This window comes from Balaenoptera borealis, assembly GCF_965194805.1.
Source record: "Balaenoptera borealis genome assembly, chromosome: 8".
NCBI classification, from domain to species: Eukaryota; Metazoa; Chordata; class Mammalia; order Artiodactyla; family Balaenopteridae; genus Balaenoptera; species Balaenoptera borealis.
Genome location: NC_138865.1, coordinates 68,557,415 through 69,018,983, shown reverse-complemented (window position 1 = coordinate 69,018,983; position 461,569 = coordinate 68,557,415). Strand labels below are relative to the sequence as shown.

The following is a 461,569-nucleotide window of genomic DNA, read 5'->3' as shown; positions in this document are numbered from 1 at the left end:
AGTATTTGCCAGGAGCTGGTTCTGCCACAAACATTTTGAACTATTTCCACATCATTTCAAAGTTGTAATAATAGCTTGTTTATCTTTTCAGGGGATACACTGACACAAAATTTCCAGAAGGGGCAATTGAAGAATAGGATTATTTTAAAGAACTCCACCTCCATGTTTGTACACCAACCAATCGGTACCTCCCTTTCACTCATACTTAACTGTTACATGAGCATCCCAGGTACAGTACAAAGAGCACTTTAACCTCTTCCATGTTTCGCCTTCCTCATCTGCAAAGTGAGGATGGTAACTCCAGTATCAAAGACTTGATGTGAAAATTAAAAGAATCCTGCATATAAAAGCAAAGCACTGCCCAGGGAGTACACCCCTGAGTTCCTCATTCTCTCAGGGCACCTCATTCCTTTCCCTCAGAGGGCTCATCACAGATTATAACGCCACATGGGGCGGGGGAAATGATGATTTAATCTCTCTCTCTCTCTCTTTCCCACACAGACTATCGTAAACCCCATGAGTATGTGTTTTGCTCACTGTTGAATCCACAACACTTAACCCAGTTCCTGGTTCTTAGGGGGCAATCAGAAAAGACAATATTTGGCCTGTGGTAAAAACTCATTAAGTGTCAGTTTAAACATGGATACACACAAAATAGTAGGTGCAATCAAAATGAGAAATTTAGAGAAGGAAGGCATTCTTAATAATTAAGAATCTAACTATGACACTAGAATTGGCTGCAAAGCCAGCACAGCTCTCACAGGGGACCTCTGAGGTTTCTAGCTGCAACAGCAAATCCAAGACTGACAACTGTGGTGTTTAAGCGTTGGGTCATTACCTCCTAGAAAAAATAAAAAGGCTGAGCTACTGATCTCTTGGGTCCTCCTTTTTTGTTTAAGGATCTACTTTGTTTCTGATTCCTTCAAATGTATTGCCTGTTCTTTCTGAGTTCTCCTTCTTAATGGAAAATTTAAGTCAGGGATAAGCGAAGAATCTTAGAATTTACAAACACAATGCACATTTGCAGCTCAATAGTTCCTATAGGTTTGCCAAATTTGTCAAATTTATAATGATGGTCTGGGGAAAAAACTGCTCAATTAGATTGCCAAGAACACTGACACACACAGGGCACATAAATTTTTACCTTTCAAGGACCAAAATTAATTTTTGGTATGAGGACATTATTAGTATGACAGCTTTACTGTACAAGTTAAAAATAGGAATTGCATAATAGGACAAAGACACTATATCACTGAGCTCTTAGTGGAGGCGCACTGTTAAGGGTGTTTTCTTGGAAGAAGGAGAAATAAACAGCTCAGTTCCTGAGGCAGAAGTTGCCCAAGGAGACAACATATACAGACTAATTGCAGACAATAAAGATAAATCTTAAAACAATTTTTATATATACATAAATGCAAAGTAGGCCATTTTAGACAGATTTCCTAAGCTTTGCAGTCAGAACTAAACCTGCAGTGCTTGTGCCTTAGTTTGAAAAGCTTTCAAAATGAATTCAAATCTTCTATAGTTTTGCATTGTCTACTCTGTTTCTGCCACTCATTTCTACACTTTGGAAATCATGTCATTCTTAAGAAAAGGATTCCCAGTACATGCTGAAGAGATAGTATTTTCAGATACTCCTGTATTTGGTTTTCAGTTTATTATGGTGCAAAGAGACAGGGGCTTCTAGTCAGAAGTGTGCTTCCATCTCACCCACACAAGCTGGTATCCCCTCCTTAACCTCTCTGTGCCACAAGTATCTCCTCTTATGAGAGGTGGATAATAACAAAACTAACCTCACAGAGTAATGGCCAGAATTATCCTCTTAATTCTCATTTATTTGGGCTAATTTAAAATTTATATCCATTTCCAAAACAAGAATAGTTCTATAGTGGAAAGTATGGCAATAGGAATAATACATGCAAAAGTGCTTAGTAATACTAAGAACCACACAAAGAATTTTATTAATATTACTTTAAATAACTTCCCCAATAAGGAAAGAACACAGCTGCCAGCCATGGGTAGAAACAGCCTCAAATGGTCACTTATGAGCCAAGCCTCCCACAGATTTACTGAGCTCACACCTCCTTGGGTCTTTCAGAGTGGGCAGTGCTCGGCACTTTGCGTCGACCTTCAGTGGTACCTGCCAATTATCTTCCCCAGAGACCCGCTAAGAGGGCTGTACTCTAGAACACCTGCAATCTCTGCTCTTTAAAAATAGAAAACCACTTTAACTTGTGTAGGCTTAACACAAGTCGGGGCAGAGAACTACCTCAACCCTGGTATACTCAAAAGATTTTTCTTCTCCTTTGTATCTGAAAATATTCTGTTTGGTTTTTTTTTTTTTTTCAAATAATGAATTGTTTTTCTGAAAATTAGAAATGAATTGATCAAATAGGACATTTATTGGTAAACTATAAACAAAACTTAATTACCACTACTTTCCTAGTTTCCTTAGGCATATTACTACAATTGAGAGAAATCATCAGCCCTGAGGATAATTTTCACAATCATTTAGTCCACATGGTATAAACCACCAATTCACACACACACACACACACACAAAATACAAATTCTTTGTATATATATAAGATCAGATGTTCAAGTTCAGGGTGGAAAATATGAAATAAAAATTTTTAAACCTTTTTTTCACTTTCTAGAATCACAATGTATCTTTAAAATTCTATTGATTAAGAGACAGAGAAATAAGCATCCTGTTCAGTGATGAGGGCTATGTAAATTGGTAAATCTCTTTGGAGGATAGTATATCTAAAATCAAAATACCTATCTCTTAGAACTCAGCAATTCCACTTCTAAAAATGGACTGTAGATGGACTGGAGTCAAAGCTTATGAGGAGGCCAGATTTTTATGGTGAAAATCTAAATGAAAATTATAAACGTACTCCGAAATCCCTTCAACCTGCCTCAAAGTACAGCCTCCTCTATAGAGTTACAATGTAATCTACATGTGAGAAATATATGAATGTGTAGACATACATGTGCAAAATATAATTTTTATAGTATTTCTAGCAACAAAGGATGATGAGACCCTCACCCAATACCCCAAATTAAAAGATAAAGCTGAAATTATTGATGATTATAGTAAAGGGGAGTTATGCTCAGGCACCTTGTCTCTGTATAGAGCAGACTGCTTAGCTTTCATGGTTTGGTTTGGTTTTTTAAGCGTGGAGTTCAGGGGTTGCAACTTTTCAGAGGGGTGAGTAGGTTGACATCATTTGTAGAAGCCTGGTTTACTTGGGTGAGACTGTTGGTTGTAACCTGAGGTGTGTTTATTGGCGTGGGTCTCTGGTTGACTGGCTTTCAGAAGCCGTGTGGACATTGACTGGTTGCTTTGTAAAAGTGCGTTCAGGTTGTTGATCCGTTGGTTTATAAGGAGGTTCTGGTGGCTCCTTGTTATCATGGCTACAGAAGAATCCACCTTTTCCGAAATGTGCGGAAATATATTTGGTCTTATCGTTTTTACCCAAATGTCCTTTGATGCAACTGCACTTTATAATCACAAAAATAGACAAGGATATTCGCTGCCTAAAGAGATTGCAAACAACTTACATAAATTAGGTGATTAAATGAATTTGGCACATCTGTACAATGGAAAACAATATAACTGTTTTTATAAGGAAGGAAACTAGATGTACTGATATGAAACAATTTCCATGATGTGGTGGTGAGTGAAAAAAGCAAGGTGTAGAACAAGTTCTTATCTATATGTAGAACTCTCTGGAAGGATTAAAAAAAAGAAACTGATAAAAGTATTTATCTCAAGAGAGAGAAACTGGGAGGCTTTGGGTGGGAAGAGTAGAGGAAAACCTTTCATTAGAAAGTCAGCATTCAAAACCCAGTAATCTTGGACTCGAAATTCCATTCTCTTTCCACGCTGCCCCGCCAAACTCCTCTTTTATGTGATTTTTCAGGTTGATGCTCCAGTTGGCTTTGGGTAAGAGCACCCCCGACATACTCCATAAAATGGTCTTTAAAAACTTATCACACCATCAGCCAAAATCCCCCTCTTCTTATTCAACCCCATTTGCTTTACTGACTGTGTTCTCGAGGTTTGGCACACTTGGGGTCAGCACCCTTCTTAGGGATCATCCTGAGGCAGAACTGCCCTGCCCAGAGAGCTCCCGCTTGCGCTCCTTCCCAGCCCTGCCCCTGGTCCACACCCGCGGGGATGCCCCACTCGCCCTGTGGAATGCTTCCGCTGTTTGCCTTCTCCGTAGACGAGAGCCTGTTTCCTCCGCCTTCCCTGTTTAGTCAGCGCAGAGCTGACACATCTGCGCGGTGTCTTTCAACCGCCCCCGGAATCAGCGCCTCCAGGGCCCCTGAAGTACTTTCCCCAGTCGTCTCTCAAATCTTTCCTGCCTCTCGCAAGCAGCTGAGAGGCCCACAACTAAACACAGCCAGCCGGGTGTGGTCTCCAGAGGACTCCACGGCAATTACTACTACAGTGAGAAGAGAACTCATTAATGCAAAATAACGTGGAGCAGGAGCAAAGTCCTCTCAGAATGACTGAAATTTCTAGGGCTGCTCAAGTCAGCACTGGGTGAGGGGCGGCTGGGGAGCGAGGAGGGGACGCGAACCGTGGGCGGAGCAGTAGGAGGATGGTGCGAGGCTCACCGTCCGATGGTGAAGGTGCTTCAGAGCCAAATATTCACACAGCTGCAGGGCTTTCCTCTTGGGTGGGGCTGCATCAATTAAGTAGGCGGATTCCTGTATTTTTATCTAACTTTCAACCAGTCCACAGGCTTTTCTTTGGAGCACACGCATGGAGAGAGTGCCTAAGGTGTCCCGGTGTCTCTTCTCATACAGACCTGAATCCTATTGGATTAGAGCTCCACCCTGATGGCGTCATTAAATCTTAATTACTTCCTTTAGAGGCCCATTTCCAAATACAGCCACATTGGGGGTTTGGGCTTCAACTTATAATTTTGGGAAGGACACAAGCATCCGGTCCAGAGTAGGTGTATGTCGCCCCCTCCTATCATACTCGGGTCAAAACAGCAGTCTGCGTACAGCTCTAAAGCAGATGAGATGAATCTATTTTCCACAGACCTCCAGGCACCTGGGACTCTGCTGGGCCCTGACGGTGGGTTTTAGGGCATTAGGGCACCGTGGTTAAGAGCTCAGGTTCTGAACTAACGACAGACAGACAGCACCTCTTGTTTGCTGTCTTGGGAATGTGACCTCGGCTCTCCGGGCCAGAGTTCCACGGCGACACATGCACATGGCAGCACACCGGGTACTATGTATGCTGTGTCAAGACCTGGGGTGGCCTGAGCCCCTTGTTCCCTTGCCTCTGGCCACAAACAGCCTCCGCACTGAAACCGAGCAGGACCCTGCGAGGCCCTCCCCAGTACAAAAGCCTTTCCCTGTGCCCCGTTTCCTGTTTGTAGGAAACAGGCTTCGGCCTCCCAGACCTTCTCTGAGTTCCAAAGAGGAGATTCAAACAGGCATAAGGAAAGTGAGGGGATGCAGAAACAAAGAAAAAGCAGTCAAGAAAGAAGAGTGTAGTAATAAGGAAGGGCTCCCCCTCGCGGAATATACATAACAATCTGATACATTTCTTTGAGTTCTTCTACAGGAACTAAGGTTCCCACCCAGGTTGAGGATGGTAACTTCAGGCTGAGCACAAGCACACAGACCCCAGACTGGTTGGAACCAGGCTGATGACTGAGACTCCTGAAACACCACCCTGTTACCTCACCACCAACCAATGAAAAGAAAGTCACACACCCTGTAGCCCTCCCGCCAAGTGTTGCCTTTAAAAGCACTTCCCTGAAAGTGTTTGGTCTATTGAGCACCAGCCACCTGTTCTCCTTGCTTGGCCCTGAAATAAACCTTTCTGTGCTCCAAACTCCAATGTTTCCGTTTGTTTGGCCTCACTGGGCACTGGGCACATGAACTTGGGTTCAACAACACTGTGACAATGTACAATAATGATCTACACATGTCCTGACATGAAAACAGAACTGGTGATGGGGTTCAGGACACACTACCGAAAATATGGCACGTTGGGATATTAATATCTTAAGCCGAAGGAATTAAAAAAACAAAACAAAACAGCAGAAGCAGGAAGATCACTCTGACCTCCCCCTGATCACCCTTCTTCCCTGAAATAGGTCATAAAATGCCTATGTGAAAAGTACACCATACCAGGAGGAGGAAAGACATTCATATCACCAAAGACAGGGGATTCGGGACCAAGAAATCTGTACAAACAAACCTTGTTAAACTAACCCTTATTGTCCTAGTTACTTCTTCACCATTTACTACCCCGAGCCCAAATCCCTTTGACTTGTCAATTCTTCACAAATTTATTGTTGCTTTGTTTCAAAGAAATTTTTCAAATTTCCTCAGTGAACACATGTTACTTTGTATAAATTATTTTAAAGTGTTTTAAAGCATTAAATTTATCCACTGAAAGAAATTCAAAAAGATTTTCTTCAGCTAGATCCCAGGTGGAAGGTCTGAAATATGAGAAATGGCAGACATGTGGGTGAATCTAAAAGAAACACTGGCTGTACAAAACAACAATCATAATGTCAAACGTGTGTGTATAGAAACAAGCCAGAACCAAAATACTGGGCAAAGATTGCATTAACCTTGAGAGGGGGTTATCAGAGCTACTGCAGCATATTATTCAGTGGCATTATTCACAAAGTACAGAGGAACTGCAAGAGTGAAAAGAGAAACACTAAGAATTTTCTTTAAGGACTCCTTTTGAGCCATTAAAATTGAGAGAGAGAAAAAGCTTCTGCACACATTTGAGGGAGACATCTCCATAAAATATAGGCAGGATTTATATTTCAAGATAAAGATAGGACATGGAACCAACCTAAATGTCCACTGACAGATGAATGGATAAAGAAGATGTGGCACATATATACAATGGAATATTACTCAGCCATAATAAGAAACGAAAATGATTTATTTGCAGTGAGGTGGATGGACCTAGAGTCTGTCATACAGAGTGAAGTAAGTCAGAAAGAGAAAAACAAATATTGGATGCTAATGCATATATATGGAATCTAAAAAAAAAAAAAATGGTACTGATGAACCTAGTTGCAGGGCAGGAATAAAGAGGTAGGCATAGAGAATGGACTTGAGGACATGGGGTGGGAGGGCGAAGCTGGGGCAAAGTTGAGAGTAGCATCGACATATATACACTAGTGAATGTAAAACAGTTGGCTAGTGGGAAGCAGCCGCATAGCACAGGGAGATCAGCTCAGTGCTTTGCGATGACCTAGAGGGGTGGGATAGGGAGGATGGGAGGGAGGCTCATGAGGGAGGGGATATGGGGACACATGTATGCATATGGCTGATTCACTCTGGTGTACAACAGAAACTAACACAGTTTTGTGAAGCAATTATACTCTGATAAAGATCTATTAAAAAAAAAAGAAAATATGATGGGAAAAATATCCTTTACACATTTTCAATTTATTTATGTATATAATATATACAAATATATGCATGTACATGTATGTATATTTGAAAATAAACTTAACAAGAAATTTTTAAAAAAGACAAAGATGGACATATTGTACCTTTGAGAATGGATTTGTCTCTTAGTAACTTAAGGTCAGGAAAGCAAATGATGGTAATAACTTAAAAATAAGCACACGTTTGGCAGTTAGGCCATTTCATCTTAACAAATCCAGCTAAACAGTTTCTATAGCTCACAAGGTATTCATTCATAATTCACCAAACGAAAGCAATTTGTTGTATGTAACAAAGGCAAATAAAAGTTCTGTGAAATTGTTCCAAAGTTTCCCTATAATTTAATGTGATCTCCTTTTTATGGGGGACTCATATTTCTAATTTCATATGTTTTCTGTTTCCACGCTAGATATGAATCTATACATCTTGGTTCCATCCTTCATCATTTACTGGTAGCTAAATTATGGTGAATTAAGCTAACAAAAATTTTTAATCTTGTTTAATTTACCCATATGCTAAATATTCAGGACACAGGAGGAAAAAAGAGTATGTTCTCAGATAAGACAAACTTGTGGATTCCGTGGATTTAAAGAACATTCTTGGAAGTCTCTTTATATTTAATGCTTATTGAGTGGATGAGTGAATGGATGGATATGCAAATGAATGGATGGTTATGCAAACAATTAAGCAAACTACTTGATCACATCCCTCCCTTTGGTTTTGCTTCCTCTACCCTGTCAGCTGGTTATAAGCACCTGCAGAGGTTATTTTGTGAAGGACTATTTTCCAAGTTGGCCTTAGTAATTGGGGGAGCGCCAGCCTTGGTTCTGCCTCAGTTCTGCCCAACACTCAGCCCCGCAGGCTCTCCCCTAATTGAGAGTGAGCACTGTTGGCTGCAGACACCTAGAATCTCAGCAGGGGAGCTGCCCAAGTCACAGACCTTGGTTCCCATTCCATTCGGCGCCTGTGCAGTTGGCCTGTGGCCTTGCATCCCAGCCTCAGCAGTGACAGCTCCTGATAGGGTTCCCACCTGGCTTCCTAAATCAGTGTTGCTCACTCAGCCGTGGGCTAGTCACCCCCATGTGATAGGAGTGACGCCTATGAAAAGGTGCAGGGCCAAACACTTAGAGGAGAAAGTGGGGGCAATGCTGTATTTTAATAAAGAGGGGAAAAAAGGTTCTGATAACGTGGGGATATATTTTGAAAGAAGTTCTAGCCAAAGACACCACTCTCACTCCAAAGGCTTATCTGTGAAGAAACACTGCATACAATGAATCAGAAGTCACAGAAGCATAGACCCTTCAGAAAGAGGGGGTCGTAAAAGTCCAACAGTCCAAAGTCCTCCCTAGAGGTGAGGAAGACAGGAAAACCAGGTCTTTCCGGTGTCACACAACCTGTCAATGGCAGACTGAGGACAGTTACTTTACACGTGTCTGCCGCCTCACAAAGCACATCGGCATACGCTGTCTTACTTATTACACCACACTAACCCTGTAAATTAGGTATTTGTTATGATGCTTATTTTACAACTAAGGAAACTACCTGTCACGCTCAAACAATCCAGGAATCAGCAGCTTGATGGTTCTTTACCCTTGACCTAGGTATTTGATAATAAATATTTGTAGAACTGTGCTGAACCAAGTTTTTCACTGAAGTTGACTATGTTTTACAGACTGAGAATGATTTGGAGATCATTGAGAAATACAAACCACAACTTTGTGAAAAACAAAGAAAGTAAATATAGAGATAAATTTAAACTTTGAGCTATATAATAATAATTATGAATTGTGTTTTTCTTACAAATAGAATTAAAATACACAGCTCTAATGAATCAATTATAACATGTAATTGAGAAGGTAATAAATGGAGTTAAACTGTTCTAAGGCCCATGTATTATCCAGGAGGAAGGTAAAGGTATTGATACTTTTAGATCTTGTTCATATATATAGTTAATAATAATATATATTATATATAATATTATTTAATTTCTTTCGAGTAAATCAATAAAAGAATAGAAAAAGAGTACACGGCTTCTTACCCAGCAGAAGGGGAAATGGAATGATAGAAAGTATTCGGTCCAATAGAAGGGACAAACGGAGAAAGAAAACACAGGACAGGCAGGACAAATAAAGGCTCAAAATAAGATGGTAGATGAAACCTAATCATGTCAGCAATTGTATCAACATAAATAGACTAAATGCTCCAACTAGCATCCATGATTTGTCTGAAAACAATTTAACTTTAATCCATTTACAAGAAATACATCTAAAACATTAAAATATATAAAAGTTGCAAGTAAAATTATGAAAAAGCATAAGTCAAAAGAATACTGGTATTCTATATTAGTATCAGACAAGATAGACTTCCAGGCAAAAAGCAGTACAAGGAAGATATGTAGTCACTTCCTAATGGTAAAAGGCTCAATCCTTCAGGAAGATAAAATAATTTTAAGTTGCTGTACTACTAACACCATTGCCAAAAGATAAACAATCAAGCAAACACAGAATTACAAGGAGAAGTAGACAAATCCACAATCAGACTAAGAGATTAAAACTCACCTCTCTGAGTAAATTATAGAACAGGAAGACAAACACACCAGTATGAACACTGAAAATATGAACAACATAATTACAATCTAGAGCACATGGATGTATATACAATCTGCACATAGTACTGAATAATACACATTCTTTTATGGCACACACAATATTTAAGGAAACCAACTGTATACTAGGTCATAAAGTAAACCTACACATCTCAAAAGACTGAAATTATACAGAATTTCTTCTCTGACAGCAATGTAATTTAGTGACAAATCATCACAAGATAACTAGAAAATCTTCATATGTTTGGAAAGTAAGACACAGACTTCCAAGTTATCCATGGGTTAAACAGGAAATGATAAGGTAAATCAGACAATGTTCAGAGTGATTACAAACACATGACAAAATGTCCTGGACCATCTTTATGTCATTAGACAGAAGGACCTAGAAAAAATGGAAAATTTTCTTAAAAAAATGTAACTTACCAAAACTGACCTAGGAAGGAATTTAAAACTTGAGTTGTAACATAACCATTAAAGAAACTGAACCAGTCATTTAAAATATTCCCAAAAAGGAAATTCTAGGTCCAAGTGGCTTGGACTGACGAAGTTCACCAAACATTCAAGGAACAATTAAGAAAACAAGATAGAGTGAATGGTAGAGAAGCATTAATCAAAGAAAGCATGTCTGAAAAATACCTAGATGAGAAAGAAGACAGTAAATAAGTCCTCATTACTGAACCTAAAAGGACTCCAAAAGAGTTAATTACTAGCTTTATCAGCAGTCAAAAAGGAAAGACTGGAATCCCAGAAAAAAGTCATTTTCCTCTGGCATAATTATAGCAAGGACTGACCAAGCCCTTCCCCCTGAACTGCCCAGAGGATGGTGGTTAGGGGCTGCAGACCCTCCCACAAGCATCCCCTTGGGCTTCCCACACAGCTCACTGGCTATGTGTTATCTCTTTTAATCTTCACACTACCTCTGTGTTGTGAATCCTATTCTTATCTTAATTTTACAGATGATGAAGCTGAACTTTAGAAAAGTTATTTTCATGGCCACATAGTTAGTAAATGGCATGGCTGGGGATGGAAGACAGGCCAACTGACTAGAAAACTCATACCCTTAGCTTCTCCTCTACATCTATGTTATTAGTGGTCCTAATGAACCTCCCAGCAGGATCCATCAGGAATGTGTGCTTCCCCACAACAACTCTCCTCTTCCTTGGCACAGATAATCCAGTGCTGACTATTTCAAAGAAGTGTATGGTGCCCAAGGATTGACCTTTGGAGAGCTATGTATAGAATGTGGACATTCTGAGATTTGTGCCATTATGTGACAACAGGCGGTCAGCAGTTACCCATAACAGTTGTTTAAAATAGCACCTGACAAATATTTAGTATCTTCATAAAATGGGGTTTGACAATAGAGACTATCCCAAAGTAGAGTTGTTGGGATAATTGAGTTAATATTTGTCCTTTATGTTAACCACCAAGAAGCAAGCAGTCAGAAGGCATCTCTGCAAAACACCGTTCACCCTTCCAGCATGGCCAACCAGTGCTGTGTCTGCTCAGCCCCAATTGCATTACATTCTGAAAAACATCCATGGACAGTTATGAAGAACACCTAAATTTCATAATTTTGGCTCCTCTCGAGAAGAAATATCCCAAATCTGAAGAAGTGTTGGAGGTGGAACAAATCAATTCAGCTAACAAGCATGCGCCTTACCCCAGTGCTCTGGGCTTCAGCATCTTGAGTTAAGGAGTTGTCATCTCCCTTCTGGACTAAATTTCCCCTCTAGACACATTACTCTCACTCCCCTTATAGTTGTACCAGGTTCATACTCTAATTTCTCAGATTTTGTTACGTGAATCAGTCCAGTGTGTAACACCGAGTCTAAGGAATCATGAGTCATGTGTTACACACATTTCCCATTTTTATCTTTGCTTGGTGGAATGTGTTGTAGCGTTTTAAAATAGATCTTGGTCTCCTTGAACCTTTATATTCAAATTCATTCTTAGGGTGAAAGAAAAAATTATGAAGTCAAATGTAAAGAACAGACTTCTTGTAAACCCATGACTAAGCAGCTGCCCTCAGTGAGCAGAGAGAGAAGTCCCCATCAGGCCACTACCCCACCAGCACCTTCTACTGGTCCTTCAGTCCTGAGCAAGAAGACTGGAGGACCTGTGCCCCCAGCATGTATTTGTACTGGTGATGCAGACAAAATAAGTTAGTGCATTCAGAATTCCTAATAAATCTGACATCTAAATGTAAAGAAAGTGGAAACTTTGAAATGTGCTGAATTTTAGAGAGGGGGTGTGCCATTTATAGGAGCCCAAGAATTTTAGCATAGTGGGTGTAAATTTCACAACCCATAAACTCACTCTGTTACAAAAGTATTTTTTAAATCTCTATTTCTGGCTCCCCTTCTGCTGGTTAGCAGAACACTTATTAGCTGTTATCTTTGTAAAGTAGAATTGGATTGGGAGGAGGAACTTTTTTTTTTACTTTGTATACTTCTGTGCAATTTCACTTTATTATTTTATGAAAAAGGGTCCATTCCTCCTAACTCCTAATGATAATCCTTTTTGGACAAGATTCAGATGAACTCTGTTACCCAAGGAAAAGCAAGTGGTTGATGGTGATGCTTCAGAATTCTCCCAGCAGAACATGGCAGCAGATATGTTCTCCCCCAGAAGCCACCTTGTAAAACTCGATGTTTGTACTGATGCACCTACAGGTTACTGTTAAGAAATTGGACCTCTCTTAAAAACTTAAATATAAGATATGACACCATAAAACTCCTAGAAAAGATCATAGGCAAAACATTCTCTGACATAAATCATACCAATGTCTCCTTAGGTCAGTCTCCCAAGGCAATAGAAATAAAAACAAAAATAAACAAATTGGACCTAATCAAACTTACAAGCTTTGGCACAGCAAAGGAAACCATAAACAAAATGAAAAGACAACCTACAGAATGGGAGAAAATATTTGCAAAAGATGCAACTGGCAAGTGCTTAATCTCCCAAATATATAAACAGCTCATAAACTCAACAACAAAAAAACAAACAACCCAATCAAAAAAATGGGCAGCAGACCTAAATAGACATTTCTCCAAAGAAGACATACAGATGGCCAATAGGCACATGAAAAGATGCTCAACATCACTATTTGCTAGAGAAATGGAAATCAAAACTACAATGAGGTACCATCTCACACTGGAAAATGGCCATCATTAAAAAGTCTACAAATAACAAATGCTGGAGAGGGTGTGGAGAAAAGAGAACCCTGTTACACTATTGGTTGGAATGTAAATTGGTGCAGCCACTATGGAGAACAGTATGGAGGTTCCTCAAAAAGCTAAAAATAGAGTTGCCATATGATCCAGCAATCCCACTCCTGGGCATATACCCAGACAAAACTATAATTCAAAAAGGTACACGCACCCCTATGTTTATAGCAGCATTATTTACAATAACCAAGACATGGAAACAACCTAAATGTCCATCAAAAGATGAATGGATAAAGATGTGGGGGGGGGGGTGTGCGTGTGTACACACATTATATACACACACACACACGCACACACACACAATGGAATATTATTCAGCCAACAAAAAGAATGAAATAATGCCATTTGCAACAACATGGATGAACCTAGAAATGATTATACAAAGCTAAGTAGATCAGAAAGAGAAAGACAAATACCATATGATATCACTTATATGTGGAATCTAAAATACGATACAAATCAACATATCTATGAAACAAAAACAGACTCACAGAAATAGAGAACAGACTTATGGTTGCCAAGGGGGTGCAGGGGTAGGGGAGGAAAGGAATGGGAGTTTGGGATTAGCAGATGCAAGCTATTATATACAGGATGGATAAACAACAAGGTCCTACTGTATAGCACAGGGAACTATATTCAGTATCCTGTGACAAACCATAATGGAAAAGAATATGAAAAAGAATATATATAATAAATAATATATATATAAATAACTGAGTCACTTTGCTGTACAGAAGAAATTAACACATCGTCAATAAACTATACTTCAATAAAATTTAAAAAAGAAAAGAAATTGGGCCTCTAATAAGATACAGAAACATTCTAGTGCCGGAAAATTGAGTTCAATAAAAGCTGGAGGTAGCGTGGTAGGACTAAAGAGGAGCGCAGACAGTGAGTGTGGACATCCGTATCGGCTCAATAGTTGACAGCCAGCAAGGACAGGGACAGCTAGAGGAGTGGGGTAGACAAGCCCCGGATTTCCTGTCTCTGGCTCTCTTCATTCCTATGACATTGCTTAGCAAAAGCATTTCTATGCAAGAGCATGACTCTTGCTGTTTCACTAGTCCTAAGTTGTGTGGCATTTTGGATTTTGCAAATCATTCGGGATGGCCATATGGCATCCTAGGTTTAATTGACTGAAATTGGGCATATGGTAGTGATAGCACACCTATCAAGCAAGTAAACCATACTATTTCTGCAATACAAACAGTGTGATTTCCTGCCCATATCTGCTGTTTCTTAGGGTTTCCCCTAGACACATTCTGTGGTCTTGGTCTACCGCCGAGTGTCACAGCGAGGCCTCTATCTTCTAAAGATCACAGGGCTACTCCTCTGATGCACAGAACCTGCTGACGTTAATCATCTGAATATCCATTTGGGCAAAGTGGAAAAACACTGGGAACTCTAGACCACTGAGAAACGCATTTCTGCAGGATCTGGACAGCTTGTAAATTTGGGAGACTTTCCAAAATTTCCTGTTACAGAGTGTATCTTTACTCTTATCAGCCACTCAGATTCTTTTAAAAAGAATATTCTTAGCATTTATTTGTTAACTCAAATCAATAAATTTATCCTTTTGTAATAAGATATAAGAAATCAGGTAGCCAGTATTCAATTGTGATTACTGAAGCATGAACATTTCATAGCTGCTACTGGTTTAAGACATCATTAAATAATGTGTTAAAGGTAAAGCTGAAACACAGTATTTGGGACATCTTTCAATATAAATGCATAAGTTAAATGTTTCCTGGGCTCAAGGAAACTGTTGGGTGGATTTGGGATTTTAAGCCATTAGGTGAGACTGAACTCAGACTAGTTTTGATGTTTTTAAAAAAACAGCTCGATAAATTATCTTACAGCATTCATACAGATAACAACTACACATAGATCAAGAAATAGAATGTTGTTAGCACCAGAAAACCTTGAGCTCTTTCCTAATTGCAAATGTTTTTGTAACCAAACAGGATCCTATGGGCCCTTCCTGGGACAGATCCTTCCCCCATATCCTCTGCTTTGTATCCTCTCTGAAATACCTAGATAATAGCACCTGATGCACTTTTCCTGAGTTGTTTTACAGATGCGAAAACTACCACCAAATGGAAGAAATTAACTACTTGATGACCATGAGCATGTAGCCCCCAGACTTACTGGCACCTAAGGATTGATAATGCTAACCTCTGTGACACTGCCCTGTTACCTCACCATTAGCCAATCACAGAACTGTGCATGAGCTGATCACATAACCTAAGACTCCCCTCCCTCACCTTGCCTTTAAAAATGCTTTCCTGAATTCCATCGGGGAGTTGGGGTGTTTTGAGCACTAGCTGTCCTGGACTCCTTGTTTGGTGCCCTGGGATAAATGCTGCACTTTCCTTCACCACAACCCAGTGTCTAATAAGTTTGGTTCATTTTCTCCTCTCCAAAGGTAAGCAATAAACTTTGGTATGCGTCTTCCTGGTTTTGAACTTTATAAATGGAATAATGTAACATGTATTCCTTCATGTTTGGCTTCTTTTTGCATGTAATGTTTGTGAGATTTAGCAAGTTAATTGTACTTTGTTTTATTCACTAACGTATGGTATTCCTTATATAAATAGCTTGTAATTTCTTTATTTTACATTTGAAGGAAATGGGTTGTTTTCAGTTTGGTAAGATTATGAGTCACTTCTTAGCTCAGAAAGAGTTTTTTAAAATTTCTTCTTTAATAATTTAAAGAACAGTTCCTCTACTTTATACACGTAATGACATGTTCTAAGAATATGTAGGTATGTTTAACAGGCTACAATTAAAATGACAGTGATGTAATGATATGTTAACATAAGTGCTTAGTGTTGTATTTGCAATTCATATTCCAAGTTTAGGATGATCACTTGGGGTATAAAATATTTATTTGCCCAAAGTGCATCCACAATTAATATGGCAACTGCTGACGGAAGGGTTCCAAATAAACATCATTTTGCTGAGTAATCAATTTGCCAAATTATTTAGGAATTTTTGAAGCGTTGATATCTCTGCCTGTAAAATGGCAAACAGTCCTAGATCAAACATAAGATGATTTTACAACAATTTTTTTCAACTAACTGGCTTCTAGTGATTTGATTCAGAGCTTTTGAAGGAATTACAAATTGGTTTAGGCTTTTACAGAGTTCAGCAACATGTTCCAAAAAAGTTTTGCCATGTATTGGCTTCCAGAAATGTGTATAGAGAATGTGTGTGTATGGGAAACATAGAATGAATGCACAGAAAAATGCTCAAGAGGAGTCATTAAGAATTATTTGTAATGGTAGAAACCATCAACCTTAAATCGTATAATCATTAGGTATAATCATGAGAATATCTTAATTCATACAAGTATTTGTTGATTAAATAATATGCTAAGTACCATGCGACACCCTGGGAATTATGTAGTGATCAAGACTGAGAGGTCCCTGAGGTTTCAATTGGAGATGGCGACTTGTAAGATCCTGAACTCACTTCCTCCCATAGACACCCGGAATCTACAGCTACAGATGGAACAAATTTCCTCTGAAAAAACCCTAAAGGCTGGCTGAGCAACTCCTACACGTTGGGTAAACGAGAAACAAAAACACATCAAAGCAGGTAGGAGAGACTGGGATACCACCTCACCACAAACTTCACCCCCCCCTCCCCCTCCCCCACCCCCACAATCAGGAGGGAGCTCAAAACCCAGAATTTCTCCCTGAGGAGCCAAGCCTTCCTACCCCACATTGGGCACCTCCACTTTTAAGACCTTCACCTCACAGACGAGCCCCCCAAACATCTAAAACATTTGAAAACCAACAGGGCTCCAGTCCTGGAGACCTAAAAGGCTCTAGCAAAACTGAGAAGGGCTCTTAACGGGCTGGAACGCCCAGACTCACCGCCCCCAGGCTCCACGCAGACTTGACGTGAAGGACGAAACTTGTTTGCTTCTATTAAAAGCAGCGTGTAGTTTAGCCCGCTCACCTGGGAGCCACCGGCATCCTTCCGGCGAGACAGGTTGGCGCCATCCCCTCGCCCCAGCCTGGCTCCAGCCACCGGCGCCATCTTTTGTTGTTGTTGTTGTTGTAAACTCTAGGTCTTTCTATTTTCTTCCTGGCAGGTGCCCTCTTCCTCTCCCTTTGCTGCACTCCAGAGCCAGTATCGTCTAGGAAGGAAGCTTTCACAGTTGTCTGGTGCCTCCGGTTCGGCGGCCAGCGTCCAGGGAACTCTGCTCAGTCACGCGGCTCTGCAGGCCAGGGGGTCTTGCGTTCCTGGTCCCCACAGGACTGGGACAATGGAGAGACAGTCGTGGCGGGCTACCACCCCCAGGACACTGCACAGACAGCTCACTGACACATACCCCCAGTCTTTTTGAGAAAGAGCCCGTTTCCTGGTCCAGGAGCTCTGGCCTGGGGGGCACCCTTCCAGCCTCAGAGAATGGAGGCTAGCGGTCCCGGGCTTCGCGCTCCCCCTGTGCCTCCCTCCAGCTCACCAGCATCGCCCAGAAAGGAGCTTATACTCTCGTCTGGTGCCCTGGTTTTTGAGGTTGCCACCAGGGAGCACCTCTTCATGGCCTGGCTTTAGTGGCCCACAGGACTGTAACGAACAGAGTTCTTACACACTCACCCCCCGCAGGACACGGGACGAGGCAACAGACCCAGGAGCTCAGTCTCTCCGTGAAAGTGGCCCATCAGCTCATCATCCATCGTAACTGCAGCCTGAGGGGCAGGCATCTAGTTAAAGACCAAGAGGTCCCTGAAATCATGAAGTTTGGAATTATACAGGGAAATGGACATTAAGGAAATATTCATCCAAATTTTTATTTAGTGTTAAAAGTGGTTAGAGCTGTACACATACACTTTCAACACCTGGGGTTCTGAGAGTTCTTTATAGCTTTTGGTTACAAGTCCTTTATCAGGTATATGTTTTGTAAATGTTTTCTCCCAGCTGGTGGTGTCAGAAACTTATTTTAGCCTGCTGGCAAACTAACAAGTGATCCTACCAGGGTGTTAAAGACACTGGCAGGACACACGAAGCTCCTGGGTTAGAGAAAAAGGACTTTGGAACTGCATATTCACATCTGTTTCATGTGCTCCCCCAAACGCTCCAAGACCCTTGAGGGACATGGAAAGGCCCAGGTAGGTAGTGCACACAGGGTGGATTTGTGTCACAGCTGAGAAACCCCAAGTTTAAAACCCCGATCATTTAAAGAGGGCTGATGGCAAAGCTACCCAACCTTTGCCCTGGTCGGGAAACAAGCATGCCCTTTGCCCCAGTGGGAGACTTTATCTCTATCTTGAAGGGTTTTTGTTACATATAGCTTTGAAAAAATAGTCCAGAGCAAAAGTGGTTAATGCATTTGCTCAAACACATGCAAAAAAAAGAAGAAAGACCCAAGGAAAATCACCTCCCAATACATGACATGTCTTTTCATTCTCCTAGCAGTGTCTATTGAGGAGCAGAAAATTTTTGATAAAGTCCAAATTAGCTTTTGTTTTTTAATAGATCATGCTTGGAGTCACATCTAAGAAAACTCTGCCGGATCCAAGATCTCAAAGGTTTTTCCTATTTTTTTTCTAAACGTTTTATAGTTTTAGGTTTTATATATGGGTTTATGATGTTTAATTTTTATATATGGTGTAAGGTAAGGATCAAAGTTCATTTTTTTTAACATATATTTAATCACTCTAGCACTATTTTTTGAAAGACCATACACTTTCTGCTGAATTGCCTTTGCTCATTTGTCAAAAATCAGTGGTCTGTAAATGTGTGGGTCCATTTCTGCACTCTTTATTCTGTTCCATTGATCCATTTGATAGATTCCATTGATCTATCTTGATGCCAATACCACACTGTCTTGATTACTATAGTTTATAAGAGCCTTGAATTCAGGTACTGGTAGTTCTCCAACTTAGTTCTTCGTTTTCAAAGTTTTTTAGCTATCCTAGATCCACTGTATTTCCATATGAATTGTAAAGTCAGTTTGCCATTTTCTATTAAAAGTTTGATGGGCTTCTGATGAAGACTGTGTTGACTCTATAGACCAAATTGGGGAGAAAAAATATCTTAACAGTACTGAGTCTTTTGCCTTATGAACCCAGTAGATCTCTCCATTTAGTTAAGTCTTTGATTTCCTTAGAAATGTTTTACAGTTTTTCAGTGTACAGGTCTTACACACCTTTCATCAGATTTATCACTATGTATTTCATAATTAGTTTTTCCATGGGATACTTCCCAATCTCAGAGCTAGCAATAAGCTGATGCAAAACCAGAAAGCTACTCTGTCTAAGGTCCCTCGGCCTAAATCTTCTGCTTGCCACCCAGCCCCTGTAAGGGTAAGCAGACCCTGCCTCCTGGTCCAGTTGTTGCTTCCGAGAGAAGCAGACCAGAAGCAGACCAGAGTGCTCTCCTGCTCCCTTCCCCCGGTTTCAGAGTACATTATCCTCAGCAAAATGGCAGCCACGCTACTTATTATGGTGTTCCACACACAAAAACTCTGTGTGTCAGCCAAATGACAAATTTCAACATGCATTACTTCTAGACCACGCTGAAGAAAAAATCTGGTGGACTGACTTGAATCAGCTAATGAAAACCAGTGACATTTCTCGGGTTGAGTTCAAGTCTTGAAATTATCCAGATTCTAAAAGAAAAGGAAATCATATTAAGAACCCATGGGGGAAAGAATATTGTTAACCAAGAAGTAAAGGTGCTAATTACAGGATATATTTGAAAGACCTCAGATTTCCAAGGGAAACCAAGTACAAAAATAAGGTTAGAAACTGTGAACTCCATTTCTTTGTACAAAGTCCTAAATATCTCCCATGTGTGATGGCTGCAACATAAAAATGCCTAAATTGGTCAGATTCATTTTCTTTCTAGCATAGTATGGTATCTTATACTGGCTGTAATTTTGTCTCTTCCTTTCATTTATTTATTAAATAACATTATTTGGTACACTTCTATGTTACTGGATTAAATGTCCATATAAGTTAGAATGATTTTGGTGTTTTTGTGGGCTAACATGTCAATGTTTGTTTTAGAAGTAACTTTGTATTATGATATGAAAGCACCATGCTGGAGATTCCCAAAATAATATTTCCTGCCTTTCATTTCTATCCTTTAAAGAAACCCAAATGAACTGGCTATTCCCTATTCTAGGAGGAGACCTTATGTACATTATGATTAAAAAAAAAAAAAGGCCTGGAAGGTAAAAAATGTTTCAAACTTGATTGTGGTGGTGTTTACGTGAATGTGTGTGTTTGTCAAAACTCACAGAAGTGTACACTAAAACGGATGAATTTTCCTGTATGTAAATATATAATTCAAAGAAGAAAAAAAATTGGGGCAGGATATCTTCTTACGTATATTAAAATGAATTTTAATAAGCTATTTCAATCTAAGCAAGGAACTTGGGTGCCAAATATCAAAGTGAAGTGACACAAAACAAACACATTATGAACATCCAAAAATCTGGAATTTACAATGGGAATGTTGACAGCTTTTGAAATTAAACAGCACTCAATCACTAATTTTCTTGGAGGGTAAGATTTGTACCCTGCTGGGCTTATAATTTTGTTTTCTCTTTTTGTGCTGTTCATGTGTAAATATTGCCAATTTCATCTGACACAAAAAAGGAAAACAACTTAATTTTGTTTCTAAGCTAGTGAATGACACAGAGACTACCCTCTAGATGAGACAGTGTAATAAAAGCATCATGGCAATGATTTGTGGAGGGGGAGGTGGGGGGGTGGGGGTGGGAATCAAGCCATTTCGAATGTATTTGTAACAAGGAAACAAATTTATTGATTTTAAAAGACAAGACACCATTTTGTTTTGAAAAACACAAGAAAGCTAGCCTGAGTTCAAGTCTGAAATATTCAGAAAAATCCTACTAATATCTTTAGTATGTTCCAGTCATTTGTTTAAACAACACACTAAAAGTTAATATATATTTTTATAATTATAAAAGTTCCCCAGTTATTGTACAGTACACAATACAAATCGCCCACAAACTATTATTTAGCTCCTGCCAATTTTGAGAGGACATGATATACTAAAAGATTTAGCATTTCTCACAAAAATCACATCAGGAAATACGTATTTACAAAACCAAATACATTATACAAAAAACCATCACATGTTATTCGGTAAAGATGTTTTTAAATAATTAAAAAGTTTATTCAACTGTAGTCCAAAAACTGGAAAAGAACATTACATTATCTCACACATACAATCTCTACAAAAGTTGCTTACCTCATTTACATAATATATTCAGTCGATTGTAAAATAAATGTTCAAATATCTCCTAGTGTTACTATGTTTCTGTGCTTGTGGGACTGAATAATGTAATCTGCCACTTACTAAGTGAAATTTAAATGATGGCACTTAAAAAAAAATACAGTATTTTAAAAAAACACAATGAAAGAAGTTTTACCTAGAAGGTACGAAAGCCCTGAGTGATAGTAGAATTACTGATTGGTAAGCACTACAATTAACCTAATTAAAAGTTTAACACCCCAGGCACAAATTTCCAAGTTTTCTCAAGGCACTCACTTATAGTTTCTGTAACCAATGCACTGGTCATCACCATAGGTCCCAATTGATGATGGAGATGAGTAGAGAAAAAAATTTGCTTTGGTACAAAAGATGCTTTTTAAACGAATAAAATTCAATACCTCCTTTATTGGGTCATTTAAAATCATGTTTAGCAGGTTAAAACAAGGCAATTATTTGTTCAAAAGTATTAATTCATTGAAGGAAAAATTTACTTGGTTATCAACTGTCAATGGGAGTTTTTACTTTTTCTTTCCTCCCCAGAATCATAATTCCTCTAATAAAGATTTGTTGTCCTCATTATCGAGCTACATAAACAATTCTTACCAAAGATTTCATTACTCAGGGCTTCCAATCCCAACATCATAATTTATTTAAAAAAACAAAGGAAAGAGGTGGTGGCGGGGTGGGGGGAGGGAAGGATCAAATACCAGAACCAAATGAGAGACAAAATACATTTTTGAAAATAGGACATATTACCAATTACTTCAAACCAAAGGAAAAAAAAATCCTAGGCAGTCACTTTGTAAGTGGCTTTTACTATTTAAGTAAAATTGGTAAACTAAACTCAGGTCTACTGGCACATAAAATCACTAGCAGCAATGATCAAGGCATGCAAACTGAGAAGCATTTACAGTAAATCATCATGAAGAATTCAAAAGAAGAGAGTTAAATTAAAACCCTTTGAGTATTGCATGTTAACACATGAGTAATTTGCATGGTTTGACTTCCTAAACTGCCTAAAAAAGCAATGTTTACGGCAAACTTGCACTATGCTATGGATGTCCTTTCACCAGACATCGGAATAGGTTACACTCTTTATGAGCGCCCGGCTAGGGCAGCGCAAGCACATCTGCAGATGACACTGCTCTCACGTTCCCTCTCGCAGGGGACAAAGGGGGCCCAGTGCACGCAGAGAGGCCCTTGAGCAAAGTCGGCAATTGTGTAAGCAGACTGGCATTTACAGATATCAGAAGCAGTAGTCATAGCATCTCCTGACAGATGAGCTTAAAATCAAGTGCTTTGCTCTCCATTCTATCTATATATAATTTTTTGACAAAGTATTAAAGTTTTGGAGCATAGATAAAATTATGCCCTATATGAAATTCCCAAACGATATTTTATGAGAGATCTAACTCCAAATAGCTTACCTGCCCCATAGTTCAGTTTTCCTTTATCCACTTGAACTTGTTTCTTCCTAAGGCTTCACTTACAATTGTACTTTCTAAAGCTAAATAAACGAGATCTTTTGCTCTGTTTGGGGGGAAAAAAAAAAAAAGAGAGAAAGAAATGTAACCCTTTCTTTATCATACCTTTTAAAGGCAATCTAGGTACTTTCAATGTGCAGAGATCAGTTATGACATGGGTCTACAGGCCCATGTATTTGTCCTCCTTTTCTAGAGTCATGATGTGATGCTAGAAAAGTTCATTTTTTTTTCTGTAAACAGTACACTTACTTAGATGGCAGTGAATATTTGGGAATAAATATATCAAGCCCTCTTGAAGAAAATTAAGAGTTGTATATAAAATGCAAGTGTTCAGCGTGGAAACACTTTCTCTTCCTACCCCCCCTTTAAAAAACAGCATAATTAGACATTTGGATATAGAGTATATTTTACCGGTCTAAGTCTAAATAAATGATCTGAAAGGCTTTTGTCCCCCATTGTATATCTTACAATGCTCAAAGGGTTAATACAAGGCATTACATCAAAGGGGTTTTCTAATACTAGAACTAAGCACTGAATTAAAATGCTTCTATTCCAGTTTTAAAAAAATCACCAAAGTTGCAGAAATACTAGGATTCCATTAATTGATTTGTTCTAACCATACACATGGAGGTTGATCTGATCTAGTGACAAGCCTAATTTTCAATAGCACTGCATGTCAACCCCTCTCCCCCATGTTCTGGTGTGATTCATACAAATCACAAGTTCTAACTTCAATTTTTTGATGATTGTTATTTTCTCACCAGGAATTTGGGGGAGGGGAGGTTATAACAAAGGTCAATTTGTTGTATATAACCACTGCCTCAAATTGCACACAAAGGTGACTTGCCAGTTTTTTACTTTCTACTTGTGTCCACACAGGGAGGACCAACATCACAGTGACCCACATTTTTTTCTTTTACACTAATATTTCAAGCACAGCATTATTTTAGATGTTTCAAATATATCATCTGAAGAATTTTTCAAATTTGAAAATGCATCACGTTTAGCACTTCTAGAGAGTGCGTTCATGTAAAAAGGTTCATGATTCCGGTAATGAAACCGTACTCAGTCCTGAATGACTTTAACAGCATTCTACAAGAACGTGTTCCTTTTCACTCGTCTACTACAAATCAAAGGCAGTCAATGTTGCACACTACTAATTTTAGGTATGCAGTGTTAAAAATCATTTTCTAAAATTTACTTTTGTTTTTCAAGTACACCATCTAAAGAGAGGTGCATGAACCGTGCTATACAGTACAAGAAAAAGCACAAAAAGGAAAGCAGATTTCTGTAAAGGCAGTAAGACTTATACAGTCAGTCCAAGCGTAGTTTGGATGAGAATCCTGAAAAAGTGACCAGCCACTTGATATCCAAAGAAAAAATTTAAAATTGGGCCCTGTGTTCCAAGGAGATGGTTCATCCATTTCACCCCATTGTTCACTGGCTTTGTGAATGCAAATCTTTTGGGTATGATTCTCAAAGTGTATGTGAAGATCAAACTATACTCATGATACTCAATCCTATTACACAGAAATATCTTTCTTGAAACTTAAAAATAGCCAACATGCCTTCCTCACATTTTTCCTCACTGAAAGCATAGCACTAGGTCTACATAGATATTTTTCATGACTAGTGTTTAATTACAGTGTCAAGAAATATTAAGAAGTCCTTAAAATGTGTACTTGCCACTTGTCAATAAATCTACTCTGAGAATGTTAGTGTCATAATATTATTTAGAAAAATCGGTTTCAGTGAACAGAAAAAATGAAAATAAAATGTTCAATAAATGTTTGCTCCAATTTGCTCAATTGTATAAATTATGATGTTTTTATTTTCTAATATACTTCAAAATTCAAATTCGAAATTGCTTAAGATGTGTATGTGTGTGTGAGATCTTGTATATATATGTGTGTGCGTGTGTCTTACTGTGGATTACAGATAACTGGAAATAGCAGAGATCATACATGTTATTTTGTCTATTGATCAGAACTACCTACCCTAGTCCCAAAGAATTAATGTTCCTAACTGTGTTCAGAAAAGACATTAGGATATTTTTAGTGAGACAAGTTGAAATGTAATAATATTTAATTCCTCTAATCTGTCCTAATTTAGAACAAACCGTGAACAATTGGAAGAAATGTTGAATCCTGTAGGGTGCCCAATCCCTAACTTTCATCAATCTAAGTTTGCCATTATCAGATTCCTCTAACGAGACAAATATATCCAACATTAAATTAAACAATGATAATAAATACATTTAAAATCATTCAATAAACAAGATGAAACCAGTAAATACATTTGGTCCAATACAGATACAATAAAGTTCTGGGGGTTGTGAATGGGGAAGTGAAAAAATTCAGAAAGGAGCATCAAAATGAAGAATTTTTTTTCCTTTTTAGATTTTAATTTTACTTGTAAACCTTTCCTAATGCACGATGAAGTAGATACACGGTCTTTGCAGCTTTAAGGTTGTTTGTTTGCGTTTGTGTGTGTGTGATAGTGCAAATTCATTGCCTTTAGGGGAGGAAAAAGGGGAATGATCATTTAAATGACATTTAAATGAAGGTGATGCTAGGATGCTAGTGAAGACTTTCAAACACGTGAGTGAGTTGTATGATACAAAATTTGAATCGATTTTAAAAATTATATCTGAATGATTTAAAGTTTACTTAAGAAGCTTTGTTGATCTTAGTTATTTGAGTAGTCTAAGGCAATCAAGTAACAACAGTTGAAATATACTGCATGTTACCCGATAAGCCATTTGGTATTTTCAACTGTACAGAGTGGCTCACCCTCTCCTTTCCACCCCCCACCCTCCCCACCCTAATAAAACTGGAAAGATAAACGTCTTGAGTGTAATACAGGCCTCATTAATAATCTGTAAATCATTTTGTGCTTTCCCTTTTTTTGGCTCTATGTATTTGTGTATTATTTATTTTTGCTAATTAGCTTTTTTAGAACTATTTAAGTAAATGGATGTGCCTGTTTTTGTTGTTGTTGGTTAATAATTTGAGAGCTTAAAAGAACCTTGCTTTTCACGTAAATTAAAGTAGGGATGGGTGTATCCTCTCTGGGATCTCACCTTCTGACTTGGTAGCTGACTCCTGCCCACGGACACTCGCGCGTGCATGTGGGCACACAGACACTGAGACACACAGAGAAACATTTAGACTGAAAAGATGCACTTCAATAAGTACCTGCTTATTGTGTTAATTTTCTTAAGTTATAACTAGATAAGAATGGTCTAAAATATATATGATTTTCTGTAACAAAGTTGGTAATTAAAACTAGCCTGCTATTTCACAATAGCAATCTGATCCTTAATCCTTACGCAATGTGATTTGTAATCAAGTAATATTCAGCTCTAGGAACAAAAATAAAGTCACGGTCACTCAAAGAGGGGAAGTGATTTTTGTCTTTTCGTTTTGCTTTGTTTGCCCTAAATTTCCTTTGAAGAACATGTTACCTGTCCTTACTTCGGGAATCTGAAAATGACAGGCACACCTTGTCAAATGGATTGAAGAGGAATTCACATGAACAAAATAAGCCTTACTAAACCTTAGCTTCAGTTCTGTTTTAAGGCACCATGTAATAGCCGAGGTACGATGATCCCTGATGTACATTCTTCAACGGCACTGGTCCATCCAGCCACCTATCCAAATCCTACAGAATTGGGGATAAGCAACAGTGCGGTGTGCCAGTTACACTGCCTTCAGGTTCTGTTTAAAATTTAAATCCACATACTTTAGAAACCAGGAAATATTTTTGAAGGAAATAACGATATGCAGGTTGCTACATTCCTTGCATTCCATAAATTTTCTTTTATAATAGCAGCATATTGAACTACTATTAGGAAAAAGACCTGGAATAAAAGAAAGTCATTCAAATGGAATGGTTTCCTGTATGTCCAGCTCAGCATAAGTAGCATGTACACTTAAAAAAAAAAAAAGTCAAGTCATTTTTTTCAGCTTCAGTATCTAACTATAACAGCCCCACTCAACAGCAGAATGCATCTGTGCAGTGGTCCCAAATACAGAATCAGTAGTCTTTAAACAGAGGAATTGGTATGCAAATAACAGTTAAAATTCAATGTTTAACGGAAGCTTGCATTAACATGGTTTAATAATTATGTACACAAATTATGTACATATTAGCATAATCTCTTGCAATTCTGTCATTTACTCTGAACTGATAAATGCACAGCTCAACTTTTCTTCAGAGAAAAATAGATGACCTTCCCAACCCTCTAGCAGTATAATAAAAATGCTCTGTATTCTCTCTCCATACTCCAAAATGTTATGAAAATAGTGTCTTGTGGTTCTGTCCAATGAAAAGCACCTTTCAAAAGCAAATTTGATGCATCTGCTGCCAAATGGGCATGCCTCCAGTGTAAATCAAAGAAAATCATTTCTTTTGATATTTCACAGAAGTGCATCTAATTAAAAACTTACACATGAAATCATACACCAAGACTAACAATCAACAATAAAATATTTTAAGCTACAAAAAATGTAAATTATTTTTTAATTATAAGAAAACAAAAACATTGACATTAAGTGTTGTAAAAATCCTTCTTGACACCCAAAACTAAGGGAAAAAAAAACTCATTATTAAGAAGCAAATAATTTGTTTACATTAAAAAAAAAAAAAAAAGACCTGGCAAAATACATACACCCATTCCATTTCACAACTCCAAAAAGGTAATGTTCAGCACAGAGAATTTGACAACAGTTGACCTTCAGGCTTATTAAAATTTCAACTTAAGCCCAATATCAACAGGGTTAATGTTAGCTGGAAAAATACGCTTTAATATTCTTTAGACTGCAGTGTAGGTATTTCCTGTAGCGCTGCACTGTCTGATAGTCTGAGTACTCGTGACGATGTGCTCGCTGTGAATTGGGTTCAGGAGGCTTGGCTGCACGCCACCCTCGAGAACAGGCTGCATACAGCCCACCGGAAATGCCTGGTTCAGCTCGGTTTTCTCTCTTTTGGCTTGAGGTTCTGAAGAGTCATCTAATTCCTCATCCATTTCACTCTCCACTTCACTGCCTTCATCTGCACAAACAAATAATACCAAGACTATTACCAGAAGACAAACTGGGAAAGAGCAATCAACACGTGCTTTAGGAACACTTTGATATAGTACCTTGAGAAAGCAACTCCTTAGCCTTTCTTGGGGGACAAAGCTTGTGGGTTTTCCTTTCAACAGATTTTACCTGTGTCAGTGCTCTATTCTTTTAAACACAGCAAAGGTAATCTATTCTTGGGTTTGTGATTGATATCTTTAATAGGTCTTTTAAGAAGACCTTTGGAGTTCCCTAAAGTTTTTACATTAAATAGTGGCATAATTTGTGTCATTATAAAGTAGTCACTTGGGTACACTACGCTGGCTTTGGGGAATGTATTGCGCTGAAAAATGCTAACTAAAAAAAAACAAAAGGAAGAAAGAAAGAAAAAAATTTGTTTTTCCTCTGAAAATCTACATCTGATATAAATTTTATCTGTGCTGATGTTAATGTACGTGAGACCTATGTTGAGTCACAGAATAACTATAGCATGCATAAGCAGGGGCTGCTTACACACTTTCTGTGCACATGAATGTTGTAGATCACAATATTAATTAGGCCCTTAACTTTTATTACAAAATGAAGACTGAGGCAGTAGTATCAGATTAAAAATGCACAGTGAATTTCCATTCCTAGCAACACTGATATTCTCTGTTAACAGCTAGTATTCATTTATGGAAATGAGGTGTATAAATAGTCACTGTTACCTCCAAATTTTAATACATTTTATATTAACTAAAACATCATTATAATGGAATACTATTTAATTTTTTCCAGCATGCACTGTTAAAATTCAAAAGCACAGCATAGAGAGAAAATGCTCTCACACAGCTTTACTACTGTGTAAGATTCTCCTCAGAGGAGTGGAGAGAATACCTCTTCATAAGCGCTAATTTTTAAACAGCTAGGGATATATTTCTGTCTCAAAAATCTTTTCACTGGGAATTCCCTGGCGGTCCAGTGGTTAGGACTCTGTGCTTTCACTGCTGGGCCTGGTTTCAATCCCTGGTCGGGGAACTAAGATCCCACAAGCCACATGGCACAGGCAAAAAAAAAAAAAAAAGTCTTTTTCCTTCATCCTCAACATGTTTTATTGTTTACCAAAAAAGCCTCCACACATAATTACACCAAAACCTCATCTATAAATAAAATATATCTATACTTACTCTTATATTTGACTTATTATGGTGACTTGTATTAACAGAATCAGATCTCCATTATATTCTATGGCATGTCACGTGCAAAGAGTGTGTAACAAGTTACTGCAAAGTCAGCTGGACTCTGTCTAAGAGGTGCTGAGTCTAGTATTACCATTTGGGGCACACCTGCAGCAGTTCTGCTAATACAGTTCTCGGCGTAAATGGGCTCCCTGACGTTGCTTCTCTTATTATCAATTGGTGCAAAGATGGTTCCAGAGAAAAGTGGTGAGGAATAATAGGGCCTCCACATAAGGTGCAGGTTGTACAGTTGTGCAGTTGCCGGGAGCAACGTCTTCTTGGAATGTTGTGTGATTAAAAAGATTGAGATTAGATGTACTGACTAGAAATGGTGTCTGAGATGCACTGAACGATAAACAGAGTTCTCTGGGACGAGGCAAGCTGTCTTGGCCACCTGCTTTATCCGGTTACCGTTCACCTCTGGTAAAGGACTTGAGGATAGCATTACGGTTTGTCTGAACAAGCACATTCGAAGGGCTGGCGAGCTGTCGGAAAGGGCTACATTTGATAGACATTTGCTTCATTAAGAGGATATAATCAAAATATGCTTGTATGACACTTTTGCATTTCTTTTTTGTATTTGTTTTCACATGAACAAACAAAAGGTCTGGAAGGATCCTCACACTAAATTCTTAACGGTGGTAGTCTCTTTGGCTTTTGACTGTGAAGTTTTTACTTTCTATAACTTCTAATTCTCTGCATTATTTGAAATCTTTATACATAACTAATGTTACTTTTATTATCCAGAAAAAAATCAAATTCTCATTTTGTGGAAAAAGCCCCCCAAAATTTCTTAAAGATCTCACATTCAAACCTTCGGTTCTGAATATGCTAGTTTGGTTAATTCTCAAGAAGCATTCAGTCTAGAGGTGAATGGGACCAGCAGAGCCACCCGAGGAAGGTGAGGGCAAGTCACACTGCTTCTTGGCTCCCTCTCCACCAACTTTTCTGTGACTGAGAAATAGTGTCAAAGTAATAAAAGAGGCAGCAGTAAAAGAAAAAAAATCATTTCAAGCAGGCAGGCAAGTGGAGAGAGAGTGGGATGTCCTTTCATCTCCCCTGCTGTGGACGGAAAAGGCAATGGGGCGACGGACAGAACAAACTCCAGTGCTCCAGGCCACGCTGCTTCAGGTCCACTTGTGAGTGACAGGGTTCCTTTGGATAGGCTACAAAGCAATCACAAAAGCAAGCCCTTTCTCTAGTTCCCACAGACATTTTATGCTCCTATAAAGCCTCAAAAGACATTTCCTGGGAACCTACTTGAAGTTATGGGAATTTGGTACACAAAAACTAAAACTAGTTGCTACTGGAGTTTACCAAAGACTTTGGTTCAACGTTTGACAAAGAAGACTGGCTGCCGTTCAGTGTTTGGCCCAGGAGCAACATTCCTACTACACCTCCAGACACCCTGGGATGAAATCCCCAAATTCGAATTACGAGGCTTTGGTGTCAGTGCATCCTCAGGGTTGCCTTATGTTGGGCCTGCGTTTCAACAGCCACTTTTCCTGCTCTGAATTTACAAACTGGCCTCATCATTGATTTACCTCTCTGATGTTTCTTTGGTTAATCCTATAGAGTATATATTTGCAGCTATGATGTTTTGGGGCTATCGTTCTCTACTTTTCCTGTTTTGCTATTATGCATGTTGCTAAAACAGGAATTAACGTGTACACAGTTGATAAATAGTGATAGGAGTTTAAAGTGGGAGTGATGTTGATTCACACAGGACTTTCCCCGGCATGTGAATGTCTTCCATCACCAAGGAGGCACGGAAGCTGAACACTGAGTACCCTAGTACAGGACGCTGCAGAGGACAGTGTGGCACCTCGTGTGCGGATTCCCCACGTGCTTCCTCATGCCTCAGTTTCCCCACTGGCTCTGGCTCTCTCCTGGAAGGGATAATGGTGTAGTTCTCCCCAATCTATGTACACTTTGTCCCTGACTCCAAAACTCAATTCCTTAAAACCTCAAGAAATCTTCACTTTTTTTGTTTTTGTTTTTTGAAGAAAGGTGTATATTTTCTGCAGTGCTTATTTATTAGAAATTTTACATTAAAAAAAAACAACAACTGAGCTGGTATTTTTTTCAAAATTGTTTTTGTTTGTGTGCACTCTATTCCAACCTCATTTTTCTTCGAGCCCTGTTCCTTTTACTCTGTGGTTTTATAGGTCGTGAGTTTCTTCAGAATTATATATTGTGTTGTCATATTAGAGTGGCAATGCTGATATGAAAATTTAAGAAGTATATACGTTATCCTTTTCATCTACCCCAATACTGATCTTGGTTTTATAGTAAACTTCATTGTTATCTCTGAGTTCTTTTTCCACTGAAAAGTGTGAATTGGTGACTTGAGTAGGCTGAGGAATCTTTTTCTTGCCGGGTGGGCCTTAAATAAAAATATTTGACCCAATTTTATCACTTTTTTCCAGGACTCTGGCGAAAGCCAGAAATAATTTCTGGTTACTTGTACTTAACTGCAGGCAAAAAAAATCAAGAAGAGTTTAAACTGTATTTAAATTCAATTCTTGCACTTAATATATGTAACATAAAGAAAGCATAGAAATGGAAAAATAAAAAAGATTCCAAAAGACTTAACTGTCATATTCATCAAGGATTGTATGCCATTTCCACAAAATAAAAGTGCTATACGCATATACTACATTTTCCTCTATGAGAATTTCTTACTCAAAAAAAGTCCTTAAAAATGTACATTATTTTCAATTCTTACCTTTATCCAGATTTCCAGGAGACACAGCATTTAAATCACCAAACTGCAAAACAGTAGTCATTTGTGCAACAGTTACTACCAAGCAGAATAAAATAATATTCTCAGAGACTGCAGTAAAAATACCACACTATGACTTTTTAAAACTGTAAACTAGTGACCATTTTGATCTCTAACTACACAGGTCACCTAATTTTCCAATCAAACCTGTCGAAATTGAACAGTTTAAATTGTGTCACAATTTAGCTGTCTTAGCCTCTTTGCAAAAGGATAACAATTTTCTGTCTTCCATGCTCCATTTTACTTTTTATTATTTGAACTCAGCAGTGAAGCAATAGGGGCCTGGCTGACCTGGATGAAGATGGATGTGGTAGAATAAATTTGGAAAAGCTCTGATGAAGCAGGATGCATGAGCTCCACCCCCTTTAACTGTCCATGGGTCCAGCCGGAGTCTACACTACAGAAACATGGTCCAGCCACCTGGTTGAACTCTGTTTTTTTGAGTTTTTATTTGTAGAAATGAAAAACATAATAGGAGCCCCAACACTGAGAGTATTTTTTTTTTTTTTTTTAATTTATTTATGGCTGTGTTGGGTCTTCGTTTCTGTGTGAGGGCTTTCTCCAGTTGCGGCAAGTGGGGGCCATTCTTCATCGCGGTGCGCGGGCCTCTCACTATCGCGGCCTCTCTTGTTGCGGAGCACAGGCTCCAGACGCGCAGGCTCAGCAATTGTGGCTCACGGGCCCAGTCGCTCCGCGGCATGTGGGATCCTCCCAGACCAGGGCTCGAACCCGTGTCCCCTGCATTGGCAGGCAGATTCTCAACCACTGCGCCACCAGGGAAGCCCCTGAGAGTATTTATGTTTACAAAATCTTTGAGACTTCTCTTCTTGTAATTGATCTTTTTATTTACTAAGATAACAGGGTCCCAAATTAAAAAAGAAAGGCATCTGATTGTTATTCATGCAACAAAAAAGGTATTAAAAGAATATGGAACAATTAATAATCTTCAGCTTAGACTTTATTTGCTACCTTAGTTCAAAAGCTTGATGATATTTTTACAGTGAAAAAATATATTTTGAGAGTCTCAGGGTGAACATAAATAAAAAATTGAAGAGCAGAGGTAACAAAGCTAATCAGAAAAAGGTGAAGTAAAACCTCATAGCACCTGCTTTTTAAATGGTAAACATTACTTTTTTTTTAAAGCTGAAGATTCAGAATAAGTCATTATTAGAAATTCGGGTTTCTCAAAAAGCTTAGAAAGGTTGAGACAGAAATTCTACTTACATTTGGAAGTTTGCTTATAAAGAGTTCCATGATAGGAGTATTTTTTTCATCTACAACATATGTCTATAAAGTAATAAAACTGATCTTATTTTGCAAACATACACACACATAATTTCTTTTTTTTACCTAAATATGAATTGTTCTTCATAGTAGCTACCCTGGGAGCTTATACATTTATTCCAAGGTTCAAGATTCTGGAATTCCTCTTTGACAATCAATTTCAAGAGTTAGTTTATGTATCATTCAAGAAAGCCCATCTTGTTTTACATCAAACTGTGACTCCAAACACTCCACATTTTATTCATTGTACTTGGTCCTGAGATGATTTCTGATTACTTACCAAATTAAAATGCATCTCTGCCACAATTCAGGATATTCAAAATAATGTGTCATTTTACTCTTTATTATTTCTGAGCAGTTCAGAGGCAGTTTAAAAAGAGGCATTCCACATCACTTTAAGCCATGGCAGTATTACTGAACCAATGTGTAGCCTCCCGAGGTGACTGCCTTGAAGGGGACAAGGGCCACCTGGTTGCACAACTCTTAGCATATTTGTTTGAAAGACTGCCCCATTGCGTTATAGTTACGTCCCATGGGCAGCAAATATAAAATCATAAATACTGAACTGTTGTTTTGAAGTTGTGCCTGTTCACATGGCTCAGAACCTTATGTTAGTCTAAATAAAAACCACAGTTTAAATTGCACAGGATTTCTTGAATTAAAGAATATAATAAAAGCACCAAAAAACACAACAGGATTCTTTACCTATTTTTGGTATTATTTAAATATTTTAGAACTATAAACAGAGAATGCCCAAAGCTGAAGGATCGTTTATATGTTATTTCTAGTAGACACACAGAGTAAGATTTCTATTTCTTTTAAATGAGTACTTAACACCACTTCAAGACCCAATACTGGAAATGAGTTGGCAGTGATGAGCCTAAACGTACTTCCATATCTATAAAAAGTGAATACACCATTTGTTTTTGATAAATCTTGAAAAGTTGTTTGAGACTAAATTATTACTGCCATAGGTGATCAATAATATCATGCAAAGTGGCTAAAACCAAACTTTGAACACATATGGAAATTTTTCTTCGAAAGAAACACTGCTTTTAGTTGCTACTTAACTGAAAATACAACAATGTAATAGAAAGATTTTCCTTTGAAAATTTCTGCTTAATCTGAATGAATACATCTGATTACTCAGGATGATGAAAATAAAAACCAAAAACAATCGAAATCTCTGTAATCATTATTAGCATTAGTAAATAAACATTTGCATACTCAATGCTGAGGGCTTGTGACCATGCACTGTGAGGGACACTGTGGAAAAAAAGAAAAAAAAAAAAAAATCTCCAAGATACTGCCAATGCCTGTAGTTGTCTCTGGAATTAATGACAAAGTTCCATATGTACAACATACAGTAGATTTAAAATAAAAATCTTGTGAATAAGAGGTTTTGATATCCCTGTATAGTGGAAGGTGAAGTCTTTTACATGCTTTTTATGTGTGAGGAAAGAATATACATTTGAGGACTTCCCTGGTGGCGCAGTGGTTAAGAATCCGCCTGCCAATGCAGGGGACACGGGTTCGAGCCCTGGTCCGGAAAGATCCCACATGCCGCGGAGCAACTAAGCCCGTGCGCCACAACTACTGAGCCTGCGCTCTAGAGTCCGCGAGCCACAACTTCTGAGCCCGTGAGCCACAACTACTGAAGCCCACGTGCCTAGAGCCTGTGCTATGCAACAAGAGAGGCCACCGCAATGAGAAGCCCGCGCACCGCAACAAGAAGCCCGCGCACCGCAACGAAGAGTCGCTGCTGCTCACTGCAACTAGAGAAATCCCGTGGGCAGCAACGAAGACCCAACGCAGCCAAGGAAAAAAAAAGAAGAATATACATGTGATTAAGGGAAAAAACCACCTTAATCCTATAGATAGAGTAGGTAAGATTAGGACAATCAGTTCATTCATTCAGTATTCAAAAAATATTTACTGAGAGCTTAGTATGTGCTAGGCACTCTGCCGGCCAGTTCCAGTCAGATTAATTTGGAAATATTCCCTGTTTCTGAAGGTGAGTATCAGAAGTTGTTAAAAAGGACAGGTAGTTTAGCCAAAAACCAAGGCAGCCTAGGAAACCTTCAAGAAGGTTTTAAAACCACAGGGTTATTAGAAAGGGAAGTCAATTGCAGCGGTTTGGAGGGAGCAGCAAGTCAAAGTAGCAGGAAGGGAGGCAGGAAGGGAGGCAGGAAGGGAAGGGAGGCAGGGAAGACTGAGAGTGGGCATAAGGAAGGCAGCATCACAGACAGGAGAGAGACGACAGGGACGTAAATGAGGCCAGCACAAACCGGCAACAGAAGAGGAGGAGCAGAGACATGATTTGGATAAGAAAATGGAGGTTGGCAAGAAAGTCCAGAGATTACTGAAAAGTTATAGCTTCAGAAACTGAAAAACTGTTACTGCTTTCTAATTTCCCCTGCTGCACAGGGGACTGGAGGGGACTACTATTCACTGAGGTGATGTCTTACAGCTTATAAAGCACTTCCATGGTTCAGCATATAGTTGGCTTCCTCTCAAATATGATGACCTCAAGTATCACTTTCTCAATATCACTTCTTCAGAGAGGCTTTTCCTCACAGCCCTAATTAAGCATCTCCTTCCCTGTCACTGTTCATCAGCGCCTCACAAAAAACTTATGAACCTGGCAAGGTAAGGAGCTTAGATTTAATCTTGCAGCTATTGAAAACATGTTAACATGTTAATATTGTCTAACATTGTAAGGAAATATGGTGGTGTTAGATTTGAGACCAGATATTCTGACCATCAGTTTAGGAAGGGAGGGAGTAAGGGAGTGGGAGGGAGGGAGAGAGAGAGAAAGAGAAAGAGAGAGAGAGAGAGAGAAGGAGAGAGAGAGAAAGTATGTATGTTTCCTACATGGAAGAAAGAATATAAATTAAGGGATTTAAAGTGTGCTCTGGGGTAGAAAGCATATGGCCTTTGATGTATGTAGGAGTTAAAATTCTGTCAGCCAGATAGATAAATAGGGAACGTTCTAAAGTAGAAACAGAATGGAACATAGAGAAAGCATATCTGTTGTTTGTAGGAAGAAAGACCTCCTAGCCTAGAAACCATTTCTCCAGGCCCTGACAACCGGTCATAATAATGAGCATGCTCCTGGACAGCAGCAGACTAAAAAATGTGTGGTCAAGGCAGGCAGCGGGAGTCTGTTAGACCATAAATTCATGATGAGTAGTAATGGCCAGGAAGTATACATGGGAGACTGGTCAGCACAGCCTATGTGACTACTGGCAGCATCCTTGAGAGCAACCCTGAGTATGACCCTGACTTGTGGCCAAGCAGCTGAGAAGTAGTTCATCATAGGACTGTGAGGCCTAAGCACAGGCACCATGAGAGAAACCAGGCTCAGCATGGCAGGATGCAGCCCACAGGTGTACTGCAGAGACCATTGCAGGTTAGATCCAGCAGCAGTGAACTTTCCACAATAAGGGAGGCAAGCCTTGTATTGTAATAGCTGGAAAGTGAAACAATGCAGAGGAAGTCAGGGGGCTCAGACAGCAAACTGGTGAGGATCCACGGGGGCCCACGAAACAGAGACTGGGGATAGAAGGAAGGAGTTCAAGGACTGGGATGAAGACCTCACCCGTGGGGATGCTCTCCCTGCTGGAAGAGTTTACCCCATCCTGGGGAGGAGGGATTAGTGAGTAATCATAACCACATCATCGGGGCAGCCAGGTAAACATCCTCCACAGAAGCCACATCTTACCACAAAATCTCTCTGCTGGTATGCCCAGATTTATAGATTTACAGGCAGACAGATACAATCTCTCTCTCTCTCTCATACACACACACACACACACAATGTATAACTGATTTACATGCTGGCACCAAAATATGAAAGTGTATGGTCTAGAACAGGGGTTAGTAAGGGGTCAGGTAGTAAATATTTTAGGCATTATGGTCCTGTTGCAATTACTCAGCTCTGTTACTATAGTGCAAAAATAGCCATAGATGATAGTTATATGAGTGGGCATGAATGTGTTCTAATAAAACTTTATAAAAAATAGATGATGAGCTGGCCTTTGGCTAAAAGAACTTGTAAACCCTAGAAGATTTGGTCCAGTTCACAGACAGTGAAGGGAATGGAAGATTTTGTCTTTAAGGAAGGTGTGAAGACTTCGGCCACAGGGAGGATATAGAAACAGAGGCTTTAAGAACTAGCTTCATCAAATAATGAAGGCCACAAGGAAAGAAACATGGGTCAAATTTTAAAGACGGAAATCAGTTGGAAGACTAATCTTCCTCTCTTTTCTATGGAGGCTTGTATGTACAGACAGAGATAGATAAAGGTTGGTGTTTGTGTCAATTAGTGGGTGAAGAGGGATGAAGTCTAGGATACGAGGAAAGATTGCATGGAAAAGAGACTGGGAAAAAGATTACATGTATTAGTAATTTAGATGGGGCAAGCCTCCCTAGTGGGAAGTTTTTTTTCCAATTTGGATGAAGATGTGAAGAGATAGTCCAATAGCATAAGTTCTCCATTGGTAAAAGCAAATAAGGAACAGTTCTAGATGAGGATGGTTTTCGGTGTGGAGTCATCCATGGAGACATGTCAGTGAGATGTATGTAGAGGAGGGGAGGAAGTAAGAAAAAAATAATATACTGGAGGAAGAGTTCATAATCCACAAGTAATAACTGACTTCATTCAGAGCAATTTAGCTTTTATACTGTAATAGTTTCCTATTGCTGCTGAAACAAATTACCGCAAATGTGGTGGCTATAAATAATACAAACTTATTATTTTTTAATTCTGGAAGTCAGAATTCCAAAATGGGTCTCGCTGAGCTAAAATTAAGGTGTTGGCGGGGTTGTATTCCTTTCTGAAGATTTTAAGGGAGAATTTCTTCTTTCCTTTTCCAGCTTTTACAGGCTGCCCACAGTCCTGGGTGTGACCCCCTTCTATCTTCAGAGCTAGCAATGTCCGGTCAAGTCTTTCTTCCACTCCATCACTCTGACACTGACTCTTCTGCTTCTCTCTTCCACTTTTAAAGACCCTTGTGATCACAGTGGGCCAATCCAGATAATCAAGGTTAATCTCCTTATTTTAAGGTCAATTAATTAGTAACCTTAAGTCCATCTGTAAACTAACATATCCACAGGTTCCCAGGGTTAGGATGTAGACATCTTTGGGGGTCATTATACCGCCTACTACACACATCTAAGCTACCTCAAAAAAACTGTCGCATTTGCCTGAATAAAATCATTTGACAGTAAATTTTTTTCTACTATTGGAGGAAATACATCCTCCAGATCAAGCCGTTTGTAACACAGTAATTTTCCCCTCAATTTTGTCTGTTTTGTGCTCTTCATTAGGGGTGAGGTGGGATAGTATTGTATATAGGCACAAATTCATTTTTTATAATATATTTCTCATTAAGGGCATTTGTTCTTTCTTTTCATTTACAGACTTCGAATTTTATGTATAAAACTTCCTATCTCTGAAAGTTTTTCATAGCATGCATTTCAAGGTTTAGACTTATTGGAAGCACACATACATCCAAAAAGTTTACCAAGATCACAGAGCTGAAAGTTGTTAGTGATGACACATAAGGAAATCATTCCTGACAAAGAAGTGGAAGTCAAAACTGAGGGAATCAAAAGCTACTGAGTAGTGGGGCCAGAACAGCCCTAAGCTCCACATCCAAACAGAGGCCTAAGGAGAAACCCTGATGAGAAAGTTAAACACTAAGGACCAGTTACATACATATTGGTCCTTTGGACAGTTTCATGAGAGCAACCTGTGCCACCAAACTGCACAACAAGCAGCTCCAACAACCTCGGAAAGCCCTCTTGTGTTAACACTACTCCATGGTTCCATGAGGATCCATGCTGTATAGACGCTGCAGCCAGATGCCAAGGTGCTAGCGGGGGATTAGCTGACATTAGATGTCTCTTTGGGACTTTTACCTTTTAACTTGCATAAATTTTACATATATATATGATTTTATATATAATACTTTCTTCCCGCTTCACAAGTACGTATAAGACCTTTCAATCAATCCTACTGATAAGATTTTATCCAAGTCTAGCTATGTCTAGTTAGACCCAATTATGTTTATGCTTCCTCCCTAATGTTGCCATTTTCTTTTCTAATTGACTCCTTTCCCCATTCTATTATGTTGGCGGTGTTTTATAAAGCATTGAATTAGTTTGCCTCTGATTACCACTTTGGCTACATCCCAAATAATGTGGTTGGATGCTTTGTTATTCCATGAATCATTTGACTCACCGTTCAAAAACTGTCTACAGGCTATTTTCCCCTTGTAATATAGTATTATTAAAGCCTTCACGTGCCTTTATGTTATCTGTTTTATTAATTTCAACTTCTAAGCTTATCCTTGTATTGTCAAGAAATGATGGTCTAATTCAACACATTACTTGGATTGTCAGTGTAAAATCAATATTAAAAAATCTAATTCAGAGTAGAAGGCAATCAAATATAGTCCCTCTTAACTAATACACATAACTTCAGATATTTATATACTTATGGAAAGGAAAGGGAAAGGAAATGGAACTAACAAAAATCTGGTACCTTGTATGTGCCTGTCTGCTTGCCTGCCTATCCACCCCATCTATCTACCTATACCTAATAACCTATACCTATCTTCCTTCCTACTTTAGTCCTCACAACATCCCTGTGAAGGAATGGTTCTTATGTTTATTTTGTTGATGAGAAAACTCAAGTTTTCTTGAGATATACATATATATAACTTGCCCAGGTTGCAAAGGTATTAAATGGGAAATATGAAATTTAAATTTGGGTGTCGAACAACTTGGGATGTGGGGCCAGCCTGACCTGGGTTTGAATCCCAACTCTGCCACTATCAGTCCTGTGACCACAGACATAATACTCTTTGATCCTCAGGTTTCCACATATATGAAAGAGACAGGGTTTAATGTCTTCAAGACTCAATTTTCAAATACTAAAGTCCTAGAATTCCATTTAACCCTAAAACCATAAGATGGTGATTTCAAAATGAAATGTCTCTAGCTGAGTGGGGCTACAAGGAGTACTGCTTCAGAATGGAAGTGTTCCTTAGGCTTTGACCTAAGGTTGTTGACACTATAAACTCAGTCTAGGGCTGAAGTTGAAGTCACTTGATGTACTGACCAAGCCATTTACGACTCAAGCAAATACCATGAGAAGGGCTGTCTTAAACAAGGATGGTGTTGTGTGTGTGTATGTTTTGTACCTTTAGCGTAATGAGGATGATCACACAACCAGAAATAGCTGACGAGCTCAGATGAATGTCAACATGTAAACCTTGACCTAACCAACTGCTTCTCGCTCTGTTCTTCTAAGAAGTCAATAAAGGAGTAAGAGCCTTTAAAGCAGTTCCTATAAAAGCAGGAAGATTGTTCCCATGCAGATTTGGAAGTTCTTGACCCAATTCCAATCTTTCAACATTCTGTACTTAGCTTGAACTTTACAAACCTTAGATAGCTGCACAATCTCCTATGATTTCAGTTCTATTAACCGAAGTTAGTAGAATCGATCACAAAAGGATTAGGTAGTGGCAACTATTTTGAATGTTTTTGATGGGGGAGAGAAATGTCTTGAAATTTCAATCATAAGGGATTTCAGAACATTATTAATTTCTTTAATGTCTTCCAAATGAGAACCAAATTAATCAAAGCATTGCATTTAGCACTGGTACAGGATTTCACAACTGAGGAAAAATAATTGCTGACTTTAAAGTGATTTCCGATTTTATAAAATTCGCAAGGCAAGTTAATGTTCCAGTTGGTAAAATCTTGTGTTCCTTGGCTTGTTTGTTTGTTTGTTTTTCTGGAAGAGGACTTTTCTATGTATTTCCAAATAGTTTTACTGAAGCCTGCTAAGATGGCTAAGATTTCTGCCAGTTTGCTTCACACCAAGGCAAATTCTGCCCTATATTTGCTGTTGGTTCTACCCCTTCAGGCTAGCCAGCTATCCTGGCAACTTGTGCTGTTGGCTACTCTGTACCCGGGTAGCATATTTTCATCATGATTCTGACTGTTCAGGCTTTTTTGTTGCCCTCTGCACCCTGGGAACACAGTAATTTATCTACCTTTATATTGTTTCAAAATTTCTAAGAAGTGATATAAATGACTATGTATAAAATAGATAAGCAACAAGGATATATTTAGAGCCCAGGGAAATATAGCCATTATTTTGTGATAATTTTAAATGGAGTATCATCTGTTAAAGTACTGAATCGCTATGCTGTACACCTGAAACTAATATAACATTGTAAATCAATTATACTTCAAGAAAAAAAACCTCTAAGAAGCACTCATGAGTGAGCACACAGGTAGTGAAGAAGTAGGAATACAGACCTTAGTTGCTTTTGAGGAGAAAAGTAATTTCAAAACCAGTAACATTTAATGCTACCATTAGGCCAAACCAAGAGGGGCCTCTGTCCTGAGCCCCACACCACGGAGAGCCCTGCTCTGGCTTTCCTGTGGCCATGGCCCTCCCCACAGACAAGGAGTCCACTGGGCCACGTGGATGTGCCCTCCTGGAGCCTGTGTTTCACTCCTACCCCCAGACCATACTTCTGTTACCTGAGATCCCAGAATTCCCTGCCTAAAGCCCCAAGTCCCCTTTCAGGCCTGTGCAGGTCTCTCCCTAAGTCCACCCTTCAGAAGAAAGAAGGGAGAGCCAGTGCGGAGGTGCAGCTATTTGCAAAGGGCAGACAAAACCTGAACACTGGACCGAGGAATAGGGAATGGGCCAAGGGTGGGCCATGGGTCAACTATGTCTGTGTCACCATTTTCTGGCATAGAACTAGGAGGAGCCTAAGAATTTTAAATTTAAACCCAGCCTTCCAAGTTATTACCAAGATATATTTACCAACCTAGGTGGATAGAACAGATTTTATTTCTAGTTTGATTCATAACTGTTAAAATATTTAGACGTAGGGTACCATAGGTCCTGCAAATGCTAGGGTTGGGCCTGGCAGCATATCCTTTATGTAAATAAAACTATGGGCTGAAAAGAAAGAACCTTGGTGCTCTTAACTAAAGACAAGCTCCCACTGAGGCCACCTTCACTGTCTATCAGGAAAGCATGATATTAATTTATTATGTCAGAGGAGTACCTATTTTGATTATACCACTTCCCTTTTTTGGGAAATTATTAACTGGAGAGACAAGGGTGGTGGAAGTGTGGAAACATGTTCTCTTTGTACCAAGCAGACCTTTACCACTAGCATGAATCAGATTTGAAGTGCTTGTAGGATCATCACAACTGGCCCATATACTTGCTGAAAATCTCTCGTACTTATGAAAGTATACTTTAGTATAGTGATGGTGAAAAGCAGAAAACAATTCCTGTGAATTGAGGAAATTACCCATCCCAAACAAGGACTATTTCTTTACCAGGAGAACCAGCAACCATCAACTTTACCTGTGTCTGAGCAAAAATACCAGAAAGACAATGGAAGGCCAGAGCCACTTGGGCTGGGCACAGGATGATAGAGCATGGCAAGGAGGCCAGCAGGGGGAGCTGTCATGCTTAATCTAGGCCAGGGAACCTTTCACACCTAGCTGACTCTGAGGCTGGGCTACCAGGCTAACCTGTTGCTAAGCAAAGAGCCCAGTGGTGGACTTTGCTGAAGAGGACAGTGTGCCGAGTTTCCCTTCCTAATGTCTACAGTGATCATTTTAGTTCTTGAAAAATGTCAAGAAATCTTGGATTTCTATTTTCTTCTCTTTTCCCACTTCCAAACACTTTAGGAAAACTAATCTCTCATTGTAAGCACTTATGAAAACCCAACTTCATACGGAGGTTCTCTGAAATGCTGAAGGAGTATTCTGGGGAGAGGGAGCTCTTCTTGGTCTAGGAGCATTATTTTCCTGCTGATATAGAAATCCAGTATGTCCATCATGAAATGAAATGAGAAGTTCTGTTAGTTGGTTGTCTGTCTTTCCATCATTCTTTTGTACTTCCTTCCTTGAATGAGTATTTTTGGGGCACCTATTGTGGGATTGTGTTTAGACCAGAGCTGTAAGCAAAACTCCATTCCCTGAAGAGGATGTGAGGAGAAGTTAGAGCCCAGAGCAAGCAGGGAAGGAAACCAAGTGGAGGAAGCTAATGAGCAGGGATCCCAGAGGGATAGGGTTGCAGCCCTGGGCTGCTGAGTCAATAGGTGCTTTGCTCACATGCAAGGAGAGTAAGGAACAGAATGACAAACCAGGAAAGAGGAGAAAAAAAAAATAGGAGAGCATCTACAGAGATAATTCTTAGGAACTTGGAGGATGAAGGTGTAGGAGAAAGGCTTTCCAGGGGGTCACTTTTATCATTTATTTTCAAGTTGTCAGAATTGTGCTAATGTAGAGGAGCAGATTTACAGCTAAAAGCAAACTGCAAATTCTAAAAACATAACTTTGATTTAGGTCTGGTCTGTGGGTGGGTACAGAGGCGCTGAAGGGTGTAATTTGTTGTTGTTGTTGTCTTCTGGCAGATTTAGCTTTCCAACTGCAATTTGCTTAGACTAATATTCCATTTAGTTTGCATATTCTGAACGTCTACTAACAAAAAGTGGAAAGGGGAAGGATGGTAGGACTATCAAGATGCATCCTGCAATGCAGAGGAAAGAAGCCTTGGAACAAAATAATGAAAGCTTTCATACCAGGCATCTGGTTTGTGCATGATTGCGAGTGTGCAGGCATTTGGGGGAGTTATAAAGTACAGACAGAAAGAAATTAGCCCCTATTCCAAAACTGTCTATAAACAATTTATATGGTGAAAAATTAAAATGTGGATTGAACCCATTTGGCTATTTGGAGTGAGACAGCCCCACTTCCTACAGTTAGCGCTACCACTAGTTCTGATATTGGGCAACTTTCAACCTCTGTTTTCCTTATGGGTGAAATGGGGACACTAACATATCCCTTGTAAGGTTTTGGTGACTATTAAATAAAAATGTAAGACATTTAGCACAGTAGTTGTCACAAGACCAGTCTTCAATTAGAAAAATATTAATAAACAGTAAGTTTTATTATAAATAATAACTAATATAACTTTTGACAAATATTCATTACACTTTTTAAGTTACTACTGTTCCAAGATTTTTTTTCCTGCAAATGATTTCAACTGTGATATGATTCATCCCTTTTAAATATTCTATAACAAGTCTATTATTCAACAGGTACATTTTCAGTGTATTCCCTAGTTGCACTAGAATAATGCTCACTGAAATCTATTTTTCATTAATTCGATTTTATCTTAAGCATCCATGCATATTTACAATGGTTGTACTTCCATCAAATGGAAGTTTTTCACTCAACTTTTATCCTAAAAGCTTGCCTGTGAATTATTATTGTTCTTCTCCAGTTTTTAAATTTTAAAGAGTTTTTTCCCCTTTCACTTTGAGTATATCAATTTTAGTGAAGCCAAGACATTTTTCTTTTAATGGTAATCCTTAAGAGTTCCTCAATTTTTTTCCCTAAAAATATCACTAAAATATTATATTTTTAATATTGATATTCATAGCTGAGCAATTAAAGCAGCTTTTGGTTCCTATTTTTATTTCAAAAAGTTGATTACATACATATAATATTAAGTATAATTAAATTATGATAGACAATTTAAATATATTTAATACATTAAATATAAAAATGTTTGTCACAGAAAATCATTTTATGAAGCAATAAAAATTTGTAGATTCAGTGAATATATTAAGACTACGTATATTTTAAAGAAATAAAGCATGTATGCCATTAACTTCTAAATATCCTTCAAATAGTCATAAAATCCAAATAAAAGGATATTGTTCTGCTCAATTTTCCTTGTCAGAGCTGTACAGAAAACCTTATGATTTTTAAAAAAATTTAACAGGTGTGCAAACAGATGCAACTTGTTTATTTTACTTTATTCCTACTCTTAAAATTTCACCACTGCCAGAAACTCTATGGGCATATTTATAATATTTAAATAAAAATTCAAAAAATTGCATAAATCTTAGCAGTAAATAGTTTCCTTTTTATCATCTAGGCAAAAAATAAAAATAATAATGAAACTTTGGAAATGCAAATGCTTTAAATAACCTACTGCTCAGTATTAATGTAGTAGCAGGCTGACGTTTAGAAGAAAACTCATGGTGGTGATGTTGTTTCATTTGGGGGTTCCATTACATGGTAGACTTCATTTCAACAACTGAAATGTCAGGGCTACAGGGAATGTAAAAATAAAACTTGTATGTGTGCATACTGTGTTTATATGTAAAACATGATGTACTGGTCTCTCTTGCCTGCTCGAATAATGTAAATAACGTTAATTTTAAAACTCATTTATTGAATTCACATTAGTGAAAAGATATATTAATTATCCTTAAATTACTTTGAAAGGGAAACCTTTCCCTTTGCTTCTGGATCTATTTAGCTGCCTGACACCTCTCCCAAATACAGCACCTATAAAGGTAAAACAAATGTCCAATAAAGTTTGTGACTATTTTTCAGCTTTCCCTTTACTGATTTCTGAACTATTCTTATTCCAATCTCACCCCATCCTGCAGCAGGTAATAAGCATGGTAGATTAACAGCAAGGGCTTTGGTGCCAGGCTGCTTGGTTTCAGAACCTGATTTTACAACCCAGTAGCTGTGTGACTCTGTGTGACTGTGACTTGATGGCTCTGTGTCTCATTTCATCATCTGTAAAATAGATTAAAAATAATATTCACCCACAAGTGAATATTATTCTTTAAGTATTCCTATATCCCTTTAATTTTGCTTTACAGCACTTATCAGAATTTATAGCTATGTAGTTATATGAACATTTAACAAATATGTATCTCCTACTAAAATGTAAGTTCCTTGAATGCAGCACCAAAATCCATTTTGTTCATCACTATATCCTAAACGTTATAATGTTTGGTCTAGAGTAGATGCATAAGAAGTATTTGTTAAATAAATGAATAAATTAATTTTAGAGATAAGTCTGAGAACCAACAAAAGTGAACATGATTTGCCCAAGATTATACTACCATAAATGACAGAACTATAAGTAGAGTTTAGTTCTTCTAACTTAAAGTTCTCCATTATTTCCAGGCGTTAAATCTTCGATAACACAAATCATACGAAGAATCACGCAATTAATATTATGTAGGTTCTAGCATGAAAAGTAAAAGTAAAAATCAGAGAGTGAAGGAGTATCTAACGTAGTCTGGGGGAAATTGGGCCTCCTCGAGGAACTGATATTTTAAGACATGAAGGAGTTAGAATGGGCAAGGAGAGTCAGGCAGAGGGTTCCAGGTAAAGAACAGTTTACACAGTGGTCCAATGATGAGAAAAGCTTGGTGAATAAGAATAGAGAAAAGACTACTGTGATTGCAGCAGAAGGACCTGGAAGAGGGAGGGTGAGGTTGATCAGAGAGACAGGGCCAGATCTTATACCAAGGAAAGACTTTTCTTCCTTAAGTAGAAGAAGAAAAAGCCACTAAAGGGTTTTAAGTGTGGATAACACAATCAGGTTTGCATTTTCATAAGATGATACTGACTGCACTATGGGGAGTTTGGGAAAGGGCAGACTTAGTAACTGGCTGGATATGCAGGTCAAGACAGAAAGATACATAAAGATGATGCCCACATACCCAACAGGATCGACAGGGAGGGTACCATTTACTGAGAAAGGACCATTAGTAGATAAATCAAGAGCTTGATTTCGTTAAGGGTATAATAAATTCTCAATAGATAGTGACAATTATTATTGTTTCTGTGGTTGTTGTTACTGTTGATTGAAAACCACTTGCTGCAATTGAGGGTAATGGTGATTTTTATGGATTTCAATGGATTTTGGCCTGTGGTGTTGCTCCCATTATATACACAGGCACTTCTGGACTTGAGGTTTGGAAAGGGAAGTCATTTAAGGAGCTAAGAATGCAGCTGAGGCTTGACACACGAAAGCCTTTTTTACCTCCAATCTCATTTCTAGGGTAGGCTTAGGATAACACGTGAGAGATGCAGGAGAAAACAGCCTTCCTTTCTCTTGAATTTCCTCTCCTTTTCCCAAGAATCAAGAAATTTTAGACATGATAATATGACCATGGCCAACAGGTCTATAATGGCCAATTGGTCTATGAAGCATCAATGTTTTATGGGGAGATCAAGTCTGTAAAATTAGCTTTACTTGGCCTGGGCTGAATAATGGATGAGCAAAGACAGCTCAAAGGATTTTCCTATAAATTGGGTAAGGAGATAGTAAGCAAAGAGATCAAGAGGTATGCTTAGATCTTTGATCTTAGAGAAGGTATTTATACCTTATTTTCTGATCTAGACTTTATTTATATTATATCTTTGAATCATGTGGCAATCTGTCTTATTCATTTACATTGTTTACATATAGTAAAAAAGAATGTCAATTAAATCATTAGAATGATTAATTGGCAGTATAGACTACATAAGGCCATTTTAATACTGGTGAGTCAGTACTGCTTGTATTAGCATATGAGGAGGTCGCTAAATCTTCACACTGTGTCACTGGCTCATGGCCACAGGGTTTGTTCCCTAGAGTTGCAAGGGAAGCAGAGATCACGCATCAGGATTAGCCACATGGTGTTAATGAGAATCGCTGTTTATCATTATCCTGGTTATCCTGTTAAAGAGGTCCTGGAGCATATGAGGTAGTTGCCAAATGTGTTAAATATACCAAAAGGCATGTCTATTTCAGAAGTTTTGAGCCCTGAGTTAAAAAATTTTATCGTATTTAATCTATTTGCCAACTGGGTGTTTTGCAACCAGGCATCTATAAAAGAACTAAGGAAAGAGGCACTGAGGGGAAGTCAAATCTAAGAAAACTCCAGATTGTTTTTGGTCAATGATGAGGCCCTGCCTGTAATTTAAAAGCTAAAATGAATCTTGCTTAATCTCACACACATATAATTGGCATCATTTAGGCACAATCACCATTAAGAAACATACAAACACATATAGATCAGCATACAGCAAGGGATTTTAAAGAGGGAAAGAAGAATATTTTAACCAACTTTCTGAATAAAAGTCACATGTATTTTATTTATATTATAATACTTATAAAGGTCCTTGAGGTATTTTAATATATTTTTAAATTTATACCTTTACCATCATATTTATTAAACTAGGAAAAGCATCTAATATTTATTTTTACTTTTTTAAATTTAAATAAGCACATACACATAGCTTAAAAGTGAACATGTCTTCTTGACTGCTTTGGGCAGTAATATGTAACATTGCCTAACCTGGCATAATCCAGCAAAATCTGGATTCAATCAAAACCCAGTTCAATACAACAAAGTGAGCCAGGGCTGAATCATTTGTGCATGTGCATCTCTCCCTCATTATATTAACCAGCCCTTGTGTATATTAACTTTAGCATTTTAGTTTTACGACATGTTGAAAATACATTTTGACACTATCCAGAAATTAAGAAGAAGAGAACTTTTTTCCTACACCTTTAGTGATTAGGAGCATGGGTACGAAAATCAGACTGAATATTCAAAACAGGTCTCCACTGTCTGCTAGCTATGCAACCCTTTAATCTCTCTGTGTCTTAGCTTTCTTCCTGAACCTCAGATTCTCATCTGTAAACAGGATAACATAGCACCTATCTCAAAGAGTTGTTGTATGTGTTAAATGCTTTATCATACATAAGGGACTTAGGACTGTGTTTGGCACATAGTAAGTGCCCCCAAAATGTTAGCTACCATTTTCATCATCATTGTTATTATCCTTCATTTTGTTCTTGGGCACTTGGAAAAAGAGTCTACAAAACACATATTTAACTTTTTCCTCTGAGTTCCTAGCCCTTAGCCTTATCAGAAGCATCAATCTTTCTTATTTTCCAGTCAATAAGGATTTTTTTAAATTGAAGTATAGCTAATTTACAATATTGTGTTAGTTTCAGGTATACAACAAAGTGATCTGGTTATACATATATTTATATATGTATATATCTATAAACTTTTTTTCAATTCTTTTCCATACAGTTTATTACAAGATATTGGATCAAGTTCCCTGTGCTATACAGTAAAACCTTGTTGCTTATCTATTTTATATATGGTAGTGTGCATCTGTTAATCCCATACCCCCCAATTTATCCCTCCCCTGCTTTCCCTTTGGTAGCCATAAGTTTGTTTTCTATGTCTGTGAGTCTGTTTCTGTTTTGTAAATAAATTCATTTGTACTATTTTTTTTAGATTCCACATATAAGTGATATCATATAATATCTGTCTTTCTCTGTCTGACTTAACTTCACTTGGTATGATAATTTCTAGGTGCATCCCTGTTGCTGCAAATGGCATTATTTCATTCTCTTTTATGGCTGAGTAATATTAAGGATTTTTTAAAGTTCAGTGATTCTCAAGATTTTCTTTTACATAGACACCTTTATAGCATATTGAAATATTCCATGTACTTTCACATGATATAATCGACAGTTTTAGAACCTTTGACTAAGAAAATATATATGAACAGAGGGATTTAAGGACCCCCTGAAATAACCACACAGGCCCTCTGGGGCCCAAGACTCATTGGTTAGGAACCGTTGCTTTGATGATTAATACATTTAGATTAAAATAAAATTCAGATCTTTTTAGAAAGCCCTGTGGGGTCATAGCTCTTTTAGCCTCTCTTACCTCACCCATGACCGCTATGGGTGTCTCTCCTGTTGCCTGAGCAACACGATGTTCTACTAAGTAGAACATATACTCGTCGTAGAGCAGACGGATCAGGTGGAAGGAGCCAAAGCTAGCAGCACTGCGGAGGGTTAAGTCCCGAATAACCATTGAGCTGTTCCAAGAGAAAAGACACATATGCAGCCATTGTTAGTGAGCAGGATTAGAGTTCAATCTAATTTTCCTCTTAAAAGAAGTTAGAGGTCTAAAAGATTGGTACAGCACACAACCTGCCATGGAATAATTTCACTACTGAAAGCAGCTGGCTCAACTCTTTCAAACAGAGTGGTAAAGAGGTCATCTTCACTGAAACTGGACTAGATCCTTATTAGAGCTAGACAAGTATTAACTGGGAAAAACCATTTTACTGTCATAGGCAAGTCTTTTGATTCTATTAAATTCACAAAGGGGTCAGAATTGAATAAAAAAGATTTTTGGAAGGCTGACAACTCATCACCATAAGAAAAAGCAACTCAAAGTGAAGGTCTTGTTGATGATGCGTAAACACTATGTCACTATCTCTCAGTGATAACGACCTCTGGGGTATGCTGTGAGAAAAATATGTATTTGACCAAGTTTACAAAATATACTAAGCAGGGACTTCCCTTGTGGGGCAGTGGTAAGGAACCCGCCTGCCAATGCAGGGGACATGGGTTCGGTCCCTGGTCCAGGAAGATCCCACATGCCTCGGAACAACCAAGCCCGTGCGCCACAACTACTGAGCCTGCGCTCTAGAGCCCGTGAGCCACAACTACTGAAGCCTGCGCGCCTGGAGCCTGTGCTCCGCAATGAGAAGCCATCGCCATGAGAAGTCTGCGCACCGCAACGAAGAGTAGCCCCCGCTCGCCGCAAGTAGAGAAAGCCCGCAGCAACGAAGACCCAACGCAGCCAAAAATAAATAAATTTATTAAAAAAAAAAAAAAATATATATATATATATATATACTAAGCAATGTTCCCAGATGTGGCAACGTAGAATGTAGGAGGTTATGTACAGGGATCCGTGCAAGTTCTGTTGGAAGGCAAATTTATTAAGTGATTCTAGTTCCTTACTGATTTCCATTAAATTAAATTAAGGTGATTTTTCCATTAGAAATAGCATAATAAAATCAATTAAGAAATGCATAACTTTGAAAAATATGAATGTTTAATTTATAAAATACCAAAATCTGAACCATATTATTAATAAAATACTAACAATACACTCTATTATACTCAAAATGGAAGTGAGTCAAAATAAAATTTTGGCCTCATTGAAGACATGTCAATTATTAAGCTTGTCCATGCACTTCAAATCTCTTTAATATTTCTAACTTAGAGTCAGGGTAGGATGTGTGTGTGTGTGTGTGTGTGTGTGTGTGTGTGTGTGTGTGTTTCTCCTCACTTTCACTTAGCGTCCTTTTCTAGAGATTTCTGTCTTACGCAAACTAAAACAGGCATTATATTCTCTGATAGGAGGAGATAGAATCTCACAAATGTATGGGCTGATATTCCTAGGCCTTATTTTGCAATGAAGAATTGTAAAACGCCAGACAGATGGAAAAACAGAAGACTGTACATTTCTGTTTCATTTTCAACCTTATTTATATAGAGGCTAGTAATGTATCAAATTCTACACATTCAACTTGGCAAGTGACAGATCATCCTTGTACATCTAAAACTCTAAAGCCCTGGATTCTGATCCTGGTTCTTCATTAATTCACTATCAATCTCAAAAAAAATCATTTCCATGAGAGTGTTTTTCCTTTTGGGTGAAAGTGAAAGCAGTACTTTTGGTCTTACCTAATTTGCGTGATTATTTCAAGGATAAAATGCGTTAAAGGTTGCGAAATAAACTTATGAATGAATAGAACAAGACTCAAATATAAGTGATTATGCTCCTAATACACAGAACAGGAGGAGCTGAGCTTCTGACTCTCATTTGGCTACGGCAGCAAGAACAGGTGTTACTATATGATGATGGCAGATGTCTCTCATTCTGTGGATCTATTTACTAAAAAGAAAAAAAGCATGGGTTTGGAGTTAGATCCATGTTAACCACTATGTGATCTTGATTGTGAGTATGTCATTCAATATTTAAAGGTTCAAGATTAGCCTGAGAGTCAAATGAGATAATGTATGTGAGATCTTAAGCAAAACTACCTATTACTACACTATTCCATATGTTGGCGTTAATAATATACTCATTATCATAAAAAGCAGTACTGGTGAATGATTCCTTAGAGTCAAATACTTTAATGAATACCTTAAGTTTGGAACTCTATAAGAGAATCACTAAAAATAAATTAACACTTTCATTTATATGTCAAAGATATAATGACAAAATTCTGTTATAATTTGATGCATGCTTTTCCCATAATTCAGTAACACATCACCTATTCATAAAAATAATTATTATAAATTTAATAGCTATTGAAATTAAACTTTATTTTCCTATGGAACAAATTTTAACAGGCAGAGAATCCTCTACTTTAAAAGCAAAAGCAAAAACAACATAAAAATAACAATAAAAAGTTGCCTAACATTTTTACATACATCCAAATTTGATCATGTGAAGTAAATAATTTTGAAAAATTAAGTAATATGGGGTGGAATATTCACTCCTAAGTACACATCTCTTGCTGAAGAAAGACAGCAGCTATTTAAAATACAGCCTGGAGAAGACTAATGGCTAACAAGTATATAAAAATATGACTAATCTTATTCAAAATTAAAAGAAATGTAAACTAAAGGTAAGATACCATATATCATCTATTATACTATAAGACATTAAAAGATCAGTGTTGGAGAAGGTATGGGGAAAGAACTCTCATTTGCTGTTTCTACAAGCATAAATTCACAAAACATTTATGAAGGGAAATTTGGCAACACATGTTGAAATTACAAATGCACAAATGCCTTCACCTAGCAGTGTTTTCTTGTTGTTGTTTTTACAAAATACCTTTTATTTGCAGGCTTTGGAGAGCAACCAACCCAAGACCATGATCCTTGATGGAAAGCTCAGAAAATAAGCCCTCATACAAGCAGGCTATCTCTCTCTCTGACGGTGTTTTTTTTTTTTTTTTCTGTTTTTTAACATCTTTATTGGAGTGTAATTGCTTTACAATGTTGTATTAGTTTCTGCTGTATAACAAAATGAATCAGCTGTATGTATACATATATCCCCATATCCCCTCCCTCTTGCGTCTCCCTCCCACCCTCCCTATCCCACCCCTCTAGGTGGTCACAAAGCACCGAGCTGATCTCCCTGTGCTTCCCAGTAGCTATCTATTTTACAGTTGGTTGTGTATACATGTCAATGCTACTCTCTCACTTTGTCCCAGTTTACCCTTCCCCCCCGCCCATGTCCTCAAGTCCATTCTCTACGTCTGCGTCTTTATTCCTGTCCTGCCCCTAGGTCCATGAGAACCATTTTTTTTTTTAATATTCCATATATGTGTGTTAGCATACGTTATTTGTTTTTCTCTTTCTGACTTAGTTCACTGTGTATGACAGACTCTAAGTCCATCCACCTCACTACAAATAATTCAATTTCGTTCCTTTTTATGGCTGAGCATCGTTGCTTTACAAAGCTGTGTTAGCCTCCACTGCACAACAAAATGAATGGGCCATACACGTACAGATATCCCCTCCCTTTTAGACTTCCCTCCCATTTAGGTTACCACAGTGCACTAGGTGAGTTCCCTGTGCTATACAGTATCTTCCCATCAGTTATCCATTTTATACATAGCATCAATAATGTGTATGTGTCAATCCCAGTCTCCCAATTCCTCCCACCCCACCCCTTTCCCCCTTGGTATCCATACATTTGTTCTCTATGTCTGTTTCTCTATTTCTGCTTTGCAATTAAGATCATATATATCATTTTTCTGGATTCCAGATATATGCGTTATTATACAATATTTGCTTTTCTCTTTCTCACTTACTTCACTCTGTATGAACAATCTCTAGGACACTCTCTAGGTCCATTCACATCTCAACAAATGATCCAATTTCATTCCTTTTTATGGCTGAGTAATATTCCATTGTATATATATGTACCACATCTTCTTTATCCATTCCTCTGTCGATGGACACTTAGGTTGCTTCCATGTCCTGGCTATTGTAAATAGTGCTACTATGAACATTGGGGTGCATGTGTTTTTCTGAATTATGGTTTTCTCAGGGTATATGCCCAGTAGTGGGATTGCTGGGTCATACGGTAGTTCTATTTTCAGTTTTTTTAAGGAACCTCCATACTGTTCTCCATAGTGGCTGTATCAATTTACATTCCCACCAACAGTGTATGAGGCTTCCCTTTTCTCCACACCCTCTCCAGCATTTATTGTTTGCAGATTTTTTGATGATGGCCATTCTGACCAGTGTGATCACCTATCAGTTCTAATTCTAGAAATTTACACAAATGAGCAAAGATAGTTTTAATTGCAGCAATATTTATACTAGTGAGAAAATAGGGGGCAACACTAAATATCCATTTGTAGGATACTAAGTAAAAAAAATGGTTCATTCATATATGTAAATTTATACAATAGTTCAAAGAAATGAGGGAGAGTACACATATAGGCAGTAACTTGGAAAGATGTCAATGATATAATGTTAAGTGCAAGAACTAAAAAGTATAACATGAGCCCATTTAACATAGAAACCATCTATATAATTCTTAAAAAAATTCTATCCCTAAATAAATGGGAATGTTTAATACTTTATTAGCATCGAGATAGCACACTTCATTAAGATAGTATTAGTCACCTTAAAAAGTGCAAATTTATTTCAATTTATCTGAAGATAAATGTGCAACTTTATACAAAGATAATCGTTACAGTATTTTTTATAATTGTATCACAAGACCAAAAACAACCTAAATGCTCAAGAATAAGAGACAAATGGGATGTTTAAATAATGTATGAGACATACACAAAATGGAATATTGTGAGGACATTAAAAATTATGTTTCTTAAGATATGCTTAAGGTATAATGTTAAATGAAAAATGTTAAGGGAAAAATACAGATAATAAACTCTGATAAACAATTGGATCTCAACTTTATATAACACTGAAAGAAAACATTTTACCAGTAGTTATTTCTGGGTAGTAAAATTATGGATGATTTAAGTTTATTCTTTTTATAGTATTTGTATTTCCCAGATTTTCTAAAGTGAGTATATACTAATTTCATAATCCAAAAAATGTTTATTTTAAAAAGAAGATATTCATTGTAACATAGAAGAATCCTGGGCCGGTTGAATGTCAATAAATCTTTGCAGGGATAAATATCACAGATATAGAATGAATTATATATATATTTCAAAATTCAACTTTTAGGGCTTTATATTTCCCTTAAAATAATGTAAATGACTAAGAAGAATATTCATACTGAGTAGCTTTCTGGTATTATTAAACAAAATGCAAAGTCAATTTTTTTATTCCAAGAGAATTCACATTCATTCATTCAATAGATATTTATTGTGTTCCTACTCTGTGCCAGGGTCTTGTTCTAGAGCAAGTCAGACAAAAATTTGGTTTCAACAGAGCTCACATTCTAGTAGGACAGACAGTTGATAAAAACAGAGTAGATATAAAATATAAAGTTAGGTAGTGATAAACCCTATGAAAAACAATAAATCAGGTTAAGAGATTGGAGAGTGATGGGTGCCGGCACTTGAAGTTAGGGTGTCAGGAAAACTCTTTTTGAGGAGGTGATATCTTGAGCAGAACCAAGACTGAAGTGAAGGAGTGAGCCATGTGAACATGTGAGCTTTCCTGGCAGAAAGGAGAGCAAATACAGAGACTGAGGCAGAACTATGTTTGTTTTATTCCAAGGACAGCCCAGAGGCTAGTGTGGCTGGAGGACGTGAGCAAAGAGAATACACAGTGGGACCTGGAGGTCACTAGCAGCTGGACCATGTAGGATCTTATAGGCCATGCTAAGGCTTTTGGATTCTACTTGACAGCTGGGCAATCACCTTATTTCAGCATAAAGTACACACGTAATACTAAATTCTGTTGGAAAATGAAAAAAAAAAGGGTGCTGACCTTCAGTTAAAATATCTAGTTATTTTTAAAAATACTGATAAGCATGCTATGAAATTATTGTCATATGTTTAGAAAAGAATCAGTTGAATTATATTATTAATGCTATGTCTGCTTCATGCTCTCTGTGCTGGGCTTCTGCCCTACAAGCCAAGTATCAAATGACACAATTAACAGTTTAATTGGAAACCTATTGTCTGATTCAGACTTCTGTAAGATATGTTGCAAAATTGACTCCACTGAATTTCATGTTGCTAAGTTACCATGAATTCAACTCCTTTTAAAATCAGAGTTATAAATGTTAATTATTTTATAATGGATGAGAAATACCTTTGTGTATTTGTCTTTATAACTCATGGTGTGGAAATTGAAACATATCCCCAAACACATGATACTCAATCCACCTCTTTATGTATTTGGGGATACATCACACCCTTCCAAAGAAGAAAGATGAGAACATCACACCTGTGACCACCCCCTCCCCGCTACCGTGAACTCTCTTCTCAAACAGTGCTTATAGCTGATTCTGAAAGAGTATTACTTTTTGGAAGATTTATATATTGTTCAATTGTAGGCAAACTAGGTTCTCTGTGCCCCCTTTCAAGTCACTGTATCAAAGCTATAAATTTCATTCTTTAAAAATGGGATACTTGGTTGACCCTCAGGGTGACCCTAAGGAATTCTGTGTTCCGTTATCCACAAAACACACAAGCTGAGAAATGGCCCACTTAACTTCTACATTTCTGCCCAAGAAAGGTGGTGATATTTTTTCCACCTCCCAGGGAGCCAGCAGTAGCCATTCAAAGCCAGGTTAGGCAAGGAGAGACCCCCGTTTGGAGCAGAGGGTGTTTGCAGCAACATGTCAACTGCTGCTATCATGATTCTCTGCCAGTCCATTTCTTTATTTGTATGCATATAAATATATACACAGAATTTTAGAAATTATGAGATTAATCAACTTCAGAAAATGAAGGATTAATATATGTGACTGCCAAATTCTTATTACAAAGCCAAAAACATTTAAAAAAAAATACTCTGTAATTCTGCTTCTGTGTGTGAATGCAGTTTTCATTACTCAATATGTTTTTATGCCTCGGTAAAAAACAGGTCAGATTTTAGAGGCTCTTAAGTTTCTAAGCTATTGACTTCGCCTACCAGCAGGAGGTATGCATCTGTCTGAATATGCCTTTCCTTCTGTGGCACTGAAGTATACGCCTTCAACACTGCTTGAAATGAAAATAATAACCATAATAGTGTCTAACAATAACAAGCCAACTATCCCCAACTCAGGGAGGACAGAGGGCAGGCAAGTGATGATCTACTGGGTTTGTGTATCTGCAGAGAACAAGAAATACAAGTAAGTAATTTTCTGTCAAGAAACCTGTAACAAATCTCTGTGGAGACAAAGGCTCCAGGAGTGTATTTCTAAAATGATATCAACTAAACATAGAAAAAAAAGTCCTCAGGAAGGAGTAAGGGTAAGTCTGATGTAATGACATAAGAAAGCAGTAAGAAGAAAAAAAAAAATCCTTGCTTTTTTCTGATATAGAGGATGCACTCTGCTTTTGGTCATATAGGTTTTGGAACAACAGCTAGTATAACTTCTGTTTCATCATTCATGAAGCACATATACCATCTATATGATTTTCTGAGGAAAAAAAAATGGACGAAATCAACTTGCAAGCAAATGGGAAAATATCTGAAATCTTCTTAAGAAATGTTCCCAAATTAAAGTTTTGAACCCTACTATTACTACTACTATTTCTACATCTACTTTGAGAATTATGTGATAATGTTTTCCAAATCTTCCCCATATATCAAAGGAAAACTCATATCATCAACACATTGCTCACTGACACCCAGCTCTAAACCTAGGACTGGCTTTAATGAAGCATATCAGTGGGTCACAGAGTTAGACAGCACCTTAATAAGGTGCTTTTCAAATCATGTGGACTAAAAGCACTAAATATATGAGAGACAGAACTGTGGAATTAGTCCATCCCCAAAACAAAAACAAAGCAACAACACAAAACTGGTAGACTTTCTTTCACTGCATTTAACCCTGGGCTAGACACTAGAAAACGATTTTCAGGATGTAAGGATAATTTAACTCCTAATTAAACATATACAGCGAATCTACACCTCTACTTCAGTTTAAGAAATAAGAATTGGACCAAATCAGTTGAGAAAGAAAGAAGTCACAATAAAAACCAAGCAACTACCATCATAATTAAAAGATCTCTGGTTCCATCTTTATCAAGGTGGTCAAAACAAGATGGAAATCCTGTAATTTGGGCTTACTGGGTTCAGAATTTCTGCTAGTCTCTAAACTCAGCTACTTCTTTGTATACCTTCTCTCCTCACAACTGCTTTGGACTCACCACTGAGGTCCAGATGATGACCATAGGGTACCCATAGCCACAGTCAGTGGTATGTCCTGTAGTCACTACTTTGATATGCGCATGGTTGCACAGGAACTAAATTAGGGACTGCCTAAACCTCAAAGTAGACATGGCTTTCCGGCCCAAGCCAGTGAGGCCCCCATTATCTAAAGAAGCAAAGAAATGAACTCCCATCACAAGAATAAATTCTGGGGTCAAAAATATAACTTACCTAACTTAGCTTAAGAAATGGAACTCTGTCAATTCCAACCTATGTCATATATATAGTATATATGCCAACTTACACAGGTTCTGTTTTTAACCCCTGGAGTAGACCTATGGTCAGTGGTTCACCCCGACATTTGATATCATATATCAAGTAATCTTTCTCTCCTGGGGTTCCTTCTATGTCTAGAAAAACATACATTTATATATATCTATATATATCCTTTTAGTCAAAAAGTGATTCATTTTGTATTACTAGATTATTCGATATTAAACTGGCTATGCATTAGAATCACCAGGAGTAAGCTTTTTGAAAAAAAAATTTCTGATTACCCCTACTCCCATCACTACTTTCTAACCACCACGATTTTGATTCAGTAGTTTTTGGGAGATACCTAGGAGTTTTGTTTTGTTTTTCTTTCCACTAATTCTGAGGTGCAGCTAGGTTTGAAAACAATTGTAATTGATCAAATTAAGAACTTAACTAGGTGGTTCTGCGTGTGCATCTGAACTGCCTGGACGATACTTTAAAAAGCACAGATTGCTGGGCCTCCCCTCCGCAGTGTCTGATTCAGGTAGATTTTGGGGAGGGGTCTGAAAATATGCATTTCTTTATTTTATTTTATTTTATATGTTTTTGTTTTTTTTTTTAATTTTTTATTTATTATTTTTATTTTTGGCTGTGTTGGGTCTTCGTTTCTGTGCGAGGGCTTTCTCCAATTGCGGCAAGTGGGGGCCACTCTTCATCGTGGTGCGCAGGCCTCTCACTATCGCGGCCTCTCTTGTTGCGGAGCACAGGCTCCAGACGCTCAGGCTCAGTAGTTGTGGCTCACGGGCCCGGCTGCTCCGCGGCATGTGGGATCTTCCCAGACCAGGGCTCGAACCCGTGTCCCCTGCATTGGCAGGCAGACTCTCAACCACTGCGCCACCAGGGAAGCCCCAAATATGCATTTCTAATGTGTTTCCAAGCAATAGTGATGCTACTGGTCTAGGGGACCACAGTTTGAGAATCCCTGAACTAGAGAAGAAGAAGAGTGGTGGTAAGGCCTCAAGAAAGAAGACTGAATAATACACGTTTGCCAGAAGGAGGACTGTAGTCCTTTTCTGACGGTTGCTAAACATATTATCTAGACTGGAATCTCAGATGTTCCCATCTGAGAACTTCTAGGGCTTTGAATAAGAGCCTTTCTTTTCCTAGCAGAAATTTTATTTCCATAAGCTTCCTGGTACAATTCCATGACGTTGTAATCATGAGTTGGGTTGAAGATAATCACAACAGGGAGTTTCTGCAAACTAAAGTCTTCCCTTCTTTCCTTTTTTCTGAGAAGCATATACATACGTAATTGCAGAATAGGAAAAGTTGAGACGATACCTGTAGAAAGACCATTTTAGCAGAAACTGCCTGGCAGCTTTAGGAAAACTGGGTCTTCCTTCGTAGGGTTTCAGTGCTTGCATCATCACATTGTCAAGCCATGCAGCCCACTGCTCCAGGGTGCTCTGCTGCTGAAGAGTCATCTTGAAGTCTGTTTCTAGTCTCTGAACCATGTTGTCATCACACTGACATACCCAGGAAGCCTGCTCCTGGGACAGTACACAGAAAGCAAAGAAAAAGTTCAACTCAGCATCTTTTCATTGAGTGTCAGCACACAGACCATATGCATAAATGGCAAATTATATTGAAAGCGTAAAACAATTAAATGAATTAAGAAAATGAAGGACTACTTGTCGGTTATTAAGGAAACTAACATCGCCTTTGTGCATGAAAAAGTGATGTGACAAAAAAGTATGACTTGGTTTTTCTACATTAACTAGTCTGTATGAAAGACTAAAATACATGATTACTTAAGAAAAATAGGAGCCTGAACCTACAGTATGCGGCGTCTTTCTTTAGTTTTTACTCCCTCTCTTTTTTCTCCCAATCAGATAAAACTTGAAAGCCAATTCATTTGAAAAGATTTAGGGTAAGTCAGATGGATAAATAGATTCAATTGGCCAAAAGTGGTCCCTCAGGATTAAAACAAAAACAAACACTGAATGATACAAGGTAGAAGTATATGCTATATGAGTTTTATGGATAAGAAACTGAAGTCTCAAGGGCTATAGAGGCAAGGCTATGAATGCCAATTAATTCACAGAACCGAAAACAACAACAACAACAAAAACACTTTTGAGAAAATGTAGGAAGGCTACCTGCCAAGAAATTTGATCACTATAGTTTTCCTTCTGGTTCTGACAGGAAAGTTTCATGTTTGGTAATAGCAATGAAAACAGGAACTTTTAAAGTTAATTTTCAATGGTTGCCATAAGTTTTACAATGTTTCTAGTGCTATGTTGTATTTTAACATTAAAAAAATACTATACTCCTAAGGTCAGAATACAATTATTTGGTAATATAATATTTGAGTAAGGACGTGGATGGTAACATAGGGCCTGAATTAGCTAAACTGACTTCAAGCAATTCATTCAATCTGCGTGGGCCTCATTTTCCCCAAGCATAACATTAGAGAAATGAAACGTGACAAGAATTTTTAAACTGGGTTCACTGCGTCCAGATAATATTTTCACAATAGATTTCTGTGGAGGGGTGTCTGTGAAGGTCCTAATTCTATATCTAAAACATTGTGAATATGTATGTAGTTTTCTGAAAAGTGTCTATAGCTTTCAATCTGTCTGTTCTCAGAGGACAAATTTATTCAAATCAACCATTTCAACTAAATAAACCCCTAATCTCCACCCTCTGGTTCCAGCACCTCTCCTGACCCTACAGACTTTACCTTATTTAAGAGACATTTCAACTGGGAGGTACTTCGAATATAAAATGCCCAAACTCAATTCATTTTATTTCTTCAGGGAAACCTAAGGTTTCTTCTACAGTCCCAGCTGATGATACCATCTACTATCCTTCTTTCTCTTATCTAATTAGTAATAGTCTTTCCGATTTTACCTCCTAAATATCACTTTTAAGTATTTTAAGTACACTACAATGATTATTAAAAATTGAAAATACAAATAAACAAAAAGGAACAAAATATTAAGAATATCTAAAATGCCAACATTAAGAGATAACTACAACACACTAACTTTCAAACTGTTCACATGCAGTATAGACGTATGCATGTATGCTTGTGTACATATGTTATTTTAAAAGAGGCTCATATTATACATTTTACTTGATATTTTGCTTAGTTTCACTTCACTATATATGATAAATGACTTTCCATATAGGCAAATGAGGAGCTATATTTATTGTTCAGTGATTGAATTTGCTTCAATGCATAAATATTCCATTATTTACAAAACCAATTCCATATAGTTACACATTTATGGTCATTCCAATTTTTTACTATTAGGAAAAATGCTGGAATTAGCAATCTAGTAACTACATCTTTGCTTACTTTTGTACTTATTTCTACATAATAGATTTTTCAAAATACACTGTTAAATGACTCCCAGAACTTTCATATCAATTTAGGAGTCCAGAAGAGCACCCAGGGAAGAATTTATGTCTCAAGAAAGGATAGGGGAGGTTGTTTTCGTTTTTTCATTAATGGCTAAGCATTTTTTTATTGTGGTAAAAAACATATAACATAAAACTTATCATCTTAACCTTTTTTTTTTTTTAAGTTTAATTTTTATTTATTTATTTATCTATGGCTGTGTTGGGTCTTGTGCGAGGGCTTTCTCTAGTTGCGGCAAGTGGGGGCCACTCTTCATCGCGGTGCGCGGGCCTCTCACTATCGCGGCCTCTGTTGTTGCGGAGCACAGGCTCCAGACGCGCAGGCTCAGTAATTGTGGCTCACGGGCCCAGTTGCTCCGCGGCATGTGGGATCTTCCCAGACCGGGGCTCGAACCCGTGTCCCCTGCATTAGCAGGCAGATTCTCAACCACTGCGCCACCAGGGAAGCCCCATCTTAACCATTTTTAAGTGTATAGTATAGGAGTGTTTACTATATGCTCATTATTGTGCAATAGATCTCTTTCTCATCCTGCAAAACTGAAACTCTATACCCATTGTGGAAGATATTTCTGTGCATTGGTAAGAGGCAGGAGGAACTTACTGGTATCCTTGGAAGAATTTAATTTCATTTCTTAACATAAATTCAAACTCACTGCTTCCTAGGAAGTTAGTTCTTGCCAAGAGATAATGATAATCTAAAACTAAACTTAGAGAAGTAAAGCCACAGGACATTATTCTGACTTTTCAAACTACTTTATATTATATTTCATTTTACTACTCTTCAGATTGAAAATATACTAACAATAGAGTACACTGTAAATACTCCTGTGAAGTATATTCCTGTGAAGGAATCTGGATATTTCAATTCTATAGAGGAAAAAGGTAAGGATGAAAATTAAAGATATTATTAAGTTAGAAATAAATTATCTCCAAGATGATAAGGAGTCAGTAGCTTCAAAATTAGAATGTCTTTTAAATACAGAAACACAAGTATATGCAAAAGTTAGGTTATCAGGTCAACCAACCCAAGTATATTTAGCCCATACTGTATTTGGAAAACTATCCATTTACACAAAACAATTAGAAAGCAATACTATTGTAACGCTATCAGTTAATTAAAACAGAAAACCAATTATACGGCAATAGGAAAATTATCCTGAATGCATGAGGAAAAGATTTAATTAGAGAAGAATGAAGTGATGAAAGAGATTTATGGATATCCTGAAAGAAACATAAGCTCTTAGAGCATTAAAAATATTGACACTTACATGTGATTTCATTGTTTTAAATTAAAGTTCCCTATTACAAGAGCATCACCCTATATGTGTCAGTCTTAACTGAGGTTAATCTCGTAGGGGCAGGGACTTCCAAATGAACAGGAGAGGGTGATGAAGGTGGAATGGGAGGCAGAAGACAGAAAACCAGGCAAAATGTGGAACAGAAAAGGAAAGAAGGGAGTTAAAGATAAAATATGCTAACCTGAGAAAGAGATTACATGTGAAAATGAACAGAGTTGTGAGAGGTAAAATGTAGGGGGAAATGGAGGGCACACCACTGTGCTCATGGTCCTCTAATGAAAGGAAGGAGGTCTTGGAGGACAGATACTTAAGCACACAGGTTTCAGCACTCATAACTGTCACGTGGACCCAGAAAAACTTGGTAGCTGAGAATAAAGGAAGGGAAAAGGTAACCTCAAAGTCGGTGAGTGGGGGATGAGTAGTAGTATAGGTGTATAACTGACCATTTATATGCAATAATGTTGCCAAAGCTGGCGTCTATAACCAGGAAGAACTCATTTCTATACATACTTCATAGGGTTCAGACACACAACTATACGAATGAAAATAATGTTAACAGAAAATTTTAAATCTTTCTCAGATATTATTAGGAATCATTCTTAAATATATTTTCTGTTATTAAACTTAAACTACTTTTTGAAACTAGAAGTTGCCTTACCATTTCAACTTTTCTTAAACTACTTTTAAACATATCTTTTCTGAATGAAGATTTGAAAAAAACATAACAGTATACATTTTAAGGCAATAATGTATGAACTCTTAATATTCCCATTAAAATCAGTTAATGTAAATTCTACTGAAATATGTAAAGTTAATGGATTTGTAAACGTGAGACAGTTTGTTCTTGTGGAGGTTACGTATTTGCATGTGTGTGCGTATGTGTGCTTGTATATATAAAAATATTTATGTAGATCTAAGAAAAACTATACACATTAGAAGTTTAAACCCAATTCATGAAAGTCAGAATGAACTTAACTAATTAACGACACCCTAAAATAAATCACACCCAAATGTTACTTTTTGATATATTTTAAACGATAAAACTAGTCCAGAATTGTAGATTAAACTTTGTAGGAAATGGAGTAATAATTAGTTTATCTGTAAGCAACAATATTGTTTTTTAAAACAGTTTTACTGAGATATAATTCACAGAGCGAACAATTCATTCATTTAAAGTATATAATTCAATGGCTTCTTTCAGTATATTCACAGAGTAGTGCCTCTATCATCACAATCAATTTTAGAATGTATTCATTTCTCCAAGAAGAAACCCCATACTACTCCTTATCTGTCACCTCCCAATCCCCCCAGTCTACAGGACCTTGGCAACTACTAATTTACTTTTTGTCTCTATAGATGTACTTATTCTGCACATTTCATATAAATGGAATCATGCAATGTACGGTCCTTTGTATCTGGTTTCTTTCACTTAGTATAATGTTCATCTCTGTTGTAGAATGTATCAGAACTTCATCTCTTTTTATTGCCCGATAATATTCCATTGTGTGGAATATCACATTTTGTTCACATAGTCATCAGTTAATGGACATTTGGGTTGTTTCCACTTTTATGTGGCTAATATGAATAATGCTGCTGGAACACGCATGAACAAGTTTTTAGGTCGACATGTTTTAATTTTTCTTGGTATGTACCTAGCAGTGAAACTGCCATATCATATGGTAACTCTATGTTTAACATTTTGAGGAACTGTCATACTGTTTCCAAAGTGGCTGCAGCATTTTGCATTCCCATCACTAGTGTATAAGGGTTCCAATTTCTGCACATCCTCACCAACACTTGTTATTATTTGTCTTTTTGATAATACCCATTTTATTTTATTTTTTGATAATACCCGTTTTAGTGTGTGTGAAGTCGTATCTCGGGTTTTTTTTTAGATTTAATTAATTAATTAATTAGTTAATTTACTGGCTGCCTTGGGTCTTTGTTGCTGTGCATGGGCTTTCTCTAGTTGCAGTGAGTGGGGGCTACTCTTCGTTGCGGTGCACGGGCTTCTCATTGCGATGGCTTCTCTTGTTGAGGCGCAGAGGCTCTAGGTGCACAGACTTCAGTAGTTGTGGCACACAGGCTTCAGTAGTTGTGGCTCGTGGGCTCTACAGCACAGGCTCAGTAGTTGTGGCGCACGGGCTTAGCTGCTGTGCGGCATGTGGGATCTTCCCGGACCAGGGCTTGAACCTGTGCCCCCTGTATTGGCAGGCGGATTCTTAACCACTGCGCCACCAGGGAAGCCCCTCAGTGTGGTTTTAATCTGTATTTCCTTGGTGGCTAATGAATGAGTTTTCCGGTACTTTATTGGACATCTGTATATCTTCTTTGGAGAAATGTCTATTTAGATCTATGCCCATTTTTTAAACGAGGTTGTCTTTTCATTGTTGGGTTATAATAGTTCTTTTTATATAGTCTAGATATAAATTTTTATCAGATATATGATTTGCAAACATTTTTTCAATACTATAAGCTGTCGTTTCATTTTCTTGATGGTCTCTTTTGAAGCACAGAAGTTTAAAATTTTGATTATGTTCAATATTTATGTCTCTTTTATTGCTTTTGCTTTGAGTGAGCCATGGACTGTTTTTTTTCATTGGTAGCAATTAGCTTCATTATTTTAGTATGTGAAATAAAATATTTGTTGGGATTCCATAATAATATTCCTAAAGTAGCTATTTTTTATGTGTACTTTGACGTACAAGTGAGTAGTTTTATCATTAGGTTAAAAAATTATTCTTTCATTTGGATGATCAAAAGAGTCAGATACGTTGCACCTAATTCTTTTAAAATAACAAATATTTACCAGGTACCTATAGTAAACTCTGAAATAGAGTTGTTCTTGCTTCTTTCAAGGTGGGGCACTTTTAAAAACAAATTTCTCGTGTGCGTGTCATGGTGCTATGGGCTTTACGTATTACTAAATATGTAAACAATAATCTAAGATATGTGTTATAAAATGGAGAAAGTAAAGCCCAGAAGAGTTAAGTAACTTGCCCAAGACCCCACAGCTAGTAGATGAAAGAGTTTCATCTCCTGCCTACCAAACTTCAATGACTGTGGTCATCATTACTCTATTAATCATTCAGCAAACCCTGGTGACATATGTTGCTGTCTAGCACTATAAATATTAGCAGACTTTAACTGCAAAACAGAGGAGGAGTAAAGCCATAGCTGAGTAAAACTCTCCTCTTTCAGGATATTGTGAACCTAGATGTGCCTGTGAATTGATGTAACTTTGAAAAGAAATATGATGATCCTAATTAAGAAGAAAAAAATTGGATACCTTTCATTAAAAGACACGTTTTGAAAGAAAACAGAGTACCTGGACATTGGCAAAGTCGACACGGTTGAGGTCATTGAGCATCTGGTTGATCTGAGAAGTGTTCTGAAGCACTGCACGAGCTGCCTGGGCCAGGTGATTGAGCGACGTGTATCTTCGCAGAGTCTGGGCAAAGGCACTTACAGCTGCAACCTGTAAAGAAATCCAATTAAATTGGGATTTCTTTTTTCCCCTCCAGTAAAAGAAACCACCGCAATCTTCAAATCTTTATTCCCTTGCCAAATTTTAAATGCTTCCCTCTGATACTTATTTCAAATTCATTTGGTGAGAGAGCTTACTTGTAAATTATAGCATTTAAACCTCTAAACCAAGTATTACTTTCCTTTTGAGTAGGCTGAGGTCAAGGCTAAAACAAACTCCCACATTCTTCGACATCTGAGTGCACCATTAATTAAACCAGTCTTGCAAGTAGCTACTAATCCATAGCAAGAAATGATTTAGTCGAGACAAGTAGGAAAAATGTTGATTTTCATTTCTTATTCTCTGTACGACAGTCAACTACAAATTAAGCAAATAAAAATTTTTTCCTTTTACTTGGAAAACCACACTATCCAGTCCCACTTTTTAAACTGGATTAAAAAACATGCTTTTCAGAGCACTGTCATTAAGATGCACTCTTTTTACCTTTATTTTATAGAGGTGAAATAGGAGTGGGTAATTCTGAGGTGAAATAAGAGCACTCAAAGACTTTATTAGCAAATACATAGCTAATAAACTTATCGGATACAAGCAACAAGAAGAACTCTTCAGAATTTGAATTTCTGTAAAAGGGCTATCCAGAAAAATCTCCATTTGTCCTTCAAAATGTACTTTCCAGCCTTCTCCATTCTGTTCTGTGACCAGGAAGACTAAACTGAATAGATTACATTAACTGCCTCTCTTGCCCTTTGGCTTCCAGTTGGGTTTGGCCAGTGAAAGTCACTGGTAGGAGACTGAAGGATGGAAGAAAGTAGTCAAAGTATTCATTCCCTCACAACTTCTGCTCTCTCCTTCCTAAGGCCACAGTTCTGGAGGAAGGAGAAGATCTGATGCCATAATCACTTCTTTCCCCTTCAGACCTAGGGATGGGCAGGCTTCCCACTATTGCTAGTCCTGGGGTGCTTTACCATTCCTCCTTGGTTTTCTTAACTCTTTTCACACGTTTAGAAACAGACCCTTCTTAAACTCTATTCAATTATTCTCCCCTTTGGATATACCATTTTTTTCCTGCTGAAACCCTGAACAAACTGGGTTATATTGAAAGATAGCAAAGATAACGACAAAGAAAAAGTCTAGGTAAATATCTAAATCTCATGATCTCATGAAAATTTGTTACTTGCATAGCAGATCTAATGAGGACTTTAACATATTTACAGGAATGACATTAAATCACTATGGGTATATAACAAGCAATTGATTGAACAGTCAGTTGGCTGAGCGGTAGAAGGTGTTCCACAGGCCAAAGGATGCTCTGTCTTGATAGTGAGATGTTTCAGGACCATGTGGAACTTGGGGGACGTTTACATACCCGCAAAGAGAGTATTTCACATTTTCTCATCTCTGTGGTTTATACTAATCAAGGACATATCACGTTCCAGGCACTGTGTTAAATGCCTAACATACATTAGCTTGCTCAATTCTCATAAACATTCTATTAGACACATGTTGTGACTTAGGGAGGTTAACTATCTTGCTCAAGGTTACACAGAAACTACAGTACAGTGGTGGGATATGAATCCAGGCATTTTGATAATAACTTTCAGTCACAACCTCATTATGCTGTTTCCACTGTCACGCTAGATCATCTTTGTTGATTAAATGCTCAGCTGAAAAAAGGCTGCATGTCCGTGAGAGAGGAATAGCAGAAGGCACCTTCCACCAAGGTAAACCACCCAAATCAACTCTGGAGATCAATGAGATGGCCCATATTGCAGATGGATTTCTACCACATCCACTTTGATGACACTGGGGCAGGAGGTGCTTTTAGCTGTTTGAAAGTATTGTTATAACTATGACTGACTTTGCAAGTTGGAAAGCATTCCTCTGACCATCATAATCAAATAGCACCTCCTTTATTTGCCTACCTGAACGTGGCACTCTAGAATAGCACTACCATGGAGAGCTTTCTGCAATGATGGAAATGCTCTACATATGTGTTACCCAGTATGGTAGCCACTAGCCACATGGGTTAAGGTGCACTTGAAATGTACCTAGTGTGACTGAGGAAGTAAATTTTAATGCAATTTAATTAAATTTACAATTTAAATAGCCACATGTGGTTAGCCCTACTGTATTGACAGCACAGCTCTAAAGCAACAATCTACGGTGGGCATATCCACGAAATGTGTCCTTCTATATGTTTTAGAGATAGAATGTGTTATTGCAAACCTTAAGCTGAAGCAGACTTGTGCTATCACAGACTTGTCAGCTACAAGAGCTTCAATCACACTCTCAAACTGAAACCCAAGGCATATTGCTGGCGTCTGACAGTAGATACAGACCCTGACAAAAGGCCACAAATGTGATTTTTGTTATCAAAGTTTAGACAGAATCAGTCCCATCTGTCATGTATGTTCACAGATTAACCTAAAGTAACATGGTTAGTAGGGGACAAAGTGGAGAGTAGAATTCATATCTCTAGCTAAATAATCCACATTCCTGAAATACACTCATCAACTATGAGATAACTGTTCTCTTTAAGAAATGATTACTTGGGCTTCCCTGGTGGCACAGTGGTGAAGAATCCGCCTGCCAGTGCAGGGGACACGGGTTCGAGCCCTGGTGCGGGAAGATCCCACATGCCGCGGAGCAACTAAGGCCATGCACCACAACTACTGAGCCTGTGCTCTAGAGCCCGCCAACCACAACTACTGAGCCTGCATGCCACAACTACTGAAGCCCGTGAGCCTAGAGCCCGTGCTCCGCAACAAGAGAAGCCACGGCAATGAGAAGCCCGCGCACTGCAACGAAGACCCAACGCAGCCAAAAATAAATTTAAAAAAAAATTTATTAAAAAAAAAATTACTTGATTCACAAAAGCATTCTCCAGTGTTAAAAAAACAAAACATCCTGAAAAGCAAATGGTTATTAATTTACATTTCGGAACACAATGAGTATATTAGGGGACCTAAAAATCTAAAACTCAAATGGAAACCATTTGAACATTCTAGGCTGTTCTTTTCAATATTTGAAATTAAGCAATCTTAAATATACATTTTAGAAAAGGGATGATAAATACACCACACCTAAAATGTTTCCTTAGTCTCTCTGAAAGGAGTATTATCAAACAACATATCTTGTGCAAGTTCTTTACCACGTGGTTATAAAATACAAATACAAAAATCAATTTAAAAAGATTTAATTTATTATAATATTAATATTCTACATAACATCATTTGATAGGACAGATTTAAAATTCATAGTTCAGAATGATTTCCTAAACACAAAAGAAAAAGCAAGGACATAAAAGTGTACCTTGGTTTGTATCATTCTCTGTGGAATATTGTTCATGGCATTGGAAAGCCAACCTTCAAGGCTTTTTGCAAAATTTCGAATGGCTTGGGTCAAGGCACCTAAATGTTAAAGAATACAAGCAGAACGAAAAAGATACCAAAGAACATTAATCTTTATGCTAGAATAAGGGAAAACATGCAAGCACAACATGTGAAATAGCACAGACCTTATATTATCCTCATTGACAAGACTTTATTTAACATTATTCCTAACTTTGAAAGAATCCAAATATTATATCATGGGCTTGTCTTTTAAAGCTATTTTGTTCCCAGATACTTATGATACTTTGTTGGGAAATGAAAACATTCAAACATTTTTGCTTATAGCAACATATACCAGTTGTGAATATACTTATGGAATTTTTTATCTTAGACAAAACACTCTTTTCAAAAACAGCTTTGTGCTCAAAGGCTAAGTATTTTCTTTAGAAATTCTTTATCTTGACTTTTTTCAAGCTCTTAACCTATTTTCATTTCTTTAGTTAAAAAGAAAATAATGCAAAGCTTTCTCTTTTTCTCTATGCACCTCTTTACATTAGAACATGTCAATTAGAGTAGTTATCTCACTCGTGTTGAAAAGTAAGGTAAAATTAAAATTGCCTGCCTTGATAATTCTGGATAACTATTCTCCATTTTACTGGCAGGTAGCGATAAAAGAACACTGTGATAATAAAATTGCTGTCACAGAGACCAATATTCTTAAGATATTCCTAAAACAGTCCATTCCATATTCTTTACATCTCTGTTAAAACCTGAATAGGGATAGGTCCCATGAGATTAGTTTTTATGGTGGTCATAAAATGATTAGAAGCATTTTCTGTTAACAGGGGTGATTATGACTATTTTATAAGAACAGATTTGCTTACTGAGATGGCTGTATAATAGGAAACAGAATTCTTCTCTTGTTCAGCAAGTAATTCAGTCAGTAGCATTTTATTTCACCTGTGCCCAAGGCTCCACAGTGTAGGGAGCAGTTTTAGACATTTAATAAGTTAGTGTTTGAAGCACCCACAACAGAAAATAAATCCCTGTGGGTTCCCTATAATGTGGGTAAGTCTTACAATTGGTAGTCCACAATAAGAGACAGAGAAGTTACATTTTTGTCCAAGGCTCCCAAGAATGTTAATGATGGGATTGAATTCCTTGGTTTTTCTTTCTGTGCTCAAATGAGTCTGACATGCTTCTTTATTACTTTTGTAAAAGCAGGGTTAGAAATAATTAACTTACTCAAATTAATTGCAAAAGATATAAATTTTACTATTCCAATAATAAAAACAACCAATTTTTAAAAATTATTTCTTTAAGTGGTCAAATGACAGAAGAGAGACTGAGATGGCTACATTTTGATTAGGAAAAACACTCAAGAAGTGCAGACTTTTAACCATGAGAATCATCTATTGGAAACACTGAGTTGGAAATTTCTTGAGAACTAATTTTTTGAAATTTCCAAAGCTTCTCACTTCAGCCAAAAAGAAAAAAGAAAGAAAAATATTTTTCTGTTGTATTATGTACTGGAACCATGGAGGGCAGGCATGAATGGAAATGAAAAAGAGTGGAAAAAAAAATTAAAGACCCTCTTTGAAACTCAGTAAAATTTTGTACAAGATTCAATTTGGCTATCTGTATTATGTAGTTTTCTATAATTAATATATAATAATTACTTAATCTGAAAAAAACAAGAACTGGGAAAAGTTACTTTAAAAAAATTTAATATGGGTCTTGTTTTATTTAGACACATTTAATGCTAGGGAGATTGTAAAATAAAAAAATATGTTTTGTATCTCAAATGATTGTAAGTTTTTCCTTTTTTGTACTAAATGACATTTTGGGTCACCTTTCATTATAATCATAAATTGTACATTTGAGTGTTACCAGTTGAGTTCTTACACAATTTTTTACACTTCACTTTTTTTTCCCCATTTTCAGATAAATGTATTTTAGAGTATAGTAGCTTCAAGCTGACTTTAAATTAGTGTGATATGCAGACTTTTTTGGCTAAAAAAAGGAATCCCATCTGGACAGTAAATGGTAGAGTGAAGTACTAGTAGCCAGGAAAATTAAATTTTCAAAAATAAAATTAAGTTCGTTCTCTCTATAGGGATTCATGTCAGATCAAATTGTGCAGATTGACAACTTTTTCTCATGAATGGATGGTTAGAAATTTAAAACTACTTTAAAGCTAACTTGTCTCAACCTGCCTATGATTAATATTAAAATGCATACAATCAGAAGATAGTGATCTACACTGTATTTTAAGCTTTATTTTTGTTAAGTCTTGTTATAGAACAGGAATTAAAATTCCAAATTTACTTGGTAGGGTGGCACCTTAATGCATCTTGTAATTTCAGAGAAACTGTAAAACTATACTCATGAGATAATTCCTGAATTTGAGTTGTCTGAATGCAGAGACAAACTACTTGACAAAATAAAATGGTTTTCAAATCAAAATTTGCCAAAAACAAAGGTCATGTGTATTGTGTGCTTAAAAATTCTGGGGTTTAAAGCCAACTACACTTGATACATGATTTAACTTAGGGAACTGCTGAGTTTACAAGTTAAAGTCTTGTGATGTTATAACATAGAAGCAAGAGATTTTAGAATTGTTTAATGAATACTGATGTTGTTGACTGGCCTCAAAAAAGAAAGCATTCACTGACACCTTTCCTTATATCTCATGAGAGAAATTTATGTTGGTGGCAAGATGTCATAGGCTAATGAGCTACCCTATGCAACTTCTCTTAAACATCTCTAGAGATTATCACTCAGAGCACAGGAAGCAAGACAAAAACAGGAAAATCAGATTCTGGAACATAAATCAGTAGAGAATTTACACGTTGAAATTTTCCATGACAACATCACTTTTAATCAATCTTTAGTCAGGAAACTTGGTGCAGATAGGGTAGAAAATATTAGTAATTTATAAAAATGTGAGACCATGGCAGCTGGATTTTTTAAAAACTAATTTCTATACAAATTTATGTATGTTTATGTGTGTGTTCATTGATATTATATGTAAATGTATGTCTAAGCATATATTTTAAGGTGGTAGGGAACATATGAAATAACTCATATCTTCCACTGTTATCATATTTTAAAAAAGAAAGTATAAACATACAAATGTTAGTATCTTCACCATTTCTTGCTAAATCCCTATTTAAATATTTTCTGGAACAATTTAACACAAATTAACTGTGAAGAGTGTACTTCGAGTACAAGGCTGCTAATTTTACAAGCTAAAAGATTGCTTTTACCTTATTAATGTCACTGTAGAGTAGCAATTCTGTTCCATATCTTTAAAAGTCAAGGTTACTAGTAGGTGCTCATAAAGATGTACACCTAAAATCATTTCAACTGCCTCTAACACAAGTATCCATGATGGCTTTTATATTGACACTTGCAAAAAATAGCTTTGTTTGCAACAGGGTAGTTTAAAAAACACTATCACTTAAAAAAGTAATCTAATTTATCTATGTAATTCCTATTTGCTTCATGGCAGGAATACAGTGCTAGTGCAGTTACATTGATTTTTCTCTCAAAATGCCAGTTAAGCATTACTGTTAATGGAAACTGCATTTGTAGTTCTTAACATGATGTCGGTGACAAAGTAAATGCTTTCATAAAGAAATTCAACTTCAGTAGAAACCAAGATAAATTCATTTCAAATCAAAAGCAAACATGAAAGAGGCTGGTCTAGCAATTACAGATTTCAAAAATTCTGGGCTTTATGAAGGAAACCTTTTCCTTGGGTAGAATGATTTTCACATGGTTGACTGGCCTGGGAGTGTTCTTGCAATTAGTCATTGGGGCTGTCACATCTATAGGTTGTCTTTTTTGTCAAAAAGAAAATGAAAGATTGAAAAACAGAATTTTTCCCTTTTTACTACAGTTTTGCTCTAGGCTGCTTTCATGCAATACTCTGTGTTGCATGTTTTCTATTTGGCAAATTTAATGAGATTAGAATCACTCTAGTTTGCAACGTCACTACCCAAAACTTCCTGGGTGGAATGTATGAGAACAAAAGCATCCGTACTTGTCTGCATTTAACTTACTAGGAATAGGTCTAAGGACGTCGGGGATGAGAATCTCCACCAAAGCCTGGTACATCCCATGGTCACAGTTACACATCCATTTCAGGATAGACTCATGTTTGCACAGAGTTATCAGCTTTGCTTTCGGAAGTCGACTTTCTATTTCACTCAGATTGCTGGTGTGAATAAATGTAGCAAATGAATAGATGGCAAATGAGGATAAAAAAGAAAATGGACTTTAAAAATAGTTTTAGTTTATCAAATATTACTGAGGTTAGAACTATACCACCATTGCCCTGGTGCCACACGGCTGGATATATATAACACTCCCCCAGAGCTGCCTATGCACGTTAATACTTTCTGACGGTATGAAAGGCAGATATGATACTAATTCCATGAGGATGAAATAGTTCTACTGCAGTCCCCCAAATCAATATAAATGGGAGCTATAATACACACGCTGAAACCTCAAAAGAGTAGTTTGTGGTTTATTTCAATCTATTCAATTAATGTTATCAGGTAAGGTTCACAACTGGTATACATATCTCTAATTTGTTAGCTGTGACATCTACTCAGCCATGAAAATGAATTGGAAAAGCATATTGATTCTGACCTTGATTCAGTAATGGTAGTGCCGTCAGTTGGAGTAGAGGGAGAATAGCGCCAGAATGTTTGCCACAATTTTTCTATCAGGCTAAATTGAAGATTCACAACAACGTCCAATATTGCCTAAAAAACAAAATGGTTATTGATATTACCTTACAAAATTTCTTATGGGGATGTGTGAGGAGTACATACTGTAACAAGACTTAAATGTAAAGATACTTTTGGGTTCATAAATTAATATGGTGAAACTGGACTAAATTTTGCCAGTGGAAATGGGAAAACAAAAGAGACTAGCTAGGAAAAAAAGGGGGGAAATAACTCTTAAATGATTAAGCAGGGTAACTTGTATTCCTCCCAGAATGACCTCACATCCCACCGTTACTTTTTCCCCTCTTTTCTCTCCATTTTCACGCTTGCTTCCCTAACTTTTCTTTCATTCCTTAACCCACTACTTCCCTGGTTCCCTTACTATTCTCAGATCCACAGGGACATAGAACATACATTCAATTCACATCAGTCTTTACTGGACTAGCTGTGTCCACTAGCCATAAAAAAAAAAAAAGCAGAAGAGAAGGGTATGGAGGTGCTTGTGTATGGCAGACGGAGTTAGGGCTAAATCAGCTCTGGTTAGGGCTGCTGACCATGGGTTCTGGAGTGTTCCTAGCCAAGCAGAGGCTGGGGGCAGAAACTACAGAGTCAGGCTGACCTCCAGAGGGTAGTGCCTGTCTTGGCAGAAGAAAAGCACAGCACACACCTCTCTGTGGTCACAGAATGGCTTACATTCAATCTTCTCTCTGCATACACCCTTTAGAGAGAAGCTATAAGACTAGCCCCTTTTCTAACCTTGGGGGTGGGGGCCCTCACCTCCTCCTTCTTAATTTTATGTTTTAGATCTCCAGCTGCATCAAGGACATTTTTTTTTTTGATGATGCTAAAATTTGCCACTTTCATTAACTTTTGATGATCATATTTAATTTCGCCCTGCCATTGCAATTAGTCTGCAAATTCGCCTTCAGATAAAAAGCAGTTATGGGCTTCCCTGCTGGCGCAGTGGTTGAGAATCTGCCTGTCAATGCAGGGGACACAGGTTCGAGCCCTGGTCTGGGAAGATCCCACATGCCGCAGAGCAACTAGGCCCGTGAGCCACAACTACTGAGCCTGCGCGTCTGGAGCCTGTGCTCCGCAACAAGAGAGGCCGCGATAGTGAGAGGCCCGCGCACCGCGATGAAGAGTGGCCACCACTCGCCGCAACTAGAGAAAGCCCTTGCACAGAAACGAAGACCCAACACAGCCATAAATAAATAAATAAATAAATAAATATTAGGAAAAAAAAAAATCCACACTGCTAAATTAAAAAAAAAAAAAAAGCAGTCATAAAACCAAAACTTGTTTGTACAAAGATCACGTGATTCTGTGATTATTTTCAGTACAAAAGACAAGTCCTCAGTATAACGTGTTTGATGTCATCAGCATTGAGAACAAAAACACGTAAAACAGCCCCTTCAAAATCTGCAAAATTCATAGAAGCCAAGAGACAACAAGGGGCAATCGAGAGAATTAGTCTGAACATTTAAGGCAGAAAGAGGAAACTGCAACTTTGTAATTCTGGAGTCTGTGCTACCCGTGTAGATCTGGCCCTGTGCATGATACAGAGAATAATTGATGTTCTATACAAAAACACTCTGAGACCAATTCAAGTATTAAGCAAAATCTGTTTGGGGGCATGTTCTGGGAGCTAGTAGGAAATGTTGCAAGTAGTTGGCAAATGAAAATGGAGGGAAGGGGACTAATTAATTAACATGCTCCCCACCCTTTAATATCAGCAACAATAAAAACACAAAAGCAAGCCCTGGAAGGAAAGGCATCCAGATGTCCTTGCTCCCAGGCAAAACCCAAAACCTTCTCAGGAGGCAAATTATTATAGCTGCTTTCCCAAATGTAGTTTAGGCACATTCCGAGAGATGTCTATTAATGAAGCAATTAGTAATATCTGATACAATACCTTACATATTTCTAGCTATGAGATTGCTGTAAGAACACTACGCATATATTAAAAGAAAAAAATGACTGTCAGAGCATCTTGTGTAGAAAATTATATTTGTTCCTTACATAACTAGTGATACTTCCAAAATATCTTTGATAAGCCAACTGTGCGAATTCCAAATAACAGCCAAAATGGGTATATTAACCTTTCTTAAAAACATAGATTATAGGAAATATGAAATAAAATAAGGCAAGTAACAAATTCAGTGCACCTTAAATTAAGTATCTCTTCAAATGAAATAATCTCAAATAATTCTTCTGAAAAGGACATTCATATCAGCCACATTTAGTCAGTTTTACAAATGAATAAAACATTTTATCATTTGTCCACCCACTTTTAAATATGTTCAAACTGAAATGTATGCCAAATATAGTTTAAAATAATCCGTATTCCACTGGCTTAGGGCAAACAACCATTTACAGGACTGGATCCGAGACTCAGGCACCTGTCCTTGAAAAGTTTGGAAGTGTGACAGGAAAAAATGATTAGAATTCTTCCTTTTCATATATGTCTTTATGCCCCATGAGAGATGGCATGAACACTGGTAACTCTGAAATAAATGAGGATCATTCTATGAACTGCCATTTCCCATGCAGATTAATTACTATATATGTTCATATCTCTTCATATAGAGTATTCCTGACAATTAATGAAAATTTTGTAATCCAAAGAATATTTTCACCTTATTGGGGGAATTTTTCATTTAGATTAATTTTTTTTAAACATCTTTATTGAAGTATAATTGCTTTACAATGGTGTGTTAGTTTCTGCTTTATAACAAAGTGAATCAGTTATACATATACATATGTTCCCATATCTCTTCCCTCTTGCATCTCCCTCCCTCCCACCCTCCTAGATTAATTTTAATGTATATTCTTTAGTAATGTAAATAATCATGCTCCAAGTTATATTTTGAATAAATATGAGAAACTTAAAACAATCCAAATTATATTTGTGTAGGCGGGGTTGCTTGAAGCAAGGTTCACCTGAACACAGAGAAATGAGAAACTGATTAGAGAATCTTTATGTAAATCTTCATTGAATATACATGATATTCATGCAGAAAGAAAGAAAGAAATTTTTTTCTAGATAGGTAAGGATCATCCAGAAATTCTCTAATATTGGGAAAAGCAGTCAAAGAGAAAAAGATAGTAAGTGTTTTTCATCATAACAAGAAATGCTGGGAACAACAAACTGGCAGGACATGTTGAAAAACACTTCTGGCACAAAGTTTGTTAATAAAGAGAGAACTTGCCCTTGGTTGTTAATAATCTAGCACCCTTGACAAGTACTCAGATTCACTCAAGCAGTTCTTATTTCTGGAGTCGGAACAAAAATCTGTGAATGTTATGAGCTGAGACTTCTCACTGCATACTGCATCATCAGCAGTCAGGAGGACTGCCCAAGGATTATCTTTTACTTCTAAGTAGATCATAAATAGCCCTGGAATAAAGCTACTTAAGTTCTAAACAGTTCCTCTTTCAAAAGGAGGGGTACTTTAGAAGACTCTTATTGCAATCTGTTATCTTCCTTCTACCAGGTGAGCTGCAGGTGCACGCGGGCTTGGAGAGAGTTCACCTCCTGGAGACAATGTAGCCAATTTTGATATAGGATACTCAGAAAGGGAGTAGGAGTAGGGATGGAAAACACTAAGAGAAAACTCAATTAACCATGAAAACAAAACAAAACTAGAGCCTCAATGACCCCTGGAAGGAACACCTAAAGTGCTTTATAAAACATTTCTAGAAAATAGTTTTGATAGAAATACACACTTATGGTGTAAAATTCAAAAGGTAAAAAGAGTATATTGAAAAATTAAGTCTCTTTCCCCTGACTCCTAGTCACTAAGTTTTCTTCCCAAAGGCAACCAGCATTAATATTTTGTTCTTTCTTCTGGAGAGATGTATATAACAGGTTCTTTTTCACTCAAATGATAGTATATTATACTCGCTGTTTTACATCTTGCTTTTTCCCTTAAAAATAAATCCTGGAGCTTGTTCCAAAATGTACATTTAGAGTTGCCTGTTCTTTTTAATGGCTGCATAGCATTCTACTCTATAGATCATACCACATTTTATTTATTCAGTTCCCTGTTAGATATTGAAGTTATAAGCAATCTTTTTCATTAAAAACCATAATGCAACAAGTTCCCTGTACACTTATCTCTTCCCCTACATGTAAGCATTTTTCTAGAATGAGTACCTAGAAGCGGAATTGCTTCATCAAAGGATTCGTATTAGAATAGGCTAAGAAGATGGAAAGTAAAATTTGTTCTCCCTGAGACATGAAGAAAAGATAACTTATTAGTGCTCAAAGAAATATGAAGTAACTTCATCTGTCCTCTAGGAATATGTTTGATTATTTTGCTTTAGCAAGTTGCCTGGCAAAACCTAGCACGTGCCCGACTATGTTTGAAAAGACTTACCTCACAGTGCTCTCGATAAAGACTCTGCAGTGACTTGATATCCTCAAAGGTAGTACCATCTGGCAGAGAAGAGATTTCAACTTCTCCAAACTCTGGAAGTGCTCGAGATGCATCTGTTACCATGACAACACAACAGAAAAACAGTTATTGTGGATGGTGCCAATTACAGATTAATGAGGGCAAATTTAAGAAGACTAAAAAAGAAAAAAATTTAAAGGTCAGTGGTCCAAAAAGCAAGGACTTTTCATATTAGTATTTTATAAACAAAACTTAGCAGCAGCAGCACAAAAGAATAGAGAGGATACTTTTAAAATTCTGGAGAAACTGAATTTTCACTATGATTATATTGGAAATAACATATCTCAGTGTCTCTCAATATAGGACCCCTATGATAAGAAAAATACCTTGAGCTGGCCAGTATCAATTTTAGTTATTTTTATCATTATATTACTTAGGTATATAAAAATAAATCTAGCTTTAAACTTATTATGCTTATACCTCTCATATAGTCATAAACTAAAAGACCTACAAAATAAGTACAAAGAAACCTAAAAAAATAACATTAAACTTAACAACATTAATTTGATATGATAGATGATGCTGTTGTCCTGTAACTAAATTACCTCTTGCAACATGAATATGGTATTGACTGCTTCAGCGCAGGATCTTTTGAGTTTGATAGCCCTATACCAACACATACTTCATGATGGCTGGTTCTCCCATTATGCTTCTATATTCAAATGAGCTGTGAAACTTTCCTATACACGGAGCACTGGGACATCATTTAGCCTTCCCTTGGCATGAAGGAGCAATTTACATAGTAAGTCTCTCTCTGTTCTTTTCTCATTGGCTCTGGACAATTAATGTAATACACTTTGGTGCCAACCTTATGATAAATTCAAATACAAATGCGGAAACTAAAATTGCAGAACAGCATTCGTTCTAGTCTTCCAGGTAATCCAGAATATGCTTTTACTTTTTTTAAAGATTATAATTGAAATAAGGACACAAAATAAAAAATATAAAGATTCTTGCTGAGAGCTCAAGGGTCTACAAGAATATACTTGAGGACTCTAGCTTGGGAATGCTGCCATAATGCTTTCAACTTCAGCAGCCCTTCTGACCCCAGAGTACATTTCAGTTGTCTTTGTCAGAAAGTGCACATAGACACATATACACACACACAGACACATACACACACGCACTCTCTGAGAGCTTCTACTTATCTTGATCTGTTGTACCGAAACTATGCATGTTCATCTCTAGAAGAGCTGTCAATTAAAGTGCCATTTTTGCACCTTTAGCTATGACAGGAATATGCAAAATGTTCAAGTTCCACTTCCTTAACTCTTTAAATAACAAGAAACATGTATACCATCTATAAAATTACAAAAGTAGGAAATACTGTGATCAATTTAAAAGAATAAATTACTTTTTAAAAGTTTATAATAATTTTTTCTAATCTGAGACTATATGCATATGCCACTTTATACGCAGGAAATGAGAATTCTTTTTGGCACTTCAAGTTACTACTGAAACTACCACACAATTTTGATCATAAATGCCCAATTAATACAAATTCTGGAAAACAATTTCATAGAAATGAGCTTTTAATTCATATGCATTTAAAAGTTCTACATAGCTTGAGATTTTTAAAAATAAGCTCTTTTTCTACGAAAAAGTAGAAATGAACTAGAACTATCATATAATGTGCATAGTTTCAGCACACAAAAAAAACTATGTAATTAACATCTGTAATAGACATTGTACTTGGAGAAAACACTGCCGTTGTTCTCTTGTTTTCAAAATCCTGATAGCAACTAATATGCATTACACCTTAACATACCTAAAAACTGTTGATGATGTTGACTTTGGGCAATTACAGTTTGCTCAACAGATGTGCCTGTCTGTTGACCACTTCCTGTGAAACCATCTGCAACCCCATCCACTTTCTGCATAGGCTTGTACCTAAAAATATTAGATGGGAAGAAACAAATAAACCAAATTATTCCTTGCTTTTTTGTACTACACAAAACTCCCAAGGCATTCAATTTTGTTCTGTCTTCTTTAATGTCTTATGATAGTTGTAAGATTTTCTTCCTTGACAGTCTCATAAAGTTAGGATGAAGAAATTTTTGAAATTGTAAAAAGGAAAAAGAAGGGGAGGGGCTCAGGAAGGGGACCCATTTTCAAAAATTCAGAAATTTAGCTAAGAATGAAAGTGTTAGGAGGTATTTCTTTGGACAGCAGTAGCAAAGATGTCCATGATTATAGTTTTAATACACAGTTTGAACATAACTTTTAATGGCCAATGGATCAAGGGAGAAACATGTTAAATACATTGGGATGTTAATCTGAATTAGGATCTAGGACATTGGGCCTGAGAAATGTTAATGAATGGCTTTCATTTAATTAATATCTCCAAAATATGATTCAGCCTACAAATTCTACCATACTGTTTTTCACATCACCTAAAGCCTCCCATGCATAGCAACACATTCATCTCCTCTGACTCCTGTCCACATCTGCAAATACAAAGACCATAAGCATCAGCTTGCAGCAAAATGCACGCAAAAATCCATCTACAAACCTAGGTTATCAAATTTAAAAAATAAAAAGAATCAAAGTCAGCTACAATTATGTATTTATATTTAGGTCCTCGTTATACAAGCTCATGAACTTTCCGTACTGCTAAAATAGAGAAAAGATGCTTCAGCAGCATGGGCAAGAAGGAAAGACTGCTTGGGAGAGAAATACCACATACAAAAAATGCATAGGTAAGTCTCCTAGGATAAGCAAATACAAAGTAAGAAATAAGCAGCAACTATAATTTCTTCTTTCTCTAAGATTTCATATATTTTTCTTCATTTTAGAAATTTAAAAAAACAGATAAATGCAAGAAAAAGTTAAAATCTACAATGAGCTTATTACCTAGAGATATCATCATGCACTTTATGTTGATTGTCCTTCCATTTTTTCCCATTTCTAATTATATTTATAAACAGAACCACCTAATATTCTCACCACCCAGATACTTGACTCGTACACTGATACCATAAGTTAACTGTATCATTAATATGAAGTTACTGTGAGTAACAATGTCCCCACTACATGAACAAGATACACTCAAAGATGCCTGCACTCTGACCACAGACAGGAAATGAACGGACCTGGTGAAACACTGCACAAACTAACGTTGAGGTTGCCTTAGGAAATGATTCCATCTTGAATGTTATTAATTATGACTTAGATAAATGAAATTTCCACGAAAAACTGCAAAGTCACTCATAATGACATTTACATGTATTTCTTATGTGATAGCATCTCACAAAGGACTATATGAAAAGCAAAAATAAAGTCAGAAGATGAACAGGGTGAAAAAAGGGTACAGCACACTCATTCTTGTTATCATTTTAGTGATGACCCTGTACCACCAAAATGTTGGTTGTTATTTTCTAATGATATAAAAGAACTCAAACCTATTCTTTTCATTAATGGGAAAAAAATCTGGAAGTACTCTTCAATTGGGGCCACACCAAGAGATAACACAAGGGTTAGTATTGTGATGTGCTAGAAGTGCCATTTATAAAAAATTGAATGTTTTTCTGATTTTTTTTTCCTCCTTAAAGAATCATCTTAGAGAGGCAAAAAAAAAAAAAAAAACCTTTGTGAGGCAAGAACTTGGGGTACTTGTGTGGGGCAGCAGTTGCCAACCATTCTGTTCTAGAAGACTTGAGTGATTTTATCTTTAGGGAATGTATTTAGGGACGCTTTTGTCCTCATTGATCCATTCCAGGTTTCATTTGATTTTAGCCTCCCTTTTTCAGCTGTGAAGTTTTATATCGCTAATAAAATAGGCTAAAATTGTTTAAACATGTTTCTTCATTTACGTTAATGGAGTTTGGGGTTCATGGAGTTAATAAACAAATGTGGTTAAAGGGATTTGAATTATTTACTCTGGAGAAGAGAAAAATGGAAGTATTTCCTATAGTCTTCAATTATACTAACTTTCAGTATAGGATGAGATGGTAATTATTAGACTTTGCCCAGCTATGCTTTATCCTGCACAGCGTCTAATATACTACAGATGTTTAATAGGCACAAGTATCAAGGACCGTAAAAGGATATGACATATATTCGTCTTAGACTGACATATAGACATCTTACAGATGCTATGTCACTATCTACTTGCACATAGTGCTTAGCAAGCCTGTAGTCTGCAAGCAAAATTATCTGCTTCCTTAGAAAGATGTAGACAGCAGCAGTTCCAAACGAGAAAGAGATTTTTTTTAATAAGCACTCAAAGTCACAATACATTAAAATTAATGTATGATTATGCTTAATAATAATGATATTGAGTGGGAAGGACTGATTAGAGGTACATTCTATTACACAGGAGATGGAAAATACATCAAGATTAGCTTGTAGACAAAAAGGAAATAAGCTGATTAATTCTGGAGAAACTGTACAGGTCAGTACTTAAGAACAAATCTTACTTAGGAGAGGTGAAGAAAAAAGAAAAAAAGAAAATACAGTCAGAATTGTAAAATGAGAGGTCTAATTCTAAGCGCAGAGTAAGGGTCACAAAGTGAAAGGTAGATTGAATGGATTGGGCGAAGATGCACTATGTGTATCCATTCTTGCTTGCCTGGGTTAGCAAGAATAGGACCTCTATAAGCCAGAACCTTCCATTCTATCTCTTTAGAGAAAGGTGTGAAGACAAGTTTGGGAGGGCTTTGTGACATAAAGAATGACATCAGAAAGGGCAGGGATAGGGCTCATATAAAGAACAGTATTAGTGTGGGCCTATAAGTATGAGAGAGCTTCCAGGTAGTGTTGACTTTTGCTTTTCCTGCTTTAAGTAGTGGCATATCCACAGTGTATTGCCTGGCACTGTATTGATACTTAGAAGGAATCACCAGAAATTAGAAATACTGAACTGAGGAAAGCTAGATGTTCCTTTTCTTGATGTCCTGTCTAAGGAAAACATCCTATCCCTCCCATCACCTCAGAGGGCTGGGGCTTCCCAGAGAAGGAGGGAGTTTAACAGGAAGTTGAACAGGCACATTATAAATAAGCTAAGCAAATAATTGTGGTAACTGACTCTTTTGGAAGAAACAGTTCTAGATGATATTATATTAGGTTTTGCAACCTAATTGTATATCAGTATCTGGGTAGCTTTCAAAAAAAAATTCAAATGCTAGGCTCACCCTAGATCTACTGAACAAAATCTTTGAGAATGGGGATTAGGAATTTTTTATTTTAACTAGCTTCTCAGGTACTACTTAAGTAGCCTGCACAGAACTAGACCACAGGAGCTTCTCAGACCAATAATAAATTCCTTCAGCCCAATGTTGTAGAAATACAATTATAACATTAGAGAAAAGTCATTTTTCATAAAATAAGTCATCATTTCTCAATTTTTCAATAAACTACATTTGGAATGTAAATAACTATCTCTGAATGGATGGTGGATGAATGAATGAATGTATGAATGAATGCTCAAGTTAACATTTCATTTTATCACACCATCAATTGATCTTAACATATAGCAAATCTATTTAACAAATATTTATTGAGTATTTACTATGGGTAAAGTATTGTAGGGGGATGACTTTGAAAAGGCTGTGTATAAATAGAATTTTTCCAGGATGTTTTTTAATATTCCATTGACTTACATGATAATCCAACATTATCTTAACTCTGATTGAATTTCAAGTGACTTTTTAACATTGAAACACAGCTTTCAGATTTCCTATCTCTCTCTCTCTTTTTTAACAGAAAATAATCACTATTTAAATACTAAATTGTAAAAAAAAGATATGTTTTCTACTGAAAAAAATTCTTTGTCGAATCTTTTAAAAAACTGAACTCTTCAGTATTTAAGAATTCTCTGCTTTTACGCCCATTTATTTTACAAATTCATTGTTTTAGAATAGGTTTTCTTATAGTAGATTCTTAGTGCTCTTGAGCTGTGTGCGCTCTGAGAAAGACCTGTACTACATCAAATGAAGAAACAGCTCTTGGTTTCAAAATTAGTAAGAGGCAAATGATAATTTTAACAGCTTGCAACTCCCTGGGCAATCAAAGCTAAAGTTGTTAATGATTAAGAAATCAAAGAAACTCTAATACTTTAATAGCTGAGCGTATGCCTGAAACCTGTCACTAACACAGGAACTTGGAAAATTATTAGGAATCTTCCCCCATGGGGTTAGTTATAGCTGTTATTTAGAACTTGGACAGCTGTAACTCTACTGTAAAATAATATCTAATTCTGTCAATAATCTCACACATAAAGACACTGAAGGAGTCCAATGGAAGGCAAAGAATGGTATATAGTTACCATCACATTCAACTAACAGTACCAGGTGGAAGGATTTTCAACAGACTAAATGAAACATTTGGAAAACGACCTTTGAATCAGGTGAAAAATGCACATGAAGGATGCAAAATCTGAGCTGTATAGGCATTTAGAATCATTATTATGTTTATAAGTCTAGAAGGTACACAATCATTTGATTTGCATGACAATCAGGACAAAAGGCTAAAATTTTCTGCTGGAATCTTGAGATTCTCTTTGGAAAAATTGTCCCAGAAAATTTGTAGATGACTTGAGGTCTGAAATGAACTAAATGATATAAACATGAACAGAGCAGAAGAAAATAATGTTGAGTGCCATCTTTTCAGAATAGTAATGAACTCCTTGATGCCACACTGAATACTTCTATATCTAAACAACTTCTAACATCAACCCTGCTGGTTAATGATAGTTATTACATCTCTTCAATCCTTGTTGGTGGCTCTCATAGTATTTGTCTTGTCATTAGCTCTACATCTATAATTGGGAAAGGATAGGAGGAAAAATTCAACTCAAATGGGGGTATTTGTATTAATTGCATCAGTTTTAGTAGGAAATGTGGGAGAGGTAGGGAAGGGAAGAGGTTGAAGCTGTTGCCTGAAATAAAAGTCTATGGATCATTCATTCATTTCACAAATGACAATGTGCTCACTGCTCTCCTAGGTGCTGAAAATGCAATGTTGAAAGAGGTAAATAAGGTTCCCTTATCTCATGAATTTCATTGAGTTCTCCTAGTGTAGGTAATTTAGGGTTAACTGTATAGACCTGATATATTCTTGCTACAAATATGTATGACACCTTTAGGATACTTCTTTTATCTACAGCTGGTCCTTCCTGTTAAACTGATCCTACAGGAATGCTCCCACTCTTCCTTTATTTGGAGAATGACAACCTGACTCCACCTGATGTCAAGACAGCAACAAAAACGAAAAAGGGCATCTGAAGCTCTATCTAGGAAAAAATAAATTAGTGAGCTTCTTGCATACAGTAAAATTAAATGAGCTTCAGTTTCCTTAACAGTAGATAATGATATAGTTACCAAATGAGATCTTGCACATAAAGTGCTTATTGATGAACAATTTACAAGTTCAATAAATGTTCATCAGAAGGATAAGTGGTGACTGTTAGTATTAACAAACTTTACATGAATGACTATACTTAATAATTACTGAATGTGATTATTTATGATTCTCCCATCTTCAATGGAAAATATATTTACAGCAAGGACTTGCTGCAGTGGCAGTGAACATCAAATACCTCAGTGCCAAGATTCCTTGTTTGTCTCCTAAAAGCCAAATGCAGATACCTGATCATCCTCCCACTAAAGACTCCTGCCCTCCTGCCACCCTCAGCTGCCTCAGAGCAATTTACCAGCCCTAGATGCTTATCTCTGTAATGACCCCAGGGAATTTATGGCCAGGAGAGGAATTGTTAACTATTAACATCAATCCCAGTTGGAAACCACAGGCCTGGAGGTATAAAGAAATGGAAGCCAAACTTGCCCAATTGCCAGGCTCCATTCTTCTCCAAAACAGCCTTATCCTTAAAGAAATACTTTCTAAAGAAATATTTTCTCTAGTGCATATAGTATAATAATGATAATAATTATTATTTTATCCTATCACTTGGATATTTCCAGTTATAAAGCCCTTTATATACTTTTTTCCACTTGAACTTCAAAATAATCTTTGAGGTAGTCTATTATTATTTCCATTTTGCAGATGAAGAAACTGAGGTTCAGTGAAGTTCAGTCACACACACTGAAGTGCCAAAGCAGCCTGTATTCAAATCCCTATTTCCCACCTTTAAATATAAGGTTCATTCCACTAATCTATGAAACTATATTAAGAAAGGTCTTCAAATGACAAAGGTTCTTGTCCTCCCTCCTTAGGAACACGCATGCTTTCACATCTGTCTACAGCCAACTAGCCTTGCTGTCACATCTTTCCAATTGGCCTCTATTTTCCTCTCCTCAGTGCCACAAAGATTTCCTCTTTCACAGAATCCAATTCCTATGAAAACACCATTCACAGAGGCAGAAAGTGGCACATTTCCTCACTTATTTAGGACATACTCAAGTGTGATTTTCCCCTTAAATTTTATTACATGTGCACGTTTCTCTTTGGGTTATATTACCTCTTCAAGGACGGAATTCTTATAAGAACAAAGACAAGAGGACTGGGTTCTTGTCCTGGTTTCTATATGATCGTGGATACATTATCTATCCTTTATGGACTTCAGTTTTCTCATCAAGAGGATGAGGTGCGCTAGGTGACCTCTCCCTTCCAGCTCTAACTTTCTATGATTCTGTGAATTCTCTTTTAGATGTGATGGACATATTCTATATGCAACCATTGATTGTTATGTATTTGTTGAAGGAATGATATATGCAGTTTAATACTTTGAGAATGGCTACTGGGATCAAACACAGCCAAGCACATTGTCAAACACACTTGGCTCTATTCCACCACTTTTGCTACTAGGATTTGGAAGAATAGCTGACATACATGGGCCAACACTCTCTGAGTGCTTCTTTTAAATATTAGAAATAAACTGCAGCAAACATTTTTACTTAGTTTGTAAAGCTGAAAATTACTCATCTCCTTTTTGCTCTATAATAACCTAATTTATTTATTGTCTAAATTAGGGTAAGCAAATTAGTCCATGAGTGAATTTCCTTGAAAACTGAAGACTACCTCATTTAAGTGCAGAAGTTATTTTCACATGAAATATTTTCAACAGAAGGTATTAAAAGAAACCAACTATTACACATTCTCCTGTTTCCTTAACCAGGGTAGTTAACCTCTTCTTGATTACCTACAATGTCATCAACATGCCAAATAGTTATTACACTGTGTTAGACTAGATTTTAGCCACTATAGGGATACTTAAAGGGCCTACTGGAATGCCTAGGTCTATGTGTCCCTCCAATGAATGTGTACAGACTGCTGAGTTGAGTAACCCAAAAGTGAATCGAAGACCCTTGTCTACTTATATTTCCTCTTGTCAGCTGTTATATCTCATGATTGCCTATGAATCAAGTGGGCTCTAATCTGCTCCTTTATTTTAGGTAAATGACTTGAGGATGGCTTCATCTTTTCAATTAAGCTAAACTAAGGGCTCTGTGACATCTGTTTTACAGTCAGAAGCTGTTTCCATTTATTTCCAGACTCATGGTTATGTTCCCATATGGTGGTGTTGCTGGGAATCTGATTTGTAGATAAGGGGAAATTTCCTCTACTACCCTATCAAAGCTTCAAATGAGATATCATATGGAAAGGAGCTCTAAAAATTATAAAGCTATGCAAAACAATAACCATCATTAATGCTACAACTACAATGATTCCAAACTTATCAGAAAAAATGTACAAATTTTTATTTGATAAAATAATCACTGCATATAATTGAATTTTCTTACTATAAGAACAGGTGAAGCATGTACGTTTATACTATGGAAGATGTGCACATATAGATGCATACAAAAAACCTTGAGGCATTTAAACAATTTGAATATTCCAAAATATTAAATACTAGTATAAAATATTTTAAACCTTTCAAATGTCACTTGTACTTTAACAGGAGAATGGCAGTCTCTTCTTATGTGAAATTTAATATATTCAGTAGAATCATTTGAGTTTTGGAATCACCTTATTTTATAAGCCATAAAACAAACAGTACAATAAGTCCCTTTTTCATTGTTTTCAACAAATACTCTTAACCCTTGCATCCAGAATCAAGAAGAGACACTTTTCCTCTCCTGTCCAAGTGTTTCCTCTAAATGCGGTAACTGGCTTCACTTAAGACCTATCAATGTTGCCAGCGATATAATCCTTCAGAGAGACAACAGAAACCTCCCTCTGTCCTAATCCCAGTGAGGGGTTGGTGAAGTTGATAACACTAACAATGCAAGCAGTTATCCAAGACACCATTCCAAGAGCAACTGTCCATAATCCAAAACTTGTACCATTAAAAAACAACAACAACAAATTAAAGGAAGTTTCAGTACGTCTTTGGTTCTCTAACATTCTTATTTCATAAGAAAGCAAACACTATAAGAAACTAAAGTTGGTACAATTTATGAATATTACTGAGAATTTTATATCACTTCTTAAATACAACCATATTATGTCTAATTCTAAAAGCAATAATTACTATACTTATATTGCAGGGTTTTCATGGCTCATTAATCTTTATAGCTCTGAAATTTGTTTCATAAGGAGACCTTTGTAATTCCTTGGTCTTGCTTACCTAACCCAGGCTTTGTATAAAGAATGTCCCTTGAAGGCTTCCATTTCCATGAAAACTTGCTAGGATTCTTTGCAGTGAAATCACTGGACGAAGTAAGTTTCAGCTGTCTTGGGTGCAGTTTACCAAGGTATTGTTCATATTTAAGTTTGAGTATATATTATTTTTGAATTAATCTTTTTTTCTTTATTGCACCAACATCTCCAATGTGTAGCGCTGCTATGCATGAGCGCAGAGACCACACCAGAAAGTAAAAGCTATGGTATTGCCACTAACAGGTGGAAACAATAATGGTAACTCACAACAACAACAGTTTATTCCACTTCACACAAACTCTGTCTCCAACTATACAAGGGACTGTTTTATGGCTTTTTTTTCCCAGAGCCCTTCTTAGTATATTTCACTGACTATACCTCAAAAAACAGGAATCAGCAATTTAAAAAATAAGTTTGAGAAAACATAATAAATTATATAATAGCCAATCTTGAACTGACCCTTCAGTCTTGAATACTTGCACTAGAAATTATGACTGTGTTAAATCCACTTAACAAGTGTCTTTACTGCCAGTCTCTTCCCACTAAATATGTCTTGCCCCAAATCAAAAAGTAATCTCTCTAGAAAAAATTTGAAAGTGTCATTGTTTTGCTTGGAAGCAAGTCTTTGAAGACTTGCACAGTATCTAAGCACAAAGAACAAACTCATTAGCCTCATATACAACCAAATTCCTTCATCTATGATCCAAACTACTTTTAAAATCTCATCTCCCGTTAAAGTACCCAATCTTCTTCTCAATTCTTCTCCTGCAATATCAACCTCACCAGATCAGAGTGCATTCACCAAAGACGTCATGGACTTTACCTCTCGGTGGTGATTTTGTTTACATTATTCCCTCTGCCTGAATGTTCCTCTCTTTTTCTGATCCCTCTAATTCCCTACTCAAATAGCACTTTCTCTGTGAAACTTCCCAATCCTCCCTCTCCCAGACTTTGCTGAAATAGTTCAGCAAAGTACTCCAATAGTTCCTTGATCAAAGCTTTGTTTTAGCATTTCTTAGGTTGCATTACTTAAAAAAAAAATTCCCATGTGCCTTCTCATCTAATTTCTTAACTCCTCAAAGGTAAGGACTGTGTCTTATCTCTGCACACAGGGCCTAGCACATGGTAGAGACTCAATTGGTGCTTGCTGACTAAATAGATAAAGGACTACGGCGTGATATACTTTTTTCTCCAGCAGCTACTTGGAACTAAGGCTTCTCATTAAGGTAGTATGATGTGGAGGAGATCTCACCACGGTGACTCACCATCCCAGATCAATGGCTTAGGGAGACTGATCAATGGATTAGGCCAACTGCACCAGGTGCAGTCCTCCTTTCTCCTACCTAATTTTGCATGTTCAATTGAAAAGAAAAACTGTAGCTACTGTCATGGTTGAGCTATACTGGTAAAGAGGGAAAGATTTTTCACTTTACTCCAAACTGTGATATAAGTCACATGAGACAGAAGGCCCTTGGCTATGTAGCAGCATTATGGGCTTGTACAAATCATTTAACCTCTCTGGGATTTATCTGAAAAAACAGGGGTCTTCATGCTTTGACTGCCACAAGGCTGAGGGGCCAGACTAGACTGATGTATTTTTCAATTCTAAGATCTATGATTCTATTCATCCATCCATTCATCCATCCATCCATTCATGAATGCTTAAGATCTCTTACAGCTCTAATATCTACAATTATACATCTAGGAAAGTTGGAGTCAAAGAAAATGTAAGACGTCCCAAACATTCTGCAAGAATTTATACTGTCAAAAAGAATGACCTGAAGGATATGCAGATTAACAAGTAAGAAGCTCATGAATACTGACAAATTTCTCCAGATGCTCCTTACGGTTTGTGTTTAGTTTCCTTATCTGAATAGTTTGGGATGTCACATTTACTTAAAGGCGACAAACACGCTGTCTGATAAGTAATTTTAAAAGATTTGGAAAATAGAATGAAATTCTAAATCATATTTGAGAACTGTCTGTAGTGAAAGCATGTCAACAATAGCGACATTCTTGCACACTTAGGTATTTGTTCTACTTGTTCAGAAAAAAGGAGATGGAACATCTAAAGAAATACATAGCTTTGACATGTCAATGATAATTCCAGAGTCTACCTTTGTTTCTGTTGCATGGGTTGTTGTCTCATAGCCATATACTGCATGTCTTCTTGCAGACGATTAAGAGGGGAATCTGGCTTGACACGAATCCCATAGTAATGGTACTTGGAGTTTCCTCTTCATAAAAGAACAATAAACAGAGACACAAAAAGTCAGTCAAGTCAATATTAATCATATAGGATGTCCATTTAATTTCATATTTGGAAAAATTAGATACAGGCAAAATATTAATGTTATATATTTATGATTTACCTGTTCTGGACATCTGTATATTTTTATGGTGGCTACATTTGAAGAATCAAAATAAGATTCTGAATCAATCAATTCAAGGTCCTAAGAAAAATCTTTCCTCATAAACTTTTGCTTAAATATTAGTCACAATCCATTTGCTCGATTTAAGTTACATTTTATTTTCAACTTTATATTTTAACTATAATTTAGAAGATTAGGTTAACAGGATATTCATTAACAGGATAAAGGGTTGCACACTAACTAGGAATTTATTATCAAGGGGTTATGCAGAACAAAGAGAAAAAAATCTTAATTCTACTGTCTTGGAGAAGTCCTGTATTTTTCTAGTTCTATTACTGCAGGGATGATTAAGATAACTTCACTGATACAAGATGTTGTGAAGTCTATTATTTAATATTTTGAAACCTAAAAAGAGGCAGGCATTTAATCTATTGATTTCAAAACATATTTTATTAGTCTCTGTTTTTGTGGATTCATATCAGTTTTTCAAACTGAATAAGATGTGTCACAACAGACATGGGGAAATTTCTCTGTGAAAATGGCAAATTTCCATCTAGATAAAAAATGTCACAACTTCCTCATGTTCATGAGAAAGACCATATTTGTTATTAGAAATGACAAAGTTTTACTCTGAATGAAATTTGCAAATTCTTGCAAAAATAACATTTTAAACATGTAAATTTTTGCAAAGAGAAAATAGTAGTTTTTCTCAAGTCTATATATAGCAAGACATCAGTGTTCTTTCCAACTTTTTCTTTCATTTACAAAAAGAAATGCAAGTGGAGTGTGGATTCAATATTTTATATAAAAATAAAACAGAATTTTACTTCCAAGATTGAAGAACACATTAGATGAATCCCATATATTTGAAAAGACATTAAAATCTTATTATATAAATAATATTGTTAGTTTAAAAACATAGGGCATTTGAATACCTACATAGTTTCAGCAAAATAAACCAGTATGAAAACTTAATGCCTTCCACTTGCAGACATTAGATCTTGCCTCCAAGATCCACTGTAGAATACAGCAAAAAACAAAAACAAAAAATACCAGAAACTCAATCAGCCCTGTTCTCCCATACAAACTGGAGAACAGGAGGGAGTAGCCAATGACAAAGATACAAAGTAAAATCACATCTCTCTTGTGAGACCCCAAAATACATGAAGTATCTAGTTTCTCTTCAGTTTCCTATAAATTGGAATCTTGGATGGGCTGTTGGAGAGGCGGTTCTTTCTATTGCACTGAAGATGGTTGGGGGAAATCAGTATGTTCCATGGTCTTCTTTGTTTAAACTTAATTTGGAGATGGGATGTAACAAAAACTACCTTTTGATTTACCTTTGTTTAGAAACATGGTGATATTACTTATCTTTTATTTAGCTCCAGAAACTTGAGCAAAAGTCTGGTTCTGGTTTTAATTATCACCAGATAATTTTATTGATGGGTAAATAACAGTTCACATATGGTTTGCTTAAAAAAACAAAATCTGAGTTGCTTTGCCTCATGATTTATACTGATTTTCTTTCTGTTCCCTGGGTTAGGAGTAGAATGAATGCTAAAACAGTTTCCATGGTAGAAAGAACCTCTGGCACTTCACCCCTACCATTGTCAGTTTTTCTACATTAGAGTTCTGCTAGCTTCATAACACAGCATTTGTTAAAACTTTCTCCCTAGGATTTCTTTTCTCCTTATTCTTCTAGGCTTTGTTTTCCATCTCTAATTACAAAGACTACATACAATTTTAAAAGGAACAGGAGACACAATTGTTACATAGTGAGAGGGGAAAGTAAAGAACATCAGAAAGAAAAAGCTGCAATGTTGCAATATGTACTTATAGAGCATAGAGTATGGATTCTACTCATTCACAAACCCAAACAACCCCAATTTTGTCCCTTTCTATTTTAAAGATGTGTTTCAAGGTTTGAATGGAGCCTCATAATAGGATCCATTGAAATCCCTTTCAGTAACAAAAGAGGCACAACAATACAGCTATTACAATGCTGAATAAAGCCCAGAGATTCAAAATATTGGCACAGTATGCGTAACTACTGAGCCATCAGCTAGGATATAGTAGGTTAGGTCCCCAAATAACGATTTTCCTGGTCCTGGGAAAAAAATACTAGCGAAACAAGAAGGTTTTTTCAAGGAACTGGAAGCTAGTTCCTTTACTCCAAATAAACAATCATATTCTTCAGTTTAAAATATACTCTCCTTTGAAGTACAGATAGAAGAAAATACATTTATGAGAGAACCGAACCTCCAGCAATCTGAAAGCTGTACAATCACTTAAAATGCAACAGAAAGGAATAATTCACACTTTGACTACATATAGACCTTGTAAATATCATAAAACGGCCACACTCCTTTTTTTTTGTATAAATTTATAGTGAAGTCAATTACTGAGGCTCTGTTTATTTTATTAAGAATATTAAAAATGCTTTACTAGAATACTATGAGGCTGTGACTTATAACTCATTAAAGGTATATCATCTGTCATATACAGTATAGGATCTTTATTTTTATACTTCTAAATATGGATTTTATAAGATTTAGGAAATCAAAAACATCTATATCATTCTGCTCAGCTATTCAAAATATTTGTTATGATAACTTGTAAAAATTATAGAAAGGCAAAAATGAAGCTCTACAGTTCTAAGTATTATTTTCAGCATGTTTTGATTAGTAAAAACACTCATATCTATTTACAAAGGAAGGGAACAAAGAAAGTAAGAGTCTTCTTCACATTACTGGTTTCTCTGCAATGGAACTATACTATATTTTTACTTCCATAGATGCATGGCTTCACAATCAAGAGTTTAAAAAAGGCTAATAAGAAGTTAAATAGGACCACATCATTAACTGAGAGCTTCAAACACCTCAAATCTTCAAGTTCACTAAATTATTTTTAATTGGTCTCCAGAAATGAAATGAAAAACTCAGCTTTAATTTTTACTCTATTCAAATAGAGGAGTTATTTATAAAGACATTTCAATGTAATTTTGCAAGTCAAGAGATACATAGTTTTCCACTGTGTCACTTTACTCATCATCTTTAGTACAGTTATTCTTCAAAAGAGAAGATAGTGATATATACTAATTTTTAAAGTATCATATATAAATATTCCATTAATAGCTTGGTCTGCTCATTTCTATGTGATTTGGGAATCAGTTTTTCTCAAAGTTTTGTTTGCTCTGTTGATGTTTAGTAGGACAATGCATCATACTGGAACGGCAGTTTTCAGTGAATAATGACCTTTCCTTTTCCTGGGGGATTTTATAAACTGAGCTAATTCTTTAGTTTTTCTTTATATGTTATCTGTAATCAAGTACTTTTGCCCAAACAATATACTGAACTATATTGTTTAAAGCTATAGTTTAAAAAAGAGAGATTAGTTTATGATATTATTTTTAGTACTAACCTGGTTCCCAATCTCCTGGTTCGCAGCCCCATAAAAATTGACCTTATAAGTTTTCCAAAAGAAGCAGCATTGACTGGGTCCAGTTTGTGTTCCTGACAGTGTCGTAGGTAGTGGTTGTAAAGAGTGCTTCTGGGAAGGCTCACTCCTTCTGCTGTCTCGTAATTGTCCAACAGCCACTGGAGCTAGTATACACAAGACAGGGTAAACACAGAGAAACCAAATCATTCACCAAAATGTCTCTAAGACACTGCAACTGTAATACACAGAAACACTTAGAAGATCTTCCTCAAGCCATGTAATAGGTAAACTGTTGTAATTCAGAGGACTGTGTAATCTGACTTTGAAAACTCTCAGAAGTGTAAAGAGCTGACCGTCATTTATTGACCTCAGACCATGTCCATTCCTTCAAACATTCAAGCACATATAAAGACATACTAATTTTCCTTAGGTATTCTGGAGACAAATACCTCTTCAAGGAACTCAAATAATCCCATTAACTGGTTATAAATATAAGTTATAATTGCTACAGAAAAAAAAGATGTTACCAAGCCTGGCAGCGTGGCACATAATATGTCTTTAGTGTTGGTTTGTTACAACACATGAACAGCAGGCTGCCTTGTATAATTATTTACACTAAGGTTCTATTCATTTTTATAGAATTCTAATTTATTTATCCAATTTACTTACACAAGATAATACAGTAACGGTATTATCCACTGGGACAAATTCTATAAGCAGTAAGGAAAAATTTCAGTCTTTTCTTCCCCAGAAAGAAAGAAACTCCCTAGAGACTGGTTTAAAAAAATAAGTGCAATGAAAAGGAATAATTTACTACAATCATTTGAGTTTTTCTACCTCAAAGCTATGTTTTTTCATAATTTTGGAAGACATACTACAATGGTAGTTGGTAAAGCAATGTTTTCTCAGTCTATAGTTCACATTTTAAAGTTTTATGTTGACCCGTCTATATTTTTAAAAAATAATCTGTAAAGTACATAATGTGCAAGGAATTTTTAGAAAAATCTAATTTATGTATATAGTACTGAGTTTCAACATTAGAAAAACCAAATTATCAATCTGTTCATTATTTATTTATAAAAGGAGAACTGAAATAGGTTTAAATGACTTTCTTAAGGCCATACATACGCTGTCTCAGTGCTTGATCTGGTTTCCAACACACTTTCCTGATTATTTGTATACCAGTTATTATTTCTACAAAAGCAGCATATATGTCACATTACTTGTCTCAACCAAATTTCCATGCCATATATAGAAGGTGTGATAAAAAGCTGATATTCTACATGCAGTTCAAGTTAAGTATAAGTTATGGAAGGAAAAGAATTCCTTTATTGACCATCAACTATCAACCAGGCAAAGTGCTAGGCTCCTATGGATGTAAAAATGAATGTGACCTCACTCCTGTCCTCCAGGAATTTACAATCACATACTAAAAATGATAATAAGAACACTCAAACTAAAGCATTTCTCCATTTTGCTTACATATTTTAAGATTTGTGATCAAGCTTAGAACCTACACTTTCAGACTCTTAATAAGAAAATCCATTAAAAATATTGTCAGAATTATTTTCTTTAACCATGACAGCTGAATTTTCCAGAACAATTTTAATTTCAAATATTCCTACATGATATTTATGTAATTAAACATGTCATTAAACCCATACTTGATGTTGGCTTAGAAAATATGGCCACCAAGCCTATAAGACAGAGCAGAGTAGCTTTAAAAATAAAAATAAAATTAAGGTTCTGGTCAGGAAGCCTTTAGGTTCTCTATGAACCACATGTGCATATGAATACATTTAAATATACCTATTGCCTCTGAACATATACAACCCTCCCCTATGAAATTTTTAAAAGATTACAGAAAATAAACATTCATTTTTATAATGGCCAAAAAATTTACAGGTCAAAAAAAATTCTTTTCATATGAATCATCTGTAACCTTACTGTCAGTAAACAAGTTTTCCAGAGGCATTCACACATGATTTCTGAGTACTCTACATGCAACACAGAATAAGTTCACATATACATATTCATTTAGTGTAAAGAGAGGAGGCAAACTGATTGGAAAATCCGGTTATAAAGGCTCAGACTAGTATTCTGCCTACAACAGTGGGTCAGTATGTCTCTTTAGTGTTCCTTTTGAAATTTTAAGACTCTGTTGATTATGAAACAACTGACAGAGACGACACACAAAATGTGGCAAAGCAAACCTGCCTCACATATTTCATCCACGTGCCTCAGTAAGATGACTGGGATCTGAAAGCATTGTTTCCTCACTTGAATGGTGTTAGGGCAGCTCTAGTGAACCGTACTGCACACAAGTGATGGCTCTTGTTTTGTGTACATATACTAGATAGAGCCTTCCATTGGTATTCTAAATATATAAAGAATATAGAAATAAAGAATATTGAAATACAGAATATAGAAAGGAATATTCTATGAGGAATTTAATCCCTTGAGATCAAGGACTATTTTTTTAAAACACCATAAAACGGGCAAGCATATAAAAACTATAAGTATTTTTTGAAAAACAGTCATATTTTGCAACTGAACTAATGAAGTGCCCACATCCACAAGCATCGAACAATGCCAGTAAGTTACAAATGTCACAGATATGTCTGTATGTCTATGTATCCTCAAATAATAATGCATATTGTCAAAGCCAAAATGCTATGATTTCTTAACAAAAAAAAAAAATCAAAAAAAATCAAATATTTCTTCCATTGCTAATGAACAGAACATATATCTATATAGGAAATGTTAATTTAAAGGGCTCTTTTTTCAGAAATGAAAAAATAATCAATTTCATAATGTGAACTTTATAACCAAAAGTATACAAATAATAAAAATAAATCTGATGTAAAATACTTTTAATAAGATATAAGTCAAATGAAAATAATTTGTTTAATTAATCAGATACAACTTAAAAATTTCTGTAAACTGCCTTAACTGTTTACCTTGCAATATTTAATTACTTAAAAGTAAAAACAAATATCTAAAAATGAGAGTTCATTAATATCTCATGATCCAGAAAATTGTCTTATAGATTAAAAATTTTATAAAAGAATTTGAAAAAGCAAATCCAAGATAAAATATTTGAAGGGTACTATTGTAAATTGCCTTTTGTAAAAGTGAAAACTTGTGCAAATATTAAAGTTCAATATAAAATATTTTAGTCCAAAAGTATGTTTACATATATAAAAATATTAATCAGACCATTCTTAATCAAAGAAAACTTTGCACAGAAATAGTGAGATAATTACAGCAAAGGTTGACTTAAAATACTCATAAGCCTGAATAATATTACTCAAGCCCCCAGTGAATAACCTGGAGAAAATGAAGCTTTTATTGAATTGGCCACATGGTCCTCTGAAGTGGCTAAGCAAGTCACAGAATCTGGACTGGCTCTTTCGCAAACTGATTGTTCTTCTTACATAATTTTACATTCTTAAAGATTTTTCTTCATTTCTAATCCAGTTTTTAAAAATCTGAGTTTATTTGTAATATGTATTTGTGTGTCTATGTGTGTACACACACTCATATGTGTATACATATTTACATACATATGTATATTATATATTTATTTATATATATATATATATATATATATATATATAAATAAAATCATTAGTTGGTTTGAAAAATTCCACAAGAGTGGGTATGCAGGTATTCCAGTGACTATCACTTTTACAGTAGCAAAGCTACACTTTGTTCCCTGTCCTTTGCTTGCAGGAGGAGGAACTCTTATTCCTTCCCAGAAGCCTGGAGATCACTTGGGAAGGGCAGGAGGTCAAGTGGAGGTAAAAGCCCTGAAGGATGGAGGTGGCTCTGCTGCAGCCATGACTGCTCCAACTAGGAAGCCTGCCAACAACTGCACACCCACAAGTAGTGCTCCCAGAAATTTACTGTGTAAGTGGAAATCTCAGATAAGATTTTGAGATTTAGCTGGGGATTAATCTGCATTCTACATGTCAGTATTTAACCTTCGAGTTTTGACACGGTGATAAAATTCTGTCAGATCTTTGAGTCTAAAACATAGTATAAGAAAGGATTAATTTTTATCATAACAGAAACTTGGCAGTTAAGTGTAACCTGAAGGTATACACTCCATGTGCTGCCCCAGGGAAGTTCATGCCTATTATAAGATATATTGTTTCCTTGGATTTCCTCTTTTATAAAATGTATTTGGACACTAATTCAATACCCTTAACATTTAGTAATTTAGAAATAACTATTGCTATTTCTTTTACTCTTTTATAAGATGTCTTATAAAATATTTGTTTATATTTATGATTTTAAAAGCCCATGAAATACCATAGGAACTTTTAACCTTTACCTTTAAAACCTGATTATTCTACTAATGAACTAACGTAAATTCATGTAAGGGTAGAAACCAAGATAATTGCATCTTTCAACCTTTGCATTTAATCTATATTTATCAGGGTAGATTAAGGAAGATGAACAGTTCCTATTTTTCCCAAAGGGAAATACTGATTGACAAATTTAAAAAAAAATACATTATTGCATTCCCCAATTAACATCTAAATGTAACATTTGGCATTTTTCCCCAGATGGATTATTATCCATTAGGATTCATTTTAAGTTCAGTTCACTGATGATATGCATTTTGACAGGTCTTATTTCCATCATAACTTATATTTACAGCACAGCCAAGTCAAGAGAAAGTAAGCATAAAACAAGGTTTTGCTTTGAGCTGAATATATTTTAGCTAAAACCAGCAAAAATCGTGAAACGATTATTTGCTAGATAGTGAAAGGTATATAAAATAAATGCCTAAAGTTTTTCATATACTTTAAATGGAATTTTAAAAATGCACAAGCTGAAAAACATTAAGTGAAATTTGGGAACAATTAATTTAAGAATGTTTCTGTATTTAAATTTATAATCTAAAATATCCCAAATTTGATACAATATAGTCATTAAATGCCAATTTATATTATTTACAACTGAGAAGAAGTATAAAATAAACTTAAGTCTGCAATGAAGAAAATTAAGATATTCTAATTTGATTTAGGCAGACTACACATCATTTACCCATAACATCTTCACATGCCAAAATATTTAGAAATAAAAATATTTAAATAAAAAAAAACTAAAGGTTGTACACGAGGAAATGATAGCTCGGCCATACATTCTTTCACTCAAATGGTGTGCAGGGAGACCACTGTCTTATCAACAATACTCACACATACACCTAATTGAAGCATACTTGGTAACAAAGAATGCACGTGTGAGTCTCCAAATAAATGCACACATGATTGGCAAAGGTACTTAGAATACTGAAGGCAAAATAAGGTGTGTTCCCTTCTATTGCTTGTCTCTTACAGTTATTCACTTAGCAAATATTTAGTGAGCACCTACTATGTACCCGGCACTGTTCTAGGCACCAGGGGTGCATCAGTGGATAAAACATATAAAATCCTTACTGTCTTGGAATTTTCACTTGTCAATAAATATTTGCTGTCTGCCTATATAATGCTACTACTGGAATAAGTGCCATTATGTTAATAATGTTAATAGAAGGGAACATGGCACTCAGTGTAACTGCACTCAGTCACAGATGAGGCACTATGTTGGGTATGAAATAGGCAAGTTATACGTGCATTTTGACCTGGACGATAAGAGCATGATGATGATAAAAACCTAGCAGCAGTACAAAATACTCTTAAGAATATGTTGAAAAAGGGATATAAAATTTAATACCTCACTAAATCTTCTAATGTGTAGAAAGAGAGGTGAAAAACAAAGCAATCAAGTTGGATTATACCGACAGGGGATTATTTATTTGGTTTGATCCTAATAAGAATTTTCCAAATTATTGTGAATAATCGAATATATAAAGAGAAAATAGAAAATCCATCTATTCCATATTGCAAAATAGAATGACAACAGACTTTCAGCTCAAAAATCATGACTAAGATTCCTCTTTGGAAACTAGTAAGTATGGGACACAAATTATTGATAATTTCTCCTAAGTTTTGCCTAATGAAATTGATCCTTTGTAGAAACTGATGTCAGGGAACTATTATCATAAGGTTGAATTTATGTCCACTTCAAAGAATCCCACAAACCTCAAATGATTCTATATTATGTGCTATATAGGAAGGGATAAAGATAACTTACAGCTTATTAACATTTAAGTTGTAAGCCATATTTAAATTAAAAAAAAACCTCGCCACTAAAATTTTTCTACACAACTGAAAATCATCAATTAGGTTAACAGAATTTAAAATACCCTTAGCAGGTGACTATCAACTGGAATGCATGTAGTAGCTTATGCCAGTTGTTTGGATAAATCTAACAAAAATTAGGAGCATCGCTAATTTTCCAAGGACAGAAAGACAGCATGATCTTCTAATGGGTTCAGGTGGAAACAAAACCTGACTGGTCAGCAGAAAACACTGATCCCTTCTCCACTGTTTATAACCATCTGTAGAATCATTTGTATTTCCAGAGACTTGACTATAAATGTGTTGTTTTTAAATAAACTTAACTGTACCTCAGAGGTGTAATAAAAGTGAATCAGGATATTTAGAGAAAGATTATCACTACATTAGCAACATTTATGCCCACTCTCTATATACTGAAATGCCTCTGGCAGTTATAAACAGTATGGAAGAGTTGCCACGCTATGTAATAAAAAGTACAAAGCCATAGAGTAACAAACATGTATCTGTTGTTTATGCAGCTTAATTCACACATTCATTAACATTAAATATTACTTCATGAATTTTACAAGAGAATAACAATGAAAAAAAAACATATTTGAAAAGTTTCAAAAAATCAACAAATAAAAATATACAAAAATGTTCGTATGTCCACATAATTGTTCATAAATATGCTAATTAAGATGGGTAATTCAAGTTAAAATTAAACATATCACATATTTTACTAAAGTATATATCTCAAATGACAATGAGATGTGAATTGAGTATCAAAGCACAACTTCATAGAAGTCTGAAAGTTCAAAAAAGGTAACTGGAAATTTCAGGATTCTTTTTCTTATATCCCTGCACATTTTCAACTAAAAATGAACAACATTTTCACTTGCCATTTTCAAAACAAAACACCAGATGGTCCTCACCCCCTCCCCAAAACATACATCCTAAAAGTATATAGTAAATCAGCCTCTACACACAACCACAGACTCATGCTAGCACAGCAGGAATATACCTATGAAACATATAAAAGAGTGATATACTGCATACAAACTTTCAGAAAGGGGAAAAATCATATTCCTTAAACTTTCAAAAGAAGGGCCAAGGTATATATTGTTTTATAATTTAGAATCTATAATTTTCACCAAAATTGTAGTCATTCTCCAAGTAGGTTAACTTGTTTTTATTTGTCATGATATACTTCCCTTTGAAAAAGAAACAAACCACTTCATCTAAAAATAAATGTGTAAGAACATAAGGAAGTATTTTGTGTTATGTTAGAATATAAAATTTAAATGTTTGAAAATTCAAATATTTAAAAAGCACAGTGAAACATTTTCTATGAGCTAAATGTTTAAGGTTTATTGAAAAAAATGATATTTTATTTCACTTGGGTGATCCAATTTTGGACTTTTCAGTTACAAAATATAGGGAAGAATTAAAAATAATAATTTTATCTCCAAATTTAAGAATACATTGTCAGCTGGGAGGGAAAACTCTAATTCTTACTATATTATACATTAATTAGCAATTAATTGACATTAATTTAGCAGAAGAACTGTCTAGACAGATTTAAATCATAGGTCTATTTACTTTTTCCCATATATTCAGAAATCATGATAACAAAATAATTTTTAACCAACATTTTCATTGAGTCTCCAAAATTTGAACATTGGATGAAAATCTTTATAGTTTCACAAATCGTCATCATTCTTCTTACACTCACCGGTGTTGTAGTGATGCTGCATCTGATAACAGTTAAAAGCTTTAAGAAATAGTAACAATAATCCTGTTTTATCTGAATTATTAGCAGTTTATGGCTTATCTAGAATCTCACTTGTTCTTTCGGCCCAGATTCATTTTTCTTTAGGTCTTAGGACCTGAGCTCATCTAGGTAGCTGTTTCCTGCTCATTTCCTATAGTCTTACTGGTAAATAAATAATTTCAAACAGTTTATCATTGGGTTTGGCATTAACAATCTTTTTTCCACTTAAAGAATATTACTGGTCATACAAATAGACACGACCATTTCTCTGTCTCAGACTCGAAGATGCAGATTACAAACATTTGTTTCACAGTAAATAAATATCACACTAGAAAAATTAAAATCATCAGTTACTTTTTACCAATATTTGGTAGCTTGTTATTAACTTGGAAATATATCTGTACCAAAACAGTACAAAAACCTAGTGAAGTAGTATACTGGGGGCTCTATTTTTAGATATTCCACTGTGCAAAATTGCCATTAAGTGATACAGAGATCATAAGGGGCTGAGAAAGGAAGGTTAAGAAGCAAAATAAATAAGTAAATAAATAAAACAAGCATTTAGAAGCAAGCAACACATGCAGAACAAGCAAGAGATTAGTTTACATGAAGAAGAGGCAACTTACATGGCTGTTGAGAAGAGAGCTTCTGTGAGTAGACAGACCGTCAGACTTTTGCAGCGTCTCAATCGCCATTTCAATCTGATAATAGATGTCATTAAAAAAAGGGCTCAAGACAAGATAGTAATAAAAGGCTCACCAGAGAATTTTTGATAGATTCTTTAAAGTTCAATTTCTTCTTCAATGGTGGCTAATGAATAGCTCTCACTAAATGTGTATTTCCTCCTTCCTCCCCCCAATCCCAGAGAATAGCATAAAAATAGGCACACTAATAATAAGCTCAATCACAAAAGTAAACCTTTTTGAATATTCCATAATTATAATAAGAAGGGAGACCTGAGAAGCAGGAACCCCAGAGGATTGTGCTAGTTAAAATATTCTTGACTTTCGTAGTTCAACACATGAGAGAGTAACCGCTCTCTTTCTAAATAGTCTCCCACCCAAAGAGTATTTAATATTTGTTCCATTCTGTCACAAAAGAAAACTACTGCAGATTTGTGTTTTATTAATATGCATTAGTATTTTAATGCAAATGTGCAAAGACACCTTCATCAATGTTCAAAAGCTTCTAAATCTATCCATTCTTCTCTAAACCCTGTATTAAAATTTGGAAGTGGAGGGTCATTAGTATGAACACATTTAGATGTAATCATGGTCTCTACATCATAGTTTAGGATGTGGTGGTGAGTCAGAGCTATTAGAAATGATAGCAGAAATGGAATGTAGAAGAGAAGATAATTCAGAGCCAACAAAGAAAAGGGACAATCACAGAAACAGTTTTATTCTGTGTAATCTCAGCACACCATGAGCAATCATAACACCTTAATTAAGTAGCAGGTGCCAATAATAAGTGAAATGCACTCTTGATAACCTCATATTTAAAGATCACTATCTCTCAGCTCCTAGAACTATAGCACTTACTGTAAGATCAGGTTCCAAACACCCTGTATTTGATTACTGGATTCTATTAACAATATTAACTACAGTTAAATTAAAAATCACACTATATAGGAAAGAAATCATTATTTTTATTTTTGCTATCTGATCAAATCAACATCCCTACAAGCAGTTATAAAAAATATTTCATGCTTTCAAACGTAGATAACATACTTTACATTGGCTATGAAAATTAATGATGCCTTGAAATTTAAACATACTGCCTTCCCCTACCAAAAAAAAAAAAAAAAAAAAAGATGGATGGCAAAATCCATAGCAAAGCAAAGTCTTTTTTTTTCCATCAAGTTTACAACTGCTTTATGGTGGAATACTTTATACACAGAATGTTCAGTCTCAATTATGTCAACATTAAATTTAATTTTCTTAGGAATTAGTAGCTTTAATTTTATGTTATTTCCCCAAGTTACTTGTTCTTCTTCCCTAGAGTTAATAAAATGTAATACAGAAAAGAATGTTAGGTAGAAATTATAGATAAAATACTCTTAAAGTATATAATAATTCATAAGATGATATAATACAATTTTTATATTATTAAATTTTTTTTTAATCACAAAATTAAGTAAACTGGCTTCTGAAACACTCTTTGCCAGATGGAATGTTAATGTAGTTCATCATTATACTTGAAAATAAACTGAAGAAAATGATATTGTACAAACCAAAAAAAAAATTACGGAAAGAGTAATGTAAATGTAATGAGTAAACAAACATTTTACCAAAATGTTAAACTAAAACCATAAAGGACCTCAGTATTACATCTCTTAAAAGGGCATCAATAAGTGCTCTTGTTTTCAGAGAGAAAACATATATCAGGACTTCCCTGGCGGTCTAGTGGTTAAGACTTCGCCTTCCAATGCAGAGGATGTGGGTTCGATCCCTGGTCCGGGAGCTAAGATCCCACATGCCTCACGGCCAAAAAACCAAAACATAAAAAACAACAGAAGCAATATTGTAACAAATTCAATAACGACTTTAAAAATGGCCCACATGAAAAAAAACTAAACAACCAAAAAAAAAAAAACCAACCAAGACAACATATATAAAAAGACAGCTGAAAAGCCTCATCCTCATGTGACTGTAAATCACTTCTAGGAAGAATTTGCTCAAAATATGAATTTGCTAAAATGCCTACATTTTCTTTAAAGTTTGAGTGTGGAAAATCTGATGTTAGATTTCGGTCTACTTAAAAATAAAATGATCTGTATCTTGTGATTTTATAGGTTTAAGTGAAAGGTAAAAATTATCAAAAATATAATAGCTGAGCAATAATGAGGGAGAAATCCACATCTGGCTTTGTTTGTTAACAGCAATTTTAATTTCTTTATGACTAAAGGATTTGTGGTTGTTTTGACAATTAAAAAATAAGTATGGTAAATAAACATTTTCCATTTCTTCCCTAAACTAATTAAGCTTTAGACTATGAGTATACCTTAGCTTTTTTTTGAAAAATCAATTCTCTGAACTAAGGTACAGTGCCCAGTTGTATCTCTCAGTGAATAATCATCCTAGGCTAGGACTGAATCGCCAATAGTGCACATTTCTTCTCCACGATTATCTAATGCTAGGATACATGGTGATTGGCAGTTTAGACTGGTTCATGATGATCCTGAACTATTGCCTCGTAATCGGATAAGAAGCTATGGCAACTCCTCTGAGATCAAATGGTGGGATGTTCCATTTGAGATGAGATGTTCAGCATGGAAAGACAGGCTTACAGAGCATTAAGTGCCATTACTGGAGTGGGTGAGACAACTCCCTATGTGAAAGAGCAGGTAAGAAACTGATAACCATTCTAGCCACAATGAGCACATGAATTCTTAGAAAAATCAGTCTTTTCTGGAAGATTAAAAAAAGATTGTTAGCAATATACTAGGAATGAATTAAAACCCTCCAGGTTCGCCAACTAAAACAGGATTCCCATGAGAATGGGAATCTACTCTGAGGGTGGTTATCAGTCAAAGACAGAAACCCTTGGTCCAGTGCTACTGCAGAAACACTTTCAGAAACTGGAGAAGAGGATTCTGCACTGTGTTTAGACACGTCACTGAAATATTAGAGGACTGGCAGGCTTCTGGGGCAGAAAAGTGATAGAGATCAATGAAAAGTCTTCCAGCCATAGGAATTATAAGTGTGAGACCACCAGCCTCAGATGCTACCCCAACAGAATGCCTGACAAAGTCTGAAGAGTCAGAGCTCAGGTAATGTGGAGAGCTTCCTACATGCATAGGCCAGGTTTCTTTCTGACCGCACATTAGCAGAAAGATGAAAGACCTCTTTGCAGTGTATCCCATGACAAGGCGCTACAGAGCATAATTCGAAAAATCAGACCTGGTTTGAGCACTTGCTGAGAGTAGTTCACAGTGAAGACTATTCAGGAAAACAGACTTTCATCAGAGAGTGCAGGGACACCCATGAGTTTTGCTGTGAATGAAGCTTAATTTGGGCGAAGAAAGAGAGGAAGGTAATACTAGTTGCTATGAGAAAACGATGTCTGAGCTTGTGTCCCCAGTTAGGAACTGCAGAATTAAAGTAAATACAGGTGTGACTCAGCTCCCCCAACCAAACACTGAATCCTCAAAAGACAGAATCCCAGGGAATGGTGTAAGTGGTTTCCCTCATTTGGGCAAAAGTGGTTTCCCTCCATACTAAGAATGGAGTGCTAGTTAAAGACTATGACAACCATTTTTTCTTCTGAAATACAGAGTGCCATGGTCACAAATGTGATAAAAATATGACCACATGGCAACAGGAAGACCTTAGTTCTTGTGCGGTAGATTCAAGGAAAAAAATACCTGGGCTCTGTAAGGCAGAAGAAACCCCTATTTGTTTGGAATATAGAAAGTATGCATGTCTGTTGCAGACTGCACCAGTGAAGAAATTCTTCCATGATTTCTCAGGAATTAGGAACAGAAATCAGTAGGAACAGGGAGAAGCTGTACTTCACATCCAGGAGGAAAAATAATAAAGCTCAGTGGAGCTCCTACAAAGATACAGCCAACCCTCTAAGAAGGACCTGAAGGGGACAGGGCACCTATTACCTGATGGGGGATAGATATACAGTATGATAAACATGTGGCCTAAAACACAGGCTGCAAACTCTTTTCCAGTCACTCAAATGCTAATCCTGCCTTGTTGGAATCCAGGGACAGGTGGAGAGTCTCTAAGCACCCAAGGTCACTTGAGGCTTGTAAGATATCCACCCAAGAATCAGTGTCCTGAAAAGGACAACAGAGAAAAGTCACACCTAAGCCCTTAGGAAAAGAGGTTGGGAGAGCAGAGAAGAGGGGTCAAATGATGTCTGGATGTACAGTAAATATTCTGTTTATATTCTCCTTTCCCAAGCTCAAAGAAGAGATCAATATTGTACTTTTACTAAGGCAGCAAATACTTTTTTTCATAATTTATTTATTTATTTAAACATCTTCATTGGAGTATAATTGCTTTGCAATGTTGTGTTAGTTTCTGCTGCATATCAAGGTGAATCAGCTGTACGTACACATATACCCCCATATCCCCTCCCTCTTGTGCCTCCCTCCCACCCTCCCTATCCCACCCCTCTAGGTGGTCGCAAAGCACTGAGCTGATCTCACTGTGCTATGCAGCTGCTTCCCACTAGCTATCTATTTTACATCTGGTAGTGTATATATGTCAGTGCTACTCTCTCACTTTGTCCCAGCTTACCCTTCCCCCTCCCCTCCGTGTCCTCAAGTCCATTCTCACATCTGCGTCTTTATTCCTGTCCTGCCCCTAGGTTCATCAGAACCATTTTTTTTTTTAAGATTCCATATATATGTGTTAGCATACGGTATTTGTTTTTCTCCTGACTTACTTCACTTTGTATGACAGACTCTAGGTCCATCCACCTCATTACAAATAACTCAATTTCGTTTCTTTTTATGGCTGACTAATATTCCATTGTATATATTCGCCACATCTTCTTTATCCATTCATCTGTCGATGGACACTTAGGTTGCTTCCATGTTCTAGCTATTGTAAATAGTGCTGCAATGAACATTGTGGTACATGTCTCTTTTTGAATTATGGTTTTCTCAGGGTATATGCCCAGTAGGGGGATTGCTGGGTCGTATGGTAGTTCTATTTTTAGTTTTCTGAGGAACCTCCATACTGTTCTCCATAGTGGCTGTATCAATTTACATTCCCACCAACAGTGCAAGAGGGTTCCCTTTTCTGCACACCCTCTTCAGCATTTATTGTTTCTAGATTTTTTGATGATGGCCATTCTGACTGGTGTGAGGTGATACCTCATTGTGGTTTTGATTTGCATTTCTCTAATGATTAGTGATGTTGAGCATTCTTTCATGTGTTTGTTGGCAATCTGTACGTCTTCTTTGGAGAAATGTCTATTTAGGTCTTCCACCCACTTTTGGATTGGGTTGTTTGTTGACATTGAGCTGCATGAGCTGCTTGTATATTTTGGACATTAACCCTTTGTCAGTTGCTTCGTTTGCAAATATTTTCTCCCATTCTGAGGGTTGTCTTTTCATCTTGTTTATTGTTCCTTAAGGCAGCAAATACTTTTAAAGAGAACAATGTAAAAAAAAAAAAAAAAGCATTTCCCCATTATTTACAATTCCCCATCGTTATTTATTATTGGTATTTATAGCTCCCCATTGCCTTTTAAGGAAGGAGAATCCTTATCACAGGATGGCCCCCTGTTTTGCAGAGTTAGTATCAGGTTTAAGTGCTCTGCTGAAGGGCTGAGAGATTTGAGGAGACGGGGATCTGGGCACATTGGCAGTGAATGCTCATTGGTAGAATGAATGGACAGACTTGGGGGGGACAGGTGGTGCAGAGAGGCTTTGAGGGCCTGTGCTCTGGAGACTGTGATGCTAAACCTCAGCTCTTTCCTCTACAACATCTGCAGTAAAATTGATGCCACTCACAGATACTTCAGGTACAAGTAATCAAGACTGGCTGGAGCACAGGGTTCATTTAGGGGCAGTTGATGATGTCAAAAAGGTAAACCTCAGTTTCAAATGCAGGGAAATGTGGAGAGGTTCGGAGCCTTTTTAAAATTGTTGACATTGGGCTTCCCTGGTGGCGCAGTGGTTGAGAATCTGCCTGCCAATGCAGGGGACACGGGTTCGAGCCCTGGTCTGGGAAGATCCCACATGCCGCGGAGCGACTAGGCCCGTGAGCCACAATTGCTGAGCCTGCGCGTCTGGAGCCTGTGCTCCGCAACAAAAGAGGCCGCGATAGTGAGAGGCCCGCGCACCGCGATGAAGAGTGGACCCCACTTGCCACAACTAGAGAAAGCCCTCGCACAGAAATGAAGACCCAACACAGCCATAAATAAATAAATAAATAAATGAATTTTAAAAAAAAACAAAAAAACCCTGATCTCTGATAAAAAAAAAAAATTGTTGACATTAATTTTATTATCACCATTATTTACTTCTAACAGAAAGAGTTATTTATTTTTAAGTAACTTTGGAACCAATTGTTTTAGAGCTAACCTTATTTCAAACGTCAGGATACATCACTGTTGGGGAATGCCAATCACCCTCAGTAAAAAGGAATAGGAAGACTGATCTCAAAGTGAGAGGTGCTGAGTCTTTTGCATGAGTTGCATGGGGCAAAAAAGAGGATTCCCTGTACATGTGATTTATATACACATTATGCACATCTATTCAATGGCCCAAATAGAATATGATATATGTGGACAATTAGGACTTTGTCTTAATGTAAACATCAGCCAGTCATTCAGTTATGTGCCAATAAGACAGAAGGAAAAAGAACAATTATATCATCTTATTCATTGTCTTTATAGGTCAAGGCATATTCTCTTGACTCTGAAATGGCTTTTTAATCTTTTTTAAAGACTGAAGGTCAAGATTGATATATTCAACTACCACTATAATTAAAATTGGTCTCATGGTAGAAATTATTTCCTTTCTAGAACTGTTTAAGAAAGTGATTTAAAAATAGAAGTAATACTATAATGCTTTATGATTTATAAAGCCTTTTTACATTAATTCTCATTTGATCTTCACAACTTTGTGAAATAGCAAAGGCAAGCAATATTATCTCCTTTTCACAGATCAGAAAACTGAGGCTCTCTGGGATTGAGGGACTTTCTTGAGATTACATAGGTATTAACTATGAGACTGGAATCCAAGGTTTATCACTCTGAGTTCAACAGTATTTCCATTTTATACAAATATAACAAGAATATAAATCAAGAGGAAATATCACTGTTTTTAATGAAACTATCTTCTGAGGAGTGGCTTGTAAAATTAAAATTTGCTAAATGATTTACAGTTAACAAGATTTACTTTCCAATAGGAAAGGGTTTACATATGAGTAATAAGCATTACTTGAAAATGATTTCAAAGTGATCAAGTTACAAAGGAACAAAAACTTTTGAATGCATAGTTAAATTTTACTCATCATAAAAACAGTTATATAATGATTGAATTTTCTTGTTAATACAGGTTGTTCTGTTAACCTCACCAGTTAACACTTTCTTAGAGAAACAGCATTTTTGTTTCCTTGTGAAAGAATAGTAAATTCTTTAGAGAAACCCAATGAAGAGAATACACTTAAGACTGGAAATTTCCTTTGGGGTAATTTTTCTCCTGAACTGTAAGACTTGACATTTTGTTTGCATTTGAGATCAAGTAAGACAGAAACAATTTCTACTTCGTGGCTTGTTCAGAAAAAGTATCTGTGGGGCTTCCCTGGTGGCGCAGTGGTTGGGAATCTGCCTGCCAATGCAGGGGACACGGGTTCGAGCCCTGGTCTGGGAAGATCCCACATGCCGCGGAGCAACTGGGCCCGTGAGCCACAATTATTGAGCCTGCGCGTCTGGAGCCTGTGCTCCGCAACAACAGAGGCCGCGATAGTGAGAGGCCCGCGCACCGTGATGAAGAGTGGCTCCCGCTTGCCACAACTGGAGAAAGCCCTCGCGCAGAAACGAAGACCCAACACAGCCATAAATAAATAAATAAATAAAATTAAAAAAAAAAAAGGAAAAGTATCTGTGATTGCTGACATGAGCATGTGACCACCGCCCTTATACCTGTTAGAAATGACCACCTTCTGGTGTGTATAAGTGTGTGTTGGGTGGCGGGGGACTTCTACAGCAAGCACTTCAACCAGGAACACAAAGGAGACAAACCCTTTCACTTTACATGTAGTCTATATAATCACAACCCAGGTTTTTATCCAAGAGTGGTCCTAGACACTTGTTAGAATTATCTGGGCACTTGTTAGCAATGCAAAACAACAACAACAACTAAAAACCAAAAACAAGAATGGACACTGCATTCTGGTGGCTCATATCTGTATTGCTAATGGTTTGATCTCTTCTTCAATTTGTCCAAAGCAGCGCTTTTCAGAAAGTAAGGTGTAACCCATTAGTAGGTTATGAAATCAATTATCCTGACCAGCATTTTTTAAAAATTAAAGAAATCAAATAGAGTAGAAAATACTCAAATGTCCTGGCACACAGTACAGATAAGTATTGTTTCCTGGAACTCTGGTTTCAGTCCTCTGTCTATGAATGGATATATGTATATAATAGTCATGTGTGTATATATAGATGTATACTCATGAATGTATGCATGTATGTATGTGTATGAGTACTGGGCCACAAAGTAAAGGTATTTCTCATTGTAGACTGTGGCCCCCAAACTTTGAATGCCCTGCACGAAGCAGTTAAATCAGTTCCCTTCTAGTAATTGGATCCCTTCTAAGGATCTACAGGTGTCTCTTGGGCCCACGTGTCCCTGCAATGCAGATAGAAACAGCTCACTGAGGCTAAAGCTGTGAATATGACACCGCTCTGTAAGTTGTATATTCAAGTGATACAGAAATCAACATATGAATATATTACTCCACAGCAATATTAAAAAGAAGCTTAACTCAGAGATTCAGGACAGGTTGTTCTTTTAACTCTTAAAAAAATTAAAAATGCCCAGAAAACACACCTAGGCAGCTTTGCTTTTCATCTCCTCTTGAATAAAAGCTAAGAGAAAATCTTAATCTTATACACTAAGCATTTAAAGCAAAGAAACCTTACTTAGGTCTTGTAAATGCTTAACTACATGAAATATTTTTTACTCACTGATAATTTTATGACATCTAGAGAAAAAAATTTTAATCATTATGCTTTCAGCCTGAAGTTTTGTCAATTTTATACCACCTAAAGCTAATTTGAAATATTGATAAATAACATATAGAGAAGATACTTGCATGAACTGAATGTGTTTGGAGAACATTTGGTTTAACTAGGTGAACTGAAACCAAGACTGTTGTATTGGGCTTCCACTGATTATTCTGTAAAGCCGACATCCCTCCACCCTCACCAGGACTTTGTGAAACTGGCATTACTGATGTGTGACAATAAAACTAATTTTGAGATACCAACTGTATAAGCACTCAGGGCTACAATTACCCTTCAGGAATCTGCTGGGTTAGCATTAAGTGATAGGATTTAAGGCCAAGTTGATATTTTCAAATTTAAGATTTCAAATCTGCCTTTTGCAGATTATTCTGAGTACTAAGAACATTTTCACTTTGTATTTAGTTCACATAATCACTAAAACAGAGGTTTTCTCAAAGTGTAATTCTGGATCAGCATTACCAGAGTCATCAGGTGCTTATAAGAAATGCACATCTTGGGTCCTTCTCCACACTGAATCAAAAGCCTTGGGGGTGGGGTCCAGCCATGCATTTTAATCAATGCTCCGCACATAATGTACACTCAAGTTTGAGAACACTGCACTGAAACATAATCAAATTTATCTTCTTTGCCAGGGTCAGACTGCAATTAATACTTCAGGGAGAATAAGTAGGGAGGTAACAGGCATTCCTAAAATGGCCCTTGCTAACTCTGTTTAAAGGGTGGTTTTAAAGTTTAAGTATTATTTGGATTTTTGCCCCTTTTCATTCTCTTGCTATCCAATCCTACCCAGCATTTAGACAATTTTGCAATTTATATTAGTAACATAATCAGAAGATAAGCACAATTTTCGTGAATCTAAAATTAATCAATTTACAACATATTAACATTTGTGATTTAAAAAATAATGTGATGAGAAAGAAAATGAAACTAACCACTTAAAAGAAGTTTGGGGGCTATTTGTGGATTTCTATTTTTGCCTTGGAGGATTAGGTACCTTTCAGTGATGAAATTAGCTCCATTACTCATATTGTAAACCTTTATATTCACAGAAGCACAGTGGCTGGTCAATAGTGATTGCTCAATAAATGTTTGAGAGAGTGAGTGATTAAGAATAATCCAGACTCTAAGTACATGAGTATACCAAACATTCACCTTCACTCCAAAATATTGAATAAGAATGGCCCTAGAAATCTTTACTAAATTAAATGCACGTTTTCATTCTCTAAACTTTCAACAGTCTAATAAAGAAGGACTTTTTCTGAAACCTAGAATCAAGGTTTAACTTGAATCATGATACCTCATAGACAATCTTTATACTGGGCACATAAAAAAAGGATTGTTTCAGTTACGTGCATTTGGGTAGCATGACCAAATAGATACACTTTATAATCATTAAGAGCTTGCCTAAGATTTTCAAAAATAATAAATCACTTTTTTTGAATAGAAAATATATTCACATGCCTCCCACCTTTTTTTCCTTCATTTCTTCTTCTAGAGATATCTTTGTACTTACACAAGCATATAGAAATGTATATTTCTATTTAAATGCACACGTGCGCCGTGCGCATGCACGTGCGCATGCGCGCATACACACACACACACACACACACACACACACACACACACACACACACACACACATATTACTCCTTGCTTTTTCATTTAACAATATATTTGGAGATCTTTCCACATCTACCTCTCTCTCTATCTACACATATGTAAACACATACACACACTGCCTTACTCTTTTTAATGGTCATATAAAATTCCACTGAATGGACAAATGCACTAAAGTGTATTTAACTATTTCTCTGCTGATAGACAATTAGGCTTCTTCCAATCTTTTTCTAATACAAATAACTCTACAGTGAATATAGTTGTTTATGCAGCATTTCACATATGTAAGAGTATCATCAGTGGATTAAATTCCTAGAAGTACTCTCTGAGTCAGTGGTTATGTGTATTTTCAATCTTAATAAAACTTTCATTATTGCTCTCCAATCCTGTACCAATTTAGATTACTATGAACAATGAGACTGCCTGTCTCTTTACACCTTTGCCAAGGTTTACTAACTTTTTAACTTTGCCTGTGTGAGAGATGAAAAATGGTATCTCTTTGTAGTTTATTTTTCATTTCCTTTTCAGTGAACTGCTTCTTCAAATGCCTTCCTCATTTTGGTCTCTTTTTTTTTCTGAAGGATTTCTATGAGTGGTCTATATATTAAACGAATTCATGCTTTGAATATAACATTTCGAAACTTTATGCGAGGTTGTTGTTTCACTGTTGCCTTTTGTTGCTGTGGTTTCTGTCATATGGAATGTTTTTACTTTTATGTAGTTGATCACATCAATGTATTTTTTTGTAGGATCTGAATTTTACATCATGTTTCCCCACTACAACAGAATAATAATTAAAAAATTTTTCCATCCAAGTGAAATTAATTTTTATATAAGGAGTAATGTATGGAACCAATCTAATTTTCTTTTAAAAATAGTTATCCAGTTGTCCCAAGCATCATTTATCAATAATTCATCATTTCTCTATTGACAGGCAATGCCACATTTGTCATGTTATATTCTTATATGCATTTGGCTTATTTATGGTCTTTAGTCTATTACTGGCCTATACTGGTCTATTCATGTGCCTAGACAATTCTGTTTTAATTATTAATTTTATATATGTTTGAATAACTGGTAGGGTTGTTTGTGTCCCACACCACGCATCATTATTTTTCTTTTTATACAACTTTCTTCACTATTTTCCATGTTTATTTATGTAAACAGCCTTTCTTATAAAAGAAAAAAATCTATTGGTATCTTGATTAGGATCATATCAAAATTTTTAAGTTAATTTAGGGAGATTCAAAATGTTTGACACTGAAACTTCTCTTTCAATTATTCACGCTTCTTTTTGTGTCCCTTAGGAACTTTAAAAAGCTTTATTCAGCAGCTGGATCTTGCACATATATTGTTAGCTTACTGCCTGGTATATTTTGAGTTTATTATAAATGAGATCTTTGCTTATATTATTTTCTAGCTACTGTCATTTGTATTTAGAAAAGGTACTGATTTCTTTGTATATTAGTTTTGTACTAAGTCACTTTGCTAAATTCTCTTATTATTTGTTACAGTTTTTCATTTGATTCTCTATGATTTTTATCAGGTACACAATCATATCATCTGCGAATTCTGACCTCTTTACCTCCTTCCTAATTTTATATTTCCTTCTCTTGTCTAACTGCATGTTTCCTATAATTTTGAAAGCACAATTAAAAATCACATCCTCCTTTCTCACAAGGCAGATGGGAAAAGTTACTAAAACTTATAGGGGGTAAATTTAAAATAAATGAGTTAAATTATTTTAACGGTCTACAGATAGATTACAAAATCCCTAGCCCATGAAACTTTGGGGCTATAAACAGTTATAATTTTTTAAAATCTAGATTTTAAGAGAAACCAAATAATTCCATAGCCAATAAATACAACTGTAGTTATGCATACTGAGAAAGTGGTAACCAAATCACATGCTTTTGGAGGATGAACTCATAAACATGGGAACATGGAGAAACTCCCTTTCATTTGAGAATTGATAATTGGTCATAGGCATCATTTTGAATGGTCCCTCATTAAAATAAAAATAAAAGACATGGGCCAGTGGAACAGGCAGTATTAAAATTTTATGGGTCTAATACTGACTCATATGTAACTCACAGATGACAGTATATTTTAATTTGCCACCAATACATTTCATATTTTATCTGGGTCACCTAGTCTCCATAAATGAAACATTAGTGATTTTTTTCCTTCAAAATCTACAGTAGTTTCAAACTAGTAAATTAACTTGCAATTTGATTTATAAATATAAGGATCAAGTTAAAGTTATACAACAGGTCACCTGGAACATAGTTTACTTCCATATTTATAAGTAGAATTTACAAACATCATTAAACCTTCCTAATCTAGATTTTGGATGAAATAGAATCTAGCCATTTCTGGCATGTTGCAACACACCTGTGGTTCTGAAATGCTGTTTCAGTATGAAATAGCTAAAAATTAAAATAACTCATTGTATTTTGCTTTAGAAGGGAATCCATCAGCTATACTCAGGAGGAGCCGAAGGCCCCTGTCATTCTGTTTGTCTTAACCTTCTAGTTTATCAAGATTTCTAGGAGTAGAATGTCTTACAGCCTTAACCATAAAATTACTGCCTCTAGATCTTATCAGCTTCAAGGCTGGAGCAGTGTGAAACTGACTGACAGCTGAATGGAATATAGATGAAGCAATGGAGACTACGAGTCATTCAAAGTCCCATTTTACTAAGTGCTTTGAAAATGAGGTCCCAGAACCTTCAGTCAATTTAGGATTTAGTGCAGAAAGCAGAAGATTCGTGGTACTCTCTCTGAGGAGTTTTATCTGAGAGCTCAGGTTGGCCTAGGGAAAATGGGACACAGGAAAACAGAAAATACTAAGATCATAATGGACATACATACTTCTGCCAAAATAAGTGGAGAAGTAGTTTTGCTTGACTTTCATTTTTAAATCATTCAGGCTAACTGTAAAACTAAGAAAATTATTTAAAATAGAAATTTATTATTTCTGTAATATGTAACATATAAAATAACTGTGATTTATGTGTAACATCACATTTCTAACAAAAAGTTTCTTCCAAGCATATCTTTATATATGACAATTACAGAGAAATTTTCGTCTCATGTGACTATGTTGCTTTTCTATCTCTATATAGCCATAACAAGTAATCCAACATTATTTTAACATTTTTTACCCTTTGGTAAGAAGAATGGGCAGTTCAGCTCCTTCTAATATAGCCATTTCTCCATAAATATAAAGAAGCCCTTCAAGTACTGATATTAAAAAATTTCTGACACACACCGTTAGGTGGAAAAAAAAGCAAGATTCAGTATTTTTGTTACTATTCGTAAAAAAAAAAAAATGTTAAAGGGAGGGAAAGAGAGACATTCTGCTTGTACATTCAGAGAATATCTCCAGAGTGATACTCAAAGAACTTGATAACTTTGATTGCCTCTATGGAGAAGAACTGAGGAACAGGAGTGAGAGGGACACTGCATCATGCACTTTCTTTTATCTTTTGAATTGTGCAACTTAAGAATGTATAACTAATTCACATAAATAAATTCATAAAAACTTTACATGCAAACCCAAGGATAAAGAAATAAAAGCATCTACAATTCTTGAATGAATTCTTAACTTTCTATAAATTATATAAGATAGGCCAAACTTTTACTTATATAGCAGTAGATGGACATTCAAATTTTCCTCCAAACAATTGAAAGAAACTACAGTATTTTTCATTAATCAGAAAAGGTAGAGATATGAACAATATTAGCTTCAACACATTTTCCTTGTGCCCTTTGGTGGGATCTAATTTTAGCAAGAGCCATTTAACATATATAATTACTAAATGTATATACAGAAAAGTAGAAAATTAGCTTTCATATCACAGTCTCAAAAATGATTAATGTAATCTAATTTAGTTAGTTTTCTTATCAAGAAGAAAAAACAACTCCATAAATAACCATCTCATTAAAAGAATTCAAATGTTATTTTATGGAGGAATGAATAAATTAAGCTTCTTACAGCAAATTGCTTATTATTATATAGTCTGGTATAAGATAAACTATGTTGTGATAAATACAAAAATATCACTAACTATAATCACAAACTTTTGATTCTCAAATGCAAAATGTGTTCCGGTTCCAAAATTCTAAAATTCTAAAAAAAATATGGTTATATAAAAAATAACGATGAAAAATAAATTAGAGTTTAAAATGAATAAAGACACATAAGGAAACACTATGGAGATGTATTTAGAAGGAAGATCAACACATAATGAGTTCAGATATGACTGTAGTCAACTCTTCTACCTTAATGTCCATGTTCTCCTGAAATGTCAATAATAAATAGATCCCTACCATTAATTTAATGAAATGTAAAATGTTTACTCAACTAGTAACTTAGCTGAAGTCATACCCAGTGATGTTCCAATAAAAAATGTTACATAATCTTTTAAAAAATTCTTATTTAATACTATCAGCAGGAAATGCCTTTTAAATGTGTATAAGTTTATACTTATATTTAAATAAGTAAAAATATATACATACATACATATTTAATAATTTATACACATGGACTCCATTGACCAAATAAAAGAGCACAGTAAAAGGAGAAAAAGTATTTTGACCAAATCTGAATATTGGTAGTTTGTACCATAATATATTCATCAAATAAAATTTAATATGTTACCATAATAATCTTTTGAAAAATTCTGAAATTTCTATGTACCTTGAAAACTGAAACATTTTACAATGCATAGCAAAAATGAAATACTAAACCATGTTTATGTAAAATATTTTTTCACTTAAGGTTATAAAACTAAAGTAAATCATATGCTCAAATAAAAATTCTCCATTAATGTAAAGATCCTTCTATTATAAGAAAGATGGTTTTATATTCACTATTAGACTAGGTAACAAAATATTTCAAGTGCTGATCATTTATTTTTCTTAGTAGTGGCTTCAATTTCAAATCATCTCTTTTTACTGATTTATCCTGAGAAGTTGGTTTGCACATTGGAGTAAACCTCTTTGTGGCAGAAAGTGATTCCTAATAAATTTAAGTGAAAGTATTTCTATATAGACAGAGGTCAAATGTAAGAGACAGCTAAGGCAATTATTCTGGGAACCAGAGCAGGAAACCTTGGTAACCAGGAACCACATAAAGGTATTAGGTTTGTGCTGTTCCCAAGCCCTCAAATTTAACTAGTTTCACATCAACTGAATTAACTGACTATACATTCCACTTATTCCAGGCTCTTAAGGAACAGCCCAACTGACTACTACTGTCAGGAATTCTGGCAATAGTAGAGGCTGCTCCTACCCAGTTAGCTGCGTCAGGCATGCTATGGGTGATAGGTTGAATACTAAAGAACAGTCAGAAAAACTGAATTTATATGGCACAGTCTGGCTCAATGTTTGGAAAGAAATGGCTTGCATCTCGACCAACAGGTTCTTAAAGACTGTGCTCATAGACATTCTTTGTATGGTTCTACAGTGAATGAAAAAGGTACATGAAAATAAGCAAATCTCCTTTAATGACACGGCACCTACCAAAAAATCTAGAGTTTTAGGAGTCTAAACAACTATAATACATAGCACAAATTTTCTAGCATTTGGCAAGAGGAGGATGGGAGGAAATCTTAAATAGGTGTCATAGCACTTAAACTTTGTTAACTTTACGATAGGAACAGATGTGAAATTGTGTACAGAATCACCACCTCACTGCGAATGAAGCAGATGAAGATCTTCAGCACGACTGAGAGGGGATCTAAATCAAACATAAACTGTGGTAATAAATGTAAGGTAATAATTACTAGCAGATGTATATTTAGATAATATGTATCTATCATATGTCACTATCATGTGCTTTGATGAGGACACCTTATGATTTTTCCATGCAAAAGTTCTCTCTTTATTTAACTTTTAAACTCCTTTTGCTAAAAAGGAAATTTTCTTGTAAAAATGAAAACAAAAAACCATCCTTAACGGAACCTTAAATATTAATGCCTTTTTAAAAGTGTAAATTAATATGTGCAACTGACATTAGGAACTGATTTTTTAAAAATAGTTTTCCCACTATTCTCAGCTGTTATAAGTCAGTTATTTTGTGTTAATTTACCAATTAATATAATAAAAATTGCACCAAATTTGTGTAATGGATAACTTAAGGAGTCATGCCATTTTTCACACTCCATACAGAAAAACAAACAAAAAAATCAAGCTATAAAATTCATCCTGCTAATGTTTGTACCTATATATACATGACCTGGAATAATCAATTTAGTTAACTCAGTGATAGCACTAGTAAATTTAGTAAACCCATATCTAGCTCATGAGGACGTTTAACAGATAGCTAAAATTCAATGTGAAGGCAAGTAGCAGTGCCTGGGGAAAGTGAAGCAGGAGAGGGGTGGGGATGGAGCGCTGGTAAGCCAGCATGAGAGAGGGTAGATGAAACGAAAGTGGGAAAGGACCCTTCCTCCCCATTTTTTCCAGTTTTCCTAAGGCCTTGGTAAGTGGCAAGTACTTCCCTTTCCACTGAAAATCACTTTCCGGATGGCCTGTATCAGGAGCATTATACAGTACTGGTACCTAATCTACCTCTTTTCCTTTTATGGTAAAGATACAGTTATTTTACATCTAGAACATTTTACAATTCCTTGGTAAATATTATGATTTTAAAGCTGAGAGGAAATTAGGAAATCATTTAGTCTAACTAACACCTTATTTTATTGACAGGGGAACTGAGGTCCAGAGAAGCTTTGATTTAGTTTCTAATCTACATAAATATACTGGTGGACTAAAAGGTTTAGAAATGCTGTATTTAGTGTTATCAAAAGCAAGAGAGAAATGGGCATTAGAAATGCTTCAAAAATACAAAGAAAAAATGACAAAAAGAGAACTCTCCACTTAGAACGGTTAGTTATCTGTTCTGATGTTACCAGAAAATAGTGAATTAAAAATAAAGGGCTTGAAAAAATGGATTAGGGAAAAGATACTAAATGATGAAAGTATGAACACATGTAGTCATTACAAACAGAAAAAAGTATATACAACATACTTACCAAGTACATATTATATCATGAAGAAAATCCACAAAATGAAAAATGTAAAGCCTCTCATATAATTATTTTCTACCCAATTTGTTTCTATTTCATTATAAGAACAAACTATATGGTAGGATTATGGAAAAGGGGTACATGCACTTAATTCAAATCCCCAGGCCCCTTTTATATGAAACATCTAGAAAATCAATTCCATTTCTACTTTAGCTAGGTGGTTCTAAATTATTATTCTCCCTATGCTTAGTTGAGGTAAAAATGGAAAGGCCAGGTTACAGAGTTTGAGGATATCAAATTCTGCATAGGTTCTTATTACTATTTCTATTATAGCATTTTAGCACATTAAGATATCTTGGGTCAAAATAAATATATTTATTAAATATTAAAAACTTGAAAACTCAAATATGTAGTTGTGTTCCTAAGATATTATTTGCTCATACCTATGGTAAGAGCCAATATAAATGTTTTTCATTGGAATCACCTAGATCAGTGCTTCCCAAAGTGTCCCTCTGGTAGAATGCAAAATGACTTTACATATGGCATATGGGTAAACATTTTTAATTTTACTATTTAAGTACAGATTTTAACATACATTAGAAAAAATTACACACTAAAACTGCTCAACACATTGTTGCCCCAGCCCAGTGTTTTGGATTTTTTCTCTCTAAAGAGAAAAATGTACAATAGAGGCTATCAAGAACCTAAATTAAACAAATAAAAACTCAAATACTTACTGTCGCTGGGGAAGCCCGAGTGGTATGTGTCACTGAGTGACCAGAATTCTCCATTGAATTGCCAATCAGATAGGTTCCTCCAGAGCTGCTGATGAGTTGTCCTCCCGTGACGCCCATCTGAATCCCACCAGTGCCCACCATACTGTGGGATGAGACCACGGTAGTCACCTGTGCAGAACTCCCTTGAGTATCAAAGTAATTCCCTCCAGTGTTTTGGCTGTACATCTGCGTTTCTGTGTAAGGATAAGTTGTTGTTCGGCTTTAGAAGAAGAAGAAAAAAAGAAAGAAATTTATTTATATCATCTTATTTATTTTTTTCTAGTGTGAATATATGTTTAAAACATATCAGCTTAGCCTTTGGAACATGGTGAGTTTTTGTATTTTATATGAAACTTCATTCCCAGAAATAGTTTCCAAACTAAAGGTACATTTCTTTATAAGTACCTTAACACTCTTCTCTACTTTAGAGCTTTTGCTTCTATTGGTGTCTACCTGCAGCATATAAATAAGCTCAGGTCTCTTCCCTCCAAGAAATCCTGCTGCGTGACTTCTTAAATTTCTTACAAAACTTCCTGCAAATCCCAGTTTTAGGAAAGCTGGGATCCAGAATGACTGGGGGCTGCAAGTCAGCTCCCCACGCTACTTCACACTCCTGGGTGACTTGCAGTAAACCTCCATGACTAAGGTAGCTAGCATGGATCTTTTTCTCGCCACCATAAGGATCTTGAGCAAAGATTTCACTTACCATGGGCCCTAAATCCCTAACTCTTTCATTTTCTTTACACTCAAGTTTCTCCTTGATGTGATCACTATGCCACCTCATGTCCTCACTTTCCGCTTCCCAACAACTGCAGTCAAGCTTCTGCCCTTAGCCTCTCACTGAAAGTGCTTTTAATAAGGTCACTTGTGACCACATCTAAATACCAAGCTAAAAGGCTGCTGTCAGTCCTCATCTTTCTTGACCTATCTGCAGTATAATATTGTTGACCACGCCATGTTGCCCTTTCCCTCCTTGTTCTGTCCTGATTAAGCAGCTTGTTCGACTGATGTATTTTTAATATTCAATTGACTATAACTTATATTTTAACATAACTTTTATTTTTACTTGCAATTAGTATAAGCTCACAAGAAGTTGCAAAAATAGTAAAGAGGTATAAAATACTTTATTTAAAAACTTAAACATCAAATTAAAATTCCCAGTGTTTTGGTCATTATCTTCAACACCACATTCCAGAGCTAGGCAGTACTGACAATTCAGTGTAGATATTTGCAGACATTTTCTATGTGCAAGGTCTTTCTCTTTTAACCTCTCTTGTTCATTAGTTTCTATGACATTTTTTTTTCACCTTTTACTTTTTTTAACCACTATGTTTCGAGAGCTTTTGGAGGCTCCATTTTTCTGGCACATTAAATACTGGTAATTTCTGAGGTCTCCATTTTCAGCTCTTATTTTTTTCTCACGTTTATTCAGACCATATACCTTTATCATATACTACATGACCATATACATGCTCGTAAGTTGATATCTCCACTTTCTAGTTATACTTCAAGAGTTTTAAATCTAGGTTTCTAAAAGCCACCTGGTTATCTCTGTTAGGGAACCCCATGATATATGGGAAGTCTCAAATGTAAAATTGAACATATGCCTAAAAGGGAATTCTTTCTCTCTCTCGCTCTTTTTCCTATATTCCCCCTCTCAGCAGAGGGCAACACCACAACCCTCAGCTTTGGAAATTATTGCTGACTTTCCGTGCTCAGATTGACATCAGTCACTAAATCCTACTAATTTTACCTTCTAAATAATTCTCCAATTCTCCTTTCCATTCTTGTACTCACTTGCCTTAACTCATAATGTTCTCCATTATAACTGCCTTCTAATTAGTTTTCCTTCCTCTATTCAGTCTCTCTTCCAATCTATCTTCACTTTGCTGCCAGGGGAATTTTTCTAAAATGCAAATATGAAAATAAAGCTTTTCTTAAAAACCTTTCCATGATTCTCTCTTGCCTTCGGAAGTAATTCACAACCCTTGACCTGCCTTATAAGAACCATCAGAGCCGATGCCTGCATGATCTCTGGACTTGATATCAGTCATGTCCTCAAGTGCTTTCTTCGTTTACACCACACTGACCTTTTTGCTGGTCCCTGTAACGTGCCATCTTCTCTTGCCTCCCTGCTATATCTCATGTTTTCCTGTCTAGAAGGCCTTTACATTTTTCTTCAGCTCTCTTCTTTTGTCTAAATCACCCTTAAACTCTCAGTTCACGCATCACCTTATCTCAGAATTACTTTTCCGCACCCTTTGCCCTCTGTGGCCACTCCTCACAGGCCTGTTATGTTCTGTTCTCTGTACTTTCCTAACACCTTGTGCATACCTGAAACACAGCTCTCTATACACTGTTAATTTCCTCATGTATTCATACTCCCATGAAATTATGTTTTATTCCCATATGTACCCTCAACACTTAACACAGTTGCAGCTACACAGTGGGCACACTAACCAACAAATAGAATATGATTCTGTTTGAAAGTACATTTGACATAATGGTGACTTCCGTAAATTTCTAAAACATAAATCCTTCTTTTGTTTTGTTAAACCAAACAAATTGGTTACCACAATTGAGAAATTGTGCTAAACTAGTCCAAGATTTTTCTGTATTATTTCAAACAGGTCATTTTAACCCATTACAAATTATTTTGTAATGTAATTTCTAATGTAAATTTTAGTAAAATAATTAGAGTGCTCCAAAAGTATTCCACACTGGGTAAAGTTACTGCTTTCCAGAAAGAGCCACCACAGATCAACGTACAAATTTTAGTTTGGGGTGGTGACAGAAACAACTCCATAGAGAACGTTTTTTTAATAGATAGAAAAATGCCATTTTAAATATACAGTTCTTCTCATTATTGTTGTATTTCCCAGCTGGATACCTCATTTATGTATTTCTTTCATTATATATTTATTTAATAAAATAAAACAGCCATGTTGATTTCAAATTTAGGTGAAAAGAAAAGTGAGGTCATTTAAATTTATGTCTGCTAAATATGATAGTGACCCTATTTGGCTGTGCTTAAAATAACACAATCTGATGTTAGTATTTAAGTACAACCAAGTAAGGTGTACACATAGATATAGGGCAATAAATAAGTACTTTGACAGATGCAGGAAATGGTGCCAGCTTTCCATTCCATAGTCCAAACAAAAGGCTTAAGCACGCTCCCCAGTAGTAAGTTGATTTTATAAATAAATCATGTAATAATGGCTATCAATAGCTAATATTTACTGACCATTTACTACGCAACAGGCACCATTTTATGTACTTTTCAGGTATTAACTCATTTAATCTTCATTACAACTTTATGAGATGGGTACTGTTATAATTTCTATTTCCACAGACAAGGTGAATACTTGAAGTTTGGATAGGTTAAATAGCTTTATCCAAAGCACACAGCTGGTAAAAAATGGATTTGGAATCTGCACTTAGCCCATGCTCTCAACCATTCTGTCACATAAAAAGAACTTAACTTTTTATGTATGTCAATGATACGTCTGAATGACTATTGAGGAACAGTCCCAAAAGCCGGTATAGGGAACATATGGACTTTCTGTTGCTATTTGGGAGTTCCTTATACCTAAGTTAACTGTTTACTAACACCCCACTACTCTCCTCTCTTACTCAGAATGGAATCTGCAGAAGATGTACTTGGAATGGTAAAGAAACAGAGATGGAAAAGGTGAGACTATTTTGGAGGATACTTACCACTGCACACTTAGATTTCAGAAGTTCTATGATCATGCAAGTTGCAACTCTATTATAAGAGAAACATTCCAGGGGGTTTAAATCACTCCATCTTTGGGGTATGACTCCTTTATGTAATTAGTCCTCAGTGAACAATAGTAATGTAAACAAATGCATCACAGATATATAAAATCTGTATCTATAGCCCTCAAGTCAGCATAAAAATATGGCAGCAAAGAGCTTTGATTTCCATACTTCCCCCTAGTTGGAGATGATTCATTAGCTAAAAAATGAGCAAAGAACAGGATAAGAGTGAAAGTCGCTAAAGAGTACACCTAATCCATAAATTATGCTCATTACTCAATCATAACCCATGGGACTGAGGAGAAGGCTTGCATAAACACACACTGGGGTAAAGACTGGTAATTTCCAGGGGAAAAAAGACACAATTATATTAGGAAATGAAGTGTCACAAATTGTTGCTGAATTTGTCTCTGACACTTATACACTTGCAGTGGGGAAGAGAGGAGACTTTTAAACACTGGATTGGGTAATAGAGGCAGACCATAATATCCTTAATCATTGTTCTTCAAGGGTAAGAAGATAAGCATTAACACATTTGTTGGAGGCCTGTCTGGAGCCAGAGCCAGAGTCAGGCACAGATAATTCCTAAACGTCTTTTCAGTTCTAAATGTTCTAAGCTCCTGAGTAAATACTGGAGAAATTTTGTTTAAAAAAAAAGGCACCACCAACAAAAATAAACACTTCTTTCTTTCTAGGTACTAGAAATAATAACTCTTTAATTCTGATACCTAGGATCAACTTGTCTTTCATACTGCTAAAATGAATACATATGAGATATTGCTTGCACATTATTTCCCCAGAAATTTCCAAGACATACGTTTGAGAAAAGTACTGAATTTCTGGCATATCAGATTGAAAGCAGCTAACTATTTCCGCACTGTACACTACTGAAACAGCTAAATTCCCAAGCAATTCTGTGCACACTTGAAAGATGCTTTTGTGTTCCTTTTGTTTGTTCTTTAAATTTTTATTTATTTATTTATTTATTTATTTACGGCTGTGTTGGGTCTTCGTTTCTGTGAGAGGGCTTTCTCTAGTTGTGGCAAGCGGGGGCCACTCTTCATCGCGGTGCGCGGGCCTCTCACTATCGCGGCCTCTCTTGTTGCGGAGCACAGGCTCCAGACGCGCAGGCTCAGTAATTGTGGCTCACGGGCCTAGTTGCTCCGCGGCATGTGGGATCTTCCCAGACCAGGGCTCGAACCCGTGTCCCCTGCATTGGCAGGCAGATTCTCAACCACTGCGCCACCAGGGAAGCCCTGATTGTTCTTTACTGATTGCCTCAGACCGTTATGAAAATAATGTGTCACATTATTCTATAGCAGAAGAGAAATCTTTCCATTGTTCTGCATATGTATCCAGTAATGAATGTAAACACATAGATATGTGCATACTTGCTGACAGACGCTTCTTCATAGCTGACTCTATTATCAGGTTCTATGTAAATGTCAGGACTCTGATCCATTGAATTCAGTAAATTAGTGCTGTTTGCATCCCATCATGCCTTAGCATATACCTTGACTAAGCATGACCCTGAATATTCCCTGCTTGCTTATTCACTAGGATGATTATGTATGTCAATTTATTTTAGTTATAACCAATTTTTCTGTTTTCTTTATCTTCAGGTGTCTTATCCACAAGTCCAGATATATAATATCTCTAAATTATGTGTTTTGTATTTTACCTAGGTCTTGAATATCCTCTCACCAATAAGCTAGTCAACTACAAAATCAAGCAATGGTATGAAAATGGCCAATTAAGAAAATAAAATACCTTGCAAATTTCACACCATAAAATTTATTATGAAGATAGAATATAGTAATGTTGATCATTATATCTTACATTGGTACAATGTTTTATTGCTTTCAGGCTACTCTGTACACATTCTTTTAACAAATATTTACTGAGCATCTATTCTGGCACCTGGGAAAAAAGGACCATGACCTCTACTATCATAAGGGCTGCATAACATAAGGGGCAGGTGGTCAAAAATAAGAAAGGAAATAAGATCATTAGACATTTTCTTAAATTTATGAAAGAGAAAAATAGAATATTAAAGTATAATAAATGGGAGGGTGCATATTAGATCAACTAGTCAAGGAATGTTACCTCTGAAGAAGAGATATTTAGGTTGAAACTAAAGGATAAAAAGAAGTCAGTCCTATGGAAAACAGGAAGAAAAATATATCAGGAAGATATAGTGTGGCATGTGCAAAAGCCATGACACAGGAAAGATCCTGGTATTTAGGAAGGAATTAGAAGTTTGGAATGGTTGGTTAAAATGAATGAGAAGGACATTAGAAACAAATGAGGTTTAAAAAGTAGATAAAAACTAAACATGTAAGTAGTGTAAACAAATTTTTTAAACTGTGGGTCATGATCCACAATTTAATGGGTCACACTAGCATTAAAAAAAGAAAGAGACTATAGTAGACTAGACAACATCAGAACATATCACACCTAGTAAGGATAAGAATTATCTTGAGAAACTTTGTTTCTGTCATATGCATATACGGTGTGTGTGTGTGTGCATGTGTATATTTATCTGAGTATAAAAATGTACATCTAATTTTCTCAATGTGGATGGTTGTTTAAAAATCTTAAAGATATCATTATGGACTATGGCAAGAAGTTTGGATGTTATTTTAAGCTGGGAGAGGAGTTTAAGGAAGCTAAGGTACGGGGAGGTAAGGCAATGTTCCAGCCAGAGAAACAACTTAAAGAAAGGCCTGAGGTCAGAGACGTAACAGGAAACCATGAGAAAAGGGAGTAGCAAACAGGGCACACTGCTACAGATAAGCCATGTAAGATGATTCTGAAACATGTTCATTAGATATAATGAGAGGACATAATCTTATTGTAAGGTGTTTCCATGTAGTGCTAGCAAATATATGTCTGATTGGACTTGACTGAGGATATAAGTAACTAAAGGCAGCCAGAATGAATCAGTTTTAAATATTTTCAAAAAGTTTGGGAGCTAGGAGAATTTGGGAACTGGGAGAACTGTTGTTAGAGATAGCGGCAGCAATGGCCAACAGCGTTTGAGATGATTGTGGTCGTGTGGTGTCCTTACTGGACAACTCCTGGGGTGTGTTTTTGCCTTTGGTCTGGCTGCTGTCTAACAATGCTTGTACCTGTCTTTTTTCAGCTTGATTCTTCAGACTTCCTAGAAATTCTGAGTCACAAATATCTTTCAATAAATTCTTTGTTTTGCTTAAATAAGCCAGACTTGGTTTCTGCTGCTTGAAACCAAGAACTCTTAAACAGTTTTTCATTGTAAAGTTTTTATGGGAGTCACCAAAGCCCTGCATAGAAGTAGCTAAATTATTTGGAATCTTCAACAAATTGCAGTCTTGTGGTATGTAATATCTGGTTGGCTAACATGCACTACTTTTTTGAGTTTTTTTTTTTGTTTTTGTTTTATTTATTTATTTTTTGGCTGTGTTGGGTCTTCATTTCTGTACAAGGGCTTTCTCCAGTTGCGGCAAGCGGGGGCCACTCTTCATTGCGGTGCGGGGGCCACTCTTCATTGCGTTGCGCGGGCCTCTCTCTATTGCAGCCTCTCTTGTTGCGGAGCACAGGCTCCAGACACGCAGGCTCAGTAGTTGTGGCTCACGGGCCTAGTTGCTCCGCGGCATGTGGGATCTTCCCAGACCAGGGCTCGAACCCGTGTCCCCTGCATTAGCAGGCAGATTCTCAACCACTGCGCCACCAGGGAAGCCCCTTTTTTGAGTTTTGACATAGATCATTTCTTGAATGCTCTAAGTCAGACTGAAGGCAGAAGGTACATCAGAGAGGTGACAGGTCCATTTTGTGCAAGACACCAAAGGGGAAAACAGTAATTCAGAAAGGAATTCAAGTGACGTAATATAAGAGACTATTACCTAAGAATAAAAAACAATAAACTACATATAAAGTAATAAAATACTAGAATCACTAATGAAACACTTGATTTAAATTCAGAAGACATACTTATTTCAACTGCTAAAACAATAGGTAAAAAATAAAAGCATTTATCGAGCTGTTGCCACAACAGCTACAGAGGAAATACAAGAATGAATTATTAAAATGCAATAATAATCCTTGCAATAACTAATTGAGCTTTTTCATTCATATGTAGTATTTTTAATATTATATATGCTGATAATGTGCAGAGTACTGAAATCATAACTTTAAATTATCATTACATAAAGATATCTGGACATTTACACTTTACTGTGCATTTCAATTCTTCATTTGTATATCGTAAAGTAGTGGTTCTCACACTTTAGTGCACATCAGAACACCTGAAGGGTTTGTTAAAACACAGATTGCTAGGCTCCATTCCCCGAATTCCTGATTCAGTAGAACAGGGCTAGCGAACCAAAACTGGCACTTCTAACAAGGTTGGCATTTCTCAGATGAGGTACATGCTGCTGATCTGAGGAACACACTTAGAGAACCACTGTACTAGAGGATAATAAAAATGTGAAGACCAACTTTCACAGGAGTAAGGAAAAAAAGTGCTATTTCACAACTATTAGTGCTTTTAGTTTATTTGAGTTTTTTAAAAAGTCAAAGTCCACAGTTATAAAAGAAGTTTTATATTCTGTGGCAGTTATCCATGAAAGCCATTACCAAAATTTCTGTTCACTGCTATAATGGTTTTTGAAGCATACCAAAAAGGTGCACATAATAAGTACATATACAGGTCATCTGCCCTGACAACAGAAGTCAGGGAAGTAGATATAGACTTAAATCAACTTTGGCAGGAATGACATCATAAAAGATTCTGATCCAGAGTTACTGGTCTAAATTTACAAATAAGAAAAACTGGGCTGGATCATATGGTAGTTCTATTTTTAATTTTTTGAAGCACTTCCATACTGTTTTTCATAATGCCTGTACTAACTTACATTCCCACCAATCGTGCACAAGAGGTTCTTTTTCTCCACATTCTCTCCAACACTTACTTCTTATTCAGCCATTTGCAACAACATGGATGAACCTTGAGGGCATTATGCTAAGTGAAGTAAGTCAGATAGAGAAAGACAAGTATTGTATGATATCACTTATATGTGGAATATTAAAAATCAAACTCATTGGTGTAGCAAGTCAGAAAGAGAAAAACAAATATCGTTTATTAACGCATATATGTGGAATCTAGAAAAGTGGTACAGATGAACCTATTTGCAGGGCAGGAACAGAGACGCAGATGTAGAGAATGAACGTGTGGACACGGGGGCGGGGGGTCATGGGGGGTGGGATGAATTGAGAAATTGGGATTGACATAAGTACACTACCATGTGTAAAACAGATAGCTAGTGGGAACCTGCTGTATAGTGCAGGGAGCTCAGCTCGGTGCTCTGTGGTGACCTACAGGGGTAGAATGGGGGTGGGGGGGGTGGGAGGGAGGTCCAAGAGGGACGGGATATATGTACAGATACAGCTGATTCACTTCGTTGTACAGCAGAAACTAACACAACATTGTAAAGCAACTATACCCCAATTAAAAAAAAATCAAATTCATTGAAACAGAGAGCAGAATGGTACAGGGGCTGGGAGGTGGGAGAAATGGGGAGATATTGGTCAAAGGGTACAAACTTTCGGTTATAAGACGAATAAGTTCTGGGGATCTAATGTACAGCTTAGTGACTATAGTTAATAATACTGTATTGTATACTTGAAAAAAAAAGAAAAGAAGAACTGAGCAACCATATATATGCACATAAGCTCAAAAAAATTGTACTAGAAAAAAAAAAACTGAAAAAAAAGGTGTGTTATACTATGTTAGCAGCATCTCAATTCAGTTCCATTCATTTTTCCGTGTATATTTAAAACTACCAAGTAATCTGCTCTTGTGCCTCACCTGTCATCAAATGCTATTCTTTATTCAATTAATTCAACAAATACAGATTGAGCACCTATCATATACGACCGTTGTAGGTATGAGAGAGAGAATGGGGAGCAAACAAACAAGGTACTGGGCCCACATGACAGTTACATTCTAGTGGGGAAAAGACAGATATTAGATAAGTTAAAAGTAGATAGTGGAGAATGACAGATAGTCATAAGTGTTGTGGAAGAAATGTCTCTGTTAGAAACAATAAGGAAACTTAGGGCACAGAAAAACTGTTTGGCCAATAATAAGACTGAGGAGGATTCAATAACACAGGAAGAAAACAGAAGAATATAAAGTCAAAGAAGACAAAGAATCAAGGATAGAGTAGCTGACTAGTTGATTGCTGGAGATTTAGAAAAGTTAATCTAGAAGAAAGTCTATTAGATTTAACAAATGGAGGTCATCAATGACTTTGATAAGAGCAACTTCATTGTAATGTGGAGAAAAAAGCCAGCTTGGAAGAGAATGAAGAATATGAGGTCAATCCTAAGAGGATTCACTATAAAGAGGAACAGAGAAACCAGGTACTTGTTAGAGATGGATATGTTGTCAAGTGGGACTTTCAAAAATGGATAAACGCAGCTAAAGCATGTGTGTATGTTGTTGAGGCCAACCCAGGTGCTAACTCCAGGCAAACATGTGGTATGCCCCATACCCAAAGTTAGGCACACTGCTGGACTCAGGCAGTTTGGGACCTCGGAGGATTCCCTGGAGGCAAGTCTATTCGTCTGACTCCTTCTGAGGGCCAGACTAAGATTTGTTGGATTTGTCCCCTCCAAAACCTTCTGGCCATTACAAAGCTCAACCTTTGTGAACCAGCCTTCAACTCTGTATAGCTGGGGGATCTACAAGACTGTAGTCTCTTGTGAAGCACAATACAGTGTTTCCCAACCTTTTCCAAGGCATACTCCCAAACAAAGAGTTCTCACTCTAGCTTCCAAATATTTGTTCACGCAGAGATTTTTATAAGTTTAACTTCTTTTGCAGTTAGTTTTATAAGAGTAACTATACTAAAAGTGAATATGTTTTTTCAGACAATACAAATAACCCCATTTCCTGCTCTCTCTCATTACACCCTCCCCATCCTGAACCTGAACTGGTTAGTAATTAATGCTTTGAACTATTAATCCTCATTTCACAAATTAGGAAATCTAGGTGCAAATGTGTTATTTGCCTGATGTTATACTGTAGTCAGTAAGAGAAATGATACTTGAACTTGGGCCTCTGAAGTTCATTTAAGAAAACAATACAAGTTGGTTCTAAACCTAAAAAAGCACATGTGGATTTCCTTCATTTTCACCTTTTTTTTTTTTTTTTTATAAATTTATTTATTTATTTTTGGCTGTGTTGGGTCTTCGTTTCTGTGCGAGGGCTTTCTACAGTTGCGGTGAGCGGGGGCCACTCCTCATCGCGGTGCGCAGGCCTCTCACTATCGGGGCCTCTCCTGCTGCGGAGCACAGGCTCCAGACGCGCAGGCTCAGTAGTTATGGCTCATGGGCCCAATTGCTCTGCGGCATGTGGGATCCTCCCAGACCAGGGCTCGAACCCGTGTCCCCTGCATTGGTAGGCAGATTCTCAACCACTGTGCCACCAGGGAAGCCCATTTTCACCTTTTTTTTTAAAAAAAAAAAAAAAAAAAAAAAAGGAGGGAGGAGAGGAAGAGAAAATTTACAGGTCTAAACTTTTCCAAGTGTTATAATGCAGAATTATTCTGGACATTATGCTACTGAATATGAAAATATCACAGAGCAAATTGCCCTTAATGTGCATCAATTAATTCTACGAATGAGAAATATTAAAAAGGAATACAGCCAGGGCAGTCAAATAATAGCGTTTTCTTCTGGAAGCTGTTTAACTAAAACATTTGATGTTGAAAAATTAGTAAATATGGACTTTTCTATATATTTTATGAATATCCAAAGAACATCCTATATTCACAAAATAAATTTAACTATAAAAGTATAAGATGGGATTAAAAAAAAATACGATGATTCATACAAACAACAACAGACTCTTAGTCTTAAAGAGTCATCAGTCATAAAAAACCCCACGAGTTTATTATCTACAATAACATATACAATAATACAATAGCATAATGTATAAAATTTACTAAAAATTTTTTTTATGATTGGCCAACCCTTCCCCCCAAACCTCCAAATAACTCATGATCAAAAGACCTCTACCTACAGATCACTGGAAAGGAATATGTGTTGAAGGTCAGAAAATATGAACTCTAAATACTACCTAACTAGAGGTACAAATTATTGCACCTCTCTGGGCCTCAGTTTACCCACCTGCAAAGTGGAAAGATTAGAATAAATGATCTCCACGACCTTCACAACTCTGATATTCTGAGAAGCCATATTTGAAAGCCTTCCATTACTCTAGGAGGCAGATTGAAAAACATCTTGCTGTGATTTATGTCAGAGTGTTCTGCCTATGTTTTCCTCTAAGAGTTTTACAGTATCCGGGTTTACATTTAGGTCTTTAATTCATTTTGAGTTTATTTTTGTGCACGGTGTTAGGGAGTGATCTAATTTCATTCTTTTACATGTAGCTGTCTAGTTTTCCCAGCACCACTTGTTGAAGAGACTCTCTTTTCTCCATTGTATATTCTTGCCTCCTTTGTTATAGATTAGGTGACCATGGGTGTGTGGGTTTATCTCTGGACTTTCTATCCAAAATAAACATATGGGACCTAATTAAACTTAAAAGCTTTTTGCACAGCAAAGGAAACCATAAACAAAACGAAAGACAACCCTCAGAATGGAAGAAAATATTTGCAAACGAAGCAACCAACAAGGGACTAATCTCCAAAATATACAAACAGCTCATGAAACTCAATATCAAAAAAACAAACAACCCAATCAAAAAATGGGCATAAGATCTAAATAGACATTTCTCCAAAGAAGACATACAGATGGCTAAAAAGCACATGAAAAGATGTTCAACATCATTAATTATTAGGGAAATACAAATCAAAACTACAATGAGGTATCACCTCACACAGGTCAGAATGGCCATCATCAAAAAATCTACAAACAATAAATGCTGGAGAGGGTATGGAGAAAAGAGAACTCTCCTACACTGTTGGTGGCAATGTAAACTGGTACAGCCACTGTGGTGAATGGTATTGAGGTTCCTTAAGAAACTAAAAAACCTTAAGTTTTTAGTTTTAGTTTCCTTAAGAAACTAAAACTAGAGCTACCATATGATCCAGCAATCCCACTCCTTGGCATATATCCAGAGAAAACCATAATTTGAAAAGATGTTCATTGCAGCACTATTTACAATAGCCAGGACATGGAAGCAATCTAAATGTCCATCGACAGAAGAATGGATAAAGAAGATATGGTACACATATGCAATGGAACGTTAGCCATAAAAAAGAACGAAATAATGCCATTTGCAGCAATGTAGATAGACCTAGAGATTGTCATATTGAGTGAAGTCAGTCTAAGTCAGACAGAGAAAGACAAATATCATATGATATTGCTTATACGTGGAATCTAAAAAAAGGGTACAAATAAAATTATCTACAAAACAGAAATAGAGTTACAGATGTAGAAAACAAACTTATGGTTACCAGGGGGTAAGGAGGGGAGGGATAAATTGGAAGACTGGGATTGACATATACACACTACTATATATAAAATAGGTAACTAATAAGGACCTACTATATATAGCACAGGGAACTCTACTCAGTACTCTGTAATGGCCTATATGGGAAAAGAATCTAAAAAAGAGTGGATATATGTATATTTATAACTGATTCACTTTGCTGTACACCTGAAAATAACACAACATTGTAAATCAACTATACTCCAATAAAAATTAAAAAAAATAAATATAATAAAATAAAATTGAATAACAACAAAAAATAAACCTAAAAAAAAAAATAAATCCTTCCATTTTTGGAGATGGATGAAACAGGCTCTTCTCTAAATGTAGAGGACCTCAGTGCTCTTTTTTACACAAAATGGTAGTTCTCTCTCCAAGAGCTTTCTAAGTAATCAGCCATATACTTACTGAAATCTAAGTGGCAAGTGGATTCATTAACCAGATCCTACACCAATTTGAATGTATATATCAGTAGAAGCATAAAGAAAGTAGCCTCTTCATCTCAATTACAGAAATACCATACAACTATTTCTTCTAAGCAGAGAACATTTAAATGATAATAATAAAGCATAATTTTACCTGCAAAATCTTAAAACTTACTATTTCACTGAAAGACAAAATAGAAACTTGAAGAGTATCCCTATTAAGGTTTTTTATTAATTATTTTAAAAGCATATGGAAAGGATAATTGGATGGCTTCAGAAAACGCACTACCTATATGATTTTCAAATAAAGGTGAGTCCAATGGATTTTGAATAAATCTAGTCAATGTCAATATATTAATAATGTATCACCTCCTAAAGTATACCATGTGATGTTATTAAATATTATTCAGATAAGAGTTCTGTGGTCAGTTTTTAAAACACGACATTTCTTTCCTAGAGGATTTCTCAGAGCCTTTAAAAAACTAACAGAAATTTAAAGTCCACAAAAGAAGTTCATGCAGTGTTTTCCTGCTTGTGAAACCACAGAATTTTTTAATGGGACATTTTATGAAACACAGTTTGGTAAATTCTTTATTGGGTTTGATGAGAAATCTGTAATTTAAACAGGAAGATTATGAGAATACTTTCTACCAGTCAAGTCTTACTGCAATAGATACCCATTACAATGAACACCTTGACATTTTAAAACACTAATCATCTCTAAACAGCGGATAAGCTTCAAAGACCACTTGATATAAGAAAATCCTTTAAAATTAAAAAAGTTTTTTCAAAAAAGATTTCTTAATTTGGACAAGATACAGTATGATGTCTTTATTTCCACTTTGACTAATATGATGGAGGAATAAGTGGGGAAGTATGAGTCAAAAAAGGAGTGGGGGAAAGAAAAAAAATCATTATTTAAAAAAATTGATTTCTCGGCTACAAGAAATTTCAATTGAATTGGACTCTCTCTACGTGGTATGCACTGTTTACCAGCTGTTTTAATTACAATCTACTAAATTATTAGATATCATAAATTGTAAGAATCCATAACAATGGACAAGACTATGATCCAGCCCAGTAAAAAATATTCTTGGGAAAACTATTGCAAGGAAATACACAAATGTGGGCTCCTACAGAAGCAATGATAAGGAGGAACAAGAGTTAGGTTACCTTCTCCCTTGAGTAAAAAGCTATTCTACTCCAAAACACCACTATAAAGCAGTCTCAGTTGTTCACTTGAAATATACATCCTCACTCACTGACTCATACTGTTAAATCCTGTTATGCTACCAGTAACGTCCATAGTCATAGAGAGAACCAGTAAATACTTTAGTATTGTCAAATTATAATGATTACACATTTTCATAAGTGATGACACATATCTGTGAGGGCTATCATCACCTCTTGAGTGAGATCCCTTGCATTATGGCTACTTGGCATGGGGCTGCTGGTGACAGGAGCAACAGTGAACCAGTACTTACTAACCATGCACAGGCTGCAGGGCCATGTACTGGGTGCTTGAAAGTTCATGATAAAGATCGGCATCCCTATCTTCTGTGAGTTTCATTAGCAAAAAGCATTTATTATCACAAAGAAGTGGGAATCTCACTATGATCCAAGTCAGGGACCAAACACTAGTTGGCTATTAATTTAATATGGTGGAACAGAAGAATATGAAATACTCTCTCCTAACACACATGGAAGTGTATCAAATAAAAAGAGGGAGTATAAAGACTTCAAAATGAACTTTAGAGACAAAAATTGTACATAGTTAAATGTCAGCGCTACAAAATTACAGAAAGATTGGAATAGCTTAAGCTGAAAAATTTTTTTGGTTATATTTGAAAAAAGATGTTCATAGTCCTCTAACTACTAAAATTTTGAGTGTAATTCATGGCAACACAATGTTTCTTTAGTAAATATGAAAATGGTGCTACAGAATCTTTAGTCAAATGTTGTACTGAAATTGAAATTGTAATGAAAGGTTTTTAAAGATGCATCTTCTCTATCTTGACCAACGTGCACATTTGTGACATAATTAGCTGGAGTTGAGGATGCAGTCTGGGCCCACACAGACTGGATCAAAACTAATTGGACTTTGTGGCAAATGAACTCATGACCTAGACCTCATTAGTCATGATCTAACCAACTTAGTTTGCGGGCCATAGAAAATTCATGTTGGCGTGAGATGTTTACTTTGAATTATTTCTGCACTTAAATGGGGCCTATAATTTTAAAGAGCCAACTTTAGAGGTGCTGATTTTCTAAGGTTTTGTGAATGAGTGAACTCACCAATCTCACATTTACCTATTATATGGAAGACCCTAATGTCAGCGGCGGGGTAGTTTTAAAAGGCACAAGGCAATATGCAGAATTCAGAACGATAAATAGGAGAGGAAAATGTAAAAATAAAAAACTAGAGCACATAATTGTACGGTGATAACTAATGTTTATTGAGTGTTTACAATTTCTCAGAAGCTACACAAAATACTTTTGATAAGCTATCTCCATATTTCATAAATGAAGAAAGTGAAGCAGGCTGTGTATCTTTCACAAAGTCACACACTAGTAATCACTCTCCTTTACCTTGGGTCAATGATAAATGACCGTGATAGATATTACGGAGTTAACTGTCTCAACATGCATGCCAACTACCCTTTTCCCTTGCTGCCATCTACCATATAGACATGAAAGCTACAAACCTGCATTCCTAGATTCCTCTGCAGCTAGCTACTACTTTTTTTTTTTTAATTAATTATTTTTGGCTGCGTTGGGTCTTTGTTGCTGCGCGCAGGCTTTCTCTATCTGTGGTGAGCGGGGGCTACTCTTCGTTGAGGTGCGTGGGCTTCTTATTGCTGTGGCTTTTCTTGTTGTGGAGCATGGGCTCTAGGTGCTCGGGCTTCAGTAGTTGCAGCATGTGGACTCAGTAGTTGTGGAGCACAGGCTTAGTTGCTCTGTGGCGTGTGGGATCTTCCCGGACCAGGGCTCAAACCTGTGTCCCCTGCATTGGCAGGCGGATTCTTAACCACTGCACCACCACAGAAGTCCCCTAACTACTACTTTGTTACACAGTTATGGCCAATGAGATATAAGCAAAATGGAGCTGGGAGTTTCTGGGAAAGCCTGTGTGTGTGTGTGTGTGTGTGTGTGTGTGTGTGTGTGTGTACACATATATATATATGTACGTATATACCATATGTAACATATCCTCTTCTTCCACCTTCCCTCTTCTTGCTGTCTGGAATACAGATGTGATGGCTGTAACCAAAGCAAATTTACTACCGTACCAGCAAATCTTGGCCCTGACATCCTTGAGCTGCTAAACTAATGTCAGCCACAGACTAAGAGGAAGTACAATTGTGGATGTTTCTAGGCTCATTTCCTGTCATCTTTGGTTAGCTTAGCACTAAGCCAGCTCAGCTGGTCTAAGTTAATCCTAATGGAAGAACAGGCTGATGGAACTGAGCTTCAGAGGCACCCACTCCTCCCTAGATAAGAAAGCCATTTTTTTTTCTACTACATAACCAGTTAATGTCTACTGCCCTGATCTCTAGAAATATGTAGCACTCTGTGAGGCCAGAGATCTTCTACTGGAGCAATTTCCATGGTGCAATCCAGTCTAACTAGAGGGAAGTGATTTATGCCAGCTTGTAAGATTTTCTCCACTAAGGTTTATTTTATATTTGCACCACATGGTGCCAGTTATTTGCACAATATGCTACCTCTGGATTTCTTATTACCTGACAAAAATAAAAGTCCTAATTTGTTTAAACCTCTTTTTGTCAGATTTTCTTGGCTTCTTAGCTGACAGAATGCTGTAATAAATGTAAGACAAAATGTTATGGAATGGCAGAATGATAACTTAGCTCTCCAGTGGGGTCTGGTAAGGCTTTACCTAGGATGTCTTTGAACTAGGAGAACACACTAGGTAGGAAATGGTACCTGCTTGAACAAAGGTAGAGTATATAATGACTTTACTCTGAGGTAGTTGTGACAGATCTACCACAGGCAAGAATGAAACGACAATACAATTCAGTGACCTCTAGCAGTGTCTAGAAACCCATTTATTTTCCCTGATAGCATAAAGGACCAAGTGGCAGGCATCCTTATTTTTTTTCGGGACAAATGCCAACAGGAGTTTGGATTTACGGTACAGATTCCGAAAGCAGGCTCCAGGATGCCCTGGCCTTACACAACAAAGAGGTAAAAAATATTCAGTATGTCTAAAATATGTAAAGTATTATAGATTCACTAGAGTAACAGAAATGTATTGACCCTTTATTATGTGTCAATCACCTAAATAAATGTAAATAAAATAACAAAATGACAACAGTTCCCATTCAGGGAGAGTTCTTCTTAGTATGATAAATATAAATAAGCATTCATAGCACCATGTGGAAGTGGAAGTCTGGGTATAGTGCTGTCTTTACCGTACAGGGGACAAATAAGTTAACTGCAGAGGAGAGCCAGGGTCCACGTCTCAAGGGAGGGGGTGATGTGTTAGTCTGTAAAGATTTCACTATACCGGGGGTAGCAGTTTTGGAAGGAAAGAGAAAAGGCACAGAATGATATTCCAGCAGAGAAAACAAACCACATGTCCAAAAATACAGAGGTGTGAAAGGAGAGTACTTGGGGAAACATGCACAAAGTTGGTTGTTCCTAGAAGAGGTGGAAGATGAAACTAGAGAGGTAGGAAGGGGGAGAATGCCAAGGTGGAGAGTTCCACTTTATTTTATAGGTAATGGAGGTTTAAAGGCAGTGGTGATTTAGGCAGATTCAGTGACCAAAAGCAATGAGAAAAGAGAGACAGTCAAGATCAATGAAGAGTTTTCAGTTTTGTATCATCTACTATATACCAGGCCCTGTGCTAGTTGCTTTACACACATAGCCTTAAATCCTCACAACAATCCAGAAAGAGTAAGGCAATTGCCCTCCCACTTCCCAGGAAAGAGTAATAAAAGCTCAGAATAGTTAAGTACTTTGACCATGATTATACAACTAATAGATAGTTAAACCAGGATTTTAAGTTGTTTAGTTATAATAATAGGTAACAATAAATGCATTTTCTACATACCATACACTCTTCTGGTGTTAGATTTATTGCAGTGGAACAAAAACAACAACAACAAAAACCGGACAAAAATCCCTGCCCTCGTGGTTGGTGTCATGGTAATCTATGAAATCACCCAAGGAATAGGTGCAGTAATAATAAAGAAAGCAGAGGTTATCAACCTAGGGCACACAGAAGAGTCAATGAGAGAATTTGAATTCATTTTAGAACTTAGAGATCCAACAGATTGCAAACAAAAACCTGTGGTAAATGAAAACAAACCTGGTGACTTATAATAGTTATTAGTCCCTTTATTTATAATAACATCCTGAATCTTAACCCAAAGTGTCTGAAAAACTCAAATGAAATAAATGTACAAATTGACATTACTGTTGATGCAAAGGAGATGGGTTGGGAGTTTTAGGGGGAGGAAAAGTTCAGACAGGAAAATAAGATTTATTGAGTATCAGGCACTTTTACGTAAAGTAAGTACCTCATTTAATAAACGCAAAAAACCCTCCTAATATAGTAGTTTTATATTAGTTTACAGAAAACACGTACACAAAAATTCACCTTATTTGTAAAAACAAAAAGCATAGGTTTAAGAAGGTATTATTATAATATAGAAATCACCCACAAGGGATATATTTTTCTCAACCTAGTGAAAACGATTAAAGGGCATAGCAATGTTAATAACTTAAAATATTCTACTAGGGTTAAGTGAGAGGAAAATGACCATATATTCTTAGTGAACATACATCGGCTTAAGCTCAAACATCAGTTTAAGTTAATAACCCTACTCTAGTAAAAAATTACTGTGAAAACAAGGAAACAATTTGGGACGAGTAGAAGGTGTCAGAAAGTACCTTACTTTTCTCTAACCGAGGGAGCGGGAGAATGAATACAACTTCCATACATAAACTTACATTGCTCCATTGGTATAGACAGTGTCGCTTCCTTCCACGTACTGCACCTGAGCTGGGTAGACATGCTGTACCTGCTGCACAGTCTGTACCTGCTGCACCTGGAAAGCAAATATTAGGACTTTGGTGAGGGGTAGATACAGTAGAATGAATATACAGCATTAGATTTCCTCAAAGATTTCTCTAGGGTGTTGATAAACATGAGAATGTTTTATGATGAAAACTGTTAGGTTCATGCTAATTTCAAGATAAGTGCATGTTGGGTCCAAATCAACTGTAGCATTTATGCAAATAAATTCTGTAACATTCTTGCAGTTATATATGTATATACACACTTCAAGTGTTTAGGGTGAAATTCTGAAAGCTCGGCACTTATTTTGATGATTTATGAAATTCTCTTCACCTGGCTGGTGAATGCTACATTTATTTTTTAATTAAGAAATTCACAATGGAAAAGTTCAAACACTTATACATATAAAAAATACTATAATAAACCCCATGTAATCATCATCCAAGATAAATAACTGTCACCAGACCTTCCCCTTTAGTCCCTCACAGGATTATTTAAAAGTAAGTACAGAACTTGCATCATTTCACTGGTAATATTTCACTTTTTTCCTAAGAGAAAAGAGCTACTTTTAACATGAACACAATACTAACATCAGAAATAAAACATTAACAATTCCTTAATATCATATAAACCCCAGTGATTGTTCAAATTTCTCTAATTATTCCAATGTCTTCTTAGAGTTGGCTTGTTCAAATCAGATCCAAACAAGGTCTACATGTTACATCTGGCTGATATTTCCTATCTTTCTCTTTTAATCTCTAACAGTTTCCCATCCTTTTTATATCTTGACTATTAGTTATTGAAAAAACTGGGTCATTTATCTAGTAGAATTTCTAGAATGCTAAATTTGGCTTATAGCATCCCTGAGATGTCATTTAATAAATTCCTCTATCTTCGTATTTCCTATAAATGGGTAGTTAGATCAAGGACCTTGAATAGATTCAATTTTTAAAAAGCTGTGTACTTCTTATTGCATCATATAGGTTGCCATAGAACAGCTGGTTGTCTCTCATTCTGCAATATTATTTGATCAGGGGGTTCAGGTGTTGTCAGCTGGATACATTGATTATAATGTTTCCTAGCTATGTTTTACCTGAGGATATCACTAGTCATTGATGATCATTTTCTAGAGGGATTATTTCAATTAATAAAAGGCTGCAATCTTATGGTAATCTGATTCTGTTATTCCCTCTTCATTTATTAGTAGAATTCTATAAAGGAATTCCTCTTATTAGTATTTGCTTACTCTGAAATAAGGTTTGTACAGGAAGAATAGGATAAATGCATGATTCATTATTTACCAGTACTCAGAATAATGATTTTTTTCCCCTAGCTCCCTCCGCAAGGTGACCAATGTGGCTTTTAGTTTGATTTTGCTTGTATCCTTATGATTTTTAACTTTTGAACATACTGTATTTGATTTGTTTTAACACAGCAGTCTTTTTTTCCCCTAAAATTGTCCCATCTTTGACAAATGATAGACCCTTCAAACTGTATCCTGTGTCCTTTGACATGACTACAGTAATCTTTCTCTAACTCCCATGCTTTCTGTTATGATAAGATGGACCAGACCTACCTCTTGTATTTCCTGTCCTAGATCTGAAATCAACTATTTCTTAAAAATTTCCCTGGGTCTTATTATTTAGGAGTAATATAAATATGTAAAAACTGTTTGGGAAAGCAATTTACCAACAGGCAAACTATTTGACATCTTTGTGATTTCTTCTACAGAAGTATTCACCATCTGAAGAGTTGCTGTATAATATTATTTTTAAAAATACAGTTTATAAGAGCAAGAAGTTAGAAGGAAAAGCCTTAATGACTGTGAAAAGAAGAGTAATTAAATAAATATAGGAAACCATTCTGTAGAATATATGGTTGATGTTAAAAGAATAAAGTAAGATTGATACATACTTTAATAGCAAGATCTCTAAAACATATTCTAAGTGAAAAAGTATGTTGCTGAAAAATACCTACAGTGTAATTTGATTTATGTATATATCTGCATACATGGGCACATGTGCATACAAATGTACTTACATATATAAAGGAAAATAGAAGGATGCACACCAAACTTCTAAAAATGGTTACTTTGATGAGCGACATTAAATGAGATGGAAGAGGGCTTCCCTGGTGGTGCAGCGGTTAAGAATCCGCCTGCCAGGTCTGGGCAAGATGGCGGAAGAGTAAGACGCGGAGATCACCTTCCTTCCCACAGATACATTAGAAATACATCTACACGTGGAACTGCTCCTACAGAACACCCACTGAACGCTGGCAGAAGATGTCAGACCTCCCAAAAGGCAAGAAACTCCCCACGTACTTGGGTAGAGCAAAAGAAAAAAGAAAAAACAGAGACAAAAGAATAGGGATGGGACCTGCACCAGTGGGAAGGAGCTGTGAAGGAGGAAAGGTTTCCACACACTAGGAAGCCCCTTCGCGGGTGGAGACTGCGGGTGGCAGAGGGGGGAAGCTTCAGAGCCACGGAGGAGAGCGCAGCCACAGGGGTGTGGAGGGCAAAGTGGAGAGATTCCCGCACAGAGGTTCGGTGCCGGCCAGCACTCACCAGCCCGAGAGGCTTGTGTGCTCACCCGCCGGGGTGGGCGGAGGCTGGGAGCTGAGGCTCGGGCTTTGGTCGGATCGCAGGGAGAGGACTGGGGTTGGCAGCGTGAATACAGCCTGAAGGGGTTAGCGCACCACAGCTAGCCAGGAGGGAGTCCGGGAAAAAGCCTGCAGCTGCCGAAGAGGCAAGAGACTTTTTCTTGCCTCTTTGTTTCGCGGTGTGCAAGGAGAGGGGATTCAGAGCGCGGCCTAAACGAGCTCCAGAGACGGGTGCGAGCCGCGGCTATCAGCGGGGACCCCAGAGATGGGCGCGAGCCGCGGCGATCAGCGCGGGCCCCAGAGACGGGCATGGGACGCTAAGGCTGCTGCTGCCGCCACCAAGAAGCCTGTGTGCAAGCACAGTTCACTCTCCACACCGCCCCGTCCTGGAGCCTGTGCAGCCCACCACTGCCAGGCTCCCATGATCCAGGGACAACTTCCCCGGGAGAACGCATGGCGCGCCTCAGGCTGCTGCAACGTCACGCTGGCCTCTGCCGCCTCAGGCTCGCCCCGCATCTGTACCCCTCCCTCCCCCCGGCCTGAGTGAGCCAGAGCCCCCGATGCAGCTGCTCCTTTAACCCCGTCCTGTGTGAGCGAAGAACAGATGCCCTCAGGCGACCTGCACACAGAGGCGGGTCCAAATCCAAAGCTGAACCCCGGGAGCTGTGCGAACAAAAAAGAGAAAGGGAAATCTCTCCCAGCAGCCTCAGAAGCAGCGGATTAAAGCTCCACAAACAACTTGATGTACCTGCATCTGTTGAATACCTCAACAGACAATGAATCATCCCAAATTCAGGAGGTGGACTTTGGGAGCAGGATATATTAATTTTTCTCCTTTTCCTTTTTTTGTGAGTGTATATGTGTATGCTTCTGGGTGAGATTTTGTCTGTATAGCTTTGCTTTCACCATTTGTCCTAGGGTTCGGTCCATCCGTTTTTTTTTTTTTTTTACTTGAAAAATTTTTTTTCTTAATAATTTTTTCCTTATTTTTTATTTTAAAAAATTTAAAAAAACTTTTCTTAATAATTTTTTTAATTTTTTATTTCAAAAAATTAAAAAAATTTTTCTTAATAATTTTTTCTTATTTTTATTATAAAAAATTAATAAATTTATTTTTAAAAAATTAAAAAAAATTTTTAATAAATTTTTTCGTAATAATTTTTTTCTTATTTTTTATTATAATAGCTTTATTTTATTTTATTTTATCCTCTTTCTTTCTTTCTTTCTATTTTTTCTCCCTTTTATTCTGAGCCGTGTGGATGAAAGGCTCTTGGTGCTCCAGCCAGGCATCAGGGCTGTGCCTCTGAGGTGGGAGAGCCAACTTCAGGACACTGGTCCACAAGAGACCTCCCAGCTCCACGTAATACCAAACAGTGAAAATCTCTCAGAGATCTCCACCTCAACATCAAGACCCAGCTTCACTCAACGACCAGCAAGCTACAGTGCTGGACACCCTATGCCAAACAACTAGCAAGACAGGAACACAGCCCCATCCATTAGCAGAGAGGCTGCCTAAAATCATAATAAGGCCACAGACACCCCAAAACACACCACCAGACGTGGACGTGCCCACCAGAAAGACAAGATCCAGCCTCATCTACCAGAACACAGGCACTAGTCCCCTCTACCAGGAAGCCTACACAACCCACTGAACCAACCTTAGCCACTGGGGACAGATACCAAAAACAACAGGAACTATGAACCTGCAGCCTGTGAAAAGGAGACCCCAAACACAGTAAGATAAGCAAAATGAGAAGACAGAAAAACACACAGCAGATGAAGGAGCAGGGTCAAAACACAACAGACCTAACAAATGAAGAGGAAATAGGCAGTCTACCTGAAAAAGAATTCAGAATAATGATAGTAAGGATGATCCAAAATCTTGGAAATAGAATAGACAAAATGCAAGAAACATTTAACAAGGACGTAGAAGAACTAAAGAGGAACCAAGCAATGATGAAAAACACAATAAATGAAATTAAAAATACTCTAGATGGGATCAATACCAGAATAACTGAAGCAGAAGAAAGGATAAGTGACCTGGAAGATAAAATGGTGGAAATAACTACTGCAGAGCAGGATAAAGAAAAAAGAATGAAAAGAAGTGAGGACAGTCTCAGAGACCTCTGGGACAACATTAAACGCACCAACATTCGAATTATAGGGGTCCCAGAAGAAGAAGAGAAAAAGAAAGGGACTGAGAAAATATTTGAAGAGATTATAGTTGAAAACTTCCCTAATATGAGAAAGGAAATAGTTAATCAAGTCCTGGAAGCACAGAGAGTGCCATAAAGGATAAACCCAAGGAGAAACACGCCAAGACACATATTAATCAAACTTTCAAAAATTAAATATAAAGAAAACATATTAAAAGCAGCAAGGGAAAAACAACAAATAACACACAAGGGAATCCCCATAAGGTTAACAGCTGATCTTTCAGCAGAAACTCTGCAAGCCAGAAGGGAGTGGCAGGATATACTTAAAGTGATGAAGGAGAAAAACCTACAACCAAGATTACTCTACCCAGCAAGGATCTCATTCAGATTTGATGGAGAAATTAAAACCTTTACAGACAAGCAAAAGCTGAGAGAGTTCAGCACCACCAAACCAGCTTTACAACAAATGCTAAAGGAACTTCTCTAGGCAGGAAACACAAGAGAAGGAAAAGACCTACAATAACAAACCCAAAACATTTAAGAAAATGGGAATAGGAACATACATATTGATAATTACTTTAAATGTAAATGGATTAAATGCTCCCACCAAAAGACACAGACTGGCTGAATGGATACAAAAACAAGACCCATATATATGCTGTCTACAAGAGACCCACTTCAGACCTAGGGACACACACAGACTGAAAGTGAGGGGATGGAAAACGATATTACATGCAAATGGAAATCAAAAGAAAGCTGGAGTAGCAATTCTCATATCAGACAAAATAGAGTTTAAAATAAAGACTATTACAAGAGACAAAGAAGGACACTATATAATGATCAAGGGATCAAACCAAGAAGACAGTATAACAATTATAAATATTTACGCACCCAACATAGGAGCACCTCAATACATAAGGCAAATACTAACAGCCATAAAAGGGGAAAACGACAGTAACACAATCATAGTAGGGGACTTTAACACCCCACTTTCACCAATGGACAGATCATCCAAAATGAAAATAAATAAGGAAACACAAGCTTTAAATGATACATTAAACAAGATGGACTTAATTGATATTTATAGGACATTCCACCCAAAAACAACAGAATACACATTTTCCTCAAGTGCTCATGGAACATTCTCCAGGATAGATCATATCTTGGGTCACAAATCAAGTCTTGGTAAATTTAAGAAAATTGAAATCATATCAAGTATCTTTTCCAACCACAATGCTATGAGAATAGATATCAATTACAGGAAAAGATCTGTAAAAAATACAAACACATGGAGGCTACACAATACACTACTTAATAACGAAGTGATCACTGAAGAAATCAAAGGGGAAATCAAAAAATACCTAGAAACAAATGACAATGGAGACACGACGACCCAAAACCTATGGGATGCAGCAAAAGCAGTTCTAAGAGGGAAGTTTAGAGCAATACAAGCCTACATCAAGAAACAGGAAACATCTCGAATAAACAACCTAACCTTGCACCTAAAGCAATTAGAGAAAGAAGAACAAAAAACCCCAAAGCTAGCAGAAGGAAAGAAATCATAAAGATTAGATCAGAAATAAATGAAAAAGAAATGAAGGAGACAATAGCAAAGATCAATAAAACTAAAAGCTGGTTCTTTGAGTACATAAACAAAATTGATAAACCATTAGCCAGACTCATCAAGAGAAAAAGGGAGAAGACCCAAATCAACAGAATTAGAAATGAAAAAGGAGAAGGAACAACTGACACTGCAGAAATACAAACGATCATGACAGATTACTACAAGCAACTCTGCCAATAAAATGGACAACCTGGAAGAAATGGACAAATTCTTAGAAATGCACAACCTGCCGAGACAGAACCAGGAAGAAATAGAAAATATGAACAGACCAATCACAAGCACTGAAATTGAAACTGTGATTAAAAACCTTCCAACAAACAAAAGCCCAGGACCAGATGGCTTCACAGGCGAATTCTATCAAACATTTAGAGAAGAGCTAACACCTATCCTTCTCAAACTCTTCCAAAATATTGCAGAGGGAGGAACACTCCCCAACTCATTCTACGAGGCCACCATCACCCTGATACCAAAACCAGACAAAGATGTCACAAAGAAAGAAAACTACAGGCCAATATCACTGATGAACATAGATGCAAAAATCCTCAACAAAATACTAGCAAACAGAATCCAAACAGCACATTAAAAGGATCATACACCATGATCAAGTGGGGTTTATTCCAGGAATGCAAGGATTCTTCAATATATGCAAATCAATCAACGTGATACATCATATTAACAAACTGAAGGAGAAAAACCATATGATCATCTCAATAGATGCAGAGAAAGCTTTTGACAAAATTCAACACCCATTTATGATAAAAGCCCTGCAGAAAGTAGGCATAGAGGGAACTTTCCTCAACATAATAAAGGCCATCTATGACAAACCCACAGCCAACATCGTTCTCAATGGTGAAAAACTGAAACCATTTCCACTAAGATCAGGAACAAGACAAGGTTGCCCACTCTCACCACTATTATTCAACATAGTTTTGGAAGTGTTAGCCACAGCAATCAGAGAAGACAAAGAAATAAAAAGAATCCAAATCGGAAAAGAAGAAGTAAAGCTGTCACTGTTTGCAGATGACATGATACTATACATAGAGAATCCTAAAGATGCTACCAGAAAACTACTAGAGCTAATCAATGAATTTGGTAAAGTAGCAGGATACAAAATTAATGCACAGAAATCCCTTGCATTCCTATACACTAATGATGAAGAATCTGAAAGTGAAATTAAGAAAACACTCCCATTTACCATTGCAACAAAAAGAATAAAACATCTAGGAATAAACCTACCTAAGGAGACAAAAGACCTGTATGCAGAAAATTATAAGACACTGATGAAAGAAATTAAAGATGATACAAATAGATGGAGAGATATACCATGTTCTTGGATTGGAAGAATCAACATTGTGAAAATGACTATACTACCCAAAGCAATCTACAGATTCAATGCAATCCCTATCAAACTACCACTGGCATTTTTCACAGAACTAGAACAAAAAATTTCACAATTTGAATGGAAACACAAAAGACCCCGAATAGCCAAAGCAATCTTGAGAAAGAAAAATGGAGTTGGAGGAATCAGGCTCCCTGACTTCAGACTATATTACAAAGCTACACTAATCAAGACAGTATGGTACTGGCACAAAAACAGAAACACAGATCAATAGAACAGGATAGAAAGCCCAGAGATAAACCCACACACATATGGTCACCTTATCTTTGATAAAGGAGGCAAGCATATACAGTGGAGAAAAGACAGCCTCTTCAATAAGTGGTGCTGGGAAAACTGGACAGCTACATGTAAAAGTATGAAATTACAACACTCCCTAACACCATACACAAAAATAAACTCAAAATGGATTAAAGACCTAAATGTAAGGCCAGACACTATAAAACTCTTAGAGGAAAACATAGGCAGAACACTCTATGACATAAATCACAGCAAGATCCTTTTTGACCCACCTCCTAGAGAAATGGAAATAAAAACACAAATAAACAAATGGGACCTAATGAAACTTAAAAGCTTTTGCACAGCAAAGGAAATCATAAACAAGACCAGAAGACAACCATCAGAATGGGAGAAAATATTTGCAAATGAAGCTACTGACAAAGGACTAATCTCGAAGACTGACAAGCAACTCATGCAGCTCAATAACAAAAAAACAAACAACCCAATCCAAAAATGGGCAGAAGACCTAAATAGACATTTCTCCAAAGAAGATATACAGATTGCCAACAGACACCTGAAAGAATGCTCAACATCATTAATCATTAGAGAAATGCAAATCAAAACTACAATGAGATATCATCTCACACCGGTCAGAATGGCCATCATCAAAAAATCTACAAACAATAAATGCTGGAGAGGGTGTGGAGAAAAGGGAACACTCTTGCACTGTTGGTGGGAATGTAATTTGATACAGCCACTATGGAGAACAGTATGGAGGTTCCTTAAAAAACTAAAAATAGAACTGCCATATGACCCAGCAATCCCACTACTGGGCATATACCCTGAGAAAACCATAATTCAAAAAGAGTCATGTACCAAAATGTTCATTGCAGCTCTATTTACAATAGCCAGGACATGGAAGCAACCTAAGTGTCCATCATCGGATGAATGGATAAAAAAGATGTGGCACATATATACAATGGAATATTACTCAGCCATAAAAAGAAATGAAATGGAGGTATTTTTAGTGAGGTGGATGGAGTTAGAGTCTGTCAAACAGAGTGAAATAAGTCAGAAAGAGAAAAACAAATACAGTATGCTAACACATATATATGGAATCTAAGGAAAAAAAAAAAAGGTCATGAAGAACCTAGTGGCAAGACGGGAATAAAGACACAGACCTACTAGAGAATGGACTTGAGGATATGGGGAGGGGGAGGGGTAAGATGTGACGGTGAGAGAGTGGCATGGACATATATACACTACCAAATGTAAAATAGATAGCTAGTGGGAAGCAGCTGCATAGCACAGGGAGATCAGCTCAGTGCTTTGTGAACACCTAGAGGGGTGGGAGGGACGGAGACGCAAGAGGGAAGAGATATGGGAACATATGTATATGTATAACTGATTCACTTTGTTATAAAGCAGAAACTAACACACCATTGTAAAGCAATTATACTCCAATAAAGATGTTAAAAAAAGAAAAAAATAGATAGCTAGTGGGAAGCAGCTGCAGAGCACAGGGAGATCAGCTCTGTGCTTTGTGACCACCTAGAGGGGTGGGATAGGGAGCGTGGGAGGGAGAGGCAAGAGGGAGGGGATATGGGGATATATGTATAACTGATTCTTTGTGTTATACAGCAGCAACTAACAACAATGTAAAGCAATTATACTCTAATAAAGATGTTAAAAAAAAACCTGCAAAAAAAAAGAATCCTGGTCTGGGAAGGTCCCACATGCCGCGGAGCAACTAAGCCCGTGTGCCACAACTACTGAGCCTGCGCTCTAGAGCCCGCCAGCCACAACTACTGAGCCTGCGTGCGTAGAGCCCGTGTTCCGCAACAAGAGAAGCCACTGCAATGAGAAGCCCACGCACCACAACAAAGAGTAGTCCCCGCTCTCTGCGGCTAGAGAAATCCCTCCCACAGCAATGAAGACCCAACACAGCCAAAAATAAAAACAAATAAATAAATAAATTTATTTTGAAAAAATGAGATGGAAGAGATGATGTGACTAACATCCTTTATCAATTCATATATTGTATCTATTATATCAAATATATATCTCGATATATGGAAGGACTTCCACTTCTGGCCATGATGGAGTAAATACTACTGGAAATGCCCTCCCCCCCACTAAACAAGTAGATAAGTAGACAAAATATGTAAAACAATGTTTTCAGTCATTCCACAAAATGTATTGTAAGATTGTGTTCTTTAAAAGAAGGAAAACAAATAATGTGAACACTATAATGATCTTAGCTTTTGACCTGGATGTAATCAGAGTGCAGAGCAAGAATGGAGAAACGAAGCAGAGCATCATGATCTCACTGAAGTGAGGAGACAGATACTGAATTTGGGAAAGCAGAGTCACCTGAAGTTTGGGGGCAGTATCAGAAAGGAAGTTAAACAGAGAAATAGATCCAGAAATGTTCACAGAGATCCCCGAGTCTGATGTTGAATACAAGCTGCACGTGTGTAGGGGGCAGAGATGCTCAAATTCTGACCATCCACAGTGACATGACCTTATTGAACACCTAGGGCATTCTGTAGAAGCACCAGAAGGGCAGAGCGAGCCTTAGCAGAAGGGCTAAATTAGGTCTAGAATAAAGACTACTTTAGGTCCGTCCTAACAAATCTGAAAGAAAAGCCTTGATAATATCCACAAGTAACTGCCTATACAGAACTACATTTAACACTTTTAAAGGAAGACATCAAAATCCAGACATATAAAACCATAAGAAACATAATGTCCAGCATTCCAAAAAAATTATTAGACACATGAAGAAGCAGAAAAATGTGATATATAACCAGGAAGAAAATCAATCAATAGAAACAAATCTAGAAATGGAAGACATGAAGTGGCAGACAGAGACATTAAAACAGTTGTTCTAAATAGACTTAAGATTTAAAGGAAAACACAAACATGATGAGAAAAAAAGAAGCTATAACGAACCAAGTCAAATTTGTAGAGCTGAAAAATACAGTATCTGATATGAAAAATTTGCTGAATGGAATTGAGAGCAGATTACATAATGCAGAAGAAAAGTCAAGTTGAAAACCTAGCAGTAAAAACTATCTGAAGAACAGAGAAAAAAAAGGAAATAATGAAGAGTAGAGAACCAATGAACTATGGAACAATATCAAGTAGTCTAAAACAGTATAACTATAGTCCCAGAAGAAGAGGAAGAACAGAAAATATATTTGAAGAAAGAGTGGTAGAAACATCCAAATTTTATTAAAACTATAAACACTGTAAGAAGCTTAACATATGCCAATGTATAGAAAAAGAAAACCACATCAAAGTGCATCATAATTAGAGTGCTAAAAACCCATATTAAGGAGAAAAATTTTTAAGCAAGACAGAAAACAGACGCATTATGTACAAGGCAACAGGTATTAGCATGATTGAAAACTTCCCAGTCAAAAATAATGCAAGCCTAAGACAATCAAACAACATATTTAAAGCAGTGAGAGGAAAATTTCAATCAAGAATCCTCCAACCAGTGAAATATCTTCAAAAATGAAGAGGAAATCCTTTCTCAGACAAAAACTGAGAGAATTCATCCTGCTCTAGCAGACGTCCAGTGAAGGTAGCCACAAAGGAAGCTCTTTGGACCAAAGAAAAATAATACCAGATGGAAAACTGGGCCTATACAAAGAAATGAGGAGCACTAGAAATGGTAACTTCGTAGGTAAAGGGTTTTTTGTTTGTTTTCTCATCTTTTAATTTCTATAAAAGATAATTGCCTATGTAAAGCAAAAATAACAATATGTGTATAACAGGGTTTATTTACCACATATGTAGAAATGAAATGTATGTATGACAAAAATAGCACAAAAGAGGGGAGAGGGAAATGAAAACACACTTTTGTAATATTCTTATATGTTAAGTAGTGTAGTATTACTTGAACATAGGCTGTGATCAATTAAAGATATAAACACCATATTAAAAAATAGGATAGTCAATAGAGGAGATAAAATGCAATACTAGAAAACACTCAGTATATCCAATAGAAGGCAGAAATAGAGGAAATAAAAGAAGAACAAATGGACCAAACAGAAAATAACAAGAAGCTAGAATTAAATGCAACCATATCTATAATTATACTCAATTTAAATCTTGACTGTCATAATGGGTAAAAATGTAAACTCTAACTATATACTCTCTACCAGAACACATTTTAAATATACAAAGACAGGTTAAAAATAAAAGGATATAAAAAGACAGGCTTTTGCAAACACCAGTCACAAGAAAGACTGGTTATATTAATATCAGTCAAAGTAGACTTCAAGACAACCGATATTACCAAAGATAAAGAGGGAAATTTCATCAAGAAAATTATCAAGAATAAATAATATATCTTATATGTCTTTGCATCTAAGAAGAGTTTCAAAATAACATGAAGCAAAAACTGAAAGAATCAAATGTCCTTAATTGGTTTCCTTCATGGGGGCCAATATGGTGTGGTGGCATATTCAGTCGATCTGGAATTAGGGGAACTGATTTTAAGTCTTTATGCTGACACTTGCTGTTTATATATTGGGATAGTCAATTCACTTCTTTAAGTAATAATTTCTTTGTGTGTAAAATAAAAATTGTATCTACTCTATGATAAAGAATTTTTGTGAGAAGCCAAAACTATTAAACATAAATACAAAGCATGGCATAGGCATATATGATAATTATAATACATCTTGAATAATGAGAGACATTCTTAAATACTTCAAAATATGAATCTTGTTTTCTACATCTGTGTAATTTTCATCTTTATATCCCACTTGGCTTCAGCCATAAATATGCACAATAAATGTTCATCAAGGGTTTCTTCAAATCATGAGATTCTGTAATTAAAGTAGAAATGAAACTCAGAAAGTGTCAAGAATCTTGGAAAAGAATTCTGGATAGATGCTGGCTAACTCATCTAGGACATCAATATATAAATACGTCTCTTGATTACACTGAGACTTTACAGTACAGCGTAAAAATAGGGCATAATTCTTTGCATTATCTACCAAGTTAAGGAACTGATGAAGTAAATAGAAGACCTATTTACTTAAATAGAAACTAGAAAAACACTAAAAATACTGAATTATAGCATATTTTGGAGGTAACACAATTTTCATTATTATCCAGTAAGTATCGTTGTCGACTAATCATTAGAAACTGGGCCAAAGAGGCCTTTGAAAGAATTTAGTGATGAGAGATGGAATTGCCTGTAGTTTGAGAAAGTATTCTTTCAAGGGTATAATGATAGTGAAGGAAGTAAAAGAGGGGTAAAAAAGAAAAAGAAAGGAGAAAGGAAAAATAACTACCTTATGTATACATGTCTCATTTCACCAATGAAAAGTTAAGGTCCTTCAAAGTCTTTTATTTAGTTTTTAGTTGAGGGTTATTTGATTTTCTTTTCTTTGTGGGGGGGAGGGGACAGTGGGGCTCTATTATTAGTAAACGTGCATTGGAGAGCCACAGAAATGCTCCTTTCTACCTCAAATTAAAATTATTCAGATCCAGGAAGAGAGCTATGCATACAGAATAACTTTGAGACTTACAAATCCAGTCACAGGATGGAAGTGCACACGTAGAGCATTTTTTATATTGTGATATATTCTCAAAGACCCAACACAGTGTAAACACACTATATTTATCACTCAATATTAAATAATGCCCTGCACCTAGCAAAGGAAATGCCCAGTGAATATTTGTGAAGTTTATAGTATCTTCTAAATGTGGATGTGTATTCATTAAAAAGCAAAAACAAAAACAAAAACGAAGGAATGCTTATTATTCCAAAGTGAACTGATGTGATTACTTTTAATGCCCTTTAATGTATCATTAAAGACGAAAGGTAAAAATTTAAAAGGAAGTTGCATGCTATTTTCTCTTTTCTAAATAATTAACTGTGGTTCAAATTTGTTCAAATATTATTCTATACTGTCCTTATGTTAAATATTAATTTCTATTCAAATATTTACTAAATAGTTATCTATGAAAAGTTTATTTTTTATTTTATTTGCCATACTGCAGTGCAGGAACTGCTGAGGTTAGCAATGCTGAAAGATATGGGGAAACTAGCATCCTGTAGGCATGTCATTACTATTCCCAATAACTGTATTTTCCATCCATCTTTGTGAAATCTATAAACTGTCACATTTTACTGCTTACCCTATCCAAGTCCTCAGGGGAAAGGAAGGAGATGATTAAATAAACTCTATAGGAAATTAATTTTCTCTTAATTTCATTGTTTTTCCCAGGATAAATTCTCAAAAGTGTTTCCTAAGAGAATGAACAAATATTTTTCACCACTTGAATTTTAATAAACAACAAAGTGGTGAAAATATGAACTGAAAAGAGGTGGACAAAGGTGGAATTAACAGAAATAATCAACAATTTCTACAATTAACTGTTCATTTAATAAAAATGACCTTGGGCTAATTTCTAAAAGACTACCTAGTACATATCAGAATGTTGGCGGTAATGAAGTCAAACCATAACAACATTCTATACAAGAAATTTATCCATTCTCTGTCATCTGAAGGAAAAAAAATATCCCCCAGTATAAATATATGCAACAATGTATTTACATTCATGCACTAGATGAATTAAGCAACTTAACACTGTCTTACTAATACATATTTAAATGGAAGCACTTCTTATTACTATTCAAATGTAGTATTACAAATGCATTTGCTTCTTTTTGTGAATTTTTATAATTCTTATTATTTATAAAAAGAAGTGAATACAAAAGCAAACTACGTACCACAGGAAAATGTGCTAGTTTAACAGAATCAGTTAGTAGATTTTCAGGACAAATTTATACAATATGTTGTTTTGGATGTGCTTCAAGAAAAATAAAATGAATCACACTTCAAAACAGAAATGCTTTTCAATAGTAAATGAAATCATTTATAATTGTTAAGCTTATTAGTCAGCTAAGAACAATACTAATCTCTTTGTAAAAATGTCTTTATTATGTCAAGATCTTCACTGCCTTTCTTGTATAAAAGCATTCCTTACACACGTGGTTGGCACAAAACATTTCAAACCTTAGTACTGAGAACTGTCAAAAACTGCATTAAGATGACTTTAATAGACCCACAAGAGATATGAAAGAGCTCTTAGCAGGTTAAAAACATGGGATATTAGAACAGCTATGTTAGAGGCTGCTATGGGACTGACCAAAAGTGAAGCAGAAGGAAAAGGATCTACACTGGAGCAGCTATTAATAAAAGGGCAGGGGGGAAGTAAGACATCCAGAGTAGCAGCAGAGAGTTAAATAGAAAAGCCACCTTGTGAGAAAAGAGAAGGAACGGAACTAATTCAATATTCCTGGACCAGTAAAACTGTAGGGAATTGAAGGGATTGAGGAAAGATAAGTCAAAAAGTTCAATGAGTACAGTGTGAGTACTCGTTGCTAGAAGAAAAGATGCAACAAAAGAAAAGAGCATAAGGGGAAAACTAATTTCCTTTACAGGCACGGTTATGGGAACAGAAATCAAAAACCTAAAGCCATTTTTTTAGTCTTGGTTAAAAGTAAAGTAAATTATACATTACAATACTGTTTAATAAATCTTGCCAACAAAGAATCCTACAAATATTTTGAATGCTGAAAGTTATTTGCAGGTACCGGATGTTTATACATTATGATCACAAGATCACAGTGAACAAAGAGCATGGTTAAGTGACAGGACAGGTTAGAAAAAAATGTTATTTAAAGTCTCTCCTTGTGTTTGCTGAGAAAGAACAAGACGTTTCCCTAGATCTTTAATGTTAATTTACAAAGTTCTTCCTGGGATATGCAGTGATAACTACAAAATTCCTGTTTAATCTTCTAAGACTGGTAGTCCTCCACTTCAAAGAATGTGATGAATGTGAACTGTTGGAAAACAGGGTATTGTTCATTGAAATGACAGAGTTCATTTTATGTAAAAAAGGAATTCGTTCATTTACATTGTAAATTCACTCACTGTCCCTGTGTTATTTAACTCTCTCACTTATAAACTATGTAGCTCTCCCATTTTTTGTTTTCAGAAACACTCAGATTTTTGGATATACTTTTCTCATAGTAGACTTTATGTAAATAAATGATGCTTCTAGCACATTCAAATCCAACAAATATCACAAAGTCTGCTTCTTCAACAGGGCTAGAGGTAAACATGAAAAGGTATAGGAATTATTTACTAAAACTACGTGATTGCTATAGACAACTAGAAGTTATTATAAAAGTGTAAACATTACTGCTACACTTGGACTTCAAGTAGAGTCACATGAAGGCTAATAATGTAGTGATTAAGGTCCTGGCTCATTCTCTTGCACTTCTGACCATATGAAAATGAGGGAATCAATTGGGAGTGAATTAGTTCAATAAATCATCCCTACCTGCCTACCATCTACCTCCCAAAAAATACCTGATTAACATCAAAGAGCAGGAGCTACCTGGAAAAGGTGAAGCAAGTTTCCAAAGGCAAGAGGGGAAGTGTTTTTGGTAGCAGGGATGTGACTCAGAATAGATTTAGTTTATAAGGATTTCTCAATGACAAATTTGATAGGTATTACATAAAATATATATAAAGCCATTTTTGTGAGTCAAAAAGAACAAAGTTACAACTACTTCCTACAAGTGAGGAACATTTTTTGTCATGATTACAACACTGTCTTAAACATTATTCCCCTTGGGGTCCAGCAGGACAGACCAATACTAAGATTCTACTAAACTAAGTAATAATTTCTGGGGGAAGAAATTTACTAAACAACACCCTGGTGACCAGAAAGAGCAAATGAGCTCGGTATACCAATCTTGCTGCAGTATTAGGACAAGTCTTTAGAATAGGAGGCTTCTCTAGTCTCTCTAGTAATAAACTATAGAAACTTAGAATATCAATAAATGTAAGCAGCACATCAGAAGATCTAGCTATGCATAAAATACATTTTGCAACTCTAGACTGACCATCAGAGTATGCACTTTATTTTTTTTTTTTTTTTTTTTTTTTAGAGTATGCACTTTAAATGTCTTCCCTGGTGAGAAGGCATAGATGCAGATTCATACGTGCTCCCAGTGTCTATGGTAATGAAGCATATTTGCAAGAGAGATGCTGACTCCCTTGGGGTGGAGTACATGGAACTAAGAGAATGAATTATTAAACTTGTGTGTTGGTAGTCAAAGCACTGTAACTTAAAATAACAGAATTCCTTAGTTATATACGATTGTTAAACTAGTACGAAAACTATTATTAATAGTGATATACAATATTATTTCATTTGTTCCTCACAAAAATTCTGAGATGAATTAAAGATGGTAGGCATTTTTGCCCCCATTTTATAAACAGTGACATAAGTACAAAGACATAGTGACAACCCAAAGACATGGTAAGTGACAGGTAGCCATGATTCTAGGTATTCTGAATCCAATCCTAGAATTCTTTCTACAATACCAGTGTTTCCCCAAATGTGGGATTAATGACATTGGTGATACATAGGCAAGACAGTAAATAACTATGAACCATATCCTAAGAATTTGTTCCATTTTCAATTATTTTTAAAGCATTCTGATATGTCAAGGAGAAGGTCTCAGTCTTTACCACCTCTGAGGCTAACAATCTCACTTTTTAAAGGAAAGTAGGCCCCAGTGTTGGGTGTTGTCAAGCAAAAGCAGTTAGCCAAATCATGTAATATTATTTCATTTTTACTGTATTCAATTTTATGTTTATCTTCCAATTATGTCAAGGGATACTAGTTTTTCATTTCTGGTAGAAATATAAGGTTCTCCTTATTAAATGAATTCATTTAAGTAATTTTACAGAAAACTATTAAGTAAAAAATAACTATATAGTGGACTTCGGAAAAAGCAAAATCATTAAGCAGTCTGCAAAGGACTGAAAATTAAAAATACTATACTACACATCATATGCTACAAATCATACTCTTTAATAATGAGAGTCTCACCAAAAGACTTTCCACTTTAGAAAACTTATTTCATACATAAATTAAAACAATTAGCTTCTTCATTGTATCAACTTATTAGTTACCTAAACTCCTAAACAAAATGAGTAGTAGCCGTAATACTACCATAGCAAGGGTCAAGTTAATTTTGAAGCAAACTTGGCATATCACCTACTTTTTAGCTATATTTTATTTTACTTATCCTAATATTTTCATAATAAAATTTATACATAAATACAGTTGCATAAGATTCAAACAAAAAGAAATAATCAGAGTAAAATGTGATTGCCTCCTGCTTTATGCTCACACTCACTTCCGGCTATTCCTGTTCCTGGACATAATGACTAACCAACCTGATTAACCAACCGTAGGACAGCATGCAGTCCTCCAATGTCCTACCAATAAATTCACCTTCATGTGCATTTTTGTCTCTGTACTAGCCAGGAGCAGAAGAGTTAGCACTAACTGCAACAACAGACAGCCCCCAAATCTCAGTGCTTTAACTCCTAAGTTACTCATCTAATGGAGGGTACACAGGAGGTCCTGATCCACATGGTCACTTTAGAGACTCTGATTAACAAGGCTCTACCACTTTGTAGCTGTGTCATCCTGATGTAGCCTTAGAGGAGCTAAAGATTGTAGAGGTGGCATCATAGCTCCTAAATGCCTTGACTCACAAATAATACACTCACAAACTACTATCCAGAATATGCCACAGGGCCCAACCTAAATATAAGGGAAAATACACAGCTGAACATTTTATGTATCTGATAAAATACCTTTTTGTTCAATAGTACATATATGAACCAGGTGACAGATAATGTGTTTTCCTGCTACTTACTTTTCTTCACTTAACAATACATCTTGGAGCTCTTTTCAAGTGTGTATGTATGTGTGTCTGTGTGTACATGCATGTACAACTATTTTTATTGGTTTCATAGTATGCTATAGTATAGATAAAACTTACTTAACCATTCCACTATTTATGAATATTCAGGCTAGTTTTTTTCTATTATAAAAAAAGTGCTATAAAGAAGGAATACATCTAGTTTTTAATCAAACATTCTATAGAGTTGATCCTCTCCATATGTTTACTGGCCATTGGTTTCTCATGTTGTGTGAATAGCCTATTCATATCCTATGTCCATTTATCTATTGCATTGCTTGTCTTCCCTTAATGATTTACAGGATATTGTTAAACATGACGAAATTTTTACTCCGATGTATTTAATATATATTTTTCCTTTAACTCTGTTTATGGTGTTTATTAACTATTACTTGGCCAAATATATCAACGCCTTTCCTATAAGCCTTGTGATGTTTTATATTCTACGTAAGATGATCTTCCCCTTTTTAAGATTATGAAAGAATATTCTCCCGATTTTGTTTCTATTGGTTTTGCAGTTTTAAAACTGATTAGTTCTATAATCTATTTTGGGTATTAAGATAAAGGTATACCTTTATTTTTTTCTAAACAGATAATCAATTTTTCTCAATACCATTTACTGCATTATCTTTTTTTTAATTTGAAAGGGTATATTTATCATGAACTAAGTTCTCATTTATACATGGATCTGTTTATTTACTCCTGGTCTGTTACCATTCAGTTTTTATTACTATAGCTTTGTAGTATTTTTTATAAGATTGGTAGAACAAGTCCTTCACAGCTCTTCTTTTCTATATTCTCTTCCATGAAATTTAGAATTAGCTTTTCAACTTTTAAGAAAACCCTGTTTGATGTTTTGATTGGATTATATTGAAATTATGCATTTGTTTGGGAGAGAAATGAATTCTGTATAACACTGAGTCTGCCCATCCAGACTGCCCAAACACAGTAATCTCACCATATATCCTTTGCAGCAAAAATCTCATTTTAAAATTTAGGCCTCCTTAATGGCCTTTCATATGTGAGTTATATGCTTCCCCCTAGCTCACTGGTTATGAGTGACCTATTATGAAGACTGATGCTATTTTTTGAAGTGATATCGTAGGCAGAATTCTAAAAATCTCTCCGATTCCAAACCTGCATCCCTGTAACCTACGAAAGTGATGAGAAATCTCATCCGTGATTGTGTTACATGGCACGATTGAGCTTAAAATTGGGACTGACCCATCCTCATAAGCCTTTCAAATTGGAGTACTTCTCTGGCTGGTGGCAGAAGAGGAGGTCAGAGAGTTAAAGCAGAGAACGCTTCAACATGCACGTTTGCAGAAAGAGAGGCCACGTGAGAAGTGATGTGGGCAGCCTCTAGGAGCAGAGAGCACACCCCAGCTGACAGCCAGCAAGAACACAGAGACCTCAGTCCTCTGTAACTGAAAGGAAGGAAATGAATTCTCCCCAACAACCTGAAAGAGCTTGAAAGTGAATTCTTCCCCAGGACCACTACATAAAAGCCCAGTGTGACAGACACCTTAATTTCAGTCTTCTCAGACCTAGAACAGAGAACCCAGTTGAGTCCACTCAGACTTCTGATTTATAGAAATTATGAGATAATAAATGGGTATTGTTTTATGCCACTAAATTTGTTGTAATTTGTTACACAGCAATAGGAAACTAATCCAGATAGACTCCAAAGCAATTGTTATTACCACTTTCCCCCTCCATGGGTTTTCAGGATTCCCAGGGAAAAGAAAATACACTCAGAACCACATCCCCCTTCCTCAACTGTATTCGCATTAATAGTCCCTAATTAAGACATATACGCCAACCAAAATCTTTAATTTCCTGCTAAATTTTAAGACTTTGGGGAAATAAAAGGCTAATTCTTCTTGTAAAAGTTTGAATATTTAAGGTACACAGTAAATCAAAAACAAAAATATCAAAGGACAAAAAAGAACCTCAAAAGTCATTGGGTAAATTGCCTAATGAAAATTAGGAGAACACTATTATCAAACCCTAGAATCCAAAATCTATTTCACAAGAGGCCAGGATATATACAATAACGAAGTTTCTTTCAGTAATTATCTATAGTGACTACAATGTTTAAAGGCGAATACAATATTTTAGTAAAATAGTAATTAATCAACACTGCCAATCCACTAGTATAAATTATTGCACTATTTACCTTTGCCTTTAAGTGAAAATGCAATTTATTACATAGTATGTTAAATTTCTAAAACTTCATACTCTTAAGAAATACTGAATTATTCATGCTCTGATATCAGCTTAGAGAATTTTTTTTAATAGATATTTATTGGAGTATAATTGCTTCACAATACTGTGTTAGTTTCTGTTGTACACCAAAGTGAATCAGCCATATGCATACATACCTCCATATCCCCTCCCTCTTGAGTCTCCCTCCCACCCTCCCTATCTGACCCCTGTAGGTCATCACAGAGCACTGAGCTGATCTCCCTGTGCTATGCTTAGAGAATTTTGAACTGGTATATGGCTGAATTATATAATTTTTCAGAAGATATGTTGAAAGAAAATTATAATGGTACTCAATGACAAGACTGACAATAAGATAAGCTTCACTTATTCTGTCTGCATGCTTCTATACTATTTCAATCCTTTTTAACAAAATGTGTTGCATATAGTTCTTGGGTAAAATTTTTAAAACAATGGAATAAATAAAAAAAGAAAAAAGTTTAGTGAATATGAAAGATCACAATTTTATTTTTGAGAATTGAGAGAAATATATTAAGTTTTAGAATCTGAAAACAAATTAGAGGGAAGTAAAAATGGAGTAGAAAGAATTTAAAGAAAATACTATAACATGGAATAATGGTTAGCTACTTGTTAGAACTATTAAAACAATGTTATGAGAGTTAATTAAAAAGAAAATTCATCCATTGTCTAAAATAAATTTTAAAGTTGTTTCTTAGTCAAAAATGATTTTTAAAATTATTGACTTCTCCAATACTGCTCTCCTCAAAATGCCAATTTCTATGAAATACAAATAAGAGAATTGTAGTGATAGACTAAGGAACCATTATCCTTCTTGAAGTTTTAACAAATGGTCTTATCAGGACAATGGACAGGGATCTTATTTCCTTAATTGATTTTCTTTGATGTCTCCATGGTTTTTCACTCAGTAAACAAAAGGTATTATTGATCTAACCACCAAGTTGTCCCTGCATGTTGGTCGCACATATTGCAGTCAATTTAACAGTTGTTGGGAAAGCACATCTAAACTCTACTTATCATTTGCCTGATGATTTGCATGGAACCTCACAAGGGAGAATGATTCCTTTGAGCTAATGCTTTGCCCATTCCTAAGCACTGTAGTTGATAATTTAAATTTCATATTTTGCCACCATTTACATCTTAGTACAAGTAACTTCCCCACAAAAACAAGGCTAGTTCTGATGTAGAGGAGAGAGAGAGAATTGTGTTTTGTATGCAAGCCCCATGAAGGCAGGAACAATATCTGTTTCTTCTTTATCCTCTATCACAATGCCTGGAACATAGTAAACCCTCAATGAGGATTTGATGAAGGAAAGGAGGCTAGCACAAACTGAAATTCAACAAATAGCTCTGAGTTGCCAAAGAACAACAAGAAAAAAAAAAACCACACAGGCAAATGGTACATTAGGGGAGAAAAACAGCAAAAAGAAGAAGGTGATAGCAAAGGGAGTAAGAAAGTTCAGTTCTCATACTATTCCTAAATAAATGCATTTTATTTTTCTTTACTTCATGACTTTCTCATTTAATAGCTCCACCCATATGCTATTTTAAAGAATAAAATTCATTGGAATGGTAGGAAAAAACATTCTACCATGAAAGCCTGCTTCCAAAGAAGTAAAAAGATGGGGCCTTGTAAGCACTGTCAACATATTACATTAGATAACTATTTAGGTGAAGAATACTTTTACATTAGCAAAAGTAAAATTGTTTTGAAGCCAAAGATAAATGACTAAAGATATGGGTCAAAAAAATGGTTGATGACTAATTTGGGGCTGAATCAATGACCAATTAGGTTTACAGACAAATTTTATTTTTTTTAATGTAAAAAAAAATTTTTTTATTTTTATACATGGCCAGTTAGGGCACTTGAAATAGTCAAAAACATTTTAAATGATCTCCAGAAAGTTATCAAATGAGTACATGTAAACTATATATAGGGCTCAGTTCCATATTAATCCAAATTATAACATATTTATAAAGTCAAAAAGTACGAGTATTAAAAATTACTCTACATATTTTTCCATTACTGGTAATTGGTCTGTTCATATTTTCTCTTTCTTCCTGGTTCAGTCTTGGAAGGTTGTATGTTTCTAGAAATCTGTCCATTTCTTCTAGGTTGCCCAATTTATAGGCATATAATTTTTAGTGGCAGTCTCTTATGATCCTTCGTATTTATGTGGTATCAGTTGTAACTTGTCCTTTTTCACTTCCGATTTTATTGACTTGGGCGCTCTCTTTTTTTCTCTTTTTTTTTTAACATTTTTATTGGAGTATAATTGCTTTACAATGGTGTGTTAGTTTCTGCTTTATAACAAAGTGAATCAGCTATACATATTCATATATCCCCATACCTCCTCCCTCTTGCGTCTCCCTCCCACCCTCTCTATGCCACCCCTCCGGGGGATCACAAAGCACCGAGCTGATCTCCCTGTGCTATGTGGCAGCTTCCCACTAGCTATCTATTTTACATTTGGTAGTGTATATATGTCCATGCCACTCCCTCACTTCAGCCCAGCTCACCCTGCCTCCTCCCCGCGTCCTCAAGTCCATTCTCTACCTCTGTGTCTTTATTCCTGTCCTGCCCCTAGGTTCTTCAGAACCTTCTTTTTTTTTTTTTTAAAGATTCCATATATATGTGTTAGCATATGGTATTTGTTTTTCCCTTTCTGACTTACTTCACTCTGTATGACAGACTCTAGATCCATCCACCTCACTAAAAATAACTCAATTTCGTTTCTTTTTATGGCTGAGGAATATTCCATTGTATATATGTGTCAGATCTTCTTTATTCATTCAGCTGTCAATGGACACTTAGGTTTCTTCCACGTCCTGGCTATTGTAAATAGTGCTGCAATGAACATTGTGGTACATGACTCTTTTTGAATTATGGTTTTCTCAGGGTATATACCCAGCAGTGGGATTGCTGGGTCGTATGGTAGTTCTATTTTTAGTTTTTTGAGGAACCTCCATACTGTTCTCCATAGTGGCTGTATCAATTTACATCCCCACCAACAGTGCAAGAGGGATCCCTTTTCTCCACACGCTCTCCAGCATTTATTGTTTCTAGATTGTTTGATGATGGCCATTCTGATTGGTGTGAGATGATACCTCACTGTAGTTTTGATTTGCATTTCTCTAATGATGAGTGATGTTGAGCATCCTTTCATGTGTTTGTTGGCAATCTGTATATCTTCTTTGGAGAAATGTCTGTTTAGGTCTTCTGCCCATTTTTGGATTGGGTTGTTTGTTTTTTTGATATTGAGCGGCATGAGCTGCTTGTATATTTTGGAGATGAATCCTCTGTCAGTTGCTTCATTTGCAAATATTTTCTCCCATTCTGAGGGTTGTCTTTTCGTCTTGTTTGTGGTTTCCTTTGCTGTGCAAAAGTTTTTAAGTTTCATTAGGTCCCATTTGTTTATTTTTGTTTTTATTTCCATTTCTCTAGGAGGTGGGTCAAAAAGGATCTTGCTGTGATTTATGTCATAGAGTGTTCTGCCTGTGTTTTCCTCTAAGAGTTTTATAGTGTCTGGCCTTACATTTAGGTCTTTAATCCATTTTGAGTTTATTTTTGTGTATGGTATTAGGGAGTGTTCTAATTTCATTCTTTAACATGTAGCTGTCCACTTTTCCCAGTACCACTTATTGAAGAGGCTGTCTTTTCTCCATTGTACACTCATGCCTCCTTTATCAAAGATAAGGTGAACATATGTGCATGGGTTTATCTCTGGGCTTTCTATCCTGTTCCATTGATCTATATTTCTGTTTTTGTGCCAGTACAATACTACCTTGATTACTGTAGCCTTGTAGTATAGTCTGAAGTCAGGGAGCCTGATTCCTCCAGTTCTGTTTTTCTTTCTCAAGAGTGCTTTGGCTATTCATGGTCTTTTATGTTTCCACACAAGTTGCGAAACTTTTTGTTCTAGTTCTGTGAAAAATGCCTTTGGTAGTTTGATAGGGATTGCATTGAATCTGTAGATTGCTTTGGGTAGTAGAGTCATTTTTACAATGTTGATTCTTCCAATCCAAGAACATGGTATATCTCTCCGTCTGTTTGTATCATCTTTAATTTCTTTCATCAGTGTCTTATGGTTTTCTGCATACAGGTCTTTTGTCTCCTTAGGTAGGTTTATTCCTAGGTATTTTATTCTTTTTGTTGCAATGGTAAATGGGAGTGTTTCCTTAATTTCTCTTTCAGATTTTTCATCATTAGTATATAGGTATGCAAGAGATTTCTGTGCATTAATTTTGTATCCTGCTACTTTACCAAATTCATGGTTTAGCTCTAGTAGTTTTCTGGTAGCATCTTTAGGATTCTCTATGTATAGTATCATGTCATTTGCAAACAGTGACAGCTTTACTTCTTCTTTTCCAATTTGGATTCCTTTTATTTCTTTTTCTTTTCTGATTGCTGTGGCTAAAACTTCCAAAACTATGTTAAATAATTCTTTTTTTCTTAATAAGTCTAGCTAAAGGTTAATCACTTTTGTGTATCTTTTTAAAGAACCAGGTCTTAGTTTCATTGATCTTTTCTATTGATTTTTAGTCTCTGTTTCATTTAATTCTGCTTTGATCATGGTTTCTTTCCTTTCTACTAACTTTGGGTTTTGTTTGTTCTTATTTTTCTAGCTTCTTTAGGTGTAAGGTTAGGTTATTTACTTGAGATTTTTCTTGTTTCTTGAGGTAAGCTTGTATCGCTATAAACGATAGTACTGCTCTTAGTACTGTTTTGGTGCATCCCATAGGTTTTGGATCATTGTGTTTTCATTTTCATTGTTTCCAGGTATTTTTTAATTTCCTCTTTGATTTCTTCAGTGATCCATTGGTTGTTCAGTACATACTGTTTAGCCTCCACCTGTTTGTGTTTTTTTGCAGTTTTTCTCTTGTAGTTGATTTCTAGTCCCACAGCATTGTGGTCAGAAAAGATGCTTGATATGATTTCAATTTTCTTATATTTACTGAGGCTTGTTTTGGGGACTAGCATGTGATCTATCTTGGAGCTTTATAGAATCATAACATCAATATTCAGTCCTTACCTAATCAATAGTTCAAAACAGTATTCAATAAATTGTTAACTCTTTAACTTCAAATTCTTCTGTGAGGTACATGGCTTTTTAAAAATGAAACAAAACTTAATAATATATAATCTATAAATGAGAAGTGCCTAAGACACAATTGGATTGATCTGAGGGGAGAGGAGGGCAGAGATGGACTGGGAAGAGGCACAGAAAACTTTCTGGCATGACAAAAATATCCCATATCCTGAACAAAGTATGGGTATAGGGATAAAATCACTTCTCACAGCACACTGAATAGTGTCACCTAAGATCCGTGTATTTCACTGTACATAAATTGCAGCTCACCAAAAACTAAATGGCAAAAAAATAAATGTATGTAAAATATTTCTTGACTATAATGAAAACACAATTACAGAATGTAATTAATTCCAAACTGAGAACAGATGCCTCTGTGTGTGTGTGTGTGTGTGTGTGTGTGTGTGTGTGTGTGTGTGTGTAATTTAGGGGGAGGAGTAGGTGTTTCCCCCATAAAAATGAAGCAGTAGTTTATTAAGTTTTCATAATGATATGTGGCCACAACAGCATCATAAACATCTGTGGGAATGATGACCAAGAACATAATTAAACAAAGATTCTTCAAATTATTGTGTATTAACATAAAATAAATCCTTTTTTAAATGAAGCAAAATAACTACTGAATTATTTCACTCTGCTTAAGGGAAAAACTGATCAGAAGTAAAGTCATTCAATTTATTTGCTATTGTATATATATCACTGAAGTGGGACATTGTTAGTTGCTATCATCAAGGGTTAGTTCTCTAAACATCAGAGTTGCCTATTTACAATCTACAGTGGCTTTCATTTTTCAGATGTTTCTATTTAAAATGCCAGCAGTACAGTACTTTTCTTCTTCTGCCAATGGAGTTAAGAAGATAAAGCAAATGAATTTAGATACTTACAAAATAATGTAATCAATTCAATTTCTTTCGCAGCACAGTTAATTCCTATTGTTTAATTTTAACTTTATATTAGCACAAAGTACTTAGGATTAAATCAGTGTTTCCACTTACATGGCTCCAAAATACATTATAATAACTATCAAATAATTGATATAGATATGCTATGGCTTTGGGGATAATTTCAGTAATCTGTATAACTAAAATTTAAATTACCATTCAAATGATGATGAATTATTAATAAACTATGAAGTTTTACATGTGGCCAGAAATGTAAATTATATAAGACTTCGATAAACGTATTATCTTGAAAAAGCAGTTATGGAAAATAGGCTCATCAACTTAAGTAAGATGAAGAGAAGCTGGAGAAAGTCCAGGAACAAGTAATATAAATTACTAAATGACTGGGAAATGACTTAACAAAGAAAGCCTAAAATAATGTGGGTTAGTAGGGAACAGACTACTGGGGTGGAATTAATAACAGTCTTTATTCAACTAGATAAAGTAATACTATACAAACAGACCTTCAGTACTCTGCCCATTGAGAAAAGGATCTAAGAAGGTAAACGTAAGTAGCAACTAGAAGGGCTATGTTTAATACCAAGAAAAGTTTCTTTTTCAGTTTCAAGACTTTAGAGCCTAATTATAAAGATGGCTATAAAATCCATGGCCATACACACTCACCCTTACCACTTCAACATACACTGGTGTAGCTTTACACTACAGCATCTGAGAGATTTATCAGACCCTTAGCACCCTCTTTGCCCACCTGCATTTCAGCCAGAAATGTCAGGAAATTAACCCCCACCTGTGAGTGGCCAATGACTGACAGGAGTCTATATAAATACCCTAGGCTTCCTTTGCCCTCAGGTGAAATAACTCTGAGATGTGGCATAACACTGGCTCCCAGACTGCCCCAATGTGATCCATCTCCGATTAGCCACAGTTGTAACTTGTATAATAATATGATCTCTGTTAGATAAAATCCCTTCCCTGTCTCACTTTCCCAATAACCTATTGGCATTTCCTGGGATCATCCCCCGAATAAACTACTTGCACTGAAATCTTCATATCCAAGTTTGCTTTTTAACTACCTACACTAAGACAACATACGTGCCACTTCATTGTACCACCTGTCTTTTCATATACTTAACAGTTTCTTCAAATTCCCCAACTATAAAATTTCTTGAAAAACTTTTATAACACAAGAACTAGAAAACTAATACCTTCCAACTTTCATTATTACAATACACTAAAAATAAATGATATCAAAACAGTTATTTAATACTAGCCAGCTATTGCTGCCTATTATCTCTGAGTCTGAATCCTGCTTTTTTTTTTAAAGTGTGTACATGGGAGTGGGGGAAGATTAGCAAATATTTGTGAGGTATTACAGATATGCTGCACCAAACTGACCATGTTTATTACTTCAAGTGACAGAGAATGGAAGGAGGAGTAATTTCCTCACTCTGTGATTCAATGTTTTCTTAAATCTCTTTCCCATAACCACCTGAAGTCCATCTTGGACCATTTAAAATCACTTCACATCCCAATGGAATATACATTCCACACTTTAGAAAATATTACACTACAGAATAGATAAACCTGAGAAAGCTAATTCACAGTCTTACTCCGAAAAAAATTAATAAAGATCTCTTAAGATTTCTTTGACCTCTATATAGTTTCAGAAACTATTAAACAGAGAGTTAGGAATTCTAGTCTTAATGTTTTGTGTGGCTGTGGCCAAGTCACTTCATTTTTCTGGACCTCAGTTTCCTCAACCTTAAAATAAAAATGTCAAATAGGTCCACGTTTTCTCTTTTCTGTTCTCCTCGCCACTTCAGTAACAAAAGGAGTGAGCAAAGGTGAAGCCGTAGGTTTCTTAATCCCATTCCTTCAAAGCAGTTCTGGGAAGATCAGGAGGAGACAGGAGAGAGAAAGAGAGGGAGGAGTAGGTGAAGAGGAAAGAAGGAGAGGGAGGGGGAGGAGAAAGGCTAGGAGGAGAGAAAGAAACAGAAAGGAAACGGACTTTTAAAACTACAGGTACCACCTTCCACTTATTAGAATGGCTACTATTGAAAAGAAAAAGATGACAAGTGTTGATGAGGATGTGGAGAAATTGGAACCTTTGTGTACTGTTGGTAGGAATGTAAAATGGTGCAGCCGGTGTGGAAAAGAGTATGGCAGTTCCTCAAAAAAGTTAAAAATAGAATATACTATATGACCCAGCAATTTCATTCCTGGGTATATACCCAAAAGGAATTGAAAGCAGGGTCTCAGAGAAACACTTGTATCCTCACGTTCACAGCAGCACTATTCACAACAGGCAAAAGCTGGAAGCAACTCAAGTGTCTCAACAGATGAATGGATCCACAAAATGTGTATACATACAATGGAATATTAACCTTAAAAAGGAAGGAATTCTGACACATGCTACATCATAGATGAACCTTGAGGACATTATGCTAAGTGAAATAAGCCAACCACCACAAAAAGGCAAATAGTATATGATTCTACTTACATGAGGTGCCTAGAGTAGTAAATTCACAGAGACAGAAAGTAGAACAGAGGTTACCAGGGGAAATGAGGAGTTGTTGTTTAATGGGTATAGAGTTTCAGTTTTGCAAGATGAAAAGAGTTCTTGAGGCTGGTTGCACAACAATGTGAATCTACTTAACATGATTGAACTGTACCCTTAAGATGGTTATGATGGTAAATTTTATGTTACATTTATTTTATCATGAATTAAATTTTTTAAAAATACAGGTTACCATGGGACTATATGACATTTAAGATCTCTTTCAGCTCCACAGCCTTTGAATTAGCATTAACAACAATTATGTAATTTATCATGGTCATGATACAAGGTTCATGAACAAAATTAAAACAAAAAACTTATTTATCCCATATATATTATCCACAATATTTGCAGTATGTGTATTATAACCATTAATCTCTATGATCCAAGCAATGAGCTTCAGTGACTAATACTTACTCATGCTCTCTACAGAGAGTCACTAAAATATTACCTAAATGTTAAGAAATCTTATGGCCAAATAGAAAGTTCTGCAAATTTAAGATTACTATTAATCTTTCTTCAAAACTGTCACCTCCATTTTGAATGCCATTAAATCCCAGTCAGATTGAAAGGCAGTTTCTTCTGTGCTCGCAGAGTAACATTAGTACACTCTCATGGTCAATCCTGTGTCAGGATGAACTGCACATGACTGCCGTTCTACCTTGATTCTGAGTCCCAGTGAGTAAGACCTCACCACGCAGTAGCTCACTGATCTTGTCTAGCTGTGTCCATAGCACACTGCAGCCGCACCGTACTTATTAGAATTAGCACACCATTTACTCATAGGTTCTCATGTTTCTTAATGTTTCTTAATACAAGCTGACAAGATGATATCTAAAATTAAATAAGTGCTCGCTTTGGCAGCACATATACTAAAAATTGGAATGATATGGAGAAGATTAGCATGGCCCCTGCACAAGGATGACACGCAAATTCGTGAAGCGTCCCATATTTTTGAGAAACGGAAACAAAAACAAAAATAAACAAATGGGACCTAATGAAACTTAAAAGCTTTTGCACAGCAAAGGAAACCATAAACAAGACAAAAAGACAATCCTCAGAATAGGAGAAAATATTTGCAAACGAAGCAACTGACAAAGGATTAATCTCCAAAATATACAAGCAGCTCGTGCAGCTCAATATCAAAAAACAAACAAACAACCCAATCCAAAAATAGGCAGAAGATCTAAATAGACATTTCTCCAAAGAAGATATACAGATTGCCAACAAACACATGAAAGGATGCTCCACATCACTCATCATTAAAGAAATGCAAATCAAAACTACAATGAGGTATCACCTCACACCAATCAAAATGGCCATCATCAAAAAATCTAGAAACAATAAATGCTGGAGAGGGTGTGGAGAAAAGGGAACCCTCTTGCACTGTTGGTGGGAATGTAAATTGATACAGCCACTATGGAGAACAGTATGGAGGTTCCTTAAAAAACTAAAAATAGAACTACCATACGACCCAGCAATCCCACTGCTGGGCATAAACCCTGAGAAAACCATAATTCAAAAAGAGACATTTACCACAATGTTCATTGCAGAACTATTTACAATAGCCAGGACGTGGAAGCAACCTAAGTGTCCATCATCGGATGAATGTATAAAGAAGATGTGGCACATATATACAATGGAAGATTACTCAGCCATAAAAAGAAACAGAATTAAGTTATTTGTAGTGAGGTGGAAGGACCTAGTGTCTGTCATACAGAGTGAAGTAAGTCAGAAAGAGAAAAACAGATACCTTATGCTAACACATATATATGGAATCTTAAAAAAAAAAGTGGTTCTGAAGAACCTAGGGGCAGGACAGGAATAAAGACGCAGATGTAGAGAATGGACTTGAGGACACGGGGAGGAGGAAGGGTAAGCTGGGACAGAGTGAGAGAGTGGCATTGACATATATACACTGCCAAATGTAAAACAGATAGCTAGTGGGAAGCAGCCGCATAGCACGGGGAGATCAGCCCCCTGATCTCCCACCTAGAGGGGTGGCATAGGGAGGGTGGGAGGGAGATGCAAGATGGAGGGGGTATGGGGATATATGTATACGTACAGCTGATTCACTTTGTTACACAGCAGAAACTAACACAACATTGTAAAGCAATTATACTCCAATAAAGATGTTAAAAAAATTAATAAATAAAATTAAATTAAATAAAAGATCTCCTGTCTTTTTATTGTATTATTTATTTCTTACTGAAAACATAAACCTGACCTAAATTAATTTATCATTTAAAAATTTTCTCTTTTCTTATTCTCCTTGGTTTTAACATAAAATTTAAAAATATTACTTGAACTCATATAAGTGTATTTTAAGAATCTATTTAAATAGACACAAATTACTGATTTAAGTAAAAGTATAAACGGAAGAAAATTAAACTATCAGTGTTACTAAATTATTAAGATATATACTGTTGGCCAATAAGCACAAAAGATGCTTAACATCATTAGTTATCAGAGAAATGCAAACTAAAACTACAATGAAATACCACTACATAAATCACTAGCATGGTTAAAATGAAAGCCACTTATAATTCCAAGTTCGGTAAGGATGCCAAGCAAATAGAACTCTCATACAGTGCTGGTAGGAATATAAAATGATATAACCACTTTGGAAAGTAGTATGGCAGCTGCTACAAGGTTAAACGAGCACATATCATATGACCCAGCAAGTCCACCCCTAGGTATTTATGTAAGAAAAATAAAAACATATGTTCACACAAAGACTTAACATATGAATGTTCAAAACTGAAAACAAGCCAAATGTTCAACAATAGGTGAGTGGATAAATAAACTCTGATATATCGTTAAAATGGAATGTTATTCACAAATGAAAAGGAATGAACCACTGAGAGACATAAAATCATGGATGAACCTCCAAATCACTATGTTGAGTAAAAGAAGCCCAACACAAAAGACTATATGTTGCATGATTTTATTTATTTGAAACTCTAGAAAAGACACAACAAACTAAATGATAGCAAATCAGTATTTCCCTGGAGCTGGAAATGGGGGAGGGGAGGAACTGAGAGCAAAGAGGCATGAAGAAATTATTTGGGGTGATGAAAATGTTCAATATTTTGATTGCGATGGTGTTTATACAAGTATACACATTTGCCAAAACTCATTAAACGGTACACTTTTTTTTTTTTTTAAAGATTTTTTTGATGTGGACCACTTTTAAAGTCTTTATTAAATTTGTTACAATGTTGCTTCCACTTTATGTTTTGGTTTTTTGGCCATGAGGCATGTGGGATCTGCTCCCTGACCAGGGATCGAATCTGCACCCTCTGCATCGGAAGGTGAAGTCTTAACCACTGGACCACCAGGGAAGTCCCAAGCGGTACACTTAAATGGATTTTATTGTATGTAAATAGCACCTTCTTCATAGAAAGTGATAGCATGGTAATTAAGCAGCATATTAGTTCAATAGTTTGCAAACTTTTTAAATCATTTTCCTCTCTTACTTAAAAAAATTACTTACAAATTACATACATGTTAAGAAGTATACACTCTACAAAACATATAGAAAAGTAGGAATTATAAAGAGCTAAAGATCAAATAATGAAATGTCCTGTTAATTGATGCAACTTCATTATTTAATCTAATGTCATAAAATGTACTTAGGTGAGAGGTTCATCACTGAAGATAATGGACATAAATCTGTATGTCAAAAATATTCTCAGTATGTAGAACTTGTGAAGCTAACTTCTTATCATTTAGACAGTGACTGTCTAAACAGACATTTTCTATGTGACTGTCAAAGAATTAGAGGAGTGCTCATTCTGTCATCTTGATTCTCCTTGCAATATTAGTGCTATCTTCAATCCGTAGGCTATATGTTAGAAAAATTTTAAGCTGCTTTTCCATATCATGAAGTTAGTTTAATTAAATCTAGACTACATAATCTATTAATCCACCTTACTGGAAGCAGAAAATGCAAAAAATAAGTGAGGGGGCAGTGAGAGGGGGACAAGGTGGTGGAGTAGGAAGATCCTGGGCTTGCCTCCTCCCATGGATACTATATATAGAAACTTAACTAGAAAACCCAAAAGACTCCATCAATACACTATTGGAACTAATAGATGTATTCAGTAAAGTTGCAGGATATAAAATTAATATACAGAAATCTGTTGCATTTCTATATATCAACAATAATCTATCAGAAAAAGAAAGAAAACAATCCCACTTACAGTTGCATCAAAAAGAATAAAATTTCTAAAAATAAACTTAACCAAGATGGTGAAAGACCTATACTCTGGAATCTATAAGACACTGATGAGAGAAACTAAAGAAGACACAAAGAAATGGAAGGATATACCATCTAACCAAATGGAAGAATTAACACTGTTATAATGTCCATACCACCCAAAGCAATATATAGATTCAATGCAATCCCTATCAAAATACCAATGCCATTTTTCATAGGAATGGAACAAATATTCTTAAATTTTGTATGGAACCACAAAAGAACACGAATAGCCAAAGTAATCTTGAGAAAGAAAACAAAGCTGGAGGTATCATTCTCCCTGATTCAAATCTATACTATAAATCTATAGTAATCAAAATAGTATGGTACTGGCACAAAAACAGACACATAGATCAATGGAACAGAGCCCAGAAATAAATCCATGCTTATATGGTCACCTAATCCTTGACAAGAGCAACCAAGAATACACAATAAGGAAGGAATAGTCTGTTCAATAAATGGTGTTGCGAAAAACTGGACAGCACCATGCAGAAGAATCAAACTGGACTATTTTCCCACACCATATACAATAATAAGCTCAAAATGGATTAAAGATTTAAATGTAAGACCTGAAATCATAAAACTCCTAGAAGAAAATACAGGCAGTAAACTCTTTGACATCAGTCTTTGTAACATTTTTTTGGATCTGCCTCTTCAGGCAAGAGCAACAAAAGCAAAATTAAACAAATGGGACTATATCAAACAAAAAAGGTTTTGCACAATGAAGGAAACCATCAACAAAATGAAAAGGCAACCTACTAAATGAGAGAAGATATTTTCAAGTGATATATCCCATAAAAAGTTAATATCTAAAATATATAAAGAAGTCATACAGCTCAATATCAAAAAAAAAATCCAATTAAAAAAATCAGCAGAGGATCTGAATAGACATTTTTCTAAAGAAAGCATACAGATGGCCAATAACATGAAAGGATGCTCAACATCACTAATTATCAGGGAAATTCAAATCAAAACCACAATGAGATATCACCTCACGCCTGTTAGAATGGCTATCATCAAAAAGACAACAAATAACAAATGTTGGTGAGGCTGTAGAGAAAAGGAATGGTGATGCACTGTTGGTGGGAATGTAAACTGGTGCAGCCACAATGGGAAATAGTATGGAGGTTCCTCTACTTCTGGGCATTTATATGAAGAAAACAAAAACTCCTATGCTAACTGCAGCATTATTTACAGTAGCCAAGATATGGAAGCAACCTAAGTGTCCATTGATAAATGAGTGGATAAAGATGTGGTGTGTGTATCTATCTATCTATCTATCTATCTATCTATCTATCTATCTATCTATTTATAAAATGGTATATTAGCCATAAAACGAATGAAATCTTGACATTTGCAACAACATGGATCTATCTATAGGGTATTATGCTAAGTGGAACTTTGTGTTTCCACTACATGGGGCATGGGTTCAATCCCTGGTCCCTGATCAGGGAACTAAGATCTCGCATGTGCATTGCACGGCCTGAATACATGAATGAATGAATAAAATCAATATAAAACACAAAGCAAACAAGCAAACAAAACAAAACAGAAACAGACTCATAGATACAGAGAAAAAATGGTGGTTGCAAAAGGGGGGGTGGGTAGATGGATGAAATAGGTGAAGGAGATTAAGAGGGGCAAACTTCCAGTTACAAAATAAATAAGGCATTGGGGATGTAACATACAGCTTAGCGAGTATAGTGTATGATATGATAATAACTTTGTATGGTGACAGATGGCTACTAGACTTATTATGGTGATCATTTTGTAATGTACTTAAATTTCAAGTCACTATGTTGTACACCTGAAAATAGCATAATATTGCACATCAACTATACTTCAAGAAAAATTAAATAAAAATAAATAAATAAAACATTTTTCAAAAGTGAGGGGGCTACCATTAACCCCTCTTCCTTCAGTATGCCTCATTTATACATGTGATATATAAGTAATTATATCTTTGCTATATTTCCCATTTTTAATAAAAACTATAAATAGATATTCTAACATATCTTTTTCTTACTCTAATAAATCTTGCACAAATATAGGCTGTAGAAGTTCTGCTTTGGAGACATCTGAGAGTGATAATTTGTACTATTCAAAAATTATAGGGTTTAAAAATATGGAGTATGTGCATGTGCACGTTCAACACTAAACCTGTTATTAACTATTTTCAATCACTATTAATTTAGAAGGCACTTCAGTATTACCTAGTTCACTCATTAATTCAACATTATTGAGCACCTATTATGTACACTTATTAGGTTGTACTATAATGTAAACAAAAGAAGACATGGTGTCTGGATCATCAACTTACAATATAGTTTTGGGGAAAGACACTGATCACATAAATCAGTTAAAACCACAGCAATGAAATGGTCTGTGAGGGAAAGGTACACAGGTCTAGGAGAGGGCATAACAGAAAGACTTAATCTCACAGTGGTTTGGGGAATCAATCGTGCTTCCCCGGGATGATGACTACTGACCTTCAGGGTTCAATAAAATATTATTAAAACATGCAAACAATAAACCAAGGCGCAAACAATGATACCCGTGGGGCCAACTATTATACGAAGTTTCTCTTGCATCCAATCTATCTGTGGTATCATTTAGCCTTGATCAAGTTCATATTAAGGCTGGCTCTATTCCTCCTCATTAGCCCCCAAAATTGTAGCAGTTCAACCTCCTGGCACCAAAGCTATTTTAAACACATATGAAAACACACTGAAGTTGAATGGCAGTCTCAGTTCTAATGCATTAATTAAGATAATCTAGAATATGTTCATAGTTTCATTATAAAGATCATCTAAATAAACACATACACACATAGAGTGGATTCCTAAGAAAACATCCATATATCACACTTTGAGAAACACTGCTCTTTGCAATCCTTTTCCTACCTCCAGTTCCTAGCAGTGTCTGGTATATGTATCAGTAATTTGTCCTTGTATCTGCAAAATGCTTTGTAGTTCACAAAGCCCATTACAAAGATTTTCTCATTTGATCCTAACAACAATTCTGGGTGAATTATCTATTTCAAAGATAAGGAAACTAAGGCTGGGTGGTACTTCTTCAAAGTAGTTTTTCTTCAGGAGGTTTCCCACAATTGCCCACTTCCATCAACTGATTCACCTCTAAATTATGTGTTTTTTGCTCCTATAGCATAGCTCTCTATATTATACTTCAGGCATCACCATTCTCTGTGTCATTTTCTGTTCACCTGTCTGTCTCTTTGACCTAACCTTAAAGTTCTTTATATGCCAGTAGCACATAACAGATGTTCAATCAATGCTCAGTGACCGCCTGTAATACAGTTATGGAGACTAAAGGACAGGGAGGTTAAAATGAGCTCCATACCACGTAGCTTATTTTGGCAGACCTAGAACTCTGACTCACTCACACCTCCTGAGATCAAATTCAAGTCACTGTTCCTTTAGTCCATATCCCCAATATTTTGGGCAATATTACTGCTTCATAGGAAGCAGAAGAACAAAAACTGCATTCTTTCAATACTAAAGTATTACGAACCAAAACATAGATATGAATATAATTTAAGCCCAAACATCAAAAACATTTTCCACCTGTGAAATAAATTGTCTACTGAGATCAGTTAACACAGTCAGGAATCTATTTTTATACTGACAAAAGAGTATGGGGTTTGCTTACTACACTAGCTTCTCTAGGTCATATATTTTTTTCCTAGACAAAGTTCCCTGATGCTCTTTTGCTTTGTTATTTTTAGTATCTAATTGAAATAAACTAAAGAAACAATTTCTCTGAATCAATTTATGAAATCCCTGGAAAAAATTAAGAGTAATCATGAGTTTTAACTGTATAACTATCTACCAGATCAATGAACCACAGGCAACAAACACCTTAGTGAACCTCAATGTCAAAGCAAAGCCTTGAAAGTCAGCACAATAACAAAAAAGAAAAGTTATTGGTAAAAAAGGCTTTGCATAGAATAATTATGTTACCAAGGGTCATAAACAGGACTATAATCAATGGTCTGCTCAGTCTCATAAGAATCTCAGAAAAAAGTTATTACAGGGAACTAAAGTTTACGTTTATTCAAAATAAAATTAACTTGCTTACTATCACTCTTCCAAAACTTCAGAAATAATTTTGCTCAGTTATTCCATTTATAGTTCCATTTACAAAAAAACCACAAAACCTCAAGTTAGTCTGTATTATAGTTTACTTCTGCTAGTGATGAGTTACAAAGTTACTCTGAGATTTACAAATGGGACAGTGCCTCTCTAATCCCTATTATACTAATAAGCATTTTTATTTAAGAATCACCTTTCTTCTTACATTTCAAGTGCTCTCTTTTCTAATGTATAATTTTTCTTATTTGGTTTCTTTAGTCCTACTATTTTTAAAAAGCTGAGATTGCTAATAATAAGGAAGCACAGATTTAATAGAATCCAAAGTTATCAATACTTAATAACCCAGAAACACCAACTAGTAAACGTAGGCAGAGAAAAACAAAATCATGGCTTTGGTTAGCTGTATAGATTTGTGAGAAACAGCTTGACGAACTTGTAAACCAAAAATAAAAAGCTCTGCATATTATAATTTTCAGTTTTGAGGCCACCTTTTAAGTAACTTTTTTTTTTTTTTTTTTAATTTATGGCTGTGTTGGGTCTTCGTTTCTATGTGAGGGCTTTCTCCAGTTGTGGCAAGCGGGGGCCACTCTTCATGGCGGTGCGCGGGCCTCTCACTATCGCGGCCTCTCTTGTTGCGGGGCACAGGCTCCAGACGCGCAGGCTCAGTAGTTGTGGCTCACGGGCCCAGTTGCTCCGCGGCATGTGGGATCTTCCCAGACCAGGGCTCGAACCCGTGTCCCCTGCATTAGCAGGCAGATTCTCAACCACTGCGCCACCAGGGAAGCCCATTGAGGGCACCTTTTAATCACCCATTAAAATTATACCTTACAGATATAAAAGATAATCTTTTAAACAATCTTTAAATATTACAAGAAGATGAAAAATTATACCTTTTTATTTAATTAAAAAACTATATTCCACCTCTTCCCCTATTCAATAATTAATATATCAATTGTAATATAAATTTGGGTGAGTTTAACTTTTTTAAAGGCTGCTAATCAATTGATTTGATGAATCTGGTTTTCCTCACAGGCTGGAATGGGAATGGCTGTCTGGGCCTTCATACTATCCGTATCTATACTGCTACTAAATAAAACAAAAATCAAAGCTGCAAACTGGCTAATTATCGTTTTTTGAGTTTAGTACCTAATTCCTACTTCCTGATACTTTTGTCTTCTTTCTTGAGAATAATTTTGTTTGCATTTTCTAGCAACCAGATTTTTAAAGCAACGCTCAATTGTACCACTAATTCATTATACACATCTGTTTTTAAAAGAGTCTTAAAAGTATCACCAATTTTGTTTCTTATTGATCGTTTTATGTGTTATTCAGGCTTGCTTATTTACTTATTTACTTTCTTGGTGGTAATCATCAAGACTGGGGAGTTGATGGGGAATATAGAGAGAACTGGGCAAAAAGCTCAGAACTGATTTTCCTCTTTTAAAACACTGATCCATTGAGATGAGACAAGAGTAGTTTAAATTTAGGATACTTTTTAGAAGAACTCTTTTTGCTTAGCATATGTATAAGGAAAACTTTCAGGTTTTATTTATTTAAAGATAAAATAGTAAGTGCCCATGTCTATTGAACACAATATTATGATTAGTAGCTTAAATTATCACTTACCAAACTTACCTCCGATTGGTAAAGTTATTCATTTCAAAATTTTTTTATATAACTCCAGACTGCTAGAAAAGTTGCAGGAGTCATACAAAATATTGCCAAGTTATCCTTTCTCCAGATTATCTAAATAACATTTTACTACATTGATTTTATCATGTTTCCCCTCTTTTTTTTTTTTAAGGTACTGTATTTACTGATGTTCATACTTAGGGTCTGAGTTTAGGGAGGGCTTTAGGAAGTTCACGGTTTATAATTTTTTTTAAAAATAAATAAATTTATTTATTTATTTTTGGCTGCATTGGCTCTTTGTTGCTGCATGTGGGCTCTCTAGTTGCGGCGAGCAGGGGCTACTCTTGGTTGCGGTGCGTGGGCTTCTCATTGCAGTGGCTTCTCTTATTGTGGAGCATGGGCTCTAGGCGCGCAGGCTGCAGTAGTTGCAGCACATGGGCTCAGTAGTTGTGGCTCCCGGGCTCTAGAGCACAGGCTCAGTAGTTGTGGCGCACGGGCTTAGTTGCTCGGCGGCGTGTGGGGTCTTCCTGGACCAGGGATCGAACCTGTGTCCCCTGAATTAGCAGGCGGATTCTTAACCACTGCGCCACCAGGGAATTCCCAAGGCTTACAATTTTTTTATTTGCTAGTTATCTTGCTCAAGCAGCCCTTTATACCCCGGATGTAGCTGCTTCACTAGCTTTGCTTGTGGGACCTTCAAAAACGTTCTGTGATTGATTCATAGAATTAAAATTAATCCTTCTTGACAGAAAGTGTATCGCGTTCTTCACCATGAGACTGCCCATGTTTAGTACTGCTATGTCAGTGGGCTTATACCATTTATCTTGTTGTAACTCATCTGACTGCTTTACTTCTGTAAGGTGGGGCTTAGGAGCTCAGGTTCTGAAGTCAGATATCTTGGGTTTGACTCTCAGCTAAAAATATCATGGCTGAAGGAAGGTGTATTAGTTAAACATCAGGTTTAGGATTCAGCACTGAGCTACTAGGCAGCCAGGACAAAGAGAGTGGCTGCGATTTCCTCTCAGTAGGAAGTCTATCAGTTTGTAAGGGCTGTAAGAAAAATGAAACATCAGCATCTCAGCAGAAATGGCTTTGACTGATATCAACACGAGTTTTTAAAGAAAATAAAGAGCCACTCAATGTGTGTCTATTTCTAAAATCAGCCCTGGATAAAAGAAAGGGGAGAACGATCATTTTTCATGGATAGAAAAGGTATGTTAAGTGCTCCATGGAATTAACCTTATGGTATGCTGGTTTAATACAGGCATCGAGCTTGAAGAACTTTAATGGACAATTCACCTGGCTATAAAAGAGTCCAGGAGAGGAGATGATGCTCAACTTGTGTACCATATATCCCTAGAGGTTCCACAAAGGCATCTCAGGAGCTGCTGTTAGGGGCAGGAGATGTGGACAAGACCCAAGTCCTTTCCCCTCCTCACACAAGGATTCAGTCTGAAGAGCTCAAGCTATTGTACTATTTAGTATATTCCTTCAATACAAACTGAGTACCTACTTGCTCAGCATTTACAGTTCCCATGAAAGAAGACTTTCAAAAATAATTATTTGTTAAATGACAATACAAATATATCCCACTCTCGAAAGAAATATAACATCAATCCCACACACATACATTTTGTAATTACTATCTCAGAGTATACTTCTCAAATGTAAGCACAGGCTGTCAAGGCCAAATAACTGTAATCCAAAGCAAGTTATTTAAATTCTTTGAGCCTCAGTTTCCTCACCTGTAATAATACCACCTACCTTGCGGAGTTGTTATAAGCTTTAGAAATAATGAGCCAAGCATCAAGCACAGGGAACAGCACAAAATAGGTGCTCAATAGATGGCATACTATCATTATGATACATTGTTGCAACTGGGTTTCTGACAAAGCAGAATGGTGGATGACTTCAAAATGAGAGTTATTATTGAAAACCTAAATAGCTTATATTACTCAACCAGTAGATACCTAGCGCTCCACCTCACCTCTCACCACTCAGCTCTCCCACCCTCTCCTCCACCCATTTCAACCCTGATTCAGTTCCACAAACCCACCACGTTCACGCCAGCTCTTCACAAACACACTTCCCTCAGAAAACACTTCTTTTTATTCCCTCACTGATCATCTCTATTCTTTAAATCTTAGCTTAAACATCACTTCCTCTAGAAAGACTTCCTTGACCAGCTAAGACTACAAATAACAATTTTTATTTGGACCTTAACGTTTCTTTTCTTTCAGATACTGATGTCAAAGAGGCTCAGCTATATATTAAGATCTATTATACTGACAATGTATTTTTAGCCCACGTAAAGAATTCCTCTGATTTACTTTGGCAAAGAGGGCATGTGCTCTGTTTAAATTGTGTTTCAATTTGTTCAAATTATATGTAAACAGAAGTGCCAGTTATTGTAAAGTTTTCTACTTTCTACTCATATGAAAAATTTTATAGGACAAATTGAACTTTCCAAACAAACAAAAACTTATGTTGAAATTGATAGTTTGATAAGCAAATTCGATATTCATAGGAAACATTATATATCTCTAAGAACAAAATTATGGAATCAACTAAAATAAGTCTATAACTAAGTGATTTGTTGAAAAAGAAAATTTTCTGCAGTTCAACTTTGGGAGGTCCTTTGGAATAGTTGCATTAAATGAATGGTGTAAGCCTCTTCTAACTAGAGAGCCAAATTCTAGTCAAGCTAGCTAGAATATTAATATATTGTTCTCACCTTAATCTTTTAAAGTCTTATATCATACCACAGCAACAAACTTGGTTCAAAATTATTATATTTTATGAACTGAATAAAATACTGGAGGTGTTCCTGAATTCTATTGAAAAACCTGGCATTTCTCTAATCACTATGGTGACTGCACCGGGTGACAGGCCATCCAGGGTGAAGGACACCATTACTGATCCTGCCTCAGACCAAGCTGGTGTCCATTCTGACCTAGAGCCTGAGATTCCATAATTCACAATCCAGAGCAATACAAGGAAGGACCAGAGGTTCTTGCTTAGTAAAGAAAATGGAAGCAGCTGGTTTTAAGAGTAAAATAGCTGCAGAGGATAAGTTACTTGACAGTGAGGGCAAAGAGAGAGGGCCAAAGACCAACTCTTATAGAAAAGGAGGTCAAATCCCCCCACTCCAATTTTCCATTACAGGAGTCAGATAACATTACCAGTACTACTGATAATGATAACAAAAATGAAAATAATAATAGTAAAATAGAAAATTTATTAAAGTTTTATTATATATCAGGTACTATTCTAAATTATTTAATAAATGTTATTTAATACTTTAAGTATAAGCTAGACATTATTATTCTTATTTTATACATTAGGATACTGAGTCTCAGAAACTTAATTTTATTTGTCCAAAGTCATATAACTAGAAAGAGCTAGAGCCAGGATTTAAATCCATCCCTTCTAAGTATGAATCTCACTCTCTTAAGCTCTACAAAACCTGATTTACTTGATGAAATAGCCCTCAAAGAAATAAAAGGGGAAAACCAAAATCCATGCAAAAAAAGAAATATGTGATAGTCAACAGTATCAAATGTCAAAGGAAAATCCAGAAACACCCTAGAGAAAATTACTGGATTTGGCTCTGTCCAAAGTGCACAGTATCCATAGTTGTATGGGTGGCATCCAAATTACATAGGATTAAGAGGTGGTTAGATAACTGCAGATGTCTCTTTCAAGAAAATCAGCAGTGAGGGAATATATAAAGAAATATGTTAACTGAAGTGGGAAAATACTAGGGAGGGGTTACACGTAAAGACACCATAAATAGGTCATCAGACTCAACCTCCCACAAGAGGTTCTTATGCAGCATTGTTCCGCAGCCCTCAATTCCTAGCCCCTCACCTCCTTATACAACTCCTTGATTTCACTTGAGCTCTTCCATGCTTCTCTCTACAAGAAATGCCCTTTTCCAGTTTGCTTTTCTTGTGAACTCCAACTTTTCCTTCAGCACACAGCTCAAAGGTCACATTCTTGGTGAAGACATCACTGACTCTCATTCCCAAGAACAATTTCCATCTTTACGCCTAAGGAACTTTGTATCTAATTCTATAACAAGTCTATCTCCATCAAAAGTTGGTTTTCTACAGTCGGGTACCAAACTGAATTACCTTTGAAACCCCAGTATTTAACACAGTGCCTGGCATATTCCTCTTAAAATATAGTATCCAGAACTGATCATAATTTTTTAACTCTAGTTGAGAAAATATTTTAAAAATCACTTAAAAGAGAATCAAAGACTATTACTACCCAACTATTTAAACAGTAGTTCTTATTTTTAAAAATATACAGATGGTCAACTAAAGAGCCTTCATATTAGATTGGCACAGTAAAATTTATTTCAATTGTAAATCAGCATGTTCCTTCAAAACACCTTACTTTTTTATATTGGATACTAAAAATTAGCAGTTCTGATTCCAAAAATAAATATGTTCTTCAAGAACTAAAATTATTGTCTTTTAAAAAAATTATTTTCACAAAAGACATTCAACTGGAATTCATTTAAAAATATAACCCCATCTTTTAGGATGTCTGCCACAGTCTTAATTATGAAAACACCGTTCCCTTAGGGAACTAAGCCAATGAGAATCTAGTCCTGAATAAGAGCAAACCAGAGAAAAATGTCTCTGTTTCTGTTGATTATATCAGATAATGGTCTGAAATGAAAAGAATTCTATTCATGTCCATCGAAGCTAGGATGCACAAGAAGCAAACCTCTGGACCCTGAGCAGAGGAAAGATAAAGACAAGAACGATGGCGTGCACTACCTCAGGCTTAGCTCTCCAGCCTAGCACAGGGTCCCATTTAAAATACTACTGATCAAGTTTTGATCCAATAGAACATTCTGTTATGGATTTAACATTCTGTAGGCAATCATTTCTTCCCCTTAATCACTATTTATTGCTCCCACCAGAAGAACTTTCTCATGGGTATATTGCTAATTATCACTGCTTCCTTCTGGTTGTGATGATTTACTACACACAGGAATATGGCAAACAGAAGTGAGGACAAAAATAACCCACTGTTTAAGCTATGGCCTAATGTGGGGAAGTCAGGAGCATTCATATCTAATTTCAATTCCTAAAATCCATCTCCTAAAGGTTGAGGCATCATTTTAAAGATATCCATAATAAATAGATCTATTGGAGAAGATTCATTTAAAACTTACCCTTCTTGAAGATTGCCCTTTGCCTAAAACCTAATTGACAGTTCCGGTTGGATCTGTTTCCCACACAAAATGTCATTTATCTTTTTGACCACAGGGATAATACACTTACTCTCCAGGATGTACCATAACTTATGTAGAAATGCTAAATATGTAATATATTGATACTAACCAAAAAGAAACAATATAGCCACATAGCTATTACATTCATTCTGATAACTCAAATTATGAACAGAGTCAGTGCCTAAATCGGTGATTTATTTATACATGTATTTTTTAAAATATCTCTTTGTAAGAATATATATATCCTTATCTGAATATAATCTTGAAATGAGCTTTTATCACATAAAAAGAAGTTTCAGTGTCACAGTTACATACCAAAGACCCACAAGAAACAAACTGTCCCTGGGCAGAAAAAGGTCAAGACCCACGTTCTCTGATAAAAAAAGAATTTGAACAAAGTTGACAGCATCTTTGAAAAAAAAAAATGTATGTCTTTGAACTCAAATAGAAGCCCCTCAACCCCAGAGCTCAATTGTACCTGGGATGTTATGTTTAGAAGGAGCAATATAGAGACAAAACACTTGCCCACTGTGAGAGAAAAGATGTATGTCCCTTTCTAAGGAAAAGGGAAGACAGACAGAGACAGTAAAGACAGGAAGAAATATAGTTGGGAGACCAGTTAAAACTTGGGAAGCTTGAATGGGAGAAAATATTCTTGGACCCCTGATTCAAGATTTAGGATGGTTTAGGAATTATCCTCGATGTCAGCAGCATTTGTGAAATACCTGGATCCCAAGATTAGAACAGGAATAAAAGTTCTGACTTTTGACTAGGTTCTACCTTGAAAAGAATCTAAACTGGCTGGCTATGGAGGAGAATGGAATAGTAGGAATACATTTTCCTTTTCCCCTATCCTGGATTTTTAAATTCAGTTCTAGGGCAAGCAGGGTTAGAAGACCTCTCAGATTTAGGCATAAAATGACCAACTTGAAGAATTATCTACAAAAACTCTAACAAATCACTCAAGGAAGGGGGAGGGGAAGGGAGAACAGCACATTTTTTTGTAGTCATGTTCGATAGAGACCCATCAGTTCAAAAAGCCTTTTTACAAATATGATAAGAATAAATAATATTAATTTTTTAGTTTCTAATCAATATACTGAACCTGAATATTTTTATAGATTTTACTGAATTGGGCAACTATGTCTGTATTTGTAAGCTGAGACTCTATGGTGTTTTGTGAAATAATGAAAAATTGCAAAAGATAGGAAATTTGATAAAGAATTATATAATAAGATCTTGCGATCTTTGCTCGGAATTCTCCATTCCTGAATCAGATTGTTCAAGGAAAGGTGACAAATTGATTCTTGAGATCATACAGAATAAATGAAAAACCACAGAAATAATTTTAGAAACAACATTTTTTTTTGGTACTTATTACATAGTGAAATAGTGAAATTAGAACGCTTAGGGCTTTGAAGAAATAAAAATATATATTACGATCTTAAAATTTTCTGGTTTCTCAACATGCCAATACATACAATATTACATGTCTCAAAATTTAAAAATTTAGCTATAGGCGTTCTTTTTACATCAAAATGGTCAGAGCAAGGACACAATGAAAAGTTGAATCAATAGAAGTAACTATCTTTGATGTCAATGCCATGATTTCAATATCTATTATGGGTCAGTGACAAGAGCTGCAAGATTTTAAAGGCATCCTACCAAAGTCTGAAAACTCAAGATGACATCAGCATATTAACAATACAAAGATTATAGGTATGTTAGAGCAATAAGAAGTTACTATAGCACCTATCTTATCAGTTACAGACAATCTATATCCACAGGGACACTGTTAGAAATCTTCAAATATGTCACCATTCTAGAGGAGAGGAAAGGAGAGGGGAAGGGAGGGGAGGGGAGGAGAGGGAGAAGAGGAGAAGAAAAGGGAGGGGAGGAAGGAAGGAGGGAAGAAAGGAAGGGAGAAATGGAGGAAGGAAGCTAGGAAGGAAGAAAATGACAGAAGGGAAAAAATCCTTCCAAGTAAGATAAGCCTGGAAGGACAACATAACAGGCATTTCCAGGCATATATCACACTAATCCACTCTGTGAAATAAAACACTTAATTGACAAAAAGAAAATGAAAGTTCTCAACTTCTTTGCTTGGTGAAAGGGGACCAAGTCGTCGACTGCCTTGAACGTCCTAGAGGAAAGAGCTAACTTGCGGGACTGAAAAATATGCCTGTTGGGAACGAGCCATGTGGCATACCACAAAGTTTTCCAAAGTGTGTTATGTGTGTACATGAGATTATTTTTTACAAGGACATGAACACAGTGTGTATACACACCGTGTGTATGTGTAATTTTCTGTCTATGGCTGGTGATACTGATTTTCCACTTCTAATAGGAACTTAGTTTTTTTGGTTTTATATATATTTAATATAAAAAGTGATTCTATTTAAGAAGCAATCAGATCTCCTCTACCAACTCTGTGCAATGAGGTGACTGGCCTTTCCTAACTATGGTGAAAATTTGAAGGTTTATTCTTTGGTTTAATCTCTGCACTGAGGAACATCAAGTGTGAGTGATACCATATTGAAAAGGAGACGGATTCAGTGAATTAGTGCAAGAAATACTCAACTATCTTCCCACACACAGCTTCCCAGGCAACTAAGCATTCACCCACCAGGCAGGAAGCTGGAGAAGTCTTCTTTAAAAATATGACCAGCCCAAGAGGAAAAACAAAAATACTGAACATCAGAAGGTCCCCAGTTAAAAAGCCCAGTCAGATGATCCTATATTGAAGTCAACAAAACTCACTTATGCATTCAAATCAGCCTTTTATCGCCACATTTTTAAATATGAATAAACACCCAAAGATTATCAGACATCTGAGAAAAGCTTCTAATATGAAAGACAGACCAAAAAAAAAAAAAAGAAAAATAGCTTGAAAGAAAGAGACTATATAAAGAGAAGAAAATTCCAACAACTTAAAAAATTATTATCTTGAGAGAGAGAAAAAAGATATTATAATCAGGAAATAAAACATGATGTTACAAAAAGGAACATAAAAGGAATTTTTTAAAAGCTCTTGGAAATTAAAACTATGATAGCAGAAATTAAAAGTAATAGATGGGCTGGAAGATGAAACTGAAAGTAGAACCAAAAAGTCCAAAAAGTGAAAAAGGAGAAAAAAGAAGGGAGATTATCATAAATGAAAAAATTGAATAAAATTTCCCAGTACTGGAGAACATGAATGTCCAGATTGAAAAGGCCCATCAAGGGTCTAGCACAATGTATGAAAATAGGTCTGCATCAACATGAAATTTCAAGAAACTGGGATTTAAAACATGAGAGGAAAAAATAATCACATAGATCACATACAAAGGATCAGAAATCAGAATAGTGTTTGACTTTTCCATAGCAATTCTGCAAACTGGAAGACAATGGAGCAATTCCTTCAAAATTCTGAAGAAAATGATATCCAGCCCCAAACTCTGTACCCATCCAACTACCAAACAACTGTGAAGGTAGTAGAATAAATTCCCTCTCAGACGCACAAGAGCTCAAAATCTACCAATTCTTAGGAAGTTACTGCAAGTTGTGCTTGAGCAGATCAAGAAAGAGTTTAAGACACTGATCTGAGAAACAGGAAAGCCAACATAGGAGAGAAGAGGGAAATCCCAGAATGATGGCAAAGGGAAAAAAAATGCATATAGTTCAACCTAGTATATCAAAGCATATGGGATGGAAAAAGTCTGTGTTTGTGTGTGCATGCGTGCACACGTATGCACATATTAAGAGCTAGAAAGAGGAGTGTGGTAAGAAAATGCTTAAAACTAAAAAAATCAAGAAAATACTACTATATATAAAATATATGACTAATAAGAACCTGCTGTATAGCACAGGGAACTCTACTCAATACTCTGTAATGGCCTATATGGGAAAAGAATCTAAAAAAAAAAAAAAAAAGAGTGGATACATGCATAACTGATTCACTGTGCTGTACACCTGAAACTAACACAACATTGTAAATCAACTGTACTCCAATAAAAATTTTTTAAAAAAAGAAAATAAACACCGTTTGTGAAGACATAGAGGTAAATATCAAAATAATAGGTAAACAGAGGCAAAATTAGTTGCCTCTGAGGAGTAGAGAGAGGATGAGGACTACTTTTTTTTTTTTAAATAACAAACTTGCTGAGCTATTTGACTCTTTACACTACTATATACACTATATAAGACCTGTAGTAGACATCTAATGACATATAAATTCAATAAAAAGAAAATGTTTTTTAAAAAGAAAAGAAGGAAGGAAGGCAAAAAGGAAGAAAGGGAAAGGAAAGGAAGGAGGGAGTAAGAAAAGACACAGAGTCCATGAGAGAGGGCCAGATACACTTAACACAGACATTTTAAGGTCTCAAGGGGGCACTTTCTGGAGACAGGAACAGGATCTCTACTGCACTACTGTTAGAGACAGGCACTCTCAAGGCCATTCTTCTTCCACAAATGAGACAAAAAACAAACCAGAGTGAGCGTAACTGTTCAATATGTGCTTAATATTGTTCGATTGTTGAGTTATCTTTTTAAAATTATATATAACACTGTCCCAGTAGTTCTCTACTTGCTCTTTGGATGATATGCCATAAACTACCCTTTTCTGAATAATGTTCAGTCTTGAAATTGGTGATGAAATTGGTGATCAGTAATACCAGTGTGTTGTAGAGAACAGAAAGAAGAGTGTGCCTTAAGATTTAATTATAAAAGAAATAATTATTTCAGATGTCTTTATTTACCCTGAGAGTCAAAGACCCTTCTCCATGATTCTAGCACTCTCCCTGCCCATCCCACTTCTATCTCCTAAGAATATAACCTTGAGTCCCTCTGTCTATAATTTAGGAAAAGTTATTCCCTCTCCCTAATGACTTATTTATAAGTGTAAAAGCAACATTTGCTAAACTGTAAAAGCAACATTTTCTCTGATACTGAGAAATTACAGGTAAATCTCAAGTCTCAAGATAATGCTTTATGACGTGATCCTTCCCGCATATTTTCTCACCACTCTCTAGAAGAAATGACAGGCCAATGTGTTCACAATCCAAAGGAGGACTATTAACTGGTACAAAATAGCACTATTTTGTCAGTATCTTTCCAAAACAAGCTAAGCGTCCCAAGTATGAATAAGCCCTGTAGTAAACATGTGATGATGAATTCATTCTCAGTTTTTTAAATGGGATGAGTCAGATTTTCAGACCTTTAAGATAATTTAATTTTCATTAAACACTATTTATCAGTCACCATAACGCCCAAGCACTTTCCAAAATATCACAAAGGCAAAGTCCCTGCCTGTAAGGTACACACATCCTCTCCTTTATTAAGTACTACTGTGAGCCAATTATATAAAAATATGATTGCTGACATTTCAATATGAAAGAAATAGGAAGATGTGATAAAGAATAAGGAGGGGAGAAGAGGAGAAGAAAACCCAGTTAGGGTGGCCAAGTTAGAAACAAATGCTCTCTTTAGGACTTAAGAGGCTCTTTTGGAATAAGGATTATAGTTTGAGTATTTATCTTTTTATCCCTACAGCCTAGCACAGAAAGAACGTGGCACATCCAGGAAATGCTCAACAAACATTTGCTGACTTAATCTAAGAATCGAACGAGGCCTATTTTGGCATCCATTGTGCCAGAAAGTATTATCCAAATCATTTTTTAGACACAGCTATGTTGGAGAGGCAGCACAAGGAAAGGCACAGCATCTTCTCTGGGAACAGCAGCTCCTTACCTGTTGTTGTACTGGTACTTGCTGTACCACCTGTGTAGGCACTGCTGCTTGACTAGCCACAGATGTCTGTAAAGTCACTGTCGAACCTGTGTCCGACCCGGTCTCTGATGTCTGCATGATGGTCTCTGAAATTTATTAAAATAGAAAGAAAGTTTAAAATGCTCTCCTTATATGACTAGCTGCATTACATTTGTTCTTAATATCCTATACTGAGACTAACTTTCTACTCCCAGAATACCTCTTACTCTACCCAACATACTCATGATATTCCATGCACGTTTATAGTCATGTTGACCACTTTTAAAATAAATATAGAAAATTACTAATCTACATTTTAAAAATCTCCATTAGTACCTCTTATTTTGAGGCTATAAAGGTTGAACTTCATTGAAATCTACCTTCCTTAGGCCTCATCTGTTATAAATTGTTTCAAGCACAATATAAACTAGTCATATTATAAATTATGTCAAGACACAATTCTCAGAACACAAATCCTAACTGGATGCAAATACGTCGTAAACTGTACTTTCTAGACACTTTTATAAACTACAGGACGTCACTGGAAGTGTACAATTTAGAATAAATTGTTTCTAAGGTCCTTTCCAACTTTCAAACTTACTATTCACTGATTTTTAAAAATTAATGTATATCCCAAAACCAACTGATATACCCTAAATTTAGCCAAAGGATCAAGCTCACTAATTTTCTTGGCTGTGAGATGATATGGTACTAAAATTAAAGTTTAATTATACTCTTACACAAAGACAGCCAAACAGCAATAATGTTTAATATTTTGAAAGGTAAGAAGGATCACTATTATATAAGTGAGATTTGTAAACAAAGACATGAAATTTTACCTTCTCTCATTCACAGTTCAACATGGCACATTTTTCAGTTCTCATGTGCCTGTCCTACTAACACAGGATTAAATTTTACAGTGTGCACTCTAACAAGTATGGTTTCTTAGACCTTGATATTCCCTTTTGTTACTTATGCAGTCAATATAATAAATGTTAATTTCTTTGCTATTGAGCAGGGATCCTGGGGGGAAAAACAATATTTAATTGGTAGCCTAAGAAAAATACTGTATCATGGTTTAAATCTGTGAACAGTATGGTGAACATTAATTTTCCCTAAGAAAATTCTGAACGAGTATTCAGGTCTTTCAAGTAGAAAATTAACCCCTCTCAACATCTTTTGTCACAGCATGACCTCTTCCAATTTTTTCCCCAAACCTTTTCTATCATCTCATTCAATTTTAGAAACAGACCTCTGAAGATATCTAATCTATACTTATTTCATAAATGAGAAAACTAAAGCCCAGAGAGGTTAAGAGACTCGCTCAAGGTGACAGGACTAGAGAAAGGACTAGGCCTTTTCACTTTGACTCTATGCTTTCTTTACTTTCTAGACCTTGACATTGGTATCACTTTACGTGATTGACTATTCTTATTCCTTTGTTAGTCAAACCCCTAAAGCAACCCAATAAAACTTAGAGCATACGAAAGATACAGCAGTAAGCTAACATCGATAAGAGTATTTAACACATGCTATGTCCTCTTCTAAATGCTTTACGTGTTAATTCATAAATAAATCACTCCATGTAACAACCCAATGTGGTTTGTATGATTATAATCTACATTTACAGATGAGGGGCTTAAAAAACAGAAGGAGGGGTTTCCCTGGTGGCGCAGTGGTTGAGAATCTGCCTGCCAATGCAGGGGACACGGGTTCGAGCCCTGGTCTGGGAGGATCCCACATGCCGCGGAGCAACTAGGCCCGTGAGCCACAACTGCTGAGCCTGCGCGTCTGGAGCCTGTGCTCCGCAACAAGAGAGGCCGCGATAGTGAGAGGCCCGCGCACCGCGATGAAGAGTGGCCCCCACTTGCCGCAACTAGAGAAAACCCTCGCACAGAAACAAAGACCCAACACACCCAAAAATAAATAAATAAATAAATAAATTTAAAAAAAAAAAACAAAAACAGAAGGAAAGTGATGGAGACTGTGGCTACCACCCCATTTATTTGGGCCAGCTAATGTTTAGCTCAAGGAAATTGTGAATTTATGGGAAGGCTAAACTGTAGTTGCCAGTTTTTCCAATTTTCCAAAAGAAGATTTTTATGTGAAATCTCTCAAGATGGTGGCTAATAAAAAACGTAGCACTGATCTCCAAAGACACACACACACACACACACACACACACACACACACAGCCCTTTGTACTAGTATTAAGACCACGGATATGCCTGAAAATGTTTGAAAATGACAGTATTCACTACATAAAACTCTTGCCTAATTAAGATTACTGGAGGACTAATAGTTCTCGAAATTGGGAGAGGGGATACACGCATTAGGAACCCTATCTGTGCCTTTTCTTCTTTATTCCATTGTAGAGGGAAAAAAAATACCCTCCCCCAAAAGAAAGCAAATGCCAGTGTCCTTCGATTCGTTACATGTTATACTTATAGACAATTGATGCCATTTATGCTACAGCAGAGGGCTATTAGTGAGAGTGAGGTGATGCCTTTCTGCAGGGAATGAGGACCGAACCAGATTTTAGATATCATCTTCAGTGAATTTTTCTTAGCTTCTCTTCCCAACTCCGAGACAGGCCTTTGTCAGTTTAGTACACAAATGAGGAACACAGAGTTGCCAATTATGGGTTCTTGTTTAAGCTGTTCAGTCAAGGGGCAGATGAGATTCTTACAGTTAAGTCACTCAAACTAAAACACCCTCCTGTTTATCCCAGTGTTGGCTGGGAACTTTATCGAGGCTCTCTCGTGTGTCCAGGGGTCTGTACTGCGGACCAGCCTACACACCTTTTTGGTATATGACCCATAATATGACCTCCACTGTTTTAGACCAAATACACATAAGAATATACATAATGAATGTCTAAAAAATTAAATGTACTTTTTTTTTTTTTAAGATTTATTGATCGATTGATTGATTGATTACTATGTTGGGTCTTCGTTTCTGTGCTAGGGCTTTCTCTAGTTGTGGCAAGCGGGGGCCACTCTTCATCGCAGTGCGCGGGCCTCTCACTATCGCAGCCTCTCTTGTTGCGGAGCACAGGCTCCAGACGCGCAGGCTCAGTAGTTGTGGCTCACGGGCCTAGTTGCTCCGCGGCATGTGGGATCTTCCCAGACCAGGGCTCGAACCCGTGTCCCCTGCATTGGCAGGCAGATTCTCAACCACTGCGCCACCAGGGAAGCCCAAAAAAATTAAATGTACTTTTAAAGCAATTCCTCAATAAATCACCTGAGAGGGCTTATCTGAAGATAAAAGGCATAGATTTGGAAACTGGCTTCCTATGGACCATATTAGACTCCACCGATAGGCTTTGGCACAGAGTAACTAGAAATTAAAATTCTTAATTGTCAACCTTTAAAAATCAGAAAATTTTGTGTTAAAAACCAAATTTCTAGATTCTCTTGAAAAACCTGAAAATCTAGAAAAGGTGAGCCCATATTATGTGTTTTATATGCAAATTATTTATATGGCAATACATATTCACTGGCTTGGCCTTTATAGGCATTTGAGGCATAAGAGAAATACCTAAGCTTTGACTACTTTACTAATAGAAATGTGTAACTAGATGATTGGAACTAAGATCTTCCTCATTTTACAGACTGAGTCAACTGAGGCCCAGAGATGTTAAGTCACTTAACCAAGGTCAAACTGTGGGAAGTAGGAAAGTGGGAAAAGAGGGTTTGGACATAACACTACAGCGCATGCACTAAACTACCAGACGAAGTTGGAAGTCTTGAATTTCATCAGAGACACTGAATAGACAGAAGTGAAGGGAGTAAAGAAAAGCAAACTGGTGAACTTTTAGAATGAGAAAGAAGGAAAAAGATCCCAACTATTTAATAGGAGCAACCTTTACAGAATAGAGTGGGGAAAAGCAGATGGATAGAAAATGATGGCTTATATAACTTAGAGAGTCACAGAGAACTTTCCATCCAACCTCTGGCTCTATGTACATACCACATCAAAACCAGCACAGAAAGCCTAATCCAGAACAACCAATAACTGTCCCAGAACAACTTCTGTTTACTTCCAAGTTACTGCTCATCATCCAGTCTCCTTGGCCCCTGGATTACAGGGTCATGCCAATTGGCATAAGAACATAGCCTCTCAGTTTGGTCTCCATCTTTTCTTAATAGACACAACTTCATTCTCCTCTGATTTCATTGTCTTCCTCAAGTTTGAAGAAGAGGCTCTCTTTGCCGAGGCCTCAGGCCTTGAGAGGATCTCAATCATATCCCTGCCAGAGACTGGCTGAAAAGTCATAACAAAAAAAAAAAGTCATAACCATAATTAGGTCTCTCATTTAACAAGTCTTTTCCAGGTGCCACACAATATGCTAAGTGCTTGAAATACATCTTTTCATTTAATCCTCAAAAAAACCCCATAATGGAAATGTTGTTATTTCCACTTAACGAATGAGGAAACTGAAGCACAAACGGATTAAATAACTTGCTAAAAGCCACACAGATGGTAAGAGTAAGAGCCTAAATTCAAATCCAGGTTTGCCTGACTCTAAAGCCCATGATGTTACCACTATGTATATTACTTTGCAAAATCATGATGAAAGGCTTCCAAATGGAAAGCTAGAGATTGTTGGTCTGAACAGCAAATCTTTGGGATTCTCAATCTATCCTATTTGATCTACACTTCGAATAACAAGTGAGACATCTCTTCTCTCTCTGACATTGAAATTAGCAAGTATTCTCTCTCTTTCTACTGAGGCCATAATAAAACCCAACTAGTAAGTATTTTTTCCAGAGGCATTTTAACTGATTAATTCCAAAGACCTGATTTAATAGCAGATCAATTTGAATGTTAAAGCATGTTGAGGAGTGTAACTTTCCTGCCAAATTTTCCTAAACAGATCATTTAAACCCACTGACACATTTAGAGTATTCTGGTAGCTTTCCAAAATTTCTTCAAAGCAGGGATCATCACATGAGGGCAGTGTCTTAGCATGCTTCATTTGTAGGTTTTGTTTTAGATCCAGTATAAAGGTTTGTGTGTACATGTGAGGTGTTCCCATTCATCTAGCAGTGGTTTCTGGTGCTTTGTTTATGTTTGGGAGTAATTTGGTTAGTTTAGTTCCTTCACAGCCTCCTTTCAAGTGATATTTGTTTATCAGCCACAAATGCAGTCACATTAATCCATTTTGATAAGCTAAATAAACCCCTGCAGTTTGTCCATGATGCAGCCTATATGTAAATGAGTTGTATATTCTTGAAGGAGAGACATGCACGATTTCAGTCTAGTCATCCTTGCCTAATGTGGCTGTCAGGTGTGTCAAGAGCAACAGATGCTTGTTTGACAAAGGACCTTTTTATTCTGGCTAATTAAGCAGTTGGACACACCCGCCTGTTAACGGTTCTGCTTTGTATAGCCAGCTCTGGCTGAATCATGCGAATCTACAGCTAAATAGGCCACATTTTGAAAGAAGGCTAATTAACCCCTAGAAGAAGGAAAAGACTATTGCAAAAACCCAGCTGCTGAATGCAAAAAGATTACCGTTTCTTCAACCTGATGGGCAAAACCTAGGCAAAGCAAATGTGTTTGGAACAAACATGCATTATTGCAAGTTTCAAGGCATTCAAATGTTCTTTGTGAAACTTCCTGAAGATTATTTAATACACTCAAATTCACAGCTGGATTCCTTTCATCACACACAATGTACATGCCAGATTAAATGCTTAAATAGTCTGACCTAATCAATTACTTATCAAACAGAACTATATAACTGGGCTCGCTTAAAAATAGGTAGTATCATCTAATTTTTATTGGGGTTTTTCTTCCTGAAATAATTTGCTTTCCAAAAAAAAGCAAAGTCTGCAAAGTTTGGTTCCACTCCACTGACTGACTATATTGTTTTTTTACACTGAGGAATGTAACAGGTTTTAATCCAGTATAGAAAATAAAAACCTGTAATTTAATTTTCAAGTACAACAGAGAACTTCCTTCCTTTTTCCTTAGTACAGAAAAACAAAAGATGGTAATTCCAATTCCCATTTGAACCAAATCAACCAGTATTATTATGATAGTCACTTATTTGTATAGTGAAAATAAATCACACCTAAAATGTGACATTAAAGAATAAATTATTTACTTAGAAACCTGGCTCAATGTAAGAGCAGAGGAATGTTATCTACAGAAAAAAAATTGTCATAATCTAAAATTACTACTTTTAAAATGCACAACAAGGAGTTTAACATCAGTGTGCTTTCACAGAGAAAGATCCCAAATCATAATAGAAGTTTTATAGCAAAGATTTTATTACTAATACTCTGATTAAGCATCAGCATTCTTGAATAAATGTTAGAAAATAAATACTAGCATATATAATACTCACAGCAATTGAAACCTCTATTAAAATTAGACAACTAAAATAAGTCATGGTTTTTGGAAAGAAGTAGCTGATATGTACTTTCCTGAACATAAAATCAGTATGAAATGTATACATTTCTGACTATTCTGGAGTAGATGATGAAAATATAAAGATTATTCTAATTCTTTAGAAAAAAATTAAGAATATTAAGCATCTTCAAAGTCAACAATATAATGTAAAATAATGGGGCATATTAGAATTTATATATATATGGTTAAAAATAATGTGATAAGTTTTTTTTTTTTTTTTGAAATTGACAAAAATATATTGAGCTGATTAATTTACCTACAAATGTAAAACTCTATGACTTTGCTTTTTTTCCACTTCACCGAGTACAAATGAAAGAAACTGGTTAAGCTATAAACTATAGTCAGCCTTTTTTACTTAAAATATACCTCTGTGAAAAGTGTATTCATTGTAAAACACAGGGCTTTATCAAATCAATATATCAGGTAACTGAAGAGATGTAAAAGGAAAATTCATGATTTTCTATATTATAAAAGCTCTGCTTCTTTATTTAGGTCTGATGTTGTAATCCTCCTGACTATGTACAATTAATCTTTTATACTAAATTGATCCGTAGAAAAATGATGGAATGATAATAGTGTAGACTGTTCGGCAGTCATCTTCCTGTGATAACTGATGACAGAGATTAATGTTGGCGATGATTAATCAGCACACTAGTAACATATACAGGTTGCCTGGGTAACTTTTTTCACTTTTCAAACAAAGGTTTTTTCTTAACTAATTCTTCCTTTGACTCAGAATAGATAATGAAAAACTGTTTCTTTGGAGAAGACAAATCAAATTACTTTAACAGTTTTTATCTTAATGAATTAATTAAAAAATAAAACAATCTATTAACATATTACTGAAGCCACACTGCTGAAATGATGTAAGAATTTTGTTATGTGTTAATTGTTTCTAGTTATCAAGAGAAGCTGTTATCAGGCAGAGAAGTAATTCTGGGGAAAAGAGAACCAGGTGCTTGTCCAGTCTATTGCTGATGCCATCCTGGCATTTTCTCTCACTCACATTCATGAATTAATAGACAAATTGGTCTCACCTAGATGACATAAGCTAAAAACTGGGAGTGCTCACATAAAAGCTAAAAGAAAAGAAAAAGAAAACCAACAAACAAAAATTTCTGAGTATCCTACATTTTGCTTACTGGAAGAAGAGTCTGAGAACAAAATGATGTAACATACAGAAAGATTCTTACCAAAATCTATGAGGCAAACCTATAAGTGTTTCTTACTATTGGTCAATCCAATCCTGACAGTGACTAGAACCTATGAGATGGAGTATTTAATGATAATAGCACTTAGAACTGAAAAATGATGAACAAAGAGCATTTTATCATAAATCAATCATTTCATTATAGTAATAAGAATAGCTACCATATACTGAGCATTTACTATGTGATAGATGCTTTACATCTTTGCATACATTTAACCCTAATTTCAACCACGAAGTAGATATTCCCATTTTATAGCAGAGAAAAGTAAGGTTTAGAGATTAAGTAACTTGCCCAGGATCATAGAACTATTAAGAAATAAAGCCAGGATTCAAGCCCAGGTCTGTCTCACTCCAATAATGGCACCCTGACACTGGATCCTAGTCGGCTACACAAACAGCAACAGCAGTGAGGCTATTTTAGTGAAATCAACTTTAAAAGAAATAGAGTAGTCTATAGAGACTTTGGGCACTAAGAAAGAATTCTAAATTTGAACAAATAGACACAAATATCACGTGAACGGCAAATACTAGGTACTGTACCTAGTATGTGATCATTATGATGACATCAAAGCTATAATGCTTATGATATAGAAAAGCATATCATGGGTTAAAAGATATCTGCACTAACCTTGTATTCACAGAATATTTTATGGAAGGAAGAGGAAATAATATGAGATTCATTTACTTTCAAGAATTTAAATTTGTCTTAAAAAAAATCAGTCAAATGAGGGACCATTTAGGTTACTATCTATACATAATATTATACATAAACACAAAGATGTTCACTCAAGTATTACTTATGACAGCCAATAATAAGCAACTGAAATGTCTGTAATTGGGCTATATCCCTGTAATTATCCCTAATAAATTCTATACCACTATAGCGGAATACTATACAGATCTATAAAAGTCAGCATGGAAAGATGTTCATAATATTGTAAGCATAAAAAGCAGGTTGCCAAATAATATGCAGCCTACAGTGTAATTTTATTCACAGATATAAAATTGCATGATTTGGTAAAATTCTTAAGGGTATACAGTAACATCAGTGTAACTCCTAAGGACTCCTGAAACATGGGCCTTCCCAAACCAATGATCATAACTTTGCGTGGCCTCAAGCTAACCTTGGGCTTGCTGGTCAAAAGCAACATGAGCTCCAGAGACCCATCTCACCCTGGAGCCATCCCAAAAAGTCAGTCTTAGATTCTGTAAAACAGCCCTTTTAATCCCCAAAATATCTGTATAGTATTTGATCTGTTCAGTAGCTGGGTAAGAGCTCTGTCTCCCTTCCCACTGAGTGGCTCAAAACTCTCAAAGGGCTCTAAAACACAACATTTTCAATGTTTCTATTTTAAAAATTTATCTGGAGATTATATCTACAGATCCATTCATTGCTAGTTCCATGATCTGTGTCATTTTCTGCTGATAGAAGGAAATCTACAGTAATACACATTCCCAAATGTCAAATATGATCCTTTCCTTACAACACTCGCCAGAATCTATTGTCCAATCTAGAATAAAGACATGAATTTCAATTCTGCTCCCTTGTATTCAAACTCATAAGAGCAGTGGCGCCTCTTCCATGGATCTCAAACTGGAAGAGGATATAGGTGGTGAATCTAAGTGTTTAGTCCCACCAAGGAAACAGGTACCCCCTTTTTAAATGAGCCCTAGTGACATCTGTTTATTCTTTCTACATACCCTAAACTTTACACACAAGTTTTATCTTTTTTCCTCTACACTTACTAGTGGGGTCTTAGCCACACACGTAGAAGTATCCATACTATTTTTTGCAAAGAGAGGGCAAAGATTGGCTTAAAAGGCAGCATTACTTAAAGAGCCACAAAAGAAAACAAGCAGGTAATGTTGTTTCCAAACAGGATTTTCTTTGGATTTTACAGGGAGTGAAGTAAAACAGGAATTCTTAATTTTCTTCACACCAAAAAAGGCTCCAATAACAACTTTCTTCTTGGATTCTCTTCCCCACGCAAAAAATTTTTCTGTTTTTTTCTATCTCTTATTTCTTTTTCTTTTTATAAGAGTAAAGAATAGAGCCTTTTGCAGTTCCTAACTATTCCAATGACAGGCTCAAAGAGATCAACACATCTAAAAGGGGAAAATAATACTGTATAATAACATTGCTAATAATGGAAATAATATACCCCACTTTAAATGTACAGTATCTTAAAGAACTGAATTCTCATTACTTCCATTTTTTTGGCAAATGTAGTGAACATGGGTGTGGGTGGACTTGAAAAAAAAATCTATATATTCACACATACATAAATTCTGGAAATAATTGCTCTAAAACATAATGCTATTAATCAAGTGAAATTTTTACACTGACTTTCATTATAAAATGTATATGTACACACTTGGAAAAAAAGTTTGGCTAAAAGATGAAAATTAAAACAGATTGAAGATTCTAGCTAACTCTGCATTCTCAAACTTAACAGAAAATTTATTTCTCTCTAAAAATCAGTTAAAACTTGAAATAAGTCAATTACACTGAACTAAAAACACTTCCTTCGGAGCTTCTTTTATGGAATTGGTGATGCACTCTGAACATGGCTGTCCTTCCAACTCACTCTAAAGCGTTTTCTTGGCTCCAAAAACAATAGTTCCTTTTAAAGTGGGTTATCTTAGGCTATCTCATAAATCTATGGTTAATACCCCTTAGCTAGGGTTATTAATATGCTTAAAATCACCTATAAGTTCTTTATTATTAAAAGCTATTGTCATTATGTAATGTTTTATGTAAGTGTGCAATTTCACATAATAAGTTTTATTTCCACACTCCCTCCCCCTCCTAACCTTTGATGGTCTTCCAAGGGGGCTAAAAGAGAGGGGAGAACTCTCCTTTATCCCTTAAAATACATTAAAAGTAACTGTCCTATCATTTCTTTTATCACCAAACTTTCTCCTCTCAATTCCCAAATCTAATCAATCACTGAGGCCAATGCTTCTGCTTCCTAATCTCTCTAAAAATCTATTCACATATCTTCATCTCTCTGGCTCCACAGAGTTGAGGCCACTCCCTACAACAGGTTCCCAGTGTCCTCAGGATAAACTGCAAAGCCCTCAACAGGGCTTTTAAGGCTCTTTAGAATATAGCTCCTGCCTACCATTTTCCAAAGAGTACTATATACAATCCAGCCATATGGAACTACTCTCAGTTCCCCAAACCTAGAAGGGGAAGTTCCCCAATCCCACTTTAATGGATGAGAAACAAGAAGTTCCCGCTGACTCAAACAATTTTTCCTTCCCACCTTTTCTCCGCTTCATCTTTCAGATCTCAGGATAAATTCCACTTCCCCCAGATAGTCTCCCAAACCACCACCACTCTTCCCTCTCGCTGCCCCGCCTGCTTCTAAATAAGTCTGGGTCTGGTGTTTGTCTGAGTGTTCCTACAGCATCTTATTTTTACTCAGCCAGCAGCAATTATCATATTGTAGTGTAACTGTCTCTCCAACTAGATTATAAACACCCTGAGCACATGGACTACGCTTATCTTTTTCACCTACAAATATGCAACAGTGCCTAACACACAGAGGATCTTCAATTTGTTGAATGAACAGATGAATCTACAAAGAGGATGAGTTTAAGACCCTGCTGAAACATTACTATTAAAGTATGCTATATCAGATGCATTTAACACTTAAAAATTGTGTAAAAATAGAGTTTCCTACTAGAGCCAGTTCCAATCAATTTATTCATTAAGAATGTTTTCTCTTAATTTTCTAATGTGACTTCACTTTCAATTCCCATTATGGCAAAATTTTATAACAACCCTCATATTCTAATATTTGTAAGCCTTAACAGATTTTGTGTATAATTTTTTTTATAAAGAAACAAGATAAGGATTAAATAAACTCAAATGAGCAAATTAAGTCTTCAGCTATTGCTCTGAACCTCCTGACACATCATTTACTATTTTAATAAGTACACCTGATTCACTGAATTGTGGATTCAGATCCAATGCTCTAATCATGTCATCTTAGAAAAAGTAGCCTGGTATGCTTCCTTTGTTTTTATGAGACAGAAGCTCTCAGAGATCTTTAATTTTCATAGCTGAAATGCTAAGAATAAGTAATTAGCCTAATAGTAATTGTTCTAACTTCATCATTAATTAACAACTTGAAATTTATTTGAGCTTGGCAACATTCAACTGACATTCTTCTATGTTCTCTTAACAGTCATTGAAACTTTTCACAAAAAAGGGTATTTCAAGAATCCTCTAGTTAAAATTAGTTAACACATTTATGTAAGGATTTTACATGCTTTATTTAATCTAACCAGAAATCCTGTGAGGTAGGTACTATTATTATCCCACTTTTATGGATGATAAAACTTAGGCCCAAAGCTTAAATAACTCTATGAGCCCCAAGGTCACATAGCTAAAAATGGGCAGAGTGAGGACTTGAATATACCACACCATCTATTAGGTTCCGGTAGCAAAAACTGTTTTTTTTTTCTTTCTTTTTTTAACCTAGCAATATGCTGTATTAGGCTTATAATAATGATAATTTAAATGTTCTACAGACCAACTACTATGTAGTCCTGTCTAAATAGCAGTCTTTTCCATATTTTTAATGTTCTACAATATAGAAATTGGACATGCTGTAATTTTTTAACCCAGTTACTAATGTTCCATATGTTATCCTCCAAAAAATATTAATTTCATTTCCAGCAATGCTGAGTAGCTGACAAGATGGCTGTCTATTCTATTTTGTAGATCTCAGCAAACACTAATAAAAATGCTGAGTCGTGCGTTCTATATCACTTCTGCTGAGGCATTAACACAAATAGGCTTGTTGGAATTTGAATCAGGGCTCAGAAAATGTTCAAAAAAAGTACAGTATCTTTTATTCTAAAATCTTAAGAGTTGAGCTCTCAGGTGCCCACCATCAATTCCACTTCTAAATTAGTAAGAATGACTGGCTGCAGCTTCTTAGATGCCAAAAGAAGGGACTGTCTCAACTAGTTAATTCACAAAAAAATTGATTTTTGGTGAAACCGAAAGGTCTTTGGCACAAGTGCCAGGAGTTGTTGTTCCCTGATCTTTACATTCACAAATGACCTTCAGCAAGTCCAAGAAAAATATATTTAACGCTACTACCTAATGGCACTGCAATCAAGGGTAGTAACTGGAAAGCAAACAGAGTTTTAAGGAAGGTTACAGGCCAAAGGCAGTGTTCAGAAATACTAAGCGCCATACCAATGTTCTAGAATAGTCCTCTAGTCCAGCTAACATCTCTATTCCTGCTTGAGCAGGACCACCTTTCCTTGGCATACACCAAGTGATTCATCATATACGTTGATCTATTTGTTTTGTTACTTCAGTCAAATATTCACATGGGACTTATTTTGCTATGGTCATCATAAGAGCAGAGAAAACTAAAAATTTCTCAGTTCTCACCCAGACATTTTATTGTACTTCTTCAATGTCTCAGAAAGCCTGTGTTGTGGTGGCCATGGCACACGCGTGCGCGTGCTCACACACACACACACACACACACAATATGGATATTTAGCATCAAAAGTTATGCTAAACACATAGTAAGTACATTACACACATGCATATACACACAGAGGCAGAAGACCTTCCAAATAGTTCCAACTTTGGCTATAGGGCATGGCTGAGGAAAAAACACTCTATTTCTAAAGGCAGTAGTACTCTTCCATTACAGTTTCCCTGTCCCCCATCCCTGGTAGAGATGGTGATGGGGGTATGATTACACTAAGTTTACTTTTCCAAAAATCAACTTGCTAAGAATCATTTTGCCTAATGGCTGATTTGACAAATTGACCAATTCATTCAAAATTTGTTTCTTTTAACCATTTATCTTGTGGACATAATTTGTATTGAATAAAAGTTTTAAAGGGCCTTTGAAGATTTCTTTGACACTTACATTGATGAGTTCAAAGTTTAAATTTATCTGAAATTTTGCTACAAGCCAGCACACTATAGCCTACCCATAACTATATTCTGGAATTTCACCATTTTCTGGGCCAATGACTTTTGAGAATGAGCATTTATTTTTAATTAAAGGGCTGTGCATGTCTTGAATGTCATGGAGTTTATAAATGAGAACAGGGAAGGTTTATTTCTTTTAACACATTTTTCACCCATTAAATGCATTCTACACTTCTCTTAATTCACACATTTGTTAACCACTACAACTAAATAAATATATAGCTTCACGTTTAAGCAACTGTAAAGAATTCCGTATATAAAATATCAATGACAAATTTGGCACTCAGCTGGGCTGTACTGATAAATATTTCTGTTGCAAAATGTCTGTGGTGAAATTGCTGTGGAAAAATTAAAACCAAATTAAAACTAATTAATACTTCCCACCAAAAATTTCAAAAGATTTTGTGACTAATGCAGTGTGATTTGTGATAAATGTTATATGTAGTTAATAGAAACATATTTTAGGCAGTTGATTAATTTGGAAAACTAGTTCTTAGGCAACTAATAAATCAGAGTACTTGGTAAATTTAACAAAATTGCCACTCAGTGAATTTATGTTTCAGCAAACTGCTTTTAGGAGAAATATCTATTCAGTAAATGATCACTCAGTAAAAAAAATTGGGGAAGGGGGTGTAATAGGTTTTCAGATAAATGCCCTACTTCTCAAAGCACAGCATTTAAACTTAAAAAGTATCCAGGAGATCTAGTTCAGGTCCCCATTTCACAGCGAATCTGAGACCAATAAATCAAATGGATCCATTAGTATCAGAGTTGGCATTAGAACTCAGAATTCCCAATTCCCAGTTAATAGCTCTTTGTAACAGACTATGGTGTATAAGAGAAGAAAGAAGGAAGGCACTCAAAAAGAAGTAGGAAGGCCTGCCAAAAGCTCAAACTGCTTATCACACAATGAAAGAAATACTCGTAACATGGAGAATGAAACCCAAAAATAAGAGGGTCTCAGACATTTTCAAGTTTCTTTCTCTCACATAAATGATTAAGGTACTCTTTCAGGATATTTAACAAGATTTCAAGTAAGGCAAACTTCGTGTGTGTATGGAGATACCAACTAAAATGGCTGGTGACCTAGGCTCAACTATTTTATTATTACATGGAGTATCTGAGTGTTTTAGGCTCTGAATTTTATTATTACAATATCTCTGTATGTAACCTACAATACACAAACTGACTAACTGCGTTTACACTGAAATAAGGAAACCAAAAAAAGGCTAATTTCTAGTTTTCCAGGAAGAAGGGGGAGAAACAAAATTCAACACCATGGTAATTGCCATCAAAATAAACAAGGAACAAATTCTGAATTTTCACTTGCAGCAAATAAGTGTAATTTTGGGGTGTGAGATGGAAACCTTTTAAATGTAATGGCTTGTATAACAGCTTCTACAAGGTGCACTTTCCACTGTCAAACAGCAAGAAATGCTCATAAGGGTAATCAGTTTTAGATGGCAGGTTTACAAGCTTTCCACAACTTGTACTATTTATTCATGTTAAAATGTTTTGCAATTACGTCTTTACATATTATGTTCATGTTTTCTTTTAAAAAAATTTAAAAATTGTTTTGTACAAATGTAACTCCAAAACCAACCATATTACTTGACTTCTTTACTCACATACTGAGTAAAGTACATTTTGATACATACTGTTGGGTTTTTATGACCTCATAAATTGTCCACAACTAACTTACACAGTAGTACTTCTGCAATATCGAAGGACATTAAAGCTGGGTGAAAGCAAACACCTCCCAATATAACCTGCTCAAAAACTGCATTTTTTATGTCACCTTTCTTATGAAGGTAATATAAATGATTTTCTTGTTGTACCCAAATAGTAAGCTAATATGTACATATTATATTCAAAACCATATACAAATATGGGCTGATTACTTCTCATGGTTCTGTGGAGTCATTTTTCAAACAAACCAGATTTACAAGGATGGTTTTTTTCTCAGTGCAACTGAAAGGTTATTTACAATGAAAACTCCATTCTCTTTCCTTACAAGGTTTACTCAACAGTGAATGATATATTTTTTTTCATTAAGACAACAGTAGAATTTTTTTAATGTAGGCTAATGAAACAATCATTCTTCCTCACCCTTTCTTTTCCTTTCCCTCTCTCTCCCCATGTCCCTTTCTCCTTGTCTTTTCTCCCTTACCTCTTTCCCTTTTACCCATCCTGATCTACTTTCCCAAGTATAAGGACCTAGTTAGGCCCATAGTTAAATAGTAGCCACACAATAACACCTCCCAATTGCTCTAAAGCTGAGTCAGCAATGTAGCTTAATTATGTCAATCATTTTTTTTTGAAATTGTCCTTGTACATCATAACAACTAATTTTGACATTTTCCAGAGGCTTGATCTTACAGTCACATCATTTCAATCATTATAGACATCAAAAATAACAGTTAAACTATTTTTCAGTACTTACAGATAAGCCACATGTCCAAAGTATTTGGTATCTCAAAACAAAGCTTACAGTGAAATTAGATCACCAGTGCTGAATACTCCTGGCTTGTACTTTCCAGACTACAGTAGAACCACTTTATAATAAGACCACTAACAGTCAACACTAGTCACATTGTACCACTTTAAGTGGTTATGTTTAGAGCAATGTAGGCTCAGAGACGCTAAGGTCAGACAGGCCCTTCAAGGTAAGACCTTGAGTCATAGTCTAGGCCATGGTCTATCTGTTTGAATCTCCACAATGAAGCTCTACCATACCACTTGAGCAGGGATATTATGAATTTAGCTCTTTAGAATTATAGAATTTAGCTCTTAAGGTGACTTCAAGGTAACTCCACTTTATTTTTGTTTTTAAGTATATAAATAGTAATTAGCAGTAGAAGCAAAGGCTTCCAACAACTGAATAAGGAAATATTTATTAATTCATTTTGCTTTTTTTCTTCCTGAGAAGACTCTAAACAAAAATACCATTTTCTTAGGGTAAATATATTGAGTAAAAAGTCATAAAAGAAAGGTGCAAAGGGTGAAGCTGACATTTCTGAAGTTCAACAGCTGTTGCTCCAAACCCATGTAAGTTAGTGAAACCCAAGTCCCTGAGGTGGCTTCCAGAGATGCAACACGACTGCAACAAAAGCTATCACCTGGTTCCAAAACACAGGAGGCTGCCCATTTTTTACCCATGCCAACCCCATTACAAAGTTATTCTTACAAAGACAGGGAAATGTATGACTATCTTTGAACTTCCATGAAAAAATTACAAATTTCTTACTTTTTAACTTATCGTTGCTGGCAATTCTAGTGTTAAATTCACTTTTCTTCCAAATTGAATATTAATAAAGCTACCACCAATGCTAAAAATCTATTTATTGTTTAATATGAGTTGAATAAAAATCAACAAAGATAACAGAGCAATGAAAAAATAAGATTCCAATGTGTTGTATATTGATGAATCTAAAAATGGCACATCATAAGTTGGTTCTTAAAGCACAGGCTTTATATACATGAAAATTTACCTCAGTTTAACAAGAAAAAACAAAAAATCCAAAAAGCTCTTTCCTTGGGAAATATATATAATACATAAGTTTCTACAAACTTTGTCACTTTATAGCAACATCTAATTTTTTTTCAGTTACAACCTGTTCTCGTAAAGAGAACTTGCCCAACATCTACCTATTCTTAGAACATTATTAAAATATTTGTTAAAGCATAACATAACACACAGCAAGTAGAACTTTTTAAGTACACTCAATTTACCCCAAAATTATTTTGTTAAATATTATGAATAACACTCAACAATAATTAACAATTCATAATTTAAGTGATTTATGTTCCTTCCCAAGACTACATAACCAAGTTATTTTTATACATGAGTTAAATTAATATTTTAGGGATATTTTATTATAGTTTGTAATTTGTTTGATTTGCTCAGAAGTGAACTCTTTTCCTTTTATTTTATTTTTAAATGGCTCACCTTCAGCATTTAGATTATGCTTTTTTTATGTATAGGTTTAACTTGAGGGGGAAAAAAACCCACCTCAATAGAAAAAAATTATCTACTGATAATTTATTATCTACTGCAGAGACAGGACACTAATTTTTGAAGAATTCATCCCTGCTTCCTTTTCTTCTTGCTTTGAGGACAAGAAACCAGTGCTTCCTGAATGTGGAATTTAACCTACTAGCTCACTGCTTTTTAACACCTTTAGAGTCAAGATAGTTGGAACAAATATAAGCTAAGTTCTGTAATACAGCAGTTCTCCTGGCAACTGTGAGTAAGGCTGCAAGCGAAAAACCTTTTAAGCTTTGTTGCATGGTATCTCAGTGTGGGAGGATGAATACTAAGTAATAAATCAGGAAACAGAAAACAATTATACCCTCCAAGTAGATAACATGAAGAAAGTTAAGGCTGGTGTTTGGTACCCAAAAGATTCTACCAATAAATCAGAATTGCTCTCTTCCAACCTCAGCTTCTCAGTTATATTCAATTTTTTTTAAAAAAGCCACCATTTATTATTGAGCGCCTACCACTAAATTTAATACTTTAATTCTCATTACAACCTTGTAAAAATGTATGTTGTTCTCTACTTTATAAAAATGGACACTGAGGTCCAGAAATACTTTTTCAAAGTTTTACCACCAGTAAAAGACACCAGGACCCACATGGAACTCCATCTGACTATAAAATCTATGTTCTTGCCATACTCCAGTCTGCTTGAAATTTTTTGCTTGTTTTTTATATTTCCAAATTAATAGAAACAAAATTTAGGTTTCACATTTGAAATTTTCACTGTTATGAGAATGGCACTCTTAAGAATAAAATCATGGTCCTGCAAAGTCAGTGAAAAATTTAAAAACATCATGGCCTTCTTTAGTGTTCATTACACACGCCAGTTTGAAAGTTCCCCAGAAATATTTGGGGTTTTACCAAAAAAGCACATATTAGATATCATTTTAATAGGTACAATAATAAACTAATAAATCATGCTCACAACTACGTGCACCATAAATTCAAAATTCACTTGTAGAATGTAGGTCACTGCCTTTAGATACCGGAAAAATGGCAAGATTAGGGAAGCCTTAACTTTCCTGGCTGCCTCCTCTTTTATTCTCTAACAAAGACTATTCCCTGAAGATACGTTCTTGTCCTTCTGTGTTCCACTATGCACACACTGTCCTTTGAATAATATTGCAGCCTTAATGTTCACTTGTATATTATGATGACTTTCAAATCGACTGTCCTTCTTCTTCTTCTCATCGACCTAAATTCTAATAGGAACTGCCTCTTTGCAAATGCCGTACAATGAGATGCAAGATGATATTCTCTCTTATACCACACCTCTCTCGGTCCATTGCTAGAATTTAGAGGCTAATGTCTCTGATTGCCCTAGCCTCTAGCCTTCCTGAAGCCTTATTCACAACTTAGATCTCCCCTGAACTCTGAACCTACCTATTCGGTTTAATTATCATACCCATTCATGGTAACCTCATCTACATTAACTTTATCTTCCCTGACACACATAACAAATGTTTCCAGGTCTAAAGGACAGAATAAAGTTTGAAGAGATAATTGACTGTGAAAGTAAACTAAAAGCACTTACTTTGGAGTCAGGCAATAACTTCCATGATCCTTATATGGCAAGTATATTTGAAGTCCTACAGTGTGCCAAGCAATTTATTAACCAGGTACTTTATAAATGCTATTCCATTTAATTTTGACAATCAAGATAGAAAACAAATATTATATAAGCACATAGGACAACACCATCATGAGGTGATTATTATCTATATTTTAGGGCATAAAACTTAAGAGTGGTTAAATAACTCATCCAGGGTCATATATCTAGCAAGCAATAGTGATAGAATTTGAATCTAGGTCTAGCTGACTTCAAGACCACTATTCCTTACATTATGCTATGTTGGGCCTATTTTTGCCATTTACTGCAGTCAGTTTAAACTGAGCCTCAGTTTGTTCATCCACAAAAAGGAAGGGTGTTATTAATGTTCTTATGGGAGGAGCAACAAGCCAGTAGGAGGGCATCTGAAGTGAGGCACTTTTCAAAGTTCTCACATATACACGAAACATGATTCCAGTATGGTCCTCCAACCCATTGCCCCAGCTGCTGCTGAGAACCACTGGCTTTTCTTATACTGTACAGGAGGTGGTATAATATTACATGATGGTACAGTATGACAAGTTAAAGAAGCATACTGTAAACCATACAGTAACCACTGAAAGTATAAAACAAAGAGGTATGGCAATAGCCAATAAAGAAGATAAGATGGAATCATAAAATTACTCAAGTAATCCAAAACAAAGCAAGAAAAGAAGAAAAAGAAACCAAAGATTAGCTGGGACAAATAGAAAACCAATAGCAACATAGTAGATTCAAACCTAACCTATCAATAATCACATAAAATGTACTTTAAACACACCAATGGAAAGGTAGAGATTGTCAAATCATTTAATAAACAAAGACCAAGCTAAATGTTCTTTATAAGAAATCCATTTTAAATATAATGTCACAGATAGGTTAAAAGTAAGGACTGAAAAAGATATACAATGCTATATCAACACCTGACAAAGTAGATTTCAAAGCAGGAAATATTACCAGGAATAAACAGGGATATTTCATAATGATAAAGGAATCAATTCATCAAGAGAACTTATTGATACAATGCTAAATGTTTATGCACCTATTATCAGAACATCAAAACACATAAAGCAAAACCTGACTGAACTGAAAAACAAAAAATAGTAAAATGCACTATCATAGATGGAAATTTTAAAACCCATCTTTCAATTCTTGATATAACAAGTAGACAGAAAATCAGTAAGGATATAGAAAACTTGAACAACACCATCAAGCAACTTGACCTAACTGACATTTATAGAATACTCCACCCAATAGCAGAATACACATCCTTCTCAAGTATATACAGAACAATTAACAAGACAGACTATATTCTGATCACAAAACAAGTCTCTGTACATTTCAAAGGATTCAAATCTTAGAAAGTAAGTTGCCTGATCACAACAGAATTAGAATCAATAACAAAAATATTAGGAAAAATACCAAATACTTTGAAACTAAGTAATATATTTCTAAATAACCCATGGGTCCAAGAAGAAATAAAAAGGCAAATTAGAAGTATTTTGAACAGAATGAAAATGAAAATACAACATTTATGAGATGACTTAACGCCCTCAATAAATATGAGTGAAGGAAAAAAGAGTTAAATCAATCAGTTGTCAGATTTTCAAGTAAGCAAAACCAGGAATTAAGAATAAAAGAACAAGGATCATGAATTCATAAAATACTGAAACTGGAAGGATTTTAGAAATCTTTCTAAAATGTGTAAACTCACAAAATTTATAGAGGAAATGGTTCCAGGAAGAGCATACAATTTGCTTAATAGGGTTTATAATAGTAAATACTTTAAAATGGGCAGTCTCTGCTAGTAGCTACATTACACAAATGTCTGAATACTTTAAATGCCTATTTTCATCTAATAAAAGCAGATAAAGGTTTCATAAAACAGATGTGCACATTTCTGTGCCTATGTCTGATTAATGTATTTTGTGCTTTATATGTAAATTTTCTATATTTGCACACACAGTATAATAATTAAGGGTACTGAATTCTCAGTCCACATTGCCTGAATTCATACTCTGGCTTTACCACAACTAGTAACCATGATATCAAGCCAGTTATTTAACCACCCATGCCTCAGTTTTTTCAACTGTAAAACAGGAATAAACCGTAAAATGAGAATAAGTTCCTACCTCCCAAAGTGATAATAAGGATTCAATAAGTTAACACCTTTTGTGGGCTTCAAATAGTGCCTGATGCATAGTAAGAGCTCAATAAATGACAACTATTATTATATAGCACTGACTTATAATTACTTGAGGCTTATTAGTCAAGACAATGACTTTATTTTTAATTAGGTGACATCAATTGAAATAGGATATCAGCACAGAAAAATGGGTTGCTTCTAATTCATAAGTGTTAAAAAAAAAAGCTCAGAAGTTAATTGAAAGCCAATGTCAAAACAAAGCTGGGGCAATTTCTTTTCAAGGCAAGAGACAATGATCCAATGAAAAATTATTACATGGAGTGTTTTTGGACCAACCAACAAATGTAATACTATCAACATATGAGATGATACTAAAGTTACACATAAGGGCTATCCTGTTGCCTTCATCTATTCCTTCTAATGTGCTCCATTCAACTAGCATTTATGGATTTAAATATTATAATTTTAAAATGACAAAACATTCATTTCTAAATTTGTTTTAAAATGGATAAAAGGCAGCATTCAGCAGTGTATTATTTGAACAAATTCCATTTGGTGAAAACAAAATAAATGTGGAACACATTTCACATTTTTTATTTTATGCAACTTCAATGCTTTCAACGCTGCATATATTACTAAAAGCACAAAAATAGATGCTGTACTATCAAATTGTAAAGAATACCAAATTGATATAATTATACTTTATAATTTCTTCCAAATATCAAAAGGACAAGTTTTTTTAAAAATTAATTTCATGTGTCTCTTATGTGTTCTACAGAATCAGGTAAAACAGGTGTATTTTTATTAAGTAGCTCCAAATTTTCATGTTTTCATAACAACTACTATTTATAATGGGTGCTTCGGGCTTCCCTGGTGGCGCAGTGGTTGAGAGTCTGCCTGCCAATGCAGGGGACATGGGTTCGAGCCCTGGTCTGGGAAGATGCCACATGCCGCGGAGCAACTGGGCCCGTGAGCCACAACTACTGAGCCTGCGCGTCTGGAGCCTGTGCTCCGCAACAAGAGAGGCCGCGATAGTGAGAGGCCCGCGCACCGTGATGAAGAGTGGCCCCGCTTGCCACAACTAGAGAAAGCCCTCGCACAGAAACGAAGACCCAACACAGCCATAAATAAATAAAATAAATAAATTAATTAATTAATATAATGGGTGCTTCGTCTTTCTGACGATGACACCATAGCCTCCTCAGCTGGGCTGAATGAGCATGTGCCTGAATCAATATGGTAATAAGATATCAAAAAAAGTCTGACTTATTCTATTCTACCGTTTTGAGAAGTAGGTGAGAAGACTTTGTATACCTTTAATAACAGAACTAAAATTTCACCCATAACCTTAGCATTTGTAAACCACCTTTCTCCTCTCCTCATACCACACAGGCACTTTTTCTTCACACTCAAAATTATGAGGAAGCTCGTCACGACGGCACCGGAAAGCAGTGCGTGAGACTAGCTGGAGGATGCAGAGAGCGTGTGGATGCCTACAGTGCTGCTGGTCCTCTGAGCTGCCTCTCAGCCTCCATCCATCCTTCAGCCACCCAGAGGTAGATTAAAACTCTCAGCATGTGGGCTGCCTTCCTCAAGCTTTTTGTAACTATTATCAACCAGTAGCTTTCATCGCTGGGAGGAGGATCGAGGCCAGGAAAACGCTCATGCACGAGTATTAATGGAACATTCTGTGGTTCGCTAAGTGTAATGCCTACCAAGAAAATAACAGAAACCTGAAGACAGAAGCCCAGAGCAAAGAAAGAAGTCTAAGATGGCTTTGAAGGCTGTTCGAGGTCATCAATTATTATCATCATCAAATACTTACCTAAGCTTTACCACTTACAAAGTATTTTTAATATACATTATTTTATTTGATCCTCACAATAGTCATATGAAGATATAGTATAGATATTTTTATTAATAACTATATTTTGCAGGTGAAGAAATTGAAGAAGTTCAATTGAGACTTCCCTAAGGTCACTTTAACTAGTAAGTGAGCAGGAACTTAACTTCTATTTTTTTCTAAAAACTAACTTCAGATTTCAGTCTTCCAGCTTATACACTGCTGTATCCCACATAGATAAAGGAAGAGGGGCAAATTGAAGGAAGCAGGTTCCATACTGGACAAAGTGAGCAATTATTCTTATAAACCACTATTTTTCCCTACCTACCTTTAATCATCAGTCCCATTCCTTCCTTTGTTCCTTACCTCCCTTCATTCCTGGTTCTTTCATTCAGATGACCCAATGGACAGAAACCATTTTGTCCATTTAAATCCCTTAGATCCTGATCTGCACAACCAAAGATATCCCTAGGTCAAACCTGAAACCACTAACTATGGATTCTCTTCTATTAAGTTCTCTGGCTATAACAGAAACTGACCTAAGGAATGATGAAATTTGTGGAAATCTCAGACGTAAATATTTCTACAATATGCCATAAAAAGCAGGCAGGCAATAAATAATGAATATAGTATCTCCTGGACCAATATGGTATCTCCTGTTCCCTGCAGGCTGGCCTCACTCAGTGACTGACCTAGAAAAAAACCACCGAGAATAATAAACTAGGTCACAATAAGCAGCAAAATAATATACTAATGAACCTCTAAAGAACTACCTAGATCATCATATTAAGTGTTTACAATCTTTCTGAACTCAAAGCTTACAAGGTCTTGAGGAGCATGTCAAAACGAAGTAAGTGGAAGATGCTAGCAAAAACAATGGAAAAGAAACCTCTAGTGATTAAATGGAGTTGCTAAAGAGCTGAATATCTGCCTTTCATCTCAAACTTAAAATAAAATGAATATTTAAATCTACAGACATCCAATTCCACAGAGATAACCACTGTTAACATTTTTCTAGTCTATTTTATGAAAGCATATGACAGGAGGAGTGTGCGTTTTTAAACAATTACTATCCAGTACTTATTATTGTACAGAATAGCAGGTGATTAAAACTCTTAGCATTCCAAGTCCTTCACCTATATGAAATCATCTGAGCATCCCACTAACCCAATGACATAGGAAAAAAGCATATCATCCCTATTTCACGGGGGAGGAAATCAAGGCATGGGACTTGTTTATGGTAGTTGTAGGGATGCGATATGACATAAATGAAATACAGAAAGTAACCCTGGTAGAATGATGCTGTCTCCTTTACACATTTCCTTCTACACAGTTTCTCTTTCTCTGCCTCTCTGCTCTTCTCTCCCCAACACAATGTACATGAAAGCCTATCACAATGTTAACTCCAACAGGTAACTTCAGTCCATTAACAGGGTCTACAGTCCTGTCGATGGGAACTATTCACTCCAAAAGCCAAAAATACTATGTTTTGTTATAAGTGAATTTTCAGGAAAGAAAAAAAAAAAAAAATGGGAGGGGATGAGGCATTTGGAAAAAGAGACCTGATTTTGTTCTTTAGAATAGAAAAGGTGCCTAAGAAAGGGCAGAAGTGTCTATAGAAAGGACCAGTAAAACGGGAAGCTGGAAAACAAAAGTCAATTCATGGGATTCACTCCAGGTGAAAGATCTTTAGCTAAACCATCCTGACATATGTACCTCTCATGTGAGAGGAAAGCTGGTCTTGTTTCAGCCTTATAAACTTTTCCCTACCAAACTGATCCTGTAGCAAATTTGGGTTTTCTGTGTTGTTAATGGTGATGGCGGTGCATGTGTGTGTATCTGTATTTTTAAAAAGGAATGACCTAAAGTCAAAGGCAAAAACACTATGATTCTTCTGCCCTGGCATGGAGTGGATCTGTCCCAGCTTATAGGATTTAGAGTTTACAGTATAAATGAATTTTGAATTGTTAGACAGCAAAGGAGAAGCCCACTGACCACTGTTTTATCAGAAGCACCTCTTCTCTACCCTTTGATGCTACGGGGAATAAAAGATCTTCTAATTGATTTACAGATCAAATTCAACAATTTGAATCGCTCATTATTCTAGTTAAGAAGGTTCCATAAAAAGTCAGATTTATTTACAGTTCTGCCCAATTTAGCTACTTGCTTAGGAGGCAAATAATACATATTATGGAGTGAAAACATGGTATTCAAGAAACAAGGAGACATTGACTGAGCACCTGCTATGTGTAAAGATCTGCTACATGTAAGACACATTGAGAAGCAGGGGGTTTTATAAACATGAATAACTTCAAAAGGAGAAATGTATTTCAGAAATACGATTTCAGTATAATGCCTGACTGGACTGTCACAATGGAGCTATATTTAAAAAAACAAACATACAGAAAAAGAAGCTCTACAAAAATAGTACTTCTTGTCAGAAAGCTGAAGATCTGAAAGAAAACTGGCAATCTTGAGAGGAGAAAAGATGAAAACAAGTTACTTCCTAATTTTAGGGCTACACTGCAGACTAGTCAGACTAAATGGAGACTCTGGATGACTGCAGACTGCTTCCCTAACATCAATTTAAAACTATCCAAACATATGCTAAGAATTCTACTCACCTTTAAAACAATGAGTGGATGTGTATGAACTGGAGCTATTATTACACTGACATTGGGAATGTAAAATGGTACGTACAGTCACTTCACAAAGTACTTTGGAAGTTTCTTCTAAAGTTAAACATACACTAACCATATGACCCAGCAATTCCACTCACAGGTATTTATCCAAGAAAAATGAAAACATTTGTCTGAACAAAGACTTGTACACAAATGTTCATAGCGACTTTGTTCATTATAGTCAAAAACTGAAAACAATCAAATGCCCATCAATAGGTGAATGGACCTGTCGTGGTATTGTCATTAAATGGAATATTAATCAGCAATAAAAGAAAAGAACTATTCATACGACAATATGGATGAATTGTAACTTTATGCTGAGCAAAATAAGCCAGACACAAACGAGTGCACGTTGTACGATTCCATTTCTTATGTGGAATTCTAGAAAGCAGATCAGTGATTGCCTGGGGCTGGGAGTCCGATGTGGGCACAGGAAGTTTTGAGGGGTACAGAAATGTTGTATATCAATTGTGGTGGTGGTGGTTACATGGATATAAAATTTTTAAAACTCAATTGAGCACTTTTAAAGAGTATATTTTAATGTATATATTGTGCATTTTATAATACATGTACTTCAACTAAGGCGATTTAAAAACAACATTTTGGAAGTAACATATTTAGAACAAGGAAATAAATATCCCCACTATATGAACTGTACTGTTCAGATCATATCAAGGGTATGGTGTCTACTTTTGTGAACATCTTAAAGCAAACTAAAAATAAAAGAAATTTAAGAGGAAGGTAAGTTGAATGGTGAGTGTGTTGGCAATGTTATCATATATGAGAAATGATTGAATGTTCTGTCTGGTGACAAGATGAAATAGGGACCTATAGTTGCCCTCATATGTATAAAGCAGTACTCTCTAAGGGGAAGAAACAGACACCTACTGGGTGAAAGTTATAAACACAGGGATTTTGCCCTCAATATACAGAAGACAATAATTACTTTAATTGGAGCTCAAATTAAAAATCAAACCACATTTGTTGAATATTCACTATATTCCAGATACAATGGAATGTGAACCTTCTAAGAAAGTAGTTATTGAATTCTCATTGCTAAACTCTTCCTGTCAGGCTTACTGGAGAGGGAATTAGTGTGACAGATTAGATGCCCTCTAAGAGTCTTGTTTTTAGAATATATTTTACCCCTTTTATAAAACTTGAACTGAATTTTATGATTTCAAATTACTGAACTTTACACTTGCTACTAGTACCATGCCTTTCATATTTTGGTATTTAATAATTTTTTAAAATTGTGCTTTGCTTTTTAAAATATATTGCTGTTCATCATTAACATACTCAATGCAGAGTTCCTGGTTGGTATAAGCCACCTAATGGTAAAATTCCACAGTATGGGAAAATAAAATACACTTTAGAATGACTCACTTTCTGATGAAATTTCAAGAATTACCTAATGATCCAAACACTGTTGACACAGAGAAAGATAACAAGCTGTCCTATAAATGGAAAATAATTGACCAGGAAAATTGTGTTTTTCCTGCTTTTCAGGGGGAAAAAAAGCTCCCTAATGTTAGAAATAAGAGAAAGGTTAGTTTAAAATACTTCTTAAATGTGAGGCAGATGTAAAGTATGATGGCATATGTGGTGAACATTAATCACCTCCCTTCACATTTACTCTCCTCTTTTCTTTTCCCAGAAGACAGAACTTTAATTTGGGGATCCAAGGGTTCCAAAGAAGTTAACTCAACCCTTTACTTCAGGGATGGAACACACAGTCCAGCACGATTCAACAATTACAACTTTCAAGTATTATGGCCACCGTGATTAGTTCTGAGGTGAAATATGACCTACACAGGCTGAATCAGAATAAATATAAGGACTTTTGTTGGAAATACTGAGACAAATACTCTCTTTTCGAGGGGAGGTAAATATGGGAGCAATAAGCCTTAGGAGCCAAATCAGAACCAAGACAGCAATATCACAATGAAGCCAAAACCAGGAAGCCAGAATAAAGAAAGGAAGTCATGGAGCCACCGGATCATTCCCAAAGTAGTCCTATCTTTGGATTTTTGAGTTACATTAGCTAATGTATTTCATTTGTGGCCAATATTCATTGAGTCATTTTTTAAAAAAAAATATCGTTTTTATTACTTGCAACAAAAACTGAGAAGGTAGGAACTTCATCCAAAGGAAAAGACTAGAATACACAAGGTATCTATAAGACTTTAAAACTGGTTTTGTAATTTACAGCCAAATTCATTACTAAAGTAATTCTGGTGTTAAATACAAACATAATCTAAGTCCCCATTTGTTGAGCATCTTTTATTTGTCCTATGTGGATATTTCGTATAAGCACATATTTTAAAACTTGTAAATGTTTTTAGATTCATTTTAACTTCCTCCTCCACATGAGCCTCAGATTTAAAGAGTCTGGGCTACATTTCTTGAATTGGTGGGGTGAAAACAAGATGGTGCCATCTCTATTCTCAATCTGCCACAATCAACTAGAAGTTGGGTCAAAGAGCCATCAACTTCTGGAATTCAGCTCCAAATGGATGAGGGAAATGTGGACAACATGAAGGTAGCCTCTGCTCCACAAAGTTTCTCACTATTCCTCTCGAACCCTGTTCCAGGTCCCAAATAAATCAAAGCCCTGAGGATACAGATATAGAACTTTTAATAACAAGAGTACAAAGCTACCAGATGGTAAAATTGCTAAAAAGAAAGCTGCTGTTAAAAGCAAAGGACCCAGTATTAATGTGACTCATTGTTTAAAATATTTGTTAAGAATTATACAGAAAAAAATAATAATTAAATACTGGTAAGAAAAGACTTAAATGGTCTCACTTACCACTTTGGAATTTTGAGAACCATTGCAGATTCCAATCTATGTTCCTCTGATAAAAAATATCTAAATAAACAAGAAACAGGAAGCTGTCTTTGGTGACATTCAGGTAAAAAATCAATTTCATTTTGTCCACATATCACTTGATTCAGAAAAAAAATATTCATAGGTGTCTATAGACAGTTTTTGGCAGACAATATCTTCCCCAAGATGTGGGAGGAGAAAGGATAAATATCAAGTTCAGTCACATAGTTGACTGTCTTATTAATTGAAAAAAAAATGTATTCAGGCTTCCTAATACAGAAATTATGAGAGATTTTCATGATCTACAATTCTGTGAATAATTTCTCATCCACAATCAGTTAATCTCTAAAAGAGAGAGAGAGACAGTGGGGCAGAGAGAGAAATTGAGAGAGAGAAAGAGAGGAGAGAGGACTGAATTCAACCTGAGGTTTTCTCACAGAAAGAATATCAGTCCGAACTTAATTTAAGGTTAAAACTTTAGCTAGAGATCAGACTTCAGGATTGTTTTAAAAAGCAATATGTCTTAAATAAGAAACTTCTGTATTTTTAAAAATGGTTTCCTATTGCTTGGCAAAAACAAAGAAAAGAAAGAAAAGGAAACATGGTAGAATAAAAGGGCCTAAAGCCATTTGATCACAAGCAGATTATATTCTATTTCTATATTATCATATATTTCCTCTAATGAGCATGCATTATTTTTATAATATGAAAAGCAAAATCCTGTATTTTAAAATGGATCTGGGCATGTAGAAAGACCTTATGATTCCATATTTTTAAATGTATAAAACAGCCTTACCTTCCTGCACCATATCCTTCCCCATGTGGGATAAAGTTAACTGCTCCTTCCAAAATGATGGTGGAATACTTAAAGCCACTGGACAGTCTCCTTATCACCACCATATTGACCACTGGATATTTCAGCAGTTTAATTATAATGTGCCTAGCTTCCTGGATGTGTAAATTGATGTTTTCTTAATTACAGAAAATTTTCAACCATTATTTCTGAAATAATTTTTATGCCCCATTCTCATGCTCTTCTTTTGTGACTCCAGCTACACATATGCTAAATCATTAGGTGTTGTCCTTAAGTCCTTGAGTCTCTGTTCATCTTTCTTCAATCTTTTCTTTCTAGGTTCTTCATATTGAATAAATTTTATTGATATGCTTCAAGTTCACTGATTTTTCTACTACCTCCAATATGCTGTTAAGCTCAACCGATAAAATTTTAAATATAGTTATTGTTCTTTCCAGTTCTAGAATTTCCATTTAGCTCCTTTTTATAGTGTTCATTTCTTTGCCAAGATATCCTATCTATTCACTCATTAAGATCATAGTAACTGTTTTTTGTTTTTTTTAAGTCCTGATATGGGTGTGCATACTTAAGTCTTTGTCAACTAAATCCAACATCTAGGCCATCTCAAGGTCTGTTTTATTTATTTTTTTCTTCACTAGGGAATAAAATTTTCCTGGGTTATTTATTTGTTTGTTTTTTTGCATGTCTAATAATTTTCATTGTATATTGAACACTGTGGTAATAAAACGTAAAAGTGACAATATATTTGGTCATGTGAAAGTAAACTTATAGACTGTGAAGAACGATGAGACATGTAGATAAAAGCAAACATAAAAGGTGAGGAGAATATTACTAGTAGCTAGGTTCCTAATGGCTTTACCGATGAGGAGGTCCAGTTCCTTGTGAGGCCAGGCTATTCTCTGGGATTTCAAGAGTTATGCCAATATCCAATATGTGTCAAAATTGCACAAGGAGAAAATGTTGAGGAATAAACCAAATAAATAAAAATAATAAATAACTAAAATAAAGTTTTCAATAACCAGACCCCAGTAATCAAAGGTATGAGTAACATTATTAAACAGATTTTATTTTTAGTAAAAAGATAAATGCTCTCAAAAGATAACAGATTAATATTAAGAAGATTAACATATCCTAAAACAAGTAAATATTTCAATAATTCCTCCAGGGAAAAATATGCTATCTCTGGACCCTTAGTTCCAAAATTATTCAAAATACTTCATTCCAGGTGGCAGGTCCTATCTACATTTTTTTAAAGTAAAAAATGAACAATTATTGATTGAGAACAATTATTGTTATCTCAAGCTGAATGAGATAACAAATATTTCTTTAATCCAAAAGAAACAGAACAGAGAGAAATTCTAAGTCATATTTGAAGTAGAAATAAACCTGAGGAAAAAAAAAAAAAGAAATAAACTTGAGAAGAGAGAAAGGATAGGAAATTATTACACCCAACGGGAATTCTATTACTCAGACATATAAGAAAGGAGATGTAAAAAGCAATGGGTCCAAGCCAATAAACTACCTAGGAACCTCCAACAAGCCAATCACCTCAAAATATGAGTCAATTCTGGTCACCCCTTCAGCCAACTATTCCTACTTAATTAAAAAAAAAAAAAGTTCCTAATTGAGTAATCTACATTTAGAAGTTAAAATGAAAATGACAAAATCCTAGCAGTTTTCTTTTATAGCACAATTCAAAGTATCCATTATTTTCCAAGCAGCAAATGAAAATGTCAAAAACATCCATGCTGTAGATATTTAGTTGTTTTCTGCCAAATTAATGAAAGGAAAATATTGCACTTTGAATTGGTTAATTACCACAAGTCCTTCTGCAAAGGGCTCCTGCTTGCAGAATTAAGCCAGCTGTAGTTGGCACACTGCCCTAATATTCATGGAGACTAGACTATAGGCTCCACTGTACTCGAGAGACATTTAGTTTTTGGCATCCATTCATTGGCCTACAAATCATCAGTTCTAACCACTATAGACACTCAACTGTCTGAAGTAAACAGGGCAGAAAGCACCTGCATTTAATAGGGATGTACCACATTCTGCTTCTTTGAAATTTTAAGAGCTAGACTTAAAACACAAAATGAACAAATATACCCTGATTTATATATCTTCTAGAAACTAGAGCTACTTCAACAAAAATCCTCTAGTGACAAAGCTACTTCAAGGAAAACCTTTAGGGATAAGGCAACTTCAGGAAAGGAGGAATTTGGAGAAATTCTTTTTTCTCAGTTCCAGGCCAGAGTGAATGGCCTATTTCAAACACAGGCCTCTTGGGAACCTACATATAGAGCTCATACTTTGTCACTTCCTAGGATCCAAGACAGACAGGTGCTGATCTGCCTACTTCCAAACCTGATAAAATAACCATATCACTACTCAAACCTAAGCACATCTCTCCTTTCTCTCTTCATCATGCCATCCTCTTCTCTACTGAAATTACAAGACATGAAATGTGCTCTCTATGTTGGACGACATATTGGATGTGCTTCTTTGAAATTAAATAGGAATATGTTTCTCATTTTTTTTTGAAAAGTACATTCCATCAGTCCTTTTATTTGGGAAAGAAGGAGTAGACTGATATAGAAAATAACTAATAATTTCTCTCTCTTCTTTTTCTCCTCTTTCTAAATAAAATGGAAGAAAAGATCCTGAATCAAGACAGATGAACACTGATAAACCTAGGAATACAAGCTGGCTTCTCTAAGACCCACTTCATCTGGTCCTCAAGAGTAAGCACCCTCAGGCTCCAAGTATGTCACCTCCTTATAAAAAGTCTTGCATCTAGGAATGGGAAGAACACAGAAGCCAAGAGTTGATCCTAAAAAAGGTCATTCAACACCAACTAAAACATTGATGTACGTTAACATCTAAGTATTACGGCAAATGTAAAATTAGTAAGCAATTTTTTTTTAGGATTAAGAAAAAAACCATTAAATTCCTACTCAAAAACATTTAGAAAACATTAAACATTCAGGCTTTGAGACCTTGACATAATAAATCTACATTTATCTTTTAAAAAATTGAAGCTAACACACAATGACAACCAGGATGCTTAAAGGGTCTAGAAACCATCAGAGAAACAGTATACAAATAAACAAAAGAAGGTAGAAAAAGAGAAACAGGGAACAAAGAACAGATGGAACAAACAGAGAACAAACAGTAAGATGACACACTTACAATGAACCATATCAACAACCATAGTAAATGTAAATGATCTAAACACTCCAGTTAAAAGACACATATTATCACACTCCTAAAAAAGCAAGACCCAACAATATGTTGTCTTTGAAAAATGTACCTTAAATATAGACACAAACAGGGTAAAAGCAAAAGGATACAAAAAGACACACCATACTAACACTAGTCAAAAGAAACCTAGAGTGACTATACCAATATCAGAAAAAGTTGACTTCAGAAAATAACTATTACCAGGAATACAGAGGATAATTTCATAATAATAAAAAGGTCAATTCATCAAGAGACCATAATAATCCTAAATGCTTATGTACCTAATAAAGAGCTTTAAAATACATGAAACAAAAACTAATAGAAACCAAAATATAGACTATTCTGGCCATAAAACAAGTCTCAAATTTAAAAGAATTCAAGTCATACAAAGTATATTCTCTGCTCACAAATGAACTAAATTAGAAAACAATAACAGAAAGATCTCTGGAAAGCTCCCAAATATTTTAGAATTAAATAAGACATTTCTAAATAACCAAAGAGTCAAAGAAGAAACAAAAAGTGGAGTTAGAAAGTATTTTCAACTGAATAAAAATGAAAACACACCTCACTAGACTTTATGGGATGCTGCTAAAGCAGTTTTTAGAGGGAGATCTGTAGTACACAACATCTATATTAGAAAAAAGGAAAGGTCTCAACTCAATGACTTCAGCTTCTACCCTAAGACCAGGAAAAAGTAGGGCATATAAAACCCAAAGTAGGCAGAAGACAGTAAATAATAAAGGTCATAGCAAAATTCAATGAGGTAGAAAACAGTAAAACAGGAAAAGTAAATGAAATAGAAAGCTTATTCTTTAAAATGGTCAATAAATTGATAGATGTCTAGATAGAGATGTCTGATCAGAAATTAAAGATATCAGGAATGAGAGAAGTGACATCACTAATCTACAGATCATATGAGAATATTATAACAACTTTATACCAATAACCTTGACAACTTAGAAAAAATAATCAATTCCTTGAAAGACACAAATTACCAAAGCTCACTCAAGACGAAACGGATAATGTGAGTAAACCTCTATCTACTACAGAAATTGAAGTTATAGTTAAAAACCTTCCCACAAGAAAAATTCCAGGCCCAGATGGCTTCACTGAAGAATAATCCTAACAATTTTCCCAAAAATTACAGAGGAAAGAATACTTTCCAATCTATACTCTGAGACCAGCATTACTCTGATACCAAAACCAGACATAGATATTTTTTAAAGGAAACTAGCGACCAATATTCCCCATAAACATAAATAAAAATTCTAAAAAGCTGAATCTAACAATATCCATAAAAGATAATATATCAAGACCAAGTGGAGTCAATCATTGGTTACAAAGGTAGTTCAGGGTTTCAGGGATGGTGAATTAAATGTAATTCACCATGTCAAGAAACTAAAAAAAGAAAACCTTAGGATCATTTAAATAGGTACCAAAAAGGATCTTGCTGTGATTTACGTCATAGAGTGTTCTGCCTATGTTTTCATCTGAGAGTTTTATAGTGTCTGGCCTTACATTTAGGTCTTCAATCCATTTTGAGCTTATTTTTGTGTATGGTGTTAGGAAGTGTTCTGATTTCATTCTTTTACATGTAGCTGTCCAGTTTTCCCAGCACCACTTATTGAAGAGGCTGTCTTTTCTCCATTGTATATTCTTGCCTCCTTTATCAAAGATAAGGTGACCATATGTGCGTGGGTTTATCTCTGGGCTTTCAATCCTGTTCCATGGATCTATATTTCTGTTTTTGTGCCAGTACCATACTGCCTTGATTACTGTAGCTTTGTAGTATAGTCTGAAGTCAGGGAGCCTGATTCCTCCAGCTCCGTGTTTCTTTCTCAAGATTGCTTTGGCTATTTGGGGTCTTTTGTGTTTCCATACATATTGTAAAATTTTTTGTTCTAGTTCTGTGAAAAATGCCTTTGGTAGTTTGATAGGGATTGCATTGAATCTGTAGATTGCTTTGGGTAGTATAGTCATTTTCACAATGTTGATTCTTCCAATCCAAGAACGTGGTATATCTCTCCATCTGTTTGTATCGTCTTTGATTTCTTTCATCAGTGTCTTATAGTTTTCTGCATACAGGTCTTTTCCCTCCTTAGGTACATTTATTCCTAGGTATTTTATTCTTTTTGTTGCAATGGTAAATGCGAGTGTTTCCTTGATTTCTCTTTCTGATTTTTTGTTGTTAGTGTATAGGAATGCAAGAGATTTCTGTGCATTAATTTTGTATCCTGCTACATTACCAAATTCATTGATTAGCTCTAGTAGTTTTCTGGTGGCATCTTTAGGATTATCTATGTGTAGTATCATGTCATCTGCAAACAGTGACAGTTTTACTTCCTCTTTTCCAATTTGGATTCTTTTTATTTCTTTTTCTTCTCTGATTGCCATGGCTAAAACTTCCAAAACTATGCTGAATAACAGTGGTGACAGTGGACACCCTTGTCTTGTTCCTGATCTTAGAGGAAATGCTTTCAGTTTTTCACCATTGAGAATTGACATTGGCTGTGGGTTTGTCAATATGGCTTTTACTATGTTGAGGTAGGTTCCCTCTATGCCCACTTTCTGGAGAGTTTTTATCATAAATGGGTACTGAATTTTGTCAAAAGCTTTTTCTGCACCTATTGAGATTATCCTAGAGCAATGGAAATAAAAACAAAAATAAACAAATGGGACCTAATGAAACTTAAAATCTTTTGCACAGCAAAGGAAACCATAAACAACATGAAAAGACAACCCTCAGAATGGGAGAAAATATTTGCAAACGAAGCAACTGACAAAGGATTAATCTCCAAAATACACAAGCAGCTCATGCAGTGCAATATCAGAAAAATAAACCGAATCCAAAAATGGGCAGAAGACCTAAATAGACATTCCTCCAAAGTAGACATACAAATTGCCAACAAACATATGAAAAGATACTCAACGTCACTAATCATTAGAGAAATGCAAATCAAAACTGCAATGAGGTATCACCTCACACCAGTCAGAATGGCCATCATCAAAAAATCTACAAACAATAAATGCTGGAGAGGGTGTGGAGAAAAGGGAACACTCATGCAATGTTGGTGGGAATGTACATTGATACAGTCACTATGGAGAACAGAATGGAGGTTCTTTAAAAAACTAAAAATAGAACTACCATATGACCCAGCAATCCCACTTATGGGTATATACCCTGAGAAAACCATAATTCAAAAAGATACATGTACCACAATGTTCACTGCAGCATTATTTACAATAGCCAGGACATGGAAGCAACCTAAATGTCCATCAACAGATGAATGGATAGAGAAGATGTGGCACATATATACAATGGAATATTACTCAGCCATAAAAGGAAACGAAATTGAGTTATTTGTAGAGAGGTGGATGGACCTAGGGTCTGTTATACAGAGTGAAGTAACTTAGAAAGAGAAAAACACATACGGGATGCTAACGCATATATATGGAATCTGAAAGAAATGGTAGTGATGAACCTAGTGGCAGGGCAGGAATAAAGACGCAGATGTAGAGAATGGACTTGAGGACACGGAGGGTAAGGGGAAGCTGGGACAAACTGAGAGAGTAGCACTGACATATATACACTACCAAATGTAAAATGGACGGCTAGTGAGAAGCTGCTGCATAGCACAGGGAGATCAGCTCAATGCTTTGTGACGACCTAGAGGGGTGGAATAGCGAGGCTCAAGAGGCAGGGGATATGGGGATATATGTATACATATAGCTGATTCACTTTGCTGTACAGCAGAAACTAACACAACATTTAAAGCAATTATACTCCAATAAAGATATTTTAAAAATAAATAAATAAAAAATAGAAAAAAAAAATAGGTACCAAAAACGTATTTGACAAAATCCAAATCCATTTCTGATAAAACCCTCTGCAGAGGAGACAACAAAAGAACATTTATTTAGCCTGATAAAGTGCATCTATGACAAACCTATAGTTAACATTGTACTTAATGGTGAAAGACTGACTGCTTCTCCTCTATGATCAGGAACAAGATAGAAATGGTTGCTCCTATCACTTCTGTTCTATGTTGTGCTGGAGGTTCTAGCCAGTGCTACTGGGCAAGAAAAAGAAATGAAAGGTATTGAGAAAGGAAGATGTAAAACTTTCTTTATTCACAAACAACATGATCTTCTACATAGAAACTCAGACAGAATCTATAAAATAGCTACAAGAACTATTAAGTTTTAAACAGTTTCAAGACACCAGGGCTCCTTTGAGAAATTGCTGGTTCTAAGGCTTGGGCATGGAAAATATAAGATGAGCCTTAGGCATCTTGTAGTGTCAAAAAACAAGATAGTGCTGAGAAAAGGAAAAAAAAGACACACAAAAAAGATGGAAGTAAGTCCAAGGGACACAAGACCCAACCTAAAAGAGCTCCCAAAGGCCAGAGCTGGAATAAGTTAAGTGAAAATATTTAAAAAATCAATCATATGTCTATTTACTAATAACCAAACATTGGAAGTTACAATTAAAAAGCAATACCATTTACAATAGCATCAATACATATGAAACCTTAGGAATAAATCTGACAAAAGATGTGTAAGACCTGTACACTGACAACTACAAAAGACTTTTGAAAGAAGTTAAAGACATAAATAAATGGAGAGGTATTATTTAGTCACAGGTTATATGACTCAATATTGTTAAGTTCTTCCCAAATTGTTCTAAAGATTCTATGCAATTCAAATCCAAATCCCAATGGGCTTTTTTTTTGGTAGAAATTGACAAAGCGATTCTAAAATTCATATAAAAAAGCGAATGACATAGAATAGCCAAACAACTTTGAAAAAGAAGAAAAGAGGGCTAACAAAATTACCTGATTTCAAACTTTACTATGAATCTACAATAATCAAGACAATAAGTTATTGGAGTAAAAATAGACAAACACACCAACAAATGGAATACAGTTCCAAAATTGACCCATACCTAAATGGACAACCAGTTTTCAACAAAGATGCAAAGGCTTTTCAGTGGAGAAAGGAGAGCCTTTTAAACAAATATTGCTGGAACAGTTGGATATTCACATTTTAAAAAAGTGAACCCTCATCCATCTCACACCATATACAAAAACTAACTCAAAATGGATTGCAGGGTACAGGTTAACAACTCTGAAACTGCTTTACATGTATACTGGGGTTGAACAAATAAGTACTAAATGGATGGTGAGAACCATGTTTCTCACTGCTGGAGAGAGACATTATGGATAAACATTACGTGGTAATGGAAAAGAGCAACATCAGTATGAATTCACATTTAGCTTAATACAGATAAAAATGGATAGATGCAGAAGTAATTATAGATGTGTATATCCATCGGTTAGCATGCATACATATACTTCCTGGCTCTGCTTGCTGAGAGAACCTAGACATAGTGACACCCCAGTAGCAGAAACCAGCATATCCAGTGCCCGCATCTTGGTTCCTAAATAACATACCCCCAGAAAAGTATCTAGGGCTCCTTTGAGAAATGGCTGATTCTAAGGCTGGAGCACTGAAAATATACGATGACCTTAGGCATCTTGTAGTGTCAGGAAACAAAGTGCTGAGAAGAGAAAAAAAAAGGAAAAGAGTAAGTCCAAGGGACACAGGAGTCAACCTACAGGAGCTGGAATGGCCAGAACTGGAATAAGTTGAGTGGCAAAATAAAAAGATAGTACTTGATTATAATTTAAAGTATAAAACTAATATACATGAATCTATACTGGTATAATAAATTATCGAAGAAATAAATAAGTGGAGGAGAAGAGACAAATAATAAATACCATTTATAGTACTGATCTTACAAAAGGATTCCAAATAATTTATGTAGATACTCATCTCCAGAAAGTAAAGCATAATTCCTCCCCCAACCTCCCTGGAGCATGGGCTATACTTAGTGACTTGCTTCCATGCTTTAGCATGGAAAGGGTAAGAAAAAACAAAAAGATTAACTTTAGAGTGGAGAAACCTGGCAAATATCACTTTGGCTGGGTAATCATGGTTAAGCAGCACCGGTGATAAAGCATGTTGATAGCATGTGTCCACCCACGCCCACTTCTCCCAAATATCATCCCAATCTAATCAAGAGAAACATCAGACAACCCCAAATTGAGGGACATTCTACAAAATATCTGACCTGTACTGCTCATGACGGTCATGGTCATTAAAAACAAGGAAAGACTAAGAAACTGTCAAGGATCAGAGAAGACTAAGGGGGCATGAGCCCTAAACACAATATGAAATTCTGGACTGAATTCTGAAACAGAAAACAGTTAAAAAAATCTGGTGAAATCTAAATAAAGTCTGAAGTGTAGTTAACAGTAATGTACCTATATTGACTGCTTAGTTTTGACAAATTTACCATGGTTATATAAGATGTTAATAATAAGAGAAGGTGGATGAGTGGTATACAGGAACTCTATGTACTACCTTTGCAACTTTTCTGCAAGTCTAAACTATTCCAAAGTAAAACTTTTATTATAAAAATGGATTATAGACATAAATGTAAAAAGTAAAACCATAAAACTTCTATAACAAAATATGTAATAAAATATTTTAGAATTTGAGTTAGGCTAAGATTTTTTAGATAAGATGCCAACAGTATAATCCATAAAAGGTAAAATTGATAAATTAGACTTTACCAAAATTAAATCTTCTGCTATCTGAAAGACACTGTTTGGGAATGAAAAGACAAGCTGACTAGGAGAAAATACCTGCAAATCATACATCCAGTACAAGACTTGTATCAATAATGTATAAAGAACTCTTAAAATTCAATAATAACCTGATTTAAAATGGACAAAAGATCTGAACAGACACCAGAGAAGATATAAAGATAATAAATGAGCACATGTTCAAAATCATTAACCTTAGGATGATGCAAATTAATACCACAAGGAAAAACCACTACACACACATTAGAATGAGCTTGATTTACCAAGCATTGGTAAGGATGCAGAGGAACTAGAACTCTCATACTATGCTGGTGGGGCTGTAAAAAGGTACCATCAGTTTGAAAAGTTTGGAAGTTTCTTAAATATTTAAACATATTACCTGTCATATAACCCAACTATTCTACTCCCAGGTATTTACCCTCCTCCCCCAAAAAGAAAGCCTATGTCCATACAAAGTCTTATAACATCAATGGTCATAATTACTTTAATCATAATACTCAATAACTGGACATAACCCAATTGTCCATCAACAGGTGAATGGATAAACTAACTATGGTATAGCCTTATGATGGGACGATACTCATCAATAAAAGGAAATAAAATATTGTTACCTGCAACAATATGGATAAATCTCAAAATAAGTATGCTGACTGAAAGAAGCCAGACCAAAAAAGAGAATGCATACTGTATGATTTCATTTATATAAACTTCAGGAAATGTAAACTAATTTATATTGACAGAAACAGAGGAGTGATTGCAGGGGTTGGGAGGGTGAGACTGGGCTTGATGGGACAGGGAGTGGTGGAACAAAGAGAATATAAAGAGACGCAAGGAAACTATTGGGGTGACTGCATAGCCATTATTTTGATTGCAGTTATGGTTTCACAGATATGTGCATATATCAAAGTTGTATACTTTACATATGTGCAGTTTATTTTATGTCAAATATACTTCAACAAACCTGTTTTTTAAAAAAAATCAACAACCACAAAACCTGGAAAACCTGAAAATACACTAAGCCTGGAAATGAGAAGCTTGAAAAAAGGGATGATGGCTTTTGACAAACAGCTGATGGCACAGCAAGTGAAAGACTGATTAAACTTGGTCTATGTGGCTTCAAGAGAGAACTAGTACCCACGCAGTAGAAATGAAAAGGAAGCTGCGTCAGATACACGAGAAGAATATTCTACAATTCCAATTCGAGCTGTCCAAACATGGATTTCTCTGTAGGGTAAAGCACTCTCGCAAAGGAGTTTAAGCAGAAACTCAATCACCTGTTAAGTGAGGTCCTAGAAGAAATTCCCACTTGAGATAGGAGACAGTATTTCTTCATCTTTAAAGGTACTAGTTATAAAAACAGAATAGTTTCCACTTGGGGAGAAATTTATTTAATCATATTCATCAGACCATAAAGCCATCGACACCAAATATTTTGAATGGTTTAAAGTATTTGGGAATATATGAGCAAGGTTAATGAACACACTTGTCAATCTTCAACTGGGTCATCCACACAGGGAAAGCAATAAAGAAGGCTTCAAAAATAAACATAGTTTGTAAAATATGTATTTATCTTGTTCATCTGTTTTTGCACATACTAAATTTTTATAAATTTCTTGAGGGAAAGGAGCACTTACAATGTTTACCATGTAATTCTAAGTACATATAGGTCAATAACCAATAATAATTGCTGCCATTTATTGAATATATATTATAAGCCTAGAAATTTGAGCAAAGCATTTTGAACACATGAACTTTACAATACTGCAAGATAGCTATTATCCCCATTTTACAAATGAAAAATCATAGGCTGAGGGAAGTTAAGGGGACCTTCACATTGAGGATCTGAAGTCAAGTCTGGCTCCAAAACCCAATGATATAAGATTGCCTCCTAGTTCACTGAAGAAATAGGGACCATCTGATGGTCACTGTGTAATCTCTTTCCTCCCTACCCAAATATTTCCTATAATCCTGCCCAATTTATTTTTCAAAAATACAAATTTTCTCATGTTATTCATCCAGCTTCATTTCCCTCAGTGCCTTGTAACTCCTCTCCTTAGAAGTCTAAACTCATCAACATGGTGAATGAGAGACCTTCCTGTCTACTTTTCCAACACCACTTCCATTTATTTCTCCTGTATATTCCAGATATACTAAAATACTGGCAAGTCTTATGAAATGCAGTACATTTATACTTTCTGCTTTCACTTCTCTGCATGCCCTTCCTCTTATTTTCCGCCTGGTGAAGAAACTTTTATCCTTCCAAACTCACTTTAAATATTGTCTCCTCTACTGAAATCTTCACTGACATTCCAGCAACAATTAGATGTACCTTCTTTTACATGTACATCACTCTATTCATACTAATAATTATTTGAGATTTTGTTTCTTGCAAAAAAAAATCTCAAAAACAGTTATTCATCTCTAAATCACCAGTACCCAAGCCCAATTCCTGACATAACGGGAAAGGTTCAATAAATGTTTATTGACTAAATGAATGGATGATGGACAGGTGGATGAATAAGCAATTAAATGGCTACAGTAACCAGTAACAAGAATTAAACTCAACTTGAATTAAACAAGAATAAGGAAAACATAAGGGTCTTCCCTTTTTATTGATATACAAAAGAAATTGTACTGCCTATGACAGAGATATACTAGTTGCTACAATTATAACAGACACACTACACCTTGTTAATTCTATATGATTTCATCCTAAATTATGCCTTAATTGAAGCAACTATTATTATCTAGCCTATTGGATCGTGCAGCCCTATTAAAACAATTTATTCAATCAAAACTAAGGGTATATATAATTTGATGCAAAAATTAATTCTCAAGACTATATGAAATGGTTGGAAACCAGGGCATCTGTGAACTACTCTGATTACTTGTCAAGAAGAAAGCCAGAGGAATAAGCTTTTTGTGACCTCCTCCCACAAACAAAACTATTCACAGATTTTACCATTTCAAGATACAACCTTGTTTAGAGCTCTCCTCCTGCAGATAATATGACATCAAAAAAAAAACTCCCACCATTTAAAATTTCAGGTTCCTTGCTTCCATTCTTCATGATTTAAAATTAAAATATTTTTATGCCTGGCCAATGTATCTTTGATTAAGTTCCTAAAATCAGTCTTAATATATAACTGGGATAATTTATGGTACATTTTGGGGGTCTTCTTTTATCATCTTATTCACTTGTACAGAGCTGACATGGAAATAGCTTAGGTTCCTGTTGGACACTGGTGTTTTATGTTATAATCAGGCTAGACCTAATTCTTTTTAAAAATGCAAAATAAGATGGAACTAAAAAAAAAGTCAAGAAGCTTTGAGAACCACTCTCAGCTAATGGAAAAATTATTTTAATTACAAGAGACATGTTCGAAAGCAATCTTCCACGTGAAAACAAAGCATTAGTTATCGGCTGAGGAAAATGCCTTTCCTAAAGAAATATTCACATGTGCAGAAATCCTTAGTCTATGAAATAAACGCCTTATACAGGTAGGTAAAAAAAAATTCACACCTTGGTAATTTTCTTCTAAAATGCTGCCTCATTATAGCAATAACATTTTGATTCATGCTAGAAAGGGTTCCTTTCTGAAAAATTAAAATGCATTTTAAAAAACACATAGGAGGAAAACTGTGGTGCTCTATAAAGTACTCAAACAGTATATAGCAGTCAACTTTGCTTTAAAAGGACAAAAGAAGCCATTTTAAACCACATTAACTGTAATCATCTTTTTTTTCTGAAACATGATAGTAAAATGGGGATAATAACTGAATGATTTCAGATCCCAGCATTGAAAAATTTGGACTATAAAATGAAAAGACAAAAAACAAAAACAAAAAACTTTGGGCTAAGCTGTGCATTAAATAAAAGGAGACTATTTTCCAAAAGCTGGTGTAAATTTTCTCAGATTAGGCGGCAAACACAAGACATGCAATTTGTTTTGATTTTTCCCTTTACTATCTTCAACTTTGCTCCTGAGTTTCCTTTTATAAATAAACATAAGGAGGTTAACATAAGGAGGTAACTGATTGTTTAACTTATCACATGTGATCTTTCAAGGGAAATGTTTCAGTTCATTCAAGTTCTGGCTCCTTTCAATATTTCTTGTCTCCTACATGAGAATATGATATTCCATAAAAGGAAAGGACACCATGTGTGAATTAAGTAAGAAGGGTTCATGAGAGAACTGGAATCTAATTACACAAACACACTTCCCTACAGGTGGATATAAGTTCAGAAATCTCTGAAATCTCATCTTTAAAGGCTAGCAGTGCTTTTTTAATTATGCTAAAAGTCCCTTGTCTGCTTGATCTCTCATGAACAATTTTAATCAGGCAAGCCTAATACACTCCGTCTCACAGACAACTTACCAGAGCTCTCAACTATGAGCTAATGGGAAGACAAGGAACCACAGGGATTTTTATTAAAAAGAAAAAATGGCCAGCCTAGAGATTTGGCCAGCAACAAAGCAAGATGAAATCATGCTTTTTCCTCACTTAGCCTACTTAAGAACTACAGACATGTAATTAATTTGCTCTTGAGATTTACTCTGTAAACATAAACACACCATTTAAAACATATTACATCCTTACAACTCACAGTGGTTTTTCATTTTTCTCCTTTCCCATTCACAAATGGACTATTATACTAACAACCAGTTTGCCAGACTCTAAGAATAACCCCTAAAATGTATCTTCCGCCCAAAAGGAGAGCCACAAATCACTCTCTTTAGTCTATAAGACTCCTGACAAGATCAAAATGAATGTGAAATGATAATTAAAAGGACCCAAAATAACCCCACCTCCACCTTTCAGTTGATCCCCAAGTGCACTTGTTCCTTTAGCTATCTCCAGTCCTCAGTCCATTCTGAGGCCCTTTCAGTACAGCAGCCTACCCCAACCTTCATTTTTCAACTGCTCTAAACTACCTAAACCTAACAGCCACCATTTTAAACTCCTCTCTCTTAATCAATACAACCCATAAACTCCAAAAATGTATTGATGGTTGCCCTGATCCTGAGTGTCGGCGTGTATGCTACACTGAATTGATTTTCTCTATCTTGATCTCCCAAACTGCTTTGAAATTAAAAATTCAAAATTGTAAACCCTGATCAGAGTTTACCTGATTAGTTGCTGTGTGGTTTGTAGCATATTCTCAACCCCCTCTGTGCCTCATTTCTTTCATCTGTATTACTGTAATTAACAATACACTCCCTTAAAGAGTTGATGTAAGAATAAAATGACATAATAAGTAAAAGAGTTGATGTAAGGATTAAATGACATAATACACCTGGCACACTGTGCACACTTAATACATTTAAGTTTCCCTCCAGCAAGTCCCAGATCAGTGTTTCCGGGCTCTTCAAGCATAATCTTTAGCACTTCTGTCAGAACCACCAAGAAGATACTCAGTTTCTCACATTCCCCCTGGCAATCTTTGCCAGCCTCAGGACTCACCAGTAACCCTTACTCAGACCCTTTCTTTTTTATTTCCCCATCTCTACACTCAGCTCCATCCCTTTTGAGGTTTGCCGGCTATTTTCATTCTAAGGCTCCCTGGGCATCTCTGCCTCACTCAGTTTTTCTGTGCACTGAGTCACGTTTGCTTATTCATTAGAGAGTACTTCATTTACCTTTGCTACAGTTTTGACCTGCCTGGTTCTTTTCCTCATTAGTGCTATGCTTCTTACTAATTGCAATTGCACACCATCAGTTTAATTCGACGCTTTTCTATTTTCATTGACTCAAAAGACTACTCCTCACAGTTAAACTAAGAGACAGCAAATTAAAATATAATAGATTAGGATAAATAGTGATGACTATAGCCCAGGAAAAAACATTTGGTTAATTCTAGGAAAATATTTTTTTTTTTTTTTACAATCAACATACACTATATGCATTTCACCTATCAGATCCTGTGATTCTTCTGACCTGGTTGTTTGATGAGCTGTAATAATTCAACTTGCTTACTAAAATGGTAGATGCTGAAGAGCAAAAGAGAATACTTGCCTAGTAAGGCAGGTCAAACAATAAAATTCAGAAATAAGCTTTTAAGAAATGTTCATCAGTACTACTAAGATTGCAAATATACACGCACACAAATCCCTTTAAACCATCCCCACCCAAAGAGTTGTCTGATCTATCTACAAATATCTCAGATTAAGAAAAACCTCAGTGCTAGAGTTAGAAAGACCAGATCTCTAATAGGGAATATTCCTCTGTAATAACTTAAATCAGTTAGGACACACTGTCTAGATACTATAACTATGCTCAATGGTCATTTTTTTCTCCTTTTTTTTTTTTCTTTTCCTTAATATTCTCTCCCTGATGGATACACAAATTTAAAATGCTTAGTGACACATTATTCTTTAGATAAATATGAATTATATGTCTTTCATAGACTCTATGCTTGGTAATTTTCCTAATGGAGTATAAAGTCTTCCAAAATCCCAGTGTGAATCCCAACCTGTTTCAAATTACCATGTTTTGAAGTTTTGCCTCAGGTTCCGGTCAAGGACAAAAAAATATATCAAATAAAGTGCCATCAAGGACAGGTTTTTTTTTTTTTAAGTAACAGAAAAGAGTAATAATTATATTTCTTAGAATTTTACCTTAAAAACTCTTAGGATCATTCTATTCAATTCACTCAGGCAAATTTTATATTCTAACAATATTAACAAACAAATTACTGCAATGACCTAATTTAGTACTTCATGGAACAATGGCTAAAATTTTCTTTTCTACTCGATATTTGGTTTTAAAAGAGCTGCTATCTGTCATCCAGATCATGGTTTCTAATATCATTTTGAAGTAAAAGGAACCAGGGCTCCCTGGAAAAATGACTGATTCTAGGAGTGAAGCAAGAAACGTAAAGGTAAGTCTGATGCATCCTGAGATGCCAGAAAGGAAGGGCTCAAAAAAGAAAAAAACAAAAACAAAAACACACACACACCATGATGAGGGTATGTAAAAGAAACACAGGAGTTAACATAGAACAATTAAAAAGTTCCCAATGGCCAAAACTGGAACAATTTGAGCAATAAAATAACAGTATTGGATTTTAACCCAAAGTATAAAATAATTATCTATGAGTCCATACTTAACATAAATAAATGATTGGCTAAATAAATAAACAGATTGGGGGAGGAGAAACAAATCTCTTGTGCAGAAGTATTCTAAATAATTTATGAAGCTACTCTACCCTCAAAGAGGTGCAACATAACTCCTGACTTAAGTGTGGGCTCCACGTAGTAACCTCCTTTCAAAGAGTATAGTATGGAAAGAGGGGATCAAGAGTAACTTTAGAATGGTGAAATCTGTTAATAAGAGAGGAAACTGTATGTAAGATATAAGGAAACTCTCTGTGCTACCTTCACAAGCTTTCTGTAAATCTGAATCTACTGTAAAATTAAAAATGTATCTTAAAAGTTAAAAAAAGAAAGATCTTCTACAGCCTTTGTCTGTCTGAAGTTTGCTATCTAGCTTACCTGTAGAAATTCTAGTCAATTTTAGACCACTTCAATTGTACAATTCTTCACAACACTCTCAAATCCAGAGGTCACTTGCACTGCAGTAGAATGGAAAGATGAGAGTCATGGTCCTGCATTGGATTTTGGCTCTATATGCAACTATCCACTTGACAGAAATAACCAATTTCCTCATCTTTAAAACGGGGCAAGCCTTCTTGGTGAGCTTTCTGTTACCCCGATGGGGAGGGGGTTAATGCGATGGCCTGTCTGCATTCTCAACGCTGAGTCTCATCTGCATCCATCTTTGGTTTGGCCCACTCGTATGTTAACCAGGCCCGAGACCTGGGTGCTTCCAGTTTGTTTCTTTAGACTGGATGCTCAAATGTCATTCTTTAAAAAAAAAAATCAATCCATGTTAATTCTATCTCTGGAAGAATAACCAGAAATTAGATATAGCAGTTGCCTCTATGTGGACGCTGGAGCGGGAGGGAGACATGATTTAACTGTATATACTCTTGGGCTACCTGAATTATTTTTTACTATGCATAAGCACTAGATATTTTAAAAACTTATTACAAAAGCAACAACAAGAAATCCATTACTACTCAGGGATTACTGTAAGTTTCTTATTTCTACCTTTGTATCTGCTGTTATCTCCTTTTAATACAGTACCGTAGCAAAAATCAAGAAGCATGGCTCCAGAGGAGATTAGTCTAAAATGATTTCCATCAACTTATTTTGTACCAAATCAGCTGTTTCAACTGGCATAGCAGTCTTGGAATCAAAAGTGACTTGAGATAGAACCTAGACCTGCCTATGTACTAGTTATTTAACCTCACTAAACCCCAGTGTCCTCATCTGTAAAACTGGAATAACAATACCCACACTTCACAGGGTTGTTGGAAAGATTAAACAAAAATACATGTAAAGTCCTTAGCAGAGTGCCTCGTCCATCTATTACAGCCCTTATCAGTATAAATGGAAGTCTGTGGGAAGATTTGATTTCTCACTCAGACGTGTCTTCTACTCAGCTATGGATCCAGAAGCAACTTCCAAGTTTTAACACCCCTAAAATGCAATTGGCTTTCAGCAATTACTATTCCCAGTTCCCTAAAGAAAAAGCATTAAATAACGAGAATGAACAGTATTTCCTTCTCTGCACAGAAATGTCTCCAATCATAAGAAACATGCAGGAGTCATGCACTATAGGTAACATGCTTAGAATTGAATAATTCTTTTGAATCATAAAAAAAACAAAATAATAAAGGACAATAACATAAAACTTGATTAAATGTGCAGAATGCTACAGTTGGAAGTCATCTTTGGGATTCTGCCAAAGGATTGCATAAGTTTTAAATTTTAGGTTATATTTACATTCTGGCTTTTTGCTTTAGTTTACTTGCAAAGGGGCATGTCGTATTTTACCTAGAAACAGATTTTTTGAGACTAGTGGTAACATATTTAAATAACTTTAATAAAAATACAGGTTAGAGCAATGCATGTAAACATCTTATGTGCTCAATGAATATTTGTTGAGTGAATTTTGAGTGTATAAATATGCGAATAAATAATGTTACCAATGCATCTTCCTTCCCATGAGTAATTAGAAATACCATTCCTTTCCTATCTGTCTCAAAAAAGTAGCTAAACAACATATTTTACACTGATTTCTATTTTACCATGGGTTTTAAATTTTAAAGCATTTCAAAAACTATAGGTCTATTTCCACTCACAGGACCTTTTATGTATTTGTGTGGATTCACACATCTACACACATGTACATGGGCAACACTCTAGAGTAGATGTATCTGTATGTACTTGAATGTAACTTAAGATATGAAAGTACTACCTTACCAAAAGATATATTTGAGGAATTTTTTATACTTCCTACTTTTTTTTAGAGTTTTGCTACAAGATTCCTTAAAAGTCCTTCTTGTTTTTGAGATCACACATAAGAAAAACAGCTCATGTATCTCAAATGTGAAACCACCTCTAGCAACTTGACTGTTAACACATTATTGACCGGAGGATTTTTGCAGAAACTAACGCCTGTGGCAATAATACATCTCCGGTCAATAATGTGTTAACTAGAAAGTCACTATAAATTTTTAGACTGTGCCTATCAGTGAATTCTCCAAAACAAAGGGAAGAGGAATGGAAATCTGAAACCATAATGATAAAAATCTTAAAGAACCATCTATCCCAAATGGTTAGGCTAGGAACTACTTAAGAAATTCCATTCCATTACACTACCACCCAGTCCAATAATGGCCATTGTTGACTGATTTTTTTTCCCTCAAATCTTCCACTTTATGTAACACTTCACAGTGTGTAAGTCATTCACATATATGTCAAATCATAGAATCCTTACAAAACCTGCAAGCAAATGTTGTGCAGTTCATTCAATCAGGGATAGATAGTGTGATTTGCACAAGGCCACCAAGCTAGTAAGTGGCAAAAGTAGGATTCATACCCAAGACCTCTGGCCCTAAATACAGTGCTCTCTCCACTATCTTCCAGCTGATATCCACAGCTGAATTCCACTTTCACTGACTGGCCCCATTTCTTGAAGCACGACGCCCCTGTCCACCTCCCTGCAATCCTTCCTCAGGTGGTTTACCACAGCCTCTCTGGTCTCACGCCAGTCTGTAGGCATAGACATCTTCCCAAAGTTAAATCAGATAGTCTTTGAGGTAAGACCAGCAAATGCTTTTCAGTGTTTCCAGATACAGAATAAACTTCTTGGTAAGGTCTTCAAGGTCTGAGGGGCTTGACTGCTTCTTCATTTTCAGGTTTGGAATGTATTCTCCGTCAATCGGACAGGCTTTCCGTCCTTCGTAATCACCATGCTCACTCATTTTGGGTCCCTCTCTCCTCCCCTTTTCACCTAGTTAATGTATACTCTGTTACTTCAAGCATCACTTCCTCAAGCAAGGCTTCCCTTACTAACCAAATTAAATGCCCATACTGTACACTCCCGGGGTGCCATGTACCTCTACCTCACTGCAGTTATCATAGCTCCAATTACATTTACTCATATAATTATTTGCTTAATGTCTGACTTTTCCACCAGACTGTCAGTGCCACAAAGGGTAAAGATGAAGTCATTTTTTCTGTTTTTAGTCACTATTATATCCCCAATGCCCCAGCACAATTTCCAGCCCTATAGTAGGTACTTTCTTTTAAAAGCTGAACAAATATTTCTTTTAGTCTTTAAATATTTGAAAACAGCTATTATTCTGATGATCCCTCATTCTATACATATACGCACAAAAGTTAAGGTTTACTAAGGAAACCACTCTGATTCTTTAAAATATTCCTTTTATGACAAAGTTCCCAGACACTTCTTAAAACCTAGAAGCTATAAAGGAACACAATGGCATTTTCTCACCATTCCAGAGACTCTGCACCTTTTCTGTTCCAAACACTGTGCTTCTATTAAAACAATCTACACCTGAGACAGTGACAGTTATATCACAAATTCCCAGGTCTTCTTCATATGAATTGCTCTTAAAGCACGTCTATTTGATTCTTACTAGTGTGGTAATTTGACAAACCTATATGCAGAATTTTACATTAATCACTATTATAGACCATTTTCATTTTAGCCAATCATTTCAGATGGCCAAGCTTTTTTTCAATCCTGATTCCCTCATCCAAACTATTAGCTTTCGCTACGGTTTTATGAGATATGCAAATGCGATGGGCCTGTTTCATCCAAGTCAGTGATAAAAATGATTAATAGAACAGAGTGAAAGAAAGAGCCAGGTCATGTCACTAGAAATACCTCTCTCCAAGCTGACATCAATCCATTCATCAAATTTTTTCAAACATCTATGAATCTACCTGTCCTCATTAAACAGCACCTAATTTGACCATCTATTTCATAAACATATCATGAGACACTTTGTCCAAAGCCTTGCCAAAATCAACTTACTCCACCTACATAGGAAAAAGAATTACAATAGTTTAATATGACATATTCCAAGTGAACCCCTGTGGTCTCCAGAGGACTGCTTCTTTTCTAGTTAAGTCTTCACAAACCATTTGTCTAATCATCAATTAAAGAACAGTCCCAAAGACAGACATGAAACCCACTAATCTCACAGTTTCAGAATCCTATTTTTACCCCTCTTTTTTGAAAATAAAAGCAGTATCTGCAGGATCTGAAGTCTTTTGGCACCTCTGGTACTGACCATAAATTGCTCAAAGAACACCAAACCATTCATTTATGCAAGTCATTTAATCTCAGAACATGAACTAGTTGAGAGCATTGAGTGCTTTCTTATCACTGTCTCACCTTCCTTAAACTTTAAATCCCTTGCTACCATCATTAGTCTCCTTTACTGAACCTGAATATCATTTTCTTTTGATAGAGAAGTTGAAACCAACCCAGGAGTACCACAGCTCTGCCTTAACTGCAACATCTAGTATTATTACACACCATCTGACCCAAGCAATAGTTTATCCTTTTTCTTGTTTTCCTTCACGATCTGAACAGAATATGTTGTGGTCCTTAGCATCTTTACAGGCCTCAAAACATCTTAGGATTCAGCCTCCTGTATGCTCCTCTTTTATATTACTTTTCTATTTGGGTTCCAACCCTTTCTTATGTACGAGGATCACTTGTACTTATATTGCCAGTATTTCACCGCAGACATTTCATGCATTCAATTAATGTTTTACTGCTTGCCAAATATAGGCAAGTCACCAAACTAGAGCAAAGGATACAAAGAGACCTAAGAGCTTATCCCTGTCTTTAAGGAATCCAGAGGAAAAAAACAGACTTTGGGGAAGAAAAATAGACTTCCATATACCAAGATAAAAGTAAATGCTGTGTGAGCAGAGTACAGAGCAACTAGCTCAAGTATGAAATCGCTGTTAAAGTCTTCATCAAGGAAATGATATCTGAGTTGAGTCTTGAGGCGAGGAAGTAGTCTGTTAAAGACTAGAAGTATGTGCAAAGGTAGGGTAATATAAAAAATACCTTGTTTTCATACAAGAGTGATTAACTTCAAGTAGCTGGGATTTAAGTTGCATGGAGTGCAAGAGATAGTCTGAAAATATAAAGTCAGTTATAAAAAGGCCTTGTGATATAGGTGTCCAACACACAGGATAAATAAAAAGAAGCAAATTCTCTCTACAGAATACTATGGCAGCAATTAAAAGAAATCAAGATGTATACCCAGTAAAACGTACAGATCTTTAAAATAGTGCTGAGGGCAAACTAAGTAATGTCTAGAGCATAATACCAGCAATGCAAAATTAAAATACATGCACATTGAGTATTGTATGCACACAAAATAAAGCTACATGTTTATACAAATAAAAAGATTCAGAAAAAAAATATGACAGTAGTTACCTATGGAGAGGGAATGTAATGAAGGTGGGAAATGGAAACAAAAGAATTTTTTAAAAGTGTGCATGCATCTGTTTGACATCCAAAGACATGAAAAAACTTAACAAGTGACAGAAGTTTTAAAGTCTGGGAATGGCAAAATCTAATGGGGTTTTTAGGAAGAAAGTTTGGCCCAGTGTGAAGTATACAGCCCTGTAGCTATAGTTTATTCTGGAGTCAAAAAGCATGGGTTCATCACCCTTTTTCTGCACATACTGAGTAGATCTTTATCATTCTGTTAGAAAAGGCTAGGTATCAGACTAAACTGCCAACAAGTAAAGAGGAATGTAGAACTCTTGGTAAAAGATGAAACTGAAGACTAGGTTTGACAGGGAGTCCATAGCTGCAAATAAAAGCAGTATCTTAAAGCCCAAATTTTTTGACTATCTTCTGGAAATTTTATTGAAAACATTCCTGCACTGTGTAGATAATGAACTACATAAATACTAAGGGTTTCACCAAGCTGAGGGTCTGTTCCATTTTCTTATAAGTGTGCCAAAGGGAGAGCAATGAGAAATTAAAACAAAGCCTTGCTGAGTATGTCTTGGCAGCTCAGAGTAGGGATCTCTGTAATAAACTCATACAGGCCCTACCACTTGAGAGATGAATCTTGCATTACCAAGAACTGCTTCATCTGTACAAACAGACTTTCTATAAAACTATAACTGAACCCTACAGGCAATGAGCCAACATTTCAAAATTTCATCAAGCTCTAGAGCCAGGTGACAACTGTTTGCTGTGACATGATTTATGCAACACATTTCATCTAGTTATCTTAGAATCAAAGGAATTTTACGAAAGGGTTCTCATTCAGATAAATAGGAATGATTTCTACTCTAATCACATCTGTGAAAAGTGGAAAACACACCTGGGAAGTTCCAGGACAAGATCCTACTGATTAAATTTTGAGAATAAAGAACTTAAAAACAAAATTGGCAGCCTTATTGGGCGTTCCTCTATTGTGAAGACATTGTTTTTCATTTGAATGCAGAAAGCTAACTAAAAAGCAACCAGAATCAAAATATATTTTCAAAGTTATAAATGATATATAGAAATAATATATAACATGGTTAACAATACTCTATATATAACCTTACATTTCCACAAACATGTTCATGACGGTCAAATGTTTGTTTTTCCATTTGGTCTGTGCTCCAGTAATTTGACAGGGATTCCTTCCCCTCTGAACCTTCTCAACAAGTATCATTTCAGCCCCTACTTAATTATCCAGCATCTCATCCTACTATCTTCTCACCCATTCTATTCAGAATAAGGTATCCTTCAATAAAAGGTGGAATTTAAAGGAGGGCATCTTCAATACTGACTCTAATACAATTTTATTTTTAAATATGATTACCTAAGGAAGGTAAATATATTATCTATGGGTAATGAGATATGGGTAATGAGATATGGGCACTAGCTCCTTTCCTCTTTATAAAATGTGTTCCTTTTATAAACAAGAAGAACGATTTCAAATAACTAGGTAGTGACATGATGAGGGAAAACTATGATAACAAGTTCTCAATTTCAAAAGATGGTTATATATATCAAAGGACCTTGGTCTAGGATCTTCCTCTTGCCTTCTCTCAGTTTCCTGGCTTACAACCCAACTTTAGATACGAATGCACAGTCATTAGCTTTGTCAAAGGGTCTGTGAAAAACTGAACAGTGGAAGGCAAGGACTGAAAAAATCTAAAAGTTACATATCAGGTACTTAGAAAAGACACTAAATCTGTCTGGACCCTAAAATTAAATTCTATTATACTAAAATGCCAATTTTTTTTATATTGAGACACATTAAGTGAGCACCTCAACAATTTATGCTAAATAAACTCTTGCACCTCAATCCACCCATGCATGAAATGAAATAACCTAATATTAACAATGTCACATAATAATTTTAACATTATGGTTAGGAAAAAGTCCTTGTTCGATGAAACGATTATTGTCCTGATACTTGCCAAGCTTTCCTCTATCTTACACACTCATAAGTAAGATAAATCAACATTTAAAAAACAACAATATAACATTTAATGTTCAGTTTTACTTTTTGTAACATTAAACTTGAAACTTATAAACTTGTTTATTCATATCACTTAGTCATCTCATTATTTGTACACCTAAACTGAGGTGGGATTTCACAGAATCTCAGAGCTAGTACATTACCTCTCATCCTCCCAGGCTTGAGAGGAATATTAGGGGCTAAAAAAGCCCTTCAAACAATATCACTAATTACATTAAGACATGACAGCAGTTAGTTATAAGCTACACATGTCCACTATCAAAAAAGCTCCAAAACACTGCTATTTTCTTGCCATTCCAAGTACACATACCTCTGTTTCTACAGTGAGAAAGAATGATACTTAGATGACCACTTAACCAATCAATTTCCTAATAGCAACATATTTTACTGTATGTACAACAGAGAACTACACACGCCTACCAATGCTTCTTTATATTCTCACTTTGACATATTTAATGTTCCCACAGAAAAATATTTTTCTTGTAAAATCACAGGTTATTATAATCTACAAAATACAACTTTTCCCAGTGAGTTATAACATCCTTGAGATTCACTATTTCTTTCTTATTTTCTTTCTTTCACTAATACTCACTTAAAATATACGGTATAGTAGTAATACCACAGCTGCCTTTAACAGAGTAATTTGTAACGTGGCTTTTTATGTCATTCTATACAGTAAATAAGTGTAAATGCAACTCACGGGGTGAATACTTCATAAAATATAATCATGCGAAATATCAACAATATGCTTAATAATTTAGTTATAGCTATTGATTCTTATATCTTATGTCATTATGTAGGTGGTATTTACTGCAAAGTAAGCATTTAGCAAATTTACACAGGAGAAAAATTTCAAGTTCATGACGGTTGTAAGAGGAAAAATGGAAAAGGATCTATTTAAGCACCTTAGGAAATTCTGTTTCATATAATTTAAACTTTTCAGGTAGTTTTGAAATCTCATCATTCTAATAAATGTTATATGACATTTATAAAGGCAAGAATATGCTAGATGATTTACAGAGCATAGGGTTTCTCCTCAGGGGATTTACAGTCTAAGCTAGATAGCAAATATAAGTAGCAAATGTTTTTAAACCTTGTAGCAATGTTAAATTTTTAATACTCTTGAAAGTACATAAGAGAGCAACAAACTGTTTTCATCACATGAAAACATAAATTGTTTTGTGTTTCTTTATTAAACAATATAGTTCATCATTTTTATTCATTTAATCCAATTTCCCAATCCTCCAAAACAATTTTAAAAGATACTGTGTTAGTCAGTAAAACTGCATTTGTCATCTTCATTCTAAAGTTCATAGAATGTGCTTTAGATGAAGGCAGAATGATTTTAACACCAACATGTAAAAAGCCATCCATCCAATAAGGTCAAGTCAAATCGATGACTAAGCAATTGGAATACATTTACCAGTCTTCTCATCTAAAAAGATAAAATAGAACTACTGCCCTTTCAAGGAATAGGTTCTTGCTAGGAAGAAGTACAGTTAGAACAATATAATGCTAGATCAAAGTTTTTTCACAAATTCACTGCAATGTAACAATTATCACTGACAAGTCTTAAGAAGTTGAAGTATATATAAAGTGTGACTTAATGAGAATGTACAAAAGACTTTACAAAATGTTTTCAATGAAACAACAACAAAAAATGCAAGTATTAACATCTCTATGAAATATACTATCATATATTTTTGGTTATTGAAATTAAATTCACATCCAAATTTATTACGTTTTTATTTTGCATATCAAATTTTACAAATACCTGCATTAACATACCCACAGAAGCTATTTTATTTTGTGTTTTATTTTGGTTTTAGGTACAAATAACCATTTGGAGAATATCTGAAAGGAAGAACATGCCCTATAGCATATATTAAAATATTTCTCATTTCAGGGACAATAAACAGGTTGTTAGAGTAACATAAGTGACCTTTCGTATCACCCAATTCATAAATCAGTTGGTGTTTTTTACTATTTCCAAAAATAAAAGGGGGGAACGTTCACCAACTTATTTTATGAGGCCAGCATTACTCCAGTTTTTTAAAAAAATGACCAAAATGTTACAAGAAAATTTAACCACTACCAATATTCAAGAAAACAGACAAAAGAATGTAACAAAATCCTAACAAATCAAACCAGTAACATATAAAAAGTGTAATAAATCATGATAAAATGGAACTTATCCCAGAATTCAAAAGTTGCTTCATATTACAGTATCAATCAGTGTAATTTACCAGATTAACAGGCTAAAAGAGAAAAAGCATAAAATCACCTCAATTTAACCTTCACTCATATGTAAAAACTCTCTGCAAACTGGGAATAGAAGGGAACTTCCTCAAGGTGATAAAGGGCATCTAAAAAGAACCTATAGCTAACAGCATATTTAATGGTCAAAGACAAAACCTTCTCTTTCTAAGATCAGGAAGAGGACGAGGATATTTTCCCTTGCCATTTCCATTCAACATTGTAGGTTCTAATCAATGCAATAAGCCAAAAGATTAACAACTTATTGACCAGAGACATCTCAATACGTCTTTTGTTACCTGAACGTTATTGACCGGAGACATTTCAATATTCACTTACATAACAAATCTCTGGCCACAGGCATTAGTTTCTGCAAAAATCCCCCAGTCAATAATGTGTTAATAAAAGGCAGACAAATTGGAAAGGTAGGAGTAAAACTGTATTTGCCAACAACATGATTGTTTATGCAGAAAATCCTAAAGATTTTTTTTAAAGGCGATTAGGAATAATAAGTACATTTAGTAACATTATAAGGCTATATGGTCAATACATAAAAAGTCAAATATATTTCAATACCAGCCATATTATACTTCAGTACTAGCAATGCTAGTATAAAAGTATCAAACATATGATACACCTAGAGAGAAACTTAAGAAAAAAAGATATGCAAGAATTATACATTGAAAACTAAAAAACACTGGTAAGAGAAATTAAAGAAGACCTAAATAAACAGAGATATGTCATGTCCATGGATCATAATACCCAATATGGTTAAGATATTAATTTTCCTGAAACCAATCTATAGAGTTAATACAATTCCAATCAAAATCCCAGGAATTTTTTGGTGGAATTTGACAAGCTAATTCTAAAATATATATGCAAATTCAAAGGACCTAAAATATCCAGAACAATTTTGAAACACAAGACAAAATGAGAGGAATCATATACTACCTAATTTTAAGACTATGAAGCTACAGTAAACAAGAACATAAGGTACTGACATAAAGATAATAATAAAAAAATTGGAATTCAAATACACCCACACAAATATCATCAATTGATTTTCAATAAAGATGCCAAGGTAATTCAATGAAAAAATTAGTCTTTTCAACAAATGGTGCTGAAAAAATTGGATACTCATATGGAAAGATATGAAACTTACTTTACACCATATGTAAAAATTAACTCAAAATGTATCAACAACCTAAAGAGAAGATTATAAACTCCTAGAAGAAAACAGACAAATTAAATGACATTAGGTTAGACAAAAATTTTAATACTCCACAAAAAGCTCAAAGAAAACAAATGATAAATTAACTTCATCGAAATAAGACCTTTGTTCTTTGAAAAGACACCCTTAAGAAAATGAATATGCAAGCACATCAGTGTGAGGGGGAAAATTTGCAAAACATATTTTTGATAAAGGGTTTGTATCCAAAATATGTAAATATCTAAAAATAACTCAATAAGGAGACAAAAAACATGATTTTTTAGAAGTAGGTAAACGGTCTGGACACTTTACAAAAGAGGATATGCAAATGACCAATAAGCATATGCAAAGATGCTCAACATCATTAGTCATTCTAGTGCAATACAAATTAAAACTACAATAAATTACTACTACATACTCACTGGAACTAGAGCTAAAATTAAAAACACCGTCAATATTATGTGTTATCAAGGATGCAGGGCAACTGGAACTCATGCATTACCAGTGGAGGTGCAAAATGGTAGGTTTAGAAAATAGTTTGGTGGTTACTTACAACGTTAAAGTATTTCCTTATCGTATGACTCAGCAAGCTTTCTCCTACTCATTTACCCAAGTGAAATAAAAACATATGCTAATACAAATACCTGTACCAAACGTACATAATAGCTTTATTCATGATAGCCAAAAACTAGAAACACTCCAAATACCCATCAACTAGTAAACAGAATAAAAAATTGTGGCATAGCCATACAATGAACTACGTCTCAGCAATAAAAAGGAACAAACTACATGATACAAGTACAATCTAAAAAAAAAAAAAAAACAGGTACAAAAACTACATGCTGTATGATTCCATTCTAGAAAAGACAAGACAATAATGACATTGAGCAGAGGTATGGTTGCCAGGAGCCTGAGGACGAGGTAAAAGATTGACTATAAAAGGTCATGAACAAGCTTTTTGGGGTGATGTAAAAGTTCTACATATTGATGTGATAGTGGTACATCTCCATACACATTTGTCAAAACTCATCAAATTGTACACTAAAAAACTGAGTTTGTCAAAACTCATCAAATTGTATTGAGGTAAATTATGCCTCAATAAAACCAATTAAGATAAAAGCAATCAAATATATACTGAAGACATACAGTAACTTACCTATCCAAGAAATAAACGCAATTTGTTTGATTTGAATAAGTAAAAATGCAAATGCTAAAAAAAACCCCAAAAGGTTATCAGTGGAAAAGTCAGTCACTGTATCATCCCTATGATTTCTATGCCTTTTTTCACTTCATTTATATTTGCAAAGAAACTATATAAGTACATGAGGACCTGCTTACTAACTAAGACATCTATATATTTTTTAAAATAAATTTATTTATTTATTTTTGGCTGTGTTGGGTCTTCGTTGCTGTACGTGGCTTTCTCTAGTTGTGGTGGCTTCTCTTGTTGCAGAGCATGGGCTCTAGGTGCGCGGGCTTCAGTAGTTGCGGCACGCAGGCTCAGTACTTATGGCTCACGGGCTCTAGAGCATGGGCTCAGTAGTTGTGGGGCACAGGCTTAGTTGCTCCACGGCATGTGGGATCTTCCCGGACCAGGGATCAAACCCGTATCCCCTGCATTGGCAGGTGGATTCTCAACCACTGCACCACCAGGGAAGCCCCAAGACATCTATATTTTAAAGGACACTTTATTAAAATAGAAGACTCTAACTAATATAATAACATGTAGGTCATTATGTGCCCCATAGGGGAACCTTCCCAAAGCCCTTACAATCTGAAGTCTTTACTCTATAAATCAGAGTATCAGTGGTCTGCCAGCATCTTAGTATCTCACTTCTAACAATCTGCCAATCCTGCCAGTCCTAAACTTTATCTCCTGGCAAATACAATATAAACCAATACTTATTGATATATCAATTTGAATATATTACAAGTCACGTTAAAATATCCTGAAAGAGTAACTACAAAATCAAAGCTAACATTCCTGTATTGCAGGAGCTTATAGTACACTGGGAAGAGAAGGCATACATACAGGACACTTTTAGTAATAATACAAGATAATATATATGCCAAAATAGAGTGATGAGTGATAAAGACAGGAAGACTGCTAGGGCAGAAAAGAAAGCAAACATGGACTAGAATGAGGTATGAGGGACTTGATCATTCCTGAAAAATGGGTTTGAAAAAGATGAGTGAACATGAGGCTGACACAGATGTGACTATGTGAACAACATTTTCGATGGAGAAAGTAGAGACTACCTACCTGAATTGGAAGATTAGAGAGAAGTAGAAGATAAGGTTGGAAAGATAGGATTCATTTACCCAAGTAACATTTATTGAGTACCTGTTATATGTCAGGCACAGTACAGACATGGAGCTGTTTGGAAAGAAATTCCAGTCTTAGGAATTTGGTTTTTTTACTCTGTAGCAATGAAAGTAATAGAGTTGTACAGAGCTCATGGCAATTTCACATACATTATCTCAACCAATCTTCACAACAAATGATTTTATAGAATGGGGAAACAGAGGCTTAGGAAGGTATATTTTTATGCTTAAGGTACTACAGCAAGAGACGAGGAGGAAAAAAAAAAACAAAAAACCGAGATCTTCCTACTCCTAGCCCAGTGCTTTCTTGCTCTGTTCTCTATACTATTGAGCTCTTTTTCTAAGGAAAACACTAAATCATTTTTTTTAAAGCATGATGTGATAAAAGCAGTATTTTAGTCAAATACATATGCCCATGATGTATCAGTTGAATTAGAAGGCAAAGAAGATGGAAGCAAGGAGATCAACTAGTACTCTACTATAATAATCCAGGAATAAGTGGGAGCAATAGGAATGAAAGTCAGTATCTATGAGACTATATAAAAAGGTTCAACAAGGTGTCTTATTTGAAAATGCCAAGAGGGGGCTTCCCTGGTGGCGCAGTGGTTGAGAATCTGCCTGCTAATGCAGGGGACACGGATTCGAGCCCTGGTCTGGGAAGATCCCACATGCCACGGAGCAACTAGGCCCGTGAGCCACAACTACTGAGCCTGCGCGTCTGGAGCCTGTGCTCCGCAACAAGAGAGGCCACAATAGTGAGAGGACCGCGCACCGCAATGAAGAGTGGCCCCCACTTGCCACAACTAGAGAAAGCCCTAGCACAGAAACGAAGACCCAACATAGCAATCAATCAATCAATAAATCTTTAAAAAAAAAAAAAAAAAGAAAGAAAGAAAATGCCAAGAGACTCAAAAATAACTAGGAGCGGGCTTCCTTGGTGGCACAGTGGTTGAGAATCCGCCTGCCAATGCAGGGGACACGGGTTTGAGCCCTGGTCCGGGAAGATACCAAATGCCGCGGAGCAACTAAGCCCGTGCACCACTACTACTGAGCCTGTGCTCTAGAGCCCGCGAGCCACAACTACTGAGCCCGTGTGCTGCAACTACTGAAGCCCACATGCCTAGAGCCCGTGCTCCGCAACAAGAGAAGCCACCACAATGAGAAGCCGGTGCACCGCAATGAAGAGTAGCCCCTGCTCGCCACAATTAGAGGATGCCTGTGCGCAATAACGAAGACCCAACACAACCAAAAATAAATAAATAAAATAAATTTATAAAAATTTAAAAAAAGAGCATATAAAGAATGTCTTTCAAAAAAAATAAATAATTAGGAGACCAGTAGAGCCACTCATAAAACTGAAATATCAATAAACAGATCTGTTTTGTTGAGGAAATCACCTACTGTGGTCAAATTATTCCCCAAACACAAAGATATTAGGTCAGACAAAATTTAAGTCTTTACTGCTAAAACCAGAATAACCCAGGGTTTACTGCAATTGGATACTTTGTTTACAGATATTTGTAACTGTCTATACTTAACAGTCTAGACCCTCCACCAATCCCCAGAGGTACCTACAATCATAAAGCCCAGTAAGAGTTTACACCCACTTTCTGTAAACCTCTAAAATAGTTGGTACACCTAAAACTAAAGAACAAATGAACATGTGTTTAATTAAATCTATCACTGAGTCAAGGCTTTCTTTCAGGGGATCAGACTTATTTGCCAGTAACAAGTAAATCCCTAATCAAAGGCGTGCAACTGAGAAAGTATTTTAAAATCTATCTTACTTCTTAGATGGAAGTTATTTCTCAGGGCAGGGTTATATTCATAACTTCTCCCAAAATTCTAAAGATTTCCATTCTTTATATTAGTTTACAGACAACAATATTGGACTAGTAGCTCTTAAAATAACTATAACTCGAGATCCAACAGATAAACTAGTTTTTAAAAGGGATTAACAAAAAAGTGAGAGCTGAGCTCAAATAAAACCATATGCAACCCGAAGTGGAAAGAACAGAGGTCAATGCTACACTTTGCAATGGCCAGTAGAGGCTGCCAATGTACAAAGACATGTAGGGCTCCCCTCCACCCCACAGGCATACAAGGTGTTGCCACCAAAACAAAAAGCATTTCCATGGTATTGTATGAAGCCCAGTATTCTAGGCTCCTCACAGACCATTATTCAACAGCAATCACCAACTGTCTTTTCAACCACAGCTTCTGGGCTTCTGTCAAACAAACAAAGGAACTGCAGGATATTTTGAGTACTTTTGAAAGATGATCACACTTAGCCACTCTCTGGTCAAAAGAAATCACAAAGCGTTACACAATTACCTTTCCAAAAATGATCCCTCAAGTTTTAGAAACATGTGAAAATGGATATTTTCACTGAAGAACAGCTTGATTTACAGTCTTAAAATCCTCATTTGAATAGATGTATTATTTGACTTCTTCAAATAAGGTGAATCAGTTAGAGTTGAAGGAAATTTTCAGTTACTGAATACAGTCACAATTTGATCTATAATTTGGAAGTATCAATCTTAAATTACAAATACTAATATGCTTAAAAAAAACTTCCTCACATTCGGCAGTCAGGTGAGATTCTGTCCGTCTGTGCCCCTCACCCAGAGCCAAGAACAGAGACACTCAAATATACCAAGTGGCAATCACTTCTTAAAATTCACTTCGTGAATCTGCTCTACAGTTTTAAGAATTGTGTATCTGGCCCTTTCTGAGCTCCAAAACACTGCTAATTCTTGTAGAGAGGAACTTTGCTGTCAATCACTGCTCCCTTTTGCCACGCAAATATGTGCTGCAGCTTTCACTTGTCACTCCTATTGTATGTAATGTAGGCAGCTTAGCACTAAATCAATTTAAGGAACTGCAGAAGTTAAATACATACATTATTATGATGATGACAGAAAAGGCAATGAATGTCTCGCAGCTCCATTTGCTTTCTTTGTTAAGAAAGAAAAGCTAATTATCTGCAGCTGTCAACCACGAAGACCTAGACCTATTTAAGTCAACATTAGCCTTGGACAACTGAAAACATTTCTCATATTTTTGCCCGATTGTTTTCTTTTTGCAAGAAGAAATCTCATTACAAAATATTAAACATTCTGAAGGACAATGTAAAAACAAGCTGAAAAATGTAACACTAAACATTTGTATCCCTTTTCTTAACCAATTCATTTTAATATTTCAAAAAACTGACTGCCAATTTTTTGTAATATCCATTCTCTAATTAGTGTAGCCAAAATTTAGAAAGATATAAAGCCTCTCTACATAAACTCATATTAAAAAAATTCAACTGAAACCCCACAGATTAGTGGTTGCAATGAAATTACATTAAGATGATCAAAGGAGAAATTTTAGCCATTTATTTAATTAACAAAAGGAAAGAAAGAAAAACACGTTCCAAAGTTAAAATGCTGATAAATGACAGAAAATTCACACTGAATCACCAGCTTCTATGTTGTATAATGTTGTCTTTATCTACCAATGTTCCATTTTTCAATCTAGTCCATTAGAATCTAGAATTGAACAGCTAATTGGTTTTGAATTTTCTTTTTCCAAATTTAAGGATCAACTTGTATATTTCCTGGATATCAAATAAGAATGAAAAGAATACTCTTAATAAGTGAAAAAAACCCCAAGCTTATTATCATCAATATATAAACTATGCAATCTCTTAACAGTATGTTCTTAAAAGTTTTCAAAGGTCATTATTCTTAATTATAAACATAAACATTCTCTACATTTGCTCTTACTGAGTTTTCAGTGATAAAACATTATTTTCTTGTTATTTCTTTTGAAGAGGTCTTCTCACAGGAATACACTTAATAGTATTTTAAAATTCCGTATTAAAACACTGCCCATTTAGCTGTCTAATGAATTTTTTAAACACATGTACCCCTAATATAAGCAAAACCAACACAGATAAATTGAAACTCAATCACGTAAGAAAAAAATTTGACAAATGGCCTAACAGAATTATAGTTTTAAAAATAATAGCTTCATGTTTAAGTTCCTAAACCAGCCTTAAGGAGAAGTCTTTTCTAACTTCACCTAACCCACAGTTCCAAGATTCTGATTTGCTACAATTCCCCCCTTCCATCTGAAGGAATCACTATTGTATTTGTAGGAGACAAGGAAGAAAAAGGTCAAGAACCGTTAACAGCATAAAAAGCAAACTCATCTCAGATCCAAGAATCACATGTGGAAATGGCTAAGGTATAGACACAGACATGGCCTGTGTGATAGGTAAAGAAATAATATAGTTAAGGAGCTACGCTACACCAAACATTAAGTAAATTTTCCACTGTTCCCAAACTAGTAATTGACAGGATCAAGATTCCATCGTAACTTTGGACAACAAAGCCCAGGTTCTTTTCATAACACAATACTACCTCCAAGCAGAATTCTTCTCTGGCTTTACATTTTTAGAAATCTGTATCTATCAAGATTGAGTGATGGTTGCCATCCTTTACAATTGATGATACTGGTGACAGTGTTATCCAAACACATATACACAGCAGAAATGACAAAAATATGATTAGGAGGCAATCCTTTGTCTTAAAATGAGGAGGATAAGATAGGTGACCTTCGAGGGTCCTTCTAGCACTAACATTCTAATATTCTTTGGATTATTTATATTGCTAAGATATTTGGGAACAGATAAGAAGCCTGTGGCTGTTTCTTTTCTAACTTTCTGAAATCTGTTCAAGATAATAATTCCTGGTTGATCACTATTTTATAAAAACTTAAAAATAGCATCTACAACTAATGTAACACTCACAACTCTGTGAGATGGATTATTATTGTACACTGGTGAGAGAAATAAGGTTCAAGATTGTGGTGACTTGGCACAAATCACCAAACTACTAATAGAGCAATTCCAAATGCAGGCCTGCCCTACTCACAACTGAGGACACTTCCCATTATGTACTAGATGCCACCGTAACTTTATACATCGCCATAGCTTTGTTACATGCCCCCTCACGTGGTCCTCAGAACAACCCTGTAATGAAACAAGGCAGGTAATATTCTTCTGGCCTCATTTTACAAATGAGAAAACTGAGACTCACAGAGAATTTAAACCACTTGCTTTAGGATCCTTCAGAGTAACGGAAAAGTCTCAAACACAGGCCTCCTGACTCCACGTCCAGTGACTGTCACTGTAATTTTTACTGTCAATTACAAGTTGGCTTTAATATATCTTTGAAACATTTCTATGCCTACCCTGTGTAACCTGGTCTCTCTAAATCTGAAATCTACTAAATGTAATTGAGCTCATAAAAGGATCATGTTTATGCTTCCATATGACATAACTTATGTTTCCAATACAGAATTTATTTTCCAAAGATATCTGTCTATGACTGTCAAAAAGATTTCCACCCAGATTTTGACTGATCAAGAACAAGGTTTCTAATACTAGAAAAAAATCCTACTTGAATCCCAATGGAAAAAAAGATGCCTAATTTGGGAGTCTGTTAAATTATGAATCAGCCTTCTCCTTGCTTACATCCACTTAACAGGCCAGACAGTAGTACTGCCTTTCTGTCATTAATTCCTCAGACTCTTTCTAACCAAATGCACTGCCATTTAGGAAGGCCAGAATGATCTCATTTAGTAAAGCAGCTTCTTGCCCTTTCATTAGGCCCTAATCTAAATTACAGTATAAAGACATAAGGCTCTGTATTCGTGACTGGCTCATGAAAAAGGGCACTAGCTGGCCATGTGGCCTGATGAAGTCCTGGGACACAGAAGGGTCTTTTTTGGACTTTATCATTCCAAGAGCAGGGAATTTATTTTGAGCCAGAAAAATAAAATATAATCTTGGGCCACCTAGTTCTGTAACACTCTATATTTGTTTAGAAAGGTCACTGTTGTCAAGTTATTGAATGTTATCTCTGGAATTGACAGGAAGAGAGAAGTTTTTGAAAGCAGGTCAGGAATATTAAAGCACCGGATATTAAGGTGTAAAGTAGTACTTAAAAGCTTGGGCTTTGCCACAGTTCAAATCCTAGCTCATGGCCTTGGGCAAGGCACCAGTTTTCTTAATCCATTTTACCCATTTATAAAACTTAGATAATAACATTCTAGAGGAATATTTGTAACAATAAAATGATGTAACAGTTCTACATCATTAGTCTACAGTTACCATTCAAAACTTATTCGATAATTATTATCTGTTAATTTTTGTTCTCCTTTTACTTTAGTTTGGCATGAAACTAAAGTTTCATTGCTTTTATTAAACCCTTCTCCAGACAACAAAGTGGAATTTAAATAGAGACTCACAATTTATGCTACGCACATAAAATATGTGGATTTAGAGCCTATCTTTAACAAAACTTCAGTCTATCTTAAGCAACAGTCACTTCTCTTTTTAACCAGATTTATAGCAGCAATTGTTTTGTTAGTGGAATGACTGGGTCACTGTGTCACTCAAGAATGAATACTAAACAAATATCAAATCTGCATCTCAACTTCAGTGGGACTAGTACTGCTGTTTTACTGGACCACTGTCACAGTACCCTGATATTGTTATATGATAGTTATTTGCTTTGTATTAGGTAGCTTTCTAATCATGTTTCATAGCAGTACTATGACCCAACTATTGCAGCAACAATACGATCCAGAGGTGATACAGACAGGCTATTTACCCCCTTTCTCTTTGTGAAATCAGCAATGTGGCTAAAAATATAAAAATAATTAAAACATACAGTTAGAAAAGCCACTCAATCAAAACGCCATCCAGAATGTTGCCAAACGGCACTGTTTTCAGTTCAGCAGGCCAGATTCCAGACTGACTTACATAACCCCTTTTGTATCTCAGTGGTGGGCAAATATTTCACCTGCACTTCGGCAGGAATGGCCATCGTGATGTATTGAATTGAACTATCCCCACACATGACTGCTTTCTCCCAAATCAAAGTAGGCACTAAAAACTGGAGCAAAAGTTACAGTCTCAGGCTAGGAAACAACATTTCTATCTGTTTTCTACTTCAAGTATTAGCTGCTATGCAGTTTCCTGCTCAGTGTCAATGAAAATAGGTACACATCTTCCATTTGAGCTGCTGGGTGGGTTCTCTGCTTTCTCCACATCAACCTAAGAGATTTATGAGGTATCAAAAACACATTTCAAACTCCAGGTTCTAAGCAAGAAGACTACTTACAGATCAACAGACAGAAGTCTAACACAGAAGTACTGAATTAAGGGCTATAAAGGTAAGGATCAGAGAAATTTGTAAGCTTACACAGAAAAATAAATATGAGAAGCTCTCTTGACCAACCTCATTTACCCAACTTGCTAATTGAACCCACACTCTCCACTTCCTCTGCAACCATACGGACAGATGCCCGTGGTGTGCTGAAAACTCACGGCATGTGGACTACTCTCTGGTGTGCCCCTCACTTCTGCTCCCTAATGCTGAGTATATCTTCTCCTCAAATCAGTAGTATTTGCTGATTAGGGGAGTTTCATTGTTACTGTAATTAACAAATTTAATTACATATTAGATAAACAATGAAAGCAAAAACAAAAGCTAATGTATCTTTAAAAACTAAGTCAAAAGCTTTGAAAGACTTGATAAAGGCAAGTCACTACAGAACAGTGCTGTTGACATAGGCAAGGGTAAGAGAAATATAAAAACTGGTGGAAATCATAAAATATAGAATAGTGGCTGTCAAACTTTAGCATGGAGGCCTTGTGAAAACAGATTGCAGAGCCCCACCTTCTTAGCTTGATTCAGTAGGTTTGGGGTGAAACCAAAGAATTTGCATGCTAAGAAACTCCTATGTGATACTGATGCTGCTGGTCTGGGAACCACACTTTGAGAACCACTGCTTTTCAATTCTCTATAGTTTTAATCTAGAGAAACAAAATGTAAACTGGAAATGATTTGTTATAAATATAGATTTAAGAAAGACTTGTTGCTCCAGTCAGCAAACTCATACTATAAGGAAAGGCCTTGGCCCTAAACAAAAGACAGTCTGTTTATATGCTTTGAATTAAAATGTTAGTGGGATGTATGCATCATCTTTTATGATCTGTTATTAACTGACTTTTTTCAATTAATGGACAAACTATGAGAACCAAACTCATCAGAAGAGATCTCCTGTCAGATACGGGTTATAAAAGTATTACCAGTCTAAAAATCCCTTCACCTTCACTATTTGTAAGAGGAAAATTCTAACGTGATAGAATTGGTTAAAAAACTTCCTAAAAACACAAGCTTACTGTATCAATGAAGCATTTAAAATAAAAGTTTACGTATCACTATCTGCAATTTACGTATGAGATTTCTGAGTCGGAGAGGATAAGAAACATATCTTAAGGTAGTCAACCAAGCGGCAGAGTCAAGACTTGAATACAGATCTGCCCCCAAATTCAAAGTGGCTTTTTTTCCCCCAAACTTATAACACTGAAGGATAATATTTGGAAGAGTCAAAGACAAGTTAGAAACAACGCTGAGCTCCCAATCAATCCACATGTCCACAAAATAGAAAATGCCCACATTTATTCAGCTGTGAGGACTAGATGGATTATGAGCATTATATCTTCTGCTTTGAATATGATCATAAGCATCATCCATAAGCTGTACTTACTATTAAATGGCTAGCTCATCAAATATAGGGCACTGGAGGAGAGCTGGTCTACCGTCACTGAAGCAAAGTTTTTGGCAACACAACCCCACTTAGGCAAGAAATCTGTGGAGAATGGATGACAGAAAGATTCACATGCAGATGCAACAGGGTAAGTGAAATGGAGAAAACCATGTTCAGAGAGTGTCAGAGAAGCACATTAGGTAGACACTGAAGAAACGCATCCGAAGATACGGCATTTATGGACTGCTTGGAAACAAGAGCAGGCAAGCCACCCAGTGACAGCAATCACCACTATGGATGATGCCATTAAAGCACGCTTACCATTTTAGAAACTACAGGTAGTGACAAAAGCATTTTATCGTTGCCTTATAAGGTGGTGATGTCTAACGTAGTATCATATGAATTCCAAAAGTAAAGAGGATCATATCTGGTAAAGTATGAAGGAATTCAAATGTCCAGTTTTACACATTCAATCTAATATGTTTAAAACACTAGCCCCAATTAGTATTCTAGTATTTGAGATCAGGGAGCAGTGTGAAGATTTGTAATAATTATAGGGAATCTCCTAAAGTAGCTATTCTGTTTCTTTAGAAAGTGATTTAGGAGTAAATAAAGACCTAACATAACCTAGAAGTGGTTAGGGTGGCCACTATAAAACAAAACAAAAAACATAAAATAACAAGTGTCGGTGAGGATGCAGGGAAATTGGAACCTTTGTCCACTGCTGGTGGAAATGTAAAATGATACAGTTGTTACGAAGAGTAGTATGGAGGTTGCTCAAAAAATTAAAAATAGAATTACCAAATGATCCAGCAATCCCACTTCTGGGTATATATCCAAAAGAATTGAAAACAGGATCTTGAAGAGATATTTGTACACCCATGTTCAATATAGCATTATTCAAAATAGCCAAGAAGTGGAAGCAACCTAAATGCCCATCAATAAATAAATGGATAGGATGGATTGGGAGTTTGGGATTAGCAGATGCAAACTATTATATATAGAATGAATAAACAATAAGGTCCTACTGTATAGTACAGAGAACTATACTCAGTATCTTGTAATAAACCATAATAGAAAGGAATATGAAAAAGAATATATATGTATAACTGAATCGCTTTGCTGTACAGCAGAAATTAACACATTATAAATCAACTATACTTCAATAAAAAAGAACTGAAAAAAACTATACTTCAATAAAATAAATTTTAAATAAATAAATAAATGGATAAATGGTATACCTGGGAGGTATTGAGGGTTTGGTTCCAGACCACCTTAATAAATTGAATATTGCAACAAAGTGAGTCACATGAATTTTTGGTTTTCCAATGCATATAAAAGTTACATTTACAGTATACTACAGTCTATTAACTGTGCAATAGTATTATGTCTAAAAAAATGCATAAACCTCAATTAAAAACTTCATTGCTAAAAAATGGTAACCATCATCTGAGTCTTCAGCAAGTCATAACCTTTTGCAATAGGAAAATAAGTCACCGTAACAAATATAATAATAATGAAAAAGCTTGAAATATTGGGAGAATTACCAAAATGTGATGCAAAGACAGGAAGTGAGCAAATACTGTTGGAAAAATGGCACCGACAGACTTGTTTAATGCAGGGTTGCCACAAACCTTCAAATTTGTTAAAAAAAAAAAGCAATATCTGAGAAGCACAATAAAGCAAAGCACAATAAAATGAGGTATGCCTGTACAATGGAACATTAGTCAGCCTTAAAAAACAAGGCAGTCCTGTCATATTCTACAACATGGATAAACCTTGACGACATTATGCTAAGCGAAATAAGACAGTCACAAAAACACAAACACTGCTTGATTCTACGTTTACGAGATATCTAAAATAGTAAAAGTCCTAGAAAGTGGAATGGTGGTTACCAGAGGCTGAGGGGAGGGGAGAAAGGAGAATTATTCTTCACAGGTATAAAGTTTCAGTTTTGCAAGCTGAAAAAGTTCTAGAGTTCTGTTGCACAACAATGGGCATATAGTTAACGTGTTGCACTGTACAGTTAAAAATGGTTAATCTGGTTAGAGAAAAAAACATAGGAATAAAAATGTCTTGAAAACTTTGGTAAGCTTATAGAAAAAGTACTAAAAAGGTTCACTGTAACTTGCTTAAAAAACAAAATAATCTTACTAGATTCAATTTTAATCATCATAATCTCTTAATAACACTAATTTCTATAAAATTCTAGGACTCTATGATTTAAATTTGTTACTTATAATGGAAAGGAGGTACACCATATCAGAACTACTTGGAGGACTTTTAAAATATTACTTATTCTCACCCAGAGAGACGCTCCCCGTTGAGTGAGCCATCATTACTGATGCAACTGTGCTACATTCTTCAACTGTGCTGGGACTGAAAACAGATTGAGAATTGCATTTTTAAATGATAGTTTAAATCAGTAATAAGAAAATTCAATTTAATCACTTTTCCTATAATAAGGAGATTACATGTATTGTTTGATATAATTAAACTTTCTTCACACTATAAAGCTAAACATGGGTTTTATTTTCTGAAGGCATATGTAAGACATTGTAAGTGTGGCTGCTTGAACAATGAACAATCCTTGTTATGAGATCACATATGCATTTGGGCTGGGCACCCATGGAGAACAGAATCAACAATATATGGAAAATGCAGGCAGAAATACCTCTCAAGACTTCTGAAATATTCTGTCCAGAACATTTTTCTTTTTGACAACCCTCTCCTATGTGCATTTATCTCCAGATGCCTTTTTCCCATGATCTCCTCTCTCCTCCAAAGCATTTTTCTCATCGTTTCTTTTCCATATTTAGAGGAAGGGGAAGAACTAAATTTTCCATACCCAAACTTTCAGAAACAAAATAAAGAGAATCTCTCATTTCCATACATTACTGTTTCATTTCCAGGGAAACAAAGCTACATTTTAAGAACCCAGGGTTAATGGAATCTTTTCACGTTGACCTCACTTTGGTGCATTTTTCTTATACCATATTTATTGATAAGTATCCAATCGTATCAAAAAATTAAGCCCCAAAGAGGATCCATTGACCAATTTTCTCTACCGGTAACATTCCTTAAAGATTATATAAACATATTATTTTACATGGAAATTACACATTGTAACTTCTACTCTTTAAGGGTATATTTGAGCTCTGTAATATCTTTTTTTTTCTCATTTCCTGCCTTCTTTTGTGTTAAGTAGATATTTTCTAGTGTATCTTTTTCATTCCCTTGTTGTTTCTTTCACTATAATTTTTTGACTTGTTTTCTTAGTGGCTGCTCTGGAAATTACAATTAGCATTTTAATTTAAAACATTCTAGTCTGGATTTATACTAACCTAATTTCAATAATAATTTAAAACTTTCCTCCAATATGCCTCTGTTCCCTTGCCTTCCTTTTTATTATTATTGTCAAACTACATCTCTATGTGTTATAAACCCATCAACAGTTTTATTATTATTGCTTTATGCAGTTGTCTTTTAAAACATGAGAAGTTACAAAGAAAAATGCATCTATATGTATTTTTATATTATGTCTTTCATAATACCTATGTAGTTAACTTTACCACTGCTCTTTATTTCATGTGGATTTAAGTTTACTGCCTAGTGTCTTCTTGTTTCAACTTGAAGGACTCCCTTTAATACTTCTTATAGGGCACATTTGCTAGTGACAGACTCTCAGTTTTTGTTTATTTGTAAGTGTCAATTTCTCCTTCATCTTTGAAGGAGATTTTAGCTAGATACAGAATTCCTGGTTGACAGCTTTTTTCCTTCAACTTTGAAAATGTCTTCCAGCGTCCGTGGTTTCTGAGAAGAAGTCAGCTATTGATCTTATTTTTCTCTGCATGTTTTCAAGATTTCTTTGTCTTTCACTTTCGTAAATTTAACTATGATGTCTAAATTCGACTATGATTTGACTATGATGGGTTTATTCTACTTGGAGTACACTAAGTTTCTTTAATGTGTCAATTAGTATTTTTTCAGCAAGTTTGGGAAGTTTTCTGTCATTTCTTTTAACATTCTTTCTGCTTTTTTTTTTTTTTTTTTTTTTGCTCTTCTTCTGGGACTCCCATTATCCCATTATGTGTGTGTTGGTACACTTGAGGTGTCCCATAGGTCTCTTGAAGCTCTGTTCATTTTCATTATCTTTCTACTCCTCACACTGGATAATCTCTATTGAGTTACATTCAAGTTGACTAATATTTTCTTCTACCAACTCATATCAGTTATCGAGCCCCTCTGGTAAATTTTTCACTTAGTTATCATACTTTTAAACTCCAAAATTTCTATATGGTTCTTTTAAAATAATTTCTATGCTTATTGATATTCTCTTTGGTAAGATATCAATTTCACACTTTCCTTTAATTCTTTAGACATGGTTTCATTTAGTTCTTTAAACATATTTACAACAGCTGACTTAAAGTCTTTGTCTATTAAGTCCAAATCTAGGCCCACAGGGACACTTTCCTGTTAGCTAGTTTTTCACTTTTTTCCCATGTACGTAGCATACTTTTCTATTTCTCATAATTTTTGTGTTGAAAACTAGACATTTTGGATAGTTTTAGATATCTATTTGGATATCTGAAACTATCTATTTAACTAGATAGTTATCAAGCTATCTAGATTATGTATTTTAACAATTCTGGTAGCAGAATCTTCTACACTGACCCATTAAGATTTTTTCTCGCTAGTTCTCTTCTTTTTCTTGGTGCTGCTTATTTGTTTAGCACTTTCATGAACTAATTCTGTAGTCTCTGTATTATGTGGCCACTGAGTATTCTTCTAAGTTTTTGTTTTTAAGCCTGGCTTCCTGGATCAGTATAATTTAGTGGTCAACCAGTGACTGGTCAGAAGATTTCCTTAAATGCCTTGCCTGTATATCTTCCACCCTTTGCCAAAGCCAAAGGAACCTTCATGAGAAGCCACACCTTCAAACTTCTGGTAGCTTGTAAGACAGCCCTAGCTTTCACTTCCTTCTTGCACAGAGCCTCAAGGTCAGCCAGAGGTGGATCCTCTCCTTTCCCAGGTCTTTCCTGGGCATATGCACAGCCTTGCACATCTGCAATCTTTTAGATATCTACAAATATGCTGGAGCTTTTCAAAGTTCCCTATGGTTGGCTAATCCTCCAGGATTTCCTTCTACATTCCTGGCCAGGCTCTTGTTTGCCCCACCTGAAATCACAGCCTTAAACAGTGGAGATGTTGCCAACAGTTGCTATTGTTTCAGTAAAGCCCAGGGGGTAGGCATTTTCTTCCCCCAGCTGAGCTGAGCTCTAAGTCAAATCAATAGCCAATCACTCTCTGAGAACTGAGTTTTCCCAGGGAGATACAAATTCAGACAAAATATTAACTGTGATCTAGGGATGGTGCTTTTCATGGATCTCCAAAAGTGGTCAGATCTCTCCACTGTCTGCAATGCTGCCAGTTTCTGCTATACCACAAGCTGGGGAAGGAGGGAGAATGGGAGTGGGCACAAGTTAGATGCCACTGTCATCTCAAGGTTCAGTAGTCTTCTCTTGGATAGACAATTTTCAGTTCATTCTCTGGCTTTGATCAATTGCCAGAATTCTGAAATGGTTGATTTTAGTTGTTTTGCATTTTTGTTGTGTTAGAGGGAGAGGGAGTACACTGAGGCCCTCACTCCAGCGATTTGGAAGCCAATCAAGCTTTGTAATATTTTAAATCTATCTTCATGTATTTTTTTTAAAACAAAAAAGCATTTTTAACAACAACAAAATTGTTTTTAAAAAATTATTCTTATAAGCGTTTAGTTCACTGGTTCTCATCTCTGGCAGAAACTTACAAAACATTTTGCAATTTTTTTATTTTTATAATTTTATAATTTTAATTATATGGGAAAATAAAATATGCAGTATTTATAGTTAAATAGGAAGAAATTGGTCTACAAGAGGGAAAAGATAAACTGCATGCACAAGTAATGTTTCACTGCAGCATATCTTTCCTGTTAAGTAATATGTAAATAAATGATCAGAAACTGAGGTGAGTCCATGTCTTAGTTTTACTCTCAGCCCCAAAAGGCCTCCCAAGTCTTTGTGGACAACAGGAACAAGTTCAAGAGAGGAAGAAAGACTACGCCATCTTTTCTTAGCTGGCTAACCTAGGCCAAATCCAATTCAACTCTGACAGGGATAAAGAGAGTCACAAAAGACTGGGAGCAGGAAATTCAACATAGAAGAAGAATCAGAGACCTGAAAATAGGAAGCAGCCCAATCTCCTGAGATTTCTCTGAAGAGACTCAGCACAGAGAGACTGGGTTTACCTCAGGTTTACCCAAGTATCAGCCAAACCTGTGTACTTAAAGGTTCAGTAAGATGAGCTTCTGGAAAGGAAAAATTATTCATTACTATTCTCTCTCTTCAACACTGCCTGACATTAGCAAACCAGAAAAAGACCAAAACTGTCAAAATAGGCCAAGAAAGGGAAACACCGTTTAGCAAGACTTTTATTTTCAAGTACACTGTCATGCTTCTCTGGCTTTTCTATTACTGTGTAACAAACCACTACAAAACTTATTGCTCAAAAAAACAAAAACAAAAACTATGTTTTTTGCTCATAATTCTGCAACCTGGGCTGGCTCAGCTAGTTCTTCTGCTCGTCTTGCTGGTGGTCACTCACACAATTGCTTTCAGCTGGCAGGTAGGAACTGGGCTCAGCTAGAATACTAGGATTAGGGTGACAGGTCTTCTGTCTCCATGTTCCCTCAGAGCCTCTCTCTCTCTCTCCCTTTCTCCCCCTCTCTCTCCCTCTCTTCCTCTCTCCCTCTCCCTGTCTCCATGTGGCCTCATTTCCACATGGTCTCTCTAGGAAGGTAGCCAGATTTCTGACATAATGGTTCAGGTCTCCCAGAAACATAAAAGCAAAAGCTACCTGGCTTTCTTAAGGCTTATGCCCAGACTTCAGACAGCTCTAATTCTGTTGCATTCTGTTTGTTAAAATAAGCTACAGGCCCAGTCCACATTGAAAGGAAAGAGACTTCACAAGCGTGTGAATACCCAGAGATGTGGTTCATTGTAACCACCATCAACATAATAGACTACTAAAACATTAAAGCCAATATTCAGATGACTGGAACGGGAGCAAACACAAGAAACTATAAAATGGCTAAAGTTAAATGAAGACTCGTCAATTATAGTCAGATTCTATTCTCTGTTCTTTCCCATACTGAAGGTCAATCTAGGTTCAGTGAGAATCTTAACTATAGGTGGAAGGAAATGAACCTGATTAACCACTTATAAGCCATATGACCTTGGACAAGTCTGTCATTCTCTACAAGCCTCAGCTCCTCAATTGCAAAATGGAAAATTATACAGGCCCTGCTTTTCTTACTGGAAGACTGTACAGAGCAAATAAAACAAGAAATGAGAAAGAGCTCTGAAAACGAAACTGCTATACAAATATAAGGAAGTAATATTTATCTGACAGGATCCTAAGTATAGTCAGTCTAGCTAGGCTCCATTCTCTCTATTAATAAAATTATAATAATCATAGTTAATTACCTCATATGCTAAATTACTACCACAGCAATGGTATTATATATAGTAATGGGCTAAAATTATGTATTGTTACTATAAAGAATAAAAACAATAATACTAATGATTTATTGTTGTCTAATTATATGTCAGGTGCTGCTAAATACTTCAACTAAACTATAACTAACCCTTACAATAACTCAACAAAGTAGTTATTATCCCTCTTTTACAAATAAATAAACTGAGTCAAGAAACTGACTACTTAGAGTAACTTGCCAACAGTCACTCAGCTAATAAGTGGAAAATCCATTTTGAATGTTTAATGTATAATAGGTGCTTGATAAGTATTTGTCATCTAAATTAAAGAAAAATAAACAAAGCCAGGACTATCTGGCTTTAAAGTAACTACAACTAACTACATCAAAATATCTCTCTCACAATTCTTTTTTTATATGCAGCTGAAACTGGAATTACAGCAAACATATCTAATTAACATGAGCAATTCATCATCTTCCTCATCTGCAAAATGGTTTCCAATCAGAAAAGTACCTTCATTTTTTAAAATATCTAATCTTTAATCCATCTACTGAATCATGAGTTATAACGGTCTAATTATAATGTAAGAATACCAATTGAAAAAAAAAGGTATACATTTACATAGTAAAATATTTCTAAAACAAAACCAAAAAGAGAAAAATAGCAAATATCTTTAAATGGCAAAATACGTAGAGTACGAATCACAAATAAAAGTTCACATCCTTATATTATGAAGAAATCTCGAAATTTAAAAGAAGGAAGGAGGAGGAAGAGAAGACACTACCCAATAGGAAAGTGTGCTAACGATATAAGTGGACAATCAGCAAAAGAAATACAAATGGCTAATATACTTTAAAAAAATATGCCATTAGTTATCAAAGAAAAGCAAATATGAGTGAGATTTTTTTCAACTATCAGACTGGCAAAAATACAAAAAAAAATTACAAAGACTGATCACACCTAGTATCAGAGAGCATGCAAAGAAACAAAACATTAAAGTGTTAGTGTTGGAAGTATGAAATGGTATGACCTGTCTAGACAGCAATTTGGTGTTTGATAAAAACACTGAACATGTACCCAGCCTTCTACCCAGCAATTCTATTCCTAAAAACTCATATGAAGAAAATAATTGGATGATGCACAAGGTGTACATACAATAATTAATCATAAACCCAAAATACAGGATACCACCTAAATGTCTAGCTAGAGAGCTGCTTAAGTAGATATGCCAATAAGAATGCATAAAATGTTATTTACTATCATGAAAAGATATGAGTGTCAAACTTAAAAAACAAATTGGATGACCCAACTTTTAAGAGAAAGTGCATGTATTTTTGTGTTTGTAAGGGAGAGGGAGCGTGCACATATGTGGAGAGAAGCACACCCAAGAATGCCAGAGTGAGCACATACATACTCACTGAGAGAAATTCTCAGAAGATGATAATAATAATCTTGTGAGCAGATGTGTAGTAAGCTTTGAGCAGAATGATATTTTTTTTACTCCCTTCTTTGTACCTTTCTGGATTTTCTGAATGTTTTATAGCATATAAATAATTTTTGTAATCATAATACAATAAAATTATTGTCATTTAAATGTCAACTGTCATAAGCCTGAGGCTCTGTAAACTTCCAAATGTTATTACTTTTAATATAAAATACTGATTAAAAGGCAGTTAATATGGACACTGAATGAAAATTTATTTTTATTCCTCTTTCAAATGACAAATTCAAGTCATAAATCCTTCACAGTTGTTTCTATTTACAAATTATTTAAATTTGTAATTTTGTTAAAAATTTCTCTTAAAAAAATAAAAGCAAAGCAGAAATGTTTGTGCTACAAAATATACTTAGCATAAATGTGCTGTATGTCTTTAAGAAATAATTTGCATATATAAAGTCCTAGAGACTTAGATTCTATAGCTTAAAAAAACATAGCACCATCTTGGTATGTTAACTTGGGAGTTTATTAACTTACGCTCGTTATTTACAGTATAAGGAGAATTCTCAATTAGCCATTGGTAAGATTATCCACAACTAATCTTGCTTTTCAGTTTAGCCATTGTACCCGGAGTGTAATCAGTTTAGTTATTTGCTTTGTAGCTCTCTCAGCTCTATTTATTTGCAAGAAGCCAGTATTCTAGAAAAAGAAATGCTTAAAATCAATTATTCAACTTGGATAGTGCATGGACAAGTGGGCAGCTACTATCCTCAAGGTTGAGTATGAATAACATCAAGATAAACCACTACACCATCCCACCATCCCTTACCTGATGACTTTGGAAACCTTTGGGGTCATTCTGGTGTCACAGTGATTGGGGAGGGGAAGTGGTTCTAATGCCATTTTGGTCCACAGTCGCTAAAACATGCTACAACATAGGATAACCCACCAAGAACTGTCCCATCCACAATGACAAGTGTCCCCTGCTGAGAAAGGGACCATGATTTTCTTGTTCAACGTTGTATTTCTAGCTTACAACATAGAGGCATTAATAATTTGTTGAAAAAAGTCAAAACAACAATTTCTAGCACTTAGTGAGATATAGATAATATAAAATAATGAGGATGGACAATGGAGAAACTAGACAGTTTTCTATCTCAACCTGAGACAAGCCTTTGTGGCTGGGCTCCAATATACCTAGGGGAAATCTATGATCAGACATATCTATACCCAAATATGTAGAAAAGCTTAATAGTCCATACTCACATACAAATTATAAGGAGATTATCTTCCATTACAGATATTTAGGTATATGCCTCCTTATATTAGTAAAGATTAGTAATTATGTCAACTCAAGACATGAATACTGGTGCCAACTAAGCTCAATCTTGCCTTGGCAACTGGGTGGCCAAACAGCCTTGTAGTTTAAGAGTATGGGCTCTGGTATAAGACTGCTGGGTTTAAATTTGGCTTTACTATGCATTACCTGAATAATTTACTTAACATCTTAATATACCATTCAAACCTTGGTAATTTACTTTCTTCTAGCATAGTCTTCTCATCTATAAAATGGAATAATGAAACAGATTCACAACCCCCTACTGGAAGCCACTGGCTCAGATATGTCACATGACTCAGAATTTTTTTAATTTTAGAAAGCAATACCATACACAACACTGCAGATGGATCTGGGGCAGCAACCCATAATCATTCACATTAACACTTTTGCAGCTAAATGAATGAATGTTCAAAGAGTGGGGTAAAGAAAGATCCTTAAGTACCTCACCTCATTTTGTTCAGGTTTTGCAGCTAAATTAGTTTTACCACAAACTTAGGGAAACTGGCTATTTGCAGAGCCTTTAGAAATTCAGAAGTGAAGATAATGTAGGATGGCTGGGGAGTAGGGGGTGGAGCAGGAAGGATAGGGGTGAATAGTAGTCAGAAGGGAACCTAAGACAATTATGCTAATTAAAACAGAGAGTTGACTGACCATAAATTCCAAGAAACTAATGCATCTGTCACACTGAACTTTTAAGTAAACAATTACTTCCTTTCGATAAAAGTGAGTTTTCCAGAAGTTAAAATCTGAAGACATTTAATATTTTCTGCTTCACCTGTGGTTTCCTACTTACAACTCCATATGGCTTTCTTCCTAAGAGTGAGTCTGATATTGAAGCTTTTGCTCAAGGTAGGACCAAAACCGCCGCAGGACAAAGCGAAATTTGAGAAGTTAAATAGTAAATGCACGAAGTATGTTGAATCTTTATCCCAAATGACTGAAGTTCAATTTGTCCCTTAATCCCCTCCCTGTTCTATTGGTTTTCCTGATCCAAACTCCTAAACAAACATTAAGACTTATGGGGGAATGAAGGAAACTACAGGCATACCTTGTTTTATTGTGCTTTGCTTTACTGCATGTGGAGATACTGCGTTTTTTACAAATTGAAGGTTTGCGGCAACCCCGCGTCAAGCAAGTCTGTTGGCGCTGTTTTTCCAACAGCACGTGCTCACTTTGTGTCTCTGTGTCACATTTTGGTAATTCTTACAATATTTCAAACTTTTTTATTATTACATTTGTTATGGTGATCTGCGATCAGTGATCTTTGATGTTACTGTTGTAATTGTTTGGGGCACCATGAACCACACCCATACAAGATGGTGAACTTAACTGACAAATTTTGTGTGTGTTCTGCCTGCTCCAGCAGCCAGCCATTCCGCCATCTCTTTCTCTCCCTCTCCTCGAGCCTCCCTATTTCTTGAGACACAACAATACTGAAATTAGTCCAGTTAAACCCTACAGTGGCCTCTAAGTATTCATGTGAAAGGAAGAGTCACACATCTCTCGCTTTAAATCAAAAGCTAGCAGGACTTCCCTGGAGGACCAGTGGTTGAGACTTAGCCTTCCAATGTAAGGGGTGTGGGTTCGATCCCTGGTCGGGGAGCTAAGATCCTACATGCCGCGAGGCCAAAAAACCAAAACATAAAACAGAAGCAATATTGTAACAAATTCAATAAAGACTTAAAAAAAATGGTCCTCATCAAAAAAAATGTCATTAAAAAGATAAATAAATCAAAAGCTAGAAATGGTTAAGCTTAGTGAGGAAGGAATGTCAAAAGCCAAGACAGGCCAAAAACTAGGCCTCTTGCACCAAACAAGTAGCCAAGTGGTAAATACAAAGGAAAAGTTCTTGAAGGAAATTAAATGTGAACACACAAATTAAAAGGGAACACACAAATTAAAAGTGAAACAGTCTTCATGCTAATATGGAAAAAGTTTTAGTGGTCTGGAGAGAAAATCAAACCAGCTACAACATTCCTTTAAGCCAAAGTCTAATCCAGAATAAGGCCCTAACTCTCTTCAATTCTATGAAAGTTGAGAGGTGAAGAAGCGGCAGAAGAGAAGTTTGAAGCTAGCAGAGGTTGGTTCCTGAGGCCAAAGGAAAGAAGCCACCTCAGTAACATAAAAGCGCAAGGTGAACAAAGCAGCAAGTGCTGATGCGGAAGCTGCATTAGGTTATCCAGAAGATCTAGCTAAGATAATTCAAGAGGGTGGCTACACTAAACAAAAAATTTTCAATGTAGACAAAACAGCCTTATAATGAAAGATGATGCCATCTAGGACTTTCATAGCTAGAGAAGAGAAGTCAATGCCTGACTTCAAAGCTTCAAAGGACAGGCTGACTCTCTTGTTAGGGGCTAATGCAGCTGGTGACTTTGTTGAAGCCAATGCTCATTTACCATTCTGAAAATCCTAGCCCTTAAGAATTATGCTAAATCTCCTCTGCCTGTGCTCTATAAATGGAACAAAGCCTGGATGACAGCACATCTGTTTACAACATGGTTTACTGAATATTTTAAGCCCACTGTGGCGGCCTACTGCTCAGAAAAAAGATTCTTTTCAAAATATGACTGCTCATTGATAATGCACCTGCTCACCCAAGACCTCTGATGGAGATATACAACAAGATTAAGGTTGTTTCCATGCCTCCTAACACAACATCCATTGTGCAGCCTATGAATCAAAGAGTAATTTCAACGTTCAAGTTTTATTATTTAAGAAATGTATTTCATAAGGCTATAGCTGCCATAGATAGTGATTCCTCTGATGGATCTGGTCCAAGTCAACTGAAAACCTTCTGGAAAGGACTAACCATCCTAGATGCCATTAAGAACATTCATGATTCATGGGAAGAGGTCAAAATATCAACACTGACAGGAATTTAGAAGAAGTTGATCCCAACCCTCATGGATGACTTTGAGGGGTTCAAGATTTCAGTAGAGGAATTAAATGCAGATGTGGCAGAAATAGCAAGAGAACTAGAAGTGATGCCTGAAGATGTGGCTGAATTGCTGCAATCTCATGATAAAACTTGAACAGATGAGGAGTTGCTTCTTATGGATGAGCAGAGAAAGTAGTTTCTTGAGATGGAATCTACTCCTGGTGAAGACACTATGAAAATAGTTGAAATGACAACTAAGGATTCAGAACAGTATATAAACTTAGTTGATAAAGTAATGGCAGGTTTTGAAAGGACTGACTCCAATTTTGAAAGAAGTTCTACTGTGGGTAAAATGCTACCAAACAGCCTTGTATGCTACAGAGAAATCCTTTTTGAAAGGAAGAGGCAATCAATGGTGGTAAACTTCACTGTTGTCTTATTTTAAGAAATGGCCACAGCCACCACAACCTTTAGCAACAACCATCCTGACCAGTAGCAACAATCAACATCGAGGCAAGACCTTCTATGCTCTACCAGCAAAAAGATTATGACTCACTGAAGGCTCAGATAATGGTTAGCATTTTTTAGCAATGAAATATTTTTTTAAATTAAGGTATGTACATTATTTTTTTAGACATAATGCTATTGCATACTTAATAGACTACAGAATAGTGTAAACATAACTTTTATATGCACTGAAAAACCAAAAAATTCGTGTGACTCACTTTACTGCAATGTTCACTTTATTGCAATGGTCTGGAACTGAACCTGCAATATCTCCAAGGCATGCGTGTATCATTTATTAAGCACTACTATGTACCAAGCACTGCATTATGTACTTCACATATATCCCTTATTTAGTTTTCACAAGGCTGCAAGGCAACAGTTATTATCCTCATATTACATAAGGATACTGAATTAATAAGTGGGTGAACCATGATTTGACCTCAGGTTTGACTAACTCATAAACGCATTAGCTGTTTGCACTAAACCACCTTGCCAAAGAATATAGCTTCACTCTCACATTTTTAACTAATGGCTGCCTTCCTCTGTATTTTTTATCAAGTATTTTTAAATCACACATAATAATATGGAATATATATTACCTCTCAGATTAAGGACACTTTAGTTCTTTCTATAATCCCAAATTTGAAATGTACTTGCAATTTTTATCTTAATTTATCTCTGAAAAATAATATAAGGATCTCCATAAACTACATATATCATATTTAGTTATAAGAGAAGTATATACATATTGCATACATTTCCAAGCAATTAGCAGCTTAATTAGCTAATTAATTAGCTAATTAATTAGCTAATTTCCAGCAATTAGCAATTAACAGCTTCAGCTAAAAGAACCTTCAGCTTGGTAGAGACTGCAAGGATAAAACATATATTTAGCTGAATAGATAACTATTCCAGTCTTAAAGATCTTTATAGAGTATGACATCCCAAATATCCCTCTATTGCCACTCACTTTAAGGGAATATCTGCTTTATGACAAATTAAAATCGTCCTTCCTATAATTCAAGCTCATTCTACTTACGTCTGTCTTTCAAGGAGATAACTTAAGGATCTAACATACCTGTCATTTTGTTGCTTTATTGATTTTTAGCTGAAATTCTGTAATAAAAAATAAAGAGAAATACAAGTAAATTTGAAAACAGATTCCCCCACGCTTCTTGAATCCTTCCTCACTCCTGCCAATATCCATTTTTGCTGCCCTTTTCAGTGCCTCTCTAATTGTTCCATGTTCAGAATGAACTGTGGAGAAAACAGTCAAACATTACTAGTTTAGAGTGTTTAGTTTAGCACTCTAAACTAAGAGCTCAATGGCTAAGTTTAAGAAAAGTAATACTCCAGAAAAAAAGAATGAAGTTTTGCCATTTGCAACAGCAGGGGTGGACTTGGAGGGCATTATGCTAAGTGAAGTCAGTCAGACAGAGAAAGACAAATACTGTATGATGTCACTCTATGTGGAATCTAAAATATACAACTAGTGAATATAACAAAAAGGAAACAGACTCACAGATACAGAGAACAAACTAGTGGTTACCAGTGGGGAGAGGGAAGGGGAGGGACAAAATGGGGTAAGGGTGTTAAAAGGTACAAACTATTATGTATGAAATAAATAAGCTACAAGGATATATTGTACAACATAGGGCATACAGCCAATATTTTATAATAACTATAAATGGAGTATAACCTTTAAAAATTGTGAATCATAATGTTGTACACCTGTTACTTATATAATATTGTACATCAACTATATCTCAATAAAAATTTTTTTAAATAAAAAGTACAAAACTGTTGATTAAATGTACACATTAAATGTGTACAATGCTATGATATGAGTCTAACAATTATTCTTTTTTTTTAGCATCTTTATTGGAGTATAATTGCTTTACAATGGTGTGTTAGTTTCTGCTTTATAACAAAGTGAATCAGCTATACATATACATATATCCCCATATCCTCTCCCTCTTGCGTCTCCCTTCCACCCTCCCTATCCCACCCCTCTAGGTGGTCACAAAGCACCAAGCTGATCTCCCTGTGCTATGCAGCTGCTTCCCACTAGCTATTTTACTTTTGGTAGTGTATATATGTCCATGACACGCTCTCATTTCATCCCAGCTTACCCTTCCCCCTCCCCGGGTCCTCAAGTCCATTCTCTACATCTGTGTCTTTATTCCTGTCCTGTCCCTAGGTTCTTCAGAACCTTTTTTTTTTTTTTTTTTAGATTCCATATATATGTGTTAGCATACGGTATTTGTTTTTCTCTTTCTGACTTACTTCACTCTGTACGACAGACTCTAGGTCCATCCACCTCACTACAAATAACTCAATTTCGTTTCTTTTTATGGCAGAGTAATATTCCATTGTATATATGTGCCACATCTTCTTTATCCATTCATCTGTCAATGGACACTTAGGTTGCTTCCATAACAATTACTCTTATCTTGAATTTGTGTGATAAACTTTTAACCATTATTAAATTTCATGATGTTTTTGTTGACCGCTGATGGAATTTATTTTCTATATGCAGATATGTAATTTCATAGATTGTTACAATACAATAAGGCTTAAATGCATACTTGGGTAAGGTGAAAACATATTTTGGAATCCATTATTATCAAAGACTCTAGAATTCTATAATATGATGAAGGAACCATTCTGTGACACTATTAGCATTACTCATAAATGCTACTACAATCTAGAATTTTCAAGACTCTATACATAGATAGTAGCTTAAGAAAATTACTTTTAAGAACAAATATGCTTAACTACCAGCCTTGGGATTATTAAGTACAAGCAATATTTTAAATTGTATAAAAATGGTGATGCTTATTAATGTCACTTTATGACCAAGATATAATATGTTTAATATGAACAGTTTCTATTTTAATTTTTACAAAAACTATATTACTATTTTAAAACCAATTGTCATTGGTCCTGGTAAAAAGCTAGGAACTTGTGCATCCTGCATACTGTGTTCAGTACATATTCAGTAAGTACTTAGTTGATAAGGAACAGAAGTAAGGAAAATGCCAACAGTCTAATTCTTATTTCTAGATCCACAATGCCAGTAGGACAAGAGGTATACAGCCTTGATTGTAACTTAGAGGGATATAGTTTGCTTCTCTTTAGTCCTTGCACAAAGAAAAAACAGTACAGAGCAGTGGCTCTAAAAGCTTACTTCTAATGAAATACTACTCAGAGCCTCAAAAGAAAAAGAGACAAAAATGGACCTGCTCTGCAGCCACCAACATTCCCCAAGGCAGCTCCTGAAGAACTTCTTTGATTGGAAAATACAATTTGCAAATTACTAATGTAGTGGACAGGAACACTGGATTAAGAGTCATAAGATCTGGGTGCACATGCTAGATCTTCCAACTACTTGCTGTGCAACAGTTTTCAAAGGTGTTTCTTAACCTCTCTTGGACTCGGCTTTCCTATCCATTATATGGTCCCATATAACTGGTCAGGAGGAAAGTTAGATAAGATGCTGTACATACAAAAGAACCTTATAAAGTGTGATCTACAATGTAAATATAAAGTATATTATAATTAACGGCCCATATGCTATGCAATAAGTAAAAACACTTTTCCCTCCCTACCCCTCCCCTTCCCAAGACAACTTATTTCACATATAACAAAGGAGTTTAAGGCTATCAAAATGAAAGCCCAAAAGTCAGATTAAAAGGAAAAAGTGGGAAGGGCAGCACATATAGACTTGTTTTCTATGACTTTTCAGGATAATTCAAGTTAAGTTCATCTCCTACAACTTACCCAAAAGAAGGACTCCACCAAAATATCCACTGGTTTTTTATTTTAAATTTCCACTAACCTATTTTTAATAAACATTATTTGCAAGCATTTTTAATCGAAGTACACTATGGACACTCTTTTCTCTAGGCCCACATGAGCTTTCACAATTATTAGGTATGATATCAATGCCCATACCAGATGCCCTCAATCATGAAAAATGAATGATAAGGAAAAAGAATATCATTCATTTGTTAGATACAGACAACTCAAATGATTTAATAAATATGATAAAGCTGCAAAACTTCCTAGGAAAACTATTTGAAAGAGTTGGCACTGAGTCTCTTTAAATATACTATCAGTGATAAAGATTATAGCTCTTTAATTATAACGCCTATACATAAATGCATAGTTTTTGTTATAGATCATGTTACAAAGGTCTTAGACATAAAACTATTTACTTTATCTTTCCTGCAACCTTATATACATAAAAAATTTTGAAAAGTGGTTAGGGGAATTTTTGGTGCACCCTGTGGTGGACTTTTATAAAACCACAGGTTTGAAATGGAGGAAATAGCTCCAGCTTATTTCTCTTGAGTCTTGGTTAAGTCTCTTAACCAGCAAATTGTATGGTTATCGTCCCACAGAAGCTGAAGACTGAAGAAATGTTAAAAGAGCAGTGTTTTACCACCTTGAATGGGCTGCATTTCAGTTGCATTCCAACTGTGTGGGAAGGTAAGAAAGTAATTCAATTCGGGTACAAGCATAATCTCAAAGACCAATGATGATGAACAGCTTACATGTACTCAGACTCTATGCCTATCCCTCTGATGCCCCTCCCACTACCAGCTCTGCACTTTTCACCTTTCTGAATGCCAATGGAAAGCCTCTTTAAAGTACTGCTGTAGTGGAAGCAGAAGTTCACACACCAAACTGCTGCACCTTCTTACATAACCAACCCATTATTGAGTAGGGGAATTATGACATCAGCAGTATGTTAGCCAATTACTCTACTAAATAGTCAGTACCCACTGATTCTCACACTCCCATGTCATTGGCTGAATTTCATAAGGATAGCTGCTATATTTTACTATCTTTAATTTGAACTAATTCTGATACAGGCTTGATGCTTGGTAATCTATGAAACAACTATGGATATGAATGTGGCATATGCACTTAGCTGAGTGCCATTTTAGAATGCCCAAGTCAGGAATCATGCAGGGTGACACAAGAGTACCAAAGGGACAGCAAAAGATTAACATATGAGGCTCATATTTGTTTTCATTAGACCACCCTGAGAAGGGCCTAGAAATTTCACATTATAGGAGCCTCAACGCCCTTTCACACTATTTCCTGCGCTAGCTGCTAGTACTTTTCAATGCAGCATGCCTTTAATCCTACTTCGGGTGGGCTGGGGAGGTGGATAGGAAGGAGGCGTTCTCTTGAGGTTTTTATAGCCCCACAGAGAGCTAATAAGCTATCTGAAGCATTTAAAAATATTAACTGTAACCGTATAATGTGAAGAACAGCTCCAATACTGTTTTGTCTTAAACATATACAAGTAGTAAAAGTTCCTTACCATATTAGCTATTGTCAACCATCAAGAAAGGAAAAACCTATCTCAAAATCTCACATTTTAAAAAGTTATTGAAAAAATTCAGACATGAGACCCCGTATTTGACATATTAAAATACTCTATGTTTTGTGTACATTTAGTTCATAATTTATAGAGAACATGGATCAATTACCTCATATTCTTTCCATGAGCCAAACTCAATGTATTCTCTACCATAAAATGCCAGAATGACCAAGTGGCCTAAAATGTTAAAAGCAAGAAGAATTAGGTTAACATTAAAAATTAATTATTTGATATCTAGAAGATATATGATTATTTTAAATTATTGAAGTTGTGGATAAATACTAATTACCATACAAATGCATTATTTTTAAAGTATTTCTTTGCATAACTATATTTTTTTAAGTTTCCTATTTAGCCAAAAAAAAAAAAAAATGTTGCATTGATTTTACAGAAAAGGAGAGAGAACTTCTACTTTTCAAAGAATTAGAATTCAAGTAAGCATATTAATCTAATAATCAGGAAAAATTTAAGTGAGGGAAAATAATGAAGAGAAGAATTCTTTGAAAAAACCTATGCTTTTAAATTGTGAAGATGAGAGACCAGCCAGTTCTGAGAACAGCCTGATATAGAGAAGCAAAAGTGAGAATGGATTAGCAGCTGACATAACTTTGCTCATTCCTTAAAAATAATTAAATAAGATTTATTTCTTAAAAATAAACAAGCAGAAACAACATACAAACAGGTCACAAACCGGAGAAAATTAATAAGATATACATGATTATTCAGTTTTATGGAAATTTTAAAAAGAAATCTTTGGTTCAGAGACAAATGGGCAATGCTATTTTAAAACTAATGATTTTTACTGGCTAATAAATTAAATTTAGGGTAACACTTACATATAAAAATGTAATTAAGTATATTGTTTATATATGTTCATACCGTTTTTGCCCTAAATTTGGCCCATGATATCAGAGATAAATTTCGTACAAAGTATTCTGATCATTAAGTCAACTGTAAACAGCATCATAGCTGCCTGGCGTGATTTAGTTTTGTTTGTTTTCTTTTTTTCTTTAAAGGTAAAGGTGACATTAAGTGACAGTTGCCATAAATTTTTATGTCGGTCCATTAAACTCAGAAAAATAACAAAGCAAACAGGCACAGCTGAGTATATATGAACAGGGAACAGTCTAAATACACATTTTCGGGGTTACTTGAACATGACAAGACAAGGATCACTAAAGTAATCACAGGTGTTTGCTGTGTATTTAGGCGATTACAAGTCAGATACAGCAAAAATGCAATAATCTACACTAATTAACACATCAGAGTTCTCAGAAAGAACTTGGCAATTTTAACCCTATTATCAGATTTTCCTGTTACCTTATTATCATTATGACATATATTTTCTGACATGAGGTATTATTGTACATATTTATTATAAATTAAGTGACTAAATACTTCATAACAACTTTGAGCAAAATGACTATGAGTTATACATACCCATAATCAGATGTTTCTAAGATAATTCTACCAAGTCCTTTAGCTTGGATTCTCTTCTCCAACCACCCTCACCTGTACTTAACTTGAGTGAATATCAAGTAAGAAAATTCAAGCTAATCTACAGTTATCTGTGTCCTCTACTCCTCTCCAAACAGGTTACAAGTAAAATCTCTTTGAAGACATCTTTCGCCACCTCATTCTGAAACTAACACAATTGCTCGGGATCTCTTCATGTCTTGAATTATTACAAGTTTCTCAGACTCCATATCAGATCACTAATAATACAAATTGTCTTTGCCATTAATCATTTTAACTTTACGATCCAATTCATTTCTTAAAGCCTGTTCTCATATAATATTATTCAATTACTTATTTAAAAAAGAACTGCAACTATGTTAGGCGCCACACATACAAATATTAAATATACATGGTCCACACACACAGGTAGCTCACTCACTACCATGCCAATCACAGCAAGATGCTCCCTCCCTCAAAACTCTACACTGGCCCCACAAGAACTTATTTTCTTGTTTCTTTCTATATTCTACAATGACTTTCTTCTCATCTCTGGCACAAATAATCCAAGTATCTTCATCTTGCCCTTCAACATTTATTGACTCACTACTATGTGCTTGGCAATATGCTAGAAGTTGATTAGGTATTCAATGCCAAGCAAAACACAGTTTTTTGTATTCAGGTCCCACCTCATCTGCTCCCACATACTATGCTAACTCTCTCAGTGGCTTTATAATTCTCCTGGTATTCATTTTTTTCACACTCATTTTCTCATACTCCACAACTAATAGTAAACAAATCCTGCTGATTTGTCACCCATGTCAGATGATCCCTTCCAGCACCATCCTGAGACTCAGGCAAAAAGAGTCATTGCCCTGGGCCTTACACTTTAGAGAACCCACTTTGGCTCCCTGGCCAGGTACTTCTTCTTGAAGTGAGAAGTCTGCAGAGTCCAGGGCATGCTCTCTGACTCCTCAGCACTCTACCACAGCAGATTCCCAGGATCCCAAATTTACATACAGAGCCCTGAAGTATCGTCCCCAAGGCAGACAGAGATGCAGGCAAACCCACCTCTAGAACCAAGGGGCGCTCAAGAGATAGCTTGCAAGGGGTGAGGCAAGGCTGCCTGGGGAATAGGCATGTGGACATGCTATGGCAAAGAACCTAGGATATGGGCAAAAGGAGGTAGACTACAGGAGAAGAACAAGGTGACAGAAGGCCAATTCTCCTTTGGCCACTATATTCTAGAACAGAACTCCTAAAAAAATCTGTAAATTCTAAATGATCATCCACCTCATTACAAAGCCGTATCAGTCAAATTAGGAGGTAGAGCACATTTTATTTAACAGTTAACTGATTTGCAGCATTTAAATATTCAGAAATATAACGAGTGAACTTTCATTTGTACTCTTGCACCCATCAGTGTTAAGGATGGGCCTGGTTTCTACATCCTATTTCTACTTATGGTTCACCAGTTTCAATCTTCATTATAGCCCATCAAATATTATTATAAAAGTAGTGGCAGTAGAAGTAGTAGTAGCAAAAGTAGCATTGATAATACCTCTCACTGAAGGTCCTAGCATAGTACGAGGCACATAACCTTTACTAAACTCTTTCATGCCTTTGTGTTACTTACAACCCAACTAGCTAGTTATCTTCATCTTATCCATGAGCTGAAAATAACAGAGTGGCAGAAGAAGGATCTTAACCAAAGTCTTTCTGAATTAGTAGCCCAGGTTCTTCACCCTATCCTTCCTTTCTGATGATTAAAAACAGGTTTACCTGGTGTCAGACCACTCCCTGCTAATCTACACAGATCTGCCAGATTAATCTCCGTAAAAGACCTCTTTCACCTTAACATTTGATCCAGTTTTTAAAATATACACTACTGGTTATGCTCTATCCAGTTAAGTTCCAAATTCTTAGCCTGATTTTTCTTTCAACCCCATCTGCTTCATTATTTCCTAAAAAAACTCTTCAAATTCTTCACAGCAAAATCATACCTTGCCTCTACCTCCCATATGCTTAACCCCTTTTCCACATCCCTCAGCCAATACACCTCCCTAAAAACTTTTAAGATCCATCTCATGCTTTACCTCCTCCCTAAAGACTTCTCTAACTACTCAAGCCCAGAATCTTTTCTCATCCCCAATTTTCTATATTCGCATAATACTGAGAGTCTCTGATCGCTCAACAAGTAAGTAAGCTATGAACTTAGCAGGGTGTCAACCACAAAGGATATGACATACCTTATGACTTCACATCACTTTATGGAGTTCCTCTTGTTGGAAGACACCATAGGGGAAACTAGTAAAGTGGCTCTAAAGACAAAGCACCTGGCTGATAATCCGCCTTGATCATATATTAGCACAGACTTTGCTGTTGAACTTGTACAGTAAAGTAACTACCAGCAGTTCATTTATGATTAGCAGACTTTTTGGTCCCTGAGCCCATTTCGATCTTAAATTTTTTGAGAACACCAAAAAACTTTTGTTTATGTGTATTATATCTAGTTGTGCAATGGCATATATTCAACAGCCAGCTTTCCCTCCTTTACCCTCAAAAATGCCAAATTTGTAGTTTCAACTCATTTCCATGATGTAAATACTCCCAATGTGGCTAGTTTCAAGCTAGCAATGTGACATCTGAATAAAGATTTAAGAAGAGATTAACAACACTGGCTCTCTCGAGCTGGTAAGAATGGGCTTCAGTAGGTCACTACTTATGTCTATCCATTTACCATATTAGAAAACAAAATGTTAGGAAAAAGTCCAAGATGGTGGCATAGAAAGACCCTAAACTCACTTCCTCCCATGGATAAACCAATGCTACAGCTACATATGGAACAATTCCCTATGAAAAAGACCAAAAAATTAGTCAAACAACTTCTGCACAGCAAACAGTAAAAGGGCAAACAGTAAAAAGGCCACATCAAGACAGATAGCAGAGGCAGTCTCACCAAAAACCTCATCACAGTGTGGCAACCCACAACTGGGAGGGATCTCACAAATTCAGACCTTCTCCCTAAAGAGCGAGGGGTTCATGCCCTGTATCAGGCACCCCAACCCTGAGGACCTGCAACAAAGAAACAAGCCTCCAAAACATCTGGCTTTGAAAACAATGAGGCTCACATCCAGGAGACCCATAGGGCTGCAGGGAGCTGAGATACTTCTCTTAAAGGGCTTGAGTGCAGATTCACTCACCCTGGACACCGGCACAAAAGCAGCAGTATGAAAATGCCTAGACTACATGTGAAGAAGATTCATTTGCTAGTCTTAAAGCATCCACCAGAGGGACAGAGGCCTGTTGGAACTCTCTAGGGGAGGCGGAGGAGCTGGTTAGTTTTCTGCTCTCCCTCTACCGTGGTAATGCTAGCACGTATGCCCTGACCCTGTGCTCTCCTGTGGCCCTGCAAAAGCTGGTTGGCACACCCCAGCCCTGAGCTCTCCTGCTGCCTCATTAAAGCTGGCAGGCATGGGCAGTATACACAGGGGATTCTCCTTGATCACCTATCTGGCTCTGGTGGCCAAGGGGCTTACATTCTTGGGTCCCACAGGACTGTAACAATAGGAAAGACAGTTGTGGCAGGCTACCATCCCCAAGGCACCAAGAGACAGCAGACTGAAACATACCCCAGATCTTTCAGTGAAAAAGGACAATTTACTGGGCTTCCCTGGTGGCGCAGTGGTTGAGAATCTGCCTGCTAATGCAGGGGACACAGGTTCGAGCCCTGGTCTGGGAAGATCCCACATGCCAAGGAGCAACTGGGCCCGTGAGCCACAACTACTGAGCCTGCGCGTCTGGAGCCTGTGCCCCGCAACGGGAGGGGCCGCGATAGTGAAAGGCCCGCGCACCGCGATGAAGAGCGGCCTCCGCACCGCGATGAAGAGTGGCCCCCACTTGCCGCAACTAGAGAAAGCCCTCACACGAAAACTAAGAGACCCAACACAGCCATAAATAAATAAATAAATAAATAAATAAATAAAGTATTAAAAAAAAATGCAGATTTAAAAAAAAAAAAAAAAAGGACAATTTACTTGTCCTATAATTGTATCTTGAGGGGCAGAATTGAGGCTTGCTACACAGAGCTAGAGACTACAAAACTGCGCTCAGGGAACATAGGCTGGGAAACACCATCTTTGTACTGTCCCTTGGCCTTGCTACAGCTCTCTACTACCTCCCAGAAAACAGCTTATACACATGACTGAAGCCCCAATTTTTGCAACTGTTGCCCAAAAGACACCTCCAGGTCTCCAGCAAGGTTTATGATTGCAGTCCCACAGGACTGTATCTATTTGCCTCCTTTAAAAGCTGTCTGAGGGTCTGGCTTCCCATCAGCCTGAAGCTAGGTACTGACTAAGATACTTCCCTTTGGAATACTGATAGATAATGGGTACACCATCAACAACTGGGAACTATCAGGAATAAATCAGGCTGCTTGGACAATCACAAAGGTTCAACAGACAACCAAGACCTAGGGTGAGGTTGAAAGATACGGTTCCTCTCCTAACACAACGCCACTCCTTCAAGACTGGGAAGGTAGCTGTTTCACCTAATATACAGAAACAAACACAGAGTCGAGCATAATGAGGACACAGAGGAACATGTTCAAAAGGAAAGAACAACATAAAACCTCAAGAAAAAAAAACTTTAATGAAAAGGAGATAAGTAATTTGCTTGATAAAGAGTAAAAGATAATGGTCATAAAGATGTCCACTGAACTTGGGAGAAGAATGGATAAACACAGTGAGAACTTCAACAAAGAGATGGAAAATATAGGAAAATACCTAACAGAAGTCAAAGAGCTGAAGAATAGGATAACTGAACTGAAAAATATACTAGAGGGGTTCAAACAGACTAGGTGAAGCAAAGAAAGAATGAGTGATCTAGAAGAAAGGGCAGTGGAACTCACACAGAACAACAAAAGGAAAAAGAATTTCAAAAAGTGAAAATAGGTTACAGGACCAATGGGACAACATCAAACAGACTACCATTTGCATTATAGGGATCCCAGAAGGAGAGGAGAGAAAGAGGCAGAAAACTTATATCAAAAAAAAAAAAAAAAAAAAATGGTTGAAAACTTCCTTAACCTGGGGAAGGAATCAGAAATCCAGGTCCAAGAAGCCTAGAGTTCCAAAAAAGTTGAACCCAAAAAGATCCACACCAAGAACATTACAATTAAAATGTCAAAAGTTAAAGAGGAAATCTTAAAAGCAGCAAGAGAAAAACAACTTGTTATGTACAAGGGAACCCGCATAAGACTATCCGCACATTTTCAGCAGAAACTTTGCAGACCAGGAGTAGCACAATATATTTAAAGTGCTGAAAGAAAAAAACTTCCAACCAAGGATACTCTGTGTGGCAAGATTACCATTCAGAATTGAAGAAGAAATGTTTTCCAGACAAGCGAAAGTTAAAGGAGTCTATCACCACTAAACCAGCCTTCCAAGGAATGTTAAACAGACTGAAAAAAAGGGCATTAATTAGTAGCAACAACTACAACAAAAACATGTGAAAGTATAAATCTCACTGGTAAAGGTAAATCTATTATAAAGGTAGTGGATTAATCACTTATAAGACTAATATGAAGATTAAAAGACATACAAAAGTAAAAATAAATATAACTATAGTAATCAGGTAAGAGGAACACAAAATAAAAAGATGTAAAATGTGCCATCAAAAACATAAAATGTGGGGGAGAGGGTAAAAAATGTAGTTTTAAAATGCATTCAAACTTAAAGTTGTTATGAACTTAAAATAGAATGTTATTTACATAGGCTGTTATTTGTGAGCCTCATAGTAGCCACAAAGCAAAAGCCTATGGTAGATACCAAAAAATAATGAGAAAGGAATCTAAACAAAACACTAAAGAAAGTCATCAAACCTCAAGAGAGAAGAAAGCAAGAGAAAAAGAAAGGAACAGAGAAGAACTACAAAACAGCTATAGAACAATTAACAGGAAGGCAGTAAGTACATACCTATTAATAACTACTTAAAATGTAAATAAACTAAACCGCTCCAGTCAAAAGACATAGAGTGGCTGAATGGATACATAAACAAGACCCATCTATCTGCTGCCTACAAGAGACTCACTTCAGATATAAGGACACACACACAAAGAAAGTGAAGGGATGGAAAAAGATATTCCATGCAAATGGAGACCAAAAGAAAGCTGGGACAGCTATACTTACACCAGAAAAAAATAGACTTTAAAACAGCTACTACAATAAAAGAAGGGCATTGGATAATGATAAAGGGGTCAACCCAAAGAGAAGACATAATATTTGTAAATATATATGTGCCCAACATAAGAGCACCAAAATCCAACACAAATATTAACAGACCTAAAGGGTGAAAGTGATGGAAATACAATAATAGTGCAGAACCCTCATAACCCACTTACATAAATGAATACTTCATCCACATAGAAAATCAAGAAACATTACAGGAAGAAAACTGGAAAAATCATAATCTGTGAATATTAAACACCATGATACTAAACAACCAATGGGTCAATGAAGAAATCAAAAGAGAAATCAAAAAATACCTTGAGACATTTGTATATTTTGGAGATTAATCCTTTGTTGTTTCTTTTGCAAATATTTTCTCCCACTCTCAGGGTTGTCTTTTTGTCTTGTTTATGGTTTCCTTTGCTGTGCAAAAGCTTTTAACTTTAATTAAGTTCCATTTGTTTATTTTTAAAACAATCAAATTAAAAAATGGGCAGAAGACCTAAATAGACGTTTCGCCAAGGAAGACATACAGATGGCCAAGAGGCACATGAAAAGATGCTCAACATCACTAATAATTAGAGAATGCAAATCAAAACTACAATGAGGTATCACCTCACACCAGTCAGAATGGCCATTATCAAAAAATCTAGAAATGATAAACACTGGAAAGGGTGTGGGGAAAAGGGAACCCTCCTGCACTGTTGGTGGGAATGTAAATTGATACAGACACTATGGAGAACAGTATGGAGGTTCCTTAAAAAACTAAAAATAGAACGACCATATGACCCAGCAATCCCACTACTGGGCATATACCCTGAGAAAACCATAATTCAAAAAGAGATATGTATCACAATGTTCATTGAAGCACTATTTACAAAAGCCAGGTCATGGAACCAACCTAAATGTCCATCAACAGATGAATGGATAAAGAAGATGTGGCACATATATACAATGGAATATTACTCAGCCATAAAAAGAAACGAAATTGAGTTATTTGTAGTGAGGTGGATGGACCTAGAGTCTGTCATACAGAGTGAAGTATGTCAGAAAGAGAAAAACAAATACCATATGCTAATGCATATATATGGAATTAAAGGAAAAAATGGTACTGATGAACCTAGTTGCAGGGCAGGAATAAAGATGCAGACATAGAGAATGGACTTGAGGACACGGGGTGGGAGGGGGAAGCTGGGGCGAAGTGACAGTAGCATCGACATATACACACTACCGAATGTAAAATAGTTAGCTAGTGGGAAGCAGCAGCATAGCACAGGGAGATCAGCTTGGTGCTTTACAATGTTTTACAATGACCTAGAGGGGTAGGATAGGGAGGCTGGAAGGGAGGCTCAAGAGGGAGGGGATATGGGGACATATGTATGCATATGGCTGATCCACTTTGGTGTACAACAGAAACTAACACAGTATTGTGAAGCAATTATACTCCAATAAAGATCTATTAAAAAAAATCTAAAAAAAAAAATACCTTGAAACAAAAAAAATTGAAACACAACTTACCAAAATATATGGGATGCAGCAAAAGCAGTTCTAAGAGGGATGTATAGTGATAATACAAGTCTAGCTCAAGAAAAAAGAAAAATTTCAAACAAGCTAACTTTACACCTAAAAGAACTAGAGAAAGAACAAACAAAGCCCAGAGTGAGTTGAAAGAAGGAAATAACAATGATCAGAGCAGAAATAAACAAAATAGAAGCTAAAAAGACAGTAAAAGAGATTGATGAAACTAAACACTGGTTCTTTGAAAAAATAACCAAAATTGACAAACCGTTAGCTGAATTCTCTTTACCAAGAAAGATAAAGAGGGCTCACAACTAAGGAGCCCGCCTGCCGCAACTAAGACCCAACGCAACCAAATAAATAAATAAATAAATATTTTTTTTAAAGAGACAGCTCAAATAAATAGAATCAGAAATAAAAGAGGAGATGATACAACTGATAAACAGAAATACAAAGAATCATAAGAGACTACTAAGAACAATTATACATCAATAAACTGGACAACCTAGAAGAAATGGATAAATTCCTTGAAACATAGAATCTTCCAAGACTGAATCAGGAAGAAATAAAAAATCTGAATAGACCAATTTCCAGTAACAAGATTGAATCAGTAATAAAAAATCCCCCAACAAATAAGTGTCCAGGACTAGATGGCTTCTGTGCTGAATTCTATCAATCATTTAAAGAAGATTCAATAACTATCTTCCTCAAACTCTTTAAAAAAACTTAAGAAAAACCCTTCCAAACTCATTTCACGAGGCCAACGTTACCCTGATACCAAAACCGAACAAGGACACAACAAAAAAAGAAAATTATAAGCCAATATCCCTGATGAACATAGATGCAAAAATCCTCAACAAAATTTACCAAACGAATTCAACAATACAGTAAAAAGATCATACACCACCATCAAGTGGGATTCCAGGGATGCAAGGATGGTTCAACTTCTGAAAATCAATCAATGTGATACACCACATTAATAAAATCAAGGATAAAAATCATATGAACATCTCAATAGATGCAGAAGAAAGCTTTTGACAATATTTAACCTCCATTTATGATAAAAAAAACTCTCAACAAGGTTGTACAGAAGAAGTGTATCTCAACATAATAAAAGCCATATATAACAAGCCCACAGATAAAATCACACTCAGGGGGGAAAAGCTGAAAGCTTTTCCTCTAATGAACAAGACAAGGATGCCCACTCTCACCACTTTTATTCAACATAGTATTAGAAGTCCTAGCCAGAGCAATTAAGGCAAGAAAAAAATAAATAAAAGTCATCCAAGTTGAAAAGGAAGAAGTAAAACTGTCATTATTTGAGGACAGCATGATATAAATATACGGTCTAAAGACTCCACCAAAACATTGTTATAATTTTTAAAAGAATTCAGTAAACTGGCAGGGTACAAAATCAACATACAAAAATGTGCTGCATTTCCATACATTAACACTGAGCTATCTGAAAGAAAATTAAGAAAACAAAACCTTTACAATTGCATCAAGAAGAGTAAAATACCTAGGAATAAATTCAAGAAAGGAAATGAAAGGCCTGTACACTGATAACTAGCAATATAAGATATTGATGAAAGAAGCTGAATGAAATACAAATAAATGGAAGGATATTTCATGCTAACAGATTAGAAGAAATAATATTGTTAAAATGTCCATATTACCTAAAGCAATGTACAGATTCAATGCAATCCCTATCAAAATACCAAAGGCATTTCTCGCAGAAACAGAACAATCTGGAAATTTTTATGAGACCCTGAATAGCCAAAGCAATCTACAGAAAGAAGACCAAAGCTGGAGGCATCATGCTCCCTGATTTCAAACGATATTACAAAGCCATAGTAATCCAAACAGTATGGTATTGGCATAAAAACAAACATATCGTTTAATGGAACAGAACAGAGAGCCCAGAAACAAACCCACCCACGTATAATTAATCTACAACAAAGGATGCAAGAATATACAATAGGGAAAGGACAGTCTCTTTAATAAACTGTGTTGGGAAATCTGGACAGCCACATGCAAAAGAACAAAAACTAGACTACTATCTTACACCATACACAAATATTAACTCAAAATGCATTAAAAACTTAAACGTAGACCTGAAACCATAAACCTTTTAGAAGAAAACATGGACAATACGTTCCTTGACATCAGTCTTGGTGATGATTTTTTGGATCTGACTCCAAAAGCAAAGGCAACAAAAGCACAAATAAGCAAGTGGGACTACATAAACAAGAAGGATTCTGCACAGCAAAGAAACCATCAACAAAACAAAAAGGCAACCTACAGAATGGGAGAAAATATTTGTAAATCATATATCCAATAAGGGGTTAATGTCCAAAATACATAAACCACTCATACAATTCAACAGCTTAAAAAAAACAAAAAAACAAACAACAAAAAAACATAAAACAATCAATCCAATGTTAAAATGGGCAGAGGTTGAATATACATTTTTCCAAAGAAGACATACAGATGGCCAACAGGCACATGAAAAGATGCTCAACATTGCTAATCATCAGGGAAATGCAAATCAAACCCACAATGAGATATCACCTCACACCTGTTAGAATGGCTATGACCAACAAGACAAGAAATAACAACTGTTGGCAAGGATGTAGAGGAAAGTGAACACTTATGTACTCTTCGTGGGAATGTAAATGGGTGCAGCCACTATAAAAAACAGCATGGAGGTTCCTCAAAAAATTAAAAATAGAACTACCATATGATGCAACAATTCTACTTCTGAGTATTTAATCTGAGAAAAACAAAAACACTAATTTGAAAAGATATACGCACCCTATTTTTATTGCAGCGTTATTTACAATAGCCAAGATACAGAAACAACCTAAGTGTCCATCAGTGGATGAATGGATAAAGAAAGTGTTGTATGTATAAACAGTGGAATACTACTTGGCCATAAAAAAGAATTAAATCTTGCCATTTGCAAGAACGTGAATGTACCTTGAGGGTATCATGCTAAGTGAAATAAGTCTGACAGAGAAAGAGACATACTGTATGACCTCATATGTGGAATCTAAAAAACAAAACAAATGAACAAGCAAAACTCATACAAAAAACAGGATGGTTGGTTGCCAAAGGGGAGGGGGATTGGAGGTGGACAAATGGGTGAAGTGGTCAAGAGGTACAAACTTGCAATTAAAGAATAAATAAGTCACGGGAATGTAATGTACAAATGGTGCCTATAGTCAATAATGCGGTAGTGCATATTTGAAGGTTGCCAAGAGAGTAAATCTTAAAAGTTCTCAACACAAGGAGAAAAAAGAAAAAAACTTTTTGTAACTTTGTATGGGACGGATGGTAAACCAGGCTTACTGTCCTGATAATTCTGCAGTGTATACAAATATCAAATCATTATATTGTACACCTAAAACTAATATGTTAGCTGCTAATTATACGTGAACAAATAATGTAATAAATATTTACTAATTTGAAAATGACAGAAATAAAACCACTGCATCTTATAATAGTCATAATTTTATGAAATATATCTAAATTTCCAAGAAAAAACAATTTTATGAGAAGAGTGGCACCGTTTTACAGTTGAAACTTCTTTAACGTATTGATTAATAGAAGACAATTGGCTTCTCAGGTCTACTTCGGCACTCAAATTGTTGTTTTGGTTGAAATATATGAAGTAAATGCAGCCTCACACAGATACTTAGTTGAAAAGGAAGGACTTCCTGGTGACCCCTGGGGTCCTCCACTCACACTTCGAGCAGCATTCATATACAGTATACATTATGCACAGAAGACCCTAGTGCGAAAAGACCCTACCAATAGTGAGAGTCTGGACTAGTTTGATAGTTTAATTAGTTTTTCTCACCTAGCAATTATCTCAATATAAAGAATTCTAACTTTAGACTGCACTGAAAAGAAAGTTTATGCTATTTTGTGTGTATATTTACATACATATATGTATGTAAATATATATGCATACATATTATATTTCCCAATTCAACAACTCAAAGTGCTAAGAATATCAAGGAAAAAATGATAACTACAAAGTAAAAACTTAATTTGCAGGAGAAAAAATTTTATGCAGAGAATATTTATGAAGCTCATGTATGAATCTTCACTGAGCTGGACATAATCTTCAATTAAGCATAAAAGGTAAAATTATCTTCTACATTTTCACAAGTGGACAATGGTAGCATATGTACAAGATGATAAATCAGAGTTACATATTCATTGATTTAAAAAAATAGCTTCTGTGAAAAGAGAATTATATTTTGGTTAACTCTTAAATTTTAGATTTCCCAATTTAATGTTTTTAGCAATACTTCTTCAAACTGATATTGTTAAACAGTTTAACAATATAAGCACATAAGTCATACTCAAGAAAAAATTTGTTAATTTAAAATTTACAAAACTACAGGTAATAGCCCGTTGGTTTTATCTGACAAACTATATTCTTAACAGTAAGTGCTATTTTCCCTTGGCTCTAAGTATCACTGTAGCCTGGTATTCTTTTCCCTTTTAAAAATATCAAGGCAAAGTTAAGTATGTTCTGTACCTCCACCTTTACTTAAGCTTAGGCTGGAATTACCTTCTTCAAAAAACTGAAATAGGATAGCTATTGCCTAAACCAGTTTAATCCCACTAGCTACTTCAAACTATTATATTTCAAACCACGTCTATTCTTTTGCAAATATTATCTTCTCATTACATTAAATGCCTTTGTGATCCCTTTAGCAACAACAGTATATATTAAAATTTAAACTATATTTTTGTAAGTCAAGGGTGAGCATATTGAACATTTTTTCAAGGGCAGGCCAAAAAGTACCAAAGGTAATCAGATTTTTATGAGACTCCACTGTTGCTTTACTTTTCAGGAGAAGCCACTGACACTCATTTTCGGTTTTCTTTTATCAACAGTGTTAGGTGCTAACACAAGGCTGGGCAGTTTACTCTCTTCTGCTCTTACAGCTTTTCATATGGAAGAAAAATTTGGAGAGAGGTCAAATGTTTAAATGATATAAGGATCACCATACATATCTACTAAAATAAATAAATTTGCCTTCTTTATATTCTGCCCTTTGTCAGGGTAATTAGTATTTCATCTGTTTTAGTGTATATTTCTCTTACCAATTATTGCTCTGTAATCTTTAAAGATCCTGCCCCAATATTTGAATCTGTGAACAAGAGGGATTACTTTAAAAAGTTTACTCTAAAGAACTCCTTCTAATACTGAAAATGACTTAATAAAATATATAGTACATAATATCCCTCTTTGAAAACCATTTTGTTTCTGATTATATCTAGTTCCATGTTACTATTTTCAGCTGCCACCCTCTCCAGCAAAACCCTCATCACATTCTACCACAAGGAGTTAGCCAGAAAGATGACAATACTAGCTACCAGTTTGAGTGCCAATTCTAGACTATCATGCTACGTTCTCTATAGGTATATCTTGTTTTATCTTTCACCATACTTTCATTTTATAACACAACTGAGTATATAATATCCCCATATTTACATAAAAAATCCGAGCTTAAAATAGTTAAAGAATTTAAGGATAATTAGCTAGCAAATGATAAAGCCACGATTTGAACTCAGGTCTATTTTACTTTTCAAAAGACTAGGACTCACGTCTTTCCCTAACAATTTTGCAAGTTGAAAAAGCTCATGCAACATGCATCAGATTTTTTTTTTTAAGCTAAAGACATAAGTAGTCATGGATATTTGTGTATGTGGAATTCACGTGAGTGTCTCACATAACATAGTTTGGGTCTTTGTGGAAATTTTGCAGTTCCATTCAAGTACTACAACAGACTTCTATTAATACTGGGACAATCCTGACAAAAATCTATATTCAGGATTAGTTGAGGGAGGTGATCATCCCACAAATTTGCTTCATACTGAACCTGCTTTTTGTGTCTTCAAGAGTGAGCTGTGATTTCATACTCATAGGCTGAACTCCAGTGCATACCCATGCTTCATGATGTAGAAGAGGATAAAGTCGTTAACTATTAGAATGTGGGGCAGGGCAGGCTACCTAACTGCTCAACGACAATTCAGAATTTAGGCAGGACTGTTCTATAAAGTGCTATACAGTCACTATGTTAAAACAGAGATAGTAACTTCAGAAATATCATTGACAGTAAAAAGAACCATATAATAAAGTATTCTCTAGAAAAGGAGACAATTCAATGTTGTACAAGTGCTGCCTAAATTCAAGTATTAAACTCACTGTGGCTCTAGTGGGTTACTAATATTTCAGATATTGATAATCTAGTGGTAACATTTCCAAACATTCTAGTTCTGCTTGGTAAAGGTAGTATTTACATTGAATTAGGATGCTAATTCATCAGTTAGCAGAAAAATCTTCTCTGGTGATGCCATGCTGATCCCTGGATCTATGGCACCTCATAATAACCTCCTCTAATAGGAAGCTAGTATAATATTAGGTGAGCGTATGAAATAAAATATCTCAATGGGAAAATGCCACTGTGGGTAAGCTATTATTATAGAAATACAAAAAATGCATGGCATTTAATCACTGATAAACATTTCTACCCAAAGAAAATTTATTGTTAAAAAATAGTTTATAGTGTACCATTTACTTGTTCTATGCCATGTGCTTAAGCAGTTGATTTTACCTTTAGCTACAACTGTGTATTTTCTAATCTTTTAGGGCAGCTGTCAAGTAATCAGAGTAAGCAGTGCCATTTTAATAAGGAAGTCTTTTAATGAAATATAATAGGTCACAAATACTTAATTTCTGCTCTTTACTGTAATTACCAGTATGTACTACAACTGCCACTTTAACAATCTTTTCCAAATGCTGACACAAAAGATGAACAAATCAAGGGTATTAGCATGTGTGTATATTTACAGCTTATTGCTGTCAAAGGCTATAGTTCCACTCCAACTCCAGCAGCTATATGAGGATCTGTTTCTTTTGATGGAGGCATCCTGTTTCAGGTTGTGAATGTATCTGAATTAATCTCTTTTTCATGGCTATGTAAGCAAACACATACTAAAAGATACACAGGAGAAATGTTAACAAAGTTATAGCACAACACTACACCTTTAGGAATATCACAAACACTTTCACTGTCACTGTGTAGGATTGTACATTTTACTACTTTATTCTTTCTTCTTCAATAAATTCTCTGCTCCACTGGTTATTAGTTCATAATTTCAAAAAATACTGTTTATATATAGTTCAAATAGTGTGTTTTCTTAGATAAATTTTTAAGTTTATTATAAGCATCAGTTTTATATGCACATCCACTTAAACTGCATAGATAAAACTACAGAGTTGCTGCAAAATTAAAATAGAGGATCCCCAAAAGAGAGAAAGCACAAATATTATGATTTTTATTTTTAAAAAGCATTCATTATGACTATTTTGCTACAGTTCAGTTTTATGATTTAAAAGAAGTATGTTTAAAAAATACTTCCCTGAAAACTCCTTTACATACATGACAATCCTTTTACTTTTTTGTTTTGTTTTATTTTGAGCATACTATTTTTTTAATCGGTAGCTTTTTAAATTTGGTACTATTATTGCTATTTTAATACCAGAAGTCCTAGGTACAAACAGTAGTAGTTTTATAAGAAGTTTGCCCATTTTTGAAAGGCTAAGCTTCCCCAAATCAAACTAGCTTACTGTGAAAAGAAAACCATGACAACTGTTTGTACCTCCTGCTTTATTATTACATCCGGCCTGGTCACTCTTAGAAATTCAATCTATTATGGTTGCTAGGAGTCTGTTGCTGTGCAACCTAGAAGGGTATGCTGTGCTTTCAGGCTAAGGAGTGCTAATAAACCTGTAGGCTTCCCTCTATGGGTCTGACCAGTGTGTTTAAAGGGCTTAATACTTTTCAAGAGTGATTGGACTACAATTCAAGACACATCCTATTAAAAACAAGTCACACTGAGAGATTTCTAACAAAGGGACAAAATGCTAAACATACACAAATATTCAAAATGTATCCTCAGAATCCCTAACTAATTTGGTAAAACAAACAAAGAACAGATTATGACCTACATTTCAATTACACCACCTACCATCCCCAAGATTTTATTTCCACATAGTCTCCTAATAGGTTATAATGGATATAAATGAACTGAGAAAGTTACAAGAAAGAAAAAAAAGTACTATTAAGTACCTTCAAATTTGATTTAAAAAAAGACTGTGGTACTTATCTAAACTCCAATAGTAGAAAAATAAATTAAACGTAGGAACCCAGAAGTCATGAAGTTATTAGCAAAACTAAAAGCACCCACCCACCACTACACACACACAAAAAAAATCACTGAGAAACTGAAGAAATTCTAAATTTCATTTTATTATAAAACCAGATGATTTTTTTTCATCCCTTTTGGTCAGTAATAATTTTATGTTAATTCTAAAATCTATTCTATCCTATCAGATGCATATTCTATAACTTTAAAGATTAACACTCAACAAGTTACTCACATACATTCATTACAATTAGTACTACTCGAATGCAAATGAGAACAAAAGAGAAAAATAGTAGTCTATCAATAAAATACTGCTAAACAAATTATGTGAAACAGAATTTGAAAAGTGGGCAGAAAAGAGGACTTCTACTTTCTTCAAAAGAAGAAATTGTATGGACTTTTATTTAGCTATGTATGATAGGCCTTTTTCATAAAGTATTTAAAGACAAAAATAGAGGTTGGCCTACCATAAAATACCAAAGACCATACAGATAAACAAAAATAATATATGATTTTACAATAACCATCTTATCCAGAACTTTCCAAGGATATTTTGGCTATACTAATATTGCCCATAACATCTGAAAGTTAAAAATAAAATTTAAAAAAAGCCAAACAACTACATTCACAGCAACATTTAGCCCCTCTATCTAACTACTCTGAACTGGGAGCACTTTTTAAAATAATCTGTCAACTGCACTACCTTATTCTTTTTTAAAGAGCCATGAGCATCTGTCCTTCAATTGTTGTTTTTATTTCTTCTTCTCATTACATACCATAGGAAGCAGAATAAAGGAAATTAGCTATTTCTCTAAAAGTACCAAGAAACAATAAACAGAGGAATGCGGAACAACTATCCGAAAAAGAAAGACAAAGAATTCAATAATAGGAGAGCTGAAGCACGCTGAGAGGTGCAAAGGCAGCATCTGAGCAAAGAACTGAGGTTGAGGCAGGAAGAGAATGGGTTGGCTAAGAAGGTTTAGAACTGAAACAGCCTGTAAGTAAAGCCAAGCAGAGCAGAACAGAGCAAAAGGGGAAAGTGGACAGAAAGGATAATAAAGAGAGACAAGAATACAGAAAGAGAAGATTTGAAAGAAAATCTGCAGAAAGAAACATGAGGATTCATTTTACAGCTGAGAAAAAAGGAAGAAACACAAATATGAAAATTTTATATTCAATAATTGTATTTTCCTTGATCCATCCTTACTTCTTAAGAAGCCATGCAACAATTCAGAAAAGAAAATGTTCTTTAAAGATGCAGTGATTATCAGTAACAATTGTGATGTAAAAAACCAAGTGATTAGTAACTTTAAGATTCAACAATTTTGCAATAAAGTACTTTGAAAACTTTCCAATTCTCATTTAGGATAAGAAAAATTTAACTTAATTCTAAAACCGCAGGACCTAACATATGAAAACCTTTTTTAAGTAATGAAAATTGATTTTTGCAAACAAGAACAAAACATTAAAACACACACTACAGATATATACACAGGGTAGTCAATATTAAGTCATTAAAGTCAGCTTCTACTAATGAGAATACCATTCACAGGGCCTGTGTCAGGCAAATGTGTTAATTATAAAGCAGTTATTTAATAGTTGGTCAATTACTAGTATGTATTACATAATGCCAGAAGAATCTGCTCTGAAAGAATCAAAGTTCTAAACTGGCTACATTAATATTTAGGATCCTGTCAGGCACTATTAACTAAAAGGCAATGGGGCAAAATAAAGAATAAAAATTTTTTTAAATGAGGATAGATATTTTAGTAGGAGTGTTGTTTACTGGGGTCTTGTGTCTTTAAAGTTACAAAGCTGCAATAATTATAAAATGTGGCTTCATTACAAGAAACCAGGAGCATGTAGGTACAGAGAATCATGTACTTATGGAATTTGGCCTCTCTTCTGCACATTCCAGTTTGCTTGGATTTGCAACACCCTGTCACACTTCATTCATTTCCACATACCACCCCCCACCAAAATCAAAGATCCTCAACAAAAGTTGCTGAATAAAACTGAATTCTGAATTTTTAAAAATTTCATAAGCATATATCAAGAATTATAGGCTCTTTAGTAAATCACATCTAGGGTTGGTAGCCAATGTCTCACAGGTTAGAATTCTTTTTAGTAGTCATACCTTACTAATTATAAAGAGAAAAAAAATCATTATGAGAGCTCTAAATATATGGCTCTTCCTGCTTCTACCAGCTCCTTCCTACTGACAGAATACTTCCCAAAATACGTTTTTTCAGAATTTTTCTATAATTTGTTTAGCCAAGGTCAAAAGGATGTTGATGTACAAAGGAAGAGTTTTTTTTAATATTAAAATCTGTCACAGGAATGTGATACAACACCTGATTGGAAGGGTGCTATCAGTTAAAAACTTGTTTTAAAGCCTCTTAAAAACTTTTACTTTTTAACTACTACTACTCACTTTTACCATTTAAAAACTTGAAAAAAGGTATTGAATAAATGGAAAAAAAGTAACTGGATCGACTGAATTTTGAAATGCATAATTGAGGATAATGAAAAAAGCATCTTGAAGTACATTCCATAAATCTGAGGGACAATTTCAGTTGCATCATATTAGAAATGCCAAAAACCTCAAAGACATATATATTTCACAATTTTTTTGTGAAAGCAAATACACAGAAAATCTTTAGAAAACAATAAAAGAAACCATCTTTATAAAGAGATAAATGTTACTTTCTCACAAAGCACTAACAAACTGTCTTTGTAGAGTCTATGCTAAATTTGGTTAATTCCAACTCAAAATCTGAGACCAGAAATATGAAAGTTCACAATTCAAAATTTTAAATGATACTTGTCTGGAAACTAACCTTTATTCCTTGCATGACTTTTTTTTTTCATCCATCCCTCTATTCCCGGGAGGTGGGGAGATGACACAACACAGCCAAGCAGAGTAAAGGACTGGCATTCTGAGCACAAGCCCGACTCAGCTGTGTTGGATCTCCTTCCATAGGTAAAGAGTGAGGGGAACAATAATGGAGTATTTGGGGAGTGAGGGGGTATGGCTGAAATAAGATTAACCACAAGCTAACCATTAAAGCAGAGAGATGGATACACAGGAATTCATTTCATTATTTCATCATACAGTTCTATTTTTGTATATCTTTAAATTTTTCCTTAATGAAAAAGCTAGGGGGGAAAATATGAGGGCAGACTTGCTCTCCGAAGTCTTTTATATAGCTCACATATTTTTTCATAAACACGGTGATGGTACAAAAAAGTGGTGATACTAAATTCGGCTTCTTTAATTTTTTAATTTATATTTTCAATGGCAAAAATAGCAGGTACTCAAGTTCAATAAACTCTGGACTACAGGTTGCTAAAATGTGGAAACATCTGACTCACTTCAGACACAAATACCGGGGCAAATTTTCAAGTATAATCACTTAACCAGCCTTCAAGGAGGAAACCACGATTAGAAATAAATATTATATATATAGTTACATAAATTCAAACAGAGAAATGTAGTTAAAGATTCCACAGCAATTTCTACTTCCTTAAACATGTTAAAAACATACCCATATTATATATATTACATATTTTGTACCATTTTTTTAGTATTCCAATACAGTACAATACCCTCAAATACTGTCTAACTGTACATTTCATAATGGATGACAGGCACATAGTGTTGAATATCTGACACTGAATTGAAATGGAAAATACAATTTTGACATTAGTACACTGAAAACCTCATTCTAAAAATATCAGCATGACAATCTATTTGTCAAAATAACAGAATTCAAGACCTCCACTGCCTCCATTAGTAACTTTTATTTATCTAAATAATCTCTCACTTGTCTTTCTGCATATACAAAATTTTACAAAAAAATTCAATTCATAAATCCATGATAAGTTACGATTAAAGATGACTAGATAATGATAGATATCTATCTTATATAAACAATGACATTCTAGTTTCACATCTAAGACACTGAAGGGCATTCTGATCACAGAAACCACCAAATGCAAAGATTCTTTCTCCAGTTTAAATCAGGCATATAAGCAAACTGAGAGCATAACCAACAAACCAGCAGTTCGGCTAGTGTAATTTCTATTTGTCTATTAATTATGACTTTTTTTACTTTTAACACTTCATGCATCAATTCTTTCCAATTTTTTAGCATATATTTTAGTGATAGTTACAGGTGTTTCAGAAGAACCTCCAACTTGTAAGCAGGTAGGGTGAACTTGAAGAAATGAATATCCCCTCTCCTCTCAAAAAAACAAAAACACAAAACTAAGCTAAAAGTTTTCGAAAGAGATTCTTAATCTGCCTATTTCCTTACAGAAAACCATAGTTTTAGTCAATACACTTCAAAAGAATATATAAATGAAAAGGCTCTATATTCAAAGGCATATAAAAATGATAAAAGGCGGCAAAGAGAAAGGCAGAAAGAAAAATAAGGACAGATGTAAACAATTAGGACTCTTTAGTACAGAAGGAAGGCTAGCACCAATCGAGGCATCAACATAAATACATAAACCCACATTTGAAGAAATATACAAAACTTACCTCTGTCAGACTTTGTTCAAATGTCACCTTCTCTTTAAGTTCTTCCTAATTATCCTATTTAAAATTACAATTTCCTCCACCCTCATCACCTACACTCTCTATACCCCTTCTTTATTCTTCTCCATAGCATTTATAACCATCTATTATAATACTCATTTACTTTCTCTCTCCCTCATCTCCAATTGTTTCAATGTAAACTCCTCTAGAGCAGAGACCTGATCAATTTTGTTCACTGCTGTATCCTCCACAGCATTCCACTGCTTGGCCCGTATTGTAGGTGCCAATATTTGCTCAATAAATAATTGAAGATTATTACAAAAAGTAATAACGAACTTGTACACCTAAACTGATTCTAGAAATTGAAGGGAATCCCCTAAGTCTGAAGAGAGGTCAAGACGACTTCATAACTGGTAGTAAATTCACCAAACTTCACCTCAAGAGATGGTACAGAATGAAAATACATTGATTTTAAAAACAGCTTATGCAATCTTCAGAAAGAAAAACAGAGCTGGAGGAATCAGGCTCCTTGTCTTCAGACTACACCACAAAGCTACAGTAATCAAGGCAGTATGGTACTGGCACAAAAACAGAAATATAGATCAATGGAACAGGATAGAAAGCCCAGAGATAAACCCACGCACATATGGTCACCTTATCTTTGATAAAGGAGGCAAGAATATACAATGGAGAAAAGACAGCCTCTTCTGTAAGTGGTGCTGGGAAAACTGGACAGCTACACGTAAAAGAATGAAATTAGAACGCTCCCTAACACCATACACAAAAATAAACTCAAAATGGATTAAAGACCTAAATGTAAGGCCAGACACTATCAAACTCTTAGAAGAAAACATAGGCAGAACACTCTATGACATAAATCACAGCAAGATCCTTTTTGACCCACCTCCTAGAGAAATGGAAATAAAAACAAAAATAAACAAATGGGACCTAATGAAACTTAAAACTTCTGCACAGCAAAGGAAACCATAAACAAGACGAAAAGACAACCCTCAGAATGGGAGAAAATATTTGCAAATGAAGCAACTGACAAAGGATTAACGTCCAAAATATACCATCAGCTCATGCGACTCAATATCAAAAAAACAAACAACCCATTCCAAAACTGGGCAGAAGACCTAAATAGACATTTCTCCAAAGAAGATATACAGATTGCCAACAAACACATGAAAGGATGCTCAACTTCACTAATTATTAGAGAAATGCAAATCAAGACTACAGTGAGGTACCACCTCACACCGGTCAGAATGGCCATCATCAAAAAATCTACAAACAATAAATGCTGAAGAGGGTGTGCAGAAAAGGGAACCCTCTTGCACTGTTGGTGGGAATGTAAATTGATACAGCCACTATGGAGAACAGTATGGAGGTTCCTCAAAAAACTAAAAATAGAACTACCATACGACCCAGCAATCCCACTGCTGGGTATATACCCTGAGAAAACCATAATTCAAAAAGAGTCATGTACCACAATGTTCACTGCAGCTCGATTTACAATAGCCAGGACATGGAAGCAACCTAAGTGTCCATCGACAGATGAATGGATAAAGAAGATGTGGCACATATATACAATGGAATATTACTCAGCCATAAAAAGAAACGAAATTGAGTTACTGGTAGTGAGGTGGATGGACCTAGAATCTGTTACACAGAGTGAAGTCAGTCAGAAAGAGAAAAACAAATACTGTATGTTAACACATAAATATGGAATCTAGAAAAAAAAAAAAGGTTCTGAAGAACCTAGGGGCAGGACAGGAATAAAGACGCAGACATAGAGAATGGACTTAGGACATGGGGAGGGGGAAGGGTAAGCTGGGACGAAGTGAGAGAGTGGCATGGACGTATATACACTACCAAACGTAAAATACATAGCTAGCGGGAAGCAGCTGCATAGCACAGGGAGATCAGCTCAGTGCTTTGTGCCCACCTAAAGGAATGGGATAGGGAGGGTGGGAGGGAGACACAAGAGGGAGGAGATATGGGGATGTATGTATATGCATAGCTGATTCATTTTGTTATAAAGCAAAAACTAACACACCATTGTAAAGCAATTATAGTCCAATAAAGATGTTTTAAAATTTTTTTTAAATAAATAAATAAGAGCTTATGGATTTATGGATGACAGCTCCATATTAAAAAAAAAAAAAACATTCTTCAGGGTAAAGTCTCTGTAGTAGACATCAAAGCAAGTTCTACCTTTCCATAGTGCAACCCTTGGTGGAATAGCACAAGTGCAACCACAGATCTGACTACTGTAACAATTCCACTCTGATACCACCAAGTGCCTTGGTATAACCTTGGAACTCATGCCCTAATTCTGCACTTTGTGGACATCCCAGTAGGAACAGTGAAGGTAGGCAACAAAAGGAGAAACTAAAGAGTTTGGGGGTATCTGAAGTAGCCCCCCCAAAAAAGTTCTCATAATGCCCCCCATGTCTCTCCGATATTAAGTAGCATTAGGAATTTCCACACTGTGCCACAACCAGAAAATAGGAAAAAGGTACTGAATCCTAAAAGGGACTCTCCAAGTTCTGAAACTAAGAAATTAGTCTTGTCAGACACTAAGGAAATTCCAGGCAAGTCTGAAATTTCATACACACACACACACACACACACACACACACACACACACACACACACACACGTGTGTGTTTGTGTATAAAATGCATATACAGATACAGAGTTAGGTAACAAAATGTCATTTGAAAGGTAAGAGGAAAACAGTCCCTGATTAGGTCAGCTCAAATCTACTCCATGCTAGATGATGCTAATTTGAAGAAATATCAAAAACTCATGAAATCATTTAATTCATTCCATTAAATCCATTTTAAAAAACAGGAAGTTAAAAAATCCATTTGGAATAATAGAACTGCATTGCTCAAATGGTCATTATAAAATCAGGGCTAGACAAAGTTATAAAATGGTTAAATGTGTTTTCTATAATTTGATTAGAGATAAACAATCTGAGGCTTAATCAATAATTATTCATTGATTGCTTCTACTAGGAAAGGCCACTGGGTTTTGTGCTGAGTTCAAAAACCTATTGTGTAGTCATTTGCCCTTTGGAAGCTTACAAATAATTTGGAAAGATCAAACATTTACAGCCATAAATCTAAATCACAATTAGCTATCAATAGCTGTGTTAATAAGAAATTCATTAAAAGTAAACCCATCAAGTTAGGGACCACTCTTAAGTTTAGGAGAGATGAATTTAAGCAGGGTGGGGAACACATTTTAAATAGAATAAACGATGAGACCCAAGTAATAGAGAAGAGAAAGGACAAGACAGAATTCAGGTGACTATAGAGAAGTAACAGCAACTGCCACTGACTAAGCACTTGGATGTCAGACACAGTTCTATTTGCCTATGTCATCTAATCTAATTTTTTGAAACAGTATTTTAAGTAATCTGCCTAAGGTTAAACTACTAATCAGTAGCAGAACTGGAATTCAAACCCAGGGTTGTTCATTCTGAAGTTCATGCTTTTAATCAATTACACAATATCAAAAGCCAGGCTGGCCAGAAAAGAGAAGTTACAGAGCAGAATGGTGAAATATAAATTTGAAAAGGTACCCTAGACCATAAGCTTCCTAACAACAAAGGCTATGGTCACTCAATAAATATTTCTTAAATAATTCTGACGAATAGGCAATAAGGAATCCTAAAAGATGGTGACCCCTAAAACATAAAATTCTGGGCTATTTGAAAACATCCAAAGTACCTTCTTTTTAGAGGATTCTATTAATCCATATTTAGAAACAGTTTTAGTAAAAATTTATCCAGATTATAAATTCATAAGATATTAAGACCACACACCATGTTTTAGATTCTTCCTCTTTATACCCAACAAATACAGCAGTCTAGTATTTAGTAACTGGTAACTCAACCTCTATATTCAAACCTCAGTTTAGACTTCCGAGTATTCAGCATTTTCTTTTCATCTAAATTATTTGTATTTTCTGTTCCATTTTATGGGCCAGTAGGTGTGTTGGCAAATCAGGAATATAGTTAAGTCTAAAAGTAAATGATTCAGATCCCTCCACACCCACGCCCAAAAACAAAACCCCTTTTCTTTAGTTAACAAAAAGCAAAATTGATTTAATGCACTGCATTCTGATTCTCTCTTAATTCTCATTAAATTGAAAAAATAAAACCATTAAGATTGGGACTGCCCTGGTGGTACAGTGGTTAAGAATCCATCTTCCAATGCGGGGGACGCCGGTTCGATCCCTGGTTGGGGCACTAAGATCTCACATGCCCTGGGGCAACTAAGCCGGCGCGTGCCACAACTACGGAGCCCGCATGCTCTGGACGGAGCCCGTGCACCACAACTAGAGAGAAGCCCGTGCGCCGCAATGAAAGATCCCGCATGCCACAACTAAGACCCGTCACAGGCAAATAAATAAAACACAAACAAACAAACAAAAATTAAGATTAAGAATGAGTAACTTCTAGGCAAAAATGCAAGAGCTAACTAATATTTCATCATACCTCTGTTTATCATAGTTCCTTTTTTATTGAAGGTGAGGAGAAATCCAAGGGGAACAGTTTTACAAGAAAGGTTTGTCCCTGGGGGTTTACCTTGTTAAGAGCGAAAGACAAATGGTTTTCCCCTATAGGAAACCTACTCTTGTTTTATGTAAATGTATCCTTTGGTACCACAAATGAAGCTGGTAAGAGCATCAGATTACTGCTAGAAAGTTCGGTTATTTGTCATTTTCTTGGTCTCTCTGAGGTGGATTATTTCAAATAATCAACAGGGTTAGTGCTCAAATGATAAAGGTCATCTTTATCACAAAACAGGATACCAAAAGTAAGTTCAAGCCTGACCTCATAGGTTTACTTCCAATTCTAACACACACAGAGAAAAATAAGACAAAATCTTGGTAATTACTTATTCCTGCCACAGTCTCATACTATTAATCAGTAAACAATATATCCTTCCAAAAGCTCAGATTAAGAAAATAAGAAGTCATATAATAGCATGACTGCTGGTATTGCTTCTGGTTGCTATGGAATAAAGGGCAGTCCCTTCACATTCTCATTCGTTGGCTCTCTTACTTAAGAGTGCTGCAGCACCTTTAAATCCCAGCCAGGCAAGTCTCAGCTTGTATGACCAATATCAGCTGCCAGTAATTTTACTTTCGCTCCTCAAGAGACTGACCTACAGGAACAAATATTTCCATTTTTATAATTAAAAATTCAATGAATTTTTACAACAATCTTTAGGATGATTAGAATCGTCCTTACCCTCATCAAATTATTACATATTATCACTAACACCCAGCAAGGGAAAATACGAACGATAGGGATTACAAATCTACTATTTTCTTTTTAAAAAAAAAAACAAGCAAGTATGGTACTTCCCCTTAATGTACAGCCTATTTAAAATTTTGGGAAAAAATTTTTAATTGCATTTCTATATCATTTTAAAATAAAGCAATTAAATAATGACCTATATACAAAAATTATAGTTGGAAGATGATAAAAATTAAAATATTTATTCAAATACTGAATACAGAATTATAAAACTTTACTTTTTCTAGGAAAAATATGGAGCTCAAACTCTAGCTAAAATAAGCAAGTAGAGTGAATACTTACGGCAGCACATTTGCGCTGCCTGCCTTTAAGGAAAGGTTTTCACCAGCTATGATATATACCATAAGAACACTGGTCGAGGAGTGAGGAGCCTAGGGCTCAACAGCCCCAGCTCTGATAAATGTTATATGTCCAAGTCACTTAACCTCCGTTTTCTTTCACATAAATGGGGGTTGGGGGAGTTAAACGAGATAACCTCCAAAGTCTGTTCCAACTTAAAAATTCTGTTTCTAAAATAAAACATCCTAATTATGTCTCTACTGGAATCTATATATTTGCCCCATTTGGAAGCATGTTTAACTCTAGCAACAGACCTTTTTACCTCTTTAATCTCTACTCCAGCATCCTGGCTACCCCTTTTGGTCAGCTGTGCAGATCAGACATAGTAAAGGGGCAGGAGAATATGGCCGTAGAATAGTTAAGTAGAAACAGGGAGAAAGGCTGAAGTTGGGCCCCTAAGGAAAGAAGGCACTCACTATAGGTGGCTTGAGGCTCCAGCTCCAGCTTCAGACTCAAAAGCTTAGCTGCCATGCAAACAGGGTCAGGTTCTACAATACAAGTCAATTCTTTGATAAAGCTTTCCTTCACATGGTGTTCTTCCAAATTAGAACATTAAGTTATTTGCTATTGGGGAGTTACTCCAATACAGAATAAGTAGAGCAATATAATCTACCCACAAACAAATTAAAAGAATGATGTACAAAATATTAATCCCTTTCACCTCTGGGAGGTATATATCAAGACACTTGTTTTCCTGCATCCTGCAAACAAGGGCTGCAGCCCTTGTGCTTGATCCCTTTTTTAATGATAGGTCTGATTTCAAGTAGAAGACACTGGAAATTACTAAACAAAAGACTTGACCAATAAATGAGAACAAATTTCCTGATTTACAAATGCTGTGCTGAGAAGAAACAACATGAAGATCAACCACTCTTAAATACTTTGTTTTAAATATAATGTAAGCACTGTTTCAAGGCTACATTGAGTCTGTTCTTAACATTAGACTTAAATTTTTTCAGAACAATGTAGAACAAAATAGGATTCAAGTTTATTTCAATAAACAAATTATTTCAAATTATATAGCTTTAAGAACAACAGAACGTAATAATCCTTAGGTCTGTGTGATGGACACATGAGGGTTCACTATACTATTCTATATTCTTCACTGTTAGTTTCAAAAGTTTTAAAAAAAGAAAGTTTTAAGAATATATACATTTATGGTACACAGTTTTTCACTATATATTGGCTTCCCATATGTAAACTGCTTTAGATATTAGATAAGCTAATCAGATATTCTAATTGAATATATTAACTTCCTATAATAATATATAACTTTGTAACAATAAAATAATTACAAGAAAACTCTGATACATCTCAGTTTAATTCTTTTCTATATACAGTAATAGTGAAATCCCATACAATAATAGTCAAAGGTCTCAGAGCTTTATTGTAGATATTTCAGACAAAAAAAGTAATGTAGTGTCCATAAGAGACATAGGTATAATCTGTTTCTCAGCTTCCCCTATTCGTTAAAATCAAGTAAGGCAAAAAAGTAAATAATTATTCACCCAACAAATTATCTCACCATTCATACTTTGATTTATCCATCTCACCTTATTTTTAATCTTTATTTCAAAATTTTCTAATTTCATCTAACTGCATTTTCAATGTCTCCTCCTATACGTTGTTTTTACCCTTCTTGATTCCTAAATATCATCTCCATCATTTCTGCCTTCTAAAATTTGAAATCTTAAAAAATATGTCCACATAGCTGAGAATATATAATTTCGTATCAAATACCTAATTTCTCTCTTTTCTTTCAAAATAATCCTTAAAACCCAATAGAAAGCTGAGCCATTTCAGGATTCCTAAATTAACCAAAATAGTACTGGCACTAAATACACATTGGTATAAATCCCTTAATTCCTCATTCAAAAGTAAAGCTAAAGAACAATGATGTAAAACTACAAGCTTATAGACTAACATATCCAATTACTTCTTATGTCTCTGCTAGAATGTTTCTGAATAAAATATTAGAAATAATGTTATTAATTGTAGTGGTAATATTACTAAGTATGCTTAATATGGCAAACTGAATTTCTTATGTAGACCCTAACATCACCCTTCTTTTTCTCTAACCATTATTCGTACTCTAATTTTTCCAACTATATGATCCTGCCCCAATTTACCCTCATCTTACCCCATTCCTTCAGATTAAGGTGTTGTTCTAGGCATGCGGTGTCATCTATTAGCATTCTTTCTAAGGTTTGTAAACCAGAGGGTAAGCTGGAGCTTCTAAAGCTCACGGACAATGCATTACACAAGACTGTGCTACAGGATTTAGGAAATTCCAGACAGCTGTGTAAATTAATAAAAATGCAATATCATAGAGAGGTTTATATTATCCAAGGAAGATGTCTTTATTTTAAAGTTTATCAAGGACAGCATGACTGCAGGTGAGTGACATATCAGGATCACTATAATGACCTCCTCCCACAAATGACTTTGATCTTTGTCTCCATTCCATGGTCACTGGCATTTCTAACAAGACCAGTAAATACTCAAGTAAATCTAACCCAATCAAAATATTAAAATACATCACCTCCCAATTTCAAAGATAAAACCCACTTACTTCCAAACCATATGGCTCTCAAACCTCTGGTGAAATATAAGTCCACATCTATTATACAGTGCCACTCATTCAACATTATTTAAAAGGTTTTAAATTTCAAAACTCGGCAGACTTCTAAAAATAAAGGCATAGATCAAATGTTGATCCAGCAGCACAATATCTTAACCTACTATAATCAGAATTACAATTTTTGCCTTTAATAACTTAATTCAATTTCAGCGTTCATGGCCTTTGTTAACTAAAAGTAGCCTCTAAATATCACCGTATAATGTGAGGAACCATTAAAAATCGTTCCCCAAATCACAGGAAGGTCATTCAAAGAACTTAAGTCAAACATTTCCCCTAATTTTCTTTGCCTCAACAAAATAGCACTGGAGTAGCTCCTAGATATGTAGAATGCGGAAACCAGTGAGCAAAAGCAGTGTTGACAGAAGTTCTGAAGTACCAATTAAAATGACTTTGTAAAGGTCTATGCACAAACACACACATATACACAAAACACTATATATAAGATAAAATCCATTTTTCTTAATATAAGTACACCCTAAAAATATAAAGTGACTTTTTAAACAAAATATGTTTTGAAATGTCCTTTAGAAGCATGCAATGTGATTATGTTACATGATCGAAACAAAGAATCTAACTTTATCTGGTGCCTGTATATCAATATTTCATGTTGGGCTTTCATCGTGGCACATCAAAATATGCATATTGTATATTTAAGATGGTAAAAGTGATTTTCAGATCACTAATATAATATCTTTTCATGTGTTTTTTTTAATGACCCTTATGCTGACACTTCATTAAAACTCATCTCCAGGATTGTCATCAGATATAACCAGATGTCAATCAGTGAAAGCCTGATGTGACAGATTACACTCTTTGGTTCTTTAAAATGTCAGCCTCAATAGGAATAGGGGAAAAACCTAGGTTCTACTGCAAAAAAATATATCCACAAAACAATCCACCCAAAGCAAAATGTAGAGAGGTGGATTTAAAGCATCATTTCTGTTATCTAGCACACAAACTAAATTTTCTCACTATTGTCTTCTACCTTTCTAAATCTGTGCATGACTAAATCACAATATAGGTTCTTTAAAAGAAAAAGATATTATTGCACACCAATATACTAAGGGATAGACATATACAGATACAGTCAATCTTTAGGAGAAAAGGAATCACAGACAAATATGAAGTAATAAAATGCCTATCCTCACAAAAGTGTGTGTACTCTGCATAATACTACAACAGGAAAGGAAATAGATCTGGAAGACATACTGGATCACCTGAGTCATTTCTGTTTCTCCCCTCCCCATGCTCTGCAATCCCCACCCCAACCTCTATTTCCACCAAAACGTCACAGTCCAGGAAAACAAACTGGATAGAGTATGCAATGCACGAGTATTCAACAATGGAAACAGGATATGATTTCTAAATGTATCTCCCTCTTCCTGCCCCTCTCCAGCAACCCTCCCTCACCACTCCCAAAACTAAAGCATGGAAGAAAGAAATTTAAGTGACTAGCAAAGGGTTTCTAAAATGGTTTTGCACATTAAGATAAACTACGCTGATTGAGACTGAAGAGGGCCAGATGCATTTTTAAGGATGATAGTTTTATACTGAAATGTATAAAGCCATCAGTCATTCAGATCTGTAGTTCAGAAACTTGAATACGATTCTATCAATAAAAATAGCATTCAAAAATAATTTTAAAAGCAACAATTACAATCTATGAATCTTTCATACACTCCTTATTAAACTGGTAAAAGAGGTGAGGTGAGATAGAGCAGAATATAAGACTTATCTTGAACTAATGCAAAAATACTTCCTTTCACAGCATGCAATCCTCTAAAATCTTGTAAGTGCACTTGTCAAATTAACATTAAAGTACTGAGCAAAGTAAGTCAGACAGAGAAAGACAAATACCACAAGATATTGCTTATATGTGGAATCTAAAAACAATGGTACAAATGAACTCATTTACAAAACAAATAGAGTCACCAACATAGAAAACAAACTTATGGTTACCAGTGGGGAAAAAGGGGGGGGGGGGTAAATTGGGAGATTGGGATTGACATATACACACTACTATATATAAAACAGGTAACTAATAACGACCTACTCTATAGCACAGGGAACTCTACTCAATATTCTGGAATGACCTATATGGGAAAAGAATCTAAAAAAGAGTGGATATATGTATAACTGATTCACTCTACTGTACACCTGAAACTAACACATCATTGTAAATCAACTATACTCCAATAAAAATTTTTTTAAAGTTATGAAAATGCATACCTCTTGACCAAAAGACACAATTTTTCTGCCACCAAACCTAAATTTTAAAAATGCTATCCAAGTATAAACAATATTCAGAAAAATGAAAAGCAGCAATTATCGCCAATGGGAAAATACAAAAGAATACTAGTGTGGAAGATGGCAATGCTCCCCACAGCAGGGCCCCGAAGTAGTCCAAAAGCCCTCAGAATTTGCCCGGACTCCTTGACAGGATTTTAGGTCTTTTCAAAACTAGCTGAATAGCATGAAGGGAAGAAAAAAGTCAAGGTTTTAATAACTGGGGAAGAAATGTTGAAAAATGAGATCAACAGAAATTAAATTAATTTTTCTTGCTTCTAATGAGAGACAGAGAGACAGAGAGAGGAGAGGAGCTCGCAGAGCCTTGGGTTCCTCGCCACCCCACCCCGCTTTCTCTGTTAATTTGTCTATCCACATACTTGGGAAATTATGTCCTGTTTTAAATACCTCATTGGGGAGCAACAGGCAGGAGCCCCAACTGTCAGACACTTGTCTGGCACACAGACAGAGGAGCTGGCACAGCAGGAGCTCAAGCTGAGAGACTCAGCTAATTCCTCTGTGGGTGAGAACATCAGGGCACTTGGCCGTAGCTCCCTACAGGGGCCACTGAAATGGTAGAAGCTTCTGAGACTGTGACATAGGTAGGGCCATTATGCTAGACCCAGGCCCTGGGTTTTCCTTCTTTGTTGTTCTTATCAGAAGAAACAATAGGCAAGCAAAATGCCATCAATAAAGGAAACACCAATTCCAGGCTCCATGTTATTGGCATGTTTCCCTTTTTCCACACCAATCTCACCATGGAATCATAGACTATTAGTGCGGGAAAGGGCTTTAGCGACCACATAGCACTACTGTTTCATTTTACAAATGGAGAAACTGAGAGCTAGGAGGTTTAAGTGACTAGCCTAAGGTTTTTCACTTAGTGGCAGACTGAGTACCAGAACAGAAGCTTTTTTCCTCCTCTTTACTCTCCTTTGGCTGGCACTTTTGAAGACCTTTATTTCTTAGCCTACTCACCCTCTCTCTTTTCTCCTTCCACATCACCTCTCCATTTAGGTCTCCTCTCACCAACTAATGTACTTTCATTTTCAGGCCAGCTGCCTCACTCTTAGCTTTCCTGGGCTCAGCTCCTATTATCCCTTGCCCATTTTTGCCTAAACAGGAAGACCTCTGGTAATCTTGACCAGGCACTGTAAAGTAAAGGCAAGCAATACTGATTGGGTATTACAGCTTCTAACAAAAGTAGTCAGAAAGAAGAATCCAGGAGTTAAAAGTCAGCAATGCGCAGGCACATGTGACTGCGCAAACACAATATTTTGGGACTAGACAAGAGATTTAACCTAAAGTGCTCAGCCAGAGGCCAGTACATAGCCGGGACTAGGAAGGGAAACTCGTGGAGCATAATTATGCTCAGGTTACATCATTAGTGGAACAAGGGTATGTATTTGTTCATGAGGGCAGTCAGATGGATAGAAATTGTAAGAAGATAATGGATGATTAAAAACGGTAAGAATGATATATAACCTTACCACCTAATAAGTCACATTTCCTAGCCTTTTTCCAAAAGTTCCCTTTAAAATATGTGCCAGATTCACTGAAGAAAGGAAGCAGAGGAGATGGTTGAGCTGAGAGTCTGCATACTTTTTATGTTGGGACTAATTATCTATAAAAATAATGTAAAAGGAATCATATAATTAATTGAACATTTAACAGGAGTAGGAGGATGGGAGCAGGTAAGATGAGAGAGACAGGCAAAAAGCCTGTACAATACACAATGCTTCAGCAAAAAAGATGACACACGGTATCAGATAAATTTTCAATTGTAATGTATAAACCACATTTCCACTTTGAGAAAGATCGGGCTATTTAGATCACTGTAAAATGAGAAAAACATTTCATTCTTAGTCAAAATGCTTAGACAAATAGAAATATAGCAAATTACTGAATAGTAACTTTAGATATAGCAGTCAACTAAAATGATTCTTTCAACATCTTTAATGCCCTAACAAAGGGAATCAAAGGCGTTATTTTTCCACTATTATTTCATATTTTGTTTTACTGAATAACATTCTTGAGGTTACTTTATACCTCAAGATTGGGGTTGGCAAATTCTTCTAAAATTACTTATTGCTACAGGTAAACAAATGGTGACCTCACATTTTTCTGCTGTTAGTAAAATAACGATTCTAAGCAGTGCATATAAATTGGAATAATTCCTTGAAGAACTCATCTTTATACAACTATTGTCATTATTATATATTAATGACTGCATTTTGTATAAAGTTTATAAATAGGGCTCAAAATGTTTTCAAATGAATTCATGTATAATAGATGTGAAAAGGAAAATATCAATTGGACAATGAAATGGACAATGGGAAGTGTTAAGAGTTTATGAAATATTACATCATTAATTCTCAGTCTGAGATCCCTAGACCAGGAGAGTTATCCAAACATAAAAAGAATCCATTACAATAAGGCTGCAAAGTAAAACTAAAACATAACTTTGGGCTAGCACCCTATTAATTCAGTGTAATAACAAGACTGGTTATCAAATGGTAATCCAAACCTACAGTTGATAGCTTCATGTCTTTGATTTATTTTTAAAAGGGTGGAAGAGGGAATAATTATTTAATGAGTGTAGATCAGTGAGCAAAATCTTTCAAAACTTAGGACCCACTGGGAAGTATATGGTCAGAAGTGTATTAAAAGGATTCTTAGATAGCAAAAAAATTAGACTGGGTATCTTCTCAGTATTCCCTAAGAACCAACATGTATTGAGCATGTATTCCATGTCAAATACTGAGCAAAGCACATTACATGAATTAGCTCCTTTACTCTTCACAAAACTCCATAAGGCAGATTAAGGCTGATCTATTTTTCAGATGAGAAAACTGAGGCTAAATGAAGCTAAACAGCCTGTCCAAGATTCCATAGCTAATAACATTATCTGAAATCTGAGTCCAAAGCCTGTGTTTTTAACCAATATTCTTATCCTCAATCTATTTAAAAAACAAAACACATACCTATTTGATACTCTAAATACATTCCAATTTTTTAACTGATTCATTTTCATTAAATACATCTTGTAGTTTGATGTGATATATAAAATGTCAAATATAAAGGTTTTGAAACAATGTCATACACTTAAAATTTTTAGTGGCATAAATTAATTAGTTTATGTTAATGAATTGGTAGGATCACATTTTTAAGGAAAAATGCCTAACCTATTTTAGCAAGGCTAATACTTAAAAATATTATTATTCTCTATTGATGTTTTGGATTCTTTGTGGCATGTCTTATAAAGGTACTTTTAAAAAATATCATATTTTGCTGATTGTACTTAAATGTGGGATGACGGTATACATAAATCCATTATCTAGAGGAAAAAAAAGTTTATTTGATATAACTATATCTTTCTAAGCTTACTTGAGGCAGATATTGACTACCACTGCTTTAGTATTTGTCCTTTAGAGTATACATGTACTGCTGAGGAAGTAAAGTCAATGATGCAAGAAGAACCCAAAAGAGTGAATTGAATAGTTCTCCTAAAAAAAAAGATCTCTATGAACAAATATTCAGATACAGAAAGCAATATATGATCACTTCCAGTTTAGAAGTATAAGGCACAGAGGAAAGTGGAGAATCTAAAACTTTTCAGTTAATAAAGCCAAGTTAAATATTCAAACCAGACTATTCTAACAGCATGAAGTGGGGACCAAATTCTCCAATTTCTGTTATTATTGTTGTTGACTTAATTAGCCTGATAACTATTATTACCATTTATACCTTTGAGAGAGTTTTAGATTATACCATAAAAAGCATACCACTAATTATGCCATATATAAATGTTATAAGGATATACAACATACTGATATGTGCAACAATGCCAAATTTATGAAGTACAAAGCCATACTGCCAAAACAGTATGATTTTCAAGTTAAACTAAATTTTTTACATACAGATTAAAATACCTGCATAAGAAGATGATAAATGTATATGCCTACAGGATGAATGCTGACATTCAGATTATGCCAAAGATATCAATCTTGATATTGTTTTATGCTGTGCTGATATATATTAGTACACAGAAAGATAGGCTTTGATATAAAGCTGCCAATTAAGACAGTATATTAAATTGAAACTCCATAGAAATAAGGCTATTATATGCTTGAATGCATATGTAATTAAAATTTTTTTCTTTAAATAAAAGTTCTAATCAGTTCACATTCTTAGTGATAATAATCTCTTGTTGCAAACAGCACAGCACCCTCTGGTGCATCTGTTGTAAGATGTATAAAATTTCCACCAAAAAAGGATAGAATCCGAGTAAAAATGAACCTTAGAAATCAATAGGTTGATACTCTTTTATTTACTCCAGTACATATTTTTAAACACTAATGTCTGAAAACAATTTTCACTTAAAAACAGCACTAAAAACTTTAGAGTAACAATAGAAGTAGATAAGGAAAATGTTTTCATTTGAAAATATTTAAAATAACCAACAAAAACAACACTGGTTCTCAACGTTTATCATTTAAATTAAAATAATGCTGCCCCACCCCCAAAATTCAAGTATGGGATGGCAAAAGTTAACTTGTCATGTTAACCAAATTTCACTTTATTCAAATCTGCGTTGGCTTTTTGCTTCAGATAAATTGACTAATTGTGTAAAGTGCTCCTGAGTACTTTTCTGGATTCAAAGGGAATTTATCATTGCTTTAAAGAATTTGAAGTGTCTTCTGAAAGGATCTGCAACTTACACAGCTCAAAACTACAATGATATTAAAAAATAAAAGTTATGCTAATTAAATTAGGAATCAATTTGAATAGTTCAAAACCTTTACTTTAAAAAAAATAAAAAAAACTCTTCCTAGGAAAATGATTTACTTTAAAAAAAATAAAAAAAACTCTTCCTAGGAAAATATTAACTCCAAAAGTATATTTTACTAAGGACAAAAGCAAAGGATGCCACCTGCTTTAGACAGCCCTTTTGTGAACCGGTGGAAGTCCCAACACAATGCACTAGAAATGAAAGTGACACCTGTTTAAAGCAGCCATCTGTCCCTAACAAAGCTAGATTTAGTTAAATCCGCTTAATCTTGGATTTCCAAAATATGGGAACACTATGCACCTGTGAACAGAGAGGAATTTAAAATCTGTTTTGCAACAGCCACTGGGAAGCCATACCAAAGAGTTAAAAGCAAATGATTCCATTAGGGAAACTAAGTGTTTATTTTTAAAGTAACTAGAAGTAGAGGATTTTTAGCCTAATGCTCAGCATTAAAAACAAAGCAAGCAAAAAAAATAGCAGACTTTTCATAATTTAAAGGTTTATGTCTTCCAAGACTCTTTTGTAATTTGAAAGCCTCCTTGTTTGGTATTCTCATTTCTTGTAACACAGGCTCACTAGAAATACAAAATAAAACAAAGTAACATTCCTACTACACTGTTCAGAAAAAAAAATTTTTTAACTCTTCCTACATATCTGACGCTATATCTTCTCTTTTAAACACACACACACACACACACACACACACACACACACACACATACTATAAAATCTGAGACACAAACATCATACTCCACCTACTGATTTCTTCAGTTGACAGTTTAGAGGAAAGCACATAAAACATCAACTTTCTCAAGAAAAATTAAACATGTTACCAAAAAGTAACACATATCATCGATTAAATAATAGATTAAATCTATCTTGATTTACAATTCATTTTTAATTGCTAATTTTTTAACGGTAATTTTTTTACTATTAAATTTGTTTCTGATTTTAAAATTGTTTTGTTTAGCATCAAAGTATATTAAATTTATAAACTATAAATTTTTTATTTCAGTACTTATAAACTATAAACCTTTTATTTGAGTACCTAAGTAGAGTACAAGACTATTTGAATACTGGAGGAATAATATACTATTTTTTAAATTAGGCACAACTACCCCATATAATGAAAACATTGTGGAATGATGCATTTTAGAAATGCATTTTAGTTTACTGTTATACATTTAAATGTACTACATAAATATGCCTATATACCATTTAATGCAATTCATAGGCACAATAATATAAAAAGACTGAGATAGGCATTATGACATACAGTGAATCACAGATATTCAGCTATTTAAAACAAGTTACAAGTAACTCCTATTTCATAATTTCAGCTTTAAAGTTTGGACACTTTTCCGAGTTCGTTTTTTAGTCTAAAAACAAACACAAGAGAATACAAATACATAATATAGTCCCTCCTAGGAAAAATATCTCAGAAAAAAATTGTTACTAAGCATTTATCAGTGTGTTAAATTTTTAAATTTATCATTTGTTAGTATTTCTATTATTTACTTAATCCGTATGAATAATGTTGACACACTTGAGTCCAAAGCATGTCTAGCAGCAACTTTTATATCACATAGGTGCTTTTAAAAATGAATAGGTAATAGAATTCAATTTAAGTTCTGCTCTCAAATCACCTTGTGAATGAAAATCTGAATTACAGAAAACCTGAGATAGTCGTAATGAGTGAAATGCCTCAAAAAAATTCTTGGACACTGCAAGTAAAAATATTAAACCATAAAATTATAGCATATAATCTACTCGACTGAAAATGTATTATGTAAATGGCATAAGGTCTGAAACTGTCTCAAGACAGCAAAACTCCTATTAACTTCAGAGAGTTTATAGGACCCAGGAACTTCACCATCCAAAAGTGTTCAGGCATTTGACACTCATCTGAACAGAAAAAAAATACAAGTTAGTATTAGAGATTTGCAAGAAACCCAGGTTGGGGAGGGGGGAGGGCAAATTTAAAGAAATTTGAGTGCTCTGAGAAAGACTTCTTTCAGAACAAACATCACCGTCATTTAAAATAGCAATCACAAGGAAATGGATTTTAAAAAAGAAAAGATTTTTTTTTAAAACCTAACTCTTATTTTACAAAATATTAGCCTTAATAGCATTACAATTACCCAACCTGCTCACTGACATTCTGAAGAATAATTAATACTGTCATATTATTCACAGGCTGCTCTGTCAGGTAAATCAATATATGTTTGCTGTTAGAAAGAAGACTATTTAAATAAGCATTTAAAAATTCCAAATTTGAAACTTCAATTTGTGCGAATATAATAGTACACTATATTTGTTTTAGCACACATTCATTATCGAAACTCTTTACTGATAATTAAACATTACAATGAAAAATGAACAAATTTACAGGATCTGTAAAACTGGGTTACCTCTAAGAGCCTATAACTTGAGGACTGAGAAGTATTCAAATCTACAGAGAAAAATACGGTTTTGAAGGAAAGACCTAAAAAGGAAAGAGTTCTCTCTCTTCAGCAGGTTTAAGTCACTGTCCAAAGAAAACCAAAAAATAAATTTAAAAGACTATGTTAAGAACACACATGCCTAGATCTTAACAACCACAAAGAAAGTGAAATATACACACGTTTCAAGTTGAGAAGCTTCATACATTCTTTATGAACAACTTGACTTCAATTTCAACTCTCAAAGGAAAACGAACAGAGAAGATTAAAAAAAAAAACTCTTTAAAGTACCATAACTGTCACAAATAACACTGTAAACTGAGTTCTCACAAAGCTTCCTTATGTCCTTTCCCTGTCTGTCACACACAGAGTCTCATAACCACAATGAAAATTGTTAACACTCCACTGTGGGGAAGGAGGTTCATCAAAGTGAAATGGAACCTCACTCGTACCCCTCCCATCTCCACATGAAGGATAAAGCACTGTCAATAACTACTAACCCAAGTATCACAGATGCCCTGCATCCGGTTTAAATCACACTCACACACACACACACACACACACCGAGAAAGAGAGAGGAGAGAGACTTTTTAAAAAAAGATCTCTTTCCCAATGCAGCAAAGAACCCAGCGAAGAGGCCCCAGGTTTCAGTGTGTGTGCAAGGGGTGTGGGGGGAGAAGAAAGAGGGGGAGGGAAGAGTGCCGAATGGATATTAAGATTGTTTGCAGCACAAAGAAAACACAGTTTTAAAAGAGAAAAAAGAAAACCACGCAGCTGATGATGGTAAAAGAAGAGCAGCTCATTTAGCACAAGGCAAAGAGGGGCAAAAATGAAGGCAAGAGGTAGTGGGAAAAGTTCACCGATGTACGAGGATAAAAATAACAAAACCCATAACAAGGCCCCACAAGTGAACAACAACAACAAAACACCACCTCGTGGGTCCCCCCTTGCACATTCTTGTCTATTTCGGTTTTTGAAAGAAACAGGAACCAAGCAGCTTTGAAAAAGAAGAAAATTGAAAGAAAGAAAGAAAGAAAAAAAAAAACAAAACCTTATCTCTTCACCTGACCCTCCTCCTCAGACCCAGACCTAAGGGAGAGCTCCACCGTCCGCAACGCAAAACTGTGGCTCCTTCTCCCGCTCGGCTCGCAGCCCCCCGAGCTCCCGCTCCATCCCTGAAGCGCGGCCGCGGAGGGCCGGGGCCGGCGGGCGGGCGGGCGGCGCGGCGCCCACACCCCCGACCCAGCCGCAGCGCGCACGGTCCATTGTAAACAAGCCCGGGGGACGGAACCCCTCGGCAGCGGCGCCACAGCTGCAACCCCGGTGTCAGGAGTGAGACCCCCGCACAGCCACACTCGGCTCGCACACACGGACACACACACACACGCACGGACACACGCGTTCACACGCATCCACACGCTCCCACACACATGTAGAGACCGAAGAATATTCACCTTGGCTGTGGATTATTGTGGTGTTGTTGGTGGGTGATGGAGATGGTGGTGGTGGGGAGGAGGAGGAGGAAGAGGAGGAGGAGGAGGAGAGGAGTAGTTGTTGTTGATGGGTAACAGTCGCCAGGACTACGGTGACTATGGCGCTTGATTCACAAGGCAACGGTTGCTATAACTCACAAAAGAGAGAGAGAGGCAGAGAGAGAGGGAGCGAGAGGGAGAGGGAGACACTCACACGGGGAGGGGTGGGGGAGGGAAGAGGGGAGGAGGCGGGCCCTGCTAGCGGCCGGAAGGGGCGGGCTCAGTGCCGTGACTGACAGCCCCCCAACCGGGTTGGGCTGGCCGCGAGGCCGGGGTTCCGAGGAAGGGTTCCGAAGAGACGCGCTAAGTTTGGCACGGGCTGAGGTCACCCCAGGGTTCCCTCGGAGGTACGGTACTACACGTCCTGGCGAGGCTGGAGGAGGAATTTAGGGTCGTGGTGCGAGGTATACTTTCTGTGAAACGAGAGCTGCCAGTCGCAGCAACCAGCTTAGTGCCCAAAAGCCTCACAGCCGGGAGAGGGTAACAGCTAACCCACGAGAGGGGGTGTCGAGGGCGATTCCAGACACCTTGTGTAAACGACCAGCTACAGCTGAGGAAGAATCCACTTTGAAGAGTGGCTCCGCCTCCGACCGAAACGTCATTTCCGGGGCGGGGCGGGCGGAGGGTCCCGGATGTGCCGCTGCTCTCTTTTTTTTTCTTTTTTCCTTTTCCCCTTGCCCCCGCCCCCCACCCGCCCAGTTTCTGAGGCGCCGGTGGTGTTCCAGGTCGTAGTCGTCTGCTGGCTTCTAGCATGCCGAGACGCTTCATGGCGGCAGGCAACGTGCTGGCTTGGACGGTCCGCGCCGCATTTGCGCTCCTGCTTTCCGCGTCCCGGCCCGCTCCCGCCTCCTGAGGCCGCGACTCGGAGGCGGGCGGGCGGCGGGGTGTGAGCGTGGTGCCTCCGCCGCCATCTTAGAGCAGGCGAGCGCGGGGCGCGTATGGGCAGCGCGCAGGCCTCCCGCGGTCCCGCCGCGGCGTGGCGCGCAGGGGGAAGGTCCGAGCTTGTTCGGCCCTCGCTCCGCAGCGAAGAGGCGAAGTCCTGACTATCTACAGGGCGGGAAGTAAGCGCTACTAAGGAGCAAGAAATCGCCCTCTTCCGGGACTCGAAAACGCATGGCGGTCCCCCTCCGGGAAAGGCGTTGGGAGGTGGGGTAACTTACACCTGTCTGACATAGCACCCAGTTAGTTCCTAGTTCCCGTCATCTTCAGCCCTCGCGTGAAGTGCTCGTCCCTATTTAAAGTTGACGAAACCAGGATGTGAGCTCACCCCCGTGTCCTGTCACTTGCCTCGTCCTAGTCCCCGGTTACCTAACAACCTGCTGTATCTGAGGGTCTTGCTGCTTCCGGGTGTATTGAGATAGACGAATGGCTTACGTTGGTGATGGATATTGTTGGCACACAACTGGCTATCTCGAACACCCGTTGGTATCGAATAGCCTCTAATGCCTCACGGTTCAAACATACTCGCCCAGTTCTCTGCAGACCGGAGTCCTGCAGGAACATGCCCCCAGGCCCTGTCAATATCCCAAACCAACACACGCAGCTAAGCTGCTTATCCGGGACAATAACTTGGATATTAGAGCATTAGGAAATCAGTTCTCCTCTTGAGGCTTAATTTTTGCACCTGCAAAATAGGGGTTTGGGGCTTGCTGAAATAAGAATAGCCACCGTTCCTGAGGTCTTTTACTGCCCCAGACATTGTGCTTAGTGTTTTACGTACATTATCTCATTTAATCCTCACGACACCACTATTAGATACATAATACTCTCATCTTGGAGAAGGCACAGAGTCTTAAACGTCAGTGGTTTTATTTTACCGCTCTGTATCATGGAGTATTAGAGAAGGGTATTTTAGGAACCAGCTAGTTAAACAATAGATTCAAGAAAGCAATGTGGCCTTTGGTAATCTCATAATGAGTTATAGAGGTTCTTGTAATAATGTGTTACAATGTAATAGTGAACAGTGTGGAGCACGGTGCTAAAACGGAAAGGTTTCACGGCGCACCATGGTAGTAGGCCCTTCCAGTCCGATGACAGTGTGGTGACCAACAGCAGTTAAAACTCTTCAGATTTAGAATAATAGTTTCCACATACCCATGGGAAATAAAGTATGCATTCCAGCTGTATAAAAACTGGTCGTCGTTATGAATATTCATTTAATTACATTTACAGATAAAGTCCTCTATTCCTGTAATGGTGTGCGGGGCTGTTTGCTCACACTACACAGCTCTGAATAGCTTTGCTTTTTTAGTTCTATTGTCTGTTATAGTTTGCCCATCCCTTCCCTCACTGTCAGCTGTTGCTTCTTACTGCTGTTAGTGAGCATAGTTCTATTGTCCTCCCCACCCTTTTAATTTACTGCTTATAATCTGCAGGGAAGAAAACCACACAATGAAAAGCTGTATCTCAAGAGTCCTTTGAGGAACTCTCCTTTAGAAAAAGTGGGTGACCTTTGTGCGAGGACATTGTAACATCGGTTTGAAGCTGCTTAGAGACATTTTTAACCTACGTCCTCATTTGGCCTTTTTCTGAGTTAGTTATAAATAAGTATTTTAAGTGAGTTCTTTAAAAGTTAGGATTTAGAATATTTCTCCCTGTTTTAGGATAATTGATAGTATTCTAATCATAGTGAGGTTACTATAATATGAATTTTTCAATGTTACCATCACACTGAATCAAATAACCAAGCTACCAATTCAAGCTGTAGATTTGGAAACACGATTATATATGCATGTTTTGTGTTATAACTAGTTATGAAAGGTCCCAGAAATCCCTTTGCCTATAGTCATTTTTGATAGGATCTCTGTTGTGGTCATTTACAGTTGCATGTTCACATATGTTGTACATATATTTCAGAAATAAATTATTTGTTAAGTCACAGAAAAGACCCAGCAGTGTGTCTTAACATTTTATCACCTGTTACAGTGATAACACACTGGACTCAAAAAGTGCCTAACCAAAAAATATCTTACATTGCTTGACAAATTCAGTAAACTGCCAATGCAATTATTATTTGTCCAGTATCTAAAATGGGCCAGACATAGTTCCTGTCTGTAAAATGCTCAGAGTCAATATCTGTGAATTTAAAATGCTGTGTCCTTTGAACTTGGATTGTTTTTGCTCTCAGCTTGGAGTGAATGGCAGAGACATCGATTAACACATTTGTATCTGAACCACTTGAAAAATAGGAAGCCCTGATTATGTGTGGATTATATACTTTATAAATTACTTTAGTACATTCTCAAGGGTAAATTTCCTCTTCAATATTATCTATTAGGTTACTTCCTCCTATTGATAGCTACTGCATAATCAAGAACTAATACATTACTTTAACATTAATGCTTATAAAAGGAAAAGCTGCATACAAAAAGATAAAATATTGTTACGTGATAGGTTTACTTCCAAAAAATTGTATGTATGAGAGTTTTAAAAATTAATGAATTGGGACTTCCCTGGTGGCGCAGTGGTTAAGAATCCGCTTGCCAATGCAAGGGACGCGGGTTCAAGCCCTGGTCCGGGAAGATCCCACATGCCACGGAGCAACTAAGCCCATGCGCCACAACTACTGAGCCTGCGCTCTAGAGCCTGTGAGACACAACTGCTGAAGCCCACGCGCCTAGAGCCTGTGCTCAGCAACAAGAGAAGCCACTGCAATGAGAAGCCTGCACACCACAACAAAGAGTAGCCCCCGCTCGCCGCAACTAGAGAAAGCCTGTGCGCAGCATGAAAACCCAACGCAGCCAAAATAAATAAATAAATAAATTTATTTTTTAAAAAATAATGAATTGGTCTGTGGCAGCTTACCACTGAATTTGTGGTGAATCCTTTTATAAAGCAGAAATCACACCTGTTTAAAATTTTTTCACTTGATTATAATATCTGATTTTCTTCAGTTGAGAGACACCTAGAGTCTTAGTTCTCATATGGAAATGAATTGTTTCATTTCAGCCAATATTTATTGAATATTTATAATATGTATAGCACTGGGAAATTAGACTACTGGATTACTAGTTGCCTTTACTATCAGTAGATCTGAAGTTCTGTGGCTGTATGATAATAATAATGATAGAGGATTATAGAGGCCAAGGTAATTCAAAACTACATAATTTGCCACTATTCTCTGGAGCACTCCTAACTCTACCCATTCCCACCCAAAGTACATTTTGGTTTTGAAAATATTGCGTTATTTTTTTTCTGGTAGATTTATCTTTCTAATTGTGTTTTCTTTAAGTAATACAAACCAACTCTTTACTCAGCAGTCCTGAGAGATGTCTATCCTTATATATAACCTGGAATTAAATTTTTACCCCAGCAATGAAAGATGATAATAGAATCATAAGTAGACTATCTTTTCTCAAGGTCAAAATATCTTTTGATATACACATACAGCTTTTTCACTTCAATTAATGCAGAATCTCAATACAATATTTGCAGCATTAAAATCAAATAATTGGAAACAACCCAAATAGCTATCAGTAGGAAGATGGAAACACAAATTGTGATACGTTCATGCAATGGAATACTATTAGACAATTAAAAGGAACTGACTAATGATACACATGGATGCATCTCAAAAACATTATGTTCAGCAAAAGAAGCCAGGTACAAAGAGTATATACTGTATGAATCCATTTATGTGAAGTCCAAAAACAGAAAAAACTAAACTGCATTTAGTGTTTCCCTATGATGCCAGGGGCAATGAGGTGGGATTGAATGGAAAGGAGCTTGAAGGAACTATCTAGGGTGATGGAAATGTTCTGCACTGTCCAACTTGGTAGCCACTAGCTAAAAATTAAAATCTAATTGTAAATCAATTAAAATTAAATGAAATTTAAAATTCAGGTCTGTAGTCACAGTAGTTACATTTTAAGTGCTCCATAGCTACATGCGGCTAGTGGCCACCAAATGGGACAGTGCAGATTCAGACCATTTCTATTATTGCAGAAGTTCTACTAGATAGTGCTGTTCTAGATCTTGTTTTAGGTAGTAAAGTGTATTACAGTTGTCAAAATCGTAATACAATGCACGTTATATCTATGCGTTATATGTCAATAATACTTGTCCCCAAGCCCCAGAAAACACTAATAGAAGTATTTATTGCTGTATTACATACCTAATTAACCACTTTTTCTTTAATATTTTTATTCAACACTACAGAGAAAAGGACAAATAATAGGTAGTAAAATTATCCTTGGCAAATTTTCAAAAATGTAATATGTGTGACTAAACAGTAAATAATGTTGGTTTGCTGCTCACAGAAATGAGTTCTGCCACTTTATCATCTTTAATACAATTAGAAACCAAAGGAATTGCTTTTGAAGGCTTAAAGTCAAGTCTAGATGATTAAAGAGAATTTTTTTCTATTTCCTTATTGGAATTGCAGTAGCTTAAACATAGTGGAGATCATATAACCTTCTTCTGAGGTAACATTAGGAGTACTTCAGAGATTTTGGTACTAACTCTGTGACCAAGTTGAGAAAATCATCTAAACTCTCTAGGTAACAGTAAAGACTCGGGGCTTCTGGAGGTGGAAGGAAATGTTTGTATATGGATTAAAAGACTTGAATGATCTCAATTCTAAATTCTAATTTTCATGGATTTTCAGAAATGGCACACCAGGTGAATTGATTCAAAATGCTAAACATATATGTTCATGGAATACCTTTGTGAATTTAGGAAATAATTTTGGTGGAGTAAATACTGTAAAGTTAACGATACTTCTACTAGCGTTTATTAAGAATTTTGTGGACCCCAAGTAGATTTTTTTATAAGATACAGAACTTGAACTGAGTTAGAGATTAATTTTTATAACTTAGTCACAATTAATGTCAGTATTAGTAACATATTACTATTATATATAATATTTATATATTACTAAATGAAAAGTATTTCATTTTTACTCAATTATTATCAAAAATTATTTATCAGAAATGCTTTTATTGATCCAAAGTCTTTAACTGCCAAAGAAATTCTTAAGTTGGCCCTCTCTCTCCCTTTACTTTTTTCTTTTTTTTTTTCCTCCCTTTAATGTAATATACAGTACGGGGGGGAAAATCTCCCAAGTTCCGGTAGGGCCATTATTCCTATGCTAAGTGTACTAAAAGTACCTTCCCACTGGAATATGTCATACATCTCACCCTCCCCACCCCCAGCATCACAATATATTATACAGCCTACATTTAAATTGTTTTTGAATACTTATGTCAGCTGTTAAAGCATGTGACCACATTTTTTCACCCTTATATTTTTTTTTACCAACTTAGCCACTAAAAAACAAAAAATAAACATCACTGAATCAAATTACATGAATTTGTGTCCTTTGATGCCTTTCTGTTTGTTTGTTTTGAAAAGAGGGAATTTATGTGCATGGAATATTTTTCCAAAATTTTTGTTTTGTTTTGCTTACTAACATTTTGAGGGCCAGGGAATACAAAAAATACTCATTGTATTTTGTGCACATTGTATACACATTGTATAGCGAAACATTTAACACACTTGCTTCCAAACACTGTTTGAAATTTTACTTAGTACTTTCTTCCATAAAAGAAATTAAGGTCACTTTTAAGACTTTCGTAGATCTGGCCTAATGTGAAATCACTGATTACAGCTTGGTTTTGAAGTTCTCCAGTCTCACATCATTATCAAACATCTTAAAATGTACCCATATATCACACAAAATATACATAACTAAGTATTGGGTTTATAAATAGCACATTGTTAAATTTTGTAGACATCTGATTAAGTATTTGATCATTTTCATTTACAGCTTTCTCTTCATAATTTCAAGTCAACTTTTTTTTCAGATCCCTAACATTTTCAGAGGACCTTGAGGAATAAATAAAGTCCTGAACATAGTGCTCAATGAATAAAAGGTCCTAAAATATAGTAGGAAAACAATTTAACACAATTTGACTTAGTTTGTTTTTCCTTCTTCCTATGGGGGTGGGAGTTTTAATTAACCAGAAAAACATAGAAATACACTGAGATAAAATCACAGTGAACCGTGGGTACTAGTTCACAAAGATCAGAAAACACTAACATAATCAAGAAATAGAAAAATTATTTTCTAAGATGATGACTTAAGTGCTCTTGAACTCAGTACCCTAATTTGGCACTACAATCTTTACCTCATTATAAAATTACATATTATAAAAAATAAAGACAATTGGATTTACATTACAGGGATATCCTATTTGTAGCTTCAAATTTGTGGCACATTAATTATAGAGTTCTTATTAAATGTGATCTCATTCTTCACCCAGAAGAAATAACCCTTAAAGAAAGAATACTAATTTGTGTTGAAGATTGATGAAAGACAAGAAATGTTAATGTGAATAATTTAAAAAGATATGTAAAAGTCTCTGACAAGGAATTTTTCATAGGGTTAAACATGCCTATTTTTTAAAGTGAATATTTTTTAAGATTAAATTCTTGCTCAAATCAAATCAAAAAGATAAAAAGTAAAATTACATAAAATAACCATGTCATTTTCTTTCAAGTCAGCACTGATTCAATGACCCAACAATGTAATACAAAGCACTATGTTTCTAGAAAAGCCAGAAAATATATCCGCTTCTAAGGAACCAGCTACAGAGATGGCAGAACTGAATGATGTGTAAATAAATGAATCTAAAATGGAGGTTTATTTGAGTAGGCATTCTCACTACTGAGAGTAAACTAAGGAAGTAGCCAATGTAAGTTAGAGTAATTCTTATAAGAATATTTTTTTAACTTAGTTGTCTAATCAAATCATTACTAACTATTAGTATCTCTTGAAAAAGCCATATTACTATTGGTTGGCCAAAAAGTTCATTCAGGTTTTTCATAAGATGTTATGGAAAAACCTGGACGAACTTTTTGGCCAACCCAATATATTTTGGAATCATCTCTGGAAAAGAAATATCCTAAAAGTTTATTGTAAACTTCAAAAGGTATAATGCTCACCTGTCAGAAACAGGTAAGGTAGGCTGAAAGTTGTAACACTTTTGGAAAGGAAGCTGACAGGAACCTTACTTAAATGTCCACAAACAATCAATCTGGTGTCAACTATAATGAAGCAGTATAAAGGTGAAAGAAGGAGAAAATGTAACCAGAAAGTATAATCAACTGAGATGTTGTTGTACAACTAGGTATTGTTTTGTGGGGTGATTTGCTTTGCTTCTTTTTTTATTTGCACAGAATGAACCAACAAGAAACCATGAGGAAAGTAGTAGTCTTCGAAGTAAAATATAGCCAAGATTTGGATTAAGGCTTTAACTAGAAATAGTGAGACGATGTATTCTAAAAACTAGTAGAAAGGAAATATTGACAATAGTTGAAAATTACTGAGCATGTCTAATTTTGTAAATCAACTATACCTCAATAAGTTTAATATTAAATCTGGAAAATCTAAAATTGCATTGACAACAAATAAACTGGTAAAAGAATTAAAAGCATAAATGCAGAAAGATAAAAAAGAAAATTACTGGGGATGAAAAATACCCAATTCCCAGATATTTATTGAGGACCTGCTATATATATTATAGTAGTTATTATGGGCACTTTGACGGGGTGGGGGTGGGGGGGCGGGACAAGGAAGCGAGGAAGACAAGTTCCTCCCTGTGCTAGGTATCTTCTATGTGTTTCTCCAGACTCATTCACTCTCTACTCTTCTACACTCTCCTTTCTAGATGGCTGACCTTCCTGGACCACATAATTGCATTCCCATGCTTTCTGGTAGTTAGTTGGTTTCCATCAGTGGGCAGCACTGGCAGAAGATTGGAGGCAGGAAGGGAGGAGAATGGGGTCAGGGTACTTATTACCCTTTTCCCTCCCTGCAAAGTTGCTTCAAGATGCACCTGCATCCCTTCACTAAAGATTCTGATAAAGGCTCCTTCCACTCTCATCCTAGGGTTTCCAGGTGGTAGTAGCTCCACTCTCCCTTAGGTTAATGAACCATCCTTTTTGATTCCCCAACACCCATATCATAGTAAATAGGCCTTTTGTACTTGTTTTGTTTTGTTTTTTAATGTTTTCTTGGTGGCACTGCGTGGCATGTGGGATCTTAGTTCCCTGACTAGGGACTGAAGCCGCACCTCTTGCATTGGAAGCACGGACCACCAGGGAAGTGCTGGCCTTTCGTACTTTAAATCACCTCAAACTGCTTTCTTTTTAGTCTGTCATCTGTTTCTGGTTGGGACTTTGATGATGCCAAATAAGATGACAGACTGTGTATTACTTTGCTTGGGCTGCCATAACAATGCCCCTCAGATTGGGTGGCTTAAACTACACAAATTTGTTTTCTTGAATTCGAGGCTAGAAGTTCAAGATCAAGGTGTTGGTAGAGTTGGTTTCTTCTGAGGCCTCTCTGTTTGGCTTGCAGATGGTCATCTCCCTGTGTCATCACAAGGTCTTTCAAATGTGTGTGTTTATGTCTTAATCTTGTCTTTTTTAAAAGGACACCAGTCATATTGGATTAGGGCCAACCCTAATGAACTAATTTTAACTAAATTACCTCTTTAAAGAGCCTATGTCCAAAAACAGTCACATCCTGAGGTACTGGGAGTTCGAACTTCAACATATGAATTTGGCAGGGGGGACACAATTTAGTCCATAACAGACTGGTTGAGACAGAAAAACACAGAATAAGTTAGGAAATAATATCTCAAGATTATGACTACAAATTTTCCTCGACTTACGATGGGGTTATACCCCGATAAACCTGTTGTAAATCGAAAATGCAGTTAGTAGACTGAACATCATAGCTCAGTCTAGACTAACCTAAACATGCTCAGGACACATAGCCTACATTTTGCCAAAAATCCTCTAACACAAAGCCTATTTTATAATGAAGTGTTGAATATCTCATGTAATTTTTTGACTACTGCACTAAAAGTGAAAAAGAGAATGGTGTTATGTGTATAGGGTGGTCGTAAGTGTATTAGCTGTTTACCCTGGTGACCCCGTGGCTGACTGGGAGCTGCATTTGCTGCCCATGCTCAGCACTGCAAGAGACTATAGCAGTACTGCTTATCACTAGCCTGGGGAAAAGATAAGAATTCAAAATACGGTTTCTTTTGAATGGGCATCACTTTTACATCATCATAAAGTCAAACCATCTCAAGTCAGGGACCGTCTGTATAGTATGAATATAAGACAAGGAGAGTATTACAGTTACCCTGAGCAGAACATTAGAAAAGGGAGAAGAGATTTTTTAAACGAGCACAGTTTTATAAATGTGCAAATCTCAGTGGCAGATTGAAGTGGAAAGGCATGTACAAAAGAAATCACATGAGTTAGAAAGAACTATCTGGTCTGGAGACTGAACTGGGAGCCCTTTTGGTAACCAGGTAACAATAATAACTAACATTTATGGAGCACTCTGACAGAGATTAGTGGTTGTCTTCCTCTATGATAACCGAATTACTCCTATTTTTGCCGGACCTTTTCCGCAAAATGACCTTTTCAGACTTCCTTTTCTGGTCTCACTTGAAGCTAGATGGGGAATTGTGACTAAGCTTTGGTCAATGACTTATATACAGGAATGTTCATAGGGTCACGTCTAAGAGATCTTCCTTAAGTGGCACCTTACTTGGGTCCTTTGCCCCTTTATCCTTTCATCCACTTCTCTCTCCTGCTGCTTAGAACAAGGATGCCACAAACTTAGACCAAGACAAACACATGGGGCAACAGAATAGGAGACTAAGTCCCCTAGTGATTGTGAGGTTACTCTCCTGCCCAGCACTCTCTATGTTTACATGAGAAAAGAAACAACCATCGTGTTTTGTCTTACAGCTGAAACAAATCCTAATTAATACAAGCATTTTCTATGTGCTAGGTATTCTTCCCAGTTTTTTTTTTTTTTACCTGTATTTCACTTAATCCTGTAGCAATTCTATATGTAGGTGCTATTATTATCTTCCGTAAGGAAACAGACAGAGAGAGATTAAATACTTTTCCCTAAACAACCCACTACGTAGAGTTTAGGATTGAAACCAGACTAAGAGAATCTGACTCCAGAGTGTGCCCTCTTAATCACTATGTCAAGCCAAATCATCCCCTGTATGGGGAATAGGGTTGTTTTTGAAAGCTACAGCCTAAAGAAGAAAATCTCACTTGAATTTGGAACAGTGTTACACAGTCTATCAAGGGAGGGAAAGCAAATGAAATAAAAAACATTGGTGAAGTTTTCTACATACCTATAATCTTATTTTCATTGTTAATTTTAGCCTAAAAATTGCTACAGTTTTGGTTACTCACAATGTGTCTCTTTCTAAACTTAATTTTTAAAAATTTTACTTTCAGAGCCTCTTGTGAAGCTCTATAAATCTAAAATGCGTTTGCTTCCTAGTTATCTGGCTGTGATCAGCCCCACAGGGCAAGAAGGTCTTTTAGATGTATGCCACAAAGGGGCTTCCTCTTGGCCATATTCTGCCAGAGTCCTTCTCAGAACACCAGCTGGGTTAATCTTTGGTGCAGTCCAGGGGCAACTTCTGCACTTAATTGTCAGATTTCTCTTGAGAAAGACTCAGCTCTCAGTCAGGAGTCAATCCTTATGGTGACAGTCTCTGTTGTACTCCCTTTAGCAGCAGGAGAGCTTTAAGAGTGTTACTGGGCTTTGTTAACCCCTCTCTGAGAAACTGAAGAAAAAAGGATTTTAAGGGCATCTTGATTTTTTTTTTTTTTAATGTTTGGAAAGAGGAAAAACTGGACCAGTGGATATTGTTCTATTCCCTTCCCATCTGGCTACATAAAAGGCTTCAGAAAGGCCATTGGATCTACTTAGAGGATGTTAATGCACAATAATTCTGCAAAGAAATAAGGCATAAATAAGGAATCCATTTATCCACTTGCTGTAAGAAGTTCTGAAGGCAGAACACAGAAGGCAAAGGACCTCTAATGTCTCTCACACAGTTTGCTTTCAGGCTATTAATAGTACTGATCCTCAAGAAAAGCTTTATTGGGATGGGATTTTGAAATGAATCTACCCCTATACCTACTGTGGTTTTTAATTTCTACTCCTTGTAACCAATTTCTCCAGCCGACAAAGACATTTGAAAAGTATATTTATAATCAGTATTATGCCATCTTGGGGTAGAAATAAATGTATATTCCTTTTTAAATTAATTAATTAATTTATTTATTTTTGGCTGCATCGGGTCTTAGTTGTGGCACGCGGGATCTTTCGTTGCATCGCACGGGCTTCTCTCTAGTTGTGGTGCACGGGCTCCAGAGCTTGCGGACTCAGTACTTGCAGCATGGGGGCTCTCTTGTTGTGGCTCGCAGGCTCAGTAGTTGCAGAGCAAGGGCTTAGTTGCCCCACGGCATGTGGGATCTTAGTTCCCCAACCAGGGATCGAACTGGCGTCCCTGCATTGCGAGACGGTTTCTTAACCACTGGACCACCAGGGAAGTATGTTCCTTTTTAAAAACAGCTTTATTGAGGTATAACTCACATAGAGGAAAATTCACCCATATTAAGCGTACAATTAGAAAAGTTTAAGCAACGTATGCAGTCATTTGATCATCACCACAATCAAGCCACTGAACCCTTCTGTCAACATAATTCTTCTATCAACAAAAAATTCCCTTGTGGCTCTTTGCAGTCAATCCTCTCTCCCCCCAATCCACCCCCACCCCTGACTCCAGGAAAACTCTGATCTGCCCTAACTATATTTTTCCCTTTACTAGAATGTCATATAAATGGAAAATACAATGTTAAAAAAGCTGGGGGGGTGGGGTTCTGGCTTCTTTTACTTGGCAGGATATTTTTAAGATTCATCCATATTAATGTGTATATCAGTTAATTCATTTATTTTTATTGCTGAGTAGTTTTCCTTTGAATGGATATACTACAATTTGTTTCCAACTTTTTTTGTTATTATAAGTAATGCCGCTATGACCATTTGTATATAAGTGCTCTTGCAGACAGACGATTTCATTTTACTTCAGTAGATACCTATTATGTAATTTATGTCATGTGGTAAGTGTATGTTTGACTTTGAAAGAAACTGGTGGACTGTTTTCCTAAGTGACTTTTTCATTTTGTATTCCCATCAGAAATGTATGAGAGTTCTAGTTGCCCCACATCCCCGTCAACCTTTGTGGCAAGGATTAAAATATCCTTTTACTTTTAGTTATTCTAATGGTTGTGTAGTATTATCTCATTGTAGTTTTAATTTGTATTCCCCTAACGACTAGTGATGTTGAGCATCTTTTCGTGGGCTTGCTGCCCATTCCGATACCTTCTTTTGTGCAATATCTCCTCATATTTTGTCATATTTTGAGTTGTTTGTCTTCTTATTGAGTTATGAGTTCTTAACATAGTTTGGATACAAGTCCTTTGTCCGATACATATTTTACAAGTATTTCTTGCAGTGCATGGCTTCCTTTTCATTTCCTTAAAGGTACCTTTCAGAGAGCAAAATATTTTAATTTCGATGAAATCTAGCTTAATATTTTATGGTTTGTGCCTTTTTCGTTTTATCTAAGAAGTCTTTGCCTAACCCAAGGTCATTTGATTTTTCTCCTCTATATTCTTAACAGAATTTTATTATTTTAGCTCTTAAATTTAGGTCTATGAACAATTTTGAATTAAATTTTGTGTAGGATGTGAGATAAGGACTGAGGTCCACAACTACCTATACAGATATCCAATTCTTCCAGCACCATTTGTTAAAAAGACTATCCTTCTCCACCATATTGCCCTTCTACCTTTGTCAAAAATCAGTTGTTCATACATGTGTGGGTCTATTTGGGGATTCTCTAATCTGTTCCATTGGTATGTCTGTCTATCTCTACCCCATACCACATTATCTATTTACTGTAACTTTATAATAAGTTTTTAAATTTATAAATAAATCAATCAGGTAGTATTAACCCTCCATTTCTGCTCTTCTTTTTCAAAGTTGTTTTGGATATTCTAGGTCCTTTGCCTTTCCATATGAATTGTAGTATCATCTTGTCAATTTCTACAAAAAGGCCTGTGGGGATTTGGATTGGTATTGTATTGAATCTATAGATCAGTCTGGTGAGGATTGACATCTTAATAGTATAGAGTCTTCTGATCCATGACAAAGATATATCTCTCCTTTTATTTAAGTCTTCTTTAATTTCTCTCAGTAATGCTTTTTAAGTTTTTAGTATATAGGTCTTTCACAGCTTTTGTCAGATGTATCCCTGAGTATATCATAATTTTGATGCTATTGTAAATGTATTGTTTTTAAATTACTTTTGTTCATTGCTAGTGTAGAGAAATGTAATTGATTTTTTATATTGATCTTATATCCTGATACCTTGTTAAAGTTACTTATTAGTTCTAGCAGCTTCTCTACTGATTCCATCAGACTTTCTATGTAGACAATCATGTCGGCTGTCAATAAAGACAACTTTACTTCTGTCTTTTCCAAAAGTAAAAGACTTTCTTTCCTAACATCCCCCTCCCCACCAGGTCTCAGAGACAAGTTAACAATGTTTGGTTTTAGTTCCTCTGGTAATAACCACATTTATGTGGAGCTATGGCTCATATTTAAACAATGCCTACTGACACTCTACAATGAAAGATGAAAAAATTATTCTATTTTCCCTTCCTTCATCCTGTTTTCTCCCTCTGATTCCCATTTTCAAGTTACAGTATACTTTTACACTGCCTAGATTTATAAAAATTATTTCCGGGCTTCCCTGGTGGCACAGTGGTTGAGAATCCGCCTGCCAATGCAGGGGACACGGGTTCGAGCCCTGGTCTGGGAGGATCCCACATGCCGCGGAGCAACTGGGCCTGTGAGCCACAATTACTGAGCCTGCGCATCTGGAGCCTGTGCTCCGCAACGAGAGAGGCCGCGATAGTGAGAGGCCCGCGCACCGCAATGAAGAGTGGCCTCCGCTCGCCGCAACTAGAGAAAGCCCTTGCACAGAAACGAAGACCCAACACAGCCAAAAATGGATAAATAAATAAATTAAAAAAAAAAAATTAAAAAAAAAAATTATTTCCATTTCTGATTATATGGTGGGTTAGGTAAGCTGAATAAACACCAAAAAATTCTGGGCAAAGTATTTTAAAACAGCTTATTAAATGCATTGCTGAGCTGGCAAGAAAGTCAGGGGAACTCACAAAGATCTAGAAAGGAATGAAAGCCCAAATCAAAAACAGTAAAGCAGTGCTGAAGAGGAAAAAAATCTACCATTCCTTGGTAAACTAGAATTTCAATTTTAATGGTCTCTTCGAAACTGAAGACAAAGCCTTGGACCTTGTGGGGTGAAAATTTATCATCTGAAACCCCTTCACAAAGCCAAGACCTGAAAGCTGCACCTTCAATGAATATGTGAATTAGGTGGAAGGAAACAGTTGCGTAAGAGAGAAGGCAAAGTAGAGGATATGGAGGGCTTGGAAAAAGAGGGTCCGGTACAAAATCCTTTCCAGCATCAATTAAAACCTCCTTCACTTTTATTTATGTAATTATCATTTTCAATAACTATTGATGAGTAGAGTTTCATATTAGTATTTTCTGTACTTTTCCATTCATCATAGTCTCTGAATACTTTTTTCCCTCTGGTTATTGGATAATGAGGAATTTAGGACCCAAGTAAGGAAGCGTAGTTCTCATACTCAATGAGCATGTCACTATGCTACCGCTCCAGGGTACTGATAGCTGTATACATTTGACAGAATACAAATCTTTTTTTCCAAGTACATGAGTAAGCCAGCCTGAATTAATGATAAATCCAGACTTTTAAAAATGCTTTAAAAGATATGCCTATTAATATAGCAAAAGATAAAGTATATGATTGCTGAACTTTCTGGAGTGGTTCAAAAAGTTAATCCAATGACGATCAGGCCCTCTAGGATTCAAACGCCAGACACTGATTTCTAGAACAGAAGAACTACTCATTTATAATGAAATATATATACCTAGTCTGAAAACAAGAATCATCTTCGTAAAGCTGGTCTCTTTCTGTATGTGCACTCAGAAACATGAATATTCAAAAAGCCCAGACTTCTCTGCTGATGGGCATCTCTACTTAGAGTCCCACAAACACCTTCAACACAAAATATCCAAAATCTGACCTCATGACTTTTATCCCAAACTTTGTTTTTTTTATGCCGGATCCCTTTTCTTGATGAATGGCCTTACCAGCCTTCCAGTTGCCTGAGCTAGAAATCTGGTAGTCATCCCAGACTCCTCTCTGTCACTTACCTCCCACAGTCACCAAGTCCAGGACATTCCCTATTATGTTTCACACTCACTGCTTTTCCTTTGGTCCCACCACTGCTGCTTTACAACAGGTCCCACTGCACTGGGCTTACTTGTGCAGATGCTCCTAATGGTTTTTCATATGTCTGATCTAGAAACTGCTACTAGAGTAATCTTCTTAAAATAGAAATCTGATCATGTCTTTCCTCTATTTAAACTTCTCTAGTGGTTCTTCGTAGTTTTTAGGAAAATGTTCAGATTCCTGAACACATACATAAAGCTCATTATAATTTGGCACTGGCCTATCTCTCTAGAAAATTGTACAGTCATCCTCCCTGTCTGGTGATGCAGCATCAGAGGCTGGGGAGTTTCCCAGAGGATGGTGAGGCATATTTCCGCTTTTATGGTTCATAGAGCCAGTAAGCAAACCCCAGGAGTTGTGTCCTCTGAAGTGTACAGTTAGGTCTGCAGTAAACAATTCCAAATCCGTGAGTTAGATTAAGAGCAGAAACCAGAGAAGGGAGCCAAACTGAATTCAGAAACTAGGCTAACCAGGAGTGAAGAGTGTGGGTAGGAAGGTACATCTGAAGGAATTCTTGAGGTGAAATACAAATGTTTGTAACAAATCATTAACTTATGATTAATGTTATTTACATGCCAACTGTGGGGACATGCTGGGTTTAATAAAGGTAAATTATAGTAAAATAGACATACACCACTTGCTGTTACCCAAAAATGTTATGCTATGTCGTGTCTCTGTGTCTATCCCATGTCATTGCCTCCCTCTGAAATGCTGTCTTCCACTCCCCTATTCTCTAACTCCTACTCATCCCGTAAACTAATTTCAAGCATCATCTCTTCTGTAAACACTACTAGCCAACATAAATTGAGCACTTACAATCCATAGGCACTATGCCAGATGCTTTAGTACATAATCTCATTTAAATCTCATTAAGAAAGGTGCTTCTATTCCACACTGTACAGATTAAGAAACTGATGTTTAGAGAGATGAATCAATTTGCACAAGGTCCTACAACAATTAAATATGGAGAGGGGAATTAAATCGAGACAGTCTGACGCTAGAGTTTGAGCTTGTCAACCACCATTGGCCTTTACCAATTCCCCAAGCTGATTTGCTATGCCTCTCCATGTGCAACTGTGTTTACATCATCATAGCCCCATCCTTCTCTAACATAATCTTTTATTTATTGGTTTCTCCCAGTAGTTAAGAAGCTCCTAAAAATCAAGTGTCAAATATCTGTTACAAAAGTAGAATTTCAATAAACGTTTGTTTAATTAATTAATTACTACTGTCCATCAAGTTGCTAGGGAGCAATAATTAAGGATACTGGGTATTGAACCAAGGAAATTCATGTCAATTAAACGTGGCCTGTTGTGTTATTCTTCTGTTCTTTCAGGATATTTTTTTAGTAAAATCTGGCATCAGTCTAGTAAAATTGGAATATCCTCTTACCTAGACAGTAAGGATATGGATAAAATATTATTTTTATTATATTATTTTTCTTTGTCTTTATACTTTATTCAGTTAACTATCTGTTTGCTTCTGGTAATCATTATCATGCTACCATCTCCAAGACAATTACTCCCATTATATACAGTATATTTAAGTAAAATGTTTTTCCCAACTCATTCTTATTTTGCATCCAAGTTTGACCTTCATATACGATTGTCTTATCATTTTTCTAACTTTTGTGTTTTGGGGTTTTAGTGGAATCTAAGAGAGTGGTTGCCCCTTGGACTTTATTCCTCAGTGACTATATTAGATTCAGAATAACTGTGACGTGATCAAAGAGCTTTTCAACCAATTGTTTCAAACTCTAAGTTTTAGGGATTTATTTCAGCCTACCAATAAGTACCCCTCAAGCTTCCAAAGGAAGGAAAAATGGAGGGAAGAAAAACTTAAAAATACACTATTGGGAAGGAGGCGTGTTCCCCAATTCCAACTGGGCTCGAGAAAATTAGCCATTAAACAGGTTACCTCTAGACCCAGAGGAATGAAGTGAGAAGCAGATCTACACACACAAGGAGAGCAGCTTGTAAACTCCTCCAGGCCCTGTGTTCTTCCACCCACACCCCTAGGGGCAGCAAAGTGATTTTACTCTTGGTCGGAAGGAACACGGAAAATTTATCTCGTTTGCTTCCAGATCGAATACTGCCCAACATCACTCAAAAATTTTTTTTGAACAGGAAGAACAGTCTAGACTGACAAAATATGAATACACACCCAAAAAACTTCACAATGCAAAGGCAAATTAAAGAAATGGCTTAACCTTTTGTGAGCTAATTACAGCACTTGTATTAGAAGGGAGAGAAAGACATCAGAAGCAGTTCAGTCCAGACCACAGATTTCACTAGGACAGCTTTCTAGGTGTTAGGGGTTGATGAGAATATGGAGTGAAGTAGCCCATGGTGGGGTGGTGTAGGTCCCATGTACAACCACGGGTTTCAGTTGCCTGCAGGAGTAGAGGGCAGCCTTGGATCCCCTGCCTCTGTCTCCAGTGCCTTCCATCACAGCAAGTGCTCCATGGCCCATAAATGCCCCCCAGCCTCCACACATAAGGACAAGTCTCCAAAACTCGTTGTCTGTCATGATGTAGCCAAACACTGAGACCTTGGAAGATATGTGCAAGATTGCTGAGGTACAAAGGGAAAAGAGTCTCAGGAGAGCAAGAAATACTCATCCATTGTACCAAATTCCTGAGATGTCAGAGTTTATCTGACACAGCAACTAGCTTTCCCCGACCAGATTAGGTTTCCACAGAATTGGAATGGGCCTGCAAACCTACAGGAAAAGCTGTATTTTCTGAGTCAGATCACGTAGTTTTCACTTGGTTAACCTTCAATCTTTAAAAAAAAAGTTTTTTTGAATGTCTCAGTCCTGGCTCTGCTTCCTGATTTTAAGGGAAGAATCACAGGTCAACTTTGGCTCAGACGCAGACTGTTAAGGGAGGAACAGCTCATGTCTGAGACTAGATTTTTGGTGGTGGCAGCATCAGTTAATTACTAACATGCCTAGTAATAGGCATCAATGGAAAGACAAATCTTGAGAAGAGAAGCAGGAGTATATAGTCCAGTTCTTTGTTCAAAGGAGACTTTCCACTGTGTCCCAACCCTGGAAACTCTAATCTTTACTTTATGTATTTTTATTTTGAGGTTGTTTGTTTCTTTTAGCTTTTATTTTTAATTAAGGAAAATTGTATATTTTTTACTAAGATCTTACCAGGTTGGCCTTTATGCATGTTTTAAAATATAAATGGCCATTAATAATTTTACAGTGACAAAAAAAATGTGTTTTCTTAAGCAGATTACATTTCCACTGAAACAATATTTACAACTTTATGTACATAATTCAAAGTTAAAATTCAGTGTAGACTTTGGTCAAATTTGTCATGCACTACAAGTCGGTGGGATATAAATTGATATTTATATTAATTTGATTAATATGCTATCAATATGATCAACTGCTATCAAAATTTATCAATGTAAAATTTAAAAGTTTCATATGTTAGAATGGCCCCAAAATGCAGTACATCAAAACCACATTGTTACAGAAGGAAAAAAAAAAACATGCACAGGTAGAATCACAGAGAAGTTACTCCCTTAAATATCAGAACAAGAGATTCCTTAAAAAGCTCAAATTGCTTAAGAATTAGAACAAGTTCCAGACTTTCTGAAGAATTTTGGGACTTTTGGTCCTGAAAGCTCCCAATAGCACTAGGCACTGTCTCAAAATATTTCAGAAAAGTAAGCTCTTTGTCATGTTATCTGAAAAAAAATTCCTTTTTAGTGCTGCTGACATCTACAATTCAAACAAGTGAAAAATATAAAATTGTTATTCTCTGAGGCATTTGAGTGATGGGAAAAGAAGTATTTTCTAATGAATTTTACAATGCCCCTGAATGGAATTAGCTGATCATTTTAAAGCTTAAATCATATCCATATGGCTTTTTAAAATATACTAGTAGCAGAACCAACCTAGAAAAGAAGAGTCACTCGTGTCTACACAGATTTCTAGCTGAACAGTAATTGTTCCTTCGTCTTTTATAAATCACTAAAAAGAATACTGTTAATTAATGGTGAATCATGCTCCAGTGATCTATTCCTATTCCCTGGCATGTTGCTCTGGAGGTGGTAAGCAGCAAAGTGTTGATAACTATATTGACTCAACTTGGAAAGAGATTAAGAATCTCAGTATGACAACAAATATGTATTTTCTTATTATAGAAATATTTCACTTTTCTGTTCAGCATCGACAGTAACTTGCTTAGTCTTTTTGAATAGCAGCCAAAATTTCTGCCTACCCCTTAAGTCCCATTGTCAATTCACACCTTGTGCTCCTCAATTTACTTGCTCAGACTCAACTCTATTTTTTTTTGCACACGTCCCTTTTTGCATCATTGAAGTTTCTCCATGCTTTCCTTTCATCCATGTCCACTCTGTCCTCTAAATTTGACTGAAAAATCAACTGCACTAATTACATGGGAGGAAGGTGATAGCAAGAAGTAGTAGAATGAACTTATGTTTTACCTGCTAACCTTTTATCATGTTTGTGGAAGACAATGCTAGTTGCCTACCCAAAATTCATTCCCCCTTCACTCTTGGTAGCACAATTCCAGTTTTGTTCAGGGTGGCACTGTGTTTTGCTAAAAATACTTCTCCTGGATTCCTTTGCTGTTACGGTAGCCTTGTGACACAATTTTGGACAATGAGACAGAAGTTAGGGGTTTCTTGGAAAGACCTTTTTTTTTTTTTCTTCATAAGGAGCCTCTTCCTTCCTCTCTCTGCCAGGAATGTTGATGCAATACCTGGAGATAAGTGGCTGTTTGCCACCTTGACGTAATAATCCTGAAGACAAAGACCTATGTGTTAGGGATGATGGAGTGGGAAAATAGAAGAAGCCTTGTCCCCTGACGTTACCACTGAGCTGCCATGAATGGCCCTATTCTACCTACCTCCCTATTGCCTAGTCTTGTCCTGCGAGTCACATAAACTTCTATCTCTCTACACAGTTGGAGGGGCTTTCCAGCTACTGTGGACAAATGCATTCCTAACTAAAACAACTCAGATTTTTTTTAACCGTAAGAATGAATTACTTTTATAATAAAATAAGAATTGCTTTAAGTTAAAAGAAAGTGCACAAGAACCCAAGATTTGGTGTCAGACAGGGCTAACTTAGAATCCAGATTTTCCATAAACTAATTGTCGGACTTTTGACAATGTAATTAATATTTTTCAGTCTTGATTTCCTTATTGATTTTCTTTCAATAACAAAGATAATAAAGATGATGACAATATCTAACATAGCATACATAGGGTTGTTGTAAGGCACATAATGAGCACCCAATAAGGTATAACTATAATTATTACAATATTATTATTACTAAGTATCCCAACACACACCACCCCACTCCTCTGCTGTGCGTTTCTAAAACATGCATGCCATACATCAGAAAGCAGTGGAAGTCAAAAGAGTTGGTTTTCCTCTACAATCAGTTTGTGTGACTTTGGGATATTACTTCTCTTGGCATCAAAGTCCCCACATCTGAAATATGTGTGGGATAAGATAATTGAGAATTTCCACTTTTAAAATTCTATGATTATTTTTAAAAATACTAAGGATGCAATTATCAAAAGCAGAATAGTTTTCTCTAGGGGACAGGATGAGAGCTGTAATCAGGGAGAGGCACATGGAATGGGGACTTTCAAGAGGGTGTAAATATTCTATTTATCTACTTAGTTGGTAGTTACATAGTTGTTTGCTTTATAATTATTCATCAAACTGTATGTATATGCCTTGTACACTTTTTTTTTAAATTAATTAATTTATTTGTGGCTGGGTTGGGTCTTTGTTGCTGTGCGCAGGTTTTCTCTAGCTGCGGCAAGCAGGGGCTACTCTTCGTTGTGGTGCGTGGGCTTCTCATCGCAGTGGCTTCTCTTGTTGCGGGGCATGGGCTCTAGGTGCATAGGCTTCAGTAGTTGTGGCTCAGAGGCTCTAGAGTGCAGGCTCAGTAGTTGCAGCGCACAGGCTTAGTTGCTCCGCGGCATGTGGGATCTTCCCGGACCAGGGCTTGAACCTGTGTACCCTGCGTTGGCAGGCGGATTCTTAACCACTGTGCCACCAGGGAAGCCCCTACACTTTTTATATGTATCTTATGTTTCAAGATTTTAGAAAATCCTCAGAAGTTTGACTATGTTTACAGATATACTGTTTGCCTCTGCCCTATGTTATATTACAATTTTTTTTCTATTTGTGTTATTAGGAATAAGATTTGTGATACACTTCCTTATATATCTTCCTCATTGTTAGGATGGCTCCTTTCATGGATGCCTTGCACATTTCTCTCCCACTGGTAGGGGAGAGAGGGGAAAATACCTCCCCAGGAAGGAGGAGGATGTGGCATAGGATACATTCATGAAAGCTAGTAGGGGTAAGTAAGAGATAGCCCTTCAGGTTTTTGGAGAGGGGGCTGGAAAAGGTAGGAGATCAGACATAAAGTCTTTGCTCACTTTCAAGTCTGAAACCCTGGAAAGGGATGATATGGATAGAAAAATACACTTAGGGGATCCCAAAGGAGTCTTGTTCCATGACTTAAAAAAAAAAAAAACTAATAGACTATTTTTGAGCAGTTTTAGGTTTATTAAAAAAAATGAAGTGGAAAGTACAGTGTTTCCATATACCTCCTTACTCTTCACCCACAGTTTCCCTTATTGTTATCATCTTTCATTTTTGTGGTACATCTGTTACCACTGATGAGCCAATATTGACACATATTATTAACAAACGTCCATAGTTTACATTAGGGTTCACTCTTTGTGTTGTACTTTCTATAGGTTTTGACAAATGTTTAATGACTTGGATCTAACATTACCATATCATACAGAATACTTTCACTGCCCTAAAGATCCCATGTTCCACTTTCTTCCCTACCTCTCCTTGAATGTCTGGCAACCACTGATCTCTTTACTGTTTCCATATTCTTGCCTTTTTCAGAATGTCATAAAGTTGGAATCTTACAGTATGCAGCCTTTTCAGATTGGCATCTTTTACTTAACAATATGTATTTAAGATTCCTCATGTCTTTCCATGGTTTGATAACCCCTTTTTGTCACTGAATAATATTTTATTGTATGGATGTACCACAGTTTTTTTATCTATTCACCTATTGAAGGACATCTTGGTTGCTTCCAAGTTTTGACAATTTTTAATAAAGATGCTATAAAAATTCGTGTGCAGGATTTTATATAGACTTAAGTTTTCAACTCATATGGGTAAATATGTTTCATGCCTTTTTGGAGAGACACAGTATCAGACATGTGGTCCTTTCCCTCCTCTCCCTGCCAGGTGGAAATGACAGATAAAATAGTAAATCTGGAGATCATCCCCAAGTTTGCACTGGAACTAGAGCTGGCTTGGTAGGGATTTCTGACTGTCCAGTTGTCTTAAGAAGGCCACATAAGTAGTATATCCAAGGACCAGCTCACTGGTGCCTATCACTCCCATCTACCCTTACCCAAAAATTTCTATCAGGGAAAGGGGATCTCATACAGCAGCTTTAGAGAAAGTCATTATCAGGCAAAAGGGAATACAAAGGCAGAACCTCTAAAGATCCCTGATGCCAGGAGGCTGTGGTTGTATGTGCCCAGCAGGTGTCTAATGGCCATCAAATGTGCCCCATGATAGAACCAGTTGCTGGACACCACTATTGACAGGAACCAGACTGGATGAAGACAAGTGAATCCAGAGGCACAGAAGGATAGCTCACAGACTTCAGCAGGAGGTGCCAATCTGGTACCTCACTGTCAACTGGGACAAATGTCATCATGGACACCTAGAAGACAAGGCAGGCAAAATACCCACCTGGACTCCTGAAGCACCTTCTCACCACCAGAAGGATGCATTTGCTTCCCTCTTGAACACACACTTCGTGTTTGGAAATAGAAAGAGAGAAAGGAAACAGACCTGACAGGGATTTGAACTTTGATTTAAATGACTACTCACATGAAATGGGTGGGTCTAAGCGAATTTTAGTCAACATGATTAGGTATTCTCCCTTTCATCTCTTCCTACTCACCCCTAATTGGAAATGAGGGCCCATACCCATAAGGAAGTTTAGATCCTTAGAAGAAGAAGGAGGGGAAGAGAAAGAAAAGAAGAAGGTGGCAACCTAAGGGAGGGAGTTTGTTACATTTTCATACTGCTATATAGGTTACATCTTATAACCTATTTTGCATAGAATGCAGTGTGGTATAGTAGGATATAAAGTGCTGCTCAAAGGACAGAAGATGAGAACTGGTCATCCTAAAGATAATGAAGTCCACCAGTTTCAGGGCTCAGAACTTTAACTGTGTGTGTGTGTTTGAATCCCAACATCCTCACTTATCTTGAGCAAATTAATTAACCTGGCTGAGCATCAGATTACTTATTTATTAAAAAAAAAAAAAACCCAAACCAAAAAACAAACGAACAAAAAACTACTAATGTTTACTTCATGGGCTTCTTCGACATTTAAATAAGAGATACATAGAAATCTTCAGAATGGTACTTGACACTAAGCAAGTATTGTTAAGCGCCGAACATTACACTTTGTACTATGGAATATTACTCAGCCATAAAAAAAGAATGAAATTCTGCCATTTGCCACACCATGGATGGACCTAGAGAGTATGATGCTTAGTGAAAGTCAGACAGGAAAAGACAAATACTGTATGTTATCACTTATGTGTGGAATCCAAAAATAAACAAATGAATATATATAACAAAACAGAAACAGACTCACAGATTCAGAGAACAAACTCGTGGTTACCAGTGAGGAGAAGGGTGGGTGGAGTAACAACACAGGTGAAGAGGTTTAAGAGGTACAACTACTGTATATAACAGATAAGCAACAAGGATATATTATACAGCACAGGGAAATATAGTCATTGTTTTGTAATAATTTTTTTCTTATTCTAATCAAAGATGTATTCTGAGAAAAACATACCATGTACCTTTCTTCTACTTTCATTCATATATTTTGGTTTGGTCCCCAGACAACCTGCATATTTGGATTATCAGTCTTACTGCTTGATAATATACAAAAGTGCACAGACAATTAATTACAGATTGTGGTTTGCATCCTTTTCTACCACGTGGGAAGTGTTTTCACAATCTATTCAATATTTACTATATCATAATATACAATTATCTATTACTTTTAGAATTAAACATAATGCAAGTTGTTTTATAATAAATTTAAATGGAATATTAAGCTATAAAAATATTGAATCATTATTTTGTACATGTGAAACTAACATTTTAAATCAATTATACTACAATAAAAATAATAATAATAAAAATAATAAATTTAACACTTTGTACAAGTCACATGAGTTGTTTGACCCTAAATTTTTCATCTGTAATGAGGGAATTACTGCTTCTTTCACAGGGTGGTTGTAAGGATCATATGTGATAACTAACTAATGGGTGAGCACATAGTATATGCTTAGAACATGTTAGTTTCTTTCCCCCCTCGTCTCTAATAACACCGAGAACAGTGCAATATTTATAACAGGTACTTATAGCTCTTAAGGCTCTACTAAGAAAGTAGCTTGTTTCCATTTCTGAAATTTCTAGTCTCTGTAGTGAATTATGTACCTGAGGAGACTAAATAATAGCTTCATAGCACTTTATGGCACCAGAGTTGAGTGTGAAGGAAGTACATGTATACTTTGTATGCCCTTGTTTCTCTCAGCACATTTTTCTTTTCTATCCTTCCTCACACACAAAAATATTGAATCACTATGGGGTACACCTGGAACTAGTATTGTAAATCACCTATACTTCAATAAAAACAATAATACAAATTAAAAATAAACTTTACACTTTGTACAATTCACTTCCCATCTCCCTTCACTTTCTAGTGTCCTTATTTCAGCCCTACCCAGGCTCCTTCCCCTGTAGGTGCTGCGTCATCACAACTCTTTTATCATCAAATCTTGTGCTCTGAGGGCTTTCCCCTCTGCTGACCAGTGGGGGGTTAGTGGCCTGAAAAATAGATCCTCCTTGGGTTCTTAATTAATGACCATGGGTTAATTAATGTGTCATTATTTCTTCCAAAGTGTTCCATTTTAACAGGATACTCTGCTAGATTTTGTGCTTTAACCCAAAGGAATAATTTCTTTTACAGTCTGAATATCACTCTTGAGTGCTAATAATGAAATTTTTTGAGGTTAGACACTCTTTTGAGGCCCCTCATATCACACTCAGGCCTGTCTACTCTGCCAACACATAGTACACCCTGCCGAGGACAGTATAAACACTGGTATCCTAGAGACCTGAGAATGTTAATTTATCTCCATGACGTAGTGCCAGGGAGTGGTGCAGGGCACTACAAGCATAAGCCAAATAAAGGAAATTTATTAAGTAGAAATAATTTTACTGACCTAGAGATAAAATTCTGCCCTCAAACCCTTATTGGAGTTCTACATTTTATATTGGAAACCTAAGAACACCATAAAACTCCCCTTTAAAATAGACATTTCACAAAGGGAGTATATATAATAATGTGCTCATTGGAAACATACTGTATTTACTTTTGTAAAAGCTTTGCCCAATGGTTGTGTCTCCCATGAATTTGGGACATTAAAAAAAAATCTCAAATCTGTGTTGTTATCACAGGGTTTTACTGCTTATCATTTTTGTTCTTTCCACGAAATACAGGTGCCATTACCATGGCCTCTCACCAATTCTCTACAGAACCACTCTAGCCTCTTATATCGAGAAAAAGAAAATAGTCCCTGCTCCCTTTCGCCTCTAAACCGTAATAAGGTTAGATCCTAGAACTGATTCATGATAGCACCACTTTGCTGAAAATACTTGAAAACTCCCTTCTTAATCATGAATTCATTTACTTATCAATATTTGCTAAGCCCGAATATTTACAAGGCACCGTGTTAGAAACTGTGGTGGATGTGAGGAATCATTTCTTCCCTGAATGGCTCTTAACAATGTACTGGAAAGGAAAGGATCTCACAATGTAACGGATGATCCTTTAACATCCTGGTTGGCAAACTACAGCCCGTGGGTCAAATTTGGCTCATGGACTGTTTTATGTGGCCTGCAAGCTAAGAAAGGTTATTTATATTTTTAAGGGATTATAAAAAGCAAAACAAAACAAAAACAAAAAAGGACATGTGACAGAGTCTGCAAGTGGCCTACGGAGACTAAGATATTTACCATCTGGCCCTTTACAGAGAAGGTTCACCAAGCCCCGCTCCGCACAGTTCTCCATGTAACTAATAAGAGACACTCGTTCCCCAAGGGCAAATACTGGAGAACATTCTCGTGGTCCCCATATACACATACATTACCCAACCTCTTCTCTAATGTTTTTCCAGCGGTCGCATGTGTTTCTCTGTATTTTGAGAGAATTTTAGTCTCTCTCAGCACCATCTCCTAGTGCTGATTTGTGCAGAAGGGCATTTGCAGCAGAATGGTAATAGCAGCCTTGATCGGTAGTTGTGTCTAAAACACAGAAGCAGGGTGAAGGCATGTTCTTCAAGGTCTTGGGAAAAGGCAAATTCCCCAGCATGACGCCTCTATACCTTATTAAGCAAGAGCCCAAAGTATTGGAGTTCTTAGCCATCGGCTCTCAGTCGTCATATCAGCCACCTCCTAGGCACTGAGTTTCAGCACTCACTCCATCATGGACCCAGAATTTCTGCTCTCTTTCCTACCAGTGTGACTGTCACCCAAAAAGTGGGAAGGCTTCTATTCACACCCGAGATCCTATATGGGCACCCTTTCATTCAAATATAGTTGCCTAAAGAATACTGGCTTGTCGAGGATTAAAAATTCGAATCCATTACTCAGTGCTTTAAAAAAAAAAGCAGAAGATTTCATGTAATACACGAAGATCTGCCAAAGCCCTAATCCACTGGAGCTGAGTAGCAACTGTCCTATTAGAGAAGTCAGGCTCTTCAAATGGTCATTGAATCAGCCACTTCCTAATATTTCTTGGACTGAGGCTGAGTGTCTGGTACCATATACTGTCTTAATCGGCCAGTTGTTTAGAGTAAACTCCTTTGGTCCCTGTGGAAGTTTGCTTTTGTAACTCCTGTTTTTAATCCTCAAAATGCAAAAGATTCACTTCATACCCATTAGGATGACTACTGTCAAAAAACAAAAACAGAAAATAATAAGTGTTGGTGGGGATGTGGAGAAATTAGAAACTTTGTACACTGCTGGTGGGAATGTAAAATGGTGCAGCCAATGTGGAGAACAGTATGGAGGTTCCTCAAAAATTTAAAAACAGAATTACCATATGATCTAGTAATTCCTCCTCTGGGTATATACCCAAAAGAATTGAAACAAAGACTCATGCAGATATTTGTACATTTGCATTCATAATAGCATTATTGGCAATATACAAAAGCTGGAAGCAACCCCAGTAACCATTGACAGGTGAATGGATAAACAAAATGTGGTACACACATGCAATGGAATATTAATCAGCCTTAAAAAAGGAAACTCTGACACATGCTACAACGTAGATTAACTTTGAAGACATTATGCTGAGTGTAATAAGCTGGTCACAAAAGGACAAATACTGTATGATTCCACTTATATGAAGTAGCTAGAGTAGTCAAATTCGCAGAGACAGAAAGTGGAAATGGTGGTGGTCAGGGGCTGGGGGAGGGGAGAATGGAGTGTTACTGTTTAACAGGTGCAGAGTTTCAGTTTTGCAAGATGAAAAAAATTCTAGAAATGGATGGTGATCTAGTGTCTACTTATTCAAGTATTGTTTATGAGAATTAAATGAGCATATATTGTGAAGTGATTTGTAAATAGTAAACCACATTCCAGGTGGGGGATAAATGCCATGTAAGTGATACAGGTGAGTGTGAAATTTGCATGGAGTTGTGATCACTTGCAATGAGAATAATGGAGGAGGCTTTTATGGAAGACCATAAGCTTCAAAGAATGGGCAGAATTTTAAAAGGTCCAGATACAGAGGGGCATTTGGAACAGAGAGAGAGGCACAAATAAAGGGCCTGAGTGGACAAATAAAGGATGTATCTGAGCAAATAATCATGTTTGATAGGAGAGTAGGGTGAAAAAAAAAAAACAACAGCAAGGGGTCACGTTATGGAAGGTCTTGAATGCTTGTCTCAGAAATTCAATTTTCATTCAGTCTACAATGGGAAGCCATTGTGTCTTTAAGAAGAAGGCTTACTAGAGCTTTATAGGTACTGTTGCATAGGTATACAGAAAAGACTGAAATATAGAGAGACTGGAATAAAAGAGACCAATTAAAGAGCTATAGATTTTCAAGTCATGAATGATTCAGGGCTAAGCTAAGATGATGGCAGAGGAAATTGAAAGAAAAGGATACAAATCCTGATGTCAGACTAGTAAGAAAATCTTATAACTCCTTATTACCTTACAATTGATGGAAGGTTGACAGTAATTTCAGATCTCTAACAGATATTTCCAAGAAGAGATTATATACCTCTATTCCAAGCTTCAGAATCATGCATCCTTCCACCTTTGGGATATTGTCATCTGAATGTTCTCCAGGCCCCTCAAATGAAAGGTTTTCATTCTTGAACTTATAAGTCTGCTATTTCTCCAGTTTTCTGATTCTAAAGAAATATCAATATGCTTTTTTCTCTTATTACAATAGTAATATATATTCTTTGTTGAACATTTGGAAAAACCATCACCATGCCAAAAAAAACCGTAATCTTCAACCCTACCTGCCCCAAATTTTTGACAAATGTATTTGATAAACATATTTATAGCCTTTTTACACATCAGTAAGAAGAAATTAGCATTGAACTCTACATATTATTTTGTAACTCTTTTTTTTTATTTTGGTGAGCCAGTATTATTATAAAATAATACAAGAAGACCATTTTCCCCATGGTCAGTCATTAACCATGTGATCTTGAGTAAATCGATCCCCCAATTCTAATTTCTTTACTCTAAAATGGATATGCTAGTACTTAGCTCATTGCATTGTTGTAAGGCAGTGGTTTCTAAACTTTGCTGCGTATTAGAATCACCTACTGAGTTTTTGGTATCCCAAACTGCAAGTCACACCTCAGAATGTTTGGGAATGAGAACTAGGCATCGATAATTTTTAATCCAAGTGATTCCAATTTACAGCAAAGCTGGGGAGTCAAATTTAAGGTTTAAATAAGACAACATATGGGGTGGGGTGGTGGTGGTGGGATGAATTGGGAGATTGGGATATACACTAATTGGGAGATTGGGATATACGCTAATTGGGAGATTGGGATATACACTAATTTGTATAAAATAGATAACTAATAAGAATCTGCTGTATAAAAATAAACAAATAAAATAAAATTCAAGAATTAAAACAAAAATTAAGACAACATATAAAAAGGACCTGGCAGGTAGAAGGCACTCAATAAATAACAATCTCTCTCATTTACTGAGTGTCTACTATGTATCCCACACTGAACCATTCTGTATTCATTATTTCTTTTAACTCTCATCATATCCCTATGAGGTTTTATTATCCTAATTTTACAAAGCACAGAACTTACATTGATTAAGAAACCTGCTCAGTGTCACACATAATTCAGGAGCCATGATTCAAACCCAGGTCTACCAGACTGAAGTCCATCCCTTTTCCCCATACTACATCAGCCTACATAAATATTATTTTTCCTCTTTTTTTCCTAGCTTCTTCCAATCCTATTTAAACCAGTTTATCATAATACTTTTCAAACTGATTAAGTTGCATGTAAAGAACATGGGGTTATCCATATCTTCCATAACTCTACTAATTTCCATTTTCAGCAAAGAAAATAAGGGTTAATTTGTGTGGCAGAAGCAGATTTTGAATGCCTATTTGATATACACTGTTAATTGAGTGTAAAATGTAGGGTTTTATCCCTTTACCTATAGGCCAGTGAACTACAAACAGATTAGAAACGATTATATTCATAGATTCCACCTGAGGCCCTATGCAGTCATGTTTTAAATACATAACATTTGCTGTAAGAGAATTTGTATTGGCTTAAAGCAAACTAATCACCACCATTAGAAAATTAACCACACATGTATACACATTTTATATACATACATAATTGTTTCAAAACAGGCAAAATTCCTGGCTACACCATGATTATAAGGCCTGTAATGATGACTCTGCTTGAACACGTGGGGAGAGGAGTGCTTCCATCTGTGGGTAGTTAGGAATCGTGTCAGTTTTTATCGTGTAGCAAGACACAGTCAAATTATTTCCATAACTTTTGGAAGTTACTCATCCCACATTTTCTTCATTATTTATTGGCATTGGAGGCTATTTTATTGCTCTGACCAAATGTCTATGTCTTGATAGCAAAAACATTTGCTTTCTTCTCATCTTGCTCGATATTTTTGGAAGAACAAATTGACAACTCCCATGAATGATTCTGAGTTAGCAGGAAAGCATCTGCTGTAGGGTGGCTCTCCCTCTTTTGAAGTTCACTGAGAAATGAATTTCATCATTTTAAAAGCAAAAATATTGCCCAATCTGAGGTGACAATGAAAGGAATCTAGATTCAAAATCTGGACCACTTATACCCACAAAACAGGAAAACATTAATATTTAGTTGGTACATGCTAGCAGATCCTATCCACACCAATAACGCATGTTCATAAATATGATTCCTGAACTGGCCTATCTTGTATTCACTTACTTTTGGAAAAATAAATACAAGTGTTTATCTTGGAAAATTTGCCATCCAGGGTGGGTTCTATTTTCAAAAAGTTTATATGGTAGGAAAAGAGATACATTCGCTGCATTTGATAACACTTTCATGTTAAAACTGGTCAGTGAAATCTTTTTCAAAGGAATTGTCACACCTATTTATATAGTAATAACACATGGTTTATTTCTTCATTGTTCATACTGTGAATTTTCTTCATCCAATTTTTAGCATTCCTTTAGTGGCCCGTTTTTGCTACATATTTACTTTATTGACTTTTTTTTAAAGACTCATCAATCATTAAAGATCTTTGGGAATATGTTCAAAAATGTTAAAACGCTGGGCTTAGTAAAATTACAACAGGCAACATAAGCCAGATTGAGAAATATCTTGCCAAATTGTATTTCTCAGCAAGCCATTTGGAGACACTATTTTTTTTTTAAAACGTAGTTGATACCTTGATCAAAAATATAATTTCTCCCTTCCCCTTTTTCTGAACATTAGTGTTCTTGTACACATATTAATTTCTACATGGCTACAATTCTAAAATATTCCTGGCATGGGACTTCCCTGGTGGCGCAGTGGTTAAGAATCCACCTGCCAATACAGGGGACACGGGTTCAAGCCCTGGTCCAGGAGGATCCCACATGCCGTGGAGCAACTAAGCCCATGTGCCACAACTACTGAGCCTGCGTTCTAGAGCCTGTGAGCCACAACTACTGAGCCCACATGCCACAACTACTGAAGCCTGAGCACCTAGAGCCCATGCTCCGCAATGAGAGAAGCCACCGCAATGAGAAGCACACACACCACAAAGAAGAGTAGTCCCTGCTCGCCGCAACTAGAGAAAGCCCACGTGCAGCAACAAAGACCCAACACAGCCAAAAAAAAAAAAAAAAAAAAAAATTCCTGGCATTTATATGTGATTGCATACAAATGTTCGTCTACAGAGAATCAAAAGGAATTGAGAAGTTCTCAGTGGCAGAAATTATCTTTAACAAATTAATTTGGGATTCTGTTATAACCTTTGGGCTCTGAAACAATGAGATTTTTTCAAAGTAAGGTGGAGAAGTGGGAAGATAATTCTCTTAGTGACCAACCCAGTATCTGAGTTTTCCCTTGGAGGAAAATGTGGCTGTTGAGTGGCTGTTGACTTTGAGTCTTTGTGACTGCCAGAAAAGAGAAAAACTCTGCCTACTTTGGGTAACAGGGTGGGTCTTGGGGTGGGGGGGAAATCTATTTGGATGGGGCGGTCAGGAAATGCCTCTGAGGTTGCATTTTAAAAACTGAATTTGGAAGGGAGCAATTGATGTGAAATATGGAGGGGTTGGAGAACTTTCCAGGCAAAGGGGAAAGCCCATAAAAAGGAAAAGAGATCCCTACATTTGAGAAATAGGCAGTTCATCAGTATGTCTGAAATGAAATGGTAAAGGAAAGAGTACCGCAAGAAAGGGTTGTAATGGATAAGACCAATCATTAGGGGCCTTGAAAGCATTGTAACGAGTTCAAATTTTGTTTTCCGTTACTTATTGAGTAGAGTTTTAAGCAGAGCAGTGACATGATTTAACTCTGGTTTTAAAAAGGTTACCCTGACTACAAGAATATAAACCAGAAGAAGCAAGACTGATCAAGGAACTATTAAAAGATAGAAATGACCAAAACTGGCACAAGACCAAAACTGTTTCAAAACTGGCTATAGAACAAATCACAAAGGTTAAAAATTGATCATTTAAAAGAGACACCAGGCACAGATCATTTTAGAAATTAATTCTTTCTAACACTAATGAATATATAATTTTTTTTAGTCCACCAATTCTAGCCTGTAGAAAAACATAAAGACCTTTTGAATAAAGTTAGAATAGCCTTAATAAAAAAAAAACAATGAAAGTAACAAAAAAAAGTTTGTAAGTTTTACTTTTTGAAATGAAGGTGTCTATCAAGATAAACGAACACACCAAACATTACAGGAGAAAAACTATGTGATTCTGTCAATGAATGCCATAGAGGCATTTGATAAAGTTCATTAGCCATTCCTAAGAAAAACTCTATGTAAAATAGGAATAAGAGAAAGCTCTGTAGCGGGTCTTGGCAGCCAGAGTAGGAGGTGGTATGGGCAAGTTCACCCGCTGCTACAAAAGAACCAGTTTCTCTACCCGCCCAGCCTGTGTTCTACCTGAGGGACACCGGCCAGTGACAACAAGCATGGTGGCCTTCAGCATCACTGGCATGTGGCCTGATACCAAAATCTACTACTGACTTCTACTTCCAGGGCCAGCAGAGCGAGCGGTCCTGCTCCATCAACTACCAGGGCTCTGAGGGTCAGCCCTTCACTCCCCACAGCCCAGCCACCTCTTTGGCTCAGGCAGTGGGGCATTTTACAAGTAGTTTTGAGACATCCTCTTGCTTTTCCCTCCCTCTAGGTTACAGGAGTTTTTAGGGGCTTGGCTAGGCAGAGTTTCTCAACCTTGTCACTGCTGACATTATAGACCAGATTAGTCTTTGTTGTGGGGAGCTGTCCATCATTGTAGGACATTTGGCAGCATCCCTGGCTTTTACCTGCTTGATACCAGCAGCACACAATTCTCACCCCCAGTGGTGACAACCAGAAATGTCTCTAGACATTGTTAAATGTCCCCTGAGAGACAAATTCATTGCAGTTGAGAACTGCTGGGCTAGAGGACAATGTAATGACTATGTTTATCATAATTTATGGCTTTACATGGTTGCATTTATGCCAATAAATTCTCAGTTAGGAGAGAAAAGGGGAAGCTACCTGTCTTAAGTCATATTGAGCTGACAGAAGAAAATACCATAGATTGAGTAGCTTTAAACAACAGAAATTTCTTTTCTCACAGTTCTGGCGGATGGAAGTCTGAGATCAGGGTACCCAGTATAGTTGGGTTCTGGTAAGATCTCTCTTCCTAGCTTGCAGATGGCTAAGTTCTCACTGTGTCCTCACGTGGCAGAGAGAGAGAACCAGCTTTGGTGTCCTTTTCTTCCTTTTGTTATAAGGGCACCAGTTCTACCAGACAGGGCTCCACCCTTATGATCGCATTTAACCTTAATCATCTCCTTAAAGGTGCTATCTGCAATACAGTTACATAAGGAGTTATATGTGTGTAACATATGAATTACGGGGTGACATAATGCAGTCTATAGCTCTACCTAAACAAGATTTTTTTAAAAAAAATCTCTCCCTCAACCCAATAACTAAATTATATACAACAGCCACTTATAAATTAAAATCAGTAACATGATAGGGATTTTTGCTATTATCATTATTCTTCAACACATTTTGGAGATTCATAAGGGCAGAAAATAAGCAGTTTAAAAGATGGGAATGAAAAGATAATGCTATCTTTATTTCCAATTGGTATGATTATATACTTAGAAAATACAAGATATTCTGCTAAATATCTCTGAGCGTTAATAAGAGAATTTGGTAATGTGGGTGGCCAGATAAAAAATTAATACCTTTTCTTTCTACTAATATTACGCAATTGGAAATTTAAATGGGGGACTTCCCTGGTGGTCCAGTGGTAAAGAATCTGCCTTACGGGGGTTCGATCCCTGATCAGGGAACTAAGATTCTACATGCCGCTGGGCAACTAAGCCCACACGCCATGACTACTGAGCTCATGCTCCTCAACTAGAGCCAGCGTGCTGCAAAATACAGAGCCCATGCACTCTGGAACCCGTGCACCACAACTAGAGAAGAGAAAACCTGCATGCCACAACTAGAGAGAAGCCCGAGCGCCGCATCAGAAGATCCTGCATGCCTCCACGAAGATCCCGCTTGTGTCAACTAAGACCCGGCGCAGCCAAAAGTAAATAAGATAAATAATAAATAAATCTTAAAAAAAAAAAAAGAAATTAAAATGGGAAACGTCCCATTCATAAGCACAATAAAAAAGATAAATTACCAAAAATAAATCTAAGAACACAAGAATTGGATCTAAATGAAGAAAATGGTAACATTTTATTGAAGGACATAACACAAGATCTGAAATTAAAGAGACCGTACTTCCTATATTAATACATAAATTTATTGAAGTTCCAATCAGAATCTCAATATAATTTTTTCTAATTGGTCAAAATAAGTTTAAAATTCATATAAAAAAAGAATGTGCAGATGAACCGGTTTGCAGGGCAGAAATAGAGACACAGATGTAGAGAACAAACGTATGGACACCAAGGGGGGAAAGTGGTGGGTGGGTGGTGGTGGTGGGATGAATTGGGAGATTGGGATTGACATATATACACTAATATGTATAAAATGGATAACTAATAAGAAACTGCTGTATAAAAAAATAAATAAAATTAAATTTAAAAAAAAGAATGTGCAATAACTTTTCATTAAAAAAATGATATCAATCAGATATTAATCAATCTGCATATTAAATCAGATATTACTCAATCAGATACTCAATCAGATATTAAAAGTACTCTAAATCGACTGTAATCAAAGCACTATCTACTAGCATACTAATAGGACACACAGATAACCAGTATAAACTAAAATCTAAAATGAACATAATAAATGATAAAGTTGGTATTTTGATTTAGGAGAAAAAAATTTTCTCTCTTAAATGATGTTAGCATTCCTGGTTAGTTACCTAGAAGAGTATAAAAGTACCCTACAATGGCTAAATATAAGTGTAAAAAAATTACAAGACAAAAATATCAAAAGAAAAGTTAAGAGACTTTTTTTAAACCTCAGAATGGAGAAAGCAAGACAGTAAAGTCTTAAAAACATGAGAAAAAGCAGTTGATTTGGTTACACTAAATTAAGACATTTCTGCCTAAGAAAGAGAAGCTACTGCTGTTGTCCAGATGAGAGGTGAGAGTAGTTACAACGGTGGTGGCCTTGGAGATGAGGATAAGGAGACAGAATTGATATATATCTTAAGGTGGCAATACCTGGATTTCCAGATAGAATGGATGTGGATTTGAAAGTGGGAAGAAAGTAGAACTTGATCCAAGTCTTGTGAGATCATTTTAAGAAAAAAAAATACAAAACTACTCACTCCAAATTAGATACAAAATGAGTATTCCTTTAGAATGAGAAAAGAAGCCACAACAAATGGCAAATTTTAAAAAGCTGCCAAAAACTATAAACATTACCAAATCCAAGAAAAAATAATAATGACATACTATTTTTGATCAATCAACTGCTTGAGACACTTTGGCAGTGAACTCTTTGATACTGCCTTTGATATTCAATGGTTTTGTCAGATAATATTGTAAATAAAGAAAAGATAATTCAGTCTTTGTTCTAGCATGGTTGATCAACTTTTGTTTTTTATTATGGAGAATTGGGATATATAAAACACGTGATATCACACATAGATGTACTTACCATTTGTAGTATAGCTTTAAGCTTGTGGTCTGTATGAAAAATTCTGATAATTCAATTTCATTCAATTTTCATCTAAAAAGTATGGACTATTTTATAATCATATACGTTGTGCATTGTAGAGGATTTGTGGCAAGAGAGAACTAGTATTTTGACTAGGTACCATTATGTCTCAAATATTCCAATATTCAGCTAAATAAATGTTCTAATAGTTAGCTAAATAAATACTAAATATTACAAGTCCAATGATTGGAAGAATTTTCTACAGGCTAATTTCTGGATCTCCAAATTTCAAGTCAGCGAAGTGAGTGGTTAGGAGCTTTCCTAAAGCCACTCCATGCAAGAATATCTAGTGATAACTATATACAGTAGCGTCTGTGGACAACATAAGCTTATCTCACCAAATCCAAACTAAATGCATCCCTAGCACAGCATTCTCATAGCCAGATCTCAAAAGTGCCTGTGGTGATGACATGAGGGGAAAGTGATAAAAGGGAAGTCAGGAAAAAAAGGCAGAGTTTTAATTAATTGCAGTTAAAACATGCTACTTTTGCAAATTTTACAAAAATATGTGATCATGTGAACACATTTGGGATCCAGGGTCTTTGACAGGGCTCTTGCAAGTGAGGAGCGCTGAAACTTAAACTTCATTAATTCTGAGTATATTCACTTCTGGTTGACAGAGAGAAGAATCATAAATGATTTCCAGGTTTCTGGCTTGAATAACACAAGCTAAACCCTTGAGTAAAGACATCTCCTTGTTTGAGGTTCATGCCATTTACCTAAAAAACAGGTGGCTGGGTAGCACCAGGGAGGGGAATCCTGCAAAACTGGCTGCCTGGTCTGGGAAGATTTTGCTCTGTAAGTCAGCTTCCCTCCCTCTATTTAGAGACACCAGGCAGCCTAGCCTGGGGAAACTTCTGCCCCTTCACGCAGCACTATCATGGACCTTTGGGATCCCCTCTGGCATGAGATAAACCAAGCAGATGGAAACAGTACCACAAGAGCCCTCAAAACTAAATTGTCACTAGAATTGTCATAAAATAAAAGATTTAATAGGACCCAGACTCTCCTAAGAAAATAGCCAAAATGTCCAGGATATAGTTTTTTAAGGTCACCTGTTATATAACAAGAATCAGGAAAATCACAACTTGGACAAAAAAGCACAATAAATTGACATAACCAAGATGAATCAAATATTGGAATTATCCAACAAGAATTTTAAAGCAGCTATATTAAAAATGCTTTAGTAAGCAATTACAAATTCTGTTGAAACCAATGAAATGATAGAAAATCACAGAAGAGAAATAGAAGTAATAAATAAGAATGACATGAAAATATAGGACTGAAAATACAATGTTAGAAATAAAAAATTGCTTGATGGCACAACTGTAGAGCAGAGGTGACAGAGATAGAATCAGTGAGCTTGAGGACAGATCAATAGAATTTACCCATTCTGAACAAAAGAGAAAATATAGACTGAAAAAAAAAAAAAAAACTGAACAGAGAATCAAAGAAATTTGGGCAATAACAAAAAATCCAGCATTTGTATTATTGGATTCCGAGAGAGAGAGAGAAGAAAGAGAGGGGGCTGAAAGAGCAACTGAAGAAATAATGACTGAGAACTTTTCAAACTTGGTTAAAAAAAAAGAAAAAGAAAAAGAAAAAAAGCCCTAAAACTATAGAATAAAGAAGCTGTGCAAATTCCAAATAATATAAATTCAAAAAAAAAAATCCATGCCAAGACATAAACTTTCAAAAACTAAAAATATTGAAAAAAAATCTTGAAAGCAGCCAGAGAGAACCAACACATTAGCTACAGGGAACACTACTTTGGATGACAATGGATTTCTTCTCTGAAACCATGGTGGCCAGAAGGATATGCCACAACATTTTTCAAGGGTATAAAGAAAATAGCTGTCATTATCAAATTTTACATCTGGGAAAACTATAATTCAGGAATGAAGAGGCAATAAAAACACAACCAGATGAAGGAAAACTAAAAGAATTTGTTGCTAGCACATCTACCCTTCAAAAGTGCAAAGGAATTTTCTTTTAGCAGAAAGAAGATGGTAAGAGAATCAATTGTGAGCATCAGGGGGAAATGGCAAGAACAGAAATATGGGTACATGCAAAATACTATCCTTCTCATCAGTTTTGTAAATTATATTTGATGACTGAAACAAATATTATAATGCTATCTTATATTCAAGACAATGCTAGCAGTGGGGAAGATAAAGGGAAATAAATGGAAGAAAGGATTTCACATTTCACTGAAACTAATAAAATGTTAACACCAGTAAACTGCTATAAGTCATATATGTATTTTATAATACCCAGAGCAACTACTATAGAAACTATACAAAGAGACACACTAAAAAAACTATAAATATATCACGATGGAATGTTAAAAAAATGTTTAAATAACATGCAGGAAGGCAAGAAAAGAGAAGCAGAGGAACAAGAACCAAAGGAAACAAATAATAAAAGGTAGATTTAAGTTCTAATATATCAATAGTTACCTTAAGTGTAAGAGTTTAAACATACCAATTAAAAGTACATCAAAAAACAAAACCCAACTATATGCTGTTTATAAAAACTCACTTAAAATGCAACAACATGATTTTTGAGTTTTAAGTGAGTTAGGCTGAGAGTAAAAGGATAGAAAAGTATACCATGAAATGTTAATTTTAAAAAAGCAGGAGTGGTTCTATTAATATTAGATAAAGTAGACTTCAGAGCAAGCAGTGTTACCAGAGGCAAAGAGGCACATTACATAATGATAAGAGAATCAATCCACCAGGTAGACATAATCCTAATGTGTATGCACCACACAGCAGAACCTCAAAAATACATGAAGCAGAAATCAATACAGCTGAAAAAAGAAATAGACGAATTTACAATTACTATTTGGTCTTTAATACCCCCTCTTAGCAAGCAATAGAACTAATAGACAGAAAATCAGCAAAGACATAGAAAATCTGAACCATGTCCTGTATTTTCACTGTAAACTTCTTTGCAGTAAACATTTTTGCTGCAAGCATTTTTCCTGCAGACATTTTGGTCACATAACTAATTAGCTGTAAGGCATTTTGCCATGAAAGATAAAATAACTGGCTGACAGTTTTTGGTTTGACAGTTTGGTTTCAGTTAGCTATATTTTGGGGTTTTTTTTAGTAAATTTATTTATTTTATTTATTTATTTTTGGCTGCATTGAGTCTTTATTGCTGTGCGCGGGTTTTCTCTAGTTGCATTGAGCGGGGGCTGCTCTTCATTGCAGTGTGCAGGCTTCTCATTGCAGTGGCTTCTCTTGTTGCAGAGCACGGGCTCTAGGCATGTGGGCTTCAGTAGTTGTGGCATGTGGGCTCAGTAGTTGTGGCTTGCGGGCTCTAGAGTGCAGGCTCAGTAGTTGTGGTGCACGTGCTTAGTTGCTCCACTGCATGTGGCATCTTCCTGGACCGGGGCTCGAATCCATGTCCCCTGCATTGGCAGGCGCATTTTTTTTTTTTTTTTTTTTTTTTATTTTTGGCTGCTTTTGGGTCTTCGTTGCTGCACGTGAGCTTTCTCTAGTTGCACTGAGCGGGGGCTACTCTTTGTTGCGGTGCGTGGGCTTCTCATTGCGGTGGCTTCTCTTGTTGCGGAGCACAGGCTCTAGGCTCATGGGCTTCAGTAGTCACAGCATGCGGGCTCAGTAGTTGTGGCTCGGGGGCTCTAGAGCGCAAGCTCAGTAGTTGTGGCGCACGGGCTTAGTTGCTACGTGGCATGAGGGATCTTCCCGGACCAGGGCTCGAACCTGTGTCCCCTGCATTGGCAGGCAGATTCTCAACCACTGTGCCACCAGGGAAGCCCGGCAGGCACATTCTTAACCACTGTGCCACCAGGGAAACCCTAGCTATGTCAATGGCTTTATTGAGCTGACAGAGGATGATGATTTGCCCCAAGAGTTGGTTTCTTATTTTGAAAATCACTACAGTGGAAGAGAAAGAGGTCAAGGGCCTCAGAGGTGCAGAGTTGAACCCATATTTCCTGTGGAACTAAGAAACATCTATCAACAGACACATGACAATATGCCAAGAAAAAACAACAGTGTACAGGCTTTCACAATGCAATACAAATCTCAGGTACAAATATACATCTTAGCATTTGAAAACGGATACGTCTCTTAATGAAGGAAGACATTTTGAGGAAAAAGAAAAAGTGTGATGCTGAATGATCGGAAGAATCAACAAACCAAAAAAATGTATATAATACTATGAATGACAGACTTGGAACTCAATGCTTAGGTACAATCCATAAAATAAAATCAGTTCTTTGAGCAGTATTGCCATGAACCTATATATCTTGAATGTATTCAAATATTTCATATTTTGCAATGAAGTCTTTTTAATTTTGTTAATTGTTTCTCATGTGTCATTGTGTCCTTTTTAATTCCCCTCTTTTATTTTTCATTATTTTATCTTTTATTGTAGAATTGCCTTATGGCCAATTAGTTATGCGGTGAAAATATCAGTAGCAAAAATGCTTGTGGCAAAGATCATACAGTGAAAGTGCCTAGAACTGATCTGAGCAACACAGTTAACCAACAGAAAATTGATGTATGTAGACCACTTCACCCAAAAAGAACAGAAGAGACATTTTTCAAGCACCCATGGAACATTTACCAAATCCATAATATCTTGAGCATAAAACAAACCTTAATCAATTTAAAATAATTGAAATCATAGAAAGTGTGTTCTCTGACCATAATGAAATCAAACTAGAAATCAATAACAGAAAGACAAGGAAGATCTCCAAACACTTGGAATTTGAACAAAACACTTGTAAACAATGGATCATAGGAAACTTAAAAATTCATAGAAGTAAATGAAAATGAAAACACACCATATAAAATATGTGGGGTGCAGCTAAAAGCAGTGCTGAGAGGGAAATTTATAGTGCACTAAATGCTTACGTTTGAAAAGAAGGAAGGTCTCAAACCAATAATATAAGCTTCTATTTCAAGAAATTGCCAAAAAAGAGCAAAGTAAACTCAAAGCAAGCAAAAGAGAGACAATACTTAGCACACTCAATTCCTTTACTTCTCTTGTTACCAGACTTAGATTCCATTGTCCAGCTTTATAATTATTCCCTTATAACAGTCATTAATTATTTGCTTATCTCTCTTACTTTTGTACATAACCAGAAAAAAATCCTAACTTTCCTTACGCAAACAGCTCTATCTACATTTGTTCACAGTATCTCAATACTCATGGAGAAAATCACTGCAGTACTGACCAGAGTCATTTCAAATCCATGACCTTACATCATGAATGGTCATTTGACACTGACAAACATACTCCAATTCACTCACTTTTTCATTATCACAGCAGATGATTTCAATCCTCTTATATCCTCTTCCCCTCTTGATCTAAGCTAGTAACTTGTCTCCACATTTTATACAAAAATAGTTCCACTCAAGTAAGAACTATCTCACCTTTCAACCAGATAGCCATCAACCTACTTGTATCTGTACACACATATTGGCCTCCTTTCTAGTTATTATAGAAAAGGCACTGCTCCTACCTTAGCTCAACCTCTTCACTTACCTTTATTTTTTAAAAGAAATTTTTTTACTTCCATTTTCTGTATCTCTACTACATTATTAATTTCTCCCTCTCTACTGGATTCTTCCTATCCAAACTGAAGCATGTGTTAAGATTATCAAAACAATCAAAAAAAGCAAGCAAATAAAACCTTTCCTTTCCACATCCTGTTCCAGCTACTATTCATTTCTCTGTTCTCCTTCATAAAAATAGAGCATTATCTATACTTATTGTCTCTCTCTACTTCTTCAACTCCCATTTTCTCTTCAGATCATCCTAATTGGGTATTTCTCTGACTTCTCTTTAAAAAAAATGGACCAATGACCTCATCTTACTGTAAAGCTAATGTTCACTTCTCTGAGATCATCTTGCTTGAGCTCTTAACATTTGACACAATTCGTTCCTTCTTGACACCCTCCACACTTGGTTTCCTGGATATTATGCTTCCCTGGCTTTTCTTTCATCTTTCTGCTTCATCTCAAACTCCTTTCCCTCTTCCCCCAGACCTCTAAATGTTTTGGTGACCCAGGGCTTTCTCTTTGGCTCTATTCTCACCTCAATGATCTCATCTGGGTAATTTCAGCTAGTCCCAGGGCTTTAAATTCCATCTTTAGTAGACAACTCAAATTTATATCTCCAGCCTATTCCTCTTTTTAGAACTCCAAACTCCTATATTCTACTTGACATTTCAATTTGGATCTCTAATAGAAAACTTAAACATGGACAAACAGAATTATTAATACCCCTTCCCAATTTGCTGCTGCAAATTCTTCCACCTTTCACTAAACAGATTTATCATCTACCTAATTGCCCAAACAAACAAACAAAAAAACCCCATAGGTTTTGTAACTCTTGATTCTTCTTTCTCTTATAACCTATATCCAATCCATCAGTAGTACTGTGGGTATTACTTTCAATATGTCCTGAATCTGTCCAATTACTACCATCTACATAACTATAACTTTACTCCACATCACCTATTCACCTCACATTTTCTTAACAATTGACTTTCTGAATTCACTTAAAACTGAGATATGGGTGGCAGGTCATTTAAAAACAGTAGGACCTTAAACCTCTCCAAAGTCACATATTGTGTATGAATGTTTGCTTTTAATTGGAGTCTTAAAAGATATTTTAGGGAGAAACTACTTCAAATGTCATTTTAGACTGGAAATGTCAGAGCTTATATTTTGAAAAGACAAACAAAAAGCATAAAGAGCTTTTTGATCACCAGCAGTGAATTTAAACTATGTGTATGGGTCTTTAAAAATGAATTAAGGCATAAACTCTCAGGGTGCTAAACTTTGTATAACATAATGAGGGGAAAAGAGGAGAATTTTTAAAGTTATACTGTTGAGCAAGAGGAACAAACAGGAAGGGGTAGGCCCTCTGCTTGAGACAGATGGTGATAACAGACGACAAAAAGGAAGCAGGACCACTGCGTTCCTGTTCTGCCTGTCTTCTGCATCAAAGGCAATGATCTTCAGACTGAAGAGGGTAGAACAAACTAGTTTAAGAGGGAAATGATGTCAAAGATAGGTGGGGATATTGAGAACATCAAGTGCCCCAGCTGGGATGAACTTTACTGCAGGGCTGCTGAGAACTAGGAGATGAAACTTCCAAACCAGCAACTGTTACCTCTGAGGAATAGTGGAGAAGGGGAGAGGTTTCACAGGACTGGAGAAGCAAATGCAGTGCCAATTTCCCATAAGGGAAAATAATAAATTCTGCAATTATGGATCAGTGAACCTGACATTAATCCCTGTGCAAAATTATAGAATGGATTATTAAAATGGATGGGTTTTCAAACAGCATAAAATGAGAGCATGTAAATTCTTACAAAGGGAAATGGTATTCACTAAGACCCAGCATGGGCTCATTAAGATTAAGCTGTACCAGACTAACTTCATTTTCTTTTTGGGTAGGTTAACTACCACTGTTAAGAAGAGCTAATATTTCTTCAGTACTTGATATTAGGCTCTCAGTTAAATGCTTTATATACATTTTAAAATTTAATCTTAAGTATTATTTCCTCTCATTTTATAGATGAAGTAACAGAGGTTTAGAGCAGTAAATAGCTCAAGATCACAAAGCTAAAACTAGGGAACAAGAATTTAAGCATAGGGCTTCCCTGGTGGCGCAGTGGTTGAGCATCTGCCTGCCAATGCAGGGGACACGGGTTCGAGCCCTGGTCTGGGAAGATCCCACATGCCGCGGAGCAACTGGGCCCGTGAGCCACAACTACTGAGCCTGAGCGTCTGGAGCCTCTGCTCCGCAACAAGAGAGGCCGCGATAGTGAGAGGCCCGCGCACCGCGATGAAGAGTGGCCCCCACTCGCCGCAACTGGAGAAAGCCCTCGCACAGAAACGAAGACCCAACACAGCCAAAAATAAAAATTATAAATAAATAATAAAAAATTTTAAAAAAAGAATTTAAGCATAGGTAGTCACGTTATAGGCAGTGCTATAATGCCGCTAAAGAGTACAGGATGAGTATATCCCAAGAATGCTATTGAAATGGTACACCTGGATTATGTTAATGGTGCCAAGATAGAAAAGGATGAATTAGCTGATGGTGCACTTGGGGTGATCCATAAATGATAGAATGATCATTTTCAAAGAGCATTGATTAATGTGCCATTGTATATTAAGATAGAAATCTCCAGTGATCTTATTCCAGAATCCCATCCATGACCTATTGTTGGTTGACATTTTAATGAACAACTTGGCTAAATAAATAAATGGCATCATATCAAAATATGTGGATGACCTGAAATCTGATTGGCTAGTATCTGATGACAGAATTGGACCCCCCAAAGATCTTAGCGCAGGTTCAATAAAACAAGAGGCAGTATATTAGGACTAAATATAAAATCTCTCACTTAGGTTTTTAAAAATCTACCCAATAATACATGGAGAAAAACAGAAGAGCTAACAACAGTTCATGAATAGCTTCTCCTCATGTGCCAGAGCCGTGGTATCACAGCCCCAGGAAAAGGGATGTCACCAAAGCAAAAAGTTCAAATAAGGAAGCTTAAGATTCGATCACTGAACTGACTCTTTATGGAAAGTCCCCCAAAACAGGTAGAAAAACAGTGCTAAGAGTTAAGTCCAGAGAGTAACACAGGGGAAAATATTAGATAACAAGCAAACAGCAAGTTTAGTAATTGTGAGAATTTGAAGCAGGAGAGGGAGAAAGATTTCAGAAAAGTCAAACTATTTTATGCTCATTTTTTCTTATATATACACCCTTTATTTTCCTCTCCTCTCTTACATGTGTAGTGTAATAGTGGAAGGCCTTCAATTACTGAGGGCTTTGATTATTTTCTTTACCTGTGTTGTAAGCAGGCCTTCAGGTGGCTTTTGTAGCAAATGTTTCTTGATTTATTACTTTAACGTTTAAAAAATAAAATTTTTAGTTTTTAAAAAAAATCTTTTCACATGTGAACTATTTTAAATGATTTTATGCTTGAATATGCATGTGTCCCTCGATGTTAAGGGAAGCTCATTTTCAGACTATGGCAGCTGTGCTGAAGCTTCTTTTTATTTAGTTCCTGGTAGGTGTTTGGAGAAGTATGTATAGCAGCTCTAAGGAGCTTTGAATCTTGTGAAAAATACATTTGATAGAAATATGAGTAAAGAGTATGATGTGGCTAGCAAAAAAGCTAAGGTGATATGACACTATGTTCATAAAATTGTATATATAGTAAGAAGGAGCTAATCATCTCTCTCTCCAAGGAACTAATCATCTCTCTCTTTCTCTCTCTCTCTTTATACACACACACACACACACACACACACACACATATATATATATATATATACACCTAAACCCACACACGGATTAATACCTAGTTCTGACATTTTAAGAGGATGAATAGAAATACCCCCGTATTTCCAGAGGTGACCTGGGTGATGAACAGATTTGAAATCATGTAATGTGAGATACTCTTGAAGAAATCGGGATTTTTTCCTGGAGAAGATATTAGTCACATTTATCAAATTGTAAATGTGACTGGAGTAATAATAGGTTGTTAGAGCAAATGGAAAAATCAGATCTTTATCACTTTACAGAGTAGTGTAGTGGCTGAAAGCACAGGTCCTAGAGGTAGACTGTCTGGATATATATAGCCCAGTTCCACAACTTACTTGTTGTTGACATGGAAGCAACCTAAATGTCCATCGACAGAGGAGTGGATAAAGAAGACGTAGTATATATATACAGTGGAATATTACTCAGCCATTAAAAAGAATGAAATCATGCCATTTGCAGCAACATGGATGGACCCAGAGATCGTCATACTGAGTGAAGTAAGTCAGACAAAGACAAATATCATATGATATTGCTTATATGTGGAATCTAAAAAAAAAAGGTACAAATGAAGTTATTTACAAAACAGAAATAGAGTCACAGATGTAGAAAACAAACTTATGGTTACCAGAGGGGAAATGGGGGGGGAGGGATTAGTCGGGAGATTGGGATTGACATATACACACTACTACATATAAAATAGATAACTAATAAGGACCTACTGTATAGCACGGGGAACTCTACTCTGTAATGGCCTATATGGGAAAAGAATCTAAAAAAGAATGGATATATGTATATGTATATGTATAACTGATTCACTTTGCTGTACACCTGAAACTAACACAACATTGTAAATCAGCTATACTCCAATAAAAATTAAAAAAGAAAAACTTACTCAGGTTACTTAACTGCTCTGTGTAGTAGTTTTCACATCTGTATAACAGTCAAGATACAGCTGACCCTTGAACAACTTGGGTTTGCACCACATGTGTCCACTTGTACTTGGATTTTTTCCATCCGTAAATACTACAGTAGTACGTGGTCTGTGGCTGGTTGAATCTGTGGATGTGGAGGAAGCGTGGATATGGAGGGCCACTGTACGTTAAATGTGGATTAACCACCACATTGTTCAAACGTCAGCTGTAATAGTACGCACATCATTAGGATTAAATGAATGAAACACAGACAATATTCGCTGGTACATGTCAAGTACTTGATACATTCTAGTTACTAATAAAGCACAATAGAAATTTTCTTCTTGTTGGATAACATAAACTAATGATTAGACCTTTGATGATGGTTCAGTCAGGAAAGAGAGTGATGGGGAAGGAAAGAATGGCAATGGTCAGGTTTGAGAATTTGAGTTTCCTTGTGCTTATCATGGAATAAATCTGGCTGAAGAAAAATGGATCCTAATTACTAAAGTTAGGATATCTTCAACTATCTAGTGAGATCCCATACCTCAGCAAAATCAAACACAAACTGATTACTATTTGTTTTTTAAAAATTGGATTGTCAACAAGATAAGTAATTTCTCAGGCCTGGGCAAACTTCTTGAGCTTTGTATAAAGAGGCAGGACAATAAAACCTGTTGAGAATATCCTATCAAAATTTCTATGAAAGTTACCTCTCACTTTACTATGAGCAGAGGTGGCTCATTGGAATAAATTATAGTACCTGTGGATTATCTGAAATAAGGAAAACATGTATATACAAATGAAAATGCTCCTATCATAAAATAAATTTTATTATATCTCTTGGCAATTGACATTTTATGTCCCCTGTGCGCTCTGCCTTAGATCTTCCCCCAAATGACAAATTTTAGAAATAGAAGCCTTTTATTTGACAAAGGAAAGAGCTGGACAGCAGTTAACAATTGTCTATACTTGGACTTTTAATAAGTTTTTATGTTAAAACAAGGACACCAATTTGAATAATAACGGGTTTCAATTGTATCCTGGATATTTTGTCAGGCTAGAAACTCTGGGTTCCAGAGGCTCCTGATTCCTTCGTTCTTTTTGCAATTTTTTCCTAAACATCTGCTATGTCCCAAGCTCTTTTCCAAGCCCTCAGAAAAGAACAGGAACAAGGTAGACAATGTCAGCGCACTCATAGAGCTTACCTCCTAGTGAGGAGACACAACAAATAAACAAGAAAAATTCCAGAGAGTGATAAGTATTAGAAGAGAATCAAATAGGACAGAAAGATAGGGAAAGACTAGATGTCTACTTTGTATTGGGTGTCCAGGGAGGCTTCCCTAAGGAGGTGACCTCTGAAATGAGACACAAATGACAATAAGCATCCAGAACCGTGAGGAGCAAGAAAGAAAATCATTCCAAGGAAAGGGAACAGCTAGTACAAAGATCCCAAGGGCAGAGGGGAGGCCAACTTGGCTGAACTTGGTCAGGATAGATAATATTTATGGGAAGTTCAGAGATGCAGAATCCAGGTCATTTATGACATGGTAGGACAAGGTAAGAAAATTGAGACTTTGACTAAGATCAGAAGCCAGGCATTTGGTGGGTTTTAAACAGAGGAGTGACATGATCTGACATGATCTGATTATGTTTTAAATAAATTGCTCTTGCTGTTACATGGTGTTTAGGTTATAGAAAGCAAGAGTGCAAGCAAGGAGAGCAACTGGAATGTTATGGCAATATTCCAGACAAGAAATGGAAATGACTTAGAGGGAAGTAGTAGTAATGGACATAAAGATAGTCATTTTTGGGGAAACTTTGGGAGTTAGAGGTGAGAGAACTTGTGGTTAGATTGGGGGGGGGCAGAGAGAGAGAGAGAGAGTGCTAAATTACAGAGCTCTTCTAAGTTTTTGGCCTGAGAAAATTAGTAGAAGTGCCATTTTCTGATATTTGCAATCTTGGGGGAGAAATGGATTTGGGTGGAGAAATAAAAAGTTCTTTTTATAGACAAATTAAGCTTTAGATGCCTATTAGCCATTCAAGAAGAGCAGAGACATATGAAGCTGGATATTTGAATCTAAGTTTTGGAGGAGAGGTGACAAATGGAAGGTATTGATTTGAAAGCTTAGACTACCTGAAGCCATGAAAATGAGTGATACTACTTGAAAGAATAGGGCCAAGTTACGGAGCAAATGGGTACTCTAACATTTAGAGATTGGGTAGAGGAAGAGGAGAAGCCAGAATACAAGACTGAGAAGGATCAATCAGTGAGTTAGGAGGAAAAGCAAGAGAAATACTAACCAGGAGGCCAAGAGAAGAAATCATTTCAAGGAGGAGGGAGTGGTCAAATGTGTTGAATGCTGCTGAGAAATGAATTAAGATAAGAACAAATCAGAGACCATTGGATTTGGCAGTCCCAGTGGAATGGTGGATCCCAAAGCTCAGTTAGAATAAACTGATGTGTGAACATGAAATGAGGAAAGAAAGAGAGCAACTACTGACAGGAGAAAGTACCTCTAGATGTTGTAATCGTTAGAGGCCCCTGAAATGGAAAAGGCCCACTTATGACATTGGAAAAGCTCAAAGAAAAGTTTACAATTAAAATGAGGGATTTGTGCGTCTGTTTGTGAGTTGGACCAGATGACCTTGGATATATCTATCATGCAATGATGTTCTAGGATTTTTTTTTATTCTATAGTATTTATCTGATTGCCCTCTTGCTTGCCTAAATTGTCAGTGCAGTGTCCACAACCTGATCCCTCTGCAACCTTGTCAAGGATAGATAAATTATTTTCATTAGACTTTATAAAATACTGGAAATAGCTCTTGAATTTTTATTACTTTCTCAGTAGACTCTAGATTGGAAAAAATTGGTCTCATTCAACTGTCTCATAATGTAGATAAGGCAGTTAAGGCTCTGAGATGTGAAATGATTAGTCAAATATAAAATTCAAAGATAATAGCAAAGCTAGGACTAGAACCCAAGTCTCCTAGTTTCATTTCTCATCATCTTATTACTTCTCCATTTTTGGTTTATAGCTTTCTAATTTTATAAACTATCCACTTACAAAAAGAACTTTCAAGGTTGTCTTGTTTAAAATAGCAAAATAAAAAGCAACCAAAAAACAAGGAACACGAAATTCTCAGCATCGGAGAACTGAAGTTCCTTCTTTGGGAAGGAGCTGGGGCATTTAATCCCCCAGCGGCTGGAGGATTGGCAGCAGATGGCTGTCAGCCGAGCCCTTCCCTTGGGGTGGCTGCAGCAGCAAACTATCATAAGATGAAAGTGGCAAACCAGCATCAAGCATAAGTGAGATGGAAGGCACAAGTAAGCTGCATTGCACCTCTCCCTCAGCATGAACCTACGGTCACATGAGGGGGCCCTGATAATGAGCTCACGGAGGAGGAAAAAGCCCAACAGATGGTTCAGAGACAGGTCATCCTGATATGAAGTGCAAGCTGAAAATGGACTGCTGTTGCACTATAGCCTCACTCAAGGGTGTCTCCAAAAGAAAGCTGTGAAGGAAAATCCTTCCAATGGGCAGACCTTCAGGCATTGCATCTGGTCATCCACCTTGCATGGAAAGAATGGTGGATCAAAGTAAAGTATACCTGTTTATGAGCGGAGGAAAATGATTGAGCTGGTTGTTCAGAAACATGGAAAAAGAAAAATTAAAAGACTGGTGACAAGGGTGTTTGGGGAAGCTGTATGTGGGGGCCTGTGGGAATGAGGCACACAGGCACACAGGGAATGTATCACGGGTTAATGTTCTCTAGAGTGTATCCTTCCCTCCATCATCCTTCATAGAAGAGGCACTAAACAACCAAAAATATAGAATGGTATGGAAAATTGCTGTCAGCTAGCCTCTGTCATCAGCCATCCCAGTGCTGATATAATGGTCGCATAAACAGAGAAGCCACGGTGGCAAGGATGGAGGTTATGCATGGACTCAACAGCATGACTTCCACTCACCAAGGCTAATCTAGCTACTGCCATTGCCAAACATCCCAGCAGCAGAGATCAATGCTAAGTCCTCATATAGCATAATCCTCAAGGATACCAACAAGCTACTTGGTGACAAATTGACCACTCTGAACTCCTTCCACTCTGCAGGGGGAAGCAATTCATCTTGGCTGGAATCAACATATATTCCAGGTACAGGTTTGCCTTTGCCAACCACAGGACCTCAGACACCACCGCTGAGGCCTTTGAATAAAGTCTTACAGAGTGTCTGATCCACTGACATAGGACCTTGTACAACATTGCGTCGGTCTAAGGGACCACTTGACAACAAAGAGATAGGGCAGTGAACATAGGACCTTGAGATCCACTGATGTGATCACATACTGCACCATCCAGAAGTTGCCAGTGATAGAAAGAGTGATAGAATAGCCTTTTGAAAGTATAATGGAGGTACCAGCTTGGATATGAGACTCTACAAGAATGGGGGGCTTATGCTCTAGTACCTAGTTACACCCTAAAACAATGTCTATTGTATGATGCTATGTTCCCAACAGGTAGAATGTATGGGTCTGGGACCTAAGAGAATGAAGTAGTATCCCTGTTAACTATCCCTCCAAGTGACCAACCTGTAGAATTTGTGCTTCCCATCTCTACAACTCTAGACAATGTGGGTCTAAAGGTTCTACCCTCCAGATTGGGAAATGTTCCATCAAAAGACATAACAAGACTCCCATTAAATATTAAGTTAAAACTACTAATGTCACTTTGGGGTCCTCATGACAAGAGGAAAGCAAAGAAAGTAGTACACAAAGAAAGGTGTCACCATCCTGGCATCAGGTGGAGGTAGAACAGTTCCTTCACAATAAGGGCCAGGAGGACTATGTTTGGTACCCACCAGTCCACTGGGAAATCTCTTGATGTCCTACATTGCCCAACTGTGACAAAGATTGGGCAAGTACAATAGCCACGGACTGAGAAAGTCATGATGACTGGGCTCAGACCCATGAGGGATGAGGATCTGGGTCACCCTACCAGGTAAGCCACCTAGATCAGCAGAGATGTTAGCCAAGAGTGAGTGGACTCTAGATTAAATAGTAGAGGAAGGATACAATGAGCACTTAATAAAAGATAAAAGTGAATTCAAGTGTCACAGGAGATAGACTTTAGCAAATACTATTTTAAGTCACCCAGATTCTCCCTTCAGGACTGAGGAATCTGTTGCTGGTAGCATTGACAACTTATGGCTCTCAGCTGAATTTCTATCTGTCAATTACCCTAAGCTGAAAAGAGCAGTTTTGCCCAAAGTCACACCTACTCCTGGGGCACAGTTCCCACTCAATTATTGGATGATAAGAGTATTTGAAGACTCAACCCCTCTGCCTCAAGGAGGAACAACTCTGAAGGGCCATCCCAGCTCCAGAGCCGCCCAGGTCTTTTCTGCAACTTCACTGTGGTTCTACTCTTCCCTCAACCCAACCCTACTTCCTTTACTCGCCCATGTAAGGGTTGGTTCCAAGGCCACTCACCAATACAATTATTGCACACAATACAAATCTTTCTTAGAATCTATTTCTCAGGGACAGCTAGTTCAAAAAGCATACGGCATGCATGCCCATGTGAGATAATATTTGTTAGTCATGAGAATGATATTGTAGAATATTTCATAATATTGAGAAAATTAGATTAGGGCAATTGTGAAATGTTTGATCCCACTTTCATAAATGTATACAAATATATGTAAATATATCCTGAAAAGAAGCAGAAAGCAGCAAAACATTAACAGTGGCTGTCTTTGGGTACTAGGCTTGTAGTGTTTTTCTATATTTTTAATAATCAACACTAGATAGTTATTTTCAATCAGGTAAAATATTTAGTAATAAACTTGAGTGTATAATATACTATAAACGTAGAGAAGTATGTATAAAGCAGAAGGAAGTAGAGACAATAAACACAGAGTCCAATATAATTACTGTTTATTCCAGATGACCCTTGATTTAAGAATGAAAAACAATTTACCTCTCTTCCCTAATTCATCCACTGGCTTAACTGAAGTTACCCTGTGAGGTGGACAAATAGGAAACTAACATCTAGGAGTGGGATTGCTGAGTGATATTGTTACTCTATGTTTAACCTTTTGAGGAACTGCCAAACTGTTTTTCAAAGTAGCTGCACCACTTTACAGTCAACAGTTATTATAAACCACATTATTTTTCCACCCTAGTCCAAGCAGGTTTCCCTTATCATCTGAAATATTCTCCAGATGCAGATTAGTCATTTCTCTTAGATGGGTCTGTGCAGGGTCCCTACCAAGAGAAAGACTTCGAAAAGTCAAAAGAATTTTGTTGGTTCCCAAGGCATCCTATATATGGGAAGAATGAGTCAAACATATTAGTTTTCTTCAAGACCGACACTCAGCTCCTAGTGTATCCCCTCACTATTCCTGTTTAGCCATTTAAGGTGTGCATTCATTAGCCAACCCACTCAAGCATCACTCCATTAAAGGTGGGGACATTCTCACTGTCTTGTCTATCCCTAAGATCCCCTCAAAGAAAGGAGCCTCGTTACTATCCATTCAGTTGTTTTACCTTGCACAGGAAGCCAAATTTTAATTAAAATCAGGAATTGTAAAAGTTGTTATTCAGTAGAAGATTGTTTTGCTTGCTTTTTTAAAAATTATGCTGCGCAAATTTTATAAACAGGTGATACTTGCTTTTCCTTTCTCCTCTCCCAAGGCTAGATCATTCCAAAATTTGTTAGGAAATTTGCCATATACTATGGTAGAACATCAAATTCAACCCCCAGGTTCTTGGCAGCAACTCCTATCTGATAAAAGGAAGTCTACAGTTCTTAAAAACCTTTTCTGGTACAAAAATTTAAATGGGGAAGTTATGATTTACACAAGTGGCATCAAGGAGCCCAACGGTCACAATGTCTTCTAACAGTTTCAGAGAAAAAGCAGAAGTGTTCTTCAAGTGGGTGTTACTTGATCAACTCTCAATAAAAACCCAATGAATCACATCAAAATATTTTTTCTGTGAAGTTTTTTTTGAGGAGCTTAATCAAATGTAGTTCAAGAGAGATGCGGCTGCATTTAATGTGATTATGAAGTTTACTAATTTGATGTGGTACAAAACATTAATAATGTCTGTATGTATATATTCTGAAATAATCTATATCCCTTCCAAGTGACTGAATACATTATAAACTAATGCTTTTGTTATTTTAATTAGGAGGTGGCAAATTAACTGGCAAAAGACCCACCATCCCTTGTCAGATCTTGAATTATTAGAAATAAGTGAGGTTTCCAGAAATGTATCATTCACATTAATGCAACTACCCTGTATCTAGCTTTCTGGTGCTCTATCTGCATAGGCGAAATCCTTAATCTCTTAGAGACGTGGGTAGGTTACATACTACATATTTACACATTATTACATTTATGTGTTGCATATTATATAATTCTTGGCCAGTAGTTAAAATCCTAGCTGAACATCAGAGTTACCTGGAGAAGTTATTTGTAAGCCGTATTTTGCCATGAGGATTATAGAAGTAGTATTTTTCATTTATTTCTGATACATATTTTTACTTCGCTCAAATTTCAAAAGGTACAAAAGGTTATGCTGTGGTAAAATCTCTCTCTCACTCCTATCTGTCAACCACCCAGTTCTCTGCAGAGGCAAAACCAGCATTATTGGCTTTCTGTATTAACTTCCAGAGATATTTCACACATATATAGGCAAATATGTATGTTCATCCTTTTTAACAGCACTGGTAACAAATGATACACACTCTTTGCATGTTTCACTTGATAAAACATCTTGAAGATGAGCCTATATCCTCACACAAAGAAGTTCCTCATTCTTTTTTGCATATGCATTGTATATTATTGTATGGATGCACCGTAAGTTGTTTAGTCTAGCTGGAAAATTTTTAAAAATATTTGTTCCTGGGCCCTCTCATAGATCTACAGAATCAAAATCTACAGGTCAGAGTCTGGAATATGTATTTTTAACAAGCTCCCCAAGTGTCTGTCATCCAGTCAGCCCAGCAGATGGGTTCTGGGGATTCACCATTCTATGTTACCTATTCTGAATATCACTATTTCCAGTCGAGCTTTTTACTGAGGCTAGAAAGCAGAGGTCATATTTTCTGGGAAGAGCCTGACTCACGGTAGTACATGTTTTTATTGTTTGGAAAAAAAATTTATTCCTATAGATTGCTGCCGGGATAGTTAAGTCACCTATTGATTTGCCCCATATCACACTCAGCTGAAATGATTCTCAGTGAACTCAACTTTTCTTCTGCTGCATAACTCCCTGCAGCACTTATGTTTCCCCTGATTCGGCGATTCTCTGAGGGAAGCAGGAGCACAGGAATAATGATGGCCACAGGTTTTGTAACATGGAAAGGCCACAGTGAAGACTCTGATCCAATTCCCAAGCAAAGTGCACCACCCCCGCAACCGGTGGAGAAAAACTGATTTTGATTCTCCAAGAAGGCCACAAAAATCTCCTAGGTCATCACTATATTCATTCAGTCAAGAGAAAACGATTTATTATATTCTTATCAAACAGAAGAATCAAAGGCAAATGATAACATAGCTGTATCTTCACTCTTTTCCCCACCTCTTACACGTATTTAACATGTTTTTGCCCCCGCCTGGTAGCTTGTGGTACAGGATAGTATGTCATTCAACAATATCTTCCCTAAAGGCCCTAACAATCTAATGTAGTAGTAATGAGTTTGGGTTTTTTGTCAATGTTTTGCGTAGGTATAGATTTAGAACCACACAACTTACCTAACAAAATGTAAAAGTAATTAAAACAAAAATACATACACAGGGCCATTTTGATTTGGGGCAAATGTAAAATGTTTGTGATAACATTGTATAAACCCCCTCTTTCCATCCATCCCTAAAATGAACCTTTCATTCTTTAATATTTGCTTCCCTTCTGATTTTATCAGGCTCATTATCAGTGGGAAGGCATAAACAAAATGGTTCATCAGCTGATTTTGCCTGGAGGCCTTGCAAGTAGATTTAGAGCCCTGGTATAATTAATACACTGGTTTTGTCTGAGCAATTTGAAAAAATAAATCGATTGCTTAAAACAACTAAAATAAAAGATGTGTTACAGCTTTGGATGCTAATGCTTCATGGATTCTCAGCATCTTAATCAATGAAAATGACCTTTGAGATGGATTTTATGAAAGCAGGAAAGGAACTAACATGTACTGATTACATTCTACATAGATTACTTAAACTAACTACATAAGGTGTAATCACATGTCCCCATTTTATAGATGAAGAGATGGAGGCTCGAAAAGGTTAAATAACTTACCCAAATCACACATCTGGTGAATGACATAGCTAGGGCTGGAAATTAGATCTGATTCCATACATCATGCTTCTTCTACTAAAGCATGTTCACTATCTAGACAAATTATACAATTTAGAGACATATTTATAAGAAAAAAGTAGTCAACATATTTAGATTAAAAACCTATTCAGTATTTCACTATGAATCTCCAAATTGGATAATTGAGGTGATTCAGTTTCCTAGACAAGTATTTCTGTGGCTGAACGAATTGTGCTATCAGATCTTACAGGTCACAGAAGAGTGGCTATTCTAGATATAGTACTATACATATATTGCACGAGTTTAGTTTTAGCTATAACTGAGTATAACAGCTTCTTGAGGAAGCTTCCAAATGAAAAAGTGATTTGCACTTTTATTGTTAATGTGTAGTCCTACACTAAATGTAATCAAATATTTAAAAGTGTGTAGATTTAAATATTGGCTTTAAATATAGATCACTGACACACACTATCTAGTGCTTCTGTAACAACATCACACAGAAAGAAATCAACCTCAATAAGACTACATTTTTTTTTTTTTTAAAGAAGCCTGCTTACCTGTTCTGGACCTCTCTGAGTTCAGGAACATTGATGTAAGGTTTACCTAAGTATCTATACTTAAAAAAACCTGGAGAAATTATAGAATACTAGACTTTTATAAAAACAAGAAAATAATTTGTTTTAAAAGGATTGAAACTACAGTATTTAATGAGAGTAATATATACTCTACCCCTAATCTAGTCACAAACATGTTTATGCATATATGTGTGTACATGCATGTGGTATGTGTATGTGTGTATATGTGTGTGCATGTATTACATGGTGGATATTGGTATCATATCACCTTCCAGCCCTTAGATAGGCCACGTCTGCACTTTGGTCTGTTTTGGATTCTTCTTCCATATTCTGCTTTATCCTCTTCCTAACAACTCACCTTCTTGTCCTAAATGCATGGGATTTTAGCACCCTTATTTTCATTACCTATTTAGCATTTATAAAATTATAAAGAGTATCTCTGAGTGTAGTGTTTTAATTTTTAAATATTTTAGTATACATAAGAAACACGCATGTACCCAACTCCAGGACCCATCAAATTTACTATTTTGCTTTACTTTCTTTGATTTTTAAATTACAAAACATAGCTATAGTTGATTTTGAAGCTCCCTTAAACCTTTTACTAATCCCATTTCCCTTTCTCTCTCCCCACATGATAACCATGACCCTGAATTTGGTGTCAGTCATTCTCAAGCATGTTTTAGTTTGCTTACTTAAAATGTTTATATATATAGACAATATACAGGATGCCAGTTAAACATGTCAGGTTGAACATACACATTTATCTTCACCCCTTCCTGAAGCCCAACTGAAAATGCAACAAAGGCATAATCACACAAAGAGAACAAGTCGTGCTTTGCCCAGTTGAAGGCAAAGGTGGGAAGTATGTGGAAGGAGAGCTTTTATACCATCAAGATAGAAAAAAGAAATCTAAAATATCTGTCCCTTTTATCAGGAATGCAAAAACTTTGCCTGTTGACTTTTGCTTTTGTGTCACTGGTGAAAACTGAGTCACATGACCGTTACAAGCTCCAACAATCCTAGGACAGAAAGTATTTGCTTTTTCTAACCTTAAAGCAGAAGCAGGCCAGTGCATACGTGTTGACTAGCCAAACTACTGAGTTTGCCATAGGGTCCAAGAATCCTACTTGGCTGAGAGGAGAGATTGGAATTATCAGTTGGGTTCTAGGAGACGGCTACCTTACATAAGTTTCATAAAATGCAAAGTTCCTGCTTTGCTTAACACTGTCTTTAGCTCAGATTTCCCTTAAGGGTTCTCCTTGGAATAGGATTCAGTGGAATGTTTTTCAAGCTTATTTGACCATGGCATTACGTAGTCAAATAAGCTTAAAAGATTAGAATTGACTTACTATGTTGTTAAAATATGTTTGTACAATATTAAGGTGTATGTAATTTCTCTCTGTTTCAAAATTCCTATTTCCAATGTATTCTTTGGCAGGAAGTTACTGCTCATTACTGATTTTTCTTTCTTTTTCAGTATGTAATTTTTAAATTTTATACAAAATTATAGCATCTCAGGCCTCAACTCTAATTCTGTTCTTTCATTCTAATTCCCTCAAGTAATATAAATCCAAAACATGATTTTATTGTCATTTGTGATTAAAATAATAGGACTTCATCTTCTTTCCTTCCGACTGTTATTGTTTGACATTTTAATTCTATTTTAATTTATCCCAGTAACACATGTACATAGTTTATGAAATCAAATAGTCCTAAAATGTTTATAGCAAAAACAGTGGTTCTATGCCTTATCTCTCTCCTCCTCCCACGAGTCACTAATCTCATATTTATACATCTCTGTATTTATAAATAAAATATATATATCTCTTTTCCTCCTTTTCTCCAACTCATTTTTATCTTCTATTTCAGAAAATTTCAAGCATGTGTAACAATAACAGGAATAATTGAATTAGCCCCCATGTAACCATCATCCAAACTTAACACATCAATTTATGGCTAAATCTTATTGCATTCAATCCTCACCTACTCTCTCTTCTCTAGGATTATTTATTTTTCCATTTAAATATTTTTCTTTGAAGTATAACACATATAGAAAACGGCAAGTATCAAAATGTATTGCTCTCTCAATTTCCACAAAGTGAACACACTCACGGAACCAGTACACACATCAAGAAACAGAACATTAGCAGCCCCCAGAGCCTCTCATTAGAGCCCCTCACTCATGCCTCTTTCTGGCTAATACCCCTCCAAGAGTAACCACTCTTCTAACAGCATAGATTCATTTCCATTTTTTTGTATGTTATGTAAATGAATTCACACAATATGTACTTTTTTTGTTCTGACTTTGCTCAGTATTACATTTCTTATATTCATCCCTATGGTTGTCTGTTTTAAGTTGTTCTTTCTCGTTACAGTTTAGTATTGGATTATGTAAATATACCACAGTTTATTTAGTCATCCTACTGTTTGTTGATGAACATTTCAGTCAGATCCGCTTTTTAGCTATTTCAAATAGCGTGGCTACAAACATACTAAAACATGGTTTTGTTGATCACATGCTTGCATTTTTGTTGGGGATATACCCAGGAGTGGAATTGCTGGTTCATAGAGTATGTATATTTTCAGCTATAGTATATACTTCCAAAGTTTTCCAAAGTTGATTTTCTTAATATCAATATATATCCCCACCAGCAGTGTGTGGGAGTACCAGTTATTCCACATTTTTGACAAAACTTGGTTTTTTCTGTGTTTCATTTTAGCCATTCTGGTGGGACTGTAGTGGTATCTCATTGCTTTTTAAATTTGAATTTCTCTGTAGACTAATGAAGTTGAACATCTTTTCATATTTGTGTTGGCCATTTGGATATCTTCTTCTGTGAAGTGTCTTGTCAAGTCCTTTGTCAGTTTTCCTTATTGACTTGTAGAAATTCTTTAAATGTTTTGAACATGAGTCCCTTTTCGGCCAAATCTCCTCCTACTATTTGGGTTGCCTTTTCAAACCCATAATGGTATCTTTTGGTGAACAGAAGTTTTAAATTTTAAAATAGTAGCATTACTTTTTAAAATTTTGGCTAGTGTTTTCTATGTGCTGTTTAAGAAATCTTTGCCTATCTCACTGTCATAAAAATGCTCTTTTATGTTTAATTCTGAACTGTTTAACATTTCACATTTAAAACTGCAATCTAACCAGAAATAATAAACTAGCACAACTTATTGAAAAAAATTCCTTTCTCCATTGCACTGAAGTATAATATTTGTCATAAATCAGCTGACTATATGGATCTTTCTGAACTCACCTCTTTTCTGTAGGTTTGTTCTTATTCAAATACCAAGTTTTAGTCACTATAGATTTATAATAGGTATTGGCATCTGTAGTGTAGGCTTTCTCCTTTTTAAAGATTGTCTTAGCTCTTTTGGCTTACAGCATTTCCATATTAACTTTAAATTAGCTTTTTAATTTTAATTTTAGCTTTTTAATTTTAGCTTTTTTAATTGTTTGAAAAAAAAAGTAATAATAACCTGCTGGCATTTTTATTGGATTGAGTATATAGATTAATTTGGAGATGAACCACTTTACAGGATTGAGTCTTCTGACCCATGAACATCTTATATATCACCATTTACTTAGGTCTTATTTATTTTAAAAATATCTTGCATTTTTTTAGTGTCAATGTTTTGTACTTCTTGATTAGATTTATTTCTAGGTATTGTTGTTTTTGATACTATTGTAAATCATATACTTTTAAAATTTTTATATTCTCTCTTTATGTGGGTGGTATACAGAAACACAACTGAAATTTGTATATTGACCTTGAGTCAGCAATCTTGTTAAATTTACTGATCATTTAGACTCTTCTAGCTTTTTTAGGTACACAATCATATTATCTGCAAATTATAATAGATTTCTTTCTTTCCATCCTCTTTCCATTTTCTTTTTTCCCTCCTAATTTTCCTGGCTAGGACCTCCACTATAATGTTTTATAGAAGTGGTGGTAGCAGGCATCTCTGTCTTGTACCCAATTTCACAGGAAAAGTTTTCAATATTTCAAAAATATCATATTAGTTACAGGTTTTTGTAGTTTTAAAAAATCACATTAGGAAATTTTCTTTTATTTCCAGTTTGCTAAGATTTAAATCATGTATCACTAAACATATCTATCTAGATCAGAGGTCATAAGACTATGGTCCGTGGGCTGGTTGCCTCTTTTTATAAATAAAGTTTTACTGAAACACAGCCATGCCCATTCATTTGTGTTACCTATAACTTATTTTGCACTCCAGAGAGTTGAGTATTTACAACAGAGATCCATATGTCTTTCAAGCTTAAAATATTAGCAATCTGGCTCTTTAAGAAAAAGTTTGTCTCTCCCTGATCTAGATGCTCATATACTTTTACTCCTTTTTCTATTATGGAGAAAATCACTGATAAATTAGAATGGTAAACCAATCTTGCATATGTGGAATAATAACCCCGTTTGGTCATGGTTATCCCTTTTATATTTTGCTGGATTGGATTCACTAATTTTTATGTATTTAATTTTCCCTTTTTAACTGCAGTATAATTTTCATAGAGTGAAATGCATACATTTTAAGCACAAGTTTTGAGAAATGTATATATACATGTAACCCACACACCTATCAAGATATAGAATATTTCTATCACCCCCAAATGTTCCCTCTTGTAACTCCCCAGTCAACTTTCACCCTCCCACACACCCCACTAGATGCAGTCTGGTATTCTGAATTCTTTCATCACAAATTAGTTTTGTATGTTCAAGAACTTCATATAAATGATATCATAAAGTATGTATTCATTTGTGTCTGGCTTATTTCACTCAGCATATTTTTTGAAGTTCGTCCATACTGTTGCATATATAAGTGGTTCATTCCTCTTTATTGCTGAGTTGTATTCCATTGAGTACACGTATCATTATTTGTTTATCCATTCCTGTATTGACAGATATTTGATTATTATGAAAAAGGCTGTTATGGACATTCTGGTAGGACTTTTTGTGTACATATGTTTTCATTATTCTTAAGTAAATTTTAAAAAGTGGACTTGTTTTTTAGTATAGCTATGTATTTAACTTTATGAGAATCTGCCAGAAGTATTTTTTAGATGTACTATTTTATATTCGTACCAACAAAATATGAGTATTTCACATCCCTACCAACATTTGGGGCAGTCGGTTTATTTAATTTTAGCTATTCTGGTGAATATGTAGTGGTACCTCATTGTGATTTCCATTTGCATCTCTGATGAGTAATGATATCGAGCATTTTCATCTCTTTATTGGACATTTACATGTACTATATTCAGAAGTGCCTGCTAAAGTCTTTTTGCTCACGAAAAATTTTTTTTTAAGTTTTGTTCATAAAAAAGTGGGTTGTCTTTTTATTCTTTAGTTAGAGGAATTCTTTACATATTCTGAACACAGGTCCTCTGTCAGAAGTTGTGGCTTGCTATTTAATTTCTTAATGGTGTTTTTTTTTATTGAACAGAAGAGCCTTATTTTGATGAAGTCCAACTTATCAGTGTTTATTTTACTTTATAGTTAGCGCTTTTTTTGTCCTGTCAAAAAAATCTTTGGTTATCCGAAGGTTAAGTTTTTTCTTCTATTTTCTTCTAGGAATTTTAAAGTTTTAGAATTTGCATTTAGGTTTATTATCCATTTTGATCTTTTTTTGTATAGTGTGAGTCCAAGTTCATTTTTTTCCCATACAGATATCCAATTATTTTAACACTATTAGTTGAAAAGACTATTCTTTCCCTCACTGAATTGCTTTGGCATCTTTGAAGAAAAGCAGTTGACTGTTAAAGTATGAATCTAAATCTGAGCTCTAATCACTTACACATTAGACTATTTGCTAATGATCTACAAGTCTCTGAGGCTCTATTCATTTTGCATCAATTGTCTTTCTGACTGATCTTCAGATTTGATCATTTCTGTTATTCTGTCTTCAAATTCCAAGATATTTTCTTCTTTGGTATCTAACTGCTTTTAAACCCATGCAGTGAGTTTTAAAATTTCAGATATTTTATTTTTCAGTTCTAAAATCTCCATTTAAAAAATAATTTCCATTTCTCTGTTAAGATTTCTTATTCATTCCTTTCGTTATGCTTATGTTTTGCTTTGTATCCTTGGAGATATCTGTCTTAACATCTCAGTCTGATAATATACAATCTCTGTCATTTCTGGGTATCTTTATTATTGATTGATTTTCTTCTTGGTTGAAGGCCACATTTTCCTTCTTCTTTACATGTCTGGTAATTTTTTATTGGATTCTGGACAATTTTGTTCTCTTTTGTAAAGAGGGTTGAACTTTGTTATGGCAGGTAATTAATTTACTTGTGGGTCAGCTTGATAATTTAGAGGATTGTTTATAAGCTTTGGTATAGAAGGTCTAGTCAAGGGCTAGAATGGTCTACTTATTAGATTTGGCCTTTCTTGAGTGTCAATTGAATGCCTAGGGGTTCACTGAGGTCTCTCCAATCTAACGAGGCAGAACCCAAAATCTCCCAGCCCTGAGCAAGCTCTGGAATCTCCCTTCAACTTATAGCTTTTCTTGGCCTTAGAGTCTTAACCTACGCTTGCACAGCTTCCTCTTTGGCCAAAGATTCAAGGGGACCAAATTCAGGTTTGTGAAGTTCCTTCTCTTTTTTTTTTTTTTAAATAAATGTATCTATTTTTATTTATTTATTTTTGGCTGCGTTGGGTCTTCGTTGCTGCACACAGGCTTTCTCTAGTTGCGGCGAGCGGGGGCTACTCTTTGTTGCGGTGCGCGGGCTTCTCATTGCAGTGGCTTCTCTTGTTGTGAAGCACGAGCTCTAGGCGCACGGGCTTCAGTGGTTGTGGTGCATGGGCTTCAGTAGTTGTGGCACGCGGGCTCTAGAGTGCAGGCTCAGTAGTTGTGGTGCACGGGCTTAGTTGCTCTGCGGCATGTGGAATCTTCCCCGACTAGGGCTCGAACCCCTGTCCCCTGCATTGGCAGGCGGATTCTTAACCACTGTGCTACCAGGAAAGCCCAAGTTCCTTCTCTTTGCAGCTCTCTCCTCTTCTCCACACTTCATATTTCAGCCATCTCAGAAGCTGTTATTCATCTCCTTATTTTCTTAAAATTGTATTGGATTCAACTGTGATCCCTTTCTATTGCTTTTTTGTTTTTTAAGTGAAAATTGTTTCTTTGACTTTCAGAATGTAGAGGTAGGTCAGGATAATTTTTCTAGTGGTGTGTCTTTAAGATGCTCTTTTCGATTTCTTCTGGAATTAATAAAATATGTAACCTCTTATTTTTTAAAATCTGTTGCCTCTCTTCCTCCTTCCATCTTTATCTGGAACTTCTCTTTCCTCTTCCCCACTGTTCCTGTCTTGCTCAATTTGATTTCTATTCCAAGAAGTTTCTCCTAAGTGTGAGTTTGTCCTAATAAAGGGCTTAGTTCTTTTGGTTTTAAGAGGTCTTGGGGCCATACGAGTCTAACATTTCAGAGCTTATAGTGACTCCTTTACCCACTTCAGTGCATTGAATTCTGTTTCAGATTCTGTTCTCAAAATGTCCCCTTCTAGTGAGTACCTGTTTGTGAGTTTAAGGGTCTCCTATTCTCAGGGACACCCTGATGCCTTCCCTTAGTTTTCTCTTTCACAGATGCTGATGGATCTTATAGCTGTGAGTTATTTGCCAACACTTGTTCATATTTTAGGTTCATGGGAATACTTTATCACTTAGTTTTGTCGTGGATGTTGTGCTTGGGTTTTTGCTTTTGTTATCCTATTTGCTCGTATGTTTTATGATTTAGGGAAGTTCACTGCCAACACAATCAGCCTAGAATTCTCCTTTATTTATTTCTTAATCGTATAAATGAATATTTATATTCATTTATATTATGTTCATTTATAGTCATGCAAAAATGGAAGATATACTTCAATTCATGCACTGCTTAAACTTTAGAAGCACTAATATAGTATTGGGTAATGAAAAAAATCCTATCAGGATTAAGGGACAGAATTGTTTAGTTAAAGGTTGACCAAAAATTCTAAATGCACATTCTATAACAGGATTGGAGTGTGTGTGTAGTAAAGAATCAACTTTACCCAAAGAGAGTTCTGGCCTTCGCCCTCAGCGACTGGGAGATCTCTAGGCCACTGGAATATCTTACTTGATAGGAGTGTCTTTGTTTGCCTGAGGGCTTTCGCCACTGAACAGAGTAGCAATGTGATTTATGATAAGGGTTTTAAAACTTGCCATATCAGTTCAAACTTCTGGAGGAACAGAAGACTAAAGGTATTAGCCAGAACCTCCAGGGGTGGCTGGAACATAAAGGTCAGTCACATGGGCAGTAAGTGATCAATCCCCAATAAAAACTCTGGTCACCAAAGGCTCAGATGAGCTTTCCTGTTTGGCAATACTATGTGTGTTATCACAAATGGAGGGTGATGTGTCCCTGAAGCTGACGGAAGCTTCATGTTTGGAACCTTTTCAGACCTTGACCTATGCCTCTGTCCCTTTAGCTGACTTTGATTTGTATTCCTTTGCTTTAGTAAAACTGTAATCATAAATATGGTGCTTTCCTGAGTTTTGTGAGTTGTTCTAGAGAATTATCAAAACTAAGGGGATAGTGGGAATCCCTGACTTTGTCTCCTGCTGGTTGTAAGTGAGGTTGGCTTGAGGACTCCCAAACTCATGGCTGGTGTCTAAAGTGAGAGTATTCTTGTGGAGGACTGTGGCCTTTACCCATGAAGTTTGGCCCAACTTTCTGGTAGGAAGAATCATGGTTTTTCGTGAAAAAGGTTGGGTATCAATATATTACACAAATAAACACAGATTCATTATGGAGTAACACAAACTAAGAAAGTATATGCTAAAAGGGCATACAATTATTGGAAATGGAAATATTGGACAATGAGAGAGAATCAAAAAGACATGAGAATCAAACATACATATGCTAGTTTTATGGCATTATTGCTATGATTCTAGAATGCTTAAATTATTTCTTGCTAGTCATCCCCAAATCATTCATGATGCATCTCTAACAATAAAGATCAGTAGGAAAATGGGAATCAAATGACAATCCACAGCTACCTTAATGCAGATCTAAGGGAAATGAGAGGGTCATTGGTTCACTAATTACATAACTGTCTAGAAGAGTACCAGAGAGAAAAGGATAACCAGGGAGACAGGTCTTCTCTAGCTCTGTTTAGCATATGGAGAAAAGATAGCAGAAAGTACAAAAGAAAAAGGATATATATCCTGTACCCATGCATCTTAAGTTTTAATCAACTCACAAGTAATCATAGATAGTCTTTTTCTTGGTCCACTGAGTTATGTTTTCTTCTAAATAGAGTTCTCTTTTCTCTCTTTGGCAAATGTGGTAGGCCATGCCAGACATATTGTACTGAACACTCAAGTAGGCTCAATGACATAGTAAGAACAACAACATGAAAGTATATATTATGGCACAGATTTCTTATACGAAAATAATGTGCTTTCTACCCAGCCTGAGTAGTACAAAAGACCACAACCAATGGTTCTGTGTCCACCAGCCTGGCAGATTTTATATTTCATTTTGGGCCATACTAATCACCAAACTTAATGTACGCCCTCATGAAAAATAGCAGGAGGTACTATACTAGAAAGGCATGACTACTCATTTACATTCCTTATCGCATATAATTTTGCACTTTATTTCATATAATTTTGCTGGTTTGGTAATTTACAAAGTGAAAGTCACCTTGGACTAGGTCCAGTTGTCATTATTATGAATATTATCAATATTTGAACTTAGAACACGTATTCTGGTCTAGAACTGTGTGTTGTTACCAATAAAGTTAATGGCTGTGGGTGCAGAGTATGACTGTATGATCTTCAGGACGTTCTATTTGCTATAATATACTGCATATAACATGTAGTTTACCTTCCTACCACATCTGAGATTGTTTCAGTTTCTAGTTTAGGACTGATTATTTTCTGCAACCTAAAGGAATTGGGATAGGTACAGGGTTAGAAAGAAAGGAAATGGGAAGCAAGGAAGAACAGTAAGAGATAAGGCAGTAATATCCAGTCTTTATTAGAATTCTTCTAATATTTTGTTAAATGTGCTATTCCAGGATTCAATCCACCTAACTGGGGGATGTAAACTGTTCCTGAGTGGAGGGAAGAAGCTAAGGTCCACAATTCACTGAGTGGTCCTGAAACCTTCATTTCCCTCACAGAGAGTCATACCCATATTCACTTGCCCATCTCATCCATTTCCCCCAGCAGCCGTATCTGTCACTGCCAGTATGAAGAATGCAAAAATAAGGACACTCACTCAGTTTGTAACTCTAGAGATTTGGTCTTATTACTGAGCTTTATTAGAATTTTATTGGTTTACTAGAATGTTGGTACAAAATTAGGCACTATTTCTATTGGATTTTCTATTCTGCCGAGAATCTTATAATTCTAATATTTCAACTGAGGAGATTCACTTGAGAACTAACAACCATGATAGGTTCAGCCTCTGAATATTTTCAGAGACACGTATTTCCTTACTTCTTTGTGAGGAAAACCTACAAAAAGTTATTCTCTGTGTTGAGTTAATATTTGCCTTTTCAAAACTTCCCTCTGGAACAATGCATAATAGATCTACTTCCTTTTCCAGAGGGCCAGATTTAAATATATAAAGACAGTTATATACTCTTTTTTCTCAGGCATTATAAACGTTTCCAATAACTTTATATGTTCCTTGGAATACTTCTAGGATTCCACAAACATCATCCCGGCAATTTCATCAACTGGTAATTGAGGCCCAGACCAGTTGATAAGGGAACACTCTACCATAAATGCCAGTTAGTAAATGTAGGAGGAATAACAGAATTAGTAAAACTTCATTTTACAAACTTTAGCTAATTTATCAATCCAGACAAGGTTTATCAAGGTTAAAATCATTAGGTAAATGGTTGATGGGAACCTGGACATTAATTCGGTGCCAAACTAATATCACACAGAATATGTTCTAGTCACAAGAAGTTAAATAAAATTATACAATAGAGAGTTCAGACTGCCATCACTCCAGTGCAGCTCAATTTTAGCAAATTAATTGTAGATGAACTAGAAGTTCCATGTCTTCTGATGTGACACAACAAGCATGAAGTATACAATATCACCTATGATATTCTATCCATAGTGTTTTACTTGAATCCATCAAGCCTTTAAAATCACTCACACAGGGGTTAGAGTAAAAGAGGATGTAACCAGACAAATCCAAAAAGGTGGAACATTCTGGAGGTCAATTGGCCTTCAGTCTTCAATGGTCATAAAAAAGGGACTACTCTAGATTTTAAAAGACATAAGAGATACATATATATTTCAAAGATACATACTAAGATGTTAATAGTGTCAATCACTGGATGGTGGGATGTGAGATTCTTTTCTTTGTCTTTGTATTCTCTATTTTTATACAGTGAATCAATTGGGTATTCTCTCTATAATAACAAAACATCATTTAAAAAATTGATCAACCTGGCTAAATGATTTGTTCAATCCATGTGAGCTGATTTCTAGACTCCTGCCATACTTATCCTCCCCTGGGTGAACTCTTATTAGCTATTATCCTTTTTGAAATATGATACCCATTATTTGGCAATATGCCTCAGATGTAATCATATGGGTACAAGGTAGGAATAAATGTAACCAATGAGGTACAAGACCTATACTGTGAAAACTGTAAAAACTGATTAAGAAAATTGAACACAATATAAATAAATGAAAAGATATCCTGTGTTCATGGATTGGTGAGTTAATATTTTTAAATGCCAATACTACTTAAAGCAATCTACAGATTTAATGCAATCCCTATCAAAATATCCATGACATTTTTCACAGAACTGGAACAAATAATCCTAAGATTTATGTGGAACCACAAAAGACTCCAAATAGTCAAAGCAATCTTGAGAAAAAAGAACAAAGCTGGAGGGATCACACTCAGTGACTTCAGACTATACTACAAACCTACAATAATCAAAACAGTATGGCACGGGCACAAAAACAGACACATAGATCAATGGAACAGAACAGAGAGCCCAGAAATAAATCCATGCACATATGGTCAACTAATCTATGACATAGGAGGCAAGAATATACAATGAGGAAAAGACAGCCTCTTCAATTATTGGTGTTGAGAAAACTGGACAGCTACATTTAAAAGAATGAAATTAGAACATTTCCTCATAACATACACAAAAATAAACTCAAAATGGATTGAAAACTTAAATGTAAGACCTGAAACCATAAAACTAGAAGAAAACATAGGGAGTACACACTTTGACATAGTTCTTAGCAATATCTTCTTGGATGTGTCTCCTCAGGCAAAGGAAACAAAAGCAAAAATAAACAAATGGGACCTAATCAAACTTAAATGCTTTTGCACAGCAAAGGAAACCATCAACAAAATGAAATGGCAACCTACTGAATGGGAGAAGATATTTGCAAATGATATGTCTGATGAGGGGTTAATATCCAAAATATATAAAGAACTCATACAACTCAATATCAAAAAAACAAACAACCCAGTTAAAAAATGGGCAGAAGACCTAAATAGGCATTTTCCCAACGAAGACATACAGATGGCCAACAGGTACATGATAATTTGCTCAACATCACTAACTATCAGAGAAATGAAAATCTAAACCACAATGAGCTATCACCTTACAGCTGCCAGAATGGCTATCATCAAAAAACAACAAATGAAAATGTTGGCAAGGATGTGGAGAGAAAGGAACCCTAGTACACTGTTGGTAGGAATGTGAGTTGGTACAGCCACCATGGAAATCAGTATGAAGGTTCCTCAAAAATTTAAAAATAGAACTACCATATGATCCAGGAATTCTACTCCTGTGTATATATCTGAAGAAAATGAAAACATTAATTTGAAAAGATACATGCACCCCAACCTTCAGAGCAACTTATTTACAATAGCAAGATGTAGAAGCAACCTTAGTGTCCACCAACAGATGAATGAATAAAGAAAATATGGTATAATATACAATGGAATACTACTCAAGCCATAAAAAAGAATGAAATATTGCCATTTGTCTTCACCTGACAATAATGATACCACTGTATTTCTATTTTTCTTATACTGTGAATTCTTTCATTAACTCACCAACATTGGATCCTTTGAATGTTTAGGACAAATAGAACCAGGAAAGCACCCACTTGAATATAATAACCCCAAGACTTCAGGGTAAAATTTAGGAGTCTTACACGTGCACTGACATTCTATGAAAATACACAGAAGTTAATGAGTCACCTGGATGACTGAACGCTCTGAGGAACTCCTTAGGGCCACACAATTTGCTCTGTGTGGGGTTAATATACTCACAATTAGTTAGTGGAATCACGATACTCAAGATGAAGGAGGGAAAATAAACCTCAGAATTTTTCAGAGTATCCATTAAAATGCAGAAATAAATGGTTTTCTGTGTGAGAGGTACAATGACAGAGAATATTAAGTTTTAAAATAATTGATGCTCCTCCAAATGCCAAATAATTAGCTCAAGAACAGAAAAATACAGAGAAGCTGAATTACTTCAAAGTAAAACATTTTCTTAGAGTTTTACATTAGATATTTTACTAATCTAAATGAAATTGCTAATTTTGCTGTCTATTAATTAGGATTCTTTCCACTGCAAGTTACAGAAACTCAAGTTATTTAAACAATAATGAAATGTATTGACTCACATAACTGGAAATCCAGAAGTATGGCAGACTTCAGGACTATCTCAATCTGGCAGGGCTAGCTTTCTGTCCCAGGGATGGTTCTTTTGCCTCTGCCCTCATCTGTTTATTGCCTTCATCAAATGGTAGTCCCAGCTTTACCTATACACAACCTCTTTAGCCCTCATTCTGAGCCAATCATTAACAAGGAAGTGGATTTACTCCTGAAACACATAGCTTTGGGTAAGGGAGCTGTGGATAAATGAATGAAAATTGGGGTGTTCTTGGTAGGAGGGGAATCAGTGTTGGGTGGGTAATCAACAGGAGTAACTTAAAATATTTGGAGGCTGGATGAAGCAGGGAATTATTTTATTTTCAGAAAATGTTTTTCATACAAAACTTGGCTTTTAAGCAATTATGAAGGAAAAGAATCCAAACTTTTTCCCATCTAGTTTTCCCCTTTGCTGAAATGACATAATAATTTTGAATGGGAATAACAATATTATTATATATCCTATCTCTAGCCAGGTTTTAGAATTCCCAAATAGCTCTGAACACTTTCAAAGTATTTGGAGTCTGGAAAAACCTAAGTGGTAATTTGCCCTTAATTTTCAGAACATGGGATTTTAAAAAATGGAGATGCAATCTGTATATAATAACCTAGATTTCAAAATGTTGTTATGTAACAGCTATTTGATGTTTGACAAGTTTTTGACACTCTTTAATGAGCGTGTTTATATCTTTAATCTTAGAAATAAATTTACCAAGTATAAATCTGAGCACCAAGTGTGATAAATTCAGCATTTTATCCTTGAAGAGGTGGAGTGGCATCTAAATTCAGCAAGCCACTTCTTAATTTTCTTAAAGTGAAAACATACTTATATGCCTTAGTGATTTCCATCTTAGTGCCTTTTCTTTGGCTCTTTTTTTTAAACCAAATTAACAACTATTTTCCTGTTTCTCGGAACTTCTAGTTGTTTGTGGAGAATAGTTTAATGATCTGAAGTCAGGAGAGCTGGATACAGGTGTCAAGGTAGTTGTGAGAAAAGCCATTTTCCCCTCCAAATCACAGTTTTCTCCTCAGGTCATTAGACTCCATGAATCATTCATTCATTAAATCGATGCATATTTATTGACTGCCTATCATGGTGTTGGGAATTTAAAAAAAAAAGAAAACTTGGTCTGGGCTTTCAAGGAGTTCATAATAAAGTAACACAACTGACATCTAGCACAAAGGAATTTTTAGAACGGGTTAGGGACGATGAGGAACGGGAATGGGTATTTAGGAATTTTACCTAGAAGGGATATTTAAGTCGCCTTAAGTCTGGAGATGGATCAAGGGAAAGTTTTCTTGGAGATGATGATATTTGAGCTGAATATTGAAGGATGAGTAAGCATTAGCCAGGCAAAGGCAGGTTGGAGAGAAGATGAAGATATTCAGAAAGAGAAGTGTGATCAAAGGCATGAAGTGAAGACACAGCCTTGCGTGGGGAAAATTATAAGCAATTCATGTTATTGGAGAAAAAAACTGCAAAGCAGGGAGTGGGAAAAGGGAAGACTGGCAAGGTGTGAAGGAACCAGAGGCCGTGAGAGATATTCTTCCCTATAGGTAGCAAAGATTCATTAAAGGATGTTATTTAAGGGTTAGATTGAAACAATGTCATAGTTTTTCTAACCTCTCAATCTAACCCCTTTAATTCTACTTGTGGATTTTATCTTTATCATTTAAAACAATCTGAAGGAAGTGGTCTACGGTTTATTCTATAATTTTCTGCCTTCCCAACCTCACTGCCACTACATCATTTATTAGTATGATGCTAGGATATTTATTGAAGCCAAGCTGCCTTCTCTTATTCAACTGAACCAAAATAGTTGTGAAGCTTTTTTGTTTCAGGCAAACACAATTGTGAATTAGTAAAGGGTTTGTCAAAGGAGTTCAGCAAAGCTGAACTATTATCGTGGATTGTTCCACCCTCAGTTCAATTTTCTTTCCATTTTCATAAGGTTAACTGTTTGCCAAATAACACAAACTTAAGAACTAGCAGAGTAATCTGTTGCCTTTGCACTCTCGGATACATACAAAATTCTAGGTATTAAACCAATTTTCCTCCTCTTCCCGCTCCAGGTCCTCCTCCTTCTTCTTTTACTTAAAAAAGTCCCCTATTAAGATGCAAATTCTTGAAGTGGAATTCATTAAGCTATTATCAGATAATGGCAGCATGAATTGGTTGACTTATTAGATGCCCAGTCTAATGAGTTGACTAATTAGATTGCCCAGAAGGGAAATGTGCTTGCCATCCACAATCAAGTGGCCAGAGGTGGAAAAAGGCCTGGAAGTCCGAGAAGCAAGGACCAAACATTGGCTCTGCCTTTTCACTGAAGAGAGCCATTTTCAGCCAGTATGGTTTTTTCCTAGTAAAGCAAGCCAGGGTCAAGAAGCACTTAATGCTTTTTAACAAAATAATAGAAGGGTTTATTATTCAGAAGGGGGTGAGTCCAAAGTCACTAAATAGAAGCGTTTCCTCGTTATGACTGCAGACAGTACGGTCTTGATGCTTGCCTTGTTGATGTGCTAACCTTTCTTAGTGACGCGGTAGGAAAAGTATTTGCAGCTCTCCCTGCTGGGGAAACTGTCCTGAAATTGGAGCATCCATGATCATCTTCATCCTCGTTTACAGGGTGGGTGTTTGTCCACCTCTCAACACTCCCACACGTTAGCTTGAATGAACAGATAGATTCCAAAAATCCTGGCAAAAAGTGGAATACATTTCTCTCAGAATTTCCCAGGAGGAGAGGTAGGATCACAAAAGACCTTGAAGAGGGTGCTACATGGAGGTTTGAAGAAAGAAAGGTGTGGGTTATTTATAAGATAGGGAAGGAGAGAGCATACAAGGGGAGCATTTTCCTCATGAGGCTAAAATCCGGAAGAGCTTTCCTGTAGGCTGTGTCAAAGAATGATTAAGTCAGAGGGAATTCCTATGATCTCTAGTCTTCTTTATTGCCCTATGAGGCTAGCTTCACGGATGCGCTACCTGTGCCATCTTATTTTTTTCTTTGTGTTTGATAAGTGACAACGGAGCCTGAGCAGAGGAGACGTCCAATGTGGCAATACGCATTCATGCCACCATTCTTTTGCCGCCCCACTCCCATCTAGTGTTCAGGATGCCCCGTGAAAACAGAATTCCTCCCAACCACAGTGAATTCACTGAGATTCAAAGCAAGCTCAAGGTAAACTTGTTACATTTGTGTCTGAGTAAGTAATGGCTCTGACAACCACAAAAGGTCAGGCTTTCATTTGAACTAGAACTTGCTTCAAATACTTGAAAGAAAGCAATGATGTTTAAATAAAGATGAACTACCCAATATTAGATCCTTTCCTACTCATGTTATATTCCTGCAGTAGCTAACCACTTATGCTAAAAATGATGTGTCAGTCCTCTTTACTCAACAATAACTTAGAAGTAGAAAGTGTTGGAAGAATGTGCACAGAAATGAAAATGAAAAACAGTAGTTTTGTGCGGTGATTCCTCCGTTCTAATAAGAACAAAATACATATGCAACTATGAGCTATGAAACACGAATTATGTAATTTCAATGATTCTGCACACAAGTTCAGTGCTTTTATATTTGCATTTAACACTGGTACTGTACAATATAAAGAATAGTAAAATCCATGCTAATTATTAAAATTTTAAATTTATCTTTAGTTAGAGCAACATTAAATAACAAAAAAAATCCATGATGACAATTTGACTTTCAGAAGAAAAGAAAAAGCTTTAACTTGTAATACCTTTAATAACACTCTTTTCCTGCTTTTTGAATAAGCAGGAAATCCACATTTCTGTTTTACACTGAACTCCACAAATTATGTAGTCAGCCATGTGGCTCTCCTTCTTGAGATCTACTTGAATTTTCAGTAAAAAAAAAAATTTTGTATATCTTAACAGAACATGTTTGTCTAGCAAGATCTTGCTTTGCAGCATGGCTCACATCACCCATCCCGGTCGTCCTGCTTCTTGTCATCGGATATTTCTGATGGTGGGGAGAGCATAGCACCCCAACCCCTACTCTTAGGCATTATAAGTTAAGCTGTCTCTCGTTAATTGAACTGTAGGGAGATCCCCTTGGCTTGAGAGACAACAGATTAAATTCCTTGATGGCTTCTATAAGTAAGCAAAGTACAACCTTCGAAAAAGACAAAAGGGGAGGCCCAGCCCACCATTCTCTTTTTTTTAACTGAACATATTTGACATATAACATTGTATAAGTTTAAGGGTATACAATGTGTCAATTTAATACATTTATATATTGTAATGTCTGCTGTTGTAACGATATTTAGCACCTCTATTACACAAAGATCATTTCTTCCAGCCCACCATCCTTAACACTTGTGAGTAATTGTCCCCCACCAGCATATAGTGGCCTACATATTTAGCTCTAGATTTTACTAGAAACAATCAAGGCTCATCTGCAACAAAATTCATGCTTCTAGCATCTTGCCTCCAAGTTCAAGAAATGCTATCTCTATTAGTTAAGCTTTTATTCAACTGCAAGTGACAGAAAGCTCCCCCACATAGTGGCAACAGCAAGTTCAAAGTGCTTTTCTCTCCAATTTATGTCTGAAAGCAAGACTTACAAATTGGAGAGAAAGTGAGAGCCACCCTGGTCCCTTCTATTTTGTTCCTCTGCTATGCACAGCCTCCATCCCAAGGCTACCTTGAGATTCAAGATGTCAGTAGACATCAAGCTTGTCTGCAGAATAGCAGGAATACTCAAAAGGAAGACGAGAATGCTCCCTTTCTTTAAGAAAGTTCTAGAAATTGAACATAACACTTCCACTTACATCCTACTAGACTGAATTTAGACACACAGCTGCACTAGGTGCAAAAGAGGCTGGAAAATGTAATCCCATGTTCTTAGCTAAAAATATAGGGTTTTGCTACCAAGAAGAATTAAGAGAATGGAAGTTATGGGAAACCATCACTGTGCCATATTTTCAAGTCACCCATAACCTCACCTTTCTGCAAAGGGTTCCCCTATTAGTAAATCCATCTAGTGCAATGCTTAATATCAATACATAGCATAGTAGGTAATTAATGGATGCTGTTCACTTGGTTCATAAACAGTGGTTGTTTAAATGTATAAAGTTTCCTAATTTCTCTAATGTCTATTCATTTTGGTTAGTAACTCAGGAGCAGAGAGAAAAGAATATAATTCAAATTCAATTAAAATGTTTTTAAAAATAATCACACTATGTTGTATGTTTTAGAAACCAGAGTTACTTTCTAATATCACATATCTTTAAAGTGAATCGTATCTGAAAATGATAGACAAATAATGTGCACAGATAGCTTTTTTTTTTAGGGAGCTTTCCAAAAGACTGACTTCTGGTTTATTGACAAAGATTCTGATTCAGAAAATCTGGGGTGGGGCTCAGGAATCGGAACACTCAGCGGGTGCCTAGGGTAATTACCATGAGAAAAACTTCCACAAAACATAGCAGATTGGACTATGTTTGCCTATAGCTTTACTGCCTCAGAGCCCAGCACTGGACCCAATCTTTAAAGGTATGATTATGAAGTCCAGAATATCATCTTTCTTCCTGAACCTGCCATAAATTACTGCCAACTCCAGGCCCTTGTTTTTGGAGTTTCCTCCCTGTTAGCTACTCCTTCATATTTCTGCTTGATTCTTGATTCCTGATTCTTTCCCACACAACACTCTCTGAAGTTCTCCACAGCCCAAGAAAAGAAGTGTGAGACGCCTCGATGACCCACCTGAGGAAGTCCTGGGTAGGCAAGCCAAAGGTGAGAAGGAAGTGGATGCTATTTGCCACTTCATTCACTCATTTGACCACTAGATCAGTGAAACAGAAATTTCTTTACTCAGTGTATTACTAGTTCAGCTAATAAATATGTATCCTAACGTAATACTTATGCAATATTTCACTTCCGATAGAATATACTACGAAATAATTAGAGTCTTGATGTTGATTTTATCTTATGATTCGGTGTTTCCTAAAGTGTGCTACACATATCTTATATACATGAGGTGGTTTTAGGTGGTACCTTTGACAATTTTAAGTTCGAATAGTTTCATATTTATTTTTATTCTTACCTTGCATTTATGTCAAACAGCTCTGAATTTCTATTAGTAATATAAAGCTTTCTTTTACAATAAATTTTAAGTAAAAATGAGTTAATTTAATGAAGAATACTGAGAGTATTTAACCAAAATTAGAATCAGATTCTAAGAGTTGAATGAATTTGTGTTTATCAATTAATCTCTTTAACCCTGTTTCTTCATGTGTAAAATGGAAATAATAATAACCAGCTCAGAGGATTGTTGTATTAAATGAAATATTTCATGTATATAACATCTTCAGCATTGATAACAATTATTATTGTTATTAATATTATTAATGTGAATCAAATTGTCACATGCATTTTCTTGATGTTTAATATGAAATCTCCCTGGACATTGAAAGAGGATTACCTGGGCTTGCAAAGAAAAATTGGCTTCTTAAAAGGTGGGATATTAAATGTCTATCAATAGGGTATTTGTTAAGTAAATTTTGATCTATCCATTCAGTGGAATATTATGCAGTCATTAAAAGAAATGAGAGCTGTCTGGAATGCAGATGTAATGGCTGGAATTGAGGTGACCATCTTGCACAAAGGTGCCCTTGGGAAAAAAGATCCCACATGGAAGAGCAGTAAGATAGAAGCCGTCATATCCCTGTAGACCGTCACATCCCTGAGGACATTACGGACAAGAGGCACCATGCCAGCCCTGGCCTGGCATCCTCCATACTTTAGTGTAGAAAAAAGACAAAACAAAAAAACTCCCTTTTTTTGAGCTACAGTTGACTTTAGTTTTCCATTGTTTCCAAGCTGAAGATACTCAAAACGTATACAATAGGCGACTACAACATATCATGGTGAGCAGCACTGGTTACACAGAAAAGCCCCCCTACCGCAGTCTTGGGGAATTAGGGGAAGCTTCCTGAGGAGGTCATAAATAAGAAACAAGATAGGTTCAAGTGTGCTGATATGGATGCAATTCTAACATACATTGTTAAGTAAAAGGGGAGGGAAAGCAAGGTATAGAATGATGTTTTAATAAATTATCAATAATGTAAAAAAGATGTGTATATGTGTATGTACATATAGTGTAAAAATTTATCTAATATAGATTATGTATAGCAACATGTATACAATATATCTCCATATCCAGCATATACACACTACTATATATAAAATAGATAAAAAACAAGGAACTACTCTATAGAGCACAGGGAACAATATTCAAGATCTTATAATAACCTACAATGGAAAATCTGAAAATAAAGATATACAGGGGGGATAAGAGGATAGCTGGGGCCTGGGGTGGGGGAACTATAAGCAACTGTACATAGACACAGATACAAAAACACCTGATTTGGTGAGCATGGCCTTTTGTAGTATGGCTCAGGTATGAAGTGCACACTGGGTCATGGCTAGAAAAGAGTCTGGACAGGTTAGTGCCAGATCACAGAGAAGCTTGATGTCACACTAAGAGATGGGGTAATAGTGTGCCACTAGCCAGCTTCAAGGAAGGAAGCAACACGGTCAGGACTGTGGTCTTGAAAGATCACTTTGATGACAGTGTGGAGGATGGTTAGTTGTGTGAAACAACAGGTCATTACTACGGTCTAGAGCAGAAATGAGGAAAAACCCTAAGCAAAGGCAATTGCAGTGGGGATGGAGAGGAGGAAGCATGGAGAAGCATTTGGTGATTACTGGAAGTTGAGGAAAACTGAGAAGCCAAGGCTGACTTCAAAAGATGGTCAAGAGACACATGAAAATATGCTCAACATTGCTAATTGTTAGAGAAATGCAAATCAAAACTGCAATGAGATATTACCTTATACCGGTCAGAATGGCCATTATCAAAAAATTGACAAACAATAAACATCAGAGAAGGTGTGGAGAAAAGGGAACCCTCCTACATTGTTGGTGGGAATATAAATTGGTACAGCCACTATGGAGAACAGTATGGAGGTTCCTTAAGAAACTAAAAATAGAGCTACCATATGATCCAGCAATCCCACTCCTGGGCATATATCCAGAGAAAGACATGGTTCGAAAGGATACATGCACCCAGTGGTCATTGCAGTGCTGTTTACAAAAGCCAAGACGTGGAAGCAACCTAAATGTCTATTGACAGAAGAATGGATATAGAAGATGTGGTACATATATACAATGGAATATTACTCAGCCATTGAAAAGAATGAACTAATGCCATTTGCAGCAACATGGATGGAGCTGGAGATTATCATACTAAGTGAAGTAAGTCAGACAGAGAAAGACAAATATCATATGATATCGCTTATATGTGGAATATTAAAAAAATGATACAAATACACTTATGTACAAAGCAGAAACAGACTCACAGACTTAGAGAATGAATTTATAGTTACCGGGGCAGGGGGGAGGGGGACGGATAGACTGGGAGTTTGGGATTGACGGGTACACACTGCTATATTTAAAATAGATAACCAACAAGGACCTACTGTATAGCACAGGGAACACTCCTCGATATTCTGTAATAATCTAAATGGGAAAAAAATTTGAAAAAGTATAGATATATGTATATGTATAATTGAATCACTTTGCTGTACACCTGAAACTACCACAACATTGTTAATCAACTATGCCCCAACATAAAATAAAAATAATAACAATGAAAAAAGAAACCATCTTTGTGGCAGCTGTGGAGATGGTGAGTACAATTTGGAACTTAGCGTGTCTGAGTGCATAAGGTACATCCAAATGACCGTGAGCTATGTGGGCCTATGGGTCTAATACTCAGGGGAGACAGAGGTATGGGCCTGCTGCCTCTCAGTCTTAAAATCACCTCACATTAGTACGTTCTGATAAAAACCTGTCTGATAAAGTGTCTTTAGTAATAAATCAACATAAATGTGAAAATGACCTTTTATTTTGGTCTTGTGGCTTATCTCCAAGTTGCTTTCATCATACTTCATCTTCACAAAGGGGCTTTGGTCTAACTGCTTGAAGGATCTTTCATAATAGCTCTAATTTCAGGCCCCTCTGTTTGACATTGATTAATTCTCCCATGTGACCAAGATGTCACAGCTTAGTCCAAAAGTTATGCCATAAAAGGTTCTGGGACATAATTCAAAGGTTCTGAGAGTGAGATGAACCTGTTTGAATAGGGTACCAAAATGAAAAAAATCTCACAATGAACAGCAAATTGGTCTTTCTGGTACCCTGGTTATTGAATTTACAGAAACTCTTGATTTTGTAGTTCTTAAAGAGAAGAATGTTTTTAAAGCAACAGTAAAATCTAGAAGACTTTTTGACAGGCCAGATACATTACAGTGAGGAAACAGTGTGGCATGCCTGTGAAAGCTTACAATTCTACTTGGCTTTGCCTGGTGTTGAAAGTGACCAAAACTAATCAGGTCCAGAAGAGCATTCAGTAAAGCTGCTTTTCTGACTCTCTGCCTCTGCCCTTCCTGCTTCTGCCGTGGAGCAGATTGCAAGAGACTGGTGCCAACTCTACATCGCTTAATAATAATTCTCATTAGCATGCTGCCTTGGATGTGTATTGCAGAGCAAAATATAGCTCCTCCTCGGTGCGAATCAAGAGAAGAGCCATGAAATTCTCAGAGTGTGCAAAGGTTGGAAGAGCTCAGAAGAGGGGACACCGTTGGATGGCCATAGCACCTTTCTCTCCCCAACACAGGTGGGATAGACAAAAAAGGAATTTTAATACCAAACTGGGAACCTTGTGTTCTTTCTGCTTCTTCACTTGCTGCCTCTGAGATTTTAGCCGTTTGTGGTTTCTTACTGCACAGTCTGATAAATTCCAAAGTCGGCGGCTGGCCCGAGCCCAGCGCCCCTGCAGGGTGGATGCTATTAGCTCTGGTCTCTGCATTTGACCGCACGGGCAATGGGCAGCGTGTACATGCAGCTCCATGACTTTCCTGAGGTCGTTCACATTAGCTTTCATTCTGAAAGTGAAAGGGATGCTGTTTCCTCTCCTGCAGATGCCGGGGTGACTGAATGACACTCTGAGGAGACACGCACAACCTTGCACGTTCACAGCCTATTTAACAGGGGCCATATTTCCCACAAAGGCTTTCACATGCCATCTGCTGTCACATGATACCACGTGCCAGGTCCTTATATGAAATGTATCTGATCACCCGGTTTCTCCCTTCTCCCTTAGAGATGGCAAATTGAACAAGACACTAAGTAGGTTTCACACTAAAGGAATTATGTGCATATCAAATGTAGTGAATTAAAAGGGAATTTTTATTGTAATCGCCTGCTGCAAAATGGCAATCACGCACCCTGATGAAAAATTTAGAGAAGTTATCAGACTTAGAGGCTGGCAGCAAAGATCCTTAAATTTTTTGTGAATTTACTTGTCAAACAGAATAACAACAATAAAAGGTTTAGAAGGGGAGTCCATGGCATCTTGGGCTTCCATATTTTTTTCATTCTCCTGTTGGCATACGATTTCTCTTGTCTGATCGAGTGTTGAGCTCAGTGGTAGGGAAGTGCCACATCGTGAAAGGGTGACAGGACACAAGCAGGAGAGAGAACTGCAAAGTGTCCCAGAAAACAAATGAATTAGTATATCCTTTCGGGTCTCACTCATGAAGGACGGCACCCTCTTTGTTAATTGAAAAGAAATTTAAAATGGGGGAAATAGCCAAAAAAATAATAAAATAAAAGATTTCTGGCTCTTCTGTCTCTCGTCTCTTTCCTGACCTATGACAGCACTCTGGAATGTTTCACAGTCTCACATTTTCATGTATTATTCTGATACCGTCTGTAGGGAGCCTAGAACTGGCTGCCGGAGAGACCGTCTGTAATTGAAACTTCTTTCAAGAGAAGGACTTCTATCAGGCCTGCCAAGGGAATAGGAGCTCCACCTGCTGACTTTTTTATGTTTGCCGACTCTGAAAGAATGCAAAGCATCAAGAAATTGAATGGCAGTTATTTCTTTCATAAATCCTCTGTGGAAATATAGTTTTCAAAATTATTGATAAGATGTACCGGTCTAACCGGGGCTTTCAAGATGAAATTGCAATCTATAGCTTGTTTTAAGAGTGGGGATTATGTTGGGCTTCCCTGAGCTAGTCTAAGTAATTACTTTAATCTGTAACAACATATAAATTCATAAGTTGTTGTCACCATGGCTCTTAGGGAGTACTTGACTTTTCAAACTCTGCACCTCTAAGCCATAAATTTACACTACAGCGCTGGTCCACATGTGTGTTGTTTTAAGAGGCTGTAGTCTCTTATTATAGATAGTTTGGGGAAAATGCTAGGTGTTTTTGATCTAAGGAATAAAGGTCAAATCCTAGTGAAAACATTGTAATTTCAAGAGCATAGACATGATTTGACTGTTTGTTATCTGCATTTCAGAGAGAAGTTTTGCAGCTATATAATACCCATATAAAACCATAAGCTGTTCATTTGTCTTTTCTTTGGTGAACGTTGCCATGAGAAAGCATGGAATGCACTACAAATATGCTTGGTTGCTTAGCTCTGGTTGTTTAGCTCCCTAGATGGTGAGATCCTTGAGGGCAGACACATCTCCTGGCTTTTTACAATCTCAGTGTTATGGGTTTCATTTCTTATCATTTGTCAATGAACAAAATCTAGATAAGCTAATTACTTGCAGGATTCAACCAAAAAAAAGGAACCCTATATTTATGGCTTGGGTTTTGTGCTTAAAAAGACATCTTTGTATATTCTTACGTGTGAATATTGTAAATCCTTTTCTGTAGTCGTATGAGCCACTGGAAGTGGAAAAGGTACCCACACTAAAGTATCCCCTCAGTCCCTACACCAAATAGCCAGATTCCTGTGGAAATCTTAGTCAGTTGGTGTTTGTCTTTTTAACAGTCTTTCCCATGACCCTTCCTCTGGAAACACACTGTGAACCCCAAGAGCCATCTACCCCTTTTTCAGGGGTGGTCATATGACACAGACCTGGCCCCATCCTCCTGGTCCAATCAGAGTTCTTCCCTGGGATTAACATATGGACAGTGGGAAGAAGATGCTATCTGCTCTCTCAGGAGTTGCTAGGCTGAGGCTGATTGTGGCCGTGTTCTGTGCCATGTGGTCACAATCTGGCTGAAATGGAAAAAACAATGCAATTCCCCAAGCGACGTCAAGACTGACGGAGTCGGATGGCCACAGCAGGAGAAGGAAAGCCTCAGCAGGGTCCCTGAGGCTCTGGTTCCTACAACCCTTTCTTTGTTTCTGTGGGCTACACTCATTGTCTCCCCATGAATCCCATTTCTGGATTACATCACTTTGAGATAGGTTTTTGTTATTTGTAACCAAAACAGGCCTGACTACCATAGCTCCATACAACAGAACTGAGAGTGATGAGGCTGACAATTAAATACTTATGGGGAAGTGAAGAGGCCTAATTTTCCTCTACTGAGACTAGAATTGCAAAGGATAGAGAAAGAGGAACAGAAAAATTTCTCAAGAGTATTAGATAACAACAAAAACCAGCATTTATGTAGGGCTCTACAGTTTTCAAAGTATTTTCATGATCATTTTCTCATTTGGCCCTCACAATAATTCTGTGAAGTAGAGGAAATACAGTGTATAATTATACACATTTACAAACATAACAGAATGGCAAGTGGAAGTTTTTCCTGTGGTTTTGGAATTATAGTGAAGGCCCATAGCTCAGCACAAAAGATCCTGAAGTGTTTTACATTCTGAGGCCAGAGGACCCCAGTTTTGGGGGCCAGCCCCTCTCCACAAGTTTACGGGGAAGGCCAGTTCAGAGAATCAGCACTCTGAACCTCAAACCTACGGAGAGCCAAGAATATCACTTGTGAATATGGGGCATCTGTAAAAAGTAGAGACTGGCATACCATTGTCCAGTTGGACATCAGTGTCACCAGAAGTCCTGCCTTTCTGTCTCTAGATAGAGCACAGAAAATGAAAACAGAGAGAGAAAGCAGAGTGGGGAACCAGCGTTCAGTAAGGTTTCTTTCCAAGGCCATAAACCAAGGTCGCAGCTGAGCTGAGGTTTGAATATAAACCACTGATGCTCACACTTCGTTGTGCGTCAGCACCGCGGAGGATGTGTGTGACATGGGGAGAGATTTGTTATAACAGATTGCTGGATCCTACCCCCAGAATCTCTGATTCAGGGAGTTTGGGGAAGGGGCCAAGACTGCATTTTTTTTTTTTCCCGGCCACGCCATGTGGCTCGGGAGATCTTAATTCCCTGATCAGGGATCAAACCTGGGCCCCCTGCCGTGGAAGCACAGGGTCCTAACCACTGGACTGCCAGGAAATTCCCCAAGACTGCATTTTTAATAAGTTTCTGGGTAATGCTGATGTTCCTGGCTCAGGGACCCCACTTTGAGAGAACCACTAATATAGATCATCTCATTTCAAATTCGGGACCTCTTATACCCTCCTACACTGCATCCCTTTAACAACACCCCAAGGAGCATTCATTCCCTGTCGTGCTGTACTACTGATATCTAATCAATATTCTGAAATATAATTTTCCAAGAAACAATATTTCATACCAAATATACTTTCAGTATACCTCTGCAATTTTTGTGCTATATAACAAATGCCATTCTTGATATGAGGTACAAAAGCTGAGGTTGGAAGTAAAAATTCTAAAGTATGAAGTCCACGTTAGTTTGAAGTGTACTTTATTTAAGAAGAGTATAGTTTAGGAGCAGGGCTAAACGGTAGCGGTATATATTGGAAATGGTAACTTCGGCTTTGCACATGAAATGTACATCAGGAGAAAAAAATAAAGCAGAAAATAAACAAGATGAACTCAAAATACTGTAGCAAATGTTGGGCTGAAACACTGCCAGGTGTGGAGGTGTAGAAAAACGAACACACATTTTGGTGGCAAGGCACAAAACTGTTTAAATCCTTTTGCAGAAGTTTCTGAAAACTGTAATTTTGGCATGGCTCTACGAGCAGAGCTACTGGATTTATCACGTAGGCAAACCGACAGTGTTCTGTGAGAACTGCCCTGTCCAGCCTTGAACGTTGCATAACTCCTCTAAAACATCACCTCCACACGTGCCAAAGGATGGACATAGAGAAATGAGTTTTGAAATTTTTTCTATACAATAAAAATACCCCAGAATGTGGAATTCTCAATAAATGGTAACCCTTAACAAAGTAATATTCCTACAAAGGACTCAAACTGATATTTTGGGGTATATGAGAATATGTATACATAGATGTCTGTAAATATATTTTTCTTTAAAACATTTTATGAAGTTTAGTTTACTACAAATTCTAAAATTTATAACTTCCGGTCAGTGTTGATGGCGGAGGAAAAGTTTGAGGTGAGAGAAGCCAGCGTACACATGTATGTCATGACCAGCAACTTTAAAATAATGACCTCTCAAATTTTTATTACCGAGAAAATGGTTGATGAAGGGTAGGAGTGGAGGCAGGTGCCCCTGAATACATTTGTCTGGCAAAAAAATTAATGAAGGGCTTCCCTGGTGGCGCAGTGGTTGAGAATCCGCCTGCCAATGCAGGGGACACGGGTTCGAGCCCTGGTCTGGGAAGATCCCACATGCCACGGAGCAACTGGGCCCGTGAGCCACAACTACTGAGCCTGCGCGTCTGGAGCCTGTGCTCCGCAACAAGAGAGGCCACGATAGTGAGAGGCCCGCGCACCGCGATGAAGAGTGGCCCCCACTTGCCACAACTAGAGAAAGCCCTCGCACAGAAACGAAGACCCAATACAGCCATAAATGAATGAATGAATGAATGAATAAATAGATAAATAAGCAGCAACTTTCTTAAAAAAAAAGAAAAAAAAAATAAGCAGCATCTTTATATCATCAAACCTGGTCAGTTTTTAAAAAAAATTAATGAAGTATTATATCCATAATCTAGCAATTGCTACCCTGGGATATGTTCATATTAGCCTCAAACTTCTGATTATTGAACTCAAGGATGCTCAGGAACAAGGGAAGGCAGAGGCCAGCGATCTCTCCCAGGTGCTTCACGCCGCTCACTGTTTCTGACTCTGGGGTCAAGACCAAACCTTATACAGAAGTGGAGAAAAAAGCCCCTGACTCAGCGACCTATCTTTGTGTCTCCCAGGCCTATCTGGGCAGTAGATGTCCAAGCATTGAAACACTGTTTGGAAGGAAAATAGAAAAAGAAACATGGGATGCTGAGACCACGAGGGAAGGAAGCATGAGAAATTTGCGTACTGGTGAGGAAGTTTAGAAATGCCTTGGAGTTCACCTAAAGCCTTCTCCTTCAGCTATGTCATCTGACTAGGTTCAGATGTAATCCGAAGAGATTTTCACTCTTGTAAGCTTAATAATAATAATAATACCAATAGAGTGTGTGTATATATACATGCAAAGACATATATACACACACTACTGTATGATAATATTATCATACAATTGATTTATATATAAACAAATTATCTATGTGCAGACTCTTACTAATTTCTAATCATCGCTACAGTGTTCAGAGGAAGGTATTATCTTATAAATGAGTGACATAGGGAGGATTCAAAACCAGCTCTCTGACTCCAGGGCCCTGATGTTTCCAATGTACAATAGTGCCTCCATATCTTTGGGGGATTTTAATGGGATCTGGGAAGTGAAGATATTTCTTAGTGGTTAACATCTTGTGGTGGATTTAGCAACAGCTATTTGAGAGCTGGGACGTGGCATAAATCTAGGATAAGGGAAGGAGAGAAAGCAAATGGAAAACTTAGGAATGACTATGGAGATGGCCCTCCTGGGAGGAAGGAACCAATAAAATTAAACCAGCTTTTTAAGCTTGTCTAGGACTGTCTCCGGCTATGCTATCTAGGGCATGTATTAATTAACCAATTCAGCACATCTTTACTGGGTGCTTGTTACGTATTAAGCCGTATACTTGGGTTTATAAGACATAGTCCCTGTGTTTATGATGGGGTTCTCAAACTATTGCAATTAGAATATTCTGAGAACCTGGTAAAAGGTCTGATGCCAGGGACCCACCTCCAGCTATTTGGATTCTCTTCCTCTGGTGTGAAGTCTTGGTATTTTTTTTTTTTTTTTTTAAAAACACTTCCCTGGTGTCTCTAATGTACAGCCCAAAGTGCAAATCTTTCTAATGGGTGAGGTAAATTCCAAATGGTAGGGCAGGAATGGGTTACAGGAACACTGAGATAATGTGATCCTCAGCTTTTGTAGTGGCTATACAAGTATCATTTTCTATGTCTACTATGATATGTGAAAGGTTGGGAAACACTAAAATTGTTAGCAAATAAACCGTTGGCCTACATCACAGTGTATGGGTGGGTATTTGGGTCCACGTGTTTCTACAGAGAGGTGTTGAAGGGAAATGTTATCCATAATTTAACCTAAGTGTTCAAAGCAGTCTTTTGCAGAATCTTCCTTAGTAGGGCATAAAACAAAATCAGAGAACCAAGGGGTCTTAGAAGTCATCTTCTAGCCCAACTCCTTTGTCTCAGAGATAAGGAAACTGCTTCCGATCGCAGAACAGCTCAGAGGTGGAGACTGGCCATGGACCCCATTCTTTCAGACCCTCTCCAAATGGCTTAATGTTAAATCACAACCCTGCATAGGATGTAGTATTTAATTGCATAAAGTAAAAAATTAAATATCTGCCCAAGTCATATTTATAACGAAGCATCACCCCATGAGTACTTCACTTCTGCCTTTGTTCCATATACTGCATTCTAAGTAAAGTGACAGTCCAAGAGATAGACACTCAAGCAAAAGGGTCTCCAGAGAGACTGATGATTTCCTTAAGCCCCACAAGAAAAAAAAGAATGACACACAAAGCTTTCCCCAGGTAGGTAAAATGCCAAGTTCCTGCCAAGTCTTCTTCCTTCTCCCTGAGTTGCCTTTCCAGTCCCTCTGCCAGCTGCTGTTTTCGTAGCTATCATTATTTCTGTTTCTCTGAGGATAGCAGAACGCTGCCAACCTGCTTCTGTCCTCCTCAGACTCTCTCATCTCACTATTTTCTAAAGAGTCTTCCATCCAGCCCCTAGCCCATTTCTATCTCATTTTCCCTGAGGTCTTAACTATCACATCACTCACTTTCTGCCACTGTAGCTACTGCTGCTGCTACTCTCAGCTGGCTTTTTGACTTTAAGCACCACCATTTCCAGGGGAAATTCTGGCTGTCCTAAATGTAAAATTCTGAGCACTGCTCCTCCATCCTCAATTATGTTTGGTGGGTCTCTGCTAAAATGGGTTCAGAACACGTATTGGGTGGAAACTCTCATGCTCTGGCTTAGGTACACTTGCTACCACCAACCCCAGGGAGTCCGCTCCCAGGACCTGGCACCCTGCCCTTTATCTTCAGTACCCTTCCTCACAGTGCCTTCTTCCACATATAGTATTTTTAGCTTTTTAAGAGTCCCCCAAACTGTTTGATTGCTACTACCATCTTGCATAATTGTTGGCTCTAAGGACTTGGGCATCAAACATCTTAAGTCTGAATGCCAGTTATGTCACATACTGGATGTGTGACCATGGGTAAATCACCAACCTTTCTGAGCCTTTTTAAATGGGGACAACAATGGTACCTACATCGTAGTGTTGGGAGGACTTAACCTGGACTTTTCTTTTTTTCTTCTTCTGGAATTTAGACATCAAGATGAAATAGTTTCAACCACGCAGATGAGAGCAACACCCTAGGATGTGGTTAAGTGGGATAATGCACGTGAAGTACACAGCACAGTATTTGGCACATAGTAACTGCTCTATAGCATCATCCGTTATTATTTGACTGTACCCTATCAATTATCTGTCTACATATTATGATCTGTGTAAACTATATACAAATTAAGAAAATCACAGATATCCAGACTCTCATCATTCATATGATTGATGTTAATTAACTGAGAGAAGTTTTGTCATTAGCCAAAAGTTTCACATCAAATTTGCACATTTGCTGCTACTGAGTGCAGCTTGGTAACCTTTAACTCTGTTCATTTTCTTCTCTATGGTTCCACAGGCTATTCCTTAATTTTATGATTAATGTGTATAAGTTTATATATTCCCAGATTTCCATGAATAATTCTGTCATATAAACCTTCTTCCCTAAAATCACCATCCCTCAGAGATCAAACTCACATTTCCTGGAACTATTATTAGTCTTATAAAATATCTTAAAATTTTAACCCAAATATTCCATATTATTTTAGTTATTATATAGTTAAACTGCTGTAACAAAGAGACCCAAGTACAGTGACCAATATATTATAGAAATGTATTTTCTGTGCTGTAACAGAGGAACATGTGTGGTCAAGGGCACACAAACCACAGGTCTTCCATGACCCTGGGTTCTTTCTGCCTTTTTGTTCTACTACCTTGTAGGGTGTTGCCCTCATCTGTGTAGTTGAGGCCATTTCATCTTGATGTCTAAATTCCAGAAGAAGGAAAAAGAATAAGTGATTTCATCTTTAAGGAAGTGACCTTAAGGAAGTTTCACATGTCAGTAATACTCACATCCATTGGCCAAAACTGAGCCCTACCTAGCTGGACACACCTTTCCAAGAGGCTGCACAACATAGTCCCTCTATTACCCAAAGAAAAGGGAGAATAGATACTGGGGACACTAAGTGGCCTCTGCCATATGTACACATGATTAAAAGTTCAACTAGAACAGAGGGGTGAATTATGACGGTAACAGTCACCTTCCCTACCTTTTCTTATCCTCAACATCACTCCCCTAAAGAAACCACTAGAGGAATCCAACTCTGTTGCCTTTTAGCTACCTTGATGATTAAGATATCATTTAGAGATAAACAGTTATAGACTTTAAATAGTCTATCAAAGTAGTACATATCTCTACATAATACCTTGTTGATTTCCTTGAACATCTAACTAGGCTTTTTTTCCCCTCTTACTGAGGACAATTAAAGAAGTTGGATGAAGAACAAAAAGCATCTTCTTGAAAGCATCAAAGACTTGCAAGATAGTGAGGAAATTTGCGGTCAAGATATAGAAGACAATAAGAAACCAGAGGGATAAACCTGGCCCTCAAAAATGCGTTTTTGCCTGAGGGCTTTTGCCAAGTCTGGGGAGGCACCTGCAAACCTGAGCCACCCTTTTGGTGATGCCCCCAGCGATGAACAAACAGAAGTTGAAGACTGAAGCCTGCCAGGAATAGGGGTTCGATAAATCAAGACCCCTTTGAGTTGAAAATCTGAAGGGCCAGACCCTCAATATGAAGAGTAACTCTAAGTAAACCAGCCCTTTCATGGATTTGCAATCAGCTTTGCATCATTTAATGGTACAAGTAAACTCAAACTCTTATGTTAAGATATTCCTGGAATGATAGCCACTGCTATTTGCAGAAGCAAATGACTATCTTCTCAGGAGGAAGACATCATCATACCAGGCCTCAAAATTTCCCCCAAATAATTTGTAAAATATACCACCCAACATGCAATGAAAAATAACCAGGCTTATAAGACAATAGGATGCAATGGGAGAGTAACAGAAGAAAGACAGACAACAGAAAGAAGACCCACAACTTGAGTTCTCAGAATTATCAGACATGGTTCATAAAATAACCATGCTTGCTACAATTATGATATAAAGTCTAAGCTTAAAAATATCAGAAGTAAACTGGAAACTCTAAAATTTAATGTAGCACATTAAGAAATCCAAACTTTGAAAAACGTAATACTTAAAATGAAGATAGGTTTAAGGGCAAATTAAATGTAGCTATATTAAAAATCTATAAAATGGAAGAAAGGGGAAATGAAAATATCCAGAATGTAGCACAAAGGGACAAAAGGAAGGAAACTATAAAAGAAAAGGTAAGGGGTATATGGGATATCAGTGAGACATTCTAGCTGAAAAAGGGTAGAGTGAGAGAATGGGACAGAGGTAAAATTTGAAGAAGAAATAGCTCTGAATTTTTCAAAAGCAAGAAAGACATCAATACACAATTCCAAAAAACTCAGTGAACCCTAAACAGAATAAATTAAGATAAATCCACACTTAGACATTGTTGTGAAACTGCAGATAACCATAGAAGAAGAGAAAATCTTAAAAACAGTCTGAGAAAAAAGAAAAATTACTTTCAAAAGAAGAACAGTTAGACTGAAAACTAACTTCTCTACCGTAACAAAGGAATTCAGAAAGCAACAGAATATTTTCAGTTAACATTAAAGTTTGATATGGTAACAAAAGTTATTTGTAGTTAAATCCCCTCAAAAAAATAAAAGATTACAACTTGGAAGCTAGTAGAGACAAAAATTGGAATGTTAATAACGGTAATCCAAATAGAACACTTGGAATAAGTAGCACAAAATAAGACCACAGATTTAACTAAAATATCAGTAATTATATTACATATAAGAGGACCAAATATTCAGTTTGAATGAGTAGACGTGCAGAATGGATTTTTTTTAACATGTTTACTGGAGTATAATTGTTTTACAATGGTGTGTTAGTTTCTGCTTTATAACAAAGTGAATCAGCTATACATATACATATATCCCCATATCTCCTCCCTCTTGCATCTCCCTGGGAAGCAGCTGCAGAATGGATTTTAAAATAAAACTCAATTATATACTGCTTAAAGAGACATGTTTAAAATATAAGAATATGAGAAGTTTGAGAGTAAAAGAAAAAAAGAGAAGTCAATTAAACACTAACTCAAAGAAATCAACTATAGTTATACTATAGCAGAGTAGACTTTAAGGTGAAAAGCATTAGCATAGATTCTATAGCAAAAGGGCCTTTCTACAGAAGGATAAAATGTCCTATTGTCCATGAGGAAATAAAATTTAAAATTTGAATGTGCCTGATAACATGGGCTAAAAATATATGAAGCAAGCATTGACATAACTAAAATGAAAAATAGACAAATCCACAATTATAGTGAGAAATTTTTAGTACATTTCTCTCAGTAACTGAAAGAACAAAAAGGAAGGAATATACAAGACTTAAACATGATTAACAAAGTGACCTAAATGACAAGCTGCAAAATACATATTCTTTTCAAGTATGCACAGCCATAAAATTCTCAATAAAACGTATTTTCCAATACAATGAAATTATTGTAGATATTAATAAAAATAAGTAGAAAATTCCCCTAATTATGGAAATTAAGAAATACATTTTTAGCTGTTGAGTTTTCCCATCACCACTTATTGAAGAGACTGTCTTTCCTCCATTGTATATCCTTGCCTCCTTTGTCATAGATTAGTTGACCATATGTGCGTGGGTTTATCACTGGGCTTTCTATCCTGTTCCATTGATCTATATTTCTGTTTTTGTGCCAGTACCATGTTGTCTTGATTACTGTCGCTTTGTAGTATAGTTTGAAGTCAGGGAGTCTGATTCCTCCAGCTCTGTTTTTTTTCCCTCAAGACTGCTTTGGCTATTTGAGGTCTTCTGTGTCTCCATACAAATTTTAAGATTTTTTGTTCTGGTTCTGTAAAAAAAAATGCCTTTGGTAATTTGATAGGGATTGCATTGAATTTGTAGACTGCTTTGGGTAGTATAGTCATTTTCACAATATTGATTCTTCCAATCCAAGAACATGGTATGTCTCTTCATCTGTTTGTGTCATTTTGATTTCTTTCATCAGTGTCTTATAGTTTTCTGAGTACAGGTCTTTTACCTCCTTAGATAGGTTTATTCCTAGGTATTTTATCCTCTTTGATGCAATGGTGAATGGGATTGTTTCCTTAATTTTTCTTTCTGATCTTTAGTTGTTAGTGTATAGGAATGCAAGAGATTTCTGTGCATTAATTTTGTATCCTGCAACTTTACCAAATTAATTGATTAGCTCTAGGAGTTTTCTGGTGGCATCTTTAGGATTTTCTGTGTATAGTATCATGTCATCTGCAAACAGTGACAGTTTTACTTCTTCTTTCCCGATTTGTATTCCTTTTATTTCTTTTTCTTCTCTGACTGACACTCCCTAACACCATACACAAAAATAAACTCAAAATGGATTAAAGGCCTAAATGTAAGACCGGACACTATAAAACATGGGAAAGAACACTCTTTGACATAAATCACAGCAAGGTCTTTTTTGACCCACCTCCTAGAGTAATGGAAATAAAAACAAAAATAAACAAGTGGGGCCTAATGAAACTTAAAAGCTTTTGCACTGCAAAGGAAACTATAAACAAGACAAAAAGACAACCTCAGAATGGGAGAAAATATTTGCAAACAAATCAATGGACAAAGGATTAATCTCCACAATATATAAACAGCTCATGCAGCTCAATATTAAAAAAACAAACAACCCAATCCAAAAATGGGCAGAAGACCTAAATAGACATTTCTCCAAAGAAGACATACAGATGGCCAAGAAGCACATGAAAAGCTGCTCAACATCACTAATTATTAGAGAAATGCAAATCAAAACCACAATGAAGTATCACCTCACACCAGTCAGAATGGCCATCATCAGAAAATCTACAAACAACAAATGCAGGAGAGGGTGTGGAGAAAAGGGAACCCTCTTGCACTGTTGGTGGGAATGTAAATTGATACAGCCACTATGGAGAACAGTATGGAGGTTCCTTAAAAAACTAAAAATAGAATTACCATACAACCCAGCAATCCCACTACTGGGCATATACCCAGAGAAAACCATAATTCAAAAAGACACATGCATCTCAGTGTTCATAGTAGCACTATTTACAATAGCCAGGTCATGGAAGCAACCTAAATGCCCATCAACAGACAAATGGATGAAGAAGATGTTTTACATATATACAATGGAATATTACTCAGCCATAAAAAGGAATGAAATTGGGTCATTTGTAGAGATGTGGATGGATTAGAGACTGTCATACAGAGTGAAGTAAGTCAGAAAGAGAAAAACAAATATTGTATATTAACGCATATATGTGGAATCCAGAAAAATGGTATAGATAAACCAGTTTGCAAGGCAGAAATAGAGACACAGATGTAGAGAACAAACATATGGACACCACGGGGGGGATGTGGGGGGGGATGAATTGGGAGATTGGGATTGACATATACACACTGATATGTATAAAATACATAACTAATAAGGACCTGTTGTATTAAAAAATAAATAAACATTTTTTTAAAAGTCCTCATCACAAGAATAAGAGAAGACAAATTTTGTAGCTATGTGCAGTAACAGATGATAACTAGACTTATTGTGGTGGTCATTTTGCAGTGTATACAAATATCAAATTATTATGTTGTACAACTGAAACTCATATAATGTTATATGTCAATTATACCTTAACAAAAAAAAAGAAATACATTTTTACATAATTAATGGATAAAAGAAGAAATCACAATGGAGATTAAAAATAGTTTGTACTAAACTCTGATGAAAATTCAATAAATCAAAACTTATGGAAAGCAGCTAATGTACTACTTAAAAGGAAATTTATAGCCTTAAATGAATATGTTAGAAAAGAAAAATGGCTAAAAAGTCAGTGATCTAAGCATTGTATCTTGTAAAGAAATGATTAAATTGAATTAAACTCAGAGAATTAGAAGGAAAGAAATAATACTGATTAGACCAGAAGTTAATTAAAAAAAGAAGACAAACATACAGTAGAGAGCATCAACAATTCAGAAGTTGGTTCTTTGAACAAGATGTTAAAAGAGGCCCTGGTAGGACTAATCTAGAAAATAAGAGAGAAAGCAAATTTACCAACATCAGGAATGAAAAGGGGGTACCACTACAGATTCTATAGACATTAAAAAAATGAAAAGAGAATGCTATGAGTCACTTATATTGACATATTAAAAATTTTAGATGAAATGGAGAAACTCCTAAGCAAATTTAACTTACCATTCAAGAAATAAAGATTGTGAATAGTTGTATAAAATTGACAGAGGAATGAAAATCCTTCCTGTAAATAAACCTCTAGGCCCACCCACATGGTTTCAACAGTGAGTTCTACCAAACATTTAAGGAAGAAATTATTACAGGCTTAAAAAACTCTGCCAGAGAATAAAAAATAGGGTGAAGTCTCAAAATCACTTTATGAGACTAGCATAACCTTGATACCAAAATCTGACAAGTGCAATAAGGGAATGTTATCAGCCATTCTCACTCATGAATATAGATGCAAAAATCCTAAATAAAATATAAGCAAGCATATGACCAAGTTATATATTCCCAGAAATATGAGGAACAATGTCATCAAATTCAACATCCACTCATAATTAAAACATATAAAAGAAGGAAAAAAGTGAACATTCCTGTGTTGAAAAAAAATATCTTTGCGGTGGGGGGGGGAAAAAAAAGAAACACTTATAACAAAATTCTTAAAGTAAAAAGTTAAAAGTCTTTCCTGTAAAGTAAAATGTTGAAAGTTTTCCCTCTAACATCAGGACAAAGTAACAGAAAAAAGATACTGGTTTTTTTAACATTATGTCTTTTAACATTACCCACTGGTGCAGCAAGGCAAGAAAATGAAATAAAGGATTGGAAAAGTAGGAGAAAAACATTATTTACAGAATATATGATTGTATATGTAGAAATAAAGAAAGAACGTAACAAATTATTCAAATTCATAATTGAGTATATAAGTTTGCAGGCTAAAATTCAGTACACAAAAATCAACATTTTCTATATGTCATCGATAACAGAGAATGAAATATTTTTAAGGTTCAATTTGAAGTTACATCAAAATACTATGTACACAGGAATACATACAGATAAAATGTCTAATGCCTTTCCAGACAGAACTATAAAAATGTATTAAAAGCCATTTAGGACTCCCTCTTGTGAGAACACCAGAATCACAACTAACTGCTGAACAATCATCGACAGGAAGACACTGGAACTCACCAAAAAAGATACCCCACAACCAAAGACAAAGGAGAAGCCACAATGAGACGGTAAGAGGGGCACAATCACAATAAAATCAAATCCCATAACTGCTGGGTGGGTAACTCACAAACTGGAGAACACTTATACCACAGAAGTCCACCCACTGGAGTGAAGGTTCTGAGCCCCACATCAGGCTTCCCAATCTGGGGGTCCAGCAATGGGAGGAGAAATTCCTAGAGAATCAGACTTTGAAGGCTAGAGAGATTTGACTGCAGGACTTTGACAGGACTGGGGGAAACAGAGACTCCACTCTTGGAGGGCACACACAAAGTAGTGTGCACATCGGGACCGAGGGGAAGGAGCAGTGACCCCATAAGAGACTGAACCAGACCTACCTGCTAGTGTTGGAGGGTCTCCTGCAGAGGCGGGGGGTGGCTGTGTCTCACTGTGAGGACAAGGACACTGGCAGCAGAAGTTCTGGGAAGTACTCCTTGGCATGAGCCCTGCCAGAGTCTGCCATTAGCCCCACCAAAGAGCCCAGGTAGGCTCTAGTGTTGGGTGACCTCAGGCCAAACAAACAAAAGGGAGGGAACCCAGCCCCACACATCAGCAGACAGGCAGATTAGAGTTTTACTGAGCTCTTCCCACCAGACCAACAACCAGCTCTACCCACCACCAGTCCCTCCGATTAGGAAACTTGCAAAAGCCTCTTAGATAGCCTCATCCACCAGAGGGCAGACAGCAGAAGCAAGAAGAACTACAATCCTGCAGCCTGTGGAACAAAAACCACATTCACAGAAAGATAGACAAGATGAAAAGGCAGAGGGCTATATACCAGATGAAGGAACAAGATAAAACCCCAGAAAAACAACTAAATAAAGTGGAGATAGGCAACCTTCCAGAAAAAGAATTCAGAATAATGATAGTGAAGATAATCCAGGACCTTGGGAAAAGAATAGAGGCAAAGATCAAGAAGATGCAAGAAATGTTTAACAAAGATCTAGAAGAATTAAAGAACAAACAGACAGAGATGAACAATACAATAACTGAAATGAAAACTACACTAGAAGGAATCAATAGCAGAATAACTGAGGCAGAAGAACGGATAAGTGACCTGGAAGACAGAATGGTGGAATTCACTGCCACGGAACAGAATAAAGAAAAAGAATGAAAAGAAATGAAGACAGCCTAAGAGACCTCTGGGACAACATTAAACACAACAACATTCGCATTATAGGGGTCCCAGAAGGAGAAGAGAGAGAGAAAGGACCGGAGAAAATATCTGAAGAGATTATAGTCGAAAACTTCCCTAACATGGGAAAGGAAATAGCCACCCAAGTCCAGGAAGCGCAGAGAGTCCCATACAGGATAAACCCAAGGAGAAACACGCCGAGACACATAGTAATCAAACTGGCAAAAATTAAAGACAAAGAAAAATTATTGAAAGCAGCAAGGGAAAAACGACAAATAACATACAAGGGAACTCCCATAAGGTTAACAGCTGATTTCTCAGCAGAAACTCTACAAGCCAGAAGGGAGTGGCAAGACATATTTAAAGTGATGAAAGGGAAGAACCTACAACCAAGATTACTCTACCCAGCAAGGATCTCATTCAGATTTGATGGAGAAATCAAAAGCTTTACAAACAAGCTAAAGCTAAGAGAATTCAGCAGCACCAAACCAGCTCTACAACAAATGCTAAAGGAATTTCTCTAAGTGGGAAACACAAGAGAAGAAAAGAACCTACAAAAACAAACCCAAAACAATTAAGAAAATGGTAACAGGAACATACATATCAATAATTACCTTAAACGTGAATGGATTAAAGGCTCCAACAAAAAGACACAGGCTTGCTGAATGGATACAAAAACAAGACCCATATATATGCTGTCTACAAGAGACCCACTTCAGACCTAGGGACACATACAGACTGAAAGTGAGGGGATGGAAAAAGATATTCCATGCAAATGGAAATCAAAAGAAAGCTGGAGTAGCAATACTCAGTAGCATATCAGATAAAATAGACTTTAAAATAAAGAATGTTACAAGAGACAAGGAAGGACACTACATCATGATCAAGGGATTAATCCAAGAAGAAGATATAACAATTATAAATATATATGCTAGGAGCACCTCAATACATAAGGCAACTGCTAACAGCTCTAAAAGAGGAAATCGACAGTAACACAATAATAGTGGGGGACTTTAACACCTCACTTACGCCAATGGACAGATCATCCAAACAGAAAATAAAGAAGGAAACACAAGCTTTAAATGACACAATAGACCAGATAGATTTAATTGATATTTATAGGACATTCCAACCAAAAACAGCAGATTAAACTTTCTTCTCAAATGTGCACAGAACATTCTCCAGGATAGATCACATCTTGGGTCACAAATCAAGCCTCAGTAAATTTAAGAAAATTGAAATCATATCAAGCATCTTTTCTGACCACAACGTTATGAGATTAGAAACGAATTACAGTGGGAAAAGCGTAAAAAACACAAACACATGGAGGCTAAACAATACGTTACTAAATAACCAAGAGATCACTGAAGAAAACAAAGAGGAAATCAAAAAATACCTAGAGATAAATGACAATGAAAACACGACGATCCAAAACCTTTGGGATGCAGCAAAAGCAGTTCTAAGAGGGAAGTTTATAGCTATACAAGCCTACCTCAAGAAACAAAAAAAATCTCAAATAAACAATCTAACCTTGCACCTAAAGGAACTAGAGAAAGAAGAACAAATAAAACCCAAAGTTTGCAGGAGAGAAATCATAAAGATCAGAGCAGAAATAAATGAAATAGAAACAAAGAAAACAATAGCAAAGATCAATAAAACGAAAAGCTGGTTCTTTGAGAAGATAAACAAAATTGATAAACCATTAGCCAGACTCATCAAGAAAAAGAGGGAGAGGACTCAAATCAATAAAATTAGAAATGAAAAAGGAGAAGTTACAACAGACAATGCAGAAATACAAAGCATCCTAAGAGACTACTACAAGCAACTCTATGCCAATAAAATGGACAACCTGGAAGAAATGGACAAATTCTTAGAAAGGTATAACCTTCCAAGACTGAACCAGGAAGAAACAGAAAATATGAACAGACCAATCACAAGTAATGAAATTGAAACTGTGATTAAAAATCTTCCAACAAACAAAAGTCCAGGACCAGATGGTGTCACAGGTGGATTCTATCAAACATTTAGAGAAGACCTAACACCCATCCTTCTCAAACTCTTCCAAAAAACTGCAGAGGAAGGAATACTCCTAAACTCATTCTATGAGGCCACCACCACCCTGATGCCAAACCAGACAAAGATACCACAAAAAAAGAAAATTACAGACCAATATCACTGATGAATATAGATGCAAAAATCCTCAACAAAATACTAGCAAACAGAATCCAACAACACATTAAAAGGATCATACACCATGATCAAGTGCGATTTATCCCAGAGATGGAAGGATTCTTCAATATACGCAAATCAGTCAATGTGATACACCATATCAACAAATTGAAGAAGAAAAACCACCTGATCATCTCAATAGATGAAGAAAAAGCTTTTGACAAAATTCAACACCCATTTATCATAAAAACTCTCCAGAAAGTGGGCATACAGGGAACCTACCTCACATAATAAAGGCCATATATGACAAACCCACAGCAAACATCATTCTCAATGGTGAAAAACTGAAAGCATTTCCTTTAAGATCAGGAACAAGACAAGGATGTCCACTCTCACCACTATTATTCAACATAGTTTTGGAAATCCTAGCCATGGCAATCAGAGAAGAAAAAGAAATAAAAGCAATACAAATTGGAAAAGAAAAAGTAAAACTGTCGCTGTTTGCAGATGACATGATACTATACATAGAGAATCCTAAACATGCCACTAGAAAACTACTAGAGCTAATCAATGAATTTGGTAAAGTTGCAGGATACAAAATTAATGCACAGAAATCTCTTGCATTCCTATACACTAATGATGAAAAATCTGAAAGAGAAATTAAGGAAACATTCCCATTTAGCATTGCAACAAAAAGAATAAAATACCTAGGAATAAACCTACCTAGGGAGACAAAAGACCTTTATGCAGAAAACTATAAGACACTGATGAAAGAAATTAAAGATGATACAACAGATGGAGAGATATACCATGTTCTTGGATTGGAAGAATCAATATTGTGAAAATGACTATACTACCAAAAGCAATCTACAGATTCAGTGTAATCCCTATCAAATTACCAAAGGCATTTTTTACAGAACTAGAACAAAAAAATCTTAAAATTTGTATGGAGACACAAAAGACCACGAATAGCTAAAGCAGTCTTGAGGGGAAAAAATGGAGCTGGAGGAATCAGACTCCCTGACTTCATACTATACTACAAAGCTACAGTAATGAAGACAATATGGTACTAGCACAAAAACAGAAATATAGATCAATGGAACAAGATAGAAAGCCCAGAGATAAACCCACGCACCTATGGTCAACTAATCTATGACAAAGGAGGTAAGGATATACAATGGAGAAAAGACAGTCTCTTCAATAAGTGGTGTTGGGAAAACTGGACAGCTACATGTAAAAGAATAAAATTAGAACACTCTCTAACACCACTCACAAAAATAAACCCAAAATGGATTAGAGACCTAAATATAAGACTGGACAGTATAAAACTCTTAGAGGAAAACACAGGAGGAACACTCTTTGACATAAATCACAGTAACATCTTTTTTATCCACCTCCTAGAGTAATGGAAATAAAAACAAAAATAAACAAATGGGACATAATGAAATGTAAAAGCTTTTGCACAGCAAAGGAAACCATAAACAAGATGAAAAGGCAACCCTCAGAATGAGAGAAAATATTTGCAAACGAATCAATGGACAAAGGATTAATCTCCACAATATATAAACAGCTCATGCAGCTCAATATTAAAAAACAAACAACCCAGTCCAAAAATGGGCAGAAAACCTAAATAGACTTTTCTCCAAAGAAGACATACAGATGGCCAAGAAGCACATGAAAAGCTGCTCAACATCACTAATTATTAGAGAAATGCAGATCAAAACTACAATGAGGTATCACCTCACACCAGTCAGAATGGCCATCATCAGAAAATCTACAAACAACAAATGCAGGAGAGGGTGTGGAGAAAAGGGAACCCTCTTGCACTGTTGGTGGGAATGTAAATTGATACAGCCACTATGGAGAACAGTATGGAGGTTCCTTAAAAAACTAAAAATAGAATTACCATATGACCCAGCAATCCCACTACTGGGCATATACCCAGAGAAAACCATAATTCAAAAAGACACATGCACCCCAATATTCATTGCAGCACTATTTACAATAGCCAGGTCATGGAAGCAACCTAAATGTCCATCGACCGAGGAATGGATAAAGAAGTTGTGGTACATATATACAATGGAGTATTACTCAGCCATAAAAAGGAACGAAATTGGGTCATTTGTAGAGACGTGGATGGATCTAGAGACTGTCATACAGAGTGAAATAAGTCAGAAAGAGAAAAACAAATATTGCGTATTAACGCATATATGTGGAACCTAGAAGAATGGTACAGATGAACCGGTTTGCAGGGCAGAAATTGAGACACTGATGTAGAGAACAAACGTATGGACAGCAAGGGGGGAAAGCGGCGGGGGGGTGGGGGGGTCGTGGTGTGATGAATTGGGTGATTGGGATTGACATGTATACACTGATGTGTATAAAATGGATGATTAATAAGAACCTGCTGTATAAAAAAAAAAAGAAAAAAAGAAAGCAACATTACTGATAAAAAAAAATTAATATGGAGTTGACGTTGAGTCAATTACCCTAAAAATGCCAACATAAACACTAGAGCAGGATCTCTTTCATTGTCAAGTACATACAATTTAAATATTTCAGTGTATATTGATGTATTGAGGAACCTACAGATGGCAAGAAAAGATATTACCATTGAATAACACATTTTTAAAAACTTTCTGTTTTGAGAAAACTGTAGATTCACATGCAGTTTTGAGAGATAATACAGAGAGATCCCATATACCCTTTATCTAATTTTCCACAAATATTTTTAAATAAAGTCATTTCTATTTATGAAAAAAATATTAAAAGCCATTTAGGAAGACCTAATAGGTATCCTATGAACATAGACTGGAAACTGAACTCCATAAAAACTATAATTCTTCCAACATTGATATATAGATTCAATGCAATCTCAATCAAAACCCCAAGAAATTGTTAAAGGAATTGGATAAACTGATTCTCATTTTAATTTGAAATACAAAAGGCTAAAAATAGCCAAGATTTTCTTGAAGATGAAGAACAAGATGGGAAGACTTACTCTACCTGATACCAAATGAGCGTGGTATCAGCATAAGGATAGACATATGGACCTAGGGCAGGATGAAGAGGCAAAGAAACAGACGTACCCGTATTTGGACACTTCTATTATGACAAAGGAAGCATTGCAGGGCAGAAGGGAAAGGAGAGTCTTTTTGAAAAACGGAGTTGGGGCAATTAGATCTCCAAATGGAAAAAAGAATGAGATTATAGCCCTACAGCTCAACATAACTAAATCCATACTAGAGGGATTATAGACCTATGTGCGAAACGCAAGACAATAACATTTATAGGTGGTAATCTAGGAGAATATCTTCATGATTTTGCATTAGCGGAAAGGTTTTGCCCCTGCACCCAGAGCGTGTGCTGAGAGGGATGGAGTCGTTGTCGGGGAATTTGGTCAGTCTGTACTGGAACCCTTGCCAGCCCCGTAGGAGCAATAATGTGTCCCATGTCACGCGTCTTTATGTTACCGCCACTTGGCTACTGCCTGAGTATGCTTCCCCGCTGTGCCAAACCAGGGCCACTAGACCAAAGGGAGCCCAGGGGAGATGGAGGAGAGCCCCAGCATTTTTATCTGTGGCTAGAACTGGTTTTCTTAATGTATTGGGGCCTGAGAATGTGAGTACTGGACGTCAACTCTACAACAAGGAAAGTTTGCACTGCTGGAAGAAAGACAACAGTTACTTCTTTCCGTCGATTCTGCATATTATGTGTCAGTCGTTTGTTGTTCTGTGTGCAGTGTGGGGTCGAAAGCAGAAGAAAATGAGGTCTCTGCCCAGGTGATAGTTTAAAAACCTCTTTGGTGGCCTACTTAACTGTAATTTGTTTTAGTTTTAAACAGCATGTAAGCAAAGCAAACGGGATTTAACAGACCTGGAATGCAAAGCACATGGAAGAGTCAGGTTGATCCTGAGGTGGATTACAGATTGGGCAGCTTTCCATCATCTGGAAAGAACTAGCTATTAAAGATAGGCAACATTAAAGAGTGTCTTATTGGAAAGATATAGGAACATCATGAACTATTTCTCTCCCTTTCCTCTTCCCCCATCCCCCATTTCTAAAATGTCTCAGACCTTTTCCATGATTTTTGAAATTTCACCTTGGAGGAATTTCTTTAAGTTTTGACCCCTGTTACAACATGAGGAAAACCAGCACGATCACCAGCATTTTGGTGTAAATAACTTACCCCAGAAAATAGGTTTTGATGAGGAGAAAGCATGAAGCACTAACAGGAGTGAAGAAATGGGTTTCCAAGGGGCAGAGGCACGAAAGCAAGAAGCAGAACTGAAAGGACAGGTGTCCCAAGAAAAAGATGGGAACAGATGTAGCTCAACCTTGGAGTTTAGCAGGAGGATCTGGGTTAGAATTGTGACTGTATTGGGCTAGTGACTCAACCAATTAGAGCCTCATTTTTCTCAGCTGTAAAATGGGAATATGTACCCTGGGCCCCTGTTTAAGAATTAAATGAGATAATGCTGTTGAAGCACCTGATGGAATGTGGGTCCCAGCATAGGAGTTCATTGTTAGCTCTCTGTTGCCAGGGTTCTGCTTTTTTCTACCAACACTAATCTTTTTCAGTGCCAGTTCCTTCATGGTATCGTCCATCTATTCATTCACTTAAATATTTTCATTGCTCTATGGCTTTCAGATGACTTAGGAAAACATTCTTTAGAAAAAAGCAGGATGAGCCTATTTTGTATTCCTCATCACTTAATATTTTTTCATACTCCCTTTCAGGAATTGGAAGAAAATGAAAGTATCAATTTGCTTTCACATTTTTTTTCTTACTTCAACTTGACAATGTTTCTTACATCTCTCTCCTGATGAAATGTATGGAAGTATTGATAAAGTACATCATGAACTGAAATAATACATGAATAGTTTGGACATGACTCAAGGACAAGGATATTGAGAATGAAGTCTACCTTCCCAGAAGCAATGACACTGTCTTTGAATGAACAAGGCCAAAAGAGAATCTAATTTATTGAAAAGGAACATAGCTATTTCTTTCCCTTTAAAGCAGTGACTTTTAAACTTTTTTCCTTTTTTTAACCTCAACCCACAGCAAGAAATACATTTTACATTGTGACCTGATACACACATATGCATTGCATGTATGTGTCTGTCTGAAATGAGAATTTCATGGAATAAAACTTACTATATTTCATACACCCGGAAATGTTCCTTTCTACTCTAATCTTTTAAAATGCTGTTTGAGACCATCATATTGATTTTATGTTTCCCTTTTCAAAAACCTTTGCTTCAGGGTTTAACTTATTTTGCTTCTTTGAGTGAAAAGTCTCCTCATGTTGGTTTTAAATGCATTTAATTTGGTGCTATTCCCATTTTGGGGGATCTGTGTCTCCAAATATAAATATTAGCTAAGATGGAAGAATACAGAGAAAAATCCGTTTATGACTGGCTTGGTTAAGTTACCTGCCACACAAGCAAATGCAATAAGGGAACTCTTACCATCTTCTATATTTCCTGTCCATTCAACTTCCTTTCTTATTCTCTATTTCTTTCTTATTTTCCCCAAAGACTAGTTTTCAGTTTTTACTAGGCATCACAGGATTATTTAAGTGAAGGGAGGGGACTAACATTTAATGAGCAACTGACTATACATTATTTCTTCTCAATAACTGCTCAAGGGATTTTTTTATGCATTTCTTGGTACTCATAAGGAAACCAGGATTTAGAGAAGTAAAGTAACTTCCCTAAGGTCAAAAAGCTCAAAAAGCGGGTTCATAGTAGAACTAACCCACAAAACCAGGTCTGGCTAACACCAAAATTACTGCAATGTATTTCCTTTATGTCAATGTAAAGTTAAAACCACACACAAAAATTAGACCTTATGCTTTTAGTCTGCTAACTCTAGTAAAGCATGCTTGTATCACTTCTCTTTGAATTGTTTTTGTTGTTGTTGTTGTTAGACTTTCATATTTACCAAGTATAATACAGAACATATGTTGAACTTTCCAACATGTATTCATGCATTCATTCTCCCAGCATACCAGTTATTCATTTAGAGCACTCTGGCGCTTATAACCTACTTACGTAATTTTTTCCCACAAGGATTCCATGTTTTCTGTTGGCTTCCAAACCCAGGATTCTAATTTATCTCTGCATTACAACATTTGCTTTTATAGTAACCACCTCAATATTGAAGAGAATATTAAAATAAAAAATGCTTTCTTTTGTAACCTTTAGTTCTCAGCAGAGGCCATTAGGGACTTTAAAATAATCACGTTTAAAGCTGATTCTTGCATTGGTAAACACTTTGCATGAAGTTAAATAAGCTTTGCCTGTTCTAGGAGAGAGAGTGGATTAAATTAACCAACAGTGCATGTCACTTGCCCGAAGCGACAAGAATAAAGAAGAGATTGTACCCACTCCTCTACTCCAGTTAAGCTGCCTCTTTCTCCTGAAATTGGATTGAGATTCCAGGGCATCTCTTAACCCACAGGAGACACTGGATCTAATGCAGAAGCAGGTACCCAGTGCCTTCTTTAAATTAACAGCTCTATTGAAATGTAATTTACATACTACAACCCAGGACTGTTTCTACCCATAAGAAAATTTCTAACTCTGAAACTTGCAAAGAAAGGAATAATAAACACAAATTTCATGCTTCACCAGTTTACACTCCACCAGTCTCTGTTATAATTTCGCTCACTCCCTCTTCCCCATTTTTCTTTCCCACTGCTCCACTCACAGTATATTGACACATCCACCCTGGTATTTTCACACATGGCCTTTCAAGGATTCCATACCAACTATGTTTTATTCCAAGGTAAGAGCAGCTATAAAATAGCATCATTAAACTTGAACATGCAATCATCCCCGTATTAGGGCAGAACTACAATTACACCTGATGCTTTCTCTTCAGAGAGAAACAAATTGCAGGAGGAGTGGACTTTGAGATATAATTTTTCATATCACCATTAACAATTAATATCAAGTTTTTCCCTCACAGGATTTGGATGGTTGCAGCAAGAGAGATGGACTCCAGTCCAGTGAGGCCATTACATCAAAGTGAGAACACCAGTGTGATTTTCTGAATAATGTCAACGGTGATGTCTTTCTTAAATTTTGACACTCCTTATGCCAACTTTCTAACTCATTCAAAGCCAACAGATATATAAGTTGTTTTAGTATCCAAAAGATCCTTTGAACCCCCCCCCCAAGAAATGTTTAGCCTTAGCTGCATCACATTTTGAGTTTACATTATTCTCAGGTGACAGTGGGAGATGCCATATAACAGGATGCCCTGCTGGAGATGAATTAATCTGTGTTTTTTACTGTTCTGTGGAAAAGGAACACCCAAAAACGAACTCTGGAACTCACATTTAGAGAAGGGAGGTGAGGACATCCTGGAATCATCTGGAAGCTAGCTTTACTTCAATAGGTTGGGGCAGGGCAGATCATCCTGTTTTGAGGGGAAAGAGTAAAATGAAAACCTGTGCACCCAGCAATGATGGAGGAATAGAAGTTGAGTACTCTTTCGTCCCCAAAAGGAGATTTAATCAGGAAGCTTATGTTTTCATGTCAGGAAAGGGAAAGTTATCTAAACCTTGAGGGTGTAGATTCCTGAAAGGAAACGAGATGAGTGGAAAAGCTGAGCCTCAATGAAGCAGCTGAAGAACCAAAGTGGAAGGAGCTGTATCTCTTAAAGGACCACGGAAGCCTGAATGGGAATCCGGACAGTAAGCCAGCAACTCAGAGTGAACCAGAACCTTCTGTGGGACTGCAAAGGGCAAATTCACCACAGTAACATGGCTGAAGAGCCAGAAACATCTTAGGTGTAGAAGTTGTACTGACTGTTTTGGACTATATAAGGTCCAGAATTTTTTTTTTTGGGGGGGGGTCATTTATGGAGACAGGATATATTGGTTTTCTATTGCTGCTATAACCAATCACTACAAACTGTAGTGGCTTAAAACAACAAAGCTTGATTATCTTACAGTTCTGTAGACTTGCAGTCTGAAATGAGTCTCCACTGGGGTAGAAGCAAGGTGTCAGAGCTGCATCTCTTCTGGATGCTCCAGGGGAGAATCCATTTCCTCACATTTTCCAGCATCTAGAGGCAGCCCACACTCCTTGGCTGGTAACCCTCTTGCTCAAGCACATCAGACTGACCCCTTCTCTGTGGCTCTCTTTCTTCTGCCTCCCTCTTCCACTTGTAAGGAGCCTTGTGATTATATTGGGATCACTTGGATAATTCCCTTATTTAAAGGTCAGCTGATGAGCAACCTTAATTCTATTTGCAACCTAAATTCCTCTTGGCCATGTAACCTAACATATTCACAGGTTCCAGAGATTAGGAGGCAGACATCTTTTGGGAGGGGCCTCATTCTGCCTCCCCTGGGAGCTCCAACAGGGAGTTGCTGAATGTCCTGATAATATGGTAGGTGGGTAAGGAGTGCAAGCAAGCTGAGGAAAGGACTCAACCCTGGCTCTCAGCACTGGCTGTACACAGAATCGTGTGGAAGGAAACCTTCAAAAATACTAATGCTCAGGTCACACCCTCACATGTTCTAATAGGTTTGGGATGGATTCCAGACATAGTGATGTTGGGATATTTAGATCTGAGTGACCCAGGTGATTTTTATTTGCAGGCAGGGTCAAGAACCACTGATCTAGGAAATGGGAGTTGCTATTCTGACTCCAGGGGATAAGACAGAAACTCAGATCACACATGTCCTAGAGTCTTGTGTTCTTTTCTGACTTCTATCAGTTACTTCTGCTATACATCAAGCCCCACTTCTTTAATTTACCTCTATCAAATTTAATATATGGGTTTTAAATATTCTTAGATGTAAAGAAATCTTCCCTTAGAAAAACTATTATTTAAAGTTGCATTTTATACATTTTAATTTACTTTCCCAATCTGTCTAAAATTGTTTTCCAAAAATACTTTTAACTGAAAAATTACATCATTAAGAGTTCATCAATAATAGTTTATTTCACTATGTATACCTTGCTCGTTTGTAATGAAGAGTTAAACCATATTTCATTTACCTTAATGAAATCTACTTTCATGAGGATTCAGTGTATAGTGTTTACTTCATAAACACTTCATGGTATTTCAATCAGTTTATGCTTTATTTTGTGACTTTTCTTATTTTATTTTATTTCATTCTTGCATATAAAATTGTTGGTAGTTGCCATGGTAATTCTAATTGATTTCTTTCTGCTGTTTTTGTAGGCTTTTAAAGAGATTTGCACAATACATCATTCACATTGTTATTTTTATCTCTGTAAATTTGTAATGGCCTCTCCAAAAAAAAAGCTGTGTAACAAGAGCATCAGATGTTACTTTGCTCAGTGGTGAAGGCTGTGAAGAACAGAAGGAAACTGAGGAAGAAAAGCCAAGCCGGGAAGAGAAATGAAGAAGAGGGTTAGAATTCAGTAGTAAAAGTGTGTGCCATACAAAAGGAAGAGTTCAGGCACCCGAGTGAGCAGCAATGCGAGGGCCAGAGATGTGCTTTTTAGAGAGGATTGAACTTGTCAATGTGACTCAGCTCTGGAAGACCAATAAATGAGGGAGGGAGAGGCAGGAGAAGCAACCAGGTGACAATGTTACCATGTTCTTTGTTTATCCCCTGGTGAATATCAAACCTTCTCTGCTTCTACCACACACACACACACACACACACACACACACACACACATACACGCACGCACGCACACACCAGCATGCGCTCATGGAATGCATCAGTACATCTACTGTCAGGACCAGCTAACATTCTCATATCGGTAAACCAGAGCTGTGTTCTCTGACAGATGCTGTGTGTTGTGATTAACTGCCTTCTTCTGGGGAATGAGAGACCATACTATTTGCAGCCCTAGAGATCGTCAGAAAATGAGCATAAAGATTCTTGGGGATCTGGAATGACTTGGATTTGGTATTAGGTTCACTGTAGAATTCCAGAAAGTTTACTTTTTTTTTTTTTTTTTTTACTTATACCACGTCTTTTCCTGAAACCCAATTGTTGTGGAGTGGAAAAAAAAAAAATTCAATACTGTACAAGCAAATACGAAAGTAAAGGTAATTTCAAACCATTATGTTGTACACCTGAAACTAATATAATGCTATGTCAATTACACCTCAATAAAAAAAGTAAGTAAAGGTAGAAGAGTAAACTGAAGTAAATTTAGGACACTGCCAGGTGCACTATGAGGTCTGTATAATGATTAAAGACCAATTGTGAATTTGCCTCTCAGCTTCCTGGTGGCAAAGCAACGAGGAAAGCAAGATCAGAGTCAAGACGCTAAGCGCCTGTGAAGGAAACATTTATCAGGTGCATTGAAGGAACACAGCCTTTCAAAGAACTGACACAAGTAAGAAATTCCCCAAGAGGAGGAGATATTATAATGTAATGGACAATCGCCTCACCAATACTCCTGCAATAAGAAACAGCAAGTTTCACATAGCCATTTTTTAAAAAACTTGCATCAGCTGAAGTCAACGTCTATCTGTTGAGCATAATGCTGGAGCACAGCTCAGAGAGAGCTCTTAAATGAGGGTGAAGAGTTCTGAAAGCCAGCTATCCTGCTCTCAGACGATGTTGGGGATCCAGGAAGCCACTCTATGTGGAGAGGACTACATAGCCAGCATACATGTTTTGGAGAAAGTTTATACCCCGTCCCATTGCATGGTAATTTCAAGAGACCCGATGAGATTGTACCCTACAAGCCTTTTCAGATGCTCACCTTACAACAATGAAACATCACCCCATCCTTCTGTACCCATGAGAAAAGATCTTGGGAATAGCAAACGTGATTTATCTGAGGAACCCATTGTAAAAATTACATTACACAGGCCTATGTGAAATATGCAAAAGCTTTGGAAAACAAATGCCTAGCATAATCCACCATAAGACTTTTAGATAAATTATTATGACCCTGTTCCTCTGGTACAAGCATAAATGTGTTTCCGATAAACGCATTTTATTATGTTTTGCTTCATAAGACCACCCGATTATAAATTCAGGATGGTTAAAAGAAAAATTTAAGAGCCTCTCTTCCTTTGGCAGTCAGAACAAGGTTTTTTAAATCAAAAACATATGTTTAAATTTAGCTCCACATGTGCCAGCTAGTTATTGACTGATTACTGACATGTGTTTGAGCTCTAGGGAGCTCAGATCTCTCTCTGCTTCTCTCCCCAGCTCCTCAGCACCACTCGTCTCACGCACACGTGCACACATGCACACATGCATGCACATGCACACCACACATTGGGAATTCTGATATTTAGTAGGTAACCGGGACCTCGTATTCAGAGTAAACACGTGCCTTGATAAAAGAACAGAATGGGATGCTGTATGCGGTACCCTACCTTAGGGGGCACAAATGAATGATTCTTGCCAAAATCTGAATACCCCCTGAGTTTGTCTTGTTCTTTAGCAAATTGTTTTCCTCTGAATGTTTCTCAGTTATGTCCATGACATACCAGAAACAATGTATTTTTAAATCAGTTCTTCCTAGGTAAGTGAAAACAACATTCTGCTGGTGGGATCATCCCAGCAAATTACAGTGGGAATACAGCTTTGAAAACCATCTGGTTTTGTTCCTCTTGGTTGCCAAATCCCAGGTCTGGTGGCAATGGTAATAGGTCTCACAGACCCCCAACAAGGGGGAGCGAATTGAACAAGGCCCCAGCTGGGACACTGTGAAATCCATCACCACACTGTGATTGGTGCCACTTTTGCCACGCTGTTCTCAGCCAATGGCTGAGTGGGCAGGGATGCTTAGGCAGGCCCATTCCTGGGAGACCCAGAAATCTTCTGACAGCTCCAGGACTCCCTGACAGCCTTGCGTCTTGGGATGCTTCTATTCAGTCTTTCCTTTTTCTCTCCTTCACTTAGCATCAGATTTGCATCAGGTCTGCAGACTCGTTTTTCAGCTCCCTCCCCATTTTCTCTCACACAGGCAGTTCCCCTAAGAAAACCTTTGCCTGTTTAATCCTGCCTTGGCATCTGCTTCTTGGAGGACCAGGACTGATATAACATACTGTTTAGTTTTAAAGGTAGGTTGTGTTACCTACACCTAAGGAAATAACATCTTCATAGAGTCAAGAACTGTGGCTCTAAATTAGTCTTCTGCTGGAAAAAGATGTATTACATTTTGAGCATAATATTTTGAGCATAATATCGCCATGCATAGATTTGGATCCTAAATTGAACCAGGTTAAAATTCCTTATAAATGATGTTCCAAAATAAATCTCTAGTTCGTTTTCTTGTCCAAGAAGCCACAGTGTTTCCTCTAATCCTAAAGTCATCAATAATCCATCTATTCTTCCCAAGAATGCTGAGATTTTGTTTTCTAGAACCCCACTTTCACATAAATCATACCTGTTCATTTCTTTTCCTTTTCCATTATGGTTTATTACAGGATACTGAATACAGTTCCCTGTGCTATGCTAAGTAGGACCTTGTTGTTTATCTAATTTATATATATTAATAGAAGTTTGTATCTGCTAATCCCAAACTCCTACTTTATCCCTTCCCCACTCTCTTTCCCCTTTGGTAACCATAAGTTTGTTTTCTATGTTTGTGAGTCTGTTTCTGTTTCATAAATAAGTTCATTTGTGTCATACTTTAGATTCCACATATAAGTGATATCATATGGTATTTGTCTTTCTTGTACTGACTTACATCACTTAGTATGATAATCTGTAGGTCCATCCATGTTGCTGCACATGGCATTAGTCCGTTCTTTTTTTTATGGCTGAGTAGTATTCCATTGTGTATATGTACCACATCTTATTCATCCATTCATCTGTTGATGGACACTTAGGTTGCTTCCATATCTTGGCTATTGTAAATAGTACTGCTATGAACATTAAGGTGCATGTATCTTTTCGAATTAGAGTTTTCTCCAGTTATATGCCCATGAGTGGGATTGTTGGATCATATGGCAATACTATTCATACCTGTTAAGTTTGTCAGTTAGAATGTGCCAGTTAAAATACATACTGTAGCCTAAATCTCAACCTTTCACATGATTGACAACATTGGCAATATTGAGCTTTACACTGTTGCTTACGTGAGAGATCCATCCTGAAATCGTGCGGACAGGTCAGTACTAATTTAAGACCACTCAAGGAAATGCAGCTTTTTGGGGTCCTCTGAAGTAGCAGTCAAACCCTATTCTCTCTCTGAATTTGGAACCATCTAAAAAGTTAGACAACGGAGCCAGATAGAGACCAAAAGATTGTCTTTTAATATTTGGAACATCTTGCGTCTAGACCGTGGGTTGCCCATCCAATCTAGGTAGTACAAATGGAAACTGTAGGACTCCCAGCTGTAGGACTGAGCACAGCAAAGGACGGAATGTTACATGTGGCCAGTGGGAGATTCCAAAGAAAAGAGCAAGTCCTATCTGAGAACAGCTGAGCTCAAAAATAAAACCATCAGTCTGTTCTCTACCTCACAATTGAGGTAAGTTGTTTGTCCTCTCTTGGGGAGCAGTGAGAGAGGGACAGAAAGAAGCTTCCTAATTCTTCTGAAAAGACAGCAGTTTTATTGTGTGGGCCATGGTGGAAAATCAGAGAGAGAGAGAGAGAAAAAGAGAAATAGTTTGTCCTACAAAACCCAGTCCTTGATCTACTGACGGGGAGGTCAGTGGCATTAACTCTGTGTGTGAAGGACAGAGCACCACTGGGCCACCTTAGCTATGGGTCAGCCAGAATAGGTGTTACACAGAAAGCAAAGCAAACTTTCCTTTCCTTCATTTCATTACTAGTCACATGTTTCAGAACAATTCATTCAAGATTCACATAAAGTTAGCTATGGGCTTTTCTAAATAGAGCTCTTACAGCTTAAAAATAAATCGGAGGCTTTTAAAGCTCTGTAATTATCTTGTCTATTATCTCATCTGCTGCTTCATCTTTCATTCCCTCCCTTGATCTTTTATCTGTATGGGGGTTTGCCATTTTTGCATAGTTTTTAAAGCAAATTCTGGATATTTTCAGAGATGGGGGGTAGGAGAATAGATATGTCACAATTTGTGTTACTCACTTTTTTGGGTAATTAACTCAAGAACCTGATGAGTAACAAGCACCTGGGCATTTGGAATTTGAGGAAGATTTTTAATTGTATCATTTCATTGCTGTGATCATACTTAAAGATGAAAATTCTTACAGTTTCCTGCACTGTGGCATTTATATCTTTATTTAAGTCACATTTAAAAATTGCATATTCTTAGGGACTCCATCTTTAGTGATGTATATAAATAATTTAGAGTTTAGTGACCTCTGTAAACTAACTCTTCTAACAGGGGGAAAATGTGTAGAAAGAACATGATATATTTCAGAAAAAGTTGTGTTTGACTGAAATATCACAAAAATAGACGTAAATGTATGTATACTTTTCTGATTTAAAAAGTATTACATGCTCATGCAAACTTCAGAAATTACAAAAAATATATAAGGTAGAAGAAAAAGAATATAAAGGAGAATAAAACCCATCCTTCTCATTATCATTTGATGCAACCATTAACATTTTGGTATCTTTCTTTACAATATTTTACATCACACATACACATATACACACACAATGGATCATACTAAGCAGAGTTTTATATCCAGTTTTTTTCATGTGTGAGCATTTTCCTATATCATTTTGTAGACACTAAAATGCTTTTCAATTATGGCATACATAAGAATTTATCTTCAAGTATCTTGACAGATCACTCTTAAATATATAACATTTGTTTCTCCAAAATTTTCATCATTGTAACTAATGCTGTCATAAATACTCTTTTTTTTTTATTAATTAATTAATTTATTTATGGCTGTGTTGGGTCTTCGTTTCTGTGTGAGGGCTTTCTCTAGTTGTGGCAAGGGGGTGGGGACACTCTTCATCACGGTGCGCGGGCCTCTCACTATCGCGGCCTCTCTTGTTGCGGAGCACAGGCTCCAGACGCACAGGCTCAGTAGTTGTGGCTCACGGGCCTAGTTGCTCCGCGGCATGTGGGATCTTCCCAGACCAGGGCTCGAACCCGTGTCCCCTGCATTGGCAGGCAGATTCTCAACCACTGCGCCACCAGGGAAGCCCATAAATATTCTTATACTAAGTTTCTGACTGTACTGCTGATTCTTTCCATAAGGAAATAAAACAAAATTACTGAATTAAAAGGTATTAACATTTGAAAGGCTAAGATCAAGTAACTTACTTTGGGGGAGAACCCATGGAGACACTTCCTTTCTGGTTTCAGAATAGCTGGGAAGCCAAACTAATAGTCAGAAGTTCCCTCAGGGAGTATAGAATCAGGGCAAGAGGTGGCGGTCTTAAAGGATACTTCATTCAGGTCATGGTGAGCCTGATATCTATGACTTCCTCAGTTGAACTGATGTCTTTACACTAAAATCTTTTGTCATCACAAACCTTATTTATACTGCAAGTTAGTTGGCTCTTGGCTTGCAATATTTACCATATTATAAAGCACTTTAAAACTCTGCATGTGCACAGATTACTCTACCCAATCAACAAAGGGCTTCATTTGTCCCAACTGAAACACCAGCTAAAGAGCCACTGCTGGGCCTTGGGCTTTCAGACTAGAGCACGCTGATATAAACCACTAAGAGACCAAGGTACTCTGGGGAATTAAAGTTAACTAGGGAGGACTGAGCATCTAGCCTTGAGGGAGACAGATTCACATGACAAAAATCAAAAAGGAGAAATAGATACTGATTGCTCAGATGTGTTTATGACAGATACATCTACTGGTAAAAGATATAATTTCTATTTTTTCACATTTTACATAAATAACCAGTTTGCTATATACTTTTGACTATTCTATTATTCTTCTGACAATTTCAGTATCTTTTCGTTTCTCTTGGGAGTTGGGGGAGTTATGGATGTATTTTCCGCTAACTCACCCGTACCCTCTGCCAAAGGTAGGTCTGGACTCAGATGTGAAATCAAATTCAAATATATGTGCAGATTGAGCAAGATACTAGCCAGGAAGAGAGTCCAGGACTGTTCACACCTGGGAAGTCCACTGCTGTCTTCCTAGTTCAACATGGATACGTCTGCATGCCTCAAAGGCACACAAGAATGTCAGGTGCTCTGATGTGCTGCTCTTTGGAGGCTAAATTAGATTGATTAACTTGGGAGTTTATAGGCCTTGGGAGTATCCCTCAACTAGACAGATCTTTAAAAATGCAGATAATAGAACCAATATTTAACAAGTACGGGGGGAACAGATATTTGGTGAGATGAGGAGTGTTGAGAATTCCGAGTTCACTCAGTCAAAAACGGTGATTCATTCATTCCTTCAGCAAATATTTACTGAACATCTACTATAGGGTGATACTAAACTAGACACTATGGATTTAGAGATAAGCAAGACAGACAAGATCCTTGTTCTATTTTCTAAACTTATGATGGAGGGGATAGAAAACAAACATACACAAAGGCAGTGCAATTTTGAGTAGTGATAAGTGTTAGAAAGAAAAATGAAGCAGTGTAAGGGGATGGAGAGTGATGGGGCTGCTACCTTAGTTAGGGGAGGTCAGACCTGAATGAAGCGAGGGAGCAAAGCTATTAGAAGGCACAGAGGAAGAGTCTCCCAGGTGGAGGGAACAGCAAGGTCAAAGGTCCTGAGGCAGGAAGAAGCTTGGCATGTTTGAGCTATGGCAGAAAGGCCTTTGTGGTAGACAGAGCAGAGAAAGCAAGGGAGAGAATGCTAAAAAAATGAGCTCAAAGAAATGGAGGAAGCCAAGACCTTCTACAAAAGGTAATGAACAGAAGTCTAGGTTTTATTTTCATTGCTCTATAGAAAGCCTATGGAGGGTTTGATCTGAATAGTAACATAACCTGATATACCGTTGGAAAGTATAACTCTGCCTGTTCTGTGGAAGAGCAAGAATAGAAGCAGGAAGACCATTGGCAGTCCTGGTGTTGACAGAGGGTGACTGGGATTACAAGGATGGTAGGAGAGATAGAGAGTAGTCAGGTTGACGACAGGTTCTGAAATAGTTAATAAAATTTGCTGAAGAATGAATATGGGTTGTGAAGAAAAGAGAATAGTAAGAGGATGAAGCATACTGTTTTACTCCAGCAGCTGAGATAATGGTGATGTGATTTCCTGAAAGTGGGAACACCCAGGGAAGGATAGGTAAAGAATGGAAGGGAATTAAAAGTTCTGTTTTGGACATGTTAAATTTGAGATGCCTTTTAGACATGCAAATGGAACTACCAAATACGCAGTAAAGGTGAGTTTAGAATTCAGGGAAGATGCCAGAGATGGAGGTATAAATCTGTGAGCCAGAATGTAGATAATATTTAAAGCCATGGGACTGGATGAGATGACTTATGGAGAGAGTATGGGAAGAGAAGAAGAGAAGGGAAGGGAAGGGAACGGAAGGGAAAGGTGATTTAAAAGCCTGGCATATGCCAACATTTAGAGTCAATGAGAAGCATTGCTGGGAAGTTGAGAAAAATAGTACAGAGAAGTGACCAGTAAAATTTGCAAGATGGAGGTCATTGGTAGGATGATCTATAGTCCATGTAATTTATAGTTCAAGCCATGATTTTTTTTAAAAAAGTGAAATGGAAATTATTAATAATTCTACCAAGACAATAGGTGTAACCTGGGACTGTCCTGGGCAAACAAGAACATATACAGGGTCCCCCTACCTGCTGGTGACCTCCATAAGACTGGTTTCATTGGAGTTGTAGTGATGGCACCCTGATTGGTGTGGGCTGAGGAGAGATAAAAGGTGAAGAAATGAAAACAGGAAGCATAGGCAAACCTTTTGAAAAAATTCACAATAAAGAAACTAGTAGAAAAATGGGACATGGCTAGAGGGGATATGAGATCAAGGAAAGGGTTGATTATTTAATGGAGCTATTATAGCATCTATGTATGCTAATGTGAAGGATCTAGGGGAGAGGGGAAATTTGATAATGCAAGGGGAAAGGAATAGCAGCAGAGGCAGAGCACAAGAGTGGGATTCTGTGCACAAGTGCACAAGTGGAGTGGCTGACATTTGATGTCAATTAACTCTGTTCACCCATTGAAATGAGGAAACGTGGACTATGTAGATACAGTTGCTAGATTGGGCTGTGGGAAAAGGAGTTAGTGTCTTAGCTAAAGCAAGAGAGATTTCACTTTTTGTGAAATCCTCTGTCTCTCCCACAAGAAGTCACAGTTTACCATTTGGGGGCAATTTTCTTCTTAGGCGTTAAGAAGAGATACGTGAGCTATTTCTTCTCTCAGGAAAATGCTCCAGTATGGAGCCGTTAATAGTTTACCAGCAAATGTGAAAATTCTCCCAGGTCCAATTTAGATCTGGCAGAGAAGATGAACATTACTAGTCAGTCGGCAACTGCCTATAACAGATGTTTTTGTTGAATGTGAACATTAACAGTTCTATTTGGCCTTTTCAGAATTTGAATTAAGAAACAGAAGAAATAGCCAAGGGTATATTGAGACCCAGGTGGAAAAAAATCCTTTGATCCGAAACACAAAATGTAACATCTAGTGAGAACTTTAGCACCCAAGAACAGTGTGACCCTGGGGAAATCACTGTGCTCTGACTGAGCTGTAAGAGGGAGAGAAAAAAAAGCAAATGTCTAGCAGAATTCAGTTTTGTGGACATGTGTAGTCTCTGTCAGATAACCATTAGTAGGAATTTCAGGGAACTGTAAACTTTTGGGGGGCAGCACAAAATAACCAAGCAAATGAGTATTTCTAGTGATTTAATGTCTAGGAATAACTCAGTTCAATTGACTCAGCAGAGAAAACCAGAAGTAAGTGGTTCAAATTCCAAATTATGTTCTTTCCAAAGCTGAACCCCCTTGAATCTGCTCAAAGGCAGGGATAATAATAAAGACCATTCTCATTCTCTTATGAATTAAACTGACATTTCTCTAGCAACCAGGTACAGTTGCTGAAAGATGATTTACTCATCAGGAAAATGGGTCTGAGTAGTCATTTCCAGGTGTGCCTTTAGTCCCTGCAGACACTGGCCCATGGCAATAGAATTATAATGCAGGTCACCGTTGGCGTTCTCCAGTGAAACAATCATACCTGTTAAGGTACTGCAGGTAGGACCCAGACCTTCACCAATGAGATGCCACTGCTCACGCTGCTAATCTACTACCTACGCATGTCACTGCCATAGTGAGAAATCAACTAGACTCGGACAAGATCAGTGCTCTGTGCATTAGTTCATTACACGGTTAGAGACCCTAAAACGGGCTTTTTAAAATGGCACAACTGTCACAATTTATGGATGCTGCACTACAAGACAGTTTAAAGAACTGTCTAATGTTCTTAGTTATTGATCCTAGAGACCATTCTGTTATTCAGTGATGAACTTATGTGTACTTGTTATCCATTGCTTCCAAAGCCAGCTTCCCCAGGCTCAGCTGGGTAAAAGCAAAGAGCACAATTTACAAGCATTTGTAGACGAGATCAGCTCATCATCTGATAACGCCGATTAATGAGAAACATTGACTACGTGACTATATGCCATCAACAGCGTTTGTTTTAACTGAAACTTGTTCTTTAAACGTCCTATTTTTAATGAACACAACATTAACTGAAAAAAAAAAAGATTAACTAAGGAATATAGCATCTCATGTCAAGTTCTCGTTTACAGTTCAGGCTTGGATGTTCATAAACCAGTGCAGTTGTAGCCATTTCCTATGGACATTGACCCACCATTCAGAATTCACCTGTGAGTTGCAGAGATAACGGTCAGCATGATGTGAACCATAACTGAGCATGCAGATGAGGTTGCTTAAATCATTCACAGGCTCTATGAAAACTTACTTTTGGAGGCCATCTACATTTTATTACAGATATTAAAATGCACTTACATTCCACATTAAATGGAATATATATAGAAGAGCTAAGTTGAGTTGCCCTCAACTAGTTGACCTAAATGCCGCAATTTAGAGACATTTAATTAAACCCTTGGTCATTTCACTGCTGCTAACTTCCTTGCATATTGTGGAGCGAAGAAAATATTTTTTATGCTTTAAACATTTTTGTAGAGGTTTAATTAAACATTTGCTGATTTTAATATCATAATTTGCTTTTCTTATTGGGGAATCAATGATTTTCTGGGGGCTAATATCTCAAACATGTTTTATAGGCCCCTGACAAACTCAGGGACCCTGGGCATGGCACCTTAGTGTTTACTGGGTAAAATGGATGTAGACAAGGACCTTGGCCCTGAACAGTGTTTGAAGCTTTAGCTATGTCAAATTTCAGAAAAAAATTGTACTGGGATGCAAATTCTTCACATGGCGCTCCACTTTCTAGTTATCAAATGCAATGGAATACTTCTTTATAATTTTTCCATCCAGACTGCTTTCCTTTTCTTCTTCTACCACCTTTTTTAGGTCTCTATCACATCAGACACAAACTATTACAAAAGACTTTTATTTTGTCTCCCTGCCTGAAGTTCTCCCCTCCTTCAACAGAGGACCGACAGATTAGGCTTGCTAAAATGTTAGTCAACCAAATGACTAAGTAAAATTCAATTAAACAATTAAGTAATTAATTAAATTGAATGACTTGGATGGTTTGTAGTAATGTGCTATATATTCTTGCTATTTAAACATAAATGTTTGCCTTTATCTTCTAACTTCCCAATAAAGCTTTTCTACTTACTTTTCTTTGAATATGCTAAACACATTTTCACCCTGTTTGTTAATGAATTCAGTCATTCAAGAAATATTATTAGTACTTACGGAGTCCCAGACATGTAATAGTCACTGAGAATACAATGATGAGTAAGAGGAATCCTTGCCCTTAGCGTATCCCTATTCTAGTGGAAGACAAATAATAAAATACATGTACCTGAAATGCTACAGGTGCTTTGATTGAGGTTAAGTATAGGCTATGGTGAAAAGCACAAAGGAAGAGTGGTCAATTCTGCCTGAGGATAGTGGGTAGGAGTGAGTGGCTCAGGAAAAGCTTATCACTGGAAAATGTATAACCATTTACCTGGTATACATTTGGGCAAGGGCATTCCACGCAGAAGTAGTAATGTGAGCAAAGCCATCAGGGCAAGAGATGGATTCTGACAATATTGAATTAATGAGTTTGTATTCATCAAAGTCAAGACAGTAAAATTATAATAAATTATGTTTATGGTATAAGTAAACTATTCAAACTTAAAATAATATTTTAAGTTTTAATATGCCTACTCTTTGACTTTTCAATTTTTTAAGCTGTCTTAATGTTCTAGAAAACAACCATTTAAAAATTACATAAAAACTCATATCTAGGGGCACACGTTTTTACTTTTGTCTCAGACTCTACTATGGTTTAGTATGGCACTGTCAGATTCTGTTTTTATTTAAAATTTTGACATTTCGTCCATCGTGGATTTTTTGCATTAATTTTTACTTTAAAAATTTTTATTAAAAACATTATTATCTTGATTATTGAGTTTTCTAGCAGGCCCTTAAATTTTGCACACAAGTGCTTCACTCACCTCACCCTAATCTCATTATAAAGCCACTAGATCTATATTTTAAAGATCATTCTTTCACAGTGCTGAGGATGGATTGCTGAAGACTTTGGTGGGTAATATTGGAGAAATGGGAGGAAAGTTAAAGTCTATTATAATAATTTAGGTAGAAGATGATGGAAGCTTGAACCAAGGCAACAAAGGGGATAGAGTGGAGGCGGGGTTGAAAGAAGTGTCAGGAATGAAGAATGGGGAGAATTTGATAAAAATTGGGTATATGGCAATGTCCTCTCTCCTGGGATTTGCTCTCCAAATTATGACTATCAAAGCCCAACAGAGTCTCCCTCCTTCGAGAATCCTTTTTAAGCCATTTCACACCATGGAAAATTTCTTTCATCTCCATTTTTTATCTCTTCAAGTAGATTATAATCTCTTTGCTACCAAAGACCATATTTGCTTCTCCTACAGTGTTATAAGCACAGTAGAAGCTCAATAAATACCTGTTGAAAGAACTGGAATCATCAATGATTTTGAACATTGCTGCAAGGCAAGTGCCCATAATTATTAAGCTAACAAAAGAAGAGTTTCAATCTTCTTTGAATATATTTTTAAGGTTAGGATACTCATTTATGAGTCCAAGATGGCATAAGTGACTTCATAGAGCCCTTTCCAAAGACATGATTAACAGCCCTTTTTGAGAAGGGTTTTATATATGTTACTCTAATAGCTAGAGAACTTCTCCTAGGGCCTTTTTCCCTTTTACATGATTACACTGGTATTTTAGAGAAAATGAAATTACTGCATCCCAGTTGGGAAGTTCTTTTGAATTTATAAAATGCAGAGATTGCAATAGGACTGTAAAGTTGAGGCAGGTCTCTTATCCAATCGTCAATAGATAATTTTGGTTTTTTATAATCCTTCTTACAAAAGTTCTATGGCGGTTACCATGTCCAAAATTTGACATTACTGTTGCCCTTGACAACTGAACCAGAGAGTTTCTCTGGAAATTATTCCAGTTATAGTAAAAAGATAATTATAGTTGTAGAAAATTTTGAACTTAATACATCTGAGTGTGGCTCTCTCAGATTTTCATTTCTGGTGATTCTTGATCCGGTTTTACCAGAAATTACTATTGTTGTTATTATTATTATCATTATGACTATTGTTTGGGAAAAGGGGCTTTTAGTAAAGCTCTTTCAAAAGGAACTAGATCAATCGTGCATGGACCCTTTGTCCTCTGCCTCTCCCCTTCTGGATGAAGGATAAAATGCTGAAGCAGCCACCTGCCACAGTGGGGGAGCTCTCATACCAGCCTTGTGTTAACTGCATCAAGGCTTCTCATTTCATGGAAAAAACAAAATCATTAATATGTTTATGTTACCATTTTTCAATTTTCTATGCTTCAGAGTTGAATATAATTTCTAACTGATAACAGAATTTGGTACCTAAAAATGAGGTGCTTTAAGCAAACCTAAAATGTGGAATTGGCTTGGCGGAAGAAAATGGGGCTTTGGGCAAAAAGATCTTAGATACTTTAAGATGGAAAGCTGTTGATCTTTGTTATGAAATGGCAGAAATTTTGATGAAATTATTGTCTGCTTGACTTGGAATGCAGGTCTGGGCTAACTGAGGCTGTACAATTAGGAGAAATGGTAGCAAACATTTTATATATTGGCATGTGCTACTTCTAGCACTTTCAGCAAAATCCTACTGAAGAGATGACATCAGACTACAGCTACTCAGACTGCAAACAGAGAGGGAAGGAAACACTATTTTCCCAGTGGAATCTTTCCCTGCCTGTGGTCTACACGTCATGGTGAAGGGAGTCTTGAAACCAATGGCTTCTGTTCTTCAAACTTGAAGCAATTATAAATAGTGATGGGCAAAACAGTAGCCTAAATACTGGTGCTACATTGAAAAAAGGAGCAACACCTTCTGGCAGTGATGGGCTTGAGGATGTTGCCTTCCTGCCAGAGCCTGTTGACTCTAACTGTCTCAAGGCGGCAGCTATTGAGTCTAGGACAAAGCAGATGAGCAGAACAGAGAGACCTGTAATTAAAGGAGGAGATTCCTCAGGCTTAAAATCTACATCTGAACAATACCCTTAGCTATTATTTCTTAAATTTGGACTTTACCAGAAGCAAATGGAGAAAACTGTACTAAGTTTACAGGGAACTGTATTTCCAAAATACTTCCCTGTCTCCAAGACTGGCCTGAAATAGCCTATGGCTAACAAATTCCTAATACAGTCCCTTGTCTCAAACTACAACAATAGGAAGTTGGCTTTGAGGGCTTTGTAACCACAGGAAGGGCATTTTAATCAAGCCACATCAGAGGGAAGAACCAGAGGATGAGGGGAACAGGGGTCAGGGGAACAGGGAGTTCCTCCCAGAGAAAATAACCAGGTTCAGTGAGATTGACCGAGCAAGGAGCTCATCCCATGGCAAGACAGGGAGTCCCTGCTACTCCTGCCAAGTAGAATTGCTTAATTGCTATGGATAACTGATGGTTCTGTATTTCCCATCATCTCTTTTTCGAATGGGACCTTATGGCGGTTATCTTGTTCCTTCTCCACTATTGTATATTAAGGGCACAACATTTGTCCTTTGATTTATAGACCTGTAACAAACCAAACACACCAACAACTTCCTATCTGTATCTGGTGGAAAGACTGCGTATCACCCAAAGAGCCTGCATTTTGAACTGGATGCAAGCAATGCAATAGACTGAGGTTCTCTCTCTCAGGATGTTTTTTCTGGGAAAAAATTGGTGTCATTGATAAATGTTTAACCACTGGCTGGGGTAGGGTTACATATATTTATATACCTACATACATTTATATAAATTTTATTGATATAAAGGATGTATAGTACATAATTTACAAACAATAAGATCATACTCTTTATTATAAATTCCTTAGAGCCAATTGATTCTTACAGACTTTTTTGACAAACAAAGCGGTTGACAAATGAGTAGAGTTCTGACATGAATGTTGGTTGATACGTTTGTTCATGTTAACAAGTAAAATGAAAGTGAAACGATAAAGATGCATGTCAGAATTCCACTCGTTCATCAATAATGTGAGCAACTTTCAAATACTGGAAATCTCAAAGACTACAAGAATGTTTCCTCACTTTTTTGTGTTATTCACAAAGCAAGGGCTATTATCACAACATAGTTTTAAGTTTAAGTTGCATTGGTAACATTTTCTTCATCATTCTTAAGTCTAGACAATCAAAAAAACAATAAATCAAGCCCTAATTTATAGCATTTGCTGATTTCCATGGCATAAATACTCCTACTGTGGCTGATTTTAAGATGACAACTTGATGTCACTGAGGGCAGAGTTGGGAACAGATGTACTGTATCATTCCATTTTAAAGTATCTCCACCATATAGGTATGATAGATGCAAACTCCAAGACCAAAGAGCAAAATGTAGTAAAACAATTAGGAAGTGTTGAATTTTGAATATTACCTTTGCTTTTAGTATACTTTATATAGTTATACTAAAGTTTATATAATTTCAAGTTTATGTAATTTCACTTTTGATAATGACTGTGTCTAACCATGAATTCACAAAATGCCTGAAATTTCAACAACTGGCTTTTGTGAGCTGATACAAGGCTTATTTCCATACCACTGGAAGTAAGAGTGTATCCGAATGATGGGTAACCAAAGGGATGGCAAACAATGCTAGTTATCTAGCCAGTAGCTATTCTTCTATTTTTCCTTACTACCAAAATCGTATTAGATGAAGCATATGTCAAATTAAGAAATGATATTCAGTAACCTTCCATGTAGATAGGTATGGCCCTATAACAGTTCTGGCTAATAAGATGTAAGTGAATGATGTTGAATGAGACTTAAAATCTCCTTAAAAATGGGCAGGAGGAAGCTGGCATGTGTCTTTTGTCTTTTGCCCTTCCCATTTGTATCAGTGAGGTTAGGCTCAATTATGCTGCAATAACAATTTAATTGCCAAATATTAGAGCTTCAACACACAAAAGTTAATTTCTCATTTCATGTCCATTGCCAGTTGCTGGGGCAGCTCTGACCCACGTATCACTCAGGGACCCAGGTGCAGTGCCTCCACCAACTTGCAGCTGTACCATCTGGAACACACAGACTCTTCAGGTGATCTGACTGCGTTCTATGCCTAGAAATGAAACACTTAATTTCCCCATACAGCCTATTGGTCAGAATTATTCTTACAGCTCTGTCTAACTGCCAGGGAGGCTAGGAGTATACCTTCCTTAAGTAGGAAAAATAAAACCTCTAATTTGTTTCAGACCACTATTTCTAGATTTCTGTCCTAACTAAATGCAATTCCTAAGCAATTCAATTGGTACCAATTTTTATGACTTTACTGTAGGTACAGGCAATGGCATATAGAGTGTGTTATATTCTAACCCTGCCAGAAGTTTATACAAGACCAATAAGAGAAAGAATGTGGAGGTATAGGAAACCAACACCAACCCTCCTTTTGTCAGGGAAGAAGACGCATACTCTAACAAGATACCACAGTTCTTGTCTACTCCTAAAGCAGAGAGTCATGAAGAATGCAGTTTTCACGTGAGAAATAATTTTACACATTAATGTGGCTTTCTCTTTTGCCTTTCTAAGTATCTTTACCTAATCTGCCCCGGGTAACCATCTGCCTGAGAAGAGATTAGAAATCAAAGCAGAAGGTATGCAAGAAGAAAGAGGAGGGAATATTCAGCTCTTGACATTAGAAATCGGACTGTGCAACAAGAGAATGCCCTGTGAGCCAGGTTATTTTCTTGAGAAAGGATTTTTCCAAATTCCTGCCTACTGCACATAGCATATCAAAGCCAAGCCTGTCCTTAATCTGATCCGTAGTCAGAAAGAGAAAAGACATGACACAGAATTCATAAGAAAACCCACCCATCTGGTCCCTGGAAAATAGTAGGGAGAGGGAAGGAAAGGAGACAGGGAGCGGGAGTGTTGTGACCAGATACGAACGTCCTGCTTTTGTCCTCTCTGGGTTCAGGCTGCCAGGCACAGGGAAGTGCATTGGATCAGTGATGACAAACCTGAAGGTAAAGCTGGGCGACAGCCACAGAAACACAGCAAACAGGGTTAGACAGGAGCGCCTGTGGTTCAGCATTTCCAAGCTGCCCTTAATTCTTACATGGTGCAGATGTTGAGCTGAAGCTGGTGGGCATTCCACGGGGTCTGCCACGGCTGGGTGAGATGCTGGGGGTGAATTGCCAAGTTAGAGGACAAGATAGAAGACACAGCTAGGGGCTCAGTGGGAACGGGCACTGCAGGAACTGAGCGAGGAGGAAGAGGCACAGACACCACTTGAGTCAAAAGAATGGACCCTAAGTCAAATCAGCCACAGAACGCAGCATCTGAAGACAGCAGGGCAAGGAATACGCAGGTGGGCAAAGAACATCAGCCCAGAGACCCAGGGGATCCTAGCCAGTGCACACCCGAGGAACAACACGTCTCTTCCCTACCCAACTTCACACCCCCCCAAAGACACACCAGCTTCCTCACCCCTAAACACATGGATGTCATTTCAGAGACAGGAGCGGAAGAAAGAGCAGGCTTTCTGAGAACATGAACGTTTTTTTCCTGGAGAGACTAAATTCTACTGCAAGGAGCCATTTAAATGATTGGGTTGGACTACATTTAATCCAGATCAGATTATTTGATTTATATGCCTACTAACCAGTTAATTCATACTGATCTTCAGGAGGATCACAGGTAACTATAGACAAAATTAAGGAACTAGCCTATCCTCAGTGGTGGTGAGAGCTAAATTTTGTGACCTCACCACAGAATATTTTTGCTGTCAGCCTCTCACAAGAAGAATATTTTGCAAGGTATGCTGCTGATGCTGTCCGGGGTGTAAAATGAACAGATTTGCCCCAATGCAGGGCTGGTTGCTCACTGGCAAAGATGTTCGATTGTGCCCCATACACAAGTAGTTTATAGATTCAGCACCATACCTCCAACCATTCACTTGAATTATCTGGTGAATTACCTGGGATACACCAGTACACAGACACAATTTTGCCCTTAAGTCATGAATAGGGTAAGGACCCCTCCTAGTCCTAACGCATACACATATTGAGAGTGTGTGTGTCTGTGTGTGTGTGTGCGTATGTGTAGGACTGGCTACATAATTTGCAGGATCTGGTGCAAAATGAAAATGCAGGATTCCTTGTTTGAAAATTATTAAGAATTTCAAGATAGCTGCAGCAGAGCATAAAACTAAGGGTGGGGTCCTTCCAAGCAAGACCCTGTGAGCTGGCAAAGGTTGCTCGCCCATGAAGCCAGCCCTGCGTGTGTGTGTGTGCTGTTGAGGACTGCATTGTGCAGTTCTTCTTGGAGAACTGCGTGGTATAAAGATATTGATTTTTATTCACTTATACCTCATCATTTCTTAGAGTTCAGATAGATCTGCGTATGAGGGCTTTCTAAAAGAAAATAACAGGTGTTAGTCTAGGACAGTGTTTCAAATTTCCACTCACTAGTTGCAGGTTCATGGGTACATTACTTATTTTCTCCGTGCCTCAGCTTCCCAATCTATAAAATGGGGATGGAAAAATATACCTAGCCATGGAGTTATTAAGGAGATTAAAGTAACTGAGTTAATATTTAGGAAGTGCTTGGAGCAAGTCTTGCCATATAGTAAGCACTATGTAAGAAAAAATTTGGAGGCTTTATTGTGTGAGAACTTAAACCTAACTCGCCTCCCCTCTTCAGGACTATGGAACTATTCACTTTCTCCAGGAGGGAACCATTTATAGTTCAAAACTATTATAGTCCAGAGGCTATCTGGGTCAAGAAGGGCATGTTGATCTGAGCATCTCCTAAGATGCTAAGGGATGGGAACAAAAGACTTCCTATTTGGGGAGCAAAGACACCTGGGGCTGACTACCCCCAACCTGCATTGAGGCTTCCTGCTTTCATTAAATGTAAATAAATCAAAATAAACAAAAGAAAGCCAACAACAATAAAACACCCGATACATTCTTTTAGTTGCCATGGCTCTGAAAGGACTGGAGTATTGCAGGAAAGAAAAAGCCATTTGACTCATAAACTCTTAAGTGATGTTATGGATACTGCGGTGCAGGAGAAGAGCTAAGGGGTTATAGTGCCTGGCTCAACAGCCTGGAATTTGGCAAAGTTATGTCTTGTAATGTCTGGATAAGGAAGAAGACAGAGTTTATGGCCTGAGAAAAAGAGAGAGACAGAGACAAAGACAGATTGAGAGAGAAAGAGATTGAGAGAGAGAGAGACTTACACTTGCTGATTTACATGCGTATGTGGAGTCCAGATAATTGCCTTAATCTCCCTTTATTTGGATCATCAAGCATCCTCTGATTCCACACAGCCCCAGGTTGGTATCTGGTGTCTTCCTTTCCTGTCTCCTCCCTTCACCTTGCCTTGGGTCTTCAAAATCAGCTTTAAATGGCTGATTTTGATGAGCTAATTTTTTCTTTAAAAATTATATTGAAATAAATATACAAATAGTTAAACTTGATAAAAATGTTTTCCATATGCCTCCTAAAATTATCTCCTAAACTACAGGGGTTCTGATCTAAGAGAGGCTAGAATCTACAAAGGTGAATGCAGCTACCAGGTGTCCCGAAGCAAGAAGCATAGTAAAGGCTTGAAGGGGCTGTTAGACTAGGTGTCAGGCGACAGTCACTCTCCCAGAGTGGGATGTCGGGCAGGTCCCTTCTCCCTTTTCTCCATGAAGAAAGCAGATGGGCAAAGGGTGGGGTGAGAGTTCACTCCAGGCTAAGAATTGGTGGGAGGTGTATTGGGCAGCAATGAGAAACAACAATAACAAATAGGGCTGGATTAAGTCATGTCTAACCACTGAGCTCAGGTCTCAGCAGCAACAACTTGAGGACTTCAGAAGCTGCTGAGCCTTCACAAAGCTTCACCCTCAGGGCCCCTGCTGCAGTAACAGGAGTGGTGGGAGAGCAAGAGGGTCAGAGAGGTTCCAGAATCCTAGAAAGGGTGGCATAAAAAAGTGGCTGGGCAAGAAGACCTGGGGATCCACAAGATTCTGATGGACAAGGAGAAGCAAGGGTGCCTCTGGGTCAGTGTGGGACGAGGAAGGTGTTCAGTGAGAATGAGCAAATGAGAGGATCAAAGTAAAACACACACACCCACCTCCCCACACACCTTTCTCCTTTCCATCTAAGACGATGTTTGAAAGTCGACAGGCCGTCCATTTGATCTTAAATCCCCTCTTAAAAAATAATATAAAGGACATCCTGACTTTTGACATAAGCTCTGAAATGCCTAAGTTCCTTGTAAAAAATTACAGTCTTTTGTAAAAATTTACAGTCATTTTGAATGGATGTTTTTTTAATATTTTCAATTACAGATTTATGGCAGGATTTTTCATAGGCCCGAATTGTCTGTTTAATATCAAAATGATTCTTGTAAGGAGCCATCTGTTATGTGATCAGCCATGGAAATTCTTTACAGGGCTTTACATCAGCACTCGCTCCAATATTTGTCACGCTTCAAATATCCTCAGGTACTTGTGTTTCCACTTAGAAGAGCAAGGTGAAGGACTTAGAGGTAGGACATGATGTCTCCCTGATTATTCAGTGGCTGTTACTGAAAACACTGTGTTCAGCATATGGTTTGCTAAATTGTCTTTTTCCCTAAACTACCCTCAACATTTTCCTTTCTGATGGCAAAATAATACCTTGAGAAAAAGGACATTTTGATAGTCTTCGTATCTACTGTCAGAACAAACTTTGCTCATTGCATTAATCAACTCATTTTTTCTTCGAAACCCATTGTTCTATCTTTTTCAAAAGTAATATATTTCAGCTTACTTTTCCCCTGAGTGCTATTATAGTTGAACTAACTCTATTTTACCAAGCAGGTTTCATCACAGATGCTCACTCTGAATCACTGGGCTGGGAGCTGCCTAAAAAAAGTGTGCTGGGAAAAGATTCTGAGGCTGTGTTCATGCTCAGTGGGAAAGAGTATCATGATTGATTACTTATGTCTGCCATGGGCATAGGAGAGTGAGTATGGGCCACGTGAACCGTTTATTTGCCATCTCTGGCCTATTCTTTTTCTCTGTCCCCCTATTATTGTGCTCATTAATAAGCATTGTGAAGTGGCTGACCTTGGGGCAACCACACAGAGTGAAATTAACTCCTTTTTCTGGAAACCAAACTTGAACCTGACACCACAATAATATTAATAGTGAAGATGATAGACACTACATTTGTTGAGCATTTGCTGTTATAGGCATCACTGTAGGTACTTTATAAACATTAAATTATTTAATTTACTCTTCACAAACATTCCACAATAGAGACATTATCCCCCAATTTCAGAGAAAAGAAGACTAAAGCTCAAAGACGTTAAGCAACTTTACTGAGTTCACCTTTTTGCTCAAAGCATCCTCATCGATTTGTTCACATGTTTCCCAGAAGAGGGCTTACACGATTTTTTCCAGTTTTATTGAGATATAGTTGACACATAAGATTGTATTAGTTTAAGGTGTACAACATAATTTTATATATATATATAAAGTATATATTTATATATTTGTATATATGTAGTGAAATGATTACCGCAATAAGTTTAGTTAACACCCATCACCTCACACAGTTCCAGTTTTTCCCCCTTGTATACAACTTTTTCAATTGAACCATTTAAAGAACTGTCTTATGTGGAAAAGATGGATGAAGTAAAGTTTGGCTTTTTATCCTTGCTATTCTCTTTCTGAACTGGAAATTGTAGGTCAGTGCATTTCATCTCACCTCGTCAATTCATTCAAGAATTCATTAAGTACTCATTTACTGAGTGTTTCTTCATATGCCAAGTACCAGGGATTCAGATACACAGCAGAGCTTCTTCCCATCTAGCCCACCAGACACTTTCCTGTCCTCAAGAGCAGTCCACATAAAGGAGCACTCCTTCCTGGAAGCACCCTTCACATCATTCCTGAACACTACACCCTTCTTATTCTCCTTCTCCCAGACCAGCCACTTTTTTGCCTCTCTTGCTGGCATTTTATCCTCTACCCAGTCTTAGCCCAGGCCATTTTCTCATCCCTGTGTACATACTCTTTCCAGTGCAGGGCTATCCAATAAAAATATAATGCAAACCATATAGGTGGTTTTAGATTTTCTAGTAGCTATGTTAAAAAAACTAAAAGGGAAAAGGTGATATTAATTCTAACAATTTTACTTAATGGAACCCATTATGTCCAAAATATTATCAGTTCAACATTTAATCAATATAAAAATTATTAATGCAGTATTTTACATTTTTTGTACTAAATCTTCAAATTCCTGTGTTTTTTTTAACACTTTGCGCTTCTTGATTTACATGCTAAGTTTTCATTGGAAATACTTGGTTTGTATTTAGATTTCATAAAATTCACAGTGGAAAAAGCAGATTCACATACCCAAGTTTTTTCCAACATTTTTACAAGTCTACCAATAATTGAAATATGTCAGTTTTTATATTTAAATTACTTAAAATTAAAGGTTCAGTTTCTTAGTCACACTAACCACATTTCAAGCGCTTAATAGCCACACGTGACTAGTGGCTACCATGTTGAACACCGCAACTTTGATTATTCTCATATATTTTCAAGGTTTTGAATACCTCATATGCTGACGAATACAAGAGTTATAGCTCCAGCCAGACCTGTCCTCAGTTCTGAATTGTATACTGAATTATATGAAATACCAACTTGGATGTCTCACAGGCATCTCAAATTGATATTTCTAAAATGGAACTCTTGATATCCGACCCCAAACCTGATCCTTTCTAGTTGCTTAGGTTGGGTTTCCAGAGAAACAGACTCTGAGATGAAGATTCTCCCTGTAGGAGATTTATCAGGGAGTGTTCTCAAGACCATCACGTGGAAGGGTAATTATCACAGAAGTAGGAATGGGCAGAGGGAGAAGTTGAACTGTGCTGGTATTGTGACAGGCTTCTGCTAACTCCATGGGGAACTCCAGAGCTGGGAGGGCCCTGCGGAGATGTCCCAACCTGAGACGAGGGGCCTAGGCTCTGTACCCCTGCCTCGACCAGTCACTGCCCGCGGGCTGTGCCTGAGGAGGGGTGTTACTTGGGTAAGCGCAAGTGCCAGAGAGCGGTACGGTCTAGCCCTTAGCAGCGAACGTTCCCTGCAGCTGGGGGAATAAGGGCCAAGTTCAGCAGGGGGTCTGAGAGGCACACAGCACCCACCACACCAGTCTTCCCCACATGGAGAGTGCCCTGATTCCCCACACAATTCCTAAAGTCAGAATCCTAGGAATCAGCCTTTACTTCCCATTGCCAAATACTTATAGAGTGAATGATTGAAACAACATTCAGTCTTCCCCTTTACGTTTACTATTCCTGCCTCCTGGAACCCTCCAGCCCGCCCACCCACATATGCACCCATACATACCCTCTTTCTTAAGTTCCAGGTCTCAGCTTAATTGCCATGTTTTCAGGAAGCCTTTACCTGACTCCCTTATCTAAAGTCAGTCGTTTCAGTTTGTAATTATTTTATATGTTGTTTGCTCGTTTATTTTCTGACTCTCCCACTAGAACTGCAACCTTCATGAATGTGGATTTGTCTGTTTATGTAACCCCTGCACCTAGTGCCATGCTTAGAGCCTAGAGACTCATAGTATGAGCTTGTAGAATGTATCACTATAAAGACAAACAATTTAAGTAGGATAGGCAGAGGAGAAAGACAGTGGTCATAAATGAACATGACCTGGTAGAGGTAGGTCAAGGTGCTATGAGAGCACAGAACTGGAACATGTAACTAAAAGATCGGGAAGAATGTTCTGCAAAGGTAATGTGTTAGCTGAATATTAAGCAAGTAATGGGGATCTGCTGGACAGAGGAGGGAAGGAGGTGGGCATTCATGGCAGAAAAAACAACTGCCTCGTTTTCTTTTTTTAAAAATTCTTTTCCATTCTGTTTATTACAGGATATTGAATATAGTTCCCGGTGCTGTACAGTAGGACCTTGTTTATCCATTCTATATATAATAGTTTGCATCTGCTAATCCCAATCTCTCAATCCATCCCTCCCATGCCCCCCCCCCCACTGCCGACTTGGCAACCACAAGTGTGTCCTCTATGTCTGTGAGTCTGTTTTTGTTTCATAGATAAGTTTATCTGTGTCATATCTTAGACTCCACATATAAGTATGTATGTGGTATTTGTCTTTCTTTGACTTACTTCGCTTTGTATGATAATCTCTAGGTCCATCCATTTAGCTGCAAATGGCGTTATTTCCTTCTCTCTTATGGCTAATATTGCATTGCATATATATATATACACACACACACACACACACACACCACATCTTCTTTACCCATTCATCTGTCGATGGACTTTAGGTTGTTTCCATGTCTTAGCTATTGTAAATAGTAACTGCCTCATTTCTTAATGTGGTTCCTAGGCCTGCTCCTTTCTTATTGTTTTGGATACCTAGAACCACCACCCCCTTCCATACCCACTCAGTCATTTTCCTCCTTACATTCAAATCCCAGCTCAGTCTTGCCCTCTATACATTTCTCCTGCCTGGAAGACTCCCTTGATAAAGCAGAGAAATGCCAGTCTCAGCTCAGCCAAGCGGGATCTCTCTGAAGTCATCACGAGCTCTTCTCTGTGGCTATGACATATTACCCCCTATGACCCATTTTGGATAATTCAGCCAAACCAGCTGTCAATTCAGTTCGATTTTTAAAATTCATCTTTTAATGATTTTGTCAATTGTCTTCATTTTGAATTTAATTAAATTGTTATATATTTCAACTGAGTAGTTAAGTGGATCTAACCAGAGCTTTTTAGTAGTTGGTCAAAGTAAATAACCAATGCCATCAATCTAAGGGTCCTTCTAAGAAAATTAGTTGTGATCTTAGCGAAGATAATATGGTGAAATGACCTTATGGTCATATCCTTCCACATAAGAGTGAAACAGATAATAATTTTTAAAAGGTGGCTCTGTCCAGTTGCCTAGTGTAGCTCCTACTGCCAAGAGAGCGAAAACCTGGTCCTGCTGATCACCAGCTTCAAAATCCTCCAGTACAGGTGTGAGTCAATCATAAGGTGATGTAGAGCTTTGACTATAGCGTCCATTTACATCTTGTCAAGAACCAATAATAGTTCACTTCCTCCAGAAAAAACCAAATAGCAAAAGAAAATTGCCTTTATGGGCAGAAGACAGAATTGGATGAGTGGTACACTCTTGTTTATATGCAAATCAAATAACAGAAAAGAAAAAAATCTGCCCAAGCTAATACTTTAGGTTCTGTTTATGTGTCTGTTTTCAAGGCTGTTCATGCTATTTTGCCTAAGCAAGGCTTTTGTTTGCCTTGTTAGGGCTAACTTTGCTTTGAGATGTTAGTACATAAAAGGGTTTGGCAAACTTACCTCTTTGAGGCAAAATTTGACAAGTGAGAAATTCAAACACTTGTAAAATGCAAAGATATTTGCTTTTACTAAAGTCCATTTCCGAGTCACCCTCTTTTTATCCAACAATTATTTGGAAAAGATGTGTGAACTGACCCAATTCACAACCTGATTTCCTATACTCCCAGGATTCCTATACTCCCAGTGTTTGAGCTTCAGCACTGATCTACCATTAACAAATTAAGGAGGCTAGTTGACTCTGCTCTACTTTTTTTGTGAAAAAAAGAAAATAATGCAAAGATGTTTGCATTAATGTTTGCTTTTCTCTATTTCTCTGCTTTTCACAGGATAAAAAGATATATTCTTTTGTCTATCACTTTAGTGGTGAGTTCAAATTCTACCATCACAATGACTTACACTTGAGTTCCCCAGCTTACTGAGAGTCTGGCATCTTTTCTGAATCTCCCATTATCTAGCTTAGTATAATCTAAAGGCTTTTCTCCTCTCAGTTCTAACAATATATGTATTCTTCCAGGCCCAAATAAAAGATGCTTAACATTGTCTTTTACCCTGCAGCTGCTCACTTCACATATTTGGATCCTTAGCAAGTGTTACATCTTATTTTCATATCTAACTAAATTACCTTTTTCCTTTCTCCTCTGCCCACAGGCTCATTTTCCATTTATCAACAAGCATGTCAAGTTCTTTCAATCTCTCCCCTTACATTCTACTTCTACATCCTATACAATTAAAGTATGTTGAAACAGGATTTCCCATCTTTCCTACCACTTGGATTGTGTCATATTTTTTAAAGATACTAGTGACATCTCCAGTTGTTTCCACATGCAAGTTAAATGCTCTGCTTCAAAGGTCTCAGTATTATCCCTTCCCCCACCACATGATCCCAAGTCCTTCTGCCTTGCCTTCATTTCCCTTTAAATTCCACAACCAGACTGTTTCCTTGGACAGGGAGGGGGCCATCATTCCCCCCAAATCACCTCGACCTCTCCTGGTATGCCTCTCAAGGCATTCTTGCTTACTTGCCAACTGGAATGATATTAAAAGGATTTTACATGAATAGGGTCTCTCATTCTTTCCAAGTTCTTCAAAGAACTACTTCTGGTTAAATCATTTTTGAATTAGTTTAGTGGTAGCCACTACTCAAAGATAGACTTAAAATCCTTTAATCTATTTTTATCCCTAATTCTTTTCCATTAAAACCTTTGTATAATATGTTAGTACATTTGGTACATTTTTTTGACTTAGGAACTAATTATAAATGTTAGAAATCAGTTTTGGGTTATGCTGCTTGAGGCTGGTGGTATGTTGCCTTTTGATTTTCCACAGTACATGAAAGAAGAATATAGACAGCTTCCCTCTCTTGGGAGGGAGGTGGGACAGTGTGTCCCCGTCATCCGAGTGTGGAGGAAGATTTTTTGTGTCCGCTACATCATGTACCTGAAAGAGGCAAAAATAACCCCTCCTCTCTCGAGTTCCACAAAGGAAAGTACTCTGTGTAATTAGCTCACATTCATAGCCTTTAAATTAGAGAACAAACTACTGGCTCATTCTCTACTTTTTGCCTCCCCCTGCTCCCCAGTTGAAATCAGAATTGTTTCATAGTTTACAGTTCAGTCATACTCTATCTAATCAACTGATAACTCTCCTTGCTAATGCTGATAAAATGTCTATCTTAACCTATCTTTGGAAAGTGTTCCCACAGGAGGATAGGGGTCAAGAGAAGGAATAAAAAAAATCTTTGAACGCTAATTTTTAGCAGTTTTAGAGGAAAGTGAGCCCAGTTCCACTCAAAAAATTATGTGAGAAACATTTCCCCATCGGCTGTTTTCAGCTAATCCCTTGCAGCTTTGTATGGATATTTATCTATAGATTTCTTTCTTTATCTCTTATTTGTCTCTTTTCAGAGACATTATTTAGATAGCAAGGCACCCTTTTGATTTCAAGATAAGTCATCTTCTGAGAATAAAAGAGAAAATCAAATAATGTTGTGGAAAAATATTTCAAGACACAGAATGCTGCTCATGCTATATTCAGTGAAAAATATTATAAAGCAACATGTATTGTGCAGTCTCATTTTTATCTATCTATCTATCTAACATCATTCTCACACACACACACACACACACACACACACACACACACACAAACACACACAGAGAGAGAAAGCCATATAAGGCAATATACAAATTCTTAGGAGTAAGTTGAATTATTATGGCTGATCCTTATATCATTTTCCCCAATTTTTTTCCCAGAGATGATGCATTGTTTGTATTAAAAGTATTTTTAAAAGAAAATAGTAATTACTTTTCTTTATCACATGCTGTGGATTGTGACCAGCAGAAACTGTATTAGAAAGCTTCCATCACTAATGATTTTGAAATGATAAAGACTGTCCTTTATTGCATGCCTCCCTTTTTAAAAAAATTTTTCAACTGGTAATTTACCAAAATCAACAAGGAAAACAGGCTAACAGAAGGACAAGAGAGAGTCATTTCACTTCTCATAACGCACTAAACAATTAGAGAACACATAGCTCTCTGCCAGCCGTCTGCTCTAGCAAGAGTGGCAGAGAGATGGCTGCTCTGTTCCTGACATGAAAAGAAGGTACATCAGGGCTGGAGAGGATTGGAGCCTCCTCCCCCATTCTTCTGGAGTCCTAGCCTCAGAAATGTGATAAAAAGCTAACATTTGTTGAGTTTACTATGTGTATACACAGTTCTAAGAACTTTTTATGTGTTAACTCATTTAATCATCCCCTAAACCTTATATGGTGGGACCTATTATTACATTTAATAAGTAAGGAAACTAGGGCATAAAGACACAATAATCTGCCCAACATCTCAGCTAGTGGACGGCAAATCTGCGGTTTGAATCAGGCAGTGTGGCTCCAGAGCTCGTGCTTTTAAAGGTTCCTCCTTTGTGATCCTCTGAAGTATTACAAAGAACCTGTCACAGACCTGTCCCACTCAGGGCTGGGGAAGCTTAGGTATTCATCTACCAACAGCATCCCTTGTTGGTCAAAGATTTCCACTGAGAGCCACAGATCCCCAGCACTTCTGGGTGGCTCTGCAGGCAGGCTGAGCAAGATGCCCTGGTGCTGGAGCAAGCCCTCGGGCAGAGAAACTGAGAGGCTTGTGGACTTGGGTAGGAAGCTGTCCGTGTGTAGCAGCAACTGCCCACTAGAGCTACAGGAGAACTCAGAGGTAGGCCATGAGTTTTGGGGTAGGGACTCAACAACGCCCCAACAGTGCACTCATGAAACCAATGCTGGGTCAATGTGTTTCAAGATGTTGTTAGAGGAAAGGCTGGCGAATACTCAGGGGGTCTCAGAGTGGTCCCCAGACCAGCAGCATTAGCATCACTTGGGAGCTTGTTAGAAATGAAAATTCTGGGTCCCTCCCCAGACCTTTTGAACTGGAAACGCAGGGAATGTTGCCCAGCAATCTGTGTTTTGAAAACCCTCTAGGTGATTCTGATGAACATTAAAACTCTGCAAACCACAGTTTTAAAGATGGAAAGGGCTCCATCCATAAATTAACTTAAAGATGGAAAGGGCCCCATCCATAAATTGATTTATTTTCCAAGGGAAGATGGAGCTTTAGAACTTTTCCAATGCCCAATATCTAGAACCCAGGTCTCCAAACCTAGTTCCTCACAGGAATGATTCAGACATTTTCCCCCCACAGGTCTGTGTATTAGTTATTGTAAATATTAAGCTGCTATAACAAAAAGAAACCAAAAGGCAATGGCTTAAATGAGACAGAAAAGTATTTCCATGTAACAGTCTAGCAGTATAGGCTGGCGGGGCAGTTCTGCTCTACGAAATCGTTCAGGGACCCAGGTTCTTTCCTTCTTGGGGGCTCTGCCATCTCCCTGGGTGGTGTCTCCATCTGGGTAGTCAAACTAGGTTGCTGTCTTATCCAAATTCTGGCCGTAGGATGTGGCAAATAGAGACAAAGTCCAGAGCCAGAAGCTCATTTTAATTTGCATGTGACACAGTATTTGAAAACATCATATCCTCAAATATACTGTTGTTCCAAATTTAGTCATATGACCACATGTAACTGCAAAGGGCACTGAGAAATGTAGTCTCCAGCTTAGTGGCTTTGTTTCCAGGAAAAAAGGATCTGGAGGACAACCAGCAGATGGTCACAGCAGGTGCCACAATGTCAGACTAACGTTGAGGTGTTACTGCTGTTATTGTTTTGTTTTGTTTTGGTTTGGTTTTACTTACATCCCACCATGTTCTAGGAAGGCCCTAAGGCACTTTCAGTATGTGAGTTAGAAAATCTCATTCAGATGGCTTATGAAGACACACAAATGATTTTGAAGTGGGGGAAGCACAATCAACTAATATCTTCCAAAGAAATCCATGCTCAGGTGTAATAGACCAGGTACCTGTCATCCAGTAAAATGGTAAGTTACTGTGAGAATGGGATTTAGATCAGAGCTGCTCTGAAGGGAATAAAGGTGCACAAGAGCATCAACATTTCTAGATACAAGGGAGAAGGAGAGGGCAGAGAGAATAAACCCAAAGGAGGATGATAGTATCTAAAGTCAAACCTGTTCTCACTGCGATTTTGCCCAGACTTGGCAGGGTCAAGGGGTGGGTATGTCTGTTCCTCATCTATAAATACCAAATACACCCAGCCAAGGCACTTGTCCAGCAGGTTAATTCCAAGGTTTGGCTTAGAAGGGACTGAAATTGGATGAGCAAGGTATCTAATTCCTGGCATATCAGGAGGAGCCAGAAGTCTGAGTCAGGGCTGAAGTGCTATAGGACTCCAAGGGTCCTTGGACAAAAGTGTAATAAACTGCAAGTCTAAACGGGGAAAGTTCATCTTAAAAAAAAAAAAAAAAGAAGGGAGCAAAAACCAAGTAAAAGGCTAGGTGTAAATAGAGCAGAATAAAACGAGGTGG

The 461,569-nt window shown here is 36.4% G+C and overlaps 1 protein-coding gene and 2 long non-coding RNA genes across 21 annotated transcripts; 2 read left to right on the top strand and 1 right to left on the bottom strand.

The window, feature by feature from the left end:
- Positions 1-19,499: 19,499 nt before the first annotated feature.
- Positions 19,500-322,700, bottom strand: RFX3 (regulatory factor X3). Of its 19 annotated transcripts, XM_082404387.1 has the most exons (20): positions 322,412-322,700; positions 281,252-281,319; positions 276,823-276,860; positions 264,353-264,426; positions 193,265-193,389; positions 142,598-142,695; positions 122,873-123,131; positions 104,386-104,460; positions 95,795-95,976; positions 92,120-92,239; positions 81,211-81,332; positions 79,365-79,477; positions 74,903-75,018; positions 74,311-74,465; positions 70,224-70,321; positions 66,753-66,902; positions 60,042-60,250; positions 49,996-50,149; positions 32,045-32,087; positions 19,500-28,088 (listed from the first exon to the last, which is right to left on the bottom strand). In XM_082404387.1, exons 4-20 carry the CDS (start codon positions 264,384-264,386, stop codon positions 27,850-27,852), a joined length of 2,292 nt encoding a protein of 763 aa, XP_082260513.1. In that variant the 5' UTR covers positions 264,387-264,426; positions 276,823-276,860; positions 281,252-281,319; positions 322,412-322,700; the 3' UTR covers positions 19,500-27,849. The 19 variants fall into 19 exon arrangements, with proteins under 19 accessions (XP_082260513.1, XP_082260519.1, XP_082260515.1 ...); XM_082404393.1 differs by lacking the exon at positions 264,353-264,426; XM_082404389.1 differs by lacking the exon at positions 281,252-281,319.
- On the top strand, positions 75,025-219,386 carry LOC309634424. The gene is made up of 2 exons (XR_014248090.1): positions 75,025-77,721; positions 208,923-219,386. It is a non-coding gene; the product is annotated as an uncharacterized lncRNA (long non-coding RNA).
- On the top strand, positions 194,922-199,023 carry LOC309634421. Its single transcript, XR_014248087.1, has 2 exons — positions 194,922-196,157; positions 196,479-199,023. It is a non-coding gene; the product is annotated as an uncharacterized lncRNA (long non-coding RNA).
- Positions 322,701-461,569: the final 138,869 nt, after the last annotated feature.

Bases quoted from the DNA above. Each gene is read 5' to 3' on its own strand.
- RFX3 (XM_082404386.1), bottom strand. From the start codon at position 264,386: ATGATGGCTCACTCAACGGGGAGCGTCTCTCTGG. The intron at 92,240-95,794 runs GTTAGTACTAAA...TCTTTTATGAAG, and splicing joins ACCAGGAGATTGGGAACCAG to AGGAAACTCCAAGTACCATT. The intron at 81,333-92,119 runs GTAGACTCTGGA...TAATATTTTTAG, and splicing joins CCCATGCAACAGAAACAAAG to GTACAAGCCTATGCAGAAAG.